Here is a 460779-nt window from a genome sequence, read left to right on the forward strand (position 1 = left end):
TAGTGTCTCTGGGTAGCAGTTTACTTATTGTTTATCTGTAGTTTCTATTTTTTCCTAAAATAATCATATATTGATAATTCAGTGAAATCTACATAAACATGTTTAAAAGATGAGTTGGTAGCTAAAGGGTGATCCTAGCCATTCTAGGTAAAGGGCTGAGGCTGTTCAGGAAAGTTCCACTCATTCACTGGTGATGCAGTCAAATGCAGTGCCCTCTAATCAACTTATGCTCCTCCTGCAAAACACAGATACAGTTTGCAGGAACATCTTGTCAGCTTCTTCAATCAGAGAGTCCCCATAAGTGCTCAGAAGAATACGGATGTGATTAGTCAAGGTTCCATGAAACATGGTAGATCATATAATAAGCCAAATGCCCCTTAATGGTTTGCAAACATTCAGAAGTTAATACCGTACAAATCCAGAAATCTATAGGTGTGATATAGTCAGTGCTTATGGACTTTGAAGTGTGGTCTTACTGAGACTAGAGCTCCTGTCCTTCCAGGAAATAAGACTCTGTGAGGAAACGACAAACAGAACACAATGTGAATTTCAAAAAAAAAAAAAAAAAAAAGAAAGGAAAGAAAAGAAAAAAGAATTTTCCTTTTGTGATTTGAGTCTTTGTCCACTTTTTCAGAGTGAACTTTCACCTGTTAGCACTTTTTTCTTCCCCTTTCTAAGGCTCTATCATGTTTTCGTTTTGTTTGTCTGTTTTTCTTTTTTTTTAATGTAAAGTTACTCCACCTACAGTCAAACTCCAGTGTTTATCTTTGATTTGGGCATGATTCCTCCCCTTTCCCTCCCTCACGTGTCCTGCACCCACTGAACTCTGAACTCTTTCTTGGTCCCAGTGTTTTCCTGTCTCTCTACACAGAATCTGCTATTGGCTGTGCTCTCCACGGAGCTTTGTTTCTAGCTGTTCTCTGACAAAGGGCTTGTTCTGTGCAGCACAGCTCTCGTCCTCTTTGTTCAGCCTCTGGCTTCAACCACTGAATCACAAATATTCTCCAGCTGGGAATCAGACAAGGGCAGACATGAACCCAGAAGCCCAACAGGATGTTTCAGTTTCCCAGGGAATTCGCATGATGTTTTACATGATGAAGCCCAATGAAACGTCATTCCAAACCCTGGAAGAGGTGCCTGATTATGTAAAGCAGGTGAGACTATCTGGGAAGAGGCTACTGTTGCTTTTGTCTTAATAAGAAGTACGTTAAACACATCCTGGGGTTTTGTTCACTTTCGTTCTTCAAATTATTAAATTCTAATAAAAATAATTCAGCTTTATAAAGGCATGGAGCAACATTAGAATTTCTACTTGAATTGAATTTCCGTAAAATATCAGTAACCAGTTTTCTCTTGTTAAAGTCCTCTCCTTGGATATGTCACTGCAGAATATGATAAAATGTTGTACAAAGTTTTCCTAGACACGGTAGTGTTACAAATTTAGTTGTCAGAAGCTCAGTGTCAAATGGTTATATGACATCAGTAAAATTTGTAACAATTTTGGTTTTAAAGGGCAAACCACCTCCCAGGAAACTATTTCCTCTTTAATTTGGTAGAGTAGTTCTGCAGAATGGATATAGAGTTGACCGAGTCCAACTCTGACTTCCTAAGTTTGAACTTGAACCAAGTTTTCTTTGAAATTCTGTAATGTTCAGAGGCACTTTTTACTTCTGGTTCCTGGCTATGATTGGAAGTGGAAATATCCAGAATTAGAACTTGAATACCTAAGTTCCCCACCCTGTCAAAGTTATTCCTCTAACACTTACTAGTTCAGACCAGAAATAAGGGGAAAAAAATGACATCAGAGAATACATTCTTGGGAGTTCAGTTTAGAAAACTTCAGAACTCACAACCAGCTTCCAAGTGAGTGAAACCCATAACTTTTTCAGGATTTGATATTATTCCTTTCTGAGTTTTTTAAGGAGAAAAATGTGGTACTTACATCTTCATAAATCATTATCTTTTGCATTTTAACATCAAACTTTCTTCAGTATTTGTCATCCATAGTGGAGCCTAAAAGCACTTATAGCACAAAACTAAATCTGAGTGAATAAAACTTCAATGATGTTTTAAATACACATTTTGAATGATCATATTCTCTGAAATACTTGGAAGAAAATGCTTTGTTCCTACAGTTTCAATATTGTCATTTCTGTAATTCTAATATGAAAAACTAGAAATATGTGTATCCTAACTGAAGCCTTTTAGAGAGGGTCTGTCTTAGTCATGGAGATAATAGACTTCTGATCATTGTGCTTTTTTTAAATTTTTTTTTTTTTTTTTTTTTTTTTTTTAGCTAACTTGAAACCCATCCCTCCTAAGCTTATTATTTTCTTGGCAGAATTATCATGGTTACATCTATGGTCGTATTTCATTTCCAAATTGGATGATAGATTTTGAGCACCTGTTTAGTATATGTTCTAAATAATCAGATTTCTTTGCCTGTTGGGAGGAAATGATCCTCTAGGATAAGTATATACCTTCTGCTATGAGATGTCACTCTGGGCCTCCTACTTCTGGAATGACTAACCAGGAAATGTGGAAGAATTACATACCAAGCAGAATAGCATCTTTTTTGTGCCATTTCCTTTCCAGGCAACTCCATTTTTCATTTCCTTAATACTTCTTGAACTGGTCGTCAGCTGGATTCTCAAAGGGAAGCCACCAGGTCGTTTGGATGATGCATTAACATCAATATCAGCTGGCATTTTTTCGCGGCTTCCAAGGTGAGTTAGTTGTTAGCCACACTTAGTGAATAAACTGAAATTCTCTAAATAAGATGGAAAAGGACCCACTGTATGGGGAGTTAATCTGTTTTCACATATACGCATATACCCCCAAAGTTACTGTCCAGTTACTGTCATTATTTAAATTTTTGATATTTCATTTTTAAAGATATTGCTATAAATGTTATTTATCTTGATTACTGAGTTTGTTGCTTCCCCCTTAAATTTTGTGCCCAAGGTGTTTCACTTGCCCTACCCTAGTCCCAACCCTGAGGTATAATCTAGTTATCTACTGGAAAATTAATTTTGCCTCCACCAAATTCACATGCTGTGCAATCTGGGGTACAGATACTCTCTAGTAAAGATCACAGAAAGCTTTCAATTACTCCGTGGTCTCCCAAGTGGTCTCTAGTCCTGTTACTAGTGCTACCTCATTTTCAGCCAAACATTTCCATAATGTGGATCTGGTGAAAATTCTTCACAGGTTCCATATTGCCTAAGGAGAATGTTTGAATTTTTTTCCTGATCTGTAGAATTTCCTGATTTGTCTATCTACCCTTACTTTTGCTCCCTTCATTCCCTTCCCCCTTTGCTCTACCATTTGCCATTACCCAGATGTCACACATGCTTCCCTCTGCTTGGAAAGCCATTCATGTGGCTAACTCTGATTCATTTCTTAAGTCTAAGTATAGACTTCTCTTGAAGAGTCATACTGTTAAGTGAATCTTCTCTGTCCTCCAGCCTTGCTTTAGGCATCACTTCACTATGGTTCCGTGGAATCTTATGCTTGCGCTGGATACAGAATTGTCACATGGCATTATCTCATCTATTTTTTTCCCCCAGTCTTTCCTGATAAAAAAAAAAATTAATATTTTTATAGTGTTATGTTGATGATAAGATTAGATGATGAAGAACCAAACAGTAAACAATAAATGACCCACTACTTTTAAGAAAGAGTAAATTATAATGTAGGCAGAGGAGGAAGCAATGCATGGGAGGCTCTTCAGTACATGAAGATTTACCAAAGGGGTAGAGAGTGAGGGAAGATTCCCTTAGAACTATGTGCTCTGCATTGCTGATCAATGTTCTCATTCCTACTTCCCACCCATTGCTTCTTTTACTGTTTTGAGAGCTTTACTTCTGACTGGTGCTCATTGCATTAGAATGTTTCTATGAACCACCCAGTGGGAAACCAAGGTGGATTTTTTTTAAATAAAAACTTAAAGATATCAGAGAAAAGGTAGAATAATTTCATACAGTTGCATAAAATTGCTTAAATAGGAAGTAAACCTAAAAGTAAAATTTTGTTCATAAATGTTACTATGGAAAAGTAGGCTAATGGGTATAAAATAATAATAGTAATGATTCTGATAATCATCATAATAATGACTCTGAAAATCTACTCGTATGGTTGCACATTGCTGTCAGAATCAAAGGATAAGGGGTGCCTGGGTGGCTCAGTCTTTAAGCATCTGCCTTCTGCTCAGGTCATGATCCCAGGGTCCTGGGATCGAGCCCCGCATCGGGCTCCCTGCTCAGCGGGAAGCCTGCTTCTCCCTCTCCCACTCCCCCTGCTTGTGTTCCCTCTCTCGCTGTCTCTCTGTCAAATAAATAAATAAAGTCTTAAAAAAAAAAAGAATCAGGATAATATCCCAAGTTATTTACAGTTAATTCCCTTATACAGTGTAAGAGTTTATAATTATACATAATTTCCTCTATTTCATGTCTCCCTTAAACAGAATTGAGCTAGAAATACATTCAGCATACTGAAAAGATATGTAGATTTGATTATTGGAAAATACCCAGTTGGTTACTGTAGTTTATTCTGAGGAAGTTAAGTGTATAAGTTCATTGAAATCGGACAATTGAAAAACGGTAAGGATAGCTTGATAATTGAGAGGTTCCCCGCAGGTGCAATTAGGGATCATGTATTTTGTTGAGTTGGAATGAATTTATTAAGAACTCAAGGAGACATCAAGCTGAATGAATGCTTCAACATTACTTTTACTTCTTCAAGTTGGACTTTGGTCACAAGTGGAATAAGATTACTCTCTTATCATAACATGATAACTACTAGAAATAGAAACTGCATCCTTAGTACTATATGCTATATTTCTGCTCAGCAGTGTGATAAAAAGAGTACAGAGTTTTAACAGGTACACAAGAATCAAATATATATATGTTTGGTAAAAACAGACCCCCAACTCAAAAGGGAGATGTGGAGGAGAGAGGGAGAGGGAGAGAAAGAAAGAGAGAAGAGAGGGAAGGAGAGAGGGAGAGAAAGCAAGAGACCAAAACAAAGCTGTCCTTCAGGAATGGAACATGCAGTCCTTTCCTTCACAGCCCACTCCCCCAGCACTCCTTAAGCTGACACAAGCTGTTCACCCTGGTGCCCTTTGAAAGAAGTTGTGAACTTGAATGTGGAGCATATTTTTCCATAGTTGTATTTTGAACAGGAACAGCAAATCGCTTGTTGTTGTTGTTGTTGTTGTTCTTATAGGTGTGGCCAGCAATTCTAAATTATGAAATATGGATAATTTTGTAAGTTTTGCAAGGATTTTATCTTTTATAACCTTTTACCTAAAACATTTCAACAAAGCAAATTATCTGAAAAATAAATTTAAAAATATTTTCATTTATTTTGTTCCTGTTAAGCCTCCCCCCACCCCGCCCCCCACACAGGCGCGCACGCACAGAGAAGGAAAGCTGATCCGCGGGATCCACTGCACTCAATCCCCTTTCAGCGAAAGACAGGAAGGGGGATTTAACAGAAACTCTTAAAACAATATTTCAGCATCAGGGGGAATCCTCGTGCAAATCATTAACAGCTGAAGTTTAGATTAACACGGCATTGATCATATCCTCTCCAAGGGATTAATTTCATTTTCTACACCAGCAACAGGGGCTTGCCACAGCCTTAAAATATAGAATTGTGAGAAAAATGGTACTATACCATTTGTTAATCTGCTTGTGAGGAATTACACTTTGGATAATTCCAAGTAGGCATGTGGCCTCTGACAAAAGAAGTTGTGGAAATCAAAGTGAAACCATGAACATATTTTTCCACTTTGCCATTCATGTAATGGAAATGCTGTATGCAGACTTTGAGGAAAAACAATGTTTGTTTGAGGATCTCAGTTTCATTATTACATAAAATTCAAAGTATCTTGAAGATTAGTAGCATACTTAGCATATTGATAGAAAAGATACATACTGTGTCTTTCAAATATTTATGTAAGGGAAAATATTAATCATAGACAAGATTATATCTTGTTTATAAGCCTGTCAGACAGACCGTGATGTGTAATAAAAGTCCATCTGTCCTAAGAAACAGATTCTGGGCAGACCTGCATCTGTTTTGCTCTTCTGGAATCTAGTAGGCGGACTCTTCCTCATTAGAATCTAGTTCTGAAGTTATAGGCAGATATTTTTATTTATCATAGTTAAATACATTGTAGCATATGTAGATAATCTGCCTTTCTATCAATTACTTGCATATGTGACTATAAAAATTACACTTAACCAAATACTAAATCTACTTTTTAAAAAAATCTATCTAAAACTTGTGAAATATCCTGCTACTGACTTAAATGCTAATGAGTGAAAAATAATCACATCTCTTTTTTTTTTCCTCCTTATTTAAGCAGAACTCAATTTCCAATTCTTCATTAGAAAACCAGGACCTCAATTTGTTACTTCCTTCCAATGTTTCTGCTTCCATAAATTGCATCCTCCCCAGAGAAATTTTATTCCCGATATAAATATCTACAGTATGTTTGTTTTTAATGGGTTCATTTAGTCTGTTGAAACAGCAGATTATAAATCAAATTGCAATAGGTTGAGGGATAATTTAAGTAGGTAAATTTTCAAATAAGTTGGGGACACTCCACTTTTAATACATATGGGTCATTGCCAATTTTTACTATGGAGCTAGCTCCACAATGTTCAACCATACATATGCACCGTTTTACTGGCCATGACTGCCACGGAATTTTCCATTCCTGACAAGAAAGTTTCAATTCATTAAAAAAAAAAAAAATTAAAGAGGAGGAAATTAAACTTCTTTAAAATACTTTGACTCCTTGGGGTGGGATTGGAGAATAAAGGAAAATTGTATACTGAGTTTTTATACTAGACCATAGTATCAGAGGCAGTACTGCTTTTGGTGATCTCAGACTACTAACAAACAAATCAGTGTCTGTCATTTTGGATGAGGACTTTAATAAATAGTTATTCATTGTCCAAAATAAGAGATCAATGCATTTCTATAATGTTAATAATGATATTTTATTACTAATATTAATATATTTTTTATTAATGTAACTTTTTATTAACACTCCAGGTGAAGAAAATACATTTTTAAAACTTGCTGGTTTGTTAATTATATTTGCTAGGGAGAATACTTAATTCCCTCTTAACTTTTACCTCAAACTTTGTAAATAGACTTTGTTGTTAATTGTGGAACTTCAGAGATTGCTATTAGACTAACCTTCCCTAAGGATGCAAGCAAGCTTCCTTGTACTTATTCAATAGAGAAATGGAATTGCTTCAAGTAATTTACTTCTTGAAAAGAAAAGAATGTAGCAAATTTGCTTCTTCCAAATTTACCATGCTGTGTTTATAAAGGTCTGTGGGTTTTGTGGTTGTTATAAAAAGAAATTAAGTGATTGCTTCATCAATGTAATGTCATTTCACAGTAAGAAATAACAGTACAGATGTCATCTGTCTTTAGGACGTAGAGGTTGTATTACGTATTCTGTTAATACTGAACGAAAATCAATATTCCACTAGATGGAGCAAAAGTGGCAGTAGCTTTACAGATAGGGCAAGTTCCTGGACTAAGTTTAAGAAATTTTGAAATAAATAAGCAACAAAATTTCTTTTAAAAAATCAGTATGTAATAGTCCAACTATATTCATTGATAACTTCTGGAAGCTTGTAAGGATATTTAGAACGATCCCATTCAAATATTGGTTTATTTTCTGATTTATAAGAGAGGATTATTAGAAACAAAAATGTCCTATTGATTTTCTTCAGTTTTGCATTATCTGGCCAAATCAGACAGTACACACAGCTCTAATGACAGTGATGAAATAGTATAAATTGGCAGATATCTGTGAGTACTGAGTACAAAATTCCACTTCGAAAGTCTCTTTGAAATTTTAAGTTTAGAATAAGGGCATTACATCAAATGTCACTTGATGAATGATTAGAGCATGGGAGTATTTGAGAGTTAGAGCATTTTAGGGTCCTTTTAGCCTAATTTTCTCACATCTTAAATTAGCCCTGAGATGCTGCAAGGTGGACAGTGTGTCCAATGTTACCATTCTGCTTTTGGCGATGGGCACATTCAAACTGAGATGACTTTGAGAACTGATAGCTTTGTAATTCTCAATCTCCAATGAATATTTATTCCAATGCACTGATCATTTTTAAGTCTCAACTTTATAAATTAACTTCATCTTTTTAAAAATTCACAATAAGTCTGGGAATCGCAATTCAGTACCTCGCGAGATTTTACAGCAACTAAACATTGACAGGACAATTTTCTAGTTTTGAGAGGAATGTTATAAAAAGTGCTGCCTTTCATTTACCAAAGACATACCTCAGATGCAAGAGAAAGTAACTATTTGGGGAGAAATTATGAAGAAAAAAGACAATGGGAGGAAAGCCTCTATAAATGGAGGTTGTTGATTAGAGGATTCTCATGTCTCCTTATATTTAGAACATTTTCTTCATCTTGTATTCAAAGTTATTGAGTAAAAAGGGCCTAGTATTTGGTTATACAACGCCCCTCTGCCTCCCAAAATTTCATCTCCACATGATAAAGTAAGCTCACTACATTCATACATATTACATATGTGTCTTCCCGCAGGGTGGAGTTAAGAGAGTTGAAGTCTGAATTCCACAGTGCAGAGCCATATGCTGGGGGTCAGGGCTGGGAGAGGACGGAGGAATTGGGAAGAAAAAGAGGAAGGAGCTTTGGTTTATGATTCAGGGTCTGGTGGGAACAGTTTTGAAAATGTAGGTGCTATTTCCTGCAATCAAGGGCTTTCCAGAGCTTGATAATCATTTCCCAGCTGTATCCCTTCGCTGAATTGTTTTTAGTTGTGGGTACTACATGGCTGTTTTTTCCCATTTATGATGGAAGAGGATCATATTCATCTTGCTGATAGAAAGCAGGGAATTTAACTCCCATAGCTTTTCCCCTCTTTCCCTTTGCTTTGGGGAAGGTTTGGCTTCTTACTAAAGTGTGAAAAAAAAGTCTTGACTGTAGTATGTCAGGCATATTTCAGCTCGATTTGTGTCAACCCTAATAAATAAGTTGACAGAGTAATAAATTGGGTGTCTGCTCAAGACCTGGCACCTGTACAGGAAATAAAAGAGTATTTCAAATGCAGGCAGGTTCTCTTTGTTTTGTAAGTGGAAATTTTCCAGGGACCCTCTTTATTTTATTGAAGTCTTAGTATCTTTAAAGCCTATTTCAATTGTCCATGGAACTGACAAAGGAGATTGCACCTTTTAAAAAAAGATTCTGAATGGATGGAACATTGATGAGAGAGGTGATTATGTTTGCCTTGTTCACCAGTGTGTCCTCTCAGTCTCGTGTTGTACCTGGCACCTCGCAGGCTCTTAACTTGACTTTATTGAATGATACAGTGAATCCATAAATGGATCTGCTTTAACAGCAGGTACTAAAGCTTATGTAAAAAGCTATAGATTATTTCAACTTTCTGTTGCTTAGTTTTAACTTTTTTTCTTTCTCGATCAATCTTTTTTAGGGTTATTGAGTGGGGCAATTTTGTCCCTCAAGAGATATTTGAACATTTGGTTGTCATAACTGGGCTGCAGGGCTGTGCTACCAGTACCTAGTAAATAGAGATTCAGGGGTGCACCTGGGTGGTTCAGTCAGTTAAGCATCTGACTGCTGGTTTCGGCTCAGGTCATAATCTCAGGTCGTGGGATTGAGCCCTGCACTGGGTTCCATGCTCAGTGAGGACTCTCCTTGGAATTCTCTCTCCTCCTCTCCCTCTGCCCCTCCCCACTCTCCCTCTTTCTCTCTACTTCTCTCTCTCAAAAATAAATAAATAAATCTTTTTTTTTTTTTAAGATTTTATTTATTTATTCGACAGGATAGAGACAGCCAGCGAGAGAGGACACACAAGCAGGGGGAGTGGGAGAGGAAGAAGCAGGCTCACAGCGGAGGAGCCTGATGTGGGGCTCGATCCCATAACGCCGGGATCACGCCCTGAGCCGAAGGCAGACGCCTAACCGCTGTGTCACTCAGGCGCCCCCAAAATAAATAAATAAATCTTAAAAAAAAATTAGAGACCCAGGGATGTTGCTAGACATTCTACAATTCATAGGACAGGCCCTCACAACAAAGAATTATATGTCCCAAATAGGAATAATACCAAGGTGTAGAATCCCTGTTTTTTTTTTGAAATTGTTAGATTGAACCAAATAAAATCAATATTATTCACTTTTTTTACCTAAAAGTTGAATTTTATATGGTTAATCCTCTATTAATGGATATGAGGGAGCAATTTTAAGATTTCATAATTTGAGTAACTGTTTCCATGGAACAGTCACCAGCAACAAAGAACTATCTTGAATAAATGTCAGCAGTGACACTGTTAAGAAGCCCTTGCCTAAATATATAAAAGTTGCCAACCAAGCTCACATACTTTAAGATAAAATTTGTTGCTGGGGTGCCTGGGTGGCTCACTTGGTTAAGCGTCTGCTTTTGGCTCAGGTCATGATCCTGGAGTCCTGGGATTAAGTTCCACATCAGGCGCGCTACTCAGTGGGGAGCCTGCTTCTCCCTCTCCCTCTGCCTGCCACTCCCCCTGCTTGTGCTCTGTCAAATAAATAAATGAAATCTTTAAAAAAAAAAAAAGGTAAAATTTGTTCTATTCTCCACCTTGATAAGTGTTGTGTATTAGTTTGTCATGATTGAAGATCTGCTTTTTTAAGGCTCAAGTGAAGTTGCTTTGATCTAAGGGTAAATTTCTTGACATTGAGGAAGCCTTGTCAGGACAATGTCATCATAATTGCTGTGCCGCTGAGTGCTTTCAATATAAATATATAATATAATGGACATTTAAACTTAAAATATCGAGAATTTGTGAGGACTTAAAGAAAACATTCAGCCTGGGCAAGACTACTTGCTGACCTAAATTGCTCACTGAAGACCGTGGGACATTAGCGCCTGCCATGGCAAGGCTACTCTTTGCTGGCAGTGGTGGAAACTGTGCAGCGGCCCCATGAAAGAAGTCATCTTGCCCACCAACACTGGTGCCTTTGTTCCGCCAGCCCTGTGCTCTAGCAACAGGGACTTTCAATTTGTGCTGGCAGCTAGACATCAGCTCTTGGTTGGCTCAGCTAATTCTTCCAAGAACCAACCCATAGAAAGAGTTCACTAAATCTGGACTTTATTTCTTCCATCTCCTCTTTGCCTAAAACAATAGTGTAATTAATCTGTCACTGGTTTGGAGTTTTTATTTCTTTATTGACTTATTAAGAGGCATGATCCTGTATGCTACTGGCTTGTGAAATATTATTATTATAAATTATAATATCCACAGTAAACCTGCCTTAAATAAATTATTAGCAAAGACTGTCGCTGAGCATAATTTGCCATGAACAAAATAATAAATAACATGGATAACAAATTGGATGACAGGTTTTACATTTTGAGTTTTTGGATTCCTCGGAGTTCCAGAACAGTGTGGGGACCCCTGGCCCACAGCCTGTTCTATCTTATGACAGACCTCAAACACTTGTACGTGAACATCCCAGAATGCTTGTCCTAGTTCTGTCTGCATATCTAAAAACAGTCACTCTGGATTGCCTTGTCATGTCTAGTAGTTTACACACTGCATAGGTTGGCTTTCTGGAGGACTGGACCAGGAAAGAGGCCCATGCAGGGCCTACAAGCAGCTCAGAGCCATTTTGATAGGGATTCTGAAATATCCAGGGCATGGCCTGGGCTGTGACAGGAGTTCTGCATAGGCAGTTTCCTTTACACTCAGGGACAAAACTGCTCTTTCTAGCTCTTTCTATACAATTATTGGAGAAGATCATTGAGAGGATGTATCCACCGGATGACCCTCTAACCGGACTCAGGCAATCAGAGACTCCTTACCTTTTCCCCTGTCCTTGAAATGTATATTCTGCTGCTATTCCCATACTAGCAGCTGTTTTAAGGATGAAGCCTTCAGAGAGTAAGGTGTTGAGATCATCTGGACTGATTTTGTGACTAGCAGGCAGGTACAGAGATCTATTTATCTTGAGGATGCCCAAGACAAGCTTTCTATGTAAGTTTCTTTGCTTATTAAAACTACCACCCACCATTCTGGAGTGGTTTGCCTCTTTCCTTGGTTTCTCCTCGCCGTCCACATAGAGGGGCCAGTTTAAGAATTAACAATAATATCAAATTGAAAATTGGGTTTTAAAATCTGATAAAGTACAGTCCTTTTCAAAAATGTAGGCATTTGACATTTCTATTCATTATTTGTATTAATGCTGTTGTGAAATAACCTGGTGTTTTATGTTACAGATTAATAACTTGAAGCATTCAAAATAGGAGACAATTTTAACATTATTAAATCATAGTTACAGTCATATCATAAGATCAAAAGTAGATTAAAAATAAAGGCCCCATCTTCAAAAGACTCAGTTACATGCTAATTCAAAGATGCTCACTGTGTAGAGAGAAATACTATTAAAATGGTGAATTTTAATAATATACTAATTTGAGCTTCTTCTTCAGCTTTTATTTAAAATTAGAATGTTTAACAATTTCCTCATTTGTTCATGGTTTGTAAATGAATCTTTATTAAATAGAATAATTATTTTACATATTAATGATAAATATAAAAGAAAAAAACCACTCAACCAAATTTATAGAAGTGATAAAGGAATTATTATCTTTAGTTTCAGCTTAAATTTGATCACAGATAATTTCAAGAAAAAGTGCTACGCTTAATAAAATTGAAGTATATGATGTATTTTTTGGAAAGTTCTTGAAATAATGATGTATAGAAACAAGGTAGCATAGGTGGCAAGGCATATTCTGGTGTCTGGGTTTTAAAACCAATTGTTTCTTTTAACTAGTTTTTGAAAAAAAAAAATTTAAAGATTTTATATATTTATTCGACAGAGATAGAGACAGCCAGCGAGAGAGGGAACACAAGCAGGGGGAGTGGGAGAGGAAGAAGCAGGCTCATAGCGGAGGAGCCTGATATGGGGCTCGATCCCATAACGCCGGGATCATGCCCTGAGCCGAAGGCAGACGCTTAACCGCTGTGCCACCCAGGCGCCCCTGAAAAAATTTTTTTTAAGGTTTAGTTTATTTGAGAGCAAGTGCATGAGAGAAAGCATGAGCAGTGGGGAGAGGCAGAGAGAGAGGGAGAAGCAGACCCCTCTGAGGAGGGAGCCCAACATGGGGCTCAATCCCAGGACTTTGGGATCATGACCTGAGCTCAAGGCAGACGCTTAACCAACTGAGCCACCCAGGCACCCCTAAAAAATTTGTTTTAAAATAGATGTCTAGTTGACATACAGAATCTAGTGATTCTGTAGTTCTGTACATTTTGCAGTACCCACCGTGATAAGTGTAGTTACCATCTGTCTCCATACACAGTTATTACAGTATTATTGACTGTATTTCCTATGCTGTAATGTTCATCCCCCTGACTTATTTATTATAACTAGAAGTTTGTACCTCTCAATACCCTTCAACTATTTCACCCATTCCCCCAACCACTGCTGCTGGCAAACACTAGTTTGTTTTCCGTGTTTATAAATCTTTTTTTGTTTTTGTTTTTGTTTGTTTATTTTGTTTTTTAGATTCCACATGTAAGTGAAATCATGTAGTATATGTCTTTCTCTATCTAATTTATTTCATTAAGCATTGTCCCCTCTAGGTCCATCTGTGTTGTTCCAAATGGCAAGATCTCATTCTTTTTATGATGTTGTAATATTCCATTGTATATATTTACCACATCTTTTTTTTTTTTTTTTAAGATTTTATTTGAGAGAGAGAGAGCAGAGCAAGAGAGAGAAAGAGCACAAATGGGGTGGGGAGGGGTGGAGGAAGAGGGAGAACCAAACTACCCATTAAGCAGGGAGCCCGGTGGGCTCAGTTCCAGGACCCTGGGATTATGACCTGACCTGAAGGCAGACGCTTAACCAACTGAGCCACCCAGGTGCCCCTATTTACTATGTCATGTTTATCCTTTCATCTGTTGATGGCACTTGGGTTGTTTCTGTATCTCGTCTATTGAAAGTAAAGCTGCAATAAACAAAGGGATACATATATCTTTTCAGATTTTTTTTTTTGTTTTCTTTGGTGAGTACCCAGCAGTGGACTTACTAGATCATCATGGCATTTCTATTTTTAATTTTTTGAGGAAACTCCATACTGTTCTTTATAGTGGCTGCGCCAATTTACATTCCCGCCAACAGTACACGAAGGTTCCCTTTTCTCCATATCCTCGCCAACACCTGTTGTTTCTTGTCTTCTCAATAGTAGCACCCTGAGGGATGCCTGGGTGGCTCAGTTGGTTAAGCATCTGCCTCTTGCTCAGGTCATGATCCCAGGGTCCTGGGATTGAGTTCCACATTGGGCTCCTTGCTCATCAGGGAGCCTGCTTCTCCCTCTGCCTGCAGCTCCCCCTGCTTGTGCTCTCTCTCTCTCTCTTTCTGACAAATAAATTAATAAAATCTTTTTTAAAAAAATAGCACTCTGGTGTAATGTGATACCTATTGTGGTAACTAGGTTTTTATACTTTATTTCTAGGAAAACATTATTCCCTTATATCTTGAGAGTTGTAATTTATATTACTACAAGAATTATTGAAATGCTATGAGAATCCAATTTGTGATCCTAACTGTAACATCTAAAAACATTAAAGTATGTGTATATGTGTGTGTGCAAAAGAGAGAAAGAGGGAATAGAGAGAAATAAAGAGAATAGTCAGTCAGAAGCAGCTTTAATCTAAAGGCAAGTTTTATGGGATTAACATATTTTAAGGCAGTAGGCGTTTCTGCAGTCCCCTTTAAACTTTATACCTTTTATACTTCCTTTAAAATCACCCTTATTGTGTTCTTCGTTAAGATTTGGAAATGAAAGTTACAGAAAGTAAGTTGTAGTTTTGTCATATTTATGTTGTATGGGTTCCATGGAAGTATTTTAAGAGACATTAAAAAAGTAATGTCATCCTAAGTTCCATGAAATTGGGAGTGTAAATAGCTGGCATCCATGATAACTATGAGGAAAAAGGAAACACCATGTGAAACTGAGCCTTTTAAAAGGTATGATAGAACAGTGAGAAAAAAAGAAGAGAGAAAGAATTTTATTTTTATATATGAATACCCTAATTTTTAAACGTTACCTAAAATGTTTTAGCATAATTTAACGTTTAAAATGTGGTATAATCACTGTGAATTTTATCTTTCCAGCTTGTTTTCTAGGAGCATCGAACTGACCACTTACATTTATATCTGGGAGAACTACAGGCTCATCAGTTTGCCTTGGCATTCTCCATGGACTTGGTATTTAACTTTCTTAGGAGTTGATTTTGGCTACTACTGGTTCCATCGCATGGCACATGGTAAGTTGCAAATCAAGGTTTTATTGATAATTTATGTTGAATTGTGTTTTGCTCAAAGTGGGTATTCAGTAAGTATTGAATGAATGAATAAACAAATAACATGGCTTATTTTATACATATAAAGGTTAATGATGGAAGTTTAGTTTGAAATTTAAATGGAAACAATCTGGTCATTTTTGAAAAAAAGTGAAATTATTAGAGATACATTTTTCACACCTTTTGTACCTAACTTGTAAAAAAAGTTGAGGAAGTGATGGGTGTAGCATTACTCTGTAATACACTGCCTTCCATTTTTCTTATTATGACATGCTTGGTAGAGTCTACAGACTCTCACACATAATATTAGACTTCACATCACAATTATCAGTGGTCATTCAGAAGAGCTCTGGAATCCTAGGTAATGAGTGCTGTCATACATAAGCTTCATTCAAGTTCTTGGCAGTAATTCCACATTGCAAATGAAAATGCAATCATCTAGGCACTAACCATAATGCATTTTAGTATTACCTTAGTTTTACTGAATTTCTCATCTAATACAAAGCCCTCTTACTGCACTGGTTCACTGAATTTGCTTTTTGGGATTCTTGGCTATACTTTCCAGAGAAATGTTTTGTTATGAAAAGGGAAATGCAAGAACGGGAAACAGTCTAAACCTCTGTAGGGCTAAGTAGAGGTTAGAGAACGATTGTAAAGGTAAGGTGAGCAAGTGGTCTCTATGGAGGAAGAAGGCATGCAAAAGCATTTCTGAAGGGAAATGGGGAAAGTGCTAATTTTGAAAACCTCCAGAAGAGTAGAACTGAGCATTTCAGTGGGTGGTTGAGTTGAGTGGGTGGGGAGGAAGGAAGGAAGAGGACGAAACCTGGAATAATAATAAAAAGTCGATGGGAGATGGCAAGAAGAGACCTGAGATCAGGGTGAATAACCGAGCAATGTGTGTAGGAGTACAGTGACCAAACATTCTTCCCAAGCAAGGGTCAAAGAAATATGAGCAACACAGGCAAACATTAGGCTTAAGGCAGCGAAATTTTAAATGCAGCATTATTTTTGTTAAGTACTTTAAACATGTACATATAATGGAACTATAAAGAATGCTAATTCGTTAAAACAATTTAAAGGGAACATAGAAACTAGAAAAAGTTATTTATTTTGTGTGTGATAACCTTTGTCTTGGAAAATAATAGGTCACCTCTGACATCATTTCCTTGAGTATAAATGCAAGAGGATACTCCCAAATTGAACATGACTAGGAATAAAATATAGTCATGTAGTAAACTTTGTATTTTATTTCAAAATAGTAGTTTTCTCCATAAAATAAACCCATTGGCAAGCTTCCTCATTTTCTATGCAGCAAATGGGTAATGCAGAAAGCATTTACATTGTATTACCTAATTTCAGGAGCCTTCTAATATCACACTGTCCTGTACAGATGTGTTTGTGTAGGAAATCTGCAAATTCGCTTAATCTTTAAAAGCCCATTATAACAGGAAACAAAGAACCAACAAAAATATTACCAAATATAAAACTTTTAAAAATATGTTGATTGTTAAGTGCTCTCAGTTAGGGAAGAGCAATAAAGTAAAATAATATATTAAATACATGGAATCAAGGCTGTTTAAAGTATGCTTCCCATTAGAAAATTTTGAACCAAATCCAGGGGAGGCAGGCATTAAAAAATCTGAAAACCTTCTGGAAAAACACTCACTGGCTTCAGGCTATGAAGTCTAATCTAAGTTCAAAGACTTTTGACTTGTGAGGGAAAGCTTATAGGAAAAAAATAAATTAGTAGTTGAATGTGTCACCTTCAATATGATAGCTGACTTTTAAATTTTATGTGATAATAATGTAAAATATTAAAATGGATTTTCAGAAATCTAGAAGCACACAGGAATAAGAAAAACTTATAATATCAAATTTCTTGAGCCTCTTGGGTTACTGAGATCATACTGATCAATTAGTCAAATTTATTTAACTAAGAAGTTTGATAACTTCTAAAATTCTAATGTTGTCCTAAAATACAATAAGAAAAAAAAGCTCTCTTTTCCTACTTAATGTGTTACTTTCCTTTCACTACTCACCATAAAATAATAAATTAAAAATGCATTCCATATTTGTTGATATGTTGAATGCTATCAGTTTTGAAGAAATAATATATACTTTTTATTTTTACCTATATGTAAACTGTTTCTTTAGTAGACCAAATTACTTTTAGGGTTTTGTTGTTGTTTTGTTGTTATTTGTTTGGTTTGCATAAATGTAGAATTTTCTCACATTAAGGATGTGGAAAAGAATTTATTCTCAAAAACTTGAATTCAATTTCTATTCCTGTACAAAAGAACAGAAGGATATTGAGTCTCTTACGTTATCTATATTTCATTCCCTTTTCTCTGGAATAATGAGAAATGAATTGCTAATTATCATCCACTTACAGAAAAAGAAGAGTAGCACAATAATTTCTGTAGAGTGCCTTGACATCTTTAGAAAGAAATGTAGAATGACAAAATTAAATAGGTCTTAAATTAAAAGTAGCTTCTGGCACGCTTAGTCTTCAGTACAAAAGGATGCATTATTTTTCTTTGCCTTTCCTGTTAGTTATACTAAACACGTAAAAAATGGAGTAAAGGTTTTCAAGGGAACACGTAAATGTAAATGATTACTACTTAGCGAGAGCAGGAATGAGCCTTCCAGAGTGCTAGTCATGGACTTTATCTTGTCTTGTGTGGTAGCTACTTGAGTGCATGTACTTGTAAGAAATATGTTGAGTTGCATACTTAAAATTTACATACTTTATCTATAGTTCAAAAAAAGTTAAATTAGTAAACAATCCCACCAATAGGATTTCTTAGTGAATATTTCACTAATATTTATTAGCAAATAGTTTGAAGTCAAAATGATATAATGGTTAACCCAATTTAGAAATAAGAACCAAGAAATTATTATTTGTGACTGTAAGCATGAACACTTACCAGAGGTGGATCCTACAGACATTTCTCCTCTGCAAGTTCGTTTGATGTTAGACTTTGTCAATTTAAAAGATTGGAGGGATACTACAAAGCCAGAAAAGCAGGGGCTTTGTTCCATTTTCCAGAGTGCTGTTTTTCATGTGGCGCTTAGCAGGTTGGTGCCCAGGGATCTTGATAGTTTTCACCCCATGGTTTAGTTAATAGACTATAACTTTTGGTAAGATCCTCTGCCCTCTGGGGGACCACATCAGAGGACTGCCTGCAATGTACTCCCTCTGGGGTCTGTACACTCTAGCAAGTCTTTCTGTCTCCACCAGAGTTCCTGTGGTAGCCACAGCCTCTCCAAAGATGTCTGACTTAGGCTTGGTGGTTGGCGGGGGAAGGGTGGGTGGTGGTGGTGGAAGGATTTCCTAAATTTATACATGCCTGCTTTGTTCATTCTCTCTTAGCTCCATAGGCAATAACTGTGTTCGTAGGTGCTACTTCTGTAACACTGAACTACTCCCTGTGTTCCCTGTTTTAGTAGTTAATTCCTTTTTTATCAATTAATAATTCCTTATATTAACTTTTTCTTTTTCATATTACTGGTGGGTTTTATCTCCTGATTGGACTCTGACTGATAAAGCCCACCTCCCCACATATTATATAGGGTTGTAAATTGAAGTTCACCCTGACTATACCTTTAATATCCCATTCTGAGGCATTGATTACACATTTAGACTATAATATGACTTAGTTCATTTCTGAAATAAAGATGTTCATCTGTAAAATTGTTATAATAATCTATAAAATCCCCTCAAACTCTCATTCTTTTACTCAGCAAGTAAACTGTATAGTTTGGTTTCTGTTTATCTCTTTTTCTATCTAAACAAGGTGACTGATCATAATTTTATTCATTCCTACAATTTTAATTGTGATTAAGTGGGCCTCTGTAGATGGCTTATTAAACTTCAGGTTTTTTTTTTCATTGCTTTCTGACTTTTAACAGGGGTTAAATTTAGACCATCTCCACTTCCACCACTGTTTAAATAAAATAAGCAGATGTATTGATTAAAAATAATTTTATTTTCTGATAGTGAGGACTGTGGTCTCTATTGAAGAACAGGTGACTTAAATTCAGCTACATTTGTGTTTCTTTTTTAAAACATACCAGAACATAGCTAGTTTTTTTGTAGCTCTTTGCTATATATTATATTTCACTCTTCATTTTAAAAACACAGTGTGATTTTATTTGTATTGGATCACTGAGGGTGATGCCCAATGTGCATTGGCCTAAATTACAGTACTTGCTATCACCTCTTCCCATGATTTCTTACTTTCTGTCAGTCCTTGGAGTCATCATTCAGAACATCCGTGAGGGGAGCCTTGGAATTCCCATTAACTTAACCTAAGACCTCCAGTTTCTCATCATTACTTTCTACTAAAAAACACGTCACCTATATCAACCATTTTCCTCTGAGTTCATTTTAATAAAAGAAGCAGTCTTCTGTCTGATACTAAACATTTGTCCATAGGAGCACTTAAAATGTGTATGTACTGAAAAAGTTACCATTATTTCCCCTCAGAAAGACCCATTTGAAGGAGCCTTTCTCTTAGAAATAGCTTATTTTTATCACCGGCAGTTGTGGTCACCCTTAAAGCCATGGTCTGAATTTCCTTTGGTGTACTTAGATTCTGTATGTAGGTGATGTATGAAAAGCACATTTGAAACAAAGATTTGGGCCCTCATCCAGGTGCTGAAAGTATGGATGCATTGAGATATCAAACAGGCAAGTCATATACTTGATAATAAAGAATAAGAACTTCAGGAATCTCCATCAGCCTATTTTTGAACATTGATAATAAAGTGTGGAAATATTTCTTAGAAATATTTCCAGGAATAGTTGGGAGCATTTGAGGATGTTGGTGGTAGTTTTTTCCAGGGATTAAAAAAGCTGTGAAATGAGTAATCAAAGTGAAATTGAAGGGCAAAGAAGAAGTAAGGATTAATTTATGAGCCTTGGTCTGCTTGTGACGCTACTTGAGACAGAATGTGCCCTATTTTTCCTTTAGTACTAGGGCTTAGTACACTTGCCTCTCACATAGCAGAGAGAGCACTGAAATTTGTTTCAAGAAATATAGGCATATAACTGTAGTGCAACTATTTACCACACATATAACCTTGGGATTAACTTTTCTGAGATAGATTTTACTGGTTTTATTTACCTCTCAGTTTTGTGAAGTTTAAATGAAAAATGCTTGAAGAGTGCACGAACCAAGTAAAAATGAATGAATGAATGAATGAATGAATGAACATGCCAACACTGCAAAAGCAGTGTGAAGATAAAGAGGTGTTTAAAATGGGCAGAGGAGAGAAAAACTTAAGTTTGGGGTGGCCTTCAGAATTGTATTGAAATGATACTCAATTAAATATGATCTGGGAAAAGCACATTTTATCCCAAGTAATTTTGTTCAAAAGGAGAATTTGGAAAAGTTTCTTACTGATTGTATATGGTACTTTAGCAAACAAAACATTTGAGCACAGCCATTCTAGGCCATAAAAAGCCAAATTAAGTAGAATTCTATTCTCTTTCATTTATTTCACAATTGTAATTATGGCTGAATTTAATGTCATATGTTAAAATAGCACAATGAAAAGAACTTCTCTGTGAATTACTAAGAGAGTAAACTAAGTGAAGATTCCTGGAAATATTTTCAACTAACTTAGGGACTTTTTTTATGGTTACAAACTTTTTATTCATGCATTAATTTTTTTCAATAAATATTTACTGATCATCTATTTCATACTAACTCTATACTAAGTGCCAGAGATAGCTTTGTTAATAACATATCTGGCCACTGATTGTTCATTCTACTATGGATAACAGATATTAATAATTAGTAATAATAATAATTGGTGAAGTACAAAGATGATTATAGTGTGAACTCTGATAAAAGAAACCCTGTCCTTCTAACTGTCACTAATTCTTAAATTTCCATATTTCTGAATATACTGATTAATTTTTCTCAAAGCAGTGTAGATAAAAAACAAACAGGGTTCTGTTTAAAATGCAAATGGTGTTAGTAATATTATTAATAGCAATACTAATAATTAAAAGTAAACTATTGAAAGCTATTGGAGAATGCTTAAAAAGCATAGATTCTGGAGTCAGGTTATCTGAATTCAGTTCCTAGTGTTGCCACTTATTAACTGAGATTTGGAGCAGGTTAATCTGTCTTAATTTCTTTATCTATTAAATGGGACTAATACTATACACATGATAGGGTTTTTATAAAACTTAAATGAGCAAAAAGGAAGGTGATTTGTACATTGTAAATACTGTTTGAGTATTCCTGTAATTATTGAATTAATGTTTGTTACATTGCTAGGTGCTAGACTAGGTGCTTTACATTAATAATACAACATATTATATTATTTACCTCCCAGAACAACCCTATGAACTAGGCATTCAGTTGTTTATCAGATATTAGGCGAGAAGTTACTGTATACAAGGAATTCTAATTGCTGGGGAATATAGTGGTGAAAAAATAAATGCCACTGTCTTTGTGAAGTTTGCATTCTAATAGGGAAGGAAATCCAGGTATAAAACATATGTAGTATAATGCCTGGTAGTGAGGAGTGCTGTGGGATAGAGGGTGATGGATACAGGAGTCTAGTAAGTCCTCTGTTGGGACAAAAAGAGGTGATAAGTGGCATTTTAGTAGAAGCTTGAATGAGGCAAAGAAGGCATCCTAGGAATATCCGAAGAAAAAGCTTTCTACACAGAGGAACCTGCCGGTTCAAAGTACCTAAGGAGGGATTATGCTGGGCAAATTTAAGAAATGTCAAGAAACCAGGGGCGCCTGGGTGGCTCAGTCATTAAGTGTCTGCCTTCAGCTCAGGGCATGATCCCAGGGTGCTGGGATCTAGCCCCTGCATCAGGCTCCCTGCTCAGTGGGAAGCCTGCTTCTCCCTCTCCCACTCCCTCTGCTTGTGTTCTCTCTCTCGCTGCCTCTCTCTGTCAAATAAATAAATAAAATCTTAAAAAAAAAAAAAAAGAAATATCAAGAAACCATATTGGGGAACTGGAGGAAAGAGATCGCAGAGTTAGTCAGGACTCTGGTTGTATAGGATCCTGTAGACTGGCAATAATAAAAATGGTAAGTCAGTCCTCACCTATACTCCCCACTTTACCCTACAGCCTATTTATTATGGATGAAATATGAAGCCAGGAAGATTTTTAGGAGAGGAGTAACAATTATTTATTAATTTAACAAATACTCATTGAAGATGTACTTTATGCTTTCACTTTCATAGACATGTGATATTCAGTCTTACGAAGGTTACTAATATAATGTCAGGATGTAATATATGCAGTAAAATTAATAAAGCAGGTTGGGAGAGATAGAAAGTGTCAGATAGGTTTGGGTATTATAATTTTATATAGAATAACACAGAATATTTGTCTGATAAAGTGACTTTTGAGCACAGACCTAAAACTTTTTAAGAGAATGAATCATGATTCTGAGAAAAGAGAATACCAGGCAGATAGAACAGCAAGTGCAAAGGCTCTGAGGCAGAAAATACATGGCACATTTGAGGAAATGTGAGGAAATTTTGGCTTGGAGGTATATGGGAGAGGATTAAAGTTGCAAAGGATGAGGGACATCACAAATGTGAGGCAGTGTGGGCAGATCAGGCAAGCACTCATGAACTATTATAAAGATGTGGATTTTATTCAGTGGAATAGAGAAGTCACAATGATTTCTTTTAAAATCATTGTTATAGTTCACTGAATTTGGAGCTTTCTATAGCAATTCACCATTAAGTTTCTTACTCTTTTAGTAATTTTTCTTTCATTAAAAAATTCTATTTCATCCTAGCTAATATTATAACAGGAAAAGGAAACACAAGGTATGCAAACTGAGAAGGAAGAAATAAAAGTGTCTTTGTTTACAGATGGCATGATCGTATATGTAGAGAATACAAAAGAATCAACAATAAAAATCCTGGAACTAATAAGCAATTACAATAAGATTGCAGGATATAAGGTTAATATACAAGAGTTAGTAGTTTCCCTGTAATGGCAATGCATAAGTGGAATATGAAATTTAAAACATAATACCATTGGGGCACCTGGGTGGCTCAGTTGGTTAAGTGTCCGATTCGTGATTTCAGCTCAGGTCATGATCTCAGGGTCATGAGGTCGAGCCCCATGTTAGGATCTGCGCTGGGCATGGAGCCTGCCTATTTCTCTTCCTCTCCTTCTGTTCCTCCCCCAAACCTGTGCTCTCTCTGTCTTAAAAAAATTATATTAATATCCAAAAAAATAATATATGTAGAAATCTGAGACATGTACAAGATCTCTAAGAAACACTTAAAAACTCTACTGAATGCAATTAAAGAACTAAATAAATGGAGAGATATTCCATGATCATAAACAGAAAGATCTGATATTATCAAGATGTTAGTTCTTCCCAATTTGTTCTATAGATTCAGTGCATTCCCTATCAGAATCCCAGAAAATTATTTTGTGGATATTGACCAACTGATTCTAAAATTTATGAAGAGGCAATATACCCAGAATGACTAACATAATATTGAAGGAAAATAACAAAGTTGAAGATCTGACACTACTTAATTTCAAGACTGACTACAAAGCTACAGTAATCAAGACAGTGTGGTATTGGTAAAAGAATAGATGGAGAGATCACTGGGACAGAATACAGAGTGCAAAAATAGACTCACATAAATATAGCCAGCTGATGTCTCACAAAGGAGCAAAGGGAATACAATGGAGTCAAGATAGTCTTTTCAACACATAGTGCTGGAACAATTGAACATCCACGTGCAAAAAACTGAATCTAGACCCAGAATTTGAATTCACAAAAATTCACTTCAAATGCATCACAGACCTAAATGTAAAGTGCAAAACTATAAAACTACTAGAAGATATCTCCTAGAAGATAATATAAGAGAAAACCTAGATGGCCTTGGGTGTGGCAAGAACTTTGCCATATGATGTGATACGAAAGGCCTTATCCATGGCAAGCTGGACTTTATTAAAATTTAAAAAAAATACAAAAAAAAAAAAAAACCTTCTGCTCTGTGAAAGACAATGTCAAGAGGGTGATAAGAAAAGCCAGACTGGGAGAAAACATTTGCAAAAGACTATTTTGGTACTATTATCCAAAATACGCAAAGAACTCTTAAAAGTCAACAGTAAGAGAATAACCACTGAAGTGAAAGATGTGCCCTTGACCTTAATAACCACCTCACCAAAGAACATATGCCGATGTCAAATAAGCATGTGAAAAGATGCTGCACATCATATAATCAGAAATGCAAATTACACAATAGTGAGATGCCACTACACATCTGTTAGAATGACTCAAATCTGGAACATTCATGATACCAAATACTGGCCAGGATGTGGAAGAATAGGGACTCTCATTATTACTGATGAAATGCAAAATGGTACAGATACATTGGAAGATAGTTTGTCATTTCTTACAAAACTAAATATACTCTAACTATATGATCCAGCAATTGTACTCCTTGGTATTTACACAAAGGATTTGAAAAATCACATTCACACAAAAACGTGTATACAGGTGTTTAGAGCAGCTTTATTCAAATGTGCCAAAACCTGGAAGTAACCAAGAAGTCATTTAGTAGGTGAAAGGATTCATAAACTGCAGTACATCCAGGCAATGGAATATTATTCAGTGCTAGATAAAAATGAGCTATCAAGCCATAAAAGACATGGAGGAAGCAAATACATATTATTAAGTGAAAGAGTCTAGTATGAAAAGTCTACATACTATAGAGACAATTTAAAAAAGGAAAAAACTATGAAGACAGCGAATAGATCAGCAGTTGCCAAAATTTATGGGAAAAGGGGTGAATTTTTAGTGAAAATCCTCTGTATGATATTATAATGATGCATTTATTTCATTATACATTCACCCAGAAATTTTTATCACCAAGAGTGAACCCTAGTGTATACTATAAAATTTAGAAGCATTTGTCAGTGTAGGTTCATCAGTTGCAGCAAATGAATCACTCTGGTGAGGGAAGTTAATAATGGGGAAGGCTATTAATGTGTGAGGGCAGAGGGCACATAGAATATCTCTGTACCTTCCTCTCAATTTTTGCTGTGAAGTTAAAACTTCTCTAAAAAATGAAGTCTTTAATTCTATTTCCAATGCAATGGATTGATTCTATGTTATTTTTAGAAAAATGTTTACTACATGAAACAAAGGTCTATGATTTTGAAGTTCCTTCATTAATCCTTATAGATATCTTCCCAAACCAATATTTAGTTACACCTTTTGTTTGGTGCCTCAGCATTTTTCATACTCCAGAGCAATGCACTATATTAAGATATGTGGCAACTTCCAGGGAAGATGGTGGAGTAGGAGGATCCTAAGCTCACCTTATCCCACAGATACAACCACACCCACATCAGTATAAGTAACTCAGAAAAACAACCCAAAGACTGGCAGAACAGACTCTCAGATAAATGTAGAGAAGATACCATATCAAAGAAGGCAGGAAGGCTAAAGACACAATTGGGAGCCAAAGGGGCCACAGGACTATCTGCAGGAAGGTGGGACACAGGGGGTGTGGAAAGAGGAGAGGAGGAGACCACTAAGCTAGGTGCCCCAGGCATTGAAGACCCACACTGGGAAGATGAATCCCTGTAACATTTGTGTTTGAAAACTAGAGGGGTCTAACTTTGTAAGTTCTTACAATCAGTGGGGCTTAGCTAGAATATTAAAAATAAGCGGCTTGGCTTTGGGAGAGCTTGAGGGTGATAGCAAACTGAGTCCCCACCCTTAGAGAGACAGCTGAACAAACAGCCCCATAGAAAACAGCATAAAAGCAGCAGTTTGAATATTTATTTACTAATCTCAGAGCATGCGCTGAAGGGGCGGGGATTTTTTGGAGACTTCTCCAAGTTGGTGCCACTTCCCTCCCCCCCCCCCCCGCCAGCCTAGATACAAGGACACCTGCAGGACCCAGCACAGGGTAACACTCTTCACCTAGCCAGCCAACAGCACACCTCACCCTTGCATGCTTTTGCATATCATGCAAATGGATGTGAAAAGAAGGCCAGGGTAGCAATACTTATATTGGACAAAATTGTCTTTTTTTTTAATTAACATATAAAATTGACTTTAAAACAAAGACTGTAACAAGAGACAAAGAAGGACACTACATAATCATAAAAGAAACAACCAACAAGAAGTTGTAACTATTGTAAATATTTATGCACCCAACATGGGAGCACCCAAATGCATAAATCATCTAATAACAAACATAAAGGAAATAATTAATAGTAATATAATAATAGCAGGGGCTTTAAAACCCCACTTACATCAGTGGATAGATTATCCAAACAGAAAAATCAACAAGGAGGGGCGCCTGGGTGGCACAGCGCTTAAGCTTCTGCCTTCGGCTCAGGGCGTGATCCCGGCGTTATGGGATCGAGCCCCACATCAGGCTCTTCCGCTATGAGCCTGCTTCTTCCTCTCCCGCTCCCCCTGCTTGTGTTCCCTCTCTCACTGGCTGTCTGTATCTCTGTTGAATAAATAAATAAAATCTTAAAAAAAAAAAAAAAGAAAAATCAACAAGGAAACAATGGCTTTGAATGACACATTGGACCAGATGGATCTAACAGACATAGAGCATTCCATCCTAAAACAGCAGAATACACGTTCTTTTCAAGCACGCTTGGAACATTCTCCAGAATAGATCACGTGTTAGGCCACAAAACAAGTCTCCACAAGTTAAAAAAAAAAAAAAAAAAAAAAAAAAAACCCTGAAGTCATACCAGGCATCTTTTCCAACCACAATGTTATGAAACTAGAAATCAACCACAAGAAAAAATCTGGAAGGAACACAAATACATGAGGTTCAATAACATGCTACTAAATAATGAATGGATCAACCAAGAAATCAAAGAGGAAATCAAAAATACATGGAGACAATTGAAAATGAAAACACAACGGTCCAAAATGTTTTGGATATAGCAGAAGCTGTTCTAAGAGAGAACTTTATGGCAATATGGGCCTCAAGAAGCAAGAAAATTGTCATATAAACAACCTCAACTTACACCTAAATGAGCTAGAAAAAGAAGAATAAACAAAACAATAAAAACCAGTAGAAGGAAGGAAATAATAAAGATTAGAACAGAAATAAAATAGGAATTTAAAAAAAAGCAATAGAACAGACCAATGAAACCAGGAGCTGATTTCTTTGAAAAGATTAAAAAAAAATGATAAACATTTAGCCAGGCTCATCAAAAAGAACAAAAACAAAAAACAAAACAAAGAGAGAGGACTCAAAATCAGAAATGAAAGAGGAGAAATAACATCCAACACCACAGAAATACAAAGGATTGTAAGAGAATATTATGAAAAATTATATGTCAACAAGTTGGACAACCTAAAAAAAAAATGGGTAAATTCATAGAAACTTATAATCTCCCAAAACTGAATAAGGAAGAAATAGAAAATTTGAACAGACTGATTACCAGCATTGAAATGGAATCAGTAATCAAAAAACTCCCAAAAAACAAAGATCTAGGACCAGATGGTTTCACAGGTAAATTATACCAAACATATAAAGAAGAGTTAATACCTATTCTTCTGAAACTATTTCAAAAAGTAGAAGAGGGGGAATAGCTTCCAAATTCATTCTGTGAGGCCAACATTACATTGATACCAGACTAGATAAAGACACTACAAAAATGAGAACTATAGGCCAATATGTCTGATGAACATATATGTAAAATTCCTCACCAAAATATTAGCAAACCAAATCCAATAGTACATTAAAAAAATCATTCACTATGATCAAGTGGAATTTATTCCTGGGATGCACAGGTGGTTCTACATTCACAAATCAATCAACAAGATACATCACATCAAGAAGAGAAAGGATAAAAACCATATGAACATTTCAGTAGGTGCAGAAAAAGCATTTGACAAAGTGCAGTATACATTCGTGATAAAAACACCCAGTAAAGTAGGTTTAGAGGGAACATAGCTCAGCAGAATAAAGGCCATTTATGAAAAATGCATAGCTAACATCATACTTACTAGTGCAAAGCTGAGAGCTTTCCCCCTAAAGTCAGGAACAAGACAAGGATATCCACTCTTACCACCTTTATTCAACATAGTACCAGAAGTCCTGCCACAGGCATCAAACAAGAAGGAGAAATAGAAAGCATCCACATTGGTATGGAAGAGGTAAACCTTTGACTATTTGCAGATGACATGATAGTATATATAGAAAACCCTAAACACTCCACCAAAAAACTATTAGAACTAATAGATGAATTTGGTAGGGTCGTAGGATACAAAATCAATATACAGAAAATCATTGCATTTCTACACACTAATAATGAAGTAGGAGAAAGAGAAATAAAACAATCCCATTTACAATTGCATCAAAAATAATTAAAAACCTAGGAGTAAACTTAACCAAGGAAGTGAAAGATCTGAACTCTGAAAATTATAAAGAGTTGATCAAAGATATTGAAGATGACATAAACAAATGGAAAGATATTCTATGTTCAATGATTGGAAAAAACAGTATTTTTTAAATGTCCATTCCACCCAAAGCAGTCTACAGATTTAACACAATCTCTGTCAAAATACCAACAGCATTTTTCACAGAACTAGAATAATCTGAAAACTTATATGGAACCACACAAATCTTCAAATAGCCAAATCAGTCTTGAAAAAGAACAAAACTGGAGATAACATAATCCAGTTATGATATTATGATAATCATTATGACCATCATAATCCCAGATATCAAGATATACTACAGAGCTTTAGTAATCCAAATAGTGTGGTACCGACAGAAAAATAGACACATAAGATCAAGGGAACAGAATAGAGAGCCCAGATATAAACCCACGATTATATGGTTGATTCATCTTCAACCAAGGAAGCAAGGACATGCAGTGCAAAAAAGATAATCTCTTTAACAAATGGTGCTGGGAAAGCTGGACAGTTACATGCAAAAGAATGAAACTTCACCACTTTTTTACATAATACACAAAGATAAATTCAAAATGGATTAAAAACCTACATGTGAGACCTGAAACCATAAAAATTCTAAAAGAGAGCACAGGTAGTAAATTTCTCTGACACTGGCCATAGCAACATCTTTCTAGTTATGTCTCCTCAGGCAAGGGAAACAAAAGCAAAAACAAACTATTGGGACTACATTAAAATAAAAAGCTTCTACACAGCAAAGGAATCCATCTACAAAACTAAAAGATAATCTACTAAATGGAAGAAGATATTTGCAAATGACATGTCCAATAAAGGGTTAGTATCCAAAATATGTAAAGAACTTACATAACACCAAAAACAAGCAAAAAACAAAAACATAATCTAATTTAAAGAAGGACAGAAGACATGAACAGACATTTTCCCAAAGAAGTCATACAGATGGCCAACAGACACATGAAAAATGCTCAATATCATTCATCATCAGGGAAATGAAAAAACTACAATGAGATATCACCTTACACCTGTCAGAATGGCTAAAATCAAAAACACACCAACAACAAGTGTTGGCAAGGATGTGGAAAGAAAGGAATCCTAGTGCACCGATGGTGGGAACCCTGGTGCAGCCACTGTGGGAAAAATTATGGAGGTTCCTCAAGAATTAAAAATAGAATTACCATACAATCCAGTAATTCCACTAGTGGGTATTTACTCAAAGAATACAAAAACACTAATTCGAAAAGATATATGCACCCCTATGTTTATTGCAGCATTACTTACAAAAGCCCAATTATGGAACAACCTAAATGTCCATTAATAGATGACTAAAGAATATGTGGAATAAACACACATTTACACACACACACACACACACACACACAGGGCTATTACTCAGCCATAAAAAAGAACAACATTTTGCCATTGGCAACAACATGGATGGATCTAGAGGGCATAATGCTAAGTGAAATAAGTCAGAGAAAGAGAAATAACATGATGTTACTGATATATGGAATATAAGAAACAAAACAAAAAAAAGAGACAAAACAAAAAACAGACTCTTAACTGTAGAGAACAAACGGATGGTTACCAGAGGCGAGGTGGGTACGAAGATAGTGAAATAGGTCAAGGGGATTAAGAGTATGATTCTCCTGGTGAGCACTGAGTAATGTATAGTTTTGTTGAATCACTATATTATACACCTAAAATGAATGTAACACTATATGTTAACTATACTGGAATAAAAATAGAAGTTTTTAAAAAAAGATGTGGCTATGCCTTGGGTTTTTTTGTTTTTGTTTTTGACTTGTTTTTTTGTAGGGTTAGAAAATACATCTTATGTGTAAAGATTTATTTTCATGTAAGTGTAATTAAGATCATGTATATAGGGAATTTGAGGATCTGAAAATTTATTCCTTGAAACTATGATTGCATTGAATAACCTTTGGGTTTTTTTGTATTGCATACTACAATTTGAAAGGCTCTACCTTAGATTATGGTAGTATTGACAGAGATGATGGGAATTGGTTAGATTCTGGATGTATTTTGAAGCTAATGCCAGTAGGATTTGCTGACATTTTTTATGTGAGTTGTGTAGGAAAGAGGAAATTCATAAATGCTCCAAAAACTTGGCTGGAGTAAATGAGTGAATAGTGTCATTTATTTAAAAGGAAGATTTGTGGATTGAGTAGACTGGGGCATGGGGCTGGGGATTGATTTACCAGTTTTATTCCCTCTCTTTATAGAGAATAAAAAGGGGTCAAATAGTTAAGTAAAATGCCACAAAGCCAGTAAATTTTAGTGCCTGTTTTCAGTCCAACTTTAGTCTCACTAAAGATGTGGGTTGTGAAAGAAATGAGATTCTCTCATACATTACATTTGTAGTTCTGTGCAAAGAAAGTATTATAGGACCAGAAGGAGAGTAAGATTAGCTAAAACAGGACTCATGGCTGACTCTATGGACTTGGCTATCCTTAACACATTGGCCTACTGGCTTTGTCCCAATTTTAGAAGAGACCAGTGATGCTCTTTTCCCTATTAGGATATTTGGACTGAGACTGATTTTCTTGGTTGAATGTTTGGGGGATTTTTCTGCTTCAAGCAGTAAGAAAAAAACAACAGAAAATTTCCTTGCAATTCTAAAGGCTAGATGTCTGAGATCAAGAGGTCAAGAGGGTTGGTTTCTTCTGAGACCTCTCTTCTTGGCTGATGGCCATCTTGTGGTCCCTGTGGGTTTTTTTTTTTTTTTAAGATTTATTTATTTATTTTAGAGATAGCTGTGGAGACGTGGGGTGGAGGGGCAGAGGGAGAGGAAGAGAGAGAGGCTCCAGCAGACTCCCTGTTGAGTGTGGAGCCCAACTTGGGGCTCGATACCAGGATCCTGAGATCATGACCTGAGCTGAAATCAAGAGTTGGATGCTGAACTGACTGAGCTACCCAGGCACCCTGAAGTCCCTGTGTTTTTATATCATCTTCCTTTTGTATGTGTCTGTGTCCTAATCTCCTTTATAAGGATATCAGTCATACTGGAGTAGGACCCACCCTAATGATCTCCTTTGAGCTTAATTCTTTAAAAGTCCTATTTTCAAAAATAGTCACATTCTGAGGAACTGGGGATTAGGAGTTCAACATAACAAATTTTGGGTGGTCTTCTATGACTGAGAAAACAATAATGCTCTAATTTCATGAATATACAGAGAGCAGCTTCATTGGCTTGAGGAAGAGGGGGGAAAGTGGTGGGGGAAAAAGGTACATTTAGAGTCAATGACACCTGGTTTCTAACCCACTTAATCTTTCTAAAGCTAAGTTTCCTCATGTGTGAAATGAGAATAATAATCCCTTCACTTTTATGTGGTTATCAAGCTTAAATAAATAATGAATTGTGATATATCATAGAGCCAATACTATTAAACTTTCACACTAATTTTAAAGATCATATTTGAAGTACTTCAGATTTGTTCACTGTTTTTTCCAAAACTTTCTAAGATATTACAGTATATTTTTCCATGTTTGTACTGTAAAATATTACAGTATATTTTTCCATGTTTGTATAAATTATGTACAGAAGTCAAAAGAATTAGCTTAAAATATATAATTTTTAGAGTTTAATTTTCTAAATTTTTCTTCTTTTCAAGCAAACGAATTTCTCATTTTAATCTCATTTTGTAATAAAAGTTTTATATAGTTTTTGGAATTTTAATTCTTTTATTCTGAAGGTACAAAAAGAGTGCTGTAAGAATGGATGCAACATTCATATAAGAAATGAATAACTTATCTTTCTTGTTCCAAGCATTTGTAAGGGAAAAAAATATTGCAGAAAAAAAGCACAAGGGAGCAAAAGATAGAAAATGAAATCTGTACCTAAACACATTCCCCAGAGACAGCTTCTGTAAGTACAATGAAATGAAGGGAACCTGGAACCAAATTGCCTGGGTTCAGACCCTAGTTTACCATTTTCTGTGTACAGTTGAACAAGTTATGCCTCCTCTTTGTTTTTCCTTATTTACAGTATTCAAATAATAGCAGAATCCACATTAGATCATTGTGAGGTTTAAATGAATTCCAATTGAGAAAACACTTAGTGCAGAGCCTGACACATAATAAGTAAAAAAATAAAATAACTGTTATGTTATCTGGTCTCTCTGTTTATATATTATCTATAATATGACAGTATGGAGATTATTACATTTTCCTTAAATGATAATTAATACACATTATTTGTTAAAATAATTACCTTTGTCAAAATGCAGTATTAAGTTTACTTATCCTCATACAGACATTTTTTTCTCATTGTTAGTTGGAGATAACAATAGAACTTCATAAAGGATCTTAAAAGATTTATTACATAGCTGTATCATTGGGTGTATGTACAAGTGTATTATATAAACTAAAGCTAGGGAATTCTGATTATATGAAACACATCACGTGGATTTCCATTTATTAAATTTTAATGAAATTGTCTTTATATTTAATAAGATGCATACATAAGAAAATAAACATTTTAGATCTCAACACAGTTGTATAGGCAATAGGGAACACTGAAAGACCATTTTACGTTTGCAGTCATATAGACAAGATATTAATGATCTTTCTTTAGATGAATAGTTGTCAACTATAATAAATGAAATTACAGTGCACTTATTTTTTTAGAGTTTTTTTTTTTTAATGGGGAGAGAGACAGAGCATGTGATGGGGGAGGGTCAGAGGGAGAAGCAGACTCCCTGCCAAGCAGGGAGCCCCATGCGGCACTCGATCCTGGGACTCCAGGATCACGACCTGAGCCGAAGGCAGTTGCTTAACCAACTGAGCCACCCAGGTGTCGTACGGTGTACTTTTAATTTAAAATTGTTTCTTTCCCTCAAGTGAATATCATGTAATTTGAATTTTTTTTTAGTAGGTCAAGCTTATCACACTCCTTTTTCCTTCACATGTCAATGTTTTTTATATCTTACACATTTTAAAAATAGTGAAAATTTTTGGAAGAACAAAATCCATTAGAATTTGTACATTTTAACTACATTTTAAAGGTTCTTTTGTTGCCTTGTTGGCTTAATTAAATATTAATTTGACAATAGCTTTTTCCAACTTAGAGACTGAAATCTCTTTTCCAGCACCTAGAAAGTGACTTGGAAAAAAATCTCTAAAACGGATTTGTTCTTTCTTCTCTTATGCTAGTAGGTAATTTGACTTTGTCCTTTTTCTCAAATTTTGAAGGCTCATATTTAGAATGCTTTCCAAAATGTAATTTTGTGTCACAGGCTTTTTAAAAGCATGTGTATGTATTTTCTTCTCTCCAAATTCACAAATCTTGATAATATAAAAAAAAAAAATCCCACAACTGATATTTTCACAATATATAGCTTGTATGATACCATTTTTTAGAACAAATATTCATTGCTAGCTCTGTACTTTGGTGCTATTTGAAGCATTAAAGAGGACATGTCCTCTAATGTGAAGTGCTTATACTGTGAGTTAAACGGATAGTACAGATGAGCTCCAGGAAAATGCACCAGATGTGCAGGTGGAAGTTAAAACAATAAGAAGTCTTTTTTCATAAGAACTAGATTTCATTAGCAGTGATTTCTCTGTCTTTAGAAATGTAGGATTCCTAATATGTCATTATGCATAATTTGATGGGCTCTACCATGGTGATAATATTGCTTAGGGAAAAAACTAACTCTAAGTAAGGACAGAGTGAACTACACATAAAGCATAAAACCAAATGAGTAGAAAGTAGAAAACAAAGAATAAATGAAGCTAAGTAGAGGATATTTCAGCAGAGGCAGTGATATGTAAATTGTATTTATAATAAAGACCCATATTAAAATTTTGCTAAAAAGGAATAGTGCAAGCAATATTCTAATTTAAATAAAACCGGATAATAGTTACATAGACACGTTAAATTATCATCATAGCTTGCTTTTCTTTTTTCTTTCTTTCTTTCTTTTTTTTTTTTACTAAATATCAGTGGAAAACTGACGATATGAAAAAGGAGATATACAATTACGAATGTCAGGAAAAGAGATTAATATATTATGAGAATGGGGATAAATAAGAATATTTCAGTGTAATGAAATACATAACCACAACATAACAGGAACTCATTGGAACGACAGTAGATATTTCTTAGATCTTAAGTTAATCACCATCTTTTCAGTGATTCTAAATGCATACTTCAGAGTATACACACATCCAAAACTTCAGCAGGAAAAACTAATGAATATCACTGTGAGGGGTTTTGCCAAAAGGTTGCTGGTAAAGGATGAGTACTGAAATTGACTAAAATTTAAATGTAAAGTTTTAGGGGTGACAAGAAGTCTTCTTGCCATTTTCAAATCCTGTAGGACCACAGATTCTTCACTGGAATTAGCTCTAGTAAAATAAAATATTTGTGAACATATGAAAGCCAAATAAGTGCCACACCTTCTTGTCCTATTAGGTAATGAAAACCTGTCATTTTGTGAAATGATATCAAGAGTGACTAACATTTACTGAGTTCTCTCAGTGTTTCTAAGTGTTTCTCATACATTTGCATATTTAATTAAAAAAAAAACAGGAGATGATTTCTATCCCAACACTTTCACAAAAAGAGAAACTAAAACAAAGAGAGGATAGACCGGTGATGAGTAGTAAGGAGGGCACATATTGCATGGTGCACTGGGTGTTATACACAACTAATGAATCATCGAGCCTTACATCGGAAACCGGGGATGTACTGTATGGTGACTAACATAATATAATAAAAAATCATAATAAAAAAAAATAAAACAAAGAGAGTTTAAGTAACTTGTCCAACTCTCAGAGTTGATGCACCAAGAGTGTGAATATTTTGACCAAAGGCCATTGATTTCAGAGTCTGGGGGCTTTGCAATTTCTTTAGCATCTTAGTAAAATTAAAATTTTTCATTAAATACAACATATATGAATATTAACATCCATGCAATCTATCTATTTTAGGTTGTGTTGACATACATAAATCCTCAAATATTTTGTCAGGAAAGAAAATTTAAAGCTAGTGATTTGGTTGTTAAAGTGTCAACATTTTTACCTAAAATAAGGATGAAGCTGCATTAGGATAAGATAGAGTAGGACTCCTCCTTTCTCTCCTTATGCAATGTTACACTCATATTGTGGTCCTCAAGCCTAGACAGTGTTTATTGGCTGATTGACTTGTGATGTGATACTTTTTGTGGCTGGGTATCAGAATCACCTTGGATGCTTAAAAAAAATTAATATCTAGATTATAAACAGAACCTCTGAAATTAGAAGCTCTAGGAGTGGGTCCTGGGCTTAGTTGTGGTTTTCGTTATTGATGTTGTAAGCCACCCAGACATCTTTTCTTTTCTTTTCTTTTCTTTTCTTTTCTTTTCTTTTCTTTTCTTTTCTTTTCTTTTCTTTTCTTTCTTTTTTCCTTTCCTTTCCTTTCCTTTTCTAAAGATTTTATTTATTCGTTTGTCAGCACAAGCAGGGGGAGAGGCAGGCAGAGGGAGGGGGAGAAGCAGGCTCCCTGCTGAGCAAGGAGCCCGATGATGCTGGGCTCTATCCCAGTGTCCTAGGATCATGACCAGAGCTGAAGGCAGACACTTAACCAACTGAGCCACCCAGACGCCCTGCCGCCCAGTCACTTTAATATGAAGCCCAAATTGAGGAACACTGATTACTCACTAAAGATATTCACAGAGGGAACAAGCAACATGCTAGCTCTTTTGAAGATAAATTGACAATAATATGTATTTAAATATTCCTAGATATAAATAAATAAATAAATAAATAAATAAATAAATATTCCTAGATAGATGGAGTTGTCTATGTATATAGTTGAATAATTAAATGAATGTCGAAATGTAATTCTCCCCCCAGATGATTGTCCATTTTAAGAACGTTAAAAAAAAATAACATTAGTATCCCTAGGAAATTGAACAATAAATCTTTTATATCATCTAATATTCAGTCAGTTCATTTTTTAATTCCAATTATGCCAAGAATATCTTTTACGAAATTTTTAATTAAATCAAATCAATATCTACCACATACTTCTTTGTCTTTTTTTTTGGTGCCTTTTGAGTTGAAAGTGTCACCCCATTTTTTAATGCCATTTATATCTGAAGCATCTAGGCCAGTTGTCTCATAAAATGGTCCACGTTCTAGATGTATCTGACTATTCTCTCCCAGTATTGCTTAACTCTACCCTCTGACCTCTGAGTTATCTGCAAACTGAATGTTAGATTTAGACTTCAGATTGATTAGACCCAGGATAAATATTTTTGGTAAGAGTAGTTCATAAATAGGGGCACCTGGGTGGCTCAGTCATTAAGCGTCTGCCTTCGGCTCAGGGCGTGATCCTGGGGTCCTGGGATCCAGCCCCGCATCAGGCTCCCTGCTCTACTGGGAGCCTGCTTCTTACTCTCCCACTCCCCCTGCTTATGTTCCCTCTCTCGCTGACTGTCTCTCTCTGTCAAATAAATAAATAAAATCTTAAAAAAAAAAAAGAGTAGTTCATAAATAATGTTAGGTACTTCAGATTAGGATTTCCATAAAGCAGGCTGCCACACCATTATGTAAGATAATGAAAGATGATGATTGACTTAGCCAAAACACATGAAGGTACATTTTCCCCTTAATAAGAAATCGATATATAGGGACGCCTGGGTGGCTCACTCCGGTAAGCGTCTGCTCAGGTCATGATCCCAGGGTCCTGGAATGGAGCTCCTGCATCAGATCGGATCCGGCTCTTTGCTCAGTGGGGAGCCTGCTTCTCCCTCTGCCTGTCGCTCCCCTACTTGTGTGCTCTCTCTCTCTTTCTGACAAATAAATAAGATCTTTTAAAAAATCAATATTCAAGTGTATATGTAATTGTATATATATCACATATGTGTATGTCTGTGAGATAAACATAACAATTTCTAGAAAAAAAATTGCATTTCCAAACTGATTCAGTAATCTAAGGAAAATATGAATTTTCCTATTGACCATTCCAAATTTATTCAGGGGGCATCTGGGTGGCTCAGTTGGTTAAGCATCTGCCTTTGGCTTAGGTCGCTCAGGTCATGATGGGTCCTGGGATCACACCAGTGTTGGGCTCCCTACTCAACAGGAAGTCTGCTTCTCCTTCTGCCCCTCCCCCTACTTGTGCTCGCTTTCTCTTTTTCTCAAATAAATAAATAAAATCTTTAAAAAAATTCTAAAAGAATTCATTCAGTTGTCAAAAATTAGCAGTTTTTGTATATAATCAGCAATTAACCTATACTTTGACACGAGTCTGTTCTATTCTCACCAAACCTTTCATATAATGATTTTAGCTTCGATTTTTGAAAATTGCCTGAATTATTATTAGTGTTATGGGGGTTGCAAAATGATGATTTTTTAAAAATGTGTTGTTCACCTTATAACCATTACCTAGCATTTTTCTGTGTCTTATAGTGAACAGACAAGGAATATGTGTATAGTATATATAATTTCATATTGATATCTTAAATTCAATTTTAATATTTTAGCATTTTGCTCTTGACTTTGTGTATTTGTATTTATATTCTCTTAAACTGAAAATCTTGACTTGTAATAATATTAATGTATTTACTTATTTACTATATTTATATAGTACACAATAAATCTTCTATAGAAAAATATCAAACTAAAAATTTACTGATAGAAGTTGAAGATTTCTTTTCAGTTTTGTTTTTTCTTTAAGTGTATTCCAATATGAATGTAATCAGAGAACTCTTCCAAAAATTACTTGAAATAATTCTTTTCTCTGGTTATGGTAACAATTTGATATATAGTTAAATTAATTTGTTTCATTTATGTTCAAATGTTTATATTTACCTTTATTTTCATGGTACATAGAATAATTCAGAAGCATAAAAATACATACTCAGAAATATGTTCCCATCCTTCTTCCTTTTACTCATTGCAACCACACTATGTAATTAACCATTTTTGTAACTATTCTTTATTCTTCCTGTGCATTTTAATAAAAGCATAACTACATCCACCAATCACCCCCCCATGCACATAGACATACACAAACATGTATAAACATTTAAAACGTAAGTATGTTTAAATATAAAACAAGCAGGTACATACATATAGCTCTAGACATGATTGAATATAACACACACATAGCAGTACACATATAAACCATTAAATTTCTTAATCACAATAGTCACATCTCCTATTTTATTGTCCTTTTATTAAGAGATGTGTTAAACTCTTGCACTATGATAATAACATTTTTTATCATTCTTGTGATTCTGTCAAGTGAGGCTGAGCTATTAGGTGTACACACATTCAGAATCAATATTTTCCCTCTTGACTTGAAAATTTTAACATTATGAAGTGTGAGATCCTTATCTTTTGAGAGTACAGATCTTCCACACTGGTGTTCAAACTCCCTCTTTTCCAAATTCAAATTGTATTTACTTTGTCAAAGAAAAGACACTTGCTTAATAACTGTGTGGACAGTCAATGTCTGTTTTTTCAAATAAAGTCTATGTTCTTTATTCTATAGAAGTACATGTTAATGGAGCACATGCCCCTCATCTTCCCATGCTCCTTTCTCCAGGGCCAGAAGGAATTCAGACTGCTTATTTTTATACTTACTGGTATCCTGGGGAAAAAGGTGAAGAAGAGTTTATAAAACCTGGACAAAAGAAGGATGTAACTTTTTCAGTTCTCCCAAGGGCTGAATCTTGGCTGACATAACTGACAGTTTTTGGACATACAGAAGGAAATGATGAGTTGGGCTAAATGTCCAGATGTGTGCTCAACAGATGTATAAGGTTACATTTGAAAAGGCAAGGAATGCAATACCTGTATCTTTAGAGAGGAAGTTGTAAATAGTAAACACATAACTCAGCTATCAACTGTAGACTGATTTTTAAAGATTTTCAGAGTAACCAGTACTTTTTCATCTCCTTAAAGCATTTTAGCAGTGCTTAAAAAAGTCCTTATATATGTAAAATAATTTCAAAAATGTCATAAATTGAAGTAAATCAAATGAAGACCTAGATTATGATTCTTGCTTTATCATCTTTAATACATGCTTGAACATTTTTGATTAATATTTTTTTACCATCGAATGTAAATAGACTTTTTTTTTTTTTTTGTCTTTGCTCATCTATACCTGGGAATTTCTTGGTCTTACTTCTTAGTACTAAGCATCTTCATAAAGACCTTGCAATTATTCTATTACCCAGGCTAAGGAAAACTATTGAAGAAAAATAGCACAATTACTTCATTCCTTTTCAATCCCATAGAACAATGCCATTTTTTAGCAGTTTATTTCTGAATTCTCTTAAGAACCAGGATGAATAATGTCTTAAGTTATCAAGCAAGAGAAGTGGAATCCTTTCTACGTGAGAGAGCTATTGTAGCACTATACTGGAATGTTCCAGTTTAGGATAGATACTGCCCTCATTCAAATATTAATTCATATACATCAAAATATTCTTTTATGTTCTACATGGTTACCATGCCTTGCGTGCTTTTTAGAAGCCAAACACACATCCATGGGAATGACAACAAAGCATATCCTAATCGGGAATTTGAAAGACTTCTGGGATTTAAAGTTGACACTTCTTTGGCTGAGCTCCAACACACAACTGAACTGGGAAGAAGAAAGAAACCATTTGGGTTCTGCGTTTCCCTTCATCTCATGTAGCTCTGGAGAGAAAAATGATGTCCAAGGTAAAAGTATGATAACTTGCTCAGATAATAAGATTTTAATTTGAAATGAATTAAATAGGCGATCTTTAATAAAGAGAAAGTTGGTGAAAATTCACCTAAGAGTTGGACCAGTTGGATTATTAGTTGGACTACCCTGTTAGTAGTCTCAGGAGCACAGAAAGTGATTCTTCATATTGGAAGAGAAAATTTTAAACTCACAGCATTTCCTCTTCATCTTTTGTAAACAGAGCCAAAGGAGGAGCTACTTCTCTAGGATTTAACTTCCTCCTATTCTGGACAGGTGGTGAGAGGAAGTGAGGAGGGATACTGCAGAAAGAGGAGTCTAACACTGGATAAGATGTTCAGGCATCAGGGGGTTCATTGACATCGCCCCTCTCCAAGGACAGCCTCCCAATCTAACATAGATGTTGCGTCCCTTAATTGTGTTTGAGTGCAGAGACGGGAGGGGAGGTTGAGTAAGCTTCCAAAAACATTGATGATCTCTGGAAAAGTGTCTACATTTCAATCATTACCTCCAAAGGCCATAAGGGAGAGATGGTTAGTTTAGTTATTCTTGCAAAATATACCACTACAAGTGTTTTTCTTTCCACCCTGACATTAAGTAGCTATGCATATGGCATGTTTTATTCGTCAAGATATAAAAGCATTTCACATATTCATATGCTCTTTTAAGAAATTCATTTAGTTTCTTTCCTAATCTTTAGATGCCTTTAATTTCCAGAGAGGCAGTTTCATCAAGAGGCTAAGAGGAGAGATTTTAAAGTCAGACCTGATTTGAAATTCTGACTCTATTATCTGTTAATTATTGTGACCTTATACAAACTACCTAATTTCTCTAAGTCTCAATTTATTAATTTTTAAAATGTGCATTAATATTGCATACCTCTCAAAATTTGAGATTAAATGAAATAATTATGTATTTAAAGGCTGGCACATAGCCGTGATAATTGTTTTAATTATTATTACTCATATATATACAATAAGAATGTGGTGACCATTCCCAGAACTCCAGAATTCCAGACTGTAAGAGTTAGTGCTCATTGATTAAGATACTTTGTCTCACTGATACTGTACAGCCTCAGAACTTTTTCTTAACAGAGTACTGTGAATAACTATTTCCAAGGATGGAACTTACATTCTATAACTTTATAAGAATATAAGAAGATGAGAGAAGGGATCTTGTCTTACTTGTCTTTGAAAGGGCAACATCAAGTTGGTATATTGGTATATTCTATATGTTTGTAAGTACTTTGTGAACTAATATTCTAAATGAATACTAATTATACTACTTTGTATTTCCATTTTATCTTTCTTTAAAGATTAAAATAATACCTTTCCCTTATATCTTCTGGTCTTGAATTGTTTGATTTAAGATCTTTAATTTAAATGAAATAATACTTATTTTTTAAATGATTTAAGAAATGGTATTTCATTACAATGAAAGAGTTAAATATATTTTTACTTCTGAATATCTATCTAGTCAAGAGAAGCAAGGTAGGTAGAGTTAGCCAGGAGTTTCTGAGTTCCGTTTTAGACATGTTAAAGTTGAGATACCTATTAGACCCTCAAGTGGAAATGTCAGGGAGCAAGTTTTATGTGAGATTGGCATTCAGAGAAGAGGTCCAGCCTGGAGATACAAATGAGCACATCTTTAGCCTATTGATGGTATTTTAAACTATGAGAGAGATTGAGATGCAAAAGAATGAGTCTAGAGAGAGAAAAATTCCAAAAGCTGAGACTTGTAATCCATTGTTTTTATTTGGAGGTACTAGTAGGAAGCAGAAAAGTAGACTGGAAAAGAAACAAAAATCACAGGAGGGTGTGGTGAATGGTCCTAAAAGAAAGTGAAGAAGGTGTATCAAGGAGAAGCTCATGATGAAGTATGTCAAATACTGCTGAGAGCTTCCTGGTTTAGAAACAGTGGGCCGGGTTGTGGGGATTAACTTCTCTTCTGAGGGCAGCTAACAATTTCTGGATGAATGTAGAAGCTGTCATAATGTTTTCAGAGAGATATCCAAATAGTGAAGAATCACTAGCCTGAGTCTTGAAGACAGTAAGGACACAGAAAATTAAGGTAGCATTCCAGTCCATTTTTATTGTTTGGGCATCTGGTAGTCCTGAAGAGAGTGTGAAAATGAGTGGTGCTTTTGGTTATCTTTGGGAGCAAAGGGGTGTAAGTTAAGCTAAGACCTCAAAGAGTCAGGGTCAAACAGATATAAACCAACCTCGTCACTCACACACCCACCAGAATGGGGGGAAATTGTCTTGATGCACGGAAATAGAGGAAGTAAAGAAATATAAAAGCAAAATTAGTCTCTTAAGAGTTTGCAAATCACACACCAGCCCAAACAGGTAATTATAGCCAAAATGTGCACTGCCAGATTTATTCAAGACATTTTAAGCCATGAATGTAGTTCAAAGTGGTGCTCTAGATACCTGACAATAACTAACACAAATGGCTCTGGAAAAATAGTGGTGCTCACCTATGCCTCAATTATGTTTTCAAAAGCAATGACCAGCACACATCAAAGAAAATCAGGCACACAAGGAAACAGTAATTATATTTAACAACTAGCAAAAGCAAGAGACAAATGAGACTCCATTGCAGAGATTTCAGACATCCATAGTATCAGACACAGATTTTAGCAACTATGACTAATATGTTTAAAAAAATAAATCATGCAACTAAATAGACATATTAGGAAAATAATTTCAAGTGACGTTGCAGATTTGCAAAGAATACATAGAGTTTCTAGAAATGAAAAATACAAAAATTGAAATAAAAAACTGAGTACTTAGATTTGATAGCAGATTGCATAAAGCAGGAGAAAAAATTCCTCAATAGTAGATCAAAAGAAACTCCACAGAATGAAGGCTAGAGGGGGGGAAAAAGAATGGAAATTAGGAAAGAGGATAAATAGAACAGGGCAAAAGAGTAAAATTTCTTATATGTTGAAGAGTCCTGTTTCTTCAGGACTCCTTAGTGCCTGGACCCAATCTTAACATGACTCTAAAATTTTTCTGAGCAAATGAAAACATTATTGAAGTAGAAAGGCCTTAAAAAATAATATCTGAGGACGGCCTGTGAAATACTGACCCAAAATAGTCAATCTTATTAAATGCACGGGCAAACCTCTAGTTTACTTATTTTTTAGTCAAAAAATATCAGACTTCATCAGAAGTGATTTATAATGAGAGAGACCGATGCTAATGTTGTTTGAGACGACAACAGAAGTATTTCAAAGAGCATTAAATAGTGTGGTGTTGTGAGTGTGCAAAGTTTGGAGGAAGGGTGCATACTGCAGCCATTGAAGTTCCATGTAACAGATTTTGTATGTTCATTTCCTTTTCTTAATCAGTAGTATCTCTTTGCCCTTAAGTAAGTTACTTATTCTTTCAGAGCTCCCCTTTTCTTATCCAAAAATTAGAAATAATAAAACTGTCCCTTTTTACCTTATTAGATTGTCCTGAGCCTCATCAAATGAGGTAATTTGTGTCAGACTGGCAAGGGCTCTGCAATTGTAAGTAGTGGTTCCACGCAGAACTCCTGAAGCTCCCTCATAAGAAAGGTTGTGATGTCAATTTTTAGCATTATTGAGTAAGTTTCCTTTTGTTATTCCTCCATGTTCTTCAAAGAAGCTAATCTGGGAAGTATGTATTAAGACATATTTTTAGATTAACTTTTCAGACATTATTTACATGACAGAAGAAAACAGAAATGTGCCAAAAATGTGATCAATTTTTGTTTGCTCTTCTATTACAAAAACAGATACCACCATACTAAGTCCAAGTCTAGTAAGGGGGTAGTGAGAAGCATAAAGATTCTACTGTTGCGTGAGATGTGCACAGGCTCTGTCTGGTGTTGGCATTCTTGTTGGTGGGCTTTCCTTGGCATTTTTATCTCTTTCCTTGGTGACTGTGTTGAGTTCAATCTTGTTACTCCGTTCCTTCTCTCTTCATCCATTTTTAGTTCCCCGTGTATGTTAACACCCACTTCCTAATGGGATGTGTTAACAAAAGAGGGGTTTTACTGCAACAAGCAGCTGCCTTACATACATTGCGATAGTTACACTGTTTGTTTATACAAATAAATAAATAACCACTATAATATCTTCCAAAGCAAAGAGGAGGTTCCTTTACAGGTGGTAGCTCACCTTCTTGATTCATTACAGCTGAGTACAGATTAGTGCTTTTACCACTTCACAGATATGCAAGAATCACAGAATACTTCCATTTGTCTTCCTATCTTTTGTTCATTTTTTTGTCAGGCGTTTTAATTCTACATGTGTTTCAACCCCATAAGACAATTATCTTAAACAGTATTCGTTGAGATTTACTCACTTTTTACCTTCCCCAGGGACTTTCTTTCCTTCCTGCATTATTGTGTGCTCATCTAGGATAACGTTCTTTCTTGAAACTCTTTCAGTGCAGCTTTTAATACAGACCTGTAGGTAATGGATTCTCCTAGCTTAAGTTTGTATGAAAAGGTCTTTATTTCCATTTTTTATTGTCAATTTTTACAAAGACAAGAATAGGCCTCTAGGATCCACCCTCTGTCCCAATAGCCATCACCCATGACTGATCCCATCCATTTAACACCCACGTCCACACCCACAAAATTAGTGTAAAGCAAGACTTAGACATATGAGTGCATTCATTTGATCCACTAATAATTTAGTAGACTATCTAAAGAACAAGTCTTTCTTTCCCTTTTGTCTATTTACCTGGCCAATGTCACATATAAAAATGCTTTAAAAGAATTGCCTAGGGACGCCTGGGTGGCTCAGTCAGTTGAGCGTCCCACTCTTGATTTCGCTTAAGTCATGATCTCAGGGTTGTGGGATCAAGGCCCAAATCATGCTCCAAGCTCAGCAGAAGTCTGCTTGAGATTCTGTCCCTGTGCCCTTCCCCACCCTGCCCTACTCCCGCATGCATGTGCACTCTCTCTTTCTCTCTCTCTCTCTGTCTAAAATAAATAAATCTTGAAAAAAAAAAAGAATTGCTTAATGTCACAGGCTATTCGATGTTCAAATTTCTCATTGTCTTATAAATGTCATAACATTTTTGCAGCTTAGCTTTTTAATAAGGATGCAATAAAGTCCTTACCTTCCAGGGGTTACTTTCTTAAATCTCATTTAACTGTAGGGGCTACTCCTTATCTCCTCCCTTTTTTTTTCTTGCAATTTATTTGTCAAAGGAATTGTGTCTTTCCTTCCCACATATATGCCTATCTGGGTTTGCTGATTGCATCCCAGTGGTAAACTGTACCATATTCCTTTGTCTTCTGTAATTCCCTTCCTTCCTTCCTTCCTTCCTCCTTTCCTTTCCTTTCCTTTCCTTTCCTTTCCTTTCCTTTCCTTTCCTTTCCTTTCCTTTCCTTTCCTTCCTTTCTTTCTTTCCTTTCTTTTCAATACAGTTAGCCATGGTATAGTACCTGTGAATTACTGGTAGAATCTAAAGGCTTGATAAGATTCAAATTTGGTTTTTGGGACAAGATCACTTCATAAGTGGTATTGTTTTCTATTGTTAGGAGGAGCATGCTGTTGTTATATTTTCTCTCTTTTTGTGAAGGTAGCACTGGGAATCACACAACCAGTCCTTCTATCAGTGTCTCTCCATTCATAATGGTTTTCTGAAGTTCTTCAGTAGATTCCTTTGGGAACAATATTTCTTGACTTTTTGTATGTTGATAACAGTGTGTCCTTGGCTTTTATACTTGGAAGTCAGTTTAGCTTCCTATAAAATCCTGGGCTCACATTTTCTTTCTTTGAGTATCTTAAATATGTTATTCCTTTTCCTTCTCTTTCTTTTTTCTTTAAATGAGCAAAATCAAGAGTGGGATTTTTAATAAGTTGAACAGAAAATTTATTTTTCTTTCCTTTTCAAGTGACCCAGTCAAATATGTGAGACCATGATCCTTCTACTGATTTTATGGGAAATTAGTTTTCCTTAAATTTAGGTGGAAGGGTTTGCTTACAATAGCTCTCTCAACTTCACAGCACTGTCTCTTTGTTTTAAAATTAAATGTTAATGTAACTTATATTTCTTATGTATTTATATAACATTAACATTTTATATATATGATTTTTATAATTATATACATATAATTTTATACTTTTATGTTTTATACTTTGTGAGATGTCCTGTCTCTATTTTCTTCCCCCACTTTTACCTGAATTTTTCGCTTCCTATGCTCTTACAGCAGTTTCTGTATCTATAGTGGTATTGGAGTTAATATGCAGATGGAGGAGACTATTTCAGGTACAATATTAGTACCGAATACTGCTTGAGAAACTTTAGTTTTGTTTTTGTCCTATGGACAAAGATACAGGAGTAAATAGTGAATTAAGGTTCAGAACAAAAACAGGCAGAAACACACCACCTCATATCTGTAGTTCCCTAGCAAGTCTCAGGGGGGAAAGCATGTTTTCCAGTCATCTGGCCGCTGAGAGCAGTAGTGTCATAAACACACTATCACAGAGCACCAGTGGAGGACTGGAAACTAGCACAGACTCTGGATTCTGACTCCGGGCATTTGAATCTCAGCCCTGTGACTTAGAATCTGCACAGCGTGGGCAAGTTTCTTAACCTCTTTATGACTCCGTTTCCTAATTTGTAAAAATAAAGTAATCATAGCTACCTATCTTTACATCATTTATATGCAGTTCCTGGCCTCTAGTAAATGTTCAATTACTGAAACTTCACTCAGCTCATCTTTAGAGATTTTGAGGTAAATTCAAGTCACTGAACTCAAAATTTCTTTCCACGTAAATTTGGTAATTTGACTTTACTTTTAAATATAATAAAAATCAGACAAAACACAGTGACAGTGGAAATGAAATTCTTTCTAGGTAGTTTTGATCTTTATGAGATTAAAATGGTGTTTCCTGTCCTTTTATAAATTTGCCATTGTGGTAGTCTGGACTTTGGCAACTTGCCAGGTATGTAGGTGGATACTTCGTTTTAAAATTCTGAATTTCATATCATGCTGAAGTTACTAAGCTTTAAAAAGTCATCTGATAGTCATTTCTATTTTACTTCTTTAAAAACAGAAATAAAGAGTTTATTCGGAATTCTTAGACTCTTTGTTATTAATAATTTAAATGAAACATATTTCCAAAAATTATGAGGAGATAGGAATTATGCAAGATATTTTAAAGTTACACACTGCATGGGGATTTAACATTAGTTAATTTTTACAGAAGTAGTCATATTAATTATGTTTATATCAACTCCTCCTCATCTCCATCTTACAACTCCATAGCACAAGTAGCTGTCTGGTGCCTGTTTTTGTTTATTTTAGTACCATAAGCAGCTAATTGGAAGGAAGAATGACACAGTCCTGGTTCAGATATTATAGAAATAACATCTGCCTACTTGGGTGAAGTGGCAGAGAGTAGTTTCAGCTACAGTCTTGAGTAAGCACAGGTATCTATAAATTCTGCTCTATTATTGATTGCACATCAACCGGACAAAACACATGTTAGCTTTATATTATCTTATATGAATACCAGGTCTGTGTCTTACTCTAGCTTGGTTGTATGGTCTGTCCTCCATACTGCTCATAAATCCTAATGACCTTGAAAAGAGCAAAAAGAAAAGTAAACAGCCTTTTTTCCTGTTCTTTTAAATGGACACTTTCTCTCTTACACTGAGTATAATGAAAGATTCTGTTCATTGCTATCTTCATTATGACATGACAAACTGTAGCAGTTTGGTAGTCGGGGATTTGATTTGAAGCATGGATAACCCGGAGATAGAGCTCTGTGCCCACTGGGGATCATACTGGAGGAACCAGATTTATGTCTTATATAATAATCATGAAATTAGAATTGACATTATAAAATTGAGGATGTGGAACACATAGTAATCCTAGAAAAACCACTTCAGAGAAGAAGGAATGCTTACTAATAATACTAGACACTCAGTAATCTTTTTTTTAAGAGATGAATATTAAACTGAGTATTTTGCATTTATTGAGGTAATATTAGAAATTGATTGCATCTCCAGTTCCAGGTTGGGGACTTTTCTTCTCAGACCTATGACAGGATGTTTTCTCTTAGCTTTTTTTTTTTTTTCCATTTTAACTAGAAAAGGAAAATCTTGCCAGATTTTTTTTTAACCACGTCTAAGTAATAAAATTGTATCTAAGAATGTAGTTATTAGAAAGTACTGCTATCTATTTAAAACTTACGGAAACACTTAATTTTTAAGGCAACATTAACTAGGGTTGAATTATGGAGCAGTTCCTCCGGAAGTTCATGTCAGAGGAATGTTATTGCTAGATAAATCCACTATGATCAGTTGAGCGACAGTGAATAGGAAAAGCACTTAAAATAATTGGACACTCAGGGGTACCTTTCCAAAGTCTGTTGTGACATGTTAGCTGTGTCACTCCCATTAAAACCAGTGGGGGTTTTGAGGTTGAAATTCATCTTTACAGATTAAAGCCTTCCTTCTTAACACGTGGCACTGTAGAAACTATCAGAGAAGCCCAGGGTTGGAACATATCAAATGTTCTTTGGAAAGTAGTGATACTAATTTCTCCCCCTCACATTTCTCTTTATAAACTTTCTAAATTTTAATGCATTCAACTGATTATGGAAGAAGATGCATTTACATTAGAATTTATGCATTAAAAGCATCATTTTTGTAGTTGATGTGCTGGGTGAGAAAATAACTCCTGCCTTTTAAAATGCTTTCTTATATTCCATCGAGAAACATATCCTTTTCGGATATCCACTCCTTCTGCTGGTATTCAGATAGATGCCTAAATTTCTTCTAGGAGGGCTTGAAGGCTTTTATACAAGCTGTGTAAATTGTCTCTCTGATTGCTTTGGGGAGGATTACAGAAGGAAAGTATGATTTTTAAGACTACCAAGAGCCAGTCTCCCTATGTAATGTGAGAAATGAAAATATGCTTATTTTACATATTAGAAAGGAAAATGTAATATAGTTATTAATTTTTTTGAATTGGGGCAAGAAATGTGATTCATTTGCTATCATTGATTTTAGAGAAATTTTTGTGATGTTGTCAGAGAATATTAATCAGTGTTTACGTTCCTTGCATGCCCTGATTCATGTACAAATCAAAAATGTTTCTATTGTAAGTCTGTTTCAGAGATACTCAAATACAATATTTGAATGATACAGTTCTTGAAAAATGTATTAATTATTCAATCAATAAATACTAGATAGAATAAGTGAGTTTGGCCTCAGATCCCTGCTCTGTCACTTAACAGTTGTATGCAAAGGATGATTTAACTTCTTTTATCCTACTTTCTTCATCTGTAAAACCATGGTAATAGAACTTTGCTATCAAGGTTGTATGGAACAGTAAACAACAGATTGGATGTTTACCACCAGCAATTTGTTTGTCGATGGTTTCTATCCCAGATTAGAAGATATACCTTCTAACCTGCCTCAAAGAACTAAATGAATAAGTAAACTGAGAGAATAAATGAATGACTTAGAAGTAATGGGCCATGGTGGCTCTGATTTGTCCTGGTTTTCTGAATCAGTGCCTCCTTCCAAAAATTACACCAGTGATGGTGGATGTAAGAAACTAGTGTGAACAGGCAAAGGAAGGGATGTGAGGAAAGTTAGTCTTGTTAACATCACTTTATGTGCCTACATTTAAACCTCTGTTGCTAGCACAGAATCAGAAATCTAATACATGGTAGAATTTCAATTTGAACACATATCTTCAGGCATCAAATTCAGTGTTGTTGTTTTTTTTTTCCTGTCACACTTACACTGTGTGCCCATTAGTGACTAAAGGCAAAAAGAAAATAATGTACTCTGTTTCTCTAAATATCTTTGCCTGATTTGCTTTCCACATTTTTTTGTTTCTGCCTAACATCGACTTCCCTAAACCATTGCTTTTCGTCTTACTTGCCAAACTGAAGTCTTCCTTTCTGCAGTTCATCATTTATTCGTTAGAATAATTTGCCCTGGCATTTCCTAGGGTGGCCCTTACAGAATCCAGGGGAAGAGATGAGAGGGAACTTTATGAGGAGCAACACAGGATGCAAATGTTAGCCAGACCCTTGAAGCCATCAGTGACTCTCTGGAGAACTGACCTGTGAGCTGAGGACCATTGCTTTGATAATTTTAAGAGGCCCATTGTTTATTATAAATTGTCTTTTTCTCCAGGGTGACAGCAGCAGTATATATAATTATAAATTGCTTCCCAGCGTCCTGCCTCTGGCATTCACCCATGTTGCCAGAATGTGTGTTGGTGGTGGGGGCAGGTAGTGAAAGAATGTTTAGAGATGAAGGAGGAGGGGCAGGGCTGGATACAGACTCTTCTAGTCTGAAGCTATGTGAAAGATCAGGGAATTTTGGAGAGGTGAGAAAAAATAAACTTGGTCATCTAATTACAGAATGTCAATTCTAAAATACTTAAGAGATCATTTGATTTAAAACCCTGAGAAAATGTATGCCCAGAGAGGATAAGTGGATTAATCTGTCATCCAAAATCTGATATATGCTTAGATGTGTGAATTTCAAGACTTGAAACATCTTACTCCCTCTGACTTGTTCTTTCCATTTTGTACTTGCTGAGTAGTTTTGACAGAACTGATTTCAAATGCAAAATTAAATTACAATATTAACTAAGTATAGAATTAATTGGCCCCCCTTATAGGGAAAGCTTTTTGAAACCAGTTAGATTCTTCTGCAGTTCGTTTTGATTTATTCCCTTGGGGTTATTTACACTTGGATTATTGCATTTTGTTGTTGTTGTGTTTTAAAATTTTTTTATAGAGTTATTTTATTTTTAAAAGTAAAAACATACTTCCAAGATAGGTTAACATATCATGACTGGTATCAGGTTGACCTATTATGAAGGTCCACATCTATCAATCTAGTGATTGTAGCACCAGGTGACAAACCTTTCTTAATTCATGATCTTATCAGGACTGCAAAATGGCAATTTCCTAAATATATTATTTTTCCTGCATTTAATATTTATAAAGAAAAATTTCCCCTCACTATATATTCAATTAGCTAATCAGCTAATGAATTAGTTTAGGAAAGGCAGGATAAAGGCTTCGTTCTTTCCTGGTGATTTTCAGATTAATAAATTGGCATCTTTTTAAAAATTTTATTTATTTATTTGAAAGAGAGATAGAACATGAGAGCCCAAGTGGGGGGAATGGCAGAGAGAGAGGGAGAAGCAGGCTTCCCAATGAGCAGGGAGCCCGATGCGGAGCTTCATCCCAGGACCTTGAGATCATGACCTGAGCCAAAGGCAGACATTTAACTGACTGAGCCACCCAGGCGTGCATGAATTGGTATCTTAGCAAAGATGATCCGTAAGTCTCTTTTGCTTTTTGGAATATCATAGTAAGATATTGGCTTTATGAGCTTTCGGAAATGTATTTGTTGTGTTAAATCCTTTAGACTGATCATTTGTTTCCATATTGAGTATCCATATTGAGTTTCCATATTGAGTATGAACTTTGATGTGACCTTGTTAGTCTGGTAACCTTTTTGTTTTTAGGCAAGATAAGCTGTGCTAGCTTCATTGTGTCTGTTTTCTGACGCAAACCTAAATTAGCTATTTTTTTAAAGAGTTCCGATTTAATTTTAGGGGTCACGTCCAGGTGTTTGGATGTGCATTGCTAGGAGAGTGTCAACATTTATAGGCCATTTTAGCAGAAAGAACTATAAAATATTTTTCTTTCTTTGATTATGGGGAATTGTAAAAACTTGATGGGATTTCTTTGTCCTATAGTTGACTTTTTCTATTAGTTTGGTATATTATTAGATTGAAAAGTAACACACACACACACACACACAAATCTGTGAACTTATACTTGCAAGTAAAACTAAATATAGTGTTTTTGCTTCTTGGATTATGTTTTTTTTAATATTTTTTTACTTATAATGAAAATTTTGGTTCCTAATGACATTAAAGTAATTACTTATCTACTGTATCCTCTCTAAAAACAAAGTAATTTAATCTTGAACAGTTTTAAACTACTTTGTGGCTCTTTTTGTCCTATGGATATGTCCTGCTAGGGGCAAACATGCAAAATACTCTATTTAAAATAACTAGAAAGAAGGCTTTTTTGGTGTCCCATTGACAGGATATTCAGTTAACCCACTTGTTAATTATTTTCAATTTCTAAGCTTTTTAAAATTTTAAGCATGTTTATTACTTAGATAAAACATTTGCATGTAAAGTCAAAACTATAAGATAATATAATATATCATGGAGGTCAGTTTGAAGAAGCTTATCGAGATCCGCTTTGCTCAATTACAGTTGCAAAATACATTGTGGGACGTACCATCATGTATTTAGGCAGTTCACTGTTGTCGGACATTTGGATTATCTCAGTCTTTGGCAACAATAAATAGTCTTGTCCATATATTCTTTATTAATTTTTGGCAGTATATATCTAAAATAGTTTTTTAAAGGGGACCACAAAGGGAAAATGAATATGTATGTTTGATAGTTATTGCAAAATTCCATTACAGTGCCGTTGATCCATTTTGTATACTCATCTGCCTTGCATGAGAACACCAGTTCCTTCATAGCCTTGCCAAAAAAAGTGTACTGTCAAACTTCTCAATACTGGCCCATCTGGTGGTATCTCAGTGTAATTTTAGTGACATGGATACCCATTTGGAACATCTCTTGTTGATAGAATAAGCGATCCTGTATACTCTGATTTTTTTTATGCACAGATACCTACCAGTAAACCCTTTCTGAGATAAGCATTTGCTTCAAAGCTATGTTCAGTTCTGTGTAACACAGAGGACACACCTAAAGGGAGAGCCTGTAGTAAACTTTTTTTATAGATGTTTGCAGTGGAATAAAACCCTTATTTGCATTGGTCTTAAATTCACCACCAGACTGGGAGAAAAAAAAAAAAAAGGTCTAACTGTTGCATTGAGATTTTTATTGATCACTTCCTAGGTGACTACTTAATAATGATCCTCTTTGAAAAGATGCAAGAACCATGACTTAAATTTAATGTGTTATTCATTTTTAAGCACAAAAATAGGAGAGTTGTGACTCTATGTACCCTTATATTTTCCACTCTAAACACTTCATGATTCATGCAACTTCATTTCTTCTTTGAGGATGACGTGACTTTTTTATCAATCTGATTTTTTACTTAGTTATCAAATAAAGCTTTTTACAGTTTAGATAACTGTTGCAAAAGAGTTTAAAATTTATAAACAGTACTGGGAAAATATACAGTAGATGTCTTCAAAAAGTACATTTCTCACTGTTTCTCATTTATATTCCAAAAACACAATGAAACAAGAACCAGACACCCTTTACATGTTTGTACCTCTGATTAAATTAGACACTTGTGGTAAATCAAAATGTATTTTCTAAGTGAAGGAATAGGAAGCCAAATTGCTATTTGGGCTGGGAATTTTCTAGAGAAAAAAATAAGCACATTGTTTTGATTTGGTCAATGCATCAGTAAGTTTAATTTTCCAATTGACTAGAGAGATGCTGTAATACCTTCTACAAACATGATTTGTAACCTTCTAACCTCTTTTATTCTGAGCACACAAAATTAAACTATTTTTCATCTGTAACAAACTGCAGAAACATAAGCATGGAAAAGTCATTCTTTGCTTCCTCTATGTATACAAGTGACTTAAACAATATAAATAAGTAGAATAATGTCTCCAAAAAAAGGCATTCATCAGTTTTCTGATGCAAAAATTAGAGTTACACTCAAAACCATTAAATAGAAACATTAGCTACCCTTTTTTGTTAATCTACAAAGTAAATTATCGCTATTACATTTTTCCACCAGAGAAAAACTTTTGCAAGGAAGACATTATAGCACCTTATTTTTTGACTAATAAGAAATCTTAGCTATTTCTTTTTAAAAATGATCTTTTTAGACAGTTTATATATTAGTTTCTATAATAGTAGGTACAATTAACATTTAGATAGCCAAATTAATAGTCTCTTTAAGCTTTTGACATAGTATAATTCTAATTCACTGAGGGGAACCAAGTAAACTTACTACATAGGCTAAGTGTGTGTGATGGTGGGAGGGCAGCCGATGTAGTATAATTTCAGGAGTCTTCTTACCACCAAATATTTCTCCCACCAAGCCTGATAGGGTATCCAGAAAAAATTTTTTTGAAATATATTTCTTTTGATTAAGACATTGGTCTTTAAATGTATCAAAATCTGTTAGTAAAGTTTCTAAAAACTCCATTGCTCAAGTGCCACCAGCTCTTCTAGAGATAGATTCAAGACCCAAGAATATTTTTTCTTTGTTTTAAATGTTGCTTTCTAGAGATAGATTCAAGACCCAAGAATATTTTTTCTTTGTTTTAAATGTTGCTTTCTAGAGATAGATTCAAGACCCAAGAATATTTTTTCTTTGTTTTAAATGTTGCTTTGGGTAGACTTTAAGTTTGGGGAACCACTGACTTAAGGAACTGTAATCTTCACATTTTTATGTTAGGCTGAAATTGCCCTGTGGTTGGAAACAGAATATATATTGGAATTCACAAGTCAGGTGAGTCACGGGCAGTGTTGTTATGATTGTGGAAAAGATGGTTTTTTTGTAGTTCTTCTGGCTTCTCAGTGTTTTTATAAGCGTCCTGTCCTTTTTTGATTTCTCTCCATTGTCAAAACATGGTTTTAAAAAGAATCTAATGTGAGCTTTAAAGAATGCAACTCAATGTGTGTGTACTGCCACTATTAGGGAATGTCAGAGGAACGGATGTCTAATGGTTAAATAAGGATATATTTTCTGAGGCGTCCCTGCCATGAGATAAGATGCCTTATTTACTTGTCAAGAGCAGTTCAGAGATTCTTTACTGCTTGATGATATTTGTACATGCATTAATAGATTTTCTTTACTATTTATTTATTTAGTTAGTTATTTTTAGAGTGAGGTGGTAGGTAGGGGAAGAGGGAGAGGAAGAGAGAGAATCTTAAGGAGGCTCCATGCTGGGTGGAACTTGGTCTCACAACCTGAGATCATGACCTTGAAATCATATCTTGAGCCAAAATCGAAAGTCAGGATAGGTGTGATGATATTTGCACTGCTGCTCAGGCTATGCAAGGCAATATCTAATAGTTTTGCTTCTTTAATGTGTTTTTAGTGTATCGTAGATATTATGGACCAAATGTGGTTGCCCCCCCCCCCCCCGTTCATATGTTGAAATTCTAATCCCTAATGTGTTGGTTTTTTGGAGGTGGAGCCTTTGGGAGATAATTAGATTTATATTAGGTCATAAGGGTGGGAAATTTATTATGGGATTAAAGTCTATAAGAAGAAGAGAGAGCCCTCCCTCCCTCTCTCTTTGTGTGTACATGCACCCAAGAAAGACCATGTGTGCACACAGTAAGAAGGCAGCTGTTTACAAGCTGGGAAGAGGGCCTTTACCAATGTCTAAATCTGCCAGCACCTTGATCTTGGACTTCCTAGCCTCTAGAACTGTGAGAAATAAATGTCTGTTGTCTAAGATGTCCAGTCTATGGCATTTTCTTACAGCATCCCAAGCAGACTAAGTAGGTGTGTTTAAAAATAGAGGTATTGAGAAGCTATGAGCTATAGGAATTTAAAATCAAAACTGCTTTTCACCCTTAGATACTGTGTAAGGCCTTTAAATCCCCCGTTCCATTGTAAAGAGAAACGCTGTAAGATCGTGTTTGGTAAGAGAACTTGGGTGTCAATGTAATTCTAAGCAAAGGTATTTTGGTGACATAAGGCTAAAGGAATCAGAAACATATGGGCCACATTATCTCTAAAATACTTTAGGGCATAAACATGAAGGAGAAGGGGTAGTACTTGGAAGAGTGCCAAATCCTATTGGTACTGCCAAACCTCAGTTAGTTTGAGAAGAAGAGGGGCATTTTACAACTCCAAGGGGGCAACCAGAGCCTTCTCTGAACCTGGAATTTAGTGTGATAGAATTTTAAAAATCTAAAGCATGGGGCAGAATGCTGTGAGGTAAGTGTGTACTGGCAGGGGCATCAATGATGGGAGATTTTACTTTTGCTTCTGAGAGTTGTATTTGCCAAATTTTTTTGTTTTTTTTTCCCTAAAGCAATGAAAATGAACAAGTCATACTTTGGGTTATACTGGCATGGTAAAATTTCTAAGGTTCTAGGGTCATCAAATTCAAGGCAACAGCAATTAGAATGTATTTATGATTAGTGACAGCTGCCTGTTCATCCAACTTGTAAATATTGGTTAATAGACTTGCAAGAATGACTGTATCAGTATGACAGTTTCTTCAGGACATTATGTTTCGTCTGCTAAGTTGTGGCTGTAATTCTGTGCGCTTATAAAATGGAGCTCTTGAGTTAAGGTCTTTTCAATAATACTTAAAAGGGTATTCACACATCAGGCATTTCCTATAAACTGGCTATTATTTATCATAATTATCAAGACTAATGAGGAAAAAGGCAACCTTTTCTCTGCTCAGGCCCTCAAGCCCAGTGAGCATGTTTCTCCCACATGGCACTTGGTCCAGCAGCTCCTTTGCTAGATGGGCTGTGAATAGTTTCACTGGGTACTTGTGCAAATGTTCACTACAGCTGTTTCAGCTGACACAAGATAATTAGTATAAACACTCTACAACATCATTTCATGTATTTATACTATAATTGCACATTTTCATTTCAGTCATTAAACATATTTAGAGTGCATTAATTTTAAAATGAAGTAATTACTTTAATTGTGTAGCATGAATATAATCAACCATAATGCACTAGACCTAGTACTAAATTCAGTTTTAGTACATGCTTCAGACTATGAATAGCTGTGCTCAAATATCCTGAACTTATGTTTTAATTTTGATAAGCCTCTATTTTCAAATCAAAACTTAGTTAAGGAGTGCCTCCTGAAAACCCTGTCCTCGTTTAAAGTTATCAGGAAATAATTACTTAGTCTCCATTATGTGTAATATTCTGAGCCAGATTCTGAAGGTATAAGGTGCTGTGGGACTTACTCATTGAACGTAAGAGCCTTAATTTAGTTCCAAAGGGGAAATAAGAAATATAAATTACAAATAAATATCTGAAAAACCATGCCCTGATCTTGATCATTGTACTGGGATTATGTAAGTAAATATCCTGGTCCTTAGGAAATACACAGGAAAAGGTTTGGGAGTAAAGGAACCTGAGGCCTCCAAGTTACTAATAAATGGTCAAAAATTTTTCAATAATATTGTGTGTGCATGTGTGTCTAGAAGAGAGAAAGGGAATAATGAAACAAATGGGGCAAAATGCAAAAAAATGGTGAATTTGGGTAACAATTATATGGGAGTTCCTTGTACCTTGTCTGCAACTTTTAAGTAAGCTTGAAGTTATATAAAAACATAAGTAAATAAAGCTCTGTTATAAGCCTGTATTAGAACAATTTGGCAATATTTTAATCTAGATACTTCAGATGTTTATGAAATTTGAAGCAAAAAATTCACTCTTAAGAATCTATCTTAGGGAAAATTCCCTCTCTCGCTGGCTGTCTCTGTCTCTGTTGAATAAATAAATAAAATCTTAAAAAAAAAAAGGGGGCGCCTGGGTGGCACAGCGGTTAAGCATCTGCCTTCGGCTCAGGGCGTGATCCCGGCGTTATGGGATCGAGCCCCACATCAGGCTCCTCCGCTATGAGCCTGCTTCTTCCTCTCCCACTCCCCGTGCTTGTGTTCCCTCTCTCGCTGGCTGTCTCTGTCTCTGTCAAATAAATAAATAAAATCTTAAAAAAAAAAAGAAAGAATCTATCTTAGGGAAATAATTGGAAAATTATTTATTGCAGCATTGGCTATCATAGCAAACACTTCTAAAACACTTAAATATTCATACTAAGAGAGGAAGGTGATGAGGTTAGAAATGGCAAACTTAATTTAAGATGTAGAAGGCCAAGGAGCTGGCAAAACAAAGCAAAACAAAAACAAAAGCAGGAACAGAAGGAAAAGTTGTAAAAGGAGGAGGATAAAGACAAAGTTATAGAAGCAATCTCTTCCTGGTACCTCTCTCCCTCCCTCCCTTTCTTCTTTCCTTCCTTCCCCCCTTCCCTTTCCTTCCTTCCTTCCTTCCTTCCTTCCTTCCTTCCTTCCTTCCTTCCTTCCGTCCATCCTTCCTTCTTCATCTATTAATTCATCGTGTGTTTATTGCATACCTACTAAGTCCCAAGCACTTTATAAGTACTGGGGAAATAATGATGAACTAGGTAAAGAAGGTCCTTGCCTTTACTGAGCTTATGGTCTAGGAAAATAATGACAACAACAAGAACAACAACAGGAGAAGGTGATAAAGAGGTTTAATTATGTAAAAACTTTGAATGTGAAAGAACATAAAGAAGATGAGAAGTATTTTTTCAAACCCATTCAGGGGGCATGCTGGACTAAAAAGGAAGGGATATTCAATGCAAGTACAATTGAATTGAAGTTTTACATGTAAACATTCTCTATTTTTTTAAAAGAAAAAGATAATCTAGCTTTTCACAAGCTCAACATCCACTACTTTATGGAAGAATAGAAAATAATTTAATAAAGGCAAGATCTCTTCTGTTCTTCATTTTGCAAAGGTATCTCCTTTCCTTAATAAAGTAACCTGAAGAAGCCATTTACTAAGACGTTTATATATTTATTCTAGACTAGAAATTCCCAAACTTTCTTGACTTGTGATGCTCATAGTGTCTCAGTACTTTTTCATAGCATCCTAGGCCTGAAGAAATATCCGTCAGTTCTGTGTATTAGGCAGTTAGGTCAAGTCAACTTAAAAGTATTTATGTCCTAACAACTTAGTAGCTGTTTGAAAAAATAAGACATATAAATTGAAAACATTTATTTCATTCTTAAACAACCACAATTACTTCCTAATGGGATATTGTGTCTATTGGGCACTGCACAGTTACTCAAATCTGGAAATCAGATTGTACACCAATGCTCTCATTTCCTCTCCTGCATTGCATTAACCATGGTGTTTTATGAAACCCCCACTTCACGAAGACAGGATGTCATAGAAATAAATGTAGCGCTTTGTAATATTGGAAATGTAAATGCTTTGAGCTAGTAATTTGTGTAGTTTTAGATAGACATCATGTATAGCTGTGAAGGGTACGGGGTACCTAAAGATATAATTCGAGAACTGCAGTTCTAGATGATTTTGTTTCTGGCTTCCACCGAACTTGTATAGCCCTGTGGGAAATCAGGTCATTTCCATTGCTAGTGAGTGAATTTAGTGATAGTAGTGGTGGTGGTAGTGGTAGTACGGGGTCTCAAAAGGACCTGCTATGTGGCCTGCAGTAAATTGCATTTATCTGCATTAGTAGCCCAGTAGAAGGACCTGGCATGGAGTAGAGTGTAAAAAAGGACTAGACTTCTTTGACAATTGGATTCTAGCTGTATATTTAGCAAGTCATTTCAGTTCACAGAGTTTGTTTCCTCGAAATGGAAAACATATCTTGCTCCATTTACAATGCTAGAATGAGTATCAATTAAGATATTATGTTTGAAAACACTTTAGAACACAGGAAATGCTCCCTAAGTATGATGTTTTCATACTGTCACCACTGTTGGTATTGCCACTATGTAAAGTCTTAGTGGGATAGAGACTTCATTCTAGAATTGTGCTGCCAATATTTCTAGCTTTGGTCTAACTAGAGCCATTGGTGTGAAACCAGGACAATATTTCTCCTTCCCCCAACCAGTTGAAAGGTAATAGACTTTAGTCTCTGTAAATTTAGGTTTCAGACAATGGCTAGTTAGTTCTGTGTGAAGATCTATATAGTATCTATTTACTACAAATATATAAACAAATAATAAAAAATAATTGTCCTGAGAAAAGTCTTTTGTCTCCATCTTGTAGATTTCCTTTGGTATGCTTTGTGATCCTCACAAATACAGAAGTGTGAATTTTGTATGAACTGATTAATGCCATGTCTTTAAACTGTGTTATATGATAATCTGTTTTGTCTTTGGGATATCATCTTTGGCTGTGCTGTAGCCTTAGGACATGGTACTTTATTTTTTTGTTACTACTATGATGAAATGATTTGAACTAGTCAATGTTATTAAAGTTTTTAGAGCATTATATATAGTGCTTACTTTGTGGTATGGCACATAGTAAGTACCGTATTTAAGTTTAATGGTAAAAATATGAGTGAATTTACTTACTTAAGTCTTGGAACAAATGGAGATCAAATAGAATAAATACTAATGTGAGATTAATTCAATAAGTCATGTTAAGATCATTGTGGGGCCAAGACTGTTCCTCGGCAATGCTTCTCTCTTACCTCCCAGTATAGTTTTTGTTTTTGTTTTTATATTTGCACACATGACATTGAATAATTATTGCTTCCTCACATGTTTGTTCCCCAACTAGACCACAACATGCTGGTATGAACTGATTAATCATCTCTGTATCTTCCAGGGCCTGGACATACTGTAGTTGTTTGATACATTTTTGTTGATTAATGGACTGAAAAATTAATAAAACAGTAAATACATGTAATACAACCTAATTATAAGATTGAACAGATTAGAATCCTCAGACTTCTAGATGCTAAACCATCAGGACTCTTCCCGTATGCTCCCACCTAACATAAATCCTAATGGTAGGTGACATTCTTACCAAAATATTGATTATTGAGCTAAGCTATATTGATGACTAGTTTCACCAATATAGCTGATTACTTAATGTCCTCAAGCATTTTTTAGTATTCAATATTTAAATTATAAGACTTTTTTAAAAAGCATGGGTTTCTGATGAGCTCAAAGTTTATGGCAGACAATAGGTATTCTATATCCCCCCAACTTATTTTGTATATGAAATAGTGAGATTATTTTTTTATTTTCTAGTATTGATTTCCCTCTTCACTTGATTTAAATTCCTTATGGTCTCTGCATTTAGAATTGTCTATTACTAAAATGTTCCTTGCAGATTGTTCAGTTTATGGTGCACAATATTACTTTTTCATTGGTAATTGCACTGCAGATTATTATATGAAAAAAGATCCATTCTTTTCTTGAGGCATAAAACCAAGTTCCTGTCTGTATTGCGGATGTTAAAAATCCCAAGACACCTAAGGAAGAAGAGTGGGAGTATTAACTCTAGAAAAAAAAATCTTTGGCCAAATACCCATGAAAAGACTCTCTCATCACAGCACAGGGGACTAAGATTGTTAAGAATGATCTTTCTGAGAAAACTACTTTATGCAATTACAATAAAATATTGAGCATTTCTTTGGATTTTATGCACATTCCTTTCCAAGAGGAAATCCCAAAACATTTTGTAAAATCTTACAAATTTATACTACCAGAAAATAAAATGAATTAAATAAATTATCAACATTTCAGGCACAATAATTTAGTTCATTCATAAAATATCCTAAATGCCAAATAGGTAAAAGTAGAGTGAGTTGTTCCCATGAAAAATTATGTAATGTTTACAACTCAGAAGTCTATTTTTGTATAAATCTAATATTTTTAAATAGCTTAGGGAAGACTCCTAAAAGCCAAACAAAGGGTACATTTTAATAACTTATTGATAGGTATTATCAAATTAGACCTCTTTCAATTCAGAGTTTTGTAGTGTTTTAATTTGTGTCCATTGTGTTTTGGGGTCATTTGCTTATGATTCTGTTGAAATATGTTTACTTTTATTGCAAATTCTTCTTAACACTCACCGTCTTAATCTCCCAATGCAAACCCTATCAACCTTTTGAAGTGAACAGACAGCTTGACCAATTTGTTACCTTAGATGACATCAGGTTGAAAGACCACATGAGTCTGGGCTACTGTGCCCGTAGAATTGATGACGGTGCTCCTTGCAACTGGGGGCTTTGAATGTGCACTGGTTGTTAAGATAAACACAAAATGTTAGTGCCAAGAGACTTGGCCCAACAGAGCTGTAGATGGATATTATTATTTTTATGAAGAAGGCCTCTGGTGATAAAACAGGGTTGACCCTGTTAGTGGGAGCTCCATAAATCTTTCCTGGCTGAAGGTTCCTGGCCGTGCAGGTTGGAGGGTAGACAAAAGAATCAAAAGATCCAGGATGTACTGTACATGTGAGGATTGCCTATGGGACTTTGCAATAATACAACAATAGCCAAGACTGCAAGGCACAGCTTCAATTCCTGCCTGCTTTCAACTGCTTCTAATAACAGTTTTAATTTGAGAGTCTTCTTTTTCTACAGCATTAAAGAAAATTCTTAAAGTTATACCAATTTTTATCATCGTTTAGGGTTTTCTTCCACCAGTAAAAGGCTCCCCATGATTTTAACAAGTCTTGTAATAAATATTAGTTATTTTATTGTTATGGCCATTACGAAAGTAATGTTTTTTCAGTTATTTATGTTGAACACGTTCAAGAGCCTTTCCTAAATTTGAAAACAATCATTAAAAACTATAGACGTCACGTTTTTTTTTTTAGAGCAGTGATCATAGTTTGAGGACAGAGTATGTAATTTGTTGGAAGCTTTATATTTTATTAGTGATTACAAATGAAAGTAAGGATAAATTAATTATGTTACATTGTAACATTTCCGAAACTGTTCTATTTGAGTAGAAATCTTTATCTTTAATAAAACAACTCAACACATAATTGGTTTATCAAATATTGTCATTTTTCTATTGATTTTTTTAAAAAATAACAAGTTATTAGTGCAAATCATATTTCTTTTATTGTTTACATATAGTATAAGGGTCACAATAGAATGTGTTTCTGTGTACCTGTTGTTGGACATGAAGAAGGTCAAAGATACAGTTTTTCTTGCTGGTGGTTCTAAACTGTCCTGAGAATAGTTTGTGAGAATCAAAGTTCAGTGATCTTTAAATATTTATTAAGTACCTACCAACTGTTCAACACTATCAGGTGTTTTGTGATTTAAATAAAATATGTGATGTGAACCTTAATGATTTTCTAGAATCTTAAAAATCTTAAAGATTTTTCTAGATTAAAGCCCAATATTTTCCCAGGCTTTGCCAAATAGATGATGAAACAAGGTCTATGTTATATGATCCATGATAACGTCAAGAATGGGCTTCTTTAAAATTTATTGAGTCTGATTGCTTAAAGTCATTTTCAAATAATACTGTGAAGGTAGAGAGTATGACACAGGTCAACTGTCCCTTAGTATGTTTCCCTGGGAAAGCAAAACAAAACAAAACAAAACAAAATTCTTCTTTTGCAATTCGGTATCTGGCTCTCAGTACACACTATAATGATCAAAGAGTCAAACTATTTTTTTAAAATAATTTCCCTGGGAAACTACACTTCCAAAGAACATCTTTAATAACAAAAGCTAACCAGATTCACTAGGAGTATGATATTAAAAAATGGCCACCTATTTTCTGTTAAGCTGAAGTTCAGGTTGAACAGCTTTTGAAAATTTGAGGAAAATATGTTCCATATTTCAATAAACTTAGTGGCTTTATACCTTGCTCCCTCTGCTTATGGGCCAGCAATAGAACGTCTGTTTCCATTCCTTTTTAGAAACAGAGCTTCCTTCTAAATACTTCTAGGGGAAAATTATACGTATATCATTAAAGAAGGAAACCACTAAAGAGTTAATTCTGAATTCTTATTTTCTTATTCTTAGTTTTTTAAAGATTTTTAATTTGTTAGGCCCTGAAGTACTGTTTCCTGTATCTGTTCTAATCACGTAGGGGAAACTATAGTTTAGTTGTCACTGACATTCCAAGAATTTCTAAGTGTTTTCAAATATTTTTAAGGGCTCTGAATAATACTTTGGAAAACCATGCCCATTTTATGTACTTTTTTCCTCAAAATGTCTGACATCATTTGGCAAAGTAGTATGAATGTAAAATAAAAGATGTGATTATGAAATATGTTGAAATAAAATACTAAAGTTTCTAATCAGTTTTCATAGTGTTCAGGGAAAGAATGGACTCACATGGTTAGCAATTTCTAAATATATTTTTTAAAATAGTCATATATCTAAGTAAATTGAGAACATGCTGTATAAACAGAATCACTGTCCAGTTGATCAGATGTCAAAATTATTATGAAAGTAAAATTATAATCTTAATCTTTATCAATTTAAGTATGTTATTTAATTTTATCTAATATATTCATTTCTCCCCCAAATTAAATTTGCTAGCACAAGAGGTTATAAGATGCTGCAGTCACAAAGCTATGACTGCATCTGGCTTTTGACCTGCTTACCTGTATATCCACTCCAGGCTTCTAACTCCTATTATAATTTGCAGATCCAGTCATTCTGTTTTGTTTCACACTTATATTTTTTTTCATTTTAAGTATTTCTTACAGTTTATGTTGAATCTTTTTTTAACCAAATTGGAGCATAAAATACAATTTTATATTTAAAATCTCTGTAAAAAAAACTTTATTCCAGCATTATTTTAAATGTAATAGATGAGAGTCACTTTTGGAATAAATAATTCCATGTTTTTTTCATTAAGTCTTTACTTTTCTTCATTTATTCAGTCTGACTGGGGTTTGACAGATCTTCTGTAGAGGGTAGGAGGGATAGAGGAGGTGCCTGGTGGTTATCAAGAAAACAGGACACCAAAGAAAGACACTGTTGCTAGTGGTTCTTGGTTTTTGTCTCATTTGCAGTTTTTTTGTGAAGCAAAAGTAGAGAAAATAAGTCAGTTATAGCAAAATAATTCTGCCCATTTTCCCCAAGTGAATAAGAAGTTTTCCCCCATTAAGAACATATTTTAGTTAAAGTAACCATAGTTTTTTAAGTAAAATAAAATATAAAGAAGTTTTATCATATTTTTTTTCAGAAATCCTAAGTGAACACTGTGAATTTTATTTGCCATGACAATAAAATCACTACAAAATGCAAGGTGTATTGTTCCTGGGTTCTTGTAATTTAGCTTACGTTTCCTTAAATTAATTGCAGCACTATTTCTTTTTAACTACCCCGTTTTGTCAGTCTCTCTATATTTAGCTTTTCCTTTTTACAGAACTTGTTTTTTCTCCTTATATATTTATTTAGGATGGTTTACAAAAAAAATCAGGAATCATTTGAATATTTTGTCCTGTCAAGCAAAATCTCCTTTTGTTCATGTTTACCAGGTGTTGTCAGTTTCTCAAGCTTGTTTATTTCAGTTCATGAGAAAGTATTTTTCATAAGCCCAGGGTCATAGGTTTGAACTTCACAGAGAGCACGTCACTTCCTAAAACAATATTCTGTCTCCTAAATCCAAATTATACCCCTGGCTTTCTAGAGATTTTGTGTTGATGTGTTCCTAGAGACCACTGAGCTTTGGTGATGTAGTCTAGATACTGAACAGCATTCTTGCACCCATACTTGCTTGAAAACATTTAATAGAAACACCTTGTACACACAAAAGGCGGTTTGTGTTGTCTACAGGTGGCATAGCAAAAGTCCAATGTGTGGGTTGCATCATGAGGTAGAAAAAGCAGTTGATTGCAATCATCTCTTATGAATGTGAAATCCAGAACTGCTGCTGACAAGCATTTCTTAACCCCCAAAACACAGAAATGGTACAAATGTAATGAAGTAGAATAGAGCTTCATTTAATAGGACTACCAAAAAATGACTCCGTAACTATACCAGTAGCCTTAGAATATTTCAGACCTGGGAATCCCCGATAAGGCCTATGTACAAAAGAGAAACTGATAGGGAGGAATAAAGCATGTTTCCCTGAGAAGGTAGCCTTGTTTGTAAACAAAGAATTACTCCTCCTTGATTATAAGAATAGTGAGAAGGAGTAACACAATCCTGGTAATGATCACGAGGGCATCGTGTGAAGAAGGTGAAACTGTAATCCGTCATCTACATTTTCTTCCAAGGCTGCCATCAATCTCCATCAGGCCCCAACTTCTTGCATACCCCCCACCAAATTGGGAGAAATGTCTCTGTTATGCTTTAAGAAATGAGTTACAATGTGCATTTGTTAACACGGCGCAGAGTTCCCTGACCGCCAAGGTACAAACCACCCCAGAGACCTCAAATGAACATGAGAAAATTGATGAAGCCTGCTCATGTGCTCATGACCACAGACACAAGTAATTTGGGTTTCTTGGTTTTGTTTCTATCTTCTGAGCCAGTATTTTTCCTGTCACTTTTGTATCTATTTCTTTTTAAAAACTTTTCTCTTATTTTCCCATTTTTAAAAACAAAACAGCCTTTTTTATCATTCTTTTTTACTTCTCTATGTTTATCACTCTTATATCTGCATCTCACTTCTTTTGACCCACAAATCTTTAAAATTTCTTATTCACCTGGTGCATATTTCATTCATGTATAAATCTAGCTGAACAGAAAGCATAAGACTTTTAAACACGTTGGTCCTCAGTAACATTTTTAAGTAGGTGATTATTTCTTTTCTCCAGCTCTGAGACATCTCATATTTTCACAACAGATACTGCCCTATCATTTTCCTTATTTATAATTTCGTTTTCAGGATTTGGTGTAACAGAAATGCTAGCCACAAAATAGAGATGTCTTGTTTTTTTCTAGTATATGAGATTGTTTTAATTTGGCATTATTTCTTCCTTACTGGTTGGAAGGATTCATCCTTAAAAACATCTGGGTCTACACATTTAGTTTAGGACAGTTTCTAATTTAATTTATTTAGGAAATACACCACTATACAGATTTTCTAATCATTGTTTCCTTTTTCATAAGTTTTTGCTAGTAGGTACTTGTCCAAATTACCTAATTTTCAAATGTTTGACATGAAATTATTTATAATGTCATTCTATAAACCTTTTTTAAGACTGTAGGATTTATAATGATATCTATATTTTATTTCTTATATAGATAATGCATGTCTTCCTTATATTTTTCTTGATCAGTCTTATTAGTGGCTGCATCAATTTTTTTAGTTCTTTCAAAGAACCGTATTTTACTTTGGTTGAGTCTCTCTATTGTACATTTGTTTTCCGTTTCTTTTATTTTTGCTCTTTTATTATTTCCTTCCTTCTCCTCTCTTTAGATTTAATTTTATGTTTTAAACTTTTTAATATTCACATTTATATCATTGATTTCTCAGACTTCTTTTTAAATATGTGTGCTAAGACTGGAAAGTTCCTCAAAGCACAGCTTTATATGCATCCTGCAATTTATCATGTTTTCATTTTCATTTAATTTGTTGTGATTTCTTCTTGGACCACTGTGTTATTTACAAGGGTATTACTTCATTTCCAAACATTTAGGTGTTTTCTAGTTAGATTTTTCCTATTGATTGCTAGCTTAATTCCACTCTGTTTAGAGAACATAGTCTGAAGTATTTCAATCTTTTGAAATTTATTAAACTTGATTATGGTCCAGGACTTAGCCCAAAAATTGTGATGGCAATACTAGAAAAAGAATGGAATTCTGTAAATCACATAATTAACAAACTTATTCAGTTTCCATAGTATAGTGGTTATCACGTTCACCTCACAATTAACAAACTTAACCTGATTTCTATACCCTTACTATATTTTTTGGTGTACTTGTCTTATCACTTATTAAGAGATAGGTTGTTTCCTCTGAATGTGGATTTATCAATTTATCCTTTAGTTCTGTCATATTTTTTTACTTAAAATTTTTGAAGCTATGATATTAGGTATATATAATTAAGATAGTTACAGTTTTGTCATAGATTGATCTTTTTTATAATTAAGAAATATTCCTCTTCATTGATAGAGATGCTTTGTGCCTTTCCAGAATCAAAGAAACTGTCCAGCTCTTCTTCATGTTAAGCTATGATGTCTTTGACAGAGATTCAAGGACTGGGTGGTAACTCCCAGCACTTACGTCACTCTCAGAGTGTTCCCAAAGTCCTTTGCTACTGACAAAGATTCCACTGCAGTTTTCTAGACCCCATTATTAGGAACTGTGAATAAGGTTTCTTCAAAATTTCTTTTTTATTAAGAATTATCATCTCTTACTTTTTTCTCTTATTTTCTTTTCCTTTTTTTATGCCACTATTTCCCTTTAAAGCAGTGAAGAGAGACTGCTACAATCTAGAAGTGATATTTTTTGACCCCACAGTCCTATAATGATTTGTCAATAAATATTAATGCCATAGCTCTCCCATTCTTTCTTAACCTAAGAACCTATAGCTGTTCGTGTTTCTTATTCATTAGTCAACCATCATGGCCAACACTCACTTAATTTTCACTTATTTTAACCATAGGTGGGGCTTCAACCAGTCATCATCACTTTCCTGTGGCAAGAACAGGTGACTTTTCCAATAATTTTCTTCATATAATAACAAAGACAACTATGAACTATAAGACCCAAACTATAAAATTTTCTTATGAAATGGGCAGAATGGGATAAAGAAAACTCCATGCCAAAGTGTGTTGCATTTTGATGCTAAAGATGTCAGCTAATTTTGGTAAATGTCTGGATTAGAATAGAGCCAGAAGGAGAATTCCAGCCAAAATTAGATCAGTTTAGAAACTAATCTAATCATGGGGCGCCTGGGTGGCACAGTGGTTAAGCACCTGCCTTCGGCTCAGGGCCTGATCCTGGCGTTACGGGATCGAGCCCCACATCAGGCTCCTCCGCTATGAGCCTGCTTCTTCCTCTCCCGCTTTGCCTGCTTGTGTTCCCTCTCTCGCTGGCTGTCTCTATCTCTGTCAAATAAATAAATAAAATCTTAAAAAAAAAAAAAGAAACTAATCTAATCATACCCTGCTTATGATATCCTGTTACTGATTTGCTACTTAGTGGTAGGAAATGCTACAAGTCCTTTTTCTATGAAGTTATATGATTTTATCCTTATCTTGCTTTTAGTGCTCTCCCCTTCGCTCTCCCACCATGGCATCACCTACATTCTGGGGGCTACTCAATCCCCCATTTCTACTCCATCCTCCATTTTAAACTTAAGAAAGTTAGAGTCAACTGACTCAAGACATCTTTACCTTTCTCATAGAACTTCAAACTGGAGATGTCCTGAGCAGAACTTCTCTGTACTCACAAACCCATACTTACTCCCACATGACTAGGCACCCATACTCTAATGTAGAAAACTGCTTAATCCTTTATTATATGCACCAGCAATTTATAATCATTTTCTAATTACTACTTGACACTAATATTTTTGTCTCAGAAATAACTAGTAAATCAAACACTTCTATGTCTGTTTTATTTCAGGTTCACCATCTTCTCAAGCTATGATAACTGTTTCTGATTAGGTCACCCTCTCTCCCTTTTTCTTACCCATTTACCTCAATAAACTAGAGTAATTTTCCAAAATTAACCCATTCATGTCATCCTTACCAAGAATGCATTCTTTATAATTTGGCTCCACTTTAGTCCCAGACCTATTACTAACCTCTCATTGCCACTCCTACCATGTATATATTTTTTTCAGCCATATTTATATGCTTGGCCCCTTACCTGAGAGGAAACACCATGGCATAGGATAGGCCTTTGGTATAGATGGGATGCAGGAATGCATGATGCATGAGAAGGAGGGTCAGTGTTTACATGACTCTTACTAAATTATGTTTGCAAGTGTTAACCTAAACCACCACAGCTTCCCATTTTCATGCTATGAAAGGTGATGAAAAAAGATGATAATCTCTTTCAAATTTGAACCATCTATACTCAGGGCAATATCTAAATAACCTAAAACTGTAGCTATGGAATACAATGGAAAGAACATTGGATCAGGAGTCTGGAGATCTTAGTTCTACTATGAAATTCAGGAAAGTTACCTAATCTCTCAGTGACTCATTTCCTTGCTGGTTGTATTTCTCAGGTCTTGTCAACTGTAGAATCCTATGGACATAGAATGATCTTTGCGTCACCTATGATTGTGTTAGATCCATTCTTTCTGCACTTTCATTGGCTTCTTCCCTTTACAGACTCTGCCTCATTTTACTTTTGTCACTTTAAACTCTTACCACAAACATAAAAGGGCTTCTTATTTCAAGATGTCTTACCTTTTTCGTACTAATGACATGTTGTTTTGATGTCTATTATTTCTCCATAGCAAATAATTAAGTAAAACAATGCATCCTTTCTTTGTCTATGCAAAATTTTATTTATTTTTATTTTTAAAGATTTTATTTTTTTAAAGATTTTATTTTTTTAAAGATTTTATTTATTTGAGAGAGAGTGTGAGTGAGAGAGAAAGAGAGCATGAGCAGGGGGAGGGGAAGAGGGATCAGGGAGCCCAATGTAGGGCTCGATGTGGGGCTCAATCCCAGGACCCTGAGATCATGACCCGAGCTGAAGGCAGACACTTAACCAATTTAAGCAACCAGGTACCCCTGTCTATGCAGATTTTTATATTGATTTTAATGCAAACTATGCATGAGCAATCATATGTCTAAATTCTTCAGCCTCAAAGCTGTATCACTTGCAGGTGCAATGTTTATTAGCTCATTTGTCTGACATAACACTATATACAGTTACTATGCAAGATTATATTTCCAGTACCTATCCCAGATGATGAATGGCATGATAGATTAGGATTCTAGGGCACCAAATATAGGCTAAAGCTAGTTATCTGGAGTGTATATTTTTCAAAAACCAAATCATTAACTTGAAAATAAAAGAGACCTTCTTGATGAAGTCAAAATAATTGCTTAAGATCTGATCTGATCTGAACAGCCTTTTCTTTAATGTAAATAACAGACTCTCTGGCTGGCCCTGGAGTGAGAACAGGAACACGATCAGTGATGACAACACATGACATGGTTGGTGTCTGAGGTTCCCATCATTATGTGTGGTGTCCTGTTCAGTTCAGCAAATTCCACAGGATTTTGCACCCCATTGACTGTACTAGTGACAAGGTCTGATATCTGTCAGCAGACAGGAAAGTCATAGCCATGTTGTATGAATGTGCTGGACTCACCCTCCTGGTTTTTGTAAAGTCTATTAGCCGGTTTGCTTCAGTGATCTCTTTACAGTCTGATCCATGGTGAGATTGGGAAAGAAAAAACATTTCATATTCTTCAGTATATTTTCAATGATACTTGAGAGATGTGGTCCTTCTTTTCCAAGAAGCACTTTTGGTGATTACCAAATCATATCTTTTCATTTTGTGGACAAGGGAATTAAAGGCTGGTGGGATTAAATGACACACTCAAGGTCACATATCAAATTAGGCAATGTATTAGGTGCATGCATTCAACTTTTCCTTATTCCCGGGCTAGGGATTTCCCATTCTTCTAAGCTTGATTTCCAATTAGGACTAGAGCTATATTATATTATTAAGTATGATTAAACCATTGGTACAAACAGGCTTTATTTTTCTGTACCCAAGAATGGATGTAGGTAGCTGGTCAAAGACAGAGCATTTCTCTGGAGAGTATGTGTCTCTTTAATATGCACTGTGAAAAGGCACAAAGGTTCACCCTCTCATATTTGTGTATTCCCTACAAATAAGAAAAGTGTTTAGTTGCAAGGTGGCCCCAAATTAAATAAATGTCCAGCATAGAAGTCTTTTAAAATTTGGCTGGCTATCAGAATCACCAAGGGTTATATGATTATTTATTTTTCTCTTCTGTTTTACTTTATATTTTCATAATAATTCTTAAGTATTAGGACAGAGCCACAGAATCAGAATCTCTATTGGTGAGATCAGTGAATCAGATTTAGTTCTGAGGTGAATCTGACTTTCAGTCAGGTTTCAGACTTAGCGTCCTTATGGAAGGAGGTCTCAGCCATCTGTGGTTTTCTGCTTTAGCATAAGGCTTTCTAACTCCACACTACGACTAAAAATTTTTAGGACATGTAACACCTTTCAATAAAGTTTGGAAAGCTTGCTCTATATTGACAAGTCCATACATTTAGATATTAATGCTTTCCTGGTTTATTCATAAAGTATTATTATCTCTATAATATGCAGGTAAACAGGCAGCAGGAGTGGACAAAAGTATTTTAGGACTGATCATACCTTGGAAGTGTAGAAAATCTCTTTTTCTCTTCTGGCCTTCTTACCCTAACCTGAGAGGCAGCAACATCATTCAGAACCGTTTCAGCTTTTTGATGGTTTGTAGAAGAATTTCAAACTTTGAAATACCACACAGAAATTCTGGAGATAATGCTAAGTGAAGTAAGTCAAGCAGAGAAAGACAATTATCATATGATTTCTCTCATCTATGGAACATAAGAACTAGGAAGATTGGTAGGGGAAGAAAGGGATAAAGAAAGGGGGGTAATCAGAAGGGGGAATGAAGCATGACAGACTATGGACTCTGAGAAACAAACTGAGGGCTTCAGAGGGGAGGGGGTGGGGGAATGGGATAGGCTGGTGACGGGTAGTAAGGAGGGCACGTATTGCATGGTGCACTGGGTGTTATACGCAACTAATGAATCATCGAACTTTACATCAAAAACCAGGGATGTACTGTATGGTGACTAACGTAATATAATAAAAAAAAACAAATAAATAAAAGGGGAAGAAAAATAAAATGCATAATTTAAAAAAAGAAAAAAGTAAAAACTCTGTTAACCAGCAAAAAAAAAAAAAAAGAAAAAAATTCTGGAGAAACAAAGCTTTAGGTTACCATTTATAAAATATGCCTTTACATACTGTTCATGGTAATTCCTACATTTCACCACAGTTTCAGGCATGGGCTTCAAGTTTCCATTTTCTCATCTACAAAATTGAGTGGATGATAGCAAAATTAACTTAGAAAAGCATTTTTAAGAATTAAAATCCAGGGCACCTAGGTGGTGCAGATGGTTAAGTGCCCAACTCTTGGTTTCGGCTCAAGTTGTGATCTAAGGGTCTGGAGATCAAGCGCTGCATCAGGCTCCAGCTCGGAGGGGCTCCCAGCTCAGCTTGGAGTCCAGAGTCCCCTTAAGGCTTTCTCTCCTGTAAATAAAGATTAAATTCCACCCTTTGCTTTAACAGAACAAAACAAAACAAAAAACTCTCTCTCCCTCTGCCCCTCCCCTCATGCTCACATTCCCTCTCTTCTCTCTCTCCTCTCAAATAAAAATCTTTAAAAAAAATTAAATTCTGTGATATGTAAAAGCCTTCAGATGGTGCAAAATTCACCCATTTTGTTTTACATGTGTTTTACAATATTTGGAGATGTGTTTCAAATGTTTTAAAGTCCAAAAGGCACAACTTTATCAGCAGCTTTCAAAGCTCGATAGAAAGAAAAAGGATTCTCTGGTTCTTTCACACTTTACCCTCCTCTGGGGACTACACACTGACAAATAGAAAGATCTCTTCACAAAAAAGGAAAGGATAAAACCCCACCAGTACAAATCCAGATTTGTACTTTTCCCAATTTTGAAGAGACTCTAATTTGAAGTACAAAGCTATAGAGATAATGACTTACTTTATGTCCAAAGGAAGATGAAGGCAAAACAATAATCTCCCTTATCCACGTCCTGCCCCCCCTCCTTAGAACTTCTTGTCAAATAAATGCACGTTGGTGTATGAAGAAGCATTCCATGGAAAGTATCTTCAGAGACTGAATTTTTCATGGATGTTGTAGTTTACTACTTTCAGTAAAATGTCAAGAATGATATAATCCATATGTGGATTAATGTAACCTCACAGAAATCTTTGAAATCTGAGATGCTGTTTTGGAAAACTGTTACCTTGGTTTCCACAATTCTTTCTTCGTATCCTCTGCTTATTCAAACAGCATCAAACAGCAATTATTTTTGATACTTGAGGTCATCTTCCATTCCTTAAGGATAAAAGCAAACTAGAAGTGAAATTAGATTTCTACTTCAGAATGGATTTCCACTTTGTACATATTTGTATCAATAAGCTTCCACTTGAAGTTACACTCCATCGTTCACTTGCCCAAAAGTTTTGCACAAGTCCAAGTTGAATCAGATTCAACCTTTCGCTTACTTTGGTTATTAAACTCCAGTTCATTGCTAATGCTCTATTATATGATGATGACTTGGAAGCATTTCTGCCACAATGTTTGAAAGTTAAGGCACACATGGAAAATGCAACCATTTATATTTACAACTCATTTAAATCCTCTTTAAATCCTGCTTCTTGAATCATTTTACTCCTTTCTATTTTAGCCTATAGTCATGTCTACCTGAGTTACATTAAACATCCTAAATAAAATGGAAAGGCATTGATAGACTTACATTTAACATATAATTTTTTTTCTTGGTAAGTATACTTGTATATTTACAGATTCTTGATATTTTACATTGAAGAAAATTAGGTTTGACCATGTTAATGAAATACATGACAAACGTATAAAGAGTTCAACGTGAAGCTAAAAAAATAGGATGGCAGATTTGCTATTGCTGTCTCCTACTTGTGTTTGCTCTAAATGTACAGTCAAAAGTGACTTTTAGGTCTACTCTTAATCACATTGAACCTACCTGCCTAATTATTTTATAAAGGAATTCATTCACATAGAAAGATGAAATACTTGGTTTGATAATATATTTTTACAGAATAAAAACACTTTTGGTTTTGACATATGTGACTGTATAGTGTATATGGCTAATATCACCACGACAAAGTCCCTTTACATGTTCTCAAGAAATATGGTCACATTTGAGTTATTAAAGCATCAAACAAGTACATTTTTCATAATAAAAGTATTTTTAAATCACTCATGGCATTGGGTTCTTACCATGATTTTATAATAGGACTGTGTGACCTTTCTCAAATCAGCACTACATTTTACTTTCTTATGTATAAAGTTGAGGGTTTAGAGTGGGTGACATCTAAGGTTTCTTTCAGTTCTAAAATATTATGATTTTAGAGTGTTTCAGTGTGTTAGAAAGGACCTCACATGTTTGGTTCTGTATTTTCATTTCACAGAGGGGAAATGGGTTAAAATAATTTGCTAATTGCATACATCTGAGTTTAAGTACAGATCCTTCCTGTTAAGAAACACATTTCCATTCAGCTTTTTGAAAATGTTCCTGGGATGTATAGTAAATTATTCCTCTTAATCAATTAATGAGAAAGTTGATCATAGCATGGGACTTTTTGACACCATGATTATTGCTAACATAAATGTGTTTTCTCTGAGCCAGAACTTCACCCCCAAAAAAGGCTGATGATGGCCCACAGCACTGACTACTAGGATTAGGGTACTTGAGATTTACTTAAATTCAGAGATTTGAGTAGTCGCAATTCTTAACCTCGAAGAATTGAAAAACTTCTGTAAGCTGCTAAAATTCAATACATCTTTCAAAAACTTTTCAGCGGAGTTTGTAGGCTCTAACGGCTCGAATAACCAGATCATTAAGAATTAGGCTCATATTTATTGTTAGGATTCTTCTTAATACAAAATTACTTGTTTTTATGTTCCATTCTCTGGGCAGCCAAGTCACCCTGCTAATCAGCCTATACTTCCACAACTTCCAAAAGTGCAAACTGAACTGCTTCTTTTCCTCCTCAGAGATTTGCTGTCCCATTTGTTTTTAAGCTTTTTGAAAGAAAAAAAAAATCTTGGCTTTACATAAGAGCTACGCCTTGTGGAAGTTTTGGAAATTTTAAATTGCAGTCAAGATCCCTACTCGCAGGTGAAACATTATCTGGTCATCTTGTCATTAGTGCTGACAGTTTTGGCTGAGGTTGAAGTTAAGAAAAATGCTGGAATGAACCTGGAAACAGTCATATGTTCCTCATCCATCACCTCATTAATCACAAAGTTAACATTGTCTCTGAAACAATGCTGCTTTATTGTGGGGTAATCCTCATTTATAGTTAGAGCTACTAAACAATATTCAAGAGTCCAGATTCTTCTCCATGCCCTGCCAAGTATGGCTAAGAAATGACAATCATGACATTATTCATTGATAATTAAAGCAGAAAGACAGATCCCGGGCAATGATCTCATTCTTATAGTTACACAGAATGGAATATGCTTGTAAGAGGTTCCGTGTAGACCCATAAATATTATTTTGCCTTTTTTTTCGCTATTTGCATCATAGTTTATTGCTAACTATACAGTGAAGTCAAAAAATATTAAATTTAAAGCTCTGTACTTTCAGCGTATTACTTGTTTACTAATGGCCGTGACATTTAATATCTCATCTCCAGCTTGCAAAGTTGTGAGATCATACTAGTATGTGATATCAATACAAAGAATTATGGAGGAAATGGAGAAATGATAATGATGACAATTCGGTACAATTCTGATTTACGTGCACACTATTCTAGAGGTATAAATAAACCACTTAGGGAAATGTGTTCGTCATAATGTGTTGGTGTTGCAATATATCACTAAATCCGGAGAGCAAATATATCTCCATGAGTACTTAATTTTTGCACACAGGCAGCCAGTTGTCCCAGAGGGACCTGGTTGTTGTTGCTTTTTTTTTTTTTTTTTTTTTTACATACAATTTAGGTCTAAGATGATGGATATAGTTAATTAGCCATAAAAAATATACGTGACATACAATAGAGAAGAAAGAAATGTGTTACCTGTTCACTCCCCACAAAGAAAAGGGTAAATTTGAAATAAATATTTGTGTTTATGGGTATACTAAGAGAGGAATTGAAATTTGTCTTACTTTTTTTCTGCCAAGCTTTTTAAGCAGGTAAAAGTAAATGTTTATGATCCTATAGTTTGCTGTCCTTGATGAAAAAAATAGCAAAATCTTTAAGTGATCCAAGATCATATACAGTTTAATTTTGGTATTACTTGTGTTCGAGAAGAAAAGCTCCACTTAGATCACATGAGACTATTCTGGACTTTTTCCATCTTTAATTTACTATGACTTCAAATTGAGATTCAAGTGGTGAAAGTCAGTCTATTAAGATTCTAATTATGGATACCCGAAGTTGCAAAATTTTAGAAATAGACTGAATCTGTTATTTCTTTTTCTTAAAAAAATTATAAGCCGATGTAACAAGTAAAATGAAAAAAAAATGTTAAAAAAAACTGAAGTTGTAATACTGCAATATAACTATGTTGACTATTAATGTTGTCTTCCCCTCACTTTCAAATTTTTGCTATTTACTCTTCAAAGCTGTTCCATGTAGCTTCTGTTTCCAAAGCTCTACCAGAACTTTTCTGTGAAGGTTACATGTAGTCTCCTAATGATTAAATTATATAGCATATTTCCAGACCTTATTTTATTTCACCTCTTTACATGCTACCCCATCTTTCTTGAATGTCTACCTTCTGTTTTGTGACACCACTTCTGATTCTCTGACATCTTGACCATCCTTTCTCAGTCATTCATCCATTCCTGTTTTTCAGCTTAGACCTTAAAACTTGCTTCCATTAGGTTTTTGTTATTTGTAATCAGCTGTAAGTCAGTTTTCCCTGTAAATCCGTTATTCCCAAATGAGATCATCCATTCTTTTGGTTTTCTTGAGATGCCTTTCCAAGTATGATGGACATGACAGTCGTCCAAATCTTCACCTGACATTTCTCTCCTGAGATCTCGATTTTTGTTTCCAACTGTAACTTATCTAATAGACATATCTTCCTAGATATCCCCTAGCTTGTTCAAAATTAACCTGTGTTAAGATGAAATCCTTTCCCATCCTGGCTCTCCTCATGTTCTATAATTCCATTAATGATATCGCTGTCTCATAAGCATCTAAAGAGCATTGCTCTTTTCTCTAATTCCCTTTCACATTCAGCCAGTCACAAAATCCTGTCAATTTACTATTTAAATAGTCTTGAGTCTCCCCATCACTTTTCATTCCTTCTGTCCTATTCAGACTCTGTCTCTTGCTGTAAAACATGAGGAGCTCAGTTCAACCAAGGATACATAGTAAGTGTTTCAGGTGACCAAACTTCAGTGAGTCTCTGACTCCTAGTTATTTAGTCAGATAATGAATAGTGTAATCCATTGATTTATTTTGTTAAAATTAGTGGGTTTTTAAAAAAGATTTATTTATTTATTTTAGAGAGACTGCACATGCTTACACATGAGCTGGGGGATGGGTAGAGGGAGAAGGAGAGAGAGAATCCTCAAGCAGACTCCCCACTGAGCATGGAGCTCAATGCAGGGCTCGATCTCATGACCCATGAGATCATGACCTGAGCTGAAACCAGGAGTCTGACGCTTAAGCGACTGAACCACCCAGGTGCCCCTCTTTTGTTAAAATTAGTTTTGGGGTGCCTGGTTGGCTCAGTTAGTTGAGTGATCAACTCTTGGGTTCAGCTTAGATCACTGTCTCTGGTTTGTGAGATGGAGCCCCGTATTGGGTTCTGTGCTCAGCAGAGTCAGCCTCCCCCATTTCTACCCCTCCGCCTGGTTGCACATTCTCTCTCAAAATAAATAAATAAATTTATTCTAAAAAAATTAGTTTTGTGTTCCTGTTGTCTTTACATATGCTTTTACTTAATTAATACCTGTGTTAGACATTATGGATAAAATTTTAACTGACTTTCCTCAGCTATCATAAGTGAAGGTAATGTGATAACAGTTTATTATTTTATCAGAAGGTCCATCTCCCTAGGTTTTTATAAGAAAAATGAACTGCACATTCATATATGAGATTTTCTTTTTTTTTTTTTTAATGATTTTTTATTATATTATGTTAGTCACCATACAGTACATCCCCGGTTTCCGATGTAAGGCTCGATGATTCATTAGTTGCGTATAACACCCAGTACACCATGCAATATGTGCCCTCCTTACTACCCATCACTGGTCTATCCCATTCCCCCACTCCCTCCCCTCTGAGGCCCTCAGTTTGTTTCTCATAGTCCATAGTCTCTCATGTTTCATTCCCCCTTCTGATTACCCCCCCTTTCTTTATCCCTTTCTTCCTCTACCGATCATCCTAGTTCTTATATTCCATAGATGAGAGAAATCATATGATAGTTGTCTTTCTCTGCTTGACTTATTTCACTTAGCATTATCTCCTCCAGTTCCGTCCATGTTGTAGCAAATGTTGAGAACTCGTTCTTTCTGATAGCTGAGTAATATTCCATTGTATATATGGACCACAACTTCTTAATCCAGTCATCTGTTGAAGGGCATCTCGGCTCCTTCCACGATTTAGCTATTGTGGACATTGCTGCTATGAACATTGGGGTGCATATGGCCCTTCTCTTTACTACGTCTGTATCTTTGGGGTAAATACCCAGTAGTGCAATGGCTGGATCATAGGGTAGCTCAATTTTTAACTTTTGAAGGGACCTCCACACTGTTTTCCAGAGTGGCTGTACCAACTTGCATTCCCACCAACAATGTAGGAGGGATCCCCTTTCTCTACATCCTCTCCAACAGTTGTTGTTTCTTGCCTTGTCTATTTTTGCCATTCTAACTGGTGTAAGGTGGTATCTCAGTGTGGTTTTGATTTGAATTTCCCTGATGGCTAATGATTTTGAACATTTTTTCATGTGTGTGTTAGCCATTTGTATGTCTTCATTGGAAAAGTGTCTGTTCATATCTTCTGCCCATTTTTTGATTTGTTTATTTGTTTCTCGTGTATTGAGTTTGAGAAGTTCTTTGTAGATCTTGGATACCAGTCCTTTATCTGTAGTGTCATTTGCAAATATATTCTCCCATTCTGTGGGCTGCCTCTTCGTTTTTCTGACTGTTTCCTTGGCTGTGCAGAAGCTTTTAATCTTGATGAAATCCCATAAGTTCATTTTATCTTTTGTTTCTCTTGCCTTTGGGGATGTGTCATGAAAAAGGTTGCTTTGGCCGATGTTAGAGGTTGCTGCCTATGTTCTCCTCTAGAATTTTGATGGATTCCTGCCTCACATCGAGGTCTTTCATCCATTTGGAGTTTATTTTTGTGTATGGTGTGAGAAAGTGGTCAAGTTTCATTCTTTTGCATGTAGCTGTCCAATTTTCCCAGCACCATTTATTGAAGAGACTGTCTTTTTCCCACCGGATGTTTTTTCCTGCTTTATCAAAGATTAGTTGCCCAAAGAGCCGAGGGTCCATTTCTGGGTTCTCTATTCTGTTCCATTGGTCTATGTGTCTGTTTTTGTGCCAGTACCATGCTGTCTCTGTGATCACAGCTTTGTAGTACAGCTCGAAATCCAGCATTGTGATGCCCCCAGCTTTGTTTTTCCTTTTCAACAGTTCCTTGGAGATTCGGGGCCTTTTCTGTTTCCATACAAATTTAAGGACTATTTGTTCCAGTTCTTTGAAAAATGTCCTCGGTATTTTGATCGGGCATATATGAGATTTTCAAGCCAGTCTTCCTCTACACGCAGTAAAAGTGATAAGATATTAAAATAGCTAATGAAAGGGGTCTTGTAAAGGTTCTCATTGAGATGAGATGGAGAAGTTGAAAGAAAACATTGTTTTGCATAACAGTAGTCGGACTGTCACTGCCAGGAGTACTTTCCAGAAGCACAGAGCTGCTCTAGAGCATGTGTGAGACCTGGGTCAAGGTCATCATGATTTTATATTGTGGTAGTTTATCAAAACAAGTCATTATATCCTCACATTGTTATATGCAAAGGAAACAACCCATAAATTCCTACTTGAAAAGTTTACTCTCTAAATATGTTCTGAGTTTACATTTACATAAATTGAGAAGAAAAGGAAAGCAGAAATCAGCCTGTAATGCAAGTGGATTTCTTAGTTTATTTCCATTATTTTTGTGACATTTTTATTGATATACAAATTGATATTGGATATATAAACAAAGTAGCATTTTAGTAATTTTTCTCCTCAATTCATAGTAATAGTATTGAGATATTAGAAAAAAATTGAATATTAAAATCACCAGTCTCTCTCCATTTAACACAAGCCCCAAACCTGTGTAAGCTTCTTGTTGATAGAATTCATATAAATAAATACACACACATATACATATATTATTTAAATGTATATAAATTTTGTCTCTATATGTAATATATAAATATGTATATATTCAAAGATAATACGAATTTATACCTCTGAGAAACTTTATCTTATCAAGTGTAGAAAATCACACACACACACTAATAAATTATATGTATACATGTATATAATTTGTATACATAAGCACATTCAGACTTCTGTATATACATAAATACTGAATGCATATGTGTAATTGTTACATGTGTTCAATACTCACATATATCATACATGTACATATAATTATACAATTGACAGCACTACACATTTTCCCTACAGTGAAATTGTTAGGCAATATAGGAAATTATTTTTTCAGAAGGTCCATCTCCCTAGCCTTTCACAAGAAAAATTAACTATACATTCATATATAAGAATGAGCTTGCCTTTGAATCTTCATTAAAATAATTCTTATATAGAAAATACATCCTTGGTGTGGTCATTTTGATACCAATATCTGGTACTGTCATCCTACAGGGCAACAATAAAAACAAAAACAAAAAATCCTTGTGTAGCGTTGCCACTTCTAAGAATATTACAAAGGATGTAACACTTAGCAGTATTTTTACCATCACCATTTGGATTAGCGACTCTAGCCAGCACTTACTATTTAAATAGTCTCCTTGATGGGTTATCCCAAAAGTGTACGAGAATTTAATGAATTGCCCACGTTGTTCAGTCAGGAAGCAGGAGGAGAGCTGTTGTGAGCAGATCTGTTAGAACATCTTGTTAAGTGAGGGAGACGAAGAGTTACAAATGAGAAACAGACTAGTAGTAGGTCTGCTGAGGTCAAAGGAGAAGCTGAGTTTGTGTGGGAGGTGGTGGGGCCTTGCAGGGGTCAGGGGTGGGACATCCTTCACGTAGCATCTCAGGGTCATGCTGTAGTGAACGATGAACACTTCCTAAAACAGGGACACATAAAATAACTCTTCTAAAAAATTAAATATCTTTATCTTCAATTATGTTTCCTTAAAATTATAAAATTATGAATAAGATTTAATGAATTCAAATATAAATTTATTTAACAAATCCCATACTGCCTCAGAAATAATATCCCAAAACTACGGATACCTGTTATTTAATATGGTGCAAATACCCTGTGTAAAATTCTGGATTTGCTATTTGCCTGGAAGAGCCATTATAGACACAGTGTTGGGGTGTAAATATTTTCAGGAATCCTGCTATTATTAAATTTCCGTGCACTGTTGTGAAGTTTTATTCATTTTGTATATATTTAAAATGTTTTTTATTCTGGTTTTTGTTTTATGTTGTTTGTTTGTTTAGAAAAGGAAGAGCACTTACAGTGCCTTCAATTAAAACAACTTCAACTAAGAAACACCTTTGTTCAAACAAGTAAAAATACTGTAACCATTTATATTGTCAGGACAAATACTGTAGCTGCCATGAATTAAGCCTAATGTGTCTGGCCAAGTTTTGCTCCAACAGAATCTCTTTACTTTTAGGCCTTTGACATTCCAGAAATGTGCCCTTTTGCTGCTCACTATGTTCCACATGACCACATGAAATTGGGGGAGCCCTAGTAAATCCAATACATCTATTATCTAAGTAGGAATACAACATTTCATTTTTGTCTGCATCATGCTTTCCATGTAAAATCCCCTGACAAACTATTATATTGAATCAGATTTACATTTTTCCACCCTTTGTTATATGTTTTTTTTTTTAATTTAGTAGGACTGTGAACTGTATTACCCATATTTGAAAATATTATTGCAACAGTATTTAAAAATCAACAGGGCCATGCCACTAAATGTGATTTTATATCTCTGCTTTGTGTACTTATCTTGCCAAGTCATTACTAATCATTGTTCTCCTTTCCATTTCCCAGTGAACTTTATATACTACCATTTACATATTAAAAGACACAGTAGTGCATATAAAGTATGGGATCTGGATCCAGAATTTTGTTTGAAACTGACTTTATCCTTTATTAAATGTTTACACAGTACTTAAAATGGAAGAATTTAAAACTACTTGAAATGCTTTACAGATACTAACTTATTTAATCCTGTGGCAATAGTGTGAGGCAGATGCAATTATTACTTCATTTCTCAGATGAAGAAATTGCATCGCAAAGAGTTCCCTAGCAGAGCAGGAATTTAGACTCAGGCAATTTAGTCATGAAGTTTGCCTTCTTAAATCATTCTGTATAGCCTATCTAGTTTTATGACGTTGGGCAATTTCCTTAACCTTTCTCAGTCTTTCTTCATCTATAAAATGGGACTACTCATGATATCGAGTTCAGAGACTTGTGATGGTTAGACATGTAATAGTAGTAATCTTGCCTTGAGTGTTACTTTTCAAATGATTTTCCCTACTGACCTGTTTTATTTCTTCAGAAGCACTATGCTTATGCCCTAATCAGAACTTTGCATGCAAACTGGAATTCTCCCCCTCCCCCATCTTCAATCAGTCTATGCCGTGATAATGTCAGTACAAAGGTAGCTTTCTCAGGGGACCTTTCCTGACCCTCACACTAGGTGAGCACTCCTTACCCCTTAGCCTTGGCTCCCTAGGAAATAGAGCCTGAGACCAAAACATATGCTTTTTCACTTTGGCTGGACGTTTTCCCGGGAAGTCCAATCCTAGGGAAGTGGGAGTGAGGAAAATGAAAGCCAGGCATTAAAGGAAAGAGATAGTAAATGCAAAGGAGTACATTACTTAGCTGACCCCAGCTTTTTGACAAGCTGATTGCTCCTTCTCCCACTGCATCTTCCAAGAGTCCTGATAAGTTCCCTGAGTTGTCCGTCAGGGTTAGGAAGGGAAAAGAATTGATTCAGCTGGGTCTTGATTCCCAATAGGCAAAGGAGCTCCATGAGGCTTTAATTCCTCCACGCTTTTGTATGCATGCCTGGATGCCAAGCAGATCCACCATGGCTCTTGCTTTAAAGGTAGTGTCAAATCCACAAGCTGAAGGGTTTGAGGTATTTTGCAAAACCTGGAGCTAAGACCCAGTTTGTATGTGCTCTTGAGTCACATGAGGACTGAAGCAGCCACCACTGCTGTCCCTGAGTGTGTGATGGGGGCTGTAGGTGTTTGTGGTAGCTGCAGTTTAGCCTCACAAATTCAGGAAGAGCACAGATAGGATACCACAGGTTAAAAAGCACACCGAGTGTGGAAACTGAGTCTCGAAGAGGTGCAAAATTCAGGGCAGTACGCCTCGTTGTTCAAATTTGTTAATTCAGATCTCTTTGCTTTACGGTGTTGATCATAGCTAAAAATTCCATATTTAGTTATGAGGTTATTTGCATTAATTGTTGTATCCTCCACTAGACTCAAAGAGTCCGTAAGGGTAGGAAAGGTACAAGAGGTTCAGATTACCTAGATTTGAATCCTGGCCTCACTAATTAGTAACTAAGAGTTACTAATTAGTAACTCTGTGTTTTGGGGCAAGTTGCTTTGCTTCTCTGAGTCCCATTTCTGCACTTGTATATCAGGATAAAGGTGAAAATGCTATGAATATTAAAAGAGACACAACCAGTAGGTGTTAGCTATTATCACGGTCAAAACCATCATCATCATCATCATTGTACTGCAGTAATTAGCGCAGTGCCTACTGAATGGGCTCCGGAATAATAGAGCATGAGGTCAGAGAGGACTGAGATTCAGTTTTTCTATTCATTGTTGTACCTCCAACTCATAAAGGAGAATTATAAACATATAGGTGTTTCAGTAAGTATGTTCAGAATGATTAGATGAATGAGAGAATAAATGCTGATAGATGTTTCCATTTGTGTTCTTGAAAGTGTATCTCATACTGATTTAGGAGAGGTTTTACAGTAGTCCAGAGCAAGTTTTACAACAGCAAACCATTAATTTTTCAGTATGGTTTTCTTGGTTGATCTTTAGGATACATCTCTAAACAAAGAGTGGATAAGAGTTATGGTGTTCGAGGATACAAATTTGTAATGAGAAGTAAATAAGCCATGGATATCTAATGCAAAGTACAATGAATATAAAAAATAATATTGTGTTATAATGATGTGATAAATTTTGCTACCTCAGCAGTCATATTATAATATGTAAATATCAAATACACCTTAAACTTATACTATGTTTCCTGTAAAATTTATTCCCCAAGAAACCCAAAAGTAAAGACAGATTTTTCTGGGGTCATAATACAACAAAAGGCAATGTTGCCTGAGCTACTTTTTCTAATTATAGGAAAAAAAGACCTGACAATGTGGATTCAGTGCTGTGTAAAGTAGTCCTTTGACTTCTGGTCTGTGCTTGCAAATGACAACAAACATAGAGGGCTGCTTTTTGCCAAAGTTACCTCATTTTATGTTATTGATTACAAAATAGTGAGTTATTATTTTCTATTTAAGAGTTACTCTCCTGGGGCTCCTGGGTGGCTCAGTCGGTTGGGCACCTGACTTTGGCTCAGGTTGTGAACTCAGGGTCCTGGGACTGAGCCCCACATCAGGCTTCATGCTCATCATGGAGTCTGTTTCTCCCTCTCCCTCTGCCCCTCTCCCTGCTTGTGTGTGTACTCTCTCTCTCCCTCTCTCTCAAATAAATAAAATCTTAAAAAAAAAAAAAGAGTTACTGTCCGAGGGATCCACAAGTCCATAATTGATTGTTTTAGCTTAGACTGTAGTTGGTGACTTCTTGTTAAGGAAAAAGCCTGCTTATCAATACAACAGGATGCGTAAGACTTGTAACTACTCTCTTATATACGATCTGTACTACCATCTGATCATGATATAATCAGTACCACCATCTGAAACAACCATGAATCTCACTCTAGATTTCCCAGGCCCATTTCTCTGAATGTTTTTATATTAGAGGACATTCCTCTTAGGTGAATCAACTAACTCTTTTTGAGACTTTTTTGGCAAGTGTCTTTCATGGGTTGTGGAAGAAGTATAATAAGAAACTACCAGAAGAATTAAGTAATTCACAAACATTGGTATGACTTACCTGTTTAAGAAAATTTTATAAGGAGTTTTTTTTTTTTTTATTTCCAGATGTACCATGTCACATGCCGCACATTAGAGATTAGTTTTGCCTAAAAGAATTAGCTAAAGTCTATATTTTAAGCTGTAGAATTATTTTAATATTTAAAAAAACCATCAGCAGCCAAGTGCATAATTTATTTATGGCAAATGACCAAGGAGCTGTAGTGAAGATTACATGTTTTTATGGAGGGAGGAGCTGAAAGCCTCTGGTAAACTCCAGTTTCCACTCTAGTTTGATCAGAATAATACACAAACATGAACTCTAATGTGTCTACATTTATCTCACTTTTGCTTGAAGAATCTATGAAAAAGGCCTTCACTAAGTGATCACGATTGTATCTTTTCTTCCTCAAGCCAACAAGTAGAAAGATTAAGGAATCCTCTTGGCTATTATTGGAGCATATTACTTGAAGAGATTGGTCAACAATTTTCTCATGGATCAATATATGAAATTATGTCCTAAAATTCAGTCAGCTCTCATAAAATACTGAGAGGATGATATTTCAATCTTGCATCAAGGATGTGAGGGGATCTGGCTGCGACATCTGTCACCCCATTGATCACCAGGGTTGATTCAGCTGATCTGGCTGACTAGGTGGGTGTCCCCTTCCTCCCTCACCGCTCCATGTGCGTCCCTCCCGAAGCTGCGCACTCGGTCGAAGAGGATGACCTTCCCCGATAGAGGAAGACCGTTCTTCTGCGCTCCCCTACTAGAACCTCCAAACAAGCTCTCAATCTTGCATCAAAGAGTTTCATCCAAGCTTAGAACTGAAAACATTCAAATACGGCTTTGAGGAGTTTCTACTATTGTTACAGCCCCAATTGTTTGAAATGGTCATAGTGTTCCTATACCTGCATATTCAAACCGTAGTTTCTTCATTACTTTAACATTTCTGTATACTTCAGGCAAATGTAATTATTCTTGTTTTCATGAATGTTTCTTTTGTTTGTGTCTTCACTGCTCATTTTTTTTCCCTATGTAGAATGCCTTTCTTTCCTCTCTTCCTGATGAAGAGACTTAACTCAAATTTGGCTACTACTCTACTGCTTTCCAAAATATTATTGCATTGTCCAATTTCACGCAGCTAGATAGAGGCATTGGCTCAAGGAGTCCATTGAAAATATGCACAGATAGACTTCTTGAGGAAGACAAGGGACCCTATCAGTTTTTTTTCCCCTTGGATCTGCAGTGTTGAACCTATTTTGTGTTCAAGAAATACTTGTTAATTTTTCTCTTCAAATTAAACAGAGCTAAAGTGAAATTATAGAATCCTAAGGACAGCCCAATTTATTATTATTATTAGTGTGCATGTGTGTTTATTGCCAGTAGGAATGGGTGTAGAAGGTATATGGTGGAGGAAGCTCTGGTCTTTTCTTTAAGCAACTATAGTGAAGTGGATACAGTTCAGCTTACTGGACTACAGTAGGGAAAGGAGATACGTAAATATGAAGTAAGACTATGTAATTTGCTCGTAGTGAACAAACTTCAAGTATATTCTCAGTGCTTCTAATATGCCTCCTAATTGAGGTCCATGTCCATTGCCTCTACTTACAAAAAAAAAAAAATGTGCCTCTACCTGCAATCCAATCTTTTGTACTTATTCTTTTTGTATATTCTAAACACTCACTGGGTAGTGGTAAATAATTACATCCCAAATAGGCACACCAAAATTGTATCCAGTGATTCAGAAGTAAAGGACAGTGAAATGTTCTTCCTTTTTATAACTTATTCCAATTATCTAATTCATAGAAATCTGACACTCCAGATGTTCCCATCCAGTTAACTTCATTCACATCCTATAGTAAAGCTCTGTGAAAGTGGACCTTTTCAGAGAATCTGACAGCCTGTCATCCTGCAATTTATGCCTGCCACATTCTACCCTCTAGGAAATCTGGCTCTGAGTTTTAGAAGAATTCTTTGGAGGAGACAGAACTAAAGTTTGTAAAGTAATTCATTTTTTTTCTTTCTATTTTGCATGGACTCTTTTATAAATCATTATCATTCTATATTATATTAATTGGATACATGAAATGTTCATATAGAACATTTTGGCCAGTCACATGATGCAGCTTAATTTCTCCTTGTACCTGTGATAGAGCTCTAGAAAAAGAAATTTATAGTATTTAGCAGTTAGTGCACCACAGAGGAGGAAGATTAGATAGTAATGATAAAGATCTGGAGTTCCTGCATGTCATGCAACTCACATGACTGTGATTTAGCTGTGCCTATTAACTTTAATTTAGTGTTCAGTAGTCAAGACTTATTTAGCTATAGGAAGTATGGTTTCTTTTAAGTTATCCTTTTGTATGTTTTAGCACTTAATCACATATTTTAATTTGTAGAACTTTTCTGATGATAGTGTACCATGGAAACATATTTATGACATTAGTAGAATTGATTTTCCAGCAAACTAATAAATAATCTTGAAGACTTATAATTGATGGAACAATGATATAAAATACCTGTTTTACCTTTATAGTCTTAAAACCTTCCATCTTTCTCAGAACATCAAATAAATTGGTAAAGAATAATTTCACCTTACAAAAATTTTGTAATACATCAATGTCGACTGATATTTATTGAACTCACATAGTGTGTTAAGAATAATTTAGAGTACTGGGGAATACATACACGGAAATTAGCTTTCTAATATTCTCTAAAACTTACTTAGAAATTCTGTGTTGATGTAGGTGATAAAATTGATCTGCAGTACCATACATATTTTGTGTCTTATTTTTGCATTAGAAAACTTTTTACCTTTTCCAAGTAGGATTCTTCTGAGTCCAACTTAGTATCACTCAGCTTTAAGTTTGTGGACCTGTGCTCATTTGCAGAACTATTGTGAATTATTTGAAACATTTGTGGTGCATAAATAAAGGAAAGGTCTTATTTCATTTATTTCAGTGTTTGTAATATTTGTGTATCATGACATTGAATCCCTAGTCATTTTGCCAAATATAACCAGAAAACAGTATTCTTATTTTCCTGAGAGTCCTGGGAATTTGTACCACACTTCTTCAAGTAAATACATGTGTAAATATGTGAGCTTCTCAGCCCCCCAAAGACTCTGGTTTTCCTTTCTTGGCAAGGGAAGTGAATTCTAAGATCCTGAATCATTTACTGAGTATGCTTTCCTTCTGATCTCCCAGAGGTCTGATCAACAAAGTGCCAAAAGACATGCTCATTCTAGAGAGACCAGCAGCCCAGGTCTCACTGCAGGAGGATTTGATGAATGTTAATGAAAACCCCTACTGCTCGGATATAGACAAGTTAGAGCTCTGGTAAAATAGGCCCTCCGTGGTTATCCTAATATCTAAGTAAATCACCACATCCTATAGCTTTTTACTGAAGCTCGTTGTGCTTGACCTTAAGTGTAACCCATTATGGTTGTTATTACTATCTAGAGGTGGTAAAGATGAAGTTGTAACACTGAGAGGAAATATGAGTAATGCTGTTTTTCTACAACCTTTATTTAACATGTGTTTTGTGAAAACAAGAAGGGGCAATCAAGATATTTTTACAAAAACAGGGTTAAAATGGGATATTAGAAAGTTTTTAAGAAATATTATGCTGATCTCAAAAGCACACAGCACTGTAATAATGAGACAGTATATGGGGTAGCAGAAAATTCCAACTACTTGGAGGCAATGACTTTTTGTCTGATGACCTATGCTTTAGCTGGAGATATCTCCTTATCTCTGGGCACTTAAATAACATTCATTTCCTTTGTTCAATAGTATGGCCCACTGGAGCAGGGACCACCTCTATCTTCTTCAAGGCTGGGTGTGTCACATAGTAGGCCTACAATAAATATCTATTGCATGAATTATTAGAACATTCTTTATTATAATTCAGCAAAGAAATTATACACTAATAAATCATAATCTGTCTTTATTTTATAAATTTTAATATCAATTACTTTAACTTTCTCAAAAACTCAGTTTAATTTCCAATTTAGAGTTATAAATTATTTCTTGTTAGTTCGTATTTTATCTGAAATATTTATTCATGGAACTTATTTTTGTTCCAAATTTCTCCAGTCAGCTTCCTATAAAAGTTTCTAATTATGTGTGTTTGTTACTTTTTCACTAATACCTTATTTTTAAATCATGTCAGTGTGAGTTGAAAATCTTATTTTTAAATTGGCATAAAGCCTAGGTCAATATTTAATTTCTCAGATCTCATTAAATAGCTTATTAAAATTGTTTTTAAAGCTATTTACATCATATATATTTCTTGATATAAAAAGCACAATTGAGCACAATCTAATTTAAATAAGAGAAAATGTTTTCCATAATCATCATGACTATACTTTTCAGAGGCTCTTCATAAAGAAAATATTACTGGGAGAAAATTGGTTGTAGATATTGCCTGTGAAAAAATCTTGAAAAATGAGGACTTGCATCTAAGGTTTGACACACAAGTTTCACTAAAATAGAGTGAAATTAAAGAAATAGTTGCTTACAAACCTCATGTATTCCTTTTGTTCACTGTTGTATCCCCAGGGCTACAAAGTACCTGAAAATCTTGCTATAGCCACAGTGAGCACTCAGGAGGTATTTATTTGTGAACAAATAAAATTCAATCAGTGAATGAATTAAATAATGAGTGAAAATTCTTAACAAATACTAATCACTAATCACACTTTAAAATTCAGTATTGGCCATGAATTATAGAACATGCTCTCCATCTGATAGAATCTAGAATGATTAAGGAGACCACCTCAGTCTTAACAGTAATTGTTAGAGTTTGCCTTGTCAAATAGCTTAATATATAGGCATCTTGCTCTTCTTACTGATATTTTTCTGAGTTTAAACTGAGTAAAATTATACATTTTCAAAAAGCATTACTATGTTTAGAACCATTATAAATTCTATGGACACAGGTTATTAAATTCATGGCTTGGTCAGTATGATTTTTTTTTTTTTCCTGAAATGACTAACGGTCACATTTTTTTAAAAAAGAAGAATCAATCCTAAATTTTACCCATCCCTTAAAAGTTGAAAAAGAATTATTTTAGGATTCAGAAAAGTTCATTCCAGGACCTTTTATGATATCTATGCCTCCCTGGGGAGAGGGCAGGAAATGAGAGCATTCTGAACATGACCACTCTTCCCCTCCTCTCAGCATCTTGAGGCCGTGCAAAGGGCCTCTGTGATCTGAGAACTCCCTTGAACCCCTGCCCGCAAGCACCTTTTCTCACTGCATCACTTACACTGTTTTTACACAAATGAACCCTTTCAACTAACTTTATTGATTTATTCGTTGAAAAATAAAAACAAATAGTTTTTAGCCAAAACAACCCATTGGATGATTTTATTTGCTTTGCCTGAACTAAATCAATCAAACTGACAAAACTAGTGTGTATGCATTAGACATGGCTTCAATGCTAGAACGGATGTTTTAAAAAAAAAACCACTAAATTTTTATGGTATAGTTTTAAAACAGGACACTTATATATGAGCAGTGTTGCAAATTATCACATATCTTTACAGGAATCCTTTATGTGTTAGATTGAACTATGTGAAATTGCTGATATTCACCTGCTCTGACCAGAACAACAACAACAAAAAACAAACAACAAATTTTGTATGCTTCAATCTGACATGTGATGCAAAATAACTCCCAACGTAGGATGTTTCATAAAGTCTGCAGTTATGTTAAGCTAATTAGAAGAAGGAAGAACATGTCACAGGAGTGGTAGAAGGGAGTGTCCTCTTTGGATTTGGAAGCAGAAGTTTAGGGTTCCACACTTGGCTCTATTATTTAGTGGTTGTGTAGTCTTAGGCAATTCACTAATCCCTTTTGGTCTTCAGTTTTCTCTTAGATAAAGCAGAGATATTAATAACACCCTCAACAGTTGTTGCAGGGATTAAAGGAGGTGACGTATGTGAAAGTACTTTGAAAACCGTAGAGAACCATAAAAACCAAGATAATATGCAGACTTCTGTTTAATACTGTCTAGCAAAAGTAAGATGAATAATGAGAAAAGCAAGAAAACTTTTCTCTTGTATAATAACTGATTCCTTTCATAAAATGAAAAAAATGTAAAATATTATACTTATTGGTTTATAAGACAGACATCCCATGTGCATTTTTAAGCTATGATATCTGCCAATAAAATTCCCAGGCTAAGCCATTCCTTTCCTATGAAAGCAAGTCACACCACTCCCAAGCTTCATGCAGACTGTCAGTACCATCTAAAAATACTCCTGCATCTTATGAATTAATGCTTCCCACTTTGACATTACAGTATCGTTTTTATATACTCTCTCAGTGCTTTTCTCCAAGCATGATTTTATTAATGCTAATTTTTGGTACAAGACAAAAATCTTTGCAAATATTTGTTCTTGTTTTTCTTTGGAACTGCGAGAGGAGACTGCTGGCTGTTAAAGGAGGGACAGGATGTCTTTTTTGGGCTGTAGTTGTATTTGGCTTGATCCACTGAAGGAGAGACGGTGCTCTTAGGTGCCAATATTTGGTTAAGAACTCACAGCAGAAAAATAGCTACTTTGGTAATTGAAGTGACGCTTCCTTGTAGTCCAGCGAGAGAGTATGCAGCCTATGAGCTAAATAACCTTTTTTTCCTTTCTTTTCCTGCTTCTGTATAGTTACTATATAAATATAAACTAATTTACTTCAATATAGAATACATAATTAAATAACAATTTTGAGTATCACTGGTGGGTTAGATTTTCAACATTTGTGTATCTGTGCTAAAGAGTAAAACTGCAAGAGATGAATTCTGTATTGCCTATGGAGCTAGGTTACAGTGTAGAGATGGCAGGCATAACTTATTCTTCGTAATTGTGTATTCTGCATAAAATATAATTGTCACGCTTGATAATTAGAGTCCAAATATTAATGATATTACTGTAGTTATATATCCATGGCAAGCTAATCCTCTTTTCTAACACATCCAAAAGAATTGATAATAATTGAAATAAACATTTATTACATATTATGTTTGTGACAACTGTGACAAGGTAAATATTAAGCCTGCAACAGAGTTTCTCAGAATGTATTTCACAGAACAAATATTCTACTTTTTGCAATTCTACTTAGAATTTTGCAGGAACATTGTCAAATTGTGAAATAAGTTTAGGAAATGCAAGTTTAAACAAAGCTAAATGTGTTTCTTTACTCTGAACCTTTATTATCTTGATAAGCATCATGTATCTCTAAGAGGGATATATACATTTATTAAAATTATCTGACTGCTGAATGACTGGTAGACTTCAGAAAATATTGATTTTGAAACATACTATGCAAAAGGAATCGATATTTTAAATTCTTTGGAAAAATTGCTACTGTTGAAATAAAAATTTTCGTTGGAACATTAAAGTTTATTTTTAAATGACTGAATATTGTTTGTTACAGCATTAAGTAGCATGAAAAGATCATAGATTACCATGCCAGCTTACAGTACAAAAATGTGGATACTTGCTTTTACTTCATCACAGTGGCCTGACCATTTGCATTCATCTCTCTCTTCTTCAAGAAGGCTCTTGAAAATTATAGTAATACAATGGACAAAGAAAGCTATAAGCCCTAAAAATATTGAGCAATAAGTGGAAAGTACTGCAACAAAACTTTGAAAGCTGAAAGTTGTTGGACAAGAATATAACAAATTAGTTGAACCAAGAAGGCTAAAGCCTAATCTTACAGAGTATGGAGCCAAGAACAAAGATAGTATCAGAGAACCCTAGAAAGTCCCAAGAATTACAGACAGTAAGAGCATCTGAAGAGGGCATATAGTTGGAGTTCAAAACTAGGGGATCAGTTGAAATTCTTTAGAAGCATTTTGTGATCCCCAGAAACCCAGCACACCTGAGCAAGCTTTATTCCCTTATTCAGGAAAAGACAGACAGCTTACTTCCTGATTGCAGTGAACTAGAAGGTCCTTGGACATGGGAATAGCAGGTAGAGCTGAGGGCAAAATAACTAAACTGAACACAGGAAAACTGAGGCACTCTTTCTCCACTGGATTCAAGAATTTCTGGATTATTCTTATAACCTTCAGACCAACAATAAAAGGATTTCTCCTTGACCTGTAGATATTCAAAGTGTCTGAGAAGGATAGAGGTCAAACTGAAAAACAAAAACACCAGTAGCAGCAAAAGAACATTGGGAAAACAGAGAAATGCAAGGAGCAGAAGAAAATAGTTTTTAAAATCCTATCATAATTGATGTCTTTAAAGAAGAAAGGGTAGGTATAACATTTACGAAACAAGAATAGAATGCTATATAAAAGAAACATGATAGAACAAAAATGAATTCTTACAAATAAAATATATGAGAACAGAAATAAAATACTGCAAATATGGATTGGAAGATAAAGTTTAGAAAATCTTCCAAAGGATAGGAAAAAAAAAAAACACAAAAAACTAGTTGTAAAATAAAACAAAACAAAAAAAGAGGATTAGTCCAAAGGTGTAATGTGTAATCTACTTTCTTTTAAGGCTTTATTTTTATAGAGCAGTTTTAGGTTCACAAAACAATTAAGAGGAGGTACACACAGAGATTTCCCTTGTAACCCTTGCCCCCACACATGCATAGTCTTCCCCATTATCAACATTCCCACTAGAGTGGTACATTTGTTACAACTGAACCTACATGGACACATCATAATCACCCAGAGTCCATAATTTACGTTCTGGTTCGTACTTGATGTTGTACATTATATGGGTTTGGACAAATGTGTAATGACATATATTCATCATTATATCATGCAAAGTATTTTCATTGCCCTAGACATCCTCTGAGCTCCACCTATTTATCCCTCCCCCACCCAACCACTGATCCTTTTACTCTCCATAGTTTTGCCTTTTCTAAAAAGTCATGTAACTGAAGTCACAGTATAGCCTTTTAGATTGGATTATTTCAATTAATATGCATGTAAGTTTCTTTCATACATTTTCATGGCTTGATAGCTCCTTTCTTTTTAGTGTTGAATAATAATATTCTATTCTTTGAAAACACCACAGTTTATCCATTCACCTATTGAATGATATTTCAGTTGCTTCCAAATTTTTATAGTTATGAACATCCATATGCAGGATTTTGTGTGAATATGTTTTCAGCGCCTTTGGGTAAAAACCAAGGAGTGCAATTGCTGGGTCATATGGTAAGAGTATGTTTAGCTTTGTAAGTAACTACTAAGCTGTCTTCCAAAGTGGCTGTACAATTTTGTATTCCCACCAGCAGTAATGAAAGTTCCTATTTTTCCACACTCTCACCAGCATTTGGAGTTGACAGTGTTCTGGATTTTAACCATTTTAATGGGTGTGTAGTCATATCTTATTGTTGGTTGAATTTGCATTTCCCTGATAACATGCAATGTGGAGCATCTTCTAATATGCTTATTTGCCATTTGTATATGTTCTTTTATGAGGTGTCTGGTAAGGTCTTGGGCCCATTGTTTTCTTATTGCTGAATTTTAAGAGTTTTTTTTTCCTATATTTTGGACAACTGTCCTTTATTAAATGTGTCTTTTGTAAACATTTTCTCCTAGTGTGATTTGTCTTCTCATCCTCTTGACATTGTCTTTCACAGAACAGAATTTTTAAATTTAAATGAAGTCTGGCTTATCAGTTCTTTGATGGATCATGCCTTCAGTGTTGTATCTGAAAAGTCACTGCAATACCCAAAGTTGTCCAGATTTTCTCCTATTTTATCTTTTAGAAGTTTTATTGCTTTATATTTTACATTTAGGTCTGCGATGGATTTTGAATTAATTCTTGTGAAGAGTTGTAAGGTCTGAGCCTAGATTCCTTTTTTTTTTTTTTTTTAGCATGTAGATGTCCAGTTTTCCAGCACTATTTGTTGAAAAAACTAGCTTTACTCCTTTGTATTACCTTTGCTCCTTTATCACAGGACAAATTTCTCTATATTTATGTGAGTCCATTTCTGGGCTAATTTGTTGCATTCATCTATTTGTCTGTTCTTTCACCAATACAACACTTTCTTGAGTACTGTAAGTCCTGAAGTCGGGTCGTGTCATTTTTTAAATAGTGTCTTTTAATATTCTGTTGGCTATTCTGAGCCCTTTGCTTCTCCGTATAAACTTTAGAATGGGTCAAAATCCATAAAATGACTTGCTAGAATTTTGGTTGTGATTGATCAAGTTGAGAAAAACTGACGTCTTGACAGTGTTGAGTCATCCTATTCATGAACATACATTGTCTCTTCATTTAGTTCTCGTTTGATTTTGTTGAGTTATTTAGTGTTGTTTGTATAAGTCTTGTACATAATTTGTTAGATTTATACCTGTTTCATTTTGGGGGTTGCTATTATAAATGATATTGTGTTTTTAATTCCAAATTTTGTGTGTTCATTGCTGGTATATATGAAAGCAGTTAACTTTTGTTCATTAACTTTGTATCCTGCAACCTTGCTATCATCTCTTACTAGTTCCAGGAGCTTCTTTTGTCATTTCAGTTGGATTTTTCACATAGATAATTATGTCACCTGTGAAGAAAGTCAGTTTTATATCTTCCTTTTCCATCTGTGTAACTTTAGTTTCCTTTTCTTGTCTTACTGTGTTAGGGAGCACTTCCATTAAATCTTGAAAAGGAGTTGTAAGAAAGGACATCCTTGCCTTATTACTTCTTTTTTATAAACAACAGAAATTTATTTTTTATAATAATTTTTTATTATATTAGTCACCATATAGTACATCGCTAGTTTTTGATGTAATGTTCCTTGATTCATTACTTCCATATAACACCCAGTGCTCCCTGCAATACGTGCCCTCCTTAATACCCATCACTGGCCTATCCCAATCCCCCACCCCCACCCCCCGAAGCCCTCAGTTTATTTCCCAGAGTCCATACTCCCTCATGGTTAATTCCCCCTTCTGTTTACCCCTTCTTCATTCTTCCCTTTATTCTCCTACCCACCTTCCTATTTCTTATGTTCCATAAATGAGTGAAACCATATGATAATTGTCCTTCTCTGCTTGACTTATTTCACTTAGCATTATCTCCTCCAGTGCCGTCCATATTGCAGCAAATGTTGTGAAATTGTTCTTTTGATGGCTGAGTAATATTCCATTGTATATATGGACCACAACTTCTTAATCCAGTTATCTATTGAAGGGCATCTCAGCGCCTTCCATAATTTAGCTATTGTGGACAATGCTGCTATGAACATTGGGGTGCATATGGCCCTTCTCTTTACTACGTCTGTATCTTTGGGGTAAATACCGAGTAGTGCAATGGCTGGGTCATAGGGTAGCTCAATTTTTAACTTTTGAAGGGACCTCCACACTGTTTTCCAGAGTGGCTGTACCAACTTGCATTCCCACCAACAATGTAGGAGGGATCCCCTTTCTCCACATCCTCTCCAGCAATTGTTGTTTCTTGTCTTGTTAATTTTTGCCATTCTAACTGGTATAGGTAGTATCTTAGTGTGGTTTTGATTTGAATTTTCCTGATGGCTAATGATTTTGAACATTTTTTCATGTGTGTGTTAGCCATTTGTATGTCTTCATTGGAAAAGTGTCTGTTCATATCTTCTGCCCATTTTTTGATTTGTTTATTTGTTTCTCGTGTATTGAGTTTGAGAAGTTCTTTGTAGATCTTGGATACCAGTCTTTTATCTGTAAGATCATTTGCAAATATATTCTCCCATTCTGTGGGCTGCCTCTTCGTTTTTCTGACTGTTTCCTTGGCTGTGCAGAAGCTTTTTATCTTGATGAAGTCCCACAAGTTCATTCTATCTTTTGTTTCTCTTGCCTTTGGAGATGTGTCATGAAAAAAGTTGCCGTGGCCGATGTCGTAGAGGTTGCAGCCTATGTTCTCCTCTAGGATTTTGATGGATTCCTGTCTCACATCGAGGTCTTTCATCCTTTTAGAGTTTATCTTCGTGTATGGTGTGAGATAGTGGTCAAGTTTCATTCTTTTGCATGTAGCTGTCCAATTTTCCCAGCACCATTTGTTGAAGAGACTGTCTTTTTCCCACTGGATATTTCTTCCTGCTTTGTCAAAGATTAGTTGCCTGAAGAGCCGAGGGTCCATTTCTGGGTTCTCTATTCTGTTCCATTGGTCTATGTGTCTGTTTTTGTGCCAGTACCATGCTGCCTTTGTGATCACAGCTTTGTAGTATAGCTTGCCTTATTCCTGGCCTTAATGGGACAGCTTCAAGTTTTTCACTATTAAGTATGATCTAAGTTATGGGTTTTTTGGTAGATATTTTTTGTTAAGTTAAGGAAGATTCCCTCTGCTCCTAGGCTACTGAGAGTTTTTGCCATAAATGAGTGCTGGATTTTGACAAATGCTTTTTCTACATCTATTGATATGATTTTTCTTTTTTAGCCTCTTGATATGATGGGTTATTTTATTTTTTGAATGATGAACCAGGCTTGTATACCTGGGATAAACCCCATTTGGTTGTGGTATATAATTCCTTTTACACATTGTTAGATTCAATTTGCTGATATTTTGTTGACGATTTGGCATGATGTTCATGAGAAATATTGGTCTGTAGTTTTCTTGTAATATCCTGTGGTTTTGGTTAACCAACTGTTTTTTTCTCAAAAAAAAAAAAAACACAGAAAGGGAAAAGAAAGTATTGTCAAATAAATAAACCAAGAAATTTTTTGAGACTTACAGGTTGGAAATTTCAAAATTTAGCATGCTCCAGCCGAGTGAATGAAAATAAAACCCCTACTTAAACATCTTATCATGAAATGTTAGAACATTAGAAATAAAAACATAGAGTAATGTCTTCAAGAAAGGTGAATATAATCACATCAGATATCCAAAAGTGATGGAGTAAAAATGGCATGAGATTTTTCACCAGCAACTAGATTCTAGTGGCATCAAAGCATTCAAAACTCTGAAGGAAAATTATTCCCACCCTGAAATCATATACCTAAGTAACATATCAATCAAGCATGTGAGTAGAATAAAAACATATTCCAATGTGCCTGCTTCTGTAGACTAGAGTAAATATTTATCAGGACAAAAGTTAAAGAAGTAGGAAGAAATGACCTCTAGGAAACTGGAAATTCAGTGAGAGAGACATTAAACCCCCAAATGATGGTAAAGGGCAACCGGAGGACAACAGCTATGAAGCCAACCTGAGAGCAGAGAAGCTGGTGAGCCAAACAAAGTCTCCAGAAACTATTACCAAAAAAGAAAAATAAAAGTCAACTTTCTTACAATACTTGTTATATTTGAAAGTAATAATAAGAGAAACTTTCAGCCATAGATTTGGGTATAAATCAATGATAGATAAGTAGGGAAAAAATAAACTTCATGTAAACAGAATGGAAGATGCAAATTTGATAATATGCTGCAGTGCTCAAGAGGATATAACATTTTCAAAGTCACAAAATATACACATTTCAGTTTATCAGAAATAATGATGACAGCTCTCTTGGGAAGAAATGAATAGAGGAAGTCTGTGGTGTGTGTGTGTGTATGTAAGTGCCAATATAAAAAGCTAAATTTTGGAGAAGTTAAGATGGCGGAGGGGTAGGCGACCCCTTTTTCAGCCGCTCCCCTGAGTTGAGTTGGATAGGTACCAGACCATCCTGAACATCCATGGAATCAGCATGAGATGCAGGAAGATACATCTGGATCTCAACAAATGAACATCTCCAGCACTGAGTATTGAAGGACGAAGCGGGAGCCGTGAAACTGCGCACAGATATCAGAAGATAAACAGAAGGGGGAGGGAGCCGCTGCGTTTGGGTGCCGGGATGCGGTAGCCACCTGCAAGGGGGAGCGGGCGGACTCGTGGACCGGCACCTGGGAGAGAGCAGACTGAGACCGTGAGCCAGGGAACATGCGACCAGACTGAAATGGAGCTCCGGTGTGCTCACTGGAACCAGACTGAGACTGGGAGCTCCTGAGCACGCGGGGGCGGCTGGCGGCTGGTGGTGTTAGAAACACAAAGGACAGAGATGCACCGGCCCTGGAAGTGAGGGCTGGGACGCCGGGTGTGGGGCGCACATCCCGGGATGCTGCAGGGTTGAGCAGCACCAACAGAAACAGAGTTAAAGTGGCCAGAACATCAGTGGAGAATGGTCCTCGATCCCTCTGTTCTGAGACAGAAGCTGAGATTCGGCCGCTGCTGCTCTGACTCTCAGAAGAGGCACAGCAAACTGCCAGGGAAAGCCGCCAGAGAACAAAAGCCTGGAAAGACCGGCTCACAGGGTGCCCATCCCCATCCCCCCTCTCAGGGGACACGGAGACTCTACCCAAACAGGGTTGCCTGAGTATCGGCGCGGCAGGCCCCTCACCCAGAAGGCAGGCTGAAAAGTCAAGAAGCCCACATCCCTAAGATCCTTATAAAACAAGTGCGCACTGCCTGGGTCCTGGTCAATAATTTGCACTCTGGACAACCCCAAACCTCTCCTCATCAGAATGACGAGAAGGAGAAATCCCCCAGGGCAAAGAAAAGACAATGAGTCTGTGACCTCTGCCGCAGAACTAATGGATATGGATATAACCAAATTATCACAAATGGAATTCAGAGTAACAATGGTCAAGATGATGTGTAGACTTGAAAAAAGTTTTAACAAAAATGTTATTGAGCTATAGAATCTCTAAGGGATGAAATGAGAGCAAATCTGGCAGAAATTAAAAATTCTATGAGCCAAATGCAGGCAAAACTAGAGAGGCTCTGACGGCCAGGGTGAATGAGGCAGAAGAACGTATCAGCTAATTAGAGGATGGGTTAGTAGAAGAGAAAGCTAAAATAGAATCTGGACTCAAAAAAATCCATTCTCAAGAATGTAGGTTACAGGAGATTACTGACTCAATGAAACGTTCCAATGTCAGAATCATCAGCATCCCTGAGGGGGTGGAGAAAATCAGAGGTCTAGAAGAGATAGTTGAAAAAATTGTAGCTGAAAATTTCCCTAATCTAGCAAAGGAAAAAAATATTCGTGTCCAAGAGGCAGAGAGGACCCAAACCCCCGCTCAACTATGACAAACCTACACCATGTCACGTCATAGTGCATTTCGCAAATATTAGATCCAAGGATACAGTATTGAAAGTGGCCAGGGCAAAGAAATTTCTCACGTACCAAGGCAAAGGTATCAGAATTATGTCAGACCTGTCTACACAGACCTGGAATGAGAGAACGGGTTGGGGGGGGGTATTTTTAAAGCTCTTTCAGAGAAAAACATGCAGCCAAGGATCCTTTATCCAGCAAGGCTGTCATTCAGAATAGATGGAGAAATAAAGACCTTCCAGAATCGCCAGTCATTGACCAATTTTGTAACCATGAAACCAGCCCTACAGGAGATATTAAGGGAGGTTCTATAAAAGTAAAAAGGCCCCAAGAGTGATACAGAACAGAAGGTCACAATCTATAAAAACAAAGACTTTACTGGCAACATGGCATCATTAAAATCATATCTCTCAATAATCAGTCTCAATGTAAATGGGCTAAATGCTCCCATAAAGACCACTGGGTTGCAGATTGGATAAAAAGACATGACCCATCCATTTGCTGCCTACAAGAGACTCATTTTGAACCTAAAGATACATTCAGACTGAAAGTAAAGGGATGGAATACCATCTTTCACACCAATGGACCTCAAAAGAAAGCTGGGGTAGCAATTCTCATATCAGGCAGATTGGATTTTAAACTAAAGACTATAGTTAGAGACACAGAAGGGCACTATATTTCTTAAAGGATGTATCCAACAAGTGGATATGACAATTATAAATATATATTCCCCCAACAGGGGAGCAGCAAGATACACAAGCCAACTCTTAAAGAGACATATAGATAAAAATACGTTAATAGTAAGAGACCTCAACACTCCACTATCAGCAATAGACAGATCACCTAAAAAGAAATCAACAAAGAAACAAGAGCTTTGAATGCCATACTCGACGAGTTGGACCTCATAGATATATATAGAACACTACACCCCAGAACCAAGGAATACTCATTCTATTCTAATGCCCATGGAACATTTTCTAGAATAGACCATGTTCTGGGTAACAAAACAGGTCTCAACTGATACCAAAAGACTGAAATTATTATCTGCATATTCTCAGAACACAACGCTTTGAAATTGGAACTCAACCACAAGGAAAAATTTGGAAGAAACTCAAACAATTGGAGACTAAGAACCATCCTGCTCAGGAATGACTCGATAAACCAGGAAATCAAAAATCAATTTAAACAATTTATGGAGACCAACGAGAATGAAAACACAACGGTCCAAAACCTATGGGATACTGCAAAGGCCGTCCTAAGGGGGAAATACATAGCCATCCAAGCCTCACTCAAAAGAATAGAAAAATCTAAAATGCAGTTTTTATATTCTCACCTCAAGAAGCTGGAACAGCAACAGAGGGACAGGCCTAATCCACGCACGAGGAAGCAGTTGACCAAGATTAGAGCAGAAATCAATGAATTAGAAACCAGGAGTACGGTAGAGCAGATCAACAGAACTAGAAGCTGGTTCTTTGAGAGAATTAATAAAATTGACAGACCACTGTCAAGACTTATCCAAAGGAATTAAGAAAGGACCCAAATTAATAAAATTAGGAATGACAAAGGAGAGGTCACAACCAACACCAATGAAATTGGAAGGATTATTAGAAACTTTTATCAACAGCTTTATGCCAATAAATTAAGCAATCTGGAAGAGATGGAGGGCTTCCTGGAAACCTATAAACTACCAAGACTGAAACAGGTCAATTAATTATGAAGAGACTGAAACAGTGATAAACAACCTTCCAAAAAACAAAACTCCAGGCCTGGATGGTTTTCCTGGGGAATTCTACCAAACATTCAAAGAAGAAAGAATACCTATTCTCCTAAAGCTATTTCAAAAAATAGAAACAGAAGGAAAGCTATCAAACTCATTCTATTAGGCCAATATTACCTTGATCCCCAAACCAGGCAAAGACCCCATCAAAAAGGAGAATTACAGTCTGAATTCCCTAATGAATATGGACGCCAAAATCCTCAACAAGATCCTGGCTAATAGAATCCAACAGTACGTTAAAAGGATTATCCATCATGACCAAGTGGGATTCATCCCTGGGATGCAAGGGTTGTTCAACATTTGCAAATCGATCAGTGTCTTAGATTTTATCCAGAAGGAAAAATTCAAAAATGTATGGATTCTCTCAATAGATGCAGAAAAAGCATTTGACAAAATACAGCATCCTTTCCTGATTAAAACCCTTCAGAGTGTAGGGATAGAGGATACATTCCTCAATCTCATAAAAGCCATCTATGAAAAGCCTACAGCAAATATCATTCTCAATGGGGAAAAGCTGGAAGCCTTTCCCTTAAGATCAGGAACACGACAAGGATGCCCACTCTCGCCACTATTATTCAACATAGTACTAGAAGTCCTTGCAACAGCAATCAGACAACAAAAAGGGATAAAAGGTATCCAAATCGGCAAGCAAGAAGTCAAACGGTCTCTCTTCGCAGATGACATGATACTCTATAGAAAACCCAAAAGAATCCACGCCCAAACTATTAGATGTTATAGAGCAATTCAGTAATGTGGCGGGATAGAAAATCAATGCTCAGAAATCAGTTGCATTTCTATACACGAATAATGAGACTGAAGAAAGAGAAATTAGGGAATCCATCCCATTTACAATAGCACCAAAAACCATACATTACCTTGGGATTAACCAGAGACGTAAAGGAGCTATATTCTAGAAATTATTAATCACTCTTGAAAGACATTGAGGAAGACACAAAAATATGGAAAAATATTCCATGCTCATGGATTGGAAGAATTAACATAGTTAAAATGTCCATGCTACCCAGAGCAATCTACACTTTCAATGCTATCCCAATCAAAATACCAATGACATTTTTCAAAGAACTGGAACAAATCGTCTTTAAATTTGTGTGGCACCAGAAAAGGCCCCGAATTGCCAAGGAACTGTTGAAAAGGAAAAACAAAGCCGGGGGCATCACAATGCTGGATTTCGAGCTGTACTACAAAACTGTGATCACAAAGACAGCATGGTACTGGCACAAATTTGACCCATAGACCAATGGAACAGAATAGAGAACCCTCGGCTCTTTGGGCAACTAATCTTTGATAAAGCAAGAAAAAACATCTGGTGGAAAAAAGACAGTCTCTTCAATAAATGGTGCTGGGGAAATTGGACAGCTACATGCAAAAGAATGAAACTTGACCACTCTCTCACACCATACACAAAGATAAACTCCAAATGGATGAAAGACCTCGATGTGAGACAGGAATCCATCAAAATCCTAGAGAAGAACATAGGCAGCAACCCTATGACATCGGCCATGGCAACCTTTTTCATGACACATCTCCAAAGGCAAGAGAAACAAAAGATAAAATGAACTTGTGGGACTTCATCAAGATTAAAAGCTTCTGCACAGCCAAGGAAACAGTCAAAAAAACGAAGAGGCAGCCCACAGAATGGGAGAATATATTTGCAAATGATGCTACAGATAAAAGACTGGTATCCCAGATCTACAAAGAACTTCTCAAACTCAATACGCGAGAAACAAATGAATCATAAATCGGGCAGAAGATATGAACAGATACTTTTCCAATGATGACATACAAATGGCTAACACACACATGAAAAAATGTTCAAAATCATTAGCCATCAGGGAAATTCAAATCAAAACCACACTAAGATACCACCTTACGCCAGTTAGAATGGCAAAAATTGTCAAGGGAAGAAACAACAATTGCTGGAGAGGATGTGGAGAAAGGGGATCCCTCCTACATTGTTGGTGGGAATGCAAGTTGGTACAGCCACTCTGGAAAACAGTGTGGAGGTCCCTTCAAAAGTTAAAAATTGAGATACCCTATGACCCAGCCATTGCACTACTGGGTATTTACCCCAAAGATACAGACGTAGTGAAGAGAAGGGCCATATGCACCCCAATGTTCATAGCAGCATTGTCCACAATAGCTAAATCATGGAAGGAGCCGAGATGCCCTTCAACAGATGACTGGATTAAGAAGTTGTGGTCCATATATACAATGGAATATTACTCAGCTATCAGAAAGAACGAGTTCTCAACATATGCTACAACATGGACGGCACTGGAGGAGATAATGCTAAGTGAAATAAGTCAAGCAGAGAAAGACAACTATCATATGATTTCTCTCATCTATGTAACATAAGAACTAGGAAGATCGGTAGGGGAAGAAAGGGATGTAATCAGAAGAGGGAATGAAGCATGAGAGACTATGGACTATGAGAAACAAACTGAGGGCTTCAGAGAGGAGGTGGGTGGGGGAATGGGATAGGCTGGTGATGGGTAGTAAGGAGGGCACGTATTGCATGGTGCAGTGGGTGTTATACGCAACTAATGAATCATCGAACTTTACATCAGAAACCTGGGATATACTGTATGGTGACTAACATAATATATTAAAAAAACATTTAAAAAAAGCTAAATTTTATCTATTGTCGCAGTCAGATAGTGAGTAGATAATGTCTAAAATATTTTAAAAATAGTAATGTAAGAATATCATTTAAAAATATAGAGGTATTTGCATCTGGGTGGGTCTGTTGGTTAAGTATCTGCCTTTGACACAGGTCATGATCTCAGGCTCCTCTGAAGGGAGCCTACTTCTCCCTCTCCTGGTTTCTGCTTGTGCGCTTTCTCTCTGTCAAATAAATAAATAAATATCTTTTTTAAAAATATGGAGGCAAATACCAAAGAAAAGAGCTAAAGCATTTGAAAGTCGTTGCCTCTGGGAAGTAAGAATTAGAAAGGGGGAAAGATGGGCCAAGCATTGATGTTTTCCTTTACAAGCATTGTGAAAAGTATAACTTTAAAAAATATATAACGTACATTACTTTGATAAATATATAACAGTTTGTAAGCCATGAATATCCATAGCAATAGAAGAATCAAAGCTCTCAAAATGATGGTAATTATTTATGTAATTACAGTAAATATATACTAAAAGCAGAGCATTATAGGACTGTTAAAATGTTTGAGGATAATGGAAATGTTTATCATATTATATTTTTGTATAATCATAAACTAATCACACATTAAAAAAAGACTGAAAGAATACACACTAAGACATTAACAATGACCATCTCTGGGTAGAGAGAGTATATATGTCAGTAATATTTTTCCATTTACACTTTCATTTTTCGGATTTACTACAATAAGCATAAATTTACTTTTGTAATGAGAAAAGTAATGTTTTGCTGTGTACCTACTATGTGTAGAAGTTAAAACAACATTCTGTTTGTGTCATCTCCTTTAAGTTCTCTGAATATACTGTTGTGCATTTCCCTGAGATTCAGATTGGTGGTTCTTTTGAGGAAGGTCTCTCAGCTCCATAAGTAGTGGAAGTGGGATGAGAAGCCAGGTCCGTGTGATCCAAACCATTTGGCAGAGTCTTCAATGGACCCTGCTTCCAGAAACTTCCTGTATTGACCTGCCCGCAGCTCTTCTTCCCACAATCTTGAGCTCTAGCCTACAGGAGCACTTTTTGTTTTACAGATGCTCTATCCACATTTAGGTCTTTCCACCTTTGCTTATTTTCCTTTGCCTGAAACGCCTTTTTTACCTGGAGAAATCCTTCAAGACCTGGTTTGAATTTTCCCTACCCTACAAAAGCATCTCTAGTTGCTTTCTCTTCTGTCTTCATATTTCAACCATTTGTTAAAGCTGCACTTTTACAGCCTGTCTTGTGTTGTATTCTGTTGGGCTAGATCTGCTTTCTCCACACTATGAACTTCTCAAACACAGAAGGAATTCATCCTTTGATCGACACTACTTAGCACAGATGTGGTTTTGTTTCGTTTCACTTTTAAGTGAACCACTCATAAAGGTTTCTTCGCTTACCTTCCTCTTCCTCTACCCTGGTGAATTTTTTGTTTTAATTTATTGAGATATGATTTTCATACCCTTTAAAATAAAATTTACCCTTTCAAAATGTATAATTCAGTGACTTTTGGCATATTCTCAAGGTCGCGTAACTATCACCACTATCTAATTCCAGAACATTTTCATCAACCTAAAAGAAATCTCACATACATTAGCAGTGACTCTCCATTTCCCCTCCCTTCAGACCATGGCAGCCAATGATCTACTTTGTTTCTGTGTAGTTGCCTATTTTGGATATTTCATGTAAATGGTATCTGGCCTTTTGTGTCTGGCCTCTTTCATGATGTGTTTAGATTAATCCACACATATATCCACATGCATCAACACTGGATTTCTTTTATGGCTCAGTAATATTTCATTATAAGGATATACCACATTTTTTATCTGTTTATTAGCTGATAGATAGTTGGCTGTTTCCACCTTGTGGATATTATAAATAATGCTGTTACGAATGTCTGTGTACAAGTTTTATGTAAACACATATTTTCAGTTCTCTTGAGTACATACCTAGAAGTGGAATTGCAGACTGACGTGGTAACTCTGTTTGACTTTTTGAGGAATTTTAAACTGTTTTCCAAAGCAACTGCACCATTTTACATTCCCACCAGCAATATATGTGTTCTAATCTCTTCACCAGTGCATTTGCATTTGTTACTGTCTGCTTTTTTTTATTATAACAATCTTAGTAGATATAAAGTAGTATCTTGTTATGGTTTTGACTGGCATTTCACTGATGACTGATGACAGTGAGCATCTTTTCATGTGTTTATTGGTCCTCTGTGTATCTTCGTCAGAGAAATGTCTATTTAAACATTTTGCTTATATTTAAATGAGATAATTTATCTTTTTATCGTTGAGTTATGAGTTCTTTGTATATTCTAGATTTAAGGCCTTTAGCAAATACAATTTGAAAATATTTTCTTTAATTCCATGGGTTGTCTTTCATTTTCTTGATAGTGTCATTTGATGTACAAAAATTTTTAATTTTAATTAAAGCCAATGTATCTATTTTTTCTTCCTTTTTCTTTAGGCTAGGTATGATACCTAAGAGTCTATTGCTTAAACCAAGGTTACAAACAAATACACCTATGTTTTCTTTCAAAAGCTTTATAGTTTTAGCTTGTACATTTAGCACTTTGATCCATTTAGACTTATTTTTTTTTAAATATTTTATTTATTTATGTGAGAGAGAGACAGCCAGCGAGAGAGGGAACACAAGCAAGGGGAGTGGGAGAGGAAGAAGCAGGCTCCCAGTGGAGGAGCCCGATGTGGGACTCGATCCCGGAACGCCAGGATCACCCCCTGAGCCGAAGGCAGACACTTTAACGACTGCGCTACCCAGGCGCCCCCATTTAGACTTATTTTTAGTGTGGGATGAACATAGTGTTTTACAAATAGAGGGTGAACAGAAAGTGTTTATTGAAACAAATTGAGTTGAGAGTGAGATGACTAGAATGTTGTCTTATTTTTTTTTTAAGATTTCACTTACTTATTCAACAGAGAGACAGTGAGAGAGGGAACACAAGCAGGGGAAGAGGGAGAGGGAGAAGCAGGCTTCCTACCGAGCAGGGAGCCTGATGCGGGGCTCGATCCCAGGACCCTGGGATCACGACCTGAGCTGAAGGCAGACGCTTAATGACTGAGCCACCCAGGCGCCCCAGAATGTTGTCTTATTCTACTGAGAAAGTATTGAGATAGAATTGTCCAGGTGGAGAGAGAAAAAAATAAATATTAAAAAATGTCATCCATATCCAGTATGATATATGGGAAAGACACAGAAATGAAATTCTGGAGACTAAGATTATAGTTGATTTGTTGAGAGTGTGATTGTAATATGCAAAGTATGCTAAAGCATATGGTTCACTGTAAATTGTTACACCTATGTAAGAGATGATTATTTGTAGTATTAGTCTAGATTTGTTACCAAATGCTTTGTGCCCTTGGACAAATTATTCACTCTTTCTACATCTCCACTTTTCCCTATGTGAAAATTTGATAATGTCCATGGATTGCATATATTGTAGTGAGAAGAATAAAGAAACAAGTGCAGAGCCTAGGTGATTCACATACGTCATATAGATACTCTAAGAAAGCACGTAAGAAAATTTACCAAGATATAAGAATAACCTAGAACTGTCTTGCAGGTGAGATAAGGGGCCAGCAGACCAGAATATTTAATAAGTGGAGGAACAAGAGAAATTGATATTAAGAACAAGTTTTACGCAAACTGTGTAATACATATCAAATGAAAAGGGTCATAGTTTAATTTTTGACTTTGATACAGCAAAAGTAAGCTATGAAATCCATGTGCAAAATGAAGTAGGATATTAATCCTTTACTGGTACTGAAAAATTGGCAGCCAAGATATGAATTCTTAGACAATAACACTGTAATAACTCTATAAGATTTGATACTTGGTTACCATTCAGTTACATCTTTTTTCTTTCTCTCTCTTCTTCATTTCCTTCCTTCCTTCCTTCCTTTTTCTCTCCTTTTTCCTTCGTTCAGATTTTTCAAATTTGAATTTTACTGGCTAATGCTACTGGAATGACCCTTCCATACCAAATAGGAGCCAGCCTATTCCTAGGCATAAGAGTGTTTGTGCAACTGAATAGCAAGTCCTATTGATACACTGCACTTCTACAAACATTTTCCAAAATACCATTGTTTCTCTAATGATGAAACTGAATATATATAATATATATATTAAATATATTCTTTTATTTGAATATATATATTCAAATAAAAGAAATGCAATGACTTGAGTTAGTTTATATTAGAACTTGAAGCATTTAAAATCTTGTGCCTTTTGCATTATTAGAAAAATTCTCATTTCCTCACTCTAGATTAGAGTGTTACTATGTCCACAAATCCTTTTTGAAAGTAAAGATAGTTCTTTATAATCATCCCTAAGAGCATAGCTCCAAGAGGTCAGTGGTTATATAGGAGAAGAGGTCCCTGGGGAAGGAAGGAAGGAAGGGAGTTAGGGAGAAAGGGAGGAAGGAGCTTTCTGAAAAATGAAGAAAAATTTAATTATCTCAGTGTTCTTTCATGTGGCCAGTGTCAGTCTAATTCTTTGAAAACCGATAATTCATATGAGTCGCATTTCTCTATTAACCAGAATACGTATGTATGTACAACTCCTCATTGCCTATTTTATGAAGATTATTTGAATTACTCTTACCATTTTAAAACAGAGTAAATACATTATAAACATTGTCTTCTTTGAAATTTATAGTTTCTGTTACAGTGAAAATAATTTTTTATCATATTGGGTTTCTTTTCCATTAAAAATTATGTATAACTGTCTAAAGAATTGCTTGCTTTCCCTAAAAAAGAGCCTACAAAAGATAAAATTTTAGATAAAAAGAGATGAGATTTGTATTTCCCTGAAGACAGGTGATGTGGAGATTTTTTTGTGTGTCTGTTGGTCATTTGTATGTCTTCTTTGGAGAAATGTCTGTTCATGTCTTCTGCTCATTTCTTGACCGGATTATTTGTTTTTTGGGTGTTGAGTTTGATAAATTCTTTATAGATTTTAGATACCAGCCCTTTATCTGATATGTCATTTGCAAATATCTTGTCATCAGGGAAATACAAATCAAAACCACAATGAGATACCACCTTACACAGTTAGAATGACTAAAATTAACAAGACAGGAAACAAATGTTGGTGAGGATGTGGAGAAAAGGGAACCCTCTTACACTGTTGGTGAATGCAAGCTGGTCCAGCTACTCTGGAAAACAGTATGGAAGCTCCTCAAGAAGTTAAAAATAAAGCTACACCATGACCCAGCAATTGCATTACTGGGTATTTACCCCAAAGATAACAGATGTAGGAAAAAGAAGGGGCCCATACACCCCAATGTTCGTAGCAGCAATGTCTACAATAGCCAAACTGTGGAAGGAGCCAAGACGTCCTTCAACAGATGAATGGATAAAGAAAATGTGGTTCATGTTCTATAATGGAATATTACTCAGCCATCAGAAAGGATGAATACCTACCATTTATATTGACATGGATGGAGCTGGAGGGCATTATGCTAAGTGAAATAAATCAATCCGAGAAATACAATTATCATACAGTTTCACTCATATGTGGGATATAGGAAATAACACAGAGGATCATGGAGGAAGGGAGGGAAAACGGAATGGGAAACAATTGGAGAGGGAGACAAACCATGAGACACTCTTGACTCTGGGAAACAAACTGAGGGTTGCAGAAGGGGAGGTGGGTGGGGGGATGGGGTAACTGCGTTATGGGCAGTAAGGAGGGCACGTGATGTGATGAGCACTCAGTGTTATATGCAACTGATGAATCACTTAATGCTACATCAGAAACTAAGATGTACAATATGTTGGCTAATTGAATTTAAAAAAAAAAAAAGATGAGAGGTTTGACTGAAACATCCTCTGCTGAAATTTTTATTTTTAGTAAAATATGATGCTAGACAATTTTCAACATTATTTATTGATTTTTTTTCTTTATTTCAGTTTTAATTTTATTTTTGGCCCTTTCAAAATATTGCATAAATGCATTTATTTAATTTTTCTTGTGGGTATTTCATGTTTTGATTCCTAGGTGTCTATTTCAAATAAAAGTAAGAAATTTGCCAAATGTGTTGGTTCTAGTAAAGGAGAGGATATTAGCCTGCAATAGGCCTTTCAGTAAAACCAAAGGAAGTAGCATATATTCATGTGCATTTTATTGCTAAGAGCACATTTTATTGCTAAAAAGGTACAGAGACTAACAGCTTAATGCATTGGTGATAATATCAGACACTGTATTTGTGTGTGTGTGTGTGTGTGTGTGTGTGTGTGGTTGTGATAGAATAACCAAGATTAATAATCTTATTTGTGTAAATATTCATTCTGAAATCCACAGAAGGACCTCTTTCTTTCTTTCTGTTTTTTTTTTCAAATACATTTAAATTAAAAAGTACTTTTAGTGAAATTTTTAAGACAGCAGCGCAGATTCTTTGAGCAAAAACTAATATTTTCAGTAAATTTAATTAACTGAAGTAGTAATTTAAAGTATTCAGTTGATACTCTACAGAATATTTGTGATATTTTACCAAAACTTCTGGAGGTTTTTAAAGAAAAATTAACCTTCCTAATTTCTAAATTAAGTTGGAAAAAGAGCAAAAATTCATTTAAGTGTCTGTGTCTTAAAACTATTTGTTGTAAAATTTGAGAAAAGAGGCCTGTAAGATGTGATGAAATGTTAAGGGGTCCTTTTTTATTCAAAACAAGTGATACTTGAATTCCATTTTTCCTTCCTGAAATGGAAAATTATTAAATTGTTTCTATTTTTTATATATTATATATATATATATATATATACATACACACATATATATATATACATATATAAATATATGTATATATATATATTTTTTAATGCTTCACTTTGAGCATTAGTAATAGTTCCTAAAAAATGCACATAAAATGAATTGTTTAATCAAATAGTACTTAACTTTTAAGTCAAATGCTATTTTAAACTAAGTTATTTTTCACCCTTTTTTAAATCAAGTAGTACTTTGTAAAAGTAAAAAATACCCAGTAGGGTTAATCTCAATGTCCATGTTTTGTACTTGTTTTAAAGGAAGGCACACTCTAACAATTACTTTGCATTGTTTACATATTTTTTAGTAGAGAAAGTTACTCTCTTAATATGCTAAACACCAGCCTTCTAGGAAATTATTATTATTTTTTAAAGATTTTATTTATTTATTTGACAGAGAGAGAGGCAGCCAGTGAGGGAGGGAACACAAGCAAGGGGAGTGGGAGAGGAAGAAGCAGGCTCCCCTCGGAGGAACCTGATGTGGAGCTCGATCCCAGAACGCCGGGATCACGCCCTGAGCCGAAGGCTGACTGAGCCACCCAGGCACCCCTATTATTTTAACATTCAGACAGAGCTTCAACCCTAGCCTTTTCTGAGGTTTTAACCTGACTAATCTGGCCCCAGCTATATTGTTCTTTCCCTGATCTCCATTACAAGCAATGTTTACACAACTAATCTGGCACTAGTGGTTTCCTATTTTCCATTTATTTATTTATTTTTCATGTGAATGTCTTCATCTTCTCTGTCTAAAGAACACACTTTTCAAAGCAGGCACTATGCATCACTCACCTGCACATTCCATCTCATGCAGAGCTGTGGACATTTACCAATTTCAGACCAGGAAAGAGTATGGGCTCTGAGACCAGAAAGGTCTAGATTTAAATTCTGGCTCTCCTGCTTTGTAGCTATGATCTGGAAGAGTTTTTCCTCAATTTCCTCTTCTTTAAAATAGCAAGAAAATAAGAATTAACTCCTTATTAAGATTAGCAAAGATAATCTCAAAAACATGCCTAGCCCTCTAAACATTTTTGTTCTTCAATGTATGTTATCTTTTACTTCTCTTCCTAACTAACTTCACCTATCTTCACAACTGCTTGCAAGAATTCCTTTTTTTTTGTCTTTACTTCCCCTGCCTCCTTTTTCTTTTCTTTTCTCTTTTCTTTTCTTTTTTTTTTTTTCAATGTTTCCTTTTTGGTGTCCCTGATTCAAAAACAGCATAAAACCATGGTAGAATTTTACTAACATTTGAAAAAAATCTTGGCAGTGACCTAGGCAGAAACTAAAAAAAGAAAAACCAAAACACAACTTATACTTACTAGAGAAATCACTCATGGTTGTTAGGATCAATTTGAGATCTTATGCTTACTTAATGGTTTTACCTGCAAAATATTGAATGTTTATTTCATTGAATAGTTCAAAGAATTAGGTCATTCACTTAAAGAATGGATATAATAAGACCAAGGTGGTAGGTCAAATCACCATGCGGTTAGTTGGTTTCACTGGATTTGATGGTTTTGACTATATTTGTAACCTAAAGCGATCAAATGAGTAGCTTACTTATCTCAGTCAGAATCCAACTCCATGTATAAAAAAGAAGAGCCCACATTCTCTTCCTGCTTGGTATTGTGAATGTTGCCACATTTTTCTTCCTGAAAAGCAATACCGTAATTCACTCATATTGATGGTAACGTTGGGAACTCTAAATGACTGCCATGATCACACAGCTTCTGAATGTCTTGCTTCCACAATGTCACTTTTTTTTTCCCCACTAAAGAGCTCAGTGTTTCTTTAACACCTGTTTTATGTCATCTTATATAAATTCCTTTCATTTTACTTACATTGCAAAGTGTTCCCTCCTATTGCTCTACTCTCCATAGGGGTGGAGGTATAGTTGGAACATGTTATACTGTGGAAATGACTTTTAAAAAGCACACTGACAATTGTTATTATTAACACAACTGATCACTAAGCTCTTATGTCTGGAAAAAGAGGGTCAAGACATTGTTAAACAGATCCAGATTCTACCAGGCTATCATGAAGATGAAAATTTTGGTGAAAAGTTTTATGGTAGAGGAAATTTTGAATCTCTTTCAGCATTGGTTAGATAAATAGCATTGTAACCTGTCGGCTGACTTATCCGTTTATCCTCTTTAGTCCCACCATTTGGTGCCTCAGCTTCCAACCACTAAGTTTTGAGTATTGTGGGAAAGGTTTCATTGACATCACTTATTGCCATTAAAGCACTTCCCTTCTGAATGTTGCCTGCCAAAGTGTGTGGTATCCTGTGGAGCAAGAGGATGAGGACATAGATTGCAGTGAGGCTGAACAGTTTGCACTTCCTAGCAGTGACACCAGACATCAATCTTTCCTAAAGACAGCCGAGAACACATGAATATAAGAACTCTTTAAAAAGAACAAGTGAGGCATTATCCAACCAAAGGGAAAAAAAAAAAAAAAAAGGCCACCAAAGCATTTTCTTAGTAAGTTTCTCAAGGATGAAAACGCATTGACATTACTTTATGTGTCATGTTTGTTGTTTCAAGAAACAAAAGAAATCTCTATAAGATTGATATTTATGAGGTTGAAATTCTTGATGGGATAGTGTTTGAAAATCATTAATTGCATCTCAGAGTGTGTGTTGCGTGTTTTACATGTGCACATCAGCTGGCCTTACAAAAGAATACTAATTTGGTCACAGTTAATCTGTTTCACATGGTCTGCAGCATCAAACATGACATCATTATAGGAAATCACTTTATGCAACTCTGCAACACTAGGAGATCTTTTTTTTTTTTTTTTTGTCATTTGACAAGGTTTCAGACAACTTGATCACAGGAAATGAGAGAATTACTAGGAGAAATGTGTTAAGAGCATTGTGTTGACCTATGCTAATCTGTAGTGTTATCTAATAGATTTGTGGCTGCTCAAATTCACAATGTACTGCAAAGCTTAAAGATCAAGGCAAGTTACTGTGGACTCATGGGTGTCAGACTCTAATGAGAAATATCCAGTATAAGCTGTAGACATAGATAATATTTTGCTTCATGTCCTTCTACCTTTAACCAATTTAAGTCATTTTCATTGCATGCAGAGTAATTTTAAAAATAATTGTTTCTGATTCTAATGGCATTATAAAATATTTCTAACAACTTGTTTTGGAAATTATATTTAAATACAATGCTACTCCTAAGAAGAGCACTTTTTTCAGTAAAAAAATATGGTTCTTTGTTTTTGAGCAGTAGGATTAAGACCAGTTCACAGTACAACCACAAATATTTGGAATAACAGAAAAGAGGGAGAAAGGGGATGCATGGCAGCTTTGCCTGACTTCCTTTGGATTTTACTAACAAGTTGAGTAATACTACAAATAACCTTATGGATAGCCCTATGTGTTTTGGCCATTTTTTGGTTTTCTGTTTGGGGATTTAAAGATATTCAGGGGGTTTTGTGCAGGTGTATTATTTTTTTTGTTTTTTGTTTTTATTGTTTGAGGCTTCTAAAAAGAAAATATGACAAAGTGATATATCACATTCATATTCTCCCAGCCTCAAGTATATAAAAAATATATATCTTCAAGTAGAGATTAATTTTATGATGGGATAAGCTCAATTATAAGCAAGTGGGATAGCTCTAGTGGTGACGTTCTGCAAATGGTTAAGAAATCGAAAAACAGCACTACAGGTGGATGGACTCTGTGTTTGATATTCTAACTTCAGGACCAGAGGGGCAGCAATACACCATATGATAATACTTAATATATTTTGAGGAACTAGAGGAGAATGTCCTTTGGTATGAAAGCTATCTTATTACTTTAGAATTTGACTATGTCGAATATAGTTTTTGAGTTTCTTCATGCGCTCTCCCCTATAATTTTTCTAAAATGTCAAAACTTTAAAAAAAAGAATATCTTACATTTTATTATTGCCTTTCACAAGTAATAATGTTCTTCTGTGTTGCCTTTGGCATTCATCATTTTCCTTCGTATTTTCTTATATATATGAATGTTCCTATCAGTAATAAAACCAACTCTTAGGCCTGCTTGCTACAGTGTATTAGAAGAAAATATCACAAGCTTATGTGAAGTCATTTAAAAAAAATTATACAGAAATACTGGTTTTTGTCCTGATTATATGCTAAGCCCTGCATAACTATCTATACAGAGGTCAAAAGGATATAAAAAGGCACTGAGATCTGCTTCTGCTTTGAGTTCTTTCTGGGCTATTCTCTCTCTTGCCTGGGTGGCCAAGATGATGATGATACCATTAAGAAGGAAAGGACAACAGGGGATAGAAAACAAGACAATGAAATAGATTCAAAGCATAATATGTATGGACTTCCCCCCAAAGGAATTCAGACCCAGAAGTCAACAGAGACCTGTAGACTGAAGTATTTGGAAGCCATCAACTTTTGGATAAGTGGTAATTGAAGTAATTTTAGGTAATAGCACAACATGAAAAACAGTGAGTGTGAAGAGCGAAGAAAAAATGAGTTAGTCGCTTTAAATGGGTGAGTAAAGAGGAAGAGATCAGGGAAATGCACCTATATAGTCTATAAAAAGAAAAAGGTGAATGGGGGGCAAGGGGGAACGAAAGCCAAAGGAAGAGGTTTTCAAGGCAGATGAAGTGGTCAAATGTTTCAGAAAGTTAAATAGAATGCACCTAAAAGAGGTCTTTAGTTTTGACAAGAAAGAGGCCACTAAGAGAGAATGAAGTGATATTAAGAATGAACTTAAGAACGAATGGGAGGTAAGGAAGTAAATAAACTGTTCTTTTAAGATGTTTGAGGTAAAAACAAATTAAAGAAATGGAAGGTCAAGTGATCATGTTTTACAAAGTGGGATGTTTTGTTATGATTGCAATTAGGGAGAAGGAATCAGTTAAAGGGAAAGGGAAAATTTTAAAAGAATTGATTTTACTAATGAAAATACACATATTTATCAAATAAAACAGTGTGACTCATCTAGTGATTATTCAAACTAGCCAATTTTTTATAAACACGGGTTTAATAAAAAATATTGGTGTCTACTATGCAAAGAAACAATGAGGTGCTGTAGAAAATACAAAGATGGACAAATCTCTCTCATTAAGAAGCCTATAAAATAGAAGAGTATGCAAAATAATAGAGTATTTGTGATATATGAGGCCTAGGAATAATAATGATTGTATAATAATTATGGACAGGGGGGCTAGAAAATGACATAGGCAGTGGTCCTTGAGAGTTGAAGAATATTTTAACAGGTTCTGGAAAGATAGGGGACTGTAAAGTGCTGAGGGTGTTCAAGCCCAGAGGATGGAGGGTACACAAGAAAGAGAAGGGGGAAGCTACGTATTTTTTCATGTAATATTCCTGTGTCACAAACTGTTACTCTTCTGATTTTACTTTAATCATTTCAAATATGTAAAAACTACTCTTAGTTTGTTGGGTGTACAAAGCACGTTGTAGGCTGGATTTGGCCCATAAATTAATGCTGATCCTCACATGAGATTGTGAATAATCTAAGGGCAGCCTATCTTATACATAGATGTCAAACAGTGAATATTTCCTGATTGTACTGAAGCACTGAGGCCTCAGACTAGGAAAGCAGGCATGGATTATGAAAGAAAGGAAGCAGGTAACACAGTAGACTGACGGGAAGCCCAAAGTGGAATCTCACTGGCGAAGGCAGGGAGGAAAGAGGCATAATCAAAGGTACAATTGTCATATTACAAGTTCAGAAACAGGAATTATGGGCAGAAAACAATGAATTCAGTTAAGAAATAGCATTTGGGCTTAAAAGTCATATAGCAAGGGGGTCATGATTGGGGAATCTAAGGGGTAGACTATGAGGTTACCCCATTAGAATAGTAGAGGATAAGCTCCTGCATAACCACTTCCATCTTTCAATGCCCAGAGGTCTAAGAATATTACATGAACCTCTTTCTCCAGTATCAATGGGACAAGGTAGTCCTTGGCATCCTCCCTTTTAAATCAGACATACATTCAGATTTAAGGAGTGCTTTGAAGGGGACAGAGGAAAGGGCAAAATAACTCATCAGAGTAACAACATTCAGTTCCAAGATGTGTCAACAAGTGAGGAATTACAGTTCCTACGTACAACAGGAAATCTGTCAGGTACAGATTGTGTCCTCAAGCACCAGTCACAGTGCTAATCTATGTCAGAATGACACCATTCACAAAGGATAAACCAACTTGTTCTAGTTGGGACAGTTTGGATTCAGTCTGTCACCTTTATTGGACACCATAGCATTTCTTGTATGTCCAGTGGTATAGAAAGTTTCTGACATAAAAACCATACTCATTTGCTATGACACAGTAAAAATTAGTTTGAAAACATAAAGGTGAGCAGTAAGACCAATAGAAAGCTCTTATTATTGGCAAAGAGATACTGGTAGGTTTTTGTTGTTGTTGAAAGGTAATCTACATTTACTCATGGCGTTTATTAGAGAATGAAGACAGATTGTAACCACTTTCTAGCTAGTGGTTTCAATGCCATTTTTCCTGATTTCCTGTTTTTTTTCCTCATAACCCTCGGTTGCTTTGCTTTCCTATTAACTTCCTTATATTGCTCTTTTTTTTTTTTTTAAGAATTTACTTATTTATTCGACAGAGATAGAGACAGCCAGCGAGAGAGGGAACACAAGCAGGGGGAGTGGGAGAGGAAGAAGCAGGCTCATAGCGGAGGAGCCTGACATGGGGCTCGATCCCACAACGCCAGGATCACGCCCTGAGCCGAAGGCAGACGCTTAACCGCTGTGCCACCCAGGCGCCCCTATATTGCTCTCTTTTTAAACTTTGAAAGTTATTTGTTCTTAGATTTTGTGACTTGTAGAGACAAATTAATCACTGTTCCAAACATAGTACAGCCAAAGTTCATTGTGTCTCACCACAGGCAAGCATGCTGCATGGAAGGAGTGTCATAGAGAGCTTGCCATTCCTAGCTAACTCTATTGACATATAAAAAAGCTCTTCTCCCATGATTTCTGCCCCCTGATTGTGCTAGTTGGGGTACTATAGATCCCAAATGTACGTCACTAAATACTCTGGAAAATGTCTTGCTTTTAGTCTATGAAAGTATGTGCCTTTCTTAGAATCTGAATAAATTTTAAGAATCTCATAATAAAAATCACTAACTTCACCAAAACCCAAGTCATGACATTAATGTGGCTACTGACTACCAGGACCCTCGGGCACTAGAATTTGGTTTTATTCAATCAATAAGTAATTTTCATGAGACGTAAACATTGTCAAATTTGTAATTATTTTGAAATGTAATACTGTTAACTTTTATTTCAAAGGTTTTTTTTTTTTTTTATCTAATTCTGCCAACTTTTTCAGATAGGGATAGTTTCCTTATGGAAGTGGCTGATTTTCCACATAGGTTGGAAGGTATGGGAATCACTCTTAACCAAAAATATTTCTTCATTGGCCACTTATATTTCTGGAAATTTCAGTATGCATACCACTTAAAAATATGTTAGTTCAGTGATAGGTTTTCTACTGAGTGAAATTCCATGCATCAGCAGTGATATGAATGAGGATTCTGTAGCAGATTATGCAGCCCATGGCCTAGGGCCAGGGAAATACAAGTTTGAACCCACAGAAATCTAGGTGGTTACTTAGTCTTGACCAATATCTACACAAACTGACTAGGAGTAGAGGAATATAAAAGGAGAATGATTGAATTTAGAGAAGGAAAAAGGGTACATTGAAATCAAGCTGTCTTATTTATAGCATTACTTTCAGGCAACCTTGCATAAAACCTTGTAACGGAAGGGACAGTAAAGTCATCAGAATGAAGTTAGGGATGACTCCAGGTGGCCGAGGATAACGAGGAAAAAGCCACACGATATGTTATGAATTCCCTATAACCATGTGTTTTAAGCAGTATTTTGGAAATTTAGTGATAATAACATATTACCTTGAGCTATGCTAATTGGAGGTTGCATTTAGGAACATAGGTACCAGTTTCTCAGTTTGCTATGAAGTGCTTTCCCTATAGAAGTGTGTCTCTAGGAAGAACTGAGTACTGGAGAACATAGCTTTGTAGTAAGGTCAATGGCATTGGTGGTAACCAGATCACGTGCATTTGTATTGAGAGCAAAAGTTACTAGTGAGTATGTAGTGGAGTTAGTTCAATGAGTTATAACAAATTCCAGTGACTTAATGCAATAAAGATTTATTTCTCACTCACATCCTTTTTAAATATGGGTGAGTGGAGGCACCCTACTCCATGCTATCATTCAGACATCCAAGATCCTCCCGTCTTTCATTTGTCTTTGCATACAAAGCCCAGGGCACCAGCGTCCTCTGCTGAATATTCTGTATATTGTTTGCAGTTGAAGGGGAATAGGGAGAGTGGAGGAGGCGCAGTTGTCCTTTACCTCATCCTGAGGTTATACACAGTATTTCTACTCAAACTGCATCACTGAGAATCAGTCACAACACCCACTGAGGGGCAGTGGGGGTAGAAAATATAGTTTCTGCAACTAATAAAAACAATTAATTAATAAGAATAACTATCATTACTTACCTTAGGCAAATTACTCTATCCCATTATGTCTCCATTTCCTCATCCATAAAGTGGAAACCATACAATTATCTATCTTCTCATGTAGCTGTAACATATGAATTAGTACATGTAAAGGGTTTAAATATTGCCTAGTGCATGCTAAGCATTTTTATGTGTTTATCATTGCTGTTAATATTATTTGTATTATAATTATTATTACTCAATCTCATCTTTGAGTAGAAACAGGGAGGGACTTTTATGACAATTCTAACCATTGAATCGAGTAGGCAATCATCAAAAGTTGAATTGCATGAGATACTATGAAATGTCATTTCTGGGACATTTTGAGAATAGAAAATAAAAGAAGGTAGGGAAGTAGTCAGTAACTATAATGTCTTCTTATATTCCATGGAAGCCCTGGTTGTTATAATCTTTAAAAAGTTTTAATAAAATGTCGACTACAAAGTGATGCAGAATATGTGCAATTTACACAGAATTATATTTATTTTAAGGTATGTAAAACTTTCTGGACCAGTCAATCCTTTCTATAAATTTTTAAAAATTTCTATTTGGTTTCAGGTTCTTTGAAGGATTTTTCTATTTTGTGCTTTTCTCTATTAGCATACCTCAACAAATATTTGTACATAGCAGAGTTAATAGATTAGTGCTAAATAAGTCCTTATTTTTAAAAATCTACAATTAAAATGTAATCTTATTAAATTTAATCGTAATTCTTAGACTTTCCCAAATGGATTTAAAAGAATACAACTGACATAAATGTGGACATACCAAAATTCTAAAATTTTAAAATTACATTTCTTATTTTTAATGCAAGTGAATGTGGTAGGTATTAATAACATACTTATCAATAAGATTTTAATTAATTTTACCATTTTGTTCAAATAACTCAACAATAGGCATTACATTATTTTTTTGCTTATGCATTGTATAGAAACAAGTTCAAATTGGAAAAATAATGTAAATTCTTATGGATTTCTTTTTTTTTTACATCATACTGAAAAGCTGTATCTGCTTCTTTTTTGCTTGGTTTAAATTTTTAAAAGAATATAAACATATAAATGGAGAACCCTCTTTCTAAAATTCTACATGATAGAATTTAAAAGCTTCCATTTGAATATAAATTTTTTTAAAAAAGTATTAAAGTTTCAATTCCTAGAAAGATCTAACTAAAATGTGGTCACAAATTTTGAATAGTTAGTTCAAAGAAAACATACAGATGGCAAATAACCACATAGAAAGATAATCATAGTCATTAACCTTATGTCAATGAAAATTAAAACTTCAATGTGATACAAATACATAGCTATTAGAATGCTATGAAATAAATGAATTAAAAACAAAATTAATAATGCCAAGTGTTGCCAGAGATATGGAGCAAATGTAACTCTCTTACACTCCTGGTAGTATTACAAAAAGACATAGTAACTTTGGAAAATGGTTGGACAGTTTCTTTACAAGCTAAATGTAAATATACTATAGAGCTCAGTAATCTCACTCCTGGGTATTTGCCCAAGTGAAATGAAACTTTGAGAAAAACTATATGAGAATGTTTATAGGTTCTTCATTTTTAATTGCCCCAAACTGGAGGCAACTAAAATGTTCTTCAACTACTGAATGAATAAAAACAAAACAAGAAGTCTGAAGTGACCATAAAAATGGAATACTACTCAACAAGAAAAAGGAAGAAACTACTGTTAAATACAGCAAAATGGAGAAATCTGTAATGCATTATGCTAAGTGAAAGAGACCAGACTCAGAAGGCTAAATACTATGTAATTCATTTATACAACATTCTCAAAAAGGTAAAACTTATAGGAAAGAATCCAAATCAGTGGATGGAAGAAACTGGGAGAATGAGCCCAAGGGGAATTGACTACGATATTATCTACTTTGTAATACAGTATTGGCTTATCTCACAGTCTCTGTGGGTCTGGAATCTGGGCACAGCTTAGCTTCTGGCTCCAGATCTTTCATGAGGCTGTAGTTAAGCAGTTAAGCTGCCTACTCACTGCAGTCTTATATGAAGGGTCAGCTGGGGGTAGATCTGCATTCCTTGTGGAGTTTGAGCTAAGGTGTTTAGTTCCTCACTGGGTAGCTTGAGGCCTCTCCTACTTCCTTGCCATGTAGGCTTTTCCAAAAGGCAATTCACAAAATGGCGGCAGACTTTCCTCAGACAGAGCATTTGAAAGTATGAGAGAGAGCACCCGAGACATAAGCTTCTATCTTTTTACAACCTAATATCAGAAGTGACATCCCATCACCTTTGCCAAAATTATATTCATTAGAAGGGAATTATTAAATCCAGCCCACAATCAAGGGGAGGGATTATACAAGAGATGAACATCCTACAAGGGCACGAATCTTTGGGGGCCATCTTAGAAGCTTCTTCCATAGGCAGTCCTCTGGATCCCAGTGATTCATTTTTCTCCTACTTCACAACACCCTCGCCTCTCCCAAGATCCCAAGAGTTTCATCCCATTACATTATCAGTTCAAAGTCTGGAATCTCATCATCTGATCAGGGAGCCATGTTAAGAGTCTACTTGCCACAACCACAAAGTGCAATGAGGAATTTTTTGGGTTGATCAAAACTGTCCTGTATCTTGATTGTGATTACACGGCTGTATTTGTTTGGTAAAAACTCATATTACCAAGTACATAAAGGGATGGATTTCACTGTATGTAAGTCATACTTCAATGTAAAAAAAAAAATAGAAAAAGTTAACAAACTAAAAAATATAACACACACACAAACACACACATTACATTAAATTTTGGCCTAATTGAATGATTGGTCAATGTATTAATAAAATTTATTTATACAAATCTTTATTTTAACACTGGAAAACAGCATAACTATTTCAAACTATATCGTTGAAAAGCCATAATAACATACCAAATGCTTATATAATCAGTAATTCTCTTGTAGGAAAATAAAATTGTTACAGACTACAGTTTGTAATTACATTAGTTCTCTGATAGATGTTTATTCTTAAAATACCATTTTTTTCCTCTTTGATATATGTTTTTATTCCTTAGAACAAATAAGTCAAATATTAGGGGGAATGAACATACTTATAAATGCACTGTTAATTTTTCATTTTGTTTGCAAAAGAACAATTGGAACAATTTTCTATAAAATGCATTTTTATAACCACTTTGAAAATGATTTACTTCAAGTAAGGTGTATAAACTGTGGGAAAAAATCATATTTTTTCTTGTTTTTCCTAGTTCCAGTAAGTGACAGAGGTAAGGCAGTAGGATCCAGTTACCGTACCCTGTTTTTACAGCTGTACCTCATTGAACGAAGGCTTGTGTTACACACAGTTTGTGATAGGAAGTAAAAGCTTTTAAAACAACTCAAGAGATAGCTCTTTAACCTGCACCTTTGTGGATTCTTTGTTCCACCATTTAGCTTCTGTGGAAGTTATAGGAAGTAATTTAAATATATGTTTTTACTCTCTAATTGGACCTCATCTGATTAGCTCATCCCCTTCTGAACTCATAACATGGATGCATTATGACGAGTTTTTAAAGCAAATCCCAAAAAGTCCAACGGAATGGACAATAATTTTTTTTTGTAATGAAGTTTATAAGTAATAGGTTCTGAAATGTTTAATAATGGGTATGTTTTAAAGAGAAATGGCGTTTGGATTATTTCAGGGTTTCACTCTGTAAGGAGTTTTAAAAGACTTAAGAGATTCATCAAATTTATTACTTCTTAATAAACTGTCATGCAATAGTGCCACAGATTTCTTGGTTTATCTCTTATTTGTAGCTATATAAACTAGCCAATAAATCAGAGATTAAGGTTCTAGGTTATTTCAAGGATTATACCTGGGAAGTTAGAGATCATTATGGTCAAGTACTTTTCATTTGTATAAGAGCAATTTCCTTAATTGCTTGGGTAAAAATATGGGGTTATTACCAGGAATGATTGAAATGTCAACCAATCAGGATCTAAGTTACATATAAACTTACGGCTTATGAAAATACTTGCCCCCCCTTGAAAATAATAAAAAAAATAATAAAAAAAATAATAATGACTTCTGATGGGGCCTCTATTCATAATTCTGTTCATAATCTTTCCATTTTCACAGTATTAAGTCCTTCCTATATCTGAGCTATCATTTATTTACCAAAATTATTTTGCAGATTTTGTTTGGTAACTCCCTACATAGATTGTCCAGAAAGCTTTCATTTCCTAAATGAATGGCAGAGAAGTCACCCAGGGAGTGAGTTAGTTAGTTAGTTAGTTAGTTAGTTAGGTTATTTATTTATTCATTTTTATTTCATTTTATTTTACTTATTTCTATTTAAATTTACATATTTATATACTTTTATCTCCATGATTTTCATAAAACCTTCTAGCAAATTAGTCTTCCATGTGCTAGGTATTTTAACTACTAGTATATGGCAACTGTAATAACCAGGGCACCTGGGTGGCTCAGTTGTTAAGCACCTGACTCTTGATTTCGGTTCAGGTCATGATCTTAGGGTCTTTAGATAAAGCCCCTAGTTAGGCTTCATGCTGGATGTGGAGGCTGCTTAAGATTCTTTCTCTCCCTTTTCCTCTGCCAGTCCCCTATTCTCCCTCCCCCAGGTCATGTGCACCTGTGTCCATGCTCTTTCTCTCTCTACAGAAAACAAAACAAAACAAAAATAAAAAACACCAATAACCCACACAATATTTCCACACTTAGGGTCACTGTTCGGTCCCTGTGCAGGCAAGACTAAAAGATTTAATTTCTAATCTCTACTGGCATGGATACAGTGATCATACTACACAGTTAATTCTGTCTCCTGTATTTGTAGCAAAGAACACAATTACAGCTAGTTTAGCTGTACTTTCTTTTAACTGAATAGACTGTAGTGTGGTATCTGTAATTCTGGTAAGAAAAAAATATTCACAGAATGAAAAATGTGGGCTTGTTCTATCTACTTAGGAGGTCATTATAGTGGCATATTGTAGAAAAAACAAACAACTGTCCCTTTGGGATGTAAATGAATTGCAAGGCAGTTTTGGGCCATCCGCATAATACTCGAAAATAAACAAGTTACATTTCCTTTTTTATTATAAGGATGAACAGCAATTATGTGGGAGAATTTTAGAAATGGTAGTGTTTTGGTAAGGTACAGAAAGAGCTGTATGCATTAGCTAATCTATTTCTGTAAATAAAAATGAAATGTTGAGTCTTAGAACCAAATATTACTCTACTTTGCCTTTTATTCCAATAGACAGATTTTGAAACTTCTTTAAAAGCCATCAGGAAGGAATTTTATGTAATATTTCATTCTAAAATTTATGTACCAATTTCTCCCATCACATTATTCTTCTTTAATTATAAATATGTTACCACATACTGAAAAATCATCACTATCCATTGACTGTATTGTTACAACATTGACAGTTAGCTTTTATGATTTGTCATATTATAATAATACATTAGCAAGTATAAATTTTGGAAGTAATTTTAGCTTGCTGGAGGCATTTAATTATATTATATATGCTATACATACTTATTTGCTATGTTTCAGTTTTCTTATTTGTTTGTAATTTATATCCTCTCTGTTTCCAAAAGTCATTTGAAGCAGCTTCTTTTAATTATAATTATATTGGCTAGGTTTTTCAGAGATGTTCCAGATTTTTCTTCTTCACTTAACAAGAGCAGCGTACATAAGTGAAAATGGAAGTTGCTTTGTTCTTATTCTCATGGCTCATTTCAAATTATGTGTTTTGCAGAGGTTAATATCATGTGGGCTGGACACCAAACCCACCACAGTTCTGAAGACTATAACTTATCCACAGCACTGAGACAATCTGTTTTGCAAATATATACTTCCTGGGTAAGTTGTATAAAATTGGATAAATGTGATAATATAATACATTTTTTAAAGTCTCACTTGTTTCTATTTCCTTCAAGTCAACTAAAGAAAGTATTTTACTAAAAGGCTTTTTTCTCCTTTTATAAGGCAAGACATATGAAGCAAGTAATGTTTTGTAATGGTAGTATTTTATTTGATAAAACAAAACAAAGCAAAACAACAAAAAATAACCTTGAGGTATAAAATAAGGTGAGAGTTTGGCTGTCTATTTTTTTTAATTTACTATAACTAATAAGAGTGATGTGTAGACAATGTGTCTCAGTTCAAATATATAAAAATATTTCATTTGAAACTTTTAAAAGCAGTTTTTAAAAATTCGACTCCCATTTCTGCATGCCCAAGTGAAATCTACTTAAATTCTGTGCTTTTCATTTACATATTAGAGCAGTTAATATGATGCTCAACAAAAATTTTGGCTCTAAAATATTTTTACATAAGGAAATGAGCAGACTAATGAAAACCAGAAATAGCCTCTAGTTTGAAGCTTCTTCTGATTCACTGGGCAAACCTGGCCCACTTAGTAATAACCTTCATTTGTGATTGTCACTCCTTAGATCTCAGTAGCTATCCAAACTACACTGCTAAGAGGCATTTTTTTAAAAAGATTATTTGACAGAGAGGCAACGAAAGAGGGAACACAAGCAGGGGGAGTGGGAGAGGGAGAAGCAGGCTTCCCGCTGAGCAGGGAGCCCGATGCGGGGCTTGATCCCAGAACTCTGGGATCATGACCTGAGCCGAAGGCAGATGCTTAATGACTGAGCCACCCAGGTGCCCCTAAGAGGCATGTTGAGCTAGAAAGTCAGAGTTATCAGGGCATCTGGCTGGCTCAGTCCATAGAGCATCTGACTCTTGATTTGGGGGTCATGTGTTTGAGCACTCATTGGGTGTAGAGATTACTTTAAAAGAAAAAGAAAGTTATTGATGTGTAAGTGCTACCAACTATAAATTATAATGATCTAACATTAGTATGATTCTTTATAGTTTACAAGGCACTTTTAGATATCATTTATTGAATACTTTCTGTGTGCCAGATAATCTTCTAAGATCACTTTATGCATTAACTTATTTGATCTTCATGGCAACTTTAAGACACTTTAAAATGATGGAACTGAGTTTATAGTTCAGTCACAAAACTAATAAAGGGAGGAGTTTAATTTGAACTCATTCAACCTGGCTGCAGGGTCTTGGATCTTATCCTCCACACTAAATACTCTTGTATTTGTCTCTGCATTGTTTTTCACTTACATTACTATGTTAGATCAAGTGTTACTATTATCAGGGAACCGAAGATCAGTGAGGTTAATTACACAGTTAGAAAGTGACAAAACCCCATATTTGAAGCCAGGTGTCTCATAACCTATAAAAATACATATACTTGCAGGTGTTGTAACCTAAACAACAGCATAGGCAAAACCAATCTATAAGCCAGTGATGGTATAAATACATTTGTTAAAAGAGATATAAAAAGAAATCCAACCCTCCACCCCCCATGCTACACACGCATGTTACAGCTTGTGTTAATTTCCTAGGGCTGCCATGACGAAGTATCACAAACTGGATAGCTTAGAACAACAGAATTGTGTTGTCTCATAGTTCTGGAGGCCAGAAGTCTGAAATCAAGGTGTCATCAGGGCCATGGTCCCCCTTGAAGACTCTAAGGAAGGAACTGTTCTAGTCCCGTCTATGAAATTTTTAGTTTCTGATAGTTCCTTGGCTTTTAGGAACATAATGCCAGTCTTCACATGGTGATCTCCTTGTGTCTATGTTCAGATTTCTGTTTTTTATATGTAAGGGCATCAGTCATTTTGGATTAGGCCCACCCTACTCCATTATGAGCACATCTTAACTAATCACATCTGTAAGGACTCTGTTTCCAAATAAGGTCACATTCAGAGGTATTAGGGAACAGGATTTCAACACACAAATTTGGGGGGGCACAATTCAATCCATTACATGATCTAAGAAACATAGGTGGAAAAGAAAGAATTTATATTATATGTTCCATCTTCTTATAGCTTATACTGGAACTCTGGATGATTCAATGTGAAGAAAATACTATCTCTCTTACAGTTGTCTAGCTCAAGACTAGTCTAGAGCTCTAGTGAATAAAGGGAACAGGCCCCTGATGGAAGGGAGGTATACTGACTATCCTCCCTTCTTAAGAAATAGTTTCATTAATACAAACTTTTATTATCCTGTAGAAAACAGGCTTAAATATATGACCGATTAAAATAATAATCTCAAAAATCCTTATTCTCTCCTGAGTTATAAAGATAACTTTGCACAAAGATAACTCAAGCCTCCAGAGCTTACATTTTGGGGGAGAAATCCTCCAAGAAAAGATAGAGCTGTGTTTGGAGTTGTTCCAGGAAAATCAAATGCAGTGAGTGAACTGGCTGTCTGAGGAATTATCAAACAAAAATTTTTGTCAGAGCATCATAGACTTCAGAACTAGAAGAAATCTGGGAGACAATATATTTAAATCATCCATTTTAAAAGCTACAAAATGAATCTCAGAGGGGCCTGCTACATCATACAGTATTGAACATTGCTGGTTGGAATTTGAGTCCAGACATGTCACTTCAAGTTTATGGTAGTCTTTATCCTGGTTTCATTTGTGCCGTTCCCCCTATTAAGTCAATGCACTCAATGTTACAGATTAGTGAAAACCTAAGTAAAATGCAGGTTCACACCTATTTATTGCCAGTATAAATCCCTTTTATAACCTCATATCATCTTGCCAACAACACAAAATATGCTGAATAAGGAAATGAGCATTGGGAATTCATCAGAAGCTGCTAATTTGGGGTAGGAGAAGGAGCAGGCAGATTTGCAGTGTGGGAAATGAAAGGTAGAGATTATGAATCAGCCTGGATTTTTGTCTAGCATTTGTAGGTCTGTTAGAAGATGGCATAGATGATTTAAGTGTCTGTGATGGTTGGTCTTTCTAGACATTAAAATAAAAGAAGTCATCAGGATTTCCTTTGAGTCTTTTTAAAGATTTTTTTCATTAGCACTGATAGGTAAGGTATATAACTTGGTAGTTAGTTAGGTAACAATATGTCTTAGAACAAATAATACATGTCTTTGAAGAGAAAATTAATTCATAAAATGAAAAGTATAATTAATCTCAGAGTGTTTTTCTTTGATATTACTATGAAAATTAGGGTGGCAGACCTGTCATTCTAAGTAGTTAAAGATAAGAATTAAGCTTTCAAGAATCTCTAACCATACTTTCTGCACTTTTTTTAAAGCCAGTTTTAATCTTAGCTTTAACATTACTTCTCCAAAAAGAACTGCAATGGATGGAGTACCATTTTAAGTGAGCTTTATTTAATGTATACTGAAATAGGTGGTTTTGCATGTTATTTCAGTCTTTTACTATCTTAATTGATATAATGACTTAAACTTGATAGTGTTTCCAAGTAATAAAGTGTGTCTAGATCCATGGATATTATGTTATATATAACAGTGTCAAGATTAACATTTCATTTCTTCCAGCTTTTTTCAGATAAAATACCTGAATGCTATAGTTTATATTCAAAGCATAGCTAGAGAAGTGCTAGAAAATAATAGAATGGGTTATGTCAGACGGTTACAGGATCCAACTTCAAGGAACTCCCAATGGCCAAAATCCGGAACAATTTGAACAACAAGATACATAACACAGTGTGGAGTTACAATCCAAAGCATAAAATAAACATCTTTGAAATCAGTCCATACTGATATAGATAAATGATTGAATAAATAAATGGGGACAAATATGTGGGAGATAACTTCCTTTAAAGAATTCCAAAAGAATTCCAGATAACATACATAGTTAATTCCTCACCCCCCAAAAATGGTGCTTAATGCCTCCCTTACCCCACCCTTTGATTGTAGACTGTACTGAGTAACTCCTGTCCAAAGAATAGAGAATGTATAAGGAATAATAACGATGTAATGGAACAGATGGTAACTACACTTGTGGAGAGCATAGCATAATGTATAAACTTGTCAAATCAGTAAGTTGTATACTTGAAACTAATGTAATGTTGTGTGTCAGCTATATTCAGAAACAAACAAAACGAAAACAAAACACACACACACCAAAAGGAAAAAGAGACAAAGGGTGAGGTGGGGGTGGAAGGTAACTTTAGAATGGAGAAACCCAGCAAACACAATCTCAGATAAAGTTAACGTTAACAGGGGTATCTTGTTGATAGCATAGTCCCTTTGATAAGATGTTATAATAACGTCCTATTAAATGACCCTTCACCCCAGGGTATTTATCACCAAAACCGATAGCCCAGAAAAGACATTTGTCAAACCTGAATTGATGGACATTCTACAAAGTACGTAACCTAGTACTCCTCAAAAGTATAAAATGAAACACAAGGGACATCTGAGAAATAGCCTCAGATAGAAGAGGCTATAAGATGTAAAGACTATGTAATAATGTGTTCTAGGTGATATCCTAAAACAGAAAAAAGAACATTAGGGGGGGAAAGAACTAGTGAAATCTAAATAAGGTGTGGAGTTTAGTGGAGTTTAGTTATGTACCAATTTGTTTCATAGTTGGGGCAATTCAGCACAATAAAATGTTAACAAGAGACACCGGGTGGAGAGTATGTAGCTACTCCATACTATCTTTGCAACACTTTTACAAATGTAAAACTATTATAAAAATATTTATTAAAAAATACAACTGCATGTACATACCTACATTTTCCCAGAGCCACCGTGGATGATATAACAACTCTAGGAAACCAAAAACGAACCAAAGCCCCTTAGAACTAGCAGCAATAATCATTGATTCCTGGGACGCCTGAAGCATCCTAGAGAACAATGATTCAGCCAGTACTATTTTATTTGTATAAAGATTTTATGTATGTATGTATGTATGTATTTATTGCAAGAGCACAAGCCGGGGGAGGAGCAGAGGGAGAGGAGATAGAAAATCCCAAGCAGACTCTGCACTGAGCATTGAGCCCCATGTGGGGCTCGATCCCACAACCCCGAGATCATGACCTGAGCCGAAACCAAGAGTCAGACACTCAACTGACTGAGCCACTCAGGTGCCCCCAGCCAGTACTATTTTAAATTGGTTCTAAAGTAACTCTTTATTTTTCCATTCTTAATCCCTCAACCCATCACCCACTGTTCCCTTTCCAGAATGCTGGCTCTGAACAAACTGAACTGCTCTATAGCTTTGAGAAAGGAATTTCGTAGACTCCCTACCACATGCAGAGGTAGCAGAGGTAGTCAAAACCTGGTCCCACTTCCGTCCCCAGTCTCATCCTCCACAATCCCCTACTGTCACCTCATCTTCAGGTAACAATTTTCAGTTCTTAAAATCTACCATGTCATAATGTCTTGATATGTCATTGCACATCCAGTTGTATCTGCCAGGAAAATTATTGGTCCTTTACCCCTGATTGTTATATCCTTCAAGACTCAGTTCATTCCTCTCTACAGATGCTTTCTAACTTTGCCTAGGTTGCTTTTTTTTTTTTTTTGGTCCCATAAAATCCTTCCATATCTCTATTATAGTATTTGTTATTTGCAGTATTGCTTTTCATGCCAACCTGTAAACTTTAAAAGGTATTTTTCACTGATATATCTAAAGTGCCTGATGCAGTCAGTGCTTAACAAAGGTATGGTACATAAATGAAAGAAATTTTAAAAAGTTTTATGGATGTCATGTATTTGACATTATGGGTGTCAAACATTCTGCTACATTAACTAGGCTAAGTCCAATGTGTGAAATAATTTAAATCTGTCATTTGAGTATTTATTATTTAAAATATCTCCAAAAATTAGAGCATAGGTGAGTAACTTATTTACCTTTCTGAATAAAATATATTTTAGCATATTTGTTTCATATATGAAGCTATAGAATGAGAAAGAGTAAGCTCTACATTTAATGAGCTGAGTATTTCTCTTAAAAGCTAGTGAATTAATGATAAATGCACTTAGTTTAAATGACTAGGTTAGTTAATTTATTTTTAGCTCTGTAGTATATCTCAATCCTTAAAATTTTGTTTTTTAGGTTAGTGTTATAATCAATATTATAAGAATTTGTAAAATATGTTTACAGTATATTAGCAATCTAAAAAGAGGTAAGTTTTATCCACCATCAGAAGAAAGAAATATAGTTATAACATCGATTTATGAAAGCTTTTTTTACCACAAGTTAGAGAACCTGTAAATATATGGTAATATTATTTTTGAGCATAATAATTTAAAAATACATACTGATTACATTTAAGAAACATGAGGGAACAATTTGCCAGAAATAAGGAAGTCTGAATCCCAGATAGCTCAGTTATTAACTAGCTTTGCCACTCTGAATCACTTGATTATTGTTTGCATCTCAGTGATTTTGTACATGAAATGGGGGTATTTAATATTTGCTCTGCCTTCTTCTCTTGTTATTTTGAAAATTATCTTAAATGATTAATGTGGAAATTCTTTGAACTATATCAAGTATAACTCACGTGTATAATATTGTTTTTATATTACATATAAGACTGCAGAGGAACATTTATTGAAATCTCGAATCTTTTATTACATCGTACTTTCTGCCAAACTACATAAGCAAATACCATTTTTCAGTATGTGGAAGTTGAAATTACATAAAGACAAATGTGAACAAATAAAGACACAAAAACTAACAACTTTGATGTACTGCAGTCAAATACACTGGGGATAAAATTCTCATAACTCTTATGTCATACATGGAAAGTGTGCCCTGAGACCCCCATGCAGTAAAGAAACAAAGCATCTCTCAGGACTTTGCCTCAGAACTCCAAGGCGTCCCTTGCCACCCTCAACCACCATTCAAAGACAGCATATAAGACAAAGTTCATGTCCACATATTAAATAAATGAAGCCCTTAGCTTGTTTGTATCTTGACAGGTTTGAGCCTTGATTCTAGCATGCATCAAGAAAATGGAATTATTCTGTAGTGTACCAAAGTCAATTTAAAATTTGGTAAAAATAAAATTATTCTCTGATATTTGATGTTTCATTTTTACAGAAATTTGATAGTCATTTGTAGTTTTTATGATGAAGGATAAATAAGAAGACTCATAATGAATAGCCCTATTGCTACTTGAGGAAAATGTAAAACCAGCTAAAATATCCAACTCTCTTTACATGTAGTTGTTCCTACTTTGAGACGTGCATCCATTCTTTTTTTTTTTTTTTTTCCATATACAGTTTTGATTGGCAGAGCTGGTCATGGTGGCAAAGGTTAGGCATATAAAGAGAAATAGGACATGTCCTCTGTTCTTAAGGTGCTTGCTTTCCTTGGTGGGATTCCAGTACATCGACGGCCATTATAAATACAAGTTGTTAAGATTTTAGAGAGAAGTGTCTGCTTTGGGAACCCATGGTGGGTGCAGGGGGACATCACAGAAGAAATGCCTGAGCCCAATCTGTAAGAATAATACAATTTTGCCAAAAATGAGGTTGTAAATGGAATATTATGTAGAAGGAGCATGTCTTTGAAAACAAAAAATTCTGAAAAAAAAAGTATAATAAACTTAGGAAATTGCAAGTGAAGTGTATGGGATGTGTATTAGTTTCCCAGAGCTGCCATAACAAAGTACCAAAGACTGGGTCTTAGAAATTTATTGCCTTATAGTTCTGGAGGCTAGAAATCTGATATCAAGGTATTGGCAGGGTTGGTTCCTTCTGAAGGCTGTGAGGAAGTATCTGTTCCATGCCTCTCTTCTAACTTCTGGTGGTTTGCTGGCGATTTTTGGTGTTCCTTGGCTTGTAGATGCATCACACCAATTTCTGCCTTCATCTTCACATGTCATTCTTCCTGTGTGCCTGTTTGCCTCTGTATCCAAATTTCCCCCATTTATATGTAAACCTATCATTTTGGATTAGAGCCCACCCTAATTGACTCATTTTACTTTGATTACCTTCATAAAAAATCTGTTTCCGAATAAGGTCACATTCTGAGGTACTGGGGAATAAGGCCTCACATATCTTCTGGGGAAACACAATTCAACACATGAAGTTTGAGTATGGCTAGAATATAGGATGTATAAGAAGGTGGAATGGGCAAAGGGGAAAATGGATAAAAGCATAGAAGTGGGAACAGAAAGATGGGCCTAGATTAGTTAAAATAAGGACTTCCTTAGTAGAAACACAAGCACTTATTCCGAACATACAATTTAAATAGTTGTGTTTTAAAGATAGAGATCATTGCACTCTGTGTGCAGTCATAAGATTTGGTTCTGTGTCATGATAGATTATGTAGATTTTAAGGATGTGGGACAGTATACTTGATTATTCAATCTTTAGTTCCTCAATTATGAAGGAATTGTTTTTCTCTAAAGTAGCATTATAAAAATAAAATTTATAAAATGTATAAAAATAAAAAAATCTTAGAAGTGCAGATATTAGTAAAGTTTAACTACTTTGTTAAAATAAGGTAGATATGAATCCTGGAGCTCAGTTTTATTTTCCCATTTCATTCAAAGTAATTAGACACCTAACTTGAACCTGTTTGCTTTGTAGCTTACTTGTGGACGGCTCTCCTTGCTCGACCCCTGCTTTTCCTCCCAGTTTGTCATGGCTGACAGCTTTTTTTCCTACCTCATCCAACCGGAAGTACATAATTTCTTTGACTCTGGAAAACAGTCCACCTCTTTCTGTTGCATCTACCCTGAAATCCCCAAGCTGTGCTTGAATCCGGTCACCCACCTACTTCATTCCCATACCCAGCTTGCTGAGCTCCACAGATTCCCTGTAGTAGCACCAGCTGGCAGCTTGTTGCCCCTCCATGTATGGCTTGTAGACGGAGCTGAGGGGTCAGTGCTGCTCACCAAGCCATCCTCCCTACCTGGGAGAAGACCTTCCAGAATTCTGCAGTCTCCTCAGGGGCTCTTCTCCACTCATGCTCCTTGCTTTCAGCCAATGAACATATCTAAAACTTCACAGAGAATGCAAGTTTTTCTGGTTTTTCCTCTCTCTACTTTCCTTACAAATACGTTCATTAAGATTTGTGAAGTCACAAGTGCACACACTTTCTTGTCTCTAGTTTTATAGAAAATGTTTACCCCTTTTCCGAAGGTCTTATCCTTAAATTGGTGACATTGTTCCCGTCTTAGTTCCTGTCTTGGACTTTTTCTGACCAGCTACTCTTGACATGTTCCCCTCTTCCTCTGAAGTGGCTCTTTCTGAATACACCAAAAATATATTCGTATCTCTCACATTAAAAAAACAAAACAAAACATGAAATCTTCTCCCCCATCTATATGTTCTATTGAAGGAAAACCCCCAACTCTCTCCTTCCTTATTCTTACAGAAAGAGAAGTGAGTAATCCCTACCTCTATGTCACCACCTCTTTTGAGTGATTCTTAAACTTAGGTCTGGATTTCAGGCCTACTGCTCCACTCATCCAAACCTACAAATCTGGGTCATTTTTCAATTCAATTGATATTTGCACAACATACTTGCTTACTCACAGCTTCCATGGATATACCTCGAGGACTCCAACATAGCATTCCCTAGGTTGAACCTTATAAACCTCTTCTGTCTGCTGTCTTGGCAAACAGTATCACCCAACATAGAAGCCTACAGATCTGGGTGTCTTCTGATCCTCCTCTGCCCCTCTCATGTCCTCTGTTTAGGTAGTTACCAAAGCCTTAGATCCATCCCTTGCATGTTTTCTCTCCCTTTATCCCCATGGCTACTGCTGTGCTTAAATGTGTGCGATTTTTCACTGGGCTAGTGAAATAGACTTCAAACCTATTTTTACATTTCTCACAAGCTTTAAAAAAATTTTACCTGCTCTCTCACAGCCTGGGTTAAATCTAGTCCCCTTAGAATGGCATCAAAACCTCCTGGTTTTGACCAAAGTCTAAATTACCTTTTGTTTTTGTTTTTGTTTGGCTGTGATGAGTCATAGACTCACCAGAGACTCTCTGATGAAAGCTATAGATGGTTTCTTCAGAAAATTACATATGCCTCCATGCACAAAAGCTGTTGTGATGTTGAAGGGGTTCACAGTCTCCCTCAGATCTGTCCGTGAATGCCATAGTCCATACCAATCTCTTGGCACACTCTCCAACACTTTCGGGAAGGTTGAGATACTTACAGTTCGCTTAATGTCCTGCTTGATGATCACCTGTACACAACCCCTGGCTGCTCCATTCACTTGATGAGCAGAATAAAACCCACTCATACTCTACCCATTAGCCTAAGGTCACCTCTAGACCTATCCTCATTCTCTTTTCACACATACAGGTCTGGGTTATTTTTCTCCTTTGTGAACCAGTTATGTATGACTTCTATTAAAAGGTAACAAAATAACCTAGGGTAGACAGTCAAATTTGAAGCTAAAGAGCCTTGGAATCAGAATGACATGAGTTGAATGCATGGCAGAAATGGATATATTTGGTAAGCAGTGTAATGTCCCCTGACCCAGGTACTGAGAGTTTAACTTTGCGGAAGGAGAAATTCTTCTCCCAAAGTAGTACCATTTCTGGCTTTATGATAGAACTGACACTTATATTGGTTTTAAAAACTACAGAGAATTTGGAAATGTGAAGATGTGAGGTATAGAAGATGAGTGAGGATTTTCAGAACTGAATGTTTACTAAGCTGCTTTCCATTTTAGAAATTAGAAACTTGGTTGTATCATTAGATCTTTTATAGTACTATATTAATCACAAGAATTTAACTTTCACGTAGTTCATGTGACCTATTCCCTAACCTATATCTTTATTTCTTACTATAAGTTTCCTTTTTTGAAATTCATGCTGAGCTAATTTTTTCCAGTTTTCTGCTAATTATATTTACTGATTTGTAAGATTTGAGACATTGGTTTATCAAACCCTTTTTATAAAAGGAAATCTAATCCTATGGGAAACTCATTAAGGAAGTATTCAATGGGCTAATACCCTTGTGATTCACATTAGCATAGTAAAGGCTCTGAGAAGTTCTGAGAAGAAATTTCACTTGGTAAAGTTACTACTTCACAACTTAGTTGAGCATAGAACCCCCTTTTCCATAACAGCTGCTTTTGAAAGGACTATTTTCCACACTTTGGGGAATTGTAATGAAATATAAATATTCATCTGGTATGCACTCTCTTTCCAAATAAAACTTATTACACATCCAAGATAAGTCATTTTACATTTTTATTCACATCTCAAAGATTCCAAAATACTCCTTAACTTAAAATGTTTTTATCATAGGCTATATGTATGTTTCAAATATTTTTTATTAACCTGTTATAAGAGAGCTATTTGAATATATTTTAAAAAATCAACATAAGGGCACCTGGATGGCTCAGTCAGGTAAACAGCAGACTCTTGATTTCGACTCAGGTCATGATTTCAGGGTGATGAGATCTAGCCTGGCATCAGGCTCCACTCTCAGTGGGGAGTCTGCTTCTCTCTCTGTTCTCCCTCCCGCCCCCCACCTTGCTCTCTTTCTCTAAAATAAATAAATAAATCTTTTAAAAAATTCAAAATAGTATCACAGATCTTTTGGAACCAGAAGGATGGCTAAGTTTCAAATGGTTTTCTCCTTCACCACTCGTTTGAGAAAACTAAAGCCTAGAGAAGTTTAAGAACTTTGTGAACATCATGGAGAGATTCTGTAGTAGAACCAAGACTTAAAATGGATGTTTTGAAAAAGAGCCCAGTATTCTTTTGTTGCTCACTAATCCAATCCATTGCTGAATATATAAATATTCATTTATTAATAATAAAAGTGATCCTGCTTGTGATGACAGTTGAGATTTTTCATGACTTAAGGTTCAAAACAAAAACTAGAAGAGTTTATGTAAATGTCCAATTTCAAATGCATCATCACAACTAAACATACTTGAAATGATATTGACCTGAGAACAAAAGCTTTAACAGTAATTTAGAAATAAAATTTAATATTCAGGAGAAATGTTTTTAAAAGAGCTAGTCCTTTGGAAATATTAACTCTATAAAATCCAAAGTGTAAAATGGAGGAAAGATTCCTTTTATTCTTATTTGTTTGTTTAGTGTTTCATTTAATGAAATGTTTTCTTACAACATGAAATCACTCTTGAAGATCAAAGTCATTAGGAAAGCACAGCAGATTGTGCTTATTAGTTGATTCTAACCAGTTCTGTGGTTTAAGCATAAGTTGTTTTTCCAAGGCAGAGGCATTTCCGTCTGTTAGGAAATACGGACCTTTAAAATTTGTTTCCACTATGGCATTGTAGCATAGCTTCTTCCTTACTAACTTTGAGAAATTAGGACATATCGTGCTCTACCACATAAAAGCATATTTAAAAGAGAAAATGTATTCTGTCCTCTTGTTATATTCTTATACGAAGTTACTTTTTTAAATTATAATTTCATTTTATCACTAAGCATGCCAGGTCATAATACAGTTTTGGGGAGCTATCAAGGTATAAAGGCACATGCTCCTTTCTTTTTTTTTTTTTTTTTTTTAACTTAAAGTGAGTATTTGTGTGTATAAGAAAAACCTGTTTACTTCCAGGAAACACATCTAACCTTTTCAAGATTAAGGAAATAACACACCATGTATGCTATTTTAATTAGACAATATTAAATGTGAACTAAAAGTCTGGTCGACTTAGCCCCAACATGTCTGTAATTTTATCACCATGTGGAAAATTAATGTTGCAAAGTCAAATGTGGCAATAAAATATACAGAATAGGGTGTATTTGCTAAAGAATAAGGTGTGCTCAATGAAGTTTATACTCATAATGTTGAACCATTAGTAAAAGTGTATTTTATGTTGAGAATTAATATGTGTAAATTTTAAAATTTTTAATTTTTTAGATATTCTACTCTCCCCTGGCCCTCTTCATACCACCTTCAGTATATGCTGTTCATCTTCAGTTCAATCTTCTCTACCAGTTTTGGATCCACACAGAGGTAACTTTTTTTTTTTTTCTTCTAAGTTTTATACCTAAATAGCTAGCCTGAAGCAATGTCCTGGAAATCCACTAGCAGCTGATTTATTGTGTAAGAAAAATCTTTGTCTGCCTTCTTTAAGGAGAAACATCTGTTCATTTTTATTCCTTTTTATTGAATATATATTGCAAAGTTTATAAGAAGCAATGAGGCCAGTTGGTCTCAATTAAATAAAACAATTTTTGAACTATTAAGTGCCAAAACATTCTAATACTATATTCAATACAATATCTTCCTGTAATACAGTTATTAAATGTTGTTTACTAAGAGATGTTGAAATTCATTTCAAATTAAAGATTATAAATTTATATATATATATAAGTTTTTATATATTTATAAATATATGTAATTTTATTTATTTAGTATAAATGTTATTTAAAATAATTATTTTATACTATAATTTACTATATAATAATAAACAATATTTATGTGTCAATACTGATACATTTTAATGTACATATTTATACATATACACACATAAATATATCAATCAGTGGGAACTCCTTGAAAAAAGTTTAATGCTTAAAAGAAATTGTGAAAATATCATTTGATTGGAAATCTTGCTTCAATTTTAGAGTTTAGGTTTTATTTAGAGTGTTCAATTTGTTTAGGTTTTTTTCCCCAGAAAAGTGAGCAAATATAATTTCTTGGGTTTTCTGTGCTATCTCAAATTGTCAGATTCGAATGTTTGCAGATAGATCATTAAGTAACTGATCGTTTTATGAACTATTGTACTATTCTGGTTGTTAAATACCAAAAATCACAGACCCAGAAGAATTTTTACTTATACACATGAGAACCTCTCAAAGCATTTGGCATTTGTTGGAAGCCTTTTGAAGTTCCGTAGGAAACACGTTGACAGGTGTTGCAGCTGGTTGAACAATACCGCAAATCACAGCTGCATTCGATACCAAAGCTTGATACAACAAAGTGCATTATTTCATTAATCTGCAGTATTTCATGCTACTGCTCTACTTGGAATAAAGAGACTGTTACTATGACTTTGGACATATGTGGCATTATTTGAAGACCTGTGGTCAAACAGCATTGCATTTTATGGCAGTTGACATACATCAAGCAGTCAATAGGACAACCATCTGAAAGAGTTGTTGAGGCCAATTCTGACTGTAGAGGTCAAAGACCAAATTTGTTTAAATCAGTAGAGGAAAGCTTTCTGATGATTTACATGGAGGGGTTAAAGGAGAATTACATTTTTATAGCAGCTCTGCTACAGGTCAAACCACGTGTTGGGTCAGGTATTAGTTTGGACACAGAACAATGGTGCCTAAGTAACTTCTGCCTTTTCCTGTGCCCCTCTGAGAGGTCTATGAGCTTGAGTTTCATTGCAGTATGTAAAGGGGCAGTGGGGGAAAGCCAGTGGTGAGACATTTCTTTTAAGCTCAGGACCTCCACGTGGCTTCATTTCCAAACTCAAAAGCAACACATTACAACCTTTCACTTGTGTTGTACTTTATATTTTTGAAAGTACTGTATCATGTATAATTACTACAGTTGAGCTGCACAGGAAGCAAGAACACACTTTCTGCAATTGAGGTTTGGCTTTTGAAATTTTAAATTCTATTACTAGGTGTGAATACATTTATAATTTTTTTTACAGCTGTGCATTTAATTGCATTTATTATTATAGACAGCAAACTACCACTTGTTTAACAGAATCATACAGGAAGCGGAACCAAGGGATTTGTAATAGCGGCTGTTTCTGGAGAGAGGAGCAAGTGAAATCGAGAACTGGAGTAGGGAGAGGACTTAACTTTAAAAAAATATATATTATTGCCGTGGTTTTTCAAAGTTTAGTACAAGAAACCATACTCCTTTCACAGAAACACTACGTCAGCCATGGTACACATGCAAATGGTGGCCAAAGAGCCCTGAACAGTCCTGAATGGAGGTTTGATTCTTTCAATTGTTTCATGGCTACTGACATCCGTGAAATCAGTTTTCACTCTGGGGGGGATTTGGCCTTAAGGAGGTACTGATTTTCTCAGCATGAAGACGGGTTCATTCACGTCAGTCAGGTTAGGATAAGAGAAAGTAAAAAAACACAACAAAGCAAAACAGTAACAACATGTTTTGAAAACTAAAGAGTATATAATGAAATTTTCTGTTTACTTTTGGATTACTTTGATGAAGACACAGCAGTGTCCATTCCCTTTCTCTTCTGAAAGTTACAAAAACCTTCTGCTATAAACTGTACTCTGTTGTTTAATTTTTGCCTCTGTTCTTGTTTATTGTTCATTCATCCAAAGTGTCTGCAGCATATAGTGATGCCCTTTTCTTCTGAGTTTACTAAAGGCGACTAGAAAAACTTATTATTTAATACATGTTTTAAAGTTAAGAGCTGTGAAATGTCATTTTTTTTTTGAGATTTTAGATGATATTTGGGTATTAGTTGATTCACACAGTACAATAGTAATGGTGACATCTAGTACCTTATCATTATCTATTACCTTTGATTTGCTGTCATTGTTCACGTACATATCAGTCGACGCTTGTGCAAAGAAATATAAAAGAGAAATAATTCTTTGGTATTGAAGATTTGAACCCATATGATTCAAGGATTTTATAGTGCTGAACTGAAGCCCCTAAATGGAATATGATGCATTACAAACAAAACGAGCAATCTTTTTGTGTGCTAATGTGGACAGATATCTAAAAAAATAACAGTGTATAGTGTATGCTAATATTTATATTAAGAAAAGGGAAACAACTGTATGTTTTAAATGTTCACGGATGCACAAAATGTTTCTAGAAGTACAGATAGGTAGCCAAATCTTTTCCCAGGAGAGAGATGTTTGAGATGACTTAGGGAGAAGGATTAGAATGAGATATTAACATTAATTTTACCCATCCTAATGTGGGCAAGGAGCTCTCTCTTTGTGGTAATATTTCCCTAATAATTGATGATGTTGTGCAGCGTTCCATGTACTTATTGGGCATTGATGTATTTGCTTTGATAAACTGCCTGTTCAAGCTTTTATCTATTTTTTGTTGAGTTGTTTGCCCAAGTGACTTGGAATTCTTTATAAATTCTGGATATAAATCACTGTCAGATATATGTATTTCAATTATATTTCCCCATCCTGTAGAATGCTTTTTCATTTTCTTTTTTATTACTTTTGAAAAAAATATTGAATTTTGAAGTTTAATTTATCTTTTTCTGATGGTTAGTTTAGGTGGGGGTTTTTTGTTTGTTTTTTGTATTTTCTCTAAGAACTCTGATTATCATTTTTATGAATACCCACGTAATATTGCACCATTTAAGAGTAGAAACTTTCTTTCAGCCATTAGATTACGTGAGTCCTTTGTTGAAAAGAAATTGACCATATGTGGTCGGCTCTGATTTTAGACCTTTATTCTCTTCCATTGATTTGTTTCCTCTTATAACAATCCCTCACTTTATTGATATTATAGCTTAATATGATGACTTGTTTGTACAGTTGATACAATAATTTGTTTAAAAATCCTCCAGGACTTCCTTATGGACAATTGTGTAGTTTTGAATAGATAGTTTTCTTTCTTTCTTTCCTTTATTTATGCCATATATTTCCCTCTCTCTCTCCCTCTCTCTCTCTCTCTTTCTTTCTGCCTCATTGCTTATAGTTCACAGATAGTATATTTTAGGTCAAATTTTGAAACAAGCAAACCTGTCCATTTTTCCTTAAATACTGTATCTACACCTTTCTCTCTCTCTCTCTCTCTCTCTCTCTCCTCTCTTTGGACTCAAAATACCTGTTTATTAGACTCTTTGATATTGATTCATATCACAGTAATGCTGTTTAATTTTTTAAATTTCACTTCCTTGTTTAGATTGGTTAATTTCTATTAATTTGTTTTCAGGTTTAATTACCTTTTCACCTGCTCTCTCTAATGTACTTTTAAGCCCATTCAGTGGATTTCTCACATCAGATATTGTGCCTTAAATTTTCAAATTTCCACTTTTATTTATAAATAGTTTTTGCTTTTCTGCTAAAATTATCTGTCACTCATTATGACTGTCTTTTCCTTTAAGTCTCAATCTTAAGAATTATTTTAAAATTCTCATCTGCTAATTCCAACATCTGAGTCATGTACAAGTCTACTTCAGTTGACTCATTTTTCTTGGTATGGATCACATTTTCCTTCTCTACGTGTCTAGTAAATTATTATTATTATTATTGTTGTTGTGTTGTTGTTATATGCCAATCTCCATGACACATTTGTTGTAGGGATTTTAGATTCTGTTATATTCCTCTGACCTTTTCTTATTTTTATTGTAGGAGGCAGTGAAATAATTAGCTAATTATCCTGCATTTCTGGAGGCTTTGATAGGACCTGGGACTTTTAGTATGGTCTTTAGTCCTGGGGCATATTCATTATCCTTGGTGGTCTTTAATTGGTGGCCTTTAATCTTAGGGCAAGAACTATACTTTTTTTTTTTTTTTTAAGATTTTGTTTATTTTTTGAGAGAGAAACAAAGAGAACACAAGCAGAGGGAGAAAGAGGGAGAAGCAGACTCCCTGCTGAGCACAGAGCCCGAGTCAGGGCTCAAGGTGGGGCTCACTGCCACCAGGGCTGGATTGGGGGGGAGGGGGGGGGCTCAATCCCAGGATCCCGATGTCTCCACCTAAGCCAAAGTCAGATGCTTTAACTGACTGAGCCATCCAGGTGTCCCATATCTTCTTTGTTTTTTAATGAAATGCCTGTAGTATTTACAAAGCCACTTTAACTTAGTGGGATTTGCATTCTACTTTTTCTCTTAGGAGCACCAGGCAGCGGTTGAGATCTTTGTCAGCAATTTTCTAGCTTTACCTACCTAGTTTTTCAGCAAGTTCCTTAGTGCCTCTTCCTATGCATGAGTATTTGTATGAATGTTTAAGAGTCAGCCAAGACTCTTACTTCAAGAGTCAGGAGATTCATTTGAGGATATTGTGGCTTCTCCCTCTGTGGGTCCTTTCTTTATTGGAAAGAAACCTTTCAGTTTCCACTGACTCGTACAGTCTCAGATTTTGATTTCTGATCCTAGCTCAGTGAGACTGGCAGTTCCACTTTCAGCTCTTCCCACTCCCACCCCCTTCTTGCAATGAGGACATGCCCTTAGGGCGTCCTTCGATTAGAATCCTACAGAGCCAACTATATCCGCCAAGCACAAACACTACCATCAGAGCTCTAGTTGACAAGGTATGAGGAAAACAAATTCTTCTCATCAGCAACACTATGCTCATACAACTGTTCCAATCAGATCTTTTCTCTGGGGATATATATATATATATATGACACGCCTATAGAGTAAGCATCAATAGAAATTAGAAGATAGAACTGCAGGAATGCAATGTGCAAAATTAGAAAGCGTAAGAGATAGTAGTGGAATTATGAAGCTACGGAACTGAAGAGACAATAAGAACTGGAAGTTTACAGAAATGAGGAGCTACAGAAAAGAATAGGAAAACGTAACTTTATAGCAGCAAAAACAATAGAGTGGTAGCAGCATGGGCAGAGATTTAGATCTCATTTCTTCATACAACTAATAGAGTGGTTTGCTTATGCCCCTTTTGTAGCCAACATTATGATTTTCATGGAAGTCTAGCAGTATTTATCTGTTTTTCAAAGTCTTGTGGACTCTACCAAGACCCAGTCTTGTGTAAAAATGTAGTTTTAAGTATGTTTATCTGTTTCATCCTATTATTTCATTAAACCATTATGTATAAAATATATAGTATTTGTAACATGAATTTTAAGCCGTGATTGCAGACAAACACGTTTAGTTTATCTCAGATTTCTGTAGCTGTTATTTTGTTCTTTGTGTACATGGGAAATGTATTAGAATTATTAAGCTAGTTGACAAAGCTTTTTCATTAACAAATTAATATTTATTTTGCATAAAGATGACACTTGGGGAGATAATTATTGAATATTTCACATACTATAATTATTAAAACTAAAATATGAATATTATAACACGTGTTATTCATCTCAAGTGCTTTTTTAAAAACATAATAAAAGTGGGGCTCCTGGGTGCTCAGTCAATTAAGCGTCTGCCTTTGGCTCAGGTCATGATCTCGGGGTCCTGGAATGGAACCCCAGGCTAGGCTCCTTGCTCAGCGGGAAGCCTGCTTCTCCCTCTTCCTCTCCCTCTGCCCTGTCCCCAAGCTTGTACTCTCTTGCTATCTCAAATAAATAAATAAATAAATAAATAAATAAATAAATAAATAAATAAATAAATAAAAGTAGGGGCACGTGGCTGGCTCAGTCCATAGAACATGGGACTCTTGATCTCAGGCTTGTGAATTCCTGCCCCATATTGGGTGTAGAGTTTATTTACAAAAGAAAAAGAAAAGAAAAGTAAGTAATATTTTGCATGATGTAAACTGTGTTTTCCTTTTGTGGCCTCAGAGATTACATTGCCTGGGCTCAAGTCCTGACTTCATTTATTACTATTACTATGACCTTGGGCAGTTTACTTTACCTTGCTGTGCCTTAGTTTCTTCTTATATAAAATAAAGATATTAACAATACATAGTATTGATTATTAAAAAAGATAGTTCATATTCTAATCTATAGATTAGATGTTTGTAGTACTATTGTTATTGTTCTTATCTTTTCTGCAGTCTAGATATCTATTTTATTGTATGTCACTAACAATTCCTAGCCATCCTTATGATTATTCATGTATATTTTATAACTTATAATTTTGATGCAGTCCATATTTTGGTTAGTATGAATTATTAATATGAATAAATGTAGTTGGATTTTAGACTTAAGAAAATAATGCACAAATTTACTTTAGAAAAATGTGTATCTTTATGAGTTTGAGATTCTGATCATGAAATGCATTGTTCAGGGTTTTTTGTCATAATCTTTTTTTTCTAATCCAGGAACTAATCAATGTAGAAAATTATGAAATTTGCCAAATTCAATATATCTTTTTTTTTAAGATGTTATTTATTTATTTGACAGAGAGGCAGCGAGAGAGGGAACACAAGCAGGGGGAGTGGGAGAGGGAGAAGCAGGCTTCCCGCCGAGCAGGGAGCCTGATGAGGAGCTGGATCCCAGGACCCTGGGATCATGCCCTGAGCCGAAGGCAGACACTTAATGACTGAGCCACCCAAGTGCCCCTCAAAATATCTTTTTAAATATTTTAATTATTATATCCCACAGACATCCATTGAGTGCCTATGTCATTCGTAGTCTTGCATGTAATACCAGGGACAAAAAAAATTAAAGACTGGAACAATGAGACAATATTCTGGATGAAGGAAAAGTAGCTCAAAAGATATTTAAAAATGACTGAATTTTAGAAGACTAAACAGTTACAGTTATCCCAAGCCACAGATTCTCAGTTACTGATATTTGTCATTGGTCTGATATGTCCCAAGGAAAAACTCGAAGAGATGACATTTCTGTTTATTTGTCTCTTATTTATTTCATTTTGTATGTCATTTACTTATCCCGAACTCACTTTTTCAGGAAGTATTTTAAGCGTTTTAACAAATACTGTCTCATTAAATATTCATAGCAAGTCTATAGAATAGATAATACTATTTCCTCAAGTTAAGTATACTAAGTAACTTGTCCTGCATCATAGGACTGGTAAGTGTCAAAGCTGGGCTTTGTACCAAGTAGTCAGGCTCTAGATTCCTTGTTCTCATCCATTTCTGATCTTAATGTTATAATAGCCACCATATATTAAACATCCAGTATATGCTAACCAAAAAATTTTCATTTAATTCCTGTAAAGTAATTTGAATCACTAAAGGTCAATTAAACTTTTATAGTTTGTAAAGAATGAATATAAGTTCAAATAACCTCAGTTAATGAGGCTTTATTTTAAGGCTACATGTAGAAGTACATTCAACGGGAAGCTATCCCAGAAATTTAATAGACAATTTCAGGAAACTGGAACTTTTATATTCGCCAACTTTGTGAGCAAACACTATCCTTTTTAAAGCTAAGAATATTGAGATTCTGCAGTTTATATAAGGTAACACAATTGGCTTCAGAGCTTATGTTTTGGCCATTACCTACTTATCACCCTTCCTCTTCAAACAATATATTTGGTTATATCTCAGTGAGGTTATACCTCACCATGATGGGAGGTAACAGGGTTCATAAATAACCCATATGGCACAGTGAAAAAAGATCAAAGCTGTTGGTTAGTTAAGACAGAACTTTGTTGTAATCGTGCCTGGGCCAAATTACTGTGTGACCTTTATACACATCTACTTGTCCCTCTTAAAATTTAATCTATCTTCAGAGTTTGGTCCTACTGAAAGTCCTTTGGTGATGTTCAGTTGCTTGACGAGCAAAATCTAAATTGCTTTAATTTTATGTTTCTCATAGATTTCAAATAGATTTCCTGTGTATATCCTATTACTTTACATTCTGTGCAATTCAGTCAAAGTTGACTATTTTTCATTTCCCAAATACATCTGCTATATAATAGTTACTGTTTAACTTCTTTCATATTTTCTACATTTTGCTGTTCTATATGTTCTTTAAGGCCCAATTCAAATTTGTTCTTCATAAAGTGTCTCTTCTATTAAGAGTAAGTAAGCTCAGACCACTGACACCACAGTGTCAGTCACTGCTAAGTATTTCATAAGATTTGCTTATTTAGGGGTGCCTGGGTGGCTTAGTTGGTGAAGTGTCTGCTTTTGGTTCAGGTCATGATCTCAGGGTTCTGGGATGGAGCCCCACGTGGGGCTCCCTGCTCAGCTGGGACCCTGCTTCTCCCTCTCCGTCTGCCTCTCCCCTCTGCTTGTGCATGCTCTCTCTCTCAAATAAATAAAAAAAAATGTTTAAAAATAAGATTTGCTTATTTAATCATCGTACAATCCTATTTCCCCATTCAAAGAGATGAAATTGAAATATGTAGAGATTAAATAACTTGCCTAATGTAGCTAATTAGTAGTAGATATGTAATTCAAAACCTGGTAAACTATTTTCTCCTTTCCTCCTCTGAAATCTGGTATCACTGATTTTACATTTCTTAGAGATGACCTAGATTACTTGGAACAACGCCAATATATGTCTGTTTCCCTGGCATAATTGTTAATAGCTCATCCTTTCACTCTTTTAAAGTATTATACACTCGTTTTCCTCCTAAACAGCTCTTTGATCTTTTTTAATCTTTCCATTCTATTACCTCACCTTAGCTTATGCTCCTTCAATCCAGTACAAAGATGGTTATGATAGAATTTTATTCTTTGCTTTTCCTACAGACTCTTTTCTCTTCCAAATATTTAGATACAACAACCCGGTGATGATTTTAGAAACCCAATTATATCAGGCACTGCCAACATAAGAACAAATATCCACAGTAGGAAGTTTTGACTGGCTTTCTGCTGCCTCCAAGACAAAATCAAATACCTTAAATTCATGAATGGATTTCAGGGTTCTTAAAAAATGACCCTTGCTTACCTCTCCATTCTCATCCCATTAGTCAGATGCTCCAGCTAAACCACACTGCATTTTGCTTTCAAGCACACCAAACACTTACTCATTTTCTGTATTTATACATGCTCTCTTTGTTGATGACCTTTTCCAAACATTCTTCATGATGCAACTGGATTACCACTTCCTTCAGAATGTCTTTTTTTCACCTCATACTTAACTCTACAAGTGCACTTTTCTTTACATTACGTGCTGTGTTTATTTCCGTTTCCACATTGGCAGTTAATGAATGAGAGTAAGCTCTGTTGGGGGAAATGAATACTATAACACATTGGTTCCTGCTTATGGAAAGCATCTAGTTAATAATGCTAAACTTTACTTCTTACACATCTATATTGTATTTGTTGCTAAACTCTGTTTCTCCCATTATTCTGAGTTTCTTGGTAAGAAAAAACAAAATGTGCTCATCTATTATATGAACATATATTTGTGTATATAAGTACGTATATTATATACATATAAACTTTAATAAATACATATAGCAGTGTTATAGAAACACTTATAACTCTTGTTGATAATAAGTAAATAAATTTGTTATGTGTATACTTATTTGTACTTACATCTGGAAAATAGCTATGCTGTATGTCCCCTAATATAGTATAAATTTTTAAGGGTTATGATCATGTATCTTTTAGAATTTTAAGGAATTTGAGGAAGAAGTAGTTATATTTTAAAACAAATACTTATTTGTTAAAAAATACTTACTTTAACAAAAATCAAATTTCGTGCTTCTTATCTATCAGGTGCTTATTTCAGTTCTACCTAATAAGCCTTCTGTCCTGGAAATAAGTTGAGACATTTCATAGCACTTTTGTCTATTTACTCCCGTAGTCCCTTTTATCGCTCCCTGAATTTCAGGTTCCAGTTCTCTCTTAATGCTCTTCTTTCGTTAGAATTTAATTTACTTCACCATTTTCATGTTGTCTCTAAGTAATTTAATTACATAGTCTGTAGCTCTAATGCTAACTCTTATGTATTTAAGGTCAGTGTCTCACTTAACATATTCACAGGAATACTTAACACTACCCAGAGTTACCATGTTTAAAATGTATTTCATTATGACTCAAGTCAGTTGCTCTTCTTCTTTACTTCCATTGCTACTTCAAGTCAACATCATGATCAAACCTTGATGTCACCTTTAACTCTTTGAACTCCTTTATAGCCTGTCTTCAAGTCCTATACATGTTCCCTGTAGAAGTGATCTTTTTTCTATTCTATAGTTACCTTTTAAGATAATTCACCCTCAACTTATTTATGTGTAATTTTGTAGTGTTTTCCCAAATGTATTAGATATGCAAATCTCTTTGAAATTCATATGTTAAAAAATAGCTCTTGAGTGCCTACTCTGTGCCAGACAAAGAGACTACTCTAGTCTGATGACCTGAATTGGCATCGCTTGTTACTATCATTTTGAGGATCATGTCTTCCTTCAAGAATCTGTTAGATTCTAGTGATTGTTTCCTAAAGGAAAAAACTTCACATGAGAAAATTATTTTATTGAGCTTCCTGAAGCTCATTAGTGAACTATCTAAAAATTCATAGATCCCTATTTTAAAATGTCTGTTGTGGGGGCGCCTTGGTGGCACAGCGGTTAGGCGTTTGCCTTTGGCTGAGGGCGTGATCCCGGCGTTGTGAGATCGAGCCCCACATCAGGCTCCTCTGCTATGAGCCTGCTTCTTCCTCTCCCACTCCCCCTGTTTGTGTTCCCTCTCTCGCTGGCTGTCTCTATCTCTGTCGAATAAATAAATAAAATCTTTAAAAAAATAAAAATAAAAAAAAATAAAATGTCTGTTGTGAAAGAACTGGAATTTGAGGCTTTCCGGCACAAGGAATAAGTTGGGAGTCTCCTAACAGAATTGAAAAGAAAAATATTTTAAGAAGAAGAGAGTAATAAGACATAATGTCTAGGAGTATAGGTTGTATAATCAAAGAGAAATCTGTCCTCTGTTAGAGGTTTGTACACTATTATGTTTGCAGAACCTAAAAGGGTTCCTGCATAGTGGAATCTCAAGAAATGCTTGCTGAAGGATGGGTGTGAATATTTAGTAAAGTTATTTAAATTCTCTGACCTTGCTTTCTAATCTTTAAGTGAAGGTAATCATACCCACCCCATGAGAGTGTGGTGACGCTTAATGAAATAACATATGTTAAATGTATAGTCAGGAAAATAATACTAGTTATTATGGTAGTTATTGCGATAAAAGTCATAAGACTACATATTAGAATTGGTACATAAAGGCAGAGTTGGATGGGACACATGCATGTATCAGAATTATCTGGGTGCTTACTCAAGATATAGAATGATAGACCCCTTCTAAGAACCATAGAATATAAATAAATCTCTGAGTGAGGGTGGGAATCTGCAACGTTGATATTAGGAAGCTTGAGCATCATGAATATGGGAGCTGACAGTAAACTTTTTGAAGATGAAGACTATGTTTTATTCATCTTTGTTTTCCCCTTGTCTTGAACTTGGATAGCCATCAACAAATATCTTTTTAATTAATGAATGAATTGATCTTGTTAACTAGACTTTTTACAATATATGTGTGTATTGGAGAGGAGCAGGAGAAACAAGTTTTCATAGCAAAGACTTAGATCAGAGAGGACTGAATTGTCTTCCTTCAAATTCCTGTGTTGTAGCTGTAATCCTGAATGTAATGATATTTGAAAATGAGGGTTTTAGGAGTAATCAGGTCATGAGAGCGGAATCCTCATGATGGGATTCCTGACCTTGTAAGAAGAGACATGAGAGAGAGGATACAGTAAGAAGGTAGCTCTTATCAAATACTGAATCTTCTGGCACCTTGATCTTGGACCTCCTAGCCTCCATCACTGTGAGAAGAAAATGTTTGTTTTTTAAGCCATCCAGTATGTTGTACTTAGTTACAGCATCCCGAACTGACCAAGACAATTGATTTGAAAACAGGGCCAATGAACTTGAGACAGATACTTGTAGCTTCTAATCTACTTACTGAAAATCCATTCTCTATTTGACTTTAAAAGATTAGTACTTGCAAATATTTTTTAATACACCAAAATTTATAAAGGGTAACGATTAGGGGATCTGTCATGTGAGATTGTAAACTCTGTAATGCAGATTTATATGTTTTATGGATGGAAGTATCTAATGCTTAGTAATTCCAGGTACATAGTAATACATTAATGTTTGTTGATTAATGAATGTAGAAGCCACATCTGAAATTGGAAATATTACTATAATAGCAATCAAAATGCAGTGAGTTTTAGAATGAGTTATGTATTTGGAGCATGTACTATAAGACTGCCTGAACTGGATATTTAAACAAGGACTGCTTAACCCCTCAGTTTATTAGCTACCTTTTTTTTTTTTAACATAATGTTACAACTAATGATAATAATGTGGTTTTTTTTCTCCCTGAGTACCCAAACTGATAAATATAAAATTTGTGTTACACTAGAATGAAGTTTTATACGGTTATGCTTATGAACGTTTCCTATTTCCCTTCTGTCAATTTAATTGCTGTTAAAAAAGAATGTCACTTGGAATCCACCTCTTTTTGAAGGAACACATTCAGTAGCTACTTGCATGCATTTTCCAAGGAAAAGTCAAAAGCGTTATTTAAAATGTAAGCTGAGACAAATTCAAATGAAATGCTAACTTGTCTAGCTCTTGTCTTCTTGTTTGAGGAATAATACGATCATAAGTGACAAGAATCAGCCTTCAAGATAATTTATTATAAACACAGTCCTTTAAAACTGCTGTTTATTGTATAAACATAGCCTAGTCTCATTCTTCTTAAAACTAAGCTTTTAACTCTTTAACCCTATGGTATAGATTCATCAGAAATTTACTCCCTATGAAGCTCTTTATGATCTCAACAGTCCTGATTCTTCCAGATTGTTTTATTTCCAAACTATAAATATTGTTTTTTCACTCCTCAGTGTGGAAATTCAGCTACCTCCATATTACATGCTTACTGAAGTAGAAAGCTGCCTAATCAGATAGGAAAACATTTGGCTGTGAATAAATCAGCATTTGTCGAAGATTTCAAAGTGTGAAACTAGGCAGACAAGCACACATCCTAAGAGCTCTGCTTTCTCTTGCTTCCCTGTAGAGAAATCAGAGGTTAATATGGCCGCCGCCACCATCTGTCTAAATACTTGAGTGTGTTGTCTTGAATTAACATAGCAGAACTAGTGGGGGAGGTAATTAAGATTTTATTTTTACATTTCATCACCAGATGCTCTACAATATAAATTCATCCATAAATGTTCAGATTGATTAAGTTTTTAACAAGGAGAATAATGAGTGTTTAAAAATCAACTAATTCAGAACAAGAAGTAAAATTATTTTAATATGTTAACTTGTAGTGTTCACGGCTTTTATTCTTTTCCTAAAACTTTAAATGAGGAATTGCTATAGAATTTCTTGATAGTAAAAAATGTATTCCTATATATTTTCAACCAATAACAACTGACATTGTCACTCATTGTAACTTTAAGAAATGGTTAGATTACCTGCAACTAAATTGTAATTTCCATTGTTCTACTTTGTGATCTTTCAAAAGATCTTAACACAGGACTTTTCATAAAATAAGCCTCAATAAATACCTCTTAAATAAGTGAACCTCACATAGTGACTGTTAAAAGAACCTTATGAACAAAAGAGATCTCTCTACAGTGTTCTCTAGGAACCATCAGTGGCATTTTTTGCAAAGCTGCGCTCTAGGGGGCTAGATAAAAGCATATATTTTTACTAAAGGTAATTTTTAGCTTTTGACCTAGAAAATAACTCAACTTGCTTCTTATTAGGTAATCTTGTGCCAATTATAAATTCAAATGGATTCTAAGTTCAAATATCTATATTGTGCAATGGTAACTGAAAAGAAAAAAAAATGAATACTTTTCTCATCCTTCTCAAAAGTACACAGAATTTTTGAAAAAGAAAACTTTTTATAAAACCTTTTTTTTCTGAAATAGTTCTAACTTACAGTCCAGTGGAGAAAGTCCACTGGACTGTAAAGCTTCCTGCAGGAAGTATCTGTGTATCAGTTTATTTCTTTTTACTTCTAAAACCTAGAAAAGTCCAGAGAAATTCAATAATCTTTGCAGGATAAATGGACTGGCTGAGAAGAGAGTACTTGGTGGGCTTGTTATGCACCTATCTTTTAATAAGAAACTTTGATAAAAATTTATAAATAGAGATTGTATAGATCTGAAACATTGCTTCCAATGGTAATAGCAAACCCTTATTGGTAATTTGGGACTTAAAATAGTTGTTAATTGTTAAATAAATATATATTTAGTATATATGATAAATATATTTAATAAGGATAAATTTATTTGATTCATCCATTGATAAATTTGTCCTTCAGATTTTCTGTCTGTAAATATAGCTATAATACTAGAATATATAATTGAAAGTTCATGGAAATATTTATAACCACTTTTCAAAAGATGTGCATAAGCCTTTAGTTACTGTAAAGCTCTTTCCAAATAAAAGATTTTTCAAATTTTTTTATTTATTAATGTACATGCAGACATGCTTAGTTGATAGATAGATAGTTAAAAGAAGGGAAGAAAAAGAAAGAAAAGAGGGAAGGAAGGAAGGTAAATTACCACAAAATAAACAACTGATCATGGTATAATTATTAGTCCATTTAATTTTGGCTTAGGTTTGTATTGAATCTTGTGACTAATCTACCTGAAAAGTTTGCCATTTTCAGACCACATGTCAACCATATCATTCTTAGTTAAATATAACATAACAGTGGTTTGTCTATCAAATGATAAATGTATTAGTAACTGGCTTAGTATTTCCCTTAAATACTGACTGCAGAGAAACATGGAGGCCCACAGTGGTATGGGTCCCTGGAACATCAATCCTGCATGATGCTGTGAAGAAGTCTTGACTAGTTAGAGTTAATGGTGTCCCTATAACCTATGCTCATCTGAATGCAGGCATTTTCCTACTATGGAGTTTCATTTCACTTCACCCTCAGCCCAGTCACTCCTTAGCATCTGTCATATTGGAGGCACATTCATTGTTAATGAGTATTCTGTAAAACACATGCTTCTTAGGACATATTTTCCCTATTATGATTTTTTCCCTCTCAGACAGGAAACATGAATGTTTGTAAGCATGTCTTAATTGGAAAGAAATGTATAATTAACTATAGGTTCACGCTTTCTTTTTGGAAAATAAGTGGTTACAAATATTCCTACAGTCTTTCAATAATACATTCCAGTATTTTTAGTACCGATTTGCAGGTAGAAAAACTGAAATATAATGTGACATTTCAAGTAGTATGCTAAAATTTGACAGAAGAATAGAATTAAGAGGTTTCTTTTTAAAATGGATTTAGAAAGTCTCTTCCACATCAATAGTCAGAGTGAGGTGAGAAGAGGCAATTTTCCAAGCAATTCATAAAAACAAAATTATTTTGTTTTGAATTAACTGAATTTTTGTTGAAAGCAAGTCTGGCCTTCCAACTTGTGTATTAGTTAATCATTTCTGCACTCTTAAGTAAACTACAAAAACCTAAGCAGTTAATATTTTCCAATCAGAAGAATCAGGGAAAATAACTAAGAAGTGTATAGAATAGAAAATGTTAATTTTATAGGAAATAATTTTAGACAGTATATGAATTTAGAACATTTATTTTGATGCTTTACAGAAGTCAATTCGAAGTGATTTTTCAATTTCAATTGGAAAGACCTACTAACGTATGTTTTTCAGGTGATGTAGGGTAATCAGAAAACTCCTAAGAGCTACACTGTGGAAGGAATTAATTGCAACCAATTCATAGGAGACATTTAATTATTTGATTTGCCACATATACTTATTTACTTTATCAGTTTCTAGGGCAAAATTATTCCCGCCTGGTAACCTAAATACAGTGGAAGTTTCACTAACCTTTAGGCCTCTTCAGTCATTCAACTCACTCAAAATGTGACTGCAGGGCAAGAGGGAGGAAGGGTCATAAGGACTCTCAAAGGACATTTCAGAATCATTTGGTGATATGGAAACTGTATTTTGTATCTCTGGCTCCTTTTAACTGAAAATGAAGCCCTCACAAACCTGTACTGAAAGAACATAAAAATAGTTCAAAAAATTCACCTGCCAATGATCACCAGAATTCAACTATCCCATTATCTAGACTCTGTGATTTTCTATTTTTCTGTTTTTTGTCTGTCTGTCTGTTTGTTGTTACTGGTTTTTGGCCCCTTCATTTTAGCTATTTATCTTAATTTTCCAATTCACTAGATCATAGATCGTGTTTGGATTTGCTCTCTGGGCTTTAAGGCCGAGGCAGTCCAGATTCATGTTTTTCCTCTAGCCTTGGGAATGACCACTAGGCTCATTCCTTAATGTACCCCTCCCTCCAATTTCCAAACTAGAAGACAGGAATTATGCAATGCTTTCCTCTGGAATTGCAAAAAGACTGAAGCACAGCAAGACATGCATGAAGCAGAGGGCATTATCAATGTTGGGATACTGTCCTGTGCATTGTAGGATGTTTAGCAGCACTAAAACCCACTACTCACTAAGTTACAATAGCACTTCTTCCAGTGTGACAGCCAAAAGTATCTCCAGACGTTGCCAAAAGTCCCCTGGGAGCACAGTCATCCCCATTTGAGAACCACTACTGTAAAAGGGTGAGGAAGGCCATGAGGTGGATTTATCTGTTCAATATAACCTTGTTGGGCAGTCACTATATGCAAGGCAATGTTGCATGTGCTGTGAGAACCTTGAAGAGGAGCAAGGTACTGTTTGTGTCCTCACTGAACTTACAATATTGTATAGGAAGTGAAAACAAATAACTAGAAATCAGAATAGCATGACATAAAAATTAGTGATGTCTCAGTACATATTCAGAAAAAGGCAAACAAAATTCTCATTACAAAAATCAAGAAGAGTGTTTCAAAATTGAGGTAGGGGATTCCCTACCTAAAGGAACAGCAGGATTCCAACAGGTCGAGAAGCGAGGTTAAGGTCTTTGAGGCAGAAGAAAGAGAACATTGGAAATCCCTCTTGAGGAAGAGTTTGAACAGCTTTGAATTTGGCATGTTTTGGGCTTTATTTAGTTCATTATGAGGAGCCTTTCATTCGAGTTCACTTTATTTTTGATGAGGGCAATGACATGATGAGAAGATGAAAGTGTCTTATGGACCCTGTTCTCTTGCTTTTATATTTAACTCTTTTCCCCACCCCTGCCATGAACTGTGGGGAGAGACATGAGTTTGTGGCCAGTACAGCAAAAGATGCAGAGCACTTCTTCTGGATAAAATGCAATCAACAGAAGGGATGAAGCTTATTATTATAAAATTGCCATTTTCATAATGATTTATTATTATTCAGACAAAAACAGCTCAAGAAATGAACCTTTTGAGAAACAATGATTTCAAGAAATAGGCAGAAAAACATTTATATTACTGTTTCTGAAATTTGGCTGAGAAATTAGCACCCAAGTTTTTAGTATGGAAACTGAAAACACAATATAAATAAGAAGGGCAAAAGACATAATCTAAAGATCTTTGTTTGGAACATTGGTTCTTAACCTCTGAGGACTCATCTATCCCTTTGTGTATATGATGAAAACAGTAGTTTCCTCCTGTTCATGGTACCTATTCATAAAATTTGGTGTAACACTTAAGGGTGTCCTTGACTTTCTGAAGCCCATGCATAGCCTTTCTAGGCATCCATGATTCTCAGCTTATAAAACCCTGACAGAAAATGACAGCATACAAGACTTAGACCATTGCTTTGGGGACCTAAGAAACAGTAGAAGTGCCTAAAATCCCATGAGGGGCAGTTTAGAATCTGAAGTGTCTAGGTTCTTTATAAATATTTGGATTTCTTTTGAATAGAATGTAGTAAAAAAGCATTTAGTTATTGTCATGAAACTTCTAAAAGTTTAAATTACTTTAATTTGATGGAAATATTTCTATATCTCTTAGAAGCAATATAATAGAAAAATAGAAAGAATCCTGAGTTGAAATCAAGAAGACTTTAGAGCTTCCTCCAAGCTGTTTGAACTTGTACTAATAATTTAACTTCTCTGAGCTTTGGTTTTTATGCTTTTTTAAAAATAACAGAATATGGACTATAAGATTTTTAAGTCCTCTGTATGTTATAGAATTCCATCATTTAAATTAAATCATCTAAATCTTAAAAAATAAGACAGAAAAATAACTTTCTAAAAACGAGAATAGCTGCAGTTATTTCCACAGTAACATATTTTCAGGAAGTGATTCAAAGCTAGATGTGGTTGAATTGCTAAATGACTGAATTTGCAAAAGTGGGCGATAATTAAGTCATTATGCTCAACCCATATTAATTATTGATGACTTCTCCATGATTGAGTCAGAAGTGTTTTCTACAAGAGAGGTTCTGACTGGGCTGTCTGAATGATGAATCATCTCTCACACTGAGGTGGTCTTCCTCGGCTCCAAGGTACTCACAGGCACTACCAGGAAATTTGACTGTGGTTGCCTGTGTTGTACTTGGCTTTTAACTTTAAGAAAAGGGGGAGGGGACTTTCAATATTGATATCACCATGCTTTTGCCTGTAGGAGCAAAAGATTTTCTTTGAGGAAAAGTGCTTGACATTAAAAAAAAAAATAATGCGCTCAGCCAAGGCTCCAACATCTGAATGCACTCACCATTTGTGTGGCTTTAAATCTGGCTGCACACATGCCAGGACCAAGGATCAGAAATGCATCTGGGTAGCAGAAGCTGGTCAGTGTAGTCTCCTCCACCCCCTTTTGTTGCTGTTTTTGTAACATATGTTAGGCACCAAAGAGACAAACAAGGATAAAATGGTTTTCTCCTTTTCCATCTGGTTCCCTGCCAGAGATACAAAGCCCGAACAGAGCATCAGATTTCAATGTTCTGACTGCTGAGAAACCCCACTTTCTTGTTCTCTATCCATCACCATTCTTCTTCTTAACAAATATTTTTCCACCAAGTACAAAGCAGTGGAGTCCAATAAAATACAGGACTATTTCTACTTAACTCCCTTCCCAATCCCTGGTCATTAGTACTCTATTTGTGGGATAATACCTTTTGTGGCTTATTTGATGGGAATATAGTCTGATGTAAGTGCTACATATTCACAGTATTTTGAACTCCTGGAATTAAAAAAATACAGATAGTTCTTCGGGTATATATGAATTCTGTTCTATGAGTTAACCAAAAAGTCTGTTGTTTGGAGCTCATAGTATATTTCTCCAGGAAATAATTTTAAAATGGTGATAAAACTCCAAAATAGAAGAGAGAGAGAGGAAGAGAGAGAGAGGGGGGAAGGAGTGGGGGAAGGAGGCAAAGAAGAAAGGAGGGACAGAGGGAAGGAAGGAGGGAGGCTAAATCAATATAGGACACAAAATATTACACATCCTTTGCATGCAGACATTTCTGTCTGTTCCATAATGGAAACTGAAAATCCCTTAGAAGCTTGGCAGCAGTATGGAAGGCAAGTACTGCTTCTTTCAAGTGTGTGAACAGTGGGTTCAATGAGGAGATGATGGTGGCACCTGCCCTCTGGAGAGCTGCAGGACCGCCATGTGGCAACGTTGCTGCTGCTTCTACCTCAAGAGGGTACAGGACTCCACAAGCTGGGGACAGTGTGACTACTGCAGCTGTTCACATTTGCAGAGCAATTTTAACTGAGTGTTTTAATGTCTGTCAGAGATTGCCAAACCATGATTAAACTCCTCTATATAAGGAATTGCCATATAGAAATTTGTTTGGGACTTAGAGATTTATTAAGGCTAACTGAGCATTACTGTGTATTACTAGAGTAGTAATTGCTTTTATGTAAAATTTTATCTTAAATTTTTTCAAACATTCAGAAAAGTAGAGAAAATAATAGAATGCATTTATGTGTATCCATCATTACAATTAAAAAATCATTGTGATTTTGATTCATTTTCACTAGTTATCCTTTTTTCTTTTTCTTAATGCATTACCAAGTATCTTTTAGCAAAATATAGATCTCATGTCAAGTATACTTCAGTTATACAACTCTAAACAAACAATTATATCTTCCTACACGATGACAATTCCAACATAATTTGCAATAAAAACAGTATTTTTTATCATGTAATAACCCTGTGTATAATCATTGTCTTAATCCTCATTGTCTGTGAAATGTTTTTTTGTTTCGTTTGTTCAAATCAGTATTCAAAACAAGATCACCACAGTCCATTTGGTTGTAACTTAAATGTCTTTATCTTGAGCAGTCCCATCTCTCTCTTTTTTCCCCTGTACCACTGACCTGTTGCCAATTCATGTCAGTGTCATGATTGTCAGGGAATGTTTTTTCCCCTTGAGTGTCATTTAACTCATTCCTTTATTCCTCATGTATCCTCTAAATGGAAATTAACTCTAGGGATGAGTAATTTCTTAAAATATAACAGTGTATTGATTTTGTCATTAGTAGGCTCTAACAAATCCATTTAGGTCATAATTAAACACTCTATTATCTGCCATGATTGATGGAAGAATATGTAATCAAAATTAAAAGGGTTCTGTATTCCCTAAAGTTAATTTTATAGCACACCAAATGTCTTATACATGGCCTGCTGTTCTTTTTTATGACACCGACCTGGTTCCCACAGTCCTTACTTTTTTGCAAACTCTGGCACGGAGATCCTGCCTGAGAAATGTTGGGACAGAACCTTTATTAAAGAGTTACAGATCACGTCTTGAAGGGTCGTTAACTGCAAAAACAAACAAACAAAAAACTCAAAACACAAAACAGGACCCTTTATATATTTGACTTTTAATTGTGCTTCTAAAATGACTTGAAGATGGTGCATCTACAGGTGAAAGACCATTCAGGATTATATTTGAATAAGCAGAATCGCCCTAATGCAGTCAGTAACAGCTGTTGTTACATGGCTGAGTTTTGGGTGAAACCGACTCTCAACTAACCAGAAAGCCAGTGTAATACTATGTTTTCCCTTCCCTAGTTATGCACTAGTTCCATAAATCAACAAAGACACAGCTGAAAGGTGAAGAACATGAAATGACATGAGACCTGAGAGAAGTGTGCCTTAGCGGTGGTGATATATAAATACTATACTGTTTGTAATACTCACAATGTTACTGTGTAGATATTTTTTAATATTTCCATTTTAAAATGAGGAAACTGAGTTATAAAAAGCTTAAACTGTTTTCCCAAGATCACATAGTAATAAATGGAGGTTCCAAGAACTGAATTTAGGCAGTCTAACTCTTAACCTGTCTGCTACTATACTGCCCCTCAGTATAGAGTTAGAAACTTACTGTTATTTATTTGAGAGAGAGAGAGAGAGATCGAGAGCACAAGAGGTGGGGGAGGGAGGGGACAAGGCGTGGGGGCGGGGGAGTGTGGGGCTGGGGGTGCAGAATCTTAGCAGACTCCATGCCCAGTGTGAGCCTGATGCTGGGCTCCATCTCACAACCTTGAGTTCATGACCTGAGCTGAAATCCAGAGATCAACATCTAACTGACTGAGCCACCCAGGTGCCCCGCAGCTTATTGTTATTTTTATATGAACACCAGGAAGTAGAGAGACTTCTGACTCTGACGCCAACCTTGAAACTTGAAATATCTTTTAATCCATATGAGCTTTTAATGTGAGTATATATATATATATATATATATATATACACATTTACTGATACCTATGTGTATAAATAAAATATTGCTTTTGTTTTAAACAGGTCATCAATAACCTTGGTCCTTTGGAACTGATTATTAATACTCCTAGCCATCATAGGGTTCATCATGGTAAGTAAATTTGACCTTTTTTTCCTCTTTCATTTCTTTAAAAACAGGATCATTTTGTATCTTTTCATCACAATTATTCAGCACAGTCACCCTTCACTGTATAAATAGGTATCATTTCTTCCACTGCACCTGCACAAGCCTCAATTCCAAAGCAAAGATTGGAGGTGGGGGGGAAAAACCACCTTTCTTGGATTTTCCTTTTTACCTAGATCTCCTTGTTGTAATGAAAAATGAGTTAACCACCAGAGGGGATGCACTTTCTACATTGAAGGAGTCAGTTGAAGTTCACTTGCTGACCCCTATACACAGCCAGAAAGCCTCTGGTCTTGAAAATTGTTGAGATTTCAGGAAAGCCTAATAAACAGCAATTCACTTTCTTGCCTAAATTCTGTGAACTGCATTAGCCTGACAAAGAAAAAAATCTCATGTGGCCAGTGCCTAAGGTTTAAAGACACCAGCATAAGACTTAACAGAAATGTTTATGTGTGTGCACCAAAAGACCTGTACAAGAATGTGCGTAACAGCATTATTTGTAATAGAAAAAATAGAGATAAAACTCAAATGTTTATCACAGTAGAACAGAGGAATTGTAGACGATGCATGTAATGGGGAATTATACAGCAATAAAAATGTCCAAACTGTTGCAACTTGGGATGACCTGAATAAATATCACAAACAATGCTGAGAGAAGGGAGACAGTAATAAAATAATAAATATTGTTCTTCTTTTACAAGTTTCCCGGCACCATAGGCAGCACTGGAACACTGCCAGCCTGCCTTCCCACGGGGCAAGTCCCTTTCCTCCGGGCAGGGAGCAGATGGAAGCATAAGCCGCACCCTTCCCCACCAAGCAGCAGGAGAGGGTGGAGTCAGGCTGCACATGCTCAGTTTCCTCTTCCAAACTTCCTAGGCACTTCCTGCAGTGCCTGAGTGGCTCAGTTGGTTAAGCATCTGACTCTTGATTTTGGCTCAGGTCGTGATCTCAGGGTTATGAGATCAGCCCCATGATGGCTCTTCGCTGGGCATAGAGACTGCCTAAGAGTCTGTCTCTCTTTCCCTCTCCCCTCCCCACCACTGCTTGTGCTCTCTCAAAAAAACAAAAACAAAAACCCAAACTCCATAGGCATTCCCCAATCCCAAGGGATTGTTAGTGAGGGGCTGGAGAGGCCAAGGATCATAGACTGTTGGGGCACCCTTCACATAAAAGGAAACGTAAGGAATGGAGAAGAATAAGTTCACATTGAAGAAGAAATAGTTGCTCGTGTCCTCTGTTTGACTTGCCACTCATGTTGTTTTGTATCTGGGTTTCTCAGCCTCAGCATTATTAATGTTTTGGGCCAAGCAGTTCTTCATTTCGAGGTGGGAGGTTAGGGGTGGGGCTACCCTGTCTCTTATAGGATGTTGGTCTCTACATACTAGGTGCAACTGTGACACTTATCAGTCTTCAGACATGGCACACATGTCCCCTGAGAGGCGACATGTTCTCCCCACCAACTGAGAACTGCTGCTTAGCCCACATACGGCAACGGGTTGTATGTCTGGGCAGCCAGCCCCATGCTACTTTCGCATTGGGGGAGGTTGTCTCTTGTGTCTTCACCTTCAAACTTATATTTGCATGTATAGAAGGCATGTAAAGAAATGACGCTTAAAGACAGTTGAGTTTGTTGGAGCAGTGGCTTGGTGGGTTAAAATTCTTTTTCCTTTGATTTGCACTCATGTGAATATAGTTGTATCTATTTACACATTTTTTTATTATTGAAGAAACTGTGCCCAGCTATTTCCATTTAAATTATAATTTGAATACTTCGGAGCAGGAAAAATGTATATGTTTTGAGTTAATAAAATTAATTAAGGGTGATTTAATTTTCACTTATGTCTTATGATTAAAAAAAAAATAGTAAAGTCTCACTTTAAGTAGAGAATTTTCTTCCTGGAAAAGATGCAGAGAAAAGGTTAACAACTCACTTAAAAAAAAATGCAAATATGCATATATTATTTATTTATTATTGCCTTTGTTTTGTGGGCCATTTAATTTGTAATTATTACTCTTTGATAGTCTTAAAGTAAGATTAATTAGAATTACCCCAGATTTCTAAAAAAACTGGAAAATTATGAGCAAAAACATGTTTTTTTTTAAATCTGGGATAATTCTAAATATATGTAGTTTTAAGGAATTCTTTGCCGTTTTTAGTAAAATGAACTCAAAAATAAATACAATAAAAGCAGTTTACTAGCAAATAATCTAATGTTGTCAGTGAAAAGAGATTCCTAGGAAAATCATTTTATTGCATAAGTCTTAATTTTGTGAATAGGTTCTAAAATACAACAGGGTGTTTCAAAAGCATAACTTCATTCTTCAAAAAAGCTCTTTTTAAAAATATTTTGTTTTATAGGCAGAAACCGTTATTGCATAGACAAAAATTATGCCGGCGTTCTTATTATATGGGATAGAATTTTTGGTAAGTAAAATGTATATGAGTTTAAAAATAGTAACTTAGCTCCTTACTCATAGAAAGCCCAAGATCATATCCTTAATGTTTATCTTCCAGGGACATTTGAGGCAGAAAATGAGAAAGTTGTATACGGTCTAACACATCCCATTAATACATTTGAACCGTTCAAGGTGCAGGTAATGTAACTGATTTTATTCTTTCTGAATTGATTATACCCTTTTATAAATCTTCTAGTTAAAAGAAAGATCAGTTGTTGAGAGGTGGAAGTACATTACACTATGCTGAAAATAAGGGTTTTTGTTTTTTTTTTTTAAACCATAAAAGAAGTTGGAAGTAACTCTGGCACTCCAACAAAATCTTGAATCAACTTGGGCAAAATGCATTTGAAAACAACTCATTAAAAGAACTCATTAAGAACTCTTAAATATATCTACTACCGAGAATTTTTTTAAAAATAGCTCTTTAGCAAACATATTTCTTTCTCAGAACAGACCTGAAATATATTCATGTATTCAGAAGGAGCAGTAGTAAATGCATAATTAAGGCTGATACCACAGTAAGAAAAATATTTGCTTCAAGGCTGCAAGACTCTGGTTAGAAATTCAACATGAGGCCTTTGCCCCACTCTTCTTGGACCTAAATGTCAGGAGCTATTACAAGTTGGTTAGGTCTGCGCATTACCTCACCTGCTAAGACTTGTTGCACTGGACCAGTTTTCTGTTAGACATGTGGTATTGGTTGTTCACTGATCTCAATGGCTGGCACTAGAGAAATGAGGAATGTTTGTGAAGCTCTGATCCGTCAGCAACAGACCACCACAAACACTCCTGGGGTTAGGAACTAGTAAATGAGAAAAAGATAAGAATGCTTGAAAAAACTGAAGAGGTCAGTCAGTGACAGCTCTGTACAGGGAACTGGGTTTACAGCACTCAGTAAGGGAGGAAATTACAGGTTCATGTGGGGTCTGCTTTTTGAACCTCTTTCTTAAAAGTTTTTAAGAAATTTAAAATAACAAAATAAAGTGACATTTATTGAACTTTTACTATGTGCAGGGTATTGCTAACAGCTCCGTGCAAATGTTTAATGTAGCCCTTACTAAAACCTTATGAGACAGTGATTCTTTTATCCTGAAACTGGAATTGCCAGGATTTAAACAAGTCAACCAGCTACACACAGCAAGCTTAACCAAGGAGGGTTGCAGGCCAAGCCCAAGACTCGCCTAGCCCAATAAGTTTCACACTGTGCTGCTTATTTACAGAAAAAAACGTCACAAAGTGCCTCCACTTTTCAAATGAAAGATATTTTTATCTCACACTTCACAAAAGAAAAGTTGATTATTTTCTTCCTTCTTAACCGTAGGCCATTTCTCTCTGTGTCTGTCTGTCTGTCTTTCTCTCTCTCTCTCTGTTGGACATTACTAAAATATATATCTCTCAGGAGAATATTAACAAATATTTCAGAGTACTTTCTTAATAAGGAACTTTATAGAATTGACATTAATTTAAAAATAACACATCGAGAGCTACCTCTTTACTTGGTATAGTCTTATCTCTGTAATAAGGACTCTTGAAAAGGAAATAGCCAACTTGGTCTCTGTCCTGTGGGAGGGAGCCTTTGAAACTTCATGTGCATATGAATCATAAGAGGATTTATTAAAGTGCAGATTCTGTTCAGTAGTTCTGAGGTGTGTCCCACATTCCCTGTTTCTAACAAGCTCCCAGGAGATGCTGAACCTGTTGTTCTCTGGCTGATCCTTTAAGTAGCAAGGCTTTGGGAGTGTACACTTCTGCTGAGGCAAAGGGGCTCGTATCTGAGACGGAATGGGAGACTGAAAACTGCACAACAAGCAGTTAGATGATTAGGATTTGGAGAGACACAGCATTCAGACAACCATAGCATTTATGAGTGGCTGCTGAATCTGTGTCAGGGTCAGTGCCCCAGGCCTCTGCCCTCATAGGAACATTTCCTTATCACCACTGTGTCTAAGGCATAGGCTTCTAGATGCTTGCTTACATTGTCCAAATGTGTTAATTAGGGCACATTGTGTTAATTAGGAGTTCTCGAACCTACAAAAACATATACTTACTTTCACTTGTATTCCTTTATATTCAGCTAAATTTCTCACCTTTCCCTCAGAGGCATCAAAAGCAAGTAGGATGGCCCCCACTATTTGGAGAGGGTTTTTTCCCCTTTATTATTAGGCATAGGACACTCACTTTGCTGTCCTTTGGAGTCCAGGAGTTTCAGGGTATTGAAAGGCAAATAACTAAGAAAGTACTCCTTATTTTAAAATGTTACCATGTATTTCTCATGGCCTGTGTCTAGAATGAGAACAATAAAATGCAGTCAGGGGCACCTGGGTGGCTTGGTCAGTTGAGTGTTGAACTCTTGGTTTCGGCTCAGGTCATGATCTCAGGGTCCTGGGATCGATGGAGCCCTGTGTTGAGCTCCACACTCAGCAGGGAGTCTGCTTGAGATTCCCTCTCTCCCTTTCCCTCTGTCCTTCCCCCGCCCCTTGCCCCGGCTCCAGCAGGGATAAATAAATAAATAAATAAATATTTAAAATAATTAAATAAATATTTAAAAATAAATAAAATGCAGTCAGTTTTTAAAATAACAATAAATAAGTATATTAATAGCTATTATAAGTCCTAAGCACATTACATTTTGTATTATTATTATTATTATTTTATTATTAAGGCCCAGTGTAAATTTCCATCTGAAAGTTCCCTTTTCCTCAAAATCTGCTCCATTAAACCCTACATTGTTCATTAATTGCTTCAGATTCCTTGTTGTATTGTGTCAAGCAATTTTAAAACCATTTTTATAATCCTAGCAGTTTAAATTCTTTAAGAGACAGTGAAAATGCCAGTAAGAACACAAATTCTCATAGAGCCAAAACTTCTTTCTACATTAATTTATTACTTCATTTATAATAGAAGTCAGCATTAGAGTCTATAGCTCTAGGACTATTTTAAATCCTATGATGCATTACTATCATACGTATCGAATACATAGCCACTTACCCTAATAGCTAATATCTACTCAGTATTTCTCGTGTGAGCATACCTTTAACTTCTGTACCTGTCAAATGTACAGTGTTATTTACAGAATGTGGATACCTACTATACGACTCAGAAATGGCTTTGACTATTTTTCCTCAATTACAGACATGATTGTCTGTAACTCAAGAGAGTAAATAAAGGGCTATTTTTAAATATGTAATATGTTCCCATGTTCAACCTTAATATCCATTTAGTAAGACTTTAGAAGTAATATCATTAGACACAGATATTGAGTGCATAAGCTGCTAAGTTAATTCCATTGGAAGCAAAGAATCAACTCATTTGTTCTATTTTGCTGATTTTCTAAATAATTGTCCTCTTTTTTAATTTCAAAATTATAATTATGTGGAGCTTCAGAAATATTGACAAGAACACACTTAAAGGACACAGAATGAATAGGTGAATTACAATATGTAATTGCATATTAATCTATAGTAACCAAATTATACATAACCTGTATATTGCAGAAAAAATATAAATTGCACTGAATAATAAACAAATGTATGATTAATTATACTTCATATTTTTGTTATGTGTTTTTCTTATTTTAAATAAGCTATATTTTTATTCTTCTAGTTCCACCATTTAGTTTACATATGGACTACATTCTGGGCCACACCTGGATTCTTCAACAAGTTTTCTGTCATATTTAAAGGACCGGGATGGGGTCCAGGTAAACCAAGACTTGGACTAAGTGAAGAAATCCCAGAGGTAAATAGAGTTCATGGTGGTGATGGTGAAGATTAGTATCATACTGCCAGGTCTACAGTCAGCCTGTATGTATGTTGACCTCATGCACATCTGAAAAAAGATGTTCTCTTAGGCAGATATTGCCCTGTGGTGCACAACTTACTGAGTGGAAACCACCTAGGGCCCAATAAAAATGATGCCTTCTCCCAGGCAGACGCTGCCTCTTACTGGGTAGCATGGTTTGGGGGCAGGGGAAGCAGAACAGCAGAGGCTAGTTTTCAGATCCATTCAAGCCTACAGCAAAGAGTCTTTGTGTAATGCAAAAACTATACAAACACATGTCACTTAGTCACAGAATCGTAAACACTCAAGATGGAGGGAGCCTTAAAAATGATTCGATGTTGCCTTCATTTTGTTTGTGAAAAAAATGTAAAGATGGCCAACATCACTATTCATCTGGGAAATGCAAATTAAAACCACACTGAGATATCACCTTACACCTGCTAGAATGGCTAAAATAAAAAAGACAAGAAATAACAAGTACCGGTGAAGATGTGGAGAAAAAGAGTCTCCCATATGCTGTTGGTGGGAACGTAAATTGGTACAGCCAATGAATGAAAGGGCCTGGGAGATACAGACTTCTAGTTATGAACTGAGTAAGTCACAGGAATAAAAGCCACAGCATAAAGAATATAGTCGATGATATTGTAATAGCTCTATATCAGGATAGATGTAGCTATACTTATCATGAACATAGGGTAAGGTATGAATTTGCCAGATCACTGAATTATATACCTGAAACTATTGTAACATTGTGTGGTAACTATACTGAAATTAAAAAAAAAGAAATGAAGCCTCTAGAATGGAAGGTCTAAAGTCACACCAAGATAATGCTACTAGATTAAACCATAACTTTATCCATTCTGTAGTAGCATAGTAGTTGCATAAATTCAGAAATCACATTAAAACCTCAAAGTAAGTAAAGAAGAGATTTAAAACCCTGGAAGCCCAAAGAAAAGTTCAGTTTTAATCTGGAATTCTTCTTATATAGATGATAAAAAGGAATTTTTCCAATCCTTAAGATATATATTGTGATTCCTTATTGTAATAACTGTCATTAATAGTAATCTAAAAGCAATGGAAAGGGTAAACTATTGATTTCAAAGATAGTTGTGAGTATAAAAATTAGCCAATATTACAAGGAAATAAAGTCAGTTTTTTATTTGAATATTGTTATTTTTCGAAAATCTTGATCTAAATAAGGATGTTTTCTTACCCAGTTATGAAAGCTGCTATGCTGAAATTTCCCAGATGTTTTAAGTTTTGTTCATAATCAGTTATGTAACAATGAGCTAACCTGATATAGATGAAAATAATGTCCTTATTTGAACTCAGAAAATTTAGTTAACTATGATCCATTTCTTGTCTATTTTTCAACAGATAATGCAAAGTGAATATTCTAAAGTAATATTTGTGCCTAAATTTGCATTATAAAAGTAGAATTGCAGTATTTCTAGGAAACTCTATAGTTTAGAAAAGTTGTTTCCAATAAAGCAGTATTTCCCTTTGAGGCATGATTATCTCCATTACTAAAATAACCTTCCATTTTTTTTTCTTTTTCTTTACTTTCATGTATAATCATGGACATATTTATGTATTTGTATTTTCATATTTCATTTTATGTTCATTTTTGTTGTTTATCATCAGTACATATTGTTGATTCAATTCTTACACTGGTTTATTATAAAGCAGACTAAATCAAAATCATAATGCTTCTGAAATGAAAAACAAGTTTCTGAACTTTTATGTTCTTCTATCCCAAAATAAGAAGAGAATGTTAGATTCATTTTGGAAAAAAGGAATAGCAAAGCTTTCTTTTCTTTTGCACATCTCCTCTTCACTTAGTGTGAATTTCAATGAGGCAATAAGCCAGGGAGCAATATATAGGAACGGCTTCTTTCTTGTCTTCCTAGGTCACAGGGGAAGAAGTCCCCTTCTCCTCATCAGTGTCTCATCTATTAAGGATCTATGCAGTTGTACAGTCTGTTCTGATGCTAGCATTTTATGAAGAGACCTTTGCAGATAAAGCTGTAAGTGGTATCCATTTTAAATATTTAGGAAATTTTGTGAGAAAATTATCTGTGTCACTTTGTCTAAAAATGGAAATTAGCTCCACATCTTATAGCTGTGCTCTATTTTTTTCTGTAATGTCTACTTTAATGTTGGCAATATCTCCCATTTAAGCAGGTAAGTTAATTCTCCTAGACTATTAAGTATGAATTAATTGATTATATCCAAAGTGTTCCTGTGTAGAATATCTATCAAACGGTTTACTAAAAGATATTGACTTTGATTTGGGGAAGTAGAATAAAAAGTCTTCCCTGAGAATTTTTTTTTATTTTAATGTTTTTTTATTATATTATGTTAGTCACCATACAGTACATCCCTGGTTTCTGATGTAAAGTTCGATGATTCATTAGTTGCGTATAACACCCAGTGCACCATGCAATACATGCCCTCCTTAATACCCATCACCGGTCTATCCCATTCCCCCACCCCCCTCCCCTCTGAGGCCCTCAGTTTGTTTCTCAGAGTCCATAGTCTGTCATGCTTCATTCCCCCTTCTGATTACGTAATCCCCTTTCTTTATCCCTTTCTTCCCCTACCGATCATCCTAGTTCTTATGTTCCATAGATGAGAGAAATCATATGATAATTGTCTTTCTCTGCTTGACTTATTTCACTTAGCGTTATCTCCTCCAGTGCCGTCCACGTTGCAGCAAATGTTGAGAACTCGTTCTTTCTGATAGCTGAGTAATATTCCATTGTATATATGGACCACAGCTTCTTAATCCAGTCATCTGTTGAAGGGCATCTCGGTTCCTTCCATGATTTAGCTATTGTGGACAATGCTGCTATGAACATTGGGGTACATATGGCCCTTCTCTTCACTACGTCTGTATCTTTGGGGTACATACCCAGTAGTGTAATGGCTGGGTCATAGGGTAGCTCAATTTTTAACTTTTGAAGGGACCTCCACACTGTTCCCCAGAGTGGCTGCACCAACCTGCATTCCCACCAACAATGTAGGAGGGATCCCCTTTATCCACATCCTCTCCAGCAATTGCTGTTTCCTGTCTTGTTAATTTTTGCCATTCTAACTGGCGTAAGGTGGTATCTTAGTGTGGTTTTGATTTGAATTTCCCTGATGGCTAATGATTTTGAACATTTTTTCATGTGTCTGTTAGCCATTTGTATGTCATCATTGGAAAACTGTCTGTTCATATCTTCTGCCCATTTTATGATTTGTTTATTTGTCTCTCGCGTATTGAGTTTGAGAAGTTCTTTGTAGATCTTGGATACCAGTCTTTTATCTGTAGCGTCATTTGCAAATATATTCTCCCATTCCGTGGGTTGCCTCTTAGTTTTTTTGACTGTTTCCTTGGCTGTGCAGAAGCTTTTTATCTTGATGAAGTCCCACAAGTTCATTCTATCTTTTGTTTCTCTTGCCTTTGGAGATGTGTCATGAAAAAGGTTGCTTTGGCTGATGTCGTAGAGGTTGCTGCCTATGTTCTCCTCTAGGATTTTGATGGATTCCTGTCTCACATTGAGGTCTTTCATCCATTTGGAGTTTATTTTTGTGTATGGTGTGAGAGAGTGGTCAAGTTTCATTCTTTTGCATGTAGCTGTCCAATTTTCCAGCACCATTTATTGAAGAGACTGTCTTTTTTCCACTGGATGTTTTTTCCTGCTTTATCAAAGATTAGTTGCCCAAAGAGCTGACGGTCCATTTCTGGGTTCTCTATTCTGTTCCATTGGCCTATGTGTCTGTTTTTGTGCCAGTACAATGCTGTCTTTGTGATCCCAGCTTTGTAGTACAGCTCGAAATCCGGCATTGTGATGCCCCCAGCTTTGTTTTTCCTTTTCAGCAGTTCCTTGGCGATTCAGGGCCTTTTCTGTTTCCATACAAATTTAAGGACTATTTGTTCCAGTTCCTTGAAAAATGTCATCGGTATTTTAATCGGGATAGCATTGAAAGTGTCGATTGCTCTGGGTAGCATGGACATTTTAACTATGTTAATTCTTCCGATCGATGAGCATGGAATATTTTTCCATCTTTTTGTGTCTTCCTCAATGTCTTTCAAGAGTGATTTATAGTTTCTAGAATATAGATCCTTTACGTCTCCGGTTAAGTTAATTCCAAGGTAACGTATGGTTTTTGGTGCTATTGTAAATGGGATGGATTCCCTAATTTCTCTTTCTTCAGTCTCATTATTCGTGTATAGAAATGCAACTGATTTCTGAGCATTGATTTTGTATCCCGCCACATTACTTGATTGCTCTATAACTTCTAATAGTTTGGGCGTGGATTCTTTTGGGTTTTCCATATAGAGTATCATGTCATCTGTGAAGAGAGAAAGTTTGACTTCTTGCTTGCCGATTTGGATACCTTTTATCCCTTTTTGTTGTCTGATTGCTGTTGCAAGGTATTCTAATACTATGTTGGATAAGAGGCGAGAGTGGGCATCCTTGTCGTGTTCCTGATCTTAAGGGAAAGGCTTCCAGCTTTTCCCCATTGAGAATGATATTTGCTGTAGGTTTTTCATAGATGGTTTTTATGAGATTGAGGAATGTATCCTCTATCCCTACACTCTGAAGGGTTTTAATCAGGAAAGGATGCTGTATTTTGTCCAATTCTTTTTCTGCATCTATTGAGAGAATCATATGATATTTGAATTTTTCCTTCTGGATAAAATCTAAGACACCGATCGATTTGCGAATGTTGAACCACCCTTGCATCCCAGGGATGAATCCCACTTGGTCATGATGGATAATCCTTTTAATGTACTGTTGGATTCTATTAGCCAGGATCTTATTGAGGATTTTGGCGTCCATATTCATTAGGGAAATTGGTCTGTAATTCTCCTTTTTGATGGGGTATTTTTAACTACGAACCAGCCCTCACTTAGGTATGTGTCCAAGATTTATACTAACAATTGATTTATAAACCTAAGCTAAGAATATATTTTAAAGTGTTCTCAGATTAGGTCTCGTGTGTCTAATAGAACCATGTTCAAAGTGTGCTTGGAGGAATCCCCTTGAACTGAAGTGTCAGCGTAGGGGCGCCTGGGTGGCACAGCGGTTGGGCGTCTGCCTTCGGCTCAGGGCGTGATCCCGGCGTTCCGGGATCGAGTCCCACGTCGGGCTCTTCCGCTATGAGCCTGCTTCTTCCTCTCCCACTCCCCCTGCCTGTGTTCCCTCTCTCACTGGCTGTCTCTATCTCTGTCGAATAATAAATAAAAATCTTAAAAAAAAAAAAAAAAATGAAGTGTCAGCGTATTCCCACAGATAAAGTCACAGTGATTCTGAACTCAGAGTTAAACAGCACAGAAACACACTGGGAGAAAGCAAGCCATCAGACAAAGCATTATCAGAAAGAACAAACAACAGAATCAAACGCTCAAAAAACAACAGGTGTTGGAAATTAAAGCAAAACATAAATTTAGTAAATTTAGTATGTTTGAAGAAGCCAAAGATGAAATTTAAAAGAAATTAAAATTATGAAAAATTAAGAAACAAGACTAAAGAAATCATAAGGCACATTTAAAAATTATCACATTAAAAGTGTTAGAACACAAAAATGGGATAACAGACCTGAGAAAGTCAATGATTTAAATAACAGTTTAAAGGCAAATTAAGAAAGAATTAGTGCATTAATAGAGTCATCCATTATTTTAGAAAATGACCCATTATATGGTGCTAAAAGATAATGAGATAAAAACAAAACGTGAAAAGTTATCTTCAGACATAAATAATGTGGAAAAGTAAAAAAAAAAAAAAAAAAAAAAGATGGAAGAATCCAAAAAAAAAAATTAAATGAATACAGATGGGATTAGTGGATAGTGAATTCAACCAAAACAAATTTAGTTTTTGCAAAAAATAAGTATGCGCTATTTACAGTTCATGAAATGCGCTATATATCAGTTCATGAAAACTTCATACTAATAGACATTAATAAATAATGTATGCAGAATAAATGTATCAACTATAGGGTTACTTTTAATAATAATAATATATAAGCCCTATAGAATCATTTTTAATAATTACATACCACTTTAATAATCCTAGTATAGTAATTCCCCTGGAACAACTACAATTATTCCATACATCCTGTATAGTGAATTTTAAGAAAAAAGCCTACTTGGAATAGATTACTGAGTGTATTAGGTAGGACTTGCTGGTTGCATGTGAGACATATTCAACCCTGGGTAAATTTATTAACTCATATAACTGAAGAGTTTGGGACTATTTCTTCAGGCAGTGGTGATCCAGTGAGTCAAGTAATGTCCTCAAGAACTTTCTTATTCTTTCCTGCAGCTATCCTTTCTTAGTGCAGATTCTCTTATAGACTGTCAGCCCTCATGGTGGTAAGATGGCTACCAGCAGCTCTAGTTTTAAATACTGCCAAACAAAGAACCCCAGAAGTGAAGCTTCCAAGTTGGAGTCTAATGTTCTGGATATCACTGAACCAAGCAATGCCATCCATCATTCTGTGAATGGGAGAACAGGGTCAGCTCCACAGGGGAAAAGAGTGGCTTAAAAGAAAATTAAATAGGTGATAATACATAGAAAGAGGGAACTAGATTTGTGTAGACAAAAATCACAAATGTTAGATATTTATAAATCCTTCTTGCTAATAAATATATGACCTAAAGTTGTTTTCAAAAATAATATTCTTTAAACACTTATAAAATGCATCGTAGCATGTAAACTTTGCTGTGGGGTATACCCTTATTTAAATTATTTATGGCATGAGTGTCTATTAGATTTATCTTCTGCTCTAAGAAACAGAATATCGAATTAAATGTGTCTTAAAAATAATTGGAAATTCAGTGGCAAGTGTTTCTGGAATTGGTTAGTTTGTCAGTTCAAACATGTAGAGCTTCCAAAAAGGCTTCTCTATCATTCTCTTGCTTTTAGCATCGTAAGATAATTACAGCAACTTCAGTCTGCTGTACTCATAGACTGTGACCAAAGGCAGCAAGTTCACTTCTTCTATAGCATCTTATAAATTTCATTTTGTTTAAGAAGGAGGAGAAAAAAGCCCCGGAATATTTCCCAGCAAATGTCCTTTTGTGTTTCATCTTTCAAGATGAATTCACATGTCCACACTGAACCAATAACTAACACCAGCTCATGAATTAACCATGAATGAATTATACCAAGCATAATTTATACCTTTGGGGATAAAGAGTTCACTTTGCCCCTGAGCACATTTCTTCCTTATACCTGGATAAAATCAGCATAGTAATAGTACGGAAGAAATGGGGGCTATTTCCTGGTTTTGCAGTCAATAGTGTGTGGTACAATGTGTCCTACTAAATAAAATAGGTTTACAGATAGTAATTATAGACATTACTGGATAATATGTTAAAGAAAGTCCACTTTAATTTTTAACCTTATTTAAAGACTTTACTGATTGGTATTATTCATATGTATTTGTGGATTTTGCATTTAAAATTAATAAGCAAACATCGTTACGAGTAGTGACCTTAATTTTGGAAGATAGACAAGTTCATATGTGCTCTCTGACTAAAGACAATGTTTTTACAAAAACTACAGTAAAATATTTAATAGACTTTTGTGATTATAACAGAAAATAATAAATTAAATTCTAGTTTCCATTTTGTGAAGTGAAAGTAAAAAATAGGATACAATGTGACCAGAAATTCTTGAGAATAGGATGGTAGGAAACATACCAGCTCACTGTTTGCTCTTTCATACACACACTGCAATTAATGAAACCAATTCCACGTTGTGCTGAGTTAATTTGCTTTTAGCTTCAAAATGAGATAAAATTTGAACTCCAGGATATATTTCAGGAGCACAGCTTTGTTAAAAACAGCATGAACCAAATCACTCTTAAGCAATACATGTGTAGACACCAAACTACCGTAATGGTTAGACTGAAACTCAGGTATTACATAAATAACCCATCACTGATTACTTTGTTAAACTACTTTGTTATCTTAATTTTTTCGCCTAAATAATGACTGGTCTATGCATGTATTCATAGAGTTTTCATGGTTGAATGAGTCCAGAAGAAAAGTTAGATCATCTACATCTAAATATCTAACTTGATAGACTGATCAGTGTTGAGTACAGTTTGCATTATTGAATTTTTTTAGTTGTACGAAGTAAAATCCCAAAATAAATTATACCAATTCATAGAAATAAAATTAGAAATTTAGCCATTTTGATTTTGAAATAATACCCCTTAAGTTCACCCAGAGATTTGATGATCTAGGCATGTATAAATACTTCCTGGGCAAAAATGTAGCTAGACACAGTGTATATTAAAAGATGCAACTTACAGCAAGGTTTCACAAGATTTTTCTGCTGCCATAAAAAACAGAAACTCCTATAGATATATTGACAAAGAGAAACACCAAGTGTTGAAATCCTTTTCAAACTGGAATCAGAGTTGGAGACAGCTTCGTTCCTGACACAAATTAATTTTGAAAGGTGTATTTGCTTGTTTCCCACACATGTTTTTCTTTGCTAAAAACATGCTGTGCAACTAGGAAAAAAGGTTGCTTATTTGTAAGGTTCTGTAGTGCCTTTCTAGTCTCAGCGATGTTTAAAAGCATATGAAGATATTAACATCCAACAGCAATATTTTTTTTCCAGATTCACTGTAGCCAATAATCACATAGAAGAGTTGTGGCTGACTTGTAATTGGGGGCCCTGCTGTGGTCCCACAGCCTTTTCTGTTTATGCATATACCAGAGTAGATAAATACTTACTTGTTTTATGTGTGCAAGCTCTGTATAAATAACTTTGGGAGTCAAAAAAGCAATTTGATGGCCACCACAAAGGTGTAAAAGGCACATTCCTTTCTTACCGAAACTTGAAATGCATACATTTAAATATATAGTGTTTAGTTTAGTGATATGACCCACAGACTTCTATGTTGATTTTGGTTTAGTAATGCTTGGGAAATCAGTTCCTTAGCTGCCAGGGTCCAGTTCATGGGGTGATATCATGAATACACGTTTGAAATGAAAATCGGACACACTAGCATGTTCCCAAAGTAAAACTGTAAAGGCGATGCTATCCTTTTAAATAAGAGGCACACTCAAAAGAGTTTGAGTGTATCACATTCTTCTTCTTTTTTTTTTTTTTTTTTTTTGTTAAAGATTTTATTTATTTATGTGACAGAGAGACAGCCAGCAAGAGAGGGAACACAGCAGGGGGAGTGGGAGAGGAAGAAGCAGGCTCCCAGTGGAGGAGCCCGATGTGGGACTCGATCCCGGAATGCCGGGATCACGCCCTGAGCCGAAGGCAGACGCTTAATGACTGCGCTACCCAGGCGCCCCGAGTGTATCACATTCTTAACATAGAATGTATAGTAAAGTTACTGCAGATACATTTTAACACAGATTATTTGATGATATATTTCAAGTTAATGAGGCATCTAAGAATATCCAGTATAAATTTGGGAACAGATTTTTATGGTTTTGAATTCCCCTGTATGCTGTATTCTGTAAAATATTATGGATACTGCAATTTTGTAAATAATGTTTTCATGTTGACATGTTTTAACAGATTCTTTGAAAAAAAATCAATATATTTAATGGTATTCTCGTAACACAGAGTCACTTGTGCAAATTAGATCTAGCTTAGGTCTCATATGAAATCTCTCAAGTCAGTATCTAGTGTCTACTCTTTTGTTTGTTTTTTTTTCCAGGGCAGTCCATTGAGATTTAATTAAATTTCTAAAGTTTTTAGGTGGTCACTGAAGTGATGTGAAAAAAGGAAATGTGAGTCAAAACGAGCATCAGTTATAACTGAGAGCCATGAAATAAATGTAATAAGTGTGCACTGAAGTATATTTTTAAAAAGCTATCTGTCTGATAAGCATACGCTTCAGGAACTCAGAAAAGTGGTTATCATGAGTTCCAGTGAAAAATATAATTTTTAAAAAGATTTTAACTATTTGATAGAGCGAGTGTGATAGAACACACAATTGAGGGGAGAGTCAGAGGAAGAGGGAGAAGCAGGGAACAGGCAGGACTCGATCCCAGGACCCTGGGACCATGACCTGAGCCAAAGGCAGATGCTTAACCAACTGAGCCACCCAGGAGCCCCCCAAAATTTAATTTTTGTACACTATATTGAAATATAATTAAAAGGGACATTGCACATTAAAAATATCATCTACATAAGTAAAAATATTAACTGTGAAATTAAACATATCTTCATGTTATTAGTATTGTCCCAAACTTTGATCACTATCAGACAGCTCCTTTAATAATAATACTAAACAGTCAACCATAACACTGCTTATAATTTGAATATCTCATTTTGATTTATGAAAAATATTTAAAAATTAGACATTTAAACTCAGCTTTGGAGACTCAAAGTCAAAATGCATAATTCTGAGGAGTGTATTTTCTCATTAAATCCCATTAAAAGTAATCTCATTAAAAGTAATGTAAAGAGGGGCACCTGGGTGGCTCAGTCGGTTAAATGTCCTCTTTCAGCTCAGGTCATGATCCCAGGGTCCTTGAATCGAGGCCTGCATCGGGCTCCCTGCTAGTGGGAAGCCTGATTCTCCCTCTCCCTCTGCCTCTCCCCTGTTCATGGTCTTTCTTTCTTTCTTTCTTTCTTTCTTTCTTTCTTTCTTTCTTTCTTTCTTTCTCTTTCTTTCTCTCTCTCTCTCTAAAATAAATAAATAAAATCTTTTTTTAAAAAATAATCCTCATGAGAAGAAAGTTTGTCTTTCTGAGACTGTCTTTTAACACCTCTTCTTTTCTTTTGTATTTTGAGAAATAACTGAAAGATATACAGCTCATGTTTTCACTTGTTTCTTAGTGGAAAAAAATAAGAGTTTTCTATCACAAGTATAGTGGAAGTTGGTGTGATTTCAGTGAAATCTTGAAGTGAATACTGATAATTTAGACTGGCTTCATTGACCCCCAAAATAGTTTTACTGAACATCTAAGAAGTATACTGTGTTAAAATGGGTATCTTCCAGCAATTGCTGTTGGACCTTGAGTTCTGAGGTTGCTATCTCTTGGATTAATTATTATCCAGTACTGAGGCAAGACTCCTGTGTTCTCTACCCAATGCCCAGTGAGCCATGAGGTTATCCAGTCTGGCTGGTGAGGACATGCACTCTAGCCCGCACTTTGTAAGCTCTCATGTTGCAAGCTGTAATCCTTCTCTGGCCTACGATAGTTTTCTCATATGCATGACCCAATATACTGGACTTGATGGATACTTTCTGTAGATTTCTAGAGTTTTCTCTATGCAGCTCTCTCCTCATTGGTACTGTCTTGCAAACAGAAGCCTCCTTGGTTTCTGCTAAATCCCAGCTCCACCTCTTCAACTCAGGGAGTCCACCAGACCCCCTGGGTTCCCTCTGTTCTGTGGCTTGGAAACTCTCTCAAGAAGTAAGGTGGTCATGTCATTTATATCCCATTTTTCTGGGAATCAGTGACATTTGTTACCATGTGCCAGTGTCTTGAAAACAGTTTTTTTCAGATGTATTTTTCTTTCAAGTGGGAGTAAACGGTCTATTGTTTTTCTATCTATCGGGAGTGCATTCATTTTTTAATGGAGTGGAATCATAGCATAAGTATAACTGTAGCATAACTGTTCTTTAAGTATTCAGTTAAAGTTTTTAAAATGCAGAGTTTTGCTTTTATTTCTTATATTTTTTTTTGGTAAAAATGCAGTAATTCATATCAGTTCAGTGTTTCTGAACAATGTATTCACTATTTTTTAGCCAATATATTTTCTCCTGTGATTAATATTTAGTTTCTTTGATTCTTGTGTGTTTGAAATTCTAGAAAATGCTCATTCTAATTGCATTCCTTTTTCTATGCTTCCATAGTAACCACCTAGGGGGCTCTGATAATTTAGAAAAAAAGAGTATAGTCAATATTGACAATTTTTTTAAAAAGCATGATCTTATTTCAAGAAAGTGTTTTGAGATTCATATACAAAAATTACAAATTATATTGTTGTATCCCCTGGGGTTCGGTTCCTGTGTCTGTTGTAATACTAAAAAGAATCTTCAGGCACTAGGTTTTAGCATGACAAATCCAGCCCCTCAAGGCATCTGGAAGGTGGAGCCCATAGTATGTGTGTGTGTGTATGGGGGGGGGGTGATGACTCAGCCTCTTAGCAGGTGTGACAGTAAACCCTATCTACTGCCTTCACATCAGAAGTCATTAGGGTTTAAGTATTAAATGATTTTTGTCCTCATTTTAAAGACGTTTAGGAAGATAACCATTTTGAGTCAAAATAATGACTTCAGAAGTTCTTTTCAGACACCTGTTAGAGAAACTCCTAACAAGTACTTCCTTGCTATAATAATAAAATGTAGACATTTTCATTTCCAAGTCCTTTGAAAAAAAATCATAGAAAATATTATCAAAGGATTTTTGACAATACTCAAAGGTTTTTATTTTTTTTTAAAGGTTTATTCATTTGTTTGAGAGAGAGAAGGAGACAGTGAGAGTGCAAGCAGGGAAAGGGGCAGGAGGAGTGGGAGAGAGAGTCTTAAGCAGACTTTGTGCTGAGCAAGGAGGGGCTCCATCTCAAGGCCCTGAGATCACGACCCAAGCTGAAACCCAAGAGTTGGGCGCTTAACTGACTGTGCCATCCAGGACCCCAATATAAATAGTGTTTAAAAAAGAAGTTGTTTATATAGAAGCATACTCTGATTTTACAGTATAGTGTATGGGACTGACGTTTCCCTTTGTGGGGTTTGTGAGGTAGGGAAATAGGAAAATTAGTTATGTTGATCAACAGAGTTTTTCTGTGAAATGGTGAAGAGAGAGATATCCCCATTCAAGAAGAAAAAAGTTTTCTTCTTTATAGCTGTGAGCAAAGAAAGGATGCCCACAAGCTCATTGATTAAGCACTTTGCAGCAAACAAGTAATTCTCGAGTTCCTATGTTGTTAATGTTGCTTCCTGAGGGGTTTTGTTTGTTTTTTGTTTTCTTTTTTCCCCATCTACTTAAAAGGAAATTGCACAGAGGTAGAGTTCTTCAAGCATACAAATTTGGACAGTGAATCCTGTACTGGGAAACTTCTATGGAAATAAGGGCAACTGAACTGCCGATTTAAAAGATCATTTTCAAAAGGAAAAATAATTCCTTGCTTGATAAAGCTTTATATAGTTATGGTCTTCCTCATTTTTTTTGTGTGTGTGATAAAGACTTAAAATGCATTCAAAGGTTAATTCAGAATAATTCCATTTTAGCACTTTAGGACAGCAATATTTTACATGAAAGATGTACTAGCAGTGGATGGTATGAAATGGGACTTAACCCAAGGAAAAATAAAATTTTATGTTATAAAAATACTAATAAGCTTTAAGTCATTTCACAGATTGTTTAAAACACAGGAGTCAAAGTGTTTATAATAGTCAAAGCCTATACATCCTATTTTATGTTTTTTTTTTTCTTTTTTGTTCTAGTGTTGCTGGCCTATGGACATATCATCAGGGATTAAAGTAGTATGATTTATAGGGCAGGGATTTTGTGTTTCTTACCCACTCTCTTAAATTCATACTTACCATGGTGCCTAGCACATGCTCAATAAGTATTCATGAAATGAGAACGTGTAGAAATTAGATATGACTAATCGATCATATGCTTTAATTAGCTTATCCGAGGATGATCTATGGAAAACCTTAGAAGTTACAAAGAGAAATGAACTCTTTAAAGGAAGTGTATGTGGTCTATATTGAATTCCTTCTTATGGTAATCTCAGCTTCTTTTAAACTCAAACACTTTTAAAACAATTCTGTTCTCTAAGGAATTCAATATTAAAGGATTTAATATTTAACATATTTAACATTTTGAAACATTTAGTATACGAATATCAAATTAATAATATTAAATTATGAAATATTAAATTATTAAATATAATCTATTTTTAATTTAAAAGAACTAAAATATTGATAGTAAATTAAATATTTAATGTTATAATATTACATTATTGGTTAAACCAATTAACATAAATTATTAATATTAAGGGCATGGATATTAAAACACAGATATAAAATATTCATTCATTTGATCAGTCTTTCAACAAAAACATTGAGTACTAACTATATGCCAGGCAATATTCTAGATGTTTGAGATGTAACAGTAAATAACAAAATATAACCTTTAATGGGGCTTACATTCTAGTGGGGTGGGACAGATAATAAACCGCAAGAGAATGCTCAAACAGATGTATAATTGTATAGAAGTGACAAGTGGATAAGTGCATAATTGTATAGAAGTGTTGTATGGAGAACAATATAACAGAATAAGGTTATAGATAGTTATAGAAAAGTACTGTTTTACATGACAGACAAGGATATGCATTTGAATAGTACCTGAATGAATGAAGGAATGAACCATAAAGATCCCTGGGGGAAGTTGCCCCAATAGAAGGAACAGTAGGTAAAACAGACTTGAATGGGAAGGATGCTTGTCATGTTCAAGGGAGAACAAAACTTGTGATATGAAAGACAGAGAGATTGCTCAGGGACAATATGATAATGGGGTATGTTATGTGAGGGACAGAGTAGGGACTTTGAGTTTTATTCCAACTAGAATTTGAAGCCCCTGGAGGATTTAGAACATAATATATGATATGACATATGTCTAAAAAAGAGTCAGAGTTCTGGCTGTAAAACTGTGGGTAGAAGGCCATGATAGGTAGACATGCAATCTAAGAAGTGGAGACACCAGTTAAAAGAGTATTTCAGTTGTGGTGGAGATCATGTTGGGTTGGAACAAGATTTGTTCACAAAACAGATGCTTGTAACAAATATCTTTATTCTGAATGTACTTCGAATTTAATGCCAACATTTTATTTTTAACATATTAGAAGTAGACAGTGAGAGGAAGAGTCAAGGATGAGTCACAGTTTTTTGTTTATTTTGCTTTTTGGGTTTTTTGGTTGTTTTTTTTTTTTTTTTTTTTTGCTTGAGCAACTAAAAACCTGGGTGTGCCATTTTAAGAAGAAGAAACCTGGGGATGTGTAGTGTGAAGGAAGGAAATAAATACACAGTTTTAGACATGGTAAGTTTCAGGTGCCTTTTAGTCAGGTAGAGGCTTTGACTACATAACTGGATAGACAAACATATTAAGTTGGTGTTCACTCTGACTCCAGGACCAGGAAGCAATTTGCATAAAGAGGAGTTCTTTTTTTTTTTTTTTTTTGTTAAGGTATCATAAATTCCCTAACCAAAATTTAAAAATCTATATTTATCCTATCTCTGAATTTCCAATGATATTGGAAAGAGTTAATGGACCTTTTATTTGTGCTTCTTTATTTTATTGTAATTCATTAAGGTTAACCTAAGTACCATTTGAAAAATCAGTATAGCGTGAAAATAGTAACAGTGATATTCCTATCATAACTGTTAGTAGAGTGCCAGGCACTCTTCTTAGTACCTTATTGTAGTTGCTGCCAAACTCATTTTATGTCAAATGTACCAAACACATAAAAGAGCCTTAAAAATGCCAAATAATTTCCCTATGGTTACATGCCTCATACATTCAATGTATAATTCCAAATCCTATATTCTTACAGAGCATTTAAAACCGTGCTGTAGTTTTTGGGCACATGTTATTTCTTCCTTTCATATGAATTTTCTCCTAAGGAATCAAAATGAAGTGATAGTGGTGGTGAAAGCAGCACTTTTCTTTAAAGACAAATGTTTCTTTTAAGCAACCATTAATCTGCTCAAGCACACCTAGTTACTTTGAAGAGGAAAATGCCCAGAGCAAGCCCAGGCCAGGAGGCCCCAGAGGATGGAAAGTTACTAACAATAAGCTAGAGATAACCAGAAGCCCTGCTGGGAGCAAGAGATAACCTGCCTTTTCAGTTTCTGTAAACAGGCTTCCTGCCACAGTCTCCCTGCACTACTGTTCCCACCTAAAGCAGCCCCCACTCCTCCAGTTAAAACCCCCCTACCAGCAGTCACCATAGCCCTCGGAACCTGACTACCTGCAGTCCCCTATAAAAGCCCTATAACCCCATTCCCCGGGGCCCAGAATTTTGAGCACGAGCTCATCTGGGTCAGCCGGAGTAAAATACGAGTTCTCCTACTTCTCCGAGTGTCACTTGGTCTCTCACTGGTCTGATCTTTATTTTTCCGCAACAACTTTACTACCAAGACATATTTATCTGGTACTTTTGCCACACTGTCCAAAAGTAGCCACTGCTGAATTCCACAAAACCAAATAGCATTCCACTAAAACATTCTGGTGTCCACTAAGCTTTCCCTCTTACATCTGATACCTAGCTCTGTCCCCATATCCCGAAACATTCTGATACTTTTTAGTCATATTGTTGATTACTCATCAATACTTGTCTACTAAACTATTGCTTTGTTTTAAATCCCTGTCAATTCTGGCCATCCAGGCATATGGTGGTGTATAGGGAGGTGTTGTAAGTTGGCCATGAGGTCAGGGTTGATTTATAAGGAGGTGTGGAGCTGGGGTACTGGATGTGAACCGCAGTTGCAGTTGGTAGCTTTTGCTTACTGTTTGTAACTTTGGACAGATGCAATTTTTGTAGGAGTATATATTAGTTAATATTGAGTTGAAATTACCTCTTGTGATTTCATTAAAAGTAAAGAGAAAGACTGCATCATGTTTTGATCACTGTTTTAGCCACTTTGTTGTATCACACTTCTGGTGTTCTCATTAAGGTGAAACATAAACACCATCAGTGTGATACAACAAAGTGGCTAAAATTGTGATCACAACATGATGCAAACACTCTTTCTGTAGGGGAATCAGTCAGGAGGATGTGTATCCAACTTTTTGCTTTTACTGATCCACTTTTAAACTAAAGCAGTATTCATCTACCCTAAATAGCAGCTATATAACCTCGGCTTAGATCTCTGTGCCTGTCCCCTTTAAGTTTGTTGCTCATATTTATCCACCATTGCCACACTCTGAGGTCAGGAAGGTATATTTTACATTTCAGAGGCATCGTTTACTTCTGTGTGATGATGGAAAAGTTACTTAATCCTTTGGTTCCCAGTTTGTTTGTTTTTCCATATAAGAAGGAGGTATAATGATACCTTATCTGTAAGGTTGTAGGGACTATAAAAAGATTGAAGTATACGAAACATATAATGTGGAAGGTATAAAATAGTAGATTTTCAATAAACATTATTATTAAGTTTTTACATGAAAACAAGATGCATAATTTATAATTATGATGAAAATATGTTCTTTAACAATAACTCAAGAGATAATTTTTGACATGTACATATGAACCTGTAGATTTCATCAAATATGAGTATGTATTTGTACAGTATGTTCCATTTATGTGTTTGTACTCATAAGCACATTCTCCTTTAAATATTTTCTGTATTAAAAACAGCTTTGGGTTTGAAACCACAAAGAATCAGTGATATTAAAAATAGCTATCGGAATGTGCTATTTATTCATAAAAATGTAAGTGATTTCTCCATATGTGAGGACATAGGTGTTTCAAAGAATTATGAAAGTCAAAACTATAAAGGAGAATTTTTAGAAAGAACACTTTAAGCAAAAATATCTCTGTGGAAGTGTCTAATTCATTTTCTAAGTATCCAGGAAGATAATTAAATGACATTAGGAAAACCAAAATGTCCTTTGTGTATTCACCCTTTTTAAAAAATGTTAGTGACAAATGGGGTAATATAAAATAAAATTTGAGGCTGGTTTTCTTGACAGCTTTGAATTCTGATGTTCTTTTTGATAACCCTCCTTAAGAATTTATTGGTCTCTGTGTTTCTTTGACAGGCACTATCACAGGTTACACTCCTTCTGAGGGTTGGCTTCATTATCCTGACTTTGACCTCCATTGGATTTCTTCTGGATCAAAGGCAAGAAGTAAAATTCTTTCATTTTATGTAGTTTTATAATGTTATTTTAAAAATATATGTGAACTTTGATATTCATCAAACATTCCTTATTAAAAACAATGTTAAAAGTATAACTTCATGATATTTTAAATTAAACAGCGTGGCAGTTTATCTAATTTTTAAAATCAAGGGTGCATTTTAAATTCAAGCCTTTTAAATGCAGCTTAGATTTTTAAGGTTACTAAAGAAAACCTATAAATGTAATGAGTAATTTGGCAAAACATGGACCATAACTCTGAGTACTTAATAAAATATGAAACATATTTGAGTACTTTTACTTTGCCATTGAACACTTCACAATATGTGCCAGAATGTATATATACTGTGTACTTAAAGTTTATGTCCTTTCCCTCACACAACATATTTAAAGAAACTTGTATTAAATACCACCCTAAGGAGGACATGTATTACATGGAGCACTGGGTGTTATATGTAAGCAATGAGTCATGGAACACTAAATCAACAACTAATGATGTACTGTATGGTGACTAACATAAAATAAATAAATAAATAAATTAAATAAATACTACTCTAGCCAGAAAATATATTCACCTGTACAATTTCAAAATGCTTTTATGGCAGGAAGTTTATAGAAAAATACCTATTCACTATTGCTTAGTATTTATCAAGCATTGATATTAATACCAATACCAATATTTATGCAGTTAATATGTGCCATGGAATATGTTATTAATTCTTACAACAATGCTCTGAGATAAGAATTACTATAAAGCCCATTTTACAGATGGAGAAAATCAGACAGATAGTAAGAGATAGAACAGAACACAAACCCAAGCAATGTGATGCCTGAATTCACATATTATAGAATTTACATACATTGTAGCTTTGTGAAAAAATTCCAAAAAAGAAAAAAAAAACTTAGTCATTCTTGAGATTTGATCTTTGTTGTAGTATAATTGTTTATCAAGTAGCATTCCTTTCAGGAAATTTTACATACAAAAGTCCAGAAAACATACACTTAATTTATGTCAATGGTATGTTACTTTCCCAAGGAAAGCTTAATGGATGTTCTGGAATAGCAACAGATTCTGGAGTTTTATCAGGATCCAAATCATCAAGTTAGAAATGAACCTACTAAAAACAGAAAAAAATTTTCCCAAGTGAAAGAAAAGGATAAGTCCACAGCCAGAGATCTAAGTCAAAGTGATATAAATAACATGCCTGATGGGGTATTTAAAGCAATGATCATAAGGATACTCACTGTACTTGAGAAAAGAGTGGAAGACACCAGAGAGACAGAGATAAAAATGAACCAATTAGAGATGAAGAGTGCAGTAAGTGAGATTAGGAACATGCTTGATGCAATGAACAGCAGACTGGAAGAAGCAGAGGAACAAGACCTAAAAGATAGAGTAATAGAAAGTAATCAAGCTGAACAAAGGAGAGAAAAAAGAATTATGCAAAAGGAGATTAGACTTAGGAAACTCAGTGACTCCATCAAATGCAATAACATTAGCATTATAGGAGTCCCTGAAGAAGAGGGAAAAAAAGGAGGCAGAAAATGTATTTGAAGAGAAAATATCTGAAAACTTCCCTAATCTGGGAAAGGAGATAGATATCCAGATCCAAGAGGCACAGAGAACTCCCAAAAAATCAATGAAAGCAGATTCACACCAAGACATATAATTAAAATGGCAAGATATAGTGATAAAGAAAAAAAAAAAAAAAAGCAACAAGAAAAAAAGACAGTTACATACAAGGGAAACCCCATAAGGCTATCAGAGGATTTTTTAGCAGAAACTTTCCAAGCCAGTAGAGAGTGGCATGATATATTCAAAATGCTGAATGGGAAAAATCTGTAGTCAAGAATGATCTATCCAGAAAGGTTATCATTCAGAATAGAAGGAGAAATAGAGTTCCCCAGACAAACAAAAACTAAAGTAATTCATGACCACTAAACCAGCCCTGCAAGAAATTTATTATTTCTGAGTGGGAAGGAAAGACCAACAGTGACAGTACTAAGGTGGGAAACATGAAAGTGGTAAAAATGAATATTTTTGTAAAATTTCAGTCAAGTACCTCAAAAAATAAATAAAATATAAAATAAAATAAAATAAAATAAAACACCAAATACTTAAAGCATGGGGAGGAGAGGAGTATAGAAAGAATGGGTTCAAATTTAAATGACCATCAAATTAATACAGATTGCTGTATGCAAAAGATATTAAATACAAACCAAATGGTAACCACAAATCAAAAATCGCTAATAAATATGCAAAAAATAAAAAGAAATCCAAATATATCACTAAAGAAAACTAGCAAACCATTAAACAGATAAGAAAGGATCAGAGAAAATCTTCAGAAATAACCACGAAACAGGTAATATAATGGCAATAAATACATATCTATCAGTAATTACTTAAATGTAGATGGACTAAAGACAATCAAAGGACCTAGAGTGACAAAATAGATTTTTAAAAAAGAGACCCATCTATATGCTGATTAGAAGAGACTCATCTCAGAACTAAAAATACCTGCAGGTTGAAGTGAAGAAATGGAGATACATTTATCATGTGAATGGGTGTCAAGGGAAAGCCTGAGTAGCAATACTTATATTGGAGAAAATAGACTTCAGATCAAGACTTTAACAAGAGACAAAGAAGGGCCCTATATAATAAAAAAAAGGGGACAATCCAACGAGATATAACAGTCATAAATATTTATGCACCCAACATGGGAGCACCCAAATACATAAAATAGTTAATAAAGGAACTAATTGATAAAAATATAATTATAGTAGGGGACTTTAATGCTCCACTTACATCAATAGGTCATCTAAATTGAAAATCAGTTGAAACAGTGGCTTTGAATGACACACCAGATGGGTTTAACAGATATATTCAGAACATTCCATCCTAAAATGGCAGAATACATATTCTTTTCAGGTGCACATGGAATGTTCTCCAGAATAGATCACATATTAGGCCACAAAACAAACCTCAATAAATTGAAAAAGAATGAAATCATACCTTTTCTGGCCACAATGCTATGAAACTAGAAGTCAACCACAAAATAAATAAATAAATAAAATCTGGAAAGAACACAAATACATGGACATTAAATAACATGCTACTAGACAATGAATAGATGAACTAGGAAATAAAAGAAAAAAATCAAAAAGCACATGGAAAGAAATGAAAATGAAAACACAACAGTTCAAGACCTTTGGGATGCAGCAAAAGCAATCCTAAAAGAAAAGTTTACAGCAATACAGGCTTACCTCAAGAAGCGAGAAAAATCTCAACTAAACAGCTTAACCTTACAATTAAAGGAGCTAGACAAGGAACAAGACAAAACCTAAAAAACATAAGAGGGAAAGGATAATGAAGATTAGAGCTGAAATGAATGATCTAAAAACTTAAAAACAATGGAACAGATCAATGAAACCAGGAGCTGGTTCTTTGAAAAATCAATAAAATTGATAAACCTTTAGCCAGGCTTATCAAGAAAAAAAGAAAAGGATTCAAGTAAACAATATTACAAATGAGAAAGGAGAAATAACAACCTAAACCACAGAAATACAAACAATTATAAAAGAATATTATGAAAAACTATATGCCAACAAATTCGCCAACCTAGAAGACATAGATAAATTCCTAGGACCATATAACCTATCAAAACTGAAACAGGAAGAAATAGAAACTTTTAACAGACTGATAACCAGAAAAGAAATTGAATCAGTAATCGAAAAATTCCCACCAAACAAAAGTCCAGGACTAGGTGGTTTCTGAGGAGAATTATACCAAACATTTAGAGAAGAGTTATTACCTATTCTTCTCAAACTATTGCAGAAGATAGAGGAGGAAGGAAAACTTCCCAACTCTTCCTATGAGGTCAGTAATACCCTGATTCCAAAACCAGATAAGGACCCCACCAAAATAGAGAACTACAGGCCAATATCTCTGATGAACATAAATTCAAAAATCCTCAACAAAAATACTGGAAACTCAGTCCAAAAATACATTAAAAAGAATGTTCACTGGGATGAAGTGAGGCTTATTCATGGTTGCAAGGGTGGTTCATTATTCACAAGTTGATCAACATGATATATCACATCAGTAAGAGGAAGGATAAGAACCAAATGATATTTCAATAGAGGCAGAAAAAGCATTTGACAAAGTACATCTATTCAAGTTAAAAAAAAAAAGCCTCAATAAAATAGGAATAGAGGGAACATACCTCAACATCATTGAGGCCATATACAAAAGACCCACAGCTAATGTAATCTTCAATGGAGCAAAACTGAGCTTTTCATGTAAGGTCAAGAAAATGACAAGGATGTCCACTCTCACCACTTTTATTCAATGTAGTACTGGAAGTCTTAGCCACAGCAATTAGATAACAAAAAGAAATAAAAGGCATCTAAATTGGTAAGAAAGAAGTAAAACTTTCACAATTTGCAGATGATAAGATACTCTATATAGAAAACCCTAGATTCCACGAAAAAGCTTTTGGAACCGATAAACAAATTCAGTAAAGTCACAGGATATAAAATCAATATACAGAAATCTGTTGCGTTCCTATACGCCAATAATGAAGCAGCAGAAAGAGAAATTAAGAAAACATTTCCATTTACAATTGCATCAGAAATAATAAAGTACCTAGGAATAAACCTAATCAAAGACGTGAGAGACCTGTATTCTGAAAACTGTAAAACACTGAGGAAAGGAATTAAAGATGACAGAAAGAAATGGAAAGATATTCTATGCTCATGGATTGGAAGAACAAATATTGTTAAGATGTCTACTCAAAGCAATTCACACATTCACTGCAATCCCTGTCAAAATACGAACATTTTTTTTTTAAATAGAACTAGAACAAACAATCCTAAAATTTATAAGGAACCACCAAAGACACTGAAGAGCCAAAGCAATCTTGAAAAGCAAAGCTGGGGGCATCACAATTTTGGACTTCATGTTATATTACAGAGCTTTAGTGATCAAAACAGTATGGTTGGGCACAAAAATAGATACATAGTTCAGTAGAACAGAATAGAAAACCCAGAAATAAGCCCACAATTATATGGCCAATTAATCTTTAACAAAGCATGAAAGAATATCCAATGGGAAAAAAAAAAGTCTATCTCTTCAATAATGGTGTTGGAAAAACCGGTCAGCTACATGCAAAAGAATGAAACTGGACCACTCTCTTACACCATACACCAAAAGTAAATTCAAAATAGATAAAAACTTAAATGTAAGACCCAAAACTACAAAAATCCTGGAAGAGAACTCAGGTAGTAACTTCCCTGACATGGGCCATAGCAACTGTTTTTAGTTAGGTCCCTTGAAGCAAGGGAAATAATAGCAAAAATAAACTGTTAGGACTACATCAAAATAAAAAGCTTCTGCATACAAAGGAAATAATCAACAAAACTAAAGTTAACTTATGGAATGGGAGAATATATTTGCAAATAATATATCCAATAAAGGGTTAGTATCCAGAATACATGAAGAACTTATAAAACTCAACACCCAAAAAACAATCCAATTAAAAAATGAGCAGAAGACATGAGCAGTTATTTGTCCAAAGACATCCAGATGGCCAACAGACACATGAAAAGATGCTTATTATTACTATGATCCGGGAAATGCAAATCAAAACTACAATGTGATACCACCTCACGTCTATCAGAATGGCTAAAATCAACATGAGAAACAACAGGTGTTGATGGGGATTTGGAGAAAAAGGAAACCTCCTGCATTGTTCATGGGAATGCAGACAGTAAACGCACTGCTAGGTATTTAACCAAAGAATAAAAAAGCACTAATTCAGAGAGATACATGCACCCCTATGTTTATAGCAGCATTATTTACAACAGCCAAGATATGGAAGCAGCTCAAGAAATGTCCTTGATTGATGAATGGATAAGGAAGATGACATATATATATATAAAGTAATGTATGTTTTATATATAATGTATAATATAATATATCACTATATTATTCCATCATAAAAAAGAATGAAATCTTGCCATTTGCAATGACATGGATGGAGCTAGAGTGTAAGTCAGTCAGAGAAAGACAAATACCATATTATCTCACTCATGTGGAATTAAGAAAGCAAAACAAATGAGCAAAGGGGGAAAAAAAGAGATAGGAAGAGAGTTAAACCAAAAAACGGACTCTTAACTATAGAGAACAGCAGATAGTGACCAGAGGGGACGGGGGCGATGGGGGGATGGGTGAAATAGGTGATGGAGACTAAGGAGCACACTTGTGATGTGCTCCAGGTGATGTATGGAATTCTTGAATCATGATATTGTACCCATGAAACTAACATAGTACTATGTGTTAACTAACTGAAATTAAGATAAAAACTTAAATGAGTAAAACATCTCTTTAAAACGCTATCAAATAATTGAATTATTATGAAAAATAACTAAATAACTAAATAAATGGAGAGATGACTATATTCATAGATTAGAATGCTCAGTATTATAAAGATTATAATTTCTCACCAAATCGATTTACATATTTAATACAGTTGCAATTAAAATTGTAAAAGGTTTCTTCTTGGTATTTGGTAGGCCCTTTCTAAGATATATGTATGTGGAAATGCAATGGGCCTGTATTAGCCAACACAGTTTTGAGGTTAAAAAAAAAAAAAATGGCAGTAGTTGCTGTACTGGCTGTCAAGATTTATTATAAAGCTACAGTAATTAGACATGCTTTATTGACACGAAGATTAGAACAGAGAACCTAGAAACAGATCTATGTGCATATATATATACTTGATTTGTGACAAAGGTATCCCTGCAGAGCTGTGGGAAAAGGCTGTCATTTCAATAAATGGTCTTGGAAACATTGGATTTCCACATAGGAATAAGAAAAATAAACTTGACAAATATTTCACATCATAAAAAGTTAATTCTGGGGTCAGGAGCTTATAGATTTAAAAGTGAATGGAAAACTAATATAGATTCCAGCAAATAGCATAGTAACATATCTCTATAACCTTAGAGTAGGTAAAATATTAAATGGTACACAAAAATCCGTAATCATAAAGCTAAAATTGATTAATTAGACTATAATAACTTTAAGAAAATTAATTCTTCAATAATTAACTCTCATTAAGATAGTAAAACATAAAACCTTCAAATAGAAATGCTATTTGCAAATTTTGTGAGTAGCAAACACCTTTTGACTAAAAGTATTGACAGTCCCTATTGACGAAATGCTCACACACTGAAGGGAGAATTTATATTGTGGTATCTAATTTGAAAGACTGAAAATTTTACTAAATTTGAACATACATATCATATTACCTGGAGTCCAAAGGCATGTAAAAGAATGTTCAGACAGCATCTTTCATAATGAACAAATGCTGCCAACAATCCAAATGTCCTTTACGAGGTGAATGGATGCATGGATATTGGTATCTTTACACAGTGGAGTGCTCTACAAGAGTGAAAAGAATGAACTGCTGCTACATGCAACATCATAGGTGTATCTCATTAACAACACTAAATGGAAGATGGTAGGTGCAAAAACTGCATACAATATAATCCCATTTATAAAAAGTAAAAAAGAAAAAGAGAGATACAATAATTTTTAAGAATTTATGCTAATGTGGTAAAAATATTAATTTAAAAAGGAGAAAAAGGATAAGATTACTCTAGAAGGGTAGTTATTCTTTCTCAGGTAGAAGGAACATGGAAGTATTGAGGAGGTAAGAGTTATCTTTAGGGGTGCTGATACTGAGTGGTGGTTACAAGGTTATTTATTTGTTAAAAGTCATCAATGCATATTTCTGTTATAGATATTATTTATTTATATAAATTTACGTATTTTGTATAAATATAAATATATATTTATAAATATATTTATATAAATAAATTTATATTTATAATAATTGTATAGTAATATATAAGTATTTTTATAATTATTATATTTTATATATTTATATGTACATTTCATTTCACAATATAAAATATTAAAAAGTAAAGCATAGACCATAATTAATAAAAATTGTGTTTCAAAATAGAAATTTTTTTTTCTGTTGGAAATTACCCAGATATTGATTTTTTAGAAAACTAGTTTATACTAATTATGTAGCATTATTTGACAAGGTGAAAAATTTTAATATGTCATTCACAAAAAGATAAGTCACATTACCTGAATGCAAACAAACCAGAAACTATTACCCTGTTTTAACTGAGTTTAAAGTACTTGAAAAAAAATGTTCTCTTTTTTGTATAAAAATGTCATATTCAATTTTAAAGAAACAGTCATAATTAGTAGATGCAGAAGGAATATTTGAGTTAAATATATTTAGATTTTCTATACATTCTCTTTATACCTCTATATTCTAAATTAACTAAATAATATATTTGTATTATGACATTAATTCAAGAATATTTAAATTAGAAAATTCACCTGTCATAACAATACTACTTATCTGTTACAAAAATATTAGATGAATATGTATGAAGCTTCTTTTAAGCTGATAAAGTAGCTGTTCATTCCTATTATTACAAGATAATTTATAAATGCTCACCTGTACATGACATTCAGTGCTGTTTCAAATACATAAACATGCTTATTTTACTTATTCTAGAATTTGAATTTTAAGAATACCGTATATACAAAAATATTCATCCCAAAATAATTAATAAAGGTCTATAATTATGCTACCTACCATATTAGGCATAATCACATATTAACCATTTTCCCAATATTTCAGAAATCGACAATTCATGATTTTAGAGCAGTAACTGTATTAGTCCTTATAGGCCATTTTTATATGAATGAAGTATAAAGGTATTGAGTGAGTGACAGGAGTCTTGTTTACTTTAAATCCTAGAAATTTAGTTGTTAATATTTTATTTATTAGCTGAAAGTATGCTTCACCCTAACTCATCAAAGCTCAAACTGAGCAATACATTGTTTTAAAGAACAGATTTTCTTTTGAAAGATGCATTTTATTTCTTAGCTTAATGGCTGTTTTCAAACAGCTTCAGAGACAAATGCTCTTCAAATATGTAAAAATACTGTGTATTTCTTGAAAATTAGAAGAAATGTGTATCACTATATCTATTATAACATGTAAACATAGAAAGAGCATATTTAAAGCTAATAGGTGTTAATGACATTTATTTCAGACCTAAGGCAGCTATTCTGGAAACTGTCCGTTGCTTGGGATTCCTAATGTTGTATAGATTTGGTCATCTGAAGCCTTTCATTCCTTCTTTGTCATTTGCTTTTGAGGTAAGACATTTGTTTTAGGTGGCTGTAGTAGGATTATACATCTATGGTGTATTTAATCCATTCATTTAACAATGTTTTTGTCTATTTTGTGACTAGTACTTGTGGGAAACCTACCTATTCACCTACTTACCATACCGTATTAATTGTGTCACCTGGAGCCAGTTAATATTGTTGAGTTTCAGCTTTCTGGTCTTTAAGTTTGGATTGATATCATTGTAACCTCATAGAATTGCTGGACGAGTTATATTGCATGCTGTTTATAAAGAAAAATTAGGCCACATAGTTGGTTTTCGGCAAGTAAACAAATTACAAAAAGTTCTTGGCAGAGACTCTTCCATTTGGGATTTTTCCTTTTAGGCTTTTAAGGTAAAAATTTGATTAAAATGTCTTATCAATTACCCACAAGAGGTGATGATTCTATAGAAATAAAACCACTGATTCTATAGAAATAAAACCACAGATTTTTCTACAACTGAAAATTATAAGTTATAATTTAACCTTCTGTAATGATTAAAACGTATCTTCCAAGAACTTCCAAAATTTTGGGGGTATATGTTTATTATTTCAGATCTTAGAAAATGGTTAAAAAAATTTTTATCCTCATCACTGAACTTTTAATGCACATGGTTTTATTCTTTTAAATGAAGGGTTATATCACTTAACTTTGGTGCCGAGCAGCCTGTCAACATGCCCAGAATATGCAATATTTAACCTTATTTAAACCTGAAACATAAAAGCAAACATTTTACCAGCATCAATGGAAAGTCTAAAACAGGCACTTTTATAATTTAGTAATGTTAGTAAATTGAAACAAACTCTTTGGGAAACAATTTGGTGCTACCATACAAGGCATATGAGTCTAAAAATGAGGGAGGAGAGCTTTATATGTACAAATGTATATATTATATATATGTAAATATATCTGGAAAGATAAATATGAATTTAATATATGGTTGCTTATGGGAAGGCAAATTGTGTGACTAGGAGAAAGAAATATGGGGAAGATTTTCTTAACATTAAGTTAATATCCTTTACTACCTTTGAAATCTCAACACCACCTGAAGATATTTATTATTTTTAAAGTCATGTAAATTTAAGAAATGAGGCATAAAATGTTAATATCAGGATACTAGCTATCATCTAATCTAAATATATTTTGCATTTAAATGGGCACTAAATAAAAGTTTATATAATGGGTACTTATATTGTTTCTTGAGATTACAACCTAAACAAAACAAAATGAAGAAACATAAATTACGCATACTTAATAAAATTTGGAAATATACATGCCAAAAAAAATAAAATATTGAAATCAAAGAAAAGCATTTTCATAATCTAATGAGGGAAGATATTGTAATTAAAGGTATGAAAGAAGATAATTCCATTTAATAAATCTACTTTTGGGTATACTATAATAGTTCATCTTAAATGCTCCAGAAGCAAACAGAGAATATTTGTTCTTTAAGGTAGGCATGTTATAAACAAGTGGGAATGTAGGATTATAGAACCACATTGCATTTGGGGTTCTCTGATGATGGGATAGTGGAGGCCAGTGTAGTGTGTCCAACTTTTGAACCTGATGAATTCTAGTGGTGAGATGTTATCCATTTACTTATTTTAGTCAGTAGGTGAATGTGAATGGCTAAGATGACCTTTGAAGCCACATTGAATTTTATTTCTAACTCAGAAACTTACTAGTTTTTGTCAGCTTAAATATTCTTTCCCTTGTGTTCCTTGTCTATAAATGGATGAAGTAATAAAATCTATCTGATAGAATTTTGAGGATTAAAAGAGAATCTGTGTAAGAGATTTAAGCACACTGCTTAACATACAGTACATGCTCAAGATGCTTAGATGTCATTATTATTATCATTTTATATGAAATGAAAGATCCGTTGGAATAATTCTTTGGTTTGTCTCAGAATCCAAAAGTCAAGTTTGGAAACAACTGGCATGGAGGAGCAAATAATGTTGAACCTAAAAGTCATGATTATGAATTCTTGGTCTAATGCTGACTCTATGACTTTAGACTCTGTGCCTCAGGTTGTTTACCTATAAAATAGGTTTGATGAGAGTTAATGTGCACTGAAATTTCACTGTATTATAAATGCCTTACTCCTATTACTTCATTTAATCTTCATATCAGTGTAATGGTGTGTAACTACTATTATTATCTTTATAATAAAAAAATGAGTTACAGAGAGATTGAAAATTTGTCTGAATTAACGTAACTAATAAGTGAACAAGTCAGGATACAAACTCAGTCTGACACTGTAACTCTTGATTACCTAGCAACATTTTCTTCCTTGTGATAATAGCAATACTCATCCACCTCGAGTTATTTAGATAAAAAATACAGTTGCAATGTAGCAAAAGTACTTTGAAAAATGTAAAGACCAAAAAATAAATAAATAAAAAAGGTCTTATCGATTTGACTGCAAAAACGTTTTGAAAAGACTAGTGGCTTCAATAACTTACCTCCGAATTATCTTTAGCTCATGATTCAAGGGAGAGAAGACATAATGGCAAAATCTTTTAGGCTGCTCACCTACTCTTTCCAGAACCTGTTCCTGTCCACGTAGGCACACAGACAGCCGATTCTTCAAGAGTAAACATTGACTGTGATTTGCCACTAAAACATTTCCTTAACATGGTGTGTTAATACTATCTACATACATGGTTTGGTGCAAAAATTTAGTGACACAAAGGGTAGCACATAGGAAGCACCTAATACATTTTAGTTAATATCCTTATTCATATTACTATCAGTATTCTATATTATAATTTAAAATATTGTTGCTATTATTTTTAAAGTATTATCATCATCATTATTATTAACCATTGAATTTCCATTGGTAAAACTGAACATGTCTTTTCCAACTGGAGGTCAATAACTAAATTAGCTATTATTAAAATACTTGTATTTTAATATCAACATTTACCTGTGAAGCAGTCTTTTCTTCTACTTCTTTGTAGAATTCAAAAGAAGTGTAAATTACTAGTTATCTATTCTTATGTTCTTAATTTAAATTCAAAATTTAAAAAACTAGTTACCAGTTCTTATATTCTTAATTGTGAATTTTGTATTTGTGTTTTCCTCACATTAGAACTTTATGTAAATTTTTACTATTTATCATGCTATTAATAGAACTAATTGTTTGCCCCACATACGGAGGATAGAAACCTAATAAATGGCCTCACTGACTACATTCAATAGGAATCAGGGGTGATTATAAGGACACAATGTTCTCATCATTTTTGTTTGAAGCTATCATTAGAATCAGTGTCATTGAAGCAGTTAATCCCTTCTTTTATAAATTAATGTTGTATATATTGGCAACATCATCTTATAGCCCTGTGACTCTTCTCTATTTATCTAGAAGGCTGGTTGGAAGTTTTCTGTTGTAGTGCTTCATTATGTAAGTCAGATGCCATAGATTTGCACGGTAACCGTTCTTCTGTACTACACATGCACTGCTGGCTACACTTACAGCTTTAAACACATACACATAATCACACACAGAATGGAAAATCGACCTTTAATTTTTTTTTTTTTTTTTTTTTTTTTTTACTTAGATCGTGAAGCAGTTCTTAGGTAATTACAATTCTGAGTCAGAAGCACAAAGTAGAATTTAAATTTGATCTGGTAACCTGTATGTGGAAGACTTATTCCCTTTAGCTTCTATCTACAAGAATGTGAAGTAAGAGAGTGGTGCTCAGACTATTTATAAATAGAATTAACTGCTATACAAATGCATAGTTGTTTATTTAGTGTGTGCAGTCGTTAGTCCATACCCTTGCATATTTCTTTAGCTAGATCACTTTATATTTTGACCACCAATTCATATACTTCTTTAAAAAGATTTTATTTATTTATTTATTTATTTATTTATTTATTTATTTATTTAGAGAGCATGAGTGAGTGGGGGGTGTGGTGCGGAGGGAGAGGGAGAGAGAATCTCAAGCAGACTCCATGCTGAGCAGGCAGCCTGACATGGGACTCGATCTCATGACCCCAAGACCGTGACCTAAGCTGAAACCAAGAGTCCCATGCTCAATCGACTGAACCACCCAGGGTATCTCTACCTTTTTTTTTTTTTTTTTACTTGCTTTTTCGTTCACAGGAAATTTTTTAAATTTTTAAAAATTTATTTTATTTTTTTTAAAGATTTTATTTATGTGAGAGAGTGCATGAGACAGAGCATGAGTGAGAGGAAGGAGGGGCAGGGGGAGAGGGAGAAGCAGACTCCCCATATGATAAGTTATACCAATAAATGCTCTTTCAGTGGGTGCCAAACATTGTTCTCTAATTTCTCTAGGGGTGTATAGTTTTATAGAGGTGATAGGGCAATGGAAATGGTACTCCATGGAAGTTGTTGGGGATTAGAAAGGGCTTTACTGACCCAGTTTTCTATGTTATGATTCTGAACTTTATTATTTTTTTTAAGATTTAATTAATTTATTTATTTGAGAGAGAAAGAGAGATAGCAACGGAGAGAACATGAGCAGGGAGGAGAGGGAGAAGCAGGTTCTCCATTGAGTGGGAGCCCAACTCGGGGTTCGATCCCAGAACCCTGAGATCATGACCAGAGCTGAAGGCAGATGCTTAACCAACTCAGCACCCAGGCACCCCTATTTTTTATTTTTTTAAAGATGTTATTTATTTATTTGAGGGCAGGAGAGAAGAGCAGAAGGGGAGGGAGAGGCAGGCTCCCCAATGAGCAGGGAGCCTGATGTGGGGCTTGATCCCAGGACCTTGGGATCATGACCTCAGCCAAAGGCAGACGCTTAACCGACTGAGCCACCCAGGCACCCTTCATTCACAGGAAATTTGACAAAAAAATAGTCCCTTCATTTTTTCATTCATTCATTTCTCACTAACATACAGCACAGACATTTTTTTTTTTCTAGTAGCTCAAGTGTAATTTGTTCTTTCTAAGATGTGCCTGTGAACTTGTGGTTGATTTACTTTTATCGGTAGCTTTAAAAATGTCTAACTTGATTAGCCTTGAAAGGGAAGACAGCAAAATCAAAGATGAATAGCTATTTTTGATAAGTATACATGTATATAAGACAATGGGAAATACTTGTTTGCAAGTATTTTGATCCTATGCGAATTTTGTTTCATATAGTTTTTTAATTGAGAAGATAGTTAAGGTACTGTAGAAAGCATTGGCTTCGAAGTCACACAAAACTAAGTGTCATTCCCAGCTCTGCCAATTGGTTATGTGGTCTTCAGGAAGTTATCTAAAATAACCACAGCTTAGCTCCCTTATCATTGTTCCCTCAGCATAAAGGAGAATAAAAAATATAAAAATAAAAAAAAGGACTAAAGGAGATAGAGTTAGTAGAACCTAGCATTAATACCTGGTATGTAAGTAATAAGTATTATTCATAATAATTATATCCATGTATATTATAAACACATGTGCATACACAAACTACACACATTTAAAGTAATGTTTTTAAAACTAGGGCATTTAAAGCAATGAAAATATGAACCTGAAACTATCTGCTTATTAGTGACCAAATAATTTGAGTTGATTCCTAAGGAGCTTTTGGAATTTGAAGAATGACTTTAAATGTAGACAGAAATATTCTAAAATCTGATTTAAAGTTTTTAGTTTGTGTCATTAAATGAGAAGCACATCACTCCTAAATGGTAAGCCAGCTTGTGTCTGCTGAAGAGGTTCACAAGAGCTGGGTAGAATTTAGACAGGAAGAATTTGGGAGGAAGGTGGAGAGCACTGACTTAAGGGAGAGTACAATGAAAAGTCCAGAAGCAGGGGAGACCATGGATGACAGGAGCCTAGTAACAATAGCCCAAAGTGTGGATCCTGATAGGAGGTAAATAAATGCCCATGGAAGATAAGAACCAGCTTGCCTAATGCTTTCAATGGCAGGCAGAAACATTTATTCCACACTTACTGGAACACCTGCTCCAGTAAAAACAGAGCAAAAGCCCTGTCTTTGTGGAGATTAGCTTTTAATCAGTGTATTAATTTTTGATTGCTGTGTAACAAATTACCACAAATTTAGTGGCTTAAAACAACACACATTTATTATCTAACAGTTCCCGTGGGTCAGGAGGTCAGGCACAGTTTTGCTCAAAACTCCTTTCAGGGTCTCAAGAGGCTGCATTTAAGGTAAGTCTTGGCCAGATTGTGTTCTCATCTGGAGGTTCAACGACGGAAAAATCCACTTCCAAGCTCATTCACGTTATTGACAGAACTCATTTCCTCACAGCTGTATGACTTAGGGCCCCAGCTTTTTGCTGGCTTTTGAATGGAGGCTGCTCTCAGGTGCTGGAGGCTGCCTTCAGGTCCATGCCACGTGGGCAGCCTCAGCATGGCTGCTTACTTCATCAAGGCCACGAGGAGAACTTCAAGAAGGGCTCAACCCCTCTTCTCAAGAGCTTTTAGCTGATTAAGCTAGGCTCCTCCAAGATAATCTCCTGTTTTATCAAAGGAAAAACAACTGATTTAGGACCCTAATTACAGCTGCAAAATCCCTTCATCTATGCCATATTCTGTTGGCTAGAAGGAAGTTATAGGCCTCACCCATATTCCAGGGAAGGGATTGTACAGGCTAACGGCATAAACGGCAAGGGTGGGGATCATGTGGCCACCCTAGTTTCTGTCTGCCACAGTTGGGGAGGATGCATACCATAACTTAGACAAATAATTATATATGTATACATGCATGGCTTAATAGGTAATGATAAGTACCACGTTAAAAAATAAATCCGGATGGAGGAGGCAAAATTTTTTAGAATGTGGTTCCCAAAGAAGGCTGGCGGCATTTCAGTTAAGACTTGACGTGAGGGCAAAAACCATGTGGATTCCTGGAGAAGAGCAGGTAAAAGCAACATAAGTGCAAAGGTACCAAGGCAGGGTGTGCCTATCATGTACATGAACACTTACACGTGTTTGGAATTGGGTAAGCAAGAGGGAAAGGGGTAGAAAATACAGTCAGAGCAGTAACAGGGGTCAGACCACATAGGCCAGGCCCTTTTGGTCATTGTAATTACCCATTTTACTCCAGGTAAAATGACCACCCTGGAGAGTTGGAGCAGAGGATGTGTATGAACTGAGTTATATTTTAAGATCACTTTGATGGCTGAGTTGAGGACAATGAAAGAGGGGTAAGAAGAGGAGTTAGGACACTACTGTAAACATGAAGGTGAGAGAAGTTAGTGTCCCAGAGAACGTAGGAAGTTCAGGGAGCAATTTTAAAGTAGAAAAGGCAAGCGTTGCTCACAGGTCAGATGAGAAAATGAAAGAAAAGACAAAACACCCAAAAACAAAAAAGAGTTGAGAATGACTACCATGGTTCTAGTCTGAGAAAATCAAAGAATGGAGTTACCATGAACTAGGATGGGAAGAATCTGGAAGGAAAAGTTGAAAGTGGTAGTGGATCTCCAAGTTCAATTTTATTTGATGGGATTGTGTTTATTGATTTCATAGTTATCTTTTTGCTGATAGCATTCTTAATCTGTTTTGTACAAACAATTCAATGCAGAGAAGGTAGATGGGAAGAAAATACACCGACATTTTATGAGTGGTTGTGTTTATGTGTTGTGACTTGAATTTTTTACTTTGTGATTACTGAATTTTTTTTTTTAAGATTTTATTTATTTATTCGACAGACATAGAGACAGCCAGCGAGAGAGGGAACACAAGCAGGGGGAGTGGGAGAGGGTGAAGCAGGCTCCCAGCAGAGGAGCCTGATGTGGGGCTCGATCCCAGAACGCCGGGATCACGCCCTGAGCCAAAGGCAGACGCTTAACCGCTGTGCCACCCAGGCGCCCCAATGATTACTGAATTTTTTAATGAACATATATTACCTTTAATCCTACATCGTGAAATCTCTCTCTCTCTCTCTCTTTTTTTTTTTTCCCCACCAGGTTTAGCTGTTCAGAGTTTTGTAATAGGAGTTAAGATGAATTATATAAAAGATATGTCTGGACAACCAGAGAAAAGTCAGAGCTTCAGCTAAAAACACTTGAATGCTGTTGGCAATGCCAGGGAGCAACACAATGTGGATGGGAGCTGCTCCCACCAGCTGTGCTCAGAGTCCCGGGGCTGCTATTTGTATGAGATGTCACTGTAAAGTAACTGAAATGATGTCATGAAACCATGATTTTTTTAATTAAGACTATTTTTTTAAGAGCAATTTACATTTTCCAGCACAACTGAGGAGAAGGTAGAGATTTCCGATCTACCCCTTGCCCCCACACATGCACAGCCTCTTCCATTATCAACATCCTCCACCTGAGTGGTGCGTTTGTCACAACTGATGAACCTATCAGAGCCACCCAAAGTCCATAATTTACCTTACGGTTCTCTATTGGTGTTGAAAATTTATGTTTTGGACAAATGTATAGTAACAAGTATCCATTATGATAGGATCAGACAGAGTATTTCCACTATCCTAAAACTCCTCTGTGCTCTGCCTAGTCATCCTCCCTGTGCTCCTCAATCCCTGACAACCACTGATCTTTTTACTGTGTCCATAGTTCTGCCTTTAGTCATATAGTTCGAATCAGACAGTACGAAATATTTTCAGATTGTCTTCTTTCACTTAGTAGTATGCACTTAAGGTTTCTTCATGTCTTTTCATGGATTCATAGCTCTTTTGTGTGTGTGTGTTGAACAATTTTCCATTGTTTGGATGTACCACAGTTTATTTATGCATTCACCTACTAAAGGATATTTTGTTTCCTTCCAAGTTTGGCAATTATAAATAACAATGCTATAAATATCCCTGTGCAGGTTTTTGTGTAGACATAAGTTTTCAGTTTCTTTGGGTAAATACAAATGAGCACAGTTGCTGGATCATATGGTAAGAGTATGTTTAGTTTTGTAAGAAATCTCCAAACTGTCTTCCAAAATGGCTGTACCATTTTTCATCCCTGAATGAGTTTCTTTTGCTTCATATTCTCACCAGCATTTGGTGTTAACAGTGCTCCAGATTTTGGCCATTCTAATCGGTGTGTAGTGATATCTTATTGTTTTAATTTGCATTTCCCTGTTGACATATGATGTGGAGCATCTTTTCGTATGATTATTTGCCATCTGTGTGTGTTCTTTGGTGAGGTGTCTGTTAAGATCTTTGACCCATTTTTAAAGGCTTCATTGTTCTTATATCGTTGAGTTTTAAGAGTTCTTTGTATATTTTGGCTAACTGTCCTTCAGCAGATGTGTCTTTAGGAAATCTTTTTTCCCAGTCTGTAGCTTGTCTTCTCATTCTTTTGACATTGTCTTTTGCATAGCAGAAGTTTTTAATTTTAAAAATTCAGCTTAAACATTATTTCTTTGATGGATTTTGTCTTTGGTATTATATCTAAAAAAAACACTGCTATACCCCAGATCATCTATGTTCTTTCCTATGTTACCTTTTACGAGTTTTACAGTTTTGCATTTTTAAATTTAAATCTGTGATTTTTGAGTAAATTTTGAGTAAATTTTTGTGAAGAGTATGTCTGTCAGATTCGTTTGTGTGTGTGTGTATATCTGTTTCTTTTGGCACCATTTTTTGAAAAGACTATCTTTGTTCCATTGTATGTCCTTGCTCCCTTGTCAAAGATCAGTTGACTATATTAATGTGGGTCGATTTCCTCCCTCTCTATTCTGTTCCATTGATATAATTGCCTGTTCTTTCACGAATAGCACACTGCCTTGATCATTGTTGTTTTTCAGTAAGTCTTTAAAGTCAGGTAGTATCTGTCCACCAATACTATCCTTCTCCTTCAATATTGTGTTGGCTCTTCTGGGCCTTTTGCCTTTTCATATAAACTAGAATGAGTTTGTCAATATCACAAATTAACTTGCTGGGATTTTGATGGTGATTGCACTGAATCTAGTTGGAAGAATTGACATCTTGACAATATTCAGTTTTCCTATACATGAATGCAGAGTATCTCTCCATTTATTTAGTTGTTTTTTTTTTTTTTTTTAAGATTTATTTGAGAGAGAGAGTGTGCATGGAGGCGGGGGATGAGGGAGAAGGAAAGAGAGAATCTCAAACAGATTCCCACTGAGCGTGGAGTCCCACGTCTTGCTCGATCTTACGACACTGAGATCATGATCTGAACCAAAATCAAGAGTTGGATGCTTAACTGTCTGAGCCACCCAGGTGCCTCCTCCATTTATTTAGTTTTTTTATTTCATTCTTAGAGTTTTGTAATTTTCTTCAAACAGACCTTGTATATACAGTATTTTGTAAGATTTATTGCCTGATTAATTTTTTTTTTTTTTAGTTTTAATGTAAATGGTATTGCACTTTTAAATTTCAAGTCCCCCTGGTTCATTCCAGGTATGTAGGAGAGTGATTGACTTTTTATGTTAACCCTGTACTCTGCAACCTTACCCTAATCACTTAGTCCCAGAATTTTTTTGTTGATTCTTTCCAATTTCTACATAGATAATCATGTCATCTGCTTAGCTTAGCCAGAAAGGAAGAAAATGAGGAGTTTAGTTGTTGACATTTTATTTATAGATTTATCCCTAAAATAATCAGGAAGCTTCGGTTAAACTATGTCCATATATAAGCTTTTTGGCTATATCATTTATTTAAATTTTTACCAATAAATATCATAGGTAGTTTTAGTTTACATATCCTACAGGTAGTATTCTAAGTGGTTTGTAAATATTGTTTCTTTAAATACTCATAACGACTTTATAATGTAAATGCTACTATATGGCATGTTTAACAGATGAGGAAATTGACAAGTAATTTGCCCAGGGCCACAGTGCTATATGTAGGAGAGACAGGATTCAAACCCCCCAAATCTGGAACCTGTGCCTTTAACGTGCTATACTGTGAATCATGCCTTGAATTGTCTAGCTACTGTTATGTGTCAATGTTGGCATTTTTTTTTTAAATCTGGATTCATTTAGTTAAAAGTGATAGAAAACTCAATAAACACTGGTTAAGAATAAAAGTGAAAATACTGATTTATGTTCGATGTTGGCATTCTTTAGGGCCTGGTCCTGGATCCTGCTTTCTTCTCTATCCACCCTTACCTGTTTCTGTTTCTTTGAACACCATGGACATGATGACTCCCCAAATTTGATCCCCAGACCAGAACTCTAACCTCAGCTGTAAGCTCACACATTCTGTTACCTATTTAAGATCTTCTCTTGAATGACGTAGGTGCATCATACAATTACATATCCAAATGTGAGCTCTTAATGCTTTCTCCTACATATCCTGTTCCACCTCAGTAGATTTACATCTCAATAAATAGGCGCCACAGACACTTTCACTTATTTCATAAATCTAGGAATCATTCTTGTTTTACCTTCTCTTTTGCCACCCAATCAGCAACTTCTGTGGCTTCTACTCCAAGATACTTAGACTTCATCCCCATTGTCACCATCCTAATGGAAAGCATCAGCATATCTTGTTAGGTCTGCTACAGTATACTCCTAAATATTCATTCACCTTATTCTATTCTTGATAGTTTCCAATACATTTTTATATGTGTAACATGATCAAATTTAATTTAAACTGCCAAATAGCTTTAGATGTCACTTAGAATAAAATCCAAACCCTTTACCATAACCTGTAAGGCCTTCAGTGAAATATTCACAGGCATACTAAGTTGCCACTACTGGCTCATTCCTCAATCTTGGAAGTTAAGCTAATAAAAAGTATATATGGATAAATAAAATTATGGCTCTAATATACAGCAGCTTACTTTATTTCTAATAGAGTCATGAGAAAGATCATGTAACTTTTTTCATTGGCATAGTTAGGCATTTCTTGGGGAAAAAAACTACTTCTACAGAAAAGAAAAAAAACAACTACAGTGTATCTGCAGACCACTTTGATTCGTCTCAATATTTTTCTCTAATTATCTCATCTTTTAAAATTTAAATACATTTATTTTAAATGGAAAATTGTTCACTACAGTAATAGAAAACATAAAATTAAAAATACCCAGAAATAGGAATACCCAATTTAAAAGGTCATAGTTTTTGAAATAAAAATACTAGTAAAAATAATAGACCTGATTCACAAGTCATATCTGAAAATTAAATCCTTATATAAAAATGGCATTAAGTATGATTATTCAGCAATATAGAGATATGAAGCTTTAAGGTAATTGTCAAAAATCACTTCTAGCATTCACATTTCCATCCTAACTCCGGTTTTATTTTAAATGTGTACATCTCCAAAGATTCAGTTGAATAAGGTCAAAACAAACAACTGAAATCAAGATAAGTTAAAAAAAAAAAAAAAGAATTCTTTGTACCTGAAACTAATGTTACACTGTATATTACCTAACTGGAATTTAAATAAAAACTTGAAACTAAAAATAAAATAAAATAAAAAATAAATAAATCACATGATCAATAAAAAATAAATAAGATAAGTAAACAACCTGAAAACTCACAGAGAGGTACTTCTTTGTCTCACAGGCCCTGATTGTGGGTCCTGGACATTGACCTTGAAGAAACATTCAGTGTCAGAAAATAACATATACTTGGGGGCACCTGGGTGCCTCAGTCGATTAAGCATCTGATTTCAGCTCAGGTCGTGATCCTAGGGTCCTGGGATGGAGCCCTGCATCGGGCTCCCTGCTTAGCAGGGAGCCTGCTTCTCTCTATCCCTCTGCTGCACCCCCTGCTTGTACTCCCTCTTTCTCTTTCAAATAAATAAATCTAAAAAAAAAAAAAAAAAAAAAAAAAAGATACGTATACTTGAGTCCCACAAGAAATGGGTATAGGGCACATTCCTTTCAGGGTGCCAGAAGTCCCTGCTAAGTGATGGGGAGTAGTGCTTTAGATCTTAGAGACCTTGGGAAGGGACTCAGTTTGGAGTGCAGAAAATCCCTCTACATCCGAAGAGGATATCCTTGGAGGGATCCTTAGCAACCTGTTCCAGAGTTCTGACTGAAATCATATCAAGTACCATCATTAGTATGCATGTTAACCTTTAGGAAACATCCTGCTTGTTGTCCAACTCTGGAATCTAACTGGTATGCTTTCTTATCAGTTATCTTTTCCACATTATTATCTTATCTAGGCAGATCTTTTGAAACAACTAAACAAGGTTAACAGTTTGCCACCTCAGGTGTTTTCTGTGCAGAAGAGGAAGGCAACACTCAGCAGCAACAGCAGTAAGACTGTTCAACATTTATTTATTTATTTATTTATTTATTTATTTATTCAGTAAATATTAAAGGAGCACTGGCAGCACCTGCTACATAGCTGTTCCCAAAATGGAGGAGAGGAAATTGCTGGAATTTTAACCTTATACAGAATGCTGAATTAAATATTTATTGATTTCATATAACAAGGTATGTATAATCAGATGTCCCTTGTTACCTAAATATTTGGTCAAAATACTTGAATCAGAGGGGCGCCTGGTTGGCTCAGTCGTTAAGCGTCTGCCTTTGGCGCAGGGCGTGATCCCGGCGTTCTGGGATCAAGCCCCATGTCAGGCTCCTCCTCTGGAAGCCTGCTTCTTCCTCTCCCACTCCCCCTGCTTGTGTTCCCTCTCTCGCTGGCTGTCTCTCTCTAAAAAAAATAAATAAATAAATACTGAATCAGAAAGTGAAGGAAGGTTTAACAGTTGTTAGCAGCTTCATGGTTCATGGATTCTTCATTCTTCTGTATTTGGTAAAATTCAGCTTTCCTTGGTGTTTATCTGTTTCTGCACAACAGACCAACCCAAAATCAATGGCTTATTTATTATTTCTCACAAATATATGGTAGTTCCACTGTTTCTTTCTCCTAGGCTCACTTATTGGGCTATATTCAGGTTAGGGGTCAGCTGGGCTGGACAGTCGCGTGGATCACATGAAGGGACTCAGTTTTGGCTGGTAGCAGGAACAGCTTTATTTTCCCCTCCACATGACTTCTCACTCTCCAGTGGGCCAGACTTCTTGAAGCCAAGGCTCTGGAACTTAAAGTCACTTCTGCCACTTTCCATTGGTCACAGCACATGACCACTCTAGCCAATTTTCAAGGGTGGAGAAAGAGACTCTATTTCTTGAATGAAGATCAGTCAGGTCAGTTATTGTAAAAGAGCATATATGAAATTATAGCCATTATGCAACCTACCATATTTGGGTTTTATATGATTTAAATTCATGATAATTAGTATATCACAGAATGTAAACATATTTGTCTGAAGGCATTTCAGACAATTCATTTCAGTTTTACATTTGGTCACATTATGAATGCAAAAAAGAAACTGCACCTAACTTTTTTCATGAAATATATGGTAATCTGCCATAAACGTACTTCTGGATTCAAGGGGAAAATCACAGACACATACACACACACAAACTGACCTATGAATATTCATGGCATACAGCATTTCTCAATAGTCTATTTTAAAATTATTCACACTTCAAATATCTTTTATCAACTGCACGAAGTTTGTGTTCATGGATAGTAGTTACATTTGTTTTAAATAATACCTATCTTCATATCAACTCATAATTATTTTTCTATCATCTAGTATTTATTATATACTAAATTATATAAAATATTTTTAAAAGATAATAAAATGAAAACCACTCAATTAAAACTATTATATTACAATGCCAGTGAAGTATTATTAACATATGTTATCTACTACCTTTGTGATCCTTCTCTATTTCACACTCCCACAGATACAACTCTTATTTTATACTTAGTGCTTATCATTTCCATGTGTTTTCTAAACAAGTGCTATTTTTTCATATATTCTTAAATTTATCACGAAGTCATATTTGATTTATTTTTAAAAATTAGTGCAATAAAATAGCATCATACTATATATATATAGTTTCCTTCTAGATCCTTTAATTTACTGAATGTTTTATTTCTAAAACGTATTCTTTTTCTTGCATGCAGTTGTAATTCATTCACTTTTATTGCTATAAAGTATTTTGTTGTACAACTATATTAAAATATCCATTCTCTAGTGTTTGTTCCTAGCTTTTATTTTTATAGTCCTGCAGTGAAAATTCATGCACACATCTTCTAGTGCACATGGCATTTATGTAGTTTCTCTAGGTTATACAGTAGGGGTGGAATGGCTGGATTATAGGAAATGTACATGATTACATTAAGAGAATGTCAAGTTGTTTTCCAGTGTGGTTATAAAATTTACCACTATCAGAGTATACATGCCTTCACAAAAGTCAGAATTAGGTTAACTTTTGTTCATCTGGGGATTAAATATCTCATTGTATTTCTAATTACCATTTTCCTGTTTAGTGCTGAAGTGAATCATTATTTCATCTTATTGGCCATTCATATTTCCTTTCCTGTGATAGGCTTTTCATGTCATTTAACCATTTTTCTGTTTGGTTGTTATTTTCTTCTTCTGTTTTTTAAAAATTCTATATATGAAGATACCAATCCTTTTTTGTTTATATTTGTTAAAAGCATATTCTCCCAGTTTGTAGTTTGTCTCGTTGCCCTGGGATTGAACTCAAGTGGATTTCATTTCCACAGAGTAATACCAAATAACAGTATGCTACCTCCACACATGAAGATGACACTATTAAACTATTCATTATTAGTAATTCAGATTAACACGAACTTTTTTCTATATAGTGCTAGGTATATGTAGCAACAATTCCTCCTCTAACGACAAGTATGTCTACATAACTCCTGAACAGGGCTATGAATCGAGGCTATAATTATGCAAAAATATAAAGCTAACATATAATTTGAAGATTAATTCCACAATTATGGCTCCTTTAGCAAGGTTTATGGACTATTTGAATTTTAAATACATACATCAGGATTTCCCCCATCCTTTTGTAAGGAAGAATACTCAAATTTAAAGTTTATCCAAAAATCTACTCTATGGCATAGCAAAACTGCTAGAATGTAATGAAATTCCCCTAAAACATGATACTATATTACTGAGAATATATTTTATATGAGATACGAAATTTTTATTTTTAGCAAAAAAAAAAATGCAGAATTAATGGAATAGCATAAAATAACACAAACACTGAGGGGTTTTTAAAGCAAATTCCCTTTGAGATTTTGTCATGTGTTCATATAATAAAGCTTTGTCACTTTTTCCTTCACCTTTAACTCAATTTAAGTGTCATTGCCACTTTTAACATATTTTTGTTCTTTTACTCTCCCTTATCATCCTTGTATTTTCAGTATCTAAAGATATCATTTTTCAACATTTATCATCACATACAATTAACAAATGTTCATTCTGTTCCAAGTTCTTGCAAAGAGCTTTATGTGTGTAAGCTCATTCTTGATGCACATATATCTCCTATGTTCATACCATGTACTATCCTTTAAGAGTGGATAGAAATAACGAATGAAGGGGCACCTGAGTGGTGCAGTTGTTCAAGCATCCAACTCTTGGTTTCTAGTCAGGTCATGATCTTGGGGTCATGAGATCAAGCCCTGCATCCCCTCAGCACTGAGTCTACTTAGGATTCCTCTCTCCCTCTCCCTCTGACTCTTCCACTCATGTTCTCTCTCTCTAAAATAAATTAATAAATCTCTAAAAAAAGAAAGAAAAGAAAATAACTAATGTATTAGGTGAGAAGCAGGCTAAGTAATAGGTGAAAGTAGGCTCTTTGAGGTGATTTATATGTGGCCCTTTAAAAAGAAATACTGTCACTTCCTATTACTCTTCTAAAAATACTTTTTCTTGCTATGAACAAAATATGTGGTAACCAAAATGAAGCAATATTAGAATATAGTACTGCTTTTTTCTTTAAATACATATTTTTTTATATATGTATACTGCTTTATTCTTTAAATACATATTATACACACACACACACACACGTACACACACACATATATAATTACAGGAGAATATATATATATATATATCTCCACACAAAATTTCCTGAAATGTGTTGTCTGTTGTATAGGATTTTAAAATATTGAATCTACATACAAGAAAATGTTAATACATGATAGTTTGCTATGTATCATCTTTTCCTATTAAAATGGTTGAAATTAAGAGATATAGATATATCTTATATCTGTACCTATCCATCTCTTCTCTCTTGCCACTATTTGAAAAGCCCCTACATGGGCATTCTCTAAGAGCATAGCATTCACTAAGATGCTTTGGCAAATACTTTAGGTTGAAGGAGATTTTCACCATCATTTTCTGCATTTTATTATTATATGTATTATAAAGAACACAAATTTTATACATTTCTGATTAGTTCATACTGAAATCATCAAAACATAGGTGAAATGTAAAGGAGAATTTTACATTAAAAATACTGAGCGTTGGTGGAGGGCGCCTGGGTGGCCAAGTCGGTTAAACCTAGTACATTTGGTTTCCCTTCAGGTAATGAACTCAGGGTCTTGGGATCAGGCCCCACATCAGGCTCCACTGAGCACAGAATCTCCTTGGGATTCTCTTGCCCTCCCCTTGTGCTCTGCCTAAAATAAATCTTTGAAAAGTAAAAATACTGGGTTTTTAAAAAATATTTTAAATATATTTCTGTCAGTTTAGTTTTTGCTTGTTTTGTTTACTTTGTCTTTTTTTTTTTCCCCTTGTTTTGGCTGTTCTTGTTTGAAAACAGGAAGTAATTCCTTGCCAAGAGTGGTTTAGCTAGAGGGGCAAACATGTTGAATTTAGTTTAACATTGCAAACTTTGTAATTTTGAGTGAGGTCTAAAATGGATACAATCTCTATTAATTATATTGTTTGTATAAAAATAGAAATGCAGGAATGTTAGAAATCTAGCTCTCTGCATGGCTGATTCCTGACCACTGAACCAGTTTCCATCCTGTCGGCTCTTATCCCTCTACATTTTTCACGGATGTCCTTTAATCTGACTTATTTGTGGGTCTAATCTGCCTGTGCCAGCATGGTGAATTACGAGCAGCAGTTTAAGGTAAACATCATTTACTCATAAGAAATTGTTTCCACATCAACTCGGTTTTCTGCTTGGCCTTTAAAAAAAGAAACTCTGCCCCTTTTTATAATCACCTGTCCTACGTTTGAAATAATAAAGAGCCCCGCATTTTGCCTGCTCCAGTCTGAGTGTGCCGCGCGTTGTGCTATGATTTATGACCTGAGCATCCGACACTCTCCATGCACTAACAAGATGGCCTGCTGTGTTTGAAATATATTCCCCAAATGAAAGCAAACACAGCTTTGTGATATAAAGCCTTGTCAGCACGCAAGGAATTAAACACATGCAATTTATAATTTGTAGTTTTTCTTATTGCATTGCCTTTAAGAATGCCTAAAATAGGTTAAGATCCATGGGTAGACAGGATTTTGCATACTAGACGAGAGCTCTAAGGGGAATCCTGACCTTGAGAAAAAGGCGCAGGGAGATTTGGCAGAACGTCAACGTGGTTTCCACTAGTACATGACAGGGACTCATTATGGGCTTGCTGTTGCCTGTAAGCTGGTTTCACTACCATCAACTACGAGGCCAGAATGCCTGGTTCCAGATGCTCTTGCCAATTGACCGTAAAATTGCTATGCATTTCTGGCCAAGCCCGAGATTTTAAAAGCTCCCCTTCTCCTCCCCTCAACACCCTAACCCCCAATTCCCTCTAAAAAGCTGCTCATTATTCTTCCTTTGCCCCCTGATCTCGGCAAAAGAAATACTTCTGGAATCAATTAGCAATGTCTGCCCTTGATGAGGTTTGCACGTGAGTTTGGAGTTGTGAGGCTTTGATAGTGTCAGCCAACAGCTGCAGTTTCAGGTGGTAAAATCTAAGAAGGAATTTTCCAGGGTTTATTTACCATCATAAAAATTTTTAAAAATAGGCAAGACATGTCGGGAGACCGTCTTATATGCCTTTGAAAGTGAGGTTAAATTTGGATTATATATTTGTTTTATTCACAATGAGCAAACTGGAAATCTCTGATTGGGGGAATCTTACTGTTGCCTTAATAGACTGTCAAATGGTTGTAAATACTAGAAACAGGGGTCTCCTTTCCGAAGGTTACTGGTAAAAGAACATCTGTTATTTTTTTCTGTCATATTAATTGCTCGACAAGTAGATAGTCAAGATTAATGGGAATCAGAAGCCATTTTCTGAAAATAATGTGAATTATTCTGTGTAATATGTTTGCCCACTCTTTCTCTCCAGCTATATATGCATATAAGATTTTTAATCAAAAATTACAACAAGAATTTTTTTTTTCTTTTTAGTATAGCTATGTGGTAAGCTTTTATTAATGCTTATTTGATAAGATGCTATAAACTTCTTTTTATATTTGTATGTCCTATTAAAATACATTAGCTGTAGGAGCATGGAAATGTCATGATTTTCCTGAAGCCACACTGAGAAGCATAGTAACATCCCAAGTATCCAAATTATCACTTGGCACTTCCAAGCACATGGCCTTTTCTTTCCTTGACTACATCATATGCTTCCTGGAAGTCTGCTTTTGTTTCTTCTGCTGGCTAAAAAGCAGAGACATTTTCAAGTGCACATTTTCATCATGAAAATTTTCATTCCTGCTTTCAAGAAATGGTATCAAACTTTTTTTTTCCCAGCAAATCACCATTAAATATATGGAATTTTAGTTCCCAGAAATACCTCTTACCTCTGCAATCAATGTTACTTCCCCTTAAAGTGTTGCCAGTTCTTATATAGTGGTGGAGAGGTGTGAGGAGAGAATTTTATGTCTGTTTCTCTAGTAATATCTCCATATTTAAAGGCAACAGAGAAAAGTTCAAATTTGCATTTTTATGAGAGCTCTTTTTACATATGCAAACATTTACCTACTAATCAGTCTGGTTTCTATTTTGAGGTTTTTTGGTAAAACTAAGGGAATAACTGTATTATCAAGTGTACATAAAATATAGTAGAGTTTATTATATTCATGGAATAACGTAAACTGAAAAATTTCATTACTTAGAATATCTGATGGTTCATGCATGCTCTAATGTGATAAAAGTTTAAAAGACATATTTTGCCTACCAGTTTCCTAGGTAAAGTAGCATACCAGCAAAAACAAGGGCAAAGACAAACAAGGATGAACGATTTTTAATTGCCATCTTTAAAAAATAATGTCTCGTTTATCCTTCTCCATGTCCGTTATAGGCTCTGCATCTCATTGGTGAGCCATCCTTCCTTTTACTGAGTATAACAAACAGCATTCTGGAAGGTACTTCCCTGTGATCAAATTGTTACAGAAAGGAAAAGTTGATTAATTTATTCATTCATTATCTCTGAGCTGAAATATCCTGCGTGCCAGCTTTTCCTAAATATGTTCAGGTCTAAGAGCAAAATCCATCTCCATGGTATTAAGCACATTGACAGTTGAAACATTCTCTCCAGGGAAGAAGCAGAAATCTACTCTTCCTGACTCTCAGATAGGAGGTTTCCCTACAGCATCAAGTAAGACTACAAACTCACTCTAATCTTTTGGACATGCAATATCAGAGAGAAGCATTGAGCTGGTAGAGAATTACTGCCTGACACTCTCACGTGCCACTCCTAAGTCTGTGTTTAAGTGGTGTCGTCTTCTCTATATGCCTGCATAATGGATCCGAGAAAATTGGCTGATACCGGTTAAAAGTAAATATGGATTTTTCCATATAGTTTATCCTCTCTGTTATGTTTTTCTACCCAAATTCAATACTTAACAAGGATTTTGATCTGTAAAGCGCATGAAGGTAATATCTCTCTTACATTGTGCTTGTTTGTGACAATGTCTGACAGTGGCTCGGCCTACCTATGTACAAGTAGTTAAATTACTGTGATGAGTTGGAGAAAAAATTGGACTCAGATTCCAGACACATGGCTGTTATGAATTAACAACATGAGGGAGGTCACTTGGTTCTTGGCTTCACCATCTGTAAAGTTAAGGGAATACAGTAGATTTCTAAAGTTACTTCAGTGTGTAAGATTTCATACTGGTTGTATGATTTAAAAAAAATTGAATAGCTGCTATTGGTTTATAGTCATATAATTAATTTACTAAGAAGAAGTGGATTCAGAGGAATCTTTGAGAAATGAAGAGTTAAAATCTATGAGATATTTTAAAAGACAGAACTGAGACAATAAGCATCTTAATTGTGCTTTGTGAGACTTTAACTGCACCTCCATATAATCACCATCAGGCCCTTTTCAACCTATGAAGTCACTCCAAACAAATGAAAAATCAAAGTAGATAATAAACAGTTTGGTTTCTATGAATCCATCTTCCATGCAGACTTCTTACAGGTAAGGATGGAGGTTACAGGGGCTCCAGGCCATTGGAATTGGATTCAGGTCATCAGAGTGGAGCCTGGAACAAATCTGTGATTTGGGAGATCATTGGATATGGAAATGCTAAAGCCAGTACTGGTGATGTAAATGCTAGCAAGTCTTGAAGTACACTAAGATCCTTCTGGTAAAAACGGATAGTAGCTGTGCATAAGGAGTGTTATCAACATTCAGCAAGATTAAGTTATTGTCAGCGTGCCTAGAGTAAAAGCAGCTAGAGGCATATATTTCTTTCAGTTTGTTCTCATAAAGTGTTAATTATAAATCCACTGGGGTATCAAAGAAATAAGTCTTAATGTGAGACACATAAGTGATTTACAATAAGCATGTGGAAGCATTTAATCAACATGCATTAGGCAGATGATTTAGAGAAACCTTAAGGTTTGCTCTCCCATTTTGTTAATAGATACTATGTGGAAATCACAATGAAAAAATTATTTTTCTGCTTGCTACATACTCTTCAGATGATGGCTGATGGCTATGGATAAATTTGTATGAGATTTCCACTTACTTTAAATTCAGCCCTACCCCGACTAAAATGGTGAACTTGTTTCAATCTGCAGTGGTACTTTTAGCTCACTCTTATTCCCTTATTCCAAAGGAAAATCTTCAAGTTAAAATCAGGGAGATACTTTACTCATATTTAATTCCAGTAATAACGGCCCTAAAATAGTAGATTATTTGTAGAAGTACGCAAGTGTTACAAAGCAACAATTGGAAGGAAATCTAGCCAAACCTGTAGTAAAATAACATATGTGTGAATACTTGTTCCCAAATAGCCGTAGAATGTATTTCAGGGCAATTAATTTTACTTAGAAGCTTGAAATTCTGGTTACTCTCTTCATACAACCTTCTGTCATCTGATCCTCAACTCTTTTATTCTGACAGTGGCAGTTTTATCTATCATTCAGTGAAATTCACTTACTTATTCTTGGCCCGAGTCATTCTAAGTAGCATGTATTTGACCTTAGTAGTATATAAATGTATGTTGATGGGGGACTCTGTCAAAAGAGTATAGATGAATGAGCTTAGGAATCCTTCGGAAATGGAGTTGGATCATTGGAATATGGGCCTTTGATGGAAAATTAGACTTTGAAATGCTTTATTGTTCTCTTTGGATTACAGGTGAAGGGGCTTCCATTTACTTCCACTTGTGACCAAACATTAGCATAAAACATACTATTATCATATAATAGAATATATAATATGTGGTTGATATTATGTAATAGAATATATAGACATATATATAATAAAACATTATTATGAAACCGTAATGGTGAAGATCAAAGGTATCCTGGAATAACAAAAGTCACAAAGAGCAATAGTTAACCTCAGGGAAATATTTTTGAGAGCAGGAACTTTATGAGTGAGTGAACTTTACTTTTTAACAATAAAGACAGGAGAAGTTTTAAGGGGTCACTTTTTACATAAAGATAGGTCTACTGTTCCATCAGAATTCTCCCTCTAGTATCAGGGTGGTGACAGTAACAGACTTTGTTTAATTTAGGTGCCTACCAGTCAGCAGATTCTAGCCTTAAACTCAGGGTTCATAAGCTAAATCCAACCTTTGGTTGGATTTTGTTTGTCCTGCACAGAGCTATTTGTGTTTAATTTAAAATTTGATAGGTTACCAACATTTTTAAATCAGGAGGCTTGAAGAACTTGGATTAATGGTCTCTCTCGAAAATTTCAAAGATTTGGGGGCACCTGCGTGGCTCAGTCGTTAAGTGTCTGCCTTCAGTTCAGGGCGTGGTCCCGGGGTCCTGGGATCGAGCCCTGCATCGGGCTCCCTGCTCTGCTGGAAGCCTGCTTCTTCCTCTCCCACTCCCTCTGCTTGTGTTCCCTTTCTCACTGGCTGTCTCTCTTTCTCTCAAATAAATAAATAAAATCTTAAAAAAAAAATTCAAAGATTTGGCCATCCTGAGTCTGCCTTCCCTTAGGTTATCAGTGAATTGAAGACAATAGTTTGAATCCATGAAGGCAGGGACTCTAGGCAGAATTTAGATTCTTTCAGTTCATAGATATCCAGCAAGATAAGCAAGTAGAAATTACAGATAGCACGTGAGTCCCTGTAACTTTGTGCCATAGAACAAAATGACTAGATTTCCTATTAGAGGTTAAAGAAGGATGTTTAAGATTTGAAATGAAAATAAATGAAGGGATGGACTGCTGTTGTTGGCTTCCATCCTTTGAGCTATTTTAGAATTGGAACCTCATCATCTTTTTTGTACTTTACAGATTTGCCCTAAAACCAGGGCATGGATCTAGGTCTTTTAGTATTCATATATATATGTGGTCGTATGTCCATTAAATTTGCTAGGAAGTATACACATACACATGCACACACACAAAAACAGAAACATTAAAATCTTCTGGGGAGAGAATTTTCATGGCAGGAGAACACATGTGGAAAGGAACTTTCATGGAATCTTTTAAAGTCTGATTCATAAGATTGGTAGGGGAAGAAAGGGATAAAGAAAGGGGGGGTAATCAGAAGGGGGAATGAAGCATGAGAGACTATGGACTCTGAGAAACAAACTGAGGGCCTCAGAGGGGAGGATGTGGGTAATGGGATAGACTGGTGATGGGTAGTAAGGAGGGCACGTATTGCATGGTGCACTGGGTGTTATACGCAACTAATGGATCATCGAACTTTACATCAAAAACCAGGGATGCACTGTATGGTGACTAACATAATATAATAAAAAAAACATTAAAAAAAATAAAGTCTGATTCATGTCAATGTAATACCTAGTTTGTTTTTTAAAGGATCCATATTGACACTCCAAAGAGTATTTTTTAAATAAATGTATAGGAAAAAAAAAAGTTTAATGCATAAAAATGTGTAAATGTAAATATATAAAGTTACTTGAAAATGCACTTTTAGGGGTGCCTGGGTGGCGCAGTCCTTGAGCGTCTGCCTTCGGCTCAGGGCGTGATCCTGGCGTTCAGGGATCGAGCCCCACATCAGGCTCCTCCACTGGGAGCCTGCTTCTTCCTCTCCCACTCCCCCTGCTTGTGTTCCCTCTCTCGCTGGCTGTCTCTCTCTGTCTAATAAATAAATCTTAAAAAAAAAGAAAAGAAAATGCACTTTTAATTTAAACCAGTGGATCTAATTTAAATAATAATAAGGTGCAATTCAATTCAGACAACTTTGTTTTTTGCTTACGATCAGCACTAAAATAACTGTTTTCCAGAGCCATATGCTGCGTATGGCCAACTCATTTTTGAGATTTTAATCCTTGAATAACTTGAGAAATTAGTATCTTGGCTAAAATCAAATTGTTGAATTTTTCTGAATATAACTTTTCAAATTGTCTTATGTTTTACTTTTATATCTGTGATTAAAAGAAATGAAGAGGCTTGAAATATAAGGAAGGGTAGCAATACAATATTCCTCTTAGTACTTAGGTGTTATTCAAGAATGAGTAATTAAAGTAAATTATCCCCATAACTGTCAAATAAAAATTGCTTGATGAAGGAAGATTAACAAATGTCATGTTTTACCATTGAATCTTAAGTCCAGAATACTTGGAACACTTTGTAATGTTTAAATGTTGGAAATAGGTGTTATGAAGAAATGAATAAACAAAACCCAAGTTATTTACTAAATAAAGTACTTGAGACCTAGACCAAATAATGCTGTTACCTCTTTCCCAATGGAATTTGAGTGATTACATCTGTCTTGGCAAAAGTGGTTTCGTTTATCTTAACGTGTAGTCTATATAATGCTTATGTTACACTGTTTACATTGCTGATTGAAAGCTAATATACAGTATATGCAGTTTGAGATGCCTGTTTCCAGTTTGAAATGTATAGTTTTTATATGGCAAAGGATACTATCAATGGGTTTTGAAATTTACCTGAATTTAACCCATTTTTTTATTATATCTACCAATAAATTATCAGTATTTTTCTTCCTATTGAAAAAAAATCTATTTAAATGACCCTCTTTTTAATTTATAAGAAAATGTTTAGCTGTATTCAACAATAACTACACTAGCACTTTTAATAGAATTAACATTTATTAAAAGTTTTATGTTTCATTCACCTTACTCTGATTTAATAAATCCCCCAGTCACTCACATACTCAACAAATATATTAAGTACCAACTTTCTGATGGAATTGTTAACAATGGTTAGGAACAGGAAGTCTGGACTCATACAAATCTTGGTTGGGGTCCTGGCTTTGATATTTAACAGCTGTGTGAATATTGGTAAGCAAGATTTTAAGCTTTCTGGAGGTAATAATAGAATTTTTACAAGAATTAAATGAAATATTTTATGTAAAGCGCTAAGGGTGATTTCTGCTGTAAGGTAAATAGCAATTGCTACCTATTGTTGATGGTGATAAAAACAATAATAGCATTATCGCTACCTAGTACTGAGGCAGATACTGGGAGGAAATGTCAAATGAGACCGTATTCTAGTCTTTAAGAATTTGGAAGAGGTGATCAAGTAAACTAGTAATTCCAGTAGATTATGATAAATGTTGTGTTAAAGTTATACACATTACGCTCTGAGAGAACATAGAAGAAAAACATACATAATACAGGTGTGGTGTGTGATAAGATTACCCAAGGTGGCAGTGTGTATCTTGAGCATGAGTGGAAGCTTACCATCTGAAGGGCTGTGAGCAAACACATTTCAAGCAGACCAAGAAGGTCACACCAAGGCCAGTAGGTAAGAAAATGCCTGCTGTGTTGGGAAACGCATTGGTTCTTTATGGCTGTAGTGTTACCTGAGAGTGGAAGAACGCAAGAGATAATATTAGAAAAATGAAGAAGGGCAGCAGCAGAAAAAGATGTGTAGAGAATGCACATTAAGGAGTTGGGGACTTGATCCTCAGGGCATTATAACCATACCATTGAAGAGTTTTAAGCATAGAAGCCATTTGATTAGATTCACATTTTACTGTGGTCACAGATGGTTTTAAAAAGAAATAATTGGTGAGGAATGGTTGAGTGACAGGAAACACATTAGGGATTTATTGCAATAATCTTGGTCAGGTGTGACAGTGAGTTCAACTAGGATAGTCGCTGTCAGGATAGAGGCACAGAATTGGGAAACTCCGAGAGCTATAGGATCATTTATCTCTTTCTGTGCATCTCAGGAAAAGTCTTCACCAGAGAGAATCTAATAGATATAAACAAGAGCTATCTGATTCAGATAAAAAGTTGAGAGATGCTTTAAGTTTACAGATTTATTCAACCCATAAAAAAACATCATACCATGCAGGAGGCCCTAGAGTATTGTTAATGCAAAACATTTTTTTCCGAAAAAAGCAAAGAAAATATTCATAATATTCCTAATTTCAGATTGTAAGATATTTTTATTATGCACATTAATTCTAGATCTGACACTGTTAGTCCACCGCAAAATAAGCTATGCTTACAACTCAATATGTATTGGAGAAAGCCCAAACTCCTTAAAGAAATTAGGGCATAAATATTTGTAATTAATATATATATATAATTACATGTAATTATATATATACACACTATATATATGTAACTATACAAATTATATACAATAATTATAATTATATAGAAATATTTTTAATTATATATAATTACAATTATTACATATATGCATTTGTTTATTCAATAAATACTGAGTTACTACTATGTGCCATGGGTATTAGGTGCTTTAGATATATCAGTGACCAAAAATATGTATTATTTTCTAAATGGGTAATCAAGAAATTCTTGATTTACTCTTAAGCCTGGAATTGTATCTTTTTTTATTTTTATCAACCCCAGTGACTGCCAAGTTGTTTCTTTTCTTAAATTCCCAAATCTGTAAGAAGAACGTGATAGCTAGTATCTTCCAATGAATTTTATGAGTAGCTGAAGGAAAAATTATTTTCTAAATCTCATTTCCCATGTGTGCATGAATTGACTACAAATTTCTACTTTTAAATTATGTTTAGAACCAGAACAAATTTTTTACATTATTTCAGTACTAAGTAATAAATGGATCTCTCTCTTCTCCTTTTCATGATTCAGGATCACATTTGAAAGGCAATCACTAAGATCAAATATAAGTTTTGCAGAGGTTTTGTGGTTAATATTACAGAAAAATGTAATGCAGAAACTATGAAACTCATGTCTTGTATTTCATGTCACTTCAGGGTATGCTGGTTTCAGGATAGGAAATTAGTTAAATATTGGTACAGTATAGTTTGTAGTTATAATTTGATATTTAAACATTAATTTAGGATGAAATAAGGGTGAGTGAATGAGTCTTTAAGTTTTCATTGACTGAATATCATATATAATTCAGGTTCTAATAATTCCTGTAGGAAAATATGATATTTCTTATAGATTTCTATTTGTGTAATTATTATCAGGTGCCCTGTGAGTTTCCAGGAAGGCAAAGCATCCATAAAAGAGAAGGCCACTGATATTTATCAAGTTATCTACTCCATTCTAAGTATACATTTTTACTTTTCACAATGCCTTTTAGGACATATTATTATCTACACTTTTCAGATGAGAAAATTTTGGCCTAAAGAGTTAATTGAGTTGTCCAAGGTCATATTCTTTAAGTTGTAAGGGTAGAATTCAAAACTTTTTTCTGTCTGTACTTTTGATTCTTTAAGTTTTTTTTTTTTTTAATTTATTTAAGAGAGAGAGCAGAGTGAGAGAGAGAGCACAAGTTGGGGAGGAAAGGAGTGAGGGAGGAGGGGAGAGGGGCAGAGGGAGTGAGAAGCAGGCTCCCACTGAGCCCCATGCAGGGCTCAGTCCCAGGACCCTGGGACCATGACCTGAGCCAAAGGCAGATGCTTAACCAGCTGAGCTACCCAGTCAACCTTGCATTTTTGCTACTGTACTACACTCCCACATAAAGAATAAAAACGACAGTATTGATCAGAATAGTAGCACATGTGACAATTCCTTTCTAAATACATACGTTAATGAAATAAGCTATTTTTTAAGAAGTCTGATCAGGATAGCAAGACCAGGTCTCTTAACTACTTCAAAATACTCCCATTTTGAGCACTTTTATTGATGAAACTGCCTAAAACCTTGAAGGAAATATGATGAGGTTGACATAAAGCCTGGTCTAACTACGTGATAAAGGTAGGAGATCAGAAGGGATAGGGAGAGTTTGCCAGTAAAGTCATTAACACTGGATTTTAAAGATGAATAAAATTTCCTGAGATGGAAAAGGATAGACATTTATGAATTCACTTGTTAAAATTCAAGGCAACAACCTTGACCTTTCTCTCCTCCCTCATTCCTTCTAGTTTCCACAGCAATGCACTCTTTACAAGTTTTATTCCTGCCTTACTAGCCACTCCTTTGTAGCTGCTAGAACCAACTTTTTCTCTAAACCTCAATTCCTGTAATTCCTTGAGGCTCAGTCCTCTCTCTTGCTTTCATTGCGTTGTATAATCTCAACTCAGTCTCATGGGTTTAAATTCCTTCTAAATGCTATTGACGTAACATTTTATGTAACCTTTCCTGGTTTCTCTGTTGAACTTCAGACCTATGTATCCAATTGCCTGCTCTGTATCTATGTGTCGAAATGCAAGTTTGGAAATAATAGGAGTTGTTGAAGCTGAAGATACAAATTTGGGAGACATCTATTTTAAGAACCATGGAGCTGATTAATTTGGAGAGATAGGATAAGTTTCCTTTCTAACTACAAAAATGCAAACATGCAACAGTTTCATCACTAACCCATGTTACTTTATTTGAATTTATTTAAATATAATTAATCTATATAATCATTATTCCTGATCAAAATTGTTTGAGAACCACCAGTTACCATCTACTTTCTAAAAACTGCATTCTAACCAATATACATATAAGAGAAAAGATTAGGTAATAACTTGGCATCATTACCAGTTCTTCAGTGCATTATCAAGCATCTGGGATTCAACTTCCTCTCCCAAACATTGACCTGTATCAAAGTAAAGATCTAATAGATATAAATACTTAAAGGCAGTGCAATTAGGTGAAGATGATCTATTCTGTGCACTACATTTTTAATGAAAGATTTGGCGTAGGGGCTCATGAAATTTCTTTTTAGAAATTAACTTCCATCCATCTCTTCATTTTTTTCATTTACAAATTCAGGGATAAATTTATTTTAAAGTTGGTTTATTTAAAAAAAATAAAGTTGGTTTAATTTTAAGGATGCATGGAAATGCTAGGTTTTCTGGTTCCTGATTAGAGACTGCAGTGGCAGGAAAGCTGATGCCTGTGGAGGTATATACATATGGAAGAGTTTTGAAAGTCACCTCCATCAATGTTGACCTTCAAATTAGATAATCTAAGAAGGTCAGAGCTTCACAGCTACCAAGTCTGAAAAGCAGAGATACAGAAACAGAATGTTTTGTGTAACTATTAATTTGAATGATTGAAATGTAATTATATTATTCTTATCTACAGTTAAAAATATATTCACATAACTTTTGCATTATATGAATTTCACCTCGATTGAAAAGTAATGTTAAAAAAAAGATGAAATCAAATTGAAACTTCTGTGGATGATTAAAAAAAAAACAGAAACTTTGTTCACATACATGAAAGTATATCTAAAGTACTTAGAAAGCAGTCCTCTCTACCGGAGATAAAATTTTCATGATATATTCCCTCCAGCCATCCCAAGTCACTGCTTAATTACAACCCCAGATCCTCTATTATGTCTGCCTTGGAGCCTTTAATCGTTTTCTTCAGTTAATTGCTGGAGCACAGAATCCACTGGAGAGTAGCTTCCTTTTGCTATTCAGAGTTGGAAAGGTGGAGCCCAGGTGCCTTAATTTATCTGCCCATGGTCAAAAGGGCCAGCAATCTGGTAAATGTAAGAAACAGCTGGTAGGACTTAGCCAGTCGCTGCACTCAGAGACAGGTGGACGAAGACTGCTAAAGAGATTGTGCAGTGCTGCTCCTGCTGCTGCATTTTGTGAACCTATCGCTAGCAAGCTTTCAGACTGTGCAGGGTAAGCAGGTGGGTTGCAACTGGCCCTCCCCTTTCCCCCTGGCAGAATTATAAAGAACACTTCTCCGGGGAGATGATACCTGTTTCACAGGTAAGGGTGGATTTAATCAGCCTTCTCATCTGCCCCTTTCACCAAAATCATTTGCTCAGCTTGGAAGATCTCTGACAAGGCAGAGATGAGCAGCTGGGGTAGTAGATGTCATCAGATGTACCTTTTAGCTTTTCTAAGCTATGGGACACACCCCAGGTTTATGGATAGTCATTCCTCTCATTGCCAAGCTCCCCTTTTGACTTTGTCTTTTTTCTCCCACCTGGAGTGATTGAGCATATAAATTATATAATCATAAAATATTCACAGTTATTGGAATGTGATTTTTGGCTTACAATCTTCCCTCTTGTGTACTTGCAGCATTATTATTTGCTACTATATACGGGTTTTGAATGAAAGGAAATTTAGAACGAGTGGGTTTGCTGAACTCCAACTTTAGAAAGCCTGTAGTTACAGTTAAGCTTCTTCCTCCCTCAGAGTCCTTGCTCCTTATCTCATGGATTCAGGGCTGGGATGTTTTGCTGCCCTGATAAAAGGGCCCAGTTACTTTCTTTTAAGAGAATGCAATGGCATATGACGTTGTGATATACACAGTTACATATGTTCAGCTGCCCCCAGGGAGAGGACTGCAATGTTTGACAGTCCTGCACATGTTTTCAGATGTTGAAGTTCATGAACTTTAAAGGACCAGGTGTCAAAATGGTTTTGTTTATGTGGTTTGGGAAAATTACTCTACAGTCTAAATGTAAATACAGTCTAGGTCATCTTGATTTGCTGAAATACGTGTAGGGTCTGATAAGCAATTACTTAATAAATGCCTTGTAATCATGTAAATGCTACAGCTTAGGACTTGGTAGATATGTTTAAATTGAAATAACACATAGATTAGTTTCTCTATGCCTTTCTCACTGTGTATCAAAACACACAAAATCGTCAAATGACAAATACTTGAAGATGGGTAAAACAGCCCAGATCCTACAAGCTAAAGAATGTGATTAATATATTCAGTGGCACACATTTAAATGACAATTAAATTTCCCCAAATGCATTAACTCAGAGCACATAACTTCATAAAATATTTTTTATTCAACAGCAATCCTTAAACATGAATCAGTAAGATTAATTTTGGGATGCAAAATGAAGAATAACAAGTGGATATGCTGGAAGTTAATGGTGGATATTTTTTTCCGTATTGAGTCAACCGATTTTATAGGAAAGAACAGTGTCCGCCAAATTTAAAGAAAACAAATAAACCCTAAAATAGTATGGTTGCTTTGATTCAGTTGGCACTGTGATTTTCTAAATAAAGGAAAGAACTGGGTGGACATATATTTGTGGTGAGAACATAGTTTTTTGGGTTTTTTTTTCCCCCTTTGGTGGTTATGATGGATTTCTTTTGCTGTCATAATTTGTGATGTAAATTGAATGTGGTAGAAGTGATGACCCGTAACATTTTTTGATGTGTGTGTATGTGTGTGTTTGTGTGTGTAGGAGTTATTTACTTTTTACATGAATGCAAGGATTTAAATAATAGAGAGCAGAAGTAGTTAGTTGATTTTGCCTGGCATAGCACTTAGCTTTGGGATTATTGTATATTTTTATAGGGCCCAGTTCTCTCATATATTTTGGAGTAGGTCTTCTGTTTATTAAGATGTATTTTCTCATGATAGGGGTATGTTTAAGAAACTAAACTAATTTCTCTAGGGATTAGTAACATATACGAAACTCCTGCGTTTGGCTTACTGTGATCTATTAAAAGTAACATGAAGAACTTTGTTAGGTTTTGGTGAGAAATATGAATATTGTGAGTTGCTACTGAAACCACAACTGAGGACAGGTAATATGTAGAGTGTACTTTGCTAATGTATTATCTAAGTTATGGGTATGAAAACTAAAATATATTTACCTACACAGACTACAATAAATCTTAATAGTGACTGGTATGCAGAAAACATTTGAAAGGTAGTGCTGGCCAGACACAAGTCATTTGGCAGTGGCCTTACCTAGTATATATTTTCAGGGCCTGTCTGCACAAAGATGCTGGCACGTTAACCATGATTTCTATTCCAGGTGATGGATTTCTATCCAAGTAAGCGAGTGACTAAATATTTTCCGGTGGAATCTAGGCACCATAAAATCACTGAAGCTGAATAAAAAAGTTGTCGACCTTTTTAAAAAGTAATTATAATAGCTTTGCGTACCACTACAGGAGAAGAAATATTTCCACTTAGATCACTGAATAATGGAATAGGTTGAACCTAATTAGAAAAGAAAAAGTAATATGAGTATGCTGCTAATATTTTTTATCAGCACTAATGAATGTCTTACTGAATTTTCATGAATTTCCAGAAAACTTCCTAGTCATTAATAATAACGGAATGCATGGATTCCACATCCAACTGTATCAAAGTAAAGAAATCCAATCTGAACCCACTAAAAACCTATGCCTTCATCACTTCATCTGATTTATTCTATACAAAACCAGTTAAGAAACCGAACACTTTACATTAGTTTATTTGTGTTACCCTGAGCAATTAGAGATGAATACGCCTTCCCAAGTGATACAAATGTGAGTCTCCCTTTGTGGCAGGTTGTTTAAATTTACAACATAAAGCTAGCATTTCCATCTCCAGTTAAATCCAAACAGACATTTAATTTTGGTACATGACATTTCTCACTAAAATAGAGCCAGAAAAGGCATTCAGACAGCTCTTATTGTTCATGAATTTGAACAAATTGGGGATCTGTGAATTTATAGCCAGGTTGTGCTCTACTATTGTTTAAAATAGCACACATGGAAAACACGCATGGGTGTGTTGTAATTCAGCTTTAATGATGTAACACTTGGTTTCAGTCAATTGTTGGAGGGCTGCGAGTGACATTGGTTTTGTGCTTCAGACATTGCATGGAACTTAGCAATTATAGTAAGGCTTTCAATAATGGCTGTTGGCGGGATATCTGCAAGTGAAGTCATAGCAATTTTGAAAGAGAAAGCTAATAAAAATACACCTGCTTGTAGTGGAAAGTGAGCCTTTAATATCTCTGCTTTGAAGTTGGATGAAGCCTTTGGTATTAACTAACAGATACTATGATGTAGAAATAATCCACTGCCCCAGGGGAGGGCACGGTTGAAGCTACAGCAGATTGGTAGTTTCTAATCACCTACTTTCAGTCATTCTGTCTGATATCACAACAGGAAAATACAATAAAGTGATCTTTTTTCCTAAAATGCCTCAAAGATGTTATTATTTGAAAGCAAAAAAAATTCGTTATAAATAAGCAAACTAGTGCATACACATTCCTTGAAATAAACTAATCAACAAGGTCATAAATAACACATTTTGGTAAGTGGTTTTCATTCTTGTCTGAGACTTCAGAATGAGATTTGAAATTTTACCTTCTAGTAAATCATTCAAGATGATGTGCAGTGTTTCAGATTTGCTTCTTGAGTCCTTCCCTCCTCTTTGCCTCTTTTCCTTGGCCACTTTTTAAGTCATTCATTAATAGTTCTTTACATGTAAAAAAAGTGAGAAAGTAAAGGCACTTGTGACACTTCCTTTTACATAATTTGGTACATTCCTGCTCTCAGGAATCCTCTTTGTGCTGTGAGAAATTAATTCCTTCCCTTGGTGACTTGCTTCCTTCATTCTTGCTTGGGCTTGCTTATAGTCTATGGTAACTTTTATGGGATATTTAAAATAGTGAGTCTATAATAAATGCCGATATATTGAGATCACTGGGGGAAGAGATATTTTAGGAATAAATACAGTTGGAAGTTAGAAATTCTGCAAAAAAAAAAAAAAAAAAAAGACTATCAAGTACCAAACTACAATTATTTTAACCACTTTTCCCAGATACTGATTACAGTCATGCTTTTAACTATTGATTATGATGTTTAAATTAGTGTGAAATAGTTTATATAATCAGTATCCTTGCTAAGCACTTTAAATATTGATGGTATCATGTAGTCATTTCCTTTATAAATGAATGTTGGAACCCATGGCAGTAGCTTGCTTGCTTGCTTGCTTGCTTTTTTTTTTTTTCTTCTTCTTCTCTTTTTTGTTTTCTTTCTAATTCAGTAGTGCATCTCTATAGAGAGTATCAAGTAACCCAAAGGGTATACATTAGCACTTGTCAGGGCCACATTTAACATCAACATGCTAAGTACATTGAAACTTACTACCAAGTTCAAAGGGAATATATGGACTCTAAATCCCTTGTTAATGTGGTAAAGAATCAGTATCAAGGTGTTTGTTTTGTTGAAAGGAAGTCACATTTTATTTGTCATTTATGAAATGGACTTTGATGTTTCTTTAAGCCAGAAGGGATTTTTCTCCCCAATTCAGTTACTGTATCTGTTAAGTATACTCTCATTAGAGTATTGCACAAGAACTCTATTTTGAGGGGAAAGGAGTAGAGTGTTTTCTTTATAGAATTTCAGTGTGTAATTTGCATGTAACTTGAAAGTGGGTTGTTGTTGAGTCTTGGCACCTGCTGGGATGAGTATCCATTTCAGGCTACAAAGTGGTGCTCTGAAATAAATATCAGCAAGCTTGTTAAATTTTGTTAGGTGTATCATCCCATTAGTACAAGATATTATGGTAAAACAGTTGAGTTCAATTTTCTGGTTATATGTTTGGGCTATGAACTTGTCCTTCTAGTGTTCATGAAGAATTTCTATTGACAGAGAGATTTCAAGGTGAAAAAAAATAAGAGGGACTGATCCATTTAACTTCTGTATGCCCAGAGAACATCGTGTAATTTATTCTGTAAGGTGAAATATTGATACTACTTTGTAACATCTGCCAGATAATCTGAATATGAAAATATAGTTTTAAATACCATTTTGTATCCAAAAAAGGTGAAATATATTTTCATTTTGGTAATGAATATAAATATAAGTAATTTCAGTAAATAATTGTAATCTTGAATAATAATAGTTATTATTTATTTGGCCTCTAATAAGTACTAGGTACTCTCATGGGCCCCTCACTCCATTTACTCTATATCATTTCACGTTAGTTATTCTTGGAATTATACAAGAAAGACCTTGTTTCATATTTTGACTTGCCCGAAGTCAGACAGCTAGTAATGGGAAAATCAGGGTACCAGATTATGTTGGACCAGAAGCTGTAGCTGAAATGGGCAAGTGAAGGGGGAAAATGTGGTAAAATATTAGAAAGAGAATTAAATGAGGAAATATATTAAAATAGAGAAAATGTTATATGAAGTGCTTTGAATTAGTCCCTGAAGATAAAATCTCTTTTACATTGATTCAGTGGATGTTTCTGATGAGACAGATCCTACTTTTAACAGTTGAGATCAATTTTCTTCATGCATTGTTCAGTTTCTGTGATATATAAGAACCAGGCACAGAGAACACTGCCAATAATAGAGAGGATAGTCCTGATTGAGAAGAAGATATCAGTGTCCAGTGAAGGTGTATATCAGTTAACATCACACTCTCTACTGTAATGGATAAACTCCAGAGTATCAGTGGCTTACCACAGTAAAAGGTTTTTGTTTTCTTTTTTCCTTTTCTTTTTTTTTTTCATCCTCAGAGATCACTGTTAGTGTTCTTATTTGGTGTGTAGCCTTCTATGTGGTCTTTTAGGAACCCAGGCACCTTCCAAATCATGAGGTTTCTCTTTCTTTCCATTATTAAGGAAGAGTAAATGCAAAGAAGAATATTGTACATTAGACGGTTTGAGGGCCATATTGGAAGCAGTATATTTTAACTTCTGCTCCCATTTCATTGGCAGGACTTAGTCACATGACCATTCTTAATTAAAAGGGAAGCTGGGAAATACAATCAAGCCCATCAAGTAGAGACACTATGAGACTGTTCTTTCTTTTTTATCTCGTTTAAGCACCCGGCTACACAGGCACACACACACACACAAACACACACATACACACACATAATTTTAATGGCATCTACCACAGTATTTTTAAGCATGTACTATGTGCTTGTCACTTCATTAACCTCATTGTATATATTTTCTTATTTTATCCCTACAACAATTCAATCAGATATTACGCATGTTAGTTGTTATGACTTTATAACAAATTATCATAAGCCTCAGGGGCTTAAACAGTAATAATCATTTTAATTTCTCACAGCTTCTGTTGGTCAGGAATTCAAGAAAGACTTAGCCAGGCAGTCCTTACTTAGTCTCTCTTGCAGTTGTAGTCATATATTGGCTGCGATTGAAGTCATCTAAAGGCTTGACTAGGACTGGAGGACCCACTTCTAAAGTTAGCAAGATGGTACTAGCTTTTGACTTTGGTGACCTCAGTTCATCCTCATATAAACCTCTCCACTTGCTTGCTTACATGCTTTTTTTTTTTTTTTTTAAGATTTTATTTATTTGACAGAGAGAGAAAGAGAGAACACAAGCGGGGCGGGGGGGAGCAGCAGACAGACGGAGAGGGAGACGCAATCTACCTGGCAGAGCAGGGAGCCCGATGTAGGGCTCAATCGCAGGACCCTGGGATCATGACCTGAGCTGAAGGCAGACACTTAAGCGACTGAGCCACCCAGGTGCCCGCTTGCTTAAATGTTTTTAAAACATGGCGTCTGGCTTGTGCAGGTGAACAATTCAAGAGGAGAAGGGGAAAGTTGTAATGTCTTTTATAACCTATATTTAGAAGTCACAAACCGTCACTTCTACCATATTCTATGTCTCACACAGAACCAATTCTGGTTCATGTGGGAGGATCTTATAGGAACAGTGTATACCAAAAAGTATACTTTCTATACCAAAAAGTGTAGATCATTGAGAGCATTTGCTAAGCTGATTTCTATACCTCCATTTGTCAGATAAAGAGGGTGAGACTTAGAGTGTGTGTTGTGTGTTGTTCAAGGTCACTTAACTAGCAAGCTGTAACCTGCATACAAGAATATTTGATTTTAAAATCCATGCTATTAACAATGAAAATATACTGTGTCTATAAGCAGATTAAGTATGGAGGCATATGTTTCTCAGAAAAAATGTGTGTAGCTGGTGAGAACCAGCAGAGTGAAAGTTATTATAGAAATTCAAGCAGTCGAATGCCAGAATTTGAAGTAAAGGGAATGCTTAATACCAGAAAAGCTTAAAACTTGCTAGTAACTCAGATGCAGAAATTACAACATCAGTGACTGTCAAAATCTTCTTTTACACATATACAGATTGTTTTACCAAGTCATCAGTTCCTTTTTTGATACCAAAAGTAGTCAAGGAGGAGGTTTAAGTGAGGCACTAATTAAATTTCAAGGTTAAGATTCTTTTTTCTTAGTACTAGATTGGCAGATGAATATATTTGTTCCATAGTATTTTGAAATAATTCGGCTTATCATTGGTGATTAGAGAAGGATTGTGATGTTTAAAAAATAGTAGTCTCAAAAATATTTGGCAAGTTATACTGTAACATCTTACAGTTAAGTCTACTGTATCAAAAATAAATGATGCCCTATTCTTCTATAAATGAGTGATAATTTTTCTTGTCACCAGTCCATAAATTCCTCGATCATAAATATATGTCTTGTTTTATTTTTAGTCTTCTGATCTAAAGCTCAGGGCTGAGACTCTATTGACTATAGTGGGCTGCATCCCCTCCACCAAACTCAACAGGAAAAGACTTTCATGGGCTGTGAATCTCCCTTATGCCCTCCATCAAATAGAGGTGGGTTCGAATTAGAAAGTTATCCCTTCTTATCCCATGATCACTCTGTTTCCCTTTCTGTAAAACTGAGGGAGGGGAATCTCACTGGTTTGAGAAGATAAAATATGAAAAGGAACAAAACAAAACATATTTTATATAGATACCAATAAATGGCAGCTATAGTGTCAATTGATATTAACTATGTAAAAATGGCACCTGCTAGTCGCTAGGTTATTGCTCTTGGATAGTACAGAAAAATTCAAGTTGGTCTTCTCTCATTTTCATTTCAGAAACAAATGTTTTCCCATCAAGCAAGTATTCACTATTTACCTGGCCCTGGGTGGCACAAGAATAAAAAATGTCTCATGTTCTTCAGAGCTTCTAATTTGATTGTGGAGGCTCTCACTCTGTACTACTCAACTTGAGTTAGAGGTCCTCATCACTGAAATTTTTAATAATGATTTTTATCAGCAATGATTTAATTCATTGAAAAAAAATACTTAATGGGCCTACCCATGTGGCAGGAATTGTCTCAGGTTCTAAGACATATCAATAGCAATACACACAAAAATCAGAGCCCTTGGAGGGCTTACATGCTAGTAAAGAAAGGTCAACTATGGAAATAAGTTAATAGAATAGATAATATGTTACATGGTGATAAGTCAGATATGAGCAATAGCAAAGTAAGGCAGTTTGAGAGGCAGTTGGGCATGGGAGCGGAAGGATTGCAAAGAATGTACGTGTTCTCTGCGAACTCCCAGCAAACACCTAAAGGAACAGGCCGCACTGTTACTCTACAGAACAGGAGTCCAGAAAGGTGGAAAGGATGGTTCCAAGCCCTGCTATGGGGGATGATTGGTGTGTTTAAGGAAGAGCTGGAAGATCAATGGAAAGAAAGGGTTGATGGAAGGGGAGAGGAGTGGGAGATACACCAAAATGGGAACAGACTCTGGGGAGACTTGTAGGCTAGTGTAACAAAAACATGGGAATTTTTGGGCTGAGCAGTAATGTGGTTTGACTTAGCCTTCAAAAGACACTCTAAAACTTACTTTTAAAGGAATACTGATTGATTACTCTGAAATAAAAATATAATGACTTTTCTTCACCTAAAACCCTCAATGGCTGCTTCTAAGCATCAGAGTATGATAAGATCCTTTATGATAAGCTTCCCCAGCCCAGCTTTTTCTTTCAATTATCTTGGTACCTTCCTCTCTGAAGAAGTGAATTTTTCATGGTTTACTCCAGCCTGGGAAGAGTACCTATGAGAAGAATCTCCTTTCTTTGCTCTCAATCACAATCCTCCTTTCTTAATTTGCCTGAATTTTTAATAGCTTAAGGAATCACCATATCATGGTCTCATGGAAGCCTCTTCTCTCTCCTTCTCACTTTCAAATTTATACACCCCAGAGGAAGATAAACTTCCCATAGTATCCTATTGTAATTTGTATTTCTTATATTGATGTGCCACAATTGTCTATTTTCTCATATTTTTTCTCATTAAACTCCTAAGTTTCATAACTAGCTTGCATTTATAGATATGTATCTTCCCAAGCTCAGTAGCTGATAAATTGTTGGTGCTAAACACATGATTTTTGCACATGAGGAAGCAAGTGAAGCTTCAGGGAGATCTCTCAGGCTCAGTCCAGTTACTTCCACCCTTCTTCCTTTTCTTTCTGGTATCCAGGTGCAAGTTCTGTTTTTGGTAGTTGATATAGTCTTCCTATCCCTAGGTGTTTTGCCTCCGCCAACACTGGTTTCTCCTTCTTCACTGAACCTTAGCCTCATGCTTTCTCAATCTTTAGCTATCTTTCTAGTAATTGCAAATATGAATCAGAAAAGATCAAAATGAAGATATAGAGGAGCTTTGTCAGAAAAGTCAGAAAATGTTTCTTTCATAAATAATAAGTTGAGACAACAGAGCTGAGTTGCAACACATATTCGAAGCAGTTAACTAGAACAACTCTTAAGCTAAGAGGCTCATAACACAACATGGAATTCAAATCTCTGTCTTGGCAAAATCACAAATGCTATGTGTTTTGATTTTTCAGGATATATCAAAAAGAATTGAAATAATTTACATTGGGACTACAAATGTCAAAATTCCGTTTTTTGAAAGGTTGTAAACTGTTCAGCAGTTTACAAAATTTCTCCCGTGTTGGTCCTGAGACTATGTTTTTTTAAATCTTTTCCAAGATAATACTTGGAAATCTGACCAGTTTAATTATTGAAGGCAGAATGTACCAAGTCTGTCTTCTTTCTCCTCATGCCTTTTCCACATAGGAACCCTTCCTCTATTAGTACCCTACTTCCCAGAGGCCTAAAGATGAAGCTCACAACAAAATGAATGGTATCTGTTTGTCCAAAGTGGGCTATTTGTCATTTATGAACTTGTTTTCCATCCCATATGGATGATCAGAGAGTTTTGCCATTTCCTCACAAGAGAGAAAGCCACTTCTTTAAATGCAGTCATTGTTGCCACATATAAGAGATACATATGATCAAGATCAGGGTTGAATGTTTCATATGATCAATGGGTTCAGAAAAAAATAAGAAAAATGAAACTAGAATATTAAGAGCATTGTTAATAATTCCGAGGAAGCCTTTGCAAGATAGAATGTTGAGAGGCAGGCATGAAACTAGAGAGGTAGGTCTATGTGCTTTGCATGTTAGAGAATCTGTATTGAAAAAAAAAAAAAAAAGACCAAAAGAAAAAAGAAAAAAAAAAAAACCTTAAGAGAAGCAATATCTACTTTTAATTAATTTTCATTTCACCAAGAGACTACAGTCTAAAAAACACCTTTGGTCTCCCCATTCCTCCTTCAGATTATACTACTCCTATAGGAGTTTCTAAATAATCAAATATAGCCACATGTAAACATAGTGAGGATTTTGCCATATAGATGCCTGGGCTCCATCTAGTGGCAAAAGGTAACCGTAGATTTTTATCATTTTCCCAAACAGCTTTTTTTTTTTTTCTTTCTTTCTTTTTTTTCAAATTTATCTAATAGAGCTTTCACCTTGAGGACATAATGAATTAAGTTCCATATTCTTCCTAAGAAACAGTAATATCCAAGGTTAACAACTTGTGCCCACTATTTTAGTTTGTACTACTCCTAATGAGAATATTTTGTTGTCATTGCTTCCTAAAATTTGTCCTAAATAGTTACTGCAGTGAATACTCATTTATATAGGTTTTTATTCTTTTAGTTTCTTTGTGTCATTAAACAGGACAGATACAAATTGTACATCAACCAAGCTGTCATAAATTATCTTACAGTTCAAATGTTGTATGAAACAATGATACAATTTAAGAAAAAAATACTAATGGCAAAATGAAACAAAGAGAGGGCTAAAGAAAGTTGGAATTGGATAAAAAAGGTGATATGGACAGCTGAAGTGAGGTGTGAGATGGTAAAGAACATTAGTATATTTTCAATTCAAGCATTTTACTTTTACATGGTATTTCTTTTAATATTTTAGATTTTTTTCAGTTATAACAGTTAGTTTTCCCTTAAATATATTTTAAAGGTCTGATATATTATTAAAGTATTGCCATTTGCCTGTATGTACACCTGTGACTGTGTGCATGTACACATGTGTGTATGTGGATGGAATGTTTTATTCATACTTAGATCAGTTCAGATGTGAATTTTGTGAGGGAAGGTAGTTTAAAAAGCAATTATAAGCCAAAGAAACTCTCACAATTATAAGCTTCTTGCAGTACATTTTAATCTGAAAGGCCATGGAGTCTTTGTATTTGTGAGGATATATTAGGTATAACGGATATAATCAACTCACTTCTATCTTCCCCATAAAAGTAACACTGACAATTTAAAATGCATTTTAGTTTGATATAAAATTTTTTTTATTAAAGACTTTATATTTTAAGAGCAGTTTTATGTTCACAGTAAGATTGAGAAGAATGACAGAGATTTCCCATATACCTTGTGCCTTCACACATGCATAAGCTTATTATCAACATTTCCTACCAGAGTGGTGCATTTGTTACAGTTGATGAACCCACATTGACATAGTCCATAGTTTAAGTTAGAGTTCACTGTTGTACATACTGTAAGTGTAGACAAATATGTAATGACTTCCACCTATCATTATAGTGTCATAACAGAGTATTTTCACTGCCCTAAAAATCCTCTGTGTTTCCTTTATTATCTCTGCCCCCCAACTCCTGGAAACCATGAATCTTTTTACTGTCTCCATAATTATTCCTTTTCCTGATGTGTCTTCCTCCTAGTGTGTGTCTTATCCTCTCATTCCCTTGACATTGTCTTTCACGGGGAAGGCTGTTGATCATAGCTAAGAAGAGTTACTATTTCAGGGTGATAAGCAAAATTATTTGGTAGAAGTATTGGCCTAAAGTCTTATTTTACTGCATTTTTATTATAATCCATTGTTTTGGCAGTGTATGTAGTATATACAGTAGTTATGTATACAAAATACAAAATGTTTAATACAAAAATAGAACTGTAAAGAAAGCAACACTTTGGAAAATAAAAATGTCTGCGGCAACCTTCAGTTTCACAGTTGCTCAGTCTGGGGTGGTAGCAGGAAGTACTTACCTTGAGGCCCTTATCTGTGGTTAAATGAATGTAAAGCAAAGAAACACATATTTGGCAGCATCTCATGTGTGTTTTGATAATATCACCATTTTAAAATAGGTGTAAAATCATTATAGTATCTAGTTCAATATCCTAGGGCTGTTTCCTTGTTGCACACTGCAAGGCTACTCTGAAGCCCAGATTCTGGTAGCACGCTTTTCCATCACACAGCTTTTGTTCTGGCAAAAGTCCTAAACTCCAAGCTCAAGAGAGCTCTGAATGGTCGGTGACTCTCCAAGTTATTTTGTATCTAATATTATATGAGACTGTGACTGTTTCAGTATCCTACCTGGGTATTTCAGCAGTTTGCTATAGCATGGAATTAGAGATACATGGGTTGTTTAAAGAAACAAACTATAAAGAACAACAAATGTCATAAAGCAAAACTCAACAGGTCAATATAATTTCAACATCTCTCCTACCATCTCCATATTAAATATTTATATTGTACATGCTATATTTCTCTTCTCAGGTTTTCTCTTATCCCCCTTGAAAGGAAGGCAATGGATTTCTCCCATCCTAGTTATTTTTTCCTTACCTGCATCTTTAATTCACATCAAAAAATTAAAAGACAAAAAAATACATATACACAAACAAAGACTTGAATGATCTGAATTAATTTGTCTTTGACAATTGGAGCATTTTCTTAGGGTAAATTGCATATATCTATTTGTAGAGATGACTTAATAAATTTATCTTCCTCTTAATCTATATTATAATAAGATTATTCTGTGCTTCATAAATTTATTGTTATGTTTTTATATTAAAAATTAAAACATTCTTATTACTCTAAAGACTGCTCTATTATTTAAGTATGTTTATTTAAACATTAGGTATGCCTAATTTCTGCCCTTCAGTCACTCAAGATCTTCATAGTTATGTATATATGACCTACTTTTCTTACTACAGAAAAACTATATATATATATTTAAATCAGAACTTATCAGTCTTGGTAACTTGTGCTTTTATTCTTTTTACTCCTTAATGGTTCATTCCCTTCCTAATTGTTATGGCATATATTTGCCAGTTTTCCATCAAGATACATCAAGTGTATTTGATTTTCCAGGGAATGTCTGATAATGACATGTAATTTGGTATTTCATTTTTCTTATTATTCATATGCTTTTATCTAACAAGGAAGTAAAGATTACTGGGTTAATTAGAATCTTTTTTTCGGGGGCACCTGGCTGGCTCAGTCAGTGGAGCATGCAACTGTTGATCTTGGGGTTGTGAGTTTGAGCCCTACATTGGATGTAGAAACTGATTAAAAATAAAATCTTTAAAAAAATAGAATCTTTTTTAAAAAGCCTAATATCTTTTGCTTATTATTTGTTAATTTGTTTCTATTTTCAGTGACTTTTTAATTCTAGAAAATATACCTTTAGGCAAAAATACATATTAAATAGACCCCTAATTGTGTCCTGTTCTAGCCCAAGATTTTGAAGATTAAAGTAGAGAAAAATAGCTAGTTTACCAATGCATGGAGATTGAAAACCAATCTATCCATATTTTTGGAATCTCCTTGACTTCAAGTTACAGGAAAAAAACAAAAACAAAAACAAAAAAACTATTGAAACAAGATCTCAATACTCTTTTGTCTTTCTTTTTTCTATCAACATTGAAAGCTGATTTTTATTGGGTAGATGTTGTCTTCTAAATGTAGTGGTGATATATGACTTTTAGAAATGTGTCAATCTTCATTATTAAATAAAACTTTCAACAAATTATCCACGAATATGAACTGTAGAGATGAGAATCCTTTCTTTTTCTCTTCCCACTGCTTTCTGAACACACCCCCCTCAGAAAACTCCCAAGAGCTCCAATCTTATAATTAGTTAATTTTGGACATATCTGTTCTTGTTTGGAGGTGATGATGTATTTATAAACATATGCCACCAACAGATCCTTGCTATTGCTTTGTATAAGAATATATCCTACTTGGAAAACTTTAGTGCCAGATGTGTTTGGAATTTGGTATATGTTAGAGTTTTAAAAAGGTGCGTATACCATGTATTATGGAACACCCCTAAGGGGTGTTCTGTGGCAGCCTGCTTAGTCCAACATTCTATATTTTTTGTAGCAGATTTGATAACAAAAAAAAATATTGTAGGGGCGCCTGGGCGGCACAGCGGTTAAGCGTCTGCCTTTGGCTCAGGGCGTGATCCCGGCGTTCCAGAATCGAGCCCCACATCAGGCTCCTCCGCTATGAGCCTGCTTCTTCCTCTCCCACTCCCCCTGCTTGTGTTCCCTCTCTCGCTGGCTGTCTCTTTCTCTGTCAAATAAATAAATAAAAAATCTTTAAAAAAATATTGTAGTAAACTCACCAAAAATTGTTAAAATGAAGAATAGAAATAGTCTTTTGTCAATTCCAGTTAGGTTCTATGGCCAGATAAAATAAGAAAAATACACACACACAACAGTTGTATTTCAGAGCTTTTGAATTTCACAATGTTATTTTTTTTTTAAAAAGCTACAAAATTGTACCAAGAATCCTCTGAGAGGTGTCTCCATCTCTCTCTCTGTCTCCATCTGTGTCTCTTTCTGTCTTTTGCCAGGACAGGGGCTTGAATGAAATGAGTGAATTTGCAATAAGAGAGTGTCCTAGCAGAGCTATTTCAGATAATTTGACATAATACTTACTTCACATTTAAATATATAAGTCATACAACATTTATACCTTAATTATTTTTAAATACTAAAAATCCTAACTATATAACCCACATGCAACATCTGTTTGACAACTATGTTCAATACTGTAGTTTCCATAACATGTTTTCCCTAATTGAAGAAAATAAAAGGGGAGATTTGTTGTTTTGTTTTGTTTTTCTTATTTGGAGTTTGTTTTTCAAGCTCATTTATATCTGTACATTTGATAGGACATATATAACACTCTGTGACATCTATAATCTCCTTTTTTAATGGCAGTTCATTTTCCAGTAAAGACAGAAAACAAGAACATGAGCTACTTTGAAAAATCTCACCATTTAAGAAATAAATTATCTCTTAGTTTATGTTTAAAGCACATTTTAAAATATTTTCCAATTAAGAAAATGCAACGTGAGCTTTTGAAGGCATCAAAAGAGAGTTGAAAGACTTAAAGTTCTTTTTTTTTTCTCTTTATAAACTTAAGCATAATTAACTTAGAATATTTTGGAGCAAAATCTCTAATTAGTTACGGAACTAGTATGAGATGCCTTGGTTAAGAAACAAATACTAGAATTTCTATGTAAAGAAGGGACTATATGGCTTCTCTCGGGCCATGTGGAAGAGTGTGTCTGACTTTTTGCAGTTCCACTAGTATGCATCTAGTTTTAGATTTCTTTTTAGTTATTTTGCTTAGGATTCTTTGGGTTTCTTAAAATTGAGAATTGATGTCTTTTATCAGTTTTGGAAGTTCTTTACCTTTAATCTCTTCAAATACTGCTTCTACCTCATTTTCCCTGCCTTCTCATTCTGAAACTCTAGTTAAACTTATTTAAACACTTTACTATTGTATTCTTTTGCACTCCCTTTTGTTCTATCCTCCCACTTTCTCTCCTGCTCACTACCTCTTGGTTTTTGTTATGAATTTTTTTTTCGTTCTGGATGATTATTATTTTTTAGGTCTTTATTCTACTTTACCTGCTTTTGTTTCATGTATGTCTAATTTCCTCCAACACAACACCACTGAATTTTTTATTTTAGTTCTATTTTTCAGTTTATAATATCTACATAGTTATTTCTCAAATATTTTCTGTAACTTTACTATTTTCTGCCCCAGACTACAGCTTGTCATATATCTCCTTTCAAATATTGAGGGTATATACTTATAATCTATGTCAAATAATTCTGATACCTTTGAGTAACAGTGAGTCTGTTCTGTTGTCTATCATGTCTCTTGCTTCTCACTGATGGAATCTTCTCTCCTTATGTTTCTGGTGATCTTTGTGTGATGGATATTAAGTTTAAGGTTTAATTTACAGAAATTAGTTTTGTGTCCTAGGAAAATGTCATTTTCCACCAAAGAGAATTTTCAATTACCATCAGCACATCTAATCATCCAGACAAACTGAATTCAACCTTGAGGCCTGAGATTTTTGCATAACTAACTCAAAATCAAGCTTCAGGGGATACAAGGTGTGATTTACTTGGTTTTCACCTCAGTCCTAGAAGATATCCCTTTGGGGCCACAGTCCAAATTCAAGGTTGACTCACCAGGGTCACTATTTTGGAAGATTGCAGATTTTGATTTTTTACCTCTAGCCTCCTCTACTTGTTACATTTTGTGAGAGCAGAAGAGGTCTGCATGTTAGATGCACTTCTCTGGATTTCTGTTCTCTCACATTTCTTGCATTAAGTCAACACTGGCATTCACTGATTTCCCTAAAACATATTTTTAAATTATTTTGTCTCACTTTTTTAGTAGCTTTTGTCAAGGGGTTGATTTCCAAGATTGCCATTCCTCGAAGAGGAAGTCCCATGGTAATGTATCACCAATTAACTTTGTGAAGAATGGAAATGAGTAAGAGGAAGTTAGAGAAGAACGGGCTAGCAGAGAAAAGGAGAATGAAGGAAAAGACCCCTGGAAATATCAGTCACAGAAGTAGGGTCAAAGGGATCATGGGAGCCAAAGGGTGATAGAGTTTTCAGGAGAGATAATGAATAACATAATCACCAAATAGGTTGAGGGTTGAGAAGAAGGTAATTGAATTTGGTAATTAGGAAGGCATTAGAGAATTCAATGTGGGCTCCTTCAAGAACTCTGGTTTTAGATTTTCAAAGTATTAGGTAAAAAACATACTTGTCAACTTCTCTCAGAAGTCAAGTAAAGGCACAAAAAGAAAAAGGGTTTCAAGATAATGTAATTCTAGTCCATGTATTTAAAATATTTTAATTAGGGGCGCCTGGGTGGCACAGCGGTTAAGCGTCTGCCTTCGGCTCAGCACGTGATACCGGTGTTCTGGGATCGAGCCCCACATCAGGCTTCTCCGCTATGAGCCTGCTTCTTCCTCTCCCACTCCCCCTGCTTGTGTTCCCTCTCTCGCTGGCTGTCTCTATCTCTGTCAAATAAATAAATAAATAAAAATCTTTAAAAAAATATAAATAAATAAAATATTTTAATTAAATCATACCATGATTCAATTGTGATTAAATTTCTTTTTGAACAGAACCGGCAGACAATGCTTATCAGACCAATCCTAAAATTAATGCAGCAAGAACTATATAAGAGAAATTTCTGTTAAGTTTAGAAGAATGATACTATTAGACATTTCATAGTTTTCTTAATTTTGTAATATTTAATTTCCAAGAACTCAAAAGTTCATCTTTTGATACTGGTTTGTGAATTCATCTGGGGCAATTGTATCACCTTATTTGATTGAACAAGTAGATTAGAATTTCAAGAACAGCAAGGTACTTTTTATCTTAAACTGACCCATTTTAAAATAATACCATTTTGAGAGAGACACTAAATTCAAGTCTTTGTCTTTTATCAGTGGAAACTTGATCACAATGTGTGATAATAAGACTCATATAAGGAACAATTTTAAGACTTTATAATCTTTTTTATCAAAGAATAGAAACTCTTCTGAATCTCTTCCAGTGGAAATTATTCAGTGGTGCTGTCCATTAAATATAACTATTGTCTTATTGGGTGGCAAATTCTCTTCTACTCTTGCTATACCAGATACTCATATCAAATCATTTCTGACCTTATGTTTGGAAATTAATGAACAAGTGAAAGTCTTCTGGGGTATTTTATTTTACTATTGGTAGCTTACAAAGAATGTGTTCATGTTCACTCCAGTCAAGTTCATGAGAGGATTTAACAGGTGTTTAAAATGGTAAGAAAGTTTAGGCCAACCAATAGTTTAGGAAAGTTCTCTTATTACAAGATGATATTGTACCCAATAATTTGAGTGGAATTTGAACCTCTTTGCCTATCCCCACTCTGATTTAATAAAGAAAACTGGATTACTCTGTTATGATTTATTCTGGTCTACATTTATTTTTATGTCCCCAAACTAAATATAAGTATCTGGTTTCATCTAGACATCTGTCAATGGTCAGGTTATGGATGGTTAAATAAGCTTTTACAGTATCTTGGGATTATGACATTGACTACTTTTCAGGGTCATAAATTCATACCTTATATATGTTGAATACAGTGCAAATCTACAATTCAGATTTAAAATAATCTTAAAACAAAAGACAAGATTAATATCGATTCCCACTATATTGGAATATTTCTCTGATTCGTGTGCAAAAATGACACAGAATTTAATGAATGAAAGTCAGAGTTACTATTTTAAGAGTCAGCATCACAAGGAAAATTCACTTGACCATTCAGGGGAAAGCAGAGATGTAAACTGGAAGTCCTTATTAAAGTACTTACAGTTTAATAACAATGCCACATGTAGACATGCTTGATTATTTCATTCTCCCTATGTCCATCCTGCCAGTTATAGAGAGCAACAGCTAAACATTCTCATTATATGAAGACAATTTGGTTTTATTGCCATGAAATTGGAGTGCCATTGGCAGACAGTGAGTTATGCTATATACATGCTGCCTAAAAATAATTAAATAATTTAAGTGATATATAATCAATAAACCTGTAAAGTAAGCTGATTTATTTAGTTACAGAAATCTACTTTGAGAATGTTTTTTCATGAAGTTTCTTTTGCTAATAATTGCTAACATGTTGAGAGTATATATGCATATTAGCCTATTAAAGACTTCAATGTGTCTTATAGCAGGAAAAAAAGTCTATTTTATTGAGATCCCTTTTGCCCAAGTATCTGACAAAACTTTTTGTTCTTTTATTATTTTGGTTGGGAAAGGCAGTCTCATGTGCAGTTTTTAGACCTCCATTTAGTCACAAGAATAGATCTTAGGCCTCAAATACTTCTCTCCAAGAGATAAGGAATACACATAGACTATACCAGGCTTATCCTTGAGCAGGAAATGTCTTTCTGTGTTTCAGACTCAACGAGTGCTCCTTTATTTTGCTTAAGCAAGTATGTCAGTGTCTTGCAAGCACACCTTCAGCTGTCAGTATTTCAGACTCCACGGAGGAGGAGGAGAGGTCCTTTTGCTGAAGCATAACGGGGTGTGCTATGCCAGTTGCCGTGCTTCAGCTGCCACGGGTACCCACCAGCCATGGGGGAGTTGGTGTACACTATTGGACTTGATCTCACTGTCTGTCCTCTTTGTGAGTAGAAGTGTTGTTCCAACCAGTGCTTGACTGTGTTGTGTTTTCCTTGGCAACTCCTATGCCAAGATGCAATGGGCAGAAGTGTTTGGACCTCTGTTCTTGATGGCTAGCGTTGGGATGATCTTTGTGATTCCTCCCCTGGCATGAGCAACCAATGCATGGTGTTCTACTCAGAGATATTACTCCTAATGATGCCTCTCAAAATGAATGCTTCTTAGAACATAATTCAGAAATTATTTTTCTAGATAATTGAAATTATGAACATCAGAGAGGTCTTGTGGCATTTGACATTTACTAAACTGTTTAGGTATTGTGAAGTTGACCTATAATTAAGAAAGTTATGAAAAGTGGTATGATGGTCTTTTTTTTACTCTGAGGTTAAAGACATTGTTCATTATGGTCCTCTTAATGAAAGAGATTTTTTTCTCTGAGCTCAGTAACAGGTATAGTTACAGAAAATTGATGGAATCACTTATCTCTTTTTTTAAAGTGTTCATTTAAATTCTGTTAGTTAATATACAGTGTAATATTAGTTTTAGGGGTACAATGTAGTGATTCAGCACTTCCATATATCACCTGGTGCTCATCACAACAAGTGCACTCCTTAATCCCCATCACCTATTTAACCCATCCCCCCAAAAATTCCCCTCTGGTAACCATCAGTTTGTTCTCTAGTTAAGAGTATGTTTCTCTCTCTTTTTTCCCCTTCACTTTGTTTCTTAAATTCCGCATATGAGTGAGATCATATAGTATTTGTCTTTCTCTAGCTGACTTATTTCGCTTAGCCTAATACTCTCTAATTCCATCCTTTCATTGCAAATGGCAAGATTTCATTCTTTTTGATGGCTAAATAATATTCTATGTGAGATATATCATCTATCTATCTATCTATCTATCTCACATATTCTTTTTTTTTTTTTTTAAGATTTTATTTATTTATTCGACAGAGATAGAGACAGCCAGCGAGAGAGGGAACACAAGCAGGGGGAGTGGGAGAGGAAGAAGCAGGCTCATAGCGGAGGAGCCTGATGTGGGGCTCAATCCCATAATGCTGGGATCACGCCCTGAGCCGAAGGCAGACGCCCAACCGCTGTGCCACCCAGGTGCCCCTATCTCACATATTCTTTATCCATTCATCAATTGATGGACGCTTGGGCTACTTCCATAATTTGGCTATTGTAAATAATGCTGCTGTGAACATCAGAGAACATGTATTTCTTTGAATTAGTGTTTTTGTATTCTTAGAATACATAATTTTGTCTTTTTGTATTCTTAGAACAGGTATTTAGGTCAATAGGTAATGTCTATAGGTAAATACTTGATGCCTATTAATTTTGTAACTAGATCCTATTTTTCTGTGTTGATTGCTAAATAGATCAGAGTCAAATATGTAGCAAATATCTGCAGATGTTTTACTTTTCTTTTCATTTTTACTTCAGTTATACTTTAAAAGTTTTGCTGTGTGTGTAAGTTGTCTATTGATGCCATAACAAATTAACACAAATTTAGTGACTTAAAACAACACAAAAATTTACTGTCTCCTAGCTCTGTATGTCATAGGTCTGGATTGGCTCAGCTGGTTTCTCTGCTCCAAGTTTCACAAGGGCAAAACCAAAAGGTCCATCTGCTGGGTTCTTATCAGGATGCTCTAGAAAATATGTCCTCCAAGCTCATTCAGGTTGTTAGCAAAATTCAGAGCCTTGTGGTTGTAGTACTGATGTTCCCATTTCTTTGCCGGCTGTCGGCTAGGGACTGCTGTCTTTGCTGAGAGCCCTCACTTCAGTTCCTGTATTATGACTGCTACATCTGAGAGCTAGCAATGATGTATCAAATCCTTCTGATGCTTGGAATCTGACTCCCCTTCTGCCACAGTTTTTTTTTCCTCTTTTTTCCTCTAGCCAGAGAAATTTCACTGCTTTTCAGTGCTCAAGTGATTAGATTGGATCCACTGGAATAATTCAGGATTGATCTTCCTCTCTTAAAGTTTATAACCATAATTATATCTGCAGAGTCCCTTTTGCCATGTAAGGTAATGTCCTCACAGGTCCCAGGGATTAGGACAGGGACATCTTTAGGGGGTCATTATTTGATCTACTATACTATACTTTATAAATTTTTGTATATTGCTTTTTGATATAAATAAAATTTAAGAATAAACTAAGAAAAAATAAATTCAATTATTTTCCAATCAACTAAAAAAAAACCCCTCAGATTAATTTAAATATGAGGAGAATCTCATCAAATTTTTGAAGGCTAAAATATGATTGAAAATACAATGTAGTTGCTTTCATTTTTTAATTGTAGAGTTAAAGTATATAAAATCAACATTTACAAACTTCAATCATATATATTTGCCAGGTTTTTTGCTATTTTCCTAAGTTACTGAACAAAATAAATGTCTGACTATGATTTATATCGTTATATTACTACAACATTATTCTGTTTCTCCTTAACTCTGTCCTTTGTGTTTGAGTTCATGAACCATTTGCTTTATTTCATCTCATTTTGTAATACCAGAACCATAAATTCTTTCACTCTCCAAAACACAGGTGCATCTGCTAGTAAAAATTACCCATCCTTTTCAGGAAGCGTAGCTGTAAAGATACGGGGTTTTAGGCTTTTTTTTTTTTTTTTTTTTTTTTTTTTTTGACAAAAGTAAGGCAAATCTGGGCCTAACTGCTTACTAGTTTTAGGATACATGAATACTGTGTAAACTTATTGTTCCCTTTTCTCACTTATAAATGAGTTTAATAGTTGTTACCTAACAGGACTGAGTAGTAACTGTAAATTGTTTAGCACTATGCCTGGAATATGGTTACTAGAAAGTCAATGAGAGAGGGTTTAGTTAGTTTGTTTGTTTGTTTAAGATCATCATTATGGGGGTCAGTGAGAAATATGCCTCTATTGCCATGAAAGAAGGGAAGTCATAGAAGGGTTTTCTCTGTCCACCAAAGATTTGTTTTTCTTTTAGCCGTATTAAATATTGATCTAGTTATGTTACATATTGAATGTTCATATAGACATTGCCACATATTTACAGTCTCCTCTGTATTCTTTCTGTGTCTCTGAACTTCTCTCTCAGATCACATTTCTTCGGGTGAGTTCATTGTTTGGAATTCCCTTCATTGAATTGTTGGCTGGCAGTGGATTCTCAAACTTTCTGTTTATTTGAAAATGTATTTGTTTCATAACTCCATTCTTGAAAGATTGCAGCCCACCCCTGGTATAAAATTCTAGGTTGGCAATTATTTTCTTTCAGCATGCTAAAGATGTATTTGATCACCCCATGACTTCTGTAACTATTCTTGGGAGGTCAGTTGTCATCCCAATTGTCAGTTATTTGAAGGGAACCTGCCTTTTATCCTTCCCCTGCTTTAGCAACTTTAAACATTTTCCTTTGTATCTAGTGTTTTATAGTTTAATATGATATATGTAGGCTTGGCTTTCCTTTTATTTATTATGCTTGGAATTCATGTGGCTTCTTGAAGCTATGAAACAGTGTTTTACATCAGTCCTGGAAAATCCCCAAACTTTCACCTATCAAATATTGCCTCAATCCAATACTCCCTTCCTTTCTTTTTGCAACTGTATCTTCTATGTCTCTTAAGTTCTCTCTCTCTCTTTTATAAACTTTTCATCTATATTTTTATTCCTGGTGCTACATTTGGATGACATTTCCTTAATATTTGACAGATTCTTTCTTTACATGTATCTAATTTGATATTATAATCTGATATTAAACGCATCCATTTAGTTAAAAAAATTTTTTTCTTTGGGGCACCTGGGTGGCTCAGTCATTAAGCGTCTGCCTTCGGCTCAGGGCGTGATCCCGGTGTTATGGGATCGAACCCCGCATCAGGCTCTTCCACTGTGAGCCTGCTTCTTCCTCTCCCACTCCCCCTGCTTGTGTTCCCTCTCTCTCTGGCTGTCTCTCTGTCAAATAAATAAATAAAATCTTAAAAAAAATTTTCTTTATTGTATTTTTTTTATTTACCATAAGCTCATTTAAAAAATGTATTACTTTTTAATTTCTTACTTCCTGCAAATATTTTTAAATTTCTTTTATTTCTTTAAACATGGTAAAAGGAGTTATTTTAGAATATATGTCTGATAATGTCAACAGATGTCTTTCAACTTTCTACTGTTTGTGTTTGTTGTTACTCAGGATGCTTTGTTTTCTTGTGAAGTTGATTACTTTTCATTATATGTTGGTCACTGCCTTTAAACAATTATGTTTAGTGATTCATTAAGGCCTAAGATGAGGGTGATTTTCTCCAGAGAAAATTTGTATTTGCTTTAGCCAGACAGCCAGAGGTTCTACCAGATAAGCTATTTGGTCCACCTAAGATGTGTAAACTTGGCTGTACCTCTGAGGAAGTGTTGGCTTGTGATTGCAACTTCTTGGAGACATTTTTCTCCCATCTCTGCTCAGGGTCTATGTAACTTTTTCTGTAGTAGCTTCATGTTAGAAAGGTAGGTGGGGTCATTAAGGATTCCAGATTCATGTGGGAAGGGCTTTCTGTTAGATTGCCCAGTTTGCATGGTTCCTGAGTTTTTATTTATTTTCTCCTTTACCCAGGTGATGATGCCAAAACCTAAATTATGTTTGATAGAGCACAAATGTCCTCAACCCAAAACTAGTTCTCACACTCCATGAATTCCTGTTTTTACTTCAATTTTTGTCTCTGTGGTCCTCTTGTTAGCTCTTCAATTCTTTAATATATATACTTTTTTATATATTTATGTTTTTAATATATAGTTACATATTTTGGATATAAATATATGTATTTATACATTAAATAAAATACATTTATATAATTACAAATATATAACACATATGTAAGTATATATATATTAAAAATATATATAAACATTGTTGTTTTAAGTAGCTGGGTCTTTTAACCCTATGTGGTAGGCAGAATAATGGCCCACTAACTATGTTTATGTTCTAATTCCCAGAACTATGAATGTGTTATGTTACATGGCAAGGAGAATTAAGGTTGCAGATGGAGTTAAGTTTGCTAATTCATCTGCCTTGAGAAGGAGAGATTACCCTGAGTTGTCTGGGTGGGCCCAGTGTAATCACAGTGTTGTTAGAAGTAAAAGAGGAAGGCAGGAGAGTCAGAGTGAGGTGATGTGAGAAGCATGCAACTAGTTATTACTGGCTTTGAAGATGGAAGAGGGCCTTGAGCCAAAGAATGTGGGCAGCTTCTAGAAGCTGGAAAAAGCGAGGAAACGGATTCTCCCTTAGAGCCTCCAGAAAGGAAGGAAGCCCTGCCAACATACTTGATTTTGGAACAGTAAGACTCATTTTAGACCTCTGACCTCCAGAACTGTAAAATAATTAATTTGTGTTATTTTAAGCCACTAGATTTGTAGTAATTTATAACAACAGCAATAGGATAATAATATACTCTGTCTTATTAGAAATAGAAGCTCCCATTGCTTTATAAAGAGTGTAGTTAAATATTAAAGATCTAAAAATGACAATTGTACTGTCCCCATATTTCCGGCTACTTTATACTTAATATCCCTTAAAACATTATAATAGGGAAATAACATGATACTAAGGAAAGTAAGGATATTTTTGTCTGGTCTAATTTGTTTTAGTGTTAGTGATTGATGTTACTACTTTAAATCCAGATTGATTTGAAACTAATAGACAGACTATTCCAAATAGTTACCAAATATGCTTATTTCTGGCAAAGTAATAGAAACTGAAATTTTAACTAGGTCTCTTCCTCCAAAGTTATAGTTAAGAATTAAATGGAAAATTTTGCTAAAAATATTATCTCAATGTTTTTAACAAACAAAAACCTAAATAACCACAGCTTTGATCATTTACTACACGTGACTTTTTTTTTTTTGAGAGCTTTTACATTTGTTTAAATAACATTACTGAGTCAAATTATTCTTTAAATTAAAACCAAACTTGATCTATTTAAAGTGTGCCAAGTTACTCAGCCTTATTGCTATGTGTTTGCTCATAGCAGCTGCTAATCCTAAAAGGACTGGCACGGACCATGTGAGGAGCTTGGGGATAAGATCCCATGACAAACCACGATGAGCAAAGATTTCCTTCCAGACATCATATGATATGTATTTTCCATCATAAAATGTATATGAAGGAATATAGATATATATAGTGTTAATTCAGAACCCTAAAAACTTGAGATTGGAAGAATTTGACCTGATCCTGGAGCCAATATACTTTCCAATGGGTAACAATGTTTATTGAATAGAGGGAGCAATGTTTATTAAATAGAATGATCATTGATTGAGGGACCTTAGGCAGATCAAGTAGTCCTTTTTGGCTTTATTCATATTATCTCTAAAATAATAAGGAATAAATGTAATAATAACCAAGGTTTGTCTCTCTCTAACATTTTAACTATTTTACAGAGAATGTACACACACACCTATACAAACATATATATGCACACGTTATTATTATATTTTATATAATATCCTAATAAATAAGGACCCTCCTCTAGCATTCCGAATATGTCTTTTAAGGTAAAATTCAATAAAAACACTGAGTTACAGTGGCTAGATTAGATCTTACATTGGAAGGAGATGGAAAAAGGTCCATGTCACTGAGCCTAGGGCAGTGAATTTCAAAGTTGCCCTAGTTCCCTCTGACCCATAAAATTTGTTTTATAACTCTTGATAGAGTTGAAGATCATCACTATTACAGAGAGATGTTAACAAAGTATAAAGTATTTCCCCTTTGCTGATCGTCTTTTATTGGTACCTACTCAAAAATTTGGAGATGTCCTCCTATGGAAAAAATGTTGGCCCTATTCATCTTCTCTGTCTGTAAAACAGCTCAGCAAGGATAATGATGATTCTTCATAATGTGTGCCTGTAGTTGCAATTAATATGTTTCCCCAAAGGATTTTGAGCAGGGCTTGTCTTTCCATAATATACCATGTCTTTTTTATACTGAGCATTTGATAAATAACTGCTTGAAGGGGCTATTACTGATGGACTATTATTGCTTGATGTGGCTGTTGGAGCAAGTGATTTTAGCCCAATTTCTGAGGTAATGGAATGCATACTAAAGCTGCTTAACATTAAGAAGTAGTAAGCTTTTAAGTTATGAATTTAAACTAGATCACTCTGTTTGACCAACTGCAAAAAAAAATGATTTTGAAATCAAACTTAAACTGGATCGAATATCAATTTTACCACACACTAAAGAACACTGGATAAATTACTCAAATATTGTGAAAGTTTGTGTCTTTATCCACAAAATGAAAACATTGCCTGCTTCCATAAGTTATGTGAAATCCTTTGTAAACTCTAAAGCATATCATGTGAGTTATTGTTGTCTCATTATATGTGATATAATAGTATGATTATCAGCAAATACAGGAATGTCAAAGGGCTTTGCTTAGCAGAGAAGTGTTTGTATGATTTTATTTATTGAGCATCTTGACCTGTAATTCAGGAAGCTCTGATCAAAATTAAAGGCATAAACTTTGTCCCTAAAAAGCTTACAGCAAACTGATACATGCCAGTGAGGCAACAGTTACTGTGCACAGTAAAAAACTCTATGATATCGGTAGATATTAAGTGGATGTTCCAGGAGTATAGTAGAAGGGATATCCAACCCTCACTGGTAATTCAGAAAGGGCTTCTCAAATGAGGTAAACTTGATCAAAGGTGTAGAGAAGAAAAATGAGAGTAAATTAAGCAGAAGAGGGGGTGCCTGGGTGGCTCAGTTGGTTAAGTGACTGACTCTTGATTTCAACTTAGACCTGATCTCAGGGCCGTGAGATCAAGCCATGTGTGGGGCTCCATGCTCAGTAGGGAGTCTGCTTAAGATTCTCTCTCTGTCCCTCTGCTCCTCCCTGCCCCCCGCCGTGCTCTCTCTCTCTTTCTCTCTCAAATAATCAATCAATTAATAAACAAATAAATCTTAAAAAATAAGCAGAAGGGGGAAGGACACATTTTTAAGGGGGAACATGTGCAAAGTTATGGCAAGTTTTCTGTACTCAGAGTAACAAATGGTTTGGAGTGGCGGATGCATGCATGGAGAGTGGAAGGGAAATGATAAGTAAGGGACATACATGCAGAAGAAACAATTTATTCTGCTCTCTAGTGATGAGAAGAACTGAAAATCTTTAAATAGAGAAGTGACATGAATATATTTATTGTTTTGGAAGATTTTTCTCACAGATTGTGGATGGAGAGCTGGAGGGAAGCACTGACAAACAGGGCAAGAAAAACTGGAGGCAAGGGACATAGTGGAGAAATCCTAGGTTTTTAGAAAGTAGCAATCACATTAAGTTAGACTGAAGCATTAGGCACTGGACATGAATGGGATCGACTTAAAGAAAGATTTAAGAGATAATTATTTATTGACTGGTCAGAGGTGGAGGCTAAGGAGGGAAGAATTGTGCATAATCTCCTAAACTTCTGGACCAGTAAACTCCGACTCTCATTGAGCAAGGGACCTGGGAAAAAACAGAAATTTGAAGGGAGAGAGTTTATTTGTTGGCATGTTTATGCCAAGGTAGGACCTGTGAGATACCTGAATCTCAGTTGCAAGTCTGAAATTCAGGAAAATTAATCAGGACTGGAGGTGTAGATTGGGTGTCAGTTTGAAGGTGGTAATTAAATCACCTGCATAGAAGCCATCACCTTGTAAAATGCTTTATTCTTCCTCACTTTGATGCAATTACCTGATTAATTATAATATCTCCTTCCTGTAGGCTTCATAAGAAGTAGTCTGGTATACATTAGTGATACATCTCAAAACATCCACATTTGTTTTAAAAGAAGAAATTAAAGAGTCATATTGTGTTAGATTTTACACTGATCTGTCCATAAGAAAAAAAGTTCTATGTCAGCCACTCCCACTGTCACTTTTACTTATTCATGTAAGATTTATTTATTTGAGGGAGAGAGAAAAAGTGCACAGGCGAGTGGTGGTAGGGGCAGAGGGAGAGAATCCTCAAGCAGACTCCCTGCTAAGCACAGAGCTCCATGCAGGGCTTGATCCCATGACCCATGAGACCAGGACCTGAGTTGAAACCAAGAGTCAGACATGCACCCGACTGAGCCACCAAGGCACCCCTGCCACTATCACTTTTAAATTATACTTACAAGTAAAGGTGTATGCCTGTTTTAACTCTTCCCCATGTGATAAAATGGGTTATTCAAGGTGTTTCCAAATAAATGGGGTTGGCTTGAAGACAAGTCATGTCAAACAAGAATTCACACATTTTAGGGTCCCAAAGCAATCCATCATGATGAAATATAAATTATGTCTTTATCTTGTGAAACAAGATTGTTAGAGCTAGGTTACTACACTAGACCTTAAGATAGTATAATATATGAATCTCATCATCCCCGGTAGATTTGTCTTACTAGTGATGGAAGGATTGTACGATTACACATCAAAAATTATTATTTTTTTCCTTTTGGAATCCCTTTGTCGTTGCTTCATGTTTGAGTAACTTTAAATGTAGATGTCTATGGCTTTTCAATATCAAAAAACCCCAAATTGAATGTGCTCTGATGACTTTTCTTTCTTAAGATTAATAACTATTTTGTGTAAAGAAAGATTTCATTATTTTTGTTATGATGATTATATTTTAATACTCTTTATATACCAGAGGGATAAGTTAAGTTTCTCCACTAGCCCTTTCCAATGTGACATACTTAGCATGATAAAGTAGAAATTTTAGTTTTGGGGGCATATTGTTCAGCCTACAAGAATTAATACAATCTAAAATAATTGGTGAAAATTTAAATTGTGCTAATTCTAAACATTCAAATCTAACCATTTGAAGTGTTAACAATCCTTAAAAATGTCATAAATCATTTTAACTTTTTAGCAAGGTGACAAAAATTACTATATTTTGTAAAGCTTTTTTTACACAGTCATATTCTGTTATAAGTAAATTTGGGCTCCAGGCCAAGGAGAACTTTGGAGAACTTTTAAGTTTGAGAGACTGTCTCACAGCTGGAAAGCTCCCCTAAGTGGATTGATCGCAGAAGAATATGTTTTCCATTATCAAGCTCTCTACCAAACTATTTCTTGTAGCTTGAAAATAATAAAGATTTTGTAAGCCCCGAGAGGTCTTTTTTGATCTATGAATGAAGTTACCCTGGATTCATATAACTAAAATCTGACTTCCTTTCAGCCATTGAAATTCAAAACCCTTCCATTTATTAGAATGGAATAAGAAAAGTCTTCCAAAATGTCAAAACTTAGTATTTTAATGAAGTCAGTGTCAGTGCATATCAAAAGTTTTTATTCCATTTAAGGTGAGTACAATATGATGTGAAAGGGAATGTAAAATGAGTATGGGAAGTAGGTTAATGAAAACAGAATATTAGATGATGAATTCAGGTAGCCTTCAAACTATTTTTCACAGTATTTTTATTATTTTTTTTATTTTTTAAAAAGATTTCTTTATTTTAGAGAGAGAGAGCACGTGCACGAGTGGGGGGAGGGGCAGAGGGAGAGGGAGACAAGCAGACTCCTGTCTGAGAGGGGAGCCCAAATTGGGGCTCCATCCCAGGGCCCCAAGATCATGACCCAAGCTGAAACCAGAAGTCAGCCTCTTAACTGACTGAGCCACCCAGGTGCCCCTTAACAGTATTTTTTAAAATCAAAGTTATACTTTTTCCTTTTACTTAACACAAAATTATTCTTTTCATATTTCAATGTTTAGAATTTATGCATTTCCAGAAAAATAAGATATTTGGGTTTTTGTTGCTTTAAATTTGTTACCCAGAAGTTTAAGGTGAAAAAAATCTTTTAAAAGTGGTTCTTACAGCCCATCCACGAACCTATAATGCCATTTACCCATGATATATTGTATATTTGTAGTAACTTTTTTAGAAAACAAGCATAATTCATAGAATCTTCTATATGACTTATCTAGAACTAGTCTCCATTTTATAGTAACAGTGGAAAAACTAAGTTATTGTATATAAATGTGGTAGCCTAGTATGTTAGTAGTATATCTGAAATAAAATCCAGATCATCATTTCAGTTGTAAATCACATATACACCCAGATCATATATCTAGGAATGTAATTTTGAAGCAATTTTCCTCAGAATAAAATTGGGAATTGTTCTTAAGAATTATTTACTGAACCATCCAAGTCAAAGGAAATAACTATAAAATCACAAGGTATAAAAAGTGGCACAATCACAATCTTACCAGATGAAAAGAAATTGATGCACAATGTTGAACTTTGATTGTTCATGTTTCACTAGTGAACATAACACAGAAAATAGTTTACCCAAATTGCTTATGATAAATGCCCTGATATGGAGAGATGAGGGTATGTAAGAAAATTTAAAAAAATAAAAACTGTGGATATCCTTAAATCTTGTTTTAGACAATATTATTTTTACTTCCTGTGCTATCAAACTATTTTTTTAAACCAGATTTCTTAACGGAATTGTCTTCTTGCCCCTGTCTGCCCTCTCGTGGAGAACAGCAGGAGGATACAAAGACAATAAGGGAAAAAGACACGTGGCAAAATATTCACGGTGAGATGATAAGTACTTAAGATAGGTGTAACCACATGTCACTAGATGATAATGCCTAGTGAGATTTTGAATATTTCAAAATAATGCCCTATTTTTAATATTACGTTTATTTTTACTGAATCTCAGCTAGCTCACTCTGCTTTAAGATTGCAGGAGGGAATCCCAGAGGAAAGGAAAAGCAAGAGGAAATTGTTATCCCGTGTGCTTTCCAGCATTTAACTAAATCATTGGCCAGAGTTGATTTTCTTATAAAGTTGGTGCTTTGTGTCAGTGAAAGAGTAACAATACCTCATGTTTTCATCGTAATATTTGGGGAGTGGAGTAGGGGTGGGGAAGGGGGACAGGAGAACTGGAGAAGACATATCATTTCTCAGATCTCTTTAAAGAACTTGATTAATAGTTGCATCTCAGTTCATGCAGGCATCCTAAAAAATAAAAGTTTCTGTTTCTTTGGGTTTATTGGTCTATTAAAAAAAATAACAGCCCAGTAAAGGTTCAGTCAGGGACTTTTGAAATAGATAAAATGAACCCTTGACTCATAACTAATAACTGAATAAATACGATTTTTATTATAAAATCACTGGGAAAAACCCAAATCCTTCCATTGTAAAAATCTCCCCTCTATTTCCATAATAAAACTGATGAGACAAACCATAAGTCTCCACCATTTAACAATAACATAATTGAGAACTCAAAATTATTCAGTTTTCCTCATACCAATAGATTTGAGATCATACCCCAGTATTTCTGTCCTGGTTTGGCCTTGTGACTCAGTTCCATTCTTCCCTCCATGGCTGTTTGCTGGGTACATTCCTACTTAGGTAACGGGGCTCCATGGAGAAGACCCTGAGGGGACTGAGGGAATGGATTGCTGGAGAAGAGAAAGGGATGAAAGAGACTTTAAAAGATAAAACAAATGTTAGGGGTTTATGTAGGTCAAGACATTTAAATTTCCTTTTATTTTTATCGTAATGTGGGGATTTTCAGCTGCTTTGAGCAGAGAGACCACTTATTTTATAGAATAAAAAAAACTCTGAGGATACTGCCAAGCGTTGGATAAGGCTGTTGACTTGGTCTGATTATCTGTAAAAGGACTGAAGGTTGAACTGACATAAATTTATGTTTTTGGACTTGGGACTCGAGGAGTTCATGGAAAATGGTGTTAGATATTTCACGCTATTAGAGACATGTGTACACGCCTGTTCTCCTGAAGGTAAATAGCATCATTTTAAAGATAAGTAAAAGAGATGATCAGAAACATATTTGATCCCCACAAGGAAATAACAACAAAGAGTGTGTGTGTGTGTGTGTGTGTGTGTGTGTGTACGTGTGCATCTCTTTGTGTAGATAGGAGTATATTTACACATAGATTTTTATCTTTCTTTCCTACCTAACTTTCTTAAAAGGCAAGGCCAACTTAATATTCCATTTTTTCCATAGCCTGCATCAAGTCCCTCATGCTCCGCTGCTCTCCTCTGCCTTTCAGCACCTTCATATCCCTCACATTCTTTTATGGCAGAGCACAACTCTCTCACTTTTTCTAACAAGAAACACACATTGCAGTTAAACAGCCGAGGTCATCTCCATGCTCGCGTCACAGGTCAAGCAAGATCACTTACATTTTTTAGGGGGTCACTTCTTCTCACTGGGTGGGATATGACCTTTTTTTCTTTTCCTAGGAAAGAAACCACCCCAGATGTTCACCACTCCTCTCTCTCTCTCTTTTTTTTTTCCATTCTCTTCTTCATTCATTGCCAAACACACATACTTAGACATCAGTCTACTTGCTCATTATCTTCCACCGTGTTGGCAAAAGATTGGCCTTTATTTCAGTCTGGTGTATTTTAAATAAAAAGTAAACAAAGAAAAAAGTTCCAGCTGATATTTAGAAGCAGCTATAGGCCACAGGTACTCATTTTTTAACTTGAATATATAATTCTGAAAACTCCTTGGTATTTTCAGTATATTATAAAGTCATTATTAAGATTCATTCTCTGCATCTGTGTTACCATCTTAATATCATCCGTAGACTGCATTTTTCTTGTGACCATCTGCATTTTGAGCCGTCTTTTGAGGAGTAGCTCTAAGAGAGTATCTACTTTTGTTCTTCTTTTGTGGATGATTTTTCCCGTTTCTTCATTGACTATCCCATATAACTTCTATTTTTTGAGGTCCTTCAAATTTTCTCACCTAATAAAACCAAGTTTGTAGGGGGTTTGCATTGATTAAGAATACATAGGTAATTCCCCTCTTTTTATCTTTCATAAGAGAAGTCAAGAAGTGGTATCTACAGGAATAATTCTTACTACCAGTAATAATTTTATGGCTTGAACCCTGCCTTCTTTATAAAGCTCAGTCCTTGTGGATTGATTCATTTGGCACATTCTAATTGAAAATATACTAATGCCAGGTACTGCTCCAGATGCTGGAGGAACAGCAGTGAACCAAAACAAAGAAGACTCTCTTCATGGAGCTTACAATCTAGTGAAATAGACCTTCTAATTGAAAACAGCCAATATTTTGGAAAATAAACACTTGCTCTGAAACCATTACTGAACTGAAAGCCCTCGACCAGTCCACCTGAGTTATATTTTCTTTACCGTCATTTCTAGTGATTTTAATTTTTAAATAACTTTTATATTTTCCATCTCTTTTACATTCCTAAGTATGTTTTTATTAAGTTGTGGAGTTGGAACAAAATAATACATTTTAAAATAAGGAAATCTGGCAAAAATACCCCACATCTTTTGTCGCCATACCAATTTTATTAGGGAACATTAATACCCTATAAAAAAATCCATAACCAACATGATTTTCAAAAAAAAAAGTCCACTGTCTAATTTTTTTGGCTACAAGAGAAATTCTGTAAATTAAAATCACATTTCTCTTGAGATGAAACATTTCTTTCCAAGGGAAGTTTATTTCACAGGTGAAAAATATTTATGAAGATCAAACTAATAGCTTATCTTAAGGAAAAATTCTAAAATTTTACCTTAAGAAAATCTAATGATAAATAACACTTTGAGTCAAAAGGATCAATGATTAAACTAATTGTGAATTTTTTTAAATTTAAATGATAGAAAAAACATAGCAAGCATGCATGTACCCAAAAGAATTTTATCAAATCTCATTATGAGACATCTGCTTAATATTTTTAAATAAATAAAATATTACCAAAACAGTTGAGGAGCTCTCTCTATATACTCTTCTCTAACAGCGTTTTCCTTCTTTCAGCACCATAAGTAACTTCTACTATGAATTCAGGAAGGACTGTATCTGACTTTCATGGGCCATAGTCACTTTTGCCTTCTTGATTCCCTTTCTCCATAATAAAAGTCTTAAAAACTTATACTTTACAACTGTATTAGTAGAAGACAACTATAAACCAGGGAGGATTCATTGCTATCCATTAAATGTTACTATATTCATTTTTTCTGGTTTTAAAGGAAATTAAAATTAAAACATTTCTATGGGCCCCTAAAATTATTGTGGACACTCAGCACTGTAGCTGTTATACCTGACGGACAAGTCAGCCCTGATTTCAACATTTATTGTTCTGTGTTTTTGCCTATTTATTCATCTATTAAGATTAATTTGTAAATTGCCACTTGTATTGTTTTTAGATCATATTATGAGAACTAGTTTCATGACCTTCATGCTCTGGCATTTAATAAAACTCTTTCTGCCTTTATTTTGTCAATACATTCCTTATCTGCTTTCAGATGACTATCAGTGACACTTTTAATTTCACCCACAAGCACATACAATCCTAAGACAATATAAATACGGGAAAGATTTCTCATTAAATGTACAGTTGTCTCTTAGAATGTGAGAAGTTGTTTTCCTTTGTTCTTCAGTTGAAACTTCCTCTGTGTGTGTGTGTGTGTGTGTGTGTGTGTGTGTGTGTGTGTTTAAGACAGAGAGACATAGAGAAGAGATTCAATTGACTCCTTAGCGTACCTTGTAATATACAGCAAACTTACACTTAAATATTGGTATGTTTAGAGATTGATCCCTGGAAAAGTGTGCATTTTGCCATGGAGAGAGTGTCTGCTGCTGTTTGGCTTTAGAGTTTAATGCCATAATTTGTGTCATTTTTTTTGGACAAGCAATACTATAGAATGTCATCCACACCTTCAAGATTTGTTAATTTCCTCCAGGAGTTTTGCTCTTTCTCATGCCAGTTGGTGGTAGAAAAAATAGCTTCTTCCATTCACCAGATGAGGTAATGCTCTGTTACTGTTCACATTTGATACTTTGAGCGTTATAATTAAATGATATCAGTGAAAAAAAATAGCTTCTTTCTTTTGAAGATTATTCCTGTGCTTTCACTCATTAAGAATTTTAGGGTAATTATACTAAACTATTTTCTGGAAGATTTTTTAAATTTTCTTCAGCTTAATTAATGAATGAATGAACAATGGCTGTACAGAAAAAAAAGCCACTCAAGATGCCATAAATTAATCATATGCCATATGCCATAAATCATCAAGATGTGATAAATTAATCCTGTCATGTAGCAGCCATGCCTGAGAATATGTTACAATGTTCAACATGTTCAAATCTGGTTAAGCTATTGAACCATCCTTCTAGGCTCCGTGTTGGCTGGTAAAAGATACTCACCACTTTTGCTATCAGGAACTCTAATCTCTTTGCTAGCAACTAAATCAGTCTAGCGTTCCCTCACTTTACTTTCTTCTTTCCACTCTAACATTTCTACCTTTTCTTGGATCTGTGCTCAAATCTTAACCACCTTTCCAAGCGTTGACTCAAATGCTACAGATTCCTTAAGATCTTCCTCATGTCCAGCTCTTACCTCCACCTGTATTAACCCCCTTTTCTATCAAGATGAAAGTATGTGCTGTCTTCTGAAATCCCATTCCGTTGCCAGTGTTTACTTAGTGGTATTCACAGCATTCTTCATCATGTTATGCTTTGCCCATCTCTCTCTCTCTTTTTTTTTTTTTTAAGATTTTATTTATTTGACAGAGAGAGACACAGTGAGAGAAGGAACACAAGCAGGGGAGTGGGAGAGGGAGAAGCAGGCTTCCCGCTGAGCAGGGAGCCTGATGTGAGCCTCCATCATGACCTGAGCCGAAGGCAGACATTTAACGACTGAGCCACCCAGGCGCCCCTGCCCATATCTCTTTTACGTGCTCTTATCTGCTAAGGAAGAGCAAAGTGTATGTTGAATACATTCTTCTAATCCATAAAGCTGTGAGCATAACATTAGCCCTTAGCAATGCCTAAATTATAAATAGATATCAGCCCTTACTAATCCTTGATTAGGTGTTGAGATACAGAGTTGGGTAATATACTGTTTCTTCTCTCAAGAAATTCACAGTCTACTTGAGGACACCGGGGAAAGATAAATTCTGGCAAAGTGTTCTTATCAGTGTTCTCATAGAGTTATGAAGGGGGAGCACAGAACAGAGAGAAAAGAAATGATATACTTTGGGCAATTCACTTTACGTTTTTCAAAACAATGCTGTTTTTATAATATATATCAGATCATATTATATATGATAACTAATTGAAGTTCAGTAAGGTTAACTTGCTCAGTTGCAAATAACTCATAAGTGGTAGGGACAGTCTTTGAATTTCAGATGTAACTTAAGTAAAAAAAAAAAAAAAGAACCTAACAATTTGGGGTGATGGTGACAAAGTGGTAGAATAAATTCTAAGAGGAGGTAACACTTGAACTGAGCCTTGAAAGGTGAGTAGAAATAGCAAAGTAGTGAGGCCTGGAGGACAATGACACGAGCAGACGTGAGGTAGGGAAATATCATGGGGAGCTAGGGGAAATGAAAACAGTCTAGTTTGAGTGAAACAAAGAGTGATGAAGTAAGAAGTAGAGAAGAATAAAATCAGAGGACCTTCAGTATTAAGACACTTGTATTTCAACCCAGTAATGATGAAGAGTTTTCAGTAGAAGAATAAAACGATGAGTGTTGCTCTAGTAGCTTGCAAGCAAGTGTAACAATTAAGAGGCTATTGCTTATAATGAGTGAGTGGCAATGATGACAGAAAAACATAAAAGAAATATGAAATTATTAGAAGATAGAATTGCTCAGACACATTACATGATAAATGTGAAGAGAAATCATTGAAGGAGGAAGAATTATATTTAGTGATCCAGATGGTAAAATTTAAAAAGTATGCGTTGAGTTAACCAAATATTCTTAATGTATTTTATATCACATTAATAAAATTATAAGGACAATTGATTACATTATTATCTACCAGCATAATGTGTAGAATACCTACCTAGTCTATGTGTTTGTTAGCTTTAAACATATATTCTTCAAAAGCCCGGAGGGTATGAATCTTAATGGCTCCCTTTAGGGATTTTCTCAAATATTTCATACCAAATGTACTTGGATATTTTATTGACTTATCTTGGGTTAGAGTATTGCCTTTAGAAATGAGTCATGTTAAAAAAATGGGCAGACATATTTCCTGAATTCAGCATCCCTCCTAAGAACAAATATTTCACCAATTATAAGAACCTTCCTGGCTATTTGGATATCATATTAATTCACTCTTTGTCCTTTATTCTTTATACAAAGCTCACTCACAAAGGTTTGCCTACTTTTTTGTCAGCTTGTTAAATGCATATAATTCTCTCTTCATACTTCATGATTTCAGGGAGATATTCTTGGACTAAATACTTCCATAATTGTTTGAAGATCTTTTACATCCTCACATGATTATGATCAATGTTGCCTGGGGAGGAGAATATAGTAGTTAAGTATTTTTCTTTTGCTCATTTGTATGTCTTATTCTCAATTCCTTAGCCAAATGCAACACTAACTTGTCTGTAATTTACACTGTAGTAAATCAAGAAAGAGGTGAACCTTTTCTTTCAAAATCTGCATGTTTTGGCAAGCTTTCAGGAGTCATTAGATACTGAAAATTTGCCACATTGTATGATTGTAACTCCATTTTATTAAGATATTTGACTTGAAAAAAGTCCATTTAAAACTATATCCTATAATGCCAATAACTACAATAGTAAAATGTAGCACCACCTGGGATTTATATACTCTCATCTTTTGCAAGTATTAAAAGTATTTTCCATTTTCACTGTTCTACATTCTTTACAGTCCTGCGTCAGTGTGCTTGGTCTTTGATGGTATATTCCAGGGATTTCCTGCCTATTTTATCTTTAACACTGGAATTAGAAATGTTAATAAAGGCTTATTGGTGATAGGTTAAACTTGGATTCTCTTTATCAGTTCATTAGTATTTATCGGGCGAGTATTTTCCTCCATGGACTGATACTGTGTGTGTGTGTGTGCGCGCGCACGCACATTTGACATGGCTGGGTGGTTATGAAAAAGAAAGGTATAGATACCCATGGTACAAAGTAGTCTGTAAACTCAGGACTGTACTCAAGTTCAAAATACAGTTGAGATAAAGGGAAGCAAGAGTTTTATTCTGTCTGAGAGATCCTTGAAAGACTATGTTAATATGGAAAAATGAGCGACAGAACCACAAAACACTATTTTTGTCCTTTTTCAAACCCAAGGACAAACCCTAGCTCAGCTAATTTTGTAGTTTTGTCTCTGTGGCAACCTATTTGGTCTTTCTGAACTCCAGTTTCCTAGTTTGAAAAAGAGAAATAAAAATGCCCACTTTGTTTTGGGGTGTAGTTTACTACTAGAGATTTTTTAAAAGATTTTATCTATTTATTTATTTGAGATAGAGCGAGAGAGACAGCACAAGCAGTGGGCAGAGGGAGAGGGAGAAGCAGACTCCCCGCTGAGCAGGGAACCCAACACAGGGCTTGACCCCAGGACCCTGAAATCATGACCTGAGCCGAAGGCAGACACTTAACCCACTGAGTAAGCCAGGCGCCCCTCTAGAGAATTAATATTTTTAAAATGTCTTCACTGGTAATCTCTCAATTATGTTTCTTTTATGATATGTTTTATTGCTGTTATTACTATGCTTATTATTACTAATTGTTTTATTTTATTTTAATTCCAGTATAGTTAACATACAGTGCTACATTAGTTTCAAGTGTACAGTATAGTGATTCAACACTTCCGTACAACATCTGGTGCCCATCGTGAAAAGTGTACTCCTTAATCTGCATCACCTATTTAACCCATCCTGCCACCTATGACCCCTCTGGTAACCATCAGTGTGTTCTCTGTAGTTAAGAATCTTGGTTTGTCTCTTTCCGCTTTCTTGGTTTGTCTCTCCACTTTGATTTTTTTCCCTTTGCTCATTTGATTTGTTTCTTAAATTTCACATATGAGTAAAATCATATGGTATTTGTCTTTCTCTGACTTATTTCACTTAGCATCATATTCTTCAGCTCCATCCATGTCATTGAAAATGGCAAGATTTCATTCTTTTTGATGGCTCAATTATATATATATTCCACATCTTCTTTATCTATCGATGGACAATTGGGTTGCTTCCATAAATAATTGCTATCATTTATTGCTATTGTAAATAATGCTGCAATAAACATAGAGGTGCATGTATCCCTTTGAAGTAGTGTTTTGTATTTTTTGTATCACAGTAGTGTGATTATTGGGCCATGGATAGTTCTATTTTTACCGTTTTGAGGAACCTCAATAATATCTTCCACAGTGGCTGCACCAGTTTGTATTCCCACCAACAGTGGACAAGTTTTCCTTTTTCTCCATATCCTCACCAACACTTGTTGTTTCTTGCATTTTTGATTTTAGCCATCTGACAGGTGTGAAGTGGTATTTCATTGTAGTTTTAATTTGCATTTCCCTCTTGATGAGTGATGTTCAGCATCTTTTCATGTGTCCTTTGGCCATGGGTATGTCTTCTTTGGAGAAATGTCTGGTCATTTCTTCTCCCCATTTATAAATGGATTATTTGGGTTTTGGGTGTTGAGTTGTATCATTTATCTATTTTGGATAGTAACCCTTTATTGAGTATGTCATTTGCAAATCTCTTCTCCCATTCTGTAGGTTTCCCTTTAGTTTTGTTGATTATTTCCTTTGTGTGCAGAAGCTTTTTATTTTGATGTAGCCCCAGTAGTTTGTTTTTGCTTTTATTTCTCTTGCCTCAGGAGACAGATCTCGAAAAAATGTTACTATGGCTGATGTTAGTGATATTACTACCTGAGCTTTTTTTCTCAGATCTTTATGGTTTCAGGTCTCACATTTAGGTCTTTAATTCATTTTGAGTTTACTTTCCTGTATGGTGTAAAAAAGTGGTCCAGTTTCATCCTTTTGCATGTTGCTGTCCAATTTTCCCAATGCCATCTTTTTAAGAGACTGTCTTTTTCCCTTTGAATATTCTTTCCTTCTTTGTCAATGATAATTGACCATATAAATGTGGATTTTCTACTCTGTTCTATTGATCTATGTGTCAGTTTTTGTGCCAGTACCATACTGTTTTGATCTCTACCGCTTTGTAATATAACTTGAAGTCTGGACTTGTAATACCTCCAGCTTTGCTTTTCTTTTTCAAAATTGCTTTGGCTATTCGGGGTCTTCTATGGTTCCCTATACATTTTAGGATTGTTTGTTCTGGTTCTATGAAAAATGCTGTTGGTATTTTGATAAGGATTGCATTAAATCTGTAGATTACCATGAGTAGTATAGACATTTTAATAATATTCCTTCTTCCAATCCACGAGCATAGAATATCTTCCCCCCCCCTTTTTTTTTTGTGTGTGTGTGTTGTCTTCAGTTTCTTTCATCAGAGTTTTATATTTTCCAAAGTATAGGTCTTTAACCTTTCTGGTTAGGTTTATTCATAGGTATGTCATTATTTTTGTGCAATTATTAATGAGATTGTTTTCTTAATTTCTTATTATTACCAATTATTAATTTTACTATTAAATAAGAAGGACTTAAGCAATGATCTAAAACATGAAGAAGACTTTAGCATGTAGGTGAAAAAAGGAAGGCTATTTTCCCTCAGTAGTGATAGGCACTGCAAGCAAGGGAATGAAGCAGGGACAATGTGAGGCGCATGGACGTCAACTATGGTATGCTAGGAAGGAGTTGTTAGCATAAAAACTTCGAATTGGGAAACTCATCTTTTGTTAGACAAGATGACATAAAGCACCTTGTGTGATCTGGAACTTGTAATTTAGCCAGATAAGCTCTTGGCATTGTAGAAAGGTGAAAGCTCTATAGAAGTGTATCTTTGTGGGAAGCAATCCTCTGACATTATCTAAATTGTTCAGGCATAATGTAGAGTGATTTTGAAATTTGGTGACTCTGGTCTCATTCACTATAAAAATTTTGTAGTTCTGGGTAAAAATGTTATCATCTTAAATCATTTTATTTCTACGTATTTTATCTCATGAAATCCTTTTGTTTTGTCCATAAGTATTTGTGTATGACAAAGGCGATACATAAAATATAATACTCTGATTTTTATTCAGTTAACATTGTATTCTTTATTATTTCCATATATTTATAGGAGTTGACAGTATAATTTTTAGTGATGACCAAAATATGTATATAATGATGGCACAAAGCTCTGTATCACTATCCCTATATAATGCATATTCAGATTTCCAAATTTGCTTCCAAATTTTGACTGTTATAAATTAAACTCTATTGAACATTGTTGTTCCTAAGAGCTGTTTCTATATTTTTTTTAATATTTCCTCCAAATAATTTTCCAGAATTGGAATTCCTGAGTGAAATGTCATAAACATTATTAAGAATTCTGATAAATATATCACTCTGCTTTCTGAAGGCATTACCACATTATACATTTTCATGAGTGATGGATACTCACTAACTTTCTGTGTTTTCACAATGCCTACATATGATTTTAACTCCAAATTATTGTGTTAATAATAAGGATTAAATTTTAGGTCACATTGTCATTTCTAACCATTTTTTTATTAATAGGAAGCTGTTAAATATAGTTCATAAAATTATATGTAAGCTGCCTTCTTTTCTATTTGTCAGGTAGTTTTATTGATGAGAATAAACTTTAAGTATACTTAGAATAATTTGGTAAAGCTCAAACAACTCCCAGTGATATTTAGATGGGCATTGTTTTCAACCTCTAATTAAGTATGAGAATGTTCAACATCTTTAAAATAATCAGGGTACCCATCACCAAAATATATTTGTCTTAAATTATTCACATTTTTTTTTCAGAAAATACTTTTTAGGGGTGCCTGGCTGGCTCAGTCAGTATGGCATGCAATTCTTAGTCTTGGGGTCATGAGTTCATTCCCCACATCAGGCATAGAGTTTACTTAAAAAAAAAAAAAAAAAAAGGAAAATACTTTTTCATGTTTTTTACGATTATCTTCATATATGTAACACATTTTTCTTATTAGGGTTATTCTGATGCAGTTTATATTTTTACTGTTATTAAAAGTGAGATTTTGTTGTATTTTATAGTTTGATATTATTGAAATGTTGAATATAAGTCCATGTTTATATTGCAACTGGTAATTTACTAGTCACTCTTACTAATTCTAATTGTTTTTTAGTTCATTACTTTTGGGTTATATGAATTAATGCTTTAGTGTTCTGCCTCTCTGTTTTCATTTCTATTTCATGGTACTCCTAAGGACATCCAAAAATATTAGCAGATATATCCATATTGCATTTAATTTTAATTGTATTTCTCTAACATGTTATGGTCAAGCTGGTGTGTGTTTGTACTATATGCCCTAATAATGTAAGAAAAATAATCTTTAAAGGTTATGTTTATTCCTTTATGATTAAATGCCAACTCTGTTAAACCATTAATCTAAGTAGAATTACTTGGGCTTGTAATTCTAACAAGCTTGTGGCTTGTTACATAGTTTGAAAAATATGTTTTATTTTCTTGAATATATTCAAGAATTAAAGCTTCAACTATTTAATTATTTGATAATTATTTATAATTAAATGTTAATGCTTTGAACCAAGAGAACTATTCATTAATATTTTTAAACTATTATCTATCCTATCTCTCCTTTCTTAAAAATCTCTACCTAGACTTTCTGCTAAATTTTCTTTTGATAAATGCCCCAGTTGCATGGTTTCTGCTTACTAATCACTGCTTGTTTCTGTAAAACCTGGAAGTTTAAATGTGACTTTGGTTCATACCACTATTTCTTAAGAGACATTGCACCTTCGTTCATTCTGAACTTTTCATTCATTACACAATAGTTTAACTCATATAAGTTCTAAGGATCTAGAAATACTTGAAACTGGAGATGATGAAGGAGGCGTGTCATTTTTAAATAAGGAAAATGCATAGAGTATTAATACTCACTGGAAAAAAAGCTGAGCATGGCTTATATCTACATAAAATGCAGAGTATCAGGCATAGTTTATATTATCATTCACTAGTCAGCACTGGTCTTTGTGTGAACAACTGAGTGTGGATTTTAACCATTGGCTTGGGAAGTTAGACTGCAGGCTGAGATGTTATGCTCCTTTGTAACTAGTACCCTGGGGTTATTTGGTTTATTTTTTAATTTTACATAGCTCGGAGAAATCATAGATTGTAACACTGGGACGATCCAAACTTTATTAGCATGATTACCTATACATGCAGAGATCATTTTGGGACAAATAACTCCTTCTCTTAATCTAATTCCTCTATAACATTTTTACTTCACCGAAGTGTACTCTGGAATTTTCTGTGTCCTCAAAGAAATGACACAGGTTAATTATAGGTCTCTCCTTTGTCTTAATTAGCTTTTCATTTTAAAAATCTTCTACCTTTGGGGTGGGTAGAATTTGCCCAGCCTAAGTGACATTTGATAAATTAAGGCCAGGAGTACTAGTGCTAGAGTCTGGAAAGAAGATGGGCCTTAAATGGAATTGAGAATATGTCTCAATCCTCTTTGCAGAACCTCTCACACAAAACCCGGCTCACAGAAAGAATAAGTGATTATTTGTTGAAACAGAGACTAAATAAGAAAAATCAGACTAATACAGGATAAACAGGGTGTTTCCAGAGGCTGGAGAAATAGAGGCCAAATATTTAAATTCTTCTCTACATTTCCTTTCCTTTGTATCCTTATAAACTTTTCTCATTCTCCCGAACCAACAAAAGTTCATCAGCAGGTGCAGGAAGAGTCTTTACAATATTGTAAAATACATTTTCCTAGGTTCAAAATTTCAAAAATTGGACTCATAATCATGTTCACAATATACAGTTGTCCTCTCATAGTTCCATCAGAGTTAATGCTTAACTGTTTACCCAATCCCTCTAGCAAGAAACTGCAGGAGTCAAACTAGATGTCTCCTTCCCTCTCATCACTCACACGGATCAAACATTTAACCCAGTAGAACCAATAATCTAATTGGATTGCAATTTCAACTGCACATTAGAATTGCCTCGGGAGCTTTAAACAATACTCATGCCTTGATTCCACCCCTCAGTTCCCCATGCAGAGATTCTGCTGTAATTGATCAAGTGTGCAATTGGGCATCATGTTTTTATAACTCCCCACTTGATTCAGATAATCAGCCAAGTTGCAGACCCATGATCTCAATGCTCTGTGCACGGCATATTACAGCGTCCCTATCGCAGCCCCCACCTCCAGCCATTATTATCACTGTTTTTAAATATCTTGAACTCCTCAGTGGCTGTGGGTCCAAATACACCTGAAAAACGTTTGATGTGTTTCATCCATTGCCTTACTTGAGCCTGCCTTCCAGGGTCAGCAGGTGGTCATGTCCATACTTCTCATACTCTTGTCACCACCGTCTAGCCATGCCAAGTTGCTCATACATATTCACAGTTCCCGTGCCTCTACCATTGCCTCTGTGACTGTTATTCTTCTTCTCCATCTAATGAACTCCTCCTGCGTTTCCTTCATTGCTCCTTGTTAGGGTAATTCTTTTATGATCTCTTTCAAGGTGCTCATAGACCTCTGGCTTCCTTGACATTTGTCATGTGATGTACTTACTGCATGTTTATATATCTGTTTTCTGCTAGGCTATGAGTCCTTTGAGGGCGAGAACTCTGTATTATTCTTTGTATCTACTTCACTGTTCAGTGCTAGCATGGTTCTTACTACTTAACAGCTATTCAATGCATTTTTTTAAGTAATTTTTTTCAAGAGGTTATATTATATAATGGCTTATAAAAAGCTTTTGTCTCATTCATATATACAAACAATGAGAAAATTTTCTACATTAAAAAAATTCATATTAAAAAGATTGAATCATATTTAAGAGAACTCTTAAATTTACAAAGTGAAATATAATAAATCTGAAGAAAATGTATTGCACAAATATTCATATTTTAGGAATATATAACTATGATTATAGGATTGTAAGGTTTTCTTTTACATGTAATAGATATAATTTTTGTTTTTTTCTATGTTTTTCTATGTATTTCTATATGCAAGCTTATATTTATGTAGATGTACATACCTACATTAGATTTAACCATAAATATTTTAATTAAAAAAAAGTAAATTAAAAATTTACATGCCATAAGAAATACAATGTGCACAATCTGAGGACCTTAAACAAATTTGTAAATATCGTCTGACTTGCGCATATTGTGATATTCTAAGTACTAGAGGGATTGCTGGAATTCAGAAAATTCATAAAGCTTGGGTTTTGCTGTAGACGAGAATGAATGAAATTCACTGTCGGTAAAACAGAGCCAAACTATGTTAAACAGACTCCACTATCTGTCCTAACAAATGATTTTCTAGCTCTTTTGTTCTTAATAAGAAGCCAACGGGGGGGGAAAAAAAAGTTAAAGGTTCCTGGGTGACTTATCCAGAAATTATGCATCAGGAGATCTGGTGTGGGGCCTCAAAATCTCTGTTTCAACAGTCATTCAAATGCCTTTTTTTTTAAATAATCACAGAAATCAGGGAAGTATTGACCTAAGGAAAATTTAATATTTTTTTTCCTTTAGTGATCTGGTAAAATAGAATGTGGGTAGATCTAACCTACCCTAACTGTAGAAAAATCACCTTATTTATATGCAAAATCATGTGAACCAACTTCCTGGTGGCTTCATTCCTGTATATAACCGTATCTAAGCCCAGTCTCTTTTCCTTGGTTCAGGGTAGACATCATTTAGAACAATAGAAATCAAACAAATGCCATTGAACTGAATCTTGTCAGAAGATAAGAACCATTTTATGGAACAAGTGGATGGTGTTACAATACCATCTGCGTTTTGGGTGGTCTTGTTGATTTTGCCCTATAATTTGATGGTGAGACTAAACCATGCTATGGTACTCAAACCATCACATTAGGAAGTAGTGTTATAAAAAGACTGAATAATTAAAATCTTTTAGATTAAAAAAAAAGAAGAACAAGTGCATTTGATTGTCCTCCCTTAGACTTTAAGCAGTTCTACAGAAAGAACACTTCATGAATTTTATTTAACCCAATAGTTTCCTGACTTAATGTATTTCAGAAATTTTTTTCTGTGCTCCCTCACCTTCAACAACCATTAATATTCTATAAGCACAATGCTTTAAGAAACAAGGTTTGGAAAATGCTGGAATAAACGATAGTCTTGCATGTGATACCATCCATCATAGCCACTTAAAAGTGAAAAATTCAGACAAAAGTGTAGTCATGTATATCTTTAACAAAGTGGTACCCATTTATCTACCTCTTATTATAATAATTTTTAACGTACATCATTTTTTTAAAGATTTTCTTTATGTATTTGAGAGAGTGAGAGAGTGAGAATGAGAGTATAAGTGGAGGGAGGAGCAGAGGGAGAGGGAGAAGCAGACTCCCCACTAAGCAGGGAGCCCCACATTGGGCTCTGTCCTCGGACACCAGGATCATGACCTGAGCCGAAGGTAAATGCTCAACTGACTAAGCCACCCAGGTGCCCTGATCATTTTCTGTTTTAACAGATTGATATATTGAAGCTCTGAGAAATTTGGTTTGAAGTACCAGGATCCAGTACTTATCTTTCTTTCCTTGAATTACTTCTTAGGCACATTATATTATATCTCCCAAGGAAGTTAGTAGAAACTAGTAACAAATTTTCCATAGATACACTCAAGAAACAGCATATATTCTTGAAGAAATATTATAGATATAATGGAATTTATGTATCAAATGCCTTTGTAAATTTCTTTTTCAGAGATTATGTACTCATTTTTGGTGAGCCACAAAGCACATATGACCAAAGTAATGGCTAAACCAAAGTTATTGGAGTAAAACTATATACTTTTTAGCAATATTTTGGATTTTTGTCTAGAAATTATCTTATTAAATATCATTAAAATATGTCTGTCATTTAAAAAACTCAATCTTAAACATTAAGACAGCTGTTAAAATTTGATAAATATTTCATCATTTAGTTCTATAAAGAAATATCATTAACACTTTAAAAATCCACTTTATGCAACTGTTTGAAGGATTTAAAAGCTAATTTATTTTTTTATATCATGTAAAACGAAGAACCAGTTTTTTTATGATTTGAACTATGAATTCAAGTAAATTACTTTGCATATGGAGATACACTATTAAAAGTTTGAGATTTTTGTACGGAAGAGACAGCTCTTTCATAACTCTTGAAATTAAACAATAGGAAAAGAAAATATAAAGTGTGAATAAAAAATGTTTCAAATTGAGCCAAAAGCGTCAGGTAATAGAGCAACAACACACTTAGCAGATCTCTGACTACCAGAGTTTTGGATCAACTCCCAGCTTTAGAATTTGGATGAAACTGGGGTGCTGTTTGCCAAAACTGATGGAGGCTCTAAAAATGTTCAAGAAAGAAAGAAAGAAAGAAAGAAAGAAAGAAAGGGAAAAACTTCTGTTTATAAAGATGGAAATGTTCTTTCTTCTCCATACATAGTTTTTCTTTTTTTTCCCCCAGCATGATTTAATTCCTAAAATCTATTACTCCAGCACATTTAATAACTTATTTTGAAAGCGTGTAAAATGATGATAAAATTAAACTACAACACAAAATTGTACATCAGAATCTTCATGAAGCATAAGAAAATTTCAGATATAGAAGGACGAAAATAGAATTCCTATTCCTCTTTCAGGTTTAAATTCTTTAGTAACTAAATATGTATGTAGATTTGGGTGCAAAGAACTCTGCCTTTGTTAATTCATAGACTTATTCATTCTTCCCTTCTCACTTAAGGAAAACAGAAAAGACAATAAGATATAATCCATAATTTTCACACAGATTCATCATATCATAAAACTACTATTGGAAAAAATGCCTCCTGATAAGTAATAAGTCCATAAACACACAGTTCCAGCTCATTATATAAACTTGACTGAGCAGCATTCTACCCTATATTTTTGTATTTTAAGTTTTTAAAAGAGGTAAGCATAATGCAAAGTTTAGTAAGAACTATGCTTAAAGACTAGTATGTATTTTTATATTAAACAAGAATTTAACTAAAATTGACTTTTCTCAAAATTTTTCTCATATTTGGAAAGTGAGAAGATGCATTCTAGTTGAATTAAGTGAGACTCAGGATTCCCATAGAACCTAGAAAATATGTATTATGGGTACATAATTGTTGCTTGACTGAAAATGCCAATAATTAAAAAGGCAGGAATTATAGGAAAGATCTTTTTTATATTGAAAACACTTTGGTAAATTATTCCAAAAAAACAAGATTTAACATATGTATTCTTTAACTGTGATAAAATGCACCTAAATTATTCATTGATATCATTGTAGATACTTGATAAGTTATTAGAATATTTTGAAAAGTTTCAGTGACTACATATAAGTATTCTTAGATATGTGCATATTGATGACAGGTTCTCAGCATATTAGAATCAAATTGATAGAATCTATTTTTTAAAAGAATTTATCTATCTATCTATCTATCTATCTATCTATCTATCTATTTATTTATTTTTATGTAATCTCTATCCCCCCAATGTGGAACTTGAACTCATGACCTCAAGATAAAGAGTTGCATGCTCTACTGATTGAGCCAGCCAGGTGCCCCCCAGTATAATCTATTTTTAAAGTAGAGTCTATATATTCTCAACATTCTATTTATAAATATTCCTACCTATCCAAAACTTGTACATAACAACATCTATCATGACACTAGATAAAGAAAATATTTTATTTTGTGTCAGGTATAGGACGAAATTATGAATTGTCTTGAGAGCCAAGTAGAGAACTTGAAAGTTAATGTTTTTATATTCTTGAACAAGACGAGTGACTTGATGGAAATATTGCTGTATCTAGTGAAGAAGAAATTCTAGTGGGGAAGAAAATCAGAGTAGGGATATCAGACATGGACCTTCATAGTAATAGAAATCCTAAGATAGAGTTGGTTCAGTTACCTTGTTCCCCACGTTTTGATACTTATTATTAATTTTTGCCCATGGTTTCATGTTTTTAAATGCTTATTTTTAAAAACAGCATTTATTAAGTCATACATTTACTTTATTTGATAACTACATACTGAATTACCATTATATGCCCCTGCAACACCAAACATATGAATAAACAAAACAGACATCTGATGACTGTATGCTTACATATGGAACACATGCATAAAATTTCCACTAAGCTTTTTGAAGTATTGATAATTGCCACTAGATACCCGTTTAAATCTTCAAACACTCTAAAAGGAATTTGGACTCCATGTTGGTAACCACACGGACTGAGTTGAGGGTAAAGATGACAGTGAGGGATGGAGAAAATTAGATTTAAAACAAATGATTTTGAGAGGAAATGAGAACAAAGGTTTGAAAAAAGTAGAATATAAGTTTCTTAATGAAACTTAAAATACAATGTGGATGCAAATCCTAACCATACATATAAAGCAACTGAGATTTCATGGGATCGGAGTGATTTTGTTTTTTCATCACTACATTAACAAGAATAGGTAACTAAAAAAGGAAACCTCTATTGTCAATTAGAGGTCCAGAAGTAAATATTCTTTTGGGTGTGATTGTATCAATTTTTTTTATTGCCAAATAGCCCATGTATAGCACCAATAATAATTGTGCAATAAATGTTTGGTTTGGGGATGGATAATATAGAAATTTAATTTAGAGTTACTTTTAACAGGTTAGACAAAATAGTTGTTGGAATATCCTAGTATAATAATCCTAATGTCTTTCTACCTTTATTTTTTCTTCTTCCTTTTTTTGGTCTTTGTGCCTTTAAGGGTTATTATGACTTAAGAAGAAATCTACTCTCTTTCATGATACATTTGCAGATACTTTATCTTCCAAGTCTTTTTCACTGAATGCGTCCAGCTACCTTTAATGTATAGAATACATTTCAATGTACTCAGTATATTTCACTATGATTATCTGAAGTGTGTTTTAAGAGAAATAGGTTTGGAAATAATAGTTTTTTCTAAGTAAGAAAATAATGAGGATTAGCTACACATGAAACATTTGCCAATTTTTTGCAAATGTTTTTTTTTTTTAACTAAAACTCAAGGGATTTCCCCTTAATGAGAAGAAACCTCCCACCTACTAAAATTCTCTGAAACAATGTAAGCACCTCTAATGGGACGATTTTATCCAAGAGGTCAACGAAAGAACATTTTCCATCTTCTCTAGGTTCTCTCATCCAGTAAGTGATGGTTTTAGCAAACATAAAGAATGTTATTGTTGAGTTATGTAAATGTTTTATATATCAGATTGCCCCTTCTTGGAGTTTCCAAAATCAGCTAGTCAAGTTTGAAATTATTGGTTGCAGTAGACTCTTTATTGTGTTTCCCTAGATATTTTAATACCATCTGTATATATTTTGTTACACTAGTCAAATAGCATGAAATAATATAGAAAGTATATTTATGTTACAGAAGACAATGATTTTTATAAAAACTCATGAAGGAAAGTCCCCTCTATTCAAAAGTTTGTATCTGCTCATGGATTTCTCTAGGATATTTTTATGAAACTGTGAGCTCCTGGGAAAGAATCTGAAAATGATAAACACTGAGCAGGGACAAATTGAAATAGAAGTAGCAATAAGCCATATGGGTAGAGAAGTGAATCATGGTCCAGAGGGAAAAGCTTTATTTAGTAAAAATTTAATATGAGAGAGTTACAAGGAAAAAACCTTTCACAATAATTGCCTTTTAGAAGTTAATTAAAATTTCTTTGTAAATGGGGATCAAAATAGTAATCAATGTTAAACTATTTGAAAATCGTATTGTATTCAATACTAATTAATACTACAGAAAAGGCTTGAAGGTGAATTACTCTAAGGTATGTTTTTTTGTTTTTATTTTTTTTCCAAATGAAATGAAGGCATTTTTTGGTTGAGATTATCCATTTCTTTGGTTTTATTGCAGATAATTTAAGATAGAATGTATGCCAGTTATTTCACTATGAAGAAATTCTTTTTATGCCATTTTTAACTGAGTTATGTGTGATAAAGGAGTTAAAGATATCTTTTGAGCTTTCTGAAAATTACCATTTGAAGATAGATAATTACCAATCCTTTAAAACGTTTTTTATTAGTTATTGTAGATGCATGTACATATTTAGTTAATATATAATTAATATTTTTGCTCTCTTCTCTTGTCTGATATTTCAAAACTCCATTTAATTTACCTTTTTAACCTTTGATCTTGTTTCATACCTCATTCTTTATTATTTTTATGTTTCTTTATTATATTATGTTAGTCACCATACAGTACATCCCTGGTTTTTGATGTAAAGTTCAATGATTCATTAGTTGCGTATAACACCCAGTGCACCATGCAATACGTGCCCTCCTTACTACCCATCACCAGCCTATCCCATTCCCACATCCCCCTCCCCTCTGAAGCCCTCAGTTTGTTTCTCAGAGTCCATAGTCTCTCATGCTTCATTCCCCCTTCTGATTACCCCCCCTTTCTTTATCCCTTTCTTCCCCTACCAATCTTCCTAGTTCTTATGTTCCATAGATGAGAGAAATCATATGATAATTGTCTTTCTCTGCTTGACTTATTTCACTTAGCATTATCTCCTCCAGTGCCGTCCATGTTGCAGCAAATGTTGAGAAATCCTTCTTTCTGATAGCTGAGTAATATTCCATTGTATATATGGACCACAACTTCTTTTTTTTTTTAAAGATTTTATTTTATTATTTATTTGACAGACATAGAGACAGCCAGCGAGAGAGGGAACACAAGCAGGGGGAGTGGTAGAGGAAGAAGCAGGCTCATAGCGGAGGAGCCTGATGTGGGGCTCGATCCCACAACGCCGGGATCACGCCCTGAGCCGAACAGGCAGACGCTTAACCGCTGTGCCACCCAGGCGCCCCTGGACTATAACTTCTTAATCCAGTCATCTGTTGAAGGGCATCTCAGTTCCTTCCACGATTTAGCTATTGTGGACAATGCTGCTATGAACATTGGGGTGCTTATGGCCCTTCTCTTCACTACGTCTGTATCTTTGGGGTAAATGCCCAGTAGTGCAATGGCTGGGTCATAGGGTAGCTCAATTTTTAACTTTTTAAGGGACCTCCACGCTGTTTTCCAGAGTGGCTGCACCAACCTGTATTCCCACCAACAATGTAGGAGGGATCCCCTTTCTCCACATCCTCTCCAGCAATTGTTGTTCCTTGCCTTGTCTATTTTTGCCATTCTAACTGGTGTAAGGTGGTATCTTAGTGTGGTTTTGATTTGAATTTCCCTGATGGCTAATGATTTTGAACATTTTTTCATGTGTCTGTTAGCCATTTGTATGTCTTCATTGGAAAAGTGTTTGTTCATATCTTCTGCCCATTTTATGATTTGTTTATTTGTTTCTCGCGTATTGAGTTTGAGAAGTTCTTTGTAGATCTTGGATACCAGTCTTTTATCTGTAGCGTCATTTGCAAATATATTCTCCCATTCCGTGGGTTGCCTCTTAGTTTTTTTGACTGTTTCCTTGGCTATGCAGAAGGTTTTTATCTTGATGAAGTCCCACAAGTTCATTCTATCTTTTGTTTCTCTTGCCTTTGGAGATGTGTCGTGAAAAAGGTTGCTTTGGCTCATGTCGTAGAGGTTGCTGCCTATGTTCTCCTCTAGGATTTTGATGGATTCCTGTCTCACATTGAAGTCTTTTATCCATTTGGAGTTTATCTTTGTGTATGGTGTGAAAGAGTGGTCAAGTTTCATTCTTTTGCATATAGCTGTCCAATTTTCCAGCACCATTTATTGAAGAGACTGTCTTTTTTCCACCGGATGTTTTTTCTTGCTTTATCAAATATTAGTTGCCCAAAGAGCCGAGGGTCCATTGCTGGGTTCTCTAGTCTGTTCCATTGGTCTATGGGTCAATTTTTGTGCCAGTACCATGCTGTCTCTGTGATCACAGCTTTGTAGTACAGCTCGAAATCCGGCATTGTGATGCCTCCAGCTTTGTTTTTCCTTTTCAATAGTTCCTTGGAGATTCGGGACCTTTTCTGGTTCCATACAAATTTAAGGACTATTTGTTCCAGTTCTTTGAAAAATGTCATTGGTATTTTGATCGGGATAGCATTGAAAGTATAGATTGCTCTGGGTAGCGTGGACATTTTAACTATGTTAAATCTTCCAATCCATGAGCATGGAATATTTTTCCATCTTTTTGTGTCTTTTTCAATGTCCTTCAAGAGTGATTTATAGTTTCTAGAATATAGATCCTTTACGTCTCCGGTTAATTCCAAGGTAATGTATGGTTTTTGGTGCTATTGTAAATGGGATGGATTCCCTAATTTCTCTTTCTTCAGTCTCATTATTCGTGTATAGAAATGCAACTGATTTCTGAGTACTGATTTTGTATCCCGCCACATTACTGAATTGCTCTATAACTTCTAATAGTTTGGGAGTGGATTCTTTTGGGTTTTCCATATAGAATATCATGTCATCTGCGAAGAGAGACTGTTTGACTTCTTGCTTGCCGATTTGGATACCTTTTATCCCTTTTTGTTGTCTGATTGCTGTTGCAAGGACTTCTAGTACTATGTTGAATAATAGTGGCGAGAGTGGGCATCCTTGTCGTGTTCCTGATCTTAAGGGAAAGGCTTCCAGGTTTTCCCCATTCAGAATGATATTTGCAGTAGGCTTTTCATAGATGGTTTTTATGATTGAGGAATGTACACTCTATCCCTACACTCTGAAGGGTTTTAATCAGGAAAGGATGCTGTATTTTGTCAAATGCTTTTTCTGCATCTATTGAGAGAATCATATGATTTTTGAATTTTTCTTTCTGGATAAAATCTATGACATTGATTGATTTGCAAATGTTGAACCACCCTTGCATCCCAGGGATGAATCCCACTTGGTCATGATAGATAATCCTTTTAACGTACTGTTGGATTCTATTAGCCAGGATCTTGTTGAGGATTTTGGTGTCCATATTCATTAGGGAATTCGGTCTGTAATTCTCCTTTTTGATGGGGTGTTTGCCTGGTTTGGGGATCAAGGTAATATTGGCCTCATAGAATGAGTTTGGTAGCTTTCCTTCTGTTTCTATTTTTTGAAATAGCTTTAGGAGAATAGGTATTATTTCTTCTTTGAATGTTTGGTAGAATTCCCCAGGAAAACCATCCGTGCCAGAGTTTTGTTTTTTGGAAGGTGGTTTATCACTGTTTCAGTCTCTTCATAATTAATTGGCCTGTTTAAAAAATCAATTTCTTTTCCTGTTTCAGTCTTGGTAGTTTATAGGTTTCCAGGAAGCCCTCCATCTCTTCCAGATTGCTTAATTTATTGGCATAAAGCTGTTGATAAAAGTTTCTAATAATCCTTCCCATTTATTTGGTGTTGGTTGTGACTTCTCCTTTTTCATTCATAATTTTATTAATTTGGGTCCTTTCTCTATTCTTTTGTATAAGTCTTGCCAGTGGTCTGTCAATTTTATTAATTCTCTCAAAGAACCAGCTTCTAGTTCTGTTGATCTGCTCTACCGTACTCCTGGTTTCTAATTCATTGATTTCTGCTCTAATCTTGGTCAACTGCTTCCTCGTGCGTGGATTAGGCCTGTCCCTCTGTTGCTGTTCCAGCTTCTTGAGGTGAGAATATAAAAACTGCATTTTAGATTTTTCTGTTCTTTTGAGTGAGGCTTAGATGGCTATGTACTTCCTCCTTAGGACTGCCTTTGCAGTATCCCATAGGTTTTGGACCGTTGTGTTTTCATTCTCGTTGGTCTGCAAAAATTGTTTAAATTTATTTTTGATTTCCTGGTTTATCGAATCATTCCTGACCAGGATGGTTCTGTTTCCAAGTGTTTGAGTTTCTTCCAAATTTTTCCTTGTGGTTGAGTTCCAATTTCAAAACGTTGTGGTCTGAGAATATGCAGGGAATAATTTCAGTCTTTTGGTATCAGTTGAGACCTGTTTTGTGACCCAGAACATGGTCTATTCTTGAGAATGTTCCGTGAGCATTAGAATAGAATGAGTATTCTCTAGGTTCTGGGGTGTAGTGTTCTATATATATCTATGAGGTCCAACTCATCGATTATGGCATTCAAAGCCCTTGTTTCTTTGTCAATTTTCTGCATGGGTGCTCTGTCTATTTCTGATAGTGGAGTGTTGAGGTCCCCTACTATTAACGTATTTTTATCTATATGTCTTTTTATTCTGGTTAAGAGTTGGCTTGTGTATCTTGCTGCTCCCCTGGTGAGGGCATATATATTTATAATTGTCATATCCACTCGTCGGATACATCCTTTAAGAATAATATAGTGCCCTTCTGTGTCTCTAACTCTAGTCTTTAGTTTAAAATCTAATCTGTCTGATATGAGAATTGCTACCCCAGCTTTCTTTTGAGGTCCATTGCCGTGAAAGATGGTATTCCATCCCTTTACTTTTAGTCTGAATGTATCTTTCAAAATGAGTCTCTTGTAGACAGCAAATGGATGGGTCATGTCTTTTTATCCAATCTGCAACCCAGTGGCTTTATGGGAGCATTTAGCCCATTTACATTGAGACTGATTATTGAGAGATATGATTTTAATGATGCCATGTTTCCAGTAAAGTCTTTTCTATGGATTGTGACTTTCTGTTCTGTATCACTCTTGGGGCCTTTTTACGTTTATAGAACCCCCCCTTAATATCTCCTGTAGGGCTGGTTTCGTGGTTACAAAATTGGTCAATGACTGGCGATTCTGGAAGGTCTTTATTTCTCCATCCATTCTGAATGACAGCCTTGCTGGATAAAGGTTCCTTGGCTGCATGTTTTTCTCTGAAAGAGTTTTAAAAATGCCCCTCCTCACCCTTTCTCTCATTTCAGGTCTGTGTAGACAGGTCTGACGTAATTCTGATACCTTTGCCTTGGCACGTGAGAAATTTCTTTGCCCTGGCCACTTTCAATACTGTATCCTTGGATCTAATATTTGCGAAATGCACTATGACGTGACGTGGCGTAGGTTTGTCGTGGTTGAGCTTGGGGGAGGGGTCCTCTCTGCCTCTTGGACACGAATGTTTGTTTCCCTTGCTAGATTAGGGACGTTTTCAGTTACAATTTGTTCAAATATTTCTTCTAGACCTCTGTTTTTCTCCATCCCCTCAGGGATGCTGATGATTCTGACATTGGAACGTTTCATTAAGTCAGTAATCTCCCATAACCTACGTTCATGAGAATGGATTTTTTTGAGTCCAGATTCTGTTTTAGCTTTCTCTTCTACTAACCCATCCTCCAATTCGCTGATACGTTCTTCTGCCTCATTCACCCTGGCCGTCAGAGCCTCTAGTTTTGACTGCATTTGGCTCATAGAATTTTTAATTTCTGCCAGATTTGCTCTCATTTCTGCCCTTAGAGATTCCATATTCTCATTAACATTTTCGTTAATACTTTTTTCAAGTCTACACATCACCTTGACCATTGTTACTCTGAATTCCATCTGATATATTGGTTATATCCAAATCCATTAGTTCTGTGGCAGAGGCCACAGACTCATTGTCTTTTCTTTGCTGCGGGGGATTTCTCCTTCTTGTCATTCTGATGAGGAGAGGTTGCATGGTTGTCCAGAGCCCAAATTATTGTCTGGGACCCAGGCAGTGTGCCCTTGTTTTATAAGGATCTTAGGGATGTGGGCTTCTTGACTTTTCAGCCTGCCTTCTGGGGGAGGGGCCTGCCGCGCCGATACTCAGGCAACCCTGTTTGGGTAGAGTCTCCATGTCCCCTGAGAGGGGGGATTGGATGGGCACATTGTGAGCCGGTATTTCCTGGCTTTTGTTCTCTGGTGGCTTTCCCTGGCGGTTTGCTGTGCCTCTTCTGAGAGTCAGAGCAGCAGTGGCCGAATTTCAGCCTCTGTCTCAGAACAGAGGGATAGCGGACTGTTCTCCACTGATGTTCTGGCAACTTTAATTTTGTTACTGTTGGTACTGCTCAACCCTGTAGTGTCCTGGGATATGCGCCCCACACCCGGCATCCCAGCCCTCACTTCCCGGGCCGGTGAGTCTCTGTCCTTTGTGTTTCTAACACCGCCAGCCACCCCTGCATGTGCTCTGGAGCTCCCGGTCTCAGTCTGGTTCCAGTGAGCACACGGGAGCTCCATTTCAGTCTGGTGGCATGCGTTCCCTGACTCACAGTCTCAGTCGGCTCTCTCACGGGTGCGGGTCCGCGAGTCCGCCCGCTCCCCCGTGCAGGTGGCTACCTCCTCCCCGCGCCGGAACTCGGCGGCTCCCTCCCCCTTCCGTTTATCTTCCGATATCTGTGTGTGGATTCACGGCTCCCTGCTTCGTACCTCAATACTCAGCGCTGGAGATGTTCATTTGTAGAGATCCAGATGTATCTTCCTGCATCTCATGCTGATTCCGTGGATGTTCAGGCTGGTCTGGTACCTATCCAACTTGACTTAGGGGACCGGCTGAAAAAGGGATCCCCTACTCCTCCGTCATCTTAACCTCCTCATACCTCTTTCTTTTCTGCATGGACATAACCTTCATGGCAATGTGACATTTCATTATTCCTTCACAGTCTGAATTTTCTTGGTGTTAAGCTTATCAGTGAAAACTACAGAAATTTCTAAAAAGCATTCATGTTGAATCTGCTATGATCTAATTTTTGTTAAAAAAGGAATAAGTAAATAAAGATTGCGGAAGATGTGTTAGGTGAACATAAGAATTTTATAGCATGCCAAAAATAAAACATCAGTAGAATCAATATCTTGAACTGCAGATAATGAATCAGCAGATAGTACAATGTATGTAATTTGATCATCTAAAAATTAAAAGACAGGAAGGAAGGAAGGAAGGAAGGAAGGAAGGAAGGAAGGAAGGAAGGAAGGAAGGAAATTTTAAAAATATATATGTAGAGAGAGTATCTGAAACCTATAACTGGAAACATTCTTTGGTCACACATAATCTATACTCAGTTGAAAAATTCATTTCACATTGTGTGTTTCAAAATTAGAAGCCATGACAAGATAGGAACATACCAATTTACAACTAAAGATGATACCTTAATTTTTGTAAACTTATAGCCTAAAATAGTACCTTGATATTAGGAATTTATAAGACAATGTGCTTAGAAATGTTATAAATTGAATGAAGAATGGAGAATCATGTGCTTTTAGTTTATTATTCTGGGTTTTCATACTATGCTAAACAGATTATTTAAAATACAGTTTTGGTTAACTACAAAGAAAAGCTCTATGAAATAAATCTGTTTGGGATATGTGATTGGGTGTGGTGCTAAACAGCAGCTTTATGTTTTAGCATAAATTGTTAAATGGATGGTAATCTCCACTGCCCACACCAGTTGTGCACAGAAGTTTTGAAAAGCAGGATGAAAGCATATGATTTCACTTTAGGTGGAGCAGCCAGTAAAACCTTTCTTGTCTCGTCTTCTTCACTCTGAAGGCAGGCTTTAAGTTGCCTTTTATTTTACTATAACTTCCTGAACAAATAGTGTTTCAGGAAAGTTATGTTTATAAGTAAAATGTAACATTCTTTGGATAAATTATTCTTGTTACATTGGATTTTCTTGAGGAGTTTAAAGAAATTATATTTAAAATTATTAGAGGGAAAATTTTGTTAAAATTCTTTGACTTAGTAGAAAATGATATTCTTTGTATTTTACAATCAAAATTAAAATTTAGTTGTATCTATTTCTTCTGTATGGTCCAAACGTCAACTCAAATGTTGACTCTGTGTTGTTATAAGAAGAGCATAGAGGAATTGGTATTTCAATAAAGTAATTCCAAATTGTTTTATAATAATAGCATTGAACAATTATTATATGTCCATAATAGGTACCAAATTCATACCTTAATACTCAGGTTGTATAAAAATCTACCCGAGATCATTGTCCTGTATTGTATCTTGTGATCCTTCTTAGTCTTTCATTCCATATTTGTCCATATAGTTTCTGTAAGTAATGTATTTGAAACATTTTTCATTTCTTTTTGAGTTTTTGGATTGTTACTCATGTTGTGGTTTGAAGAATTATTTTAGAAGTAAAATTTATACTGAAACAAAACCAAACAAAAAGACTATATTAAAAGTTTAAGGCAATTTCTTTTATCTTTCGTACCTTTAAAAGAAGAGAATCTTGGAAATACAAATTAAGATTCTCCTAGAATAACTGTCCCCCTTTATTTAGAGACCAGGAAAACATTATTTCATATATATATATATATATATATATAAATTATTTCTGGTATCTTCATGGAAACTTCTTGAGTAAACAGTTTTTATTTTCCAATACCATCTTAGAATTAAGCCATTTTTTGATTGACCTTTTCTGTGAGTACAAAAATACTCTAGTAACAGCATCTCTAATTCTCTATATTTCTCTATGGCACTTACTTACGGTAAAATAATTGGAAGTTTTGGAGACTGCATTTCTTTTTCTGATGTTTCTCTCTTTAAATTAATACGTTGGTAAGTATTACATCGCCTCCATATGTTTAACCATTGCTTTTTGAGCATCTGTTACTTATTAGGCATACCTCTCAATACTGGATTTATAAGAGTAAACTTGGTAGACATGATACCTGCTCATGAGTTTTCTATGAGAAGTAATGGGAATGAAGATGTATATATTGTTTTAGAAGGACAAAGGAGGAACACTAGCCCGGACTGGGAAGGTCATGGAAAAACTTGCTAAAAGAAATTATGTTAAAAGCTAATGAATGAAATGGTAATGATTATGGTACCAGGGAGATTCAAAGAATGTTTTAGGGGAAAGAAAGAACCTGTGGGTTTGTAAAGACTAGAAGGCAAAACAACATGGCTAGAGTTTTCAGGGAACTTAAAGTATTTCATTGTGCTTAGTATATAGTGTGGAAGTGGCAATGTGGTAGGCGTTGAGGTTGGAAATGTAACCAAGTGCCAGACTATACTGGATTGTTTAAATTGTGGGGTTTGGACTTTATCCTGAAAGGAATTAAAAACCATTAAAATAATTTAAGGGAAGGATTTCCACAATCATAGTTGCTTTATAAAAAAATATTGCTCAGTTATGCTATGGAGAATGGATTGGTGGGTTCAAAGGACATTGTGAAATGTTAATATCTGAGCAAGCCAATCTGTACATTCCTTTTTACTTTCTGTGCCAAGTAAAACCAGGTACTGCCATGGGAACACGGCTTCACCCAGAGCCCTGTCAGGTGGTTGCTCTTTTTTCTTCCCCATCAATTGAATCATTGGTTCTAGGGGTGAAATCAGTTGTTTCTTTACTCTTCACTCATGCCTGGAGTCTATTATCTATCTATGTCTCCTCCATTAAAACACTCAGCTTTGTATCTCATACCATAAGACTCTATCAAACACTACGCCTCACAGTTGTCCTCCTATTGGCTACCAGGATATGCCCCCTCATTTCCTAATGATGTATAACTCCTGGCTATGTTCATTCTACCCAATACCACTCCTAAATTCTGTGCAATTTTGATAGGCATAGATATGTTCTTTCCATATCTGTGGATTACTCTCCTCCATGATCCAGCCCTGCAAACTACCTTGACGCTATTCCCAGAGATATATCAAAGATCTTTGTCACTACTTAAATAACCGACACCTTCAAATTCTTAATTTCAAACATCCCATTCACTGACCACCACCTCTTATTTTATGGGTTTACCCCCTTCAGTATGCTAACTATAGCAATATTTCCACTATACTACCACATTGAATTGGTAGAAGATTTTGTCTGTTCATTATCTTTAATCCCTGGTGTCTCATTTTCCCTCCTTACTCAGCTTAAGTCTAATGGTCAATTGTTATAATAACCACTTCATATATATTCTCAACCCTCTTGCCTCCTTTACTTTGCTAATCCTTAACCCTGGCTAATTCCAAATCTTCATTTATTCCACACCTGCACCTGACCACCTGAATATGAATAGGGAAAAAAAGGCAAAACTAAATAAAACAAAAATACCATCCTGAGTCATTTTACTTCAAATTCATAACCAGGAAATATAGGTCAGTCCTTCACCTTCCCTATAAACTGTTCTTCCTTTCCCATCCCTCCTCTCCCCCATTCCTCCAGATGATTATTTTGTATCATCTAGCTTCTACTTGAACTGTAAATAGCACCTCTGCATCCTTATTCCTAGCCGATAGTCTTGCTTTTGGTTTAACTGTCAAACTGAAGCAATGAGGAAAAGTATTGGCAAACCCCTACCTACCAACATTGGTATATCCACACCCTGCCACGTCTTTATTCTGAGAATTGTACTTTCTTTGTTCCTACGTAGGCCTTTGCTTTTGAGAAGACCCCGTCCTTTCTCATTTACATGAAATTATAACTCCAGCAAGTCTTCTATTCCACATTGTCAGTTTTCCTGTGTTTATTTCTCTCATCTCAAAACTATAATAACAGCCTAATCTTTGTTCTTCATCCCTCAAGCTACTGTGTATTTAAATCACATTTAATCTCACTGTTTTTCTGAGTCTGTTCTTACAAAATTTATCAATGACTTCTGAATCCAATGGTTCTCAATTTATTTAGTTTTTCAGTAGCATTTGACATAGTGGATCACATTCTCTTCATGGAAACATGGTCCCCACATGGCTGTCTGTATGCCACAATCCCTTGGTTTGTCTTCCAACTTATTGGTTCCATTGTCTCAGTCTCTGTTGCTGATTTTTTTCTTTTCTTTTCTTACAACCACTTAATCTTGGAGTATTCCAGCACTCAGTCCATGGCTCTCTCTTCTCTCTACATTTGCTCCCTTGGTAAGCCATCCAGCCTCACAGTTTTAAATACCTAAATGTATCCTCCAGGCTGTGTCTGCTCTCTGAAATAATGATACCACAATACTGATACAACACTCAAAGCTGGATACTAATAGAGATTTCAGGTGTCATATGTCCCTGATTGAGTGTCTGACATTCACCACCTTCTCACTGAAAAACCAAACCAAACCAAACAAAACAAAACTACCTGCTCAAACGCACAGTTTTCTCTATCTTGGTTGTTCCTGTCCAAACCCTTGTAGCCATCTTGAGTTTTCTTTTTCTTACACCCCATATATAATTAATCTGGAACTCCCATTGGCTGTAGCTTCAAAATGTAACCAGAATCCAACCACTTCTCACCACTTACACTATCACTCACTGTAATCCAATCCACCGTCATCTCTCACCTAGATTATTGTAATAGCCTCCTAACTGGTCTCTTTTATTACTTATTTTGATCTCCCTCAGCCTACTCTCAACACACCAGCCAGTACAAAGCTATTTAAATGGTGACCCATAGCCTGTGACCTTCTTCAAACCCTCCAACTAATGTGTCTCCATTTCACTCAAAATCTCTAGTCCTTCTAAGAGCTTATAAATTCCTATATAACTTTCTCTCTTTTTCCCCTCTTCCTCTCTCCCTTGCTCATTCAATTCCAAATGCACTGGCTCCTTGCTAGCCCTGAAACATTTTGGGTACCTTCCCACTTTAGGATCTTTTACTCTCTGTTTCCTCTGCTCCGTGTACCCTTCACCCTGAGAACCACATGACCATGACATTTGAACCCCTTGTTAATAGGAATTACATTATTGTACTAATTTTCTATTGCTGCAAAATATTATCATCAATTTATTAGCTTACAACAGCACACATTTATTTTCTCACAGTTTTTGTGAGTCAAGAGTCCAGCCATAGCTGAGCTATGTCCCCTGCGAGGTCGTAATAAAGCTGCCAGGGCTGCAGTCACATCTGAGGCTTGACTGGGAAAGAATCTATGTCCTTGCTCACATGGTTGTTGACAGTATTCAATTCTTCCCAGGCTGTTGGAGTCAGAGACTCAATTTCTTGGCCAAAGTCTGCTTTCAGCTCCTTTCCACTCGGGCCTTCCTGATAGGCAACTGTCTTCCTCAAAGTCAGAAATAGAAAGGCATTGCAATCATATGTAGGGTGATCATAGAAATGATATCCTGCCATCTTTAGAATATCCCATTTGTTATAAAGGTAAGACTACCAGAAGGTAGAGATCATGGGGTCTATCTTAGAGTATATGTGTCACACTTGACCATCATATTTAAAATTGTAAACACCTTGTGGGGCACCTGGGTGGCTCAGTCATTAAGCGTCTGCCTTCAGCTCAGGGCGTGATCCCGGCGTTGTGGGATCGAGCCCCACATCAGGCTCCTCCGCTGGGAGCCTGCTTCTTCCTCTCCCACTCCTGCTTGTGTTCCCTCTCTCGCTGGCTGTCTCTATCTCTATCGAATAAATAAATAAAATCTTTAAAAAAATAAATAAAATAAAATAGATCTTTAAAAAAAAATGTAAACACCTTGAACTTCCAATGTTTCTTATCCTCTTCAAGTTTCTTTTCCCCCAACACTTACCAACTTCTAATATAATGTATAATTTATTTTGTGATTATTGTGAGTCAAAGAGTAACAGAACTCTTTGCCCACTGCATGAGAATCAGATCTTCAATTAAACTCCTAGTTCTTTTTCCCTGAAAAGACCTATAGATGATGTCAACTATCTTGTGATATGTTATTACTAATAATGACTGTTGTTTGGCAAATTCCACTGGACCTGGAGGAAATATGAAAGAACTGTAAATACTTGATATGTACATCCTACTTTGGGCTTCTCTGAATGTCTTGAGTCTTGTACCTACTGTATCTCCTGCAGGGGGAACATGTTAACATTTGACCGGGATAAAGTTTCATGGCAGATCAGTGCTAGCCAGCAGTTCTGCACCTGTCCCACATGGACCTTATACCCTCAACTGTTTGCTGTCTGGCTACTACAAGGATTCCAGTGGGAGGACTGACATCGATCACCCTCCTGGCAAACTGTGGTTTCTGTCCTACATCCCCTGTGTAGACTGGGCAGTCCATTGATTCAGAATGTTTAGTAGAGACTAAAACTTGATAAGCTTTATAATTATTACCTATCCCCCTTTCTAGAACATTAAGTCTTCAAGGACAAGGACTTTTGAGGACTTGTTCTCTAGTAGCTCTGGCAATACCGGATCCTTCCCTTTATTCCTCCAACCCAAGGATGTAGTAGCTTCCTTTTTGTGTTGATTGACTCTCCCCCATTGACTTTATAGCCTTTTCATTACAAATGCAACAAACTTCCTGCATTAAAGTTCCTTTGTTTTAATTACCCAGATTAGTTTTTATTTTCCTGGTTGGTACCTGATTGCTACACACTCCCAGTCTCTAATTGAATTCAAACTTCCAACTTCCATGGAGAGAATCTAATTGCCTCATGTTTTTGTTTAAGTGTCTATCCCTGAATTTGTCAACTATGAACAAAGAAACAAGGCTGTACAGCATGAGAATGCCTGAGGAGAACTATGAGGGCCTATCTCAAAGAAAGATACAAGCAGTGTGAGTTGCGCTGGTGTACTTAATATTCTATTTGAGCTGTCAAATATCATATTAATATGGTTAAGCAAAACATACGTGGATCAAAGACACATAGATATATAGATCAGAAAAAACTTTGCTGTTTCAGAAACAAATTTTTCTGGCTAAGGCATTCACACATAAATTCTTCATTTCCTCATCTGACTGTGCTTTGTCTGTTTGACCCTACAATAAAATTCAGAGGTAAAAGTTTTCAAATGTTTTCAAATGGTCATCTCAGGAGTTTCTTCAACTTCAGATTTATATCTGCAAGTCAATTCAGCAACATAAATCAGTGTGAATGTGATTCCATTTCCTTTTAGGCTCATTTCCGTCTGAGCCTTCCGCTTATTGGAATACATTATCAAAGTATCAGACAGTATGAATAATGCTTGAATGCTACCAGACTGTGGTTCTACCTATTACAGAATAAACAGATCATTAATTTTTTATATCTAGTACATAGTTCACACATGCAGAATGACTCTTCTTTAATATTATGTGCCTTAATTTTTCAAGTGTATGAGTCTGATTTCTTAACATGAGAATCTAGCCACTTAGGTATCTTAGGACTCTTCCTCTAATACAGAGACTATCCTAATAAACACTTTTTGGCAACTGACTTTATCATTAAGCAAAATTAGTAGATCACCATGGTTTAAAACAGAACTTCACAGATGTTGTTCCCCAGAAATCCTCTAAAGGATCCTGGGTCAGCCAAAGAATATGATTATTGGACTTTAGTTAATAATCATTTTATAAAATGTAGTAACTCAGCACAATTATATTAAATTGTTGAAAGCTTCAACTACAATTACTAAAAGATTGAGCCCCAATCTATGAGTGGAATACAGTCACTTGTCTCCTAGTCTGGAATACATACTGACAGATGCGAACTTGTGAAAAGGCTGTTTATCAAAAGATATGTTCTAAGTCAGAATTTAAAACCTTTTCTTTGGATATTTCCTTAAGAGAAAATGTTATATAAGTCTAGAGTTCTCAAGCTTAATTTTAGAAACCATTAAACCTATGATATTAGATCATAATTCTTTCCTAAATTCACATCTGGAGAAAAAGTTTTTAGAGAGGGAGTTTCCTACCCCTTTCCCCAGCATGAATGTGGCTCTGGGAAATTTTGTGAAATACGTGGAGCTTATCTTTTGCTTCCTATTAACTTCTTTCTGTCCCCCTCTTCACATCTCCAACTTCTAAATATCCATGGTCTTCGCACTAACCTCAGTTTTATTCTAGCACATTCTGCTCAGCTCTGCTTTCAACTGAGGCTTTTTATGGAAAAGTATATCATGCTTCAGAATTGCTTTTTGAAATGTGCATTTATGCTGATTAAAACTATCATCTCTTCACAAGAGATATTAGCTAGCAGAAAAAAATGACAAATTAGAATACTGTACATCTGAAATAACTACATATATTTGCATCTTTCTATAGGTATCCTAATCTTAAGGAGATCCTTATTAAGGCACATAGTCTTACCCTAAACTTTTTGTGTTCCTTTAGTTCCTCTTACCATACCTTCATACAAGAATAAGCCACTGTCACCTACTCCTTCACTCTTAAACCCACTGCAGTTTGAATTTCGCTCATACGTCTTTGTTGATATTCTGTCATTAAGATCAGCAATAGCTTCCCAAATGATGAGTTCTGTGGCCATTAGTCAGCTGTCTACATGACTGTTACGAAGTTTTTAGCACAAGCACCAACTTCCCTGGGGAAAAAAAATCTCTATTCTCTTGATTTCTGTGACACCTAATGCTCATTTTTTATTTCTCTGGACAATTCTTCATAGTGTGTCATAGTCTTCATAGTCTTGTAGGTTCCATGATGTCTTAAATGTTTTTTCTCAGATGCTGAAAAAAACTCATCAATACTCATTCACTAAATTAAGCTTTTCACTGAGGATACAGAAAGATGTATTTGTTTTCAAAGAGTTGAGAGTTCTAGTGAGGAAAACAGACAATAAACTAAGACCTTTCAATACAATATGGTGATTGTTATTATAGAAATGAGATTATCAAGGGGCGCCTAGGTGACTCAGTCGTTAAGCCCCTGCCTTCAGCCCAGGGCGTGATCCCGGCGTTCTGAGATGGAGCCCCACATCAGGCTCCTCTGCTGGAAGCCTGCTTCTTTCTCTCCCACTCCCCCTGCTTGTGTTTCCTCTCTCGCTGGCTGTCTCTTATCTCTGTCAAATACATAAAAAATCTTAAAAAAAAAAAAGGAAATGAGATTATCAAGCTGTCCCCTTGGTTAAAGTTTTTTAATGCCTCTGCACCATACTCAAAACTCCTAAGGTAGCAGAACACCCTTGCAATAACATTTACCTGTCCACAGAGGATCATATCCTGCCACCCCCCCACCACAAATTCAGCCTATGTTGTGGCCCAGCAATAGCCATAAGACAACGTGTGTCTTATGTGTCACCACTCTCAAAATCAATGTCCATAGTGAGGATCATCAATGGCTTGCAGCACTCATTCCTAGTGACACTGTATCAGCAGCAACTACAAAATTTCTGCATTTAGAACTTGGAATTAAAAGCTCGCAAGCCACCCCTTGGCCCCACCATGTCTTTATGACATGTTTAAGCTCTCTTTGTTCTCACATGAACTAATGATTCCTGTCCGATCTTGGATGGGCTACATTCATACATAGGATATCTTATGTTTGGAACTTTTTTTTTACTCTTTTGCTTGGCTGATTCCTTCTTTCTTTTTAAGAGTTCAACTCTCCATTTTCTCTAAGAAGTTTTCTTCAAACTCCCTCTCCCCTTAACCCATTCTCTGCTAAGATAGGAAATCATCCTCTGCCCACTCTTTGTACTCTTCTATCAAAGCACCTTTTGAGTTGTCATTTATACCTCTGCTTCTACCACTAACCTCAATTTTCTACCTCTTATCACTAGTGTCTAGTATGGTTTGGCTTATATAGAGATTTTTACTGAATGAAATGATGAATAATTGAATTTTTAACTGATAGTGTATAAAGTAATAAAATAAAGTGAAAGCATTTGGTCATGTTGAGAAAAATATTTTGTTATTGCTTTTCAGAATACACCCCTTTCTTTTATTTGTGTGCATGATATATCCCAATTGTAGTAGAACTGTGTGAGTGTGAGTGTGTCAGTGTATTTTGGACATAATTAGAATATGGCTTTGAGTTAGAATGGCAAAAATAGACAAGGCAAGAAACAACAATTGTTGGAGAGGATGTGGAGAAAGGGGATCCCTCCTACATTGTTGGTGGGAATGCAAGTTGGTACAGCCACTCTGGAAAACAGTGTGGAGGTCCCTTAAAAAGTTAAAAATTGAGCTACCCTATGATCCAGCCATTGCGCTACTGGGTGTTTACCCCAAAGATACAGACGTAGTGAAGAGAAGGGCCATATGCACCCCAATGTTCATAGCAGCAATGTCCACAATAGCTAAATCGTGGAAGGAGCCGAGATGCCCTGCAACAGATGACTGGATTAAGAAGTTGTGGTCCATATATACAATGGAATATTACTCAGCAATCAGAAAGAACGAGTTCTCAACATTTGCTACAACATGGATGGCACTGGAGGAGATAATGCTTAGTGAAATAAGTCAAGCAGAGAAAGACAACTATCATATGATTTCTCTCATCTATGGAACATAAGAACTAGAATGATCAGTAGGGGAAGAAAGGGATAAAGAAAGGGGGGGTAATCAGAAGGGGGAATGAAACATGAGAGACTATGGACTATGAGAAACAAACTGAGGGCTACAGAGGGGAGGGGGGTGGGGGAATGGGATAGACCGGTGATGGGTAGTAAGGAGGGCACATATTGCATGGTGCACTGGGTGTTATACACAACTAATGAATCATCGAGCCTTACATCGAAAACCGGGGATGTACTGTATGGTGACTAACATAATATAATAAAAAATCATTATTAAAAAAAAAAAAAAAGAATATGGCTTTGGTGGTGAATGGTAATGAGAGTGGTTATCCACATTGTGAAAGGATATTTATATTTTATATATAGATATATATAATCTCTAAGTTATATAAATTAATAAAATGCAACTATAATTTGAGGACTATCATTATTTAATCATATTTCATATATTCAACATTTGAAATTTTAATGAATTTTAAAGAAAAATATTTTCCATTTCAATAAAAGGATATACAAAAGGATAATATTCTATCTAACTACTATAAATGCCACTCATACTTTTCTGCTTTCTAAAATTGAGTCATAAATGGGAATTTTTGGTAGTGATTTTCTCTCTAGATACAGTTGACATTAGGACAGATCACAGTATTTAGGCACACAGACTCTGGAGTCAGATTAGGTTCACAACCCAGTCAATTATCTATATGACCTTGAATAAGTTAATTGATCTTTCCTTGGCTCCCTTTCATCATCTTTAAAATAGGGATAATAATGGTACCTATCTTGTAATTTTGTTGTAAAGAATGAACAGATGATTCATGTTAAGGCTTTAGAACAGTATTTGCACATATTACTCAAATGATATTAGCTACTGGTTTTGGCAAAATAAAAATGTAATCCAGAGAATGTATACTAATTACCTTGCCTGATAGTTCTCATAACTGTACTGTATTGCTTTCTTTCCTCTACCATCTCGTAAACACTACTGTTCACAATGTAAAATTTTCCAACCCTTTCATGCCAAACATTTTATTTTCAATTCTATTCAATATACAAAGTAAGAATAAGAGAACACTATGAAACAACCACCTTCATTTATTTTGTTAACTTCTGAATATCTGTCTGGAAAGAGACAATAATAAATTTATTCAAGTTAGTAAGCTCAAAGTTCCAAATCAAACACTACTACTGTATTTAATTTATTCAAATACAAACACTTTTGAACTTATTTTCATTGTTATTATCATCTAACAAAAATAAATACTTGATTCTTATAGAATTTTTTTTTAATTGAAACTTTTTTAAAACATCACCTGTAGTTCCACCAACCAGATAAAACAGCAGTCAACACTTGGATTCATAACCTTCCAGTATTTTATGTATTTGTATTTATATGTTCATATACATACTCATTTTATAAATATTTAGATTATACTTAACAGGCAGTTTTATAATCTGTTTTACCAAATTGAAAATGTATTGAGAATACAGATACATATAATCACTTGCATTGTTTTAAATAGCTGCCTATCATTTATTTGGATAGATGTTACAGTTTATCTATTTCTCTACTCTTGGACATTTAAGTTGCTTATCAATTTCCTTAATATAACCAGAGCTGTGACATGAATGTCCTGAAAAATAAACTTTTTTTTCTTTCCTCAGGCTATAGTCCCAACCACAGAACTCTATCAAGACTAGGAATATACACCTTTTTTCAGGCTTTGGAACATTTTGCTAAGTGTCCTTCTAGAAAGATTGTTTTATTTCCACTAGCAATGTATGAATTCAATTTAGTTACCAGTGAAATTGCCATTTTTTTAAAGTGTGTATTTGCCCAAGAAGATTGTATCATAGAAACCAAAGGGATAGAGTTTCAAAGAGAGTCATTTTAGCAGTCATGTAAGGTAAGGACTGTGAGACAACCAGGGGTCACTGGGGACACATCCAGGAGAGGTTGAGAGGAATGGTGGGAAAATATTCCTATTTGGGGTTGAAGCAGGAATGAGAAGCCAGAAAGTAGGACAGCGGCTATGGAAGACATGTTTTAAAATCTTAGCTTTCACAGGTAGAGAAAGATGTTAGCTAGAAGGTGGACAAAAGGGAATGTTTAGAGAGCCTTAATCTGTTTAAAGGTAGACGCAAAAGTAAGAAGCTCTAGATTGAAAAGAGAAAAATGAGACATTTGATATTCAGGTAGGTATGTGTTAAAGGAGTTGGATATTGGGTTCAGAATACAGGAGAGGACCTATCACCTGGATATCCATGGAAAGTGGAGATACAAGAGTAAAAATATAAAATACATATAAAACATGTATGTTATTGGTAGAGCAGGGAGGCTACAAGAATTTGAGAAAGTTCTGATTGGTAGCTTTTGTTTTCTGTTAGGAATGCACCATAACTTGTACAGAGTGAACAAGCTTCAAGTCGTCATCTATTCACTGACATTTTTAAAAAACCTATCAAGGAATGTAAGAAACGAGATTCCGTTACCAGTTGTTCCCCCCAAACGCAATATATAAAACATATTTTAGGGGCTGTTTTAATTAACAACAGGTGGCATTTACTGCCGCAGAAACAAGTTTATTTGTTAGTTAAATTTCGACTGAGTACCAAATGCGGCATATTTAGTTTGGAAATGCTTATGTCTTTTAACCACTGGAAGCTATTTTATAAAACCAACATCCTTAGAGAGCTATTGCTAGAGTATGTAATCATTTTGGCATAAAACTTAATCCCTAAAAATGCAGTTTGAATTATGGCATGATTTCTTTATCTTTGGTAAGGATTTGTGATGAAACAGATGAGCCATTTAATCAGCTTTTAAAAAATACTTTGTGATGTGTTCTAGGGAAATGGCTCTATTTTCTATGGTAAGACATCTCTTAATCATACTGGACAGTTTCATTGTATCTGCAATAAAGGAAATGAACAATGGAAACATTTATGCAGTGTCTGATTGTCTGGGGATGATGATCTATAAGATGCAGACCTATTATTTAATGCTTTGGGGATTCCCTTCTCTTCCTCCATCACTCCTTTGAGCTGGGGTTTCTGGACTAATCCTAGGGAGAAAACATAAGCATTTATGTTATTTCTGGATTGGAAAATTAGACTTGTAGTGAACAGTTAAATAATATTCTTAATTAACTAAAAATAGAGTTGGTTAAATTGCCATGAGTCATCACTATGGCATTTTCCTTCTTTTTAGTAGAGAAAATGATCCATAACTCTGGGCACTCAGGACATGTATATGAAACCCTTCCAATTTGTAGGTTTGTGATTCTAGGTTTAGAATATTTATGTGCACTATACCTCTGTAATGGTGATTTATTTTTACTGAGCCTCATGGGTTGTACATTGTCTTGCCAAGTTGGGGGAGGATCAGAAGAGGAAAGGAAGGCTGAAACACTATTTTGTTCCCTGTTGAGCTAATTAGGAATCTAGGGCTTATTTAGAAGGCCGCAAATCTCAGACTCCCTCTCCATCAATTTGTTTAGCCCAGGCTCTAATTTAGACTATACTTAGTGTTTCCCAAGGTCAAAGGGGAAGGAAAGGTATATTCTTAAGTCTCAAGCCTCAGAGAAAAAAAAAAATTGGAAAGGTAGGTGGTGGTGACAGTGGGAATCTGGTGGAGTGGAAGACTAGTTGCTAGGAAGGACATCTTTTATTATAGTAAAGTAAAAGGAAATGAATGATTTGTAATGGAATGTGTCATATAATAATAATACAACAACATGGTCTACTAGAGAGCTAGAGCTTCCATATATCTGGAATACTCAGGTCACTTATTATTGACATTGCTGTCCTTATAATCCACAGACTAACCTTTATTTTTCACTTGGTGGACTCTAAGATGCCTTTTTAAATAGTCTAGTGATGGTGTACGTGGTTATTTTCAAGATAGTAAATCAATTAGAACTAGTTCTATTTTCATCTCTTTAAAATTAGTGAATAATATATTATCTTTGACTAAAATAGGAAAGAAGCTCTTGTCCCGTCATCAACACATTAATGGTATAAGCTATTACTTCCAGAGAATGGCAAGTTTTTCTTTTTTGTGTTAATTTTTATTAGCTTTCGTTTCATAATATATCCTAATGGAGCAAGTTGGGGGGCAGGATTTTAAGCAGTGCCCTCATGCATACAAGATTAGGCAAGGGATAAAACAGACGAACAATGTAGTTACTGTTCTAGGAGAACATTCCAAAAATAAGGGAGAGAATGTTCATAAACAGTGATGAGAGATGATCTTTTTTTTTTATATTTGAATACACCTTTGAACAGATAATCACTTGGTCCAAAAATTAAGTCGATGAACAAAAACACACATTGAAAACCTTGATTCCTTCTCATTTTTTGTGTTTCTCGTATATCCTTTTCACTGTTTCTTTATGCAGACATTAATATGTGTATGTGTTTTCCCCTTTCTTATATACATAAACTACTATATACACTACTTTGTCGTTTATACAAGGCTTGCTAGGAATTGTGAGCAAAAAACTTTAATACGGGGGAAAAAGGGGAAATCATTTTTAGCTAGGAAGAGTTGAGGGATGTTTCAAGGATGAGTTTTTGTTTGATTTATGAACTAAAATATAGTGATTCTGGGAAAGAGCTATTTATAGATACAGAGAAAGAATATAAAAATCCCAGATGTCAGAAAGTGGGAGATTAGGGAATGATTAGAAAGTATCAACAGTTGACTGGTCTGTAAATAGAAAGAGTAATGGAAGACAAAACTGGATGAGTAGTTTCAGAGAATTGGCATTTTTGCCTGTTGTAACCTTGAAATTTTCCATGCTTTGGAAAATATATATAAATCATGCATTCCTGGAGTTTAGTGTTTTTCTGGGTTTTGATGACTGCTAAAATTTCCATGTATGACTAAACAGGTCAGTGTTTTTTTTCATATTACTACTTAAAATATTTAAAAATCCAATTTAGAGCTTAATTGGCATATGTTTTGATAACTGTGTAGCTTCTCTCTTTGAAACTCTCCAGCCACGATCATTGCAAAGTCTTCTCAGCCTAGTGTCAAAAGCCGTTTACACTATCCATAGCTGTCAGTCATGGGCCAACACTAGAAAAACAGATTCTTCCAAGTCCCAAACAGAGAATAAAAGATCTGGATTGATTTAACTTTTTGCCTTATCTTCTTGGGAAAAATATAGCTCACAGGGTTTCTGTGTAGCCAGGGTCCATCTATTTTAACCAGATGCACTTCTGGGTCTCCAGATGATATCATAATGATAGGGTAGTCTAGAGAATAATCATGCTGTAGCTGCTTAGGAGAACAAAGAAACATTGATAAATGTTTACCACCCAACTCTAAAAGGATACTTTACTTAGAGGTAATTTGAAGATTACTTTCCTGATGATTTAGATCTAGTGAGTAGGATTGTGAAAACAATTCCTTGAGATCTGACCGTTCTCTACATATTAAGACTAAAGAGTTTTTTTTCACGTAAGTCTCTATCTTTTAAGTATATAAATTATAAATATTATATGATAGATTGGGCTTTTAAAGTGATATAAGAAATTCTTTTCAGCTGCTCCTACATTCTCTCCCAAATACTACCTTTCCAAACAACAAAGCTTGTTTTCGAATTCAAATTTTTTCTTCCATCTTAGATTAGTGAATGGTAAAATATTGTAGTAGCATCTATCATCTACACTTACTATCATTTACCTTATTTCTATAGTCAGTAGATGAAATAATTCTTTAAGAAAGAGAGCTAAGAGAATATACTTGTCAGGTGATATAATTTCTGCATATTATTTCACATATTTATCTTATAGTATACATATTTGGCTTATCATGTATTTTCCCTGGAATTTTTTTTATTCTACACTTGGGAAGGCAGTAATTACATAAATATTTATGTATTTACCACATAATACAAACTCAGTTTTATTTATTAGTCACAGAAAATCTTGACTCCTTTTGTATGTTGTAGGTTCTAACTCAGTTGTTGAGTGATAAGTTAAATTCTCTGTTCTACTCTCTGGAACTAACATACCCCCAGACTAGAGATTAGATATTTATTTTTTTTTAAGAGGCTATTTAGTTTTATTTCATATAGAGGCAGGAATTTAAAGGATTCTCTGAAAATTCAATTTGTAGTAGCAACTGGGAGAACATTACAAAGTAAAGGATTAAATTAATATAGAAAAGTATATACAGTGTAGCATTGTTGTATGAAATTTTTGCACACTTAGAAATTTTAAGGTCATCAACAAAGGCTCACAGAAACTATCCCTACATCACAGAGAAACTATTCATTAGGCAGAAGTTCCTTCTAGCCTCACATGCAAACTTATCCATTTCATTATTTTATTCTAATCACAAAGGATGCAATAGCTCTATTCTTAATAAGCCAAGTACCCTCATGTCTTCCCCGTCTACTCTTATTCTCTACTCTGACCTCTGCCTCTCATTTAAATGCTTCGATCTCACTTTAAAAAAAAAAATACACACATGCATATACTTTCCTCTTCAACCCTTTCTTTGTCTTCTAGCCCTAGAATTCTCCTTCCCGACAGCTAAGTCATTTGAAGGTCTAATCTACACTCATACTGTTTCCTCACTGCCTCCAGATCTTTATAATTCTCAATTAGCAGCTCAGTCTCATCAGTCTTTTGTATGCTTTGCTCCAGCATTTAATTTTAAGACTACTGATATTGCCAATTCCTAAATGATCATTTATTCTGAACACTGTGACCAAGAAATATATTAGACTCAATATCTGATTTCATCCCTATAAGCTTATGATGTAAAATATTTGTTTATAGACAGAGAATTTAGATCCTGTTCTGTATTTTTAAAAAAATCCATTCAAAATCACATGTGGTGATGAGACTGTAAACCAAGTAAGACAACCTACTTACCAAGACTAACATTTGTTCATCAAATTTCACAATCCAAAAGCTCTGCCACCAATCCAAAACTATTACTTCACAGGAACTTTTCCCGGTTCTAAGTATTTCTCCGACTTTGCAGACTGACCTTAGGATCACCTTGCCCAGGCGAAAAAACCCTCTAAATATTCTCTGATTTTCCTCTTCTTGATACTGCTAAGATTCTTATGTTTCTCTTAGACAGTTTAGCTGAAGTACATCTGCTAAACTTAGTTTTGCTTGATCAAAAAGTTTTTCTGATGATTTTTTGAGGGAACTGACAGTCAACAGATATGGAGAAGAAAATTCTGAGACTCCAACTAATGCTTCCGTCTTTGGCTTATCATATCAGTTGTCTTTTTTTTTTTTTTTTCTCCTTAGGTTAGGGAGAAGGGCACAGCAGTCAATGGATGGGAATCTTACTTTTTCCATGGAAGTCATCATTACCTAAACACTCTTCACTTTATGACTTCCCTAATGTTTACTTGGCTGCTCCACATTAATCTGGTGACTTGACACCAAGACCAGTCCTACCAGAGTGGCACACTATATCTCTGGGAGTTCATATTTTCTGATGGGAGTGGGTTCCTTGTATAGATGATTCCTTCTTTTGCCACCATTGATAGCAGTTAATTTAGGCTGATTGGAATCTAGATCCAGCTGGTGTGATGGATAAAATGTGGTTGATAGATAAAGATATAGTTAGAATTCTGCTTTCTCAATTTACTAGACCTGTTGCCTAAGGAAATCAATGAACTCCACTGAACTTGTTTTCCTGTTTTGGGGGAAAAAAATCACATGGTCATTGTGAGACTTAAATTGAAGGAAAAAAATGTTTTAAAGCTTCTAGTAAGGTTCTGCATATATTCCACATGTTCAGGAATTATTGGTGTTTCTTTCTTTATTCTTTTTCCTTTAATAATGTCTTAGAACTCTGAAAATTTCCCTGAATGTACTTTAACCAGACAGCATCTATATTTGTTATAAATATGGAATATAGGAGACAGTAATTTTTAAAGTTATCAGAAGATAGGATTTATATTGTATATAACATTCCTTTCAGGTTGTTTTTGCTTTTTAACCTTAATGAAGGCTAAATTGTACCTGTCTATAGGATAAAAAGACATTGTGGGTTTGCCTTCATCTCTGAACCTAAGTCCAAGTGACACCTAAGTCAAAGGAAACAAATCATAGAAGGGAAATTGTTAAAAAGTTAGAAGAACATATCCTAACTAACTTTTACCTCTCTCACCTTTTGTCAGAAGACAACTAGCTACTGAGGAGAGATGACAGATAAATTATAAAAGTTCAATTAAATTTAAATTTTAGAAAAATAACTAATAATTTTAGTATAAGTATCACCAATATTACACGGGACTCATTATTCTCAAAACATATTCATTATTTATCTGAAATTCAAATTTAACAAGTATCCTGTATTTGCTAAATATGGAAATGCTATTATGAGGAGCCCTGGCATACCTTACATTTAGCATATATTTAATAAGTAGCTGCTTATTTCATTATATTATCCCTTCCAGATAGTTTGATCATCTGTTAAGAGAAAACATATTTTCTCTTTAGAAGATTCTGTTGGCAAAAACAGTTACTGCTTGAAACAACAAAAACAAAAGAAAAAAAAAAGAACAAGATACTTGCAAGGGAAAATGTTAGTTTCAAATGTATGGATGAGGAATTATATATATGAAAACCAACCTGTTCTTTTATGTCCTAGACAAAACTCTTAAGGTTTGCTTTTAAGGCTAAAAACAGTGCAGTTCATTAAACAGTTTTATTCAATTCCACAATGTGTTCAAAATATGTTAATTTGTAGAAACATCTACATAGACTTAAATGATAGCAAGTTAAATGATTTATAAAACACCCTGATTAATTTACAGATTATTCTGATTGCTTTATTAACATAAACGATGCCTTAAAAATCATATTAAAATGTTAATCTAAGACAGTTAATTTATTTGACAGGATACTGCTTTCAAAGAAAAACACAAAATGCTATAGTGTTCTTTTAAAAGATGTAGAAAACCTGAAACATATACCTCCACATCCAGCTTGAACAGTGAGGACCAAATTGCCCAGACTCCATACAGTGTACTACACACATTCACATGACTTTACTATTCCATTGCCACCGCCTTCTTCTCCTCCTCCTCCTCCTCCCCCCTCTTCCTTCTCCTTCTCCTCCTTCTTCTTCTCTTGCCTCCTCCTCCTCCTCCTCTTTCTTCTTTTTTTGTATAAACCTATACATTAACAATTGCTTCCTATAGCTCATGGGGCAACATTGTGTTTTTTTATTCCTTCTCCTTTTGGTTTAGTTGTTATACAATAAATCTGAATTACAAGTATTCATTTTTTTTAAAAAAAATCAAAAGGAAGATACTTTGAAATGAATTACAGAATCTCCTCAACCCAGTATTTAATTTTAATATACCTCTATATTTGCCAAAACAAAAAAAATATAATGTCATTATCATCTTTCTAATAATTTAGCTTGAAATGTTCTTTGAGATTCTCAAATTAAAAGCAAAAAGAATTATTATCTTAAAGTAGGTGAAGTCTCCCCCATTTAATTTTTTTCCCTTTATATATAGAAACTAAGAAGAAAAAGAAATTATGCATACCATTTCATGGGAAGACCCACTCTACCTTATCAATTTGGGTTTTTCCAGTTGTACTGCATCTGTTTGTTACTTGGGGAAAAGGAATTATTACATAGGGGTACAAATACATATATTTAATTTATACCCCTTTCACCCAATTCTCCCACCTCCACCCCCTGTCTCTGGCAACCAGCAATCTACAAGCTTGCTGTTTTGTTTGTTTTAGATTCCACATATAAGAGAGATCATAGGGTATTTGGCATTTTTTCTTTGACTGATTTATTTTACTTAGCCTAATGCCCTTGAGGTTCATCCATGTTGTAAATGACAAAATTTCATTATTTTTAATGGCTAAATAATACTGCATTGTTGTGTGTGTTTCTTCATTTATCCATCCGTCAGTGGTCACTTAGGTTGTCCTAATTCTTTATCCCTTCATGTAGGTCGCTTCCATATCTTGACTATTATAAATAATTCTGCAATGAATATGGGGCGTGCATGTACCTTTTCAAGTTAGTGTTTTTATTTTCTTTAAATAAATATCCAGAAGTGAAATGGCTACATCATTTGGTAGTTCTATTTTTATTTATTTATTTTTTTAGTAATAATTTTTTATTATATTATGTTAGTCACCATACAGTACATCCCTGGTTTTTGATGTAAAGTTCCATGATTCATTACTTGCGTATAACACCCAGTGCACATGCAATATGTGCCCTCCTTAATACCCATCACTGGCCTATCCCATTCCCCCACCCCCCTCCCCTCTGAAGCCCTCAGTTTGTTTCCCAGAGTCCATAGTTCTATTTTTAATTTTTTGAGAAACCTCCACTCTGTTTTCCACAGCGCCTGGACCAATTTACATTCCCAGCAACAGTGCATGAGGGTTCCCTTTTCTTCACATCCTTGCCAACACTTTTTATTTCCAACTTTTTGGTAATAGCTATTCTAGCATGTGTGAAGTGATATCTTATTGTGGTTTTGATTTACATTTCCCTGATGGTTAATGATGTTGAGCATTTTTTCATGTACTTGTTGGCTGTCTGTATGTCTTCTTTGGAAAGATGTCTATTCAGATATTCTTCCCATGTTTAATCAGACTGTTTCTTTGCTATTGAATTGTATGAGTTCTTTATCTATTTTGGATATTAGCTCCTTATCCGATATATGATTTGCAAATGTCTTCTCCTATTCAGTGGGTTGTATTTTCGTTTTGTTGATTGTTTCCTTTGCTGTGTAGAGCTTTTTAGTATGATGTTCTATTTATTTACTTTTGCTTTTGTTGCCTTTGCTTTGGTGTCAGATTCAAAAAATCATCACCAAGACCCACGTCAAGAAAACTTACCACCTATGTTTTCTTCTGGGAATTTTATGGTTTCAAGTGTTACATTCAACTTTAATCCATTTTGAATTTTAAGTTACTGGGTTGTTTGTTCTTTTTTTTTTTTTTTTTTTTTTTTTTTTTTTAAGGAGAGAGGGCACAAGTGAGGGAGAGGGGCAGAGAGAGGGAGGGAGAGAGAATCCTCATCAGGCTCCATGCTAGGCATGGAGCCTGATGCAGGGCTTGATCTCAGGAGCCTCAGATCATGATCTGAACCAAAATCAATTGTCAAACGTTTAACTGACTGAGCCACCCAGGCGCCATGAGTTCATATATAGTATAATATAGTATATATAGTATATATAGTATATATAGTATAGTATAAGATAGTGGTCTATATAGTATATATAGTATAGTATAGTATAAGATAGTGGTCCAGTATCATTCTTTTGTATGTGGCTGTATAGTTATCCCAAATAGCATTTATTTAAGACACTGTCTTTTCCCCTCTGTATATTCTTGGCTCCTTCATCATAAATTAATTGACCATGTATATGTAGGTTTATTTCTAGGCTCTCTATTCTGTTACATTGATCTTTGCGTCTGTTTTTATGCCAATACCATGCTGTTTCAAATGCCATTACCATTCTTTTTAAAAGAAGACTATTGCTTTCTTTAGAATGACTTTAACCCTGGCAAATTGCTTGACATTTCATACATGTCTAGATTGATCCATCTTCAACAGAACACATTGACAAGACAGTTTGTGCTCTAAATTCATTAAACCTTTAGTCTCAAATATCTTTAGCTTATTGTTTCTATCAATCCTGCACTATTGTATCTGGATCTTTACCCAATCCTAATTAAGCTACCCTTTTGTGAGATCTGCCTTAAACTAAACTTTGAATTTTCAATAAATTCTGACCTTTGATTTTCTCCTCAGAGACACTGCTGAAGCTCTGGAAGTAATGATCTCCCTTAAGGCAATAATCAACAAACTCAGCTTTGTCACAACAAGTTATGTTGGTGACATTTGGGGAGTTGGCCTACAGCAATATTAAGGGCATAGATCTAGAACCAGACTTCCTGAGTCCAAATCTAAATTCTGCTGTTCACTATCTGTGTGACCTTAGGGCAAGTTATTTAACCTCTCTTTGTCTCAATTTCCTCATCTGTGAAACAGAGGATAATAAAATCTACTTCATAAAGTCATTGTGTGGATTGGTAACACATTTATATATTCAAACAACTTTAAACAGTACCTGGCATGTAGCAATGCAGTTATGTATTATGAAATTATTATTATTAATATTTTCCATGATTTAAGTTAGCCTAATACTAATTTTTAATATTATTCAAGTATTAGATATTTAAAATACTTCAAAATGTGTATGTGTATGTGTGTTATAAAAACTGCTCTATATACTTGTTAAAAGTGGCAGGGAAGACTTTATTTAAGCATATTGCAATAGAGGTCAAGGCTACTGCAATAAGGAAGAGAAACTGGACTGAACTACACTGAAGCAAAAGGTGGGAGGATTTGTAAATGCTGGGGTGAGCTAATGGAAGAGTACCTAAGGATGTTAGTAGGGAGGCTGGTCAGTGAGAGTAGGACATATGTGTTAGATAATTGACATTTTTTGAAGTTAGGCTTCTACCTTCCCACCGAGGCTGAGAGATGGGGTCCTGTTTGTCTTGATTATATTTCAAAGGAATGACTCCCAGTTCCCCAAGACAGACATGTCTGGGTTTTTAAAACTGATAAAAGGCCAAAAGACTTATATCACAAAGGGCAGAGAAGTAACTTAAAATTACAAGTTTTCTAAAGTAAATATTCTAACAAAAGAGAAGTCAGAGGCCTGTGGTCACAAGGAAGACTCTGACGTTTAGTCAGGTGAGGGAAACTTAAGGCCATCTTGGTCAGGAAGTATATATAATATACCTATTATTTATAGGACAAATGTGGATATCTTATACCTGTAAGAGGAATGTTCATCCTAACTTATTTTTACAGTAACATTTCTTTTAGTTTCCTGCCTTCTCATATCCCATCTTCTAAAACAGAGTTTAAATGCTGTAGATTTGTGTTGTCAGTTTTCAAATGTAAATTTTTATTTATGCAAGGAAAAACTTCTCTAGAGCTAACCCCAATATGCTATACAGATATTGTCACAGAAGTGTAGACAAGATGCTAAATACCAAGTTGACCTATTCCTTCTTTTCACAAATGAAGCAAACACAGGGACAATAGAGGGAAAAGGAAGCTTCACGAGCTTCTTCTCTTCCTTGATGTTACTTTCATCTTTTCTGATGAAAATGTCTTTGAAAACTCCGACATAGCCTGACCTTCCAAATTAGAAAGAACACACAACCTCAGTAGACACAGTTTCTCCACCCACATGTTCTGGATCTCAGCTGCTGCTTCTGGAAGCTACTTCCCCTTATTCTCTCTCCATTGTCTGGTATGAATATGTGCAGACACAGAGCTTCATAGCAAAATAATCCTTCAGGAAGTTCCAAGAGTTACAAAGCAAATTTGAGGTTGGTTACACAATGTTTATGGAAGAAAAGCATTCAGACTCTTCCTTTGCCTGAATCATAAGATCATTTCACTTTTTATATTGGGGGGTTGTGTATTTTCTATTTCTTAGATGGCTACTTCTTAGTTGTTTAGGTTTTCGGTGATAGTTACTGGTATCATGCCCTTCAGTTTCGTTTTCATGTAATTGTAGTAGCTAGGGATTTTTAAAGTACATTTTGGTGATAAAATAAGTATGAAAATCTGAGGTGTATAAAAAGATTCAGATCATCTTTTTACTACTAACCAGTTGTTAGACTCCATTTTTTTTATTAGAGCAACTTCCAGTAAATAACAGGAGGGCAGCACCCTGAATCTTTTGGTATTTAAATTATATATTCCTAACTTACACCTGAGCTGATTGTCTCACTCATTGCACCTACCAATTATATCATCTGTAGCAGCTCCTTTACACTTTCGAATTACACTTCAATCCTGGGGCTCATTATTATCTCCATACATATTTCTTATGTCTAGATCAAAGCAGGGATCTTAGACCAGCATTTTCATTTCTAACATCTGATACAGATAATTCAGGACAGGAATCTTTATCTCCTTTTGCCCTACTTACCAATCAAAAGCTGGTTCCTTTTGTCCATTGACTAATTTGTTAATAAACGTATGATCTCTAAATTTATGAAAAGCACAATAACATCTTAGAAACACCATAAAAACATAGATTTTTAACAAGATCTATAAAGTCATATCTTAGTATACAAAATCCTGTTAATTATATCCAGAGAGAGTATTATTCTTAAAATCTTCAGAATAACTGTCTTAAACTAAGGAATCCTTTCCATGGTCTGTCTTTAAATTGTTATACACCAGGAACATTTCACAACATATGACTTAAATTCCTTAAACTTGCCCCTCTTGCTAATGCTAATGACATAGAGAGCAGTATCTCATTTTCCTTTATTTAATATTTTTAGTATTTGGCAACTGTTATGAAGTTTTTCTTCAAGGTTCCCATCCACTAGTAATGCTTCTAGGAATCGTCTTCTAAAGGATACCAAAAGGCAGAGAAGAATAAGGCAGAGAAGAATTGGACTTTTGTGTGGAATTTCTTTACAATCTCCTGACTTAGTCTAAAAAAAAAAATTGAACAAGTTTTTCATTCCAAAACACAAAATTGCCTTGTTTACAGTCTGTTTTTAAAAAGTAATGTTTTAAAAGTCATCAGTATCATTTCACAGCATTTCATCTACAGGTCCCCAAGAGTCCATGTCTATTGGCGGTGACAATGATCTCAACCTCTGTTTTCTTCGTTAGGATCTGTTTTCCAAAACAATAATTAATTTGTCTCTAAGAAAACCAAAACAAAAGAAAAGAAAACAAAAAAGAACTTATTTCTGATTGTAGCTACACCAGCAGGAGCCACCACTCTCCAGTGATTGCAGTAGTGGTCGGTGAGAGTCTCAAGAAGGGTCTCTGAGCAGGCATTTGCAGGATTCGTAGAAGAAAGAGAAGTCATTCCAGGCAGAGGAGAATTGTAGCAAACGACCTAATGTGCTCTGAGAACAGTAAGTAGCTCAGCCAACTAAACCATAGGTAAGAGTGGAAGGTGGGGAGACATAAGACTGAAAAAGAATGTGAGGCCGGATCTTAGAAAGTGTTATTTGTAAACAAACCAGGTGTCTACAGGATTTTTTTTGTTTTGTTTTGTTTTTACTGCTGGAAAGCTAAAAATGGTTTTTATATGCTTAAATAGTAGCATAATAGCCCAAAGAAGAATAATATTTTGTGACACCTGAAATTATATGAAATTCAAGTTCAGTGTACATAAATAAAGTTTTATTGGAATATGACCACTCCCATTTGTTTACAGATTGTCTGTGGCTGCTTTTACATAGGGTGGCGGATTAAGTGGTTGTAACGGAGACCATATGGCCTGCAAAACTTAAAATATGTACTGTGTGTTCCCTTCCAGAAAAATTTTGCTGACCCTTGCTGTAGACCAAAGACTGTAAGAATTTATGCTGTAAGAGAAAAAAGGCATGGTTGGGTTTTAAAGAATAAAGTGTCTCACTAAGAGCTCTTTTGTAAACTATTTTCTTGGGTGGCATATTATGAAAATGGTTTGAGTATAGACAAGACCAGTGTCCAAGTAAGGCGTCAGCAGATTAGCAAGTCAGGATATTTTTGATTCTTTGCTATCTTGGGAGAATGAAGATATGAAGTATGACACTGATCTTGGGAAGATTGTCATTCACATGGAATAAAGTACTCCAAGATGGCAAGAAAATGAGGACATCCCCTGTGAGATAGGAAATAATGATCCCCACACTGGAAGATTCAAGTTATAATTTACTTGTTAAACATAAATTCACCTGTGGTCTAAAAAGTAAATGGATGGGAAGACTGTTTTTAATCATTTTCCAGAGGTGCTTGTTAGTGGTTGAGTTTCAGGTAAAGATTTATTTTGACCTTTTCTTTTTCCTCTAATGTTTTATATTTTGGTCAACTCCTTGTAATATTTTTGATGAGTTTCCTTTGAGATATGCCCAACTACACTGTGAGCGATGCATGTTTTGTGTGGGTTGTTTGCTTGTTTCTCCCACATCCATTTCCTGCCTTTTCTTTGTTCTGCTCTGGATTACAGAGACCGAACCCTGCAAACAGCATTGCTGGGCTCCTTAACCTCTGTCTTCCTCCTACTTCTGGCCACACAGGGCAGCAACAGGAAATTGGTAGTTAGAAGGAAAGCAGAAGCCAGAGTATCTTCCCCTCTGACTGTTTGGGGCAGCGTCTTCAGCAGTGGTTGTGTCTCCCTTGTGGTTTCATCTCCTGTTGGAAAGCTTCCACTGTTGTTCCAGTCCTTGCTGGAACCTTGGCTTCCAGACTCTGGTGATTATGTTTTCCCTCCCTTGGCTCTCCAGCCTAGGTGGCAAGGGCTTTTGGGTATGGTTAATCTATTGCTATTGTTAATCTCCTTTTGGTTTTTATGCTCTGCCATCAATTTTGTTTTTGTGTTTTTGTTTTGGTTTGGTTTGGTATCAGCTGCTTTGTTACTTCTTTTATTTTTAATTCTGGTAAAATATACACAATCTGCAGTTGACCAATTTGACCATTTCTCTGCGCACAGTTCAGTGTATATTAAGTCAGCATTTCAAGTGTAGAATTCAGTGGTCAGATATATTCACAATGTTATGTAACTATCTCTAAAGCTTTTCCATCACCCAAAACAAAAACTCTGTAACTTTTAACCAATGACTCCTGAGGCATGTAGGTGGCTCAGTTGGTTAAGTGTCTGACTCTTGATTTCAGCTCAGATTGTCATCTCAGGGTTGTGAGATGGAGCCCCACATTAGGGTTGGGCATGGAGCCTGCTTAAGATTCTCTCTCTCCCTCCCTTTCCCTCACCACCCCCTGCCCCACCACTGCTCGCTCTCATGTTCTCTCTCTCTCAAAAAAAAAATTTTTTTTTAGCTCCTTAATTCCCCTTCCCCAGCCCCTGGTGACCTCTGTTTTCTGCCATCATTTTTTAACTGATTCTCCATGCTCTCCCTCCAGCTCCCTGGGGTAGGCTGTTTTCTTGCCTGCACCTTCGCTATACATGTTATGATTCTAGGAAGAGTGTTTTCTTACATCCAGCCAGCGAAGGGTGTACAGTACCTACCGAGCTGTGGCTGGTGCTTTGTGTGGATTCATTTTACCACACTTTTCATCAAACTTGTTCAGAGTAGTCCAAAGCTTAAAAGTAATATGTTTGTGTAAAAGTCTATAGATTTGCAGGCCAGTCTTTGCCTTTCTCTTTTCCTGATGTCCTCAATTTTTCTCTTTGAGCTCTTGTTCTTTTTTTTTTTTTTTAAGTTGATATGAATCAAAAAATAAGTTATGATTTCTTTAGAGCAGTGGTCTGACTTTATGTTAGGAATCATGATGTAAAATTACATCTCTGCCATGATTCACTATTTCAGGAACTCTCTTTATTCTTTAAAATGCTTTCTTCTGTTTTCTCTTTAGCACTTCTGTGTTCTTCCTTCTCCTCCTCCTATCCTGCATTTAGTTACTATTGCAAATACTACATACCTACCAAACCAGATGGAATTTTTGTGAGATTGTGTGTGTGTGTGTCTGGTTTGTCCATTTAAAGTTAAATATTGGTGTAAATACTGTGTTTTTAAAAAGTACTGGAGTGTTGAACTGTAATTGGGGCAATTTTGTTAGATAAAACTTCCTTTGATCCAGATTTTACTCATTGGTAGGTTTTTTTCATTGCTGTGTAGCACACATTCTTAAAGTCGTAGCACAGACATTCTAAGTTATAAAGGCAGAGCTCTTTTCTCCATCAAATACTTTGATGTTCATTAACTGATCACTCCCAGCTCTTCTGCAATCCTCTTGTCTATCAAGCGAGCAGTGGTGCAAGACTCATTTTTATGCCTCATGTATTCTGACATGTTGATATGTGATTAAGGCTGTATGGTTTGTTAAAAGAGAGCACCGGGACAGGGACAGTGGGGAGAGACGGAGTAAAGGAAGCAGGAGAAAAGAGCACAGTCTGTGATCTTGTGCAAGTCATTTAGCTTCACAAATGCTGTTCTCCAGATGCACGCGGACCCTCGGTGTCTCCACCTCCCTTGCCTGGTGATGAGCAGTTGGCATTACCAGCCAGGATCTTGGGCAGTTGTTGAACCGAGTGAGCAAATGAGTGATGGAGAGGGTAGAATGCTTTTCACTGAAGAGATCTGAAAGCTGAGGAAAAGAGAAGAAAACATTCAGCAGAAGGGAGGATAAGAAATTTAAAAAAATCACTTCGGAGATTTTTGTGAGAGAGATTGAGAGCAGATACACTTACATGACAAATATGACTTGGGAAGGAAATAGTGAAAAGGATTTTAAGAGCTTTTTATTTTCTGTGTGTAACCCCCCCCTTGGCATTTTTGTAAGGTCTGCAATGAATATATGAATTACCTTCCCATTATTTTTGATTGTCATGGTGTTACTTTGGCCGTGACACCATGCTGTGTCTGGACCACAAAGTTGAACAGCTTTTAAACCAGTTACATGTGAAAAGAGGTGCAGAAGAAAGAGACAAAAATAGGTGTTGAAGATCACATTATTTCATTTTATTCTCATAGAGTCCTGCAAGGCCAGTAACATTATCCCCACAGATAATTCAGTATAGCCTGAGAGATCTAAGTTCCTAACCCACATCTGACTCCACTAGATTTTGCTTTGCCGAGTGGAATATGCATATCAGCTGAGTAGGGTCGTTCCTTATGCAAAGCTGTTGCATAAACATGGATATAGACTTTCTTAAATGGCATGATGTTTAACACATTTTTACCTTGGAACAAACTGGCATCATAAACTATAATTCAAATTTTGCATTATGTTAAATACAAAATGGGACTTCAAAGGAAGCTCGTGATGTGAGAAATGACAGTTTGATCTTTGCCTTCAGATCGGGTGGGAAATGTTGAGGACCAGAAGTGTATACACTGGCTTACATTGCTGGGGTAGCGAGAGATAAATATAGAAGCAGCATCCATCAAACTCTCTTATTTATAGATTTTGATTGTGAAACAAAAAGGATAAAAAAAGGTATTAAAAGTTGAGCAAGCATCCCAGTGTGACAATAATCATACTCCTGTCCTTCTGTAACCTCTGTTTGCCCTGCTACAACAGTCAAACAGATATATTCAGGAATTAATGAGAAATTAAAGGGGAAACACTTTATATGTTGTGATGCTCTGAAAAGCCTCTTCTTATGATACTTTAAATTGTAAATGAGTGAATTTTGCTCAGTATTATTGTCCCGGGCTCAGCTAAGCTGGGTGAGAGAGAGAGCTGAGCTGCCAGGTGTCAGAGTTGCTGATTAAAGCTGCAAACCGGAAATGATTAAGCCTCTAGCGCTGCTTGGTATAAGCAGGAGTCTAAAACCAGAGAGAGCACCAACTCTCCCCATGCCGTTTTCCCACACAGGTGGATGTGGGAGTCACTTCTCACTGCCGAGGGAGCCCCAAATAAAATGCTCCAGCAGTTTTATGGGCCCTGGGTTGGGGAAAGAGCAAGACAGAAGGGCTTCAGGAGTGGAAAAGTACTTTGTACTCAAGAGTAGAGTCTTCAAAGTTTCCCTTATTTTTCCCCTTGAGGAGGCCTCTGCAGAGGCGCCCGAAGAAGCCCTCTGCCCAAGGCCTCAGTGAAGTGACAGGAATGAAGTTGCCTGGGCTAAGCTTGTCAGGATGTGAAAGAGCATGTGCCTTTGTGAAAAGGCTGATTCTCCGCCTGCAGCTCCCTCCAAACCACAGCAAGCCTGCTGTGAGGCCTGCCAGGTCGGGCCTGGAAAACAGCACATCAGTTTTTAAGCAGGAACTGGACACACACCCCCCCCCCCCAATTATCCTTATTGTGAACTTTATGGACCTTTAATTTTCCAGAGTACCAATAAGTTCATCACTTTGTAAGAGGGAACATGTAAGAACGTTTGTGCTGTTTTTGTAAGAAAAAGGAAAACACTGCTTTAGCTCTTAATGCTTTTTTTTCCCCCTCCTTTCTTGACCCAGGGTTCTCAAAACGCGTGCAGCCAGTCACTCCTGAGCTGCTAGGAGGGCCACTGCTCCTTCTTTTCCTCCCTCCTCTTCCTGCTTTTTGTCAGCTTTTCATGAGAAAAATAATCATTTTGAAAAATTGGGTTTAAAATGTTGTATGGGCCTATGTGTAGAGGGTTTTTTCTAATGAGAAATGTATGCAAATCGCATAGCATTTTAAAATGTGATATTAATGTAAATTGTATAAATTTTAACATGAATTTGGGTTTCATGAATTAACAATGGAAAATGTGGTTTGTATTAAACTATTGTCAGGAAAGGCAAGTTGGTCACTGGGGGCACAATAAAGTATCGAGTATCAAGAGAATGTTTCTAACTCCCTTTGCAGGGCAGCATCTAGCATATTTTGGACTCTGCACTAGTCAGTATCTTGTTAGAAGACATGAGCACCATGGTTTGGTTTGCAAGACACAAAAATGATTTGGTTCAAGTCATGAGTATTTTACGTATTAAATTTTTAGTACGCCTAGCTGGCTCCGTCAGTAGTCGATCTTGGGGTCCTGAGTTTGAGCCCCATGGTAGGGATAGAGTTTACTTAATTTTTCCATTTTTCCATGAACTTTGTCACAGTAGAATAAATTCTTTATCTTAAATTTTGATTTGACCTTGACATGAGTGAAAGTTTTGTGAAATTGGCAAAATTCTCAGCACTTTTTCCCCTTGTGCCTGAGCTACTGTTTGGATGTTTGTCTTTTTATCTTGCTTTACCTTTATTCTTCAGAAGGGCACAGAGAATGTGTCAATGAAGAGAAATTTCTTATAAAGGGGTAAGGCAGTAGCAAGACAAAGATTCCACCCTGTGGGGGCTAGCCTTTCATTTTTTTTTTTTTCCTAATTCCAACCACTAAATTTCACCTTTAATTTTAAATATGTTATCTATACTGTGTATAGTATGAACACTGTGTGAAGGAATTCTGCAGACTGAATGCATGCCATGTTCACGTACAGTGTCTCTCCTTGTAAACATGATAAAATTATCAATGAAACTCCCTAATTTGATCCTGAAGTGAAGGGATGTTGTCCAATGAATCATTTGCGTTTGTAGGAGGCAGCGTTGTAGCTAACAGAGCAGGAATGGGACCCAGATGTTTTCTAAAAAGTTAGTTGCACTAGAGGCAAGGAGCATTACCTAAAGTGTAGGCGGCCATATGGAAGTGAAGGTTGGAAACATCCCATTACAAGTCATATATCACTGGGCTGACAGCAAAGGTTTCAGCTTGTTTTTATTTAAATCATGAAAGCAGCTGCTCAGCTGTCTAGCTGTATTAAATTTAACCCCTTTTCCTGGCAATTGAATTCAGTAATTTATGCAATTTTGATTGGACCACTGCATAAATATCATTTGGAGAGCTTTCAGTTATTCTTGTTCCTTAAATTCACATCCAGACCCATGATTGGCTAATTTTTCTCCTGAATGAGCATGCTTACAGATAATGCACCTGGCTGAGTCTATTACCGTGAATCGCAGAGGAATACTGTAATTTTAGCTTTGGCAGATAATGGCTATGGTAAAACAGGAATAAATGCCAGATAGCTTTTTTAAGTGATCTTTTCTATCTCTTGGTGTCTTTTACTTATTTTCCTTTAGTTATTTTGCTTCCTTCCTCTTTTTCTCGTAGTGACTTGCCCCTTTGTTTTTCCAATATGTGATTCTCTTAGTATTTTATTTTCTAGTTTTGCCTCTTGGCTGTTTGAGTTGACCCTTTCCCAACTCCTCCACCCTTTTTTCTTCAGGCTTTCTTTACTTCTCCTTGTATGTCTCTCTCTTTCCTCAAACTCTGCCTCTCAAAAGCCCTTTTCCAGGTTTATAGCTTGCAGGGTTGGCTTTAATTACCTTTTCTTGAGCTCTATGGATCTTTTGGGATGTTCCATGCCCTCCATGAAGTGTGCTTTGTCAACATTTGGAAAGTCTTCAACTCAGGTTTTGGCCACATGTGCCTCAAAACTACCTGTTAATTTAAGATATATTTTATCACTTGCCCACCAAAGTAGAGACTTGTACTATTGCCTGTTGGAAAAGTATAGACTTTAATTTCCTGTGGAAAGAAACACTATGGAAAGAAACACAAGTTTTATCCAAAACAATGGGAGAAACGGGTAGAATAGGGATAACCTGGTTCTAGAAAAATAGATGAGATTAAGGTAGGGGTTTTGCATTTGTCTGGCTTTTTCAGGTAATTAGTTAATAATTTAACATTCTTCCTTAACTGTAATTAATGGACCTTGCCTTTCCTCTGCTAGATGATCTTTTGTTTGAGATGCTTAATCTAAGGGCTGTGTTTCTTAGTTTTCCTTTTTATTGATTTTATAATGCTGTTTTCTGTTAGGTTATTTTTCATGGATATGAAACTCTGTAGAAAATGACTGTAATGATGAGTTATACATACCTACAATGATTATGATCCAATTTTTCCCCCTAAAAATAGTTGGAAATTAAGGTTTGAGAGTAATTTAGTGTACTGTTAGGTGCCAAAATGATTTGCTATGGGTCAGTGAGCAAGCTGACATTCTCCAGGGTTATTTTCTCCAGGGCTGATAATAAAGTAAAGGTCCTAGGTCCCATGCAGAGAGAATTTTTTTTTTTTTTCTCAAAAGCCAACCCTACCTGAACAGAAATTCTGGCCCCATGTTTCCTCTCTTTAAAAATGTAGCATAACTCAATAAGCTAAGCAATGGAGTGGAACATCAAGGATTGTTTGTTAATATAGGACTTGTAGAAAATTATGTTGTGATTAATATATTTCCACTTTTTCTCATTGAACATCGACTCAAAATGTCCTTCTCAGGATTGATGTCAGAAGATAATTACTATCTCACAGCTTAACTGAATTTTCTAAGGTCACATCTGATGTGGCCAAACAATGTAGCATTCCTGTAATCAAAGAGCAAACTGACTTCTTCCAGGGCAGATCATCTCCTTGGCGTGTCAGTGTGAGTTTAGACACAGACATAGTCCAGTGATATTTAAAGTAAAGAGTGAATCATTAGATGTTATGAAGAGGTAACATAGAGCTCAAAGTTCTGCTTTTTGGATATCCTCCAGACCCAAGATTGATAAATTGTTAGCCAATAAAATCTGATGTGAGAAAGGCTGGTTGTTATTTAGGGAAGAGGATAAACAGGACTAGAGCAGAAAAATCCAGGACAAACTTTGGTCACATTCACACATGTGAAATGGCATATCACAGTAGAGGCTGACTTGTTTCTTTCATTCATTTGACAAGTATTGAGAATGTAGTATGAGTCGAATAGTGGGAGAGGAGCCTAGATGCCTCCGGGAGAAGAGATCTATGGAAAAAAAACTGTCAAAAAACCCAAGTTTCACAGAATGAATATAAGAATTTGAATCAATCAGTTTAACCAACACTCAAATAATTAAGAAGATTCCTTAAAATATTTACTGTGTCCTTGCTTGTCTTCCCCGAATATTTCATAAACCAAGACATACTTATTTACTTATATGAAAAAGGAATGATCTTTGGGATTAGTATTGGATTCTTATTCTGAGCTAGTATGAGTAACAATTTTAATAGGAACTGAATCACCTTAGCAATTATATAAAAAAAAGTTTCAATAAAAATCATTAAGTTGACTTCATCTCTTGGATTAACATATATTTTAAAAAACAGATAATACCAGGATTGGTGTGAGTATAATGAGATGCACAGACTTTTATACTTCGGGTAAGATTATGCATTTTCACACAATTTTACAAGGGGCTTTGGCAATATGTATTGAGAAATTTAAAATATTTGTAGTCTTTGACACAGTAAGTCCAACCACAAAAATAAATCATAAGAAAACGTAAAGATTAAGAGAAGGAGATGGTATGAAGATCAGGAGGAAGAAAGAGAAGGGAAGAGAGGGACAAAGGCAGGGAAGGAGGGTGGGAAGAAAATATAAAGATTAGCTGAAGGATTATTGTACAAAGATCACTATCACCTTATTATTTATAAAGGCAAATTTTCAGGAGCATATGGAATGCTCAGTTTCAGGGGAATGGATGAAAATTGTGAATAGTAATACAATGAAACACTGCACAATCCTTGAGAAACTTATTTTTGAAAAATATGTAATCACATAGGAAAATGTTCACATTGTGTTAAATAAAAAATATATCAAAGTATTAGTATGATTTTAGCATGTATTGAATTTAAAAAAAGAAAAAAAATTGAAGGAACCATACCAAATGTTGATAGTGTCTCCCCAGTTCTTGCCCCTTACTCCTGAATTAGGATCTTTATTTTTATTTTCTTTATAATATCCCTGCTTTCCAATATTTCTATAACCAATGCATATATTTTGTTACACAAAGTTTAAATTCCTCCCAATATTACTAGATGTGTAATATGAAGCAAAAATAACTTTTTAAAATGTAGATATAATCGGACCCTGTTACTAATACTGCCAAAATTGCTAACTGCTTTGATCGTATTCATGGCCCAAACCATTGTATCATATTTCCCATGGGCAGTCCTAGCTAATTACTTAGTATTAGGGAAGGAAAGTGGTACTCAGACAAACAATAGAGGAGAATTTTCAAAAGTACAGAGTTCCAGGGGCTTGGGATGATGAGGAAGAGGTATAAGATAGTTAGAGGTCAAACATTTGGCCACAGTATATAGTTCCAAAGAATAGTGGGGCTCTGTGAAGTTTTTTTTTTTTTCCTTTTAGGTTGTTTTTACTCTAGAACTTTATGGAAGACTTGATAGGGAGGTACACCATACCTTTGAGCAGCTCTCTGACTTCTCCAGTGAATTTAAATCCCTGTTTTATTCTTATTACCCATATGTAATAATCCTGACACACATCAGTATGAGGAAAAATTATATATCAAATTTCATCAAAATAATACTTCAAATAATAGAATTTCTATCTGACAGCTTGAAAGTGTGATTTCTTCAGCCATCTTTGCTTAGAGCGTGTACTTTTAGTACATTTTCCAAAACACTGCTGATGGAAATAGTTTGTAGATTTACATATTCATAGTTTATTTTATACTTTATCAGGAATCAATTAATTGTACAGATCTCAATAATTCAAATGCCATAGCATTGCTCTTTCTTTGAAGTTAAATGTAGTCATCATAATAATAAATTCTAAATGGGTAGGGGCAGATATTAATCAAGGATACAGAAAAAATGTGTGCTTCAGTGAAAAACTATATATCGTCTAAACTCTTAGAAAAGAACTTTTCAGGTATCAGATTCTTATTCTAGGGAAGCTATTTTACAGCTCTATAAATAACAGATAACTGATAGCAATGTAAAATAATTCTTATCTGCAGACATGTAAATTTTGTTCTGTCTAGCCTCCCTGACCCACATGACAAAAATAAATTTTGCCTGCTATTGCACATTCATTTTAATGCTTTGTAAATGTGCCTGTTTTTAACATTCTTTTTGAACAAGTTGTAAGATCTGCCTGGTTTCCTCACCAAGCACAATCTCTTAAAAAGGTCTAATTCTTATATTTACATGAGATTCACTTTTTTTCTGAAAATTATCCTCTTTACAGGGATAAGGAAAGTACTCACTTTCCACTTGAAAATTTGGTGGAGAATTTCAATGTAACATAAAGATGATATCCCTGAAGCTGTAATTTTATCAAATTTTGTATCTTCTAATTGTATCTTCTATATCAAATAATAGCATTTTTTTAACTTATTTATGAGGCAGAGAGAGAGAGAGAGATCTGGGGAGAAGACGAAGAGGGACCAGTGGGCTCTGCTCAGAGCGGAGCTCGATGCAGGGCTTGATCTCAGGACCCTGACATCATGACCTGAGCCGAAACCAAGAATCAGATGCTTAACTGACCGAACCACCAAGGTCCCCCAAATAATAGCATTTCTAGTAACCCTTAGTTTCCATGCTAAATTGAACAGGAATAATGATCAAATTAGGGATACCAATTACTGTGACATTTTAGATTTTGATCACAAATTCTAGGTTTTGAAAGAAACTGGATTTCAATATTTTCTTTAAATTGCCTTTTGGTCATTCATTTCAAATTTGCAAAGGTTATTGGATTCTAACTATCATGCTTCCTCTACACCCATAGATCTTAAAGTGTTATTTGCATTGAATGTAAAATCGAATCAAATGCAACACTTGATCCTGAGTATATCACAGGCCCATGTGTGTGCATATGAAATTAATGAAACTGCACAACATACATTTAGCAATCACATGCTAATTCACAGATACTTCAGATACACAGGAGAGGTAAAACTGTGTTCCTTGTGTGGAATTTCTTTCCAGAGGGAGGGCAAGTGGCTATTCCTTGAAGGAAGCAGATGCTGAAATCTAATTTTATAGATGGCATGTTTAACATTCAACTGCACAATAGTTTTACAAAAAAAAAAAAAAAAAGAGCTCCCATATGTTCATTCTCTGTTTAAAAGGACTCTACAGTTCCAGTATGCTTGCAAACAAAGGCAAGGTAGCATATCGAACTCCTCAGCAAGGAGAAAAAAAATATCAAATTTGACTGCTATGAAATCAAGAAGCTGTGCTTGGTTTTTTTGGGGGGGAAGAGAATTATGTGTATGGTTGCCACTATCGCCCTTGGTCTCAGCAAGGGAAATAAAGAATTCAAAGAGAAAAACAAGGAGGATTTTTTTTTTTTAATCATGACATTCCCCCCCCCCCCATTCTGTGATGATGATGCAGGTAAAGTTGTTATCTCGTGAAAGGCACCTCTGCAGCAGTCAGCATTACCAGATTCCAGAGTTTTGATAGATGACATATAAGAGCAGAGTTCTGGCTCAAGGAATTGACAGATGAGCGTTACTTCCAGAAGGGTTGGAATAGATTCATGGAAATCACCCTGTAACTGAGCCGACACACATGTCCTCAATATCCAGAAGCCAAATAGGGACCAAATGATTCGTTTACATTTTCTACTGGCCCAGTACCAGGGAGGCACACTGATTCAGAAAAGTAAAAAATAAGGTTATCCGTTTTGCCTCTCCTTCTAATCTTGGGGGAGATAAAACCAAATTATTAAAAATTTTAGTATCGTAATTTTATTGTTCCTAATCTCTCAACTCTATTGAATGCTCTTATGGTTTTCATTATTTTATAAGATTTAGAATATCATCAGAGAAAATAGCATCATTATAAGCCTACATATATCACTTTGGACACCTACTTTTTTAAAAATTAAGCTAATGTTTATTTCAAGGAACAGATATTAAAAACCATATATGATAATAATAATTATCATATATTGACATCAATCAATAGCCAGTTTGAGACTTGGTTTTACAATCAGCTCTAAAATTTAAGCACTTCTTGGTAATCTGGGCAGTTCAGTCAGTTAAGCTTCTGCCTTTGGCTCAGGTCATTATCTCAGGGTCCTAGGATGGAGCCCCGCATCAGGCTCCCTGCTCTGTGAGGAGTCCGCTTCTCCCTCTCCCTCTGCCCCTCCCCCTGCTTGTGTTCTCCCTCATGCTCTCTCTCAAACAAATAAATCAATCTTTAAAACAAACAAATAAATAAATTTTAAGCACTTCTAAAATGAAGTTAATATTCTATTGAAATAAGTTACAAATCCACATTTAATGGAGTATTTGTGGATTAATGCAGCATATTATTAATGTAATAACACATTGTAATGTATTACATCTAAAGACTAACTTTGATATGCACAAAACAGTATGTCAAGTAGTTTAGAGAGAAATACATTGAATTTGGAATATTTTCCCTGGCCTGAAGGCACAGTGAGGTAGGTACCTAAGATACAAAATAGCCATCATAGCAGACAATATGTAGTAAATGCAGTAAAAGAAATATATTTTTTTAATATTTTATTTATTTATTTGACAGAGAGAGACAGCAACCAAGAGAGGAAACACAAGCAGGGGGAGTGGGAGAGGAAGAAGCAGACTCCTAGCAGAGAAGGCTGATGTGGGGCTCGATCCCAGAACGCTGGGATCATGCCCTGAGCAGAAGGCAGACGCTTAACGACTGCACCACCCAGGCGCTCCTAAAAGAAAAAATTTTAAAAAATGGTGGTTTAGAGGAGATGGAGATTCTGTACTTTGCAGAAGAACTGTGATCACAGAAGATTCCATGAAAGAGGTCACTGGAGGCCCACCTTGACAGTGGGATTTAAAGAAATGGGACTAGAGGGGAAGAGAGTTGGAGGGAGTGAGTGTGAAGAACTGTATAACAGGAGAGATCTGGGATGTGTTCAGGAAACATGTAATGAGCTGTCTGGTTTGTCTGGAAATATGTTAGGGGATTATCGGGAGAGCATAAAAATATTTTCTTATGTATATACTCCTTGGAGAACTCATTCACTCTCAGTTTAAACCCCTAAAATCCTTTAAATCCATCTTTTTCTCTCTATCCCCATAGCCCGTCGTACTCTAGTTCTGGCCACTGTCATCATCAGCTTATTGAACAGTGTCCTCACAGGCCCCTTGTCCAGTGTGTCAGGCTCCATGCTGTAGAAGACAGCCAGGGGCTTACGAACAAATCTCTTCATATTACTCTGCGATGAAAACCCCCCTCAGTTGCCGGCCCTGTCTCTTGCAAGCCTCATGTTTCTCTCTCTCTTCTTTTCTAATGCTTTTGTAGTTAGACCTCTCTGATTGTCTCTTAATTCTTCCAGGGAATCATTTCTTTCTCCCCTGATTGTTGTCTGTGTCCCCAAAACCTTCCCTTCTTTTTTTTCAACTAGCAAACTCTTCTTTATAACCTACTGTCTCCGTTTAAATTTGATTCAATCATGCAGTCATTCATCTATAACTACCCAGTTGAGGAGATACTGTGTTTCAGGCAGTTTATTCTTCCAAAATACGTTCCTCAAATTCCTAAACTGTATAATGTGCCCCTGCTACACACAGCATCCTGTTTTGTAATTGTGCAGGGATCTGTATTATCTATTCTAATTCAAATCCCATAAGAGTAGAAATGGCCTGGTTGGTAACTGATTCAAAATTAATAATCATTTGCTGAATAAATGGCTTATTTACCCCCTTTATGTTGATGTATATTATATAGATAACTCATACATGGAGGTAATCAATAAAAATTTGATCAGTAAATTAATGAATTTACTCTTTCTTACCAAACATGATTCTGCCAGATTTTCCCGCTTTAAATAATCTCTTACTCAATTAATGTCACATATTTTAAAATTTTTAATAGTATTCTACAAAAGCATCAATTGAGATGTTCATTCTTAAGTTTGGTTTTGAATAGCCTCTGTAGAAAGACTTGTTCAATTTTACTTTAACTCTCTGGTATGTTCTAAAAGACTCAGGCCAGTCATCTCTACAATAAGATTGACTATGAACCTCATACTACAGCGGCATTGGCTCTTTTTCCACTTCAGGTCTAATTCAGTGCTTAAGCCAGGAGAAGTAGCACCTCTGTCTACTCTGAAGCTATCCTGAATCTCCACAGATCTTTTTGCATCCTTCCTTTTTTTGTTTAATTAAAAATATTTTTACAGAATAATTTTTTCAGAACCACAGAAAAATAAAATGACATTTTTAAAACCATGACTTAACACTAACCAAATCTAGTCAGAGTTTATGTTTTTTAAATTTTTTTCAGCTTTATTGCGATATAATTGACAAAAAATGTCAAAGTATATACCTGATTTGATGTACATATACATTCCGAAAGGATTGCCCCATTGAGTTAATTTACACATCCATTACTTTTTCTTTTTCTTTTCTTTCTTTCTTTTTTTTTTTTTGGTTAGACCATTCAACTCTCAGCAAATTTCAACTATATAGTACAGTAGTATCAGCTATATTTTATTTCAATTATACAATCCAGTGCTATATAGTATATAACTATAGTTTTACCATGTTATGCATTAGATCCTCAGAACTTCTCATTTTATAACTTAAAGTTTGTACCCTTTTAACTGCCTCTCCTGATTTCCCCAGCCCTTAAGCCTTCAGTCACTGACTTTTTCCTACTCTCTTTTTCTATGCATTTGACTTTTTTTTTTTTCAAGATCCTGATTATAAGTGAAACCATGCAATATTTGTCTTACTCTGTCTGGCTGATTCACTTACCATAATGACCTCCAAGTTCATCCACAAACTTGACAAGATTTCCTTCTTTTTTAAGGCTGAATAATATTCCATTGTATAGAAATACTACATTTTCTTTATTCATTCATCTGTCAGCAGACATAGGTTGTTTTCATACTTTGGCTATTATAAATAATGCTGCAATGAACACGGGTGTACATATATTTCTTAGAGTTAATAATTTCATTACCTTTGGATATACAACCAGAAATAGGAATGTTGGATCATATGATAGCTCTGTTTTTAATTTCTTGAGGACCCTCCATGCTGTTTGCTATAGTAGCTGTACCAGTTTTCTTTCCCACCAACAGTGCGCAAGAGTTCCCTTTCCTGCACATCCTTGTCAGCATTTGTTATCTCTTGCCTTTTTATTATTTTTTATTAGTTTCAGAGGTAGAATTTAGTGATTCATCAGTTGCATGTGACACCCAGTGCTCATTATCAAATACCTTCCTTAATGCCCACGACCCAATTAATCCCTTCCCTCTACCCACCTCACCTCCAGCAACCCTCAGTTTGTTTCCTAGAGTTCAGCATCTCTTATGGTTTGCCTCCCTCTCAATTTTCATCTTATTTTATTTTACCTTCCCTTCCCCTATGTTCATCTGTTTCATTTCTCAAATTCTACATATGAGTGAAATCCTGTGGTGGTTGTCTTTCTCTGATTGACTTATTTCACTTAGCGTAATACCCTCTAGTTCTATCCATGTCGTTGCAAACGTCAAGATTTCATTCTTTTTGGTGGCTGAGTAATATTCCATTGTGTGTGTGTGTGTGTGTGTGTGTGTGTGTGTGTGTGTGTGTGTGTATAATATATACACACATCACATCTTCTTTTTCCATTCAACTGTCAATGGACATCTGGGCTCTTTCCACATTTTGGCTATTATGAACATTGCTGCTATAAACATTGGGGTGCATGTGGCCCTTTGAATCACTATGTTGGATAAATACCTCGTAGTAGAATTGCTGGGTCATAGGGTAGCTCTATTTTTATCTTGTCTTTTTGATAATAGACACCCTAACCGTTGTAAAGTTATATCTCATTATGGTTTTGATTTGCATTCCTGATGATTAGTGATGTTGACTTCCTTTTCATGTACCTGTTGGGCATTTTTATGTCTTCTTTGAAAAATGCCTACTCAGATTTTCTGACCATTTTTCATTGGTTTTGTTTTCCTTTTTGTCTTTTTTGCTACTGAGTCAAATGAGTTGTATTATGGATATTACCTATTTTTGCTTTTGTTGTCAAATTCAAAAACCCTTGCCAAGACCAATGTCAAGGCGCTCGCCTTCTACATTTTCTTTTAAAAATTTTATAGTTTCAGCTCTTAAATTTAAGTCTTTAATCTATTTTGAATTGATTTTTGTGTGTTATTAGATATAGGTCCAGTTTCATTCTTTTGTGTGTGACCACTAGGTCTTCCCAGCACCATTTATTGAAGAGACTACCCTTTCTCCATATATTCTTGGCTCCTTTGTCATAAATTAATTGGCAATGTAGATATGGATTTATTTATGGCCTTTTCTGTTTTACTGATCTCTATGTCTGTTTTTATGATAATACCATGCTGGTTTGATTACTACAGCTTCATAAATAGTTTAAAATCAGAAAGTGTCATGCCTCCAGCTTTGTTCTTCCTTCTCAAGATTCCTTTGGCTATTCAGTATACTTTTATTCAGGTTTTTGAAAGAAATACATTTGTATCAGGACATTTAAAACATACTCCCTTATCTCCTCTCCTTTTCTGTCTAATGTAATTATTATACAGACTAACTACTAACTGAAATAGGGGCACCTGAGTGGTTCAGTTGGTTAAACATCCGACTCTTGATTTTGGCTTAGGTCATGATCTCAAGGTTGTTTTTGTTTTTTGTTTTTTTTCAAAGAATTGAAATATAAAACTTCCAAAATAGTAAAACAAAAATTTGTAAGATACACACATATAGTAGTCAAGTAATATTACACATGTCATTCCTCTATGTGATGTAATATATTCCATTTACTTGTAATTTTAAACAATATATGCCAGTTTTTGCTGTTTCTAAAATAAATAAATAAATAAATGCCATACTGTTATAATATCACTCAGTTTTGTTTTTTAGATTTATCCACATTAGAATATAAAACTTTAATTCATTTTAATTAAATGTTTATCTACTTTTTATCTGCCTTATAGTATTTAATTGGTTAAATTTATCAATGTTTATATATTTTTTCTTTTCTCCTATTGATAGTTTTGTCTATTCCTATTTATGATTTTAGATGCATCCCACAAATTTGACATGAAATATTTTTATTGTCATTTAGTTATATATAATAATCCCCCTTATAAATTATGTCAACTAATGGATTATTTATCAGTATATTATTTAGATTCCAAGTATTCGTTTTTTAGTATATTTATTTATTTTATTATTACTACTTTTTAGTCAGGAACCACAGTTCCTGTGGTTCAGTATATCATTTTCTTTTTATTTGCTCTAAAATGAGACATCATATATATATGTATATATAAGTCTTCTCTTACTAAAATTTTACTTGATAATCTGTACATTTCTGAGCGAGATTAAAATCTCGAGCCATACTCGTGGACTTCTCAATTTCATTTTTGTAATTTTTTGTGTGTGTTTTAAGATTATATTGTGTGGCACATCCAGATTCTGCATTGTTACATGTTTATGGTACATTGTTCATTTTGTAATATTAAGTTATAATGCTTGATCTTTAAAACATTTTGCCTTAAAGTCTACTGTATCAAATATCACTATTATTATTCTTCTACTTAATTGACAATATATAACATGCTATTTTTTCTTTAAATCTTTCTATATCAATATGTGTGAATATATATGTATAGATTATTAACATAATATGATCAGATTAAAAATTTTTAAAGACTTTATTTGAGAGGGGCAGAGGGAGAGAGAATCTCAAGCAAACCCCCTGTAGCCCAGAGCCTAATGTGAGGCTGGATCTCAGGACCCTGGGATTATGACCTGAGCTGAAACTTAGAGTCGGACACTTAACTGACTGAGCCCCCAGGTGCCCCTGGATTAAAATTTTAAATCCAGTCTGAGAATCTCCTTTATTGGCAAGTAAAATCCATTTACATATTTAGTGATTTCCAACATTTTTAAGAGTTTATTTCATCAGTTTCAATTTATTATGTGTTTGCTATGCTTCCTTCATCCTCTCTTCTTGCCCCATACTGTATACTACTTTGACTATGATGTGTGTATGTGTGTGTGTATTTTGCAAACATTTGTTTACTATTTTGGGTATCATACATTTCAGTTCTTTTATTGCTTAGTTGTACGTTGTAATGTTTGTAGTTGATTTAATAATGCTTTAAATCTTACCCCTCTATTTCCAAAGTTATTACTCTCTAGTATTTAAGTCTAACTAGTTTTAACCTCTTATTTGTTATTGATTAATATTATTCAACTTATTGTAAACAAATCAATATTCAGTCGCTTTTCCAAAGTCTGCCCCCCCCTTGTTGGTCTTTCTTTTCCCCTTTTTAAAATTGCCTCCTATATTTCCTTTTGGTTTTAATTTCATTTTGCCTGAAGTATAAAACATACATTTTTCTATGATTTTTGTAACAGTGCTTTATGATTACTAAACATTTTTATCTGAAAATGATTTCACTTCACCTTCAATCTTAAATGACAGGTTAGCTGGCATAGGGTTATTGGCTGACAGTTGATATGTAGAGATTTGTTGAGATTTGAAGATATTTCTTTACTGTTTGGCCAAAAGTCTGATATATTTATATTTTCCTCTTAACCTAATATATCTTTTGTTTCTGGTTTCCATTAAGATTTATGTCTTCGTCCCTAGTCTTCTGCAGTTTCACTAAATGACATGTAGTTTGTTTCTTTGTTTCTTTTTACCTTTCTTGGGCTTCATTGTGGTTTTTCAGTTGAGGGATACGTGTCTTCTTTCCCCTTCACTTCTGCAATATTAGCATCCATTACCGCTTCTAGCATCACCTCTCCATCGTTCTTTTTATTTCCTCTTCCTTAACTCCAATCAGACATGTCAGATTTCCATGTCACCAATTCTTTTTCCTATTTTGTTTCCATAACTCCCTCTATGGCATTTCCATGTTCCAGCTTCCTAATTTTATCTTCTTCTCCATATAATCATTTTTTAACCAGATCATCAGATTTTTAATCTCAATAACTATATTCAGATTTTGAGACTTTTTATTTAGTTTCTGTTTAAATGTATGTACTTTTCAGTCCCTTGCTGTTCCTCATTATTTCTATTTCTTATCTCTTTAATTTTTTTTTTAATTCTTACTTTACACTATTTTTTCTGTTCCTCCATTGCTTCTTATATTTGTGGTATACATTTTCCATTTGCTGCATATGCTAAAATCCCCCTCAGGATTTTTTTAAAAATGTATGTGTGTATGTGTGTGCATTTAAATTTTTACTATGAGCTCTTTCTCAGTGGGGATTGTTTTATCCCTGGGCTTCTCAGGTGCTTTGGCATAGAAAAGCATCTCTGTGGTATTCAGCATGTCTTTATTTGGGGGCCCCAGCAATTTCGTGTTACTCAGTTATATGTTAATTTCTCTGCTGTGGATACCTGAACCACGCTCACTTGTAGGACAATTTTAGCTTTTCAGTTTCTCACAGAACACTTTCATTTTCCTCCTATCTCTAGCAGAGGGTGGATTAAAAGCTTCCTTGCCACTTCTCTAGGCCACTGTTTATTTTTCTAGTATTTGTTCATGTATTGAGTATCTTTGAGAAGATTATCATTTCCAGCTCACACAGCTCTCATAGATTCAAGGCCACATTTCATGGCTTGATTGGAGCATTGAAACTCCAGCTCTGGCCTTGTATTCCCTGCCTCCTCTGCTCTTTTCTTCTAGCATCTAATCTTCCCTTTTATCTTTCCTTTTTTTTTTTTTTTTGAGATAAGCTACATTTTAGGTTTCTAAAGGGTGTATTTATCCAGCAGTCCATTGTATTTGTTGAAGAGTGTTCTGTATCTGTATGTGTCACTCTGCAGAAAGCCCCAACCCTTCGTGTATTATATTCTCTCTTCTATATATATTTATCTTATATTCTTTTTATCACTTTGTTCTAGCACATATCTAGGAATATAATATATGATCAATGCATACGTGTTGATCTGTTGATCCAGGCATTTCCAGCTCTGCTGCGCAATAAGCAACTCTTAGCTTTATGCTTTATATTTTATATTAAAAAAAATGACGAAAACAATAATATACTTGATTTTATCTGGCACATTCTGAATTCACTTGGCAATTTGACACACTTTTGTGTACTGTAACAGACTTTTTTTTACCATCAAGAAAATTTATTATTGTTTAATCTTCTTATTGCTACTATTTATAAGTGATGTATAAAGAATTTCACTCATAAAGATTTGGCTTATTCTTTTATTATAAATATGTAATTTAATTGTTCTGGTGTGAACATCAAGGCTTCTGGAATTTAGTATTACTCACAAGTATATCCATTTGTGGCTACAGTTGAAAAGCAAAGGAAAAGGAAAAGAAAAAAGAAAAAGAAAAAAGAAATCCTGTAAGTCACCACGGCGAAAATATAGTTTTCTAACTCCCATTTAAAATTTCCTCAGGAGAGCAGGCAACCCCTTCACAGACTTGAACAGAGATGGGGTTTGATCACAAAGCCATAAATTCTCTTTCTGATTGCTATTTGGCCTGAGGGTTTGCTGGAAGCATCACCGTCCTAGTTAGACTGTTTTCCAGCTTTTAAATGTACTAGAGTATGATTGTATTATGTGTTGACCCTGATTTATGTTGAAAACCCAGAAACATTTTTTCCAGAAGAAGTGCTTTGTGTATGTGTGAGCCTTTGAGTCCTGGCCCCATCTGAGAGTTGACTGGCTCACCTCAGTGTACTGTTCATTTATTCAGATGGCTGGACTCTAAAGGAGGAATCTTTAAATATCCAGTGGTATTTCAGTGAAATAAATATTGTGAAGCAGATATGGGTTGTTTAAAACGTATCACTATGATGTAATATGTCAATGCTCAATTATACATTTGCATGCACCTTAAAAAATTCTGTCTCCAGAGAAAAACTGATTGTCATAATACTGCATTTCCATTAAACCCACATCCTAGGCATTCTGAGGTCCAAATTCCTGAAACCCTCAAGTTAATGTGTTCCATGTTGTGGGGTAATTTACATAAAGTTCTGGAGCTCCTGCTGCACTGTTTCAAATCTTGGTAGCTTTGATATTCTCCATAGTGCTATACAAAAATATTATAAACTAGTTTTCACAGAGACAAGTTATGATTATCAGCAGGAATTAGTTTCATACAGTGATCTCTAACCATATTGTACCAGAACATTACCCAGACCCCCTTACTTCTGAACTTCATTTTTCAGTTCCTATAAAACACATCTGTTCCACTGTGTGTGTTTTGAAAATTAAATATACTAATATCATTCTGTCTGACCCGGCCACCAAACTCATGTGGGAGAAATCCGGTCCACAACCCAAGCTGTGTTGAGTCTTCAGGCCTTTTGGGAGCTTGTAACTCACTTCGCCACGGCAAAGGAAAGAAGTGAAAAAAGAGAAAAAGAAAAAAGCAAAAGAAAGAAAAATAACATTTCTAAATATGTGTGCTTTCTTCTGATAAGAGCATAGAAAAACTCAAGTCAATTGCAATGCAGTTTAGTCAGTATTCATCCTGGTGAAATTTTCAAGGTCACACCAGTCATCACATCCCACGATTTTGTAAAGTTTCTCTGTGTAACTTCTGCTTCATAACAAGGGGAATCCCTATACTAAAGACTCTGTGGTGAACTGGGTTATTACAGAGGGTCATAATTAGGTCAAGAACAAAGGTAGTATTGAAATTGAAATATAGTTTGCTTATAACAAAAAGTCTCGGTACATCACATGTGTTGTGACAGAATTTATATTGGATTTATTCATTTAAAAGTTTGCAGGAAAACTGCTGCCCATGTAGGTGTGATAGGATCATTGCTGTCAAAGACGTAGTTAGAAATAGGAATGGACACAAAAAGTTGAGTGCAGTTAAAACATCATTTGAAAGCAAAATTTTTATGTCAAAGAAGCCAAACTATTCTCCTGTATAATAATGTGAAGTGGAGTGACGCCATATGTACTTTTCAGATGCTTTTAGAATTTGGAACTCCAAGATATACTCCCCTGTCTTGTTTGATCCTCACAAAAGCAAACACATCCACTTAACACGTACTAGAATCATAGAGGCTCAACATTAAAAATTAAAGGAGGTAACCTTGCAAATAACCAGAAACAATTTAGAGCTCATCATCCCTTTTTTTCTTTCTTTTTCTGTTAAGTTTTGCCATTTAATCAAAAGACAAGATTGGTTTAAATTATCAGATGTCTACCTAGAGACTTTCCTTTGTTAATTTCTTCAATCTAGCACAATAGTTCTCAAACGCGAGTATGTGAAAAAATTACCATAAAGGGTATTCACACACGAAACCATGTGTATTATACTATAGGGGTTATTTAAGGGATTTCCTAGGGTAATTTTAACTCTGGACAACTTTTGTTGCATGTGCTAACTTCAGAAGCTAAGCAGGGAGGTTCTACTTGCCCTTGCTTATTTCTGAGAATTATTAACACATTTCCCCAGAATCCATAAAATATATCTTTTGACATAACTATAAACACATTTGCAGATACAAAGATATTTTCTGAAAACTCATACTGTATTAGAGTGTAATTTTCCCTTATTCAATATTTGATATTGGTTATAAGTTTAGCCCAGAATTTTTATCATATAATAATTGTTCTTAAGGATCTTCCCTCTGTCTTCTTTCTCTCTCAGTGAGGAGAGAAATAATCAACAATGAATTATGGACTAGATAAAAACTAACAGTTCTGAAGTTTTTGTTTTAAACCTTGACCTAGACAATATATTAATGGCCAAACTGTATTTCTTCCCCTGCCCCTAGTCTTATTGAGGTATGGTTATATTTCTTGAACTATAAATAAAAACAGGCAAAGTATTTTACCTCTGAAATTTCTTTTGTTCTTAAAACCCATCATTATTTACCAGTAACTTCCAAAACTGCCCATGACTCATTTTATTTTCGTATGTGCCTCTGAAGAGTTTTGTAAGAATCAGTGCTGCTACTTCTCTGTGCCTTTTTGGTGATATCCACGAAGTTGTTTTTCAAAGATGAACCTAACATGTCTTAACTTTTTAACTTTTAGGCAGCAGAGTGCCAGGAAACCAGCTTATGTCCAAGGTGAAGAGTAGGGATTTTGATTTCTAGAAATGGATGTTTTGGGAATTCACCTCTGCCATCCTTTGCCGGTCTCTACACATATTCCCCATGTGTGGAAAATAATTTTTTTGAGGAGTGGCTATTTTATTTTATTTTATTTTATTTCGTTCTTTTTTTTTTTTTTTTTTTGTATAATCAACACACAATGCTCTATTAGTTTCTGGTGTACAACATAGTAATTCAACACCTGTGCTATGCTCACCACAAGTATGGCTCCCATCTGTCACCATACAACGCTATTACGGTATCATTCATTGTATTCCCTGTGCTGTGCCTTTTCTCCTTCTGACTTATTCATTGCATACCTGCAAGCCTGTTTCTCCCACTCCCCTTCACCCATTTTGCCCCTTCCCTCTGGCAACCATCAGTTTGTTCTAAAGAAAGCTGATTTTCTTTAAGGCTTTTCCCTTATCTTTTCCTCTGTTATTTCATTTACCTTATTGTGCTAGTAATTAGGGCGAAATGAAGAAGTATTTCTGGTATAGTCCTTTTATTAAAAATTTAATTATTTCTGGGAGCTATCCTTAGAACTGTATATCATTATAATATTGTATTGGCCAATTCTGTTATTTTTTCAGATAATAGAAAAGAGTAGACCTTAGAGATTCTCTATTTCTAATCTCATTGGACAGAAAAAGAAAATGATATCCAGAGAATATAAATGATTTGACTATTTCATGACAGAAAGGACAAGAATGCAAGTTTTAAGGCTCTCAACCAGTGCTTTTTCCAGGGCACTGGTTTAGGCTTTTGAATACTTCTTTAGCCTGTGATTGTGATTTTCAAAAGAGATGGATGAGGATACATTGGGATGAAAGAAGCAAATATTAGAATTTCTGTTTATAGTTGTTTTATCCCATCCTTTTAAACTATTTTTTTAATGTGACATATAATACACAAATAATAATTGAAAAATTTAAAGGCTAAATGCAATGGAAGAGAAGAACTGCTATGATATATTTTCAAAATTAAATTTAGGGATGCCTGGGTGGCTCAGTTGGTAAAGTGTCTGACTCTTGGTTTCAGCCCAGATCATGATCTCAGGGTCATGAGATTGAGCCCCATGTCGGGCTCCAAGCTCAGTGCAAGTCTGCTTGCGATTCTCTCCCTCTTCCCCTCTGCCCCTCCCCCTGATCTCAATCTCTAAATCTTTTTTAAAGTTGAGAAAACATTGCTGTAAAAGCTGACTTAATATCAGTAGTAACCATAATAACAGAATACCATCAGCTGAAACTACTGACATTTGCTGAGCTCTTTAATACATGAAACACCAAGTTTTATGCCCATTCTTTCATTTAATTATCCCGACTACCTTGTAAGATTGTCCACATGTTTCAGGTGAAGATACTGAAGTATAGCAGCATTAAATAACTTTCTCAAGATGGATTTACAATTCAAAATCACTTCTTCTGTATTCCCACCTAAGCTCAAAACACTGAGTTAAGGGTACTGTAGGAAACACTCTATCTGCTGAATGAAGATGATTCATCCCATATTCATATAAGAATCAAGATAGTTGTGGCAAATATTCATCTTACAAGTAAGCTACATCAGTGGAAAATACAACATATCTATGTGATTGGTCTCATTTTAGTAAAACATTTTTTTTATATTAAACCAAACATTGTGAAGGTAATTTTACCTGAAGATTTAGAAATAAGATATATATAAAAATACTAGCCCTTAATAGATATTTTATGGAAAACTGTGTAGATCTAAATTCTCTGAATTCAGGGGCTGTGTTGCTCACCAGTGAATTCTGTTAGCAGTGAAATGCCTGGCATAAAACAAGAGTGTGATATCTATTTGTATAATGAATACAACCTAATGGGGACTGAGTCATTGCAATTTTTTGTGTATACATTGGTCTTTGAGGTCGGTGCCATGCTATTTTTTTCTTATGGATGCCGTAACTAGAACTAAATAAATAGTAAGTAATTAGAATAATATGTTTATTTTGAAGGTTTATTATTTTAGCAGTTGTGACTTTAAAATAATAGATTTCCTACATTGAGTCTGTATTGGAAATTTTGAAGGCTTTTCAAGTGTTTTGATTGTCTATAAAGCAAAGGTATAGAATAATAATTCCTTGCCGGACTTTTCTTACTCTTCTTCCTCCATCATGTATTTTAAATTTGGCCCCTTCCATTATGTTATATTACCAGCCTAGTCAAAAAACATATCATGCTACCAGCTTAGTTCCACTTAGAATTGTCTGGACTCAGCTTTGCTCTCTCTCTCTCTCTCTCTCTCTCTCTCTCTCTCTATATATATATATATATATATATATATTCATTTATTTTAGAATATTTCAAGAAATACTACTACTACTGAAGAATTATCTCTATTGTAGAATTCTCATTGGAATTTTCAATGGAAGATCATTTCCATTATATTGCCCAGCATCCTCCTGAAAAAATATCTGTGTAAAACAATTATTTTTAATATAATTTTAGATATGAGTAGGAAATTTAATGTAACATGAAAGATCAAAACCATAGTTTGGTAATAGAAGTGGAACAGAGGATCATTAGAAACTATTATTTAGTCTATATTTTTGTGTCATAGAAATGAATTAAAATTAAAAATGTTTTAGGACACTAAAAGATATATTTCAACAGTCTGGCATTATAAAAACTTATTAAGAACATCAAATTCCATGTTTTTACAGGATGAAGTACATAAGGGAAATACTTCAAATGATCGATGTATAATTGTGCTTACCCACTAAAATCTTTCTCTACTTTGTAAAATAATTATATTTTCCCAGCAATAATTATATATCCACAATTTGAAAGGATCATTTTAATGTATGACCATGCCTGAGAAAGAGCTGGTATTGTTAAAAACTCTCATGTTCCAAATTCTACTTAAATGTACATCTCCTTATCTGTCACTCTCTGTTATCACTTTTAGTTTATTGACTCTTTTTAGCAAGAAACATAGCTCACTTTAATAGTCTATCTTATATCTTCATAGAAGTTTATAATTTTTTTAATTGAGTCAATATTTACCATAAGCTTGTGAGAATTAGGAAGCTTTTATCCTTATTTTATAGAGGCAGAAACTGAAATGCAAAGTAACCTGCTGATGCAAAATAATTTGTGTTGAGTTGGGACAACCTCATCCTCTTACTCCTTTTCCAGAGTACTAGTTTGACTATGTCTCTGAACCTGATCTTAATATAAATAGAAGACCTTATGCAATGTTTTATTAATATACTTTCTTGGATATTTTACATACAATTGACCATTGAACAACGTGGAGATTAGAAGCACCACCCCCTCATGAAGTTGAAAATCCATGTATAACTTTTGACTCCCCAAAAACTTAACTACTAATAGCCTACAGTTGAAGCCTTGCCAATAACATAAACAGTTAACACATATTTTGTATGTAATATGTATTATATACTGTATTCTTAGAATAAAGGAAGCTAGGGGAAAGACAATATTATTAAACAAATCATAAGGAAGAGAAAAAATCATTTGCAGTGCTGTATAGTGTTTATGGAAAAAAACTGCATTTAAGTGGCTGTGTGCAGTTCAAACCTGTGTTGTTCAAAGTTCAACTTGTATATTAAGAGTTTGAAATAGAGGAGGAAGGGGATAAAGAAACGGGGGGTGATCAGAAGGGGGAATGAAGCATGAAAGACTATGGACTCTGAGAAACAGGGACTTAGGGCTTCAGAGGGGAACGGGGTGGGGGAATGGGATGGACTGGTGATGCGTAGTGAGGAGGGCACGTGTTGCATGGTGCACTGGGTGTTATACGCAACTAATGAGGCATCGAGCTTTGCATCGGAAACCAGGGATGTACTGTATGGTGACTAACATAATATAATAAAAAACATTAAAAAAAGAGTTTGAAATAATATTTTTGGATATATGCGAATGAAAAGGAAAATATGCTATAATGCAAATGGATGATGCAACAGCTGATTGTTTTTTTTCCCCTGGATTGTGGGAAATATAAGACATCAAGTGATTTAATTGCACATTTTGACCTCATTGTTTCCTAAAGGAAAAAAAATATATTCTTGCCCCTGAAATGTGGAAATTTCTCATCTTTCCAATTCTCTGTATAATTTGAGCTCTTTCCCAGCAGTTCATGATATCATGTTTCCTTTAATAATCTTTGCTTTCATAATTAAAGCCCTAATTATCATCATCATCATTGTCATTGTAGTCATCATCACGGTCAGCATTATCATTATTTGGAGCAAAGGAGATATAGGGTGTTGGTACAGGCTCACACCTTTTTTATAGCTTAAAAGCTAGAAAATATGCTCTTTGAATGTTTGTAGTGTTTATGTAATCAGTACCTACATTGCCAAGGCTTATTGAAAACAGCTGGGTGCCTGCTGCCTGCCTCCCCCTTTGTTGGAACTGTTGCCAGAACAGGTAGTCAAAAATGGAAAGTAAGGGAAAATTCAGGCATCTGGGGTGTCTCTCAGGAAAGCAGCTGTGGCTTCCTTAGGAAGCAGTCATTGTTTCCCATCAGCCAAGACTCTGTATACCCTTGGGTCCAGTTCTGGCATGGCTGGCCTAGTAGGATGCAGTTTATGACTTAGGACTTACGCGAGAAACCATTTGGGCAGTCCCATCTCTGGCAGAACATTGAGAGAAATCCCCCAAGCTGCAAGCCATATGTGGGCTGTTGGCCTTCAATTTAGCCTACTCTGGGAGGTTCCCATTTACTGGGTCTCTAATCATTCCTTTGACACAAGCAAAAACAATACAAAGAGATCTTCTCAAAACATATCCTTCCAAGATATACTGTCGTGTTTTTAAAACCAGACATCACTATTATTTCTGTAAACATGGCAATTTTTTTCCTGAAAATAAACTCATTTTTTAAGAGACTTCCTTTGTTTCCTAGATAGTAGGCAAGTACAAAGAATTCTTTTTAATAGCCCACTGCAAGTCCTGGACTAGCGGCGTTGAATGGTATTCTGTATTCATAAACACATGGTCTTTCAGATATAGATTTTTGTACATCAAATATTAAAAATTGTTATGCATGTGAAAAGATGTAGGCTTTTTTTTTTTTTTTTTAAGACGTAGGCTCTTGATTGATGTCAGAGAGATGCCAGGAGCTGGCCTTTGGTATGTACAATACACTGAAAATCGATCTGCTGTGATGAGACTATTAAGAACCAATACTCATTTACCATGAAAATGGCATTTTGGCATTTTGGGTTTGAATGTTTTTCTTAATAATTTTTGTTAAAACCAAGTTCTGATTTTAGAACATAAACACTTTAAATTTCAGTAGTCAGAAATAAAAGGGGACTAGAAAGGTGTAGTATTTGGAATTTTAGATTAAATATCATGTTTTTCATCATTACAGAGAGTTCTGTTAGGACACTTAAGGACCATGGTTAATCCAGCAACATTTTATTCAAAAAGCTTCAGTTTCAAAATATACTGGATATGAAGGAAACAATTTTGTGCCAATGTTAGGCATACTCAGGAAAATTAAATGAAATGTTATTTTAGTTGTAGCTAGAACTTATTTGCAGAAATGTGAAAGTCAAAAAAATGAATGAATTTTTGACTTCACTAAGCTATCTTCTATTTAAAAAAAAAAGGTACGGTAATAGTTTTTAGGGAAAGGGATCAGGTTATTTACAATGGTTTGCCCATGACTAATTTTAATATGTAAAAATGTCTCGGGTCAAATTAGGTAATGTTCATCAAGTGCCTTATTTTTTCTACTCTTGCTTTATTCCCAACTTTATAAAAACTAATATAGACTGCCCTTAAAATCTTTCACTGCTCTGATATTTTTTTCATTCTCACACCCATAAAAAGTAAAGAATGTGAGGCTCCATGGTAAGTACAAGAGGAAGATTATGAGTATAAACAGATGCTTTTCATAATGTACACCTTTCCTAAGGTATTTTTTCCAACAGAATGGTCAACATTCAACCTAAATTTCATTCTCACCAGTGATATTTGGTTCTTTATTAATTTGACCTTATTGTAACTTTCTCTCCATGTCTCTATATTGTTTTTTATTCTACTGTTCAAAATAAAGAGTTCTTAAAAAAGTCTTACCCTTCTACATTGAGTATTTTGATGATTAGAAAAATATGAAGTCAGGCTTCAGTTTTGACAAGGCACATATTCGGACAATTCTATAGGTATAAATCATGACTAATCAACTTTGGTTGTCTCTTTAATTTTTCTCTATGCTTTAATTGTGGTAAGTTTGACCTTTCCTTGTACCGATCCCTTTAAGAAGCTTCAGGCTGGGAGGAAAAAGTAACTTGGAAAAAAAATGAGAAGAAAGCCTGGATATCTAGAGTATGTATATTAAAATATTTGGAAATTTTCCAGGAAATCAACATAAATTGAAGATGTATCATTGTGTACATTGTGTATAAAGAAAAGCAAGAATGTAGTAAGAAATTAAAGGTAATTTTAAAATCCATATTGCTGGGTGGTCATACCGTCAGAACAAGGGTTGGTAATATTGGACAATTGTAAAGTCCTGTATCTATAAAGACACTGTTCATAATTTTTAATTCAAAGATGAAAAATCCACAGGTGTTTCTGAGAAATGTAGCATCTATTTTCACTTTATGCTAATTACAGTTATACAATTTCGACCAGATGGGTTTGCATGCACGGTAGCTAACTCATAACTGTCTTCAAGTATATTCTCTGAATTGTAGGTAGGTCTTGAGGACCTCTAAGTGATCTCTAATGTTCTTACTAATATTTATGGTTTTCAGATGTTATCATGATAACTCGAGTGTGGTGTAGATGAGCAGTGGGGTGTTCTATAGAGTATTGTTGAAAAGGATATACACTTTCTTGAGCCGTTTAGACTTTTAGAAGTGAATAATTATTGTTCTTAATAGGAGATAATCATCTGAAGAAATGGTTCAATGAAGATTCTGTATTTGTTTTCTAAATTAGTGGGGGCAAAGGACTCTAATAATTTTAGAGACAAAAAAGTACTGAGTGGTAAAATAGTGAAATACCTGATTTTTCAGGTTTCAGAGTTCAGCTGCATTATTTAAAACTTTCGTTCCAGTGTTTATTCTGTGTTTATTTTCTTTTAAGAAACATGATCACGGTATGCTTAATATGTTATCTTGTTTGAAAATTAATATCAGAGCAATGTAATGATTGAGAAAAATACATATTCGTTTTAAATAAGGCATTGTTATCATGGACATGCACATAAACTTTCTTTTTATATTGTTTTCCCTCAGTTAAGAATTTCGATATATATTTAAAAACAAATGTAAAATAATAGTATTTGATTTATATCTTGTTAGTAGTAAATCTGATAGGAGCACATAGTAAGTATAGCAGTGATTGTATCTGCTTTGAATAGGATACAGAAATAAACACAGAGGGAGAAAACAAGACTTCCAAGTTGCAGTGCCTGGAAATTATTTGTCTTAAGCCTTTTATTTGTCTGCATATGACTCTTAGTTTTTTAGTCATATATAGAATATACTAGAAGTAAAATCGGTAATTCCCATTTTCTTTTGAGTTGGCATTTGTCAAACTGTATCCTTGAAAAATTCTAAGAAAAAAATGTATTATTACCTAGTATCTTTCTGCTGTTTTCACTTCAGAAGAACTTTCAGTCCTTTTGGCTCCAATTTCTAGTCTAGTTCTGCTTGGTTAGTCTCTTGCATTAATAGGAAATGGTGATATTTTGTAGCAGTTCAAGCTTGAACTCTGTTTTAAGTTCTTATCTGTTTATCTGTACAGCAGACAATTGTCGTCTCTAAAAAATCAAAATATTATGTTAAAAATATATTTAACAAAGAATTGGTTTTATTTTTCTCCAAATAATTTGGTAAAAACTTCTGTATGTTTAATGCATTGCTCTTAAAACAAATTGTTGCTGTTGTTGGTATAGTTGTGATAAATAGCCAGTTAACTGTTATTTTATGAACCTCATCAATGTCAAAGAAATAATGTTTAGGTAAAAATATACTCTTCCTCTTATAGGCAGGATATGATTTGTTAGGCATAAAAAAGAAGTATATGCATTCCAGGAGAATTTAGGAAATCCATACAAAAGTCTTAATTTGGCTTAAAATATACACAATGAAATAAGCAGTAGTAGTCTTTTTAATTGTTTAAAAGTGATTAAGTCTCAAATCCTCACCAAAAAATGTTATTTATAAAGTATTCCACATTTCTTGTTAAGGTAGAATTTATCAAACAAGTTTTCTCACCATTTACAAAATGAGCTTTTCTAACTTGCTTGTTTAACTTTTTAGTGATTTAGTATACGTAGTTATATTGCCACTGTGAATAAGCATAAAATTAAATGAGATGTTATCTCTCAGTCCGTGTGTTCTATTTCAGTATTTGTAACAATAAATCCATGTTTGAGAATCAAAATCAATTTCAGCTATTCCAGAGATTTAGTTTCTCCTGTGGGTAATTTTTCAAGTACTTTAAAACTTTCATTTTATTTGCAAATTTACTTAAAGTTAAGTGATGTGAGACGTGTGGGGTGTCACTAGCTAGTTCTAATGGAAATTATCCACTACCTAGGATGATATTTTATTTGCGCCTCAGGTCATTTATTAATACATATAAGTAGATGGATTCAAACCAACAGAGACAGATATGTATATAGGTGTAAGAACAATCCACTAGCTTTGTAATTTGAGAGATAGCAGTTTGAGATGTCACATGCACATAAATACCTCTTCTGATACTCTTCTGTCTCCCTTGAGATTAGATGTCTGACTTGCTCATAAGTAGAGCCATGTTTAATAAGGCCTCTTAAAACACAGACATAACAGGGAGGAGCAGCAGAATAAAATATCAGTTCCCATTGGTGTTTTAGTATGGATTAGTGGCTCAGATTAGCCACCCGTCAATTGATGCACTTTTTTGGAAAGGGGTGGGGGAAATGGGGAGAGCATCTGTATAGGTCAAAGTTCAGGCATCAGAGTCTAGAGGCTTGGGAAGTCAAGGAAATAGCCTGAAGACAAGGGCCACTAATGATGTGTTAGCTCAAGGAGGGTTTGACACCAAGAGTGAACTTCCTCTGTTTCATATTTTGAATCCAGCTGTTAAAATCTTGGGACTTGCCCAGACCTAGGATAAAATAAGTGTTCATTGAGTTTGTACATATCCAGAAACATTGTATCTATGATTAGAGAGGTATATTGCAAAAAAACCTGCTTTGGTTGCCATTTATTCTTACACTGGCCAGAAGTGGTAATTCTTCTGCCTTCCTTGAACAAATACTTGGTTGGGAAATATGTTAATGAATATTTATTTCAAATAACGCATTTAATCTAATCAATTATGGTGAACCAAAATGAACAAGTTGATGCAAAAATCCAGAGAAGGTTCAGACAAGAGAAAATTTAGAATGGAATGACTGCAGTCAATAATCAACTGGTTTTATTGACTCCACATTAAATAATTTTCCATCTTAAAATTATATGTGAATTATACATTTATGTCTTTTATATATATTTTCACACACAGGTACACTTTCCAAAATATACGAGCAAATCTATTTTTTTCCTACTTAACTATTTTCTAAAGAAATCAAGTAACTATTTCAGGGTCATGCATATTTTGAGAAGAGCATATTCACTGTATTAATTTTTATGATTCTGTGCCATTCTGGATTTCATTATATATAAAAACTCCAAATTATGCTTAAAATGTTGATTGTGAAAAGTGTCAGAAACCTGGCAGTTACTGACTCAAAAATCATTAGGCAAGTACAGGGGGCTACAAAAAAAGAGGAAATGATTCCCTACTGATGTGCATACACTGAACTGATTTCCTAGGATGTGCAGTTAGATTTTCTGGGAGATGCTATGTAAACAAAAAAATATATACCAGATCTGATATTTAGTAGTTTTGTGACTTCTTGGTAAACCCTATAAATTCTAAGTTCCCATTGCTGCATGAGCAAATTGAGTACCAATCTACCAAGGTTTGTAATGAGCATTAAACATTATAATCCAGTAAGCCACCTACAGCAATGGCTAGTTTAAGCAGAGGTCTCACCTGCACATTAACATTGAACCTGAATTGGACTTCTATGCTTCATCAGTTTTTCACCCCATCTTTTTAAAGAGATAATATATAGGGGCAAAAAAAACCCAAAAAAACAAAACAAAACAAAAAAACCCAAAAACAGAGAAAATAAAACTACAAACTGTCCAACGTTGCATTTTTTGGTAAGAAGCTAAAAGTATTTTAAATCACTGGAAAAGGCAATTGTGTTTTAGTTAGGGATGGACCCTTAAGGAAATAGGAATTGAATTACAGTTTCTAAAAGTGGAACAATTTAATTGTGAAGTTGTGGATTAACAACAAAGACATGAACTGAATTGTAATTATTTTTTATTATCTTATTATATCAGAAGTTCTTACTATTTCTGGAATCCCAGATGAAAGTATGGATAGTCTGGTTGGGGGGAAGTAGGGAAGAGGAGAATCATGATACCCCGGCAAAATTTTACGAACAGTTTAGCGGTTTCATTCTCCCTAGCCTTCACCCATGGAATCCTTGTAACCCTAAACACTAAATTCAAAACTAATAAAAACTTCAGTTGCCAGATATATTTCAGGTTCCACTACCTTGCACAACACAAGGCATCTATTCGTTTCTCAATGAATATTATGTATCTAAATGGAATATTTATATTGATAGTATGCATTTATCATCTCCGTCCCATTGGAAAGTTGTCTTTGCAGCTAGTCCTCTGTCAACACTACCCATCTTCCTAGACTAATGCAATTCATTGCACAAAGGACCTTCATAAATACTCCCACCTTGCTATTATTTTGCTTGGCACCATCATGAGAAATCCCATGAGGTCATTTTTCTTGAATTACAGTCAAAAGAAACAAAATCAAAACCAGCCTTTAAATATATTGTATTTGATTTCTGACGCAACTCCATAATGTTAATATTATTCTTGACTTCTGCTTCAATATAACTGTAGATTTTATTTTTGATATATATATTTTTATATTGTGCATATTATAGGCTGAAAGGAATGCATGTATTTGAAGAAAACTGCAGATCGGCTAATGTAAAGGATAACCGTTCTCTAGAAAGAACCATAAGGTTCATATGAAACTGAACAACTCACCTGTGAAATCTAAATATCAGTGTTTAGGACGGTGGTGGTGGTTTTGTTTTTGTTTTCATATTCAGGGCTTTCATAGCAAAATAACCACCGTTCAAGCTATTTTCTTTAAATTGATAGCTGGCCTCAGTTAATGCCCTTGGCTCTCCGCAATCCATCACCCCAGAATATTCCTCAAGCCTCCATCTTCTCACTTAAACGTGCTCCTTTGTATATTTTCATGGATTTTTCAGGAATAGTGATCTTCTTCCTGGGGAGAACACCTGGTCATATTTTAGTAGTTGGGAAAGGTTTGCACAATAAAAACAAACAAACAAACAAAAAACATACAGGGAGACACTTGCACAGCTATTCCGATAACCCCATTTGTTTGGGAATTACTCTTTTCCATCACCATACCAGTAACACCTAAAATGAAGATCATAAAAGCAATCTTAGAGTTCAGTTTTAGTGCACAGGTAAGAGTAAAGGGAAGGGTTGGCTTAGGAGGGCTCTGATGGCATAAAGATCAGGACTAATGCTCGGATTTTACCTCAAGAGAAGAGAATATATGTGTGCTATGGCATTATGGCATTTAGATTATGCATACTAAAAAATTCTACAACAATGAATTCTTATGAGAATGACTGTATAATTGTTCTTGCTAGGTTCATCAGAAATCAAGAGTTTTATTTGGCTAGTTTTGGGTGATCTATTGGGAATGTGTGATGTTACTTGAAAGCAAGAAAGTAAACTCAATGAACTCTGATGGCTGCTTATTATGACTTAGCTATGTTATCAATTTTAAAGAGAATTTTGTAGTACATTTTTTTATACCTGGTAAGATCAACAGACTGAGAAAGTAAATCAGCAGTGGTGCTTAACCTTTAATTCATATTGGGTAAAGTTCATAACATGTTAGATCACATTGCCCCAGAGAGGAATGATTCTTTATAATGTTTTTATTTCTCCTTTTCCAAATGCTTCTTAAACTATATAAACAATGAGATCATTTCATACAGTACATCCTGCATACAGTATGCCCAGATGCCAGAACAAAGTTCTGTCTCATTCACAATCTAACTTTCACAGCCCCATCCCTAGAAATGACCCAGAGTAGGGAGTATAAAAAATAAAAGCAACAAAACCAAAACTTTTTACTCCCAGTCCTGTCTCCAGTGTAATGCTTTTTAAGTCGTGTTGGCTAAATTCTATCAGTGAACAACTGCTAAATTAAATTTTATTAATTTAACTGTCTAAAATGTTTATGTTCATTTTCCCCCACAAAGATATTTTTAACTCAGTTGAACAAAAGTATTGATTCAATTTTAATTGTTTTTCCTCTTCGTATTTTATTCTTCAGATTTTTTTTTCCATCTGCATTGCTTTCTGGGGAGTCAGAAGCATGAAACAACTTGCCTCCGGCCCTTGGAAATAAGTTTGTATTCAATTATTTTGTTTTAATCAGTTGTCCACAACCACAGTATATTATGATTGCATCTGGAAATATAATTATATAATGATTATATGAACCATTACTTTAATGAAAGGTAAATATGCTTATTTACTTACGCTCGCTTTCCATATTTGTTGTTTTCTATTAAAGTTAAAGTCAGCTGCAGTTACTTTCCTTTATTGCTAGGGTTGAAAGCAAGTAATTTCGAATACAATAATGTTATATTTACTGGTAGTGTCTAAGCCAATGAGTGTAAGAAAAGGAAGAGAGAAAACTTAAAAAGAACAAAGATTTAATTTGCATTTTTGACAACTTCTTTTTGCTAAAATCATGCTTAGATAAATATTTGTTCTCTTAAAAATGTGTTACATTTGTTGTCTGCCTAAGTCTATATTTACCTTTGAAAACCACGTAACCTAAGGAGCTACATTCTGAAAAAGACATCACTGAAATGAAAATGAATAGAATTTGTCAGGATATGTGTATTCAAGAGTTAATACCTATGTCCAATATGTTTGATCTGTTTGTTTTGGAAATTTGAAGAGCATGCTGTACAGGTATCCCCTGCTTTTCCAAAGCTTGCATTATGCTTCACTTTTATGCATTATGAAAGACCTACAATAATACCTGTTTTCACTAACTGAAAGAAATTTTCACTTTTACAAAAAAAGTCAGATCTTTCATAAACCTATAATTTCAAAAACCTATAATTGTTACAGGTTTACCCTGTTATCTGAAATAGAGCCTTCTTATAAAATCTTTCATAAGCCAAAATGGAGTAAAGTGAAGAAGCAATTATCATTAACTTATATGGGAAAATTTTGAGCATCCCCAGACCTCCCAAAAAATCTCTCACAGGTTTTTCTGATACCCTCAGACTCATCTTGCTAATGGGTGAAGAAAATAAATCAGAATAAAGCACAGATGCTCGGAGACATAGTTCAAAGCTATGACATCACATTGAGATACCACCTTAAGCCAGTTAGAATGGCAAAAATTGACAAGGCAGGAAACAACAAATGTTGGAGAGGTAGTGGAGAAAAGGGATCCCTCCTACATTGTTGGTAGGAATGCAAGTTGGTACAGCCACTTTGGAAAAGTGGAGGTCCCTTAAAAAGTTAAAAATTGAGCTACCCTATGATCCAGCAATTGCACTACTGGGTATTTACCCCAAAGATACAGACATAGTGAAGAGAAGGGCCCTATGCACCCCAATGTTCATAGCAGCATTGTCCACAATAGCTAAATCATGGAAGGAGCTGAGATGCCCTTCAACAGATGACTGGATTAAGAAGATGTGGTCCATATATACAGTGGAATATTACTCAGCCATTAAAAAGAACGATTTCTCAACATTTGCTGCAACATGGATGGGATTGGAGGAGATAATGCTAAGCGAAATAAGTCAAGCAGAGAAAGACAATTATATGGTTTCACTCATTTATGGAACATAAGAAGTAGGAAGATTGGTAGGAGAAGAAGGGGAAGAAGAAAGGGGGGGGTAAAAGGAAGGGGGAATGAACCATGACAGACTATGGACTCTGAGAAACAAACTGAGGGCTTCAGAGGGGAGGGGGTGGGGGAATGGGATAGGCTGGCGATGGGTATTAAGGAGGGCACATATTGCATGGTGCACTGGGTGTTATACGCAAGTAATGAATCATGGAACTTTACATCGAAAACTAGGGATGTACTGTATGGTGACTAACATAAAAAAAAAAAAAAAAAAGCTATGGCAGCTTGGTGCTGAGATGCTGAGTGTAGTTCCCTGGGAAGGAACTTGATCCAGCCGCTCTCACTGCTTGAGTTGTGTGTGGCCTCTAGAACTGCTCACTGCAAAACAAACACTGAATGCTATTTTTGCTTTTCACCTTTTTTTCATAGAAGCAAAAATTCTCTTCATGTTTCTTATTGGTTAGGGAAAATGGGTACTAATATAGGTCTTCCATAAAACTGAGGTGGCTTAATTAATGCATAATTTTGAAAACTGGGAGATAACCTGTATTTTAAATTGTCACAATAATGTTAATAAACCTTTCTAAATAAATTTGTCCTAAGTGTTGTGTGGACATTATTCATTGGGATTGTAAAAATCTGCTGAATATTTTATTAGGTAGGAACTGACAGGAATAAGCAGAATAAGGTTCAAAGTGACGGGAGGGGTTGAAAACAGTTGGAATTTTTTCTTCCCTTCTTCCAATACTTCGAAGATTTAAATGCACAATTTAAGTACAACAGTCAAGCCTTATCCACAGTTTCATTTTCCATGGTTTCAGTTACCTGCAGTCAACTGTGGTCTGGAAACAGATGGTCCTCCTTCTGATATACTGTCAGAAGGTCAGTAGTAGCCTAATGCTACATCACAATGCCTATGCCATTTCCCTCTTCATCTCATCAGGTAGGCATTTTATCTTCTGACATCATCACAAGGAGAAGGGTAAGTACAGTATAATAAGATATTGTGAGAGACCACATTCACATAACTTCTATCACAGTATATTGTTATCAGCTTTATCATGGGTTTGTATGTCTAAGACAAAGCATAGTATGAATAGGGCTTGGTACTATTTGTGGTTTCCAGCATCCACTGGGAGTCTTAGAATGTATCCCCTGCAGATGGTGGGGGGATTACTGTAATCACAATTATAAGCACTAAAACAATGCTATTCTTCATTGAGCTTTGCCTATATTCATCTCCAGGTTTAAGACACTGATCAGCTGGTCAATCTCATCTTTAAAATGTGTTATAAATAAATAAACAAAATGTGTTATTTGAGCTCTGAACAGAGAGAAATGTAAAACTGTTAGAAGAATCAGACAGCAGGTGTCTATGAGAACTCATGATACAAAATTAAAGCAAATTTGGTTTTCAAACGTGTAAAGCAGAGGAAGATTAAATTTTACATGATGAAACAATTAGCAAATTATATCTCAAGCATCAGAAGGAGAGACTTGGCTTTGCTTCATTCATCTTTTTAAACTTCTTAATTTATCACAGTTAGAGCAAATACTTAAGCCCATAGCAAACATTAAACCCTACTTTGGTTCCTTACCAACAGTTTATGCTGGACTTTGCATATATAGAATCATGTCAAAGCAGGGAGCCCTCTGCTGGCTTAAAAATTGCTAAATTTATAACAGAAAAATTCTGAATATTCATATTCTACCTAGAGAGGTTTCACAAATCTTTAGGTAAGTTTTTAGCGTGTCAGAATACTTTGTTGGGTCATGTATAAATACATATATATGCTTGAATATATATGAATTTATAGGAGTGATTTAAGAATGGAAATAATTCAAAATTTTTATGTAAGATCTTCTATGGTGAAGTTCAGTTTTCTAAGTAAATGCAAATTCATCCATTCTCTCTTTTCTCTCTTAGCTACCCTCACCATCATTATAAATGCTTTTGTTTTAGAAATGCAGACATTTTCAAGCTAGAAATTTTCCAGATAAGTGGTGTTGCCAGGGCCTGTGTGTGTTAACTGGGGCACTTTATTCTTCACCTTCAACCTTGCTAATTTGCCAGTCCAGCTTTCTCTTGCCGAGTACTAATACATGATGACAGATCATATAACTCCTATAAATGCTGCGAATTAATCTTGAGTGATGCCATGTAATTTATTCTTACTCTTGACTGGAATCACTATCTCTCTCTCATTCTCTCAAGAGGAAAAGCACTAAAAATAGAATTCATCAATTGCTTGCCACTTCTAATGGAGAGATGCAAACTGACTTGGCAAATAATTATGAAGATTCTCAGATTTGCTTATCTACCGTGAGGAAGGATAGAGAGGGAAGGCACATTTGTTTACTGAGTAGTACTCAATTAGAATTATTTTGTTTGGTCTCTAAAATCCTGGGAATTAAGCACTGTTTAATGCCATTTTACAGAAGAAAATTCTGAGGCCGACAGGGGTTTAAAAACTCCTTCAGGCCCATGACACATAATTGGTGCCCCTACCAAATTTAAAACTCTGAAGTCTGACATTGCAATACATGTTTCTTCATTCCATGATGTCAGGTATCCAAGGCATATCTTTAGAAGTATAGGCTCAGGATTTTAAGTTCAATGTAACTCCTGTTCAATTTGACGCTCCAAGGTAAAAAGTAAAATTCAGAGGATAAGCAGCTTAGTTATAGGATAGATTCAGTGAATAGGTGGATGACTACAGAATTTCTAATCACTTTAATATAGTGATAAGGCCATAGGGTTATTTGTAGGATTGCTATATGTCTAAAAGGAGCCCATTCCTATATTTGATTTTATTTGATAGAATTGCCCATTACTCTCATGGGTCTCCCCCTCTGATTTCCATGAGTGACTATGGACTTCCGGGAAACAAACTGAGGGTTTCAGAGGGGAGGGGGTGAGGAGTTGGGGTAGCCCGGTGATGGGTGTTAAGGAGGGGATGTGTTGTAATGAGCACTGGGTGTTATACGCAGATAATGAATCATGGAACACTACATCAAAAACTAACGATGTACTGTATGGTGACTAACATAACATCATAATAATAATTTAAAAAAAGAATTGCCCATTACTTTAGCTCTATTTGGTGTATCATTTACTTCCCCTTCATCTTGTTTTTCCTAATTACTTTTGTTAAACTTAATCTAATCACTTCATGGTCATGATATTCAGCAGTATGTGGATCTGTAATTGTGTATCTGAAGTTGAATTAATCACCAAAGTATATGAACCCTTGTTATATTTAACATTGGCAGCTTGGATTAATGTTTATTAAACGTTCTCAAATTTTATTTTACTGGTAATATGTCATTCAGTGTAGAGTTTGCAATAACCCCTGAGTGGAATTCTGTAAGATATGGTACACATTATGGGGTGATGTCATTTAACCGAGACAACAGTGGTAATTAGAAATGAGCTTCCTCTTTTATGCCCCCTCCTCTATTTTTTTTTTTTCATTTTCATAGCTTCTAGAATCTCAAGGAAAGATAGAAACCACAGAGGCTAGTTTTGTTTTCAGAATCTTAAAACATTTTTGATGTAATGATTGTCAGCAACACTGTGGAAGCAAGCTGGCTCTATCTCAAGCCTGCCTCAGTGAAAGGAAATTAACAATATTTTTCTTTTATTAGAGTATTTTTTTCAGATCTCACTGCAGTCTGCATTCCTTTTTTCTCAATAGCATAACATATTAAACACCTTCCTCCCCAAAGACTCAATTAGGAAAAGTTATTAGCCAAAGAAGCAAACATGGATGGTTTTCTCTTGTCTTCTTTTTGGAATTCGGCAACTCTAACACCTCTGCAGTCAGAATTTCCAGTCATTCCGACCCCTCAGTACCCATCAATAATAAGTTCATCTGTTGAGTGTGTTCTCCTTTTCTTTTAGCAGCAAAAAAATCCCAACTTCTAACTTGCACAGATTTATGTTACAGGAAACAGAAAGAAGCAGTCTTTGTCTTTGTGCATCAGTATTATCTGTGGATCATTGGAATTCTGATTTAGTAAGATCGAAGTGGTGCCAGAGTATCTGCACTCTTCAAAGTTCTGCCAGTGATAAGGTACAGGGGCCATAACCAATCTAAAGTGGAAGAATGAGTTTCAGAAATATACAGGAAACATGGACAATATAAGGGAATATTGTTTCTATAACACAAATTTTAATTTAAAAAAAGGGATGGTACTGATTATGTAAGCATGGATATTTAGATATGCTAAATATCAGTTTAGCATGAGATAAGTTTTACATGTATTTTTAAAAGCCTAAAAGTTTAACAAAATTAGCTTAGTATCAGTGAGATAGAAAATACAGGGAAGTCTAGCAGGCAACGGAGATACTCAAAAAATGTAGTCACCCAAGGCCCTGTTTATGTTTGCCTCTGATTTTTCATCTTTGTTTGAAAACTTTTGTCCAGTTTATTTTATTTGTTCTTTTTTATTATTTTTTTAAAGATTTTATTTATTCATTTGACAGAGAGACAGCCAGTGAGAGAGGGAACACAAGCATGGGGAGTGGGAGAGGAAGAAGCAGGCTCCAGCAGGGCAGGGAGCCCAATGCCGCTCTCGATCCCAGAACCCTGGGATCACGCCCCGAGCTGAAGGCAGACGCTTAACAACTGAGCCACCCAGGTGCCCCTGTTCTTTTTTATTATTGAAGTGTAGTTGACACAATGTTACATTAATTTCAGGTGCACAATATAATGATTCAAAAATTCTATACATTCCTTGGTATTCACCACAATATGTGTAATCGCTGTCAGAAAACAAAATTATTACAATATTTCTGACTGCATTCCCTATGCTGTACTTTTTCAGCTCTGTGACTTGTTTTGTTTTAAGATTTATTTATTTCAGAGAGAGAAAGAGAGGACCAAAGCGGGAGGGGCTGAGGGAAAGGGAGAGAGAATTTCCAGCACACTCCGTGCTCAGCGCAGGGCTTGACGTGGGGCTCAATTCCATGACCCCAAGATCATGACCTGAGCTGAAACCAAAAGTCGGATGCTTAACTGACTGAGCCACTTAGGCCCCCTGACTTACTTGTTTTGAAATCGACACTCTATACATTTTAATCTTCTTTACCTATTTAGCCCACCCTCTGAAAAATCCAATCTTGTTTTGTTTGGCTGAGTAATATTTTGTTGTATATATATACCACATCTTCTTTGTCCATTTATCTATTGGTGGACCCTTAAAGTGCTTCCATATCTTAGCTATTGTAAATAATGCTGCAATAAATAGAGGTGCATATATCTTTTTGAATTAGCGTTTTTGTTTTCTTGGGCAATTATCCAGTAGTGGAGTACTGGATCATACATATTTTTAACTTTTTGAGAAACCTCCATACTATTTTCCACAATAATTGCACCAGTTTAAATTCCCACCAACAGTGCACAAGGAGTCCTTTTTCTCCACATCCTCACCGACACTTGTTATTTCCTGTTATGTCTTTTTACTACTACCCATTCAGACTGATGTAACATGATATCTCATGTGGTTTTGAGTTGTATTTCCTGATGATGAGTGATGTTGAGCATAATTTCAAGTGTCAGCCATCTGTATGTCTTCTTTGAAAAAATGTCTGCTCCTATCCTCTGCTCTTTTTTAATCAGATTATTTGTTTTGGTTTTGGTTTTTGGTTTTTCTTTTCTTTTCCTTTTTTTCGTTTGGTATTCAGTTACATAAGTTCTTTATATATTTTGGATATTAACCCTTTATCAGATGTATCATTTCTAAATATCTTCTCCCATTCAGTAGATTGACTTTTCATTTTGTTGATGATTTGCTTTGCTGTGCAAGAGCTTTTTATTTTATCCCCATAGTTTAATACCAACAGTTAATTTTTTTTCTTTTGTTTCACTTGCCTAAGGGACAATAAATAGTATTGAGAAAACTGGACAGCAACATTTAAAAGAATGAAATTGGGCCGTTATCTTACACCATATATAGAAATAAAGTCAGGGGCGCCTGGGTGGCTCAGTCGTTGAGCGTCTGCCTACAGCTCAGGGCGTGATCCCAGAGTCCTGGGATCGAGCCCCGCATCAGGCTTCTCCGCTAGGAGCCTGCTTCTTCCTCTCCCACTCCACCTGCTTGTGTCCCCTCTCTCGCTGGTTGTCTCTCTCTCTCTCTGTCAAATAAATAAATAATAAAATAAAATCTTTAAAAAAAAAGAAATAAAGTCAAAATGAATTAAAGATCTAAATGTGAGAACTGAAACATAAAACTCCTCAAATAAAACATAGGTAGCAATCTTTTGGACGTTGGCCTTAGCAACATTTTTCTAAGTTTGTCTTTTCCACCTTATATATTTTTGCCTCCTTTGTCCTACATCAATTGACAATAGAGGCATGGGTGTATTTCTGGGCTCTATATCCTGTTCCATTGATCTGTGTGTCTATTTTTGTGCCAGTCTATTTTTGTGCCAATACTATTTGATTACTAAAGCTTTGCAGTAGATCTTGAAATCTTAGATTATTATTTTCATTTTTAATAATGTATTATTTATTATAAATGTATTGTTAAGAGCAGTATTAAAATATACTGGATTAAGTTTTCTAGACATCTATTTTGTACTTTCAGCTCCTTCCACCTTCTCTTATAATGGAAGAGATGTCTGTGTAGTGATGAAAGTTCTCAGTTTAGTGAAATATGAAGGATTTCCATATATAATGAGTTCTGTTCCCCCTGCTCTACCCTATCCAGATAAATTGCAACTAACATCCCCCTTTCAGAAGCAGTACACAGCATTCATTTACTTTGCTGGTAAAATGGTGTGTGCCAAGATAATCAGTGTTTAAGGATAGTTAATTCCATCTAAGTGGGAGATGTTGGGAGACCATCTAACAATGGCATCTGGTATCCGTGTGACACAATAAGAAGCCTTATCCTGGCCTGTGTAATAGTCTGTAAGAACAAAATCGTCAGACAGCTAATTTGTATCACTAATTATATTTTAATATATGCATTTTTAATGATAAATTAAGTATTGAATTTTTTGTCAAGACAAATTGTGCTAACTATATGACTTGCCTAAAATATTTATCAACCTATAATACTCGCAAGGTGGTATACATATAAGCTTACCTTAGTGAGATCACTGATTATATGAAAACCAGAAAAAATAAATGTGCTGAAGGAGCATCAATCTTATCTCATAAGACTACTCATTTTGAGAAGACTGTGTTCAAATGTGACAATTTAACACGCTAGTGTAGAAGGTGTACATACTTTCTAAAACTTGACTTTATCTAGATTAAAAGACTCTGATAAGTTCATTTCGCTTGTAACTATTACAGATTTTCTCATGCACAAACAGAACGTGAAGTTATACCTGGTAATGTATTGGTTCCATTAGCTGAAGAACTTTGCAATTGTTCAAAGATACCAGTTTTATGTCAGTGTCATCTGATGTTCCTAATGGAAAATCAGCTAATACCAAGAATAAGCTAGTATTTCCATTTCATGGAATCAAAGCAGTTTTTAATAGCCTATCCCGCCAAATGTGAAACATCTGATAGTCCTGTGTCAATTAAAATTTTTAATAATAAAGATACAATTATTTTTTTGTGGTGATATTATAAATACAAACTTTGGTGGAGTATAGTATAGTGATAAAAGCATTATTCTTTCTAAAATAAGAAACTGATGGTAGTTGGGACACCTGGGTGTCTCATTAAGTGTCCAACTCTTGATTTCAGCTCAGGGCATGATCTCAGGATTGTGAAATGGAGTCCCACATCAGGCTCCATGCTCAGTGGGAAGTCTGCTTGAGATTCTCTCTCTCCTCCTTCTAGCTCTCCCCCACCCCTGGCTGGTGTGCTCTCCCTCTTGCTCTCTCTAAAAATAAGAAAATAAGTCTTTAAAAAAAAAGAAACTGATGTAGAGAAATTTTTTTGAAATTGTTTGTGTTAGACATATATTTAATAGTAGCATTCAAAAAGATATTTTTAGAATTGAAAAATATTTTATATATACTGCTACAGTTTATATAGAAAATTGTTTGTTGTGAAGGCGATGTTCACTACAAAAGAATACATCAACAAAACAATATGTTTTCCTGCCAGACATCCCAAAAGATTTTAGAAATATGTCTGCCTTTGAAGAACAATTTTGTAAGCCATCCTGTGTCATTCAATAGTATTTAAGTACATGGTAGGGTTTGCTAAACTTAGTTGCATTTTGTTCAAGACCAGTTAGAAATTCTTAGGCAAATATCAATAAATGATGTGACAAAACTTCAACTATTGATGCTATTAGCAAATCTAACTTGTTGAAAACAGAGCTTGCAAGCAGGGAGATATTTAAATTTATTCCTATGAAAGTAGTGGGAAACTGAACAAATTAAATTTTAAGAGTTCAAACCTCATATGACATTTACTTTTGAAATCCTATCATTAAGTTTGAGAATAGTTTTATTTGTGGGGATTAAAAGAAAAAAACTATTAAGGAAGCTCCTGTTTTAAAATGGATAACTTTACATTATGTACCAAAAAGGAGCAAAATAGAGAAGGCCTATAATTTTGCAGCATATAAACAATAAAAATGATGAAACAATAAAAATAATAAAAAAGAAAGAAAAATTGATGAATCTTGTTTTGTAAATTATATTTCAAGCAGATCAGTCTGAATGAAAACAAAAATACAAAGTCTATTCTAATTATTGCACTTAAATATTTGCATTTTTCAATAAGAAAAAAATGGTACAAAAATGTCATTCCTTTGCCATATATTTTTCTGAGCTTACTAGATACCTAATAAAGAGAATTTTCACAATTAAATATGTTGTACAGACAAGACTCAAAATAATACAAGTTCAAAATAATAAGACGATATTGGGAAAAAAATCTTCAGAGAAATACCAGTGACGTTCTGTTACAGATAGAAGCAGTTAGGCAACTGATTAAAGTATTTAATAGGTATCCAGAAAAATTATTCTCTTTATGTTATTCTTAATATTCTAGAATCTAGATAATCAGTATGGAGAGTTTTTGTTGTTGTTAGTTTGCTTTCTTCATATGGTTTTGTTATTTTCATTTTTTTAAAAAAATGTTATCTTTGGAAATAGCTTTGAATATACTATTACATAAGTCTACTAATATAATAAAACAGATTTTTGGTTAATACATAAGGGTGTGTGTGTGTGTGTGTGTGTATGAGAGAGAGAAAGAAAAATCATTTCTATTTGATCAATAATTTAGACACCCTTCAATAAACCCTATGTAATGCATTCATAAGTGTCCTAAAGACAGGAAGTTCTTTCACATTCTTTAAGACTGATGTGATATATCCTATGTTGAAGTACTGGAAATGGAACTAAGCGCTCTTCATATTTTAAATGCTAAATGTACAAATTTAGTGAATGTAAGAACTAATGTGTTAGTGCCTTAAAAACCCTTACAAAGTGATAAAAATTTGATGTAATGTATTGAGATCCTTGTGGTTTCGAACATTGATCACTTCAAGAGTCCGTTCAAGGTGATGAAGACTTATTTTGCAGTTCTTAGGTGTGAGAGATTTAGCTTTTCATGCATGAAAAGGTATCTGACAAAAGCCTGTGTTGACTGGCTTGATGTTAAATCTCATTTATGGCGTCTGCCTAGGGTAGTATTTCTCAGTTTGAGGACTGACATTTATCTGCATCAAAATACCCTGCTACTTTCAGGGCTCTGCCTCAGATTTAAAGAATCTGGACCTCAGGAGAAAGTTCTGGCATCTGCATAAATAAATAGCTCCCCAGGAGGATCATTTGCACTCTAACATGTAAAAACCCTTGTTCTAAGGGAAAGGAGGTCCATATATCCTCTCCTATTTCACAAGACGTCTTGTCCCCAGCAGTACTTCTGGTGACCAGAAGCTTCCTTTTGAGCTTGTGATCACTGGTCCTTGACTAGTCTGAAATTTTCTCTCCACTGTCTATAAACAAACTATTCTTTTTCTATTACTTTGAAATATGAATGTTATGTAATGTTTACAGCAAAATACCTGGGACCACATTTAAACAGTTCAAAGTAACTTTTTTCCCCCAAAGAAAACCTTCAGTTGTTACACATAGAGATAGAAAATGGCTGAGGAGTCTTTAGAATAAAAGCCTCCAAACCCAGTCTGGTCATCTGGTGTCCCAGGCTCTTCATCACAAAAATTTGAGCACTGGACCAGATCGTGTCTATGGCCCTTTGTAACTCTGAGCTTCCAGTGAGCAGTCGATCAAAATTACTTCTATATTTTATTTTATTAAATATTTATTTGAGACAGAGAGAGAGACATGCAAGCAGGGGGAGGGGCAGAAGGAGAGGGAGAACAGACTCCCCACTGAGCAGGGAGCCTGACATTGGGGCTCGATCCCAGGACCCTGGATCATGACCTGAGCCAAAGGCAGAAGCTTAACCGACTGAGCCACCTGGGCGCCCCTACATTGCTTCTATATTTTAAAGTACTAAAACCACATTTCTTTTGAAAATATGACCAAATTTGAACTTGAATCAATAATGAACTAATGAGGTTTTATTTCAGAGTATATTCATTAGAATCAGGTCAATGGGGACAACCTTAGAATGAAGTTATAATACAAAAAATAAAATGTCCCTCATCCATCTAAGAATCCTAAAACAATTTACAAACTCTAATTCTTATTTTTCAAACATGATTCCCTTTATAATGCCTATTGCCTTTTCTTGGTTCTCTGTATTTTATTCTGTTCCTACTACAATTAAATTAAAGCAGTTTTATATGAAGAATGATCTGTTTTATCTTCTTTGTGCTTATTATGACCACCACATTTTGACTTACTATTTGATAAATTTCTTCTTTGGCCTTCTTTTTACTTTTTTTGGAGTGAAAAATCTCAGGGAGTCCCTTAATGGGTATTTCGTCTAAAATTAAAAACAAACAAACAGCCATTCACTGCATATGTCTTACTTGGGAACCTTGAGTACAGGGAGTGCATAGACAACTCAGGAAATTCAGGTCATCTGATACATGTGAGTGTGGTCAGCCCTGTGGAGCAGCAGGGAAAGTCCCAGAACACAAAAGGAAATTGCTTACTATATCAGGAAAACATTTGGGTTTTTAATTTATTATTAAACACGAATGGTAAACAACATTTATTACAGAACTGTTATAGTTTTTTCAGAAATGTAACCTCCCGGCTTGAAAAATGCAACCAGAAATAGCTTTTTCTGTGCTTACCTCTCTGTACTAGAATATAGGAAAAACAAAGATGAAATATAAAAGTTAGCTTTATTTGGATTTCTTGATAATTGAAATTCACTGTGTATCCTCATGAGACCCCAGAACTGGTGTGGAAGGCAGGGAATTGAGGTAGATGCTGATAGTTTGTTAACATTTTATTGGCTGACAAATTCAGCCAGCAGTGATTGGGTTTCCTTACAGTTCTTTTTTTTTTTTTTTTTAAGATTTTATTTATTTATTTGACAGAGATAGGGACAGCCAGCGAGAGAGGGAACACAAGCAGGGGGAGTGGGAGAGGAAGAAGCTGGCTCATAGCGGAGGAGCCTGATGTGGGGCTCGATCCCATAACGCCGGGATCATGCCCTGAGCCGAAGGCAGATGCTTAACCACTGTGCCACCCAGGCGCCCCTCCTTACAGTTCTTTAAAAGAATAGAGACTTTGAAAATTTTATAAAACGAGATCTTATTTCCATAGGTCTTTGAGAATTAAAAAAAAAAAGTCCTAAAGAAATGTCAAAATCAGTTGGCATCTTCTGTCTTTTAGAAGATCTTGTAAATCCCATTTGTAAATCCTTTACAGGTCAATTTCCTTGTGGCAGTTTTTACCACTTCATGGATCACTCCCCTAATCCCTTGAAGACTGGTAGCTTACTGTCATTTTCTCCAATAGTCCTCTTGTAATTCTTGGCAATTCAATATCCACATAACTGATCTTCCTAGTATCCTAGCATCTTGATTTCTCGGTCTCCTTGCCGAATGATTTATGTCAGTCATGTTGTCATTACCAATAACTGTAGTTCTGTCATCTTTTCAACTTAAAACATGTCATTCTCTGATCTCTGCATCTTGTCTTTCCAGCTCACTCTCTTGGGTTGTTAGGCATTCCTACCACGTTTCCATTGTCTCTCCCCTCCTCCTGTATTTACTTACTTTCTTAGATGGTTAAATTTTATGGTCAATCATTATAATCAGTGTTTTGGTCTTATTAATCATAAAAAAAGATTAAATCCAACTGTAGATTTTCTTTCTGTCTGCACTCTTATCATTGAATAAGAATAGAGAAAAACACACAACCATGAAACTAGTCTCACCTATCATGATTACATACCTGAAGGAAGTTCTTAATTCTGACCAGCAACCATTATACACTTCCCCAGTCCTATTCATTCTTCCACACTCCACGGCGACCGTTTCATACCCTTCAAACTTTCAACATGTTCTCAGTATTGATTGATGATGTTGTTCCTTAGTTCACTGAAAACAAAAAACTAGAAGCCATCAAAGAGAACTTCACTGACGTAACCACCACCCAAACTTGTTCCCAGTAATGCACTGCTCATGTTCTTAAATAGGGCTAAACTTTGTGCTTGTCTCCCAAGTCCCATCTGCTTCAGTAATTCTGTTTTCCTGTGTCTACTGGATTATTCCTGTCAACATGCAAAAAAGGGTGCTATTTTTCCCCCAACTTTAAAAAAGTTTTCATTTCACTCCTCCTTTGCTTCCAGCTGTCCCTATTCATCTCCATTTACTTTATCTCAAATTCCCTTCAGAGTTGTCTTTAATCATTGTTTCTAATTTTCCTCTTCCCATTCTCCCTTGAACATACTCCAGTTTGGAGTTACCTACCCCCTACCCCACTGCTCCACTGAAATCGCTGTTACCAAAGGCAGCACAATGTCCATGGTGTTAAATCCATAGCAGTTCATGTTCCCTAGGTTACTGACTCTTCAGCAGCATCTAACACCCTTATCACACTGTCCTCCTTAAAATACTTTTCCCCTCTGTTTATAGGACACCTCCCTCACTAGTTTGTCCTTGCAGTCATGTGCCCCTCTTGCTGGGGTTTTCTCATCTCTACAATCCCTAGTCCTCTCAGGGTTCAGGGTTTAGGACTCAATCCTTGAACATTCTAATTGTCTGCACTCCCCTTGTAGGTGCCATTATCCAATCTTATAGTACTAGTACCATCTGTAACACCATCTATAGGCTTAAACCCCCAAATGTGTATCTTTGACTTATAATTCTTCCCTTACTTACAGAACTGTATCCTACTGACATTACTTCTTCAATTATAGCAACAGGTAAAAAATTAACAGAGCTTACTGTGTTCCCAACACTCTTCTTAGTATTTTACACATATTAACTATTTAATCCTCACAACAACCTTATGAGGTAGATAGTGTTATCCTTACTTTTCAGCTAGGAAAACTGTATGAGAGAGAGAATAAGTGATTTACGCAACGTCATACAACCAGCAATGGTTCCAGAATCTATATTGTCATTCCCTATAACATGCTACACCTTCTCTCAAATTAGATAGTTAAAAGGCATCCCTCAGGTGGGGAGACCTCACCCTTGCCAGGAATTTACCTGAGAGAGCCTAGCTGGTAGTTAGTCTTAAGCGCCATGAGATCATGGAGAAAACTGTACCAAAACTTTTTCCTGACTCCTTTCTTCCCTTCTGCTTCAGCTATGACTAAGCTGTGGTCTTCAGGAGAGAGAGAAGATGTAACAGAATAAAGAGAAACTAAGACTAAACCCCTAAACCCCCAGTACCTCTTCTACACACACACACACACACACACACACACACACACACACACACACATTCACTGCACACTTCCCACCGTCAGCAAGCCAAATTGAGAGGGAATGGGGTGTTAGAGCAGGAGAAACCCTAATTTTAGTGAAGTTCAGAGCTGTTTTTCAAACAGACATTGACACATTCATTTTGAACTGAGAATATTTTTATAACTGAGATTACTAAAAGAGTTACCATTTTGAAGAGTACTCAGGCAAATTCTGGATGCTTTGTAAGATGTCAGTCAAGGGCAAATACATAGTTGGTAGTAGAGAGACAAGAGAAGGGGAGGAGAGAAAATCAAAGTGGTTGTTTTCTTTTGTTATCTATGAGGCCTGCTTTTTCAGCATATAGGTCTCCTATTCCCCTGTGCTAACAGGGCATTTTCATCTTTATGAAAATTGTTTCAAAATTAGAACATGCAGTCTATAAACTGTATAGTTTACCTACAACAGACAGCCTAACTTTCCAAGTATGCAGGGTTTCTAACTCTCATTTTTAAAAACAATACAACTTAAACAAAATTAAACCAAGTTTTCTAATACAAAATATCCCTCCTGAGACTTCTGGAATATGGCATAATAGGATTATTTGTTTATTTATTTGCTTTTAAAAATTAGAAAAAAAATCACTTTATGCACCACTTTCTTTAGCTAGCAGTGTGGGAAAGGTGAATAGGTCTAAACTTATTTTCTTCTCTGTTTCAGCGCTTTTGAAAGGCACGAAAGGAAATAAGACCAATCCAGAAATTTATTATTTCTCTCCAATTTTTCCTTTTCCCATATGAGCATAGCCTGGAAGTGCACAGACACACTAGGGAATGATTCCACTGTGTGGGAGAAACATCTGCAGAGTGCGCCATGGACCACCAGACTTGGAGTGAGAAAGAAGTATGTGGGGGCGGAGGCGGCAGACAATAAAAGAAAAACTAGGAGCTGGTTGGGCCCAAACATTCAATGGAATCGCCTAACCTTCAGGTTACCTTTTGTGTTATATAAGACGTCTAAGAGCAATAACACTCATATGAAAAATATTTTTTTAAATGGTGGTGAAATAGAATTCATAGCATACCCTTCAAAAATTTTTTTATTCTGCGAGGATGGGAAACGCTAGTGTGCTGCTTTACACATAACCCTCTATAGAGCCTAAGGTGGGCAGTTTTCATGGGTTTCTTCCTCCCCTTCTTTTGCAGCCACTTACTAAGATGGCCATGCAAAGCCCAGGAGCTACAGGCCTCCACTCAAACCAGAAGGAAGCACAGTGAAGACAGACGAATTCTGAGTAAGTTTGTTGTAAAACATCAGGGGCAAAAAGGGCTCTGGAAATGCAAATGATTATCATTAGAAAGTAATATGTGACTACTGAAGAAACATTTGAAAGAATAATGTGGTTTCGCAAAACAAGCCTACAATCTGCATTCAATCAAAACTGACCAAAAATGCTTGCAATGGTTCTTTGTACTGTTGGGAGCCAAATGCTTTCTGGAACTCATGAAGCAAGTTTTACCAAGTGGCACATTACCAACGGAGTATTAGTGAAACAATAACCAGCCTTAGAGTTGACTTTTCCAATAAAAGGGAGACTCTCCAACTGTAATGGCCAAGGTATTGAGAGTGACAAGAATATCGATATACCTGTAAATGCTCACAGATGAGTTTTATGCATTGGTTTGTTTTAGTCTATAGCATGTGTAACTGGACATCTTGCCCACCCAATAGCTTATGCATGAGGAAAATTAAAATTCAATGTACAGAGTTTTGAAAATCATATGGGGCAGACCTATACTTAGAAGACTGGACTGGAAGAACACATGCCACAAACTGGTGGAACCTGCTTAATGAGATTTGATTCTGGGCCAATTTAATAAGTCTCTTAAATGCAATGGTATTGAAATTCTATTAATCTTATTCTTATAGAAAACAAGACATACATTCTTTCTGGATTGTGGTGTTCACTATTCACCTTTGGATCAGAGCCTAAGTGAGCCAGCCTTTTGGGCTCTAATCTTGACAAAGAAATTTCTAGCCCTGGCTATGATTAAGTCTCAGACAAATCATCTGCCTTCACCCCCCCCCCCCCGGTTCACACCTGGCATTCACAAGAAGAGCAGCCTCCTTGGGATCCAGACTGGCAGTCATAAGGCAGAAGCCCCGCTGTCTTTTATGAAAGAAATACTTATCCTGGGGCCATATATCATATATCGCCTAAGTGCATGGCTTAGCAGATGTCATGGACACTCAGAAATCCTAGGCTTCATTCACTCACCTACCAAAAACAGAAATATATTCGTCAATAGTTTTTTTTTTTTTCAACAAAATACCATCATAAAGTTAGAATGAAGTTGAGCCTCAGTGCGTTTACTGCCAAAAAACAGACAGGCAAACTGAAACACCCTAGATTTTCTAACTTAAATATATCATGCCTTTTAGTTTCTATTTATTTTTCTAAGAGAGAGAGTCTGATAAAATTAGTTAAAATCAATACTCAACCAAAATGGTACATTGAAGAATAATGTGGTGATGACCTCTTTGAAGATTGATATTAAGGTTATATTATAAAATGAATATAAAATAATTTCATGAATCTTATAGAAATATTCTTCTTCTATATTCTGGAGGAGGTTTAAAAGAATAGATTTTTATTTTATTATATAGTGCCAGTACTACATGTATAACATGCACTCGAATAATCAAACAATTCATTTGTAACTCTCATGATTCCCTTAAATAATCTTTGTTTCCTCCCTTCCTTCCTACCCCCTTGTTTTTCTTTCCTGTTCTCCAAAGAGAACATTTTATTTACTTTATTTATTTTATTTTCAAGATTTAGAAATTCAGATTCAAATGAGCATACAGGTATTGGAAATACAGATTAAGTATAAAATTATTGTCAAAATATTCAGATTGGTGGTTATGAGATAAAATTAAAGACTGTTTCCCCAGGAGGTATTATTTTTAATAGTGTTTTTAACTTATTAAAACATGCTCTTTTCTGCCTAATTAAAATGTCCTTAACAATCCCATTGTAGAAAACTGTACTTGCAAAGGGCGCATTTATCTAGGTTTATGAGTATTAAAATCTCAATGTTGTCTTTGTGCAGCCCCTCATGGCATTAAAGAGAATTGGTTTTATACAGTTTTTCATTTGAATGCAACTACTGGAGGCTAAAAGGCCTAATTCACTCTCATGTGACTGCAATTTGGCCTCTAAACCTAGAGGCTACAAATAATCAATTTCATGGCTCGTGTATTAATTCATTGAATCTTCACTTGTCCCTACTAAGTAGTATTATCTCTGTTTTCTAGTTGAGGAAAGTGAGCCTTCAAGAGGGTAAGCAACTTGGTAAAAAGTGGTTAAACAGAATCTGCAGGACAACTAGGAGTGCTCAAATCTAAAATCTGGTATATTACCTCGTCTCTCACTGAACTTTATAAAAGCCATGAACAAAATCTAGACAAATAAAGGTATTTAAGTGAAGATGGTACTGGTAAAGTAGTCAGCTTTTTCAAGAAAAGCGACTCATCTAAAGTATGAAATAACCATTTTGCATATTGGAAATTGAAGCATCAGAATATTATGACAGGTAATAAAAAATGAATACTGTTGAATAAAATGAATAAAAAAATGTCTACTGTTCTCGTTCACCCTACAGAATGGATGGGCACTATGAGATGTATTTACTTGGAACTTCTTCCAACTGTGTGAGTTTTGGATATGAAAAATTTTATTTTCTCTGAAGTCAGGAAGGAGCACAGGAAATATGTAAAGAGAAGAGAGTACACATCTAAAGGCAGAACCCACCTCAATTGGCATCATGATTTAAAAAAAAATTAAAACATATTTAAACTAAAGAAATACATTCTCCAATATGTATTTTTATTGTGGTAAAACATACGTAACATAAATTGGCCATTTTATGCTTTTTAAGTGTACAGTTCAGTAGCATTAAATACATTCACATTATTGTGTAACTATCACCACCACCCATCTCCAGACCTTTTCATCTTCCAAAACTGAAACTACGTACTCATTAAACATTAACTTTCTATTCCTCCTCTCCCTCCATTTCTTGGAAATTACCATTCTACCTTCTGTCTATGATTCTGAGTACTCCAGATATCTCATAGAAGTGGAATCATACCATATCACCATTGTGATGGGCTTATTTCATTTAATATAATGTTTTCAAAATTCACCCATGCTGCAATATTTGTTAGCATTTCCTACTCTTTTAAAGCTGGATATTACATTATATGTGTATCACATTTTGTTTTTCTTTCATCCACTGGTGGACATTTGGTTTGCTTCTACCTTTTGGCCCTTATGAAAATGCTACTATGAAGATGGGTGTACAATGTGTGTTTTTATCTATAATTATAAATTTTAACTAGATACCCTAAGAAGCTTGAGACATCCCTGGGTTCTACATCATTCACTAATATTAAACTTTCCTGTTTACTGTCTTGGGAGCTGCATCTACTAAAACTAAATAGAGCAAATCCAAACAAAACCACTACCATCAAAAAAGCATGTATCTAAATGCTTGTAATTTCATGGTACAGTGAGTATTAAAATTAAAGAAAAATTAAGGGAGGATTCCAATTTAAGATAAAATAGTGGACCTACAAGTCTATCCCCCTTCTTCCTAAAAATCTATTACATCAGGAGGAATAGAATAAAGTATGTATCTAAAAACAAAGAAGAGAATAGGAGGGGAGGGATTAGAAAGCCAGAAAGAAAGCCAATTCATGGATGAGTAATGACTGGTAAAGTAGTACAACATGTGACCCAGTGAAGAATATAGGTAGTGGAGGGCTCTAGCTAAGGAGGAGAGAGGTTTGTATCTGAAGGAGCTCTACAGATAGAAGTGGAAAGTAGGAATGAAATACCAGTATTAAAATAAGAATTAATTGAAATTTTATGTTGATGACTTCTCTGCACTTAGCATGAATGAAATGCCAAGAGCCAGGTGACACCATCCCTGAAAAGAGGAAGGAGAATTCCTCTCCAATAAACTCTGAACAATTTAGGAGTTGGTGCCAGAACAAAGCCTTTTTCCTTTTAGCATTTAATAGTTCCAAAATGTAATGCAACTCTCCTTGCTTGTTCACCTGAAAGCTAAGATTGAGAGTCAAGAATCTCTACTTATGTACAAAGTACATACAGTCATTTTTACGACAGCCTCTTTCTCAGATGAGAAGAGGCACCAAGAAACACCAGATATATGGGGAAAGTCAGCAAAACAAAAAAGAAACAACTTATAAAACAGGGACAGAAAAAAAGCTATAACAAAAATCTATCTTCACTAGGGTGAAGAAATTTGTGCAAACTAGAAACACCACCTTTTTCCCCCTTTCTATTAACTCTATAACATCACCATGAAATTTACATGCACTAAAGGATCCTAAGTGCTTTTAGGGAGAAAAACAGGGGTAGCAAAGGGGTTTCAGTCTCTTCCATTGCAGTACTCTGGTGGAAGATAGGTCTCTCTATATACCTTCCAAGTCAGAGGGAAAAGGAAGTTTAACCTAGAATTCTAAATCAGCTGATCTAACAATGAAGTGGGCACACAGAATAAAGGCATTTAAGGCATACAATGCCTCAGAAAAACTTCCCTAGGAAAATTTCTCTCAGAGAATTTTTTGAGGAAGCACTCTGACAAAATAAGAAATAAGCAGAGAAAAGAAATGGTGGTCCAGCAAACAGTTCGGCTTTTTCAAAAAGATAGTGAGGGGATTTCTTAGGATGAAGCATACAACCACGAAGAGGTTGGCACAGGAAAGAGATCGGCTGAGTAAGGAGGGATGACAGGAGTGGAGTAAAACTGATAATATGATTAAGAACTTGGGAATAGGGGTGCCTGGGTGGCACAGCGGTTAAGCGTCTGCCTTCGGCTCAGGGCGTGATCCCGGCATTATGGGATCGAGCCCCACATCAGGCTCCTCTGCTAGGAGCCTGCTTCTTCCTCTCCCACTCCCCCTGCTTGTGTTCCCTCTCTCGCTGGCTGTCTCTATCTCTGTCAAATAAATAAAATAAATCTTAAAAAAAAAAGAATACCTGCATTTAAAAAAAAAAGAACTTGGGAATAATTGAGGACTGGGGGGTATAAAAATGAAAATTAATTTTAATTTGTACCGCAAATATTTGTTTCAGAGACATAGGCGTGGAGACTGGACCCATAATAATAAGTATCATAATATAATTAACAAGTCTTTATAGGCTTTTACTTAGAATGGTTGTTAGTAATGTTGGACAGTATAACCATGGGTGTTGAATAGAATGTGTATGTCATTAACCTTAAAATTATAAAACTGGAGGTTCAGAAGACAAGTAGGAAGGTGGAAAGAGGATAAAGAAAAGTGGGGAAATTGGTGGAAGCTCTAATAACTTCTGTTTTACAGAGAGGAGTCAATAGATGCTATTTATGGATTAATAAAATAGATAAAAAACGGGGATTTAAGAAAGCCCTCTGAAACAGAGGGGGAGAGAGATGTAGCAAGGGATGGATATGAGCCAATTGCTTTCTCATCATAACAAATCAGTAGACAATGTCTACATTTTGTGACTCAATAGAGAGTGTTGTAGAAGAAAATTTAGAGATCAAGGTAAGCATCAGTGGAACCCAAACCAGAAAACAGAAAGATTTACTTTGGAAGGAATAGAATTGTTGGTGGGCTGGGAGGGCACTGTTTATTTTCATTATTTTATATTATTTTTATTATATAATCCTTCTTACATTTTTTGTTTAAAAGGCAACGTGAATATTTATTGTATTTTATGTAAGTCCTTAATTTAAAGGAAAATAAGTACTAGGATGAAGAGATTTGTGCAAACAAACTAGAAACATCACCTTTTCCCCCCTTTTCTGTTAACTCAGATATTACCTTTTTTCTTTGCTTGATTTTTTTTTTTCACATTCATAGACCTCACCTCATTAAAAGCAGTGCCCTTTTTCCCATTAGTCTCTAAGATTTTGGAGAGAGCTAATGGATTCCCTAATTGGTAAAAGTACTCTAGATCCAACAAAAAGTGGTTCTAAATCATTGTTTTTTTTTCCCTCTGAGAACATTAGATCTGCATTATCTTTTAGTGTTTATGAAGCACTTTATCAAGACCTTCACAGTAAATCTAACCTGTGAGGCAGGTATGCAATATCCTGTTGTGAAAGATTAAATGACATGTCTAGGTCATATCGTTGATGAGTGAGTGACAAGTAATAAGAGCCCACATCTTTTTGACGCAGGCAAAAAGTCAAAGTGCCTACACTTTTGTGTCTGAATGCACAGAACCCTGCGAATTCTATCAGAAACCTGTCATTTCAGTAACACTAAAACTGCTCTCCTCTTGTGCTTTCTCCTGTTACAGGAGAATACAAGAGCAACGTGTGCTCGCTACACTCCTATACCGTGCAGAGTGTCCTTTCTGATCACAAGTAGGAAACATTCTTTCATCTGTTCAGTTCTAAACCTGAAAAATTCGCACATTTACATGCTTACTGGCAAAACTGAATCTGGTGCAGATCAGAAACTTGCATCTGTGTTACAGGCCTCGTCCCCATGCAAAAGAGGGAAGCCTGAAGGAACAAGATGATGGACTTCTTTTTGATGCCTCAACCACTGCAAGAGGATGTGTAAATAATAGAATTTATGAGATTCTTTTTTCATTTCTCTCTTGATCATGCAAGTAGATATAAATACTAAAGTAGGCAATTAGACAAAGGTAAATTAGATTGCTATAATGTAATAAAAGGAAATGACAGGCATGTCATGAATTTTGTTAGCCTTTTTTTCTGATGCCATTACATCTTCTAGGACTCCATGCATACTTGACAACATAGGATTAAATACAAATTTCAGAATTAATCTTTCCCATTTTTAACAAAATTCCCAATTCCCAATTCTCTCCAGCCATGAATTCTATATGTTGTTGATGAATTAATTTGAAACCCCTGTTAATTAATATTTCTTCTATATATGATATATATATATATTGATATATATATATATATATTTAAAGTTATACAGTAGTGAAAATGGAATGGTTGATAAGGACTACTCATGTTATTATTACTTTTAAAAATATATTGTAGGGATGCCTGGGTGGGTCAGTCCGTTAAGCGTTCACCTTCGGCTCAGGTCATGATCTCAGGGTGCTGGGATCAAGCCCTGTGTTGGGCTTCCTGCTCCTGGGGAGCCTGCTTCTCCCTCTCACTGCTGTTCATGCTGTCTCTCTCACTATCTCTCTGTCTCTCAAATAAGTAAGTAAAATCTTTAAAGAAATACATTGATATATATATCTTAGATTTCAAAGATCAAAATGCCATGTGAACATAGGTAAACTCCTTTTTTCAACATAATGTCATTTGCGAATTAACAGTAGGAAATGGAAACTTAAGATGGAGGTTAGATCCTATATAGAGAAGAGACAGAATAATAGAACCATAAAGAAATAAAGGAATTAGGGACTATTTTGAAAACAGTCGGATGTTTCCTTATTACTTCATTCCACTTCAAGCACCATAATCCCTACATATACTAATCCATGAATCCCCCCCACCAAATAATAATCGTTCTCTGTTTAAAAACTACTGTCCCTTGTGGGACTGCTTAGACTGGCTATAGCAATGCTAAGTACATGAAGTCTAAAAGAAGGGAAAAAAATATTCTCCTTTCCACTGCAAGACAGTCATATTAAACATCTCTTTTCTTTTTTGATACTGACATCTATTGGAAAACAGGAGAATACGTGCATGTTGTTTTTTGAAATCAAATAAAAACCAATTAAACTTAAGGCCTCAATTTAAATTAAAAATTAAGAGTGTATAATAGATTAATCATTTTAATGATACCATTCTCTAACTGTCCCAAAACACAATTATATGAGCTTTCAATCAGACCTCTTTTAAAGCCAGTAGTTATTGCAAATATAATTATATATACTTTAAAACTCATGTGCTCTAGGTAGCGTGTTCATGATTCAAAGTAACAATTGAACATTAGCTAGTGAAAGAAAAGGGTCAAGTTTGATTTAAGTTCAAGTGTTCTCTGTCAGGCTCTCTGAAGATTTTTCTTTCTACCATTATGGATTGATAGCATAAAGAAAGGACAGTTATTTGAAATACTTTAATTGATTCAATTCTATCCTCTTAAAAATATTTAGGGAATATTTTAATTGAGTTTTTCCAAATCTGTTTGGCACTTGGGCTAAATTATGTGTGCCAGTAAAGCATGTATGTTCACTGTGTAACTAGTACCTAAATCTCTCTTCAAATTAAGTAAATCTACTTACTAAACCTACATGGAGTGTTTCATGTCTAAAGGAACTCTCAGACAGCACCAGGGAAGTATAGAACACACAGCCTGTTCGATAAAACAGCCTGTGAAGTATACGTTGAGCTTGGGTGCAGGTTTTACCAAATATCCCATTATTTTCCTTTGAGCTTTTACCAATATAAGAACATCAAGAATGTGAGGGAGAAAAGTATTTTTCTTAAAATTTAACTTCCAAAATGTAAATGTTTGTTTTACAAAAATTACAAACTACATGATTGTTATACAAATGCAAATAGTGTATAGAGTAAGAAGTGATAATTCCTCTTTGCCTCACTTGCTACTTTCCTCCTCCCAGATAACAACAGTTAACTTTAAAAAATGTAAAAATTTTAAAGAAGTAACAATCCCTTCACTGCTATCAGGGAACACTTGTCCTCAATATTTTATGAACATAATTTCGGACTTCTCACATCTGTAAACTAAGATATAAATAAGAAAGATAAAATGTGATCATACTCTTCACATTATTTTAAAATTTGAAATGTATTAAAGTTAACATGACATTTACAGAATTAAAATAAATTGAAATAAAGCCAAAGGAGTCATTGAGCTTTGGATAAATGTTTCTTTACACTAAAAAAATATTAATTCCTAAAGATAGGCCCCACTAAACATGACAGGAAAATCATGAAGATAAAATAAAAGAAATATAAATAAAAATACAATTTTCCTTAAACTACATTTTCAAATGTATGCAGTGTCCGTTGGCTCTTTGGTGTGCAAGATCTTTATCATTTGTAAACTTAAACTCCCAACTTCCTTTTCAATCCTTACCCCATTTTTTTAGCCTTGTTAGTTGTACATAGTCATGTTTCTATAATTACAAGTACTACTATTTAGCAGTTTTACCTATTTTTTATTTCATTTATATATTTTTATTATGTTATATTCACATTTCTTTTACCACTGCATTCATAGTTTTCTTTTGGATCTCAAGGTGACGATCTGTGGGCCAGATAATATAGCTTAATTTCAATTTGTGTTCCAGGGAATAAATCTTACTCATAGTGATATAAGAAATCAATGTGACTTCAAAATTTTTTAGAGTTGATACTATATAAAAGACCAAAAGATGGAGCATTTATTCCATAAAAACAGATGACATTTTTGCTCTTCCTATAAAATGACATATACCATGCTTTTTCTTTGTTTTTGCTTGTTTGTTTGTTTGTTTGTTTAATCTATACAGGGGTGGAATCCTTTCAACAAGCTCCTTTCCATGTACTTGGCCTCTCCAGAGTGTACAGAGAACTTTATTCAATAGAACAAAGGTGAAAAAAATATCAAATTCAGTAAAAAAAAAAAAAAAAAAGATACATAGATGAAAGATAGATGATAGATAGATAGATAGATAGATAGATAGATAGATAGATAGATAATAGCCAAAGAGAAGCTATGAAGAAATATTTTACCTTTTAAAGCAGATGCAACGGGATATAATTATTTCAGAAGCCCTTCTCTTTGAGATTTGCCTCTCATCTAAATTATTTATGTCTATCAATTAGGATGGTAAGATGTTTCAGATCTAACAGCTTTACCAGATAGTGTTTGTATCTGGATGCAAAGGAGAGGAACACAGCAGAATACCAACTTCTTCCTCAGTATGTCACCTATCTGTTCCTCCATGCATTATGGACTCTGAAAAAGCATCATTCTTCTCTCCAGCATGTGGAGGCAGTGAGATGCTCAACTGAGTCCTCAAAGTCCGTTCCTACCATAATGGGACTGGGAATTGTGGAACTCTACTGGATCTCTCACACTTAACTTTCAAAAAAGAATGTTTCCAAACACCAGTGGAAGTCTTAGGGTTGCATCCTGTCGACAAATGTTGCTCTTCACTCCAACTAAGTCAAACGTATGGTTTTCTTTAGGTCTTGATGTTTTAGTCAATCAAAGCGCAATCGGTGGATCTACCTCATGTTTTCCAAGGCCTAAAAATGACTATTGCAGTCTCACTTCTGATACTGTCTGTGAGACTAAAAGTAACTAAGTATGTACTTCAACCTGACCCTAAGACACTTGTGGAAGAAACTTGAATTGGAATTGTTTAAGCAACACATCCTTACCTAGTGATACTCACTTACTGAGATTTACTTGATGTCTGGCATATATCCACTGTGGACAGCTCCCTACCTCTGTCAGATGTTAGCAACCCTGTGCTCAAAGGGTAGCCATACACACTTCCTACCTCCTCATTCCTGACTGAGCTATCCTCAGGGTTACAATGAAGACTATAGTTTAATTTAGGATTTCTTGGCTACAAACAATTAACAAATTTAATCTGCAACATCTGTGCCTCCAAGTCTTATTGTGGTGAATAGAACTCTCTGGTATGTCTTTGTGTTGCAACCCAAAAGAAGAGCATTCTTCACTGCCTTATGAGATGTAGTTATAAATTTGAGATTATACCAGGCCTTCAGTACTTGTTCCATATGTGGCCTCTAGTGCTGGGCCACAGAGATGGTTACTTAGATATGGGGCTTTATCACCATCTCTGAGATAGTGCATCTCTTGACTATTTCTGATATTCTTTAAACTCAACTCACAACTGTGGCATGACACTTTCCACGAATTTCTCAAGTTTCTTAAAAATTATTTCAAGGTTTATAATAGTCAAAAGAAAGACAATTTAAATGTTAATTAATAAGAAATTCGTTAAAAATAATTTATGATACACACATGTAGTGGAATGCTAGGCAACTAATTAAATAATCATGCAAATCTTTTTGTTATTAACATGAAAAGACATAGTAAGTTGCTTAGTGGAAGAAAGTCATAGTTAAATACATTAAAATAGACAAATCTCCCATGCAGAATAATTCCAACTAATTTATATAGATACTCTGCCCTCAAGGAACTGGAACTTATATCCCCACAACATAAGTGTAGTCTGTGCATAGTGACTTCCTTCCAAAGAGTACAGTATGGGAAGGGGGAAAAAGTATATACTTCAGGGGCACCTGGATCACTCAGTCGATTAAGTGTCTGCCTTTGGCTCAGGTCATGATCTCAGGGTCTTGGGATCAAGCACCACATAGGGCTCTCCGTTAAGTGGGCAGTCTGCTTCTCCTTCTCAGTCCCCCTCTGTGCTATAAATAAATAAATAAACAAACAAATAAATAAATAAAAATCTTAAAAAAAAGTACACACTTCACATTGGCAAACACTACTTCATCAGGTAAACAAGGTCAACATCAATAATGATAATTCATACTGATAGTCTATACCCTTGATATGATGTGATGATGGCATTTTGCCTATGTGATCTTCCTTCCAAAATCCCCTGTCTAACCATGAGGGAAAAAAAGGTCAAGCTGAATGCAGTGACATTCTGCAAAGTACCTGACCAGTACTTTTCAAGACCATCAAGATCTTCAAAAACAAGGAAAGTCTCAGAAATTACCAAGAAAGTCTCAGAAATTACCATAGGCAAGAGGACATGAAAGCTGCACAAAAAATGTGATATCCTCGTTGGGATCCTGAAACAGAAAAGGGACATTAGGTAAAAACTTGAAAAACAGCATGCAGTATGGACGCTAGTTAATAATGGTGTATCAGGTCTTTCAACCATGTTGAGTTAATTTTTGTGTGTGGTATAAGATAGTGGTCCAATATCACTCTTTTGCATGTGGCTGTCCGGTGTTTTGAACACCATTTATTGAAGATACTGTCCTTTCTCTGTTGTATATTCTTGGCTCCTTTGTCATAAATTAATTAGCCGTGTATGTTGGGGGTTATTTCTGGGCTTTCTACTCTGTTCCATTGATCTATACATCATACTTTTTTCTTAATTGTGATAAATATACCATACTAATGTAACAAACTGGATATGGGGCATATGGAAAGACTACACTTTTATGTACAATTTTTTTGTAAATCTAAAACAATTTAAAATATTTTGAATGTTAAAAAATAAAAACAAACATAAACATTGTGCATGGTATATTTCTGTTAATGTTAAATATGTGTACACATATGTGTGCACATCCCTAGCAAGACATGTGGCATGACGTTATAATATGCTAACCTTGGTTGTCCTTTGATGGTGAGCTTTCCTTTTGTTTATCTGTATTTTTTCTGTATTAGTTATTTATTATTGTATACTAAAAATAAACAAATGTAAAATCAATCTTCTGTCCCCTTTTAAGTAGCACATTTTATCTGTAAGCTATAAAAATCTTACACAATATGTTTGTTTTCTCACAAAACAAGAGATCCAGAGGAAAGGTGAGTTCTCCTCATATACACAACAGAGCTCTGGAAGCACTGCACTCTTTTGGCTCTGTGTCCTCAGCATGCCAGCTTTGTCGTCAGGCTTGCTTCCCTCGTGGTGACAAGATAAATGACAGCATTAATTTCCTGACAACATGCTTTCTTGCTCATCTCCTACAACCTTGGAGAAGAGAGGCAAGCCATCTCCTACAACCTTGGAGAAAAGATTTGAACCAACTCGGATCACTGTGCCCACCCCTAACTGGTAACATTCGCCACCTCCTAATACAAATGCTCACTGTTTTAAGCCATGTTTCCTGAACCAGTCAATGTCAAGGGAGTAGGGAATCATGGCTTAGGTCAAGTCAGGATCCCCTTGGAGCTGGAAATGGAGTTAATGTCTCCTGAAACATGGGTTGCCTGGAGAGGACAAAATGAAGTCTGCAATAGACCTCCTGAAGGAAAGTTTCAGTATGCAAATGAGCCACATCTGCCCTGGCGATTGATTCCTACTGGCTAAATAAAGTAGTAGGAATGGACACCAACTATTCACAATCTACCTGCATTTGGGACCTTCAATAGCTCCACTTAAGAGAAATAAACTAATGGTATGATCTACCAATCTGGAAATCTATGTCCATGAAAAAAAAAGTGGGGGGGGGGATGGAACAAGAAGCCAGAAGTGTCATTCTGACAGATGCCATTTGTCAAAGAAGAAAACATCACAAGTGGGCAAAAGGAGCTCCCACCGTAACACACGGGGCTTACATTTTAACCTACAACAGCGGTCAGCCGAGATGGTAGCTACAGGCCATTTCAGCTTCCTGCCATGTTTTTGTACAGCCTGGGAAGTAAGGATGGGCTTCAGTGTTTTAAACGGTAGAAAAAAAAAAATTAAGAGTAGTATTTTGTACACATGAAAATTAAATGGAATTGAAATTTCAGTGTCCATAAAGTTTCACTGGCCACAGCCACACTCACTTATTTACATCTTGTCTGTGGCTACTTTTACACTACATGTTGGAAGAGTTGGGTAGTTGTGACAAAGACCATCTGGCCTACAGAGCAGAAGATATTTACTGTATGGCCCTTTATAGGAGAAGAGCCAGCCTCTGACCTGCAGTCAATCAGGGACGTTGCTACCTACCTTAGTGGAGGTGAGTCCCAGTCTCTCCAGCCAGGTGTGTGCCCACCTCCGTGAGGCTTCTTTCCCAATACCAACCACTGCTCTTCTGGTTATCCTGAAATCACTAACAGAAGGATTTTGCCCCTGGAACAACTCTCCCAGGGGGCTCTGAATTAGGTCAGAACAGTACATGCATTAATCCAACCCCAAGGCTGGAAATGATCTTTTTTCCCATTGCCTAGTCCAAATAATTTCCAACTATGTCGTTGCATGCAGCCTCTTAGAATTTCTGCAGTGGGAGTGGCATTAAAGACATAGGCACCCTCTTGCAAAGACTGGACATTGGCATGAAGGCATGGGGTTTATTTTAGGTGTCTTTCTTTCACATCCAACATACTTAAACCATTTTAATTCTCCTGTTGTTTTTGAGCCACAGGTTTCTTTTTTTTTTTTTTTTTTTAAAGATTTTATTTATTTATCCGACAGAGATAGAGACAGCCAGCGAGAGAGGGAACACAAGCAGGGGGAGTGGGAGAGGAAGAAGCAGGCTCATAGCAGAAGAGCCTGATGTGGGGCTCGATCCCAGATCGCCGGGATCACGCCCTGAGCCGAAGGCAGACGCTTAACCGCTGTGCCACCCAGGCGCCCCGAGCCACAGGTTTCTAACACCCCCAAAGTGAATTGAGTGTGAGCTCCATCTAGTGACAGAGCAGTCATACTCTTGTGAGTATTTTCAGCCCTGTTGTCTTAGGAACTCTTTCCACTGTCTGTTGCTATGAAAACACTTAGGCCTAAAAATAGCCTGCCTCCTAGAGAAAGATACTTCCTCTTATGTAATTAACCAGTGCAGAGCCAAATGAAGACTAACTGGTGGCGGGGATACTAAAGCCTGAGGACAAGCCCTGGAATCCACAGATAACCCTCCACAACTCCCTCCTTGGCTCTGTATGTATATTAACATTTGGGCAGCACACAGGCTATCCAGGTCCAAACAATTTTAAGCTTAAGATCTCAATAATGCTTTGCAGTTTAAAAACAGGAAAATTTGATGTAACCATCCATATATAAAAGGCCAATGGAGGCCCCCTCTGTTTTCTTTCTTTTTTTTCCTTTGCTTTTCTTAAATCGTTACTTTGGTTGCACTGCTTATTAAGGCCCTTGAGACCTGCTAGCACTTGCTGACCATCTCCTCCCCCTGCAGTGGATATGCTAGGCTGAGTTTAAAGCCAAAGAGTATATGTACTCTGAGGTTGCCAAAGCTAGCTAACGGCCTGTACCTTTACTAAGGCCAGTGCAGCCGGCATTACTTGCTAATCCCCATGCAACCAGAGTCTACAGAGTATGTCTATATCTCACAGGTATATGTTTGCTGAGATAAGTTTGGGCCCTGCACCATTGCTGGGACCTGCTTTGACTCAGTATACTCACCATATTTCTTTAGAGACAGCCGGTTGCCTGTGGACAAGATTGCCGTATGCTACAATGAATGATGATGTCTACATCTTATATTTATTAAGATTTAGAACTATTCCCCCAGGACACAGCATTTAAAGTCCGTTACACTTACATGTCTGGAACATCTTGCAAAACCATAGGATTTGGAATTTTAAATGTCTATTATATACAGTTAAAAACATATATAGGTTTATGATGCCAAAGTATTGATACTGGATGGTAGATTTAAGTTTCTTGCTTGGGTTGGCCTTAAAGAAGCTTCTAATGTGGTTGAAAAGCTCTCAGAAAGTGATCTTAGCCAAGCAACTTTAGATAGACATGAACTTTCAGTTTTCAGTCTGTTCTGAGAACCTAGTGAATGGCTGAAATGTGTTATAAGTGCTTTTAAAAAGTCCTATGATTTCTTTCTTCCCTTCTTAGTAGGTTGTAATGGCCTTCTGAGTACACAAACTTTAAAGCACGTGGTCATCTTTGAATTGTACTGTTCAAGAATGGTCAGCTTGTGTAAAAAAGTGTAATGTAGTTATACAGTTTCTTTTGTCAGAATTTTCTTTTTAGCTCTTCCTGCAGAATGCCACTTGCAATATGCCTACTATTATCAGATAGAAAGCTCTTCCGTGATAATTCTTTTGAATAAAACAAATCCGAAGGAAAATTTTTATCCCTTAATTTTCAGTATATATTCTATTTAATAACTAGCTTCATTAATAAAACAATGTTTTGGGTTTTTTTTTAAGATTTTATTTATTTATTTGAGAGAGAGAGGAAGAGCACAAGCCAGGGGAAGAGACAGAGGAGGAGGGAGAAGCAGACTTCATGCTGAGCAAGGAGCCAGACACAGGGCTCGATCCCAGCACCCTGGGATCATGACCTGAGCCGAAGGCAGACGCGTAAGTGATTGATCCACCATTGAGGTGCCCCAATAAAGCAATATTTTAAGACAATGTTTTACATAAGTTTTTCACTTTCAACACTGAATATAACCAAAACTCATCAATCTTTATTTCTTTTTTTTTTTAACAATTGATGAATTTATTTAAGGGGCTCTTTGTAATATTTTTTATAATAATATTTTTTATTATATTATGTTAGTCACCATACAGTACATCCCTAGTTTTTGACGTAAAGTTCCATGATTCATTACTTCTGTATAACACCCAGTGCTCAATCATTATTTCTAAATAGGGTTTTCAAATTCTCCCCAGAATATTCTTTCATATATTTCAGTGAAGGTGAAGTAACTTTTTAAAATTAAAATACAATTGACATATCCTATTAGTTTCAGATGTACATCATAGTCATTCAATATTTTTATACATTGCAAAATGATCCCCACGATATGTCTAGTTACCATCTGTCACCCTTCTAAATGTAAGTGTCTCTTATAAAAGGGGAACTACTATGTAATTTCCAGAGCTTCTCCTGTGTCTGCTGTTTCTCAAAAATAACCAGTTTAAGATAATCCTGTGCCAAAGACACATCTTTTGGGATGACAAATTCTGCTTCCCTTCACAGGAAAATGTCTCTCTTTTTCTAGGATGAGGCATGGAAGCTGAGGTAATTCAGTGACTTTTCACTTAGTAGCCACAGTAGGGACATGACTGATTCAAGATCAAGTCCTTAGTTTTCCTATTGTTTAGTTGCTTGGTTTGTGAAGTCACATTGTCTTCTAACACATTTCCTGATACTTCTGGTTATTTGTATTTTTCTATAAGAAATTACTTCACTAAGAATTAGGAGTAAAACATTACATAAATGAATAAACAACTCAAAATTAATTCACACTTGTGGCATCTGTAGATATGCAACTCCTCTAATAAAGGTTTTGTTGGCTTAAAGCGCCCTGGCCACTTTGTGTATATGTCTCAGGGAGAGGGTTAAGGAGAGAGGTGAGTAAGAAGGAGCAAATGGGGATTTCATGGCCACACTTCACTTGCCTTGAAACTCTTCCCATCACTGGAAAAAATGCAAACCCCGTTTACAATGACAAAGTATAAAATTCAGGGAGAATATAAGTAAAAATAATGGGCTTTGGGGCAGTTCACCCCAGAATGTGCCATTTTGGCGTGTGGTTTATTTCAAGCTGAAAACAATTGGGGTCCAAAGGAGTCAGAAGGAACTCTTTGTCTCCCCTTTAAGTGCCTAAAAGAATTTAGATAGAAAGCCTGGTTTAGGAAGAGACCTACACCAGAGATAGCTTTCTATGTCAGAAAGACTCATCTGCAGAGCATGGCAAACTGGTTCTTTCTATCTTCCTGTGTATTGTTTTCTTCCCCTTTGAAGTCCCAGACCCTTACCCCCTTCTCCTTAGCCCAGGATTACATATAAACCTCAATTGTCTGACTTTCAGGGAGCCTCTCACGTCTTTGTGGAGCTCCCACCCATACCCAATTAAATTTGGTTTTCTCCTGTTAATCCATCTTATGTCAATTTAATTATTATTAAGTTCTAAAGAACCTAGAAGGGGAGAAGGAGAAAGAGTCCCTCCCCCAAAACAACCTACATCAGCATACTCATAAGTGAGGAATGAGGGAATACTTTTGTCTGACAGCATTAAAGCTCTCTGGGGCAGCTTATGACACTGTATTTTTCTTCCCTTCATTTTGGGAGTATGATGTGGAGCTCAAAGGACACACTATTGCATTCCTTCATATGAATATGTCCATCTCTGTACTTCATCTAGCAATGCTCCCAAATTCCTAGGCATAATTTTTTCTTCTTAATCACAAATTGTAGTCACCAGTTCATTCACAGGTCAGACAAAATTGCTATTTCCCACAACTCTTCAGCTTTGTAGACTTTGGGAAGGTTTTTCCCCCCCTTTTTATTTTTTCTTCCTAGAAATCAAGAAAACATGGGCATACATCTTCTTTTTTTGAGGAGTAGCCTATCGTATAGCTCAAATACTTGTCAAAGAGATGCTGAAAATCCCTGCCATCACTGTGAGCTATGCGTGCGTGACCACTTTGAAAAGAACTTTAGTTAAAGCCTCAGTGTTTCCTGTATATGAATTTTACTTCATCTACTCATATTTTTGTTCAGCTGAAAAGCAGTAAGACATAAGAAACATAAAAATATTTTCAATTCATGAGCTTTTATTGGGAAGAGAACTTTTCTGGCTACACTTGCCCTAAATCACCGTTGCAGAAAACAACTTGAAAGGAGAAAAAGTACTAAAACAAATACAAAAAAGAGGAAAATAACTGACATTAATTGTACTAACCCTTGGCACACCTAATGTCCTAGACAGTTCTCACACTTTTTGGTAGCTCAGGATAGAGACCACCTTGCCATGTTAAGGCATTCCCGATTCCTTAAATCCTGTGAGAGCCCACCTCTTCCTGTGAAGCTGGAAATGCCATATTCATTATTTCCCAGCCTGCCTTGTGGGTAGGGCACAGCTGTATGCCCTATGTTCTGCCAGACTATGATTTGGAGGCTAGTGATGCAAAGAAGCAAGAGCTATAGCATTCTCTTTGAAAGAGTGGTGGCTGCAGGGGAACAGTCCCTGAGATGGAGTGCTGACTGTATTGACAACCATGTAAAACATCCATGGCAGCCATTTTCTGCTGTGGAAAAGCTTGTAGTCTGAGTGGGTGCAGACAATGTCCTCATTCGACCATTTCTCTAGCACAGTTAGGAGCATTATTCTTTGCTGTATTTCTGACCTTAGTTCTTCAGCCCTTCTCATGATGCTATGTATTACTCAATATTCTGTGATAAATTCCTTTTCTGCTTAAGTCAGCCAGAGCTGATTTATGTAACTTATAACTAAAAATACTGACTGACATACCAAGCAATTATCTTCTTATATAAGGAGAAATCATTTTGAAAGTCCATTCAAACCATTTGGAATTACTTCCAAGTCAAAATACTATATAATGAATTCTGAGAAGCCAGATTAAATTATTTTATGATGTGATTCCTTCAGAAAATTAGTTGGAACTATTTGTGTGGTTAAACTTATCCCACTCCAAACATTTTTTTTTAAATTTACTGAATAGATCACTACTTTTCACACATATAAAATAATCTGTTATTGAAAATGATGTGCTCTTGCATGAATTGCATTATTTTATTTTTGTATCCCCACAGCACCAATTCAATATTAAAAAATAAATAAAACATTTTATACTCAATTAACTTTTCATTATTAATTTATTATTGGATTGATTGTTTTGGAAATGTGAGCAGGCAGCATGATCAGAAAATCATCATTTTACTTGTGAACATATGGTCTGTTATTAATACTTGTTAATGCAGCTCAATTTGTTATATTGGATACATTAAATAGGAAAAAAATAGGACATTTGCTATTCAATGAATATTAAAATGTTTAAAGAAATGAAAGTAACTTTTGGGGGGGACCAATGTTTGCAATTGGTAATTATGGCTTAGAGATATTTTGGATTTATCTTGTAGAACATGCTTAGAACAAACTTATGCAAAAAGGGAGAGATCTATTTTGAGGGTACAAAGCTATGTTATGAAAGCTAAGAATAAAAAGTACACTGGTGGGATGCCTGGGTGGCTCAGTCAGTTAAGCATCTGCCTTCAGCTCAGGTCATGATTCCAGGGTCCTGGTATCAAGCCCCATATTGGAATCCCTGCTCAGTGGGGAGTCTGCTTCTCCTTCTCCTTTTTCCCTTGCCCTGCTTGTGCTCTCTATCGCTCCCCCTGCCAAATAAATAAAATCTTAAAAAAAAAAAAAGTACACTGGGGATTTATAATGAAAGAGAGGAAACTAGAGAATCCTGGGAGTCATTCTTTGTTCACTCTCTCTCTCCTTCTCTCTCTCTTTTCCTTTGGGGCAATATATATTATTACAGCTGTTCTTTTACATCTCCTCCATTGTTATATCTCTAGTTCAACTTTCCTTGTTTCTCTATACACAAGTTCCCCAGCTACAGAACTTTCATCACTTCAGTACCAACTACCTACAGAGATCTGGTGCAAAATATCTCAGTTTCCATTTTACTGGAGGGAATTTGACTAAACTCAAATGTCCACCATAAGCAACTGGGCACAGACAGTGCAGTCATACATATAAGCAGCTTGCACAGACCTTACCTCATGAGATTTTTGTTTTGGGGAATGTACACCTCAGAAAAAGCATCGTTGTGAAGTTGGGAACTATGTCAAATATTGTCTTCTACAGGTAATCTTAAAGGATTACAGGGATTTTAAAAATTTTGAAGGTAAATGTACTCTTGTAATTCATAACACTTATGAAATAAACATAGAAATTGCACTTAACCTACAACTGTCTACTTGTGCTACACTTTTCACTTTACTTCACTGACTTTGTTTATATTCTGATCTTCCATTCAGGAACATCTTAGGAAGTAGTGGTGAGGAAGAGAGGGTCAAAGTATGTCTAATTCAAGTATTAGGAAAGCTTTATTGTCATTTCCCCAGGAATCAGGAAAATACCCAAATGTCATCTGTCTGGTATCATTTCAGGTTTCTACAAAAAAATGTTCTTAACTTTAAATATGCTAGATTAATGGGCAGCACGTCTTGATATTCAAAATAGTGAGGAGTTACTAATCTTAAAAATCAAAGAACGTGTCTGCAGGTACATAATAATATTTTCAATATTTCTACCACCCTTATGAGATGGTAACCATTGTTCTACGAGAAAAGCTGGCCTCGAGAACTGATGCATCAGGACTGTTTTTAACGGACAAGCTCTGGCAAACCGTCAGCAGTTCAGCTTCTCACAGCTCCATAGTTCTCGGCATCATCACACCAGGATGACCAAATAAATGATAGTTAGGCACACGGTCTCCTTTCCTCTATTGCTTTCTTTTTACGTATTCTGCAAATACTGTGCTGCAAATCTAATTTATAGTGTGCTTTGCAATTTTTTTCTGAGAATTCACAAATTAACAAAGTAATGTCATTGTACTATGAAAAACCTGAAGTTGGGGTAACTGAAAAATCCCTGAAAGCATTGCCCTGCCCCATTGTGTAGCATGTCAATATTCTGTACCTATTGGGACAGATGGAAAGTGACATCTCTCAGATTGGTGTCGGGAACAGTTATTGTATGTACTGTGCTTACTCCTTTTAAGCTCTTTTACTTCCTGTCTGGTTCCTGTTTTCCCTAGGAAAAGCAAAGGTAGGATTTCTTTCTCACCTGTGTTTTAGCTGAGAAGGAGCATAGGGAGAATGCACTGAACCTCTGTTCTTTCCAAATACTGGAAATGTGCCCTGGGAGCACATAGTGAGAAGAAACAGAAGAAGTAGAATGTCTGCAGAAGAATTGGAAACAAAGCAATCAATCTCTACTGTCTCCTAATCCTTATTTAGACCTTAAAGATTTTTTTCAGAGTTCAACCTTGAGATACTTTGAGAAGTTCATTTCAACCAAAGTCTGCAAACTTGACATCAAAAATGGATTAATCCCATTTCCCAGCCCCCACAACAAATAACCAGAAATATATTTTAAAAATATATCTCAACTTTTTCTTCTTTCATTAAATACAAAAAGTCATTTTTGAGGGACATCTACTTTCATTGTAATACACAGGTGCCATTGGGAATCCGAGAAACAGAGAAAATATACTCAAGAAACCATCTAATAATAGAGATAAGACATACACATAGAAGTTGCTTAACAGAATATAGTTTCACCAAAAACAAACAAAAAAACCCCCGCAAAACATGAAATTCTGAATATTTGCCTTTGTTCAGCATTTTGTATTTATCTTCAGGATCAGAAAAAAACCTATTTACTTATACTCTTGACTTTTATCTTTAGTGTTTCTCAAGGAGTCCACATTGATTAAAGCACTGTTCTAAGTCCTGAGTTATATTATATAATTTATTTCCCTCCAGGAAGGAGATTAAACTTTAATTCAAAGACAGGAAACAAATAAAGGCAAATCAATTTTATGCTAGAACTTTATAAGCACAGCAGCCTGGGAAATTCTGTCTTATGAATGGACCTGGTTTATGGTAACTTTCCTTTGCTTTTGGACCTTAATTCTCAGAAGAGCTTGTAAGACAGATTCAATGATTCATTGGTATGGAACTATTTCCTACAGAAACCATGCTGTTGTGATTCTACTGTAAGACCAATGCATGGAAGTGAGACAAAACTTGAAAAATCAGATGTGTTATAAGCATAGGGTATAGGGTGGGATATCTGTTGCTATTTTGCAGGGCTAGATTTTGTTGTTATTATACCTTTTTTTTTTTTCAAAGATTTTATTTATTTATTTATTTGTTTGACAGAGAGAGAGACAGCCAGCGAGAGAGGGAACACAAGCAGGGGGGGTGGGAGAGGAAGAAGCAGGCTCATAGCAGAGGAGCCTGATGTGGGGCTCGATCCCATAACGCCAGGATCACGCCCTGAGCCGAAGGCAGATGCTTAACCGCTGTGCCACCCAGGCGCCCCTATTATACCTTTTAAAAAGTGTTTCCCCCACATGTGTGTTCCCTTCCATATGAAGGTGGTTTTTTGTTATTTATCCTTGAACAATGTGATTATAGAGCTTCCTCAAGGTCCTGAGGTACACGTATCCTCTAGCAGTGCTTTTCAAATTTGACTAATGAGTACAATCACCAAGAGAGGCTGCTGAAATTCATATTCCTGGCCGCTCTCCAAACCCACTAACAGGGTCAGCTTGGACATTAGCCACAGTAGATACAGGACCTAGGGTCCACAATACTTTTAGAATCCAAGAAAATGTTTACTTTTCTTTAAAACTAAAAGAAAAAATAGATACAATTCAGCTTGGATTATATTTGTTTTTATACCAACACATTTGTAAAATAAGGCCCATAAGAATCAGAACCTAACCTGGCCTAATACTCAGAAAATCAAAGACAAGTACCCCAAAATCTATATTTTAAGAACACACAAAGGGGAGTTTTTGAAACACTGCCCTTGGGCAGTATTTTAATACTGTATCACCTCCAGTTTCAGTCAGGGTTCAATTAAAGATATGGAATCAGTGCAGTTATTATGGAAAAGTGAGTTGTTGAAGGGTTAGACCATACATAATCGTGCGAGAAATAAGTTCTGGAAAGAGGATTTGGAGGCCAGCTCCCCTGAGTTGGGGCGCAGATGGAAGGGTGGACGCTGGCAAGGGAAGCCGGGAACGTGGGCTTGTCCAGCTGAGGGAGTAGGAGAAGGATGGTGAAAGGAGGAAAAAATCTCAGCAGGGCGGTTGCCTCTGCACTCGGAGGAGCTGGGGCTGGAGTCATGGCTTGTCACCAGGGCTGGAGAGTGGGACATCAAGCAAGAGACCAGGCAAGCCTGAATGCACTGGCAGGCACCTCTGCGTTGGATTCCCACCGCAGGTAACTATGACTTTCAGAGAGTAATGGCTCTTTGCTGACTCCCGCCTTCTAAATCTCGGGCAAATCTTTCCCTCAGCCGACACTCTCCGGGAAGCATGTGGGAGAGGGATTCTGGGAAATGTAGTTCCCCCGTAGCCCAACGGGCCGCAAATCGCTGCACGCTCTACACGCAGAGAGTAAATAATTTTCACCTGAGCCGGGGTGGTGTTACTCCTACTGACCTCAGTGTGTTCTCTCCTCCGCTCTCGCTCCTGGCTTTGTGAGCTGACAGAGGTTATGCAACTTTCCTGAGTCTCGTTCCTCACGTAAAACGGCAATAAGAATTGAGTACCTATCGCCAAAGATTACTGTGAGAACAGAATGAGACAAATAAGGAGGGGTGTGTTTACCACAGTGTCAGGAACAAGGTAAGTACTAAATAAATATTAGTTGCTGCAGGCAGACCTAGGTTTATTGCCCTTTGCTTTATTGCACTTTGCAGGTATTGCGTGTTTTACAAATTGAAGGGTTGTGGCAACCCGGCCTGGAGCGCTTCTCTCCGCGCCATTTTGCCGACAGCATTTGCTCATTTGTGTCTCCCTGTCGCAATTTGTAATTCTCGTAATCTTTTAAACTTTTTTTTTTTCATTTTCAGTGTTTTTTTTTTTTTTTAAGACATAATCCTATTGCACACTTGATAGACTACAGGATAGCGTAAACATAACTTTTATATGCATTGGGAAACCACAATTCATTTGAGGCGGTGTATTTAAAGTGGTAGTCTCGAGCCCAATTTGCAATATCTTGGAGGTATGCCTGAATTATTATTATTTATACCATAGGTCACAGTTCAGATGAGTGTAATATAACTATAAAGATTATTCTAAATCTGCATCAACTAACCGTTTTATTTGTGGTCTTAAGAATTTAATACCTAGAAAGAAGATTCAGATTACCTAAAAGGAACAATCATTAGCTGGTTGATTTTGTAACACAAGCTCTTTTTTTTTTTTTTTTTTTTAACTTAAAAAAATTATTTGAGTATAGTCGACACACAGTGTTACATTCGTTTTAGGTGTACAAGATAGTGATTCAACATTTCTATACATTATGCTATACTCACCACAAGTGTGTGTAGCTACCATCTGTCATCATTCAAGGAGATTACGATACCATAGACCATATTCCGTAGCTGTACCTTTTATTCTCATGACTTATCCATTCCATAACTGCAAGTCTCTATCTCCCACTCCCCTTCACCCATTTTTCCCTTCCCTCCGACCTCCTCCCCTTTGGCAGCTATCAGCTTGTTTTCTGTATTTATAGGTTTGATTCTACTTTTTGTTTGTAATAGCAACTTTGAAAGCCAATAGAAACTAAAGGGATAATATCTTCAATGTGCTGAGAGAAAATAACTGTCAACCTAGAACTCCATATCCACAAAACTATCAAGAATAAAAGCAAGATACATTTCACACATAAGAGGTCTACCCCAAATAATTGAATGGAAATTCCAAAATAAGTATTTTAGGTGGAAGAAAAATAATTCTAAATATAAATATTAACTTTTATTTTTTAATTTTTTTTAAAGATTTTATTTATTTATTTGACAGAGAGACAGCCATCGAGAGAGGGAACACAAGCAGGGGGAGTGGGAGAGGAAGAAGCAGACTCATAGCAGAGCAGGGAGCCTGATGCCGGGCTCGATCCCAGGACCCCGGGATCACATCCTGGGCTGAAGGCAGATGCTTAACGACTGAGCCACCCAGGCGCCCCTAAATATTAACTCTTTTAAAAATAATAATACTAATACTTTTAGCAACTGATTCCTTCTGATATACTCTTCCCACTGAGCAAGACTCACCAGGGTTTTTGTACTTGGTTGAGTCTTTGCCGTAGCAAACAAACAACATTTAGCTGTTTTGTTTTATTTGTTTTCCCTCTTACACTGGAAAATTTGGAAATTTGGAAATCGTTAATTTGGAAAAGGTTCCAAATGGACACCTAAATTGGATGCTATGACAAGCAGATTCTATACTGAATAAAAGTCAAAATAGCAATGTTCAGTTTAGTACAAGTATAGTGTCTAAATTAAGAAAAGATTCTATGTTTCAGCGTTCTTTTAACCATTACAATTTTTCAAGGACTAGACTTTTAGAATTTATGCAAATATGACTACAGCAGAGGCTACTAGGTTTCTTCTGGTATATATTCTTCCCTTCTTTGGTAGAGTCAGAGTTCCTTATTTTAATTGGTCCCACAGCCACCCAGAACAGAGACTCCATTTCCCAGTCTCCCTGGTAGCTAGCTATAGCTCTGAGATTAAATTGTGGCCAATGAAATACATTAAAAGGTAATGTGAGCAATTTCCAGGATGTACAGAGTCACTGGACTCCAGACTGCCTGCCGCCCACACTTTTTTAAGGCTAGCCTGTGAATATGGTGGGGAGTCATTTTGCCACTGAGAAGGAGGAGCCCACCTTGGGGATGGCCAGGCAGCAGAGAGAAGGAATCTTAGTCTCTGACACTGCAGAGCATATCTCGTCAACCTGGACTTTTATGCTTGTTTAAGCCATTACTATTTTGTATCTCATGCTAAATTTTATACATTGTAAATTTCTGTATACATTCTATCCAGTCGTATAGATAATTTCAAGTAAGAGCAATAATAGAGAACAGGAGGGTTGTTTTTTTTTTTTTGGCTTTAATTTTAATAAAACTGTAATGAAGTCTCAGAACCAAGACAACTAACATGTCTAATTTAATTTTAATGAAGAGAATTTTGACAAAAATAGCTATTTCTTAGTCTAGGCAAAATTACTCTATGGAATATATAAAGCTAAACTTTTTAAAATATTAGGGAATATGATTACATTACACAATATTTAAGCCTCACTTTCCTGAAACTCTAAATAATTCTATCACATCTTTCTTTTAGTGATTCACTTGGGATTACAGTATCTGAGCTACATGTTATGTTTCATGTTTCATATGTTTACATTCTTTCTTCTCTTAAAGTGATGACTAAGAAAGATTTACAATAAAAAAATACTAACCTTAGATTTTTAAAGAATCAGTCACCAAAAATCTGAAAATACCTATTTTTATGGCATTAACTTGATAAGACTAAGTGCTTATATTTTAAAAATTATATAATGTATCAGAAATAACAGTGTTTGTATTAACCATTTTGTATCACACTTTTATTTATTTTTTCCTTGAGTTTTTATTTTAATTCAAATGTAGTTAACACAGTGTTATATTAGTTTCAGATGTACAATACAGTGATTCAACAGTTCTCATACATCACCAGGTGCTCATCACAAGTGAGCTCCTTAATCCCTATCACCTATTCCCCTCATCCCTCCACCCCCCTCCGTCTTATAACCATGAGTTGATTCTCTATAGTTAAGAGTAGATTCTATACTCTATATGTCTCTCCCTCTCTTTTTCTTTTCTTTGCTCCTTTGTTTTATTTTTTAAATTCCACATATGAGTGAAATCAGATAGTATTTGTCTTTCCCTAACTCACTTCACTAAGCATTATGCTGTAGCTCTATCCATGTTGTCACAAATGGCAGGCTTTCATTCTTTTTTATGGCTGAATAAAATTCCATTACACACACACACACACAGAGACCACTTTTTTATCCATTCCTCTATTGATGGACACTTGGGCTGCTTCCATATGTGGCTGTTGTAAATAATGCTTCTATAAACATAAGGGTGCATGTATCCCTTTGAATTAATGTTTTTGTATTTTTTGGATAAATACCCACTAATGTGATTACTGGATCATAGGATAGTTCTATTTGTAACTTTTTGAGGACCTCCCATACTGTTTTCCACAAAGGCTGCACCAGTTTGTATTCCCATCAGTGCACAAGACTTCCTTTTTCTCCACATCCTTGTCAATATTTGTTGTTTTTATTTTAGCCATTCTGACAGGTGTAAGGTGATATCTCATTAGTTTTGATTTGTATTTCCCAGATAATTAGTGACGCTGACCATCTTTTCATGTGTCTGTTGCTTTATTATTTTCAGAGTGCAGGTCTCTCGCCTATTTGGTTAAGTTTATTCCTAAGTACATTATTATTTTTGGTGCAAATGTAATTAGAATTGTTTTCTTAATTTCTTTTTCTACTTCTTCATTATTAGTATATAGAAATGCAATAGATTTCTGCACATTGACTTTGTATGCTAACATTTTACTGAATACGTTGATCAGTTCTAGTAGCTTTTTCGTGGAGTATCCTTTTCTCTTGTTGCTTTTAAGATTTTTTTTTTCTTTATCACTGCTTTTTGCCATTTTAATACTATGTGCCTTCGCATGGATCTCCTTAGGTTGAATTTTTGTTGAGGTGAGGTGGATCTTGTGCCTCCTGGCTGTGGATATCTGTTTCTTTCCCCGGATTAGGGACGTTTTCAGCTATTATTTCCTCAAGTGAAATTTCTGTCCCCTTTTCTCTTCTTCCTTTGGGATCCTGATAATGCAAATGTTATTACACTTGACTGAGTTCCCTAAAACTATGCTCAATTTGCATAATTTTTTTCTTCTCATTTGCTCAGGTTGGTTAGTTTCTATTACTCTGTCTTCCACGTCATTAATTCATTTTCCAGCTTCAACTAGCCTACTATTTATTGCATCAAGTGTATTTTAAGTTTCATTTATTGTATTCATCTCTGATTGATTCTTTATCTTTTTGTTAAGGATATCGCTGATGTCCTTTACTCTTTTCTCATGTCCTGTAAGTATCTTAATGATCATTACTTTAAATATCCTATTAGGCCTATTACTTCTACCCATTTTGTTTAGGGCCCTTGCTGTGGTTTGGTTCTGTTCTTTCCTTTAGGACATATATGTCTGTCTCCTCATTTTTTCTAACTCTCTGTGTCTGTTTCTGCGTGTTAGGGAAGTCAGCTCTGACTCCTGCTCTTAAAGGTGATGGCCTTATGAAGAAGAGATCATGAAATGCCCTGTAGTGCAGTGTCCTCCATTCCCCAAGGAGCTGGTGCTTCAGGGAGTATCTCCTGTGTGCGTTGTATGTGCCTTGTTATGTTCTTGCCTCTTTTCCCTTCAGTTCAGTTCAGGCTCTCTTTGCCTGTTGTGGGCAGTGTTTGGTGTGGGTGCAGTGCTGGTTCCCACAGATGGCCACGTGTTTATGCTGAGGGGCGGCGGAGGGAAATGGTACTGGCCAGTTGCTTTCTTCCTGGAGGTCTCCTGCTGATCTGCTGAGACTGCCTGTAGTGCTGCGTCTTTCAGAGCAGGGACTCAGCTTCCTAATGCCCTAGTGCCATCAGGGCTCTCCCAGAGCCAAACACACTGGTTTTAAGAATTCCAGGCTTTAAGTCCCATTGTTTGTAAGAACTCATGAAATTCATCCCCTCTTGCTTTCACAGCCAATTATTATGGGGGTTTGTCCTCCATGTGTGGGGCCCCCACTGTGATCTTCTATTTCTTGCCCTTTACTGCACTCCTAGCTCCCTCCTGCGATGGCTACAATCCCTTTAGGTCTCAAATCATATCTTCATGTTTCCTAACTTTTTCAATATGGCCTCTTCTCTACTTTCAGTTGGATTCATCCTGCCACTCTTTGGGTCTTTTTCTGGGATATTTAAGCTGATGTGAGTGTTATCTAATTGCATCCATGGGAAGAGGTGAGCGTTGGGTCCTCCTACTCCAGTCTTCCCAGAAGCCTATTTGTTACTTATGTTTTGAGTGCAGGATTAGATTTGGGCTTTATGTTAGTTTTCCATATTTTATACATAATAAATTAACTGTGAAGAATAGAAAATTTTCAATATCTTAATTTTCATAAGTAAAATGCGGGTGTACAGATACTTTAACAAAAATACCTTTTGCTTCTTTTCGAACATAAATTTTCCCTTGAAATCATATTATGAGTAACATTTTAGAACCTATTACCCTTAAAATTTGATGATGAAATCAAAGTTTTCCAATTTGTTCTGCTTTGGAAGAAAGTCTAAAGTGTAACCATGGGGACATTTGGGTGGTTCAGTCTGTTAAGGGTCTGCCTTTGGCCAGGTCATGACCCCAGGGTCCTGTCATGAGTCCCCGCATTGTGCTCCTTGCTCAGCAGGGAGCCTGCTTCTCCCTCTGCCTGCTCTGCCTGCCGCTCTCCCTGCTCCTGCTCTCAATCTCTCTCTCTGACAAATAAATAAGTAAAATCTTAAATATATATATATATAATTATGGTGGATATAGTAAATCTATAGTGTAATATTGGATATAAGTTTATAGTGTAATCATGAAATAATCATTAAATTTCTCTGTTACAGATTATCCTAAACCAACAAGGGATAATAATCCTAGCATATTCTGTGGTGAAAATAATGGAGATTGATATTGTGAAGTACATGGAACAACATGAATGGTAAGAATAGTTTAATCTAAAATATGGTAAAAATAACATTTAGTTTTCCGTTTAAATACTATAGTTTGGGGCGCCTGGGTGGCTCAGTCGTTAAGCGTCTGCCTTCGGCTCAGGGCGTGATCCCGGCGTCTGGGATCGAGCCCCACATCAGGCTCCACTGCTGGAGGCCTGCTTCTTCCTCTCCCACTCCCCCTGCTTGTGTTCCCTCTCTCGCTAGCTGTCTCTCTCCCTGTCAAATAAATAAACAAAATCTAAAAAAAATAATAATAAATAAATAAATAAATACTATAGTTTATTAGTTTAAAAATATGGAAAATACAGGAAAGACAGTTACCTACAATATCATTATTTAGAGATCTATCAGTAATATTTTGATATATTTCTCTTCTGTTATTCTAAACATATAAGCTTATATATGTATAATATGCCTTTTATTTTAGTACATTTACACTGTATTCATACTTTGATAGTCTGAGCACTTTCATATATTTTAAATAGGGTTTTTAATAACTATTTTATTTCATAAGATTTTTGTAATTATTACTTTGGAGGCATTTAGGAAGCAGTTATCTTTCAAATACTATTAAGAGGAAGCAAGTTGAAAATTGCGGTTGAAACATCATGTATTCAATGTCTTACTCATCTTTTTTTCAAAAGTATAGGGCAGTAGTCATGTGATATTTTGACCCTATTGATGAAGATAAAGTTATTATGCCATTTGCCCCACTCCCTTGCAAATAATATATAAAAACGACTGCATACACCAGGTGACTATACAGAACATCTTGGCACTTAAATTATGATGCTACCCAAACCTTTGTAGCCTACCTTAAAGAAGCAGGTGCAGATAGGCAAGTAAACACATCGTTACAACTGAGAAAGTGATGCTGGTATAAGTAAATATATTTTGAAGGCACTTATTATTCCTTACTAAACATACACATTACCACTCCCCACACCAATGTTTATGTTAGGGATTTGTAAGAATTATGTACTTTTTTGTTTTGTTTTGTTTATGTTTTCTTATGCTTTTCCAGGTTACAGGTAAAAAACCTTTAAGGTATTTAATTAATTTTTAAAATCTTTAGTTTCTACCCTGTGAAACCGATTAGGAGAATGTACTGTACTCTAATGTCATTTAAGTAATTAAAATATAATTTTTTTAATAAATCAAAGATTAGTGTAAACCACTATTGAAAAAGTCAAACAGAAGCTAAATCCTTTGGATTATCTTATAAAATACTTGACAACACATTTGTGACATACTCATCTACCTAATAACACCAATTTTAGCTCAGATTTCCATACTTTAAGAAAACATTATACATTTCTTTTTCTAGGTTTGACAACAGTTTACGCATGTGAAAGAGAATTATTCCTTTTAACACTGATACTTACTTAACACTGGTACTTATCTTTTTACCCAGGCAAGGCAGTAAACATGTGAGATCATTCAATACATCAATGATATAGCAAATATGTATTTTATCATAATTTGTTTATACCATAAACCTTGCTATTGTAATATATAATTTATAGTGACACTTCTTACCAATTTTTTAAATGTAGAATGTTCTTGCTTTTTAATTCCTGCATAATCTACCCTATTTTACCATTTGCAAAATGAATAGAACTGGGATAGTGTTCTCCAGGATGATTAGACATTCTGAAAATCTTCTTATTGCTCCTTCCATTCTAAGAAAACATGAAATTCTAATGAGCAAGCTGTTCTATACCATCAGAAACTATTACTGTGTATGTTTTATACATTTTTAAGTAAAAGAAATCATGCCAATTCCCTCTGTAAGCTTTGCCTGACTAAATAGAAGTATATTTTTAAGTTACTTTTAATTATACATATGGCACCAAAGACCAAATACTTATATAGCATAAATATTTACTCATTGACCGAAGTGGTTTTTACTGCTAAAGTACTTCTCAGTTTACTACAGACACACATTCACTTAGTTATACCTTGGAATCTGGTGAGTTATGCCAGGTGTCTAATAAGAGGAGGAATGGGACAAGAGACAGGTACAAAATATAGCCATACCGATGGGACTGACAAACCCCACATGCTACTACCTTAGCTTCTCACATAGGAGTTTAGGACAATAGCAACAAGTTGTTCCAGATTTATAGAGCATGACTTTAGGGCTTTCTGGACATGGCTGTCTGTGTTTAGCGGTTGGCTTTAGAGAAATCTGTCAACGAAAAGATAGTAAGATTTCCATTCCTCAGTCTGGGGTTCAATATTAGGAGGACTCCATATCCTCAGAGAAAACTGTCAGAAGAAATATAGGCAACCAATGCTAACTGGGATTCCTAGATTGGTAATTTAGGTAGTTACTAAAAGAGAAATCAGGAGCCTAATCGGTGACCAAAGGCAATGCAATTTACAGTGGGAGCATGACGGTTTAAATCCTGGCGCTTCAGTTTCAGATCAGGGGCTGTGATTTAAACTCTCTTTAGTTAACTACAGTCAGTTAAGCATCTGACTCTTGGTATTGGCTCAGGTTGTGTCCTCAGGGTTGTGATCTCGGGGTTGTGAGATTGAGTTCTGCGACGGGCTCACACTCAGGGCAGCCTGCTTAAGACTGTCTCTCCCTCTCCCTCTGTCCCTCCCCTTCATGCTCTCACTCTCTAAAATAAATAAATAAATCTTAAAAAAAACCCACAAAACTCTCTTTAACATTTTATAAAACAGAATAATAGTACTTATAAAGTTGTGAGGATTAAATGAGATATTTACTGTATAGTAAGTTTTTTAGTTTCATCTCTGGAATGTACCGGGCATTAAGGAAAAAATTAAATATTAGCAGTAATTATTGTGGCAAGATAATCACTTCTGTCTTTTCTCTCTGTGATTCTCCTCTCCCTCTGTTTCGTTGAGGTATCCAAGATCTTTACTATTTCACAGCCTCAGGGAAGTTGCATTGCTGGGCCAAGAGTAAAAGCCATTTAGAGGACACATCCTTTCTTGCCATTGGACGTCTTAAAAGTCCTGGGATGAAGTAATTAGGTAAAATGTTCATGAATGTAAGTGGAGGAGAGAAGGAAAATTTGAAAGATCAAGAGAAAAGACAAAGGTATTTCCTCTTACTTAATAATAGGTGAGGAGATACCAAAGATAAAGGTTATAAGGGGAAACTATGGATGCTAAACATCAGAACTCTCAGTGTCCGGAAGCATTCTTACTCCAAGCAAACCACGAAAACAGTTTCTAGATCTTAAAAACCTCTTCACACATATGCAGTAACATTTTTGGCATGACTACTGTGGTACAAATGTTAGTGGGTTTGGCTTCCTTCTCCGAACATATTTCACTGAGACCTTGAAAGAGAAAAGGGCCCTAGTAATGACTGAATGAAAATTTCCCACCAGCCATGTGTGAAGGCTTAGAATCCATTTGATTTTTTAAAAAGATTAAAAAAGGCTCTTTCCTATATACTGGAGTTTGTGAATTGTGATTCACATGCTCTACATTGTAACGATCAGCAGCATGTGTAAGTAAGGATTCAGAGGTTAGGAATATTATAAGTGTTCTGAACCTTTTTTACTGAACTCAACTATGTAGAGCTGGAGCTCCATGAATCCTGCATAGGTCAGACAATATCTGACTTTGGGAATTAGCATAAGGCGAAGACCACAGGCAAAGACACACCAGCCAACCTATTGGGAGGTAGAAAATTGCTGCCTGAGGTGATTTTTCTTAAGAACTTTTAACTTGTGCTTTAAGGAGCTCTGTTACTTTACAGAGTGAGAGTCCTTGCTTAGTTCTAAGCCTTTACAAAAACAAATTAAATATTATTTGACAATAATATCAGTTTAATTTTCAAGAATGATTTTGTACTGTAGTTATAGACATTAAAATTAACCCAAATAAGGGATGCCTGGGTGGCTCAATCACTTAAGCGTCTGCCTTCAGCTCAGGTCATAATCCCAAGGACCTGGGATGGAGCCCCAAGTTGGGCTCCCTGCTCAGCAGGGAGCCTGCTTCTCCCTCTCCCTCTGCCTTTCCCCCCTGCTTGTGTTGGTGCTCCCTCTCTCTCTCTCTCTCTCTCAAATAAATAAATAAATAAAATCTTAAAAAAAAAAAAAATGACTGACCTCTAAAAAAATTAACCCAAATAATACAACTACCATTTTTACTTGGAAATACATATCAGGTGTCATAACCTCCATAAAAGTCAAATTTGTACAATTTTCATTCCCATCAGTGGCTTTCAGTGGCCTTTAGGAACACAAAACAGAACTAGATCTTGTATATCACATAGTTTTATTATATTATTGGATTAATCAGAAGTTGAGGACATCTCCAAGGAGACAGAAACAACAAAGACAGAGAAAAGGAGATTGAAACTAGAACTAGAGCCTGACTTTCACACCCAAAGAGTAGGTTCCTCTAAGGGTAAATGCCATCAGTGCCACAGTCAGGTGACTGGACCAGGAGCTGTTTGCAACATTAAAATCCTTAGGCTCCTTAATTAAAGCCAGGACCCTGGAAGGTGGGTAAATTGGTCTCTTTGGTAGCTCCCCTGATTCCTGGGAGGAGGAACTGTATCTACTCCAGAAGATCACTAATAAAGTTTACCTATAGGCCTATGATCAAAGAGCACCAAACACACAAGAACACAAATGACCATGAGTGAGAGTCGGCAGGAAACAGGTATTGGTTTAGGAGAACCAAGAACTTTAGCTCCTGGAATTGTAGGAAAGGCAAAACTTTACTTTGCCTTCTTGGTGTTTGGGGCATGAGAATTTAATTGACATAAGACACATTAATAGGAGAAAAGCATACAGATACAAGTTTTACATGATATAAGACAAGGAAGACCCAGAGAAGTGACAAAACCTAAATATTTTTGTAGTACGGACAGTCCTTGATGTATGATGGTTTGGGTTATGATTAACTTTATCATGGTGTGCAAGTGATAGGCATTCAGTAGAAATTGTATTTTGAATTTTGATATTTTCCTGGACTAGCACTATGCTGTATGATACTCTTTTGTGATTTGGGGTAGCAGCAGCTACAGCCCCCAGTCAGCTTCCTGATCACAGGGGTAAACACCTGATTACTTAGAACCATTCCGAACCCATGCAGCCATTCTGTTTTTCACTTTCAGTGTAGTCAATAAACTACATCAGATATTCAACTATTCATTATAAAGTGGCTTTGTGTTCGATGATTTTGCACACCTGTAGGCTAATGTAAGCGCACTAAGCACATTTTTTTTTTTCAAAGATTTTGTTTATTTATTCGACAGAGATAGAGACAGCCAGCGAGAGAGGGAACACAAGCAGGGGAGTGGGAGAGGAAGAAGCAGGCTCCTAGCAGAGGAGCCTGATGTGGGGCTCGATCCCATAACGCCGGGATCACGCCCTGAGCCGAAGGCAGACGCTTAACGACTGAGCCACCCAGGCGCCCCCGCACTAAGCACATTTAAAATAGGCTAGGGTAAGCTGCGGTGTTTGGTAAAGTAGGTGTATTAAATGCATTTGTGACTTAGAACATTTTCTACATTTGATAGCTTTATTATGATATAACTGTGTTATAATTAAAGGAAGATCTGTAGTTTGATCAAAGAGAGGTAATTGTAGAAAAGTAACTAAAGTATGTGGAGAGGCTAATGGGAGATAAGAATTATTTGAACTGGGTGTCTGGGTGACTCAGTTAAGTGTCTGCCTTCAGCTCAGGTCATGATCCCAGGGTTCTGGGATCGAGTCCTGCATCGGGCTCCCTGCTCAACAGGAAGCCTACTTCTCCCTCTTCCTTTGCCTGCTGCTTCCCTTGCTTGTGCTCTCTCTCTCTATCAGAATAAATGGACAGAATAAATGAAATGAAAGAGAGGAAATAGCTCAGGAAATGATGACTGCGCAGTTTCTGTTACTGCTGAAAGGTAGAGTAAACTGTAACAAATACTTAAAACACAAAATGGGGGAAAAAAACAAAGACAATTTTAAAAGACAATAAAAGACAAATCTCCTCAGAGGGATGTGACTTTGACTAACAGTTGTTTTCCAACAGCAATAATGGATGCGATAGAGAATAGAAAATATCTTTGAAGTGCTGTGAAAATAAGTATAAACCTCATTTTTTGTTGTTAACCAAATTAGTTTTATTCATTAGTGTTTAATTGTTTCTACCTCAGTTTCCTGAGTGAATCACTGTTCACATTTCTGTTCTTAAATTATATTATATATATATGACTTACATATAATATATACTTTATATCATACTTTTATTATTGGCAAGTGAAAATTTCCTCTCTTTTTGTTCATTTTTAGTTCTTTTTTGTCTAAACCCCTACTTTTATTCTGCTCCCTACCGTTCCCTGCCATAGCCAAAGTCTAATACATTTAATGCATATGTATTAAAATGTATTTCGGTAAAATGGTAACTGATGGCAAGGATGTGACTCAAAGGCAACTCTTATCCATTGTTGGAATACATTGGAAATCATTTTATAAGATTAAACATTCATATACCAAATGATACAGTAAGTAATGCTCTTTCTAATCTGCACCCATTCCCCACCCACAAAATATTCCTGTATGTGACCACCAGCAGGCAAGGATATTCATAACAGGGCTATCAAAAGTAAAAAAAAAGTTGGAAACAATTCAAATGACCATTTTCAAGAGAATGAATATTTGAAGCAGTAAAAATTAGTAAACAACAGCTACAGATAACAATTTGTATTAAATTTAGAAACAGCTGTGAGTAGAAAAAGTAAGTCAAAGATGACAGCATATACTATAATACCATTTTAGAAAACTGAGAAACAAAATAAAAGGTAAATGTTGCCTAGAGTTGAGTATTATATGTGATAAAGATAATTAAAAAATATGGCAAAGGAACGATAAATATAAAATTTTAGATAGTGGCTCCTTGGTTGATGGTATACAGAGGAAGGGGTAGGAGGACACAGATAGAAACAGGAACTGTTGGAAATGCTCTAGATCTTGATTTGGGTGGTGAGTTCAGGGAGAGAGGTTATTTTGTAAGTAAGCTTTGTAATTTACATATGTAATATATATATATCTCACACAAATGTATATATGTATATATATGTGATATATATAACACAAATATCATATATATGTATATATATGATATTTGCCTTTATCAAATAATACCTAATAACATTTTTAGGAATTTAATTTAAAAGTCAATTTATAATTTATAAAAATTTTATTTATAGAATAAGCCCTTGTACTGAATCTAATTTTTTAATATGGCTTCATGGACATTTGATCTTTATTAAAAAGGTTTCATCTTCTGTTGATCAGCTTCATTAAACTTTGGTAAATCGATACTTTACTATCTCAGGCTGTGCGTTATTTGTGAAAAGATAAGTATTGAAACATTGGTATTTGGGTAAGAGTTTGTTCTGCTCCTCTCTGCTTAACTAACTCTTAGCTGTTATGTGCTGTAATGTATCACCTAAACAACCAAGTTGTTTTAAATGTTTTCAGGTTAATTTATATTTCTGCTTTTTTGCACAGAATATATTTCTTATATAGATAATTGAAATTTTATTTTGTATGACTAAACTTGGTAAATACTGATTCAACTGCTCATTGCCTCAGAATGTATAGAATATTTAGGATTATGATTATCTTGTCCCATTGATGCACTGGAATCTAATTACAGGTTGTGTCTTTTGCTCTTTGCATACATCATATATGCATATGTAAAGTCATCAGACATGCAACATGTAACTTGCCATTACCACTTAGCTCGGATTTCACAAACAGTTTCTCCGAGCATATGAGTAAATAAAACAGTGCACTGTCTCTAGGACCATCTAGGGGAAGAGGTTCAGAAATAAGTAAAGATTATACAAAATAAAGGTACCAGTAATGTACTAAAAGAGAGACATGTGATCAGAGGGGAGAGAGTCATTTGAACTAGGTTGAGGGGACTGGTAGCAAATGGACAATTTAAGAGTTGAGCTAGAGTTGAAGAGGGTATAAAATAACACTTGGTGAGTAAAGAGGATGGGGCCTTAGAGAGCCAGCTACACTTTGAGCAAAGGGCAGGACAGTGTTGGGGGCTCCGAAGTGATGAGAAGAGTATAGTTCTCGGAAAACAGGGAAGCAAGGAAAGCAGTTTTTTTAAGCTAAAGTCTTTGGTATTATTTCATTGCCTCTTACCTCATCTTTCTACTATTTCTCGTCCTAAAAACAGTCAGATCGGCCTTTTAAAAATACTTTTCAGTCATGTCACTCCCTGGTAAAAATATTCACTGACCTTCCCCTTCCACATGGCAAAAGTATTTTCTGGAATTTAAACTCAAGGACCTCCTCAATATGATCCTAATAGTTCTTTGAACCATCATTCCTACTAATCTACTGTAAAGCGATTTCATCAAGTGAATCTGTCTACTATCTTCAGTCTTCTTTGATTTGCATGCTGGCCTGCATTTGATTGTCCATGTCTACCACCAATACATTTCTATCATTACATGTCTGTGTGGTTTTACAGGACTCTCCCCTCTGCCACATTACACCCTTTGCCACCTGTTTCAAGATGTGGGAAGTCCTCCTCCCTCCGAAACATTCCCTAAATCCCTGAGGATTTTTTTTTTTTCTCTTCAAGTTTCTTTACAGTCCAGAAAGTATAACACTAAGCTATTCATTTAAATGACAGAAAACAGAGAATATGGAAAGGGGAAAAAAACAAGTTACAAAAATAAAAGAGAGATCTTCAGGGCTGAGGAGCATAAGTCTGATCAAAACCATATACTCCTTTCCAAATAAAATGTATTAAAAAAATAATTGTATACATCATTCTGAAATTTCTGAAGCATGAATGAAAAGCATATTCTAAAACTTTCCAGAGCTATAAGTCACTTGACAAATGGGCAAAAATGATAAAAAATGCTGTACATCTGAAGGCTGTGGAAGAAGTCCTCAAATTTCTAAGGGAAAATAATGTTCAACCTAGGATTCAAGACCTAGAAAGGTATCAACCAGTTGGGGAATCTATATCATTAAATCATTCCCAATCATATGTTAATACAGCCTAGCCTAATCCTAGAGCCAGGAAATGCCTAGCATCATGCTGTTATCCAACAAGTTGCAAGCCTCTAACTCCATTTTGCAAGTAATCAAGCAATTTTCTGTTCTCCAGAAAGCACTGTTCTAGTCAGCAGTGATAGAGTCTATTCCACAGATAAACACATCTACAGTGTCGATGGAACCACTGTTCAAGCCAAGACTCCCAGGAGACAGCGGAAAGAAACTTAGCCTTCTAATACATCTTTCTGAAGTATCCTCCCCTTTTACAAAGTGGTTTCATCTCTCCAGAAAAAAAAATCAAGCAAAATGATTTGAAACAGAACGAAACTACTAAAGGCATTGGAAGTTAAGAGTTTTTGAAGCTTAATAAATGATTTGGTCTTTTACATTTATTTTGCATGAACCAAGGTTCTATGTTCAAGAAAGTTAAACAACAGATGTGATACTCAGGAATAGAAAGCAGGGGATCCTGGGTGGCACAGTCGGTTGAGCATCCAACTCTTGGTTTTGGCTCAGGTCATGATCTCCGGGTTGTGAGATCCAGCCCCGCATTGGTCCTCACACTCAGCACAGAGTCTTGAGATTCTCTCCCCCTCTCCCCCTCCCTCCCACACACACTCTCTCTCAAATAAATAAGTAAATTTTTTAAAAAAGGAATGGGATGCATTGCTCAGTCCTGAGAAATATATGTATATATAACTCATACGCATAAGCCAGGTGCCATATCATTGAAGTTAAAGGATGTGATCATTTTAACACTATTTTTTTTCATTTCTCTATTTCTGTAAGCAACACTTCAAACAAACATGAAATTCCCTTCACCATAAAACCAATGGTCAAGTATATTAATTCTAACAATTACATAGATTACATAATTGGAATGTTAATATGCTAAGCAGTTTCTTTGTCTTCAAGTATTCCTTTCCTTGTTCAAACCTTTTACTATAGTCTTATTATACCTTATAGTAATTAGAGAATCTTTTTTTTTTTCATATTAGAGCATTTTTAAATGATTTCCAAGCCTAACCATTTTTTTGAAAGGTGGGGAGGAAGGAATGGGGAAATGACATTGAAAATATAATACTGGCATTCATGAAGATGTTCTGTTGTTCTAGAGTATTATTTTTAGTCATAGGAGAGAAAAACAAACTATAACAAAAATAACAAAACAAAAAAAGATTTGACCGTACACAGAAATAAATAAGAGTATTTGTGAGTGTAAAAGCAATCTTATTTTAAACATGAGAAAAGAAAAAGAAAATAAATATTAACTGAAGAATTTCTGAAGAATAATTATTGTAATAAATTTGGGAACCATTGCCCTAAGAAACTCAGGTGGTCAGAAACCAAATTAGGTATATATCTATACTATTTAAAATAAATAGTTTAATTCATACACCAAATAAAATATTAAAATTGCAAAAAAGAGAGGAATTGTATATACCATTTTATGATTTACTATTTCTAGAACATATGCCCTAGACCCCCAACCTTTCTACAATGCAGGTTTTCCAGTCCTCTTTAAATTAAGCCTTTGGGATTATTCAAGCATGACAGATACACTTAGATACTATCAGGCATTCAGTACACACTATGTGCCTTTGATTTACCTGACAAGTGACAACAAGGCTGTATTGAGTTAAGCACAGACACTATCACTAAATGAATATTTGCAAGACCTGCCTGTGGTTATTGTCATACCAGAACAGAACTCTTGTTCAATATCCTGTCTGGGAAGCAACCTCTACCAGATGCTTCCAAAGAAGGGCAAAACCACCCATAATGCAATTGGATGGATATGTAATTCTATACCCCTGAGGGAAAACACTTCATCTTGGCCCCAGGTGGTGAGCCACTAATACATACTCTGTTCATATTCTTATGAGGACTGGTCTTTTCAAGTAATACACTTTTAAAGGACTTTTTTTTAGTCGTACAAGCTTTACCTTTGAAACACTAATAATAGTGATTTTATAAGTCACTGCAGTAGGAAACCTTAAATTGGTCAGAATGGATGGCTTTTCCTCATTTTTCACAAATGTGATGTGAAACATGTCTCACCTTTCCCTATTTTATTCATTTCTTCACATCATATATAAAATAATTTGATAAACCGTGTAGTAGAAATAAAATGAATCTATGTGTAAATGGAGAGGCTGGATATACAACTGAACAATGAATAGACTTATAAAAAAAAAATAGTACAGAACTCTAACCCACATATCTGTAGTAATCAACCTGGGAAGCCAAACAATAACTTCTGCAGCAACCAATCCAAGAAGTCAAATGGCACCTATGTGTAGTAGTCATTGTAAAATAATTGATTTAGCCAAAGAAGGTCAGCTTCCCTATCCTGTCCCCTTCTCTTGCGTACCTCCAACACGGGATCAACTCGAGAAAGCCAAATATGCTCTCCAAGCCCCACTTCTGTTAGTCGACCTCCTGCTTCTCCATTCAGACAACCCCCAATCAAAACTTACCTGAAGTTTTTTCCTTTTTCATTAGAAAGTTCTCCATGCCCCTGACTGCCTTTAAATATCTGCCAAATGTAAGCGATAGTGGCTGACTCCCTAGCTAGAGCAAGTTCTGAATAAATAGCCTGTTTGTTCTCATTTGGGTGGTGGTCATCTATTTCCATAACAAGTTAATGTTCTTAAAATGTGTACATGGATCTTTAAGATTTTAGGTTAATACTAATTTTGAGATACTCTTGTTTAAATAAATAACTGTTTAAAGTAGTTATTTCTGGGGAATATAGCTGATGTTATGGGTGATTTTCATTTTTTACTACAAATATACACACACAAATTTATATATTTTTATTTTATGTACTTGAGTAGAATTTTACACTGATTCCAAAAGCATTTTAAATAATAAGAAAGTTTTGTTTCCATTAGAGAACTAGATTTTGTTTTATTTAAAGAGCTAAGACAAATCACCTGTACAAAGGAATTATAAAGTTCCTAGTGGGCATATGCATAAGCAGTAGTTTTAAAGACATTATTAATTGACTACTAATACGAAAATAAAATTTCTGAAAGAAACAAAACAAAACAGAGATTACCTAAGAAGATCCTCTACTACACTGGTGACTTTGAAAGCTGAGTAACTTCTTCATCTTCACTAAATGTACCTCTCCTTTTCTTTCCTTCATTTTCTCTTGGAAATTCCCTCCCAACCCTCAGCTACATGGAGATATGGCTACCTATGGCATCTCGTTTATCTACCCAGGGCATACCTTTTACCACACATGCCAATCAGCTTCTCCTTAAGAAGGTCGGCCTGGAGGAGGAAGCACTACTAAAAGAGGCAAATTATAGGGTGGCAGTGCTGGGATTCAGGGGAAGCAAGAGAGGAGTAGTGCTGTAAAACAGAGAGAGGAAAATAATCAAGAAATTCATTTTAAACACTTGTGTGTCTAAACTACAAGCAATGGTTTAGAACAGGGGAGGGACAATAATTGATAAGAATGTGGGGGGAGGGACAATAATTGAAGGCTGAAGATGGGAGTGTCACCAAAGGAGAAGGGAATGAAGAGGAAGGAAAACACTGTAAATTCCTGAAGATAACAGGAAGAAGAGAAATTACGTGAATTACAATCAATCACTTTGACTATATTTCCAAGACTGCAGTTCCAAAAAAATTAAGATACTTAGTGGACAAATTTACAACCAGAATATCAGATTTAAAAGATTCTGTAGGGGGAAAAATGTGATTTTATTAAAATACTGACTTTAAAACAAATATTTAGGGTGCCTGGGTGGCTCATTTAAGCGTCTGCTTTCGACTCAGGTCATGATTCCAGGGTCCTGGAATTGAGTCCCACATCGGGCTTCTTGCTCAACGGATAGCCTGCTTTTTCTCCCTCTCCTCCCCACTCATGCACTCTCTCACTATCTCTGTCTCTCTGTCTCAAACATAAAATCTTTAAAAATAAAATATTTAAATACAAATATCAAACCACATTATGAATATTAAAACAAACCCTCCTTTGGTATAATTCAAAATTAAGCCTTCAATTTTACTTAAACAATTTTACTTTGGAGTGATTTGGATTTTTGCTACTAGAGCAGTCTTTAAAAGGAAATTTACTTTCCAGTCACTAATTTACAACATAGTACTGTCAGTATCTCCCATTAGAGCTGACTTAATAACCTTTTTCTCAATGTGAAAAGGTCCTGAAGACCCTGTTGCATATACTGGAGAAAAGTTTTGTTGGGAGATATATATTACTCATAGGAATTCCCAAAGTTGAGAAAATGTCATTTCAGCATAAAAAGCCACACCAATGCCACATTATGAAAAGGTTATTTTGAAAAGAATGTATCTTAGAATCATATATTTATGCGTTTGTATTTCATTTTTTCAGATTTGATCACTTGAACTTTGTTTTCACATGGTGTTTAGCAGGAGTACATATTCTTTTATTTCCCATGTTACAAGCAGCACTAGATCACAATAAGAGGCTATTACAAGAATTTAGTAGATTCTGCTTAGCTAACAGTTATGGCTTTATGATTCATATAAATTTAGATGTTGCATTTCTTTTATCTTTTTTGCACTTCACAGTGTATACTCTGTTTTATACACATCTCTTTGATATTTACTGTGTTAGTAAGGTTTATTAGTATTGGTTTCATATGAGGAACACTTAAGCTCTAAGAGTTTAAATATTTTTATGGAAATAGGTAAATATTGTCTAAATTAGTACCCATGTCTTCTAATTTCAAATTGATTATCATTTCCATTATGCTCTTTATGTCTCAGTGAAAGGGGGCTTATGTGGACCTGGAATTATAGAATATATAATCTCAATGAATGCTTGAAACTTGTTACATGCAGTCCAAGCATTTGCCGAACATTCCTTCCTACTTAATATACTATAGAATACCTATTAAATACTAGGTACTATATTTATGATTTGCAGATATTCTCTTTAATGCTTACAGTAATTTTAAAAAGTAGTTATCTCTATTTTTAGATAAGAAAATTGAGATTCAGAGAGATTAAATAACTTATCTGTGGTTACCCAGTTGACAGAATTCATACTCATCTCTGTTTGATTTTATGCTTCTTCCAGAATTTCCTGTTCCCTTAGGGAAAAAACACCTCTTTATTTTTAAGTCACTCTATTGTTAAGTCTTCTTACTTGGTTTCCCAAGGGCCTACCAGTTGGTTAATTTATGTAGCCTGTCGATTTCTCTAGGCTATTGGTTATATATATATGCATTGTCTGGAAGAGAAACACAAGACACCTGGTAAACATAAACATTGCAAGAGTGTTTAAAAAAGGTAGCATTGCCAAAAGAACAGATTAATAATAGATAAAAGCATTCTAGAGATGAGGCTGAAGCAAAAGATAAAATATGTTGGGGAGAGATCTAATTGCCGTATATCTAGGGGCCCTCCTCTATGTATGGTTCTTTATATCAAAATCAGTCACTTCTTAGCAATAAGTCATAGGTCTCTTTACAGTAGTTTGGTAATAAAAACCTACTTCTAGTATGTTTCTGGCCCCAACCTCCATAAACCACTTAGCACCTCCCCCACCCCCATTAGTTACTCTGTGAGTAGGGCACAGGAGGGTGGAGGGAGGCAGCGTTCTGGCCCTTGTGCTCTGAGGACAAACCCAACTTTCCAACTATGTAAGAAGCTATTAAATATGTTTTCAAAGATATACAAACTGCAGAATACTGTTCTTATAGATTGGAAAACAGATTTGAGCTTAGACATGGAAATACCTTGGTGTATTGCAAATATTCCTAGTAGATGGTTCCCATGCTCAGTTGTCAATTGTTTTCTGAAACCATCCTATTCTAAAAATAGTTTTCTCCATTTTTTTTAGATTTCTACAGTATTTCACAATTTTGTTATAAAATTTATCAAATCCTATTGTCGTGATTAATTTCTGTGCCCTTCTCTGCTCATCCTTAACCGTTACATTAATGTTCTCCCTGACAGCAACTCCACTTTTTCTTACTGACTTCCATGACTTCAGTGCTGCCATGACTTCAGGCTTTGTAGGAGGCAGTTCTCTTAGAACATTCACAGAGTCTGAATCCAGTTACAAATAATTCTAGCATTTTCGTAACATCTTGAGAAGTGGTTATTATCCTGGAGTCTAATGTAAAATCTGATAAATACTCTACCGTTGTTGAGAAATGCCTATCTTTAGTCGTATATAAGAAATCACCTGAATACTAAAGAGATGGAGAGGGAGACAACATCATCTCTGGCTCCCTTTTAGAGGTCAGTGAATTGAACATTTTACAAGCAGGAAAATGCTTTATCTGATTCAAGTTAAGTGACTCTGGACTGAAAGGTGTAAATTGCTCCAGTTTTTGTCTAGGATCTTCCCATATCCTGGGTCATGTTAGGCCAAAACAACACAGTGTGGACTGCTGGAAAATTCTATTGTCATGATAACTGACACTCCAAACAGGTGATGGGAAAAGATCTGGATTGTGTGTATTGTATCACACAAAAGGAACATTACCTAGGAAACACCAAGGCTACTACAGAAATAAGTGGCTCATGTTAAAAGATGGGGTAGGAGAAAAAGCTGGTCAGCCACCAGTAAGCAAAGAACAGTGCTGTTAGCGGGTTTGTTGGCTGGTTGGTTGGTTGGTTGGTTGGTTTTGGTTTTTATTTGTCCTGTCTGCCTATTATTGTGCATAACTATGTGTGTGAAACAGTGGTTGTGCCATCACTGCCTTTTCATTAGTGATGCCATCTCTCTCAGAATTCCAGAATATTTCAGTTCAAAACCTGAACTAAATTCTTGTACATCAAGTAGAGTGAGCAGTCGAGATAATCTAAGCAACTTTAAGAGTATAGAATGATGGTCTCATATATTGTAATGTTTCCCTGGTGTATTTTCAAAACAGTAAAATTGGTTGAAAATACAAAATTTTAAATTATATCTAACTTTATCTTGAATTTTAAAGTTAGAACTAAAACAACTCCAAACTTGTGTTTTCAAATATTGTATTTCCCTTTAATAAAGCTGAATACCAAATCCATACTTTTAACATTACCCTAATATAGCAAATTTTACAAGATCTAATACTCTCCAAACCAGTTCCTATCTCTACTTAAAAATAACTACAAAAAGAGGATACATAAACAAAGCTAAAAAGTGACAGAAAACCTACTAAGGACATTGAAAGTAGGACAAATTAAAAGAAAAATGGGTCCCACCTCGGGGGCTCCTTGCTTGGCGGGGAGCCTGCTTCTTCTCCCTTTGCCTGCCTCTGCATGCCCACTCCCCCTGCTTGTGCGTGCTCTCTCTCTCTCTCTGACAAATAAATAAACCTTGAAGGAAGGAAGGAAGGAAGGAAGGAAGGAAGGAAGGAAGGAAGGAAGGAAGGAAAGAAAGAAAGAAAGAAAGAAAGAAAGAAAGAAAGAAAGAAAGAAAGAAAGAAAGAAAGAAAGAAAAAAAGAATTACATAGTAAACACAAAAACACATGAGATAAAAATATTACACTGATATTAAGAGGGGGAATCTAATCAAAAGTGGACTCGAATTGTTTTGCATTTATCACCATAGCAATTTCCATGAGTATGGAACAGACTTCACTTCTGGCTTAAATAGAATATTCAAATATGTGGATGACTGTCACTATTTAACATAGTTTTGCAAACATTTGGTATTTTTGTTAATTTTATTTGCATTTCATTTGGTGAATGTGTTTGAATGTCAGTAAACATTTGAACATGATCCTTAGGCTTAAGGAGAGAAGTTCTTTTCCAGTGGTCTTATCAGGAAAGTTAATTGGTTTAATTTAGAGAACGCATTTGTATGGATATTTCTGAGATGTCTGGAGAAACAGGTTGTTAAGCCAAATGCAGGTCTAGATTATTAACCTTAAAAATAAAACTGCCAGCTATTTTACCAGCAGAAATGGGTTTATTCGGGAGTAGCAACAAATTACAATCTGAGACAAGCAAGCTACAGCAAAATCATAGGCAAATCTGCAAAACAAGGAGAGATGCACTCTTTTACAGAGGAGAGGGGAGAAGTTGGGAGGGGGAGTTCTAAGTACGGTGATTTTTCATTCCCTGAGTTGGGACTGTTTCTCATTGGGTGGGCCCTTGTGGGGCAGAGGGAAGAGGGGGGAGAAACTGTTTCCTCCTCCTGCTGTAGTAAAGTAGTGTCTACCTGCATGGTTCCTCTCTTTGTATTGGGTCTGCTAGGCATGGGAGCTCCCCATCCTGCCTTCCAACTATTCTAAATGGATTTCCTTTTCTTAATCCTCACAAGATCAAAATATGAGGTGTGAGAAATGTCCTCAGTTCCTCCTTGCCCCACCATGATGATAATCCCCCAGTGAGCCAGAGACTATGTATATATCAGACATAGCCTCTCTGTAGGTTTGCCTTGAGGAAATTTCTGAAACATGTTTGTCTTCTAGAGAGAAAATCATGCATAAATATTGGCTAATAATATACACATGGATTAAATGTAACAGAACCCAGCATGACTTCACATTTCAGAGGATCTCTTATAAAATACATTTGTTAAACAAGACCTAAATCTTAATAAAGCAAAATGAAAGATTCTTTATTATTGGGAATTCAAGCATTATCCAACAAGTTTGGGTAGTTCTGCTTGTTTAGTTTTTAGTTTTGGATTTTAGAAGAGCTGCACCAATATCCCTGAATTTTCCCATACAAATAAAGGATTGTTCCACATAGGGGTTTGGCTGACTCTAGAAGTGGTCCCAAGCTTCCTAAGAAATATTCCTAAGAATTCCTAGGGTAATACACTTTAGGAAAGATCCACAAAATACAGTTCCTTTAGATAAAAACTACGAGAGAAGATGTAGGGGAGGAAATTTTTTTCTTTTCTTTTCAAAGGCTCTTCTATCTGGTCTAAGATTTGAATTGACACAAGATAGATTAGAAGGAAAAAATCAAATTTAATTTTGTACATACACGGGAATGGCACATACATGAAAGATTCAAAAGCAGAAAGGTAAAATGAGGTACATGTGCCATCCTGACCTAAGGAATGCAGTAGGGGCCTAGGGCTTCAAAGCGGAGGAAGGCCATTCATAGGGAGAAAGATGGTTGATAACTAGATGTTTGCCGTGCCACAGAGACGGGTCATTCAGATACAGTGTATCTCTTGTAGTAACTCCAATTCTGAGAGAGACTCCTAATTTAGATTCTTCTTGGTAGTTAAGGGAGGGGCAAAATTTTCTCTTAAGCATGCAGGGTCACATTTGCCTTTCAGCTTAAAGTAGTCCACATGCCAAAGTGCCACATTTTACGGAGACTTGGTCTGAACCATTTCAAAGAGTATATCCTTTAGCTAGTGTCTCACTTTATAGTCTCACCCATTTAGTGACACAGCATGTAATATATGCCTGACATATGGAGGGCATATGGTACATAAATGGATGAATACATGCTATCCATAGTGGATGTGAAAAATTGTATTTACCCCTTGGGACACCTGGGTGGCTCAGTCAGTTAGGTGTCTGCCTTTGGCTCAGGTCATGATCCCAGGGTCCTAGGATCGAGTTCCACATCGGGCTCCTTGCTCATTGGGAGCTGCTTCTCCCTCTGCCTGCTGCTCCCCCTGCTTGTGCTCTCTCTCTCTGTCTCTGACAAATAAAACCTTAAAAAAGAGTTGTATTTACCCCAAAGGAAAAATTAAAATTAGTTTCCTTAAAAACGTACCTATAGCACAAGTTAAGTTTGCAGATACAGCTTCAATGTTATCCAGTAACTTCAAAATACTTTTTGGAAAGAGGTATTTATAAAGAAAAAAAACCCAGAATAATCATTTTTAGTAAGATTACATCTGTAAAAATTTACTTTTTCTATGCCTAGAGAATATTGATTCCCAGCCCTTGTCTCAGGGTAAAATTTTATCCTTCTCAAAAAAAAAAAAAAAAAAAATTCTAAAACCAAATTATTTAAATTTGTGTCATTTTTCAAGAGATATTCATGGCATACAGTACTTAAAAGAACAGAAGTTTTTTTGTTTTTTGTTTTTGTTTTTGTTTTTAAATGAGAAATATATTTCACAAGTATCAAAAGATTTGAAATCTTAGGTTAAGTGACATCAATAGGAAGTAGTATGATTTTCTCCTTGTAGGCCCAGTATGTTTGAACTGATTCAAATAGTGTATAAAACTCCTTTTTACAGCATTCTAGAATCAAGGAAGTTTCCATATCGGTGAGCCCATATTTACCAATGGTCTCAGGTTTTCTAACTCCCAGTCCAGGAGCATTCTAATGGATGCTAACAAGATGTGATACTATTGTCTTAAATCTTAGATGCATGACATCAAATTGTATTCATTCCAGTGAAGCATGAACCCTTGCCTTAGAGATCCATCAACTATTTTAATGTATACTTTTAAATAAAATTAGTAATCTAGTTGGGAGGCAGATGTAAAGTTTAGTCATGATTTACGAGTAGTAAATGATACCTTGACCACAAAATAATTCATCCTGACACTGATGCTTGATGAAAAACTACAATTTTCATCATAGAGATTATAGCATTATTAGATTATAGCATTAAGCTATATAAAAATAAGATTATAGCATTATTAGAAAAAAAGGTCAATGGTATCCAAAATGCCAAGAGAAAAGGCAAGAATAAAAAGGCAAGAAAACATCCTACTATCATGAGTAGAACCTTAATAATACCTGAAGTATTTATATCAGTTTTCCAGTAATAAGCGAAATTGCTTATCCTTCGCTTTCGATAAAGTATGTAGTTAAAACTGTACAGGGTTTAATTTATTTGGTCTAGAGCATAATAACATTTTCAGCCTTCTTTCGAGGTACAGCTAGATTAAGCAGATAGCTCATTTAAGCTAAAAAGTTAATGTAAAACATAAAACATAATCAGTGTCTTAAGAGACTAACAGAAGTCCACAGGATCCCCAAAAAAGATACATTATGTAATCATCATGGGAAAAGAACAGTTGTTGTTGTTGTTGTCATCGTTGTCGTCGTCATTGTTGTTGTTACAAGGGAGTATATAAGTTTATGAGTTATGCATCTTATTGGTAATATTTTTACCCAGTCAAGTAGGGGGCGACAAGGGCATTGCAAACTAAAGAAACAGTAAATAATGACACAGAATTGAGAGAGACAGAGAGAGATGTTCAGAGAAGAGTGGAGGAAGGAGGTTTAGCTGGAAGATATTGTGTATGGGTATGGGTGGGCAATGGAAATTCAAATGGAAATGTATATTGAAGTAAATATGAGGAAAGTGGGGAAAAACACTGGTGAGGTGATGAGTCTGAGTCTGATCTGAGAGTTTCCCCTCTTCTTTCGGAAGATCCAAGGTAATGCAGAGGTGCACAAGATAAAGGAAAAAAAAAATAGAGAGTAAAGATATTGGAAGTTAATGCATATTAGCAGTCAGAGGAATTGGGATTGGGTGTGTAAGTCACTGAGAAAGATACTTTTATAGGTTTTTGTAACAGTTGGATGGAGTTTGTTGGAGACAGTAAGATTAAGGACAGTAAGAAGTCTTTACAAAAGGAATGCTGAAAAAAAAAGAGATAATGGTTAGCTTTTCCATCCATGTATGGTTCAGCTCTGTGTGAGGCACTGTTAAGGGCCTGGAGATCCAGAGGTCCGTATAAGGTATAGTCTGTGCAGTTACGAAGCGTAATATCTTAGCAAGGTGGACAAACTGCAAGATAACGATGTGAATGACAGCAGTACAAAGGAGGAGCTTGGGACATACAGAAGCACATGCCTAGACTGGGAGAATCATAAGAGTTTCCTAGGGGGAAAAACAATAGGCATTTTCCAGATTAAGGTGGGGTTGTGGTCAGATGGAATTTTGTTAAGCAATGCTTATACTTCTGAAACACCCGAAGTATAGTTTTCTTAATAAATGAATTCTGTGTGAGGAGTCAGGTAAAGCAAATGACCGAGACTTCTGTATTCAACTACAGAGATGGATTTTGCCACATATATTTTTTAAGCAGGAGAGAGACATCATCAGTTTTCATTTTAAAAGACTACTTTTCAAACAGTGGTAAGTTTGAAAACAGGAAGACCAGTTAGAGATGTATCCTATCAACCAAAGGTCATGAGCTGGAAATCTGATTAACACAGAGAAGTGTGAATAGAGAAGTAAGAATAGATTGAAAATGATGATTATGATAATGATGATGGTGCTGATGATAGTAATACTGGTGCTGATGAGAATGGTGATGCTCTTACTGCTACTGTTGCTGCTGATGATAATTACAGGTAACAGTTTTGAGCACTTACTGTTTGACATGTACTGTGGAAAGTTTATTATGTAAATTATATTGCATGAGCCTTATGATAGCTCTAAAAGTTTAGACCTATTTTTATGTGTATTTGAGAAAAGAGGAAATTAATCCTTAAAAAGTTTGGGTAATTTGCTAGCGATTGTAGAGATACTAAACATTGGAGATAAATTTTTAATCATGTAATCTAGAGCCCCTGCTTTAGGTCCACTTTATTATTTTGTGCCTCAGCACATATTTAGGAGTTAAAATGGTTAGCTGGATTGTAGAGGGTAAATTGAATTAGAGAAGAATCTATAATTCCTCCCAACACTGCTAATTTAGGTAAACATTAGGATAATGGTAGTCCCATTTATTAAGACTAAGAAAACTGGTAAAGATTTACGTAGAACAGATTTGTTAAACAGTATTAGTTTGGGGACAAAGAATGGTCCAGTGAGACCTAAACTGAAAATATATTTGGATGTAGCTGCCTAGAGAGATAACCAAAGTACAGATTTTCTAAGAGAGATTGTAAGGTGAAGAAAAGTGTTTTGTAGATATGCATACTAGGACCAGAAATAGACCATTTTTGTATTGAATACAACATGATTTTTTTCTTATTCTATTGGTAATTTCATTTTTAAATAATATGAATAAATTTAACTCAACATTGTTTTATGATTAGCGGCAGAGTTAAGAACAAAATGTTATCTGAATCACAGAGACAAATATGTCTTCAAAGAATGCACATTCTGAAGAAAAATTTTGCCAATATAATGACAATAATATCTATTCATTTCACTTTTCTATTTGAAATGAAAGAGCCCTGTCCCTTCTCATCTAATTTGGATGCTCATCCTTGCTCTTATACTGACAAAGTATAATAATTGTGCCATCTCTAATTTTTACATCTTTATTAACTTTCATGTCAGAGTATCTGGTCTGGTAATTACTATTCTATTTTGCTTCTTTCATGAGCATTACTTTTCATGTTAAAGAGAAAAAAAAAAAACAACACTGAGAATGTCCCTTGAAAAATACCCAGTGTACATACAATTTTCCTTGTAATGCATTTATAAATTATGATAATTTTATTAAAATGTATGGTGATTATAAAAGGAAAAGTCAGTGCTATATCTGGTAATCTTTCCATCATGTTAAAAATATCAGAAGACTGATAATTGAGATTAAAACTTCTGCAGGAAAACCTATATCTCTGAGGCTTTACTTGAATGGCTTCTTGTATTCTCAGAAACCGTTCCTTTTTGGCATTGTGGATAAAGAACCGTGCATCCCCGTAAGCTTAATAACGACATTTTGTCACCAGAGAGCACACAGGTGAACCCCTGGGGGGAAGTGGAGAAGACAATGTCTTATTCTAAATGGACAGCTAATGAGACACTTAAAAGCACATCCAGTGAAATGTATTACTGCTACAAGGTCTGTACAAATTTGTTTGAGGCCTCCAGTTCATTGATTTGTTTATGGAGATGGCTTAGATTTGTAATATCTTTCACTGCTATTGTGGTATAGACAGACTGAAGACGTATTGAACACATCTTATTTGGTGAAAGTTCCCAGAGGGAGTATCAGAATTAGCAGCCTCCATCCATAATATTTGAGGGTCTCCTGCTTGATTTTTTAAAAATAATTAATTTAATAGTAATTGCTTCTCTAGTGTTGTTTACATTGCAACCAATTTTGAACGTCAGTAATTTCCCCTGAAGAAACAAACACAAAACCACATGTCCTTAATATTACCATGACCGTCCATCTCATTTATATGTAATTTAGCTATGGCTAGACATAAAAAGCAAATGAAGAATCAGGTAATTAAGAAGGGAATTTATTTTCCACTAACCAGACTAAAATCAAAATACTTTTGTCAACTTTTCTCAATAACAACATTGATTCCCCACTTCCTTTTCCTATATGTAAAAACACAAATTAAATATGAAGCGCATATTTATACAATACGTAATCTTGTGTTTGAGCAGAGAGCTAATTAATGAGAGTAGGCAATGATATCAATACTCCTAGTGGGGAATCAGTATAGTTCAGTACATACATGTCTTTTAAATGGGCCACTGTGGGGGAAACTGAATATGAAAGTCACACTCCCTGGTCCTGGAAGAGTTTATAATGAATTGAGGAAAACTGACCGTTACACAGATATTTTCAATATAATTTTTCATATAAGTGCTAGAATGAAGACAGAATAATATAAAAACGCTGAAAGAACTAATTACAGAATCTCTAAAGCGACTCTCAAATGAAAAGATATAAAAATAATAGGAAAACAATTACATTTGTAAACCCATTTAAATATACTCCATTGTTCCCTAGCTGGTCAGCAGAAGAGAACATTTTTTTGGTTGTTGTTTAAGATTTTATTTATTTATTTGACAGAGAGAGAGAGAGAGAGCACGCTCACAGGCAGAGTGGCAGGCAGAAGGAGAGGAAGAAGCAGGCTCCTTACTGAGCAGGGAGCCTGATGTGGGGCTCGATCCCAGGACCCTGGGATCATGACCTGAGCCAAAGGCAGCTGCTTAACCGACTGAGCCATCCAGGTGCCCCAAAAGAGAACATTTACCATATTTGCCACATGATCTGTATTTCTTTGTAGTAGGAAATTATTAATGACAGAATAGATGAAAATTTCAGTGACTTCAAGTTTTCTTCAACACATTGCCATGTAATTTGACTATCTGTGTGCTATACCTTAGATCAGGGTAGCTAAAAATCATGACTTGCAGTTTATAGCTGGGAATTACAGATAACATAAAAATTTAGAATTATTTACAGATTATAATCTCTACTGTCGATTATATTGATGAAGAAAACTGTTCTATTTACGATGACTAAAAGAATGACTGTATGCCCACACCAGTCATGCTGTTCTCACTTCACTTTCAGGGTCTTTGTATTCTCCTTACTATTGGACAAATTAAAGTATTTTTTAAAAGATGACTTAAAAGATTTTATCCTTTATCTTAGCTATTTTCAACAAAAGGATTGTGGTGGCTATGTCAGTTTGACTGCACCAAAGGATACCTGGATTAAACATTGATTCTGTTTGTGTCTGCGAGGGGTTTCTGCAGGAGATTAGTATCTGTTACTGTCTGCTTTATTCTTTTTAGTTGTCTTAGTTTTTTTTTTTTTCCTTGTATTTGGTATTCATAGTAATTTTTTATTATACTGAATACTGTTGTTAAAGATCTGAGGCAAGTCTCATTTTCTCACCCCCCTCCTGAAAGTCTTCCCCTCTTACTTTTGTACATGGTACCCTGAAAAGATGCAAAAACATGGTGTTTTAACCAGGGTATGTCTCAATATGCATTTTTTCCCCAAAATAATCCAATAAAGATTTTTAGTAATGCAGTATGCCTTTTTAATACACTAACTGGGGGGACACCTGGATGGCTCCATCGGTTAAGCATCTGCCTTCGGCTCAGGTCATGATTTCAGGGTCCTGGGATCAAGCCCCACATTGGGCTCCCTGCTCAGCGGTGAGCCTGCTTCTCCCTCTCCCTCTGCTGCTCCTCCTGCTTGTACTCTCTTGCTCTCTCTTTCTCTCTCTCTAATAAATAAATAAAATCTTTAAAAAAGACACTAATTTAATTTTTCCTTCATTTTCTTCTCTTATGTCCTTTAATAGTTTTCTATGTGTTGAAATAGACACAAATTATAGTGATGTTTGACCATCTTTATTCACCTTATCTATTATATTATTTTTAGTTGTCATAATCTTTTTCTTGTATTTGGTTTCCACAGTAATTTCTAAATCCCTTTCTCTATTCCATTAATTTATTTCAGTGATTTTTATTCTCTTTCTTATTTCAAACTCATTGCTTTTGTAACATAGTTGCATGATTCATGATTTTATTCCTCTAAGTCTGTAGTCTTCCTGTCCATGCAATTTTGTCATTTCATATTTAATATCTGATTTCATTAAATTTCATTAAATTTTTCTATGGTAATAACCAAACATCAGTGCAGTTATTTTTCTGTGTCTTGAGTTTAATTTAATCTCAGAATTGAACACTTCATCATTTTGTGATTTTTACATCTTTAGTTTACCTTCTTAGAGTGTTGTAGATATACGCCATTCTGACTCTTTTTATTTTATTTCTGACTCAAATAATTCTAACTCAAAAAATATTCAAAATTGTGTTTTTCTGATATTCTGTAGTTTATTTTTCCTTAATTCTTTTACTACATTATCTAAGACATGTTTGTCTCCACACCTGAAATTTTACTTAAGACATATAAATTATGTTTGTTTTGGTTTTCTAAGAGTCTGAGAATGTGCTTGCGTTCGTGTAGGCTTGGGGGAAAGCTGAGAGTGGGTTAGGATGGAAAGTACTAAGTCAGAACTATGGTCAGTTTGGAAACTGGCAGTTTGCCAGTAGTTATGTTACAGAGTCTAAACCACCTGATTGGAATATACGCCACGATTTTTTGAGGTATTCTTGAGCTTTGAATTTTTCTCTCGTGCATTTACATCAGTTTGCTTCTGGAAAACACACATCTCTGATATCCTTATTAATTTAATTTGTTAGTTTTTAAGATAGGAAATACCATGGTCAGCCAGTCTTTATTCTGCCACTTTCCTCAAGAAGATAGAAACTATTATAAATGTTTTAGCATTGTCAATTTGGAAAATGCTTCATCTCATTTGGGGATGAAGTAACATATAAATAATAAATGAGAAATGTTAGCTCTCTGTAGCTTGTTCCTCCATATAAAATCTTTATCAGTAGTTTGAAAAGGTGGCTTCAGTTATGTCAAACAAAATATTTTGAATGAAATTTATGGAAAGCATTTGAAACAGATTTCTAGCATAATTTTTTTTCTTTTGTTATCATTCTCACTGCTTGGCAAGGATATTAGCTGGCAAGGTAATTTGTAATTATTATTGAGAGTTCAAAATTGAGTCTAACAGACTCGGGTTCAATCTTGGTTCTGTTACTTACTAATTAACTGAGTAACTTCGAGATATCACTTTAACTCTTGGAGTTCTAATTTCCTCTTATGTCCATCTTTGGTTTGTTGTGACTTCAGCTGTATAAGTGCCTGGTATTGTCTATCATAGTGTATACTCAATAACTAGTAATTACTATTACTAGTTAATATTTTAATGCTTTACTCAATTTTAATAAACGTATACAGTGACAACGATACTGTGGCTTTGCCATAAATATAAAAACTCATAGATTTATGTAAGTGTAGCTACATCTTACACAGTATTATATGAAAAATAATTTTTTTAATTGCAAAGATCTGAAAACAAGTGCATACGAGTTTTTTCATATGCTTTCTTCATATAATAAATCTGAAATAGTTCAAGTAAATACCATTTTATATTAGAGGGTCAACGATTCTTTAATTTTCAGTTATTTTTGAAGTTTACCTCCTATTGATTCTCATTTATAGTGTTTCCTTTCCATTTAGAATAGTAATTTTAATTAAAACTCTCATAACAAATTTATAAGCATTTTAGTTTAGAAAACCAAAACATTAACACAAGGTGTCTTTTGGATTCATATGTATTCCAGCTTTTCTTCTTTGGTAATCAATTCTCTTATATCTCTTTTGCTGAGAGAAACCTCAGATTGCAGTTCCATAGATGAAGAGGTGAAGTACCTGAATTGATTAATGTAAATTAGACTAATTCAGTCTTTTGACTATTAAGCTCTTCTAAACCCTTCAACATCTACCAAAGAAAATATTGAAAAGAAACATGTTTTGACAGGCCGGTATTTGTCTAAACAAAAATACCATTTTTAATATCATTATATTTTTCCTAGTGAATTTGTTCGTTACCTATCAGGATAATCAGAAAAAAAGCATATTTTCACTCATTTATTATGAGTGTTGAATGTTTTCTTCCTCACATTGATTTATAACTTCTACATTTTGAAAAATGAATAGAAAATATTTTTACAACAAAAACAAAGTTAATTTACAGCTATTTCTACAAAAAGAGTACAGTTAAAAATCAGAATATTTTATTTACAGAACCTGAGAAATTTCTATATAAAACTTCCAGGGCCTTGGAAAAAAATGTTCTATAAATAAACCTCATGGATTATATTGTTCATCTATTGTATTATGTGAATGTTCATAGAAATTATGTTTGTCCATTATTCATTTATTGCTTCATTTTGAATTGTTATTCTTTTTTTTTGGATCTTCTTTCCACTTGCATACATCAACAAGTCCATTTTATATTCTTACACTATTCATTCAGTGATCTGTAAATCAAGTTTGGAAGGACAACTGCTCTGAAATTTTGGTGGGTTTTGTTGAATTCAAATTACTTTTTAGAATGGTCATGGACCTGTGACCTTTAATTCATTCTGGAAACATAAATATCACTTTACATCCATATTTACATTTTTGATAAATATTTTTCCTGAAAATAATTTATTTCTACTTAATTATGCAATAATAAGGGATTTGTTTATTATGGAGTACTATTTTATTCCATCATTTTACTGAAGAACTTTTTCCCAGATCTAGTAGATATTTGTTTACATGCAGAAAAGTTTCAGTGGCGATTCTTTCATAGGTGCAGATTCACAAAGCAAGACATCCTGTCTTTGAGTCTCTGAGAAATGATTACATGTGATAATATTCCATCCAAGTGTATCATGCCACAATGCATATCACTTGTCTTCAAGCAATGAGTTCTATAAGGATGCTGTTATCTGTGGCAAGTTTGTCATTCATGGCGCAGTTGAGCTTCTCAAAAATGCAACTATTATGTAGTAAGCAGTATAAATAAAAGGATAAGGCACACCTTCTGATCTAGATGGTTTTCAGACTTTTTTTTATTTCCTCTGTGTTTGTCTCTTCCCCCACTTCCATAACTGTAACATATTAAATGCATTCTGTGATGGAGAAATCACGAGCAGTGTTCTCACAGCCATTGCTTTGACTTTAGATGTAACACTAAGGATGAAACTTAGCTCGTGCTTGTGGACAAAATATGACCTTTCATATCATTTACATTCAACTAAATAAACCCAAAATGTATCACCAGAAAATTAATACTTGAATAATCCGTTTTAAGATCCAAGAACCGTAACCCTTTGAAGGATCAACTAATAACCACTTTTAGTATTTCTCATCTTCCTCACTGGACAGTTACAATGTCACATGTGGAAAAACCAGAGCCCTCTCTAAAATGGCATATGGCATTTAAAAATATAAATCTCTGTTTTCAGTGCTTGCATAAATCTGATGTTTTGTTTTTTTTTTTTTTTTTTTTCTCTTGAGCGGAGACTCTAATGCCTTCCTGGTGTGTTTTGCAGAGCACTGGATCAACATCACACATGGAATGTATTTGTAAAGAGACAGACAGAATTATGTCATACCCAGAGGGGATAATAATCAGGTAACAAGCCTGCATTTGCTGCATTAATCATATTTTTGTGACTAAGAGAATTAAGAATAGAGCTGGTTATTAGAATCATGATGACCTCGTTCTTGGTCTCCAGTTTTGGTGTGGCAAATCTGTTGACCTGTCTGCACATTGTGTCATTGGCAAAGTAAGGATAATAATGCATAATACCTTCTTATTGGCCGAGAGCTTTGGAAAGTGATTTCACATTTTGTGTGTTACTTGAAAATTTTTGTATTATTCAGATGCTAGTGGCTGTCCCTGGCAAAGCTAAGGCATACTCTCTTATGATAATTTGAGGAGGGTTTTAAGTGAATAATCGTATTAATATTTTAAGTAAAGTAACTATCACCTTTATGTCATAGAATTTAGAGTTATTAGCATCAGGTGAAAATTAAAATATAAATATTAAGGGTATATTAGGATTGGAGGGAAAGCGATAGCATGGAATTTCAAGGAGAGGATCTGGTCTTAGGTAAGACAATGTTGCATTACACCTTGTAAAAGGTACTTTAGCAAATCGTTTCGGATATAATTTAGCATCTAATTGCAAATGATAGTGACAGGAAATGTCAGGGTTGATTATAAGTCTTTGGGATAAATTTAATGGGATAAACATATAAAACAAGGTGAGTAGTGATACTCATTGTCAACAAACTATCAGTTGAACTATAAGGACTTACTAGTAAGTAATTAATTAGTATTTGTTCATCTGAATCAGAGAACAGTGATGCTCACAACTGATAAAACAACAAAGAGTTTGAAAAGCCATGGCTGAAGAGTTTTCCTATTAAGAGAAGGTTAATTTCCTAAATGATACCTTATTGCAAAGCAATTGCACATGTCTGCCAGTGCCAGCTTGCATAGAGAGAAGAATGCACAATGGGATAGAACTGACATTTCTTTTAAAGTTAAATAAGGTAGACCTGGCAGCCATTTCTCTCTTTTTTTTGTTGTTAACAGAACCCCAATTCTGCTCAGTTATTGGATAGCCATATACTAAAGAGAAGGTCATATATTTTACAGTGTACATACCGGTAGCTAATTTTGTTCAGCTAAGCCTATGATAGTGCTTCAGTTTTCATGCCAATGCTGATATAAGTATAAATGTGATTGTATTCTGGTTCTGTAGACATGAAGGAAAATCTGGAAGGGGGATTCTGAAAAAGACTATTATTCTCACTAATAACAAGGGCAAGTAGAAGCAAAATAAAAGTCTTCCTTTTTGGATTCTGTTGTGAGAGCTGAAAGTTTGGCAGTCATTTTGGGAACATGAGTAGAACCAGCGTACAAGAATTCGTAAAGACACACGTAGGCAAAAAAAAAAAAAAACCCAAAAAACAAACAAAACAAACAAACAAACAAAAATAGTCATAGAAGTCATAGAAAGAATGAGTCATTATGATGTAATTTATCCACTAAATTAACTAATCATTCTCTCTCTGAGCTTTTTTACATGCGATACTGAATTTCTATATTGCCAAGTTATTTTTATTTGGTTCCTCTCTCACCTGAATCATAGTTGATGCTTGGGTATTCCATACATTGAAGAACTTATTTGTATAAGATCATCTTTTTATCTGAGTGAATTTGAAAGAATTGAGTCTCTATCAATGGCATGGGTATGTAAGTTAGGATTTCATTTATCTCAATTTGTCAGATTACTTTTGGATAATATTATTCAAATTTAGAGCAGGAGAGGACCTTAGGTAACTTTCTTCACATTTTCTTTCTACCTCACCATTTTACAAAGAATACAATGAACTCCAGAAATGTTAATTGGAAAAAGAAAGAAATGTTAATTGGCTTACCAAAGATAGCATAGCTATCTATATTTTGAAGAGCTTTATTTAAAGCTGTATGTAAAACACTTGATTTGATTCCTAGTCTATTTTTTTTCCATTATACTATGCTTTTCCTAGAAACATAGGAACTAAATAAAATATCTGATTTTAATTATTGCCTCAGAACCTTGTTATGCAGTTGACTCTTCTTTATAAAATGGGTGGTATTTATGAATTTTCCTGATTAAAACCAACAGATGGCCTAACTATTGGTGTTGGTGAGTCACTGTCCATGGTGCTATAGCAGTGGAACAAAAAGACATTTCTAATAATCATTTGACTCTTAACTTTTTGATAGTAGACAGTCATATAACCATGGTATCATTTAAATGAAGTTATATACAAATTTTTGCTCATTTAAAAAATAACATATTCATTTTATCTGCCTTGAAATTAAGATTCTAAAATTTTCCTTATTTCTTTATTATTCTGGTAATTGTTTAGATGAGTATCTTTTTAATACATTAGATTCTATATGGTCTGTAGTAGAATAGTTTGAAAATGTAATAGGATAATATGGTAATTACATGATTGATCTTTCTTAGAAGGTCCCGACACAGGTCTAGAACTTGTGATTTAATATATTTTGTTTAAATTTTTTTCACATATACTTTGGCATCTTATAGTTCCATCACTCACCACTATCTGGGTTAAGTTATAATGAAGGGAAATACTTTCCTCAAAGTATGGCAATGTCCTTATCAAGGTATTTGGGATACTATGTGATCTGGTCCTGCTTAACCCCTTTCATATCCTGCTAATCTCCTCCTGTTTTTCTTGTTCCAGCAACAATTACTTTCTTACTGTTCCTGGAATAAACCCAGAATGCTCCAATTATAGTCTTAGCTCTAATTGTTTCCCCTCCCTAGTTAACTCTTTTCCCCAGATATGTGTAGACTCAGTCACCTCCTTCTAGTACTGGTTAAAATATCACTTTCTCTGAATGGGTGGCGAAATAACAACAACAATAACAAAAAGAGCAGACAAAACAGGTAAAAAAAAAAATGTTGACAACAAGTCATATGCTAAGAGATCCAATCAGCTATATTCATAAGCCACCCATATTGTTTGTATGTCATTAATAATAGATCCACCATTAGCTTTTTTGACCCTAATAGCATAATACAGCTCTCTTTGTAGTTGTTAATTTAGCTTATGTACTATACTAAGAACTTTACGTGTTTTCATTTGTACAACTTGATTTGAGGACTAATCTTTTCCCCACCTTAAGATGAAGAAAAGGATCAGGTAACTTTCCAAAGGTACCTAACTTATGAGTGATAGAATTGGAAGGATCCAGGGTTTTAAATAACATATTTTTCAAGTGTTTAAAAAGTATAATCTACATATAAAATACTTTAAAAAGTAATCGTTTAGCTTCCCTTCTCTCCAACCACTTTATGGGGTTTTGTTTTTGGTTTTGTTTTTTTAAGAGATTTCTATAGCTATTTAAAGACAGGTTACATTATTTTGCTTTACAATATTTCCTTTTTTCCCCAGTAAGTTATGTTAAAGACAGAAGAATCTTCATCCAGTTATATGAAAAATTCAATAAATCATAACTTTCCCCCAAATGTAAAATTATATATCATCTAAATCTATAAAAACTGTAGAATTTAAGCCAGCATTCTTGAGTCCCATGAACATTACCCTGATCCTGGACTCTTAACTCAGTTTCAGATATGGCTCTGTTCCTTGTAAAAGGTTTGAGCAAGACAATTATTTAAAAGGGAGTAGGCTGCAAGAATATCTAACAATCCTAAAAGAGAAATGAAGATCATGTATGGGTATGACCCCGGTATATGGCAAGCAAAGATTCATAGCAACATGGGAATTTCTGAGTATTCTGAATATCACGAACAAAGTGATATTAGCCCAGCCAATTTAGAAACTTCCAGAATTATTGAATGAACTGACTTCATTAAAATATGACAAGTTTATACTGTGATAACTCAACTTTGCCATTGAAATGACTTACAATAGTCTATGACTAGGTATTTTGCCCACAGATATAAATACAGTTATTTGAAACATTATTTACTAATCTTGAAATGAACATTTTAAAAAATCAAAATTTAGAAAAACAAGTGTTATTTTCCTAAATTCCATCATCATTTGCTCTGGGAGACAGTTAACAGCAGTTAACTGCCTACTTTAATACATTGCCTATTGAATAAACGATTATGTGCCAAGTAGTTTTCTGACCATGAACCCGATAGCTTGGGTGTAATTGCCCTGCCACAATTTGTTTTTACACTTCATTCTACACTTTCTTTTTTCTGTTGCCTCTTAACCTTCCTGATGCAATCTGTGATAGTTGTTGATGTCTAAAATGTCTGGCCCTGAGGAGACAATCTTGAAATGAAATAAAACACTAGGAGAATGATGCCATCAGGTAAATAAGACTCTTAGTATTTGAATTGCCTCAGTCTAAATGTAATGAAGGTAGCAGCTTGTCTTAATTTTTTTTTAATTTTAAAAACCTGCATTAAACTGAAGAAAGAAAGAAAGAAAGAAAGAAAGAAAGAAAGAAAGAAAGAAAGAAAGAAAGAAAGAAAGAAAGAAAAGATAGAAAACAGCTTAATTATTCTAAGATACTGAACAAAAAACTTTGCCCAGGATATGGTCTCTTCTTTTACTTGCATTGATGGCAAAATTACCCTCTCTTTGACCTGAGAGATCATTGTCTTATTGCCTCAATTTGATGTTTCAGTTGTTTTTTTACCTACTTACCCTGTATGGTATTCCCATAATCTCCCAGCATTACTATAGGGGGATAGATGAGCATGGGATGGTTATTGAAAGAGAACTGACATTTTAGTAAATTCATTAATGCCTCTCAGACTTAGTTATAAAATATCTTTTTCATTTTTCTCTTTTTGTTTTTATTCTTTGACACTGCCATGAGAAAAAATTGAGATCCCTTAAGCTTTTATATACAGGAGCTTTCAGATATCACTATTGATAGGGGCGCCTGGGTGGCTCAGTCGTTAAGGGTCTGCCTTCGGCCCAGGGCGTGATCCCAGAGTCCTGGGATCGAGTCCCACATCAGGCTCCTCCGCTGGGAGCCTGCTTCTTCCTCTCCCACTCCCCCGCTTGTGTTCCCTTTCTCGGTGGCTGTCTGTCTCTCTGTCAAATAAATAAATAAAATCTTTTAAAAAAAAGATATCACTATTGATAAAGAAGGCTATACAATTGAATAGTATGTTGGAAAGATTTAAAATAAAAAACTCAGGAGGTCAAATTTCAAGCATGGAGTTCATAATTTCTATAGAAAAGTACATTCTAGTTAATTGAACTTGAATTCTCTACTCTTTGTCAGGTGGTTTCTTTTTTTTTTTCCACTTCCATCATCTGTCTTCCCCTGCTGCCACATATATTCCCCACAAAATATTTCACTTACTCCGTACTCTTAGTTACTGGAATTAGAACTCTGTGTTTTGTGGTAGTTCCAAAGAAAAAAAGAAAGGCATGGCTAGCTCACTGAATTCAAATTTTATATTGGCTTTTGCTGTGCAAGGAAAAAACAGTAGTAGTAGGTTAGATTCTATTCTAAGTTTTATTAAAAAAAAAAAAAACTAACTTCTGAGCAAATTTTCAAGATCTTTTTCAGTCACACCCCCATCTGTCCTCTGCTTTCTGTGATTATAACATCACATATTATATAGTAGACACCTAACATCTTTAACTTGGAAGACAGAGTAAGATTTCTCATATTTACCTGTAAGGTCTCTTTTTTTCTTCTTTGATAGTGACTACACATTCTGGTGTCTCCATTCATCCTGAATTTCTGGAATCTCACAACATTTAAAACCTCCATATGATTGCCAACCAACCATTCAGTACCCATTCAACAACCCACTTTACATAGGCCAAGACATTGGATAATTGAATGATGTATCAGAAACAGAGGCAGTTATCTATGGCAAGTTTCTATGTGTTCTACTTTGTTTAGTGTTTCACCTTCTCCTCCTCTCCTCTCATCTCCTATGTTCTGTTTCCCAAAGTGGAGAAGTGAGTACCACCTATTCCTGGGTGTCTCTTCCAAGAAGCGTAATGACTTTCAGCAATAGGAGACATGATTGAACATTCCCTCTTTTTGCAACCTTAACTTCTCTAACTTACAGGGCATCGTGCTTTCCTGATTTTCTTCTTACCTCTCTTCTCTTTTACTTCTGAGCTTCCTTTGCTGGTTGCTGTTCCTCACTTTACATTCTAATTTAAATATGGAATGTTTTGGCTATGTTTTGGATCTTTCACTTTTCTATATACATAGTAATGTATACATGACACTATATTTTCTTTCTATATAATGTATTTATATATACTGCATCTCTATGTGATTATCTTCTTATGTATATGATAATTTATCAGTCACTTAAGTGCCCTTGAAAATAGGAATATATAATTATATCAAACAGATAATTTTAAAAAGTTAAGGGGTGCCTAAGTGGCTCACTCAGTTAAGCGTCAGACTTGATTTTGGCTCAGGTCATGTTCTCTCAGTTGTGGGATTGAGTTCTGCTTTGGGTTCCGCACACAGCGTAGAGTCTGCTTGAGATTCTCTATTCCTCTGCCTCTGTCCTTCCCCCTGCTCATGCTCTCTCTTTCTCTCCAAATAAATAAATACATAAATAAATAAACTAAACAACAACAACAAGAAACCTTAAAACACTTGTGATCACTTAGCATGTTATAAAATGAAGAATGTGCTCTGTAATATCAAAATTGCTTACACTTGAGAGGTGGTGTAGGGTTTTCTCATATATTTTATACTATTTATTTAATTTACTACAGATGTATATAATATAGTATATGTATATCATAATTCATATGTATTTATATGCAGCAGAACAGCAAATTTTCATTCTTAGAAATGTAGCAAATCAATGAGTTAAATGATTTTCAAATTACACATCACTTACTCCCTTAGTATTTACTTAGCTTGTTTTTAAAAAGCAATTTTATTATTAATATAATATTATTAGCTTGTTTTTAAAAAGCAATTATTTATTATTTAAAAAGCAAATTTATTAGTGAACATAATTATGGCATTTATGATGTAAATAAAAGAAATTAAAATGTTTACCATATATATCAAGTGTTAGTCATATTGGATAGATCAAATGACCAAAATTACTAACTTTAAAATATCGTTTACTTCTCGGGGTGCCTGGGTGGCTCTGTTGGTTAAGCATTTGCCTTCAGCTCAGGTCATGATACCGGGGTCCTGGGATTGAGCCCTCCATTGGGCTCCTTGCTTAGCAGGGAGCCTGCTTCTCCCTCTCCCTCTGCCTGCTGCTCCCTCTGCCTACTGCTCCCCCTGCTTGTACTCTCTCTCTCTCAGTCTGCCAAATAAATAAAATCTTAAAAAAAATATGTTGTTTACTTCTCACTAAATAAGCGTATCCATCTATCCAACTATATTTTTCATAATTCTTCTACACTACTTTTGACTTTTCCAAAGAATTGTAACTGGAACTATAATTTCGAATCAAATCTCAATAATTTATTATTTAATATGATATTTTAACTTTTCTTTTTGACACTAATGCTGCATAACAAAACTACTGGGGTGGGAGGTAGAAACTCCTGAAAACGTAATGGATTGAAACAATCAGCATTTTTGGCCTATGAGCCTGCAGTTCAGTGATTTAAGCCTGACTTGGCTGATCGGTTCTGCTCATTTTGGTTGGGCTTACTCTTGGTTCTAGGAATTGCCTGGCTGTAGGCTGATGTAGGCTGTTTGTGGAAAAACTGAGGCAAACCTCTTTGCTCCATGTTTCTTTAACTGTCTAGAATATGCATATTCTCATAGTGATGGCAGAGATTCAAGGGCATAAATGAAAGCTTGCAAGTACTTTTTAAGCCTCTGTTTATAAAATTCTTTCTAATGTTTCTTTGGCCAGAGGGAGTCACATGCCCAAATCAAAGTAAGAGTGGGAGAGTACTACTTGGCTTTAAATTAAAGAACATGGGCACTGAGTGGGGAGTGGAATATGGGTCAGTAATGAAATGGATCTACCACATTAGTATAAACACATTGAATGCTACTGTAAGGGGTCATAATATGCTGTGGAGCATATTGACCTTTCCATACAGAGCCTCTGTGCCTTAAAAATTCTCAAAGAATATATTTGTTCAAAAATCCATATAGATGACTGAAATTTATAACCTGATTGAGAATCACTGTCTAATGAAATTAATACCAAAGGATATGACTTGGCAATTTAATTGGCCTAAGCAGAGTATGCTTATATTTTAGGAATTGCCAGAAATGTTTATCAGGTTTAAGGTATCCATAAAAATTTTGGGAGAGGCAAGCCATAAATAAAAGGAAAACTTTATTCTTTAGGTCTTGTGATTTATCCCCCTTGTGCTTACTTCCCAGAATGTAAAAATCAAGAACAGTAATCCAACTTCAATAAAATGTTCCTCTTAGATTCCCTGTTTTACGTTTTCACTTGGTTTTACTACCTACTTCATTTTATAGTACAGTTTTCCCCCTTTATCCAGACTTCACAAAGGATATAACTTCATTCTGTGACTTGCTCTGACTCAGTGAACCATTCTAATAATAACTTAGTAATAAACTCCGACTAAAGCCTGTGCCACAAAATAATGTTTGTCTTTAGTCTTTCAGTGTCATTCTGATTAATAATATGAGAGCATGATTTTACAGTTTCATCATGGAAATTTTCTTTAGTATAAATATCTTGGATTATCACAAATCAGTTTAAAATATAGAAATAAGAAAAATGTATATGAAAATAGATTCGTGGAAAGACACGAATACATACCAAGACTCTGCTGAGTTTTAAAATGGCAAAAATATGGCCTTTTTCTTTCTCTCCATGTTCAGTGTGCTTTGTTGACTGGCTTTTAAATAATTTCTCATCAAGAAACCTTAATTCTTATGAAATAGTAAGTTCAGTTTTGGTGGTCAGGAATATTATTGGTGTAGTCCCATTTATTTTTGCTTTTGTTGCCTATGGTTTCGGTGTTATGTCTATGAAATCACTGCCATGGTCATTGGCATGAAGCTTTCTTTCATGTTTTCACTTAGATACAGTTTCAAGGGTTAGGTTTAAGTCTCTAATCAATTTTGAGTTGATTTTTGTGTACAATGTAAGATCAGGGTCCAATTTCATCTTTATGCATGGAAATATCCATTTTTACCGTCACCAGTTATTTATGAGACCATCTTTCTCCCATTGTGTTCTTGGCATCCTTGTCAAAGATCAGTTGACTGTATAATGCGTGAATTTATTTCTGGGTTCTCTCTGTTCTGTCCCATCAGTATAAAAGTCTGTTTTTATGCCAATACCTTACTGTTTTAATTGCTGTAGCTGTAATATATTTTGAAATCAGGAAGTGCAATACCTCCAGCTTTATCCTTCCTTCCCAAGATTGTTTTGGCTATTTGAGCTCCTTTGTGATTCCACATGAATTTTAGAATTGTTTTTTTCTACTTCTGTAAAAAAATGCCATTGGGATTTTGATAGGGATTGCACTGAAATGTAGATCTCATTGGGTAGTATGAACATTTTAACAATACTAAATCTTCCAATCTAACAAAAAAAGCATCTCCACAATAAAGGAAACAATCAGTAGAGTCAAAAGGAAGCATACAGAATGGGGGAAATATTTGCAAACCATATATCCAATAAGGGATTACTTTCCAAAATATATAAGGAATTCCTATAACTCAATAGGAAAAAAATTAACAACCCCATTAAAAAATGGGCTAAGGCCTTGAATAGGTCTTTCTCCAAAGATGTCAAATAGCTGACAGGTTTATGAAAAGCTGCTCAACATCACTAATCTTCAGGAACATGCAAATCAAAACTACAATGAGGTATCACCTAACATCTGTTAGGATGGTTATTATAAAAAAAAATTAAAAGTTAAATGTTGTCAAGGTTGTGGAGAAATTGGAACACTTGTACGCTGTTGGTAGGAATGCAAAAATGGTGAGGCCGCTAAGAAAATCAATATGGAGTTTCCTCAAAAAATGTAAAATGAAAGTACCATGTGATCCAGCAATTCTAATGCTAGATATTTATTTAAAATAATTGAAATTAGGATCTCAAAGAGAAATTAGCTCTCATGTTCATTGCAGCACCATTTGCAATAGCCAGATGTAGAAACAACCTAAATATCCATCAACAAATGCATAAATAAAGAAGATGCGGTTTATAAATACACACATACACACACACACACACACACACACAGTGGACTATTTTTTATTTTTCAGCCTTAAAAGAGAAGGAAATCCTGCAATATGTGAAAACATGGATGGACTTTAAGTACATCATGTTAAGTGAAATAAATCATTCACAGAAGGGCAAGTACTGCATGATTCCACTTATATGAGGTATCTAAAATAGTCAGACTCCTAGAAGTAGAGAGCAGAAAGGTGGTTGCCAGGCGCAGCAGGGAAGGGAAAATGGGAAGCTGCTAATCAATGGGTAAAAAACTCCAGGAGTGATGGACAAACTAGATGAAGGGGATTAAAAGATACAAACGTACAGTTACAAATAAGCCACAGGGATGAAAAGTACAGCATAAGGAATATAGTCAGGAATACAGTAATAGCTTTGTTTGCTGACAAATGGTACCTACACTTATGGTGAGTACATCAGAAGTTTATAATGGTCAAATCACTATGTTGCACACCTGAAATTAATGTAATGCATGTCAACTCTACTTCAATAAATAAATAAAAATAGCAACAAAAGTTAAAAATTAAAACATTTTTAAAGTTGCAGCAGTCCAAGATGAATGCTATATTATACAATTAAAATCTGTCACCACAATGAAATAAAAATTTAAAAGTATATTATTGAATAAATTAGAGTTAAGTACTCTATTTGAGGAAGCTGTTTAAATGCGTGATCTACGTATTTAAGAGGTGAGGCCTGGTTTCAGAAATCTGGGCCAGAGAAATGCTTAGGGCGTGTTTCCTGGCCCTGTGTTACATCACCTTTTTGGACTCTGAAGCCAGGACTCATAGCTTAGAGTGGGATGTTGATTGTCAATGTGTTACTAATAAAAAGTTAAGCCCTCGGATTTCTAAACCAGACATATTTGCAAAAACCATTGCAATTTCTTATATTTCTTTCTGTATCAGTTATTCATCTCACACTCCTGAAAAGCAATGCATGACTTCATTCATTATGATCTATGCTTCAGTTTGAACGACTCAGGAATATTTGTCAAGATTTGCCATTAATCAGTTAAAGATGTTCATAAACAAAGCCAATGAATAATTCATATAAAATCGAGTACATGTGCTCTAATGATGAATAATCATGAACTGATCTGGAATTTGTTAATGACTTATGAATATTTATCTCTAGATGGAACTCCTGTGCAATTCATAATTCCATGAAAACTGTTTCCTTTTAGATTTCATCGTGTACTTTTGCTGAAAATGCCTTTGGGACCATTAAGTATCTTTCCTAGAGGATTATGATACAATAAAAATTGTGAATGTAATGTCATCTGCAGACCTTACTAAACACACAAAAAATTTAATTTATTTCCACAGTCTCAATCTAGCAGATTTTTCTCAATAATATGGTCTTTCACCATATGATCTTCTTATATATGACAGGAAGATTGCTATGTGAAGCTTCCTTAATGAGTCAGGTGTGAAAATGTGAAAAAGTAAACCAAACTGAAAACCAAATGCCGGAAATAACATTTTCTTTAAGTAGTCAGTAATCTTATGCCAGGTGCAGAATGTGGTGCTCTTCAGTGAATGTGTTCTTAGTGTGCCCTCCGGCCACTTGCAAACTGGAAATTTCACAACAACTTTGAATTGAGTATTTATATGACAGGAGACACTTCAGCCTAGAATTGTCATCAGCTGGCCCTTCTCAGCATGAGGAGAATTAGCAAGAAACATTTTTTGGAACTCTTCAAGTGTTCCTAGTGCTTGGCAATCTTTTACCAGTTAATCCTCCTTTGAGGGAGGTCAGCCCTCTGCTTGGATTTTCACATGAAGTATTTCACACAGATGTGAAATAGTCTCTAAAAGGCCATTGTGCAGCAAATGTGTGGTAACAAAATAATAATCAGATACAGACCTGGACAATATTGAGGTACAAGTAATTTATATCTTTGGTTGCCTAGCTGTACGCTCCTTCTTAGTACTACTTCTCAGAAAAACATAGCAGTTTCTCACTATCTATTGAGAACTACTCTAAACACATACTGGAGTCAATTTATTCTCCACTATAATCCTAAGAAATGGGTACTATCATTGTCTGTATTTTACAGATGACATAACTAAGGCACACGGTAGGTAAATCAGTTGTCCAGGACATAGCTAGTAAGCGACAGAGCTGTGATTCAAATCCATACATCAGGGTTCAGACCGGGCTTGCAACTGCTATGGTATGCTTCCTCTACCTCCCTGCGCTGACTCTGCTGCTCCACCCTCGCCCTACCAGCTATGATCATCTCACCTTGGCCTGTCCACCCCAGCAATTACGTGTAATACACATTTCTGCCAAGTGTCCCCAACAAAATTTGTTTATGTCCAGATATTCACTGTCCCTTTTTCCCTGGCAAGGAACTACTAAATTATCCCTACATTATGCCTCTACTTGATCACCAAAATACTTTGAAAGAGAAACCTTTGGAAAGCATTTTAAAGTACCATGTAAGTGGATACATATTGTGTCCTTGTTAAAGAACAACCTGTGCAGAAAAATGTGATTACTTCTATATCGCTGTTTTCTTCAGAAGATCCTAATTTATCAGGTCCCTTAGAAAAATGAGAAGCTTTTCCAGTTAAGCCAAAGAGGAGTTCATAACTAACCTGCTTGTACACAGTAATGATGAGGGCAAGATTGAACCAGCAAAGTAAATGGCATATTCTTCTAGACTTTGTATCCACTATGCTAGGACATTTTCATAAGTGCAGATCTTGTGTGTGTGTGTGTGTGTGTGTTGGAGGGGTGAGTATTCAGGCAAATTACTTTGTGATTGAAATTCCATTAATATCACACATTGAGTAAGTATAAATTCTTCAGTTTATAAGGAAAGTTAAGAGTTGTTATGAGGTAAGTTTTTATTCATAATAAGTATTCAATTTTGGAGAAGAGGGGGAGAGTTACAAACTTTTGCTTTCCTTACAGTTCAGACTATTTCATATGCTTTTAAATGTTTGTCTCTGGACCAAGCTTTTAGGTGTATATATACATTTTTAAAGCACTTCTCCAATGCCTCCCTCCCTATTTCATCAAAAGAATATTAGTGTTTGAATAACCAGGAATTACTCATAAATATTAATGGTACAATGGGAATTATATCTGATAGCTTCAAATGGACAATGATATAAATAGACAGTGAAAGAAAATATGAAGTCTATTTAAAAGGCTGAATTGGAAAAAGTAGGTCCTTGGAAACATTGCTAAAAATTACTCAAAATTCTGATGTTCTCAGCACCTCTTTCTTTTATACATGAGCTTAACATTTTCTCCCTAAGGGAAAGTATCTAAGAGCCAGTGGTCTTCTAAAACTCTATAAAATTTTATGAAAATTATTTTACTCATCTTCATAAATACCTTGTGTGCATTTGTCTCCAAATAAAATAGTCTGCTTCAGCAACATGGAAAACATAACTTTTATTATTAGAATTAATAATTTTAAATGGACTGATGCCATATTCAGGCTTTTTCAAAACTTTTGTCTCTATCAGTTTGCTAAATGCTTTTTGTAAGTCTTATACACTAATTCAGATTATTTATTTGTAAATATATTGTGGGGAGACCCTTTTCTAATATTTTATATTACTTTTAAAGATTGCAGTTGCTCCACCAACAAAACAAAAGGGCAATCTACTGATTGGGAGAAGATATTTGCAAATGATATATCTGATAAAGGGTTAATTTCCAAAATATATAAAGCAATCATACAACTCAACACCAAAAAAAAAAAAAAAAAATCCAATTAAAAAAGGGTAGAGGAACTGAATAGACAGTTCTTTTTCCAAAGAAGGCATAAAGATGGCCAATGGACATATGAAAAGGTGCTCAAAAAAATTTTATTTAAAGATGCTCAACATCACTAATCATCGGGGAAATGCAAATCAAAACCACAATGAGATATTGCCTCACACCATTCAGAATGACTAATATCAAAAAGATAAGAAATAACAAATGTGGGCAAGGATGTGGAGAAGAAGGAACCCACATATACTGTTGGCGGGAATGTAAATTAGTACACCCGGTGTGGAAAACAGTATGGAGATTCCTCAAAAAAATAAAAAGAGGGGCGCCTGGGTGGCACAGTGGTTAAGCGTCTGCCTTCGGCTCAGGGCGTGATCCCGGCGTTATGGGATCAAGCCCCACATCAGGCTCCTCTGCTATGGGCCTGCTTCTTCCTCTCCCACTCCCCCTGCTTGTGTTCCCTCTCTCGCTGACTGTCTCTATCTCTGTCGAATAAATAAATAAAAAATCTTTAAAAATAAAATAAAATAGAATAAAATAAAATAAAATAAAATAAAAAGAGAAATACCATATGATCCAATAATTCCAGTATTGGGGATTTACCGTAAGAAAACAAAAACATTAATTCAAGAAGATATATACATCCCTATATTTGTTACAGCATTATTTACAATAGCCAAGATATGGAAGCAACCTAAGGGCCCATCAAGAGATGAATGGATAAGGAGGATGTGGTGTGTATGTACAATGGAATATTATGTAACCATATAGAAAGATGAGATCATGTCATTTGTGACAATGTGGATGGACCTAGAGAGTATTATGCTAAGTGAAACAAGTCAGACTGAGAAAGACAAATACCATGTAATTTCACTTGTATGTGGAATCTAAAAAAAAAAAAAAAAAAAAAAAAAAGAATAAACAATCAAAAAACAGAATCAGACCCATAAATACAGAAAACAAATTTATGGTTGCCAGAGGGCAGGAGAATGGGAGGATGGGCAAAATGGGTGAAGGGAAGTAGGGGATACAGCCCTTCAGTTGTGGAATGAATACGTCATGCGAATAAAAAGCATAGCAACAGGAATATAGTCAGTGATATTGGCATAGTGTTGTATGGTGACAAATGGTAGTTATATTTGTAGTAAACATAATGTGTAAACTTGTCAAATCACTATGTTGTATGCTTGAAACTAATGGAATATTGTGTCAACTTTATTCAAATCTAAAAAAAAAAAAAAGCTCCTACAAATCAACACCAAAAAAAAATCCAATTTAGAAAAAAAAAAATGGGCAGAGGATCTTAAGAGACATTTTTTTCCAAAGACATGTATGGCCAATGGACAATTGAAAAGATGCTCAATATAGCTAATCATCAAGGAAATGCAAATCAAAGCCACGATGTGATATGACTTTACATCCATCAGAATGACTAATATCAAAAAGACAAGAAATAACAAGTGTTCATGAAGATGTGGAGAAAAGAGAATCTTGAGTCCTGGTGGTGAGAAGGTCAGTTGGTACAGTCACTGGAAAATGGAGGGTTCTAAAAAAAAAAAAAAAAAAAATTAAATAGAATTACCAGATAATCCAGTAATTCCACTACTGGGTATTTACCCAAAGAATACAAAAACACTAATTTGAAAAGATATATGCACTTCTATATCTATTACAATATTATTTATAATAGCCAACATATGGAAGCAACCCAACTGTCTATCAAGAGATGAATGGATAAAGAAGATGTGGTATGTATGTCTACACACACACACTGGAATATTACACAGCTATAAAAAAATAATGAGATCTTGCCATTTGTGACCACCTAGATGGACCTAGAGAGTATTATGCTAAGTGAAATATGTCTGAGAAAGACACCGTATGATTTGTGGAATTTAAAAAACAAAACAAATGAACATGGTGGGGGGGAAAGAGAGGAAAACCAAGAAACAGACCCTTAGCCATATAGAACAAATTGATGGTGACCAGAGGGGACGTAGGTGGAGGATGGGTCAATAGCTATGGGTAAATAATAAAAATAATAAAAAATAAAAAATAAAAAATAAAAACCCTGGGGTGCCCGGGTGGCTCAGTCATTAAGCATCTGCCTTTGGCTCAGGTAATGACCCCAGGGTCCTGGGATCAAGCTCCGCATCAGGCTCCTGATCCGCTGGGAGCCTGCCTCTTCCTCTCCTACTCTCCCTGCTTATGTTCCCTCTCTTGCTGGCTGTCTCTCTGTCAAATAAATAAAAGAAAATCTTTAAAAAAACAAAAAACAAACAAACAAAAAAACACCTGGTGGTTGCCAGAGGGGAGGTGTGTAGAAGATGGGTACAATAGGTGAAGGAGGTGAAGTAGTACACGTTTACAGTTATAAAATAAATAAGTTATAGAGATGAGAAGCACAGCATAGGGAATATAAACAATATTGTAAAACAAAGTGTAATTGCTCTTTTATCAAAGTATGTAATTAAAATAAATCTTACATGTATTAGTTCATTTGTCATCTTTCATGCCTCTTTTAGGTAGTTACATTTATCATCCCTATTTTAAGAAGGAAAAAAATTGAGGCACATGGAAGTTTATAGAGTTAAAGTTAGTAAATGGCTAAGTTCTGATTATACATAGGCCTTTTAAATATAGAACCTGTGGCAGGTTCTCTCACATCAATCGCCTAACAGTTGTGCTGTAAGAAGCAAAAGTGTCTCTTCTTCCTCTCCGCCATCTGCTTAGCAGCCGCAGAGCAACAGCCATGTGTGAATGCATCTCCATCCACGTTGGCTAAGCTGGTGTACAGATAGGCAATGCCTGATGGAAGCTCTTTCGCCTGGAACACAGCATCCAGCACATTGGCCAGATGCCAAGTGACAAGACCATTGGGGGAGTATAAGACTCCTTCAACAACTTCTTCAGTGATAGAGTTGCTGGCAAGCATGTGCCCAGGGTAGTAGATCTGGAACCCACAGTCATTAATGAAGTTTGCAGTGGCATGTACCGCCAACTCTTCCACCCTGAGCATCTCATCACAGGCAAGGAAGATGCTGCCATTAACTATGCCTGACGGCACTACACCATTGGCAAGGAGATCATTGACCTAGTCTTGGACTGAATTTGGAAACTGGCCGACCAGTGCACAGGTCTTCAGGGCTTCTTGGTTTTCCAAACCTTTGGAGGGGGAGGTGGTTTGGGGTTTGCCTTCCTGCTGATAGAACATCTCTCTCTCTTGATTATAGCAAGAAGTCCAAACTAGAGTTCTCCATTTACCTTGCCCTCCGGGTTTCCACAGATGCAGTTGAGCCCCACAACTCCAACCTCATCACCCACACCACCCTGGAGCACACTGATGGTGCCTTCAGGGTGAACAGTGAGGCTATCTGTGACATCTGTGCTGAAACCTCAGTACTGAGTGCCTAACCTATACTAACCTGAATAGGCTGATAGGTCAAATTTTGTCTTCCATCACCACTTCCCTCAGATTTGATGGAGCCCTGAATGTTGATCTGACAGAATTCCAGACCAACCTGGTACCCCATTACTGCATCCACTCCCCCGCCTTCTCTGCTGAGAAAGCCTACTATGAACAGCTTTCTGTAACAGAGATCACCAATGAGTGTTTTGGGCCAGCCAAGCAGATGGTGAAGTGTGACCCTCGCCATGGTAATTACATGGATTGCTGCCTGTTGTACCATGGTAACATGGTTCCCAAAGATGCTTTTTCTGGAAATGCCAGAAGAAAGACCCAGCATCCCATCCAGTCTGTGGACTGGTGCTCCACTGGGTCAAAGTTGATATTAATTACCATTCTGCCACCATGGTACCTGGTGGAAATCTGGCCAAAGTACAGTGAGAATGTGCGTGCTGGGCAATCACAGTCATTGCTGAGGCTTGGGTTCACCTGGCCTGCAAGTTTGACCTGATGTATGCCAAGTGTGCCCGTGTTCACTGGCATATGGGTGAGGATATGGAGGAAGGAAAGTTTTCTGAGGCCACGGGGACATGACTAATGAGGAAGTTGGTGTGGATTCTATTGAAGGAGAGGGTGAGGAAGAAAGAGGAATACTGAAGTTAAAAATGTCACAAAGGTGCTGTGTTTACATGGAATCTTATTCTGTTTCAAATGTGGAAAAAATATGTGATTGTTTAATTTGTATTAACAGTTTATACTCTCATATACAATTACGGACCTATTTTTTAAAACACAACACTGTGTTACAGAACTAAGCTATCTCCATTTCTCTGATGGGTTTTGATTAAAGTATTTGAAAGAAAAAGAAATAAAAGAAAAAAAAGAAAAGGAAGAAAGAGAGAAAAGGAAGGAAGAGAGAGAGAAAGAGAGGGAGGGAAGGAGGGAGAGAGAAACAGAGAGGAAAGGAAAGGAAAGGAAAGGAAGGGGAAAAGAAAAAGAGAAAGGGAGAAAGAACTTGCTTTGATACAATTGACCAATTCTTTCTTGTTTTTAGATATCCTACAAAGGCATTAATAAAAAATGCCCTTTTTGCCATCACTAATTACTACTTCCCTTTTACCCCCATCCTACTCTTTCATAAAAAATTATCTCCACATTTCTAATATAATTTCTAGAGCTATTTCTTCATTTTTCACTTTTAGACATTACTTATTGACTTATAGAAGAGAATCGATTTCGGTCATACATTTCTTCTTCCCATTGTGACTCCACTTCTATACCCATTCTTTTAAAATACTAATATCCAGTTTCCTGGTTAAGTCAAATTTCAATGTTTACATTTTTATGGTTTTGCAGATATTGCTCTCAGTTGGGCCATTGTCAGAACTCTCACACTTCATTTCTGTACTAAAGACACTAACACTTCATTGTTTGTATGAGTTTTTCTTTACCCTGGAATTACCTCATTCTCTTCAATTGCTTTTTTTCCTGTATATTTATCACTAATTCAAGCACCCAAATGTTCTGACAGAACTGTAAAATGATTTTCAATATGGTCAGATACTTCATATACATCTATAAGTTTCATTATTTCTCCCTTGATATGTCCTTCCTAGACCTCTCTATCCCCCTGCTCCCATCTGGCCTGTTTATTCAAAAAGCCTACTGTACATATGGCTTTGGAAATTTACCATGTTTTCACCATCCTGGAAATATTCTTCCCCTCTCTTCTCTGTTGGATCCTTTTACTCATGTCTTCTTCTTCTTCTTCTTCTTCTTCTTCTTCTTCTTCTTCTTCTTCTTCTTCTTCTTCTTCTTCTTCTTTTTTTTTTTGTGTGTGTGTTTTTATTTTCTAATTTTGGTGGAGTATATTCTCAAATTTCTCAGAAGTAAAAGATTTAAACACCTTTTATGTCTGAGCATGACTTGACTTTATACTGAGTACATAGAATGGAATTATTTTATCAGCTCTTGGTTTCCTAGGTTGATCTTGAGAAGTAAGACGCAGATTTGTATGCAATCTTTTTTCTTCTCTGGAAGTTTCTAGGATCTCAATGTAGGTCTCTAGTGTTACTGTGATCATGGCTGGCTTGCTGGGTGTTTTTCTTCTTGCATTATACAGAGTAATCAGCCTATACAATCTCCTTCAGGTCTGATAAATTTTTCTTGTATCTTTATTATCTCTTTTCTTAATTGCTGGTTAAAATATTTTGATTATGCAATATTTATCTTTATCAGGGGTTAGCAAACATTTTCTGCAAAGGGCCAGATATTAAATATTTTAGGGTTTGGCAGACCATAGAGTCCTTGGCACAACTACTCAACTCTGTCCATAAAAGCAGCCATTAATTATACCTGAATGAATGGGCATGGCTGTGTTCCAATAAAACTTTACTTACAAAAATGGTCAGTGGACAGATTTGGTCTGCTGGAAGTATTTGCCAACCCTAATCATGATCCATGTCCATTTTACTGAAATCAGTCATTAATTTTTATTATATTCCAAACCATTGCTTTGGATTTCTAGGCAGAATAACTCAGAGTATTTGCACAAACAAAACAAAACAAAAATTTAGATTCTTCTTTTCTATTAGTAACTCAGTTTTTATTCATTTGTATGTATGTATGTATTTACTTATTGGCCAGATGTTCCAAATAAAGGACTAAATAATACTATCGGTGACAACCTTCTAATTTTAATGTGAACAAATCTATCATATTAGCTCTTAGTTTAAGGGGATTTCTTTTTATTATTTCCAAATAGCTTAATTAGGAACAGCATAATTGAATTCCCTAATGACATCTATTAAGGTAATTGTGAACAGTTTTCCTATTTGCCTGGGATGTAGTGATTTTATAAGAATAAATTATTATTTGACAGGCTAAATCTAGTTCATCATGATGCTTGATTTCATTTGCCTAGAATTTATTTAGGATTTTAATATTTATGTTTATCTTATTTCTATATAATCTTTTTATTTATAAACTTTAATATATATGTATAACTTTTGAGATAGACATGTGTATATATAAACTTTTATTATTGATTGATTGAATCTATGCCCTGTGCATGTGGGGTTTATAGGGGAAAAAAGAATACTCATTCTAATCAATCTAGGTGACCAATAATGGATATTGACTTAACAATAATGGTTATATGTTTCTTTTGTTTTTGTCACCTCTTCCCAAAGGGCATTTGAATTCAAAGTTTACATATAGAGCCAAAGTCAATAACATAAAACTAGATTTAAAAAAAAAAACAAAAGTGGTTGGTGCAAATAAGACATGCTAGATTAGGTCACAATAAACATCTGCCATGGATAGGTTAAGGTAAAGTGGACAACAGAGCTGAATTTTACAGTGATTACCAGTTCTTATTCTTTTGTGAGTTTTGATTGTTGAGCTCTTTCATTTTTTTAACTTCCTCATATATTCAGATAACAAATTTCTATTGTCTGAATTAGGTTTTAGATGTTCTGTCAATCCAAAGACACTTCAAAATGCATGCATAGATGATATATGAAGCAATTATCTATTTTTTGGAAGCTTGAAAGAAACCACTGTTAAGTTACTTTATCCCAGAGCTTTATTTGGATGTAATTTTTGAATTTTTCAACATTTTTAATAGTTTTTTTTATTTATTCATATTTTCTCTTTCTTGAGTCAAATTTATCCATATATATGTTTAGAAAAAATCATTAACTTATTGAGATTTCAAATAGCCTCTATGTAAGCATAGTATTTCCTTAAGATATTCTGAATCTCCTTTGCATATGTTGGAAATGTTCAACTATGTATTCTTCTAAATTAAAGTTTTTTAAGTGTTGGAAATTGAGAATGATAATAGTTTTTATTGTCTCTAGAAGTTAAAATATTCAGTCACCTGGAAACATTGCAAAACTCTTTTGAAGGTTACCTGCTCAGATTACCTCACATGCGAGGGTGGTTTCTCAGTTGTTTCTTTGCAGATATAAATAGCAATTTGACACAAACCCAGACAGATATTATTTAATTGGCATAAATACAAAGGCAATTATAGCATAAATTCACCTTGAAGACTATTAGAAAATTCTGATGTTCCTCAACAGTTTGGCAAAGTGAGCTGCTTTGTTTTGTTTTGTTTCCACGTATATTCTGAGTCTGAATTTCAGCACATATGGCCATAAAAATAAAAAAACAAGCTGATTAAATAGAAACAATACATTTCATTGCATTGTCATTTCTGTAACTCTTCCACCTTTACAAATACTTATATTAACTTCATTTTAGCATAATCTTTTTGAAAGCCACTTTTGAGTGTAATTAAAATTTTCTTTACTGTATAACTTGTATTAATTTCCCTTTTTTTCTGAAATGATAATCAACCTTTTGATTTAAATAAAGTATAGGAGAAATAAGCCTTTGTAATGCTGTTTCTGTATTATACATAAATAATAACTGAATTTCAGAGGATTAAAATGTTCCATGAAAAATTTTTTGACTTTGAGGATTTTATGGCCCTTTTTCCCCCCATGGGAGAATATTAATTATTCGATTCCCAAAAGAGACTGACTCTTGAAAACTTTTAGAATCACTGATTTACTTTGTGAGCCTTTGATAATATCCACATTTCTTAAGTATTTTAGCTCTTATTTTGCTCTCTAATCAGTATTAGTTAACACTTTTGAGTAAATAAAAGTGCAATTAGTAGTAAGTACTGCTTTCTTTTTCTTTTTTTTAAATTTTTTTTATTATGTTCAGTTAGCCAACATATAGTACATCATTAGTTTTTGATGTAATGTTCAGCGATTCATTAGTTGTGTGTGACACCCAGTGCTCATCACAACATGCTCTCCTTAATCACCAGGCTACTCTATCACCCAACCCCCTCCCTTCTGTAGCCCTCAGTTTGTTTCCCAGAGTCCAGAGTCTCTCATGGTTTGTCTCCCTCTCTGATTTCTTCCCCTTCAGTTTTCCCTTCCTTCCCCTGTGGTCCTCTGTGCTATTCCTTATGTTCCACATATGAGTGAAACTATATGAAAATTGTCTTTCTCTGCTTGACTTATTTCACTTAGCAATAATACCCTCCAGTTCCATCCATGTCGGTGCACATGTGGGTAGTTAATAGAAATGTCTCTGTTTTTGACCATTGAGCAGGATTTTATCGTCTGATTATAAATTAAGTAATACTTTTGTATGGATATTTTACTAAGAGTTTTATTTGTTTTGTAATCAAGAATGGATGGTGATTTCTGTTATAAAAATTTTACATTTCTGTAATTCATGATTTTTTTCCTTCTTTGAACTATATGAAGAGTGAATCATATTCATAGATTTCCCAATAAATTTTCTTAAATTTCTAGGGTAAAGAAACACAAAAATCATTATAAAGCAACCATAAAAAATGTTTTCATCAGTGATCTTTTTTTTTTTTTTAATCAATGATCTTTAGTATCAGCAAAGGATTAATTTTTATGTCTCTTTATACTACTCATAATACAAAACAAACCAACCACTAGTTAAATTGATCAAGAGAAAACAGAAGAAGTCATAAATAGTCAAAATAAGAAATAAAAAGGAGGAATAACCATTGAAACACAAGAAATTTAAAGAGACTGCTTTGTAGGCCTCTATGCAAACAAACTTGAAAACCTAGATAGAATGGGTAATTTCCTAGGGAAGTGCAGAACGCTGAAATTAACCTCAATAGAGTTAGATCGCTTTAACAGTTTCCTAATAAAGAAAATTATTAAGGAACTGCCCTGGAAGCACCAGTCTCATACAGTTTCACAGAGGAATTCTACCAAACTTTCAAAAACCAGATAGTCTCATTCCATAAATCATTTTAAAGCACTGGAAATGAGGAAAAACTCACATTCCTTTAAGAAAGGAAATAGACACCAACACCTTAGGCCCCTTCTTCTATCTTCCCACAGTTTTTCATTATCTGCCTTTATTGCCATGAGCTTGTTGATGGGGTGGTAGTGACATGATTTGTGGAAGATCATATAGTGCTAATTGGTGGATTCTTTTACTTCTTTACCTAGAGTTATTTTAAAGTCTCAGCGTTCTCTGTGATCAAATTATAATGAGGGTGTAATTTATGTAGAATGTACTTTTCCATTTTCATTGTATTGCTAGTGTGTCACTAGATAGAGGTACATGGACTAAATCTGGGCTCGTTTTCCTTGGGTAGATCATGTTATTGCTCCATTGCTCACACATGTTCTTAGCTCTTATGTCTTTGTAATACGTGTTTACATTATAGTGACTTGTTTTCTCATTTACTCCTTTTGCTTTGGATGCCACGTGGCTTCATATTTATAGTTCATCATCTTTATTTTTCATGATTTTCTTATTTAGCTTTTCCTCTCCTTTTAACCTTTCTAGGTGAGAATACGTATTTTATAAAGTTTGATGGGGATTAAATTATTTAACAGAGAGAGAAAAAGAGAGATCACCTAAAAAGTAACTAACACACAATAAGTGTTTTATGTTATTTTGTTTCCAGTAAACACATATAATTAGATTTTTTTATGGACATAAGCTGGACATATCTCATGCATGGTGGGTGCTAGATTCCTTCAACCTCGCTTGACTCCTGGTCTTTTAGGTGCTTGCTCTACTAGCTGCTACCCTGGCAACCAGCTCCACGGGATCATGTTCTGTCTATCTGAGGCTGATGCCCAGAGTTTTATGATCCTTTCACCACTTTCAGATGAAATACCACACCACATGGCAAGAAATTGACTTCCCCAATGGTTGTCAAAGGACCCCATAATACAACATGAAAGTCAAGGATACTAACTTCCTGTGTTGTGAAGTTTGACTAGTAGGAGTTGGGGGCAGAAATGCAAAGAAGATAAACTACCCTTTTCCTGCCTCCCAATGTAGTTTTCTGAAAGACAGTATTTGCACAGCTTGCTTAGAATTGTACACTTTGGCTGAGTTAATGGATATGTGACTTTATGAAACTGCGGCTATTGGTGTAATTTGCTCATTCTTATTGAACCTTCTTGCATTCTATCCTAATTGTATTTCTATTGCATGATGAATTCCTGAAACACCCGTGACTTAGTACCATAATGACATGCAGCTCATAGATGGCAGTTTAGACTCAGAGTTACTCACCATCCCATGGTCAGATTATCTCCTTCTAGAAAAGCTTATTAATGTACTGAGAGATGTTTTTTCCAAATAGAACCTTTTCTCAATCATGATGGGCACATTTTTGGTCCCAATTCCTAGGGATCTGCATTGCAACTCACCTATTAGGGCTTACCAGAGACTCCATTAAGCAACCCAGTTCCCCAAGGGAAAACTCCAGCCCTGTCACAGTACTGGATAATATAGTTTGATTGACAAGGAAACAACCCATAGTTTGGTCTTGATTCAGAGCCCTTTTTTCCACTGGGATTTACTCACAGCTAACAACCTTCCACAATTTGTGATAAATGAGGCAGAACATGATTCTCAAGTGATTGTATGCTATTTCTAAACTAAAAAACCTTAAAACTGTTGTGCTTATTTTTTAGTAGTAAGAAGTACAAGGTACAAAAACTTGCTCTTTATCTTAGAAGTGGTATCCCAGAACATCCCAGACGATTATATCCAGACCACCAAATTTTGCCAATGCCATAAACTCCTCAATATCTGTAAGAGTTTCCCAAGGGGTGTCCTGGAATATGTTCCTTAGTCAGCTATCTTAAAAAAAAAAAAAAACCAAAACTAATTGTTTCGCTTTGCCATTTCATTTTCTTTCATGTAAATACTCCCACTACAGCTGATTTCAATCTATATTAGAGGAGCATACCTAAATCTGTACTTGGGAAGAGATATGCACACTTGGATCCCACAAGCTGTTGCACGCCAGCTCCAACAAATATCTTTTATATTCTGACGGTGAATTACTAGGATATCTAGGATACTTGCAGCATTCTGCTCATGAGAATCAATATGGTGTTATTGATAGTAGATTGTGATAATCCATCAACCATGTATAGGACATCATGTGTGATGTTTTATGGAATATCAAGGAGTATCAGTCTATTTGGATAGCTTATGGCAAAAGAAAATTACCTTGAATTCTACACTGAAGTTGTACTGCTGTCCTTAAAGTATAAAGGCAAAGTGCTTTTGGCCTCCCCATGCATGCTAGGGCTCTTCCCCCCACCCCCAAATCACTTGCTGCATCCTAAGTGCCAGTGACTGTGCTTTTTTGAGTTATTCCATATGAAGTATGGTGGTTTCAAGAGAGATTACCATTTCAGTAAGTTAGCTACCACGATCCACAGGTTTTAGCCACAAGCCATATGAGTGAATGGAAGGGGTTGTAATAGTGCCTACCACCCTGAATTCTTCAATTTTTTAAATGTGGATGACTACTAATTGCTGTGTTATATATTGATGTATTTTATAAGTAAAACCAAATACGGGCACAATAAAACTGATTTTTATTTTAATTATGAATGATAGTTATTTGGAAAAAGATGCCTTGTGGCTCAAGAAGTTTGTCATCCAGATATCTCTGAACTAATAAGAATTATAAACAAATTGTTTTATACATTAATTTTTAAAAATATAATTCTTTTCAAAATATTTCATCTTTATTCTCGTGAAGCTGTTCAGAAGACAAGCTTTCATTTTTTAAACCTTTGTCAAGTATAATATATATTAGCAGAGAACATTCAAGTATCAAACTCAGTGAGTATTCACAAAATTGAGCACAATGATGTGATTAGCACCCAGGTCAAGAGATAGAGCATTACCAGAATACCAGAAATGTTGCTTAGCTACCGCATCATACTTAGTACCACTCCCCATAAGGGTAATTGCTATCTGATTTCCAAGAGCATAGATTACTTCTGCCTTCTTTTGTTATCAGTATAAATAGAATCACACATTATGTACATTTTTATATTTGTCTTTTTTGTCTCAAACTTCTTACATTTATCAATTCATTACATGTAATTCTGATCATTTATTCCTATTATTTAGTATTCCATTTTAGTCATTCTAGTGATTTATAAGTGACAATAGGAAGTTGAATAGCTTTTCAAATATTTATTGGCTTTTTAAATAACTGCCTTCTTTTGTGAAATGTCTGAGAAAGTCTTTTTGCATGTTCTGTTGGATTTTCTTTTTTTAATAATAATTTTATTGTAGATATCACTTCTTCATTGGATGTATATATTGCCAATATTTTGTCCATTCTTTAGGTTGCTTTCATATTCAATATTGGTATATTTTGCCAAATATTAAGAGGGTAATAAAAGTTTGATTAAGAGCCCTAAAAAAATATTTACATGTATTCCATCCTACCCTATTTATTTTTTTTAAAGATCTGATTTTATTCCTTGTTATGATGAACATATACTTTTACCAATTTCTTTCAAAAACTTTTTCCACCACAGAGTGTCCATTATATGAATTATCAAACCAGACTGCTTTGCTCTAGGAAGACCATTTGTTTTTGTTTTAAGGAAGACCATTGGGGGGGGGGCGCCTTGGTGGCATAGTCGTTAAGTGTCTGCCTTCGGCTCAAGGCGTGATCCCAGTGTTCTGGGATCAAGCCCCACATCAGGCTTCTCCGCTAGGAGCCTGCTTCTTCCTCTCCCACTCCCCCTGCTTGTGTTCCCTCTCTTGCTGGCTGTCTCTCTCTGTCAAATAAATAAATAAAATCTTTAAAGAAAAAAAAAAAAGGAAGACAATTTGGATACCAAGTAGTTTTTTACCATCCATTTTTACTCAGCCAGCATATTGTTGATATTGTAATCAGTAATGATCCCAACTAATTTCATATTCACACATTAAATTTAGTTTTTCCAAGGGATAATCAAGTTATTTTATTTTTTCCCATCTTTTTAAAAATAGATGAGTTAGCAATCCTTTTTATGGATAAATACATGTACATATGTGTGTATCATGTAGTAACACATATACATACACATAATTTTAAATAGTGATTTACTAGAGGAAAATACACAAATAATATTTCTTGGCTGAAGATTATTTAGTTACAGGAGTGAGTTTGACAGCATTTATTACCGTGATTTGCACAAACATGTAGATTAACGTATAAGGATGTTGAATATTCTCTAAGCACAGGCATTGATTTTCAGACTTTTAACTTATTCCACACATACACATATAACTATTTTCCCCTTGACAAAATAGGCTGGAAAAGTGTTGGAAAGGTTATTTGTTATTAAATACTTTAAAGCACCATTTTTTAAAAAAAAGTAGCCTTAGGAACGATCATTTTTAAAAGAAATCATTTGTTCATAAGTAGGAGTGAGAATAAAACAGAATAAAGAAGTAGTAATACCAGTATTATTACAATTTTGCTACTTCAAAATTCATATAGTATTTCAGAACAGCCTAAGATTTTCTGCAGATTGCTTCAAAGTAGTTGTAGACTATTATTTTCTTCTGTTTTGACTTTTTTTAAATGACTAAGCGATTTAAGAACAACAACATTTCTTTGAATTAATTTTCAGTTTCAATTCATTCCTTAGAAGACATCTTTTTTCTCTTGTTTGAAGCAAAAATTTGTAATCTAAGGCCAGATATGTTCTCTGATGCATTAAAAACGTATTTTTCACCTATGTTCTTGAATTTGCTTGGATATGCCAGTCACCAAAGAATGGATATATAATATATTTTTTAGCATTGTCTAACATTCAGCTACTTTTCTAAACTGAAGTAGTAGTCCTTTCAAATAGAACTCTTTTTATATACATGCATACTCAAGAACAAAAATCAGCTAAATAAGTCACATGGGACACAGTTTTTCTTAGACCTTTGTTTCCGAAAATAAAGAAAATCCAGCTGGAAATAAAGGGATTGCAGAAAATATACAGCTTATTTATTGTCAAATTCATTCAAGTCAAATGGCTAAATGGAGCCAACAGTCATCAAGAGGAAGGGAGGGAAGTGAAAGGAAAGAAATATGTACAACTTATGCAACAAAGTAATGGCAAAAAGTGAGACATTCTAATTGGGTGGTGCCCTCTGGAGGTAAGTTTGGGGCACTTGTTATCCCTCTTTTTATAGCCGATTGCAACTGGGCATCCAGTCCTCCCGTTGGTATTGTTGGGAGTGAATGTTTCCTGATTTCTGTGATATAAAAATGTCTGTAATGGTGTCCTGCCAAGAATAGCAAATATATGCATTTCCAAATTATTATACCAATCTTGATAATTTATACCTAAATATTTTTTGGATATTTCAATCTGGTAATTCTAGTAGAATGAATACACTTGGTTTTATTCATTTGGTTAATGGAGTAACATATTTAAATTGATCTTCTTAGTTTAATACCTTCCTTCTTGAAAGTTCCAAACAAAACTTTCTGCATTTGGAGGTGTATTTCAGAAACTTGTATCCATTTAGAGATAGACTAAGCCTCTAGATGACAACGACATCTTTGAAATATCAGAACAAATTTACAACTCCAAAAAGTGCATCAATGTACTATGATCTCATTGTTCAACACAGCCTAACTTTTTTTCCTCTCAAGTTAGCTTACACAATTACTTTGTGTTTTTCTTCAGACTTTTAAGTGCTACATAAAGACCCTTCCATAAAAGACTGCTAGGCCTAAAACTACATATTTTTTTTTGTAAATCCTTAAAATTTCTCTCATGTTTGATACAATTTGTGCAAACTGAAAATAACAGCAAAGAAAAAAGGGATCACTAGAAAGAATTAGAAACTCCTGAAACAAACAAAACGCAACCTGTGATACAGTCTCTTATTCTAAAAATTGGATTCTCCTTATTTTAACTGAAAAACAACTTTATTGCCCCAGAGAATTCATATGAAAACGTTCTCTTCAGTCTTACACTCACACACCCAGCAGGAATGTAGCAAAGGATGAGATTTCTTTCCCATTTAGTAAATCCATTTGTGAAATAAAATTTTAATCCAGTTTTATTCATAGTTTTACTTTCGATTCTGCCTCACCCAAAATAACATCGAAATAAATTACAAACATTTCTTTCTAGGCAAATTTTGATTGATTTTATGCAAACGGGGTAACATTTTGACATTATTTTGTTTCGTAGGACAAGGGTATGCAGTCCTTTTCTTCAAGAGATTTTCAGGGTTTGGGTAGGAAAAGATAGATGTGTGGTGCTGAGTTTCTATTTTCAGAAGTTTTGCCATGTAGCATTAGTCTGTCTGCTCTTCTCCACTCGTTTGCAGACTGCCACTCTCTGACCCAGTTCGCATAACCTAGAAAGAGGGCATGACCAGCAGTGTCAGGGAGGGTAAAAATACTATGATCAATGCAAAGGAACAGTAGTGCCCCCAAGAATGTACCTGAATGATTACTTACTTCCACTGTATCTTGGCTCTGTATCATATATTTTTCAGATATATTTTGGGTGGACTTGGTGCTCAATACCAAATAGCTATGGGGTTGTTTTTTTTCTTTTTTCTTTTTTTTGGATACGAAAGAACAACAACAACAAAAAAGAATTTCCTTGCCTTTAAATATGACAAGCGATAATTAAATGTACCTACCCAAAATAGCTTTGCTATTTCAGACACAGAAAAATCAATTTCCATTCTTTGTAACTTTTTTTTTTTCTGATAACAAAGTAATACAAAATCAATGTAAACTTTTTTAAAAAAAGATACAGATATTAGAATGTCAAATTCACCTTCTCAAAAAAATATTTTTTTTCCAAAAATATAAAAACTTGACATATATATATGGAATGAACATTTAATGATTTTTTAATTCCTCAATGAAGGAACAAGTAGAATGTCAAACATGGTTGCCACTACAATTAGGTTTTTGTAATCCTTTTTAAAAAAGAAATTAGAATAAGAATTCCATTTCAGATATAAAAATTTTTAATGTCTTACAGGGCAGTAAAATCAAATTGGGCTTACCTTTTCTCCCGGACAGAGATCTGCAAGTTACTATGCCACTGTAGTTTTTTGACTTTTAATCAAGTAGTAAAGCACAATGTCAAATGCAGGTATAGTCTTCTAGAGAATTGCATAACCCTTGCCTGACCCTGTGAAAACAGTGCTCCTGTGTAATAGCCAAAGAACATCACATACTTTCTTTTGCCTTTTTTCCAGATTTTGAGGTTTTTGTTAACACCCCCCTCCCCCCGTTTTGATAAATAATCTCCAAAGAGTATTCTTGATCACAAAGATGGACCAGAAGGGTTGGATTGCTTATTTATATAGTTACAGTAAGAAGTATTGATTAACAATCTGCACACAGTTTTGAACAACTACTGAGCATCTACCAGAGACTAAACTCTCTCTGGAAGTTTTCATCCAGACACTCAGTTTGGATTTTTACAAGGTCATGTTATTTGTTCTTTTAAACCAACCAAGTCCAGGAAGCCAAGAGCAAGAAAGTCTCCCCTGTAAATTTGGGGGAATTTCTACTTTATGAGGTATGTAAAATCTGTTAAGGCCTCTGGTCTGTCAGGAAGGACGTTCTTTACTGAAGAAGCTATAAATGTGTAACAGGTATGCAGGCCAGTTTGCCTGAGCAGGGTCTGTTAGCATAGGCCCCACATGGAACTCATTCCTCAAAAGTGGACTTGGCATACTCTGATTAAATGAATAGCATTCTCAATTTGGCACTTTAGGTATGCTCTTAGATTCACCACTGATATCTCCAATTATATCTTAGTAAAAAAACAAAAAAAAACCCCACAGGTTTTTACTTAACCTCTGCAAATAACTATATTTTCATGAGAAATGCAGAAAATCAGTAGAAATAGTTGTTTCTGAAGCATGAGGGGTAAAAGAGGCTAGTAAATTAACTTTTGACATAGATCGAGATGAAGAGAATGAGTTTACTAACATACCCATCAGAAAATAAAACAATGAAATTATATCAACAGGATTGCAAACAAATAACCATATTCTAATTTCCTCATTAGTTCTGTCCAAGGGGTTAATTCTTTTACTGAGTCTCAGGTCAATTATCTGTTAATCAAATTTTCTACTTCTGGATCAAAAAACAAAAATAAAGCTGAATTTTGTAATTGAGTCTTCTGGTACAGTCTGTTAACTGTCTAAGTGATGTCAACTTTTAAGCTTCAAACTCTAACTGTAAGTCTACTTTTTTAAGTTATCAGTAGCTAAACTACCTGGTATATTGCTTTCCATGAGCACGCCTTTCTTTGTTGAAGACAAAAATTTACTCTCTAGCATTTTAGAGAGACTTCAGGCAAGCGTGCGATAATAGCAGAAAACATCTGTTGATGAGACTGAATGGCTGTGCTTAGTTTATCACAGAACCAATGATACCAGCATGGGGAGGAGGAAAGTTCTGTAGTAGGACACAATGAATAACTCTTAGAAGTTTATCAGCGTTGCCTCTGAGAAATATTAAGGACAGCTAGGGCATAGACAAATCTTCAGGAAATTCAAATCCATTTTGCAAATTGTAAAATCTCTGAAATATTTATGTTATTCACAGTCAACTTGCATAGAAATTATGTTTTAGTTTGAAATCTCTTTACATGTATCTTTTATAAGAGTGTTAAGCTAGTCAAAAAATATGAAACATATCAAATGAGTCTAATTTTTTCTCATATTTCTCTTTTGATAAGGTGAAAGAACAAGCCTTTGTGATTTCCAGAATTCCTCTGAGAGCTCTAAGCTTTGGTTTTAGACATAAAGACATGCAATTTTCCCCCCACTAAGTTTAGAGCCTTATTTAGAGGAAGGCAAAAAAAAAAAAAAAGATTGGCAAAGATTTGGACTTTTGATTAAAACAGGATCCTGGTTCTTAAGAACAGTTAATCAATGTGGAAATATATTTTAAATAATCCTAAGAGAAGAAACCCAGCTCCTTCAGATATAGAAATATCTTTTCATTGTTTAAAACTAAAATATATGATAAAGTACAAAATAAAGCACAGAAAATTACTCAGTTATTCTGATGAAGTTTGAACACTCAGCATGCCCTTTGTTTTAATGCCCCTTGTTAAAACATAACTAAATACATTGATTATCACCCTAATGAATAAGCAAATTCAGTTTTCCATTAATGTAATATGTGTCCTTAAAGAAATTAGTAAGTTCATTTTAAAATATGTTAAAGATAAGGCCATCAATACTAAAATGATACCATATCTTTAACATATTGTTTCTTTTCACATATATTATTTGCAAATTGATTATTTCCAAGATAAATAAAATTAACCTCTCTCAAATCTTCTAAAACTTGCTATATACACCAAAGTGTTTCCCTTTACTTGACTTTTGTATATCCTGAAATGACCTGGCAATTTACTTTAGGACAAAACTACTATCTTATTTTTCTTAAAATCAAAAACTTATACAACCTTGTTTTTCCAAGCCATTAGCATTCCTACTGTAATCTCAAATACCAATATTAATTATGACTTTTAATCATGAAAGTTCTGTTGCAAGGAGAAAACTGGGATGTAGTGATTGATAGCTGACTGTAATGCCAATCAGCTGAAGACAGAGAAGGCTCATGAGCAAAATAGTGACCACCTACTAATACCCACATTCCTTTTATTCTTAAAGTGACTGAATAGACATGTTTATTAACTTGACCCAAAGTATGGCCACTCAGTACATACTAAACTGACTAGTAAAGTGTATATATGGTAACAGTTATATTATATGTATGTGTTTGTGTGTGTATAGTTAAGTATTCATTGTTACTTAGTTACTTAATATTTTACCAGGTATCTAAATATCATTTACTAATTACTTGATTTAATAATAGTTCAAGTCTTTAAGTTAAGGAAGGCTATTGGAATTTTTTTTTAAGTTCATCTGCCCAAATGGAACAGAATACTTACGAATTCTTAATTAATAGTTAATACATTAATACTTCTAAATTCTTAAAATACTAACATATTTAAAGTTTTAGAAATTCAGTTGTTTTGTTTCCCTAGGTTCCCTAATTCTTGGGTTCCCTAAAACTCAGATTAAGAGATTTTATAATTCAATGTATTGATATACTATGAAGGAAAGATTTTGAACTAACAAGAACTACAGGTGTTTCCCAATTAAAAACACACAGATTTATATAGAGCTAGCAGTTTCAGCTCTACAGTCACCACCACAAGTTAAAAATAAATATAGAACAACAGCAAAGAAATCACTGTTGCAGATCTCAAAGGATTGTTCTCTTCCAGTGAGCAAGAAATGTTTTCTTCGCTGAGTTAAGCTCGCAAATAGAAAAAGCACACATAAAAGAACTAAATAGCAATATTTTTTATCGGCTAGTCTTATCTACCAGACAGAAATCTACAGGTTAGTATATAATATCCCAGTGTGGGGGCTACCATTAAATAATGAATAGGAAAGTAAAAAACAGATACATTCTCCTGGAATCTAGAAAATGAAATATCCTCATTTAAAAAGGCATATTGTGACATTAAAAAGGCATACTGTATTCTGGGTTTGTTTGTTTTCCTATTTGCAAGTTTGTATACTATTCATTAATACCTTGTAATTGCTGGAAATACCATTTAGTATATAGATTTTTTTATGTATATACTTGGAACTTCGTATGGGATCTTATAATATGCAGCTTAACTAGCTTCACGTTTTTCATGGTGAGGTATAAACTACCTATTTCATTTTAGATTGTCTTATTAAAATGGCCAAATGATTTTACATATTTGCATTTTATCCTAATATATGTCTCCATTCATTATATTATCACATCAAATATATACAGTAAATTGTTAAATTCTTAATATTTTTAATGTAAAGGGAAATAATTTTAGAAAATAAATATCTCAAATTTTTAGTAGTAGTAGTAAAAGGATGGATTGTTTTCAATTCATGTTTTTCTTTTTTTTTTAAGTTTTTATTTAAATTCCAGTTAGTTAACGTACAGTGTACTATTAGCTTTGTGTTACTTTAAGTTGAGACATCTGTCTCAATGGTCAGTGAGTGAATGATTTGTTAATTCATGTGTCTTTGAACCACATTCATTCTATTTATCATTTTAGAGGAAAATGACAGACATTTGTATTCAAGTGGTATCTCGGTCATCACATATTATTTTTCTCTTTAGATTGCTTCCTTAATCAATCAAGAAAAGCCATGTCTAGTGAAATTGTGTTATTCTGTGCAAAGATTCTGTGTATTCTATCTGGCTTCCCTTAAGGAAACCCTGAAGGCTACCAGCAATGTTATAATTTAACTGAAGTTCTTGAGACAAATGAGGAAGTTTTGAAATGTTAGAAAAGAATGTAGGATGGAAGAGAGGTAGGAAAATGGAAAGGGAAGAAGAAAAAAAAAACATCCTTTATCCTGTAAAACCTCAAGAAGAAGTAAAACTGTATATATACCATCATCCCCACGTCAGTGAATTCAATATAGGTTTATTTCAGAGTTTTCTTATTTTGTGATCCTTACATAAAATTTTAATATACAAAAAATTATATTAAAAATAATAGTTACCTTTTGCTTGGCTCTTTTGGTCTATAAAAGAAAGCATTTCTTCCATGTAAAGTCATATTTATAACTTCAAATATGGTTCAGATTTTTAAATTGCCACAGTTACTTTAAATTTATATCTATAGTTTACTAATATTCTTAAAATTGTGGCATACGGAATCACTGTGATTTTTATATTCTCTTCTTTTCTAAAATATGCACACACTTTTTTCATATTATAGAGTTTAGCAGGACAGTTCTTTCAATTCAAATGAATAATGATTTTTTGTAGACATTTTTATATCCCCTTAGTTGCTAGATTAGGCTGATTCTCATTCTCAACACCACCAGGCCCATCTAAAACATATATCCTGATGCTAAGTTGGACTTCTATGCCAGACATTTTCCATTATGGTGAAATCTATCATATACCTCATTGATTTCCTACAATTTGTTTTCCATTTGTTCCTTCAAATCTACCTAATATATCTGTATATAATGCCCTAATGTCAATTTTGTATTTAATTTAAAAAATTTCCCCAAGGGGTTCCAGAGGAATTGTGCACTATTCAGAACTTCTAAGTTTACCCATTAGGTGTATTCCCTCTCAGCTCTCACCTAAAATGAGCACATTGTTACATGTAACTATAAAATGGTATAATTCAAGCTTCTTTGAATTTTAGTATTATTAACTTTACATGATGTGTTCTGGGATATTGCTTAATATCTTGTTAGTAAAAATAGAAATGTATAAAAGTTTCCATATTTCTTCTTGAAATAAAATATCAGTTTCTTTACAACGTATTGCATAGAGTGTTAACAATTTACGAATTGACTCATTTCACAAAAAGGACCCAAATCATTGATACCTGGGAGCCTAAACTGATTACTAAATATTTTGATGAATATCAGTATGCTCATTGACTTCAGAAGCAAATTAACCGAACAGTTTATCATTGACAAATACATTATAATAAAATAGCTTTTTAAAGTTTGAACAATACATTTAATTTTTTTGAAAAATTTTAGTTGAATTATAATTAACATACAGTGCTATATTAGTTTCAGGTGTACAATATGATGATTCAACAATTCTATACTTCGGTCAGTGCTCATCTCAGTCATGGTAAGTGTACTTTTTAATTGCAATCCACTATTTATTTAAAACTGATAGACATCTTGAAGCTCACAATATCCTCACTCCAAGGCAATAAGTGTCTCTTAATCCTCTTTATTTCACCCATTTCCCTACCCACCTACTCTCTGGCAACCACCAGCTTACTCTCTGTACTTAAGAGTGTTTTTTTGTTTGTCTTTTTTTTTTCTTTGTTTTGTTTCTTAAATTCCACATATGAGTGAAATGATATGGTAATTGTATTTTTCTGTGTGGTTTGTTTCACTTAGTATTATACCCTCTAGGTCCATCCATGTTGTTGCAAATAGCAAGTTCTCATTCTTTTTGTGGCTGAGTAATGAATGAATGCGCGCACACACACACACAGACACACACACATCACATCACATCACATCACATCACATCACATCACATCACATCTTTACCCAATCATCTATGGATAGACACAGGTTGCTTCCATATCTTAGCTACTATAAATAATCTTTCAAGAAACATAGGCTAGGAGTGCATATATCTTTTTTTAAAGATTATTTATTTGAGAGAGAGAGAGAGAGCGTAGGGGCCTGGGAGAGGGGTAGACGGAGGAGGAAAGAGAGAATCCCGAGGAGACTCCCCACTGAGCATGGAGCCTAACATAGGGCTCAGTCCCACAACCATGAGATCATGACCTGAGACGAAATCAAGAGTTGGACACTGAACCGACTGAGCCACCCAGGTTCCCCAGGGGTGTGTGTATGTATGTATGTATGTGTGTGTGTGTGTGTGTGTGTGTGTGTATATATATATATATATATATATATATATATATATATTTATCTTTTGAAAGTAGTGTTTTCATTTTCTTTGGGGTAATACTCAGTAGTGGAATTACTGAATCATATGGTAATTCTATTTTTAATTTTTTGAGAAACCTCTATTTTCCACAGGAGCTGCACAAATTTACAGTCCCACCAACAGGGCATGAGGGTTCCTTTTTCTTTACATCTTGACCAACACTTGTCATTTCTTGTCTTTTTGATTCTAGCCATTCTGACAGGAGTAAGGTGATATCTCATTGCTAGGGTTGTAAAGTGATTTTTGGGGGACCTAAACCGGAATAACAAGTGCATTTGAACCTGCTTTTGACTTTCAACTCCAAATTCACGTCTTTTTTCACAGTGACTTTAGTTGCTTTTTCAGCGGTATATTGTTTATGCTGAAAATGAAACTGTTGGTGGATGTCCAGACCCAGTTCTCCTCTTCACCATCACTGGCATCTTTGTTCCCAGTTCAGAGGACATAGACCTGCTTCAGGGGCTGAGTGTAGCATATAGTATACAGATATGTAGGAGTCCAAATTTCATATTTGATATTTTTTCACACTAATATTGAAAATTAGACAAGTGTCAATGTCTTTGGTCCCAGTACTCTGTAGAATGAAAAATTGTTCAACTAAATATTTGTTCAATTCTATTGCAGTCAGATTATTCTGTTCTACACACTAGTTATTACTCTACTATAAAACTGAACTTGGCAGCAAAATAATGGATCTTACTTGTCAACAAGGAGATTCCTAGTCATGGCCCATTATGGCGTACTCTTTATTTCTGTTTGTTTTGCTATGCAGATAAATGTCTTAAGTGTACTTAATAGAATGATAAATCTTAGACGGGAGACCTCAAAAGCGAAAAACCATTTGTAAAATCGTAGCACTTAAATATGTTGGAGAATATCTTGAAATGTGTAATTAGCCTAAAGATCAATGTTGACTTTTTCTAAAAAGCCTATCTCCCAAACAAGAAGCAAGATAAATCATTTATTTATGAAAGCTAATGTGTCAAAATTATAGACTTTTATTATTTTTGTTACATATTTGAGATTAAAAATCCCTCAAATCTTGCTAAGTTTATATTTTCAATGTCTTGAATTGCTAGTCTCTTGGATAAGAATGTTTCTTTTCAAAATAATCTCAGCCTGACATACTGTTACATGACAAGTCAAATTGAGTTACATACATAAAACATGCTTAGAAGGGTGCACCATTTTGGAGTAGTACTATTCCAAAGCTGAGGAAAAAGTGTGTCTGATAAAAGTATTGTTGTGAATATCTTAAATTTCCCCACCTGCATTTTTTCACTAAACAAACAAACAAAAAATCAATATGCCATAATTGTATCAGCAAATATTGAGGAATCATATTAGTGTATCTTTATCAGATTTTTTTTTAAAACTGCTTACTGAGAAATTGTCTGTATGAAGTATTTTTCTTAGAAGATACGTTTGGGTAAGGAACATTTGGAAAATTGAGTGTTTAGAGGAAAGCGTCATCAGCTTCATTCACAACATATATGTGTTGTCAACAAGGATTAGTTTTCATTCCTGTTTGACAGCAAGTTAATCCTCCTGCCTCTTCAGTGCAGTGCAGTGCAATTCCATATGAAGCCAATGAGGAAATGTATAAGCTTGCATTTACAAAAGATTTAGATACGATTACAATTTATTCGCCCAAATTTCTAATTTATCTCAGTAAGAAACTTTAAGTCTGATTAGATTTCTTTTTTTTTTTTTTTAAGTGAACGCTGTATGTAGAAAAGATTATATGCCCACTCTGTAAATTTAAAATTCCTGTTGTTGGGGCCCCTGGGTGTTGCAGTCGGTTAAGCGTCATACTCTTGATTTCGGCTGAGGTCATGATCTAAGGGTCATGAGATCGAGCCACACATGGGGCTCCATGCTTAGCACAGAGTCTGCTAAAGTTTCTCTCTCTCCCCCCTGCCCCTCCCCACACTCATTCTTTGTCGTTCTCTAAATAAATATATAAATCCTAAAATATAAAAATTAAAAATTAAAATCCTGTTGTTTAGATGTATATTGATGTTTGATTTGCTATGGCCAGATTTTGGATTCCTTGAGGCTTTTATCTATACTTAAGGACACAAATATGGAAATTTGAGGACTATTTCTAGAAGTATAATTTTGAAACATTTTGAACTCTTAAAGTTATACAATAAAGCAAATAAGTCTTGTTAATGTTGTTTTAAAATTTCTGAGAGTGGAAGTAGAAATTTTCTTCTTGCTACTTAATTATTTCCTCTATAAAATGTTAGCTCTGCAAGTCCTATAGTCTTGATAATTCTCTGATGCCTTCAAACATAAGGTTGTATTTCTCTTTTTTCAGCTTTGCTAATTGTTTTTGACAAGAAAATTGGCCTGATATTAGCTAGTCTCCCGTACAGGATACATATTTTTTTTTTTTGAAATTTAAAGATAAAACATTAATTAGAAAATGACTTAAAGATTTCATATGCATCAATAAATGTGTACAATCAAGACTTCTGGTATAACAATAGGCAAAACTGAGTAATTATATTAAATGACACAACTGTATTTCTAATGCACATATGGAAAAAAAATATTCTTATTACTTAAAGCCGGACCGTATTTTCTGCTGAAGGTATCTGTGGATCACAAGAGGAATACTTCATAATGATACAATTGAATTCATAACAGTTTTATGTGTATGGATGTAGAAAAGTAGTCTCAAGATATATAAATAATTTTCAAATATTGAGTCAAATTTGAATACTTGGAATAAATCTGACATGATCTTGATGTATAATTCTTTTCATACATTGTTGGATTTCATTTGCTAATGTTTTGTCCAGGCTTTTTCTATCTATGTTCATGAGAGATCTTGGTCTGTAGTTTTCCTTGTAATTTCTTTGTCTGGTTTGGGTATTAGGGTAATGTTCGGCTCACTGAATGAGTTAGGAAATGTTCTCTCTGCTTCGTTTTTCTGGAATAGATGTAGAGAATTACTATAATTTCTTCTTTAAATGTTTGGTAGATTTCACCAGTGAATCTATCTGGGCATGGTACTTTATGTTTTTGAAAGTTATTTTTTATTTAATTTCTTAAATCCACATAGGCCATATTGAGATTATCGATTCTCCTTGTGTGTGTTTTGGTTGATTGCATCTTTCAAGAAAGTGAATTTCCTCTAAGTTATCAAATTTGCGTGTGTCTTCTTTCTCTCTCTTTTTTGTTTTTCATGGTTAGCTTCTCTAGTGTTTTATCAATTGTATTGATCTTTTCAAAGAACTAGCTTTTGGTTTACTGATTTTTTTCTGTTATTTTCCTATTTTCAATTTCTTGATTTATACTCTGTTATCATTTCTTCTGCTTACTTTGGATTTATTTTGCTTTTCTTTTTCAGTTTCCTAAGATGAAATTTAGATTATTGATTTTTTATCTTTCTAATATATGTCATCAATACTATTGGTTTCCATCTAGCACTGCTTTTGCTACATGATTCAAATTTTTATAAATTGTATTTTATTTAATTTGAAATAATTTTTAATCTTCTCTTGAGAATTCCAAAGATCGGTGTACTCAAAATACAGGAAGAGGTGATGTTTCAGTTTGAGTCCAACAGCAAGAAAAAACTAATATCTTAACACAAAGACAGTGAGGCAAAAAGGAATTCCCTTTTATTCAGAGGAGGATCTGCCTTTTTGTTGTATTCAGGCCTTCATCTGATTGCCTGAGGCCCACCCACACTAGGAAGATAAATCTAATTTACTCAGTCCATCAATTTAAATATTAAACTCATCCAAAACACCTTCTCAGAAACACTCAATGTTTGATGAAATACCTGGCACCCCATGGCCAAGTGAAGTTGATACATAAAGTTAACATCACAACGTATATGTTAAACCCTTTGTAATTTTCCCATAGTTCTTGGATATTCTCTTCTTTTTCATTTTGTTTTTCTCTTTGCATTTCAATTTTGGCAATTTCCACTGACCTATTTTCAAGCTTACCAAAGCTTTCCTTGTATGTGTCCAGTTTACTGATGAGCCCATCAGAGGTATTCTTCATTCATTTCTGTTACAGTATTTTTGATATCTATCATTTGCATTTATTTCTTTCTTAGTTTTTTTCATCTCTGCTTATACTACCTATCTGTTCTTGTATGTTGTTGATGTTTTCGTTAAATATGTTAGCGTATTAGTCATAGGTATCTTAAATTTCCAGCCTGATAATTCCAACATCTCTGCCATATCTAAGTCTCAATCTGATGCTCATTCTGTTTCTTCAGACTGTCTTCTCACTTTTAGCATGTCTCATAAATTTTTTGTCAAAAGCCACACATGCTGTATCAGGTAAGAGAACTGTGGTAGGTAGGCTGTTAGTGTGTGGCTTTATGTTTAGCGGGCTAGGAGTTAGGCTGTGTTTATTCTTTGGTATAGCTATGGTATCAGAGGCTAAAATTCCCTCTAATATCCTGTTCTTATCTCCCATATTGTCTTTGGGTGCCCCTGTAGAGTCAGATGGAGTTGAAACTTGTAGTTCTTTTTGTTGTCATTACTTGTTATTATACGAGAGCCCTATAGATGTGGTATTAAGGTGTGCCAGACAGTGTCCCCATGTAAAAAAACTGTATTTCCCTTCCTCAAGGTAGGTTAGGTGTATTTCCCTTCCTCAGCGTAGATTAGGCTTGGTAAAACAACACTCAGTTGGGCTCTGGCAAAATACATTCCCTTGAGGGCAGGTTTTGTTAAAGAACCCAGAGAGCTCTGGGCATATTTCAAAACATACTTTTTCAGCTTTTTCAACATTTTTTTCTGATGTGAAGATGGGTGTGACAACTTCCAAGTTCCTTAGCTTGTTAGACCACAAACCAGAAGTCCTTGCCAGGTTTTTAATACAATTGCTCTATGACAGT

General features: G+C 35.1%; 1 protein-coding gene, 2 long non-coding RNA genes and 1 pseudogene across 5 annotated transcripts; all 4 read left to right on the plus strand.

The window, feature by feature from the left end:
* The first annotated feature begins 871 nt into the window (after positions 1 to 871).
* AGMO (alkylglycerol monooxygenase) lies at positions 872 to 346659 on the plus strand. 2 transcript variants are annotated; one of them, XM_087861006.1, is made up of 13 exons: positions 872 to 1154; positions 2596 to 2726; positions 15195 to 15346; positions 126591 to 126694; positions 139530 to 139625; positions 161808 to 161874; positions 164267 to 164332; positions 164423 to 164502; positions 167968 to 168102; positions 170055 to 170171; positions 185900 to 185982; positions 195146 to 195251; positions 344510 to 346659. In XM_087861006.1, the coding sequence occupies exons 1-13, from the start codon at positions 1032 to 1034 to the stop codon at positions 344582 to 344584; spliced, it is 1335 nt and encodes a 444-aa protein (XP_087717132.1). In that variant the 5' UTR covers positions 872 to 1031; the 3' UTR covers positions 344585 to 346659. The 2 variants fall into 2 exon arrangements, with proteins under 2 accessions (XP_087717132.1, XP_087717134.1); XM_087861008.1 differs by lacking the exon at positions 170055 to 170171.
* An 8448-nt stretch (positions 346660 to 355107) lies between these two features.
* On the plus strand, positions 355108 to 367602 carry LOC123789593 (uncharacterized). 2 transcript variants are annotated; one of them, XR_006778843.2, is made up of 3 exons: positions 355108 to 360727; positions 361030 to 361118; positions 363490 to 363638. It is a non-coding gene; the product is annotated as an uncharacterized LOC123789593 (long non-coding RNA). The 2 variants fall into 2 exon arrangements; XR_015723967.1 differs by lacking the exon at positions 363490 to 363638 and adding an exon at positions 367383 to 367602 and having other exon boundaries at positions 355109 to 360727.
* Positions 367603 to 384497: 16895 nt separating this feature from the next.
* Positions 384498 to 419361, plus strand: LOC123789595 (uncharacterized). The gene is made up of 3 exons (XR_006778845.2): positions 384498 to 384682; positions 390555 to 390649; positions 419239 to 419361. It is a non-coding gene; the product is annotated as an uncharacterized LOC123789595 (long non-coding RNA).
* Positions 419362 to 435889: 16528 nt separating this feature from the next.
* Positions 435890 to 437358, plus strand: LOC123789216 (tubulin alpha-1A chain-like; annotated as a pseudogene).
* Positions 437359 to 460779: the final 23421 nt, after the last annotated feature.

Source organism: Ursus americanus, chromosome 3 (assembly GCF_024610735.1).
Source record: "Ursus americanus isolate L20-20 chromosome 3, mUrsAme1.1.p, whole genome shotgun sequence".
Taxonomy (NCBI): Eukaryota; Metazoa; Chordata; class Mammalia; order Carnivora; family Ursidae; genus Ursus; species Ursus americanus.

Coding starts and splice junctions, on each gene's coding strand:
- AGMO (XM_087861006.1), top strand. CDS start 1,032: ATGAACCCAGAAGCCCAACAGGATGTTTCAGTTTCCCAGGGAATTCGC. Junction 15,347..126,590: donor GTTCCATCGCATGGCACATG/GTAAGTTGCAAA, acceptor TGTGTTTTGCAG/AGGTTAATATCATGTGGGCT. Junction 164,503..167,967: donor TTGAACCGTTCAAGGTGCAG/GTAATGTAACTG, acceptor TTATTCTTCTAG/TTCCACCATTTAGTTTACAT.